The 565,583-nt window shown below is 41.9% G+C and overlaps 41 protein-coding genes and 2 long non-coding RNA genes across 95 annotated transcripts in view; 25 read left to right on the forward strand and 18 right to left on the reverse strand.

Moving 5' to 3' along the window:
- The first annotated feature begins 5,192 nt into the window (after nt 1-5,192).
- zbtb7b (zinc finger and BTB domain containing 7B) lies at nt 5,193-28,757 on the forward strand. Of its 4 annotated transcripts, none has more exons than XM_030392826.1 (4): nt 5,193-5,584; nt 8,176-8,282; nt 24,400-25,475; nt 25,607-28,757. In XM_030392826.1, the coding sequence occupies exons 3-4, from the start codon at nt 24,406-24,408 to the stop codon at nt 26,229-26,231; spliced, it is 1,695 nt and encodes a 564-aa protein (XP_030248686.1). In that variant the 5' UTR covers nt 5,193-5,584; nt 8,176-8,282; nt 24,400-24,405; the 3' UTR covers nt 26,232-28,757. The 4 variants fall into 4 exon arrangements, with proteins under 4 accessions (XP_030248686.1, XP_030248687.1, XP_030248688.1 ...); XM_030392827.1 differs by having other exon boundaries at nt 5,193-5,565; XM_030392828.1 differs by lacking the exons at nt 5,193-5,584; nt 8,176-8,282 and adding an exon at nt 19,243-19,352.
- Nucleotides 28,758-30,031: 1,274 nt separating this feature from the next.
- LOC115566823 (NADH dehydrogenase [ubiquinone] flavoprotein 1, mitochondrial-like) lies at nt 30,032-34,861 on the forward strand. The gene is made up of 10 exons (XM_030392834.1): nt 30,032-30,273; nt 31,420-31,502; nt 31,603-31,773; nt 31,879-32,062; nt 32,140-32,329; nt 32,458-32,670; nt 32,767-32,933; nt 33,032-33,113; nt 34,017-34,162; nt 34,298-34,861. The coding sequence occupies exons 1-10, from the start codon at nt 30,190-30,192 to the stop codon at nt 34,391-34,393; spliced, it is 1,416 nt and encodes a 471-aa protein (XP_030248694.1). The 5' UTR covers nt 30,032-30,189; the 3' UTR covers nt 34,394-34,861.
- Nucleotides 34,862-34,997: 136 nt separating this feature from the next.
- Nucleotides 34,998-43,222, reverse strand: khdc4 (KH domain containing 4, pre-mRNA splicing factor). 3 transcript variants are annotated; one of them, XM_030392823.1, is made up of 14 exons: nt 43,090-43,222; nt 42,485-42,662; nt 41,608-41,736; nt 41,438-41,517; nt 41,288-41,340; nt 41,017-41,195; nt 40,392-40,603; nt 40,208-40,268; nt 39,395-39,455; nt 38,982-39,274; nt 38,331-38,474; nt 36,899-37,008; nt 36,707-36,792; nt 34,998-35,799 (listed from the first exon to the last, which is right to left on the reverse strand). In XM_030392823.1, exons 1-14 carry the CDS (start codon nt 43,116-43,118, stop codon nt 35,567-35,569), a joined length of 1,848 nt encoding a protein of 615 aa, XP_030248683.1. In that variant the 5' UTR covers nt 43,119-43,222; the 3' UTR covers nt 34,998-35,566. The 3 variants fall into 3 exon arrangements, 2 of the variants coding, with proteins under 2 accessions (XP_030248683.1, XP_030248684.1); XR_003981082.1 differs by having other exon boundaries at nt 35,736-35,799; nt 36,899-36,980; XM_030392824.1 differs by lacking the exon at nt 34,998-35,799 and having other exon boundaries at nt 36,649-36,792; nt 36,899-36,980.
- Nucleotides 43,223-43,225: 3 nt separating this feature from the next.
- On the forward strand, nt 43,226-81,109 carry kcnj14 (potassium inwardly rectifying channel subfamily J member 14). 4 transcript variants are annotated; one of them, XM_030392830.1, is made up of 7 exons: nt 63,038-63,213; nt 72,610-72,762; nt 72,924-73,739; nt 73,870-73,910; nt 74,231-76,043; nt 77,167-77,484; nt 78,253-78,483. In XM_030392830.1, the coding sequence occupies exons 5-7, from the start codon at nt 74,988-74,990 to the stop codon at nt 78,481-78,483; spliced, it is 1,605 nt and encodes a 534-aa protein (XP_030248690.1). In that variant the 5' UTR covers nt 63,038-63,213; nt 72,610-72,762; nt 72,924-73,739; nt 73,870-73,910; nt 74,231-74,987. The 4 variants fall into 4 exon arrangements, with proteins under 4 accessions (XP_030248689.1, XP_030248690.1, XP_030248692.1 ...); XM_030392832.1 differs by having other exon boundaries at nt 72,924-73,339; nt 73,608-76,043; XM_030392829.1 differs by lacking the exon at nt 63,038-63,213 and adding an exon at nt 43,226-43,491 and having other exon boundaries at nt 72,924-76,043.
- On the reverse strand, nt 50,517-54,225 carry uts2r3 (urotensin-2 receptor 3). 2 transcript variants are annotated; one of them, XM_030392835.1, is made up of 2 exons: nt 53,979-54,225; nt 50,517-52,564 (listed from the first exon to the last, which is right to left on the reverse strand). In XM_030392835.1, the coding sequence occupies exon 2, from the start codon at nt 52,502-52,504 to the stop codon at nt 51,365-51,367; it is 1,140 nt and encodes a 379-aa protein (XP_030248695.1). In that variant the 5' UTR covers nt 52,505-52,564; nt 53,979-54,225; the 3' UTR covers nt 50,517-51,364. The 2 variants fall into 2 exon arrangements, with proteins under 2 accessions (XP_030248695.1, XP_030248696.1); XM_030392836.1 differs by lacking the exon at nt 53,979-54,225 and adding an exon at nt 53,245-53,566.
- A 1,601-nt stretch (nt 81,110-82,710) lies between the features above and the next one.
- Nucleotides 82,711-117,042, forward strand: myh14 (myosin, heavy chain 14, non-muscle). 5 transcript variants are annotated; one of them, XM_030393070.1, is made up of 46 exons: nt 82,711-83,133; nt 86,960-87,137; nt 89,085-89,291; nt 91,286-91,442; nt 92,580-92,607; nt 94,227-94,341; nt 95,801-95,848; nt 96,166-96,177; nt 98,274-98,366; nt 98,470-98,533; nt 98,787-98,885; nt 98,987-99,130; nt 99,233-99,447; nt 99,527-99,679; nt 99,952-100,125; nt 100,419-100,592; nt 100,707-100,821; nt 101,186-101,254; nt 102,140-102,345; nt 102,472-102,593; nt 102,825-102,894; nt 102,968-103,128; nt 103,922-104,030; nt 104,395-104,526; nt 104,624-104,830; nt 104,925-105,062; nt 105,165-105,288; nt 106,100-106,271; nt 106,368-106,580; nt 106,693-106,837; nt 106,924-107,130; nt 107,310-107,414; nt 107,571-107,723; nt 107,930-108,178; nt 108,261-108,374; nt 108,468-108,566; nt 108,653-108,865; nt 108,956-109,117; nt 109,533-109,661; nt 109,748-109,836; nt 109,920-110,043; nt 110,151-110,359; nt 110,703-110,811; nt 111,335-111,507; nt 111,710-111,721; nt 112,984-117,042. In XM_030393070.1, exons 2-46 carry the CDS (start codon nt 86,973-86,975, stop codon nt 113,171-113,173), a joined length of 6,168 nt encoding a protein of 2,055 aa, XP_030248930.1. In that variant the 5' UTR covers nt 82,711-83,133; nt 86,960-86,972; the 3' UTR covers nt 113,174-117,042. The 5 variants fall into 5 exon arrangements, with proteins under 5 accessions (XP_030248930.1, XP_030248931.1, XP_030248934.1 ...); XM_030393071.1 differs by lacking the exon at nt 111,710-111,721; XM_030393074.1 differs by lacking the exon at nt 101,186-101,254.
- Nucleotides 117,043-117,301: 259 nt separating this feature from the next.
- On the reverse strand, nt 117,302-121,225 carry c16h19orf85 (chromosome 16 C19orf85 homolog). Its single transcript, XM_030393075.1, has 3 exons — nt 121,167-121,225; nt 119,546-119,735; nt 117,302-119,186 (listed from the first exon to the last, which is right to left on the reverse strand). Exons 2-3 carry the CDS (start codon nt 119,731-119,733, stop codon nt 118,034-118,036), a joined length of 1,341 nt encoding a protein of 446 aa, XP_030248935.1. The 5' UTR covers nt 119,734-119,735; nt 121,167-121,225; the 3' UTR covers nt 117,302-118,033.
- On the forward strand, nt 119,638-127,199 carry LOC115566980 (mpv17-like protein). Of its 4 annotated transcripts, none has more exons than XM_030393076.1 (8): nt 119,638-119,748; nt 121,182-121,267; nt 124,455-124,585; nt 124,717-124,921; nt 125,113-125,456; nt 126,053-126,123; nt 126,237-126,266; nt 126,356-127,199. In XM_030393076.1, the coding sequence occupies exons 5-8, from the start codon at nt 125,123-125,125 to the stop codon at nt 126,473-126,475; spliced, it is 555 nt and encodes a 184-aa protein (XP_030248936.1). In that variant the 5' UTR covers nt 119,638-119,748; nt 121,182-121,267; nt 124,455-124,585; nt 124,717-124,921; nt 125,113-125,122; the 3' UTR covers nt 126,476-127,199. The 4 variants fall into 4 exon arrangements, with proteins under 4 accessions (XP_030248936.1, XP_030248938.1, XP_030248937.1 ...); XM_030393078.1 differs by having other exon boundaries at nt 124,777-124,921; XM_030393077.1 differs by lacking the exons at nt 119,638-119,748; nt 121,182-121,267 and having other exon boundaries at nt 124,413-124,585.
- An 81-nt stretch (nt 127,200-127,280) lies between these two features.
- Nucleotides 127,281-132,302, forward strand: rpl18 (ribosomal protein L18). Its single transcript, XM_030395085.1, has 7 exons — nt 127,281-127,468; nt 128,113-128,199; nt 128,355-128,462; nt 129,493-129,591; nt 129,736-129,859; nt 130,990-131,059; nt 132,172-132,302. Exons 1-7 carry the CDS (start codon nt 127,466-127,468, stop codon nt 132,245-132,247), a joined length of 567 nt encoding a protein of 188 aa, XP_030250945.1. The 5' UTR covers nt 127,281-127,465; the 3' UTR covers nt 132,248-132,302.
- Nucleotides 132,303-132,600: 298 nt separating this feature from the next.
- On the forward strand, nt 132,601-144,802 carry sphk2 (sphingosine kinase 2). The gene is made up of 8 exons (XM_030393854.1): nt 132,601-132,735; nt 134,544-136,174; nt 138,680-138,829; nt 139,405-139,499; nt 139,628-139,743; nt 140,355-140,558; nt 140,675-142,265; nt 142,844-144,802. The coding sequence occupies exons 2-8, from the start codon at nt 135,712-135,714 to the stop codon at nt 142,904-142,906; spliced, it is 2,682 nt and encodes an 893-aa protein (XP_030249714.1). The 5' UTR covers nt 132,601-132,735; nt 134,544-135,711; the 3' UTR covers nt 142,907-144,802.
- Nucleotides 144,803-146,144: 1,342 nt separating this feature from the next.
- On the forward strand, nt 146,145-157,458 carry cyth2 (cytohesin 2). Of its 2 annotated transcripts, none has more exons than XM_030394228.1 (12): nt 146,145-146,353; nt 149,343-149,493; nt 150,192-150,267; nt 150,355-150,473; nt 150,560-150,640; nt 150,815-150,927; nt 151,814-151,962; nt 152,071-152,182; nt 152,809-152,885; nt 153,567-153,638; nt 153,759-153,913; nt 154,076-157,458. In XM_030394228.1, the coding sequence occupies exons 1-12, from the start codon at nt 146,287-146,289 to the stop codon at nt 154,161-154,163; spliced, it is 1,260 nt and encodes a 419-aa protein (XP_030250088.1). In that variant the 5' UTR covers nt 146,145-146,286; the 3' UTR covers nt 154,164-157,458. The 2 variants fall into 2 exon arrangements, with proteins under 2 accessions (XP_030250088.1, XP_030250089.1); XM_030394229.1 differs by having other exon boundaries at nt 146,146-146,353; nt 150,201-150,267.
- Nucleotides 157,459-159,472: 2,014 nt separating this feature from the next.
- Nucleotides 159,473-167,676, reverse strand: LOC115567599 (neuronal pentraxin-1). 3 transcript variants are annotated; one of them, XM_030394338.1, is made up of 6 exons: nt 167,452-167,676; nt 163,615-164,578; nt 162,015-162,513; nt 161,286-161,539; nt 160,894-161,073; nt 159,473-160,626 (listed from the first exon to the last, which is right to left on the reverse strand). In XM_030394338.1, the coding sequence occupies exons 2-6, from the start codon at nt 164,296-164,298 to the stop codon at nt 160,417-160,419; spliced, it is 1,827 nt and encodes a 608-aa protein (XP_030250198.1). In that variant the 5' UTR covers nt 164,299-164,578; nt 167,452-167,676; the 3' UTR covers nt 159,473-160,416. The 3 variants fall into 3 exon arrangements, with proteins under 3 accessions (XP_030250198.1, XP_030250199.1, XP_030250200.1); XM_030394339.1 differs by having other exon boundaries at nt 162,015-162,510; nt 167,452-167,675; XM_030394340.1 differs by having other exon boundaries at nt 161,286-161,536; nt 167,452-167,675.
- Nucleotides 160,957-185,005, forward strand: LOC115567598 (brain-specific angiogenesis inhibitor 1-associated protein 2). 2 transcript variants are annotated; one of them, XM_030394337.1, is made up of 15 exons: nt 160,957-161,091; nt 173,579-173,722; nt 173,859-173,934; nt 174,017-174,103; nt 175,379-175,440; nt 176,146-176,217; nt 176,550-176,687; nt 177,248-177,400; nt 178,103-178,279; nt 178,641-179,283; nt 180,111-180,312; nt 180,732-180,794; nt 181,268-181,436; nt 181,565-181,605; nt 182,066-185,005. In XM_030394337.1, the coding sequence occupies exons 2-15, from the start codon at nt 173,675-173,677 to the stop codon at nt 182,136-182,138; spliced, it is 2,004 nt and encodes a 667-aa protein (XP_030250197.1). In that variant the 5' UTR covers nt 160,957-161,091; nt 173,579-173,674; the 3' UTR covers nt 182,139-185,005. The 2 variants fall into 2 exon arrangements, with proteins under 2 accessions (XP_030250197.1, XP_030250196.1); XM_030394336.1 differs by lacking the exon at nt 160,957-161,091 and adding an exon at nt 171,014-171,490.
- A 732-nt stretch (nt 185,006-185,737) lies between these two features.
- ndufa3 (NADH:ubiquinone oxidoreductase subunit A3) lies at nt 185,738-187,204 on the reverse strand. The gene is made up of 4 exons (XM_030393260.1): nt 187,134-187,204; nt 186,798-186,872; nt 186,041-186,118; nt 185,738-185,932 (listed from the first exon to the last, which is right to left on the reverse strand). The coding sequence occupies exons 1-4, from the start codon at nt 187,138-187,140 to the stop codon at nt 185,841-185,843; spliced, it is 252 nt and encodes an 83-aa protein (XP_030249120.1). The 5' UTR covers nt 187,141-187,204; the 3' UTR covers nt 185,738-185,840.
- tfpt (TCF3 (E2A) fusion partner) lies at nt 187,201-190,971 on the forward strand. The gene is made up of 7 exons (XM_030393259.1): nt 187,201-187,450; nt 188,260-188,361; nt 188,921-189,043; nt 189,417-189,487; nt 189,566-189,635; nt 190,023-190,181; nt 190,354-190,971. Exons 2-7 carry the CDS (start codon nt 188,260-188,262, stop codon nt 190,426-190,428), a joined length of 600 nt encoding a protein of 199 aa, XP_030249119.1. The 5' UTR covers nt 187,201-187,450; the 3' UTR covers nt 190,429-190,971.
- A 134-nt stretch (nt 190,972-191,105) lies between these two features.
- cnot3a (CCR4-NOT transcription complex, subunit 3a) lies at nt 191,106-201,911 on the forward strand. Of its 3 annotated transcripts, none has more exons than XM_030393255.1 (18): nt 191,106-191,477; nt 192,130-192,200; nt 192,332-192,399; nt 192,492-192,566; nt 192,673-192,762; nt 192,869-192,997; nt 193,266-193,361; nt 193,453-193,672; nt 193,777-193,910; nt 194,100-194,156; nt 194,437-195,358; nt 195,468-195,573; nt 195,687-195,828; nt 196,669-196,777; nt 198,136-198,334; nt 199,632-199,764; nt 199,882-200,007; nt 200,109-201,911. In XM_030393255.1, exons 2-18 carry the CDS (start codon nt 192,176-192,178, stop codon nt 200,205-200,207), a joined length of 2,730 nt encoding a protein of 909 aa, XP_030249115.1. In that variant the 5' UTR covers nt 191,106-191,477; nt 192,130-192,175; the 3' UTR covers nt 200,208-201,911. The 3 variants fall into 3 exon arrangements, with proteins under 3 accessions (XP_030249115.1, XP_030249117.1, XP_030249116.1); XM_030393257.1 differs by having other exon boundaries at nt 196,669-196,768; XM_030393256.1 differs by having other exon boundaries at nt 193,459-193,672.
- Nucleotides 201,912-202,187: 276 nt separating this feature from the next.
- prpf31 (PRP31 pre-mRNA processing factor 31 homolog (yeast)) lies at nt 202,188-208,379 on the reverse strand. Its single transcript, XM_030393258.1, has 14 exons — nt 208,212-208,379; nt 206,373-206,588; nt 206,226-206,286; nt 205,992-206,075; nt 205,793-205,890; nt 205,325-205,431; nt 205,013-205,182; nt 204,726-204,883; nt 204,531-204,620; nt 204,123-204,250; nt 203,852-203,924; nt 203,055-203,183; nt 202,846-202,944; nt 202,188-202,465 (listed from the first exon to the last, which is right to left on the reverse strand). Exons 2-14 carry the CDS (start codon nt 206,586-206,588, stop codon nt 202,352-202,354), a joined length of 1,527 nt encoding a protein of 508 aa, XP_030249118.1. The 5' UTR covers nt 208,212-208,379; the 3' UTR covers nt 202,188-202,351.
- Nucleotides 208,380-208,521: 142 nt separating this feature from the next.
- Nucleotides 208,522-232,962, reverse strand: lmtk3 (lemur tyrosine kinase 3). Of its 3 annotated transcripts, none has more exons than XM_030393462.1 (16): nt 232,267-232,960; nt 229,130-229,263; nt 228,593-228,740; nt 227,067-227,140; nt 226,736-226,854; nt 224,685-224,772; nt 222,871-223,019; nt 222,671-222,755; nt 222,405-222,526; nt 220,920-221,069; nt 214,636-220,819; nt 214,378-214,541; nt 213,783-213,916; nt 212,195-212,529; nt 212,021-212,105; nt 208,522-209,976 (listed from the first exon to the last, which is right to left on the reverse strand). In XM_030393462.1, the coding sequence occupies exons 1-16, from the start codon at nt 232,355-232,357 to the stop codon at nt 209,849-209,851; spliced, it is 8,190 nt and encodes a 2,729-aa protein (XP_030249322.1). In that variant the 5' UTR covers nt 232,358-232,960; the 3' UTR covers nt 208,522-209,848. The 3 variants fall into 3 exon arrangements, with proteins under 3 accessions (XP_030249322.1, XP_030249321.1, XP_030249323.1); XM_030393461.1 differs by having other exon boundaries at nt 229,115-229,263; XM_030393463.1 differs by lacking the exons at nt 208,522-209,976; nt 212,021-212,105; nt 212,195-212,529 and adding an exon at nt 212,569-213,643 and having other exon boundaries at nt 229,115-229,263; nt 232,267-232,962.
- A 2,491-nt stretch (nt 232,963-235,453) lies between these two features.
- Nucleotides 235,454-239,417, reverse strand: leng1 (leukocyte receptor cluster (LRC) member 1). Its single transcript, XM_030394677.1, has 4 exons — nt 239,226-239,417; nt 237,995-238,183; nt 237,025-237,332; nt 235,454-236,293 (listed from the first exon to the last, which is right to left on the reverse strand). Exons 1-4 carry the CDS (start codon nt 239,355-239,357, stop codon nt 236,074-236,076), a joined length of 849 nt encoding a protein of 282 aa, XP_030250537.1. The 5' UTR covers nt 239,358-239,417; the 3' UTR covers nt 235,454-236,073.
- Nucleotides 239,321-245,918, forward strand: LOC115567829 (uncharacterized). 2 transcript variants are annotated; one of them, XR_003981269.1, is made up of 4 exons: nt 239,321-239,439; nt 240,829-240,958; nt 241,090-242,701; nt 243,339-243,843. It is a non-coding gene; the product is annotated as an uncharacterized LOC115567829 (long non-coding RNA). The 2 variants fall into 2 exon arrangements; XR_003981268.1 differs by lacking the exon at nt 239,321-239,439 and adding an exon at nt 245,789-245,918 and having other exon boundaries at nt 243,339-243,471.
- On the reverse strand, nt 239,844-247,969 carry tmc4 (transmembrane channel-like 4). The gene is made up of 16 exons (XM_030394669.1): nt 247,568-247,969; nt 247,192-247,378; nt 246,016-246,164; nt 245,759-245,908; nt 245,009-245,094; nt 244,159-244,304; nt 243,900-244,047; nt 243,606-243,764; nt 243,363-243,520; nt 242,530-242,656; nt 241,622-241,719; nt 241,343-241,526; nt 241,105-241,235; nt 240,762-240,917; nt 240,531-240,609; nt 239,844-240,437 (listed from the first exon to the last, which is right to left on the reverse strand). Exons 1-16 carry the CDS (start codon nt 247,614-247,616, stop codon nt 240,345-240,347), a joined length of 2,100 nt encoding a protein of 699 aa, XP_030250529.1. The 5' UTR covers nt 247,617-247,969; the 3' UTR covers nt 239,844-240,344.
- A 338-nt stretch (nt 247,970-248,307) lies between these two features.
- On the reverse strand, nt 248,308-258,048 carry mboat7 (membrane bound O-acyltransferase domain containing 7). 3 transcript variants are annotated; one of them, XM_030394671.1, is made up of 9 exons: nt 257,892-258,048; nt 256,371-256,450; nt 255,226-255,355; nt 254,536-254,662; nt 254,289-254,445; nt 253,738-253,933; nt 253,106-253,258; nt 252,802-252,978; nt 248,308-251,529 (listed from the first exon to the last, which is right to left on the reverse strand). In XM_030394671.1, the coding sequence occupies exons 2-9, from the start codon at nt 256,444-256,446 to the stop codon at nt 251,118-251,120; spliced, it is 1,428 nt and encodes a 475-aa protein (XP_030250531.1). In that variant the 5' UTR covers nt 256,447-256,450; nt 257,892-258,048; the 3' UTR covers nt 248,308-251,117. The 3 variants fall into 3 exon arrangements, with proteins under 3 accessions (XP_030250531.1, XP_030250532.1, XP_030250533.1); XM_030394672.1 differs by having other exon boundaries at nt 256,371-256,453; nt 257,892-258,047; XM_030394673.1 differs by having other exon boundaries at nt 256,371-256,478; nt 257,892-258,046.
- Nucleotides 258,049-258,248: 200 nt separating this feature from the next.
- rps9 (ribosomal protein S9) lies at nt 258,249-260,613 on the reverse strand. The gene is made up of 5 exons (XM_030394678.1): nt 260,482-260,613; nt 259,648-259,760; nt 259,411-259,533; nt 259,053-259,239; nt 258,249-258,508 (listed from the first exon to the last, which is right to left on the reverse strand). The coding sequence occupies exons 2-5, from the start codon at nt 259,742-259,744 to the stop codon at nt 258,331-258,333; spliced, it is 585 nt and encodes a 194-aa protein (XP_030250538.1). The 5' UTR covers nt 259,745-259,760; nt 260,482-260,613; the 3' UTR covers nt 258,249-258,330.
- A 411-nt stretch (nt 260,614-261,024) lies between these two features.
- rbfox1l (RNA binding fox-1 homolog 1, like) lies at nt 261,025-275,856 on the forward strand. 3 transcript variants are annotated; one of them, XM_030394674.1, is made up of 13 exons: nt 261,025-261,440; nt 267,991-268,227; nt 271,796-271,975; nt 272,100-272,153; nt 272,571-272,663; nt 272,746-272,815; nt 272,898-272,957; nt 273,054-273,189; nt 273,285-273,324; nt 273,413-273,480; nt 273,602-273,690; nt 274,459-274,540; nt 274,644-275,856. In XM_030394674.1, the coding sequence occupies exons 1-13, from the start codon at nt 261,354-261,356 to the stop codon at nt 274,747-274,749; spliced, it is 1,302 nt and encodes a 433-aa protein (XP_030250534.1). In that variant the 5' UTR covers nt 261,025-261,353; the 3' UTR covers nt 274,750-275,856. The 3 variants fall into 3 exon arrangements, with proteins under 3 accessions (XP_030250534.1, XP_030250536.1, XP_030250535.1); XM_030394675.1 differs by lacking the exon at nt 261,025-261,440 and adding an exon at nt 266,432-266,594; XM_030394676.1 differs by lacking the exon at nt 273,602-273,690.
- Nucleotides 275,857-278,404: 2,548 nt separating this feature from the next.
- leng8 (leukocyte receptor cluster (LRC) member 8) lies at nt 278,405-288,866 on the reverse strand. 2 transcript variants are annotated; one of them, XM_030392653.1, is made up of 15 exons: nt 288,476-288,866; nt 287,590-287,722; nt 287,056-287,265; nt 286,824-286,901; nt 286,193-286,622; nt 285,241-285,412; nt 284,991-285,161; nt 284,565-284,813; nt 284,314-284,478; nt 283,886-284,180; nt 283,576-283,677; nt 283,383-283,451; nt 283,164-283,293; nt 282,868-283,075; nt 278,405-282,776 (listed from the first exon to the last, which is right to left on the reverse strand). In XM_030392653.1, exons 1-15 carry the CDS (start codon nt 288,514-288,516, stop codon nt 282,614-282,616), a joined length of 2,616 nt encoding a protein of 871 aa, XP_030248513.1. In that variant the 5' UTR covers nt 288,517-288,866; the 3' UTR covers nt 278,405-282,613. The 2 variants fall into 2 exon arrangements, with proteins under 2 accessions (XP_030248513.1, XP_030248514.1); XM_030392654.1 differs by lacking the exon at nt 288,476-288,866 and adding an exon at nt 288,051-288,448.
- A 3,257-nt stretch (nt 288,867-292,123) lies between these two features.
- cdc42ep5 (CDC42 effector protein (Rho GTPase binding) 5) lies at nt 292,124-295,009 on the forward strand. Its single transcript, XM_030392656.1, has 2 exons — nt 292,124-292,309; nt 293,159-295,009. The coding sequence occupies exon 2, from the start codon at nt 293,161-293,163 to the stop codon at nt 294,061-294,063; it is 903 nt and encodes a 300-aa protein (XP_030248516.1). The 5' UTR covers nt 292,124-292,309; nt 293,159-293,160; the 3' UTR covers nt 294,064-295,009.
- A 768-nt stretch (nt 295,010-295,777) lies between these two features.
- Nucleotides 295,778-303,732, reverse strand: grwd1 (glutamate-rich WD repeat containing 1). The gene is made up of 7 exons (XM_030395252.1): nt 303,468-303,732; nt 303,254-303,371; nt 300,039-300,201; nt 299,712-299,922; nt 298,295-298,440; nt 296,807-296,998; nt 295,778-296,353 (listed from the first exon to the last, which is right to left on the reverse strand). The coding sequence occupies exons 1-7, from the start codon at nt 303,688-303,690 to the stop codon at nt 296,045-296,047; spliced, it is 1,362 nt and encodes a 453-aa protein (XP_030251112.1). The 5' UTR covers nt 303,691-303,732; the 3' UTR covers nt 295,778-296,044.
- Nucleotides 303,733-305,953: 2,221 nt separating this feature from the next.
- LOC115566682 (uncharacterized) lies at nt 305,954-308,951 on the reverse strand. The gene is made up of 5 exons (XM_030392604.1): nt 308,403-308,951; nt 307,923-308,029; nt 307,436-307,507; nt 307,007-307,153; nt 305,954-306,754 (listed from the first exon to the last, which is right to left on the reverse strand). Exons 1-5 carry the CDS (start codon nt 308,413-308,415, stop codon nt 306,413-306,415), a joined length of 681 nt encoding a protein of 226 aa, XP_030248464.1. The 5' UTR covers nt 308,416-308,951; the 3' UTR covers nt 305,954-306,412.
- Nucleotides 308,952-310,454: 1,503 nt separating this feature from the next.
- Nucleotides 310,455-317,311, reverse strand: flcn (folliculin). Of its 2 annotated transcripts, none has more exons than XM_030394449.1 (12): nt 317,058-317,311; nt 316,680-316,908; nt 316,375-316,533; nt 316,041-316,262; nt 315,741-315,907; nt 315,261-315,352; nt 313,990-314,153; nt 313,702-313,815; nt 312,728-312,851; nt 312,496-312,621; nt 311,206-311,308; nt 310,455-311,097 (listed from the first exon to the last, which is right to left on the reverse strand). In XM_030394449.1, the coding sequence occupies exons 1-12, from the start codon at nt 317,111-317,113 to the stop codon at nt 310,890-310,892; spliced, it is 1,764 nt and encodes a 587-aa protein (XP_030250309.1). In that variant the 5' UTR covers nt 317,114-317,311; the 3' UTR covers nt 310,455-310,889. The 2 variants fall into 2 exon arrangements, with proteins under 2 accessions (XP_030250309.1, XP_030250310.1); XM_030394450.1 differs by having other exon boundaries at nt 316,387-316,533; nt 317,058-317,310.
- Nucleotides 317,312-317,369: 58 nt separating this feature from the next.
- Nucleotides 317,370-323,535, forward strand: leng9 (leukocyte receptor cluster (LRC) member 9). 4 transcript variants are annotated; one of them, XM_030394451.1, is made up of 8 exons: nt 317,370-317,584; nt 317,919-318,071; nt 319,255-319,348; nt 320,392-320,516; nt 320,603-320,956; nt 321,067-321,283; nt 322,261-322,381; nt 322,482-323,535. In XM_030394451.1, exons 2-8 carry the CDS (start codon nt 317,927-317,929, stop codon nt 323,136-323,138), a joined length of 1,713 nt encoding a protein of 570 aa, XP_030250311.1. In that variant the 5' UTR covers nt 317,370-317,584; nt 317,919-317,926; the 3' UTR covers nt 323,139-323,535. The 4 variants fall into 4 exon arrangements, with proteins under 4 accessions (XP_030250311.1, XP_030250315.1, XP_030250312.1 ...); XM_030394455.1 differs by having other exon boundaries at nt 320,630-320,956; XM_030394452.1 differs by lacking the exon at nt 317,370-317,584 and adding an exon at nt 317,608-317,703.
- A 2,431-nt stretch (nt 323,536-325,966) lies between these two features.
- On the forward strand, nt 325,967-349,589 carry ttyh1 (tweety family member 1). 5 transcript variants are annotated; one of them, XM_030394445.1, is made up of 16 exons: nt 325,967-326,180; nt 326,824-326,967; nt 331,241-331,405; nt 332,802-333,031; nt 336,324-336,435; nt 338,103-338,440; nt 341,285-341,380; nt 341,490-341,562; nt 343,036-343,111; nt 343,286-343,341; nt 343,606-343,698; nt 343,787-343,879; nt 343,968-344,107; nt 345,638-345,805; nt 347,329-347,407; nt 348,496-349,589. In XM_030394445.1, exons 3-16 carry the CDS (start codon nt 331,271-331,273, stop codon nt 348,577-348,579), a joined length of 1,773 nt encoding a protein of 590 aa, XP_030250305.1. In that variant the 5' UTR covers nt 325,967-326,180; nt 326,824-326,967; nt 331,241-331,270; the 3' UTR covers nt 348,580-349,589. The 5 variants fall into 5 exon arrangements, with proteins under 5 accessions (XP_030250305.1, XP_030250304.1, XP_030250308.1 ...); XM_030394444.1 differs by lacking the exon at nt 325,967-326,180 and having other exon boundaries at nt 326,618-326,967; XM_030394448.1 differs by lacking the exon at nt 325,967-326,180 and having other exon boundaries at nt 326,618-326,967; nt 345,638-345,698.
- A 64-nt stretch (nt 349,590-349,653) lies between these two features.
- josd2 (Josephin domain containing 2) lies at nt 349,654-358,742 on the reverse strand. 4 transcript variants are annotated; one of them, XM_030394456.1, is made up of 5 exons: nt 358,470-358,742; nt 358,080-358,208; nt 352,344-352,469; nt 351,629-351,823; nt 349,654-351,394 (listed from the first exon to the last, which is right to left on the reverse strand). In XM_030394456.1, exons 2-5 carry the CDS (start codon nt 358,199-358,201, stop codon nt 351,283-351,285), a joined length of 555 nt encoding a protein of 184 aa, XP_030250316.1. In that variant the 5' UTR covers nt 358,202-358,208; nt 358,470-358,742; the 3' UTR covers nt 349,654-351,282. The 4 variants fall into 4 exon arrangements, with proteins under 4 accessions (XP_030250316.1, XP_030250318.1, XP_030250317.1 ...); XM_030394458.1 differs by having other exon boundaries at nt 358,080-358,202; nt 358,470-358,730; XM_030394457.1 differs by having other exon boundaries at nt 358,358-358,474.
- A 2,389-nt stretch (nt 358,743-361,131) lies between these two features.
- ube2s (ubiquitin-conjugating enzyme E2S) lies at nt 361,132-365,808 on the forward strand. The gene is made up of 4 exons (XM_030395094.1): nt 361,132-361,348; nt 362,276-362,423; nt 363,871-364,061; nt 364,149-365,808. The coding sequence occupies exons 1-4, from the start codon at nt 361,346-361,348 to the stop codon at nt 364,506-364,508; spliced, it is 702 nt and encodes a 233-aa protein (XP_030250954.1). The 5' UTR covers nt 361,132-361,345; the 3' UTR covers nt 364,509-365,808.
- Nucleotides 365,809-366,928: 1,120 nt separating this feature from the next.
- shisa7a (shisa family member 7a) lies at nt 366,929-378,678 on the forward strand. 2 transcript variants are annotated; one of them, XM_030394016.1, is made up of 6 exons: nt 366,929-367,752; nt 370,029-372,416; nt 373,128-373,282; nt 373,724-373,789; nt 374,073-374,258; nt 374,433-378,678. In XM_030394016.1, the coding sequence occupies exons 2-6, from the start codon at nt 371,650-371,652 to the stop codon at nt 375,359-375,361; spliced, it is 2,103 nt and encodes a 700-aa protein (XP_030249876.1). In that variant the 5' UTR covers nt 366,929-367,752; nt 370,029-371,649; the 3' UTR covers nt 375,362-378,678. The 2 variants fall into 2 exon arrangements, with proteins under 2 accessions (XP_030249876.1, XP_030249877.1); XM_030394017.1 differs by lacking the exon at nt 366,929-367,752 and adding an exon at nt 368,004-368,614.
- A 4,581-nt stretch (nt 378,679-383,259) lies between these two features.
- Nucleotides 383,260-393,292, forward strand: LOC115567949 (zinc finger protein 865). 5 transcript variants are annotated; one of them, XM_030394905.1, is made up of 4 exons: nt 383,260-383,825; nt 384,240-384,371; nt 386,874-387,545; nt 389,652-393,292. In XM_030394905.1, the coding sequence occupies exons 3-4, from the start codon at nt 387,329-387,331 to the stop codon at nt 392,021-392,023; spliced, it is 2,589 nt and encodes an 862-aa protein (XP_030250765.1). In that variant the 5' UTR covers nt 383,260-383,825; nt 384,240-384,371; nt 386,874-387,328; the 3' UTR covers nt 392,024-393,292. The 5 variants fall into 5 exon arrangements, with proteins under 5 accessions (XP_030250765.1, XP_030250764.1, XP_030250766.1 ...); XM_030394904.1 differs by having other exon boundaries at nt 384,240-384,356; XM_030394906.1 differs by having other exon boundaries at nt 383,260-383,821; nt 384,240-384,356.
- A 1,214-nt stretch (nt 393,293-394,506) lies between these two features.
- Nucleotides 394,507-404,727, forward strand: dbpb (D site albumin promoter binding protein b). Of its 2 annotated transcripts, none has more exons than XM_030394909.1 (5): nt 394,507-395,685; nt 395,886-396,168; nt 396,872-397,312; nt 401,111-401,367; nt 402,220-404,727. In XM_030394909.1, the coding sequence occupies exons 2-5, from the start codon at nt 395,979-395,981 to the stop codon at nt 402,463-402,465; spliced, it is 1,134 nt and encodes a 377-aa protein (XP_030250769.1). In that variant the 5' UTR covers nt 394,507-395,685; nt 395,886-395,978; the 3' UTR covers nt 402,466-404,727. The 2 variants fall into 2 exon arrangements, with proteins under 2 accessions (XP_030250769.1, XP_030250770.1); XM_030394910.1 differs by having other exon boundaries at nt 394,513-395,685; nt 402,250-404,727.
- Nucleotides 404,728-405,549: 822 nt separating this feature from the next.
- On the forward strand, nt 405,550-415,918 carry ntd5 (ntl-dependent gene 5). Its single transcript, XM_030394554.1, has 8 exons — nt 405,550-405,648; nt 407,470-407,604; nt 407,952-408,143; nt 412,735-412,867; nt 413,377-413,453; nt 413,923-414,105; nt 415,075-415,272; nt 415,377-415,918. The coding sequence occupies exons 1-8, from the start codon at nt 405,582-405,584 to the stop codon at nt 415,457-415,459; spliced, it is 1,068 nt and encodes a 355-aa protein (XP_030250414.1). The 5' UTR covers nt 405,550-405,581; the 3' UTR covers nt 415,460-415,918.
- Nucleotides 415,919-416,035: 117 nt separating this feature from the next.
- Nucleotides 416,036-422,368, forward strand: LOC115567714 (zinc finger protein 236). 2 transcript variants are annotated; one of them, XM_030394553.1, is made up of 3 exons: nt 416,036-416,192; nt 417,167-419,545; nt 421,284-422,368. In XM_030394553.1, the coding sequence occupies exons 2-3, from the start codon at nt 417,191-417,193 to the stop codon at nt 421,647-421,649; spliced, it is 2,721 nt and encodes a 906-aa protein (XP_030250413.1). In that variant the 5' UTR covers nt 416,036-416,192; nt 417,167-417,190; the 3' UTR covers nt 421,650-422,368. The 2 variants fall into 2 exon arrangements, with proteins under 2 accessions (XP_030250413.1, XP_030250412.1); XM_030394552.1 differs by lacking the exon at nt 416,036-416,192 and adding an exon at nt 416,200-416,851.
- Nucleotides 422,369-428,017: 5,649 nt separating this feature from the next.
- Nucleotides 428,018-443,821, forward strand: LOC115566659 (myocardin). 2 transcript variants are annotated; one of them, XM_030392556.1, is made up of 16 exons: nt 428,018-428,401; nt 429,352-429,526; nt 433,448-433,501; nt 434,746-434,801; nt 435,271-435,337; nt 436,075-436,200; nt 437,173-437,363; nt 437,481-437,621; nt 438,165-438,330; nt 438,422-438,596; nt 438,679-438,823; nt 438,934-439,539; nt 439,633-439,731; nt 439,870-440,007; nt 440,784-440,838; nt 440,932-443,821. In XM_030392556.1, exons 2-16 carry the CDS (start codon nt 429,472-429,474, stop codon nt 441,372-441,374), a joined length of 2,517 nt encoding a protein of 838 aa, XP_030248416.1. In that variant the 5' UTR covers nt 428,018-428,401; nt 429,352-429,471; the 3' UTR covers nt 441,375-443,821. The 2 variants fall into 2 exon arrangements, with proteins under 2 accessions (XP_030248416.1, XP_030248417.1); XM_030392557.1 differs by having other exon boundaries at nt 429,381-429,526; nt 440,932-441,374.
- Nucleotides 443,822-468,342: 24,521 nt separating this feature from the next.
- pitpnc1b (phosphatidylinositol transfer protein cytoplasmic 1b) lies at nt 468,343-498,846 on the reverse strand. Of its 3 annotated transcripts, none has more exons than XM_030393644.1 (12): nt 498,710-498,846; nt 489,803-489,943; nt 489,524-489,681; nt 480,957-481,105; nt 478,405-478,493; nt 477,553-477,560; nt 477,328-477,399; nt 475,415-475,507; nt 473,706-473,861; nt 472,030-472,093; nt 471,600-471,686; nt 468,343-469,955 (listed from the first exon to the last, which is right to left on the reverse strand). In XM_030393644.1, the coding sequence occupies exons 4-12, from the start codon at nt 481,082-481,084 to the stop codon at nt 469,798-469,800; spliced, it is 855 nt and encodes a 284-aa protein (XP_030249504.1). In that variant the 5' UTR covers nt 481,085-481,105; nt 489,524-489,681; nt 489,803-489,943; nt 498,710-498,846; the 3' UTR covers nt 468,343-469,797. The 3 variants fall into 3 exon arrangements, with proteins under 3 accessions (XP_030249504.1, XP_030249505.1, XP_030249503.1); XM_030393645.1 differs by having other exon boundaries at nt 498,691-498,837; XM_030393643.1 differs by lacking the exons at nt 489,524-489,681; nt 489,803-489,943; nt 498,710-498,846 and adding an exon at nt 486,302-486,949.
- Nucleotides 498,847-499,154: 308 nt separating this feature from the next.
- On the forward strand, nt 499,155-556,852 carry grin2db (glutamate receptor, ionotropic, N-methyl D-aspartate 2D, b). Its single transcript, XM_030393596.1, is given in 17 exon segments — nt 499,155-499,571; nt 516,024-516,363; nt 516,654-516,860; nt 517,842-518,108; nt 521,305-521,633; nt 522,795-522,909; nt 531,799-532,004; nt 532,598-532,766; nt 534,124-534,277; nt 535,365-535,490; nt 536,352-536,581; nt 536,938-537,098; nt 541,632-541,701; nt 541,813-541,930; nt 545,993-546,090; nt 546,092-546,229; nt 547,117-556,852. Coding segments are annotated over 16 exon segments (5,877 nt in total). The 5' UTR covers nt 499,155-499,571; nt 516,024-516,075; the 3' UTR covers nt 550,318-556,852.
- Nucleotides 516,849-529,480, reverse strand: LOC115567271 (uncharacterized). Of its 2 annotated transcripts, none has more exons than XR_003981159.1 (3): nt 529,336-529,480; nt 522,755-522,889; nt 516,849-517,257 (listed from the first exon to the last, which is right to left on the reverse strand). It is a non-coding gene; the product is annotated as an uncharacterized LOC115567271 (long non-coding RNA). The 2 variants fall into 2 exon arrangements; XR_003981158.1 differs by lacking the exon at nt 529,336-529,480 and adding an exon at nt 529,044-529,178.
- A 706-nt stretch (nt 556,853-557,558) lies between the features above and the next one.
- Nucleotides 557,559-565,583, forward strand: part of prkcg (protein kinase C, gamma) — a 28,792-nt gene continuing 20,767 nt past the window's right edge. The window contains exon 1 of the mRNA XM_030393615.1: nt 557,559-565,583. This exon is cut by the window's right edge and continues 1,916 nt beyond it. The gene's annotated coding sequence lies outside the window, so the exon portion shown is untranslated.

The following is a 565,583-nucleotide window of genomic DNA, read 5'->3' on the forward strand; positions in this document are numbered from 1 at the left end:
TTAATGATAATGGTCTTAACATTGAATAAAGTACTTCTAATTAGCTTGACCTCTACTAGCTGCACCATTAAAGTGATGCTTAAACATTAATGCACCATTAATAATGATCCAGAAATGTAAATATATATATATATATATATATATACACACACATATATATACATACATACATATATATATACATACATATATATATATATATATTCTGAAATGGGAATTTTGTATGATAAGTACCTTTGCTTCTTGTACTAATTATGTTTAGAGGTAGACCTATTATCTGTTCTGGCTGATCATCGGGGCCGATATTCTGCATTTTCCAGTTAACGGTATCAGTGATTTGTTTTTTGTCAGACTACTGATAAAATAACTTGTTCAAAAATGTGCTACTTTGGCTCTCATACAAGAACCTCTCACAATTTTCCAACAACAACTGATTGTAAGACATCACAATTATTACCCTATAAACACTGAATAACTAGAATCTACAAAGTAACCTGTAACTACATTTATTAATCAAATATAATGAAGAAGTATAAAGTAGCAGAAAGAGGAAATACTTGGTATTTGACGATAGTTTTCATCAGGATTGTTCCTTCAGGAAAAAGTACTTCTGAAAAGGTTAGAGGAGAAATATGCTGTTTTCTTAAACTTGACAAGGGACCCCAACTGATCTTCCTCCATTGTAAGGGGTCAAACGGGAAAAGGGTGGAACCACTTGCTTTATCTTTAAAAATGCATTCCGTTTCATATATAATCTTAATCTCATAAGAGAATTGTACACCTTGCAATCAAATACATGCAGTGAAGACAAAATAACAATATTTCCCCTAAATCGAACTGAAGTAGAAGTAATAAGTAGCAGGAAATTAAAATATTCAAGCTGTACAAAAATGTCTTAAAAATCTACTTTAAGGTCCAGTATGTAGAATTTAGTGGCATCTAGTGATGCAACCAACTGAACACCCCTCGTCTCACCCTCCCCTGCAGTGGTCGCTAAAAGACAAAAAACGTGAAGAGCCCTCTCTGGAGTCAGTGTTTGGTTTGTCCGTTCTGGGCTCCTGTACTCTGTGGAGGAGGACGTGTTCCCTCTGTAGATAGGAAAGGCTCTGTCGAAGGAAACGAAAACAAGATTTAAGTTATACACTCTGTACACTGTTTACTCTCCACAACAGCAAAAAACGATAAAGGATTGTTGTTCCTGTACGCTGAGTGAACTGATCCTTTCATTTGCATGTTTCATTTCACATTACTGAGCCCCACTTGAGACTCACCTCGGACATGACCCCAATGACTCAGCTTTGGACTCATTCGTTATCTCCGAGGATTTGGGACTCGAGAGGTTTGGTGACTCAGCTCCAACACTGTTGCGTGTTCAAATAACTTACTGCATGAGCGACAAGTTGAATGTTCAACAACAGTTTCTACTGCTTCTATACTAGCTCCTCTTCTGCTGCTCCTGGATCCCCAACCCTAATCCTGCACCTCTCAGCAGAGGGCAGACACTCTGACATCCAAGGTTAAGCTTGTGAATGTGGGGACACCTAAATCTCTCGCGCTCTGGAGTGGAAGAACTAAATGAATATCCGCTTTCATGCGGGCAGATTACCTTCTCGCTGATTCACCTGCCTCCCCTTCCCTTCCTTTAACTTTCTCTCGCTCACACACATTCATTTTACCTCTCCTCCCTCATTAAAATCCAAGTGGTTTTCAACAGCCCTCCAGCCCATGTAGGCGGCGACGAGAGAATATTTTCACCTCGACGAGTTAAGAGGCATTAACATATTGCTTTTACACTTGTTAATTTTTGCACACTGTTTGAAAAGCCCTCCTAGGTCTCATAACGTAGTATACATTTGTCAGTAAGAGGATAATTGCCTCTCTGTAAATATTTGAGGGTTTTTTTAGCAACGCTTTATGGGAATTATACAGACATTTATAATTGGGGAGAGAAGTGAGGTTGTAAACTAGGAGAGAGCTGCACATGTGGGGCAACATGATCATTTCTAGCCTTGGTTCAACATTTCCGAAGTGCACCAACAGCATTGAAGAGACTCAGGCCTGCTGGTTGTCAGTGACCACTAGATGGCAGTGACACTTTAATAATCACATCAACACAGCAGGAAGAAGGAGCATCTTTTCACAATAGCACCATTAATATTACTAAAGTATGCATCAGTTCAATCACATGAGAGAACAGGAGGCTGTTTAAATGATGGGGAATCTTATTATGAAAAGGAGAGGCCACTGTGGCGCAGGCAGATAGTGTGAATGAGGTTAATGATGGCAGGCCTGGATTACCTGCCATGAATAGAGGTGGGGGATAAACAGGTCTGTAAGTGCTGCCTGTCATTCCGTCTCTGAAATAGACTCAGAGGGAAGTCTTTACTGAGGCTATGCTGGAAACAACAACACTGGACAAGCGCTTCAGGGGCTAAAAGTTCCCAAATATGAGTATTTGATTCCTCTTCTTTGCAGTATAAAATAACATCATAAATCTGTGTGCATTTCCTTTTTACATAATCCTCAATTCATTCATCCAACAACGGACTGAAGGGTCCGTCCGTCTAATGCTTTGTGGCAGGTGTTGTAAAAAGCACCCAAAAGCCATTCTTGAGTAAAAGTAAAGATATTGTAATAAAATATTACTTTGGTAAAAGCAAAAATATCTGATATAAAATCTTTAAAAAGGACTTTTCTGGGAAAGAAATGTATAAGTACAAGATACATATATTTACATTAATGTTTATACTGTATAGATAACACTGTAGGTTGTCCAGTTATCACCATGGACGATTCATGCATCAAATATTTAGCATTTTTGTGATAATGGAAATATTCTTTTTTAAATCTGTTTAACAGATAAATCTGTAAAGTAACTAGTAACTAAAGTTGTCAAATACTCCAAAAGTAGTGGAGTAAAAAGTGCAATATTTGTCTCCAAAATTTCGTGGAATACGAAGTTGCAGAACATGGAAATACTCAGGTAAAGTGCAAGTTCTTAAGTACTATACCTGAGTAAATGCACTTAATAACATTCCAGCACTATTTACAGGGCGCAACCTTTGGAGCTGTGTAATGTCTGTTCATGACATCTTGCCACGGGCAGCGGTGGAAGAAAGACTCGCATTTTTTACTTAAGTGAAAGTACAAATACCAAAGTGTAGAAATACTCACAATTTCGACCTTTTCATCAATTTCTTTCTTTAACTGGCAGAACTGGGCTTCCATACAGGTTGCACATTGTACTAACATTATTGTAACATTGTTGCCTCTTCATTCAAGTTTTTGGTGCCTGGAGAGACAAAAGTATCCTGAATTTTACAATAAAAGCCAAAGAGTTAATAATAATAATAATAATAATAATAATAATAATAATAACAACAATAATCATAATTTATGTTGCAGCTGCACTTTTCTTTTCTTGTTAATCATAACGTGACCCCCTCAGATCTCTGTTGTGACATCTGAGGGTGACATTTTACCTCTTAATTTTACCTTTGACTTTGAATCTCATAGTCTCGACTTCTTATCTTATAACAGTACTTTTATCTCATAATTTCCATTAAAAGTCTCATAATTTGGACTCATCATGGGAATATTTTTTCATCCATCTTTGTTGTCAACCCATTTTTTTTTCTCTAACTGGCGGAAATGTGCTTCCGTGCAGGTTGCATATAGTAGTATCATTTCAACTAATACCTGATGTTGCCTTCTGGAAGCCCACAATAAAAACCAAAGAGTAGATACCAAACCAACAAACAACCTTGTGACTTTTTACCTCATAACTTTAACTTTTTCAAGTCAAACTTTTGATTTTAAATCTCATAATTATGACTTTCTCTAACAATTTTGACATTATATCTCATAGTTTTGATTTCTTATCTCATAATTATGACTTTATCTAACTATCTATAATTTTGACATTATATCTCATAGTTTTGATTTCTTATCTCATAGTGATGACTTTAATATCACAATTTCCACTTGTTATTTCATCATTATGACTCATCATGGGAATATTTTCTTTCATTAAACTTAGTTTCCATCTTAATTTTTTTTACATTTTGAATATCGCACCGCCATTTCAACCATTACCTGACGTTGCCTTTTCATACAAGGTTTTATTTATTTTCATAATTTGTGTCGCAGCTGCACTTTCCGTTTCTTGTTAATCATCTCGTGACGCCTCAGGTCTATCTCGTGACTCCTCTGATCGACCCCCTGGGTTGGGAACCACGTGCTTTAAAACAGAAAATCAGTGACATTTTACTTTAATGGAAAATATGGTGCACATGTAAGCTTTTTTTAATTTTTTTATTTTTTGTTACCTCTTTGAGTGGTGCCACAACCGCAGAGCGAGCACAGATTTAAGGTTAAAGGGGAGGCAGAGGGTGGGCAGACTGGGCTCACCGCAGCATTATATATATAGACTTCCTGCAGCCTCACATCTGAGCCCACCGACACACACTCCAGGAGCTGCAGCAGACGGAGGACGGGGTTCAGACTCTGAGACTCAAACCGAGGTGATTCCCATAGTCGTAACCACTTCAAACGAGAGTGTTTGCAGCGAAATGAGGCTTCTGTTCACAAAAATATAGCTCGGAAAAAAGTGTTCACAAAAGGCTTCTGTGTTCTTTCTTTCTTTCGTTCGTTCTTTTTTCTGCACTTCAGCTGACTCTCCTTTATGTTCTTTTCTCTTGACTGACTCACCGCTTCACTAAAAAGACATGTGAAAGAGAGAGAGAGAGAGAGAGAGAAAAAAAAAGAGTTTCATTTTTATCTCAATATGTTCCGTTTAATCATGTGGCACCTGTCCGGAGCTGGCGCACATCCACCTCAACATCAGTGGTCACCTCTGGCTCCACTGGGGAAAAAATACTGCTGAGTCATTACAGAAGGAGGGGAGGGAGACACTATTTGTCTCAAAATGCCTTTACATCTGACAGGTATAAGCCTCAATCCGCCTTCGCTGCCCGCTGCTGTGCTCAACCCACCTATGCTATGATGCCCAAAGGAGAGGAGGAGGAGGAGGAGCAGCGGGGTCTCCAAACCGGCCCACCTCTCTCTTCCCGCCGCGACAGACACCGCCGCTGGCCTATCGCACCAGAGCCGGACCCCCTCCCATCCCGCCCTCCCTCCCCCCCATGTGCCCTGCCCACCCCGGCGGTCTCTTCTCCAGCCCTGCCAGAGCCAATCCGCGACTGGGTGTAAGTAGGGCAAGCCGCTTCCTGGTTCTCAGAAAGAAGGAGCAGGGAGTCAGAGTGGGCCGGCGGAGGCAGCAGCGCACAGGGGGGTCAGAGCAGCGCAGAGAGCCCGCGGTCTGCACAGAGAGGACAGGACGGGAGAGGAGAGAGGACGACCCGGAGAAAAACCTCCAGGAAGGTCGAGCTTGACAGGACGGCAGCAGCGGTGGACCCCCTGGAGGAGGAGAAAAGACACGAGCAGGGAGAATAAAAAAAAAAGAACAAGAACTAGAAAGAAGTAGAAGAAGAAGTCGGCAGGGTGGGACGGAATAATCCAGGAAGTGTGGAGGCCGGTCAGGTGGGAGGCGACGAGTCTGAACAGGTGACACACCGGCACTCAGGTAACCTGCTTCACTGCACTCTCGTGCATTTCACCGAAAACTATAACACACCTGTAGGTTCAATGTGCTTTAGGCGACACGTCTGTTTGTGCCATGACAGCACCGGTTTGTCTCAACCTATAGCCTCTCTCCTCCTCCGCCCTCAGTCCCTCCTCCCTCTACGGTTCTGATCGGGGTCACAGGAGGACAATCCACGTCACGGGTATTCGGTAACTCCCGTCGACATGTAGTCCTTACTTTAACGCTTTTATCGTGCCCTTTTATTTTACTTTAATGAAATGTGCGTCTCAGGTGCTGCAGCCGCTGTTCCGATCTGTGCGTCTTTGCGCGGCCGCCAGGTGAGGCGGAGAGGCAGAGGGAGGCAGCGGGGTCGGCGGGTACATTTCTGGACACTCGGCTGCTAATTATAGCCGAGAACACCGGCTGACATCCAAAACCCAACCTGCTCTCACGCACATCACCTGCCTCTGCGCTGCTCGTGGGCACGCAGAAGAGCAGTGTCGGATCCGATCCCCCCCTTCAGTGGTCTGTTAGTCATCATTATCACCATCATCATCCTCTCCATGGCGCACCCAGTGTTTTATGTTAATCCCATCACTCCCCTGTGTTACAATAGGATGTGCTCAGGCTGTAATGTTAGGTTCAGGCTGCTGCCTACCTCATGGGTGGGGAGGGCTGTCATGCCAGTGGGCTTTTGTGTCTGTGTTTGTGTGTGTGTGTGTGTGTGTGTGTGTGTGTGTGTGTGTGTGTGCGCGTGTGTCATTAGATGTGTTGCTGACTCGCCCCTCTGACAGACCGGCCTAACTAGCTCAACTGGCTTGGGTTTGGTTTCCCTGTCTTGGGCACAGCCTGTTTGGTTAAATCTTTAGCCGTCCATGCAGGCAGTTAATGCCTTGTGCCCTCCAGGCTCAGGTGTTGTCGCAGGTTTTCTCCTTGGCTCACCTGTCTGTTCTCTCGAGGGGCCGACACACCATCTACAGGCCTCTGTCTGCGAGGGAAGGAAAGTTTGGGGAGAGCCTTTTTTTTTTCGCTTTCTTCTGTGTCGTCATGTGAGTGGACGTTTTTCTAACGACGGCTCCCCGCACACATGGAAGAGCCATCAGGGTTTTGAAATAAATTCTTAGTGCCAGCTCTGTTTTCTTTGAGTTTGTCTGCAACATAATTGGACATCTGTGCTTCATCCCTCGTTCCTGCCGTCCTGATGTGACCTGCAGCCTGCTCTGCTTTCTGCAGGGCCTCCTCTCATAGCTCGTATTTGTGTTTTTCTCCTTGACACTTTTATATATTTGAGTTTGCAGTCCAGACTAAAGTTGAATTCAACAGTAAGTTGTCAACTATTCTGATAATCGATGAATCATTTTGAGTCATTTCTATCCTCAACAAGGAGGATGTGTTTTCATTGATGTCCTTTTTGTGGTTGGTCGGTTGGTTGTCAGTTGGTTGTCAGCATGAAAACTACCTGTACGGATTTCCACGAAACTTTGGTGGAGGATGTGTATCAGCCCAGAATAGACCCTGTTAACTACTGGTGTGGATCCAGAAGTTTTTTCTCATTTTTTTTAACACTGCGAGATGGGCTGTTTGACATTTTCGTTAATTTCCCAGGGTAATATTGGATGGATCCCGATGTAAAATTCAGCCGTATTTAGGTGGCTGATATCTAGGAGTGATTACACTTTGATTCCGATCCAAATAAAAATTGCGATCTAGCAGATTTAAATATTTTTGGTTTTATATTGGATTAGGCTTGATTGAATTAAAGGGCACTTGGTGGAGATATACACCCTAGTTACAAAAACGGAAATGTTAAAATTCCCTGATTTCAGCATGTAAAACGTAAATATTTTCTTTACTCCTTTATGAGTGTAAAGTAAATTTTTTTGGGTTGTGGATAAAACAATACAATTGAGGACATCTTCTTGGCCTTCAAGAAAAGGTGAACAGCGTTTTTCACCATTTTTGGACATTTTATAGACCGAACAACTGATCGGTTGATCGAGAAAATGGTTGACAGATGAATTGCTTATTAAGATAATCGTTAGTTGCAGCCTGAGTTCAGACACACTACCCTCCCCATGACCCAATATTGCCTGCATTGAATATTTCTTAGACAGCTGTTGAAATCATCAAAATGCCATCACTTCTGCACAGTATGGTCTTAATCACATGCATCTCAGACGTGTGTGTGTGTGTGTGTGTCTGTGTGTGGGCTTTCCCAACCATCACTGACTGTTGGAGAACTTCTTTTCCGAAGAAGTCAAAGTAGGAAGCGGTCGGTTTCTGTCTTTCTTTTATAAGAACCCCCCCACTCCACCCCGAATCACATCTGCTGCATCATGTGATGGCCCGTGGGTGTGTGTGATTATCCACAAGCTCTAACCTCTTTCACACAAGAAAAGACGACGTGTGCCTCAATTAGTCAGCACTTTGTTTTTAATTTATTTGATATCCGCTCATCACGTCCCCCATCTTTGGTCCCATGCTTGGTGAATGTCTGACTCAGAGCCACCCCCCCTCCTCCCTTTGGGATGAATAATGCTCAAATTAAACCAGTTATTTTTTCACACCTCTGTTCCTTTGTTTTCCCTCAGGTGTATGACCTCTGCTGACCTCTGAGCAAGGAAACTAAAGAGGAGAGAGACGAGCAGGGGGAAGGAAGAAGCAGGCAGCCATCTTCTCCTGGGTTTATGGACTGGAGGTAAAAATCACATTGTATGTTCAACCCTAAATCCCAACATCGGTCCCTCTCTCTTTCAGTTGGACAAAGATAATCTGAAGGGTTCATTATCCTCCTAACGAGGTTACTGGCACTAAGTGATGTTGTAATACATGTCAAGGCAAAGCTGCTCAAAGGTGGAGCAAAAGGAGGACGTGATTAATTGTACAAGTAGAGACGACAGTACACACTTTCAGACACACTTTGTGACTTTCACAATCATATATGGTATTGCAGGTGGTTAAACATGAGAGTAGTCGTGTGAAGAATGCTGTAAGACTTTGTGAGAGAAAAGTTCAAACCCTGCCTACAGTACTCTGTCACCTCTGCAGCCAGCCAGTCGCTGCATGAAGATAACGTGAGCATCAGTTTGTCCGTTTGGGAAAGCTGCAGTCAATTATTGCAGTTATTGCTTACTATTTTGTCAGTTGAATAGTTTTTAAGTCATTTCGAATGCAAAAATGTCAAATATTTTCTACTACTGAAACTGCTTTTCTTGTCATTCATGATGGTAAATGAAGAGTCTTTGGCTTTTGGACTGTTGTTCAAACAAATTAAGCAGTTTGAAGACATCACTTTTTGATGACGAGCATTTTTCACAATCTTTCGACATTTTATACACCAAATGATTGATTGTTCAAGTAATTGGCAGATTTAAGGATAACTTTAAAGTGTGTTTACAAGTCTTGAGGAGTACTGCAGCATACGAGAATAAGTAGTTTAAAGCCTTTTGCTCTGTTGCATTGTGGGTAATGTAGGCACCAGATTTTGAAAACCAATCCATTGGTCTAGCACTGCTCTCCTATAACACTATTTGACTCTTAAGTGAGAGAACTGTGAGAGATATTGCCTTTTTTATTCCACACTTTCTTCTTCCTTTTGGAGACATGTTGCAGTCATTACCCACAATGCAACTCAGCCACTGAGTGACATCACTGGAGGCAGTTTATCAGATTACATGGAGCTCCCTCTGGAGCCACAAAAGACTTTATTCTACTTTTTCGCAAACGCACTAGTACCCCCCAAGACCTCTAAACAAACTTTAATGTATGTTTTTGGTGGAGTTGCCCTTTAATCAGTAATGGAAATACTTGTCAGTTGCAGCCACAGTTTAAATCATACGGATGTCTTAAAGATACCTTTGGGAAACCAAGACCAAGCTCCATTCAAACAAGCATATTCAGTGTAACGGTACTGAGATAATTGGTCACAAAATGTTTTTTTAATCTTCAAAAGTACTTGCTCGTTATTGTTAAAATTCTATGTACATTTTATTTTAATAAGCACCCTCTGCAGGCACAGAGATAAATCAGGAGTCTATGTAAAAGCTGAAACCATTAACTTGTTGCTGTTGGCGTGCAGTAAAAGTCAAAAAGAGATGATGTCATTGGTGTTTTCATCCTGAAAACCTAACAGCATTAAGCATAAAGAGCTATTTTCTAACCAGACTAAATGCACAGATGAATAAAAAAAAAAAACATGACAAATTTCAGCTTTAAAACAACCCTGCCTTCATCCCCTCAAGCTGCACACACACGCGATTACGAACGAACATATGTTGAATCAGTTCCTCAGTGATCAAGAACGGACTGAGATCACTTGAGGTTGCTGACCTTAGCCCACCCTGTGTCTGAGTAACACTGATGAGCTACTGGATTAACCTAGGAAAGAGCTTGACTAATTCCCCTGATGCGAATCATCCAGAACCACCACGTCTATCTCCTCTGTCACAGTTTACACCACAGTCAGACCCCAGTGGACTTTGTTTTTTTTTTATGGGATGGCCATAGAAAGATTATGACGTGAATAAAGTGGTCAAGCAGTTAAATATTTTATAAGCAACCTGGAAGTTAACTCCCCTGTAGTTTGTTGGCTGCCGACGGTCAATAACTGCAATCGGCTTTTAAAGATGGCTCTGGAATGAAGCCAAAAATAAACTCTTGTTTTTAAAACAGGCTCCTGATACTTATAGGTTTTTGGTAGGTGATAACGACAGAGCAGCTCTGCTTCTGAGAAGCTTTAAAACCTTGTTGATGTTCGTATAATGGCAATATACATTTTACTGTCTAGCTGAGGACTAATTTCTCCAATGCCAGCAACATCATCAGCCTGCAATGTAAATACAACTGGAAAGAAATATGTATTTATAAATCTCTGGTCGATATTATACAGCCTTTTTGGACTTACCCAAAGCTCGATTTTGATTCCTGTCATTCATAATGAACTATATTATGGAACATCACAGCCTAAAATAACAAATACCACACTTTTTGGTTGTTATTTTTAACCTCACAACTAATTACTAAACAATATTACTGTAGTATCTCTTGTGCACGTTGATATATTTGACATATTTTAATAAGAGCCCAACTGATAATGGAGCTGAGAACAATTTTTGGGAGTAAAACATATTCTGATAAGGATATATCGGCCGATATTCTCAGAATCTACGCATAGATTAAAAAAAAAAAAAGTGTTACAATGATCCCTCCAAAACTCCAGGGTGCAACTGTTTTGGTCGCACATGAGCACCTGATACTCAGCAGGTCAGATAAAAAATTTTGCCTATAAAAATATTCTAAACAAACACCACATGGGTGTGTAGCCGGTTGACTTTGAACAAATGTTTTCCTATTGACAATAATTAACATAATTTGTTGAGGAATTAAATTAAAATGTGTCCCTGTATGCACACAACACGTGTGAAAAGATATGTACATAATGGAGGCAGAATATGTTACGGCGTAATAATAAACTTTATTTTCTAAAATGGCAGAAGGGCGCTGAAACTCCACAGGGAGTAATAATAATAAGTTACCCCTAGCATTTTCCCCCCACAATATAATCATAATGGCACATACGGGACAATATGTATATAGATGACCCTTAACCCAGCCAACAATATCAGCCAACCGATATATCAGTTGGGCTCTTTCTCAACAGAGGGAACCTGTGACTCACAAAATTAAATGTGCGTCCAGGTTTAGGAGTTCAAACTAGATGACACAGCAGACGACAACAACAAATCAAACAAGGAATACATATTTTTAATACTACTTTCCTCAAATTCTCATCAACTTACTGAGAAGGCTGTTTTCTTTGAATAAAAATCTAACACAACCCGCTCTAAAGAACGTCTAGATCACTGGAGTCTTTAAATTGACTGAACAAACCCGATCAGAGTTTATGTACAGAAGTCTAAAGAGCTTCTCCAACCAAACCTGATTCCCTGTTTGTAGTGTTTTAACATACTCCAGCATACAGATAAATGTAAAAATGATATGTTAATTAAAACGTTACAATTTCAGCAGTACAACAAGTACAAACCAGCCTTTGTCCCCTTCCTGATTACTGCTGATCGTCGTTCCAGGCAAATTCCTGCTAAACTCTATTCTGAAAACACAAATTATATGAATGATAGAGTGTCATGTTCGAGCATGACAGCGGATTACACGTTACATGTAGTTATTAACACTTCATTTGAGTCGAGTGTGAGTTTTTCTGTAACTTCAGTTTGTGTGTGTGTGTGTGGTGGGCAAGTTAGTGTGACAGATCATGTGACGTTGGTTTTGACTGGGGTATGACTGGTGACAACCATGTGTCCGTGAACTGGTGGGTGAGGGGAAGTGAACTTGAGTGGTCTGTCAGGCGAGAAACACTCACACGCACACATATTGCATACATAAAGACACACAAACACACACACGTATATACAATTCATGCACACAGTTCCAGGAAATGCTTTAATTAGGACATGTAAGCCCATATAAATTCCCCCTTTTCAGCAGCGGGTCTTTCAGTTTCATGCAAACCAACCGAGTGGGAGGAAGGTGGGGAAAGAGAGACACAACGGGGGAGGGAGGATGGGAGTTGAGAGATGTGAAGGTTTCTCTCTAACCCTGGCCCTAATATTTGAAGGTGTCACAGCTTTTTTCTCAGGACTTTGACGTGCCGAAGAAACGACTTACACTTATCTAACTATCGCACAATTCCCTGCTCTCACATTGAAAGTAGAAACTACGCACCTGCAGTCAGACTGGTGTGTCATCCAATGCAAGAAAAGAGAATTAGCTTCTCGAGAAAAAGATTTTACAGTCGATATTCTCATTAGGTCATGGCAATTATTTCCTTGCTGGAACTTATTGGTTTCATGATTGGAAGTCCCCTTCATATAAAATGTAATTCATTCATTTAAAACACACATATACCATGACTGTATCCATCTGACCACTGCACAAACGCCACATTTTTTACTATGTACGGCAGATGCTTCCCCACATTGAGGCAATAATGGCACAGGGGTGACTACACGGTGTCCGTAATCCAGTCTGCTGCTACCACAGTTGAGTCTTGCCCCCACTCGATCTGTTTCAATAGAGGAAGTTGTCTATCTGCCATTTCCTCTTTTCAGTCATGAGTTTCTGTAGCATTTGACAACCCTCCCTCGCTCTCGACCACCAGCCTCACAGCCCACGCCGCCCAGCGTTAACCAATCGGCAGGTGGCCATGACTCTTCCATTCTTGTAAAGAGTCAGAAGACGGAGAAAAAAACAGCTTGAGAAAAAAGCTACAGGCTGAAGGAGTGATCATGATTCAGCTCTTCTAGTAACAGTGCAATTGTTTCTGTGCACATTGAGCGGGCGGTTATCATAAATAGGTACAGTGAAACAACACTTCAGGGAAAGTGAGAATAAACACCCAAACATGAGCAGGCGAAGGGAGTCATTGTTGAAACTGACCCCTTTCATATGAGATGTTCAGAGGGGAACTCCAGCTGCAAATGGAGGCTTTTATTCCAAAAACACTCGCATACCCATCCCTTTTGGAAAAAGTAAATTCACCTTTTGTTTTGTTAATATTTGAAAAACAAACATTGTTATTGTTTCAGAAAGGAAATACGATGCATCAGATTCTGCTCTCCCTCGAGAAATGCTCCCCAAACATCCACGCGGTGAATGAGAAAAAACACGATTCCGTCCATCACGAGAAGCTCAGTTAGTTTAACCTCGTGTCAGTCAGTCGTTGTTTTGGCGCTCGCTCGCGAAGCTGTCTGGCTCACAGCAGAGGGTGTTAAACTTGTCATCTGGACCGCAAGACTAGTTACTGCCCAGAGGTTATTCTTAAGTTGTGATATAATTCATGGATAGTTACAGTAAATCAAACAGTCTCCTCCCCTGTCTGTGTCGATACCATGCTGTTACGATGAATTGTCAGGATGGTGACACATCTTTCACTCATGTCCTCTAATTGTCCTTTTCTCTGAATATTTTCTTTCTTCTCTTTGTCTTCTTGCTAAATCTCTCTCAGAGTTTGTGCCTGATTTCACTGTCAGGATGTCTTCCATTTATCTCTGCATCTGCTCTAGTGGTCGACCATCTTGACTGAGCACAGGAAGAGGAAACTGATCAGGATCAGTTAGTTTTGCGACATTTTTCTCACTGTGTTTCTGCGTGTGTGTGTATATGTGTGTGTTTGTGTGTGTGTGTCTGTCCAGTGCTTTTGCAATATCTTCCTCTTAAATAAGAGGTCAGTTGTGTGGGAGAGCAGCAGCTGTTGAGACCCTCCCAGTGATGTGGCAACTTAACTTAATGTAAGACACAGAACCATGTGCACGATATTAAGTGTTCTTATCAACAGATGCTTCATCCCAAAACTGATTCTATTTTTTTCTACAGCGTGTAGGGCTGCACGATTAATCATAATATTATTGAAATCCCAATAAGTGCAATATCCAAATCGCTGAAGCTGCATTTTATTTTTTATTTTTTTTACGATGGAGGTCAAATGTGTGACAGTTCAGCATCGTAGTGAAGTACTGTAATGCTGCAGAGATGCCCTGGTCTACAAATCTTGTTCTCCAGGTGTCAGAGAATGTGTCAGTGGCGACTTACACGGAAAAATATCCCAAGAGGCGCTGAGTTAGTGACGCGTTCACCCAGCAGTGGTTAGTTGGCCAGAGGGAGTAGGTGGTTCGCACACGACAAAGCGGTTTTGTTTGTCCTGGTCTCTGCTAGTGTTGGGAGTAAATGGTTAACCTTACTGTTAAAGCGATATTCCGGTGTTAATTTAATCCATGGTCTAAATCACCGTGAAACTGTGTTACACTCCCTCTCGAGAGATCAAGTTAGCAGACCACTAATTTACGGAGTTTTATCAACCTCAGAAACGACCGCACGACAACAATACACTGCAGTAAATGGGTCCAAATATAAACCGCGTGCGATTAGAAATTCTCAATTCCGTTCATTTCCCTGTCCGCTATCAATAATAACTGTTATAAACTGGCAGGTAAGACACATATGAACTTTGATTGCTTTTCCATGGAGTCATAATCATACATTTTCATCCATGAGCCGCGGAACTCTACTGCACTCAGTAACCGAGTCGTCGGGAATTCCCGTCAACAGGAAGCTGCTGCAGAAGAGTGGTAAATTTTGTCAGCTTTTCAGTAGAAATCCAGCTAAGCTAGTGGAGTTTTAATGCCCCGGACTAATCGCACCCGGTAATCGTCGCGTCGGGTCTTCCTCGACCCGGAAGCTGATGGAGGAGAGTTCAACTCTGTTTTTAGCTTCCCAATAGCTTCCCTAACTAAGCTAGTGGAGGCTAGATGCCCCGGACTATGTGCTGAGACCCTATTTGTACTGTTGCTTAAGTTTGGTGCTGTTCTGAGCATTATTTGTGGCTTTTTGGTGGCGGTTTATATTTGGATCCATTTACTGCAGTGTATTGTTGTCGTGCGGTCGTTTCTGAGGTTGATAAAACTCTGTAAATTAGCGGTCTGCTAACTTGATCTCTCGAGAGGGAGTGTAACTCAGTTTCACAGTGATTTAGACCATGGATTAAATTTACACCGGAATATCCCTTTAAGGCTGATGGCCAAACAAACCGATAACAGTAGTCAATGAAATGTCTCACTTTCATGCGGTGGTGTTATGGAGGCATGGCAAAGCTGTCAACGACAACTGACCGACGTCACACAGGCGTCACTGGATCTCTGGAAAGCAGTGATGTCTAACAACACACCTGGAATTGCTGCTTATGCAAACTTCACAGTTACTACTTTCCTATTTTTTGATGCCAAACTGATCATTTCCAATAATTGTGAATCATATAGCATATCACAATATCTTTCGAAATAATCACAGTCGGATTTCTTTTTTCTTCGTCACATTTTGTCTTTGTTGATGACATTTTCACTCGGGCTGCACAATAAATAATTCCTCAGATTTAAATAGTTGTATTAAATGTAGAGTGTTTGATTCATTCTGCAGCTGCAGTTGTGGTATTCCTGTGTGAGACTGTGTGTATACAAATACATAAATAGTAACATTCCAAGTTTCATAAAGCGATTTTGAGTGATCATAAAGCTTTTGAACAAGGTTTAGTTATATTGCTTTGTTTTCCAAGATCGAAGCACAAATGTGTATATTTTGTGAAAAAAAAAAATGAGGCCATGTTTGTCACAGTTTGATGGGTGTGAGTACATTTATATCGTTTTATGAATTACCCAACACATTTTATTGATTTTTGGAAAATATTATTATATATCATTTGCAAACGTACCATTGTGTATTTCTTTAAATAAATCATAAAAAATATAAATGTGTTTACTTAGTTGTCTTTGCTTTGTAACTACTTATTTAAAATACACACGTATATAAGAATGTGGCTTTATTTATTTATTTATTTTTACAATATTTAAATACTGTTTTGAGTATTAAACTGTCAATGAAACAAAGAGACAACTGTGCCTCCAAATTTGTAAATTAAATAATAATACGTATTTTTAAAATGCACATGGTATGTCACTGTTTTGGGTTTTTTTAGCACAGATTTCGAAGGAATCTGAAATTGGCCCTGACGGAAAGTCTGACTGAAAAGTGACTTTCATGATGTAAATTAACATTTCTGCTGCACAGTGGTGTAAATATTCTCCAGTTTAATCTTTAGGAAGTGATTCACTCAGAATGGATCCATTTTGTTTGCTCTCATTATGAAAAAGAAAAAGTATGATTTCAACCCGAGTCACAGTGCTGGGTGCTCTACTTCGCGTTAAACCCCCTGTGCGGTTCGACTGCTTGTACGGATCGACTTGTTCAAACACCCCCGCTGACTTACAGTTGATAAATTACTGTATGTTTGACTGTAATGACACTTTTTCATCCTTTCATTGTTTTCGTTACGGTTTTTCACATGCAGTGTTGCACCCTGAGAGGAAACGTTCCTCAAACTTCATCAACTCAAATTGGCTCATTGGGCACAAAGACGTCATTAAAACCGCATGCACTACAATAAAGTTTCTCTCCTGCTCTTGCATATTAATTGACGCAACAAGCGGTACGTGATTCGCCCACACACCTTGACGCTCTGGCGTTCACACACACGGTTGTGGAGTGGTTTGGGGACTGAGAAACTGCTGACCAGATAAAGAGCGAACACAGAGGGTGAATAAAGTGTGAAACCACTCCGTCAGCATGCCTTCTCTCTCACATCTGTGTGTGTTCTCCATCTTCAGGCAAAACTCCCTTTTGGTGATGCTAATGATAGAGGTGGCTGCTACCACATCTCTTCCCTCAGACATCTGCACACACACCCACACAAACGCACACACACACCTGCAAAGGACTCTCTTGCTACTTCCTGTGGCTGCGTGCATGTGTTCACCTCTCACTCGAGCGCTGTTTATCTCCTAGCCGTCACTGCTCCTCTCCCTTCTCTTCTTCTGTCTCCCCCTTCCTCTCCCCTTGTAACTTAACTCTCTCGACTCTTGTTTCATGTCTCCTCGCTAACACAGATTGTTCGAGGCCGGGACTAGATTTTCCTGTCTTAACCTCCCCTCTCTCTCCTGAGCTTTATCTTTCAGAGTATCTCGACACCCACTCCCCCCTTCCCTCACACTCATGTGTTTCTCCTCCTCCGTACCCTCCTTTTCTTCTTGTGTGATTTCTAAGAACATGTGTGATTTTAGAAAACATACCTCCCTCATGTTCCTTTTGTTGTCTCTTCTCAAATCTCGTGCCGTTTTCCTCTTTCCAACCTCAGATTGATTTCTCTTCCTGCTCCTGTTGCTCCCTCCTCTCTCTTTAACCGTGGCAGAAATGTTGTACATTAAACTCATTTCAGAGAAAGTAAAGCTCTCGAAATACAGACCTTTTTCTTTTTTCATTTTTAAAGGGAAATCATTTTTGGTATGAGCTTGAATCATCGGTTTCAGAGTGGTCGGAATCAAAAAGCCGTTACAAAAGGATTACAAAAAAAAGTGTCATAGACTCACTTGAAGAAGTTAAAACATGGAGCCTAGTGAGCAACACTGACAGGAAGTTTGCATAACTTTAGTTGTAATTTTAAGATTAAAAAACAAGGTTGATGGTATGTTGGGCTGCATTTACACTAGTGAAATATTTCAATATATCATACTGCAATTAAGGAAAAAAAAAGACATCACGTAGGAATTTAGGGCATAAATTCTGTTAATTCATTTCTTTAAAGGCTAAATAACAGTTAAATAATATTGTTCTCTGCTGTTGTTTAAAGTGGCATTATGTAGTTTCTCAGGAATTCAAACTGAATTTTAATATTTATAATATTAATGAGGTAATAATAGAGACTCAGAAATATAGATTTTTTGAACTGAATGAACAAGCTATTCTCAGAGGAAAGCAAAAGGTCCCGGAACACTGTTTGAAGCTAGAAAGGTGGCAGGGTCCGCCACATATAAACAAAGTAAAACAGCATGAAACTGTGTCATCTGTGTCAAGGTCAGTTTATTTATTCAGTCTATTTAGTTTGTTTAGGCATAAAAAATCAGTCAATAAAGATTTCTCTTTTGTTAAAAATGTCTTCCCCAAAGCTACATATTGCACCTTTAGTTTGAGTAAAATGACGACCTATTCTTTCAGATTGCCTTGTGAGCAGATATCCTCGTAAAAGCCGCCCCCCAAATATTCTTAAGCACAATTTTGAAGCTGTTTATTTAAAAATGATTGGGATATTTGATGTTGAAATTGCCTGTCTCACTTGTTTACAAAAAAGGGGTACATTTCTGCAAAAAGAAAATTTTATATACATTAACTTCAGGTTAGAAGGTGGTGGATTGTGCAGGGCAGAGCATATATGTGCACCCAAATGTCTTGTCCCATGTGCTGATAAGCTGATAATCCGCAAGCAGATTCACATTGGTGTTCAGGTCTCGCATGCAAACTGGCTGCTGTTATAGCTCTCACAGTGGAGTGTTTGTGGTGTGGTAGGGCGAGGGGATAAGGGCCTCTGCTCTACCAGCCAAATGAATAATGTAATGTGTTCTAAGACCACAATGTGCGCATGCGTCCACACACACACACACACACACACACACACACACACACACACACACACACAGACACACAGACACACAAACACACACTATAATGCCCCAGTTACAGTAAGGACAGAGGAGGGCTTGGCTGCAGTGTCTTTCTTGAATAAAAGACAGAACAAACTTATGCTGAGTAACGTCAGCTCACTGGACTTCTCTTTTTTTAAGTAAATTCCTCCTTAAGTCCAGTCATGGCCGGGTGCAATCACTCTAATTATCAAGATCTCAAGTCTTGCCTTTGACAAATTCAAATGCCGATTCAAATTCTCCCTGTTTTTATATCTCCTGGTGGGATGCAAATGTTCAGTTGGGGCACAGGATGGGTGGTGTTTTTATCTCCTGGCAGAGGTGGAGCTGTATTATTAGAAGTCCTGGCTGTGTTGCCAGTATTTCTGGGTGTATTTTGTTGCTTAAATGTTTAGCACTCAGATAGTCCTGAGAGAGTGCTCTGCTGGGCTGAGTGCAGCTTTGGTTTGGCAGACATGCGTGCACTCTCATCTCTTCTCATCCCCCCCGTTTCCTCCTCCCCTACTCTTCCTCAGAGAAGGTGTCCCAGTACCACATGCTCCACTCGCTACCCCAAATAAGTGAGGTGCAAAGAGGGTGAAAACTTTTTTTGTCTTTCTTAACCCCCTTTTAAAATCTGTCACACAGAGAAGAGAAGTGGTGAGAGAAGACGAGTGTGTGGAGGAGAAACGGTATGAGCTTTGAATCTTACTTTCCGTGTGTTTGGCCGCTTTGTTTTTCAGTTTTTTCTGGCGCAGTCATAGTTCAGCATCAGGATTTGTTATATTATGGTTGCATTAACCTCTCAAGAGCAGGGTTTTATCCAAATGAAAACAGAGAGATTATAAGTGTGTGACTGTGTTGGAGTGTGTGTGCATGTAGTGTTTCACTTGCTCCTTACTTGTGAGTGTTTCAGTTTGCATTTGAGCTGCTGCAGTGTTTTAAAAACCCATACAGGCACAACGACACATTTGGACATAAAAAAAACTAAAATTGTTGCAAACTTTTGTCTTGTCTGCTTTTATAATTTCAGATTTTGCTTTAATGTATGACTTTGTTCAAGAACTATCCATATTCTTCCCCTTCACTTATTTAAGTATCGAAAGTACAGAGAACACAACACTTGCAACCGACCATACAAGCTCACATTAACCAACACACACATTTACACACACATATACGCACACGCACATGCACACACACACACACACACACACACGTACACGCACTTTGGAAAACATCTGACATCAGAATTTATAAAAGCATTTCTCCTTCTCCCTCTCAGCCACAGTTTTCTGTGAATAGTATAAAGTCATATTTTCCCCCTTAGCGCTGGAGCCTGATATAATTGAGGTGGACTGGGAAAACTTACAGCCTTTAACGGAAAATAAGACCCATAAAAATAATACCAACAGTTCTAGTTCCAGTCATCACACACTCCGAGCATGTGCAGAGGGATTTCACGATATAGACGACGGATTCTGCTTTTATACTGAAGAATAAATCTTTGTGTGCAGGTTCGGTCAATCCTGTCATTTTCCTGGCCTCCACACAGATTTTTCTTTTTTCTTTTTTTTTTTTTCTTCAGGAGTGACACAGAGTCATGGTAGTGGACAAAAATGGTGGATTTAAGTTTCCATTTCCTTTACACGCAAATGAATCCTCGGTGGGTTCCCTTCTAAACACATTTCCTTTGATTTTTTTTCTCTTTTCTCAGTTTCACGGTCGGACCATAAAAACTAAGTTGTAGCTTTAGGTTGACCACACTTGGCCCGGCAGTAAGATAAACACACGACGATCAACAATCTCCAAATGTCATTAGTATTGTTTATCGTGACAAATAAATCCTCGTTGTTAAGAGAGCGGAAGAGTGTGCACATAATGAAAGTGAGGGATGAGGAAACCGTAGAGTTGCAGAGGAGGTTGAATTCCTCCACCGTCGACAAAGGAGTGGGAGGTGAGAGCAAAAAAAACAAAGAAAGAGATAAGCGACTATTGTTGGAAGGATAACATCTGTAGCGTTAAATGCACTTTTTTTGAGAGATAAATGACTTTTTCAGTGAGTGTTTTTCTTGTGGTTACATGTTTTGGAAAGACTAACAGTGGTAATAAATGACACACCTAAAGGCAAACAGTGATATCAGTTATTTGACTATAAGCTAGTGAACGCTAATTAACAGGAATAAACCTACAATGACAGTAATCATGCTTTTACGATAATGGTTTAACACGTGCTTGTGAGCCAACATCATTATTTTGTTTGCAAGACAAAGTGTGTTTGTGGTATCTGCCTGCGGGCTGTTTTAACATTAGTTACAATGTGTTGCAAGATTCAGCAACTTATGCAGACATGTCCTTGGTTAGCAGTAGAAAACAGAAACAAGGTGAAAAGGAAGGAGAAGGGGGGATATGAACAGTGTGTGTGTGCGTGTGTGCGCGAGAGCGGTTGTGCATGTCATGATGTGTCAGTATTAAGTGACTCACAGACAGACAGAAAATTGATGGGAATCATTGCAACTTCTCTGCAATCTTGCTATTTTCCGAACACGTCTGTGTTCTAAGGAATATGCCTAAAATAACAAGCTCGAACCACCAACCACCCATGATGCTTTTTTTTCTCTCTCCCCTGCGCCGGAAATTTAACGTACGTTGTTATGTGCTCCTCCTAAAACCCCTTTGTGTCTCACTTTTGCTGCTCTGCTTTGTTCACGATTTCTGTGTTTTTGTGTTTTAGTGATTTTTCACGTCTTGACGGCTATTCACAAACTGGGCAAAACATGGTTACTGTGTATTTATGTGCACAATAATTATAAGCCAAAATCCTGTTTCCCTGTGGATGTATTTAATCAATGATTGCTTTTGATGGTGATCCTTAAATATGACATTGAGGTCTGTTATCGTGTCGACTTACAATGAGACAAATTGTGCCCAAGCAAGGTCAAGGGATGCGTTTACACTTTGTCCTACAAAGACTTAGTTGATGACCTTCCAGTGTGATTTCTTTTCCAACTATAACACTTACTATGTAGGGCTGCACCTTAAGGTGAATCTACAGATTATTTTCTAGATTAAAGACAAAAGTGAAAAATGCCCTGAAGCAGACACTGACATCTTCAGTTGACTATTTTCATCAACCCAATATCCAAAACCGAAAGATAATTACTTTACAGTCGTGTTATTATGAAAAAATGGCTTGAATGAGTGATCCATTATAAAATATAGTTGTTCTAGTGTGGTGGAAAGTTAAAGAAAATATGTTTGTGTGCATGTGTGTGCGTGTATGTATGTGCCCCTCAACTTTCTCACTCGTCTGTGTCAGCGACTACACATGCCGTCCTTGTTGCCTCAAGTTGAAGAGATAATGCCTCTGAAAATGCTTTTTGTTTTGAAAAATAGAGGTAACTATCTGTTATAGAGCCTTGGTTTTATTTTATGACAAGCAATAAGTGGCTTTAAGCTTGCATAGGTTTCAAAGGAAGAGCTTTGTGCACCAGTTTGTCTTTGTGGTGCGATATAATATGGGTAAACTCTCATACTGCACCTACCTGAATGTTTGTTTTTGGGTGTAATATGACTCATAATGCCAATATGATTTCTTACATGATTGTTCAATTTTGACATTGGGTTGAATGAAAAAAAAAAAGGTGTTTCTGAGGTGTTTTGGTTGAATGTGCCGGTTTCCTTCCTGCCAAACCAGTTCAATTAATGTGTGGTCTGAACTCTGAAGGTTGTTTGTTCTACATCATCAACAGTCCTGCCGTAACCTTTGGTACACTACACCCCGTCTACCTGCTGGCTTCTTTCTGAACGGGGAGAGGTCGACGATGAGATCGTGTTTATCGGAAAGTGTTCGGAAAATGGGCCGTTGGGTTTTGGAGCGAGGGGGGCGCGTGGGCGACCATGGTGGGGGGGAGGGGTATCTCTGAATCTGCCTTCGTCACTTGCACCCTCTTTTTGATACAACAGGAAGGAGAGTGAGCGTCAGAATGTGCGAAAGAGGTAGACATCCCCAAGGATGAACGCTTAACCCTGACTTCTGACGCCGAGATCAGACCTTTAAGTTACACATCTGACGGGTAGAAGGAAGTCGGAAGAAAGAAAGTGGTTTTCAAAGAGAGAGAGAGAGAGAAGGAGAGACAGGGAGAAGAGTTGTAAAGCGCAAAAAGATGGATGCCATGAGACACACGCTGCCTCGCCTCCAGCTGACTGTGCCCATGCCAATAAAGATGGGGAAGGTAGGTTTAACGTTTGAGGTATCTTGGTACTCAGAAAGGGAACGTTTATCTATTTGAAAAAGGCTGGCAGGTTCTTGTGAAGAATTTAGTCCATTGGTTGTACTTGTACTTTTTATTTACTGTTGAATGGGTGGAGTACATTAATACGTGTTTTAAATGGGCTGGCATCGAGATCGTCACATAACTGGTTAACTATAACAATGGTGGGCGGGGGGGGCCACAGACTGGCACGCAATGTGTGTATGTGTGTGTGCTCCTGTGTATTTAATAAGGTGTGTTTTGGAGCAGGTTAGTCAGGTGGATGCTGTGTCGTTGTGCAGAGCCCTCTGGGCACTGTGTGAACACTGTTATTGGATGGCTAGGGGGCTGCCAGTTGCTATGGGAGGGATATAAAAGGTAGGGAGGTGGGGGGGATCTGGAGGGTGAGTTGTTTGTGGAAAATCTGGTCTGCTCAGGTGTATTCGAGATATTGTTGAGCAGGTATACTGTGGACTGGGTGAGGTGCGAGCTCTGGGAGCCAAAGGAGGGAGTTGTTGGGTCCTATTACCACAGACCTCGTTATGTCTCACAAAGGGAAATAAAGAAACTTGTTGGCCTTATGTGAATTGGATTGCAACATTTTATCTTTAAACTCACTGGTAAAGATAAAAAAAAAGACAAAGAGAGGTCTTAAATAAATGAAATCTGGTAACTGTAACCTATATGTTGCACGTCAGGTTTTTGAGTGATGTACTTTTAATCTAGCCCTCATAAAGGTTGTCATTCTTCTCTTGCTGTTTTTTCCTTCCTCATTCTTTCATTGGTACTCCCCCCTTTCACCCACTCTAGTCTTGTCACTTCCTCTCCCTCCCTTGCGTTTCTTTCTTCTCTCTCTCCTTCATTAGTCCGTCTTTCTTCTCCAGGTATTTTAATCAAATGGCTAATGCTATAAAGGTTTCACACGGGAATTAACCTACTGCCTCTCGTTACAGCACCTACAGCACATTGCATAATCCTGCATCCTTTCCGCGTCACTCTTATCGAACATTTGGTTTTATCCCTTGCGCTCTCCCTCTCTCTCTCCGCTCTAATGATTATTTCTTCGTCTCCTCGCTGTTGTATTTTGCCTCTCCTGCTGGCTCTGTCATCTCATCGCATTCGTCCTCTGATGCCCCAACCCCCATCTCACTGGCCAAAATCGCTGCCTCCTGATTTAGTAATCTGGAGAGGGAGGGAGAGAGTATAGGGTGAAGGGAGGGTGAGGATAATGGGGAGAGTTGTTGCTAAGCCTGGTTTAAATTGTTCCTCACGTGAAAGAAACTCCTTGTGTCAGTCACGTTATTGAACATTTACTTTTAGGTGCAATTAAGTGTACACAAGGCTCTTTACAGAAGCAAATTGTTATTCTTTCAGTGAAGCTGTCCAAATTCATAGGAAAATAATCAGATTTTAGTCACATTAAAGAACGATTGTGTCAGGTACATATTTCAGTCCATCCTCTGACCTGATTCTCCTTTTCATGCAGGTGGCAATGTCTCCAGGAGAGGACGGTCTGATTGGGATCCCCTTCCCGGAGCACAGCAATGAGCTCTTGTCCCACCTGAATGACCAGAGGAGAGCGGGGCTCCTCTGTGACCTCACTCTGACATCCCGCGGGGCACGCTACCCGACCCACCGCTCAGTCATGGCTGCAGTCAGTCTCTATTTCCGCCAGCTGTTTGGGGCAGAGGAGGGGGGTGGCGAGGGTGGAGGAGGTTTCAGCGTGTGCCAGCTGGACTGCGTGGCACCAGATGCCCTTGATGCCCTGCTGGAGTTCGCCTACACTGCCACCCTGACCATCCCCAGCTCTGGGATGAGGGATGTACTGAGAGGGGCTCAGCTTCTGGGTATCCAGTGTGTGGCTGACGCATGCAGAGACATCCTCGGGGAGACGGCGGAGGCAGAGGGGGAGACGGCAGAGCAGCAGAGAGCCCAACACACAGCTGCTGAGAGGATTGCACAAGAAGAGAGCAGGATAATGAGAGGGTCCCGAAGAAAAACGGACAGAAAGAGGGTGAAAAAACTTGGGCCACATCACATCGACTCATCAGCTCTGAACCCCTCACCTGCTTCTCCCATTTCGCACCCATCACCTCTGTCAGACAGCTTCCGCTCCCTGCCGTCCACCCAGCCACCCAGCCCAGAACCAGACGAGTTTCGCCACAAATCTGGGCAGAATGGAGATCCAAGAGCGATCAGAGAGCCAGGGAGAGGGACCACACCAAATGGAGGGCTCTTCCACTGGCCCCCTGAGCGGCCTCGTATAGCCCTCCCACCTCCCGTTCCACCTTTGAATGACAAGCTGTCAGAGGAAGATGACATGGAAGGTTTTGGCGACGATGGTATTCTGATGGGAAGCACCTCCATACCTACCTCTGTAGCTGATCGAGGAGCGGTGGCGTCAGCAGCGGGAGGTGGGAGGAAGAGGAAGTCTCAGACGCCCCAGCAGTGCCCTGTTTGTCAGAAGATCATCCATGGAGCCGGAAAACTGCCCCGACACATGAGGACACACACTGGAGAGAAGCCCTTCCAGTGCTCCGCCTGTGGAGTCCGTTTCACTCGGTACGGGACCCTCCTACATCTATTATGCACATTAGGAAATGGTTTGATGTATTGTGAGTCTGTTATTAATGTTTTGCTCCTCTCTCTCTCTTCCCTTCCTGCTTCTTCATTCCTCATCTTTTCTTGATCAGAAATGATAAGTTGAAGATCCACATGAGGAAACACACAGGCGAGCGACCCTACCCCTGCCCGCACTGCACTGCCCGGTTTCTCCACTCATATGACCTCAAAAACCACCTGTCCCTCCACAGTGGGGCGAGGCCCTTCGAGTGCCCCCTCTGCCACAAGGCCTTCGCCCGAGAGGACCATCTCCAGCGTCACCGCAAGGGACACAGCTGCCTGGAGCTGCGCACACGCCGGCCCAGACGTGGGCCTGAGCCCGGGGAGGATGGGAGAGGGGATGGCGGCATGAGGGAGCATTCCAACCATCTGGAGGCTCTGGCTTTACAGGCCCACTCCTCAGCATTCCTCCCTCATCAGGTGCTAGATGGTGGGAGCGGGTCCGTCCCTCCACTGATGTTTTCAGGCGATGTCGAGAGGGAGCGGTCTCTTGCCCTTCAGGCTTTGGCTCAACTTGGGCCTCACAGGCTGGCCGGTTACCCTGAGCTCTTCCTGCGAGGTCTGGAGCTGCGAGGGAGCCGAGAGGCAGATGGAGAAGATCCAGGAGGAACTCACTCGCCGGCTTCACAGCAGGACCGATGGCCTGACGAAATGGAAGAGGAAGCTGGAGAAGAGGAAGCAGAGGAAGAGGAATAGTGAAGAGCCTGTGTGTGTGTGTGTGTGTGTGTGAGTGTGTGTGTGTGTGAGTGTGTGTGTGTGTGTGTGTGTGTGTGTGTGTGTGTGTGTGTGTGTGTATACATGTGTGTCTGTGTGGTAAAGCATCCACAAAAAAAAAATCTCACTCAGGTGGCTGGACTAATGACCTGCTGCTCCCATATAGAGAGCGCTTAAAAAGAAACAACTAAATGATAAAAAGAAAAAAATGGAAAACGGGTTTTCTGAGATATTTTAAATGTTTGTCTTCTTGCTCTTGGCTTTTGATTTCATTTGTCTTTTAACTTTTATTTCTTGTTTGTTGTTTATTTTTATGTGTTTCGGGTTTGAGCTGTTTGATTTGAATTTATTAGCTGGAAGTATGTGTGTTGAGTGTGTGGTTAGCGGGATGCTTTTCACTATGCAAACTAAAATCCAGAGCTGCGACATTTAGGGATATTTGAAGATGTATATTTTTTAGTTACAATATAAATGTATTGATTCAGGTGCAATTCAGAAGTCATATCACCTACATGACAAGAATGAATTTGTGTGGCCACTGTCCTCTGGTGGTTATCAGTGGAAATGCAGTCTAATGAATCCAACTTTTTCTGTACATTGTAAGCAATAATGTTCTTTGTGTCTTTTCTTGTTTGTGGTAGAATATTTTCTTTGATTTGGTGCTTAAACCAAAGATTTTAGTTGAACTGTTCTCTTAAATCCTAAGTTAACAGGTGAGGTGAGGTGAGGAGAGGTGACTTGTAGCCAATGTTGGGTTTGTCGCGAAGATTCGTCCCAACTGTTTTGATAGCCATGAGAAAGAATCTGCTTCCATATTTGAGTGTTTCAGAGCTGTAGAGCTCTGTGTTAAATGCCTGACCAAAAGAGACAAAGTCTGGGTCAATGAGTTGATTGTGTTGAAGGGCAATTCTTCTTTTTCCCAAAGGCTGTGGATTTCAGTCTTCCAACGCACTCGTTTTGAGTTCCTTGTTTGAAAAAAAAAGACATAAAAATAGAAAAGGGGCATGTTATGGGGGGAGTGAATGAAATGACTTGCCCCTTTTTTCTGTACTTATTTATTTATTGTTATTTATTAAGACTCTTCTGCTGAAACTCTTTTGTGAGACCAAATCCAGGGTAGGGCACAGATCACAGTCTTGCAAAAAGCTGCATTGCGCTAAAGATTTTGGCTCAACGTCTTCATATACCTGAACGCCTTTTTAACAGGCTGCGTGTCTTCTTTTGGTGATTCTTCCTCGAATGCATTCTTTGCACATTTAACCCTGTCAGGTACTGCAATAATTACAGGCACATTCCATCCTCTGGGGTTGAGAGAAGGGAACAGAGCAAAGAAGAAGAAGTCAGGGGGTTTAAAACCTTCGGTGTAACCGGAACACAACATGACTTTGCTGTTTGACGTTTTTCAGCATGCTTCTCTGTTGTTAATTCCACATGTATAGTACTGTATCACGTGTTATTGCATGGCAGTTCTTATAGATCAGCCACCGCTGCGTCTAAAGGGGCCATTATCTTTTGAGTTAATCTATCTTCGACCAAAAACCTTTTTAGCTTTGCCATGCTTTACCTGGACCAGCGCATTAAGGCCTTTTGCAGGGTGTAATGAAATCATTAATGGCTTTAAGTGACAGCAGTTATCTTTTTATTTCAGATTCTCTTGAAACCCATGTAGTCAGGACCTGGTGTAGCAGTCGCGCTGGTCTGGCCTTGTGTGCACTATCCGCTCCTTGATGTTTAGTAAATCATTTTTTATTCCCAGTTTATTTGCACTATGATATTTGAGAGCTTCAAGCCTTTTCATCTGACCTTTGATATCTAGTCCATTAACTCACTCAATACGATTTAAGATTGTGATTGAAATACTTCTTTAAAGCCCACATACGTTGAATACTCTTCCTCCTGCTTAATGTACAGAGTTATATAGTCATTATAATATATATATAAATATATATTGGGATGAAGTTGCCTTAGATTTTTTTTGTGCTGCAACTATTCTCAGGAAATCTTGAGCAATGCACTAAGTGATGATACAAAAAATAAAATGGGAAGAAATCGTTTGGTGCTCTGGGATGATTGAGACTCTTCATATAAGGCCAGTAGTTTCAAAATAAGAGATTTGGTAGATTTGCATAATTTGATGTTTGAAAAACCAAATGAATTAAACCTATTGTAAGAGTAAGCTACTGGCCTTACTGAACCAGTCCTACTGGAATGGCATTATGGCATGACAGTTGGTCCTGTTGATGAAGGGTGTTGGCGATCCCAGTCAGAGCTTTGTGAATGAATGAGGGTTAACTGATGCCAGCTGTGAAGTGTGTGTTTCTATGTGAGCTGTTTGTTTTCTTGGCTTTGGTGAAGGGACACGGGGTCCGGTCTGAGCAGAGACCCCGCTATCAGGGATACATTTTTGTCTTTCAGTTTTTAGTGGAACCTTCTCAGAGATATGAATTCATTTTCCCATCATTTGTTTCAGTTAATGTAAAGAAAATAAATAAAGATATCTAAGCTTGATGTTGGCTGTCTTACTGTTACTGATTTGTGTAACAAAGATAACTCTTTAAGCAAACTATCACTAGAACCTGATTGATACAGGATTTTTCAGGCTGATGTCAGTAATTGAAATTGTCAAATATCCAGTAAGAAGATGTCAGATTATATTGTTTAAAAATGTAAGCCATAACAGTTTTATTAAGAAACTCCTAGATTTGGTCAGTAAAGAGTTGTGACTGACATGCATAGTGAGAAGGACATTTTACAATCACAAAGTAACCTGTGCTCACTGGTGGTCAAACAATGCAATGGAGACACTCTTCTTAAAGTACCTCAAACATACCTGAGCCCTTTCTGTACTGACATTTCTTATTAATCATTAGCTAATACGAAGCTCATATTGTGCAATAACATCAGCCTAGTGATTTGGTCAAACTGTATCAGTTAACTACTAATAATGACATTTTGAAACGGATGTTCTTAAAATAAACTTACACTTTCATGAATTTCAGTTAGTGCCAGCCCTCCTTGAAAGTAGTAAGTCTCTTGAAGGATACTTCAAAGACATGACTGCTGAAAATATCCCTTAGTTCTTTGAACTGCCCACTTCCTGACATAGTTCAGGAAGACAGGAACTTCCCACTACTTCTTTGATAATACCAAGGAACCTGAAAACTAAGGAAGAGGCTTTTTGTTATATACACGCTATAGTGAACTCTATGTCACCAAAGTCTACCTGTAAAGATGGATGGATGAGTGAGTAGCAGTCCCCGTGTTCGGTGTGATGACATTTTATGTCCGTTACAACTTATGTTGTTTAGCCACTTGTTAGCAAACGCCATTTTTAAAACACCTAAGCACTTTATAATTAAACTGTGGGACATTTAGCGTTGTAGGACAATGTGTGGTAGCCACATAACTTATTCAGGCAGTTAACTGAAAACGCAATAAAATAAAAATAAAAACTCACTGAGACCAGCGAACCGGATTGCGAAAATGCCTACTTATTTTCAGGACTTCACTTGGTTTCAGGACTACAAACTACAGCGCCATTGTTTATGTTGTAACTAACACCCGCGCTTTTTTGCTATGACACAAAATGTCTGCTGGGATAATTCTTCTCTACATCATTGACCGGGTGGAACTTGGGTACATTAATGATTATTAATGATTAACAATTAATGATAGCTCCTCACAGTGGCCCTGATACTGACCAATTTACCGTGTGTCAAGTGCATTGATTACCTGCCGGGTGCCGCAGGGGAAGCTGGGAAGGGACGTGACGTGGTCGGTTAATCCTCTTAGTTTAATTAAACTGAACCAGCAGGCCCACACTTCAACAGCGGAGGGTTCAGAAATCGATTAGGTTGTGTAAGAAGTCAGACGACGAGCAGGTTCGAGATTTGAACCAGTCGGAGGTGAGCTGGAGGTGCTGGTCCAGCGGCTCTGCAGGATGCTGCCCCGGCGGATGCTGTGGGGCGCCTTGGTGCGTCAGGTGGCTCCGCGTCTGACCTACAGCACCGCAGCACAGCCGCAGGTAGGCCTGCCCTCACACCGCAGTCTGCACCGGCCCACAGGCCTGCTGTCACACTCAGGCAAGGAGAGGTTAGACACGGAGCAAGTCACAGCTTTTAGTTAGAGATTAGAACTATTTGCCTTTAATGAGCTGTTTATGATGAATTAGTCTTAAGGCTGACAAAGCCTGTGTTCATCGTACATATTGATCTATATGAGAATGATATAACATTGATTTAATATGATTATTTAAGAGGTATATTTAAAGAAAATGTGTGAAAAGGCATTGTCGATAGACACTTCTTAAAAGTAGAGAGGGCTATTGGAATATTTGAGTGTTTCACTTGATTTTTTATTCCGTGACATATCAGAATGTATCCCCGAAAATAACGCGATACATTTCATTTGACTTTAATGCAGCATATCCCAATATCCCCCACTAAATATGAGTAGTGTATTTACTTGCATATATTTTCATTATGTTGCAGTATATACCAATGATTACTGTATTGCAGTACTATAAAATTTCTGACATTAGTTTTATGGTTTTCAGGTCTGTTTGATCACTGCAACGTGCCCAGATGTTGTCACATAGTTTTTAAAATTAAACATGAAATGGTTAGATATTAAATATATATATACACATCCCCTCAATTCAGACAATTCACAGAAATCCGTTTAACCAACTCGCATATAAAGTGATTATTTTAATTTTAAAACTCCCAAATTTCCCATATTGGCATGTATCAATGAATGCATACGTAAGGCCTCCTGTGTGTTCAAAAGTTTTTTCATGTAATGCATTGCTTAATGCTTTGGTAATTGAACAATCCCTTTTTTTAAATCAAAAATGCTAAAAATGTGCTGTTTTCAGCTCAGATTTGAGAACTACATGCTTTTATTTGTCTAAATACTAAATTGGATATCTTTGGGGTTTTGAATGCTGATTGTACAAAAAAAGACATTTAAAGATGTCTCCTTGGGCTGAGGGAAATTATAACAGGAGTCTTTGCTTTGTCTGACATAATCAGGAGATGAAACTGATAATGAAAACAATCTTTATTATGTATAACGTTAAGTATGGCAGGTCTAGTTTTTCACGTGCCCATCTTTGCAGTAACATAGCTGCTTTGTTAGTCACACTTGTCTTTTCTCTTCCTGTCACCAGGTGAAGCCAAAAAAGACCAAATTTGGCCCTCTGAGTGACCAAGATCGGATATTCACCAACTTATATGGCCGTCATGAGTGGAGGTAGGAGCATGTGAGACAAAAACAGTTTTGCATCAGCTCTAATGGCCTGAAACTCAGCAAACACACACTCTGTCTCTCATCCTCTCCATCCTCCTGACAGACTAAAGGGAGCTCTCAAACGAGGAGACTGGTACAAGACTAAAGAGATCATACTGAAGGGATCAGACTGGATCATAAATGAAGTGAAGATCTCGGGGCTTCGAGGCCGAGGAGGTGCGGGTTTCCCCACCGGCATGAAGTGGAGCTTCATGAACAAACCCAGCGACGGCAGGTAGGAACAAGAAAGAGAAGAAACAATCGAGATCTGATTCACCTGAAGCACTGTCCACACCAGTAATGAAACTCTTGTGATGTTTCTTTCTTTACTGTGTTTCAGGCCTAAATACCTGGTGGTGAATGCCGATGAAGGGGAGCCGGGGACGTGTAAAGACCGTGAGATAATGCGTCATGACCCCCATAAGCTGATAGAAGGCTGCCTGGTCGCTGGGAGAGCAATGGGCGCTCGTGCTGCGTACATTTACATCAGAGGAGAGTTTTACAACGAGTCGTCAAATCTGCAGGTATACAAAGGCATATACAGATGGCTCGTCAGTTCATAGATGCTGCGTGTCTTATACTATGTTGTCTCTCCAAACAGGTGGCCATTAATGAGGCCTACAAATCCCAGCTGATAGGGAAGAACGCCTGTGGCTCGGGGTATGACTTTGACGTGTTTGTGATGCGAGGAGCCGGAGCGTACATCTGTGGGGAGGAGACGGCGCTCATCGAGTCTCTTGAGGGCAAGCAAGGGAAACCCCGACTCAAGCCGCCGTTCCCTGCAGACATAGGTGAGATGACAGCTCCAACACCCGGGTTCCTGCTGAGGTTAATTATGGTTTAAGAAACTGCAAAATAGGGTAATGTTGTAATTACAGTCCTTTGGTGGTTATCACTGTGTTTCTCTCTCTCCCTTAAGGGGTGTTTGGATGCCCGACGACAGTCTCCAACGTGGAGACGGTTGCTGTGGCGCCTGAGATCTGTCGTCGGGGCGGAGCTTGGTTCGCAGGTTTCGGGAGGGAGAGGAACTCTGGGACGAAGCTGTTCAACATCTCCGGTCACGTGAATACGCCGTGCACGGTGGAGGAAGAGATGTCTATTCCTCTGAGGGAGCTAATAGAGAGGCACGCAGGTGTGTGTGTTTACAGTCCATCTCTGTGTTGATGCAGGTTTCCTTTTCCGAGATGCTGACATGACTTCCTTTTCTGCTCTCGTCTGGTTGGCACAGGAGGAGTGAGGGGCGGTTGGGACAATCTATTAGGAGTGATCCCAGGTGGGTCCTCCACTCCCATCATCCCTCGACATGTGTGTGATGATGTTTTGATGGATTTCGATGACCTGGTCCGTGCAGAGACTGCACTGGGAACCGCTGCTGTCATAGTGATGGATAAATCGGTAAACACACTCCTGAATACTGCACACGACAAAACACACTGCGCCCTCAGCGACAATCTGTCTGCAAAGAGAATCTGAGAACTGTATTTTTCCTCCAGACTGACGTGATCCGAGCCATCGCACGCTTGGTTGAGTTCTACAAACATGAGAGCTGTGGACAGTGCACCCCCTGCAGAGAGGGTAAAGAACTGCAGAAGTATTTAACACTAAATGCATCACCTCATTATGACCTTTGATTCCTCTTATAACCAACTCTGTTGTAGAACTCTGTTGCCATTTCTCTCTTTAACAGGCTAGAATAGTTATTTACATACACAAACAGCTCAGTGTGATCGGTGCTGGATACCAAGAAGTCATCATGAATACAGTTGATGTTCCTGCACGCTGGAATCAGAGCTCCCTTAAGTTTGGTTGGAGAAGCACTCAGATCTTATATTTAGGCAGAAAAAAACACAAAATAACACTATGTTTTTGCATCCCAAAATTAATAAGTTTTCAGTGTAATCCAAGTCTCAGAGAGCCCCCTGAGATTGATTGATTGATTTTTGATAAGACGTTATTTACACTCTTGATGTAAAGTTGAGCTTTTGCTACCACTTCAGGACAGGGTCACGCAACGGTTTTAGCTCTACAGCCACAGTGAAGATTTCACTTTGAAATGATGTAAATAACATTTCTTCAATTTAATTTAAGACCTCAGGGCTTCCAGAGACTGGAATTACATCAGATGAGCTTTACAGAGCCATCTTATGTTTTGTTTTATTTTTGGGGGTTGTTTAACTTTAGAATTTTTTGTAAAGTCCCCAGCTACTTCAGTTGTTAAGGAGAATTCTGCAAGTGTTTTGCTATGAAGCTCCAGAAATGCTTTGTCGATTATGAAACTGACTTTCCATCAGGATGAAAATGATTAGATAATTTTCATTGTTGGGTGAATGTACAATTTAAAATCTAAACACACTTAAAAGTATCCAAGTCCCCCTCATTTTCTTAATGCTGGGATTTGCCTGAAGAAGACTTATGTTGTGATTCTACCGTTCTTCTCTGTTGTATTCAACTTTTCTCACTATGTCTCCTCTCCTTCAGGAGTTGACTGGATGGATAATATGATGTGGAGGTTTGTGCGAGGAGAAGCAGCCGTTTCAGAGATCGACATGATCTGGGAGCTGAGCAAGCAGATCGAGGGACACACCATCTGTGCCCTCGGGGATGGAGCTGCCTGGCCTGTGCAGGTGAATTTACAGATCTAAATATGTAGCTGTTAATGAAACACCGTCTGAGGTTACAAAGTTCTGAAACATGTATTTATTAACATTTTAACGAGTATTTTTCTTTCTATTCATCTTCCTTTTTATATATATATGCAGGGACTGATTCGCCACTTCCGGCAAGTCATGGAGAGCCGCATCGCTCAGTATAATAAGAAAAACCCTCCGAGGGAACCAGAGATTGAGATGATCTGAGACCACACAGCATCAAGTCCTTAACAACAGTATTAATATCTCATCATGCTTTGTGTTTATCATTTTTTAAACAGGTTTTAAATGTAATATTTGTTCTTTAAGAGAATACACATTGTAAGTTGTGCTGCTTCAGTGAAATGTTTCAGGTTTAGAGTTATCTTCATTGCAAAACCTGAACAGGCAACATGTTTTTAAAGAGATTTTACACAAGGATGATATTTGTAATCAGTTCTGCAGCAAGTTTGTCACTTAATCCACTATTTATATAACATGACCATAGATGTTTTGTTTCATCGTATCATTATGAAGTAAATGTTGATTGCACAATTTAATTGATGTAGAATAATGAAACCATTAATGTTTACATTGGTAACCTCGTTATCTCTGTACAGATTTTGGTTATCTGGGAAAAGGAAGTGTAACTGGCGATCTATTAGTATTACAGACTGAAAGACTGACTGAACTCGAGTTGTGTCCTGTGTTATTTGCAATTCTGATAAGACCACTTGGAAACTGTTGACAGCTAATTGGCATTTGTTTTGTGATGATCGGCAGAAGAGACTTTCATAAGGAATATACACATAAGACTCACTAGCTCAAACACTGCAATAAATTAAGTTTATTTATTTCATAAAAGCATGAGATAAATTCAATCGGTTTACTACATGTTAGTCCAATATGATCCGTCAAAAAAGACCATAATAGAAAAGGATGATATCACTGACAAGGACAGGGAGAAAGGAAAGAAAAGGGGGTAAGACAAAGTTGGAAAGGCTGTTTTAGGGAAAAAATTAAGAGTGATGTACAACACCTTTGCCTTGTGAGATTGTTTTTACAATGACAATATATTCAAACACTTCACCTGGCATGTGATTTTATTCCGTTCCAAATAAAACTGGAGGCAGAAAGTTGCTCATCTGACCGTCTATACATCCACAAAATAGTTTGGAATATCAGTCCTGCAAATGTTCATCTTCAAACTATAATGTGTGCACCAAAAAATCAAATATTAGTATGTCTATGAGGACCCAAGTACTAAAATGCAACCAACATGTAGCTGTTTAGAGTCATCCACGTGATGAGCAGGTGATGATTGATGGGAGAAGACAGGCTCAGTTTGGGTGAACATCCCATAAGACTTCGGCACAAAGCATTGAGGGAGATTTTCCTGTTTTAGGGTGCCATCCAGAAAGGCATAGACTGCGGCTGTGGCTGTGTTTTGGCACGCGGGGGTGGTGGAGGAGGGCAGCGATAGCCCTGCGTCCAGCCTGAGGAGGTGGAGGTAGGGGGAACTGCCCCAGGGTTACCTGGCCCTGAGGCTTTGGAGGTCGAGTGGTCTTCCTCTTCATCCGAGGAGTCGCCCGTGTATGCCACCAAACCAGTTTTTAATCTCTTCACTGTGGGCTCTGAAATTTGGAGAGGGGAGGAGCATGTGGGGGAGGACGGGAGAGAAATATGGGGAGAAAAAACATACACAAAAACAGCAGCAGCACAAGTTCATTAATCCAAACACATTTTGGGAGAGACAAATAGTTAATAGATTTAAATCATAGTTTGTCAGCAGAGTAGAGAAGGGGGGCAGCCATTCGAAAGCAGCCATTGGTTGGTGGGGAGCGACAGTGTTTGGGCCGTCCAATCGAGAGGAAGGACGGCGTCACAGGGACGAGTCGTGCCCCACCCCCAATCAGAATCCAGCATCGCCCCAGAGATACATGGAAGAGAGGAAAAACACAGAGAAAAAGAGAAAAACACAAAAACAGGAGAGATTCTCATTAGTGAGGAAAGCAAAAAAATAAACAGATACACCAGACTGATGATGTCATCAGAACGGGACGGTAAGGTGGACTTGACTTATCAGACTTCTTTATAAAAGGACTGAACAATGCACAAAAAGATGTCAGGTCATAGCTCCATCTCACTATCTGGAGATTTCTAGTCACAGCAGCAGAATCCTGTAAGAATCATAAGAAGCATAAGGGCCAGTTTGAGGCTGAGTATGAGAGGGTGTAACACTTCATTAGTCTAATCTGTCACAGAAACCAGGGGCCTTATTATTCAAATCCAGATATTAGGCCAACTACGTGTCCTAATACATCTTCGGGGGCTTCACGTAACAGATCAAGTTCTCAAGTATAACCACAGACAGTTAGACACGGTCCAGTGGCCCGGGACAGGATTTACAATTTACTCTTTGCACCTCTGTGAACAGATCCAGGCTGAGCTTATAAAGGGGCAGAGTCCACATTAAGGAAGTGTGGATTTGGATTTGGATTTGGGCAGGGATTTTGTCAATCCACGGGATAATGCCCTTACCCACGAGGCATTGCGGTACCCTCCTCTCCTCCATCTTGGGTCTCACTCCATTCACAGGCAGCGGGGGTGGAGGCATTAGCTGCCTACTGCAGAAGACAAAGAGAGATGTGTCAGCTAACAACTGACCCCTGCACACCATCAGTCTCTTTTAAATGAATTAACTCTAAACTACTACAACAAAACTATGCGTACCTGTCCCTCTCACTCGGTGGGCCAGAGGAACTTGGTGGTGGGGGTCCTGTGGCCTCCGGGCTGCCCACTGGGAAGCCTGCACCTAAATTAGTCATATGAATGGGTCCATGCTATGAGCAGAAAAACACACAGGCCTGATTAGCAGAGATCCTCAACTAAACCCTGTCCTGACACTTTAATACGACTAATAACTCGAGAAGAACTATTTAAATTTTATGATCTATAAATCTCAATTTTCCATTCACTCCCAAAGCAAAAGAAACCCATTTAAATTTTTTTTTAATGACTCTGAATTGAAAATAATAAATGTTTAATTTGTGATGATACTGAAACGACTGATCATTTATTTTTCCAGTTAGTGTATCCTGAACCTTTCTGGCTACAGGAACATAACATTTTTTATGGATAATGCACGATAGCAAAGGTGACCATCTGGTTAATTACATTCTTAAGCCCTAGTCACACGGGACTAGTATTACCAGTTGATCTCATGTAATTTAGAAATTACCAACGGACATTTGTGTTTCGTGTGGCGCCTCTGTCTTTGGTGAAATATGGCGGAATTGTTACTTTACAAACTACAGACATGGCACATTCACAGAGGATTCAGATCACAGAAGTCCTCTGCAATTATTACAATTCACTACAGGTCCCCAGGCAATATTGGGAAATGTTAAAAACACAAATCAAAGTTTATGAAAGTGAAACATACATTTAACAGTATAATGATATATATGAAAGCCCTCAAGTCAAGGAAAATGTATAATAGAAGACATCTATGAGAAACAGCCCTAGCCCTATACTTGAATTCATTTACTTACTTACTTATTTACATTATTTCAATATAAAGTCATTGTTATGTTTGTGCATCTGATCGAACTGGTCTTTTATACAGGATCGTTGAGCCATTTTGTTTGTACATTGGAAATTGTTCAATTAAAAAAAAAAAAAAAAATATATATATATATATATATATATATATATATATATATATATAACTTATTATTACACCAGCGGCAAAGTGAAATCACTGTGAATATCTTACCACAAGTCTGATTACACTGACATTTTTCCAGCCTCTATGAAAGATACCTGAGGCTGGTCAGTAAAAATACTCCATACTTTGATACTCCATATTATCAGTAGAAAGACAGGAAAACTGTAAGTGAACAACACAAGGAAACAGGCCATGCTGTCTTATCAGTGTTCATAAAACAGAAGGAAGGTGGTTGACATAGTGATAGAAAAATCACAGACGATGAATTAACAGAACAGCTATTGACAGAAATGCATATCATTAGCTGATGAAATTCAACACACACTCAGACATACTGTAATCGTTGTGGACATAACAAGGTGGAGAAAAGTAAAGAAGGGTGACAAAAATCAGTATAGAATGATGATCTGTAATGGTGGAGGAGCTGTTGATCACCTGGTATCCGAGCAGGCCGCTGTTCCTCTCGTCTGGGACCTCCTCTGTGAAGCGTCTTTTCTGCGGTGGGTTGGCTGGGGTGGCAGAAGGTGGAGCTTTGGGTGGCGCTGCAGCAGATGGAGGAAAGGGTACAGGAGGAAGATTCTGCAGAGAAGAAAAAAACAACAATAATTAACATTATTGCAGGTATTATTGCTTTGCAAGCTATTATGGTTGTCAAAACCAGTGGTACTTCATTAAATGCTTTAAACCATATGATGCATTTATTAGAATCAAAATTACTGGTGCTATAAAAAACAAAACAAAAAAAATACAGATTTGTAATGAAAATTTCAAGGGTACACAGATATTAACATTATAGCATATGTGTTGGTATCTTCAGGTTGTTAGTAAAAAATTTGATAAAAATCATCCTTATTTGTTTGGCACTGACTTTTGGTATGCTGTGGTATTGAAAAAAGCTATCAAGTTTTCTTTTTACACTACTGTATACAGTATTGTATCGAAGTTTTAAATGCTGCTTGCATTGTGACAACCTGGAAATCCACACAAGTGGTGAAGACAAAGTCCAAAACTGTTTCTTGTTTCAGAGAAGGAACTATTATGCTTTACCTCTTTCATTACATAGAATAGAGGACTTGGTGGACCTACCTGTGGCATGGTGACTGGAGCAGGAGCAGGAGCAGGTGCGAGAGCTGGAGCTGGAACGGGAGCTGGAATGGGGGTAGGAGCAGGAGCAGGGGTGTGGGCAGGGGGGAGGGTATACTGAGGAGGCACACCTGCAGGTGCTGTGGGAGGTAAAGGGGGTGGGACAGTGTAAGGTGGAGGGAGAGGTTGCGGCTGAGGTGGTGGTACGGGCATGGGGTAGCCTGGTTGATAACCAGCAGGGTGGTAGTACGGAGGCTGCAGAGGCATCCCATTCACCACTGGGGGCTGCGCGAAACCTGGAGGAGGGAGAGGAAACCGATCAAGTCAGGCTCTTTCAATCTGACTGAGTATCTTTGTGTATTGTTAAATAAAGTGATAAACATAAACCACAGAGAGGCAACCAGCTATATTTTTACCTTGTTGTGTTGGCATCATTGTGCTCATTTGATTGAGGAAGCGAGAATACTCTGCATGGACCTAGAGACAGACAAACATTGTACGTAAGGCTTTTTAGTGTTCCAAGGACTAACATATGATTTATTGGAAATCATAAGACAACAGCAAAAGAGAAAAGTGACATCACTATATTTCGGAAGAAAATAATGTGAAAACTCTGTCACACACCTACTACAAATGATTTGATAGCATTCAGCAATACCTTCCTTTAGAGCAGAAAGCTGTGTGTGAAGAAAATGCAACTCAAACTTGTAATCTACATTGGTGGTATAAAACAAACACGACTATCTACAGTCTTGTGACTGCAGATAAGTTTTATCTCATCTCAAAGCTCAAATCAATAACGCTGTTCATAGTAAAAGGAAGTGCATGTTAATTTTTTCACACCAACTTAAAGCTTTGTTCGCTAGAGTGGCAACAACAGGCTGGTAACGACAACCATTTCTGTTTGACAGAGCTACAACATTTGGAAATGTCAGCAGAGGCCAAAAGGGATATTAGTGATCAATCAATGATAGATTACACATGGCTAGGAATTTAATTAGGCAAGCTGAAGTACATCCCTGGGACATTTGCTTTAACCCAGTGCCAAATCTCCAAACAGTTACTATTAAGCTCTACACAGCCAACTATTTCTTGCTCAAACAAAAGGTAAAGAGGGTGCATTTGTAATTCTATAAACTTATAAAGGAGGGTCAGTTTTACTGACAAAGAGCTGGAGTCAAGTATCAGTATTGTGGTTTCTTATGTGACAGTAACAGGAAATCACTCACTGTCTGAAGCAAGTTCTCACACAAGGTTTTTGCAGCTGCAAGCCCTTCTGGTTTAGGATGACTGGAGAGAGAGCAGACTGCAATCAGTTCCGTTTATCCCGCAATACTACAAATCCAGTTGCTCAAGCAGGAATTTTGACATGCAAGGTTCATAATCTTTCATAATTCATTGAACAGCACCCACCTGATATAGATGTACATGGGTTCAAAGGCCTCTCGCCCAGACGCAGGCTCTAAACAGCCTGATCCTTTTCCTCTGAGGAAGACTTTGGCCCCAGTTTCAGCCTGGATGTGCTGTAGATACGAACAGCCAGGGCCCTCCACCCGCTCTTTGACAACAAATCCCGGGATTGCGTGCTCCAGGCCTACAAAGACTTTATCTTGAACATAATGCATCTAAGAAAGGAAACACAACATATGGACAAACATTAACTACATAACTCTAGGTCATTAAAAGCCATCAACCAGCTATGAGGTAAAAGATGCCATTAAATGGCCAATATTATATTTCTCTGCACATACACACTTGGAAAGGTATCTGAATATTCATCTCGAACCTCATACAAATACTGTACTCAACGAATACATCCTGCACCCCTCGTTGTTGCGTGACAACAACACCAATTGTTGTGTAATGTGACACAACTGCTGCTGATGAGGACGGGGATCATGGATTTGCCTCGAGTTTCTATTGAGTGATGTTCAATTGTACTTTTACTAGCCGGGGGTTGGACACATTCATGTTCCTAGTTGTCTGGAACGCAGTATTGGCTCATGGGATATAAAAAGACAAAAGGAAACTGTCATACCCCGGACTGAAAGTGTGGTTTGTGGTGGGTCATGGGGGGCAGTGATGGAGGGGGAGGGTTGTGCTGCTGGTAAATTGTGACAGAAGCTCCACTAGGGGGGAAGGTTGAAGAAGAAGATGAGGCAGTCGCAGCCTTCACCACACCGTTGGTGATGATCTCTTTGATTCTATTTACTGCCCCTGGAAACACGGGAAAGAAACCGTCAGTCTAATGACATGATATATGAAGACATCCATTCATGACTGACGGAGGATAAATCTGAAGTACTGACTGTCGACGAGCTCCCTAGTCTGTCCTTGGACGTGCAGGTACAGAGGTCGATCCCTGCGTGGGACGAGCAGAGGGGTTGTGTTAACATGAAATAAATAAACAGCAGGTTTTTAAGATCAGTTGTCGACATTAAAAGGGCGTGAGAATTCACCCTGGTAGCGCTTTCCCCTTCTCTTCTGCAGTCATGTATCGGCCTCTTGTTGAAACAGCCGCACCGCTCACTTTGCTGATCTGTAGACAAAGTGTTAGAGAGTGCATATCAATAAGTAGCTAGCAATAACCTGAATTCTGAGAGATATTTTTGTCCATATTGACGCTGACCTCATCCTGCGTTTGTCCGCGCGTCAGGAGGTTTCTACAGGTGATTGGGACGTCGTTGATCTCGACCTCAGCTACGACCAGGTCATCCTTGGCCTTTGCTGGCACCGGAGGCTTCCCAACACCTACAACCTGAGAGAGGAGGGTGTAGTGAAGTGTGTGTCACTCCAAATGAATTGTGATGAGATTATACTAACATTCGACAGTGTTTCAGACACACTGACTAATTTGTGGCAGTGCACCACAGAATCAACACTGACCGCCAGATACTGGGTTTTGTTTTTTTATACGCTACTTAAAAATGCATGCAAAATGCCGTCGTGGCAGGAGTCGAAACTCTGCACAAAGAGGGTGATGAGGTTCTGCCAAAAAGGGCCTGCCCTGTTTATTGGACGACAGCCACTGATACAGCAAAGGCCATTTTGGCACACCCTCATCACCCTCTCCATGCAGAGTTTCAAATCCTGCCATGAGGAAGGAGGTATACCTGTCTTTTCAGTCTGATGTGTACTGATTGTGTCAGCTACTGTTATGAAACAAACTACCCTTCAGGGACAATAAAGACTAACTCTAACTCTAACTAATATTACCCGGCCCTCCAAACATAATATAATGGCCCTGCATCATGAGTGATTACTGTCACTCCAGTTGTACAAGTTCACTCGTGTGAAAATGTTTAGAATATAGACTCCACTACAGAAATGGTTATAAGAAATTTCAGATAATCCAAAACAGTATAAAAACAGTTATACAAGTGATTGATTGATTGATTGATTGATTGATTGCGTATGATGTGTATCAATTTGTTAGATACTGCACTGACAGTTGGATTGTGTAGAGACCTAACCACCAGCAATACTAATAGTATGCTCCTATATACCTTATCTGGAGGGCCCGGAGTGCCAATCTGCGAGGGTTTGAGTTTGCCCTTGGCTACCAGCATCGCATTAATCTTGGCAGCCACAGCAGCTGCAGCATCCAGAGCCCCGGTGGGTGCAGCCTCAGCCTCCCCCATCCCACCAGAGCCGGGGCCGGGCTGGTCCCATTTGCTGCGGCGGCTAGGACAGAAAAATTAAACAATGATTGTAGTGAATAACAGAGAAGAGAAGTAACCTAGACTTTGATTGTGTTGGTATAACACAAGTCACCCTTACAACTGCTACAGTATTGTTGATGCTTTGGAAACGGACCAAGAGGCGAGACTCTTTTACTTCGCTCTTACATGTTAGCTTTACGTGATCATTACGGTACATGCACACTGAAAAACCCGCATGCTGTCTTTGGAAACACCTTACATAATCTGCTACTATATAAAGCAGAACTAGTATGAACCAGAGCGCAGAAGCAGCAGCCCGACAACACTCCGCCATGATTATATAAACTGTCTACCGTTAGCTAGCTTGGAGGCTAACTGAAAGCATCTGGACGGCGGGTCAAATACCACAGAAAAATGTTAAAAAAAACAGCCCGTTCTGACACACTCACCCGCCATTTTGGGTTCCACAATATGACATCAATATCCTCTCCAGCGGATTTTTCCCTCTCAGTGCGAAATAGCTGTGTTTTAGCTGCTGCACAGTGTAGTGTGGGCTGTGTTGGCTGCTAGCCACAGTAGCCACTGCCGCTACATACAGCTCTGTTTCCGCCTCCGGTTAACGCTGTTTGCTGGCATTGATACTCTCTCACAAACTCATTCACACACACGGGGGCGCCAGATACCAGCACACGTTTCTTCTGAGCATTAAAACAGGTTCAGGTGTGAGGCTACTACCTCACCTGTCCCGCGTGTCAACACCTCCGTGCCACCCTTGAGTGGGTTTCTCCGGAGGAGCCATCAAAGTCTCTCCAGTGGAGGAAAGCGCCTTTAGCTGCAGCACATGCTTTAAGGTAAGTGTCAACTATTACACCACCTGCTTCTTAAAATGTATGTCTAAAGCATGTGAACTACACACATGTATATCTCATTTAACTTTTACAACTTGTTTCAATTTAGGACAGAGGGTTTTGACCCTTTGTGTCATTATTTAGAAGCTAACGTTAATGCTAAACAAGCTAGTATTTAGCTAAGTTAACCCAATGATGACCAAGCATTTTTTATTTTTTACAATATTCCCTTTTACTGAAATGTAGTTACATTTTTGCTTTTTAATCTATTATAGGCAACAAAATTATGAAATTATATACCACTTTAAAAAATTCTCTTTTAAAGGGACCCTACAATGTATATCTCAAGGCAATTCATGAAGTAATCACAGGACAATAGTTGTCTTTGTGGAAGATTTAGAATATTAGCATAGTTACAATTCTTTAAAGCAAAACACGAATTATAGAAAAACTACCAAAAATAACAAATTGTCATGGAGTCAATATATTTAATGTTTCTGGAAAATCTGTCGTTGCATTTTGATTAGAGCCAGGCAGGGATATCTGGAGATAAACCTTTTCATGTATTTGTCATATATTTGAGTATAATGTAGAAAAAGATGCTTGGGGTAACTAATCATTCAATCCCCAGACAAGTTTACTGTTTCAGTTCCCTGATGTCATTTTTGAAAATAAAGTTTATCAGCCATGATATCAATATCAGAATAATATCGTTATCAGCCCTAAAAATTAAGTGTAGTTGGAAGTAATTCTTTGTTTTGCTGGCCATAGTTAAAAACTTAAACCCCCCTCAAGCTTTCAAACTGAACTTGGTTAAAGCATGTGAGATCTGTAGGCTTTCAGTATTCTTGGTGATGGGTTAAAGGACCCATTTGGTCCTCAAGGCTTTGTTGCTGGCAGAGGATGAAGTCAGCATCCTACAGAGACAGACAACAGCATCATGCCTGCCGGCTCCCAGGCTGTTCAGATGTACTGGGTTACCGAGAGTCACTCCGGCAGGTACAGGTGTTCTGTTACTGACCACCCAGGAGCTCAGAGACATGGCCGGGAGGTGCAGGTTACTGTGGAAGGCGAGAACGCTGCGTGAGGGCAACATGGATCAATAGATTGAACAACCAGCAGCCCTAGTTGAATTTCTTTTGTTCAGTGATGCAGGGTGTTGAAAACAGTATGAAAAACTCTGCTTTCTAGAGTTTGATTAGGATCGATGTCTTTCGCGTGTACGTAAGAGGAAATGACTTGTTTCCAAAGGCTTTGTGTTGGATTTCACTGGCTTTGTTTGTGCTCATCTATTAGGACTTATTTTTACTTTGCTTTCTAATTCAAGAGTGGACGTATTGGATTATATTCAGTTCTTGTACAGCAATCAAGCTGTATTTTATGCAAAAAAACATCTTACAGTTTGCAATTAGGTTTTCACTGAAACAGCTCACTTAAAAAAACTTGATTTACAACCGTGGAGCCATTTTCAGCGTACATTTAGGCAAATTTAAGGTCTTTACAAATGTACCTTTGACTTGAAAAAAGAACCAAATAGTCCCTTGAGGGATAGAGTGTTTTTTTTTTTTTATCCCACACCCCTGTTACTAAGATGTTATTGTGTGCAAGAACTTATAATGCATATTTCACCTCTAAATGATCTACTTTCAATTTTTGCTCCCTTTCATTTTAAAGACATGAAGATCAAATTCAGCCCTGGTGGGTTTTCAAAAAGCTGTTCAAACCCTTTTTCAAATTTGTAAGGGGTTTTTATGATCAATAATAGATTATTGATAAAGTTTCAGTACAGCAGTTAAGTAGGACTTTGCATTGCTAATTTGATAATTGTTCAAATAAAGTATTATGAATTCTTGATACAAGGGTTGGTGAGCTTTAATATCTCAAAACTGTTCATGTAAATAGTTACATAATCAAATGAAGTTATATTTCTCTGTGAGGCATTTGCTCAGTACTGTTTGAACAGAGATTGTTCAGCAGTGCTGAGCCCTCAGGACGGGAGGTGTCCTCCCCTCTGGGGACACTGTTACTGGGATGGGTCAGTTACTGAGCCACCCGAGCTGGAAGTTCAGTCGGTACAAAGACAGACAAGAGGAAGTACATGTTGTTTAGCAAGGAACACGTGCAGCCATTTTATAGCTGTTACAGCCACTACTGATAAATCTGAAGTACATACTCTTGTACTTAGTGACCTAGAGGACTAACTTTGTAAATGCATGATATTTTGTTTTTTGTAGAACAAAGAAGTTTACACAGATAATACTGTCAAAGAGGGGAAAGTAATGATTTGGTTTGAAGTCTCTGTTCTTACGTCTCATCTGCAGGTGGCACTCTAATTCTGTCAACTAAACACCAAACTGTTCTCTTAATTTTTTTTTTTGTCTGTTGGACCAAACCAGTTTATATGTGAGGCCATGACTTCAGTATTTCAAATGTAACCTTTTGTTTTGACATTTCTGAATAGAATCACTTTTAGCTGCCATTTCTTTATTTAAGATACACTGTTGGTATAGTAAGCAGGTAGTCATTTGGGAAGATCTTAAAAATAGTATTTGTGTATATTACTATTAGTTGGTTTCATTTAATGATTAATGAGCATTTTATGCTCATGTTGATCCGATTATTCATTTGTACAAAAAGAAAGTCCATTACCATTTCCTAATGGGTTAGGGTTAGGGTTGTTAAATTTTACGTATATGTTTCTATTTACTTTTTTGTTGCACAGCAAGTGCACTACATAAAACAGAACAGAACACAAAAGTTCATCAGTCTAAATACGTTTAATGAGTATGATAGACAATAAAGGCAAGGTAATCGTTGGTGATGACACTTTGAATGATGAAACTTGCTTTGGTTTTAAATACTGCAGAACTTCCCGAGTCTCTAATGACTGGCTTTGTTTGACCAACTGTCCAGAACCCAAAAATATTCAGTTTCAAGTCACATAAGACTAAAAGAAGATCTTAACATTTGAAGAGGTCATGCTTGTTATTTTTGCCTTAAAGATTCCTGCAACAACTAAAGGACTGTTTCACCAATAGTTACAAATAACTTCCTGTAAAATAGCTATTTGACTTATGCTTTAAGGTTGTTTCATAATAAGTTACACAGGCTTTTCAACTATGGAGCAGTGTCATGGGAATGCATCATGTCCCTTTTCAGCCATGGACAAACCATGGGGTTCAGATGAGTAAAGTGTCAAAAGGTCAGAGGTCAGGGAAGCTTTGACGCCTGAGTTGACAGCGTTCGCTGTTTACGGGCAGTGTACCATGAGGAGGAGGAGGAGAACAGAGAAGGTGAAACGAAGTGAGGGGGAGAGGGAGAGAAAGGGGCAGACGTGCCATATTTACTGTCTTTCCTAGTAAGAGCCCAAGTGCGAACCGTAATGTGTATGTCGGTTGATGTAACCTCCGGCCTTCAAGGCACGCAGGCCTGGGTCTCGCCTGATCCTGGCGGCTTACACAGAGGTGTGAAGTCAGGGGGACGTGATGGGGAGGAGGGCCCCTCATGGTGGGGTTGCCATGGGTTGAACAAAGAAACACTGTGAGCTCCCAGGTTTCAGTGTTTGCTGTCAAACCAGCATTTACACTGTTTTTTTTTAATATTGTGTTGACTACATGTGCGGGTATCATAAAACTTGAGTCAGTGTGTTTGATTTAAGCTGATGTAATGTTACAGATGTTGATTCTGGGACCTTTTGGTGTGACTTGAGAGTTTTTATTCAATTTATTTTTCATTAAACATATAAACATTAATGTCGTATAAGGTGAGACCTTGCAGAGGAATGAGAGAGTATGCAAGGCAGAGAGTGCAGAGGGGACAAAAAGTGATTGAGAGAGGGAAAACAGATGGAAGATTGAATTTTAGTGGAGGGCAGTCGAAGGGAATCTTTTTTGTGTATGTCTGGAGAGAATGGGAGCCTCTTATACACCTCACAGCGTGAATTTGGCGCGGGCTGTGGCCTCGTCTCGTCTACACAGTGGGGTGCTTTCCTGAGCGGGCTGCCCAGGGGAGGGGCACCTGCAGCAGCCTCAAACACTGGTCAAGAGGAGAGCCTGCCGAGGCGGGGCGAGGGGTGCTGCCGGGATGGAAAGATGCTTGGTGTTTCCAAGAAAACGGACATGTGCTGGATTTATGAAATCTTCAGGTAGAACCGAGTGACTCCCAAAAGAAAACATTTGTGCTTGCGTCTGTCCCCGAGGGCTGAAGAGGAGGAGGAGGATGAGGTGGAGGACACTGCCTGCAATCTCAGGATGAAATCAAAAGCTTCTGTAGCACAGGAGGTCTAAAGTTATGGTTGGAGCGAGTCGGCCGGTGCTGGCAACTACCAACACAAACAACACAAAGTTTATAGATCGGCCAGCCTGCCAACTGAGACAATATTTTCCATCCATTGGGTTGGGTTGACCAAACACCATGTATTTGAAGTTTATCAAACACTCAGTCATCCCAGCAGACCTGAGGGAGGACTTAATCATCTGATATATTGAGTTTTAGAATATGCAGACACCTAAAACCTGTCCACTCTGCAGACTCAGAATATTAAACAACAAGCTCTCTGTGCTTTAATGTCAACTCTGCTGCTAAGTGTCTTTTTTGGAAAGGTTTATCTTTACACAAGCTACATCCTCCATCTTTTGTCATTTCGGTGAACCAGGGGTCCAAAAATCTCTAAGTCTCATATGAGGGCTTATGATTTCAAATGTATATGGACCTGGCTCTTTGTCCACAAAAAATTCCATTTAAATGGACAAATGTGCTGAGAGGGCCTCACTTGTCTGTGAAAGGTGGATGGATATTGCATTAACTTCACAACAGAACGACCCCCCCGTGGTGTGACCGCACAGGGCTCCGGGTAATAACTGCAGTGGGAACGTTATGCTCAGAGGTAGCCGTGCCAGGTAAATGGAAACACATGGAAGGCAGTAGACTACAGAAGGGCCCTACAGCCTCAGAAATAATGGCATCACCGTGCAGTGAAACACACGCGCTGCCTTGACAAATGCTTTTGGTATGTGTCTCCACAACCTGTTGGTATTACCAATGCAGTAAAGCTCTGCAGTTCTTCGTGGCTTCTCCTGCAGCCCTCAGGTTTTCTTTAACTCAGCTAATGGCCTTACATGTATGCGCTTAATGTGCACATAAATAAACCCCAACTATACGTTTGCTTTCCTCATATGATTCAAGTTTCATTTTTTATTGCATTCAACATGAAATCATTCACATTACTTGGAGATTATGTTCTCTCAGAAGTTACTGAAGTCAAAACACCGTTAACCACACTTAGTAGGGTTTAATGGTCCTTCTGTGTGATTTGGACGGATAAAGAGAAACACCATTATTCAGATATGTCACTTGAGACAGGACCACTTCTTTAACTGCCCTCCCCGTGCTTTGTGTCAAAATTACACAGAGGTGTGGAATATTATTTGGAATCGCTTTCCTTAGAGGACAGTATTGCTGTTTTTAATGAGAGGATTTCATGTAATTTTGGCCTTATTTTGTTAGAAATTGTCTCAAATAGTAACTTTGCATTAAAATTAAAGAAAGGCAAGGTTCCCCTCAATTGTGTTCCCCTCAATTGTGTGTATATATATATATATACATATATATATATATATATATATATATATATATATATATATATATATATATATATATATATATATATATATGTATATATATATAAATATATATACACACACACACACACATATATTGGCTGCAAGGATAAGGTAAAAATTGGCAAAAATCTATAATTATGTCCAGGTGTTTCTTTTTATACAGAAAGGGTAAGTGTCTAGAAGATTACATTTGCATTTGACACAAAAGAAAAGAAATTGCTTTATAAAAGAATTTGGCAACTTAATTGTTTAGTGGTTTGTTTATTCATTTCTAAGGCATTGCTTCGGCTGGGTGATATGGCTTTTAAATAACACTGAGATGTCTTTACGCCATGTATATCTTGAATATTTAGAAATTTTTTCAGTAACACTAAATTAAAGAGATGACTGTTGATACTTTAACAAAATATTTTCGATAAATAATGACCAGTAATCCTAATGTAAATAGAATGACTAAGTGAGTAAAGGCAGGCACGTTCAGAAAAAAGCATCATTTTATTATAATGGAGTCTTTAAAACCAGGAAAAGGCAATATTTGTTATCACAACATAACAATATCAAAAATTTAAGATGATATGTAGTCTCATATCATAAAAAGACAAAATATCAATACATTGCCCAGGCCCAGAGGTGCATACTCTTTCAGGCAAAGTTCACATGCATCAGTATAAACGTGGACATGTTGCAAGCATGAACAGAATTATATTTAAACAGAATTCAATTATTTAACAAGCTATTACATCTACCTGAAGTTACACTTTTATTGTTTTGAATTAAATTCCTGCAAGATGTGATTGATAAGATTAAGGTCTTTTTGTCTTTATGAGATGGAAGCAGTAAAGAGCAGACAGGAAAAAGGAAATACAGGCAGAGAAAGATGTCATGCACGATTAGTCTCCTGTCAGATTTGAGCATGGTCAACCCTCATGTCTCGAGGGCACCAATCCCTCAAACTACTCCATGCTTCTGGACAAAGCACTATGTTCGTGCAATTCCAACCCACCTCTTTTGTCCCATCATCCCCATCCCCATCCCCATCCCCATCCTTACTCCTCTCTGTCAAACAACAATATTTGCTCATCTGCGTCAAAGAGCAGCAGGCTTTGCGATAGAGTACAGTGCAGCCTTTGAGTCGGACAGACAGAGACAGGCTGTTGCTACAGGGAGACACAGAAACACCAGCCAGGGAGCTTATACACAAGAACAGGGAAGACCTAAAGTCACTGACATGCTGACACAGACACACAAACAAAAGTATGACTGTGACATGAGGATTTTTTTCCCACTAAGCATGTTTCTTTCTCCTCCTGTCTCATTTCATTGTTATTTCTTTCTTGTGTTATTTTTATCTATACCAAGGTCTTATTCATCTGATTCCCCAGTTAAAGATCCAAATCACACAGTGAATTACGGACAGTACTGTCTTTATTCAAGGCTATATATTATGCATCATTAGAAACATCAGTTACAATCAACACAAGTTGAGGCCATGCAAAGCATTGCATGATTCAAAGTAATAAGTACATTTAGATATGTCAGGGTTCAGGGGAAACAAACAAAAGACTGTTGACCCGCTCAGACATCATTCATTAAGTCAACAAACAATGCCTCAGAAAAATGTCCCAACAACGTTCTGACCAGTTACAACCAGTCGTTCAAAAACAAACATTTTCTTTGATAGTTCTCTGAAAACAAGCAGAAGTGCATCGGGGTTTTACTGGAAATGCTTGTGCATGCGCAACATGCAACATAGACTCTGCTCTGCTAGTCTTTCTGTATAACAATACAGTAAAGAAGGAATAATGACCTTATAATGATCCTTATGACTAAATAAAATGTTATTTTGTGTTACTAAATCTCTGGGTAAATAGCTTTGCACAATTAATTACTGCAGTAACCAAATGTAGTCAGCCATAGCTGCATAGCCATTATCATTATGTAAACTTGGCTACTACAGCAATTAAAGACACAGTATTTGATTTGGACAAAGTGTGCAGATAAAGCATTAATTAGGTGACATGTCTTTGATTGTCTCCTAAGAGGAAATATTCTTTCACAAAGCATTAATACAAAGTGCTATCATTAGCTCAGTATTTCCTTAGTTTGCAGTCTAAGGATGAATCAATGGTCTTTGGTGTTTATGGAACTCATAAAACATTCATATTCAGTATCATTTCACACATGACATATGTGTACACCCTCACATTTTTGTCTCTACTGTTGGCGAGACACACACACACACACATACACACACACTACTGCAGTGGACTGCTCTTACGGCAGAGCTGATTTGCTGATGTCAGCGTCTGCCGGATGCGTCGTCGTTTTCCAGTCAATAACGTGTAGAAGAAAGGATTCACACAGGAGTTTCCATACGTCAGCCCTGTGAGGATACGATTCACTGTCACTTGTGTCCCAACCGGTACTGTCCGCAACATGTCGGGCTGGTAGAGGGGCAGCAGCTGCCAGATCCAGAACGGGAGGAAGCAGGCCCAGAAGGCCAGGACAATACCAAGGATGAGGAGCAGGACTTTGGGTTTTGGGGCACGGGGAGGACAAGCATTGCTGCTCCCACTGGCCCAGGCTGGCCTGGTCTGAGACACCCAGTAAAGCCTGCCTAGTGTAGCATAAAGTGCTCCAATGGCTAGGCCAGGACCAAGAATGCTGGTGCAGAAGAGCACGCTCAGATAGGCCTTGGAGCTCTGCTCATCCCACGCTGGCACACACAGCTGGCCCTCCTGGTTGTCCCCGTCCTCCAGGTGCAGCGTGATCATCATGGGCAGGCTAAGAGCCACAGCCAGCCCCCAGGCCAGGCCTACACGTAGCAGGCCAGAGGAGTTGGAGGAGGAGGTGTGCAGTGGATGGGCCACAGCCCGGTAGCGGTCCAGACTCATGGCGGTGAGGGTGAAGATGGAGGCGTGCATGGTGAGGAGGTCGAGGCTCAGGAGGAGGCGGCAGCCCAGCTCACCGAAGGCCCAACCGGACGCCAGGCTGTCATACACGATGAAGGGAGCGGTGAAAAGATAGAGCAGATCAGCCAGAGCAAGGCTCAGCACCTGGAGGTACAGAGAGGAGGAGGAGGAGGAAGAGGAGATGGGGGTGGAGGAAGGGGAGGAGTTGGCGAGGCAGGATGGTACAGGTAGTCTCATTAGGCAGCAGGTTGGTCCTGTTCCCCTTCTTCTCCTGCCTCTCCTGCGCCTCAGGAGGAGGCCCAGAGTGTAGAGGTTTCCTGTGATGCCCAGCAAGGAGAGGAGAGAGAGGAGGGAGCAGAAGAGAGCTGTGGAGGCCAGGCTGGGCGATGGAGAGATGGAGGGAGAGGAGGAGGGCACAGAGACATTGGGGATAAAAGTGAAGGTGTATGGGGAAGGTGGAGGCGAAGAGCCTGAGAGATCCATGATGTGAAATTACTAAAAGTTCTTAAAGTTAGAAGGAAAACCAAATGAATGTTAAACAGTCTGGTTCAGATAAAGCAAAAGAAGCAGAGAGAGGAGGGAGGTGCAGAGGAGGGAGGTGGAGAGGAGAGGAGAGGAGAGGAGAGGAGAGGAGAGGAGAGGAGAACAAAACAAAATTATTCTTTATTAGTTTCAATCAATACTTTCCTCCTTGTTATATTCTCTGGCTTCTTTAGGTTTTATTTGTTTGACACACTGGTTAAGGAAACAATACAAGGCTGATTTGGATCCCTGAACGTGCCGCATGGTGATTTATATCCATGTAAATCTTGACACCAGATAAAGTAAATAAAGTCATATAAACATGTAGAAATTAAAATGTCAGCAAAACCAGGCTGGTTTATGTTTTAGCAGAAACCTGCGCTGGTTGGCACAGCCGTCACAGTTTTATAGTTTCACAGGGAGCCAGCTGAGGCTGTCATGGGTTTAGTAAAAATAATTGGATTTTCAGAGGAGGAGGGCTCCAACTGTAAATCTAGGCTGAAGAGTCCAAACGCAACAATCGGGTTAAGTGGGACACGAAAGGTGTAAGAGAGATAACATGACTCAGGTGGAAAAAATAAAATAAATAAAAAATCCTGAATGGCCAGGTTTTAGATCAGATTTTGGGGATTACGTTGTGCGTTTTTGCGCATGAAAATCTGCCGAGTCAGTGGATGGCGCCATGAGGCCGACCGACTTACATCTGTGATTTGTTTTAATTTACTGAATGCATTTTAATCTTCAAGATAAACTCATAATGTGGCCAGTTTGTTCGGTCGTGACAGTTTGCTGCTTCTCCATAAAGACGAGTGTGGTGGTCCACGTATTACTGTGAGAATACTTTCCGTCCGTGACCGATGACTTTCAGGTGAAATGTAATCTGCAGCGACATCAAAGCGGACGCGGGGTTCCAGACAGAAACGGCCTGTGTGACACACGGTGACCCGGCTGCACCGGGGTTAAGAGCTCCTGTTGAACTGTGGAGCAGCAGTCGAATCCCCGTCGTGCCGTGCCGCGCCACGCCGCGCCACACATGACCGGCTCCAGACAGCTGTGATGTTTATGACTGTCATCTTTCCATTACTCATTTATTTTAAACTGCGATATGCTTGTTATATGCAGTGTAATTCCACACGATTTTAGGCCTTTGTGATCACCGCACTTTTAAAAACAATTTTACAAAAACAATTTAAGGCCACTAAAAATATTTATCCTGGACATCCACAGACTTTGAAGAGAACATTGGTTTCACCCTTAAAAAAATGCGTTTAGCCTACTTTTTAAATGTAAATCAACTGAGAGCAGTTTATCCTGCATGATGGCCTGTGTTTGGGCCATAAGTAGTGCTAAAAAAAAAGAGTAATAGGCCTAAATCCACACTATTTATACAGATGTAGTCAGACAGTAATTCTGCAAATCATTTTTTTATACTCACCTTTAAACAGTTTAATCCCAGGTGCTGTAGAAATAACACTCCATGCATTTGTTTGGTGCCCATTTTGAAATATCCTGCTGGATTCTTCAGAAGCAAAAGAAGGTTTATTTATCTTCAACAGAAGGACATGGACGTCTGAATATACATGTGGAGACAAACTTTGTGATCTGATCTCTGCTCAGTGCAGCTCTTGTCTCCTCAGCTCAGTCTTTGATGAGTCCACAGGAGAGGAGTGTGTGTGAAGGGAGAAGGGGGAGGGATGGGATGCTGAATAAGGGGGGTTGCCCTGCAGAGCACTGAATATTCATATCAAGCCTGATCTTGGGTCCAGGTACCCTACTATTTTAAATAATATATAACAGTGACCCTCCTAATTACATGTTTTACTTTCTGACAATTGATAGTGTAGGTACCAAAAACAGGAAGAAATCTGGAGAGGCTGTCAGATGGGGTTTGTGGTTGAAATCTATTTTATTTCTCACTTCAAAACACTAATTTTATGATGATTACAGTTCAGCTGCTTTATTGATGATTATGACTGAAAGTCGTCTGAGTAAACCACAGCTGTGATGAGTGGCAGTGTAAGAATGTAAAATACAAATAAAGCTGCCATTAGTGTCTGTTTTGAATTCTTATATTTTATAGCCACGACTGAGGTGATTACAGTAAGTTTGATGATGACTCTCTAATGGTTTCAATACCTTAGAGCCACACATAAATCTCACGGTGAACTCACTGCAAAGACTTTCCATGAAAGTCAAGAATCTGACCATAAATGGTATCATAACATGGATATTTTGGCAACTAATCCGGTGCTGTATAAGTCACAGATATGGCCACTACATTAAGCTTTGAAAGCTACCAATTTATTGTGATGGATTTATTCAGTAATAACACTAATACACCTTGGAGCATACTTAAAACACCCTTAAAACAAAAGAATGCAGTGAAGAAGATAAGCTTCTTTGTGGTTTTACTGTTTTTATGAACAACCTATATTTTAGTCTCCAAGAAATAAAGAAAACTTTTTTGCTGAATTGCCAACAGCACTAGAACAAAATGATGCTTTCATGGTCCACATGTTCAGATCATACTGGCAGTGAAAAATAATAATCAGACATTGAGCTATGCATTACCAGTATCAGTAGATACAGAGGCATTTCAAAGGTTAAAAGGGCACTGTGAAGTTTTAAAGACGAAATTCAAACCCAGAAATTGGATGAGGTTATAACGCTAACTTCCCATAATGGAATAGACAAGCTGATCTCAGAAGAAAATAAAGTCCCAAGAACATTGTTTGAAGCTGCAAAGGTGGCAAGGTTGGCCAGTTATAAACAAAGTAAAACAGTATGAAATTGTGTTGTCCTTTAAGGTCAGTTTGTGTATTCAGTTTATTCAGTCATAAATAAAAACTACAGAGTGCAACATTAAGCTCTGGATGGTCACAAAAGAAAGACAAGGACAGCATACCCATTTGACTATTTAATACGGCCCTATTGGTGACAGTATTAGATAGTCAAATGAGAATGCTTTCTGTGTTTTTCTTTTGTGGTTGTTCACTACGATAAGGATTCAGCACAAAGCATTTAGGTGGAAATGTGAGTTGAGAGTGTCTTGATTTTTATTTTTTAAGACCTTGATGGTCCGATCAGGAGAAGAATTATAAGTGTTTGGTGGTTCCCTGCTGGAATCGAGATTGTTTTTCTTTCATTCTTATGAACACAGAGCACATATATTGGATCAGTGGTTAAAGAAACCTGTCCTGCAACCAAAAGGTCATGTGGGTAATCCCCCTGTAAGAAATGAGTCAATCAAATCCAATCATTGACACAACGCCGTTTGGAATATCTAGATTTCTGCTTGATTTCAGAAAAATGTAAGCATTAGTATTAAACTGCACCGTTCACATTAAATTTGACTGTGTGAAGTTCAGACTGTCTGTGGGAAGGGCCGACGCAGCCAGCGTATCACTGGTATTTGCTGTCATTTCATGACGCACTGCAATAACTAATGCACTTCAACTCTGACCCAATGTCAATACCACATCAGCTCATGTTCAAACACAAGGCGCCGCACACCCCCACAAGGGATTTATGAGATGATTTGGTCTTTAAATTATAGAGGAAATTAATTATCCAGTATACTTGCCTATATCAACATTTGTCCATGTCAGAGAAAAGCTAAACTGGTAGATCTAATAAGTGTAAGCTCTGACAACATCGCAGAATAAACGGACCTTTCAGCAGTTATCAAAAGTAACTTACAGTCGCCTGTTATCCACTGAGTTGTTTTTGGCCCGGCTGTTGTATAACCCACAGCTGTGGTTTGCCAGCATCAAGAGGCTGAACAACTTGGAAATGATTTAGTTGTGACTAGGCCAGTAAAATGTGTAGGCTGAGCACCGCATGTTGGTTGTGGGGAGTCCGCGTTGGCTGCTTCATACATGTGCTGGCGTATATAAGATAGACAGAGACAGGCAGTAAAGACGAGAGAAGGACGGGTGGAAGGGGGGGACATACCTATCCCCACGGGGTGTGAGGAATTTGAACAAATACCTGGCACAGGCATGCCAAAATAGGATGGGGGGTGGGGGAACCAGGAAGGCATGAGAAGCCCAGGCTCCCTCATACGAGCAGACGGGACAGGTATTATAACTTGATAGATGGAAACATAGAAGGAGGCATGAGTGCCAAAGTGGCAAAAAAGTTTTTTAATGAAGTGATATCAGGTGCTCTCTGGGTCTCAAATGTACATTCAAGTGGAAAAAAGAAGCAGGAGGGGTTATGAACTGTGAAAGCCGACATTTAGAAATGGATATTGCTTAACTTTAACATGCAAACATGGAAAAAAGGGAGCGAGGGGAGAGGAGGGTGAAAGTGTCTGAGAACTGTGCTGTTTATTTGTCTTCGACAAGACACATCCATCTCTGTCCATGCGGACACATTATATAATTTCTAATTACATTTACCTGAGGAATGGGCTTTGTTCTAGTGCTTTGACCTGCAGTGCACGTGTTTCCACTGTTGATTAGTCTGCATCAGTCTTTAGCATGCAAAAATAGAAGGTATGACGATTTAACATAATAATAAATAATAAACTGTATTGTATATAAGATTATCACTTTTTTTAAGAAACCAAATATACATCCAGTCATGTGGGGTTTTTTTGTTTGTGTATAAGGTTGTAGGATTTTTCTTACCTAAAATGGTGTTTAGGGACACATTGCTGTTTATGTTGTCTGTCAGGTCATTTTTAAATCTGACTATGTATAATGTAATGAGTATGTATGTATAACACTATAATGAGTGTAATTTACTAGTTTACATTTCATTGATAGTAATTTGGCAACTACTAAATCAATCAATTTATATAATTTCAGAAGGAAAAAGAAAGACTGAATTCTCTGATTCTGGCTTCTTAAATGTGTATTATAATATTTTCTATTGTCTTACTCATGTAAACGGAAAACTTTGGAGTTGTGAAAAAAAAGAGGACGTCATCTCAGGATTTGGGAAGCAGTGATTGACATTTTTCAACATTTTCTGACATTTTATTGATCAAACAACCGATCAATTAACTGAGAAAAAAATCTGTGACCCTTAATATTTGTTTGTTTGCTTGCTTTTCTATCTATCAATTAATCCTATAATTGTTTTATTTAGTATTTTATCATTATTTTTAGAGTTTTCATCGAGTTCACAGTCACATCTTGAAATTGCTTGTTTTGGTCACCAGCAGTCATGAAATAGTCAAATCGAAAGTATATTGATTGATCTGAAGTTATATGAATTGTATCAGATTTTTGTTGATCAACCAATCAATTAATGCATTCAGCTCAGGTTTATATACAGCAGCATTCCCTAACATATTCCCTCATGGGAAGATTTTTATGGAGGTTTCTGTTACTCCACATGATTCAGTATCACAGTGAACTGTTACAGAACATGACTATGACCGAGTAGATTACAAGTCTATTTGGACGTATTTCAACGTACTAACTGTATACTAATGTTCTGCCACATACTAAACCCTGGGCTTTCTCAGATGTTTGGATATCATGGGGCCAAACGAGCCCTGAGGTGTCTTTGTGCTACTGGGAGTTCACAAGAGGTTGAGCGTGTAAAAACAAGATGGAGCTTGAGCTCACACTCACACTCCCTTGAAAAAACAGTCTGTATTATTCTGTATATCTCCATCTATTTATCCAGCACACCCAAGTGAAGGGGCTGTAACGTGTCCAATCAGTGGGGAGTCACAGTTTGACAAACAGCCAACACATAAACATTATCAGCTCCCTAACCTTTTCCTGGCTGTCCTTGCTCTCTTTATTCATTTCATTAATTAGCTTACCCATTTCTGAGCAAATTGACAGATTGCCTGCCGGTTGACCGTCCTCAGTCTCGTAGTCTTGATTAAATGGGCGGACGTTTTCTTGTGTGTGACAAATTGTTGGAGGCTGATTCACAACTTGTGATGAGTTATTGATTCCCCCCCCCCCCCCCGCCCGTCTGTCTTCTTTACAGTTACACATCATCTCCCGTACTTTCTACACCAAGCAAAGAGTTTGTACTGTTTTGTATGTCTCAGTTTGCATTTTGAATATGATTGAAATAAAATGTGATTGTTTAAATGGTAGAAATAGTAGAGCTGGAATAAATAACGCTATTTTGATAATCAGTCAATAATATTTTGTGATGCACAATAGATATTGGCCCAATGCCGAGAAATGTATATCATCAGTTATGCAGTTATGTTAAAATTGGAAAAGAAAAATCATCCATCTTAACTACATCTGAGCCTTTCTGACCCCCAGGTGTGCAAAAACTACAGTTAGGAATTTTTACAAAATATAAAAATATGAAATTACTGGAAATTATTAATTATCTTATCGGTATCAGTCATTTAATGCTGGCAGTTATCGGTTATCTGGCCCTTTGTTCTTGAAGTGATTCAGCCATTTTTTTTGACATGAGGGGAACTGTGAATACTTCATCCTCCTAGTCTGAAGTACAGAAGATCAATCTTCTGTGTTGGCTTTTGGAGGAAATCTGCAGAGGGCAGACACCACACATTGAACCAATATGACATCACGGAGCATTAGATTTGGACCTTGTGTGACCATGGCAAAATCTGGAAACTGTTACTGGACGCTGAGCCTGAGTTTTCTGCTCCATCTGCAGAAATCAGATCAGCCTTTCACGGGCGCATGTGAAACGTTATCGTGGCAGCAAGCGTCTAAGCAGCCAGCGGGGAAATGGACTCTATGTCACCAAGCAAGACAGTTTACTAAGGCCTTTGGAATAGACTGTAAAATGACCTAAATCACACCTGTACTTCATAGAAAACACTCATAATTTCAAATAGCTTTTTATTTTAAAGGGAATTCTATGAATCCAGATGTGTAAGCAGGTATTGTTTCTTTAGTTTTCTCTGATAGGCATCTCTCAAGTCGTAAAAACACCCTCAGGTGTGAAGTTCTCCTTCTTAAATGTTCTCACAGCTGCTGATTTTAAATCATGGCTTGTAATTAGGCCCTCTGTAACCAGGTGTGTAGCCTCTGGTCAGTCTGATTCCCTAATCACCTGTCAGGAGTAAAAACTTTCAAGTCCTAACTGAGGCACTGATCTGCTGGCTTCCTAATGGATGCCAAAAATTGTTTCAATCTGCCCACTGGTGGCTCAGAGTCAGTATTGCACCCCCACCTTCTCATCCAATAATAATAATGATGGAGTAATTATGCAGATCCCCCTCCCCCTCACACTGCCACCCTGCTGCAGATAGATCGTATCAAGTTTCCAGATCACTGTTGTACATTAAATGATTCACTGTGAACGCGCCCCACGATTGAAGCTGAAGAGTGGAAATGTTGACTCACTGTTGAGCAGTTAGAAATGAGCACTGCTGGTGCTTTTATGCTTCATTTCTAGTCACACAAGTAAAAAGGAAAGTTTCATCCAGATGTACATATTTCTCTTTGTTTATTTTAGCTTTACCGCAATCAAATCAAGTCAAGCTTTATTTACATTGCACATGAACTTCCAGGCAGAGTTTACCACATTTTAAAAGTTTTTTTCACACATTTTGTTTCAGAATTTATTGTAGAGAGATGACAGGAAATGAGCGGAGAGTTAATAACGTAAACCTAGAAAAAGCCTTGGTTAGGGTTAGAAAAATGTCATGGTTTGGCTTAAAATACCTGTTTTGGTCACCACAAAAACATCTGGAGATCGTCGAACTTCCTGTGAAAAATAGACATTTTCGGTCACCAATGAAACACCTGGAGATTGTCTGACTTTCCATGAAAAATAGCTGGTTTTGGTTGCCAATAAAATGGATTGGAAATGTCCTTAAAGTACATCCCTTCGCACTCCACCTTCTGATGTGAAAGTCAGCTAAGCATAAAATGTGCACGTGATATGCTGAATCTGGTAATGATGGACGTATCTTTGGTTTCCAGAAACAATCGGTGCTAACATTATATTCTAATGACTGGGCTAATTTCAATTTAATTGCTTCACACATCATGTAAGTGATGAACTCATAAAGGTGACGATAAATGTCAGGTTACAAAGTGCTGATGTTTAAAGTGCTTGACAAGCTCTAGTAAATACATCAACCTGAAATATTGTTGAGGTATTAGAAAGACTGTCATCTGATTAAAACATTTACAATCTAATCTACAGAAAAATATGTTTATATGTATGTTTGTTAATAGGCAACTGTCCACACACCCAATTTGTGCTTTTTAAAAATCCTTGTATACATTTTTCAGTCTGACCTGCTAATTTTCAGGTGTACTGGTGCAACTAATGTCACACTTGACAACCAACTTTAACCAAACCAGTACAGAGTGATTGATTGAGTGTAGTTTGTCCTGTTTTTACGTGTCTAGTTTTCCTAAACCTCATGTCTCTCTGATCATTCACAAAGTCTGACATCATCATTTCCTCCCCTGTCACTTTCTCTCCCCCTCTCTCAGCCTCTGTCCCCTCCTCCCACACAGTTTTCCATGGGTCGATTACAACTAGAGTTTAAACACAAAAAGTTATGCAATATAGAATAACAGAGGGTGCCCAGTTGCAAATGTAATCAATGTAGCGCTGACTACATTTGTTGCCATGTCATATGTACTGTAAACACAGATTAAGATTTGCACTACGTAGATTTATAGAGACAATTAGAATACTGTCGTTTTGATATCCAAATGTTTACATGTTTAGTTTGTGGGATGCAGCTGATTGTTGTGGCTGCTACGTAACATCTTCAATCCTTTTTTCCATAGAATGACAGAGCTCATGACATCATAGGTCACATCTTGGGCGCTTGGACGGAGATTAAATCAGATTAGGTTTTAGTAAACACACACTGTGGCACTCTCTCTCTCTCACACACTCATTCACACACGCGCACACACACACACACACACACACACACACACACACACACACACATACACACACACAGGATAGCTCAGTAATCTGGCTGTAGTCACGAGTCATTTGTCTCTGTCTCTCTATTTCTCCCTCTATCCTTCTGTCTGGCTTCAAATTAAAATTTACCAATGAGCTTTATTAGCATGACTGTAATTAAGGATATTATTACTAAACCATGTTGTATAAGTTTCACTATGTCCTTCTCTCTCAGACGGACACACACCCAAGAGACCGAAAGTCTTTCCCAAACCTATTATATGAATATAAACATCTTTAATTAAATCATGATTCTTGTTTTTTGTTAAATGAATTACACCTTTGTGAAAATTCTGTTCACACATTTTCACTCTTGTTATCATATAGCATACTATAATATCTGATTTCTTTCTTCTTTTTTTTTAATAATCAGATTTCATTTTATTTTCTAAATTTACATTTCAACAATGCATATAAGCATACATCATTAAGTAGTGGTCTGAGCTAGGGGAGAAACTGAATAAGCAAAATTCAAATAAAGTAGAAAAGAAAAGAAAAGAATATCTGATTATTTTTTGTATAACATTACTTTAAATGTTGTAGCTGGTTGGGATGGACCTAACTTTAGCTTTGATACTTGTGTATGTTGCCATTTGTCACTTCAACCATTAACAGTAGAACATTTAAGAGAACTCTATATAGATTTTCTGTGAAAAATCTACAAAGTAACCTGTGACTTAAACTGACAGATGAAAAGAGTTAAAAGTACAATATTTTCCTCTTAAATATGGGGATAAGGTGCCTTAAAATGTAAATACTCAAATTCTGTACAGAAGTATGTACAGTACTTCAGTAAATGTACATAGTTACTCTCTGGTTGGATATCACCTTAGGCTCTGAGAAGAGAAACAAAACAATTATTTGGTTAAATTGAGAAACAGATTAATCAGTAATGAACATGACTGTGACTTTTAGCCAGAGAAACAAAAAGAGAGATCTACTTTAGATGTTGCTTACTATACAAATTGTATAATCCTTACAAAACCGATTTTGGGCTATGTAAATCAAAGTTATATGATTAGATTTATTCTAAAATGGAAATACTCAAATTATTTACCATAGTATGTACAGTTGGCTGGACAACACAATACATTTTAAGATGTCACCTTGGGCTAGGGCAACTAATATGAAAATGCTGTTTGTCAGATCTTTAGCCTGACATTTTTAAGTGAACAGACACCAGGAATAGCCTATGAGGTTGATAAAGAATATAACAGATAGCCTAAAATAGAATCCAATAACGTGTTTTAAAGAGCCTAGAATTGTATAAAAAGAAAGTAACATGTGAGGTATTTAATGATCAACAATAAACAAAAGATATGAACAATTCGGACCTTTAAATAAAAGATCGTACTTGATATTTGTGTAACAATGATGTTTTTACTGATGACACGTCTTTTTATTTTTTTTTAATAATTAAAATATATATTTAATCTATAAAGGAACTAATCCGAGATCAATAATCCCTGTGTATCACACAGCTAAACTGTAATTTACCATTGATTAATCAGACAGTGTGGTGTGACAAGGTCACTCTGGCAGTCCGCAGAGGCGCGTGGTTGTCTTTGATTGGGGACGAATAGCAGCGCGACGTGAGCGCGCGCATCCACCACCTGAGGGCTCACGGACAGCTGGCAGCACCGGCAGCACGGGTCAGCTCGCGCACGGATTCGAATTCTTTTAAACGAATGAACCGTTAAATTCAGACAGAGACGGGAGTAAAATAAACCGACGTCGTCACGACGGGAGGGAAATGACAGCTGAGGGTAAGTGCTGATTGAATTTCACTTTGCGAGAAGTTGTCAAAACAATACTTTTGCCGGTAAAATTGTTATTTTATCGATTATATTTACACTTGTGTTGTCTGACAGCAGTCTGAGAACTTAATGCGGTACCCAGTGTATTAAAGACGGGCAAACTAGTGTATTTTAACTCATAATCTGAAAATCAGACAGCGTTTGTGCAGTTTCAAACGTGGTGTTTTACCCCCAACAACTGTTAGAATCCATCCTCTTACTTTTGATCTTGGTTTGTAGAGTAGCTATTAGCTCCTAATGAGACTTGAGAAAAAGATATGACTCTTTATATAAACAGAGAGCCTCTGTCAGGTGTTACTGTATATTTTAAAAATACAGCATGTACTTTGCACTGGCAAACAAATACAACTAAAAAGATGTTTCTACTTTGGAATAGTGAGCAATGAAGCCATGACAGAGTACCAAACAGATAAGGAGGCCATGGAGCTTGGTGTGCCCAGATGATTTAGACTTTAATCCTTTTTTGTTGTGGTGAGTTGTGAACTGATAGAAAACACAGCTGTATTTTGAAATAGGTTTTAAAGTGACGTGGCCCTCTGCTCCTGGACAACTAAGACAAAGTGTTTTGAAACAGTGTAGAGCACACATCTATAGTCATTTTGAAGTGACACTCTTTTCCTTGCAAAATGTACTGTAGATAGTGAACACAATAGGTTTTAAACTCTATTGCAGCAGTGTCAGCACTGGTGGATAAAACAAGCTTGAAACAAATGGCAGTATATTGCTGAGGGTTTTCATGGAGGCACAAGGGTTAAAGAGAACACGATTATAAGATGACAGCAGCTGTATCTCCTTTATAAAGTGATAATTGTTACACTTTATTTTGTTTTGTAAATTCTCAGTCAACTCAGCAGGATATTTTATTGTATTATGTTGATCATTTTAAGGGAACTGCTATTCAAAATAAGTTATTTGACCAATGCTTAGACAGTTAGCAACTAAGCATTATAGCTAATGGTGTTAAAGGGTTCTCCAGCAATTTAGTACTGAGCTTAAATCGAGTTAGAAGGTATGGGAGTTACAGTAGGGTGACCAATGTCTACTGAACTAGAATATGATGATCTCCACAGTGAAACATCACACTGGACGATGACATTGATGCTGGGGGGGTTACTAGGCCAAGTGGATCTGAACTTGGAGTCATTTGTCCCCTTGGAGTTGCCCTAAGGCAGAGAGGCACATTAGCTCACCACTGTAGTCACCACTGTTTCTCACTGTCGCTCAGATGGCCAATTGTCTCACCCAGATGAGGAAACTGTCTCCCATCACCATGACATACATCCGTGTGACACATTTAAAATATTTCTTCCATCCCACATATCCGTTACCTAACTGTGTTAGGTGGCTTGCTGTACTGAAAAGCTAAGCTAAGAAAATGCTAATAGCAATGGTACAACTTGGAGAAACACACTAACAAAGGCCCACAGAAAAGAATCACTGCTGTCAACAATGCAAGTGTCTTTGGTTTGTCAAATTGGGCAGGTTAAAAAAAAAAAAAAAAAAAAGATAAACAGGACATGGAGACGTAACGTAGCAACAAAGTTCTTTTCATCTCCACTCCCACATGTCATAAATGCCAGCAACACCTTCTAAGGGCGAATCTGATGAGACACACTAGATTTTGTGCTCTGTGATGGGGGGCCTTTTAAATCACAATGTTACGATGGTCTATCAGTCCAACAGCAATGGAAGTGACAGATAAACATACACAATCAAAATCATTGATGCAGAGGCCAAGATATCTGGGTTTTAGTCTATATAATAATACGACTCAATTTTGCAATTTTTAGAAATTGGTAGCCACGTCAGAATCGAGCATTCAGGAGCCCTGACAGGTTATTTTTTTGTCATTATGGTTATTTCTAAAAGAATAGTTTAGTTGTTCTGAGTATTTTCTTAATTAGAAAAGAGTTGTGCAGAGTTTTAACTATCACATTGCAACCTGCACCATCTTAACTCCCCAGATTAACATTTGGTTGTCGTTACACAATGACCTCGAACGCTTCACAGAGCTGAAGGAGGGATGCTGGTGGAAAAGTTTCAATTAGATGGAATAAGGCCCGCCGCCAAGATGAGTCAAAATTTGTGTGTGTGTGTGTGTGTCTGGGAGAGTGTGTGTTGTTCATCACTAAATTCCAAATGTTTGCCCAGGTCAGAGCTCACAATATTTAACTAACTAACCACACAGTTATATTTACCATGTCATGGTGTTCACAATGTTCTTTGTTTCATCAATGCTTTTATGCTACAATAAGTACTTCAAGACTACTTAGGCCTACCTCAATAATTATATTATTGTTTTTTTTTATACATATCTTATCTTATTGATATTGCCCATTGTGTAAGTTTACATAAAAATGACGCCAAAAGAATGCCAGAATAACTGGCAAGATTTTGCTTACCTTGACTTACTGTGACAAGAATTAGGTGCATTGCCCAAAGGCTTTTTCATATTTGATAAATAATTCTGGTTGTGTTATTTCTGTTCTATTCTATTCCATAGCCAATCTTTGAACATCGATATTTTTAAGTTTAGTGCTCTTAGGTGATTTCTAATATAACTAATGTAACTAACTAACCAGCAGCAGCCTTTCTATATTTTATAACGACAATATTGGCAGTTGATACATAACCCTTCATTTGGGTGCACCCAATAATAAATTTTATTTCAATTTCTCAACATATTATGTAAATGATCGTAACAGAAATAAAGGTGCTTAATGTTTTTTTTTTTCATTTAAATCACATGCTATAAAAAAAATTATAAACTGCTGAATTTCAGTCTCACTGGTGCAACAAATGAAAATGTTTGTCACACCATGGAGCTCTGGCATGGTGGATTGGTGGAGAAGTGCATTTATTGTCACTTAACAGTTGTTAAATTTAAATCATTCTTGATCAGTATATGAAACAAAGCAGACTCTAGACCTGTTTATTTGTCATTATTTTCAGCCGTAACTTTTAACATTTAAAGATATTTATTGAACACAGTGGTCCAACCTGTTTGACATGTTTGTTTGATATTTTATGTACTGTCTTACTTTGCTAACATCTTCAGTATCTAGACAACAGCAAAATCTTGGACTAACTGCCAGTTCAAACTGCTAACAGACATTCTGTCATTTTTTTTAGAGTCCATAATAAACAATTATATTGTATGTAAGTGCGTGATGCAGGGATTGTCTACCAAAAAGTTATTGTAAATATGATAATTCTTCCATTTAAGTTAACTGATGTAAATTCCTTATTTCGTATTTCTTCTTGTCACAATATATCACCGAAAAACGGAATATTGCTATGTCTGTTTATTTCCAATAACATGCAGCCCTTGCTGCAATGTGGTGAAATGTTTCAACTGTCTAAAAATCTATGCTGTTCACAGTAAATGAGCTAAAAGAAGCAGAACACCGTTAAAGTCCATTCAACTTCCAACTGTTCAAAATATAAATACCTGCATGTGTTTGAAATATTGAGCAACACCATCAGGAAAGTTCCAACATGAATGAGACCCTTGATGTTGAATAACAATTCTTTGGAGACATACCCAAGGTTTGATCTGATTCTTTATGAAACAACATCCATTACTACTCAGTAATCTGGTGCTGCAACTATCAGCTGCAACATATGAATGATGCCACCAGATCAACACGACGCTAGAACTGTATTGATCAGATAGACTAAAAGCAAAAGGTCACTGCAGCATTGTAAGGTCACTCTGCATTTGTTATATTTTTATGTATTGATGTTAAAGCTGTTGTAGTAGCCCCTTTTCGTGCATCAAACATTTTTTTGTTTAAATCTGTGTCGTAAAGTGAAGTTTAACAGAATGAGAAAGAGATGTAGAACACAGACCGAAAACAGAAGGCAATGTGACAGTATGAGAGAGAAACACGCCCTGGTTTCTAACTCCCCTGATCGATAACAAGTATTGACCTCTCTATAGTTAGACAGTCACTTTTAAGGGTTTGGTTTTGTACATTGTGTGCACACTTTTAATTAAACCATCATGAAAGTATCCAACTACATTTAATGACACAGAGAACCGCATTATCCTGTGAACATTACTTTACTTAAACTTTTGTTTTTAGAACATAAAAACAGGAAATAGGTCACAGATCACATGTGACACGGGAGGTGACGGATAAAGAAGTACATGGTTTATTCAGGGCCTTTTCCAATGACACTGAAATCATATTCTCTGCAGACCTAATCTGACCACATAACACCTTAATATGGTCAGATAATCTGGATAGAAAGAGGACAGGGGAGGTGCGATAGAGAGAATACATGGTGAGAGAGCCACAATAAAAAAAATAGAGAAATATAAATTGTCAATGTGGATTATTGTGGTACTGCTTTGAAACATAATTGCCAAGGTAATTGTATTGCTGTACATTTTTTTGGTTAACATAGTTTGAGCTCGGGGGGCAAAAGGGAAAGGGAAAAAAAATCTGATATCAATACCTTCTGATATTCTTTGTAATTAAACATATACATATTTTTGCAAAGATACTTAGATGTGGTTGTCAAACAGTTGAGACAAACATATCTAAAAGAGGCGGGATATTGCAGTTTAACAATAAACTTTGACAGTACCCCTTTTTTCTGTTATTGTAAGAGTAGTGAAACAGCTTTTTCCTTATTATGTTCTGTCAAAAAAGTCAGCATGTGTTGGACAACATATACGCCAATATTGTTGTATCTGTGATAAATCAATATCTGACGATAAAAAGGCCAACCAAAGGTCTCACTTACACTGCACTGGGGAGGAGACTATGGCTATGTCCACAACATATTTTTAGATGGCAGATTTTGTCCTCATCACTTTCAAAAAGCGCAGTTTATTTAAAATGATCCGAAAAATATCACCAAGAAATGAAAACAGTTAGACGACATGCCCTGGTGTTTTCTACAGTGATTTTGGTATTGTTCTATTGTCATGGTGTAGAATTTGTGGATGTGATCCATATGGATAATTGTTACTTACGTTTTTGTGTGTTTTATGCTTGGTATTTTCATATTGTTGACTCTGTAGTAACCTAGGCTCTGCCCTTTTTGATGCACTGTTATGACTTGAAACTTGTTTAGTGGAAAATCCAAGTAGGCTAAACTGATACACTAAATAACACAAAATAATGACCTTATTTTAATTGTGTTGCTTTGTTCTGTTGCCTTTCAACAACAGGCCCAACAAAATCCAACCTATATTGGGGCTATTAAAGATTATCAGTTTGTGAAGTATACTTGTATTTTAATTGAATACATTTAATCATACCAGTATTTTAACTTGATATATTTGATAAGCAAGTAAGTTACCTGCAAGTAGCATTTAATTTGTAAAAATGAACATTTTGATGTATTTGTACTCAACTGTGACTGTTTTTAATTGGTGAAATAATTTAATTTAATTTAATAATTAACATTCCTAGTCACTGCCTAAAAATAACTTATAATTTATTCTGTGCTTTATCACTATCACCAAATGCTTCCAGTGTTACTTTAAAGTAAAAGACTTGGGGCAACACACATCGATATTTGAATAGGTGGGAATGAGACTGGGCTGATTGAGGTTACTACAGGTCAATTGGCCTGATGTAGCGCCGTGCATGCATTGTTTTAACATACAGATTTGGAGGTCTTAGCCTGAGCCAAAATGTCATCTTTTTTTTAAGCTTGTGTTCACTAAACAGGACAACACCACAAATTTGCAGTCTCATTGCAGTGTCCATCAAATACATGTTGCCAATTAATTAATAACAATAACTTGATCATAGAAAATAGCTGGAAATGTTTTTCTGTTGATCCACTAATTAATTAATCAGCTGATCACTGCAGCCCATGAATAGTTTATTAATACAATGTATCTAGCTGGTTAAAGGTGCATTATGTAATTTTGGAGAAGAAATTAAAAAGTATTACTGACAGGGCTCCAGACTAACTTTTTTTTACTAGGAGCACAGTGGCCCCTAACTGAAAATTTTAGGAGCGCAATCACAAAATTTAGGGGCGCAGACCGTTAATATATTGACTATATATATATTTATATATAAGAAATTATCATATGTTGAGTTCAGTTTCACGCCGTTCTTTCTTTGCATGTCCAGTTGGCCTTTATATTTGGTAAAGGGTAGTTCTTCCTCGGCAATGAAAAAGACCGTGTTAAACTTAATGTTGATATATTAATTCAGCGCTTCCTCAGCGCACTGATTAACAGCCTCTTGCTTTCTAAATACAACTAACTGTGGAGTTGCGTTTTCATTGGAGTACAGGTCACAGCATATTTTATCCCTTAAACTAGCACTGTGTTTGACCAGTATGTTATGCTTTAATTGTGTAGTGCCAGCATGACCTGCAGATTTCGTGATCCCCACATGTTGCTGTAATCGATTGCAAAATCTGCGGTTCATGAAATTCGTCTCTCAGAAAAACCTTCACCAGTCAAATTTGCGCACCCATTCTTCACGAAATCAGTATTTTCTGCCCTTTTTCGCCATACTAGTGTCTTCAGACTTGGACTCATCCTCTGAGTTAGAATTTGACTCTGGCACACTTCTAGGCTTAATCGGGGAGAAAATAACCCAGAGATTCCACCAGATACGTGTCCGCTGCGTTACTGCTTCAATCCAGTTTTACAGTGCCGCAGTTATAGGTATGTGTTATGAAAACAACGACACGAAGTGTTCCCGACCAAAGGATTAGTAGAAGAGCTGGTGTTTGTCTCTTTTTTTCAGATTTGTGTGCTGGTGTCAACACGGAGTGTTTTATTTTGAAAAGTAACCAGATGTAATATTGTTGTTTCAGTGCGTGACTTCCTGTCTGCTCGGTTGTAAATTCGGCTGAATTGCTGCGTCTCACTCCAGCATCCGCCGAAATAGAAGCCCTGTGTATCTGCTCCGGACTGCTGGAGCCCTCCGAAGCAGAGACACAGCACAGCGGACCTGGTGGAAGTTAAGACATTATCTAAAGTGACAAAAACCAGCTCAGCTCCGCCACACAGCGGACACGTATCTGGTTGAATCACAGAGTTCGTTTCGCCATTGTTCGCTGAAAGTAAAACCTTTTCCTTCTTCGCTCAGAACAACTTTCGGACCCTCCCCCTCCACACATTAGCCACTTACAGTGCCATTCCCTGCCCATCTAACACACATTGGCCTGCCACCTGTCAGTCCATATTCCAGATTCTTTGATTCGCTTTGGTTCCCTTCAACTACCGGTGTTAAAAAAAAAAAAAACACCGGCAAATTCACTGGTCGTAAATGTGCAACTAAATATCAAATTTGGTCGCACTGTCTCAAATTTTGGTCGCAAAATGCGCCGATTTGCTCGCAGTCTGGAGCCCTGACTGAGGTAACAATACAAACTCCACAAATGTTCCATTACTGAATAAACAAGCTGTTCTTAGAGGAAAATAAGGTTCCCAGAACACTGTTTGAAGCTAAAAAGGTGGCAGGGTCCCCCACATATAAACGTAGTAAAACAGTATGAAATTGTCTTATCTTTATTTATTCAGTATATGTTTAAGTTTGTTTGATGAATGAAGATCTTTTTTTGTAAACATATTTCCCAAAACTACATAGTGCACCTTTAATTGTGAATATCAGTAAATATCCCAGTATAGCAAATGTATGCTAAATCACACACTGTATAAGATGAAATTGTCCATTTGCAGTAGGTGAACTGTTCACTGTTTCTCATTCAAAATTCTTGAATGACCTCTGTATAATCTACTATCAGAGGCTGATATTTGCTACAGGAAGTCAGTTTGCTTAAAGGAGTCACGAACATCAGTTGCCTCATCACTTTTCAGCCTAATCATATCGGGCAGGACTGCAGATAAGATTCTGACAGTGTGAAGCAACAACTACACATGGACAATTTTCGCAGACACCCCTACATGAATGTTCTTATAAGAAGTAATTTGAGACATTTGCCACCTCACCACGATAAGGTTAGGCAACACAAGGACATGTGCAACCTTACATTGCCTATACACATACACACACACACACATACACACACACTTCCCTCATCACCTCCTCGGGCTACTGTCATCAGTCGTCCGGCGACACTTTAACCCAATCCCAAAGATAGCAAACCTGAGAGCTTGTTCATTTGGTTGTGTTGGCAGGAGCTACAGCAGAGGCCTCAAGGTCAGGACATTCTCCTCCTCACACATTTGTTCATTAACTGAACACTGAGCAACACAAGCCTAGAACAATCTGTCTTTGTCACTTTGTGAAAATTAAGACCTCCATAATTTACTCCTCCTCACCAAGCTTCCTTGATAATGCTTTGCCGTTTGTTCTGCATTAAGCAGTGCAATAATAGTCTTAGTAGTATCATATTCATGCATTTTGGTTGAGCCTATTACATCCTGGACTGGTTTGCATCATTTTCACCTTTGTGGCATTTGCACAGTGCTGATGTAGTGATCAAAAATCTAAGGAAGATGATTTATACAAAGTTATACATCAGTTTAATATGTATAATTAGAATCATTTTCTGACAGTCTGGAGCTGACTCTATTTTAATTACATTTGCAAAAAAGATCCACCGCATTGATCACTTCCAATTGACTCAAGGTGAACATTTACATTGGACATTTGTTTCTCTCAGTGATATATTCTCCTTTATTATCCCAAAATCCTGTTTATGCCTTAAAATATCCTACCTGTGTGTTTGAAGATTTTCTTACCACTTTCTGTAACAGTGGTAACTCTTACATAACTCCTCGGGGGATTAGCAAGACCACCGGTGAGATTACTGGAGTCACGAGCGCAGCTGTAATCCACAGCATATCGCCATCTCAACAGCAAGACATACTACCTCTTTACCCAAACCAACCCAGCGTCCGGGTTTATCCCAGTTCGTCATCTGAGCTACAATCCCATTCTCAACATTTGACCAAGAAAATCCCCTGCAATTCTTCCAGTCTATTGGCTTAAATCCACTGTTGCTTATTTATCAGAGATCAACAACCGGTACCACTTGTTTTCCTGACCCAAAATGAGGGCCTTGTAGTTCAGAACTTTTGTGTGACTTATTAACAGGATAACTTACCTGTTCTCATTATAAAGATCTATATCCCTTTCTATAAATGTGTTGTAATGAACATCAGCTGCTCTTCAGAAAACCCATTGCTATGCTTACTCTGTGAGATATTTAGAATTCCAGTAGTTACATTAATTACACAAATGTTTTTCAGGGAATTAAAATTGAAATTGACCTTCTCTTGCTCTCTTTCCCTGTCTCTCCCTCTCTGTCTCTCTCTCTCTCTCTGTCTCTCCCTCTCTGTCTCTCTCTCTGTGTCTCTCTCGCTCTTTCTCTCTCTGTTTCCTTCCACAGGCTCCATCTCTCATGAAGTGAAAGTTCCATGAAGTTTTTCCATTTGTTGTGACAGAGTTTGGTTTTTCAACCTCCACCATACTTGATTGATAAAATAATTCAGTAACAATCCACGGACTGCATGAGCAAAACCATAGAGGTACACTACAAAAGGTAGGTTTCTGCTAACCAGCCAGTTAGATATTTATCATATACAGCATACTAAAGATATTAATTGAAATGAAATGTGAATATACTGATGAATCGTCTGTTTCAGCTTTGTAAATGTTTACAATGACCTTACTTTTCTTTGTTTGTTCTTATTTCTCTTCAAGACTGGCACTGGGGATGCAAAACATACCACAAACATCTCAGTAAAGAGAACCAAAAAAACAGCAGACTCTTTTGTTCTCCTCTCCTGAGATTCTTTCTCCCCTAAACTTAATGCTTTTCTGAGCATGTTTCATAAAGGGAGGTCAACACACAAGCGAAGATGAACCCTTACGTTACCTCACACTTCAGGAGGGATCTCTTTCCCCACTTCCATTTGTTGTAGACTTTTGTCTACCCTGCTGTTATTGGTTGAAGAAAATGTCCTATTCAATACTTGTACAGTTTTAGCAGTAGCCTTTTGTGTCTTGTTGTTCTCTGTCCATTGTTCCAAAGAGACTGGATGTGAATACTCTTGTATACTTGTCAGGATTTAGTTGTGGAAGAGTTGTGTAGAGTTCTGTGGAAATGGTTGGGCAAGGTAAATACGTGACAAGCATACCATTTCATTGCCTGATATAATTGTACATTTCTTTATTTTTGGTTTATTTAATCTTTTGTCAGTTTGTAATTATTATTTCTTTATACTGAGGAATTGTTCGTGCTAGTGCATGTTTTTTAGATAATATTTATGCTGCGATTCAAAGTTTCTCCTGCATGTTGTTGTTTTCATAATGCATCTACATATGATCTTCTGGTTTGTTTGCATAAACTGTTCAAGCAGCGCTTTTTTGATCTGGTTCAAGCAGATGCTGAGTTAGAGACTACAATCCACAGAGTTCTCAGTCACCTTATTTCTCAGCTCCTCTCCCTCTGTGGCATACACCTGATCTATCATCTTTGGCGCCAGACTTGTGGAAAAATATAGCAGACTTCCTAAGGTGACCTGTGTACTTACCATTTTCCTCCACATAAATCTTCCACTTAAAGTTGAAAACACAGTTGGTGTTGGAGATAGATCAAAGTAATCTCTCTCTGTTGTTTTCTCCCTTCCTTCTTATCTTTCGTCAGGCATAAGTGATTTCTCAGCCGTAATGCTGAACTGTAATGAGGTATGTCTGCTCTGAGAGACTAACTGTTGCAGGTGATTGTAAACAGCCGTGTAGTTCAGGTCAATATTATCCACGCAACAGTCATTACACAGAATCCATCTCCACCAAAATTGACAATGGCCATCCAACCGATATGCAGACCCTTTGAAAGACGCTGTGAAATTGTTAAAGCAGTGACATGATTATGCAGGAAATGGCAAACAAAACTTGGTTCTTTCAGTTGGGACCCTCTTGTTGGGCAAACATGACATTTCCTTGACTTGTAGGCATTTGATTTACTGAAATTACTGTATTCTTTGTCTCCTCATGCCCATACCAAGGGGTTGTGAAACTGGGACGAACTTTGATCGTAAGAATTGGCATGTTTTTATGCTTTTTGACTGCATGTTGGAAATTGATAATCATATCGCCTGTTTTAATTTGATCTGTCTGTCTTGTATGCATCTTGTCACAATATTATAGAGGGTACCCTGTTATGATCTCTATATCCTTGAAATATTTCCTACTCTATTGCATCATTTCATAGATTTTAACAGCAGATACCTGCTTGAGGTTTCCCTGTTATTGTTTTGAACTGAACAGAACCAATCCTGCTTGCTTTTGTGATGTCTGTCGAGATCAATCCAGCCCTCCCACTCCTTGTAAAAAGAATAGACTCCTCGGGCTACTGCTGACATCCTTCTTTTCAGCTCACCTCACTTTACTTACTTCAGTGAGTATCAAGGACATTGGTTGTTAATGAATGTGCCCGTGGACTCACTTCAGGATAGTCCTCTTTGTTGCTCAGAGATCTGTCACTGAAAGTATAGACTGTACTGGGAAACAGCATTATTAGTTTGGGAAAGTAAACAACGGATTAATCGATGACCTTAAAGGCAATTATTGTCCGGTTGGCCACCACAGACTTGCAAATATCTCCTCATTAAAAAGGATTCAAGACAGACTTTTGTTATTAACTCCACGTACGTAATTGACTGTATCAAGGTGCAACATCATCAACAATCAAACCAGGCCACACTGAGGAATATTGAATTACTGAGATCTTCTCCATAAGAGAGAAGAGCCATATAGCACACGATGGGAGCGGCACGCGTGAAACGCCGCTTCAGTGCTGTGGTGGATGGGCCAGTAGAGGAGGAGGAGGTCATGAGGCTGGCACAGAGTGCTGCAGATACAGCTAGGGCAGGGGGGAGTCCAACGGGGTCAGGGACCCCGAGCAGCCCCTCCCCGACCCATGCTCTGAACGGCAAAACTGTACCTCTCCAGAGTAACACCAACAATGCACGGAGGCAGAGCGCCATTGGAGAGTCAGTTGGAGAAGATGCAGGAGAAGGCGGAGTGAGAGCAGGAGGAATGTGCTCAGGGCTAAAGAGTGGAAAAGGCAGTAGTGGAGGAGGCAGAGGTAAAGGGCGGTCATCCTCGGACCACGATTCACTCTCTTCCCCCTCCACTACCAGCCGCCGGCGCACCAGGCGCTCTAACCGCCGGCCCCGACAACGCTTTGTGGGCAAGGACGGACGCTGCAACGTCACCTTCGTCAACATGAGCGAGAGGGGCCAGCGTTACCTCAGCGACCTGTTCACCACCTGTGTGGACATCCGCTGGCGCTGGATGCTTGTCATCTTCACCCTCTCCTTCCTTCTCTCCTGGCTGCTCTTTGGATTTGCCTTCTGGCTCATTGCCTCTGCGCATGGGGACCTCTCCATTAGGCTTACCCCTAGCTCAGGCTCCTCTCCGGGATCAGGAGAGGCCGGTTCTGGAGGAGGGCCTGATAGAGAGGCAGTAGTTGAGGAGCCGTGCTTCCTCCAAGTAAACAGCTTCATGGCAGCCTTTCTCTTCTCCTTGGAGACACAGACCTCCATCGGTTACGGATTCAGAAGTGTGACCGAAGAATGTCCCCTGGCGGTGGTGGCGGTCGTTTTGCAGTGCATTGTGGGCTGCATTATTGACGCCTTCATCATCGGGGCAGTCATGGCAAAGATTGCCAAGCCCAAGAAGCGCAATGAGACATTAGTGTTCTCTGAAACAGCTGTGGTGGCGCTGAGGGATGGGAAACTCTGCATGATGTGGAGAGTCGGAAACCTACGCAAGAGCCACCTGGTAGAGGCCCACGTTCGAGCACAACTACTGAAGGTAAGTGGAGGAAGCTGTATACCGACCATGACGAAAAAAAGAAAGGAGTCAGAAAGTATGACATTGATAAAAGAGACAGGCCTTTTCCTTTTTAAGGGTCAGAGACATACTTTAGAGATTATAAAACAGACAGGGAAAAGTAAAAGAGTACCAAAAATTGTGGCTGCTGCTATGAGAGACAGTGGGAGAGGAAAAAAGGTTGCAATAGAGAGAGTGAGAGAGCGCTGAGACCATCTGGCCTGTATTCTGTGGACTGTCGTTAATGAGAGCTTGTTTTATTTTCCCTCGGGTTAGGAAGATTTATCATGGATTAACTTGCCCACAATTCTTTAACTGAGAACCATTGTCCTTCGTCATCTCATTTTCCCTTGTGTGTACTGTATGTGTGTAAAAAGTGTTGTACCATATACATGATTATTTTTACCTTGCTGTCTGACCTTACGTGGGTAGTTTTAGACATTCTTCCATTATTTTTGGGATTCTTTTGTCATCATCAAAGCTGCACCCGCATGTGTGTGTGTACGTGTGTGTATACTGCCAGAGTTGTCCAGAGGGTCAGAATCTGTGGAACACTGAGGCTACAGCATCGACAATTTTATCTCTTTTAATAGCATGACCATATAAAATTTCAAACAGGGCAGATGGGATTATGTTTCTGAGGATCAAAGAGATACAATTCTAAATACTGCTACTGGATATTATTCCATAGTAAGGGTAGGGTGAGTGATAAGCCTATGCATGGGTGGTATGACTAAAGACATGCATAGTCTAATTCTTCTGAATATAATAACCAAATACTAAGCTTTTGGGTCAGGTTAAGAAATTTAATTTCAAATGTTTTTCTCAGATGACCTTAGGAAATGTGTGTCAGTATTTACTATGACAGATACTTTTCTTCTTTTCTATATTATAGTGTTGCATTTTTAGCCTATTGCGGTTTAATTTGATGTTACTGGATCATGTCCTATCTGCCTTTGGCTATTTTTTTATTTAATATTGGAAATCATTTCTAGTCTCCATTTGAAATTTTCCCACATGTGAAAATCAATTCGTAATGGCAACTAATGTGGAAAGTTTCACATTCCAGTTTGTGACTTTATTTTCGCTCTTTTTCTAACTTTAGTCAAGGGTGACAGAAGAGGGAGAGTTCCTCCCACTGGATAACGCCGACATCAATGTGGGTTTCGACACTGGCACCGATCGCATCTTCTTGGTCTCTCCAGTGACAATTGTCCACGAGATCAACGACGAGTCGCCTTTCTACGAGATCGACCGAAACACCCTGGAGAATGACTCCGAGTTGGAAGTGGTAGTCATCCTCGAGGGCATGGTGGAGGCCACAGCCATGACCACACAGTGCCGTAGCTCCTATCTGGCGTCAGAAATCCTCTGGGGACACCGATTCGAACCAGTGCTCTTTGAGAGGAAAGACTGCTACCAGGTAAGAAAATAGGGATAGAGAGATGTGTGTATGGATCCTTCCTTCATGTCAGAGGTGGTATGTGATCCTTCACTATAGTAAAAAGGAATGTATTATCTTTTTTTAATCACAGTAGCGGTGTGGCTCTAGGGATGGCAATGATGTCGTAACTAGGGTGATTCCCTGACTTGTCTATCAGCACCATTAATAGGATTCACTTTTAATATATCCATTTCTTTGGTTTATGACCAAACCCCTGCAAATCTAATGACATTCTCATCAGCTTTTGTAGCACTTTGTGTTTGTTGCTGATTAGCAAATGTTAGTGTGCTTATACGCTAAACTAAGACGGTGAATGCAGTGAACATTAACTGCCAAACATCAGTCAACAATCATTGTTATTAAGAGCATTCAGCATTTATCTCAAAACACAGCTGTACCCAAATATAGCCTCACAGAGCTGCTAGTATAGCGATAGACTATCGTCTTGTTAGCATACCAATTAAATGTGTTTTGGAAAATTATTGTCTTTTGTCCTTTTTCCCGGTGGACTAAATAGCTAATTTGATTATTCCAAATGTTGGCATGCTTAACACACTAAACGGAAACAGTGAACATGGTAAACAATAACTGATTGTGAGCATGTTAGCATTATTGACCTTGAGCCAAAAGCACAGCTGCACCCAAATATAGCCTTGCAGAGCTGCTAGCATGGCACTATATTTTTGTCTTGTTATCGTCCAAGTACAATATGTATTGAAAATGTCTTGTCTTCTGTCCTTTTACCAGGTGGACTACTCGTTCTTCCATCGGACATATGAAATCCCAACCACACCTTCATGCAGCGCTAAAGAGCTTGCTGAGCAGAAGTACATTCAAGGCTCTCGCTCATCATTCTGCTATGAAAACGAAGTGGCTCTGCAACTCGTATCCCCCGATGATGAGCCTGACCAAGACCCTGAGTGTCCCTCCCCTCCAACCCGAAGGCAGTCGTTGGCAGAACATCTCCACTACAACTAAAAATGTGGGATAGGAAGCCTTAAGGGAGGAAGAGAAAGGAAGTTGACCTAGGAAAAGAAACAGGAAGTTATCCTGGGGGTTTAGAAGGACAGGCAAAAGGGAGTGGGTTAGACAGGTAGGAATGGGCAGACCAAGAGAGACAGGATTAAACGTAGATAGGGCTGTGGATTTGCTAGTGGCAGGATTAAGGACAGGAAGTCCGGAGTAGGAGCAAGTCAAGAGATCTATTGGAATTTTAAAAGGTTTGCTGCACTTCTCTACAAATAAGAGTGCACAGAGAAAAAGAAGGGGGGTGGAGAGATAGAGAAACCATGGGAGATGTGGGGTCAGTCTATAGGGGACATGGGCTACTACACTGATCTAGTTGTCTGATTGGTCCTGGCAATCTTCCAAGCTTACTGAAAACTTGTCTAAGTCTCACATCTGGCCCATCACTACCACAACACAATCATCGGGTTTTACTGCCTGCCTGGCAGAAGATACAACAGCACCCCATTGTGGCTCTAACCTGCAGCTGCACCTCCGGATTGAGGACAATTAAAGCCTCTGGGAGGAGGCTCATGATTGAAAAGACTGGATGTGTACCTACTGAGGTACAACTCAGGAATGTCCTCCACTATTGTGTTGATCTATCATTCAATGCTTTATTTTCTTATGGTAAGTATGTATAGAGCACATTTTGTGATACGTTGTGCTTGGGGCAGGGGGCTGTTGAGAACTTAATTGAATATGAGGTTTGGCCACTCGAACAGTAACATGGGGAAACAGCTGAAAACAAGCAGCGGTTTTTAGCTGTTTCTTTCCCATGTTACATGCTGTTTGTTGTTTTGGGCTTTTCTTTTTTCTCTCTGTGTCATGAAGAGTTTCACTGATTGTAACATTTGCTTTGTTTCAACACAACACATTGTGTTGAGTCGAATGGTACGTGGTCAGAAGAAGCATGGTAGTATTTCATGCAATGACTGACGATGATCATGTCTGTGTCCAGATCAGAATATTACCATATATTCTTTCTTGCACTACTATCTACATGATTTTCTCATGTTCTTTGTTGCTGAAATAAATCACACTGTATTGTTTTGCACTGTTACTGTTGGAATACGCACTCAGCGACTGAGCTATGACATTTTAATCCTTTAATTGTTGGAAGACCCTTGAAGGTACGGACTCTTATAGACATTGTAAGTGCACTGGAGGCCCACAGTCACCTCCAACGTCATGAGAGCAGAACTGAGCTGAACTGTGCAGAAGCGTTCTGGCCATGATGACATGGCTTGCCCTTTCTATGTCTCTGAAAATATAACACCTGGACAAGTGCATGAGGATTGAACTGGAATCTATACCACATTCATCACAAATCATCCTGTATTTTTGTGCCCATAAGATAATGTGACAACTAAATCTAAATCAAATGTGTTACAGTTGGTTTTCTCTCACAAGTTGTGAGAACAGTGTAGTGATCGGTGCCTTCGTAAGAAACAAGAGATTTTGCAACTGGCCCTTCATCTGCGGATGTTTATTACATGTTTAAATGTCCTGTTTTCATTGTGTGTATTTGCATAACACTACTTATACAAGTGTTCTTTCAATCATTTCAACATTTGTCTAAGTTGACAAAAAGTATCTATGCAAATGAATGACTGTGAATCTCCTCAGTAACTGAGTAGTCTCAATATAAGCATGCAGGAACAACTTCAACATGCTTTTGGCGGTGTTGTATTAAAGGATATGTAATAGTTGAACATCGTAATTATATTACAAAGCACTTGGAATCTTCTTGTTTAATTTAGATCCTCTAATAATTTGCAGTATATTTTACCACCTGAATATGTAAGTGTTTGATTACAGAGGCTGTTGGTGAAGGAAATGTAACTCAGTGTCAGGAGTGCAACATGATGTTAAGTGTTGACCAATAATCAGCCTGACCAATGCACAACCTGTGAACTGTTCTTTGTACTTTGCACAAATGTCAAACATGGAGACTAATATCACTAAAGAAGCTCTACAGCCGCACACTAGTGTTGCAGGATCAGCACAGGTTGACCTCAATTCACCAGTCACAGTGTTTCACTCCAGTTACTGAAAGATTTTTTATGGTTACCTCAGGAGGGTGAAGGTATTGATAACATATTATCTGTTACAATAAGTGTTAATGCCGTTTTATTTTTGTGTCCCCCCTTATACTTCTCCTCTATGGCCACCATGTTTTATTTATAGACTGCATGGAGGGTCACATCGTTCACCCTGCCTCCACTTCCAGGAAATGTAACTTGACCTTTCAGCACCACCACTTTAACAACAATAGCACAGACAGGTGGATTATTTGTTAATTTCACTGGTTGCTTGTTCACATCACACATATTTTTTTAATCATAGGTATTTATAATATACATAGTGTAAAATACATGGTATACTGTAATACTGCATATATTTTCAATGAAGTAGTGAGGTGAAATCAATAAAAAGCTGTAGCTACCCTCCTAGGTTATTTTTCTAAAGGGAATGGGAAACCTCTCTGCTCCAACATTGAAATGTAATTTCAGAGCTGCCTCAGGCACAGAGCACTTCCAAATGAAACTGAACTGTGTTGTAGAGCAAATAAAACGCAGTAATTGAATTGCAATTATTTGTTGCTTCTTTATTTGTTTTCCTAGTGGCTCTCCTTGTCATCCAGATAAAAAGTTTAGTTCAACACTTAATAATTAATCATTAATCATTATTGCTTTTACATTTACAGTTTTATACAAAATGTTGTTTAAATGGCAACAACTCTATATTTTCACTGATAGTCCTTGTCACAGAATACAGTCTAGACTTAAACCTTGAAAATGATCGATGGATTTCTTTATACAAGAACAAGTAGAAGAGTGGTTAAACTAATGTAGATATAACTATAAATATTTTGTAATGACTGAGTAATTCAAAAAAAGAGATAAAGGAGTAAAGTGAAATACTAGTTTTGATTTCTTTTTAATTTGTTGTCAAAATGAAATGTACAGTTTTGGTTTTTTTCAAAAATTATATCACTGTTCAAAAGACTGTTCATCAAAAGAATAAAACACCTATTGTGAAAATAGTAATGACCCTATAATAAATCTGTGGTCACATCAAGCCACCCAATTTTCTTCATAAAGCCTAGCCTAAAATAAAAATCCCATGGCCTTAGGGGGCTTTGCAATCTGTACAGTGAATAATGTCCTGTCCTTTGACCTTCTATTTGAGTAAGGAAAAAAAAAACTTTAACAAAAGTAACCCTTGTAGCAGTGGAAAAAAATGGACGAAACCAAAATAATGGAGGAGATGACTATGGCCCGCAATAAGGAACATAACACATGTAACTCCCCTACAAGATATGATATTTTTTTATCTTGTTTTTTGGCTTGATTCTGCCTATTGTCACCGACAAAACTTGTGGCAAGCTAAAGATTTACAAAAAATTGTTGCAATCATGTTGTTAAATATTTGGCTTCAGATGGTGGATGGTTATGGCCATGATTACACAATTAGACATTTATTTTTTAATTTGAATATATACACTGCTTAAAATTAGTTAGGGAAATTGGGAAATTCTATTGTTTTACCTGATTGTTTATTATGTGACATACCACAACTTTTAGTTTGTATTTGGTACCCAAAAATAATGTGTCACATTACATTTGACTTTTGTTGAACATCCATTCACACACATATCCTAATATCCATAACTCACTTTGAGTAATGTAAATATAATTGTGTGGGGGCTTATGGTTCACCTATTAGCTTTTAAACAAAGCTTTCAACTGTATCTCATGGTTATTATTACATGGGGTGTTCTCCATTATAGCTGAGACACGCCATAGTTGTGTGTTTTGTTTGGTGATTATGTGCCCTCTATAGTGCATGTTAAATCGGCTACACGATTAGCTGTAAGACATTTTTTAATTGGCGTAAACAGCCCGAGAACCCCGGCTGGTACCTTTATGTACTACGGTTCACTCGGATTTGCTGTGCTGATCTGAATCACGCGCCTGGAGTCAGATCCTTTCGACTAGACCGTCTGCTGTGTTTGGATGTGACTCGGAACAGATCCGATCCCAGATCTGTGTCTGCGGACGCTCGCCGCAGCTGAGTGGTAAACAAAGGGCGCGCAAATCTCCCTAGTTTAGCGCGAGAGTGCGGCACAGGCACCTGCTGCAGCGCCCTGGTTGGCTGTTCGACACGTCAGTCACATGTAGCCCCGCTCCCTGAAGGTTATCATTGGCTGACGGCGGAGATTGTCGCGTTACCTTTAACGCCATTCGTCACCGCGCTCCTTTCATGCCAGCTTTGGGGCGGAAAGTTCTCGTCGTATTCATGAGGCGGGTTTTCTGCTCGGTTGTAGATTTTCATTGGACTTGTGTCTCTCCGAGGCTTGACTGAAAACCGTCTTCTCGCCCCTGGTTGGCCCGCTAGCAGGAAACCCTGAAGCCGCCGCCTTGCCCTCACTGCTCGCCGTCTATTTTATTCTCGCTGAGAAGTGTGAGTGCGGCTCCACGGAGGAGCGGTGCAATGATAAAAGCCGCATATGCGGTAGGCTACACACCTATCAGGCAGGAAAATACCCGAGAAACAGCCTCACCCCGGTTCTCCTAGCACCACAGCCTTACTCACGACTCAGAGCGGAACCTGAAGGTGAGAGATTTAATTGACTTTACTCTAATCCAACTCGTAAATAGCCAATGTAATATAGCGAGTGTATCATATTTCAGTGGGGCTGGCTAACCTTGCTAGGTTCGTCTAAATGCGGTGAGATAACGGCTAAAAACGAGACGTTGGTGTCGGTGGGACCGTTGATGATGGCTTGATTTTAATAAGTGACGCCTTCGAAGAGAGGCTTACATCGAGATGGCCTGACGTCTGGCAACTGTGTCTCTCTAATGGCCATATAAAAAAGATTTCGACCCATGTAATTACAACATTTAGCCGGGCCTTTTGTGATATTTGTGTTAAAAACTAACAATGACAGCAGCTAGCTCGTATTCTCAGTGGAGTGCGGCTCGGTTTTGTGGTGGCCACATGTATGCGGTTCACAGAGTCAATTAAAGGCTGGGGCCCATGTGATTGTTCATGTCTTATGTTCAAGGTGTGGTTGCCTTCGTCAGTCTGCTCTGTTCAGATCCTAAAATGCAGGTGATCTTATAGGGGTCACACCGCAGCTGCACCCTCCTCTTCTGCTCCGCAGCCGCACTGTAATTATCCACTATCATAGCCAGAGGTTTAATAATGTCACCGCTCCTCACTGTCCGATAAAGTGCGCAGATGACACAATATCATCACCGAGGCACTTAGCATGAAAGCTGAAGAAAAAAGGCGTTTCCAGCTCCCCCACCCGCACAATCACTGCACGCACCCGCACATTAGTTGTACAGCCACACACACACACACACACACACACACACACATAGACCACGAGACCCCCCGCAGTGGATGACCTCAGTTGAAACTCACAAGGTATTGTCTGTGGGGTGTTGCTATGGAGGAGAGCAGGCAGGTTTTGGCAACTCCAGCTGCTGCAGGACGAGTTTGCTGCTCAGGCTGTACTGCGACAACCTGTGTGTAAAGTCTGTGCTTCAGAGGAATCATTAGCATTGATGGGACCCACCAGCAGCCCACACTGCAGCTTTAGTGTCTGCTTGTGAAGTCTGGGATCACTGTTGGTCTCAACAATTGGTTTATGATGACTGTGATCTTTTTCACTAGCACAGATAATGTAGCCGTCCACATCTTCGGAGTGTAAGGCTCATCTCCCTGGCTTTGATTTCTCGTGGGTATTTTAAGGCTAAGGCTAGCGTTATTCTATATTTATCTTACTGAACGCAAAACCTATAAAAAGACCAAAAAACACAACAATGAATTCATGATGAGGATGATGAGGTTTTGCCTCAAAGCCTAATATGTGGTTCAGTCCTCTGTGGGCTTTCACTGCTGTTTCAAAATCTATTAAAGATGCATCAGTCAGTCGCACTGACACAATAGGTGACAAGTGTCTTCATTACCATGAACATGGTAATTGTAAATTATTCTCACAACCCACACACCCTGCACTGGTGAGGTAAATACTCTCTACTGTATGTTTTAATGGACTGGAAAATGTCCCCAACAAATGAACTGTATGGAACCAGCCTTTACGACCAGATGCTGTTAAATGCCACTGAGGAATCACATATTTCCATACTGAGTGGCTGGGTTGGGCTGGCTCTTTTGTCATCATGTCTACTCCACACCCAGAGTTATATTGGAGTAACAGGTATGGTTAATGCAGGGCTGGGGACAAGGCCCTGTCATGAGCAGACAGAGCAGAAAAAACTGAGACTGACTGAGACGCATTAGAGGAATCAGGCCAGTTGACATACCTGTTCAGGCATGGAGACGCCTAATAGTTAACGCACAAACACGCACAAACACAATACAGGCTGGCACAATAGCCTACCTGTCGGCTCAAAGTTGACGTATTGCTCCAACTTAAGCTGCACCCCATGTGGTTGCTTAAGAGGTCGATGTGTCAGCTCATTCCTCCATTAAGCCAAGTTGTGACCGCTAAACAGAAAGTTGGTCTTTTAACAATTGTTCAGCATCATTCAGAGTTTTAGTCAGACAGCTTGAAGGGTTTCGTTCCTAAATTGTACATCTATCTTGGTTGCCACATAGAATTTAGGTCATCGATTCCAGATATTGAGAAGAACCTATCTATTAAAGAACTGCCTTTCAGTCTCCAAGAAGCAGTAGCTCAGAAGTAATTTTCTTTAATATATATATGGTTGGTCTAAGGCTGGGTTCTCTCTAGTTATTGGTCTACTAATTAGAATTTGAGCTGCATAATACATGTTAATGGCCCTGTGCAGTAGGTTACTATCAATGATAACATTTAGATTATTGATTAACTACAGATTATTTCCTTGATTTATTGTTTGGTCTATTGAAAGTCAGTCAATAGCAGCACATACTAATCACAAGCCCAAAAAAAATGATAGCAACATTTTAAAATGTCTTCTTATTGTCTAACTATATGTCTAAAACCAACAAACATTCTGTTTGCTGTTATAGAAGACTAAAAAATACATTTGAGAGCCTGCTATATGCCAGTAGCCTTGTACTAACATTCACAAAGTTTATATCTGTCGGTTGCGATTGATTTCACTATGGGTTATTTTCTCAAGACCATGGCGACTTCTTATATTGTCTTCTTTTGTCTGAGTATAAGTTCAAAACCCCAAAATATTCTGTTTACTCACATGTAAGACTAAAAAACAGAATATTCACATTTGAGAAGCTGGGTCCAGTGAATTTTCCCCATTTTTGTGTGAAATATTCCTTAAATCATTAATCAGCTGTGAAAATACTTGCGGATTTATTTTCTGTCTGTTAGCAAGAGCTAATCGATTAGTCAGTCGAAAAAAGAAAACAAGCTACCAACTATTGCAACAGATCAATCATTTAATAAGTCAGTTTTCATGCAAAAATGTCAAACATTTGTTTGCCCCAGCTTCTTAAAGTAAGGATTTGCTTTTTTCTTCAATTTTCTTTTCTTATTTTCTTTTTCTTTTTTGTCATTTATAATAGGAAATGAAAGGTCTTTGAGTCAGCTGTGTGATATTATGTTGAGCATTATTCATATTTCCACCGTGTCGACATCACATCCTGGATGTAAATCTGTAACAAATGTAAGTCCTCCTAACCTCCGTGGAAAGTTTATCAGTCACAAGTTATTCCCCACCAAGAGAACTTTTCTCACGCGGTCACTGCTGCGCATTTATTCCAAGTTGTCAGAGCAAATCTAGAAACATCCTGTTGTCGCCTACTAGTCACTCTGACTGGGCATTGCCTTCATGTTTCAGGCTAGTAACCACCTCTAGCTGCTGTCACCTCCTCTTTCACAGGATACTGGGTCCTGAGGCATGTCAACATTTTGGCTCCACTAGTTTACAGTGAGGGCCTCACCAGAGTTTCATCTCTGCTGAGTCCAATGGCTTGTAGAAAAGAAGGATGCATTGCATTTTCTTTCAGTTAAAAATAGATTGAGTCCATTTCTATCCTCTCTCCTCACTGCTGTCCCACCCTCATTCCCTCTTCTTCGCTATCCCTCCCCCAGCACTGTCATGTCAGTTTACTCAGTCGATTGATGTATCTCGCTCTGCTCCATCCCTCCACCTCTCCACCCACCCATCTCTCTGTCATTCTTCCTCCCTTCTTCTCCTTGATTTGCTGTGTCTTTGCATTAGGCCATCCCTGACCCAATCTCAGCTGGCTATTGCGTGCTACTATGTGCTCTTACTTTACGTGTGGGTGGGTGCACATGGAGTATATGAGTGTGTATCTTGACACAGAAACACATCAGTGTCACTGTCCATCACCCACCGCGCTCCAGTTTCGAACCTCACACATCACACGATGCCTGTAACTAAAAAATGGCTCAAGATAGACTCACTTTTCTTGTGTCTCCCATTCTTTCCTCACTCAGTGCCAGTAGAACCATGTCCAGGCCAACAGGGGGCGGTGCCAACGATGTCACCCGCTTCCTCGCATCGGGGGCAATGCCAGGGTCTCCTACCTCCAATGCGGTGTTCACTGCTGCCAGCCAGGCCGACTGGGCAGCTAAGAGGCTGGTGTGGGTGCCGTCAGAGAAGCATGGCTTTGAGGTAAGCGGGTGTTGAAGTGGATTTAATTTTTTTGTTTCTAACAAGCACCAACATCTTAATCAAATCGCACTGGACGTAAAGAGCTGAAAGACAACATCATTTAGGAATTGGTGTTTTATGCTATTTGGTACAACACCACTGTCGTAAATACAAACCTGAGGTTTCTATAATGATATAGTCAGGTTTAATGTCAGATGAGTTAGCTAGCTGAAAGCGGCTACAGTGGTTACTTTTGCCACAAGTAAAGCTATCTGTTGAAAGAGGTGAGGCAGAGCAACTGGAGGACATCAGAGGGCAAACAAGAAAATGTTCTCTCTATAAAATATGATTCCACGTCACCAACCTAGTTTGTGGTGTGTGACTTGGACATCCTACCCTCCCAGCCAAATCACATAGCACAAATACGTGGTCAGGCCACAAAGTAGGATTGACAGAGACACCATTTACCCTATAACAAGTTAAAGTTGTTATTCAATAAATAATAAGTTACATAACGTTGCTTTAAACCAGCTGAATTTCAGGGGTGAATGGAATACAACTTGTTCCCACATTCCTGCTGCACATTATCCAAGTATTAATCCTGTGGTGAATAATTAGCCCCGAGTGTGTGCCTTTGACTGAAGGTGTGTCAAACTGGTGAGGCAGCATAAGGTGTGTGCATCTTTGTGTGTGTGTTATCATATCTTATGATTTTTTTATCCCACTTACAATGCCTTAGTTTCCATGCCTTTCTTTGTCCTGTTAGAATCTTGTCGATGCTTTCAGGCCTAATGTCTATCATCAAGCACTATATTAATTTGTTCCAGTTTTCCTTGCCTCTTGCATAATGCACTCAACATGTTTTCATTGGCGCTGACTGTAGGATGTGACATATGAATTTGATGTCCTCACTCTGAGTCTCCCTCTCTCTGCTGGACTGGTTTCATAGAGAGCTCTATGAATAGAACAATGCTCTCCTTCAGCCTCCTAACGTTAAAGAGGCCGTTGTAGAGATGCTGACTTCATTTTACAGTCATGATCTGAGGAATGGCAGTGTTAGACACACACACAAACACTCACACTGAATATACACGTGCACACTTTCATCCAGTTTCATATTCTGAGCATGGCCTTCAGTCTGTGACTAATACACACCCACACGCAGGCAAACACAGACACGCACATATTTTTGTGTGATGTGCATGTCAAGTAGCAGATAGAATAAAGCAGAGCAGAGTCCTGTGACCTGGTCAGAACCAGAGGTCACTACTTCCTGTCCTCAAAGCACAAGACCGACAGCATGACAAGAGAGCGTCTCTCTTCTTCTGTCACCGTCTATTCTTGTCTGCTGTCAAACACAAGGACCACTCATACTCTAAAGCTCACTGGAAGAGATTCTGACAAACATTTTCACAAATGTATTTTCAATCTTTGCTTCATTTCAAACACTTGTTTACAGTAGAGTGATATTTGTGTGTGTTATAGCCCAGTATGTAAAAAATCTACAGTACAGCAGTGCATTTAATTAATGTTTAACCTTTTAGGTAGCTGTTGGCTTTTACTCTTTACAGCTTTTTTAGTAACTTTAATTGGGATGACTAATGACATGGTCAGGAAGCTCTGTGTTGTTGGTGCATTATCCAAGATTTAAGGCTTCTGAGAGGAACTGATGCTGCTAAACGGCGTCATTTTAAATGCCGGAAGTTATTAAATTTACATTAACCTTTTTAAGCGATCGATTTTTCGATTTTTATTAACAGATTATTCTAAAATTGATTTTCTCGACAAAGCTTATTTGGCACCTGAATGTGAAATTTGGATGCTGACGATGTTAAAATGAAGACGTGATGTTCATTGTGGTGTTTTGTTGATCTCAACCAAGTTTAAAGTCTCAGGAAATGGAAACTCGCTCTTCCTTCGTCTCCTGTAGTGTCTTTTATTAACCTCTCTCTCTCCCTCTACCTGTAGTCGGCCAGCATTCGGGAGGAGCGCGGCGATGAGGTGGAGGTGGAGCTGACAGACAGCCAGCGGCGGATTACTCTGTCCAGGGAGGAGGTGCAGCGAATGAACCCCCCACGCTTCAGCAAAGTGGAGGACATGGCCGACCTCACCTGCCTCAACGAAGCCTCGGTGCTGCACAACCTGAGAGAGAGATACTACTCTGGCTTGATTTATGTGAGTGCGCAAAGCAACGAATAATAAAGAGTCTGTGGGACATGGTTCTCACACCAACGCACATGTTCACATTCAGGCTGCAATGTTGTGTACATGCATGTGTTAGCGGTCAGCTCCTCTGGCATCTCCTGTGTAACTGATACAGGGTGTTAAGAGAGGTGGGGAGTCAGTTTACAAAGTTGTTCATGTGTGCGTGGTGGCAATGGGAGGCATCTCCAGTTTCTCCTGCAGAACAGATATTAGCAAGATAAGATAGAAAGGAGTGGAAGTCATGGTGATGTCAGCCAACCATAAGTGACCCAGGAAGCATAATGTGTGCAATTAAAGTAGAATAATATATAGGCAATTAAATGCAGTTGAGCTGCTAGTTAATATGATGAAGGATGAAGCTGAGTGGAAAGATTAGAAGATGGACAGAGAGGAGCCGGGTAGGATAGTTGGAATAGCTTTGAGAGGCGTATTACAATATGACATACATTTGACACATTCACTACAGTTGGGGCGAATTTTAACAGCACTGATGTCTGGGTGTGCTGAAGGTGTAGTCACTGGCTGCATTACATTCAGGGATGCTTTATTTGTCACATGCACAGAGATAGATACAAGACATGCAGTTAAATGAAGGGGATGTGTAAGACTTCTGAGAAAAATGAAATAATGTACTTGTGCAAGATGAAAAATATCTATATATAAAGTTAGGTAAGAACTATATATGCACAATTACCACTTGGGCCCCACAGGGGTGTGTATTGTACTGTAATTATCTACAAGGCTTGAGTACAACATGAAGGCATTAAGGTTTTAAAGGACCCCTCCCACCCAGCTGATAGTCTTTTCATTTTTCTCCCCCCTCACAAAAGACTCAAAAGTATTAAGACATGAACAACCAGATTTCAGTAAAGCGGATTTCACAGCTATCCGCCTCCTAATGCCTTTTAACTTAGCACTGTAGGTTACTCTGTAGGTTTGAAATATTTGGGCAGCAAGGCGGATGTTTTGAATTATGCACTTGGCCATTTGAAGCAATCGATCTGGGGGCTTGTTGGTGGCGCTACCCCTACAGATGCTGGTGTCAGTGTTTTTTTATGGCTCGGATTTGACTTATCTGTTTATACAGAAAGTACCAGTATTTACAGTTAAAGTGACTTGGTGTAGGTAAAACAAACAAGTGAAGTGACAGTGGCAGAAGCAAACAGTGTGTGTAGTATTTCAAGAATGTGTGTGTGCGTGCGTGTGTGCATGCGCGTGTGTGTGTTGAGGATCTGGATGGCCTGAGGATAGAAACTCCTCTTCATGAGGGAAAATGTTCCTTTCTGAATGAACTGATACATTCATAAACCCTATAAAGATTTGCACATTAGAGATCTGGGCTCTGTGGTGCAGGAGTCTCTTTGTGCATTCTGATTACAAACCTTATTTTTTAGATTGTGATGGTGACTGTTTTTATGTAGGTGTGCATCCATTTTTCGTCGTATTCTCTTTTTAGATAGACCATCAGTCCGGAAATGGATGACTGATTGTTTACTTGACTGAAATAAGTTTAATTGACAGTTCCCTAAGTGTTCAGATAAGGTGTCATGTTTACCTGCGTCACAGTCAGTCATCAGGGAGAATGCTGCTGACCTGTATGATACAATGAATCAAATAACAGACATGAGCTCAGTGTAGCTCATGTCCTTTACTTGATTTAGTTGATTCAGCGCTTCACACCTCTTTTGGTTATCTGCTGTATTTTCTGCTGAAGCAATAGTTTAACAACATTATACTGTTCCTTCAGCTGTCAAACAGTAGAAGTCAAGGCACCCACAATTATTGACAGCCTTCTTAAATCTAGCACAAAAAACTTAACTAATGTGACTGAGCATTTGAAAGGGGGGTTGATATTAAAAAATCTACAATGGTCAAACATAACTAAAAAAAAATGATGCTGTTGATTTTTATCTTAATCTTTTGTTAAATGAAAGACTCCACTGACTGATGTTGTGTTTTTCCAGACATATTCCGGGCTGTTCTGTGTGGTGGTCAACCCTTACAAGAACCTGCCCATCTACACAGAGTCCATCGTGGAGATGTACCGAGGCAAGAAGCGCCACGAGATGCCCCCTCACATTTACGCCATATCAGAGGCCGCGTATCGCAGCATGCTACAAGGTACTCCACACACTATCTGTGACCTCCCACCCCTGACTTACCTTGACAGTATAACTAGCCCATACACCTGCTATCAGCTCAGCTGGGCTGGAACGTGGTACTGAATCCTGTCTGTGATCTTTGCTCGCTAAGTCACACTATGTGCGCTATTTAAAGGTGTGGTACATTCTTGACTGGTGGCTGTTATCAAAAGCCTAGAAAGTGAATATAAAAAGGCAAGATGGTATTTTTTTGCAACATAGATATCCAGGTGCGGCACGCCTCGTAACAAGTAGATGTGTTTGTTTTGGTGATGATAGTAACCACATTATTCTTGTGACAGCAGTGCATGACAGACAGTCCCTCCCCCCCTTCATGTTGAGCTCATGAGACAAGATGTAGAGAATTCTCAGGGACCGTTTAAAAGCAGTTAAGGGCCGATTGAGCAACGTTTCTGCCTCAGGGTGTCTCCATGAGATAACAGGATAGCTGAGACTCTGTGTCTATGTAATCGCCAACCCTTAGCTTGTAGGTGTGTTCCAACAGTGATTGAACCTGTAGGACCGGTATGAATTCTTCCAGACCTCAACTGTGGGAATTTTAAAAGCCAAATACAGGTGTTGGAAACAATGTACACCCGTTAGCTACCAGTGTCATGTGGTTTGGGAGCCTGGAGAGACCAGTTCAGCCAGTGACCCGTTACTCATTACAGTGCTAATTAGTGAAGGGGGTTATTGCCGGAGTGAGTCCATCTGATATGTATTATCATATGTATTATCAAAAGCTGAGGTGTGAGTCTCTATGGAGGCTTCCAGAGCACTGCATGTGAGTCAGGGGTGGAGGCTTGGTGTAACTTGAGCCAACAAGTTGTTCTCCCATACAGGACCTTACAGTGTGTTACTTCAAGGAATCATATGTCAACAAGTGCAGCCTTTCAAAGACATCCTGGTAGCTGTTAGATGATGACTGTGATGTATTTGTCAGCCATTAATTAAACTACATGTTTAACACTGTGGCAACAATTTAGAAACATGTTACTCTGATGTCTTTTACAGATGCTGAAATTAGAGTTTGGCAAAGTATGTCATGATTTGATGATGACAGATTGACTACGTACCTATTCTTATTTGTTCTCACTATGCATTCTGTCTTCCACAGACAGAGAAGATCAGTCAATCCTCTGCACGTGAGTAGCCTTTTGTTGGACGCCAGCTTGTCTGTTTGTGACTGCTTTGTGATTTTCTCTTTGACAGTGAAGAATGTCTGTGGCAGTGTGTTTGCCTGTACTATATCTACCTTGTGTCCTTTCATGTATCTTTGTTTGTGTGCATTGTTATATATATTTATATTATATTGTTAGCCCTAGCTAATTTGCTATGCCCGTCCCTAGACTGTCAACAAAAACACAAGAGAAAATAACAACTCAATAATCAGTAGGTACAAGAGAATACGGACAGTACAACATAAGACCCCATAGAACACGAAGCACCCTGATTTTTCATGACTACTAGTACTCCTACTGAAGCACGCTACCCAGCTCGTCGTGGGCCTGACAACCTATTTCTCCCAGTGGCCCTAAGCTCTTGTGCTAGCAGTATCAACACCAACTCTAGTCTGGCTAGTCTGGATAGCTGCATGGCTAACTGAGCTAACAAGCTAACAGTAGCAACAGTCAATGATGTATAAAGAAAATACAGTTAGCAACAGTTAGCAGTTACTCTGGTGATATGCCGCTCCTGTTTGTTCAGGGTGGCTAATTAATACATATTGCACCTTTTTAAGAACGTGGCAATGTTACAGCAAGGGTTAAAAGTAAGCACTCTCTTGTGTCGACTCAGTATGACTGCAGCTAATAAAACATCTACAATTCTGCATTATAACACTATTTGTCCTTCTTAACCATATTTAATTGATTTCCATGATTAATTGTCTTGCGTGTGTTTCATTTGTTGATAATCACAGTTCATTTAAATTATTGCACTTTATTGCACTTTTAATGCCCTGGGACAATATGGCCAAGCGCAAATCCTCATCACAGGAGCTACAATCTTATTGATAGAGTTAATAATATTTAAACTGCTGTAAGTTAAGATGTTTGTTTGGTACAGACCCAAACTAAAATATTAACTTTTTTCCCAACTTTTTTATAGTGAATGTTCAAATCTTACCATCCACGAAATAAATTGTCATTGCTCTTTTGGCTGGTAAGAGAAGCAAAACTAATCGCAGCTTTAACCAAAAATTCAAAAATGAATTAAGAGAATCAGGACAACAAAAAAAATCACATCTTAGCAAAAACTCAGCACCATAATGCGAATGCATAATTGTCTGTTTGCACCCATGGTTCGTCTACCTACCTGCTTGATTGAGTGGCTGCCATCATGCCTTCCTGCCAGATTCTTCCTGTTATGGTCAAGGATCCCACTTTGGGTTCATCTTGAAAATGTGGGACAAGAGGACGTCTGCTTCTTTTAGATCTTTTACAGCTGCTATTTTTACTCCATTCTCCTTCGTTCTTCTCCAAAAGCAACACCAGTGACACCGCCTGTATCCTCCACACCTGCTCTCTGTTTAGACCTGTGGCTTTAAATGCTCTGCATGGGCTCTATATTTACTGGTGTGATGAATGTGTGTTTTGGCCACTTGTTCTTGTGTGTTCGCTCTTTTAAAACGCGTATATATACCTTTGAAAAATGAAACCATATGTGTTTAAGATGAACAGTTCTGTAAAGAGAATGGTATTTATTGTATGTATGTGTGTTCCTTACCTGGTTTCCTATGTGTGTGTGTTTTTGTGTATTCCAGAGGCGAGTCTGGAGCTGGGAAAACAGAGAACACAAAGAAAGTCATCCAGTATTTGGCTCACGTCGCCTCTTCTCATAAAAGTGGCACTCTGGGTAGAAACAAGGAAGCTGCGCAGGTATGTCAAAGTAGAGACACCACAGAAGTAAGAATAAAAGAGCAGGCGGAAAATAAAAAAAGATGTAGCTTTCTAGGAACATTTCTTGAAAGGGAATAACAGGATAGATGAAGAAGTGATACAGATACAGATCAAATGTGACAATGCTGCAAACGTGTATCAAAGAGTTTGTGCAAAATGCTGAATAGCTGTAAGTCACCCCTCTTTGTGTAGTTTATTGTTGTCATGCAGTTCCTGTAGTTCAGTGCAGCTAATCTGTGTTTGTTATATGTAGCACTGACTTGTGTCCCTGACATTTTAAGTCACTTGCAGGTTGTTTTTCTGTACCTTTATACCAGGAATATGGGCAGAATGTTGTATATCTGGTATCTGATATTTACATCAAGTAATAGTAAGATGTTTTGAGAACTTAAACCTGAGAGTCAGGTGAGAAGACTGATGCCACTGCTCTCTTTGGAGTACAGTAAGCTCAAATCTGGAATCAGGAGGCGATTAACTGAGCTCAGCATAAAGGCTGGACGCAGGGGGAAACAACAAACCTGGCTCTTTTCAAAGTAAATGAAAAAAATTGGTTGGCAACACCTGTACTGTAAAATTCACCAATTGACACATTTTTTCATGAGTCTAAACAAACAGAAAAAAGAATGACAGTTTGGAGTTTTCTGGGGAGAGTTTTCTTTGTACTGTATGCAAAAAATAGGCAATTCATTGTTGTGTTTCCATCACTGCCGGTCACTTCTGCAGACAAAAGACAATTGTTAGTGTAGTTACTCTACCCTTTTAACAAGTATTTGTTGTGATGCTGACAGTAACCACATATTATACAACAAAGAATGACGGACATTTTTTAAACTCTCTGCATCATGTTGGGTTCAAAAGAGAATTCTCAGTGACCATTTAAAACCAGTAAAGGGCTAACAGAGCAGCATCTCTGCCTCAGGGTGTCTTCATGAGAAAACACAACTGAACAGATGAGACTCTGTGTCTGTGTGTTTGCCAATGTGCTTATGCTAAGCTAAGTTAATCGCCTGTTGTCTCCAACTCAAGACAAGAGAGTGATATCTAAATCTTGTCATCTGTCAGAAAGAAAGTGAAACAGAATATTTCCCGAAATGTTGAAACTATTGCTTTAACCATATATGACCTACTTTAGTTGCAGTGTTTTCGGTGGTGATTTAATTAGTTCCAAGCAGCTGCTTTATGCAATTGAATGTGTTTCTTCCCTAACCCAATCACAATCTACGGGACCATGATTACATCACTGTCCCCCTTACTGATTTATTATAAGATGGGTTTGTTGCAGGTGCAATAAATTTAACCTTACTTCATCTTGGAGTGGGTTTTTCTGTTACTCAGTCTTCTTTTTCTGCATCTTCTGCTTACCCTCCTTCCTTCCCGCACTTGTTTCCCCTCATTCTCTTCTCTCTGCATTGTCCCTCTCTCTTTCCTGCATGCTCAGATGGATGGCTCTCGGTCCTTAACAAGAGGCAGTTCACTGGCGAACAGGGTGAGTTTACTTTATCCTGCTGTCCTGTCCTGTGCATTTGTCCTGTCCTATTTCCTGCCTAATGAACTCCGCAATGATGCTGACTAACAAACAGACTGAGTAACTTAAACCTTTAATTGTCAGTAATGATATGGTTCCTCGTAACAGCCAAGGCTTGTACAGTATATTTAATTTTGCTTGTTTGTATTTCTTTGTTTGTTGTTGTTATTGTTGTCTTATTTGTCTTTTTTTGTTTGTTTGTTTACCCCATCCATATGTTCACCCATCCATCCACTCTTCTCCCTCCTAAAACTTCATCCCCCCCCACAATTCGTCAGAGTATGCAATATGTGAGTATGAAAGTATTCAGACAACTTTGGGTTTATTCACTGGGGGTCACGTTTTGTAGAATTGAAACTTTGCCTGTATTGACCAGAGGTGGTATGAGTCTCTTGATTCATAACGAGCTTTTCTTTTACACTTTTATCTGAATAATTCCTGGCTTTCTTTAGTTTTAATCTATTCCTCTCAGTGGGGTTTACTCGTGACAGATAAACACCACAGGTTTTCATTTACCTGTAGCGCTGAGAGGCATTTCTGCTGTAGAGATGGTTTTAATCACATGAACAGTACAATATGTGTGCTTGTGTGTGTGTGTGTGTGTGTGTGTGTGTGTGTGTGTGTGTGTGTGTGTGTGTGTGTGTGTGTGTGTGTGTGTTGAATGAGTGCGGATTCATCTGTGGGAGTGGATGTGGGTGTGTCATTGCAGCAGTCCATATGTATGTGTTTGACACGTGAACATGTGTAAACACTTAAATATGTGATTTTGTCAATGTGTATCCTATACACATTGTCTGCTGTAAAATATGTTGACCTCTGCTCTGTGTCTGTGTGTGTGTGTGTGTGTGTGTGTGTGTGTGTGTGTGTGTGTGTGTGTTTGTATATCTGCCTTTGGTGTTGGCTGGCTGGCTGGCATTCCTTGACAGTTTTTCCAGTGAAACAGGGTATCTGCAGGTCTTAAAAAGCATCAAAATGCGTTTCACAAAAAGGCCTTCGAAGATATTAAAAAAAGTCTTGTTCAAGGGTCTTGAATATTTTCTCCTGCCTACTGAAAGTAATTGTGGCTATTAGGAGATGTTATGCATCTATAAATGGGAAGTGTTAACTGTCTCTACTACTGACCATGGTCGCCCTTAATCTCATCTACTCATAATAGGCAAGTGTTTTAAACCTTGAATTAATTCATTATTTTTAGTGGGTTAATTCATCCATCGTTTTTCAGTCACTTTTCTGGGTCCAGGTCATGTGTACTTGCATTTATATAGTATATTTATAATTGATTCAAATATAAACAAAGTAAAACAGTTTGAAATTGTGTTGTCTTTTAAGGTCAGTTTGATTATTCAGTTTATTTAGTTGTGAAAACAAAGAGAGTTTGTTTATTTAGTTTTTTATAGGCATAAATCTTTCCCTTTTGATTAAAATGTCTTCCCCAAAACTGCAGAGTGCACCTTTAAATGTGTGAAAAAACAGCAATGTCACAGAGAACATGTTTAGTCAGTCACATTTTCATGATAGTTGTCAGTAGTCTTTATAACTGTGATCAACAGTGATCATTCCCTTTGATCATACTGAGATTCCTGTCAAAATAATTGCAATATATTGCATTTTCCAAATCCTGCAGCCCGACTAGGAATTATTGTTAAATGCAGCTGGAAAGTGTGGACAAAATGCGATAGAGATGTCAATAAAAACTCACGTACTTAATAAAAAATTGTCGGCCATCTTGTCCCTGCTGGTTTTTTGTCATATTTTGACTAATATAGTTTCAAATTTCATCGTAAAAAGGTCTTGTATTGGACTTGGTGAACACTGCAGAAACCCTGTGAAGGAGCCCCCCCTCCTGTAGCTACAGTAACTCCCCATCACTGGCTGCTGCTGCATCAACAGCTGCTGCTCTGGCAATGCGACAAGTGCAGTAATGCATTGCAGCTAGCTGGAATCAGCAAATATGCAGAGTGTGTATGATGTTGGCATCTGAAGCTGCAGCTTCCGTCTGCCCATGTTTTTCTACAACAGTGGTTCTCAACTGATTCTTATTTGGCTTCTAGAGATTGTCATTTAATAAAGAGACAAATTAAATATGAAAAATTATTGATGCTTTTATTATTGATAACTTAGCTAATGAAGGCCCATAACCCTTGGTGAGGTTGAGAACCATTTGTTCCTGGGAATGGTGTGTGGTGTGGATGCTATTCTGGGCCCTAAAATGCACCATTTAGTGTCACTGCTATTCAGGGATGAGTCATGCATTTTTCTTGTTTTACATAACCGATCAGTGGATTAGTGGTGCATTTTAGTAGACAGACCCTACGGAAGTCTTTTGTTGAGTCTGGCGTCTTTGTTTTCTCTGTGAAGCTGATCTGATGTCTCCTGTGTGTCTCAGGGCGAGCTGGAGAGGCAGCTGCTGCAGGCCAACCCCATATTAGAGGCCTTTGGCAACGCAAAGACTGTCAAGAACGACAACTCTTCAAGATTTGTAAGAGCAGATCATACTGTAGACGTTGACACAAACAGATAATATTTATTGCCTCGTGAAGATTACCTGAAACATTAAACTACTTTCCTTCATCTCTTTTTAGGGTAAATTCATCCGCATTAATTTCGACGTGGCGGGGTACATCGTTGGTGCCAACATTGAGACCTGTATCCTTTTATATGTCATTAGTGTTTTCAAGATTGATGCACTCTTGCTCTAAAAGTAAGATGCATCAATCACAAAATACATATTGTGACCTTTTGCTTATTTCTGATGACCTCAAGTTTCTGAAGTACTCGCTATCAATGTGATGCATCATGCTGATTTTAAAGACTAAATCACCAGAGGTAGAGCAGGACTAAAATAAAAAATTGATATAACTAGTTTCAGTTGTGTATGTCCATGACCGTATAAATCCAGACCTCCTTGAAAAGTCCCGGGCCACCCGTCAGGCCAAAGATGAGAGGACATTCCACATCTTTTACCAGCTGATGTGTGGAACTTCAGAGGAGACAAAAGGTGAGCCAAAGGTCGACCAAAGTGTGATAATGAAATACTGTCATGCTGCATAACTGCAATCAGTGTCCTGTTGTTATAATTTTTCTTTCCCCTATCCTTAGCTGACCTACTCTTAGGAACAGCTGATCAGTACCGCTTCCTCACCGGCGGCTCCATCCCCGTCCCTGGTCAGAGCGATTCAGAGAACTTCACCCAGACTATGGACTCCATGGCTATAATGGGCTTCACCCCGGAGGAGTCGCTGTGTAAGAGAGGGGATAATAGAAAAGAGGGAAAGTAGTTCTCTTTTTCCGTGTTTGATCCTGGCTATAAATCACCTTCCCTCGCCCTGTCTTCCCTCTACTCAGCCATGCTGAAGGTGATCTCTGCTGTGCTCCAGTTCGGGAATATTTCCTTCATGAAGGAGAAGAACCAGGACCAGGCCTCGATGCCTGACAACACAGCTGCTCAGAAACTGTGCCATCTGCTGGGCATCAACGTGCTGGAGTTCACTCGGGCCATCCTCACTCCCAGGATCAAAGTGGGTCGAGAGTATGTGCAGAAAGCCCAGACGAAAGAACAGGTATGATTTTAGTCACACAGATATTTAAACAGCTTTGTCCATACACAGTATATGTAAAAGTTTATATTTCTTCCCCTAGGCTGACTTTGCTGTGGAGGCCCTGGCGAAGGCCACGTATGAGCGTCTGTTCAGATGGCTGGTCCACAGGATCAACAGAGCTCTGGACCGCAGACAGAGACAGGGGGCTTCCTTCATAGGGATCCTTGATATCGCTGGATTCGAGATCTTCCAGGTAATTTATTGTGTGATGATGCTGGACATTCACCCTAACCCAGATTCCTTTCTAAAATGTTTGTGATAAAGTGATAAGAGTCATTCTTTGAGCACAGGTAACAACAATTAGTTTTAGTTCGGGCAAGCATTATGGGATGTAGTGGTGTGGGTTGCTATCAGTTAATTTCCTCACAAAGATACAAGCTTGAGCATGTTATAGTGTCCATGTTATATAGGTTACATCCCATAAATTGAATGCTTTAATGAGTCTTCGTTTGATCTCTCCTGCAGCTGAACTCCTTTGAGCAGCTGTGCATCAACTACACCAACGAGAAGCTGCAGCAGCTCTTCAACCACACCATGTTCATCTTGGAGCAGGAGGAGTACCAGCGGGAGGGCATCGAATGGAACTTCATCGACTTCGGCCTAGACTTGCAGCCCTGCATTGACCTCATCGAGAAACCGGTACACACACTTAATAACCCTGTTTTTACATAAGGGAACACACATTATTACCTCATAAGTAATGATGATATAGAAGCTGACAGTCCAGATTGTTTGGTGATAGAAAAATAGCGTGATGGCGCTGACGGGTTCCACCTGTGGCCCTCAGAACCTGTTCGCTCAACCACCACACCCGCAGAGGAAGTAATAAAAAGTGAATAAAAGAAGATGAATAGGAACACAGGCTCCGCTTTGAATCCACTTGTATTATGAAGTCCACAACAAAATGTTTCTGTGTTTTTTATCTCTATTAGACCCACCCGCCTGGTGTTCTGGCCCTGCTGGATGAAGAGTGCTGGTTCCCCCGGGCAACAGACCGCTCGTTTGTAGAGAAGCTGTCCGGCGAGCAAGGCAGCCATCCAAAATTCTTCCGTTCAAAGCAGCCACGCGGGGAAGCTGACTTCTCCATCATTCACTATGCTGGCAAGGTATCGCATTTTTTTTGTCTCCTTGTTTGTTTTATCATCCTCCACGTCTGTCATCTTTCCCACGCAAAGACAAACGAATCAGTAATGTCCCCTGCCCTCCGTCTTGTCTCTCAGGTGGACTACAAGGCAAATGATTGGCTGGTGAAGAACATGGATCCTCTGAACGACAACGTGGCCTCTCTTCTGCACCAGTCGTCTGATCATTTTGTATCAGAGCTGTGGAAGGAAGGTGAGACTGATTTACTCTCCTGTGCATTCACTACTATGTCCAGTAAACCCTTTAATTCATGCGCTTCATATATGTCCAGGATGTTGTTTGATTTCAGTTTTCATGGCCTGTATTTTTTTCAAGCTTGTCAATTTAAGAAAATTAAGCCTTCTGTTGCAAAATGAACTAACTTGGATTTCTATTTTCTTTCTCTGTCATGCAACTACTCCATCTATCTGCTTTCTTTTATTTTCCTATTCATCTTCCTTCTTGTTCGCTCCTGTGTTTGCTTGTCCCTCTTCCTTTTTCCTTCTGTTTTTTTTTTCTTCCTCTCCAATGATTTGGTACTCTCCTACCCTCTCATCTTTTCGTCTTCCTGCATCAGATATCCAAACTCTTCCTCGTGTCTACTTCTTTGACTCCTATGCCACACTGCAGGCTAATGGCTCCGACAGTAGGTTTCTCTCCTCCTCTGGGTGTCACACTCACATTCCTCACTCCCACCTACGCTGACATTGCTCCTCTGTCTTCTGTCTGCCCAGTTTTTGATTGCTGTGTGCCGTTTAGTGTTATTTAGTTGATGTTCGTGCTGTAGTGTCACAGTGCTGTTAGCTCACTCATTCTCTCTGTGCACTTACAACAATTTTCTGCTTTTAGTGTCAGTGCTGTGATTGTTTGATGTGGCTTTTTCGATTTGTGAATAAGTCATTTACTTAGAAATTTGACAGTTAGTGTCAAGGTAGCAGCATGCGCTCAACTAGTCACAAAAACACATTCAGGATCACATTAGAGTTGTGCTGCCACAAACAGCTAGAGCGGATTCATGAAATCCAACTGTGTGCAGGCAGAAATGTGATCCTGAATGAGCTCTAGAGATGCAACATATTGGCTCACAGTACTAACATTTGAATAGCAACATCAGTTATTTGTGTAATTGGCAGTATCATTACTTTTTTCTGCAAATGTATCACTCAATATACCTGTCAAATCAGGAAGGAATCACTTATCATGGTGTTATTGTTTTAACAACTGATGCACAAACGGTCGTCAGCCTGCCAGTTCTGACATATTCCAAGTTAAGCTGGAAAACCTGTTACACACCTGCACTGTGCTGAAACTGTGTAGGTGTATCTCACTGGACCGAGCAAATAGCCATAAGACTGCATCTCTAATGAGCTACAAATCCATTTTCCACGATCTGATATCATCTGTCCAGAGACTTGATAACAGATCTGAAATCATATTGCCATGACATTAATCAAGTCTGGCAAACATTCTTCACGCCCCTGAATCGATACTTGATGCTGAATCTGAAACCCCGTTCTGTTTTTCCGTTCAGTGGACAGGATTGTGGGTCTGGACCAGGTGTCGACGGGAGAGAACAGCGGCCCGGTCAACTTCGGAGCAGCTGGTCTGAAGACGAAGAAGGGAATGTTCAGGACCGTTGGTCAGCTCTATAAGGAGTCTCTCACCAAGCTGATGGCCACGCTGAGGAACACCAACCCCAACTTCCTGCGCTGCATCATACCCAACCACGAGAAGAGGGTAAGACAGAAGGAATGGATCAGGGTGGACACATTAGAACAGAAAAGAAAATGGATGGGAATAAATGTCCTAAATAATTACAAATTTCCATTATCTTTCCTTTGTCTTGCTTCCTGTCTCTATCAGGCCGGTAAGCTGTCCCCCCACCTGGTTTTGGACCAGCTGAGGTGTAATGGAGTTCTGGAGGGGATCCGTATCTGCAGACAAGGCTTCCCTAACCGCATACCATTCCAGGAGTTCAGGCAGAGGTGTGTGTCTAAACTGTCTGTCTCTTTCTGTCTGTGTCAACAGTCTCCAATGAACTACCTTTCATGACCATCTGGCTTTCTCTCTCTCACACACATACACACACACACACACCCTAAATGCTTCGTCAAGCACTTTCTCTGTCACCTGCTGATGACCCTCTGCTAACCTGCTAACACCCCCTCAGTCTTGTGTCTAACACACACACTCACGGAATCTCATTTATCTTCCAGGTATGAGATCCTGACTCCTAATGCGATCCCTCGTGCCTTCATGGATGGCAAACAGGCATCAGAACTCATGGTGAGTCATTTTTTCATTAGCTGTAACATGCACATGCATGGTGGACATCTCTAATCATTGCTTCCTCGCCCAGATCCGAGCTTTGGAACTGGACCACAACCTGTTCAGGGTGGGTCAGAGTAAAGTCTTCTTCAGAGCTGGAGTCCTGGCTCACCTGGAAGAAGAACGAGACCTGAAGATCACTGACACCATCATACGCTTCCAAAGCGTCTCCAGAGGCTACCTCGCACGCAAGTAAGAAGCGAAGAGGCAAATACATTAGAGGTTGTTTTGGTGATTTTGACTTGACTGAATTGCTGTAATCTTTAAATGTTCTTTATACATTTATTGACTTGATTAAACTCCAAAGTCAACTGCCAACCAACTATCACTCAGTCACTAAGTGAAACTAAACTGACCATAGAAGACAAACATGCAACACTGCTGAAGTTTCTCTATGAGGAGCGCTCACTTTCTGCATTTTACGAGGCAGTTTTTTATTTCACTCTTAAAGGAGCATCAATATTTAATCATGTGTCAGCCCCTATCAGTGACTCAGAAATTGCAACAGCATTGACAGGTATCTGACGCAGATTATAGAGGCCTGCAGACAACATAAATAATAAAATTATGTTTTTACAATAGAGGCTTACTAATTAGATTATTAATTTAAGAATTATGATATTAATTGATCCAGCGTTTTATTAATATGTAATAACAAGACTTTTGTTTGTATAGCACATTTCATGTACAGGCAACTTAAAGTGATTTATATAATGTATTGTAAATATTAGGCCAAAAAAAATTGCCCCTATTAATGAGTAATAAAACTGCTTTGTCATTCACTTTTGTGCTTAACAACACAATATCTTGTTATTCCAGTCACTCAGGGTTTGCAAATGTTAGTGGAGCACAGCTCAGAAGAGTTAGGCCAAGTCAAAGAAATCATTAGGAAAAAAGGAAAAACAGGACAAGAAAAAAGAGAAAAAAATGTAATTTATTGTCGGTAAAGAAGAGCTAATATTGTTTTATATTGATTCTGTCTCAGAGCCTTTATGAAGAAGCAGCAGCAGCTGAGCGCTCTGAGGGTGATGCAGAGGAACTGTGCTGCTTATCTCAAACTCAGGAACTGGCAGTGGTGGCGGCTGTTCACCAAGGTACTGTGCACACGATTACATTGCAACATAGACATGTAATATACAGATAATCCCATCTGCAAGTGATCACTTTCATGGCCCTATTTCAATTCACTTTTTTCTGCTTTGATTTTTTTGTCCTCCTAGTTGGACTTGTAAAGCAAAAAGTTGTCATAGTGAAAATTAGAAAGAGAGATGGAGGAAGAAAGACGTGTCACAAAAGTACCCAAAGCAAAGGCAACTGGATTATAACTTGGCAACAGAAACAATATGTTTGAATATCTATACAATGACTTTCAATCCTTGACAAAGGAAAGATTAATAAAATCAGCCTGATGCAGGAAATTAACTCTCTGGATGTGTCCTTTTGTTCTGTGTCAACCAGGTGAAGCCCCTGCTGCAGGTGACCCGACAGGACGAGGAGATCCAGGTGAGGGAAGCCCAGCTCCAGAAGGCTAAGGATAATCTCACCCGAGCGGAGCAGGACTACGGAGAGCTTGAAAGGAAACATGCTCAGGTAAATAAACCTCCACCTCGTTCTGCTGCCTGTCCACCCCTCTGCTATGAATCAGTGCCTCTTCATCACTCCTCCTCCTCACTTTGTCATGTTTTAGCTGGTGGAGGAGAAAGCAGTGCTGGCTGACCAGCTGCAGGCAGAGGCAGAGCTGTTTGCGGAGGCAGAGGAGATGAGGGCCAGGCTAGCCAGCCGGAAACAGGAGCTGGAGGAGGTGCTGGGCGAGCTGGAGACTCGGTTGGAGGAAGAGGAGGAGAGAGGTGCGCAGCTGACCAATGAGAAGAAGAAGATGCAGCAGAATATACAGGTAAATAAACAGAAGAAAGTTACATGAAAACTGAAGTTAAATTAAGGCCATCTTTCCCCTCCTTGCATGTTATTAAATCTTCCTCCCGTGTCAGGACCTGGAGGAGCAGTTAGAGGAGGAGGAAAGTGCCCGACAGCGCCTCCTGCTGGAGAAGGTCACCCTTGAGACCAGAGTTAAGAGTCTGGAAACCGACCTGCTGAATGCAGCAGAGCAAAGAGACCGATTCAGCAAGGTGGGCATAACTGAACATTTTGTCATCGTGTGTGAACGTTAGATACATTCTTTCATTTTAACTACCACTCACACAGGCTGTGTTTTTTTTTTTCTGGAGCAGGAAAAGAAACAGTGTGAGGAGCGTCTGAGTGAAGTCACCGATCAGCTCACTGAGGAAGAGGAGAAAACCAAAAGTCTGAACAAACTCAAGAACAAACAGGAAGCTGTCATTGCTGACCTCGAGGGTAAATATCCCTCTTCCACAGGAAACCAACAAGTGTAACAGCATTTTTTATATGCTGATCAGTCCTTTTGACTTGGATGCAGTCACATTTTATTGGTATATAGATTGCAGAAGTAAGCTTTGATTACCTGAACCATGTTTTTATATTTTAAAGACATATAAGACCCTATTCCTCTCTCTCTTCCTCGTTGCTGAAAATGAGTCCAGATTGTGAAAAATAAGATCTCAGTATTTTGCAAAATAATGATCAACATCATTTTAGCCATAGCTAATGAAATCTAACATTTTAATCCCCTGCTTATGATAACAAAACAACCTCCCAACCAATCATTAACATCACATTTCTTAATTTTTCTGTGTCAAGTAATTAACACACAAATGAGTTAATATTATTCCTACAAGGCTGTAATTATTTTTATTATCAATACATTTTCTTAAATGAATAATTGATTGGTGATTGTCTTACTATCAGAAAAAAATTAAAATGCCTGTCATCATTCCCCGAGGACCAAGGTGACATATTCAAATGCCTTGTTTGTCTGACCAGTTGTCTGGTAGTAGCAGTTTACTATTGTAGAAAACTGGGAAAAATAGCAAATTTTCACATTTGAGAAGACGGCATTTTTCCTTTGCAAAAGACTTAAATGATCAATCAATTATTAAACTTACTGTCAGTCAATATAATAATTTCAGCTCTTCTAGCTGGTTCCCAGATGTCTGTGGAAATAATAATTAATCAGTAGTTGACTGGTAGTATTCCCAACTTTGTCTCAATATTTTCACTGTTGTGATCTTTTTTTGATTTTGTGCAGAGCGCTTGAAGCGTGAGGAGCAAGGCCGCTTAGAGCAGGAGAAATGGAGGAGGAGGATGGAGAGTGAGTCGGTGGAGGCCCAGGAGCAGCTGTCAGATCTGGGCATGCTGTCAGCCGAGCTGAGGGGCAGTCTGGCTCAGAAGGAGAAGGAGATCACCACCTTGCAAGGCCGGTGAGGAACGAGACAGTGACACAAATAAAGGCTTGTCACAGATTTTTCACACTACACCTTTCCCTTTATCTATCTGTCTTTCTTTTCTTCTGTCAGGTTGGAGGAAGAGGGAGCGCGTCGTGCAGAAGCTCAAAGGGCACTGAGGGAGGCCATGTCCCAGGTGTCTGAGCTGAAGGAGGAAGTGGAGAACGAACGAGGGATGAGGGAAAGGGCGGAGAAACAGAGGAGAGACCTGGGCGAGGAGCTGGAGGCTTTGAGAACTGAGCTGGAGGACACACTAGACACCACAGCTGCTCAGCAGGAGCTAAGGTAAATGATGCAAACATATTTATCATCAAATTTAAGTATGAGACAAGCCAGAGGAATTGTGTTATCATTAAATATTTTTATTTTTGACACCATTCTCCATCGATCTACGCAGGTCTCGTCGGGAGGCAGAATTAAATGACCTCCAGCGATGTGTTGAAGAGGAGACTCGCCGCCACGAGGTCCAGCTGTCAGAGCTCAGAGTCAAACACAGCGCAGCCATAGACAACCTCCAGGAACAGCTGGACAACAGCAAAAGAGTAAGAGAAGTACACTTTCAAAAAACATCCATGTGTAAACATACAGAATGGCTTATCACACTTCATCATCGGTGTTCTTTTTTTAGGCTCGTCAGTCGCTAGAGAAAGCCAAGGCGATGCTGGAGGAAGAGAGGCAGAATTTGTCCTCTGAGCTCAAGAGCCTCCAATCTGGCCGCACAGAGAGTGAAAGAGGCCGCAAGAGGGCCGAGGGTCAGCTGCAGGAGCTCAGCGCCCGACTGGCTCAGGCTGACAGAGAGAGGGAGGAGAGGGAAGACCGAGTGCACAAGCTGCAGGTGCAAATCTGATATAAACCCTCATTTCACATGTTGTTGAATTTTTGTCCTTTCAAAGAAGTGTTGCTTTGTGTGTTTTGTACTTCAGAAAATTAGAAATTCGAGCTCTGCAGTGAAGAGATCCTCTTGTATTTGGTCTGATAGATTTACCTTGATGATCTCTTTCTTTCTTTTTCCAGAGTGAGATTGAGACTATGTCTGCCAATTTGTCCTCTGCTGACACCAAATCCCTTCGGCTATCGAAAGAGGTCAGCAGCCTGGAGAGTCAGCTGAATGATGCAAAGGTAACAAAGTGAAACACAAGCCAGGGTGGGGTCAGATTTGATGGTGGGATTTTGCTTTTGGGTTACTGCCACAGATATTTTGAGCACTGCATCCTATAGATGAGAGAATGCCAATAATTTGCAGTAGGTTGACACTCCTCTCTCTTCTTCTCTCAGGAATCGCTGCAGGATGAAACACGCCAAAAGATGGCTCTAGCCTCGAGGGTGCGAGCGCTGGAGGAGGAGAAGAACGGACTGATGGAAAGACAGGAGGAGGAGGAGGAGAGAGCCAAAGAGCTGACCCGGCAGATCCAGACTCAAACCCAGCAGGTAAATGAGAAACTCATGCAGGCTTTGTTTGACTCTGAAACTGCCACTTCATCTCTCTGACATAGATATGAATCAGTTCATTTATATTATGTTATTACAGAAAATGGTACAGAACAGTAAAAGGTGACCAAAATTACCTGTCAAATGCATTGCAAAACACACACATCAAAAACATTTATAAACCCCTCCTTGCTCCACCTGTGCAGCTGGCAGAACTCCGTAAGCAGTCGGAGGAGGTGAACACTGCGGTGGAGGCTGGAGAGGAGATACGCAGGAAACTCCAGAGAGAGCTGGACAGCACCGTCCAGAGGGAGCGACAGAAGGAGGAGGAGAAGGAGCGAGTGGAGAGGCAGCGGGAGCGACTGAGGGAGGAGATAGAGGACATGACGCTCGCCCTACAGAGAGAAAGACAGAACTGCACGGCCCTAGAAAAGAGGCAGAAGAAGTTCGACCAGGTTCGAAACTCATCAGTCTGAGTCAGAGTAAATTTCCCTAAAACATCTTTGATTCTAACTTTTGTGTCCTTCACCCCCTCAGTGTCTGGCAGAGGAGAAGGCGGTGAGCACTCGGCTGGCAGAGGAAAGGGACAAAGCAGAAGCAGACAGCAGAGAGAAGGAGACAAGATGTCTGGCACTTTCCCGAGCCCTGCAGGTGAACTTACTAACTGAGTGCAGACAATGCAAGAGCATTTGTGATGTGTCTGCCACTCTGGTGAATCATCTTCATCTGTGTTTCTGTGCGTAGGAGACCCAGGACCTGAGGGAAGAGCTGGAGAGGGCCAACAAGCAGCTCCGTCTGGAAATGGAACAGCTTGTAAACCAGCAGGATGATGTCGGCAAGAATGTAAGAATCTTGCTCTCGAGGCTCCTTTGCTATTTCTCTCTCTGGGTCGTCAGTGAATCAGCGGCTTGTATCTGCTCTTTCGTTAGGTCCACGAGCTGGAGCGGACTCGCAGGAGCTTAGAAACAGAAGCCGAGAACCTGCGGGTTCAGACCCAGGACCTGGAGGAGGAGCTGGCGGAGGCGGAGAACTCGAGGCTGAGGCTGGAGGTCACCCTGCAAGCACTCAAGGCTCAGTTTGAGAGGGAGATCAGCACGAACGAGGAGAAGGGAGAGGAGAAGAGGAGGGCACTAAGCAAACAGGTAGAGAGAGGAAACCTCAGATGGTGTTCTTTCTGATCTGTCTTTCTTCAAACCACTCACAATTGTTCCTATGTTTTCTTTCTTTGCCAGGTGAGGGAGTTGGAGATCCAGCTGGAGGAGGAGAGGAGTCAGAGGTCTCAGGCCGTGTCGTCTAAGAAGCAGCTGGAAGCAGAACTGCAGGAAGCCGAGGCCCAGGTGGAGAATTCCAGCCGTGGAAAAGAGGAGGCCGTGAAGCAGCTGAGGAGGCTGCAGGTAAAACTGAAATATTCCCTCACCTAAATAATGATTTTCTGTATTTGTCAATGGCCTCATTTAAAAAATTTGATATGAAACATTACCACACTAAATTGTCTAAATGTTGAGTTGTGTACTTACATTATTCCAGTTACTAAAACTTTCAGGGAAACAAGATATGTTAGGTCAGAGAGAGGAGAAGGAAGTCAGTGAATAAACATAGCATGAACTTTAAAAAACATTACATAAAAAAAACATTACCTCGTCTGAGTCACCTCTGATAGATTTTCACCTGCAATGGTGGCTGTTTAACCATGAAGACAGCAGCTCCTGTGATCCCACACTACTTCATAACATTTTTTGTTTTGTTTTGTATGCCCCTAGCAGCATAAATTACATCATGTGCCTTCAAAGAAATCTGTTTTCGCCGCAGGGTCAAATGAAAGAAATTCTGCGCGAGTTAGACGAGACCAAGTTGTCTCGGGAGGAGGTGATCGCACAGTCGAAAGACAGTGAAAAGAAGATCCAAACACTGGAAGCAGATGTCCTTCAGCTCACTGAGGTTCGTGTACTCTGCTATTAAAGATGTAATACTTTTGAAGGTTGGTTTTAAGTGACTTTTAACCCCCTGTACATTTATCTACGCAGGAGCTTTCTATGTCAGAGAGGCAGAGGAGACAGGCTCAGCAGGAAAGAGATGAGATGGCTGATGAGATGGTCAACAGCAGTTCTGGAAAGTTAGTATAAGTTTCCATAAGATGTACTACGTTAATCAGTGCGTTGTTATGTGGGCTGTTACTTACATTTTGTTTTTGTTCAGGAATGCACTGTATGAAGAGAAGCGAAGGTTAGAGGCACGGGTCAGTCAGCTTGAGGAGGAGTTGGAGGAGGAGCAGAGTAACTCTGAACTGGTAGCTGAGAGACAAAGGAAGATGGCTCTACAGGTATGTTAGATGTGCCTACACAAACACACACACACACACACAGGCTCTCACACATTACAGATATGCGTGAAGCTCACATCATGACTGCTGCTCTACTCGTGGTCCAGGTGGAGACTCTGACCGTGCAGCTACAGGGAGAGAGGACTCTGGCGCAGAAGGCAGAGGCAGCCAGGGAGCAGCTGGAGAGGCAGAACAAGGAGCTGAAGACCCGACTGGGAGAGATGGAGGGAGCGGTGAGGGGCAAACACAGGCTCAGCGTCGCCGCCCTGGAGGCCAAGATAGAGTCCATGGAGGAGCAGCTGGAGCAGGAGAGACAGTGAGAGGAGCACACGTGCATTAGGACAAATAATACATCTGAAAGAAATTTTACTTTTTTTTTTACTTAATATTTTACAAGAACTAAATGAGTGAGTGGCAAGGCAAATTCTATACTGAAAGGATTACTATATATGAAACGTTCTCTTTTATTTTAAGTAAATTCTATAAGTCACAAAGTACCTGTAAATCAACAAATACTTGCAGGGTACAAAATAAGTAATGCAGATTTGTATTTTGAGCAGAACACCCTTAAAACACAAACTAGAAGGTTTTTTACCTTGATCGATGTCTTGTATTCCTTGGTGCAACAGGTATCTTATGATGATCTTTTCACCTCTCAGGGAACGAGCCATTGCCAACAAGCTGGTGAGGAAGACAGAGAAGAAACTGAAGGAGGTGATGATGCAGGCAGAGGACGAGAGACGACATGCAGACCAGTACAGAGAACAGGTAAGAAAATTAGCAATTTATGAGCGAAGGTGAGCCATAAGAAGATACACAGAATAGTATGGCCAGGGACGGAGCAATGAATAATCATTTCATGGGATCGGGTCAGCTAAGCTCGCTGCTTTAATTGTGCCCCAGGGCACAAAGACAGTGTTGAAAAATCATCCTAAAATGAGTGATTTATCCGGCTCAATCCAGCCTAATCCTAATCCCACTATGGCATCTGTGTGTTCATTGAGAAGGCAGAGCCCATTCCACTCTGAAAAATAAATCCCAAAACCACAGCAGAGACACTGACTCTCCTCCCAAAACATCATCTGTGATAATCTGCCAGGTTTAATCTGACTCCTGATCCCTTCCAGTCCTCCTGCTCACAGCCTAATTTCTATTTTTATATATCCCTCCCCTTCTCTTCTCTTCTTGTTTCCCTCTTTCCTCCGACCATGTATGTCTCACCCCGACCTCTGCAATGTGCTCTGTCCTTTCCCTCCCCCTCCTCTCTCCCCATCCCTCCCTCCTCCTCTAGCTGGATAAATCGATGGTCCGCCTGAAGCAGCTGAAGAGGCAGCTGGAGGAGGTGGAGGAGGAGAACTCTCGCTCCAACGCCCAGAAGAGGAAGCTGCAGAGGGAGCTGGAGGAGCTTGCCGACAGCGGTCAGAGCATGACGAGAGAGATCACCTCTCTCCGCAGCCAGCTCAGGTAGCCACATGTGTGTATGTTGGTGTGTGTGTGCAGGTGTCCATTTTCTGTGTGTGAATGATCATCATTTATTGTTGTTTTGTTTGTTTTCAACCCCCTCATTAACTTTGTATAATTTGTTTTGCTTTGCTCTTTCGTTACATCGTTTTGTCCATCTAACACTGACAAACTGTCCATGTGTCTCCGTCATACCAACACTCAGCGTCCCTGACTGGTAGGTCACTGTGTGTGTCGTACTTTCATTATTTATGTGTTTGTGTGTTGGTGTGTGGATGGATACATGTACAGTTCATATAGAACTTGTGTTGGATAATTTTGTTGAAGATTTCTGTATTTTCTATTTTTAATAAATGGTGAAATCAGAAGCGACCTTATTTAAAGCAATTATTTGGTTGATCTACTATAGTTATATATAGCTATAGACGTGAACTGTAGTTACAGTAGTTTACCGTTTGTTTTTGTATATAGTGTTTTTAGCATTTTTGATCATTTTGAGAATCACAGAGGTGTTTTTTAACTTGTGAGGTTAGCCTGTCAGTTAGCCTAGCTGGCTGCTAAAATGACAAAAGTCCTTCCTAGACACATCAAATTACAATCCCTTACCCAGAAATGAAGTTGGAGCAAGACAGTGTCCCTCAGTCTGGTCATTTTTGGCACTTCATTCTTGCACAGATTGTAAAAATGAACCATAGCTACCTGACATTAGCGTGTGGCTAAACTGGTACACTATGAACCATATATACAAAGCAAACTGTGAAAAGTGAAGTATTGTAACTAAATTACAGGTGAGAAAGCACTCAGATAACTAAAGGCTACCTGAGCACTACATTGCACAAGTAGAGGAGTACAAGTGAAAAGCTGTGTCTTATTATATTCAAGGACCAGATAGTCACCTTTTCACAACAGCAGATATTCTTTTTAAAAGTGTACTACCATGTCCGACAAACAGTGTTGCATTATGGGTTGTACGTTGTCGGCTTAGTGAGTTTCTTCACGCCTGTTTCTAGCATGTCTTTTAGAGTAAGTCCGGCCTAAAGGTTTTAAGGAAGCCCAGTTTAACCTGCAGGTTTTGAGTCATTCCTTATGACTATAAAGTACCAGATACTAACATCTTTAGGGAGAAAAACCTTCTTAAAACGTTAAAGTATGTGACTGATTTAGAATTTCCAGTTTGCTTAAATGGAAGAGAAAAAATATGAAGGATGAGGCCTCTCCTTCCACTGATCTTGGGTATCTTGGGTACTTAATGGGACGAGTTTAAAAAGCCCTTTGACAACCAAAGAGCTTTCTCATCATTACTCCTTTTTCTATATTTTTGAAAATCATGCTTTGGATCGTCAGAAAGTGTTTTTCCAAAACCAGGTGGGAAATGGGGGGAACATTTTATGTTTAGTTTTCTACAGAAATCTTTGCCTCGGACTTCACTCAGTGATACCTGGTTGGTCACACTATAACGCTCTCTCTCTTCTTGTCCAGGCGTGCTCCGCTGCCCCTGTCGTTGCGTGGACGCAGAGCGCTGGTCGACGACCTCTCGTTGGAGAACTCTGACTCAGAGGAGCCCCCTGCCTCGCCGACACCGTCCTCCGGGCTCCCAGGGACCCCAACTCCCTCCTCTGAACACAGCCTGGACCCACCACCGCCCTACACCGTCAATAACACAGAGTGACGCACACATGGACTCACATGACATACACACCTACACACACACACCTGCCTCTCACAGCCTCGATTACTCAGGGGTGGAGGAGTGACACGCACATAGTACATAACACTGTAGTTTATAAAGGTAAACAAAGTCATTTAGGATGCAAACATCAGGCGCTATAACTATGAAACAACCTCACTGACAAGCAGATAAAGTGTACAAATCTGATTTTACAAAGATTTTGTAACAAACTGTGTCATAAAACAACAAAGACTGGAAATTTCTACATCACATCTCTGTAGTGCACTTCTGAGAAACTAAACTACATCTCCCAGAGTTCCAGTGGGGAAAGTGAAATATTATCAACTAATTTCTTGCTGCTGTACAGTGATTAGAAATTATCGAGGTGGTTATGTCTTTTACACAAGGAGGTATTTTAAAGTAAGCCATGGTTAACCCTTTGATGATCAAATACAATCTGGGCTGCTGGAGGGTAAAAATACTTCTAAAAAGACAATCTATATATGTGTTACATAAAGTAGTTAACGAGAGACGTCAGACACACACACGGAGCAGAGGATCCATCTTGTACAGGAGTGTGTGTCTGGTGCAAATTTTCATACGAGAAACTGAGAGAAATCCAGCAAACGAAAGAGAAAAGAGCGAGTAAACAAAAAAGAAATGGCAATTAGTAACCAATATCTAATTCAACTTTTATTGGAAATGGTTGATCATAGTTGTATAATATATTGATCTCATTTTCATATAATTTGTCAAAAGAAAAACAAACATCTGACGATAAAAGCAGTTGTTTTAGGTGATAAATCCTTTTTCTGTAGATTAGAAACAGTATGTTGTTAGACAAAGCAGTAGGTATTAGCTATTAGATAGTTTCTTTAACTAAAATTTTAACATATTGCTTCAGAAATTTGTATCATTTATATCCAATGTGAACTTAAGTTACTGATCGCTGGTTATTTTCTGTACGACTCCGTCCTATAGGGGGAAGCATGTCGGTCGGATTATTTCTGCTCCTGCTGGCCCGATGAGTCAGACTTTTCAGTTTCAGTTGGTGTCACAGCATCATATCTCAGAGGTGAATTTGCGTGGAAGTCCTTTCTGGTGGTTTAACTGGTTTGAGTTTAAGCGTCTATTACGGCAACATGACTAGAAACAACCTGCTGACAGCTGTATTCACTGATCTTTTTATCCAAAGCCGAACGAATGGTGACAATTTTCTTAATTTTTTTTCTTCTCGTTTTCGACTGATGAACACATCACATTTTATGTTGACAGGCATCTTGTACATTGTAATTTTGGTTTTTACTGATTAACTGTGTAAATTATTGATCAAACAAAGCTTTTTTTGTGTTTAACCAAATGGTGGGCGTATGGATGAGAAAAAGGGACTTAAAATTGTAGTAAACGTAGAGTAGCAGTAGAATAGAGTAGAAGACAGGAGTAGATGCTGGTTAGGTATTCTACTATCATCCGGTGACTCTACTGGAGTTGTTCATAGTAGAATAAACTCCCTGCTCGCAGTTCCTGTGTAGAAGATTGTAGAATAACTGAGCACGAGACTCAAAGCATTTTCAGATTCTAGTAGTATTAGTTTAAAAAATGACGATGGAGGCACTGAGGAATGAATTTTTATGATCGAAGTAGAAGAAAAAGTAGATTTTTTTTACCCTGGCTATCAACTCTAAATGACATAAAGTATGTGTGTGGTGTCAACCAGACACGAGAAGCTTGATGACCCTGCTGTGAGATGATGTTTTTGTCAAAACTGATTTTAAAGATGTTTTTCCTGAGGTGAAACATCTCCATGTTCCTCAGCACGTTTCATATTTTGTTAACTTCAGCACCTGTTTGCCTGTCTTAGCTTTAAGGCTGTCCAAGAAGTCCATGTGATATCTAGTTTTTGACATACACACAAATAGATATGTTTTAAAGGAATAGTTTTACAGTCTTGAAAGTAACTGTATTTACTTCCTTTGTCAAGAGTTAGAGGAGAACATCAATAAGACTTCAATGTCTGTACGGTAAAAATGAAGCTACAGCCAGCAGCTGGGTAGCCTAGCTTAGCATAAAGACTGGAAACAAGGGGGAAAGCTAGCCTGGCTCTGTACAATGGTAACGAAATACACCTACCAGCACCTAAAGCTCACAAACTAACATGTATATTTATGTTTAAAAACGAAGTTTGTCATGTAAAAACAAGTTGTGTTTTTAAAGGGAGAGCCTGAGTACGTCTCGTCAAGGGAGTCACTGCACCCTTCAAAAAGTAGTCCCACACAAAACTCCTGTAAAAAACCTAAACTTGTTATTTTTATACGTGTTAAACAAACAAGATCAAACATGTTAACTGGAGAGTTCAGAGGCACAGGTAGTAAACAGGCTAACAGTTTCCCCTTGTTTCCAATCTTTGTGCTAAGCTAAGCTGAAAGTCCTCTGGCTGTAGCTTGATATTTCTTGTACAGACATGGGAGTGTTTTCAATCGTCTTGTCTAACTCTTTGACAACAAAAGCAAATAAGTTAATATCCCAAAATTAGGAAGTATTCCTTTAAATGATAAAGAATGTCACTGGGCGCTTTAACTTTCAATTGGAACTAAAGAAAGATTAAGATTGTGTCGCTGAAATCACAAATATTTCTGGAATTTCTGAATGTTTTCTTTTTATCCTGGTTATATATATATATATATATATATATATATATATATATATATATATATATATATATATATATATATATGTATGGTACATGGCAAATGATCACATTATTGTTTACTGTCCAGTAGTTTTCGGTAAACAGGGTTGTCATCACTGCTCCCTCCTCTTCTTTTTATTATGAATTTATTTTAGTGAAACAATGCAAAGTTAAGACCTGCACGGACAAAACAAGAACAAGTGTGTTGATTATGACTACAGTACGTCCCATGTGTATCCATATCTTCAGACATGTTAAGGTTTCACTCCCGCCATGCCAGGTTCACCATGATTTAGGTGAAGAAAGATTGAACCAGTTGGGTCAAGAAAGAGTTTGGCTACTGACGACATATATTTAACACCCTATTAAAGGGTTTTATTTTTTATTTTATCTATGTACAATTCTTTTATCTTAGCAATATGCAAAGGATTTGTTTGACGCTTTGTTTTTTTTAAAGATGTTGTGTAAATGCTGCACTTTACTCATGACCAGTGGCGGTAAACACAGCCGGACATTGCCGGCACGTTACGTCCCTTCTGACGAGTTGTGATATATCTCAAAGAGGCCGACAGCATTAAGCCAAATGAGCTGACATCACGTGTCACCACGATACAGTCCGTCACTCTGAACTTAAATGTCGTAATCTCAGAATGTCGTATCAGCGCTTAAACGTGGCGACTTCGTTGGCGCCTTGATAGACCCAAATCTGAAGACGCGTGGATCGAACCGCTGGAACGAGAACAGATGAGGTCTGTTCGTCTGTAGCGAGAGACGAGGCTGGTGCTTCTCTGAGGTGTTATTTTTCTCTCTGTGTTCGTTTATGGCTACTGTGCAAGTTGAAACATTTTGGACAAATGTGTTTTAATGTTTTAGCCTTTTTTTTTTTTGGTAATGATGCTGTAATTATAAAACATCTGACTGGGGTTACCTTTAATATATGTCGTTGGTTTTGATCTTTGTGTTTCTGTGTGTTTCTTTGGGGTCACAAGCTGGGCATGCACACATACGTAAGTACTTACTTTCAAGTAAGTAAGTAAGTACTTTCATAAACTAGGGTTTGAGACACTTGTACTGTACTTGACTATTTCCTTTTAATAAAATATGATGCATTTTTGTAACAGTAGAAACACAAAGCTACAACTGTAAAACGGTAGTGATTATAACCCAATAATATACTGTCTCATGTGTATTGTGTTATTCTGCATTATAAGTACTTTTACTTGATACTTTAAGTATATTTTAGTAATATTTGTGTATTTGAAGCAACATTTTCAATGCATGACTTGTAATGGAATATTTTTATACTGCAGTATTGCCACTTGTAGGCTCTGAATATTTTATACTTTCTCCATCACTGATACTGACGCACACACACACACATTATAAAAAAAGAGTTATTAACATAATAACGGCATTCGTCAACACAATTTATTGGCATCATGAACATTTATCATTACTTTAAGCATTAACATATTATACTCACGCATTAATATCACTGTAATCAATACTCAGATTGAGACTCGTACATAGCTGTTAAAAACAGTCCTTGATCTTGAATTTGCGGTTAAATCTCGAGCAAAGTAAATTGACTGAATACTAAGACTTGTAGATGTAGTTCACTTTATATCCTTTTTTCACAAGTAGCAATTCTTTTTGTGGGAAGAAAACACAAGAAGACAAGTGAAGACTAATTACAGTTATATTTGCATATCTTTTCAGTGCACCTCCAATTAAATAAGAGCTGAGAGCTACTGTGGGTGTCTGAGAGCCTGATGGTTATTAGACCTGTCAGGAAAAGAAAAGGTTGGGGTGTGAAGTGAAACACAGAAAAACATGGATAAAACTCATCAAGTCACTTTGATGAATCAATGATTTTTGACATTAGAAATTCAAGAGCCTGTCAGCTTCGAGGCACACTAAAAGACACACAAATGTACGATATGTTTTTCCTGGTTGCTTGGTTCCGTCTCCATTTTCACAAATAAACTGCTTGAGATTTAACCAGATTTTTGGACTTGTAGAGCACATCCTGAAAAGCTCCTGCTGAGTTCAGACTGTCAAATCAAGACGTTCAAACATTCAAATAAGGAGCAAAAATCCAGAAGACACATCATACTTCTGTTTAACCACCTCAGTGAAGAAGAGATGCTGCACCTCTCCCCACTACTCCTTCAAAAGTCGAGTGACTTCCAGTCCTTTAAGATGTCAGTGAACAGCCAGTCGTCCTCGTGTGGCGGTGTTGGTATGGGACGAAGCTCAGGAATAAGAAGCGGGGCAGAGAATGACTGAGCGACACCCTCAAACGGTCTAAAGTTTTGGTTGTTCACCAGCATACAGGAACTCTCCTCCTGCGGGTGCTGATAGGTCTGCAGCTCGGAGGCGGTGCAGTGGAGGTTGACTGATGTTTGGAGCTGGTCGATGATGCCAGGCGGCTTAAAACTGTTAAACTGTGTCTCTGAAGCGTCTTCGTTTTGTCTCAGGAAGTGGTTAATGGTCAGACTCTGATCTGCATGGCAGCTATATCCATCATCGTACCTGCACTCTCCAGCCTCACAGTGCAGATTCTCCACCTCAGCACCGACTTCCTGCCCAGCCTCACCCTGACATGCACAGATACTTTCAAAATAGGCTTCCACGTCCACACAGCTTCCTAATTCCATGCTGCCCACACTGAAAAAGTCCAAGATATCTGTCCACTGAGCCTCTGAGATGTCAGCGATGTTCCTCTGGACCTCTGTGCAGGTTGAGGTGTCTGTGAAGTCACAAGAGTCGAGAGACAACGGCGAGAGCTGTGGAGAGAAGACAGGGGACATGTCCACATTTTGGGAGAAGCCAGACTCCTGTTGAGCCTTTTGAGAGTCGTCTGAGAGGCTGTTTGCTGACTTTAATGGAATCTGATCATCATGAGACTCGGTATGAAAGAGCTCTGCCTCATGGTGATTGATTGAAAGGGAGCTCATAGATGTGGCTTCAACCAGTTTGGGATTTCTACTCCCTTTATTCTGCCCGCCTTTGCTCTGGTTGGGGGCCTGTGATCTGGGGTGTTGTTTCGAAAGATGTCCTGAGTCCAGCTCCTCATTTTCACTAATCTCAGCCTCATGTGAGCCAATAGAGACGTCACAGTTCGACTTAGAGATGCCATCTGCAACTGTGTGACCGCTGCATTTATCAGGATCTTGTAGACAACCACCCGGAGAGGAGCTACCTGAGTGGTCAGGTGTCTCAGGCTCCTGTGACGCGGGGGAGGTCACGTTTTTTCCCTCCTCCTTAAAATAAAGCGCGGATGCCAGCCGGTGGTTTGCAGCTTCTATGTCGGCGAACTTTCTGTCGAGAGAGAGAGACGGGGAGAAAGATGAAATATAAAACAACAATAGTTTCCAACATGCTGCAAGACAGGCCCAGCTTTTTTATAAACATGTGTAGCATTAAAGGAATAGTTGCTTAGGAAATTGCTTATCCACTTTCTTACCGAGGGTTGAATTAAAAGATTTATAACACTGTCATATCTGCACATTAAAGGGGCATTATGCAGTTTTGGAGAAGAAATTCAAACTTTTGATATTTGCTACATTCATGAAGTTATAACACAAAGTAACTTTTTTTTCCATGACTGAATAATTACAGGGTTCTCAGGGGAAAATAAGGTCCCCAGAACACTGTTTGAAGACGGAAAGGTGGCTCACCTCTGAATCATGTTGTGCAGGAAGCGCCGGTGGTTGACCTGTCGTTTGGACGGTCGGTTCTTGCGAGGCTTCTGAAGTGTCCTCATCATGTGACCTGCTGCTGAAGTCACAAAGGTGTAGAGGTCACGACCCCAAGGGACGCCTCGCTCCAATCCGGGCTCAAGAGTCACAGAGATGGATGGCCGCATGGCTGAGAGAGAGAGGTTTGTTCAAAGTTACACTCAGTTGTGTAATCGTAGATTCAGGACATTTTCAGGACAGAGAAGTAGATGTGACTTTTAAGGATTTTAACGAGATGAAATAACTTTTTGGTTGGCCAAAATACAGTGTTCTATATCTTTAAACAGGGCTGGAGGCGATCTTTAACATGTGAGGAAAATACTCAAGAATTATTTACTTCCAAACCGCTGACCTCAATAACGTTTAACATGCATTTTAAACATCAGCGATACAAAAGTGCTCTGTTAAACAGTTGTTACTTCTTAATGACACGGACAAAATATATCTACTCAAGTACTTAACATTACTACAGCTTCTTCCTACTTTATACTTCACGTTTCAGAGGAAAATACTGCACTAAATCTATCGTACAATATAAACATTAACACTGGCTTCACCTCAACAAGCTGCAACATAAAATGCTACTTTAATGGCAAAACTACAGATATAATAATATGACACCAACGAGATAAGATATGGCTTCACTGATCCATCACCTGGGACATTCACACATGAAAGTAACTCAAAAGTCATCAGCAGCAGGACAGACAGTGATTCAGTGATGGATTAAAGGGGCAGTGTGTAGCTTTAGAGGAGGAATTCAAACTGAGAATTTCAATATTTACAATATTAATGGGATAATGATACAAACGAATACAAAGGTGGCAGGGTCTGCCAAATATAAACAAAGTTTAACAGTATGAAATTGTGTTGTCCTTTAAGGTTAATGTGTTTTTTCAGTCTCGAAAACAAAGAGAATTTGTTTATTTCGTTTGTTTAAGCATTAAGGGAAAAACAAATCAGAGCCTTTTCTGATGAAAATCAAAATAGATTAGAATAATAGAAAAAAGTGTGAATAATACAGATATGACAAAGAAGGACAACTGCACGTGATAAATGTGGGCATAGTAACAGTAAAACATACAAAGAGTGTAGTAATTGATTAAAGACTATGAAAAACTATAAATATAATTGCACAGAGACACTGGATAGCACCAGATTGTTGCATAGTGTTAAAATATAGTATGTTAAACAGTAAAGTGTGCGTTGTTATACATATAAATATATACAGTGTGGCAGACATTTTTTATATTTTAAGTACATTTTACTGCTCATACATGGGTATATTTGCTTAACATTTGAAATGCCGTTTTATTATATTGCAGTATTCTTACTTTTATGAAAAGGTAAAGGAAAGCTAAGGTTTTTTTTACAGGCCCGTACAAAAAGACGACGGACTAACATGAGCTTGAGATGCACTTTCATCAAGTTTGATACCATTTGCCTGTATTTTTTTATTTTTCAGATGAGGAGAGGCTAAAAAACTTACATGGTGCACCTTTAAGTAAATGATATGAGTACTGGGTTTTGTTCAGCTCAGTATAAAAAAATATATGTTTACCTTGTTCCTCCTCAGGCTGCTGTGTGTCCTCTTGAATCTTCCTGCAGACTGCAGTGAGGACTCAGTTTGACAGAGGCGGGCTGCTTCACAGGGAGAGAGAGGTGTGGTACATGAATTGTTCCTGTGTGTGTGTGTGTGTGTGTGTGTGTGTGTGTGTGCATCTGCAGCAAATTAAGTGACACAAGCGTTCAATGCAAATGCCCAAATTCCCTCTTTCCCCGGCAGTATGAATGAAACCCAACTTGACAAATTGATAGACGGTTGAGGAAGTGAGACACGATGAGAGGCTCTGAAAAGAAAGAGGCAATTAAGTGATAAGTCAACGGCTCGTGGAGGTGTGGGCACACGTCTCCATTGTTTGCGGCACTAAAGGCGGCTTGTTAAATACTGCCAGACACAAACGCACCAGTTGAGGCAGTTAACAAGCCCTTAATTGATCAGCTTAAACTCTGGCCCTCATTATCACATTCTCAGAGAGAAGAGCTAAGATGGTTGCTAGTGGCTTTAATTGACCTTTGCAATTCAATAGCTCACCTTCCAAATACAGAATTTTACATATCTATGGCAGCAGGTGGGTGAATAGAGGCGGTCCTTTTCACAAAGACAGAGAGGAAAATAAAATCAAACAAGTTTTATGTACATCTTTTTCTTTTGCTTCCACATCTTTGCTTTGATCAATTTGACAATTATTTTTCTCGAATCGCAAGAAACTGTTAAATATATTGTCAAGAAAGTGCAAAAGTCAAATCTTCAGATTGCCTCTTTTGTCCCACTAACAGTCCAAAACCCAGAGACTCTTCATTTATTGTCATAAACGACAAAGAAAAGCAGCAAATCATCACATTTAAGATGTGTGACCAGCAAATGTTTGGCATTATTATATGAAAAGTGACTGAAACGATCAGTCGCCTATCGTTGCAGCTCAAATTTGTTTTGTTTTTGTACATCCAGTATCCCGTTGAGATACAAAGTCTTTTCCAGGGCTTTGATTTTAGTTAATGTCTAGTCTAATTGTTTTTTAGTTTCAAATCTGGATACAGCAACATGTGACATAACCAACACAGAACATAATATGCCATGAGGTATTCATATACATTCTCATTTCCAGTTATTACATGTTAAACAGTTAAATTACTTGTTCAGCATTTTGTTACATTCAATTAATCAATTTTTCCAATTCTATAAATATATTTCCTTTAACCTTCACATCAGGGCCAGATTAAATGATCAGACTTGATATTTGGTCATAAGACAAAATGACTCATTATTATTATTATTATTATTATTATTATTATTATTATAATTATTATTAAGAATTTTTTTTTATTATTTTATGTTATTTATTTCGGGCATGTCAATTCATACATTTCATCATTGTTCAAATAATACAACACACATGGCCGAAAGGGAAAAGCGGGAGAAGCCAAAGCTTATCAAGTCCCGCCCCCATTACCCACAGGCAGGCCCGTCGCGAGAAGGCAAGCAAACCAAGCAATTGCTTGGGGCCCCGAGCTGGCCTGGGGCCCCAAGACAACGACTGGTTATGAATAAAATGCAACGACAAACTGTGTGAGCACCCCTTTGATAGTCAATGCAGTAAAGTGCAATGACACTGTTATCGGGATCCCCCTCAAGGGGGCCCCTCTCAGTAGTCGCTGACAGCAGCCAGCCAACCAGGTACGGGCCTCTGCTGCCGGCAAAATGCAAAACCTCTGCAGTCATCACATGAAGCGTAATTATGCATCAGGAAGCCAGAAAAGAAAAAAGAGAAAGTAAGAGGAGGATAAGAATAAACAAGATAGTGGTAAGTGATACATTATACTGGATAAAATAGCTCTACTTGTCTTGTACAATCACTGTAATTTCGCAGCAAGTAGGCTAGCAAAAAATGTTTATGTTAGCTACCTTCATGTCCATTTTGCTTGGGGCCCCCAAATTCCTTGAAACGGCCCTGCCCACAGGATAAAATCTTCATCCTGATCTTTTCTTGTCTTTTGAGCAAGTCAATATTTATATCACCACAGATTATTATTATTATTATCATTATTTTGCTCATTAACTCAATCACATGCAGTTGGTTAGTCATGTACATGTACAAGTATAGCTGATACGTGTTTACAAATGAATTAAATAAATATATATAAACATTGAAATAAAGTTTTAGACCGGAGATTCCTTTGATTTCCTTTTTTTACATTTAAAAATTTTTAATGTTTTTAAATTATTTAAGGTTGGCAGTTGTTTTCTCCTCTGTCTGGGCCCTCTAGTGGCAATAAAAAAGCCTCAGGCATGTGTCCAGAATGCCTAAGCCAAGATCCTACACAAGACAGATCAACCTTTCCATCAAACAAATAACTAAACATTATCAATGACAGAGCCAGCATCTTTTTTTTATACAAAGAACTGTTTATTTCATTTGGATGAGATGAGAAACATCCAGTGTTATTGGTGCAACTGCCTAGATTGACAGGTCTTACAGCTTCTTAGTGGCTGCAAGCAGTATTTTTGTTGGGTATGTGTCTCCTCTTTGTATATCGTCCTCAATCTGTCAGTACATCACATCTGTACAGCGCAGATGTAATGAAATACCACATAATGTCCTTCTGGTTGCATTTTACATTTCCCCAGAATAGCTTTAATTTAGTGCAACTCCAAAAAGCATGATTATAAATTATATTATGAATCCAGAGTGTTTGGAGAACTGAGTTACATTCAGCTGAACTCCGATCCCTGAGTACGCAGTACTAAGTTGTGATACACACATCTTGTAGCTCTGTTGAGGCTTGTATTCCTATAACACTCAGTAGTAACAACTTTATGGGCTAGTTTAATGATAAAATCCTATAAATTAGAGATAAAATCAACTACCACCTGAAACCCTGAACATTTGAAACAGCTCTAAAACCAGATATACATCTGGACTGCTTTTTATTCCTATCGACCTTCGCCAGCTAACTTCAGTTATTTCTTCATCTAAGCCATCAATATGTCTCTTAGAACCAATTTCAACTATCTGCTTAAAGACGTTTTACCTAGATACTAGATTGTTTCTGCCATTAATAACATACTATGTGCACAAGCCTTTTAAAGTAACTGTAATAAGCATCTTCTTAAAAGACCTACAGTAGATCCAGAGGTTTTAGTCATTTCCATTCATCCTTGAGAAAGCAGTTACACACTTCTGCCGTTCTTCGTGTAAAATGGTGACACTTTATCCCAATGCAACCAGCTGTCTTCTGTTCTTTACTCTAATAAACTGAGAAGTCGTCTTGTTTATGTTCCTCAAAGCAAGGAAGCCTTTCTGCAGGAGTGGCCTCTATTTATAGTGACACCACATGTGCTTCTGACTACAGAGCTGCATGGCTTACTTCCTTCTGTGGTCTCAACTTCAACACTTCAGCAAATGAGAAAAATCTGTGGTGAGTGACATTTTCTGTTGTCAACAACTACTCAAGTGACGAGGTACAAGAGGCTCATTTGTTTTTCATGCTTCCCTATTGTCTTCTGCAGAACTTTGCTGTATGTGTCACTTCTTTAACATTCCTCACAGGTGGTGTTTTCTCAGATTCCTCTCGAGCGGGCTGATAAAGGTCTTATCACACGTTCACAGGACTTTGACCTGCTGAGAAGAAAACCTCCCGCGCTTGTAGAGCCATCTGAGCTCCTCCTCGTCCAACAGAACCAATCAGGAAAGAGCTGGTGTCTTGTTGATTTTTGGAAATTAAAGGAGAGGGTGAGAAGAGTTTCACTAAAAGGTAGGTTTGAGTGCCTCTTGGAAAAAAGCCATATCTTACAGTAAGATGTTTCAAGATACAGCATTTTCAGTTTTGCTTATTTTCCTTTAACATCCTTTTGAAGTGTCTAAAAGCCCCACTCATAATGTTAATCAGTCATACCCAGTGTCTTTATAATAAATGAATTCAACTTTAATCCTCTCTCTGCTCAGATTTATCACCATGAACCGGGCCTGGGCTGCGTTCAAGGCTCATCCGTACATCAGTAACGTCATGGGATACACGACGCTGTTCGCCTCTGCTGACCTCATACAGCAGAGTGTGCTGGGAGGGAAAAACACTGCCGGATCCACGTCCGAGGATCCAGCTGGCATCGATTGGTGTCAGACGGCGCGAGTTGCGACTGTCGGCTTCTGTTTCCATGCCAACTTCAACTACCACTGGCTCAGGTGGCTGGAGAGGATGCTGCCGGGAGGTGGAGTAAAGGCGGTGACAGGGAAAGTTGTGGTGGATCAGCTGATTGCAGCTCCACTCACCATCAGTGCCTTTTATATTGGTGAGTGCGTTACAAAGCCTATTTGAATCATTTGTTGTGCTTGTGTGGCTCTGTGTAAGTGATAAAAGCTGGTGTCTGTTGTGGTGCTTTTATGATCTTAAACCCTATTTTTCACAAAAGGCTTTTATTTCATTTATAATCTCCTAAATTCTGCACTCATATAATTACAGAATTACATACAACACTTTGGTAGAACTTTATTTTATGTGTTTGCACGTTCCTAATGATTTTCGGGGAAATTAAATGAAAAGGTTTCACAAAGAGGGACTGAATATGGCTTAAATCAAATTTACTGTCAGCATAAGATAGAAAACAGAAAAAGATTTTGGCAAGACTACTCAAACAAGAGTATTATGTGTTTTAAATTCTAAATGTTTTACTTTATACGTGCCATTATCTTACTTGTATTTTTATTTTCAATTGTTTATTTACCCAGCTAGTAAAAGTTGTGTCTGTGTAAATGTAACATGTAAACTATTTGATTCATAAGCCCAGCTGAGTCTGAGGATATGACATTACTGTGCTGATTTAGTTGCTGATTATCGAAACGTTTTTTTATAACGATAAAACATTTCACAGCTGCCTCTACTTTTTAGGTTTAAGTTTACTAGAAAACAAAGATGACCCACTTGAAGACTGGAGACAGAAATTCTGGACATCTTACAAGGTACACAATCAGTCAAATGCTGCTGCCGTTACTCTATGATTATCAAACATCTGGTAATAAATCTTCTTGTCTGTCTATGTGTGTATAACTCTACCCTCTATTCCTCTCTTTAGACTGGAGTGGTGTATTGGTCAACAATGCAGGTGAGATATTCTTTTATTATAACTGGTCAATTTCTGTCTGCACATTGGATTCACATGATATTTTCTTTTCATCTCTTTCACCATCTCAGTCAGTGAACTTTGCCCTGGTCCCCCCTGTGGCTCGGACAGTGTTTCTGGGAGGAATCGCACTGACGTTCACAATCTACCTTTGTCACCTCAGACAGCAGCAGGGCCAGAAACTCGAATAAACTTAAGATCTTTGGCTTCATGATGCAAGTTTTTGGACTGATCAATTTCTTTCTTTCATTCTGCTTTTGTATTGATTTTTTTTTTCATTCAAATGAATTACAAGGGACCAAACACTGATGTAGTACAAATATGTTGTGACAATGACTAATGTTATTTTGTTTGCAGTTCACAATGACATCAATTGCTGATTTTTAAGGGTTGAGTTCATTTGCAGTCATTACATTTACTGAGGAAAAAAGGGAGGATCACACAAGATTAACAAATTTGAATGATACAACTCTGCATGAGTTTATTCCTGCTGATGACAGTGGTGTTATCTATGTGACCACAGAGAATGATGGTTCTGCAACACTGTGTTGTTGCATCAAATACTGGAATAACTGTTGAAGTTGTTTCTTAATTAATAAAGGTAAAAGGGCTTTTTTTGTCTTTTTTTGGTCTGTACATTTCATTCATTCATTCATTCAGATTATATCATGTAAATAACTCCTTTTACGAAATACAAATGACCGTTGTGTGAACAACAATCTATCTATTATTGATTGTTGATTCTTTGTACTATATAATGTCATTTATTGCAACAATTTATCAGGGAGTCCAGGGACAGTGTGAAAACTATTGGTGCAGGGAGGGGGGATGAATACTGAATACAACTTTTTTAAAAAGAGAATCCTCCACAGGGTTCTATTTTCTGTGGACACTAAATAAATCAATCGACAATTCAACTCTGTGCGCTATCATTTTGACACCCTTAAATAAACCGAAATTACCCTTTAAATCAGTAATAAACGGAGTAACGTGAACTAAGGATCATCCTGGCTCTCTCGCCGTCTCTACCACTAGAGGCAGCCTCGTGGACCTCCACATGTTTTGATTTTGGTCACAACAGGAAGCGCTTACCCTTCAACCAATCAGAGACCCGAGATTTCAGCGCACAGTTTATCGCGAGACCTCGGCTCTTCCTTTTCCCTTTTCGCTCTGAGTCCAAGATGGTAGGTGTCGCTAGTTGAAATTGCAAAATACGATAGCCTGACTATCCACGGTCATCCTCTCTATTAAAGCATCCCATGTTTTTAATGGCAATCATAAGTAGTTCTCGGCATCATTTACGCTGAAGTACTGTCATTATTTCGTGTTATTTGACCATAGAAATCGTATTAGCTTAACGTCTTTGATGGCGAACTGGTTCCGTACAGGCAGCCACTTCCAGCCCTCATGTGGGTTAGAAGCAAGCTTAGATAGTGGTTAGAATGCGGAATGTTATGTTAAAACTATAATGCACATTTCTTGAAAGGTATCACGTTTCTAAATGTAAAACTCAGCTATACGCTGAACTGTAAACTCGCTAGCTGTGTAGCTCGTGTTAGCTGTGGAGTGTCAACGTGTGAACCGGCCTGTCTTATAATTACAAGTAGAGCAGTTAAGTTGACGCAAGAGAGACAACCATTCGATTATTGTTTTAAATGCTGCTCATACTTGTGGTTTGGCAGTGGTAGACTCCAATATAAGCTGTTCAATGGAACCGAGATGTGATGGGAGTCATAGCTGTTATACAGGATGTTTTAATGTCAAATTTACAGGAGGTGCTTGTAACTATCAATTTGTTGTACTAATGTTCTTCTATGTACTTTTCAAGGGAGTAGACATCAGGCACAACAAGGACCGTAAGGTGCACAGGAAAGAACCAAAAAGCCAGGATATCTATCTGAGGCTCCTGGTTAAGGTAATTTAAAGACCCATTTGAAATGATAGCAGTAGTACAGTAATTCATCTAAACCTTGAACAGACAAATCCGTGATGACAGGCATGTTTTTACCATGACATAGTTGCATCGTGTATAATTTTCCTCCTTGTTCGCACCATGTCTGGTTCTTACAGTTGTACAGGTTCTTGGCCCGCCGCTCCAATGCTCCCTTCAACAAGGTCGTCCTGAGGAGGCTCTTCATGAGCAGAACCAACAGGCCCCCCATCTCCATCTCCCGTCTGGTAAGTCTCAGTTGTCTCTCATCCTGCCCAACACTGAGAATTTTTGCTCTTGAATAGGTGTACTGTCTTAGCCAGTTGGAATATAGAGCATTTGGCTTTCTTAGAGTGGAAAGCATTTTTGACAAAGTGCATTTATGTCAGTGCCTGTGTGATTTGGCAGTGTAAGATTTTGACAGGCTGTAGAGGTTGCACCAGTTCGATCCACTAGACCTAATAAGACTAGATTTAAAAACAGTGTCACTAATTACATCTTTTTCCATTCACTCAGTCACAGTGGGCACATGTTTAAGTGCCACAACATCCCTGGCCTCATGTGACCTTACCTTACATAAAAATGGATGTAATGAGTTGTGTGCACTGAGGTGTACAGAATTTAAAATCAGAGGAGGTCGGCGGAATCAAATGGTATCTCTGGTTATCCTGATTTGAGGTGTGGGTAGTGAGATCATTGGAACTGCTGCATCTCTGGTTGTTTTCATTAGGCTTTTCTGCTTTCTAGTGGCCATGAATTGTGTGTAGTGGAGGATAGGTCAACAAATGTAGAACATTAGTCAATGTTTATTCCCATTTGGCTCTGTTGAGCTTTATTGCCTTATGGAAATGTTGTAGGCATCATGCTATTCACCTGGGCGGCATAGTTGATCAAAATATTATGGAAATTGCAATATAGGCATGTGTAATATCCAAATCATAGGTGTAATTTTTTTTGTCAAAGGTAAAATATTACAAAAGCGTTTTGACGTACTGTGGAGTGCCCTAGCATACAGATCTTGTCCTCCAGATGTGGTAAATGTTTGTTTGATACAGATGATTGCGAAACAAATTACATTCTTAAAATCATTTGAATTTTGTATCATATTGTGGAACCCTATTCGTGTAATTCAGCCACTTACCTTGCATCATGTTTCCCATTTACCAACCAGATCTTGGTATAATACCAGTTTAATTTTGATTATGTATGACCTTTTTAAGTTGCTCAGACACATGATTATGTATTCTGAATTTCTCACTTTGCTTCCATTGCAACCAGATCCGTAAGATGAAGATGCCCGGCCGTGAGAACAGAACTGCTGTTGTTGTGGGAACCGTCACTGATGATGTCAGGATTCAGGATCTTCCCAAACTCAAGGTAACCTTTCTCCTTTTTAGAATGGCAGAATTTACCTGTTGGTGTTTCCCTTGAAGCTATAATTCAGTCCAGAAAGGATTCTCTTGCAACACTGCTGTTGGCATTCTCTGAGATGGTCCTCATCATCTTTTTGTTGTCTCACAGATCTGCGCTCTGAGAGTTACCGATGGTGCCCGCCACAGGATCCTGAAGGCAGGCGGTCAGGTGATGACCTTTGACCAGCTGGCTTTGGCTGCTCCTAAGGGACAGGGCACCGTGCTGCTGTCAGGTAACCAAACATGTAGATTTATATTCAAGTTGTATTGTGACATGATTAAGTAGATAGTTGTTCCATTGGTACTAATTTCGTATGTGGTCCCAGTCTGCTCAGCATTACTGTATATAATGCCATTGGGGATACCCATGTTAAATGATAGTCTGGGTACCTCAGAGTCATAAGATAGGTGTCTGCAGGGATGAGCGATGAACAGTTGTTTGAGAACTGTTCTTACTACACATGATTTTATTTAAATTATACATTGGCAGGTTTTAGTTGCTTTAACAAGGCTACCACATGGTAATGCACACCAGACTATGTTGCTCAGTGGTGTAGATTTTTGCTCTTGTAAGAGAATTTGGTGTGTTGTAAAGCCATAGATAAGAATGCTGTTTGAGTAAGAAAAAGCAGATTTGATGTGTAGTCTGGGCCTGATTGTTTATCAGTAGATATTCAAATGTTTCTGTCATCATGTGTAAGCTCTGCTAACCTCACTTGTTTCTATTTGTTGAGCGCTAATAATTTGTCAGACCCAAATGCGTCTATGGTAATGCTTTTGTGACAGGGTTCTATGTAAAGTTTAAAAATATAAAGTCTAAATACCGGCATCAAGTATTTGAGCTTGGTAGTTTATCAAAGAAATGTTTTGATGGTTTTCAGTGAATGAATCCCCCATCATTGTGAGGAATTGGTGTCCAGTGTCTGCTGTATCAGGCAGTCTTTGAGCCATTGTATTGTCAACTATCAGTACAATGGTTCAGTTATATTCTTTACAGTCTGTTGTTGGTCTCATGAAATGATATGAGCAAAGTGGTCATATTGCAATTACACATTTAAAAAAGACAGGTAAATTAAAAATCACAAAGGAAAGTGCTTGTTAAAAAATACTACTTTTCTCTTAAGTATTACTCTAAAATTACTTAATCAGAACTAGAATTAAAGGAAATATTGTCAGTCATCTAGCCACTCTTGGGTATTAAGTGTCATTTGAGCCAAAATACAACTCTTTAATCCTTGGATTTATATTTCACATTGTGAAATGTTGACATTAATATATGAATTGGGAGAAAGGGAAAAAAAAACCTAATATAGCATTTTGAAGTGCTTTTAACCTGTAACATTTTTTTCCCACCTTCATCCAGGACCCCGCAAAGGCAGACAGGTGTACAGGCACTTTGGAAAAGCCCCTGGAACTCCTCACAGCCACACCAAGTATGTAAACGGTTGATGTGTAAAACTAGCCTTTTATTAATCTTTTCACCGCAACAAGGCAAAGATGTTGTTCTGGAAATTACAGTTGAAAAGGCATGTGTTTGTCCTCACATTTGGCCCCTGTGGTTTCTGCTACATGCACTCTATCGTGCATTGTCTGCATTTCCCTTGATCTTGCACCTTCCTCCTTTTTCCCTCAATTCCTCGCCCTCTATCTCCTCTTTACCTTGTTCCCTTCGTCTCCCTTGTGAAGGAAAATAGATGTTTAGTTGCCAAGTTTGTCCGGTCAGTGTGATCATTTACAGCATTTGGTTGGCTGAATTGTCTGTTATAGGTAGTAGCCAAATGCATTGTTCAAGTGTACCAGGAACGTGGCACTGTTAGTCCTATTGTTGGGAAAGACCCTGTTAGCAGGATCTTTTTGTTAAATTCTGGCACTTCACCAAAACACATTTATCTTTAAGTGTTGATCTTAGTTTGTTGAGCTCTGTCATACATAGTTACAGTGTGGTTTGTGGATGTAGATGCAGATAACGTGTCTTCTCATAGCTGACACTTAAAATTCTCTCAGTAGGAAAAGTACAGGTGTTTAACATTAATGACTTCAAGCTGTGACAGTGACCCAGAAAGCCCAATACTAGTGCCTTGAGATTGAAGCAGCTAAATGGATGTCAGCCATTGATTTGATCATTTACAACTGTGCTTTTCCTACTGTAACATGTCATATCTTTTTTAGTGTTTTCAGCAAATGAACTCCACAATCACACTTGTTTAATATGACAGTCATGATTTCAAGAGGGTCCAAACACCTCATTGTCAACATTTTCAGTCAAAATCTTCATAGTACCATACCAGAGTTGTTGCTTGCTTTGAAAACAAAGCTCTTAAGCTGCAATTGTATGAGCAATTTACAAACAATGCGTCTTCAGAACATAAACACTTGATGAGTAATCGTCACTCAAGAGGGAGAGATGTTTTGTTTTTAACCATGACCAATTTTGGTAATGAGGGCTCAGGTAGAGAGAATGAATAAAGCTTCAAGTATTTGTCGATAGTTGTGTGAATGTTTGTGGTGCCATCATCTTTTTACTAAATGACTCTTTCTCTTCTAGGCCCTACATCCGCTCCAAGGGCAGGAAGTTCGAGAGGGCTCGTGGTCGCAGAGCCAGCCGTGGCTACAAGAACTAGTGTCTGTTTTGTTTTCCATACAATCTGATACGAATAAAAGATCGACTGTACAAAATGAGTTGTTTTTGTGTTTTATTGGACTGTTGAAAATGCCTCTGTCTGACATTCATATAACTGTATCAGCTGGTTGACGTCACAGTAGAGGAAATGGGATATAGTAAAAATAAATGTGCAAATCATTCCCTGTTTATTATCCTTTATTTCCATTGCTAGCCCTCTGGGGCCAACATTTATATCACGTCACCAATCTTTTGATCATTATTGACATGAGTTGGCCTGGAGAAAAAGTGACTTGGCCAGGAAGTGCTGCTCTGTCAATGATTGGAGAATGTCGGTGGGTGTTGCAATGTTTTCCTTATCGCCATTGGATTTCCTCTCCGCCGCTCAAAGCTGCTGCTACTGCGTCTCCAGGCACTTCCTGCACCGAGCCACAGTTTTCAAGGCAAGCAAGCGACTGTCTGTCGTCGTGAGAGGGGGGACAAGATGAGGTAAATATTTCGCTGTTTCAATGTTTTGATGAATTATATTCAAACTTGGCTCTTGCTGATGTGATGCCGGCGAAAATATCACGCTTAAAAGTTGGGAATTTTCGGGTTATCTGGCTTGATAGACCAGATCGTATCGCCTATTAGCTAACGTTGTCATCTCCCGTTTACTGCGCTAACTTGGTACCTCATCCAGCCAATCAATTCGTGAGTCAAATGGGATTTTTCAGTTTACCCAAACTGATGCCTGAATGGTTTTCAAAAGAATGAAGTTATAGTAGTGTTGAAAGTTAGCTTGAACTTGGTCTACGTTAAGTAGAAAACTGCTAGCCAATGCTAACTGACAACGCTGTGTTGCGCCTGTCTGGCAGCAGTTTACAGTAGCTACAGTATTCATAACATTAGCTTGCGTTTGCTATCCTTGTTTTACTGTTAGGTTTGGTTCCCTGTGTTAAACTATAACAGCTTCCTGCGTCTAGATAAGAATTTAAAAGACTGCAACATTTATGAAACTGTCTGTTCATCTCGTAACTTGAGCTAAAACTGGAGTTAGGTTAAGTGTCTCAGCTGGCTAACAGCCTGTCAACCTGCTAGCTAACATTAGGTGGATGACATCGGTAAAGTTTAACGGTCAAACGTAGCTTTTACTTTACATCGTCAGGGTTGTTAGAAAAGCTGTTGACGATTATGTTAAGTGTGTTAGCCGCGGCCCTGAGTAACTATGGGAATGCTTTAGAGTTCAAAGTATAAGCTAGCACCAAAATACCCTGAAATCACTCAACAGCAGCCTCATTGTGTGGGGAGACAAAATTAGCCCGCTGACATTATTTGTGGGTGTCCCCGCCCTGCATTTCAAGGACGTAAGGTGCAACAATGGGCATCAGTGTGGTCTTTTTTTGCGTGTTTTTGATCCAGGCATGACATCAGCCAAGTATTGATTTTGTCTGTACCGCAGATTATATAATGTTTCCTGCCTGTTATCACACTTGACAGAAAGATATGAGCAGTTCCACGGTGATAGTCCAATAATTGTACTTTGCCGAGCTAAAGTTTGATAAACTTGATTCTTGGCTTTAACATTACGGATTAGCTATATCCATGAAAATTAGATGATGATGATGTTGATAATAACAATAAAATAAACTTAATATGAGCCATATTAAATACAGGGAGACCTTTTTAGAAGATATTAAACTAGTCAAAATAATTTTCCATGAGACACTCTGCTTCTCCTTACACACCTATTTCTCGATTGGGAGATTTTGTACTAATCCGTATTGCAAAACCTCTATAATCTAGTACCATTCAAGTCAGCAATTAGCAAAATCTCAATCCTAGACTAATTGTGAAAGAGAGAATGTTTCCACAAATCCTGTGTAGAAAATGGGCCTGAACATTTAAGTGTGGTCAATCTCATGCAACCTTTCGTCCAAAATAATGTGACTTCTCAGCAAGGCCGTTGAGGATGTGAGACTGTGAGTCATTCTGTGCAAAGACGTACCTAAGGTCAAGGGGCTCAATGGATCTTGTATTGCTTCACCCTTTAACTGTAATCTCTTCCTCTTATCGTGACAGCTTGCCTCTGTACGCTAAATGTGATACAGAAATATTCACCTTTGCACAGTGAAACCTCAGCTGAATTTGAAGTATAATTCATTCAATTCATTTAGTTTATCACACTTTGTTCTTTATGTCAAATTGTTACCCATCTGCCCTGAAAGTGCCTTAAAGTAAATGTTAAACTTCTGCTATAGTTTTGTCCACATCTGCAATTTATTGTTTTCCTCCTCGCCTCCATTGTCCTCTTTCAGGAACGGAGATCTTCGGGAGGGAACGTGAGGTTTGACTAAAGGACATTACCATGACATAAACTTAAGGACCGTCCTGGAACTGTCTCCTTGTTTGTCTTTTGTTTTGTTCCTGTTTTCTTTTTATTTGTTTTGTTGTCTGGTCTCCACCTGTCTTACCTGGTGTTCACCTTGTTCTTGCGGAGAACAGATAATGAAGTAAATGCTTGAGTATTTCTTTGGATGAAACTCTAATGTATCACACTACTGTCTAGAGGTCTGGCCTTGTCACGCCCATCATCTGCCTCGCGTATATCGCAGAGATTGAAGATAGCAATAGAGGTATCAAAGGTCTTTTCAAAAGCCTGCACTTATCATATCTTTGTGGCATTAATTACATTTTGGCCAGCACTTCTAACAGCATACGCTACAGAGATCTTTACTTGTATATTAATTTAATTTAATTGTTGTAGCCTCCTTGTCTCTGAACAAGGTGTGTTTGTCTTATTCATTCTTAATTTTTTTCAAAGCAATGAAAATTCAGTTTTGTCATTTGTGTAATTATTTAAAGATTTATTGTTAAGGTGTAGTAGCTGCTCAGCTGCCTTATGTTTTTATCACAATAGGCGGATTTATGTTGTAATGTAAAGTTTTTTGTTTTTTTTTACTTTTGCAATCTTTGTGAAGAAAACTTTTGTCTAATCGTCTGATCTCGTAGTGGAAAATCCTGTTGTCGTTGAATATGTTGAAGTGTTGCTTTTCCACTGGCAGTTAACTGTAGAAGCTGAGGGCTCTTCAGATCAAACTGTGATGGGAGCTTTCTAACTGTGACACAAAGACTGGTAATAGTTCCAATCTTCACTGGATGAATACTCTAAACAGAAGAACCTTTAAACTGGAAGAATTTAGTTTTACTTTTCAAATGAAGACATACACCAGAAACTCAGAATTGATTTTTTTGGGTGAGTTTAATTCTGAATTGAAGCACTGAAGAGGGACCATGATTTTGAGGAGATTTCAGGGATGAAGTTCTCAGACTGACTTTAAGAAACATTTTTGAATTTCCCTGCAAATCCTGCTGTGGTGGAATTTTCTGCCAAATTTCCCTCTTCAAGCGTCCAGCAGTAAAAAAAAACAAACACTTGTTAGACAGACTTTTTCCTGACAAACTGTGTCCGCTTCAGCATTGAGGATGCGATCTCCAGAGCCTTCTTCACCTTCCACGGCAGAAGCCCTTCTTCACGGCCAGTTTGCCAGCTGGGGAACCGGCAGCAACAGCAACAATAACAGCTGCCCCAACAGCCCTGGTGGTCCAGGGGGACTCTCCCCTGCTGCCTCCCCCACTCCGGCTCCGGCCTCTAACTATGCCTTGACCCTCACCCACACTCACATACATATCCAACGTCTGTCACCACGGCCAGGGAAGGAAGCCCGTCTCCTGTTGCCTTTATCTGAGCTAGTGGGGTGCAGCTGCCCTCGTGCCCCCGCGCCCCCTCTCCTGGTGCTGTACTGGTATCCGCCAGGCAAACGACGGAAAGGGGTGTCCCGGCGCAGGCAGGTGAGGGCCTACCTGGCGGAAAGCAGGGCTGAAGCTGAGAGGTGGTCGGCTGCCGTGCAGTGTCTTCTCAGAGATGTGACCGTCACTGCTGACACGGGTGAGTGTGTCTCACTAGAGGCTGGCTTGTCCATGATGAGTGCTTGTTGTAAGATGGTTTTACATGCAAATATATGTTCTTGGCAATGATCCTCAGGTACTTGTGACTAAGATATGTATCAGATGTGGCATATCTTGTATAAAAGGATATCTGTGCATCTAAACTTACTGGGAATTTAATAATTATGAATTAGGAGTCAACATATATTTGCCATCAAGTGCCAGTATACAATATGATTAACTTCAAGAATATATTCCAAAATATAATGAATGTTGATTCTGATAGTACATTGGTCATATATAATTATTGAAATGTTAAAATTATGCCTATACTTAAAACATATTTTGCATATATTAACAGATGATATATTTCTGGTAAATATATGGTAATAGTTGTTTTTTTTTTCTTTTTTTACAATATATGAAATACAGCAATAATCTGTATATTTTTCAGTGTAGAATATATCATATGATATATTCAATAAGACATTCAGAACATTTCATTATTACCTCTTTATTTCAATGCATGTGGAAATGACAGTAATAAGTCTGTCTGCTCATAATATCAGTGTAATTATACAGCAAAGGTATTGTCAGAACTGACATCTATAATGAACAAACACCAAGATTAGAATACATTAGAACTACATATAGGGAAAATATATTTTCTGTAACATAAAGGTTATTTTCTACCTTTCTAACAGCCACCTGTTTCAGTTTCATTGGTATTAGTTATTTACTTATGATTAAAGGTCTTCTTCTATGCACTGGACCTCATGTTTGTTGGTGTTGCTTCATTTTGTTTTGTTATATAGATTATAATAACCTCTTTTTCATTTTATCCAGCTGTGGTGGTAATGTTTTGACTGTAGTAGTCCAGCACTCCTGAATGAATGTAGAGGAAACACTGCTTTTCTTAAGGAGCCCTGGGCATTGATATAGTATTGAGTTTAAGTGCATGGTTATATCAAAGAGCGCTATGGTTAGTTTAGAGCAGGTAATGGTGTTGTTTACTTTGCCTGACCTTTAAGGTTGTCCATGTGAATAAGAGCTGAATTCCTGTCCTTTACTACATGAAACTGCACAATGTTGCCTAACATTGCTTTGATTTATGCCTCCTTTGTAAATGAGGCTATACTTAGCTTCATGTCACAGTGACCACAGACCGTTGTGTATGTACAGCACACACATTTTGTCACAGACTTCACAGTTGGTACCAAGAGCGGTGTAGCACAAAATAAAGAGGGATTAGCACTAATACACCCTAAGAGACTCTGCGATTTATTATTCAGAGTATGTAGTTTGGATTTTAGTTTGTTTGTTTGTTTCACATAAGTACATCTTATTCTAGACTTATTTTATCTAATACTTCTTTGTTTTGTTTTTTTGTCCTTATCTGTCCTGCACATGCGGTCTGCATCATTCACTGTCAAATGTGGAGACAAAGAGGGTGGGGCTGCTACACCCCTTCCTATGCGCTGTATACCCCAGCTTCAATTATCAAGCAGATAGCAAGGCTCCGCTCAGTGTTTACTTTGACTACTGTGTGTGTGTTTACCTTTTTCTCACCATTACCTCATACACTTCCCCAGCGTCTCACATATCTTCCTTTTGCCTTCCTTTTCTGTCATCTTAATCCTTTACCTTCAAATGTCTTTAATCTCTCCGTCTTTTTGTTTTCCTCAGTCTTCACCTACCCTCTCACCGTCTCCTTCTCCCAACAGTGATAGAACTTTCATTCATTTTTAATTTTCCCCAGTCAGTTTGTCTAGTCTGCTGCTGCTTCATTCACGCTCTTCTGCAGTTTACCCTGTTTTTCTCGTTCATTCTCATTCTTCATTCCTGTGTCTCTGTCAGAGTTTGCTTTCCTTATCACTTCATTTTTTAATGACTTTGTTCTGTGAATGCCTGTGCTTATTGGCCTTATAGCTGTGGTCATTTGGGTTTCCTGTTGATTTGCTTTACTGCAGTTTGTTGCATAATCCAGGATTATTTGAGAGTGCAGTTGTTTCTTCTCCTTCCCTGCACCACTGACATCCATGTACATCATACTAAATCGTTTGTTTTTCAGAAACTTTTGAATTATTCAAAGCTTCACACCTGGGTTGAGGGAACGGTGAGAGAGAGGAGAGTGTCTCAGTTTTCTTGCCTCTCTAACTCAGCTGGACGGATAATACTTAATTTGCCTCTGTACACAGCTGTTTGGTTTGTTTAATTCCTATACTCTGAATGTTAAATGTGTCCTTTACCATGTAGTTGAATATAAATGATTACCAGACACACTCTCGAGTGACAACTTTGTGCAGTGTGAAGTAGATCCTGTGAGGTGAAATAAAAGAGGCTCAAATGCTTGAATGCACTCAAAGTCCGGGGTTGGGCAACACTGTGTAATGACAGCTCCCCGTTGGCGTGCTTCGAACGCAGTGAACCTCTAGTTCCTTTCTTTGTTCTGAACAAAAAACTGTCAGTATTAACTTATTTATGCTCTGCCTTCTTTTTCAAACAGAATTTTCAAGAAGTCTGCTACCTCGTCCCAGGCGACTACTGTTATTGGTCAATCCCTTCAGTGGGAGAGGCCAGGCAATGCAGTGGTGTCAGACCCACATCCTGCCAATGATCAGAGAGGCCAACATCAGCTACAACCTTATACAGACAGGTAACTCACCAAAGCAAGATTAGATAGAAAAAACACTGACAAGCCTGATTCCCAAAAAGTTGGGATGCCATTTAAAACTTAAATAAAAACATAATTCAGTCATTTGCAACAAACTGTGTTTACGGACAACAGTTTTGCGAAGCATTCTTGAGCCTGTGTACTAAAGTCCTCCTGTGTTTCACACCAACACCAAGAGAGCATTTCAAGGATGCCTTTCATACACGGTCATGATACTATCACATACCAATGAACCTGTTCCATGTTCCAAACGAGTGCTTTTTGAGCATTCCCAGTAATTTGTTGACTCTGTCTCAACTTATTTGAAACATGTTGCTTTGTCACATCAAATTCAGAATAAGGGTGTTTACAAAAATCATTGAGGTTGATGTGGTAAAAAATGTAATATATTGTGTTTGTGCTGTGGTTAATTGAGTGTAAATGCACAGTAATATTAGCTAATTATCAGATTCTGCTTTATTAAAGGGTTTACACAGTGTCCCAACTTTTTTTTAAAATTGGGGTTGTACATAAAACATACACATCTAACAAGTGCTGATTTAATTCATCTGTTTTAGAGCGTCAGAACCATGCCAGAGAGCTTATCAGAGAGCTATTACTCCCAGAGTGGGACGGCATCATCATTGTTTCTGGAGATGGCCTGCTGCATGAGGTGGGTAATGCAGGGTAATGTTAAGAGGAAAATAAATAACATTATATGAAATTTTTTTGTGTCACGTACATGTACAGCTTTACGTGTGTCCATCAATATGATTTTCTGAATTATTTTTTTCCCTGTAGGTAATTAATGGGCTGATGGAGCGCCCTGACTGGGAACAAGCAATAAAAACACCTGTCGGCATTCTGCCCTGTGGCTCTGGGAATGCACTGGCTGGCTCCATCAACCATAATGCAGGGTAAGAGTTTCTCATTCATGTCTGTGAAGGTGAGAGTTGTGTGCCCTTTGCACAAGTCTGAAGGTTAGAAACTTTGGAACAAGGAAATCACTCAGCAAAAAGTCAAATAATCAAAGTCTATAATTAGTTAATATCATACCTCTTATCTAAATTGTGTCCTTATCTTAGACTCTGTCTGCAGATAATCAGTCGGTCATAGGTTGCTGTTCACCGCTTGACATTTATAAATATATTATGAGCTCAACATGATGAGACTCTGCCCCATGTCAAACTCTCTCATATCATACATTTTACAATCCATCTTGATAAACACTTTGTTGTACTAAAACGTTGACTGCTGGCATAAATAGACATTCAATGATTATGGATGTAATGTATTTGGATGATTTATCCAGCTTTTATTACAGATTTATGTAGTTCAAAACACCTTGTTGTCTTTAAACAAAAGAACACCATGTTGCTTTTCAACACCTGGTTATCTGCATAGAGATATCTCTGCATGATGGAAGGAGTCTGTATTGACCTGTTGTCTGAACCGTTCTTATCTTTACTGACATGAGGTGTTCTTGTCCTCTTCTTCTTTTTTTTTTTTTTTTTTAAATCTTCCTTAGGTATGACATGTGCCTTCGGGAGCCCCTCCTTTTGAACTGCTGCTTTTTGCTTTGTCGAGGCGGTGTCAGACCCATGGATGTTGTCTCTGTGACGACGAGCCCTCCTCCATCCAACAACAATCGTACTGCAGCACCCAGGAGACTGTTTTCTTTCCTTTCTGTTGCCTGGGGCTTTGTGTCCGATGTGGATATAGAGAGTGAGAGGTGGGTGTGCGATTGCTTATACTGTAAGAAACATCCACTGTCTTTGTTAGACTAAGCATTTTTCTACTTCTCACACAATGTTACTGAAAGATACTTGAAATCTGTCCTTATTCCAGGTATCGTGGCCTGGGCTCTGCTCGCTTCACCCTAGGCACCCTGGTGCGGATAGCTTCTCTTCGATCCTACAAGGGTCGTCTGTCCTACCTGCCTCCCTCCATTTGCACCGCATCACCAGATGCCACACCTCCTCCACCAAGGAGACCCCTCTCCCGCAGTATCACAGAAGGCCTGGAGGGCTTCTGCCGAACGCCCATCCATCGCACCTGCTCTGACATGGGCATCAGCGAACAGAGGAGCCTGCGCAGGGGCGAGGGAGAGAGGGAAAAAGAGGAGAGGCAGAAAGAAAGGGAGAGGAGAAGGGAGAGGGCAAGGGGAGGAGGAACCGGCGTGGTGAGGGCAAGCAGCTTGGCGGAGGACAGAGAGAGGGAGGTGGAGATGGAAGCAGAAGCGGAGAGGTCGGGGACGAATTCAGAATCAAATGAAAGGGATGAATGCAGTAGGGGAAGGGTGGAAAGGTTGGAGGGTATCAAAGATGAAAGGGAAGATGAGGGAAGAGTGGAACAAGACTCCAGTGAGATGGAGGATGAGGACAGGGGGAAGGATGGGGAAGGTAGTGGTGCTTCTGTTGAGGGGGAGAGAGCATTTCATGCAGGAGAGCTGGGCAAGAAGTGTGGGGTCGACATGGGGCGAGAGGTAGATGAAGAGCCAGAGAGTGGTTTCACTTACCAAGATAGCCTTAAGGAAGCCAGACAGACACTTAGAAAGAATTCAGCCCCGTCGAGTCAGATAGCCGACGCTCTCTTCAACCAGCCACTCAGTCAGGAGGGCGACACAGACTCTAGCTCTGCATATGGAGTCGAGGACATGGATCTGAATGGAACCTTCTACCAGAAAGAACCTTACCCACTGGAAGTTGCTCGTGAACGAGCTCTCACCATCTCATCTCCGTTTCGTCACTCTCCCTTCTCGTCTTATAAGCCCAAGACCTTGGACCAAAACCAGAACGCCTCCCGCCCGAGGCCCCTCTCCCTCCTCCAGCACTCCCACTCAAACTCTCTCCCCCCTAAACTCCCCTCCCTCTCCTTATCTCTTTCTCCCACACCACCATCTTCACCTTCATGTGCCTCCCCACACTCCTCATCCTACCTCGTACCCCGTCCGAACACCCCAAATTCCACCTCGCCCTCGCCGTCTATACGCACACCGTCCTCATCTTTTAACTTTGACATTGCAGAGCCAGCAGGACCCCAAAAGAACCGTCCGTTCTCACTGCCTTTAAATGTCCCTAAGGATGACTTGTTACCCCCCCTGGACCAGCCCCTTCCCACCAGAGACTGGGTCACCATCGAAGGAGACTTTGTCCTGGTCCTGGCCCTTTATCAGACCCACCTCGGGGCTGATCTTCATGCTGCACCCCAGGCCAGGTTTGACGATGGGCTGATCCACCTGACCTTTGTGCGGGCGGGGATCTCCAGAGCCACGCTGCTGAGACTGTTCTTTGCCATGGAAAGAGGAACCCACCACTCCGTCAGCTCACCGTATGTGAGCCATGTAACCTGCAGGGCCTTTAGGCTGCAGCCTCTGTCTACACGGGGCACGCTCACTGTGGATGGAGAACTGGTGCCCTATGGGCCACTGCAAGCGCAGGTCAGAAATGGGGAAAGGGCACTTGATAGTGGCTATACTAATTATGAAGTGTTTTAATCTGAGTTCAGTGAGTGTACGTGGTTAGATAAGGTTTGACACGGAAGACAGGGCTTTGGAGTCCCTCTAGATCCACACATACACAAACCACATGCTCATGCAAGGATGATATGTTTTGCAGGGGTGTGATAGATGATAGTCAATCAAAACAAATATAAAATACAAAAGATTGTTAAATTCCCTGGACATTGTACTATTGTAATATATCGGCACATCTAATTCATGTCAGAAAAGACTTGATTGTGCAGAATTATGTGAAATGTTTTGGATTCTGTTTGGCACTATGATGACAGAGATAGCAAAAAAGCAGTTACTAAATAAACATATGATTATTGATTGATTGTTAATCATTCACATAGTTGACATAACACATGATAATTTTGTCCAGCTATCAGAGAGGTGTCTTTGACTGATGTACTGTAAACCTCTTCAGTACAAAGCATTAATGTTGTGGGATTATGTTGATGAGTTACTGTGAGATTTATCACTGTTAATATATGTTTTCTCTCTATATTACACAGGTTCATCCTTCCCTGGCTCGTCTCATCGTTGGCGACTCTGGAGTGAAGATTACCAGATTCTAATCAGGGATTGGTTGAGTTGATTGACAGATAACAGCACTCTACTGAATTATATAATCTCTGTTGTCATCTATACTCTGAGGGTGGGGGGTATCTGAAAGACTTAAAATAGCCTGGATTGCAGAAACTGCTATTCTGGGGTTTAATGAAAGGGATAACCCACCGAGCCACGCATCATTGGAGCACATCTGCAGGGATTAATAGCAAATTTGAAAATGGATGAAAAATGCGCCTCATTGCACAGCTGTTGGATTACGCTCCGCGTACCCTGAGAAGCATGAAAACTGCACAGCTTGGGATAATAAGAGGGAAGAACAATCGAATGTTTATGGGATTTTTTTGTGCAGATAGTGCATGTGTTGGATGTATACATAGTATGCATGCAGAGAAGTACTACCTGATTGTTGCCTTTTAATGAGATGGAAAGAAATCGGATACCTTCAGAGAAAGTTGCTCTTAAACATAAAATGCTATAAAAACACATTGAGATTCACTTGGGCCAACACCCCAGATTGAATTGGTCCAAACCCTTTACCCTAAACCCCTCCCCAACATCTAAATGTTTGAATATAAATACGTCCGTTCCTAAAAGGGATGCCTTATTTGACACTGGACAGTAGAGTTGTACCTTTACCCTTTTCATACTTATATAAGAAACCCAAATCCTCGTAATCTCTAGCCTCCTATCAGAGAGTCCGTCCACTACTTGAGTACAACCTACTGGTAAACCCACCAGCCTACTGTTATCTTTGAGCACGCTTCTCTCCCTTGTCTAATGACAATTTTGTTCCTGCAAGTGACTCAATGTAGAGCAGCGAGATCAAGCTTGTTAGGGTCATTACACTAGTAGGAGCTATTGAACCGTTGAACGGTGACCATAACTGACATTTTTACATAATCTGCCTGTTTTTCTTAGCCAGTGGATGCACGATGATGATGTCAATGATATCAGCCTTTGCAACATATTGGAACATAAAAAATTCTGAACAAAGCAAGCTTCTTTGTCAGTGGTTTTAGACTGTTCACTTTCAAGAAATGTACCAGAATCACACACATTAGCCCTCAGCACTATTTTATATCTATACTACATCACTGTCTCTGAGTAATCATCTTCGGAAGCGTGGAGGACATTACTTGCCTCTGTTAGGTAGTAATGAGTGCATTGATTTTGCACAATGACTCGAGTTGAAGCAGCACAGAAAATCACAACACTAGAAATCATTTTAACTTTTAGAAACATCTAACGCAGAATCAGATTCAGTGTTTTGTTCTAGAAATGGATGCACTGTATTAATAGCCTAGTCCAGATACTATAATAATGGATCACATTACATTCCTAGCTGAAATGTATTTAATGTCTTCAATAAAAGTTGAACACGCATAGCTTTATGAAGGTAGGATAAAATCATTTAGACCCTTTCAAATACTGCTGTGGAGAGATCAGGGCACAATATTAAAATCCAGCAGCTCTGTGTTGTCACATCAGACTCATTTTGATCAAGAGATAAATCAGAAGTTATGAGGAGAGAAATTATCCAGCAGCATAGCCAATCTATTGAAGTAAGTGATAAAGAATAACTTCAGAATTTAAGCCCAAATGATGATAGTAGCAGACCTTGGAGCCCTACTAAGAAATGTGTTTTATGAATTAATATTTTTGAAATGTTATAATAAAACCTGCTGATATACTCTGGACAAAACGATAAATCATTAGCATGTGCAGTGTATCAATCAGCAAGATCGTGTGCCAACTGCTTGGGTCATCATCAACATATTGTATCTCTTGGTCATGCCTGGACAAATTAATGCCTTTGTATGATAAGCCTGTAAATTCTGGCTGTTGATCATGAACTGTTCAAACCTGACTGCAGAAAATGGAGTAAAACTCTTTGCTCATGAGGCTGTTATTTTTCTTCTTTCTTCTTTTTCTTTTTTGTTTGTTTACCCTTTCAGTGCACAATGTAGCTAGTCTACCATGATTACACTGTGCTTACCCACAGCTACAGAATGTGAATACAACATGTCGAGTCTAGGCTTGCAATATCACCAAATAGAAGACTCTATACACACTCTGAGATATTTCTCTCTTTCTCTCGATGTTCAGGAGACTAGTTATAATAGTTTAGCTTCCTAAACATGGCGCCATGGTGTTATAAACCAATCTGATATGACAATGTCGGGGTGTAAACCCTCAGTTGATAATGCCATTAAGACGTCTGTTGTGGACTGCCTGTAATGAATTTGTAATTATTACTAAAATGATGAACATATACACATATACAATGCACACTTAATAGTTGTATATGGTTTTGAATAAATGTAACTTGAAAAGTTCTGTCTGGAGCAGATCTACTGTACTTTTGTCAAATCAATGTGCCATTAATATTTATGATATACAGTCAGAGGAGCTCATATGTTATCTAGAGAGGGAAGCTGTCTCTATCAGTAACATTCTTTTGATATCTTATGGCATTGTTAAAAGTACAGCCCACAAATCAAAACATAGCCTGTCTCCGCTCCTCTCAGTCACAGTATACCAACAAACAGGAGATGACCATAAAACAGTTTCATTACTCCAGTAGATTGGTCCTCCAGGCTTTTCCTTCTTCTCCAATGAAGTTCTACACTGTCAGTTTTGTAGATTATTGACTTTTCCTTGTTTATTTTGTAATACACATATGTTTTTGGGCATAGTCCCCTGAGAAGTAAATATATTGTTAGGTCCCATTGCCCCAGAGGAAATTAAAGCCCTGATCAAGGGAAGGCAGGTAACTCAGTACAACAACCAGTCACATTGTGGTGAGATTTAGGAAGTAAATAATTTTAAAGGTCTCACTGTTCTTTTGAAACTTTGTATTTCCAATCTTTGAAATATCTTACCTTTTTAAAAAAACAACAAAAAAAAAACATTTCAATTTTTATATTTAGGATACAAATTCTAATTTAATAGAAAAAAATAAATGTCTATATTTTTATTAATATATTCTCCTAGATCCCCTTGAGAAGCTCGTGTCCAGCTACCTGACAACATTGTATTGTCATTTATTTTAAATAATGTAGAAAGGTTTGTGAATAGTCAAGTTAATACGAAATGAATAAAATCCCATACAGCAACATATCAATGTTTAACAACATACTTGTAATCGAAGTTAGATCTTACAGACTTTTGTGCATTTATGTCCTATATTTGCCTTCATAAATATAATTGACTTTATTTTGAAAAACAACTGACCGGAACTTGACCACCAGAGAGGCTGACACCGCTTCCGGTGTCGCCACCTTCTTTGTCTCCGGCCCAACATTTCGACACCAGGGGTTGTCTATTTTTTCCCTTTAGTTTTGAGGATATATTTATACATATATCCCTAGTTTTCTGATATTGAATGACAGTCGACTCTGAAATATTTATGCCTAAAAGTAAAGCGCCAAAAATGGATGACCTGGACTACAGTAAGTGGGCTTACTAATTAGCTATTTGCATAGGCTATCGCTAGCTAGCTGTGGCTAGTTGTAGCTAATGGCTCAGTTTATTTGCTCAGGTGTGACACTGATCATCCCGCTGAGCTAAATGGAAGTAATTGACCATATACCTTCTTGCCTCCATTTCCAATAAGTATGCCTGTACATGTTTACTACATTTACGTTGAAACAAACCACAAAGATGCATTAGCCTGACGCTAACTAAATATTGATTATTCCACTGTGTGCTCGGAGCTAAAACGTCTCCGCTAACGTTGGTGGACGTTTAACACTCTGATCAGCGTCCAAGCTACACAAGGGCTTGTTAAAATGGGGCACTGATTATTCCGAACGGTCCCTCTCCTGTTAGCAGCACCCTGACTGCCGTAGTGTGAATCAAACAGCACAGTTAATCCAGACTGTGGGCGTGGTTGGTGGGTCTAGAGCAGCTGTTTGTTCTTGCAGAGTAAACACACTGGGCTGGGAACCTGCTGATCACAAGCTGCTGCCTGGAGCTCTAGATCTCGGTGGTTGGGAGGAAATAAATCATCACGATAATCTGTGCAAAATACATCCACTTCGAGAATGTGATTATCATGGAGCATTTAGACACCACGCTTCTTGAATTAATCCAGTCTAATGCAACAACCCTACAACACATCTTAACCTTTGAAAGTAATGCAATAATGTTTTGTTCTATATATAAGAGATGTGTTGATAAAAATGTGTGGTTATAGATTATGGTTTGGACAGTACAGTTGTTTGGAGAATTGCACCTTTTTTTGCTTGTGTCTCTTAACTTTAGTCTACAATCTGAAAAATTCACAAAATATATATGTAAATATATTAGATACTTCTAATGCCGTACTCAACACCATCAAAGATGACGCAAGAAGTTAATATTATAATATTATTTAATATCGGATTTAGTGCATGTCTGCCTTTTGTTTTAGCGAGGTATCATCTGGTAGCCTAGTGTTCAAGTCCATCAAAGTTTGTTTGTGATGTCAGTGCATATTTACATGGCAGCATTCCTCAGAAACACCATTTGACATGTTGGCCAAACAGGTCGAGTCAAGTTTTTGGAAATGGCTTGTGTAATTCAGCTCTGCCTTCAAAACCATGAAAAAACAAATATGCTTTTACTATATCTGTAAATGAAGATGCCTGGTTAGTAATAACAATAATCACCATAATTCTATTACGCTTTTTAAAAGCTGAGTTACAAGGAGCTTTACAAAATACAGAAGTTCACAATATAGATGGAAAGCTAGCGAATCTTAGAGAAACACAGTCAAAGTAACGAATTCAAGAGCACACAGGAAATAAAAAACATGAATAGATAAAACAAAATATAGGAGAGAAACATTAAAACAGATGGACATTATTCAAATGCCTGCAGGTGTGTTTTTTTAAAGCTACGCTGATATTTAGAAGAGTTTGTTCCACAACATTGAGGCTAAAACCACAAATGCATTAAATAGGGATTTAAAAGTCAACAATAAAATCTAAAAATGAATTCTGTAATGTAGCTAGTACAGTCTGGCCAGGACACTAGTGAAGTGCTGCCTACCTTGAGTGTTTGTAGGAAGTCTTATGGTTAATATGGTGTTGGCATATAGTACTAATGTTAATGATAATATGTATTTGTTTTGTGCAGAACTTTCCAAAACATTGCAGTAGAAAAATTGCCATTCAGTTTTACAGTGTTTGTACAAGTGCTGGAAATCCTTGAGATTACATGAATTTTAATGTGGTATTTTCAAGGTTTGAAATATGCTTGCATTTTAGATAAATTGCTTAAAACTGAATTAGAGTTTTATATTGTCTTAGCTATGTGATATAGCATGGCAGATTCACTCACAGACAGGTGGCACCTTTTGAAACATAAAACTCTTTCTTTTGATTAGTCGTCCAGGTGTAGACTGCTATAATGAAACATCATTTTGGTTCTTTATAGCACAATAAAATAATTTAATTTAAAGTGCTGAAGCAAAATAATAATTTTGTGTATATATGTGTGTAAATATGTAATTTACTACATATGTAGGATGCTGGAAAAACTTTAAAATGCTTTAAATAAAATGCTTAAATTTGGCTGTGGAAAAGGTTTGGGTACCCTGTATTATAGTACCTAACTTTGAATACTATAAATGTGGACTACGTCTTCAGCACAAAGTAGTTACAATGAAAATGGTTCACAGTGAGCAAATCAAACAAAAATACATTCATCTTTTATTATATTGCTGTGGTGCCTAAAGTCTCAGAGGGGATTTCTCAAGACCCAGCTCATACAAAAACTGTGTGCTCAGCTTAATACCACTAGTATTAAACAAGATTTTTTTTGTGTGTGATTTTGTTCAACCATGCTTTGAACTGATATGGTTGTTTACCGGTGGGGGTCTGGAACTGGCAATTAAAACCAAACCCCACTTGTTAATCTGTGGTGAGAACATTTAAGAGGGACTTCTAGAAATTAAAATTTGGCTGTTTGACATGAGCTTTAGAATAGTCTTCTTGTGCCTCTATCTGTGTTGGTGTCTGTGTCCAAGAAGTGTTTGTCTGCTCTATTATTGGAGCATATCACAACTCATCCAATGGGCAGTGTTAAAGCTCTCATGCATCAAATTCTACTGACAAAATATGAGCTAGCTGAGTGTAGAGTAATAGTATGAAGGACAAGAAAGAGAGAAATGGAAGGGAAAATATTTACAAGTTTGCCACTGTCTGTCCATTGTATGTTTTATATTGAGCGTCAGTTACTAGTGTTACTATCCCACTTCTGCCATGATTCTCTAGTGTAAGATATTGATAGATGGAATAAGTCCAATTTAAGTAACAATGCAGTTCTCAAAATAGCTGTATTTGATGGGGTTTTGTAGAATATTAATAAGTCTTCCTTAGGTTGTTTGGGCACAGTTACCATTTGTTATATCTGCAGCAGCAGCGATGGAGTCATTCTTCTTTTCTTCCCTTACAGTCCCAGTAGACCTGAGCCCAGAGGAGCGCTCTGAGCTGGAGGACATCCGCAGGAGGAAGGGCGTCCTGCTGCAGGAGATCCAGAGGCTCAGAGAGGAATTAAGAGAGGCAATTTTGGAGGTGGAGGGCCTGGAGACCAGCACGGAGGGCAGGTAAGAAGAAAAGGCGTAGACTTTGATCGCCACAGTGTGCACAGGTTCAATCACCATTTCCCTAAAACACCTAACCTTTAAGCTGTTTGCTGCGATTGGTTTCATTTTTTCTGTGTCATGGATCACATTTTTTTTTTGTTTATAAATTGTCATCATTCCAGTATCAAATCAACAGAGCTGTCTCTATGATGTTTGCTAACATCAGCCTATTCATCAGCTTGTTAGATTTAATTGAGTCTGTAGTTCTGTGCTGTCATGCTTCTGTATATTCATACCACCTTTTCATTAATGATCATCTTTTTAATCGCGTCATATTATAGCACATGCATATAAGTGATGTGGTTCTTCAGCTGACATTGTTGTATCATTATATTGATATTGATTCTTCGATAAATTGCCTTCTTTAGAACTTCATTCAGGTTTGTGGTCATTGCTTATAGAGTGGCTATGATTAGTCGACTCATCAGTTAGTTGACTGACAGAAATATTATCGCCCATTATCACGATAAAAGGTTCATCATTAACATATTTTTAAATTCAAAAATTGAGATATCCTGCTTTTCTTTTAAATATGCAATAAATACATCTGTGATATTATGATAAAATGGTTTAAGTATTGTAATAATATGATTTTCAAGTCGGAGCTGTTATTTAGATGTGAATGCAGCAAAATCCTTTTTTTTCTCTTACCTCTAATGATTTTGCAGCAAAACTCTACAGAAAAGCCGGCATGTGGCAATGGGAAGGAAAAAATTCAACATGGATCCAAAGAAGGTAAACATCTTTTGATATTTGTACATGGGGACTGTGTCTTCATGCTTTGTAAGCTGTCTGGTGATGAACTCTTCCCCCCTCCTGCAGGGCATTGTGTTTCTGGTGGAGAATGAGCTGCTCAGACACACTTCAGAGGACATTGCTCAGTTCCTCTACAAAGGAGAGGGCCTCAACAAGACTGCTATAGGAGATTACCTTGGAGAGAGGTGCTTGGTCTCAAAATATCTTCTGCTCTTATCTTCCTTTCATATCGGCTATTTGTAACCATGCTCGTTCTGTTGCTGCTCTGCAGGGATGACTTCAACATCAAAGTTCTTCAGGCCTTCGTCGACCTCCATGAGTTCACTGATCTCAACCTCGTCCAGGCCCTCAGGTAAACTGTGTGTGTGTGGATTGTTATTGTCTTTGAATCAAGGACAAAATCTCTTGATCTCGTCCTGGCTAACTTTGGTAAACAAACCTTCCCATCAACGGAAAGTCCCACTCTGCCTTGATTGCAGAATTTGTTCTCTCTTACTTGACTCAATCCTTGACCTTTTTTATGCAGACAGTTCCTGTGGAGTTTCCGTTTGCCTGGGGAGGCCCAGAAGATTGATAGAATGATGGAGGCCTTTGCTCAGAGATACTGCCACTGCAACCCCGGCGTCTTCCAGAGCACTGGTAAACACAAACACATTCACAAATACGCTGCATTTTATGTAGGCTAGGCCAGGTAGCCTACCTAATGTACCCACTGTAGGATGTGTAGTTTTGGGAGCTGTCCCACTAAATCAAACTTTATTTTCCTGTGATGGATCACAGGAAGGGACATTTCCTAGAAGGTGTGCTCTTACATGAACAACAAGCCCCTTACCAGAAATGGCCTGTAAGGCCACACAGTCTGCCAATTCATTCGGAACATTGGTTTTAGTACTATTTTTAGACTGTTTTCACTGATTATTTTCTTATATTGTTTGAGATGTGGTCTGTTCAATGTTCCCAGACCTTTATATATCTGTGCCATCAATATCCATGGCTGTAGGCATTTCTTCAAAGTTGCACAAATGTACAGTCAGGCTTATGTACTAACTACTGAGATTTGGTTGGTCAGACAAACATATTACATAGATGTCTAATAGGATAAAATGATGATGTATTGGCATTTTTCATCCAAAACGTTAAAACTTCACTGTGACGACATAATGTTCTGTGAACAAAGTTGTGGCCGTCATTCAGCGCCATTGCTAATGAACAGCACAAACAGGAGGATGCTGCTCTCTGTGTGTTTACGAGCACAGTACCACCCCTTTTATGGGGTTCTCTGTCCTGATTGGATAAAGTAGGCAGGGATATCAGAACATTTATTTTCTCTTGTACTACATGAGCAGGGGGAGGAGAGACATGGGTTACTGACCAAACACTATAACAGTGATTACTAGTGGAATAAAGAGCTACTTAACACTAAATCAAAATATCACCTCCTGCAGCTTGAAGGTAAAAATGTTTAATAATATATTTTAGTCTTTGTGTTGAGCAATACATGTCTGCATCTCTCTCCTGTTTGCAGACACATGTTACGTGCTGTCATTTGCCATCATTATGCTGAACACAAGCCTCCATAACCCAAATGTGAGGGACAAACCTGGAGTGGACCGTTTCATCTCGATGAATCGAGGCATCAACGAGGGGGGAGACCTGCCTGAGGACCTGCTCAGAGTATGATAAGCTCCACATTGCTCCACATCAAGGCAGCTAAGTGCCTATTTAAATTAACCTACTGAAGAGATTCTTGATAAACTCATTTTACTATCTTATTTATTCCAGAATCTCTACGAAAGTATTAAAAATGAGCCGTTCAAGATCCCCGAGGATGATGGCAATGACCTGACGCACACGTTCTTCAACCCCGACAGAGAGGGTTGGCTTCTTAAACTAGGTGAGATGATGCCACTGAGGTCTTCCTGCTTTGCTTTTCTACATGTTTAACAAAGATTTAAGAGAATATCATAAATCTAATATGTCAGTGTTACTGGTATCAGGAGTGTAAATGTCTTTTGAGTAAAGAAAGTGATCTGTTCTGTGTGCTACTGTACTCTTCAAGGCTTTGTGCTATAATGATGAACCTGCTCCTGTCTCTGAGGTTTGCTGGCTCTTTGCCTCCACTTGAATTGTCAGCTCACAGTGTCGTGGCATTTGGATAAGAGACTCACTTTCTTGCGTCACAGCAGTCTAAAAATCTGATTGTTTTCTTTTGCATGGCGGGGCCTGTGATCTTTGTGTCACTAATAAAATCTCCCTCTTTATCTCTTCTTCCACCCCATCTGTCTCTCTCTCTCCTTCTCTATTTGTCCCCTGTCCTCTAAATCCTCTGGTCCCTTTTTGTCTCTGCTTCTTCCCTGCGATTTCCACCGCTGCTTGTTTTCTCAGGAGGTATGTACTGACAGAGTTGCTGTAGTCATAAAGTTGTAGAAACTATTAGCCATGTAGTGATAGTAAAGTAGTAATCTTTCAGCTATTATTTCACCTCTCCTCTCACTCATCATCTGTCTTCTTTTGTTTCAGGGGGACGAGTGAAAACCTGGAAACGGCGATGGTTTATTCTCACAGACAACTGCCTTTATTACTTTGAATACACCACAGTAAGTGTTTGTGTCCATGAGGCATATTTTTAAGTCAATTATCACAGGATATTAATGTATTTACGTTGGCTTTTCTGTGGAAATAAAAAGAGAATTAAAGAACAAAATGTGGTAATGTTCAAGAACTAAAGGGCAGCTGCAAAACCTTAGCAATAATGTACTGTAACTCCGAGGAAGTGGAGTTACTAAACTCAAGTATTAGATGTATGACTGTAGTAATCCCACAGTGGAAAACTGGCTTTGTTGAGACACAAGACAGTCTGGTCTCAAGATAAGACATTTTAAAGACAAACTACAAATGCGGGACTAACACAAACACAACACATATTCCACAAAGACATCAGTATAGATCAGGATCACACTGAGCCAAAAAGTTAGAATGCTTCATATTAAATTGATTACTTAAAAGCTAGTCATGAGTGTTGCTGCTAAATACATGACGAGGACCATGTTGGATATGAATTGATTTCCATTTTTGTGGAAAGTAATTGCAAGTTCCCCCCAATTTGACAGTTTTTTTAGCAGCAATAATGAAGAGATTGGTGGAATTCTTGCTCATTGTTACACTTTAAAATTGCTATTGTGACTCGTTAAACAAATAAAACATAAAATAAAAGCCTTTTGAATGTTAAATCAACTTGTTTAGCCCTAATGTGCTGTGGTCGTGTTTTTCTCTCATAGGATAAGGAACCACGAGGTATCATTCCCTTGGAGAACCTTAGCATCCGTGAGGTAGAAGACCCAAGAAAACCTGTAAGTTTGCATTTTTGCTGCACAGAATTGAAGGCAACTGTTATTATTGTATTTATAATTTCCACAGTTTCATGTACATTGTGCTTGTTTATCCGACATTCTTTGCATTTCTCCCCACAGAACTGCTTCGAGCTGTACATCCCCAACAACCGTGGTCAGCTGATCAAGGCATGTAAGACGGAGGCTGATGGGCGAGTAGTGGAGGGAAACCACATGGTGTATCGTATCTCTGCCCCCACACCTGAAGAGAAGGACGAATGGATTCACAGTATCAAGTACGTAAATGAAGGCTAATGTGGTACACCAGTGAGATACTTTTGACAAACATTGGGCAGCCTTTTGTTTAAGGGCCTAATTTAATGTCCAGATGATACGTGTACATTTGTGATTGTTTATTTTCATATTCAATTCGCTCCCTCTGTTTGTCTCTTATACAGATCTGCTGTCAGTGTTGATCCCTTCTACGAAATGCTTGCTGCCAGGAAGAAACGTATATCACTGAAGAAGAAGGAGGAACAACCGTAGAGTATTCCCTCCACTCTCTCACTGTCTTCCTTTGACCTCCTCATCCCTTCCTCCAACACTGGACACATGTTTTCATCCCTGCTCCTCACTGCTCCCTGTTCATAAGTTTTGTTACAGTGCAACATCATCCAACTCCTTGCTATCCCGTCTACCAGACTCTTGAAAGCCACATTCAGAGTGAAGAGCTCACACGCCGTGGCTCCTCCTCTTCTTCTCTTGGTTCTTACACTAATGCTGTTAGACAAAACCTGACACACTACAGCCAGAGCACACCGTCTGTCCCGTCTTCTCACCACAGTCGTCTATAAAACGTGTCTTAGACCATATTCACACTAATGTACACAAGTGTAACAATTGCTATCAGAGGTATCTGTGCGTCTTCATACATTTTAAGAATCTTCTTTTTTCCTTTGTACTTTATTATTCTTCAGCTGTGAACCACAAACAAAACATCAGACAGTTGTTCAGCAGAAACGTGTGAGGGTCCTGACACACAAGGCTGTCTGTCAGCCAGTGTCAGTGCCAGCATCTGTGGGCCAAGCCGTTTCAGTGTGTCCCACATCATTTGCACTATTGGCCAAATGAGCACGTAGAAACAGCGGTGGCTGTTCAGCTAGGCGAATCACTGCACAAGAAGCAAAATGGAAAAGGAAAGGGAAAGCCCCTTGGGCCTGTCACTGTAATATCCACTATTTGACCCATTCACGCAGTTTCTCCTTTCTTTTTGCCTCCACCTCATCACCACTGCCACTTGCAGCTTTTAATCAGACAAATTCTCATTTGGAAATCCCTATATTGGCCAGAGCGGTGTCAAAAACCTGCTTGATCATAACGCTTTGTATATCCAAAGTCAGCTTGTAGTCATTGCAGTGTGTTCAGGTGCAGCTTTATGGCCGAGAGCAGATGCCACAACAGTTAGCCTTCGTCACTAGTTTATGTCTGTTTGTTATGCCTGAGCCCTAAAGCTGCTGGCTTAATATTTCTCTGCTCTCTTGGCCTTTTAGTATGCACAGCAGACTCTAGAATACCCTCTGAAACGTTCTAAACGGGCATCTTTTTTATGTCTATCTGCAGTAGTGTGAATATGGTCTTATTCAGGGTAGCAAGCAGCTTCAGTTCTTGTGTCTTTTTTCACATCTGTTGATGCTGCCTAAATGAGAAATGGCCTTTCTTGATTGTGCTTACCCACAGGCAAAATGTGAATTCACTATTCAAACACTAACAACACTTATTTTCATTTAGTATTGATGAGAGAGGATGGGTGATTCAGTTTAAGTGGCTAAGATGCAAACAAAGCAGCAAATGATTTCAGAATACTGAGATTGCTTCCTATAGTACTCTTAATGGCTTTGATACAAGTAACTCCTGTCGACACTTAGATACTGTTAGCATTATGTGGGGAAAATGTCACTGTTCATTACTGTTTATACTGACACTGACACAGGTTTATATCACCAAGTTACTTTTGATCTTCAAACATGGTCAAGTCTTACGGCAAAACGGTTTCTGACTTGAAGAATTATTGGAGACAAATCGAGCAGCTTCTCTTCCAGACAGCTGCTTCTTTCAGCTCACTGACTCAATATGTATATGTTCTTTAGCACGTTCTCAACATGTTTGAGCAATAGCAGAGAAAACCGTAGTTCCAGTCTGAAAGCTTGTTAACAAATCCTTTATCACACTATACTGAGCAACGATCATGATGTTCTTGCAATGTTCTCGCATGCCACAAATCATTTCCCTCATGCTCAACACTACAAGACAAACACAGACATCTCTCTCACAAGTAATAACTCTTGTCAGACATGTAACTGTTAGAGCCTGGTCTGTCCGCTATAGTGAGTTTTCAAGAAATCACAAAGGCAGCTCATTACAATGTATACTTTTTGTAAATAGATGTTAGCATATTTGTTTACGATACACATAGAAATGATTTAATTTATTCTTTATCTTTTGTTAAGATCTGATTTTTGTACGAGCTACTGTAGGACTGCATGTTGATAAACTGAGGCATCAGTCGTAGGGGCTGATGCATCGCTGATCATGCTAGTGCACTGATTTGAAAAGTGTTAGTGTTCCCTGTTGACCTTGAAAAATTGCATTTAATATCGAAGTTGATTTATGCTTAGAGTAAATTGTAGTTTATTTGGAAAATGAGAAGATATTTAGGCGATGTATCGTAGTCTGGTTTATCTCTCGACCACTTTGTTGGTTTTGGAGTAAAACAGACAGAGTTAAAGCACAAGCAGTAATCGGTCTCACACTCTGTTAAACTAACGTCCAGTTTTTGCTTCATTGGCTGCTCAGCGTCCACTTGAAGTGTGAGGAAGATGTTCACAAGTTGAAATTGAGAATTTCCATCCTACCACAGTGATGAAAATGAAGAAGACAACAAAACATGGAACACTAACAAAGCTTTGATTCATTATATGATAGTAAAAATATTCAGATGTAATGAATCAGTAACAAGTTTAGATTTGTGTCCAGTGATAGATTTGCTTGACATCCAGTTCATGAACTTATTTCTTGTAGTTTATTGAATTGGCATTTTTTGATGGTAGTAAAAAATAATTGTCTACTGCACTTTATCAATTTTAGCATTTTGGGGAAAATGCTGTTACTTTGACTGACAATACTCCAATACTCTGTAGCACCCTCTACTGGTGATCCATACACACTGCAATATGCTGAAGGATAAACCATGAACTGTGTAGAAATACTGCAAAACACCACCACCTGGTCAGTGCCAGCTATAGCACTAACGATTTCTGATCAGCAGGTACTGTTTTGATTCATTTGTTCACCAGGAACATGCTGTTTGGAGCTGAATGAAGTCTTTTCTCTGTGATCAGAACATTGTAGACCTTGTTATGTGATTGGTCCTTCAAATATAAATCTAGGATTGCCTTTTATTCTCCAAACCAGAAAAAAACCTTAACTTCTAATCTCCATCTTAGTGCTTCTACACATTACATGGACTGTCTGTAGGCCTTCGCCTACTGGGTATTCTTGAAGTGCAAAGTTGCCAAAAAAACAAACAGTTTGAGACAACAAATGTTTCCATTTGAACAAAAGTATGAACACTGAAATGATCAGACTGAAACTGGGCCTCTGTTTCTGATTCCTGTGACCCCAGAGCCACCTCTTTCAGAAATTGTGTTTATTTTGTATTTATTTATTTTTATTTACTGTGAGGTGAAGATGGATAGATCATCTGTAAATGTAGCAAAAGGAAAACCATGATACATTGGTGCCAGTAAACTACTGTGTAACAATAAAAGGTAAACAGATATGATTGGTTTGTTGTCTGTGTTTTAATTTCTTCTGGCTTTTTGTCTTATATTTTAACCGTCAAGTCAACTTTATTTGGATAGTCCTCTATCCCTTAATCACTGACTTGGTAATTACAAAACTCCTTTACTGGGAAAGAAATGGAAGAACCTTCAGGATGGGGCAGCAAAATAAAACACATGTATAAATAATGTGAGCCTCTGCAGCTGCAGCAGCTTTCTAAGTCTTATAAATTGTAATACATTTTAGATTAAGTCTGAAAAGATTGTTAAATTTTAAGAATGTGTTAGTTGAAGTTGACCTGATAGTCAACATTTTACATTAGCCTTATCTGCAAAACATCAGCATGTAAGCACTGTGTAAATCATACAGAAAAGCCAGTGTAATGCCATAAAGTGATCGTCCACCAGAAACTGATTTCCGTCCGCGGCAGCACGCGCAGCCTGTTAAAGCTGTATCGCCCAATTTATATACGCTCACAGCTGTTTTTATCTGGATCTAACAGTCATAACTATACATACAAATAACTTTGTGTCTGTGGTAATAGCAAAGGTATGTCAGTAACGTTTCTTGTAACTGAATAATCACAAATGTGGCCAAGTGTTTGTTTATATCGTAATCAGGGAATGACATTGACGTGATCACAGGCAATAGTATTGTTTACAGTGTTGTTATGTGTTTGTATGTCTAATATCCTTGATTAAGCCTATATTTGGAAACTAGGCTGTTATTAACATGATTTACGGATGGGTTATATATGAAATAAAGAATCAATCACTATTGCAATTATCCTTATGACTGTACATTATTATATTTTGCCCTAGATTATGACCAACCCAGTCCATTTTCTACCTGTTGAAATACCTTTAGTGGGCCAATACAACTCATATAAGGCAGTATGTCACCTGCCAAATAATGATTACAGCTCCTACCTTGTGACTGAAAGGATGTTTCTGCATCAAATTGACTTGACTTCACTCCTGGTGGTTATATTTGACAGATTATAACCAATCCAGTCCTTTTAACCTGTTGAAATACATCAGTTCCAGAGTGAAAATTTACCCAGAATTGAGCATTTAACTTAAAGCACAACTGTGCTACCATAAGTAACAAAATAACAACAATGTCTGTTTTATATCTTCTTAAATGACACAAGACTAGACATAATGATTCATCTTTTGATAATCTTAGCTAAACGTTTTATTCATAAGGCTAAATGTTTTTTTTTTTTAAACCGACTCATCTTCACTTGCTATTATAAAGAAATTCCACTTTATATTCCAAACGTGCCAAAGATCACCAATATAATGCCTTGATCCATTTTTATTTTATTTCCCATTTGTCTTTCTTTTCTGATAATTTTGTTTGACACTTTTCCGTGTTTTTTATTTTTAACATATTTTATTGTCTCGGTGTTTATAATCAGTGTCTTATTTTATGTGTTAAGAAGTGTCTGTTAACTCTTAAACACTTTAAACTAATTAATTGCTTTACAGTTTATAGATTTTAATTTTGTAAATAAAAAAAAACAACTGTGATTCTATCTTTGCGGTCGTCAAACGCCGAGAGCGAACTGTCGTCCTTCGCCCGTTATTCGGACCGTTAATTCGCTGATCCCCCAGCAGAGATATGAGACTGTTGTAACAGCAAAGTGACAGGATTAAGTACAGGTAAGAGAGTTTCTTTGTCTGAAAAATGTTTTACATTGGTAAGATAATTCGAATACTATAAGTAAGTATGATACAACTAAAATAAGAAAATACTACAAAATATGAACTACAGCAGAGGTAAAGTAACTAGCTAACGTTAGCAAATGTACAAACGTTAGCCGTAAGATAGCTAGCAACTGCGCCAGTGCTCCTATGTATTTCTGTTCAGCTGCCTCACCAGAAACTCAGAGTTGTCGTGTTATTCCCCACCAGTCTCTTTTTATCCTCTCCTCTGTGTACGCTTAGTAGTAGGTTAAGTTAAAGTGATTAATGCTGTCCATGCTAACCCGTAGAAAGTCCAACAGGAACTTTACTTTTCATTCTTTTATTTCCACTGTCATGAAACTTGAAGAAAAAAACACACAATTTACATACAAAGATACCGGCCCGAGTTCAGTGCTTTATATACAGTACAATAACAAATATACAGTCAAGGCCAGATCATTTCAGACATTAAAAAAGCCACAGTGCAATGACTTGATAACACAAAACACATCATTTCAAAAAAGATAGCTATAGTTGTTTACTGGAGACAAAAAAAATCGATTTGTTAAGTGATGAAACAGATGTAAAAAGTTGTAAAAAAAAACAAAAAAACAGGTACATGTCCATGTTAAACCAGCAAAGGCTGTAAAAACACTACATTTTGTCTGACAGGCTTTTCAGTGTTTCTTTCGAAACGAAACAACGATCTATCTATGACACATAGAAATAATACAGTATAACACAAATCAATTCTACTTTCTTTGGTAAATTAGCTGTATTTCCTGTTTAAACCTTTATAAAAAAGATCATCCAGATTACATATTTATTTCTCAGGACATTTCTTTGAACATCATTCAGACTAATAACACTTCACTACCACAGAACCCACATAAGGTCCATTCATTTTTAACAAACAGACCCTACAGAATTATTAACAATATGACAATATGTCACATACAGCACCTGTCTGTTAAAACAAAACACTACCTCATGATTAAGGTGGAGTCAAAAACCTAAGGCCCACGACCACTAAGTCCCTATACAGTATCTGTAAACACAGATTAAACGTATAATCATTTTTCTTTTTTAAGAAAAAGTCACTGATTGAATTCAGGAAGGCGTTGATGCTGAGTTCTGAGTTGGTGCCACTGAGTGATCATCCTGAAAAATGACTGAAAGTCAAAGGGACTTTTGTTTTATTCTTGCAGCTGTGAAACATTATAAATGTTCTCAGTATGTTCCAAGTTCTTCATTGGTGTCATTGCCTTTTAATGACAGGGATCAAAGGGGTATCTCGAAACACCTCCGCGAAGCTCCAGCTCAGAGTCGGACCAAGCAATGATATCACCTCTGAGGTGGCTGCCGCAGGAGGCCAAGCTGTAGATGTCACTGGCAGTCAGGACATGTGACCACATGTGCAGGTCTGACATATCACCCACAAATGATTGAGTTGCGTCAAAACGGCCTCCCAGAGTGTCCTGAAGACGAGAGGGCAAAAAAGAGTGAGTGGTGAGAGTTGTAATTGCTCTGTTTTGAAGATTTGTAAAATCTGAAATAATATATATAGTAAGCAGTCTATGGTCAGGCTAAATGTTATCTGGAATGTGGAGTTTTGATCATGTTTCTTTAAATAAACTCATTGTAGAACACTGAATCCACAATAAAAATGAAAAGAGGCTTCCTGAACAAGCCAGTATTTTTCTGCAACTGCAACGTGTATCGAGAATGAGTGTCTTTGTCATTACCTGTTCCTGTCCTAGAATGAACACCCCTCCAGGTTTGATCGGGTGCCAGGGAGCAAGATTGATCCCTGACCCCTTCTGCACTCCATCCTGGTAGGCCTCCCATTGTCCATCCCGTGTTGACCAAGTCACGCACACGTGGTGCCACTTCCCATCACCCAGAGACAGAGGGAGTGTCACAGCCTGGGGATAATGAAGATGGTGAGCCACTATTACATATACAACCTAAGATAATACAGTCAATTACAGAAGCAAGCACACAGGAAAAATATCTTTTTCTGATCTGCTTTTGAATAAAATATTTTTGAAAAGCAGTCCACTGGTCTAGCTTTGCACGGCTTTACGCTGCCTTTTTTTACCTGTAAACGTCAACGTATGAAATAGTTGCCTCTCACCTTATCATCGATCAGCAGTTCCATGGGGTTGTTCCCCCACTCGATGAGCACCAGTTCATTGGCCTGTCCGGGGGCAGAGTAGGAAAAGGGCGTCCCAAGGCCGGACCCCACGCCTGCCTTCATCCAAAGACACAAAGTCAGAGCGAAGATCTCCTGCAGCAGAGTCCTCTTTACCCGCCCGTACATGTAGTTGGTTCTCATGGGGAAGCTGATCTGGAAGGCATCAGGACTCTTGGATCTTTTCCTGGAACCTGCTTAAAAAGAAAAAGTCGTTTTTGGTAACTGTTCTGCAGCTTTCTATTGTTTCATACATGCTTCCTCAGCAGAATGAGTTTGATAATTCTTCATAAAATTGTATTGTAGAAACTCCAATTTACATTATTCTGTTCAATTTAGGTACATCACATCCATGTTGGCTTAAAGATAATTACATTTTGACGAACAGCGATTAATAAAACAATCTAAGATCTCAAATGCTCTTTTAGTAGCAGTCCTGGAGCTTTTGATCTTCAGATTGTTTTTCTAATCATCCAAATCCAAGTTGCTTATAAAAAAATGAGATCATAAAAAGCAAAAAAAATGCTAAAGTAATGTCTCACATAGTCATGATCTTTCTGCCTCTTATGCAGCTGCAGAATACACTGCTTGGATGACTTGCACTTGAACTTTATTAAAAGTAACTAATTGACTCATTGTCAGATATAAATTCATGTTTAGGTTGTTGTGTACCTGCGAGGTGCAGCTGGTCGAGCATTGTTTCCAGTTTATTGGAGTGGAAACCAACGTGTGGCCCTGGAGCTCTGTATCCTGTGTGTGGAATGTAACTGTGACTGTCTGCTTCATTACTGTGGTGGTCGACATCATCATCATCATCATTATCATCATCATCATGATCGTCATGGTGGCTGTCATCGTGGTCATCATGGTGACCATCTGCATCATGATGGTCATCATTGTGGCTGTCGTCGTCATGGTCTGTGTGGTTCTCGCTGTGACTGTGATCGCTGTCGTTGTGATCGTCCTTGTGGTCGTTTGAGTGTCCGTCATCGTGGTGATTGTCATCATCATGGTGGTCTCCGTCGTTTCTGTGGCTGACGTCATCATCATGATGGTCAGGACTGCTGAGGGCGGAGGTGCGATGGTGCAGCTGCTGCTCCAGAGCGCTGATCTTCCTCTGCAGCAGCTCCCTCAAAGAGCTGGAGTAGGTCATAGATGTGTTCCTCTTCTGCTGAGGTGAAAAACAAACAGGTGAAGTCTTGATAACAATAAATATTTCCTGTCTTTTTTTTTTTTTTAAGATTTTTTCTGGCATAGACACCTTTATTAAGCAGTAGACAGATAGGTAATACGGGAGAGAGAGGGGGATGTGACATGCAGCAAAGGACCTCCGGCTGGAATCGAACCGGGGTCAGCTGCGTTTATGGCATGCGCTCTAACCACTCGACCACCTGCGTGCCATTTCCTGTCTTTTAATGATTCTTGTTTACAACAGAGGGAACAAAGGCGTCAGTGGTGGTTTTGCAGGGACATTAATCTGCTTACATGTCACCTACAAGCCTCACAGAACACTTCCTACATTCACCAATAATTTTGCTTGGCAAATACAGTAGTCAGGTATGCTGTTGTTCTATACATCTCTTCCTGTATCTGCCTCTGCCTCTCTTCCTCTCAGGTAATCCAGGCTTTGTCCTGGTGCGTGCCCTGATTACCAGTGTGTCAGGGGAGATCACGATAATTACTGCTGATGTTAGACCCGTGCCGCCCTCAACAGCCTCGAACCCCTCCTACACACTTCACAGCTCCTGACATCTGTCTGTGATCCCGATCCAAGGAGGACAGACAGGAAGCAGCAGGAAGTCACACATAAATTTGCCAAGACAGTTAAAACTAAAGAGAAAGTAGATCCACATTTCCACCAAAACCTAAACGGTCAATCCACCATAAGCCATCTTACATCCTCTGAGCTGGCTGCTGCCCACTGAGGGACTTCAGAGTGACTCTCTTGCTAATGTAGTGAGTGGCTTTATGTGATTAAGTAAGTCATTGTTCCTTTGTCTAAAGTACTTAGCCGATACACCGCTTTGGGACTTGATTATTCGCCAAACAATCCGGTGACGACACCATTAATGTGTCCAAACAAGGAAGAACCATATATGGGCATGCTGCACATCATGATTTTCCCCCAACACCCAACTCTTTTTTTGTTTATCCTTCAGCTTTAACATATTTACTTATAACTCCCTTTCTCATTTCTATGCTCTTCCTCTATATTTTTGTTCTATAGTTATGTAAATCTCCCAATATAAAGTTGAAAAAGTTTGCTGCTCACCTGCAGGTTCTCGAGCCTCTCCTTCAGCGCCTGCAGCATCCTCTCCATCTGCTCTGGCGATGATGTAAAGTCCCCTGGTGTCACATGTTTATCCTTCCCCTGGTTGTTGCTGCTGTGGCCTCCATCAGATCGGTGCCCCCCCGTCGAGGGGTAGTGAGGTGAGTCCGGTATGAGGTTGCTGTTTCCATGGTGACCCTGCTGGTTGCTATAGTGCCCGTTGTCAGTGTACGTATGATGACCGGCCCCCCCTGCGTGATGGGATTGTGAGGCCGTGCCGTGGTGTTCGTCGTGAGGCACCGCGCCCTGTCCAAGGCCCTCACACAGGGTGAGCTTGGCTGTCAGCTCTCTGATGGTCTCCCTCTGGTCCAGGATGGTCTCTTTCTGCTGGACAAGGCTCTCCCTGAGGTGGAGGATGGTGGCTTTGGCTTCTTCGCTTGCCCCCCACCAGCCAGCAGGAGGTGCACTTTGATGGCCTGGTCCTGGTCCTACGCTTGGACCCCCTGCAGGGAAGCAGGCCGGATCTGCATCCATGGGAATAGGGGTGCAAACAAAGCGTGGGTGGGCTCCGTAGTCATAGTCAGACCCTGAACTGGCAAATGCGGGGCACAGGAGGAGTGAAAGTAAATAAAAGACAATGGGCAGAAGGAACAGGTGGAGAGACTGAGAGTTACTCATGATCTCCATCGACAGCTCAGCTGGTAAGACTAAGGAGCTTGGCTTCACTTCAAAATGTGAGATGCCAGTTGAAGTAAAGGTTACGTTGACTTTTCTGTTGTTGTAAAGCAGACATCAGGGATAACTAGGATGTGCATCCACAAAGTATCCAATCATCTGTGAGGATCCCGCTTTGTCTTCAGAATGTTGTTGTCTTTGTCACACTAGGGATTGGTTGTCACACTAGGGATTGGTTTTTACTCTGGATTTTGCCTTGTCTCTCTCTCTGTCTGTGAGGAATTGAATAAACCTGCAAAACAAAACATCAGATTTTAGATAAAGTCTTTTTAGAAGTAACCACAGAGGGTGACACAATAATATAATGACCTGTACAATGAGGATTTCAGCTTTTTGCTGCTGCTCTGTCAGAGAAGTATTGATACAGCTCTATTCCTGCTTTTAAGACTCCTGTTGAATTGGATTGCATCTTTTTTTTCTTTTTAATCTATCGAATACTTTGTCGCAGTACCCTATATTTGTATCTACAGGTGAATGGACAGAGTAAAGAATGTCTGTTTTTTCTTTTTGCTGTTCTTTAAAATGTCCATTCCCTTGAGCAAAAGTGACAGCAGGAAGATACACTTTTAGAACCAGCTGACAGACACAAAGGTCTTCTCACTTCACAGCAGGATGTGATGGTAGATGAACACCTCAGTGTGACGTCTTCGGCCCCTGTTAGCTGCAGTCCGTCTGACCAGTAACCTTACGTGGCATAGGCATGAGCCAGAGCAACCAAAGCCTGCCCAGACAAGGATTAGTCCAAATCAGAGGTGTGACATCCTGACTGGACCAGGGACTTTTGTCGGTACCTTTAGGGTAAATTAGTTTGATGGTTTCGACTTTCTGGAACGCCATAATCCAGTCAAACTTGTATTCAAGGGTATAAATTCACAAGTTAAATTTGGTGGATTGTTGATAAAAAGTAGTATAGGGGACTAAAGCACAGATGGAAATATACTCTGGATCCTAAAATGTCCCCCAAATGTTACACTGAGTCTAAGTGCTTCCATTACATCCTCTTTATCTATATCATAAAGGCTTGCTGACCTCTCGGCACTTGAACACGTCCTTCATTATACAGGGTCGGCATTTTGAAATGGCACACACGTGACATGGCAGCTAAACCTCACTGACCACCTGTTGCTCGCAGTGACCGGCCTCTACAATGTGTGTGTGTTTGTGTTGATAGTTCATAAATGATTCACTGCATTTTATCAATAATGAAACAGTGAAAAATAATAACAAATACCCATTTGCACGACAAAGATCATGTCTGCCTTCATCAGAATCCCCTCAAAAGCCAATGCCAAAAAGGATTAATTGTGCTGCATAAACCGAACAAGAATAATTCTTTGCTTTTTAATTGAGAATCACTCAGATCGCACTAACATTCTTATCATTATAAAGGAGAGGCAAGCCTTGAACAAGAACATGTTCTGTCCCTGCAGTTGTGATTTACGAGGCTTAGAGGAGAGACAGATGGTCGAGGTGCAGAACCGTGTCACACCCAATCTCCACAGTTTAGCCCTAGGTTTATTACCACCCACAGGTCACTTAATTAACCTAATTGCAAGCAGTTGTCGCGCTACCTTAGCAAGAGATAAGTGGGCTTTCTCAGCCTTACATGCTTCTGTGTTTGCGTGTGTGTGTGCGTGGTAATCCGTGTTGAACACTGGGGTCGTGCACCATCCCTGCACCATATGGTCAAGGTGGATATTTAAGTAGTGTGATTAGTCTTTAAATTAAAAACTGACGACTGCCGTTAGACCTGTGATTAAAAAACAGTTAACAAAATGAAGTCATCTGTTTGTAAACAAACAAGCTCATGTCTGGACAGAGAACAACTATAATCATCCAGCTGCATTACAAGATTAATGTCAGCATCATTTTGAGTGGCGCTTTGCTGCTTCTCCCAGAATTTGTTTGGACACAAAGTTTAAGAAAAGTCTGGCTTGTGTGTCTCCTGTTTAATGACATTAAAAATGCCTTCTTACTAAAGCCTTTGTGATGCCAAAACAAAAGACTAACAATATGTAGGGAATCAATATTTTCATCCCTGCTTTTTTATATAGTATGATCTAGTTGGATTATTTACACTATACCTCCACAATAAAAAATAATGCAAGATGGAGGACTAAAGCTGATGATGACGCTTTAAGAAACATAGTGAAACTGTTTTTACATCCAAACAGTCTAGTACATTGTCATGGCCAGCTTTACATACTGGGACTGTGAGTGAAAATATTGAAGAGTTAATTTGCAAAAACTGATAAAAGACTTTTCTCCAAATGAAAAAAAAACAACACCAATTTGATCAACATTCCCTTGAAATTTAAACCATTTATAAAACCTGATTTCGGAAATTAAAAAAAAGAGAGCTATCACCAAACCCACCTGAAAAGAACTTGATAAAGCACATAAATTACACATTTTGGATGATGTTTTTTTACAATTAAACCCTTTGTATTTTCTGATTCCTACTTTTTATTGGAATCTCTGCAGCCTATTTCTTAGACATCCATTAAACAAAATGTGTTTTATTGTAACAGTTAAATTATTTAAGATGACTTCATTTAACATAAACACCACATTTTGAGAAAAAAAAACAAACATATGAAACTTGTTCGAGCACCCGTACTGGAGTTGATAACACCCAAATCCATACTGATGCAAGCATCCATCATTCCTCCAACTATGTCTTCTAATTCAGTCAGATCTGACAGACAACCACATCACTGTGGATCCCTCAACTGGCTTCACTTACTGCAAAGTTACACGCTTATAGGAAGAATGAATAAACATGAATAAAATCCATTAGGAACTGATATCAACCATCCCCCAAAACATGTTAGCTTTTATTTTACAAACTGATGCAAAAACAAAACAAAGTTAACAAAGTTATTTCATGTCATGTCAGGATCAACTAATTATCATTTATTGTTTTTAACAATATGATCACATTTCAGGACTGTTTTGTTGTCTTTACCTCTAAAAGCTAAATACATAACCGCTCTATGACTCTTAACTGACCTCTTTGTTACTTCTCACCAAAATCGCTGAAGTAATATAAGACAACATTAAAACTCTGTTCCAGTTAATTTAACATTGAGAAAGCATCCTTACCTTGGAGTCCCTGTGGGTGCAGCTTGTGTATCCACACTACAAACTTCTTGTAGGCTAGTGAGTTAGTCCGCCTCTCACACTGATCAGATTGAAGAGATTTACAGCAGAGGGGAGCTCAGTGCTTTTCTATCCCTCCTTCATTGTCTCAGCCTCTCTTGTCTCTCCTCCACACCTCCCCTTTTTCAGCTTTGTTGTGTTTTTCTTGGAAGACCACACCTCTTTTCCTGTCAGACTCTTTAGACTTTCTGGTATCTCATCCCATCTTTTTCATTCATTCTTTAAAAAGTATAGATTTGTCGTTGATGATATGACTCTACTCTGACAACCAACATAAAGTCTTATTCTTATACACTATACAATATATTTGAATGTGACCCCTGATCTACCGTCACAATGATTGGCTCGACTCCCTCAGTACGACGTCACACTGCTCACCTAGATCTCAACATGGGAGGAATTGGCCTGATTAATTCCCCGTCTCTTCCCGTCTGACTGACAGCCACAGAAGCGGTGACGGCGGGACAGCAGATGGCTGCTTTTAGGTCAAAGAAAATCACACAACACGCAAACAATGGAGCCAGCATGTTGATTATAGGATCAGACACTTATACTTACATTAACATAGATAATAGGTTCAGACTGAATGACATGTATAGGGCACCACCACTGTACCTTTATCAGGCCTCTAGGTATCTATTTGAAATGTATATTTAATTCATTTATATATTCTTTTTTGAAAGACTAGAGCCAAGTTGAAAAAACAAGATTTCAATATTCTAGTGTGTTTTTTTTTTTTTTTTTTTTTTTACTTTTTCATTAGCTGAAAGTTGCTGTGAGTGTTTGATTAGATCCTAAATTACTGCCAGTATAAAAAAAATAGTAAGTAGGCATTGAGTGAACATATTTTCCAGACAGTCGACAGCTTGTCACAACCAGAGCAGGTAGATAAAAGTACACTCGAACTTAACTTAACCTCCTCTCAGTTCATTTGAGGCACGTTGTACATCGAGGATTAAGTTGGAGTGAGAGAGGTGAGGAGTCAAAGTTCGTACCCTGGCTTGGTGACTCATACTCCGACTGCCACGAGCTTAGTCTCAGGAAGTGTCCAAATTTATAGTGTAAATTTTGTTGACAAACTGTATTATTTGTAAATGTATTAAGTTAAACTGTCATTGTAGTGTTGTGTTTTGTAGCAACATGAAATCAGGATCATGATCTACACCATTTGAAGTCATACATCATTTAATTGTTAGCTTTAATATGAAATCTCTTTTTCTATGCCCTTTTATTCTGGTCCAGAGAACAAGGGAGTGCATGTGTGATTCAAGAATGTAAATTAAAGTGCCCTCAGAGGATTAGGCATCATCATGAGGTCTACGTAATACGACTCATTTCAGTCACACAGAGACTTAATAAAGAAGTCATAGGCTTGTCTATAATATGTTAAACACATATATAGCCTATATTGATATGGTCCTGTGTGGTGTGGATGGATTCTTACAATAACAATAAACGCTTCACTTCATTACATGACATGTAGTACGTGACATAACCCTGTTACTTTTTACAACAGGGGACTTATTTCTTTTATATGGATATACCTCAATGCACTGCAACAAGAAAATGTTTGTACTTTTAGAACCTACATATACTTTTCATCATGTACACCTGTGCTGGATGTGAACAGGACTCTGATGATGCAGTGAGATGAGGCGGGACATTCATCTGAAACACTGTTTGTACTGTTGGTGACACATTTGGACTCAGTCCGAGGCAAAACGTGAAGTAAAGATCAGCTTAGTAATCTAAATTCAGGACAAGGCAAGAACTGTCTCAGAGTGTCCGATGAGTCACCTCGTGAAAACACAAAGGCAGATCGATGCGTAGATAGAGGAGATGTGAATAAGTCCTGTTAATTGTTTAATAGGTCAGTGTGAGCAGAGTTTTGCTGTCTGTCAATCTCCTTAGTGCGTGTGAATTAGGCCCTGAGGAAGCGAGCCGACACAAACAGCTTTAGGGCTCAGGTCCAAGGACACGAGACCACAGACGCTCCAATGTTCCCCCTCAACTCGGAACCAAATGACCCAGAACCCCACAGAGCACTGATGCTGGAAACTGGAGGCCGGTCTGATGACAGACAGAGATGACGTCTTGTCTTGTTAAGGGAGAGATGATGGTCCTGGACAGTCCTGCTTCTGTGTAAAGACACTATTATCTGTTCTTTAATGTGGGTTTGATGTGCTCAGTCACACAATGTTAGTGCCTGTAGTGTTTGTGATTGTGTGGAGAGGCGATGATCTCCAGTGATGAGGTAAGCTCTGGACAGTGTAGTCTGCAAAGTAACACATGAAGAAAGGATGCTTTACATGGTAGCTGCACTAAATGTATCCTCTTTTTCCAAATTGTGTTACATTTTTGACTTGAAAAATGATATGTCTTTATAATGGTGTGTGTGATAATGAGTTTTGTACCTACCTGTATTGGTCTTAAACAGACAGTTCTACTGTTGTAGTAAAATATAACTACCGTCTGCACTTGTTGCACCACACTGACTCTTCAGTCTCATGCAAGTGAAGTGCTGCAGAGAGTCATATCACATTGGTGCCACCGCCTGGAGAAAACCTGCAACTGCAACACAGGACAGATTCAGTCAGACACATGAGGTTCCCTGCAAGTGATGTGACGTTATCTTATAAGGTTATTTTCATGTCACTGGGAATTAAGTAGGAGCTCAAGCAAGTTCAGATGTGAAAAATAAACATCAGACATATACAGGATGTACATAAAGTACAGTTGTAAAGTTATGACACATGTCCCAACAATGCAACATTGTAGCTGGAGATACTTTCTACTACTAAAATTATTTTAATAGTTAAAATCAGTAATTGTCTTCATTAACTGATTGGATCTACATGCAAACCATGCTCAGGAGTAATTTAATGTTATGTTCTTATAGTTAAGTCAAGCCAGCAGTGTATGGTGTGTGTTTCTGTGAAAACTACCCGTCACAATTAATACTTTTAGTCTGATTTATTAATTATTGTGTATTTCACAACTAATTCACATGAATTGTCAGAACAGTTTTTCCTCTTTTAACTCAGTGTTTTGATTTTCTGTATGATCGAGTCTCCACATTCATTCATTCTTTCATTTGATGTTGTAGCAGAGCAAAGTGGAGCTACCTTGAGTAATGAAACTGAATTCAGCATAAAACTACAATCAGGTCCACAGGCTGTGGCTGCGGTTGAAACCTGATGTTGTGCCATCTTTAAATTTAATTCATATTTGATAAGCTCTGTACAAACACAGAGTTGTGCCCCTTTATTTCTTACAATAACCTTTAATCTTTCCAGCAGTGTATAGCAGTAGGTGAAGAATCCATGAAGGGGCCTCCTCCTCCTTCTCCTCTGTCCCCCCTCTGAGAACGGGGGTGCAGCAGAACATGGTGATGGTCCGGGTGTATGTAGGCCAGTGATAGGCCTGCCTGTGCTGTGGCTTAAAAAGTTCAAGTCATTATTCTCCTCCTGCTCCTATTCACACGAGGTCCTGTTGGCTCATTGTTATTCTGCCCGAGTGACAGAGAGAGAGACAGAGCGAGGCAGACATAGAATGGGAGGCTGACTGTGGTTTTCCAACGGCAGGGAGCTGCTGGTTGTACTGGGCGGGGGTTTGTGTCGGTGGTGTACTGGACTTTTTTTTTTTTTGTCGGGCGTGAAGGCATGTATGTAATCGGCTCAGTAATGAGGAGAGGTACTGAACGGCACCAAATATCTGACCCCGATTCCTGGGAGTAAAGAGAGGCAGAGAGAGGGAGAAAGTGTGAGAGAGAGGGGAGGAAAAAAAAGAGAGTGAGGGCCATGTGAAAAAGGGGTGGAGGGGAGTTGAGATTTAGTGCTCTGCTGGATGAAACAACCCCCCACTAACTAACGGAGAGGGAAAGTAGCCTAATAGGAAGAAAAGAGGGGGTGTTGTACTGTTCATTTACCACTCAAAGACGCGCAGGAAGCTTTTATCGTTTCCCACAATGAGATCTGAAAAGGTAAGTAACTTTTTTTTATTAAGTAGCTGATTTATTTGTGACTGTTTTACAAATGGAAGTGGAGCTGAGAGTTTGGGGATCAACAGGTAGCTGTTATTGAGCTGCACTGTGCAGGCAAATGGCAGAATGCATTTTATACTCAGGCAAACATCCACTGTGTAGCATCTGATCTATTTATATTTCTATTTAAGGCAGGTTTGGTGTATTCAACTAGTCATTTTTTTTGATTATTTCGCATGGGCCTCAAAGATTCACTTTGATGTAGTTGTTGAAACGAGGTGAGATGGTGTGGAAGAAATGGCTCATTTAGCACTGGAGTGCTGTTTTAGCTGCAGTGTTACACCATTCATTGATCTTTTAAGAAATGCAAGAAGTCTGGCAACATTTCATCCTAAAACAGGACCCTCAAAAACTACAAGAAATGCACAGTTATTCTTGCATGAATCTTTTTATTTTTGGTGAATCTCATTCTGTATTTTCTTGGGATTTTAAAGTTTGTAGTGACGTTATGGCTGCAACTACAAAATGTCATAAAACCGTAATATTTGTTGCCTGTTTTGGGCAACTATAAGTCCAAAAAACCCAAAGACATTCAGTTTGCTATCATATAGAACAGGCGAAAAACAGCGAATCCTCACTGCTGTCAAGTTTATATTTGGCATTTCTGCTTTAAAAAAGACTCAAATGTGACAGATTAGCAGAAAATAGTTGAAATTCTTCTGACTAATTGTTGACTCAAGTAATCTTTACAGATTTGAGTGACATCTGTGCCTTTTAGATGTTTGCTTGCACACCATCTGAAGAAATTTAAAGAGGCCAAAGCACATGAATGCACCTTCTGTATCAGTGTCCCAACCACCTGCAGGACTGTTCCTGTGGCATCCTGAAACAAACAGCACTTTATTTCTTTGAATTGAAGCTGAGAATATACACACATAAACGTTTCATCTCGCATCAGTATTTCAATTCATCATTTCAAAGAATGTTATCAAGCACTTGAGGCTGAAAAAAGGACAGAATTGCAGCAGGTCAGCAGACTAGTCCAGCTCCTCTGACAAATTACAGACTGCACCCGGGTGGCCTTAATGAGCAAGAGTCTGAAAATGTTTTCTTTGTGTCATATACCATTAGTTGATCTGGGTCAACGTTTTCTCTCTAATCTTGCTGTCATAACAAAGGAGGGCTGCAGGGAAAATCGAGGGAGCATTTTGCTATTAAATCCAGACTGGAAATCCTTTGACCCCGGACCAGTCCCCCTCTTGATCGTCCTCTCTGCTGAGGAAACGTTGTTGTCGCGTGTTTATTCAGCGCTCTGACACCTGTGACTCGGACTGGAGGAGCCCATTGTTCTTATCTGAAATGGTAGAACTCGTCTGGCACCCGAATCTTGGGGAAATATTTGGGTTGCCGCAATGTTGGGAGGCGATAATGTGGAAGCTGGCAGCTGAGAGGGGATCCATGTGAAAATAACATTGCTGCTGGCCTCAGACACAAGATGATCTGACATCCTCAGCTCTTGTTGTGATGGTTCAGTGGCCTTTAGAAGTCCTCCGGCTGGTTTAAATCTCACACAGCAGAGTGACAGCAGCGAATAGCCAGGTACAGGTTGTAAATTTGGAGTTTTTAAATGATTTGTGCAGGGTAATCTTGAAATTACTCCTTAAAGGTGTGGAAGAGAGGTTCTTTGTACATATAGTAACATTTTCACATACTTATATAAATATTGGACACTCATTGCTGTGCAGTTTCACAATTAATCAATTAATTATTTGTTTTTTTTTGTTATATCCAGAAATCTGTTTTCAAATATGTTTAGTTTATTCTCATGTATGACAAAGAAAAGCAGTGACTTCTCACATACAAGAAGCTAGAAACAGTGAATGTTCGGCAACTTTGATTAATTCGATCAAATGACTAATCAAATAATCATCTTGTGTGCAGATAAGTGGTATGACATTTTTCCTCATTGGTGGCAGCCTGGATTTGTGCTTCCTCCTCAAGTTTTTGGGACAAATTTTCGTTTTGAGTCTTTTTAAAGGATCATCTCCCATGAAACTGTTCTTTTTTCCTTCGACTTCTCTCTTTTAGGAGGCTGCTGTGTACCCTGATGCTTAAAATCCTGAATAAGAGGAGGAAAAGACAATAAAAAACGTATCGTGAAAGGACATAACTGAGGAAGAAAAAATGTCTCGGACAGAAGAGGTCAACAAGATGACAGAAAATGTCTACAAGGTACCCTAAAAGTGAAATTCCTAAAGATATGATCTGGTTGTATTGACTTAACTAATGAATATTTGTTTGACAACATCATAAACAACACAGTGTGTGGTGAAATTGTTAGAAATGTCCTGTTATTTGTTGGCATCAGGGGATTTTGGACCAGTTCAACCCCAGTCTGAAGAACTTTGTGACCATGGGGAAACACTACGAGAAAGCCCTGACAGGTTAGTGAAACGCACACCTTTGATTGCGTTGTCTTATTTGGGTGAAGCAACATCACTGAATCCAAAATGTACTCTTCTTCAGGAGTAACTGTGGCTGCCAAAGGGTACTTTGACGCTCTGGTGAAACTTGGAGAGCTGGCGAGCGACAGCCAAGGCTCCAAAGAGCTGGGTGAGTGGGCGGCTGGGTGGAGACGGGCCGGGGTTTGAGGAGAAAATTAAAAAAAAAACAAATCGGCAGTGGCACATAATAAAGTGAAGAGAGTCGACGTGACAGCTGGAGAGAAGTTGCAAAATAGTCTGCTGCGTGTGTGTGTGTCGGCGAGGGGAGGAGATGAAGACAAGAGGGAATGAGGAAATGTGGAGAGAGAGGGAGAGAGAACAGAGGGAAGGGGAGAGAGTAGGGTCATTGTTGGGAGATTAACAACACCACATGATCTCATTGTAATGCTGAAAACAGCGGGGGAGGCAGGCAGGAGAGTCGGAGGGCGAGATGCCAGCCACCACATACTACAGTGCTGTGTGACCAAGGGAGAGACTCACAGCTGACCGACACTTTGTACATGAGAAACTGTGTTCAAACAGCAACATTTTTTTTGATGTGTCGTCTGCATGTAGGCTGATGTTGATACTGCTGTGAGCGGCCATTATAAAAGCACAGATTTTAGTAAGGGATGCACTGATTTATCTGCTGATATTCACCTTGTTGACAGCCACCTGCATTTTGGCAAATACAGTTCAATTCAACAACACCAGAGGCCAATTATCTGTTATGTCACATCAATTTCCACTGACACGTAATGAGCTACTGTATGGTGACATCCCTGCAAATAGTTTGTAAGTGCAAAAAAAGTCTTATCCTTGAGTACATAGTTGTATAGCAGGCTGAAAAAGCTTCCGAAGCTCTTAATTTTTCCTTTTAAAAAAATCAGTCAATCAAGCTTTATTTATACTTGAGAGATCACTGATGGGTGGTTCTCTTTTACAATGACAACGAGTTAAACAAAGCTAAGGAAAGTAAAAACAATAACAAGAAGAAATACGAAAATTATGTAAAATAGCATTCCATCACAAAAAAACCCTAACATTTTGCAGTTATTTGAGTTTGTTCATATATTTGTATTATTGAAGCTCTTTCAAGAAGGGCTAAATTACTTTAAAACAGTTTGTCTATGATTTCTTTGTTTCCTCAGCACAAAAAGCAGAATAAACGACAACAAAAACAAAATTAACAGCAACAAAAAAAAACAATGGTAACGCCGATCGGCCAGATTGTTATTTGAACCATCAGTATCGGCCTAGAGTTAAATCATGCATCCCTAATTTAAGTTAAACACAGACCTTTTTTTTAACTGTATCTAATAAAAAAAAGCTGATTATTTTGATTATCTGAAAATTGTATGTATTACTGATTGTCTTCACTGTTGTGCTTCACTGCTCCTCACAGGAGACACACTGTTTCAGATGGCTGAGGTCCACAGACAGATTCAGGTGCAGCTGGAAGATGTGGTGAGTCAAATTATTTAACAAATAGTGACATAGTGATCGTCTGGCTGGATGTTAAACTTATTATTTGAATTGCTAATTTATTATACATTATACAGATATTTTTGGAGCCAAAGTAGTGCAGGTTTAGAACAAACAATATGGGATCTGATAATCACTTGATACATAATAAATATGTCTAATTTACTTTTACATGAAAGTTACCCATACGAAAAGTGCTTGAGTAAAGTAGTTAAATTTGATATTAAATGTACTTAGGCACCAAACATAATTTTCTTTCAATAATTGGCTTAAAGGGTAACCGCAACAATTTTCATCATTAAAGTGTGTTCACAGGTCTTGGGGAATACAACTGCATACATGAAAAAAATAGTATAAAGTATTTTGTGGCTCCAGAGGAAGCTGCATGTCATCTGATAAATTGCCTCCAGTGATGCAATTGCAGTAGAATTGTGGGTAATGTAGTAATGTTGAGAAAACTACATTACCCACAATGCAACACCAAGTGCCATAATTGGAGGCAATTTTTCAGATTACTTGCAGCCCATGAATGACTTTTGGGTACTTTTTGCAGCACTGGATGTTTAAATCTGGAATTTCAGCCTGTAATAGTCAAAGTTTCTTTTTTATTTTTACGAAAGATGTGGATGTGTTGTAGTGTCAGTACACTTTGTATAAATTGCTCAACATGGATGTTTTCATCAACAGTTGAAGCTGTTTCACTCTGAGCTGCTCGCCCAGTTGGAGCAGAAGCTGGAGCTGGATATTAAATACCTCACAGTAAGTTCACATGTTGACTGAAACATCTTACTTTGTTTTTGCTTAGCCTAGAATATTAATTTTACTTATTTGCCTGGAATGTGAGGTGGTATGAGGCTCGCACTTAGCCTCATGATGGATTTAATGGGGAAATTATGGAAAAATAAATGCAAATAATTATGTAAAATTACACTGGTAATTGATTAACACACGCTCACAAGATTAATAAAACTGATTTTTATTTTTGCAACCACACTTAAATGTAACATCTTACTCTATCAAACCACATTTCATCCAGAACTTATTAAATAAATCCTCCGACTCTGACTATTTTTATCCTGCTTTCCTCTCAGGCCACCCTAAAGAAGTATCAGAGTGAGCGGCGGTCTAAATCTGAGTCTATCGAGCGCTGCCAGTCCCAGCTGAAGAAACTCCGCAGGAAGAGCCAGGGAAGTCGTCACCCGAACAAATATGGAGACCGAGAGATGCAGGTAAGTGAAGCAAAGAGCAACATGCACAAACATGTAATCTGAAGTCAGCACGACACAGTGACCTCTTTCATTTGAGAAACAGAAATCCTTCAAATGCATTCATACTAAACATCGCACTCAGCGTTACAGCAGATTAAAAAGCAGAGTTATGTGAGCGTTTGTGTAAGAAATAGGCCAGTGTGAATAAGATTAAAGAGCAGATCTGTCTCAGCTGATTTCTCCGAAAACAAGCACCTTAGTACCGGAAGAAATATGAATATAAGAGGGTGGAAGGATTTAGTCACTTGGAGGGTGAAAATAAAAAAATCAAAAGTGAGGGGGGATTGGAAGAAAGGGTCACTAGGGCAAAGGGGAGTGCGCTTTATGATTTGGTTATTGTTATCGTTGTGCAGCAGACAGGATATGATGTCACACATTCCTCCAGGTCTCTCTGTTCTTTCTCTTTCCTTACAATGTGCATTAAAGGTCACTCCGTCCATTAGCACTACATGATGCTGTGCATGCGTGTGTGAGGATGTTAAAGTTGGCACTAAAAACTCTCTCGATTTTTTTCTCATTAGTTTGTGGAGTTGATGAGTCGCCGCCAAGGCGAGCTGGACGCACTGGTTGCCACGGGTTACAAGTCCGCGCTCACTGAGGAAAGAAGACGATATTGCTTCCTGGTGGACCGACAGTGTTGTGTCACCAAGCTTCTCATCAACTACCACTCCAAGGTGATCTGTTCACATTTAATTAGGGTTCAGCTTTGTAACATTTCAGCATTTGTATGTTTAGATTTTAAAATACAGATTGTCTGAGTGGTTGGTCTTGCTGTTGAAATTAAAGGATAAGTGTGTCCTCTTACTGTCTTCAAGCCAGCCATGCAACAATTCAAACACTGATATGGCTGATCCCTCTGTGTCACAGACCTTCATGGTTGTCCAAAAACTATTAAAACACATAAATGACCCACACATGTTCCTTCATCATAGTTTATTTTGTGTTCATCCAATATGCACTGTCCTGGTGCTGTAAATACTTAGAGATCCTACAATGTGTATTCATGTGTTTCTGAAAATGGTCCCCAATCAATGCTAAAAACTGCAGTACCCAGCTGTTTTGCTGAAACAATAACATTTTTCAAGATTTACATCTTCGGTGGGATTAAATGGAACTGGGGCTTAAGACACATAGGGAAGTCGGTAAATGTTTGTTTGTTTTTTTGGTCTTTTCAGGGATTTGTTAAACAACAAAGACAACAATACATTATACCTAAAAGTTAAAATACAGGATAAATATTTTATCTGAGTAAATACCAATAGGAAAAAAATAAAAACAATGGAGTATAAAGTAGATTAAGAATTTTTAAAAAATAACTCCAATAAATGACTGCAGTGTAGTCCTATAACATTGTTGTGGTTTTCTCTGTAACTCAGGTGAGAGAGCTCCTGTCGCAGAAACTGTCATCCTGGCAGCAATCATGTTCTCAGCCAACAAAACTCCCAGAGCGAGCTCTGAATCTGCTGCGTCACACTGCGCCTCAAGGCTCAGGGGCTGCTGGGATGGCTGAGGTCCTCCGCCACACCAAGACTGGCAGTGCTCAGCCAGAACAGGTAAGTTGGATTAGTTGTTCCTTGCAAAGTTCGGACAAAGTAATTGTTTTTTTTTGCAAGTCACACGTAATTTCAAGTTTTAATTGTTAGCTCTGGGTCAAGTCCCAAGTCCTTCACCTTTTGATCTAAATCCTAAACAAGTCATTATATAATTATGAAAAGTGGTGAGTCTAAGCCAATTTTCCTGTTTGCTACCCATCAGTGACGCTAGTGAAAACTGTACTGATTGTGTACTTTTATTTTGCCAAGTCGAGTCTGAAGTCACCAGATTTGATTGATAAAGAACACTAACAATATTAGAATTTCTTCAGGGACTTTTAGTTAACAGTATCTGTCCTTGTTTTTTTTTATTTTTTTTTAGAGGATCTCTGTTCAAGAAGTTCCTCCTCTGTTAAATGGAGACTCCAGTCGTTCCCAGCAGCAACGCTCGCTCCCCTCCTCCTCCTCCTCCCAGAGTGAAACTGGTCCTCCTCAGGGATCTCCCCAGACTTTTCGCTCTTTTGCCACTGGAGGAGCCGCTGGAGCTTCATCACAAGGAGCGTCTCCTCAACACACCAGTACACCCATCAGTGCATCAGCCAGCCCCCTCCCTGACAGCAGCACCAGTGACAGCGCCAGCCCCGATGCATCCACTCCCTCCACGTCCAGCAACTCGGCCCAGCAAGGCTCTCTCCTCCTGGCCACATCCAACCTCTCCCCATGCCTCATCCCCTCCACGGTGATGTCGCTGAGCCAGATCTCCCCGACCAACAGCTCCTTGCAGGGCATGACCCTCCCCATCCCCCACAGTGCTCCTCACAGTCCTCCACTGCCCCACAGTGCTCCCCTCTCCAGGGCCATGACTCCTGTGCAGTTACTGCACCAACAGGTGGTACCAGGAGGGAGCAACGCCTCATCACCGTCACATAACCCCTGGCTGCTGAGGGCCTCTGATATGTGTGCAACAGCGACACTTCCACTGCCAAGGAGACCCGTCAGTGAAATGAGGCTGGGCGGCTTTCAGGGTAGGATGTGATGAGTCTCTATCCACCTTCTTTAAGTTGTACATCTGAAATGTACTTAAAGGAGTTTGTAACCAGTTATACAGCAGTCTCAATTTAATACAGATGTCTCTATATAGGACCTACATAAACAAACGAGATCATCAGTGAGAAGACTGATTTTTTCTGTATATAGTTATTATAGATCTTTACAACACCGATGGTGTTTATACAGCTTTTGCCCACAGGGGCCGCCAGTATCAACAATAAATGAAAGTTCCTTATTGGTGCTTTAACATTTTAGGCTTCATTGATTAGGCGACCCCCGTGATCACTCAGGAACAACCAAGTGCTTCTAAAACGCAAATTGAGCAGCTACTTTGTCAGTCATATAGAAAATAACAGAAGAGCAACCAGTGTGTCTGTTTACAGTGCAGCCAAGCAAAGTCATGTTACTTTAATAAAGAAATGTATTAAAACCACAAACTGATTTCACCACTTCATCAGTAGTTTTTTACCACAGTAGCAGAGCTCAGTAAGGAGTCAGCTACCTTGGTGAGTAGTTGAAGATATACACAGCTGATGTGCTCACAAAAATTGCTGTTTTACGGAGATAGGAGAGTGAATACTAAACAGTAAACAGTATTGCTGGACTACATGCATGTATCATTTCACATCCCTTGTGCGTGAGTTGGCAATTTATATCCAACCTGAGACTGTCGGACCCAGCCATTAACAATGAAAACCATCATGTATAGACACAATCACTGAACATAAACACATTGAACAGCCATTAATTGTATCACAGAGGGTTGGATTTCATTAAAATCTTTTCTTTACCCTTTACTTAGGCTCCAGTCTCCCCCGGATGCTGCCTTTATCTGGACCTACACGTGTGGAAGCCATGTATTCTCACTCTCCTGGAGCATCAGAAGGTGGCGGTCTAGGGGGCGGAGCTTGCTTACTGCACTTCCTTCCTGGTGACAACATCACCCTGCTCATCTCTGAGCCCAGAGACGGGTGGCACTACGGTCAAAATGAACGAACTGGACGGTAAGTTGTTGAAAATCCCGCACTAATGTAGTCAAGAGAAAACCACTGAATTATGTTCTGTATGACTTGAAAGAACCTTGCAATGTTTAGTATTAAGATCAGAAGACTCTGAAATGGCCCATTGCCATAAGACAAGGTTGAATGAAGCTGGGTTGAAATGTCAAGATTAAATTCCTGCAATAACCTTGTGCTCCTTTCTCGCTCACACTATGTTGTAGAACTGTTGTATGCTGTAGAACAGCTTTTTCTTTCTATCTTTAGAAGACTTCACATATGTCGAGTTGTGTGCAAGCTTAACTTGAAATATATATTCATTTAAGGAGATAGAGAGAGTTTTCTTCAAGACAAACTCTGCTGTCTTACTGCTTGAAGCTCTCATTTTAGTAAACAGTTACATTAAGTAAAATTTTCCTTCACAGGAAAGGCTGGTTCCCTTTCTCCTACACTCAGCCACACCACAGTAAGATGGATCACCTTGAGAAGTAAGTCAAAGAAGAACAAACACTGAATTCTTTGAGTTGTTGATGAACTTAGACACTGTACATGACAGAAATACTTCCTTCACTTCCCTTTAGCTGTTTTACAACTCTGTATCTCAGCAATACCTTTAAGTGTAGGAAGTTATGATGGTGTATTGAAAGAAGTTCTTCAACATTTTCATGTTGAAACTAATATGACACCCTTCCGTTTCCATCTTAGTTCTCAATAAATCAAAACATTTTTTTTCATGTCAGATACACAGAAAGTGCACAGGAGCTCATAAACTGCAGAATAATACTCACTGTTGCCCTCTCAGTCTTTCCATCGCCCCATCCCAACACATTCACCTCACTCTCCAACACCAACAGCGTTGTTGTTGTATTAACACAAAACCAACATCTCTCGACTCTCATAATGTTTCCTCTGTCTTTTTTCTTGTATATTCTTTCCTCTCGGTCTGTGACCTTTCCTGTAGCTCTCTCTTCTTATCTAAGGCAAACAGCACCAGTACAGGCCAGCTTGACAAACTGGGGTCCGCAGGTCTCCCAGCCCTCACCCCCGAGTCCGAGGAGGAGCGCTCCCTTCCTCCCCAGAGGGTCAGCACCTTCCGCCCACGCCCATACAGTATGGCCGACAGCAACAAGGTCAGAAACATGAAGTCTTTGGGAGGCTAAGATTACGATTGCTCTTAATGGAAGAGATGCATATGCTTCATAATCATGAAAATGTAGTCAAAACATCTCAGTGATATTATCTCCTCTTCACATTACAGATCACCTCAGACTTGGCCTCTCCACCACACTCCCCAAACAGGTAACTTATTGCTATTGCTAAAGCTATTAGCGAGCTTGTCGCACAAGAATGACAGAGAAAGTGCAGCAGAACTTTTTCATCTGACATAGTAGCTTGACAGGTGTGACCACTAACAATAGTAATGTTCATTGTTTGCGTTTGTATGATAATGTTAGCTGTTTTCTTACACAAGAAAGAGACATGAGGTTAGCGATGACATCTATGTGCTGCAATCTTCTTGGGAGAGTGGCTCTAGAGGGAGGTCTGATGCAAGGGGTTGGGATTTTTTTCTGTTAAATACTTTCAACTTAAATCAACCTTAAATGATTGACCCCCAGCTTGAACTAGAGGTGTAGACTGCTTGTCTTGTTTTATAAAAAACTATTTCTTGCTGTTCTTACCACAAAAGTTGCCAAATCACCCCTTTTATCACCAGTTTATGTAATGTGCTACCTTAAATGTTTTGTTTCCTCCTTTTCAGGAGCAATCCATTTGCCCACATCCGACTCAGAAAAACTGTCACCAATGATCGCTCAGCTCCCATCATTGAGTAAGAGTTTTATTCCCATAGCAGCAGCTGCGATCCTGCTCTCTGTGGTTTGTCAGTCCATCAAACCTCAGGATGAATCCTGAAAACAGCCCATTGGTTCATGTTGATTCTTTTAAATAGTACTTTACTTTGTATGTTCTTTTTTTGCAAGTAAATCAAATACAGATTGTGTTTCATGTGCAGGAATAGAACATTTTTCAAATCAAAGTATAAAAAGTTAATGTGTAAAGGCTGATCTGTTATAAATATTATTACAGGTCATTCAATTTTAAACTACTTAATTAAAAAAAATGGAAACTGTCCACTATAATATCTGAAAATTCAGTTTGTGTGAAACGTGGGCATTGAAATAAAATGTAGTTTTTATGAAAGAGGAAAGGCCATAGGCTTAGCTTAGCTTAGTGTTTGAGATTGATATATTAAGTCTTGCTTGTCCAGAATAACTAACATTTTTAGGCATATGTAAGATGCCTCTTATTTCTCTTTTTGTTTTACAGTGCAATTTTTTCTCTGCATTACCCAGTATCTAGGTTTGTGTTGTTTTTTGTGCCATATTCAGAAAGGTTTTCTGTGTTCGGCTGATCTAGGGACTGGCTCCTAATTGCAGGTTGTGAACTTTCACTTTAACAAAGTGTTATGGAAAGAGGACAGGCTCCTACTCTTAAAGTGCTATTACAATATTATATTTTTAGGAGAGCTGCAAGGTTGTTCTCGGTTTCAGTGAAGTTGAAATTTTAAATTTATTCAAAGTGTCTTTTCTATTTTAAATCAGGTTGTGTGGTTGAGAGAGACTTGGATTATTTTAATGAAATTGGAGCAGTGACATGCTTTTGTGTCAATTTTAGGTTAAAGTGACTGAACATGGGCAGTGCTGTGTGAGTGATCAAGTCCCTGTCAGTTTTATCTTGTGTTTATTCCAGTTAACATGACACTACTCTGCTGCTATAAAGCTACATATTAGTATTTTATGAATGTAGATTTTTTTTAACTCGTTACCTGGACTTAAAATACATATAAGAAAAACAAATTCTACCTTAAATCTGATTATTCAAATGATTGATCAGTCGGACTTGTTCATTTTTCAGTGGAATACTTATTTGATGTAGAGCAAGACAAGCTCATGAGCTTCACAGACACAAACTGTGACAGTCAATAGTTGAACGGTTGGACGTTATCATTGAAAGAAGTGTTTTCTTTTTTATAGAAAGTAGCAAGTCGTGGAGGGTTCCAAGTGTTAAGAAGGAGAGATTTGTGTGCTTAGTCTTTGGATTTGACGTCTTCTTGATTCCTTTTCAGTCCCAAATCAAAAGCTAGACAACATCTAGGCTAGTTGATTGTAGCTGCATGTTTACCAACCAAACTGAGCAGAATCTTTAAAAGAGATGTGAAAGCAAAGACAGATGATAGGATTGAGTTTTATTGGGGAAATGAATCTATGAAAGTGATGAAGATAGCATATGGGAAGTTGGCCAACGTCTGAGCAAGTGTTTATGGTAAACTAGAGACATCCAAAGTAATATTCTGTAGCTCTGTAGTCACCTGTAGAAAAACTGTGGTTTGAAGGTAAAAATGTGTATCTGGTTTATGTTCCTGTTGAGTTTCTGTGACCTTTTAGCACCTTGAAGACTCAACATATTACCCACAAGGGTTCTAGTAAATCATTTCTAACAGCATATGTTATTACTTTGAGCAGTATGGCTTAGTTTATAAAGGTGACAGCAAAATTGTAGAGCTAATGCTTATTCATGCTTGTAAATAGTGCTTAAAACATGTGTGATTGTATGACTTTTATTTGACTTCGATATTTCACTTTGGTTGAACATTTTGACTTTGTAGGAGGAAAACTGCCAATACTGGAAACCCTGCACATCTGTCAGTAATGGTATTCAAACTGAACAGAAAACAAACCTCTTACAAATACAGAATGACATATTATTCACTTGCATATGTCTGAATGTGTTTTAAACTGAGAATATTGATTCAACCAGACCATACTTTGAGCATCTGGTGGCTGCTGTAGTGGCCAGTAGTAGTGAGAGTGAAAAGTGTCAGTATATAAGTAAATATTTAAAAATAATAATTTAGCCCTGAAAATGCAATACACAACTTTTTTAACAGGCCTATAAACAAACAGTTTAAGGTCTTTTGATACAAGGTATAGCAGTTTACAAGAGCTAACCTGAGTTTTAGATGTACCTCAAAGTCATATGTTTACATTTGTGTATGTAAACATGAGAGCAAATCAGGCTGTTATTTTTGTTTAGGTGCGGTGGAATCAAAAGAACCCATTGCTTGCTAGACATTTTTTCAGTTAATTAGGTAAAAAAAAAAAAGGAATTGCATGTTTAATGAAAAGTGTGTGAAATTGAGTTCAGAAATTATTGATACAGAGGAAGATTTTTTGTATATGTGCAACATAGAAATAAATCCGAATTGTGAAATATATTGTAAGAAATACTTGGAAACTTTATCAAAAATATAAGAATTATAGATCTGAAACAACAAGAAACATAAGGCAAAATTAACAGACAAATTAACAACTAAAGGATGTTTGTGTGTAAGTTAAGTATATGTGTAGTTTTCTAAGGGATATTTGTTAACTAATTAATTCGATGAATGCTGCCAAAACTGTTCTTCCAAAGTGAAATATTGTTTTAACATTGCACACTCAGTTTGCGCAATTTGTTGGTTCTATACAAAATATGAAGCAACTTGAACAGACCGTCAGTCTGTTCTCTGAATTGCAACTACATGAAATCCTGGTGACTGCAGAAGATATTATATATGATGATGAATACCGCTGAAGGAGACATTCTTTACCTGAAACACTGAATATTGATGTGTTGTGAAATAAAAGTTCTATGAAGGAAATTATTGTCCACTGTTTCTCTTGATGTTTATCTTTTAAAAACAAACTGCATTTTTAAATGTGCCTTTACAGTATTATTGCATAATATCAAATATATCCAAAGCCTGTCCGTGGAGATACATATGAGCTCAGAAAAAAGGTGTTAAAATGGCACAACTCCACATATTGTTCTGCTACCTTTCTTATTCACTCAAGTAGAAAAATGCTGGTATGAAACAAGGAATTCATTTTTAAACACTGTTAATCTGATTTCAGCTTTGTTAAATTAAGCCTCTTCTCAAGGATCAGGGTTGTGCGGAGGCTTAGTTTCAAAACTCTCATGATCTGCTCGGGTAAATCAAACAGAGATCTTAACAGTGTTTTCTGACAGAAAAATTGGATTTCATTAGTTGAAGATTTCTGGGTGTTTGAGAAGGTGGTGTAAGAACCGCACTTTTTGTCTCAGGTCAAGTTCGGGTCATTTAATCAGCATATGAAAAGAATTAAGAAAAGATTAAAGAAGTTTTTAGCTTTGAGTTCAAATTTCAGCGATCTAAGGGAAGAAAATCATAGAGACATTACAATTCTTTAGTCTGAATTGAAGTCTGAATCACAAAACACTGTTAAACAAGTGGTTCTAGTTTTAAGTCTTGGTCAATTCAGACAATTAGACTTATGAAATGGTATAATGTAATAAATGTGCATTCGATCGCAATGTACTGAAGGTATACATACAAAACAATGTGACACAAACGTAGAATTAAATAGACAATCTTTATTTTGGGACAAGTCGAGCCGATACGTGGACACATTTGATATAGAGGAACAGCACATGGGTTGATTTTTGAGAATGTGAAGTTATAGATTTTTAAGCCATTCCAAGTTGTTTCCTTGCGGCTCACGTGGATGGGCGGGGACATCAGGCATGTTTCCGTCATCTCGCACAGGGACTGCATTAGGAGAGTAATGAAAAGACGCATTAATATTTGATTGAACGGATTGAAGTAATGAGCTTTCAATGACACAGAAACTGTGAAAATAAAAACAACAGCGTTTACCCGGGTAGGTGAATGGCGTTGCTGCATTGATCTGTCCTGTGTACTTTGTGAGGGGGCTGATGAGTGGAAGAGCCATACCTGAGAAGGCAAATGTTTAGTTAACTTTACATATAATAATTAGTATTCTGTCTGCATATTCATGGTCAGAGGGAAATAAAGAGAGACGCCTTACTCATATCCTAAAGCACACTTCTTTCAGTTTTAGAAATCAATTTATTGGCTCATACAATTGCAGAAGTTCCCTGCAGAGCCTAGACATAGTCTGGTGCTGAGAAATAAAAAGTTACTGAAAGACAGAATCTGGTCGCGATGGGCCCTCACCTCACCACCACAGTAGTCTGAAGATGAATGGACACCCAAAGACATTTGAAACTGGAGCTGCTTTTGGTCTCCTTCTTTTATCTAACCTTTATCATATTCACCTTCACATGAAGTATTGTGTTGCATAACAGCAGTAAACATAATATACTGTATATTCTCAGGTGGATTTGACCTCATGCTGAGGCTTTGGATTCAATTTTACTTAAATTCATTTATTAAAAAGGGTAGCTGGTAAATCCTTTATCCTGAAATGTGTATTCTTTCAAATGGACAAACGTTAAATAGTGTTTAAAGGCCTTTAGGTCGTTTCATTTACTCAGACTAAAGTTAGTGAACACAGCTGAGGTTTGCCAGTGTTATGTGTACGTAATGTATATGTTGTGCTCTCCTGCTATCACTGACATGAGCTTAATGTATATGTTGGCTGGTTACTGACCTATCAGTCCAATACCACAGGACACCAGGATAACAGGCTCCTTGTTCCACGCATTCTTCAGGAACGCTCCGATTCCTGCAGACAAAACACAGGGTAGGTTAAAATCCTCCACATCAGACAGCCAGCCTACGACTAGCTGACGTTAGCCTCCGTTAGCAACACAGCCAAGGTCATGTTTTTCGCTTTATCTCGGATGGATATCACTGACTTGAAACAACTCTGAGGTTTAGATAGCGCAATGCTAAACGCTTTAATCATTTATTTATGCTATCTGGAGGTCTTGGTAAAGCTAATTTCACCCGGCAGATGTACAAATAAAGAGAAACGTTCACATACCCGCCATGTTGTCTTCTGTAGCTACCGCGCGGGGGACACTGGGAAATGTAGTAACTGCAAACTGACGTGTAATTTCTGCGTCCGTCGCATAAAAACAGTAGTTGGGCGACTGAAGTGAGTGAGGAGTTGTCCTGGCGTCGCTTTGTACGCGATTTCAGCATAGGCAGGTCGTGTACAGGTTGGTTTTAGTGATTGTATGATGTTCGCTGACGCTCGTAGCTAACCTGACTGTGTAAACCGTAAACTGGACAGTTTGTAGTGGAGCTGCAAACCGGCGGGAGCAGACACGGGTGTAACTGGACTTATCATTTATAAATGTAAGTACTGGGTACATCTATAATACGTCGTTGATGCTAGCAGAGCTTTATCTGACCATTATTATCTGTATTACTATCATTTACTTGATAAAACGTCGATATGTATGTACATATCGTCACCGTCATTGTCAAATATGAATCTACGTACGCTGTAAATACAGTTTATAAACATGTATACGTTTCTAAACTACACATAACCACCTGTATTATGCATATAAAGTAATCTGTTACACTAACCATCCAATAATAATTCCGACAGTCTCACTTTCCCTACGCTTTGCCCTATTGTGTTATTGTTTACAATTTACACAAACATGTTGTCTTGTAAATACGCCTACCTGTTCGTACATAATAGTTATGTGTTACTGTTGATGTTGTTGTTTTTGTTACACATCTTTTTTCAGATGTGTAGCTGTATGTTTCTTTCCTGTTGTGAATTGTTCCTGAAACTGTGTCAACGAACCAGTCAAACTCCTTGTATGTGATTCTGATTCTGATGTCTAAAAGCTGGCATTATAATTTACCACAGTGAAATCAGCCTCTTCTATCTATCTATCTATCTATCTATCTATCTATCTATCTATCCTCAACACAAAACAACATGAAAGACACAGAAACAACAAAAAACTAAACAAGACAGTGTAAACAGTCGAGACTGCAAAACAGGACAAGATAAATGAACAAACAAAGCAGATACAAATCGCACATAGCGTTGTGAATTTCTACCTGTACATTCCATATGTGCATGAATTATTCTGTTTCAAAGTCTATTTGTATATATGTATAAAACAGAATCTTCTTTCTTCCAGATGATGGAGGATTTCTCTGGTTTGGCTCTGCCTCCTCTGTTTGGAGGACACATCCTTGAGGCTGAGCTGGAGCCTGGTGGTGTGGAGCTGGGGCCAGGAGAGGTAATGTTTATGATCACAGTTATGAGGATAGGAATGGTGATTCCAGTAAAAGTGGGAACACGTCGTAAGTCCTCTCTTTGCCACAAAGTCATGAGAGGAATTGTGTACAGCTGCCTTTGTGCTAATGGTACCAGTACACCAGTTTTAACACCAACTCTTAGCCCTGTTTTTTTAGAAAGAGGTGACAGTCCCACCACTGATCCAGCAATTCACTTAAATACGCCATCAATGTGATCTCTCTGCCAAAATTGGGTCACGATCTGTATTCATAGATAATGACAAACTCTTTGATGTACTTTAATGGTTGGAGAAAGGATCTGCTAGAGTTGACCGGTATTGTATGCATTGATAATCTGGAGAGGTATCTCAGATCAAAGTAGGTACATAACGACACCATTAACACACAGCAAAGATATCTGTACAAAGTTTTTTTTGAGTTCCAGTAATATTGCCACGAAATTGAATTAAGCAAATAGTTTCCACTGTTCCATTTGAAACACACCACCAAAAACACACAGACAGCCAAACACAAGACAGAAACGGTGGTTGTTTTCTCCAGGTGGAGCTCGGCCCGGGAGGAAATGAGCTGCTGGAGAGCACAGCACAAGAGGATGAAGAGAGAAGAGCGCTCGATAAGAGGAAATATCTGGCTCTGAGCAGGAGATGTAAAGAAATTGAACAGGTGTGTGCAAGCTTGCACGTGCATGCATATATGTGTGTTATCTTGCACATACTTCCTGTCTGTGTGTCTTGTGAAATAAGAATATGGGTTATATTTGAATTTAGTTTTTTGGTGCAGTACTTGTGTTTTCATTTATAAGCTATTTTCTTCCAGATCAGCTGATAATATTGTTGTACTGCCAAGGCAGGTACAGAACAGACAGGGATACATATATGATGGGTTTTTTTAATAAAGACTATGAATTTTCGCTGATTTTTCTATTTCTGTGTTGTTTTATTAGGTTACATGTATAAAAAACTTTTTCCTAACATGTCAATTCAGCAATCAAATATTAGACTAATACTACCAACTACCTGTAATGTGTCTTTTTCAGGTGAATCAGAAGATTCTTGGTCGCCTTCACCAAGTACAAAGAATAACAAGGCGCCTGAAGAAAGAGAGGCGGTACAGTATCTCTATTTTTTTTCTTTTTGTCACATTTCCCATTTGATAGCCCATCTGAAGAATATGTTTATTTTGCAGATTTCTCATGAAGACTTTAGATGCTCATGGAGATGACTACAGAAATGCCCAGCTCACTATACTTCTAGAGGTGAGAATTAGATAGACGGGTTAGGATAGAAAGGATGGTGTCCGGTTTTTTTTTGTTTTTGTTTTTTCTTTCTGAAATAGCCAGAAAACCAGCAAGTATTTTTTTTTTCATGCCACAATATTAGTAGAAGAATGGTGGAAAATATTCTGGCCCCTGTTGACTGAATTGACTGGTTGATCAAGAATATGAGCACAATATGAGCTAAAATAATTAATGTTTTAATCTAGATATTGACACAGGACCCGTTCAACAAAATTGATGATCACTTTAGTTTTTATTGTATTCAAGTATAGCCTTGTCTGCTTATTTTTGTGATGTATCATAATAAATACATGTACTAATAAGGCTTCTTTAATGCCTTTTACATGTAACATTGTCTTCTTTCAGGAGGAGTCTGGAGCCCATTTAGATCCTGCTGCAGGGGTGGAGGATGAGCAGCTCAATGGTGTGTCTGGTTCCACTTCGTCTGCAGCTTTGCATCACACTGCTGGACCGAAGAAGAGGAGACACCGAATTCCTCGACAAGAAAAGGATAAAGACCAACAGGTAGGTGAAGAACTCTGCTGGAGTGCTGCTTTCCTTTCAAAAATATAAATGTTTTACCCTCCATCTCGTGGGTGAAGTTGAAAATGCAGATGGTGTCCCCTTAATGTCAGCAGTCAGAGTTGTGACAGTGTGGAGGAACTGATTTCCTGTTCACTTGTGGGTTTTTTTGCAGACTGAACCAGACATTTCAGTGCTGACAGAGACACATTTTGGAGAAATGCCCAGCCCAACCTCACTGTCTCACTGATCTTTGCACTACCCTGGAGATGATAATGACGATGATGATGATGATGATGATGATGATGTAGCACACAGCGTCTTTTACCGTTCAGTAGATCTCTTAGCCAGGTTTTGCACTGTCTGTAATTTTACTTGAACATTGAGAACAGATTGAATTAATGTAAGGTGTAATGTAATGTAATCTTAATTACCTGGTACATATATACATTTGTTTGTATAGATTCATATTTTGCACTCAGAGTTTATGACAATGCAATATTGTGGCAAACTGTACACGCTGTGTAACACATTCCCGGATTCTATCAATGATTTCATGATTTTATATCAGCAAGCAGACTTATGATTAGTATTGAGGAATTGCAGACTGCTATTTATGATGTTTTTTTAATTCTAAATTTAAAAACGTGTGTTTTCACTCATGTTTTCTCATCTGCCTCAACAATTTAAACTGAACGAACTGATGCAAACTCAGTTGGATATGTGTTTTCTTTTGTTTTTAAACTATAATTGAAATTGTGACAGGCAGAAATAAAAAAGAAGTGTGACGTCATCTAGTTCCTTTTATTTGACGACAACAACAATAACAACAACAAACATCCCACTTCAAAGTCATTAATCATGTCAGTCTTCCACAGAGGATGGAGTTTCCTCAGTTGTGGTGGAGATCAATTTGAAGCTTCTTGTAACCATGGGTAATTGTGGAAATCTATATTTATCTAAATTAAAAATCTGTAAAATTACCGACCTCAAGGGACAATAAAGATGAAATGAGAAGAAATGTTCCAGTAGAGAAATAATGAGGATGCACTTGTGGTTTTGTGTCTGTCCAGCGGATGTATCCCAGTGACAGGCGTGACTTCTGCCCAATCAAATGTCGTGGATTCGATTTAGGGCGGGGCCCAAACGCGGAGGTGGGATTTTAGCTACCGTCCATCTTCAGCTACATTACAGTGAGCGAGCTTGTCGAAAAGAAAACACAATTTGGAAGTAAAGAAGACTTTCTGGAATTAGTATTGGCTGTATTTGAAAAAAGACAAACGAAAGCCCATACCCTAGGTAAATGTCGTAAACAAGTATAAATCTAGATGCTCGGGTTGACCCAGTTTCCCTTTTTCCTAAATTTGGCTAGCAAGCTAGCTAAGCTGCTAGCTAGCATTTTATACATTAGCTAGCCAGAATGTTAGCTATATTAGCTTGCAGGTTAACGATAAGAACGGATTCTGATATATTGTGCCTTTCACAACGCTAAACCACCACACGAAAGCTAAACTGGACCCCAAAATAATAATGCATGAATATGACATATAACCATCTATATGCTCCGTGGTACTTGTTGTGAAGCGGGCCAGTTAGTAACCGAGCGAGGTGGACGAGCTAAGAGACTGGCTAGTATCAACGTTAGCTCAGTAACGTTAGCAGGCTAGGTGGCTAATTTTAGCTGACAACCATGTCAGTCATATTGGTGATAGCATGATAGGCTACGTTCACGAAAACATAACGATAGACACACGGGTGCATAAAAGTTAATGTTGGAAGCGCCTTTAAATTTTGAGTAGATAACGTTATTTGTGCAGCTAACGTTTACTGGCCAGCTAGTTGGAGTAACGTCAGTTCCACTCTCAGGAAACCGATGTGCAGATGGCTCTGTTGGACGAATTTGTGTATTGTCTGACCGATGTATTGATACACGTTTGGTTTCTGTGCATAGCTGACTTTGTGGCAGACGGAATGTGGACATTGTCGTAGTCAGAGCCATGGCTGACAAGAGAAAACTTCAAGGTAAGGCTGTTGATGAAACTCATGTGGTACAGGATCCATCACACTGACTGCTTGGCATCTTGCACATAGATCCAGAACTTTAGTGGATATTTATATGCAGTGATTTTGGATTACATATTTCATCTCCACAGGGGAAATCGATAGATGTTTGAAAAAAGTAGCAGAAGGTGTAGAACAGTTTGAAGACATTTGGCAAAAGGTGAGAGATTTTTGCAATCCTGCATTTGTCCTGATAGTTCATCACAAAATGAATGCATCAAAAAGTGTCTAATTTATTTGTCTATATTGTAGCTCCACAATGCAGCCAATGCAAACCAGAAGGAAAAATACGAGGCTGACCTCAAGAAAGAGATTAAAAAACTACAGGTAAGACAAGTCAAGGAACGCATTGTCTTTTGTCTTCACTCTTAATTAACAGTGTCTTTTTGAAAATGATAATGTGATTTATAATTAACGCCATCTGTCTTCCCAGCGATTGAGAGATCAGATAAAAACATGGGTGGCCTCGAACGAGATCAAAGACAAAAGGCAGCTAGTCGAGAACCGCAAACTTATAGAGACGGTATGTTTCTCCCTCACTTGCTATTTTAGTTTTTAATGTTGCCTCTGTAATGTATCCTGAGCTCATCAAAACAGTAAAAAATCACTCCTAATCTTTCTTTCCTCAGCAAATGGAGCGGTTCAAGGTTGTAGAACGGGAAACAAAAACAAAAGCCTACTCCAAAGAAGGCTTGGGGCTTGCTCAGAAAGTGGATCCAGCTCAGAGGGAAAAGGAGGAAACGGGACAGTGGCTAACAGTAATACATCCTCTATTATTGATACCTGTAGTACATCTTGGTTGCCTAAATGTTTCTTGATGAGCTTGTCCACCTTGTGCTGTAGAGGGAAGAAAAGGTGTAAACAACCAAGAAGAGGCAATTCCTAAACTCTATTTATCAAGAACTTTATTATGATTTTAATTAACAATGTATTAATGAACAAAACTGTCTGATAAAAAAAATACCAGTTTTAGGAAGAATTTTTAATAAAATCCATTCACACCCTTTTCCCCCTCTTTACTTGCAGAACACGATAGACACTCTAAATATGCAGGTGGATCAGTTTGAAAGTGAGGTGGAATCCCTTTCAGTTCAGACGAGAAAAAAGAAAGGCGACAAAGAGGCAAGTCCCTTCTCATTTTTGTGAGGATGTTTATTTTTCACACAGCCAAGTTTTGCCGTAATACTCATGCCTGTCTCTCCCTTTCATGTAGAAACAGGATCGTATTGAAGAGCTCAAGCGGTTGATTGAAAGGCATAGATTCCACATTCGCATGTTGGAGACCATTTTACGAATGCTGGACAACGACTCGATAGCAGTTGATTCGATACAGAAGATCAAAGATGATGTTGAATACTACATCGACTCCTCCCAAGACCCAGACTTTGAGGAGAACGAGTTCCTGTATGATGACTTAGACCTGGAAGACATCCGTGAGTTGTGCAGTGTTATGATGATGTTTTGATTCATTTAGGTGGTAGCCATCCTGGGCTTCAATAACAAAATCACTTGTTTCTGTACTTTCTTGCTCTTGCAGCTGCAGCATTAGTTGCAACTTCCCCATCAGGTCAAGGCAACGTGGAAGATGAGATGTATCTCCACTCCAGCAGCACTCCCACTTCCACCACCTCCTCTTCACCCATCCCTCCATCCCCGGCCACTTGCACTGCTGTAAGTTCTTGTCCCAGTTTAGTAAAATCTTGGGTCAGGGTGTTAGGTTAATGTTTCCGACATAATTTTGCACATTCTCCTCTCATAATTTTGCATTGAGTTTACCCTTCTACAAGACCCTTTGTGTTATAATCCGCTGAATCAACATTTCAAAAGTGGATTGTCATATCAAGGTATCTCCTCCCATAGGAGAACTCAGAGGACGATAAGAAAAGAGGACGATCGACAGACAGTGAAGTTAGTCAGGTGAGAGGCTCTCATCTGTGCTGTGCCAGTAGCTGAACAGTTCAGTACAGCACTCTTCATCCGTGGTCCTGGAGAATCACGGTGACTGGGTTTAAGGAACTCTGTGATTCTCTGTGGGACCATGGTTGGAGATTTCTGATTTAGTTTGTACACTCTCCTGCATATTTGGGCCTAAATAGCTCACAGTTTACTTTGCTCCTCATAGACTTTGTACAGCTGTGGCTGCCCTCAGGACAGTTTTGTCTGAAATATTTTTTTTCTGGTGCTTTTTGATTTTCAGTCACCTGTGAAGAACGGCACGCCATCCTTGCTATCTTCCTTCTCTTCCTCCACCACCTCTGGGTCCTCCTCGTCCTCCTCACTTGTTTCCATGGCGAGTGTAGTAGGAGGTATTTCTGCGGTCCCCACAAGCAGCAGTCTTATAGGGAGCTTCAGCAGCGCTGTGCAGCAACATCAGCATCAACCTGTGCAACAACAACAACCACCAAACCAACCGCAGCAGCAACAGCAGCAGCCACCTCAGACAAAACCTTCGGTCCCCTCAAACAACACGCCAAGCCCGCCCAGCAACCCTCTTCTCCCAGCATCAACTGCTCCCTCTCTACCCACGCCCACCACACCTATTTCATCTGCTCCCATCTCTCAGTCTCAGCCCACATCTGGGCCCACCCCGACATCCAGTTTGGGACTCAGCCTGGGGCTGGGATTAAGCAAAGTTGGCATGACGGGGACCAGCAGCACCAACCAAATGGCTGGTTTAGGCCTGGGCGGCCACCCCACTCCTTTAAACACAATGGCAGGGCTCATTTCGGGCTCCACACCTGCCCCCTACGCTCAGGCAGCAGCATCTGGAGGCTTAGGTCTGAGCAGCACCACCCAGTCCAGCATTTCCGTGGAGAGCAGCACTTCCATCCCCACCTCTGGCTCCAGTGGAGTCACTACCAACGGGGCGGGGACAGGGCTCGGTCTGCTAGGTTCCAGCCCGGCCCACAGCTCCTTGAGTGGGAGTATTCTTGGTCTGGTCCCTGGGCAAAACGTAGCCACCGGTGCCTCTCAGGTGCCCCCGAGTTCTGTCAGCACTACCCCCGGAGTAGTTGGCATGATGGGAGGCAATGGAGGGAATGTTGGCGTGGTTGGAGGAGTAGGGGTGAATGCTGCTCCTGCTAGACCACCCAGTGGACTCAAGCAAAATGGAAGCACAAGTACGTTAACTTGTCATGCTTGGCCTTGTGTGACTCTTTATTCGTTTAAGTCAACATTGTGTTCTCTTTCTAGTGTTTGTTTCTTAACTTTTACCTCATTTGCCCACAGGTTACAGTGCTGTAGTGGCAGAGAGCTCCACAGAATCAGCTCTAAGCACACCGAGCCAGTCACAAAGCAGCCAACCCTCATCCCTCAGTTCTTCAACCAGTCAGCCGTGAGTTATCTGTTGTTGATTACTTGATCTGCAAACTCTGCACACTTGTGCTCATTCTTTATGTGGTATTCTTTCATTCTTCTCTCTCTCTCTCTCTCTTTCTCTCTGGGCAGGATGGACAATGGTCCCAGTCTAATCAGCTCCATCACGCTGCCTCCCAGCTCTCCGTCCCCCTCGTTCTCAGACAGCACACCTGGAGGAGGGAGTCTCCTCAACGGGCCTCACTCCTACACACAGGCCTCCGAGAGCCTCAAGGTGAGGCTCCAAGCAGAGTTTTGTAAGAGGGGAACGTTGACTGTAGTAGAGGGTCTAATTGAGTAGTCAGAATTTGCTACTTTGGGAATACTTAAAAGTGATTCTATTGACTGGAAATCTGGGAAAATAACAGAAAAAATGGAAATATAGGGATTATTTGCTCAGACTGTATTTAACGTGTCATGTGGAGATAGAAACAAACCTTTGACCTAATTAAAAACCCTTCAAATAGATAGAAAAAAACAGTGTAGTTCAGCTGAACTTAAAATATGTGAGCTGATTCATCTTTGGAAATATTCTGGATATTTACCAACCCTTTGCAACCCTAGTGTGCATTATTTTCAAAAGACCAAATGACCGTGCTGACATTGGTAGTTTCTTTAAGTATCCTTGTTTGGTACATGATTGAAGAACGTCGATGCGCTCTGCTGAAAAATAGCACCATTAAAAATATCCCAGGCTGCCCATGAGGCTCTGCTCTGGGCCACATGTATACCAAAACCGGAAGCCCAATGTTTTAAAATATGTAAGCTGTGCCAGAAAACTGAATTCTGTCTCGTTTAAATACAGTGCTCAGTACATACAGGTTGTGTTGACTAAATGTTGCTGGCTGCTTGTATTTAATTTTAGGCAGGAGGAAGAGGGTTGTTGTTTTCTCAGTGTAGCATCTGTGATAGTAGTCGTTTTCATAATTCATTTTCTGCACTGCTATTTTCTTCCTAATGCGCCTCTCTTTAATGACCATAACATGATAATGAGGTTCTCCTCACTACCTCAACTTAATACTACTGAGTCAGCCACCCTGTTCTCATGTTGTCTCCCGTCTTCTTTCCACCTCAGGCTCCTGAGCCTCTCAGTTCTCTCAAGGCGATGGCTGAGAGAGCAGCGCTGGGATCAGGCCTGGACGGAGAGATTCCCAACCTGCACCTGACAGACCGAGGTCGGAACGGTCAGACATTTTTTCTACACTAATTTACTGAAGAATAAGCAGCTTGTAATTTTACACAGTCACCTGCTGTCATCAGCGAAAGGCATGTCTGATAACAATGGTCATAAGTGATGTTTGTTTTTTGTAAGAGCTTCTTTAGTAGATGATGCTGACTAGGGGTCGACCAATATGTTTTTTTCAGGGCCGGTACAGATTATTAATAATCCAGGAGATTGATCATTGCAACCAGTATACATTTACAGGAAAAATAAAAATCTTTCGAATTTGAGAATAACCAGTGATGGAATGTAACCAACTGCTACTAAGTACTGTGCAATTGTGCGTTACTTTGTCTCAGTATTTCCATTTTCTGCTACTTTCTCCTCACTCCTTTTATTTAACTGTATTCTAGTTACTTTGCAAATTCAGATTATTCAGTGCTGATTGGCTATTACTTGTGACCACCAACAGTAATATGCTGCATCAAAGCCAAAGTACTGTATTTTTACATTTATTGTAAATATTGGCTTCCAGAAATCCGATAATTGACCTACCCCTAATGCTGGTAATGTAACAAGCTGCTCATAGAAAGTGAATAAGGTAAAGGTAGAAAATGAAGTTGATTATCCAACTGACAGAAAACTGATTTTAAACTAAACATCAGATAATAACTGCCTTACAAATACAGCTGCTGCTCTTCTTAATTTCATATCATTGTTTGTGTTTAATTAGTCAAACTAAATATTACTATTACTAACTTTAACTATTTAATCCCCTATCCTTTTGCTAATTTGTAATCACTGTTTTTCTTTTACTTTTTATGCAGTGATTGATTAACCAATCAATCGAAATATCAAATATGGAGTCTATAATTCAAATACTTGTTAGTTGCAGCTATACACTGAGACAAAGCATGTAACAAATAGTGCTCATAAACAGGAAAGTGTTCTCTTAAGAAGTCAAAGTTTCATAAAAGATAGAGGAGGAGAAGAGAGATTACGGAGAGAACGGGTTGTACAACTTTTGATGGGTAAATTTCAAGCACTTTTAAGGTACCTACAACAAGGATATCCAGACTCTGGAAGCCTTTATCAACACATCTGATATTGTTCCTATTAACTTTGATTGGATGTTTTGATTGTGACTATTTAATCCTTGCTAATTACGACACAAGAAGACAACAAATACGATGACAGGATTTTTCAGTGAGGGTCGGTATTCGTTCGTGTGTTCACAACCTGGTAAAATATATCGGTTAAAATAAGCATTTGACAAACACTAGTTGTACAAGCACTGTAGAGAGTCTGTTCACTATTCTTGTTACCACCTCACCTTTTTGTGACCTTTTTTAATTTTTTTGTGGTTTTGTTTCTCTGTAGATATCTTCTCGGGTTCATCTGCAGCGCCTGGCACACCCGCCGCCCCTCAGCCGTCCGTGTCAGAGGTCAGCATCCCGCCCTCGCTCGGGGTCTGTCCACTTGGCCCCACCCCTCTCCCCAAAGACCAGCTCTACCAGCAGGCCATGCAGGAGTCTGCGTGGACACACATGCCACACCCCTCCGACTCTGAGAGGATCAGGTGAGGGCACCACGTCTTTTCATAACCCAGTGATGATGCATCCTCCATGTTTTATTAATGAACTGAGAAATGGAAAAAAAGATTGCCGGGCTTTAAATCTGCTTTAGAGTAATACAAAAAAAATTACATTCATAATTTGAATTAAAAATGCTAAATATTTTTCTTCACTTGATTTTTACTATGTATCTTCATGTCTCCTGGACAAAAGAAAGCCTATTACATAATCTGCTCATCTGTTATAACCTAATTCAAGGACAAGTCTGGTAATATATGTTATATTATTCCCCCCCAAAAATCACATAAAACGACCACCAATTAATTGATCCTACTAAAAAGTGACACATTTCTAACGCAAGTTTAATACTTCTGATAATCTCTGCTACAGAGCTCCATTGTTGTCCTCTTTGAGTAATATTTCCTAAAAACCATCATTCATCTGATTTAGGAGATTATTTATCTTTTTATGTTTATAAAAGCTACTTAGACGACTAATTTGTAAAGTCTTCTGTTAGATATAATAAGTTTGGGCTGAGAGCCAAAGACTTAAAGTTTTGACGGACAAACTGTCCTGGGATTTGTAGACAATAACAAAAATTTTGAATATTGCCAACCTACCGTTCTGGTATTTTTAAACCTGGACTAACATCAGTTCCAGGTGTTTTGGTGGTTTTGGTGTGACTTTGGAATCAGTCCTGCAGATTACCTCAGCAGCCGCACCACGGGTGGGGAAACTCAAATCATCAAAGTTGTGTCCAAAAAAAGTGTTTATTTTTACCACTGACACTGAGTTTGTTTTCTATCTAATAATAACATTTTGGAAATGATTTCTACCATTTTGTTTTATTTTATTATTAATAATTTCCTTTTTGTGACCAGCAAGTCCTGCTCTTAAATCTCACAAGGTGCGTTGTTGCAGATGTTGCCTCAACTAGATTTCAAAGAACAAATTCTTGTAGGCAGTGCCTCGAGGTAAGCTCCTCTCTCCAACTCTGGCTAAAGGTTTCCGCTGTCGTCTTGCTGCAGCAGTTCTCTTCTTCGTAAGTTTCCAGAGCGAGACTCCTCCTTAGGAATCATTTAATTATGTTGTCAGAGATTTAGATTTACAACCTCAGCCTGTCAGTGGAAAAAACATGCACTCTAAGTGGATGTAACTTTGACCGTAAACACTCAAACAATAACTTGGTCATAATTTTAACCATGATATGGGTGGTGGGTAGCTGGTTTTCTTCGTGATTGACCCCTTGGCTCCCTGAGCTTTTGCTATGGATTTCTAATTGTTTGTGCTCCTGTCCCAAAGGCAATACCTGATGAGGAATCCGTGTCCCACCTTGCCCTTCCATCATCAGATACCGCCGCACCACTCTGACTCCATAGAGTTCTACCAGAGACTGTCCACAGAAACACTCTTTTTCATCTTCTACTACCTGGAGGTAAAACCATGCACACACACCCACCCACTCCATGTTTAAACCTCATTGTCCATCTCCCAGGGATGTTTGAGAGTCTTTCTTGTAAGCTTAATGGTGTATCTGTCCTGCTTCTCTTAGGGCACCAAGGCTCAGTATCTGTCTGCCAAGGCTCTGAAGAAGCAGTCATGGAGGTTTCACACCAAGTACATGATGTGGTTCCAGAGGCACGAGGAGCCCAAGACTATCACTGACGAGTTTGAACAGGTGCAGACTCACAGTTCACATTTCCTCTGTAGAGGCTACTGTGGGGTTAGTGTGTGTTTGAGCTTTTGAATGATTGTTCTTTCTCTCTGCCGTTCCTCCAGGGCACTTACATTTACTTTGACTATGAGAAATGGGGCCAGAGGAAGAAGGAGGGGTTCACCTTCGAGTACAGGTACCTTGAAGACAGAGACCTGCAGTGACGGACAGAGGGACGCGCAAGGACAGAGAGAGAGACAAAACGTGCTGCTGTTGACATTCCGAGACTGAACTTCAAAACTGTGGATAGAGATTGTGATGTGTAGTAGAAACCCTCTCCTAAAATGGAGACTGGTGTCTGTATAGGCTGCATCTCGGCGTGAAGCCCTTGCTCCTCATGCAGCACTCTGCTTTTGACAAAAACACCCCATGGGCCCGATCAAATGTGCCGCGCTGCACGAGCTGGGAGGGCTCTCATTAGAGATCTGCGTTTGTGCCTGTCTGTGTGCACACTCAGTATGTGGCATTAGGAAAGCCTACCCCATGCATGTTTCTCATGTTTTGTTTTCTTTTTCCGTTTCAACAAGATTCTCTGTACCACCTACCCAACATGAGCCTGGAACGCCTTTGACTTGACACAAAACAAACCTTGGATTTGATTGTTGAGTAAACTGCCCTTCTTGTATTTACTGTAATTTTGGTGGTTTAGACTGGGGAGGTACAGTGGACATTTAGTCATGGTGTGTAGGACTGGCTTCTTTTAAGACCCTACGATGCCTGTTGAATATGGTCACTTTTAGAGATAGTGAGCGTTTATCAATAGTTTTATTGATATTGTCTTGGTCGATTTAAAACGCTGATTGAGAGTGACCGCAGGGCCTCTCCCTGTGACAGGGAAAGAGTCCTTATTGGACATGGATTAAATTGCTATGCAATTGAACTTGTCTCTGACTCCCTCTCTTTACAAATAAAATGTTTTTAAGTTAACCTGTCAAAGAAAATGCATTATTATGGCGCATTCATGTTTGTGACAAATTAATAAACTTGTAAAATAAATCTTAAAAATAGGGTTTGAGACATTAATCTATTAGATATTTTGATTCTTACTCCGTTGAGGAATTCTCATCATCCTTGATGCAAAAGGCCACGCTAAGCGTAGTGAATGTACCTGTACCCAAATCACCTCTTAATTACTCTCAAAATACACAGATCATATTAGATAATGAATCTGAGTTTGGTTTGAGTCAACTTCCCACCCATAGTTTCAAGTTTTATTCTCTTCTGTTGATGTTACTTCATCCTAAAATCCACTGTGTTCAATTTACCACCTGATATTTGGAGTGAAGACCCTATACAGTGAATGTGCACTGATAAACTGTTTACATGTAGAGCGAAAACACAAATCCTAAAGGTCTGGTGGTAGATTTAATGTGTGGATCCAGTAAGAAATGTCTCATCTGCCGTGGTTGTTCATGTGCTATCCTGAAGAACAATAAGATCTAATCTGGTTCTGAATCCGGAGTGGGACAGATCCCACCTTTTCTTGGCCGTTTGAATGGGGAGAGTATTAAACTGAATCAGATTTTTCCATTTAAGCAACCATGAAAACTCACGATCTGTACTGCAATTACAATTTTCTGTTGTGTGTGATTAGTTTTCAGGCTTTATTTGGGAGGGAGGGAGGGAGGGGGGAAGAAGTGAAAATAAAAGGAAAATACAGCAAAGTTGTGAGATTTGCCTTTTATAGATTCTATTTTTTGGGCTTTTGAGGTTTTCAGAAAGGGAAGGTCAGCTAAGAAATTGATAAAATGTGAATTTCCAGACGTATTTACAATTTTTTTCTCATCACAGTTCTGCATGGGAGATGTCATAAAAACGGGGTTATAACAGGATTGTAAAATTTCAATAAATACTTTTAAGAAATTAAAGTCAGTGTGTCGTGTAAAGTCCTGTCATTCCTACTCGATGATTGGTTTCAATTATTTTCCACAAATCTTATGTGAGCATGGTTTTGACTGACCAGTTTATTTTATAAAATAAAAGTGTCTGCCAAGCACAGTTGCAGAGAATCAAGTCCGACTTCAAGCCAATGTTTTAAGACTTGGTGCCTGCATTTACTTTGGACATCTGGTAAATGGCTAAAACAAACTCATTTCACAGCAACTCAACATTTGTTCCTTCTTGATGGAAGACAGGATGCGTCATGAAATCTTCACATATTTTATTCAAATGGGAAAATCAAAATCAAAGTGAAAACAAAAAACACGACAGCACGATGTCGGACGAATTTAAAAAATATACTATTGGTGCAGTGTTGAGTGCAGAGCTGTCCCTGAGCGGGTTCGTTGGTGTGTGTGTGTGTGTGTGTTCACATCTTGGATTCCTTCTTGACTTTGAGGAACTCCGCCATGTTAGAGAAGTATTTCTGGTTGGCCTCAGCCACCTTTTTCTCTGCTGCCTGTGGGTTCACAATCTCCAACCCCTGCAGACAAGAGAACAGGCATTAATTAAAAATCAATATTTATTTATATAGCACCTTTCAAACCAAATCAGAATGCTTTAAACATTACTGAATTAAAAGTGGAATATTAAGTAAACAAAAAAGGATTCAGAGAATAATGAACCTCACTTGCAATTAAATTAGTAAAATCATAAGATAATGGAAAGATAAATACAAGCAAAAGAAACAAGTAAAATATTTACAAAATATAATGCATATGATTTAAAAAAACACCACATCAATGTTAGTATAAACATTAACACCATAAAGTTATAAGACACAACATAAAGCCAGAATGAATATATAGATTTTTAAGTTTATGTTTAAAAGTATCAATATAAAAAAAGAGGACTTCTATTTACCTGTAGAGGAGTGAAGGCTACACTGGAGCTGGTTCCTGAGGAGCGGTCTCTGACTGTGGACTTTCCTCCGTATGTCATGCTCTGCTTCTGCAATGTCCTCTGTTGTGGATGACAAGACATTACCGACTTAAGCTCAAGAATTTGAAAAAAAAAAATAAATAAATCTGTTTCTGAATGCTGAAGTGAAAATGAGTGATGAATAAATTTACCTGGAGGGATTTGGAGATTCTGGCCTTGGTGGCCTCGTTGACCTGAGCCTGCCTGACTCGCCCGCTGCCGCTCTTCCCCAGCTGACCCAGACTGAAGCCCAGATCCTCCTGGTAGGCATCGTCTTCAATCTGCAACAACACATTAGAAATTCAGCTTCAAGTGTCACTGCTTACGCCTCTCTAAGCAGAAATGCACTAATGGCATACAATATAGAATCGTGTGCCAACTAAGATCTAATCTAACTTGATTGTTACACTGAGCTCTAACACTGCAGTGTTTGAGAACTTCTCTTCTGGTGAAGATGAAAACATTACGCCTCATCTTGCTGCAGTGGCTTTGCCGTAAAAAACCTCTGAGGTTAAATTACGATTCTGCCTCGAGGCTGGAATATTAGAGCAGACTTTTGTCTCTCAGGTCTTGGTGCAGTATCTGTTTTGTTGTTGTTAATGGATGAAATCAGATGATGCTTTCAGCCATCATCCTCTCAGGAGTTGGAAAAGCCAAGCAGAGGAACTGAGGTGAACAACACAAGGCTCATGCAAAGAGTTTGAATCTGTGTGCGTTTATATTTAGATGCTCTGGAAGGGAAGAGCATCCAGTGTGATGTTCGTGTATACTGTGTCTTTATGTAAAGCACAGCTCTTGCATATGAGATGTGACAGATCCAAACAAATTATGTAGGTCACTGGTAACCATGTTTCATGCTGATCATATTATTGCCTGGGTTAAACAGCAGCAAACACGGTTAAACAAGAGATGACAGCGATAAGAGACAAAACAGAAAATATCTCCTGACCTCTGCGAAGGTCATCCTGTTGGCATGTTTCCTGATCTCAGTCAGCCCAAGACGCTCCTTCATCTTTCGATATCTTCAGATAAAAAGAAGAAAAGCAGCATTGGTTATACTGTATATATTTAGAGTTGATGGTAGTATTCTAAACTTGGCTATGCACATTATGTAAGCTTCTTGTTATGCGCCAACGTGCATCGCTCTCTCTCCACATTACTCTAAATCTGTGGCCTGTTCAGCAGGACCAATGCATGTGCTGAACTAACAGATTCCCAACCTTCTTCCTCCTCTCTTCTTCCTCTGTCCATCCAGCGGGGCTGGCAGCGGTTTGACCTGCTTCACCGGTGGAGGCTCCTGCCATTTATCAAACTTCCGCTCGATTTCTTCTTTTAGATCGTAACCAACCTGCAAAAAGTTCATGCAAGGAGTCAAATTAATTATTTAAGTGTTTTTTTTTGCATGAAGCAATGTTAATGTTAAAGTGCTTTCAAGACTTAATCTAATGCTGGTAGTGTTAGAGAGGTGTAATTTCAACTATACGGAAATGGTTGAGGCTTTAGTGTTTTACTTTAAGACATTTGCTCGATGTTGTTCCTCTGCATACAAGGTCCAGTAAACATTATAGAATTGAATCCTTTTTACAACTCATAATAAACTGAGCATTAATGTGTATTTGGATGGTCACCTTGCCGTCTGAACTCTCATGGAAACTGTCCACTCGGCTGGCCAGAGTGCACTTTGCAGCGACCAGACGAGCCGCCTTTCTCCTGAGGTCCTGAAGACAAGAGTGAAAAACAGGTATTAGCTACAGGGCCCCTGTGTTGGGTTTCAATGCACAAAAACACTACAATGTGTGTTTATTGTTAATATATCTACTGACAGGTGGTAGCGACTGCACAACATCACAGTGATAGATGTAGCCAGTGTGGGGTAGCAGGGACGTCATGCTGAAGCCGGACAGGGTTCTTCTCTGAGCTCCCAGCAGCATCAGGTTACAGGCGGGCATCTTTGAGAGGTTTGTGAGGCCACCAGCAATACCTGCAAACCATAAAGAGAAGATTGAAAATATATATATTAGGGTTAGACATGAAGGACAATCTACATTTGTTATCGTACTGTACTAAGAAGAAAACTAATTTTACAATTGGGTGTATTTGCATCTCTAACCCATGATCTTGGCTGCTGTTGACGCTCCAACGATGATGGACAGGTTTGGGGCGATGAAGGACATTCTGGACTCAACATATTCATATATCCTGTGTTTAGACTGGTTCAGCTCCAGAGCCATGTCACAAGCCTCCTCCAGCTGCTTCAGTTCATCATCACTTAGCTGTGACCTAAAACCACAAAAATACACCAAGTCAATGTGTTTAAGTATATAAATGGCAATCATCTCTAGTGGATGGGAGCGAGAGAAAGTAAATAAATGGTACAAAAAAATTAATAAAAAATCGACTCGACAGAAGTCGGTCGACTCACCCTTGTGTGGTCGAGGCTGTGACGCTGACAACCATAATTGTGGCGTTGGTGAGGATTTGCTGCAAGGTTTCATTGTTCTTGCACTTCTCCAGATTGTTTCCCAATTCCTATGGAGGAAAGACAAATCGAGAATTTGATGCTCAAACCACAAGCCAGAACATACCAATAAAACAAGACAGGATAATTTTGCACTGATGTGTTCATTTCTGATGGTGTGGAAATTGAAAGCTTTTTATATTTTGGTTTTAAATCATACCATTTATCCTTTACGGCATCGTTGATAACAAAAACTCAACCTGCTTTCTTATGACAGTCTGTGGTTATAATCTGGAGCCACAGATATTTTAACTTTTGTGTATATAACTCAAAGTTTGTGATTCATTATTGGCCTACTATGGTGTCTCATTTCATAACCCGTTTTTTTTTGTTTTGTTTAAAAAGGCAGATAAACATTTCAATTCATCTCACCTTGACTGTGCGAATGTAATCAAGAGAATCTGGCACCAGAGACTCGAGCTCTGGGAACCTCTTGGAGTACTTGTCCCGCGTAAACTTGTGAATGATATCTGAAATCCAGGCAGAAAATCACAACAAAAGTCTGTTAGAGAGAGCAGAAACCCTTAACACTGAGCTTTTTTATAAACAAAACCATGAACAGCCAACTCACTGAGTTCATTGTCGATCTCTACTGTCAGGTTATTGGCTGCTACGATCAGTCTGTATTCTGGGTCCGCTTCAACAGGACCTGAGACTAAAAGTAAAACAAACAAGATAATCAGAGCAAGTTTACTTAGATCATTGGTTGAATTCCAATTGAAATAAGATGCTATGAGTATCTTAAATCCTACAGCACGTTGTCACACATACTTTAACGGAAAACATGCACATGGGTCACACTTACCCTCAGAGTTCTTGCGCTGCTTTCCGGAATATGCGGAAATTTTGTCCATAATCTCTGAAAACTGAAGATGAGCTACGGTTATAACCGGAACAGACACATTACTATAATAAACATCCACATGTGTGACACACTCATATTATAACTCACCTGTTTGCTATTGCGGAGCTTGGCAATGGATGCAACACTCTCAGCTTTACTGTAGTCCACCTCCATCTCCTCTGGGATGTCTTCCAGCCCTCCCTCTGCCCTTCCATGTGTCGCCTCTCCATCACTCTCCCCCTCCTCTCCCTCTGGATACAGCCCATCCTCCCCTTCATCTCCAGCCTCCTCCAGGTCAGCCAGGAGCTCGTCCGCCAGGGACATCTAAAAGCAGCAGCACATAGTTTTTGGATGTTAGAGGCAACTAGCCTGATAAGTTTATACAAGGAGTGGTTTCCATTAGGGGTCCTATCTGTTATTGAGTGTACGGCAGCATGTGCTCTGTAGATCAGTCTTAGTAATATGGTATTTACAAGACTGCGTTTTGTCTGAACAAATGCTGTCTTTTTGGTCTTACAAGAATAATAAATTTCTTACCATCAGCTGAGTGAAATAAAGAGCGATTGTCCCATTTACATTACTGTACTGCTGTAAGAAACCATGAGCAGCCACCAGAGCTTAAATAACATCAGGGGTGGCAATTTGTGTTAAAAAGTGGTCGGGACATAAGTGCTCCAATAAAAAAACTATTTTAAAAGGATCTTTGACGTATTTGGTTTCATGCAATGTGGAGGGAGGGAGGTTGTAAGAGGTAGATAAAAAGTAAAAGTAGATAATTATAGCGGGGGGATCATTTCATAATGGCAAATCATATCGGTTATATGGTTCAATAATATTTCTGGATGCAAGATTTTACTTTTTTGGCAAATTTTTCATGTCCCCAGTGTAAACTTATGTACCATTTTTGTTGAAAACATAAAAACACTAAAAAACTATCGCTTGCAACTTAATGTGAAGAAGAAACAGTTTTGATGACATGCATGTCCTGTGTTGCAGAGATATCTACTGAAGTTAGCATGCTAACCAGCTCAACCATGCTGGTTCTGGCCCAAAGCTTCTGCACTCCAAGTCTGGACAACTGGCTACGCGACTAACTGAGCTAAATAGCCAACAGCAGCTACAGTTATCGGTTACTCTACTGATACTCTACTAAATGTTTTGAGGAAGACAGTTTCTTGACAGTTGACAATTCCTTGTATAGTGCACCTTTGGGGACTCTGGACATAGCAGAGAGCAAAAATACATTTCTGTCAGACAGAATAATATTTGTTTCTACCCTCTCTGATTTCTGCCTTTTTCTTGTGAAATACTAGCTACTTGTACTACTTCGGCTTCCCCAATCCCTTCAATGAATGAATCTGGCAAATAGATAACCTGTGACAGTACAAATTTCTTTACTTTAGGGGGATTACAAGTCAAATATACATAAAGTCACTGTTTCACTGGGAGCTGCAAAGAATTGATTGTCTGATTTAGGTGTAATATGTGATTTGTGTTATTTGTGAAAACTGTTGATGAGACATTTTAGGACACAAACATCACTCAGGTAACAGGCAAACCCCAAGAAATAAAGTGAATAACTAATTTCGGCCTCAGACTCTTAAAAAAAAAGAAAGAAAAATACATAAAGTAGGATTTCGTGTAAGTAAAAACCTGTGTAGTCACACAAATGGGGTTTGTTAGAAAAACTAGCTGGAGTTCACATGATTTCAAGGTATGGCGGTCCTGTTCAGACCCAGAAAGAACATCAAATTTAACACAGCATAAAGTATGGGGCAGACGACGTGTAGCTATAAGAGAAATATGTTTGAAAACGAGTCACAAACAGTGTTTGTGTCGTTAATGTGGCGTATGGTCTAGCCTAGCTAACGTTAGCTAGCATTAGCAAACGTTGTTCTGACGCAGCCGGTCAGGTTACTTAACGCTTTTTAAGTAAAACAAACTTACCTTTGAGTCTAAACTCCGGTCGACTACAGAAACAAAAACAAACGCTTCTTATGGAGGCTCTAACTCCTGCTGCGTTGAGTTAAAACGAGTCGATAGACGCTGTAGTCCTCGTCAATCTGCAGTCCACTGTTGTATCGTTCGTCGCAGATTAAATACGTCACAATCTCCGCAAGGCTTTCTGGGAAATGGTGTAAACCCACTGTACAATCATACAGGTATGTTTGAAAGCGAGCACATGGGTGTTGTTGGTTATAAATACAGCGCTTTACGATTACAAAACCATACGATTTATTGTCATGAAACAGTTCAGTAAGAGGTTCACATTTTTAAGTTTTTATTTCCCCTTGTTTATACATTATCCCTTGAAAACCATTCTTTAAACAATACAGGTTTTAAACCAACATTTAAACAGACTAAACAAATGGACTAGTTGGATCTCGACTGCATGATGGACTGTCATTAGTAGAAAATGGGGTAAATTAACAGATACACAAACAAATGGAGTTATTTACTGAAGAGAGGCCTTGATTTTTCATGCTAAGCTACATTAACTGTCATTAAACAAGGTAAAAGAATGACAAGACAGCTAAAAATTCATAGACAGTGGAAAATAATGACACATTACAGGACATTGTTCCATACAGATTGGCATATATTAACAAGTAAAATTATACAAAATACTTTTTTAGCAATTAAGACGTTTGGGAAAATATTTTTGATTTATTTGTTATGAAGATCTTAGAGAAGGTATAACCTAGATGCATTCTGTCCCAAACAAATTATAGCTAAGTTAATATATATTAATCGCAGAAAAGCAAATAAATAAATTGATCAATAAATAAGTAAATAAATAACCAAATAAATAGAATATTGCATGGAAACTGGCTTTACATAAATAAAACGATGTAATAAATATATAAATTAATTGTAACAAAAGAAACCCTTTTAGAACTGAAAGTATAAAGAAGCATAGCTTGTTTCATTTTTCGTGCAGTCTAAGAATACATCTAAAAGTAAACAGCTCTAAAATGATATTGTATACACTTGTATTATGATATTTGTACAAATGCAAATGGTTATTCTCAAATACAGGTCGAGCGATTTCTGTCCCAAACTGCTGTCTACAAGAACAACTGACTGACTGCAATGAAAATCATCTTTAATAAAGAGAGGGCTGGAATCCAAGCGTTTACATAGACGGATGAATGACTAAAGAAAGTGCATTTCCCTGCACATCTGGGGAATAGTAATACAACAAAATGAAGCAGAAAAAGAGAAGGTAAGCTGGTACACAGCAAGACTCCCACTGCATAGCTGTCAAATCTGTTTCAGATTTTACAAAGCTCCAGGCTCCTCTTCTCCTAACATACGCTGCCTTTTCCAAAGACTTTTGTAGCCGAGGGGCTATGAATAAACTCTGTAAATAGTGGCAGGCAGGAGCACAACAACCCCGTCATACAAAATCCTGTCGCTGGTAAAACCTGGAATGTGTCCAGCTTTTTGAACGGGAGTCTCATTCTTTCAGTTGCCTATTCAATAAAAAAATAGCCTCTGGGTGAATGGCTGGTTGTTGGGTTTTATTCACTGGCCAGTCCAAGAGGGTTCAGCTCTAAAGGTTCCCACAACCACGTGTAACATCACACCAAGTGGGGGTCGTTGGCAGGGCTGACAGTGAAGCGTGATGATGTCACTGGATTGGCCCCCACAGGTGACCTGGGTTTGATTGAGAAATCCTCTTTTCTTTTTGATTCCTTGCTCTTTGGCCCTGATTGGAAGAAAAAACACAATCAAGCACTGTGTGAAGACCCAGTCACACGAGATGTGCTCCCCTAAACTATAATTTTACCTCCATTTTTATCATTAGCTGATGTTTATAGCAGGTCAGAACAAACTCACCTGGATTCACTGGGGAGACCAAAACTTAAGCTATAACTTCAAATAAACTATCCAATATAAAATCCATTCTTAAATCTTATAACTCCAAGTAATACTGTGGATTCAAGGGTTTTGTTGTCTCATCTCTTTGTCAGTCATCTCAGTGTGTTTGGCTCATGTCAATTAATGATTTGGTACTCAGTTCATAGGAAGCTAAAAAGCATTAATGCATTATTTTTCTCCATGTAACGTTGGTTATTTGTTGCGTTACCTATGAATGCCTAATGAGTTGGATTCCTTTCAGGCTGTGGGTAAAAAAAGCACAGGGACAACCTCTCTTCTATAACTTCACCACCTTAATGTCTGCTACTTGTGTAGGACAACTGTGTTCCCCACACACAGTCACAAATATCCAGATGTTAGAAGCATCAAAAATGGGATCACAGATGGATGACTGAACAGGCCTACTGGGTACAGGCTCAGCAACCCGAGGACTCAGGGGGCCCCTACAGGCTATAGCCCAAGTGACTTTTCACATTTCTTGTTTAAAAGTCACAGAGTTCAGATAAAAGTATGTTTATTACCTCCAGGTCCTCATCAGACCCCATTTTAAGAGGATCTGCCAAATCATCCAATAAAACAAAATGTTTCTGTTTATTTTTTACTTCATATTACAGCTGCACAACATCTGCAGGCTACAGTATCATTTTATTCAATAAAATTGGTCAGGCAGTTTATATCATTATCAAATATACATCGTAAACTAAACACTGAAATGCAGGTGCAGTTTTTAAACAAACAGCAGCACCTGAGAGGTCGTATTCACCTGCAGAGAGAGTCTGGGTGCTCCTTGTAGAAGGAGAGTGGTGTTTCACTTGTCTGTGCACCAGGGCCAGTTGTCTCACAATCTGTCTAGACTGTTACACATGTGTCTTCAATAGCACTGACACGTGCAGTGAGATATCTTCACCAAACCAAATACAAGTCAGAAAATAAACTAATAATCTATATCTATTAATACAGTCACACTGAAGCAATATGAGACAGATTTTAGTTATAAATAACTCAAAGAGAGACACAGTCTGTTCTGTCAATGCTTTGAAGTTTCAACTCTAAAGGCTGCGAGAGATCATGAAAGCATCTAATTTTGGAGTTTCTTCATTTCTGTATGTGTTCACAGCCCGAAGGAAATTCTGAGCCCGAACTTTCATTATTCAGTGAAATGAGGTGATCAGTGTGCGAGATGGAGAGAGGAAGTCAAGAGAGCATGTGAAAATGTGTTGGGAAACACAGCTTAGGCTCGCATTGTTGAGCACTGGATTTATGTCCCCGCTCAGTTCCACATGTCACAATGTCAAGGGGGATAATTATAGAAGATTAATTCTGGCTGCATATTTGCAGACAAGATGGCTGAACTGAGGGTTTTCCATTTCGGCGGTCGGGGATGAGCTAGAGGCTGTCAGATTTTATTACGTCATTCTCCGACTCAAGGTGGGGACGGACTGATAATGCGTGTTTGGAAGGAAACATATTTTAGGCTTGTCACATCATCTTTATAGTCTGATAAGAGTTGGCTGCAGCAGACTAGCAGCTCTGTGATGCTACTCTGGACATGCTAACATGCTGAGGTTAGTTAAAGGTGCAATATGTAAACATCTTAGTTGAAAATATTTTTTTAAAAAATGTAACTGAAATTATCAACAGGAACTGAAGAATATGCAGTTATGACATGACGCCGTCTTTTTATTGTAGAGATAGCTACTGAAGATAGCATGCTAATCAGCTAGCCCCAGTCCATGCTCGTACAATGCTCCTGTGCAAGTGATGTAAACACCGACAGGCTGCTAGTTGCACTTCAATGGAAAATAGCATGTGAGCATGGCTAAAAATGTCCCCTCCTCATCATCATGAGTGAAAGGTGTTCCTGATCTTACCACGTAAATCCAGCTTGGTGCTCTTGACAGACACTGGGGCTGGACTGGTGGGCGCTGAACTGCCCAACTCATTTGTTGGAGTTTCCTGTTGAGATTGAACAAAAGAATGAGGCTTCCTGTTGTAACATCTAACATGACCTCTTATAAATCAGTTATTGGGAGTATGGGAAATACCTGATCAAAAAGATAGATTGTGACATCATCAAAAAAGGACACATTTCTTCCTCTATCCCTCTCCCTGTCCATCGGCTCTTTGGGTGATTTCAGCAGACTCCTCAGCCCGACACGTTTGTCCACATCTGTTTCCGTGACAACGATCACCCTCCGGGAGCTTTCGTCCTCCTGCTCATCGTCCTCCTCCTCGTCAGGGTCGCTTCCCGAGGACAGACCTCTCCGTCTGCCGATACGGTTTCCAATCGCACCGTCCCCAAATCCTCCTTTACCGGTGGGGGTGAGGGGAAGCGTCAGAGCGAGAGGAGGGAGGGCGAGGGACAGGCGAGCTAGCTTTGCTATAAAATGAGAGAAGGGAAGAGATGTTAGATAAGAGTTAAGCTCTCATCTGACTTGAAGTGGGCAACCGTCCCTACTTGTACAAACTGGGTTTGAGAAATTAGTATAAGATTTAGTGGTGTCTTGTAGTGAGGCAGCAGGTTGCAACCAACAGAACACCCCTCATCACTTCTATGGTTATTAAGGTTCCTCTCACAATTCTCAATTACAGGTGATTATAGACTAATGAAAACATAATTATGAATAATATATTATGTTTCTGAAAATAGATCCCCCTCAATACAACACACTAGACTTTAAGTTAAATTTTGACTAGAATTAGAACAAATATGTTTTTCATTACAAGGACAGCAGGTTAAATTCAATAAATTACAGTCACCTTTCATAGATTACTTGCGTCAAACCAGTATTACCACTGACACTTTACTTATTTATTAACCTCTGCAGTCAGAAAATGTGTTGAAATTTAGATGAAAGACTGACAAAATACAGGCGGACTGGTTTGTTCAGTGGTTATTGACATCCACAGTTTCCTTCTTCCTTCTAGATTGACGATATTTACTTAATTATCCACTTGTTTGTTAAGTATTTTTCTTTATTTTAATTGTTTAGTCTACAATATTAATAGTGTAAAAATGGTCTTGAGCTATTTCAACTTCTTCTATGTTCACTGTATATTATTAACACTTCTTTGCAGAGGTCTGTTTCCCCTTTGAATAGGGGATTAATTTAGTTTAAAGCTAATGTAAGCATTATTTTCTTATTAAATAACTATTAAATAGATATATATTCCAACGGTAATCACTATTAAGGAAAAGAGAAAAGACATTTTCTGGTATCCCTGTCCACTTTATCCAATCGCGACAGAAAACTCCATTAAGAGGTGGCTCTGTTGGCTCTAGAACACGCAGCGAGCTGGATGCTCCTGCTCTGGTGCCTACCAGACGCAAAGAGAGCTGCCTTGAAAAAAAAATTTGAAAGGAGTTGTGCAAGTGTGGTTATGCAGAGAGGAGGGAGGGGATGGCTAACTGCAATACGGGCAGGACGTTTAAACATTGGGTTGTGGTTAGACACTGCAGAGGGTTAGAGCTAAGGTTAGGCTCCGGTGAAGGGCTGAGGAAACACAAATCAATATGGAAACAAAAGTTGACAGAAGAATAACAGATAAAAATGCTTGAGGAGGAGTAACTGATTTGTACCCTTAAAAGACTTAGATGCGGACTTCGATGTTGTTCATGCAACATGAAGGTACCTTTCATTGCCTGGTTTGCGGTCAGCTGAGGGGTTGTGACCTCAGGTTGTTCAATCACAGTGAGCGGCTCAGATTTAGTTTCATCAGACTCGTTGTGCGGCTCAATGCTGGAGGAACTTTCATACTCCTCGTGGCTACGACAAAAAGCAAAACAATTCATTAAAACATGAATATTAAAGATTGGGGTCACAAAAATCACAAAATGGTGCTATTTGTCCACGTTTTTTAATATTCATCTGTGCAATTTCTGGTGAAACCCCCAATATAATGGAGTGTAATGTAATTTTTCTGGTGCTCACAACTTTTAGAATACCAAAATCTCCTCTTGAGATGTTGCTCTCAACGGTTTTCATTGGAATTACTTTCTACAAAAAGATAGTCTTTCTGAAAATGTGCGTTTGTGAAAAGAGGTTCTAATTTTGATTTGATGTAAATATCAAATTGTGTTGTTTTGTTCAGAGCCCTTAAAAATGAAAATCCATACAACTAGGATATTTTATGTGAATAAAAGAACAAATACATCTTTCAGGACTTTGAGGGTTCCAGAAGAAACCACTACATGTGCTCAGAGTTTCAAGTTCAGCCTTCTTTGTACCTTTCTTCCTCTTGTTGTTCTTTCACAGGGACCAGCTCAGTGCTGTTCTCTGTGATTTGTTCCCCCCATGGCCGCAGTGTCACGGTGTCTTTAACCGTCGACCCCCAAAGTACATTCGTTTTCACATTTTCACTGAGGGAGAACTGCAGCCTCTCCTCGCACACCTGAAGCAACAAAACACAAAAATAAACGAAGGTGAATGAACTCAGAAAGGCGGAATACGGAGCACATTTATTTCACAAAAGAAGACGCGCTCACCTGCATCATGAGGCCATTCTTTGTTGTCATCTTCGAGAGAGATCCCTGATCTTTGCTCTCAGATGTTTGGCCCTGGGATCTCTGCCTGTCATCCCTCTCCTCTTCAGGTGACAGTTTGTCCTGTGGGTCCAGGATCACATGTGGTGCAGACTCTACCAGCTTATCAGAGTCATCAGAGATCCCGTCCTCCTTCAAATCAATCATGCTCCCCTCAGGAGTGGAGAAGCCATATGTCTCCTCGCCTGTATTACTATCGCTGTCGCCTTTCTGATCAGGTGTTTTCTTCAAAGACTCCAGGAGTTCTAAATTTCCCAAGAAAAGGTCCTCCTCATCTCCTGATATGCAGCACAGTTGTTCAAGTTTCTCAAAATCTTCCAGGGGCTCCTCGTCCAAATCTTTCCACTCAGAAATCAATAATTCAGGGAGATTGTTGAGGGGGACTTGAGGAGAAGATGTGGTGGCAGATGATGTTTTCTGGAACAGATTATTGTCTTCATCCTGCTCCTCTGTATCCGATGTAAAGTTGCTCTCATCGGCGAGTGTTATGTGCACAGAGGGGAGGTTCAGATTGGCGGAGATTCCTATATTCTGAGTTGTAGCAGGTGGCTCTGAGACATCTGTGTTGTGAGTTGGGGAAATATACGTCTCTGTCTCGGTGCTCGCTATAAAATCCTCCAGATTAATGTGACTAATAAACTCCTCTGCCTCGATAACAGATGGCGGTGGACTAGGAAAAGAGTCGTCTAAACTCTCCAATTTATCATCTTGCACATCAAGGTCTATGCTCGGTGGGGGACTGGGAAAATCCACGGAGCTGAAATTGTCGACCTGATCTATCTCCTCCTGCTCGTCAAGGTCACTGGGATTGGACGGAAGGGACATGTCTCTGAAACCCTCCTCTACGTTTACAATGCTCACTCCCTCCTCTGTGCACTGTCTGGGATTCCATGGTCTCGTCTCGGCCTCCGAATCTACGGCTGATTCAACATTTTCCAGGTCTGAAAAGTTCACATGAGGAGCTTCGGTGATGCAAATAGTAACACTGGAGCTTTTACTCTCTGAAGTGCCGCTGAAGTCGCTGTCTAAATTAGAGTCTGTTTCTGTGTCAAAATGCTCAGCTGCTGTCTGCTCCTCTTTTTCGATCTTGCAGAGGTGATTCTGAGGCCATCTGTTAAAATTTTGATTCTCCTCCGTCTCTCTGGAGTCTAGCAGACCCGCCCTGTCCCTGACTGTCTCTGTGCATGACGAAATCTCTCCTTTCTCCAATGTCTCCTGCGCTGGGGTTTCTAAATTCTCTACTTCAATATCTGAGACATCTCTTTTCAGCTCTTTTCTAAAGGCGCAAAATTCTCTGAGGTTTTCAATATTTTCCTCTTGTTGTACATCCACCACTTGGACTGTCTGCTGCTCTTCAGAGTCCCACTTTTCCTTCACGGTAACTCCTTCTGTTTCATCGTTCCAGATTTCCTCGCAGCCCTCCAGGATGGCAGGGTGAGGCTCACTTCCTGCAAGTTCATCGTTTTCCTCAGTCTCCCAAAACTCCTGACCCACGACGAGCCTCTCGCCGACCTCCCAGGCTTTATTACTGAACCCAGAGAAAAATTCAGATCTCAGGTCTGAGTCCTGGCATCTTCTCTCTGGCGAGGCCCACTGGTCATTTTCATCAGGCCACAAGCGTAAATCCCCCGACTGAGAAAAACGGTTGCAGTCAAACTCTCCTCTAACAGATTCTGTACTTTCTTCATCCTCCTCCAGGGCAATCCATAACTCTTTAGTCTTCACGTCCAGGCCCTCGCAGGAGTCCTTATCCACATTATTCGAGTTCATTTGGTTTGCTCCTCCTCTTAGAGGCGACTTTTCCTTCATGGCGTTACTCAGCTCTGAGGCAGCCAGCTGTTTCTCCGTCTCTGTTGGGACCTTCTTGTCCTCGCAGTGCAGGTTTCTCAAACCCAGCTCATTGTGGTCCAGTCCAGGGCTCTCTTCAGGCTCTGCAGCCCAAGAGGGGCTCACTTTATCAAAGACAGGCTTCCCATCATCACTTGGCTCGACTACTGACAGGGTTTCATCACTTAGTGTGGCATCAGCGGTTAGAACGCCATAAAGTTTAGATAATCTTGACTCTCTGTTGTCAACTTGTGTCAGTGTTACAGATTCCACAGTATCATTTCCACATTTGAGGGAGTTCAGTGCCGAGAGATCAATATCCATCTCTGTAGCCCTTGTGTATTCATTGTTGCTGGGCTTTAACACGCAGTCCTTTGACTGGCTGCCAGATACAGACTCGATCAAAATATTTGTCTCAGCGATACCCTTGGAATGTAGATTTAAATCATTCTCTGCAGAATCCTGGTATATGCAATCTGTTATCTGAGAGACGATGCCATCTGTGAAGTGGTTGTCTATCGGATACCCAGTGTTGTGTGGGAGCCCTTTCAGTGGCTCGTCATCTAAGTCTGAAAACAATTTATCAATTAAGTCGACGCAGTCCTTGGCCTGGGGATCGTCACACAGCAGTGTTGACTTTTTGCTCTCGTTTGAGAAAATGCCAGAATCGTCTCTCTGTGTTAACTCCAGCCCTTTGTTTAGAATATCTTTGTCATCACCTAAATAAGAGTTTTCTGGAGCAATTTGATATAAAGTTTCCTCAGTCCTTTGTCCACCTTCACCTTTGTTGTCTAAAATATGTGTGCTCTTTCTAAAGGGGCTCATCTCTCCCTCCTCCTCAGTTTTTTCCTCTATCCCTGTCAGCGTTCCCCGATCCCCTCCGCCTCCTCGACCGCTGCTTGGCCTGGAGGCGATGAGTCCATCACTGCTCCTCCTGTTCATCCCGTCCCCCTCCCAGTCACTGTCTGAGAAATAGGCAGAGTCTCGATGCGGTGTTTCATTACCCAAAGCTCTCCATCCGCCGTTTCCCACTCCTCCCCCTCCTCCTCCACTGCTCGTCCATGAGTCACTAGGCGTGAGGCAGTCGGCTGAGTTGGATGTCATGGGTGACAAGACCGAGTCGGTGGGGGTGACGAGGGAGACATCAGAGGATGGGTCCCAGTCTGGAGTGGTTGGTGTGCAGGCAGGACTTGGCACCTTTTGGCTAATGTGACACTGCTTTTCTTGAACTAAACTTTCTCTCGTCGTCTTTGCAACTCTTTCATTGTGATTTGGAGAACCTACATTTTTCTCCAAATCATCATCTGCTGTGATGCATTCAGAGTCAAATGCAGAAACACGCTCATATGACGTAGTATCAGACTCGCCACACATTTGATCTCCTCTCTCGGGGCTGCTGGCCTGCACATCTTCTTTCATCACCTCACCATTACCTATAACAGCAGCTTTCTGCGTATCTGTTTCATTTGTAGCTTGTGATTTGTTCTCACACGGTAGCACAGTGTTGGTTTCTTTAATGACCTCAGTGGACTCAGGAGGAGGCTGCTCTAAGAGATCTGTGTGCTCTCCTCTGGCAGGTAAGGCCGGACCATCTGAACACTCCTCCGCTTCTTTCTCACATGCAAGTGTTTGGTTGTGCAGAAGACCGTTTTTGGGCATGATTTCTGAAAACACAAACTCATCAGATTGGCAGTGGTCACTGTCGCTTCCTTGGCTGTCCTGTTTAATAGGTTGTCTATTCGATCCTATATGAAGGATCGGGATCTCAGGTCTTATAGAAATCTTTATCTCGCTCTTTTTCGCACGCTTGGTCACTTGGGCGTAGATGGCCTCGGTTTGTGTATCATCTTTGCACTTTGCTCGCATGGAGCTTTCTGACTGAAACCTGATGGTCTGAGCGGAGTTTGGGTCAATGCATATGGACTCATATTCAGGAGACAGCGGTGTAGGCGAGCAAGATGAGTCTACTTCCTTTTTGTTGTTGGCAGCGTTTTGTCTTGATATGATTTCAGTCAGGAAGGTCTCCGCTGATTGGATCTCCTTCAGGAACTCTTCTCTGGTCATTTCCGTTCTCCGAGGCTCCTTCTCAGTCTGCTGCAGGTCAGACTCTTGCTTTCCGAGGGTGATCTCGGAGAGGAGAGAGCGTGATCTCCGTATGCCCTTTGAATATGCCTCCTCAGCCTCGGTGTATGAGGGAAGGCCTGGAGCGCAGACGTAGGGTCGCAATCTGGATCCTGCAGGGTAGAGGTATTTCACTGGATCACTTTCTGATCCTCCCTCCAGATCTGTGTCCATCCTTCCTGTGTCGATTTCTGTGAGGAAAAGGTCCCTCTGGAATGATTCTTTAGTGACTGTACTGTCCTCCTCAGCTCCTGTCCTGTTGCTACGTTTCTCAGGCACCCATGACTGTCCCGCTGACCCCAGCTCTGTGATCAGTGACCGGGAGCGACGCATCCCTCTGTTGGGCAGCACAAAGTTCCCCCATCTCTCTCCATCTCGTTTCTCCTCCTTCTCCTCCTCCCATGCCGCCTCTGACTTCGACTCATTAGACTCTGCCACACTAGATATCTCTGTCAGAAACAGATGCATGGGGGATTTCTTGGCAGCTGCCACACGTTCTGCCTGAAGTTCAGCGTCTTCCTTCCAAATAGTAGGAAGGATGGTGTCAAGACGTGACTGAGTCCTTTTCATCCCCCTAGAGAAAAGCTCTGCACAGGCCGGGTCGGCATCCTCAGATAGGCTGGAATGAGTGACAGTAGTCCCACCGCTGGGTCTCTCAGGGGACATGAAGGGAGAGTCATCCTCATCTGAGTAGGTGGGACTGGATGAAGACTGTCGATCAATTTGGTGGTTTGTGGGCTGAGGTCGGGGTAAGTTGCGATAAATAGGACGCAATGGGTTTTCCCGGCGAACAGGGGAGTCAAAGTCTTTTGCACGAGAATGAGAAGTCTCCTTGGAGTTGTGCAACGATGAGTGCCTGGTTCCACCGTCTCTGTCGGAGTCACAGGTTAGTGGGTCTCTGTTGGATCTCTGCATCTGTGGCTTACTGTATCGTGAGTAAGTGTCAATTGTGTTGTAGCTTCTTAGTGGTTTGGAGTGAGGAGGGAGAGGTGGAGGGCACATTTGAGGAGGCTGGGGGTAAATTGGATGGCTTGATGGGGGGAGGGAGGGGGACAGAGATGGAGAAGGGGGTAGAGTCTGTCGGGCCCGATGCAGCCCCAGGTGATCAAAGGTAGAAGGCGGGCAGCTGCTCATGTGATGGGGGTCTGTTTCGATTTTTCCAGCGATGGTGTAGTGAGGCAGTCCTCTATACCCAAGCGGAGGGGCTGGGAGGGGACGCGAGTGAAGGTGGTTGGCGGATGACATGGACATGGAGCGAGGCTTGGGAGGAAGGACCGGGGCTTGAGAACTTGATTTTTTATCCACCTCACTGCTCTTTTTCCTCTCGTCTTCATCGTCATCCCCTAAATCAATGACCGAGAAGTCAGTAACTCTGCTCGAAGTGTCTTTGAACTCAGCAACACCCATGTTGGGCACCTGGATTTGAACCTCGCTTGATCTGATGGTCTGCAGGCCCTTCCCACACTTTTCAGAAGAGCAATAAGGGACTCGCTCTTTTCCGAGCATGCCGCTGCGAATTTCCACCAGTTCCATGTCACCAGGGCAAACCGAGTCAGAACGGAAAGAGGCGTGGGTCTTTCCTTTAAGAGTTGGCGACTTGTCCTGGGGAGTGTGCTCCTCCAATCTGATGTAGTACTCGCTGGCGAGGGACGGACTCCGTGCGCTTATCACTGGCACCACTGTGGGAGTGTCCAACGACTGTCTGTGGTTATTGTTCACAGTCGGGATTGGCTGAGGAGGGGGAAGAGGTTTGTAGCCTCGTCTGGCGTGAGCCTTCTCCCAGAAATACTCAAAGTTCAACCCTTTGCTAGTCTCAGTGACAGTCAGGATGTCATCCAGTTCAGACGAGGATGGGGTGATACAGTTCCCAACAGGGTCCAGCAGGGGGTAGGAGTTGTCTCTGTCCTCCCTGCCATAGTCTCTCTCCCTTTGCCGCTCGTTTGCTGCAACCTGGAAGGCAGGTGGACGCAGTAAGTCCCAGCGTCTTTCAAACGACTCCTCGCTCTCCCCTCTCCTTCCTCTGCCATCCTCATATTCTTCATCCTCTTCATCTTCTTCCCCGACACTTCCTCTCGCTATCCCTCGTTCAGCGGCCAGGAGGGAGGAGAGGAGGAGGAATATCTCCGCTACAGAAGGGCGTTGAGATGGAGGTAGCCAGCAGGACTGCATGATCTCATACCTGTAGGCAGGAGAGACGAAGAGAGGCGGTAAGTTTGGAGAGACACAATTAGGACATTATTACTTCTCATCAGCATAATCAGTCATGGATGGGTACTGACCAGTAGTCAGCATGGGAGAGTTTGAGTCTGGGCTGGGCCAGGGTGATCTGTCTCTCCCTAATCACGAAGGTCAGCACCTCTTCGTCGCTCAGGTGTCTGTGGGGCTGAGAGCCAAACTCAAACAGCTCCCATATAACTACCCCCAAGGACCTGGGGGAAAGGAAAGAAGCAGACATGGTGAGAGACAAATCTTCACAGCGCTCTTAGTTTGTGTTATGTAATGCTTTTACAGCAACATCTTGTTTCATACAGAGCTCTTCCAAGCACATGACTAAGAGGCATAATAAGAAAAACCGGTGAAAAGAAAATGTCTGGTGGTTGTTTTTATATTTGTCATAGAAAAACATTGTCTGGAAAAGGAATGTCATGATAAATATCTTTCTTAAATCTTAAGACATCATGTCATCTGTGTTGTATGTGTAGTTGTTTGTGTTTAGTTCCTAGAATGTTTTCTTGTTGGTTCATGCAACATCAGGTTGTAGCTTGTACTACTATCAGAGCCTGAGGGTTCAGTCCAGCTTGTTCTATTACCACCTCTAATATTACTGCTGACAATCTGATGGAGGTCACGCTGACAGCGTTTACTATTTGTGGCACAGCTGCCTTTGTGTCTTTTGGTCCACTCCAATTCTATTTAAGATTCAAAAGAGTTAAAGACTTTAAACTGAGACTAAAAAGAAGACAGGTTTAGTAATGTATTTAGACCAAAGATTACTGAATAGAGTCCTTGACAACTTTATAAGGTACATCTATACAAACTAATGCAATCCAGAACAAGCAGTTTCTGTTAATTTCATTTGATACCTTCACATTTGTAGAATTTTGGGGGGCAAAACATAAGAAACAGAGTTGATATAATGTAATCCAGTTCAAAATCACCTCAAACTACAACCTCAGTAATTAACATATAGTTAACGTTCTATTACATGCTTATTTTCAAGTTCATGTGGATATGTGGATTTTGTGTGTACTAGAAAAATAAGTTTTTTCAGGTGAACTGTCCCTTTAAAGCAACATCATGTAGAAATGATCGTTCTGTGTGATCTGTTCTGTTCTTCAGCATCTCCATTATCAATATAGTTTAGAGTTGATATGCCTACTTTCTTACTTTACTGCTGTTAAACATATTGTGTGCCGCAATCAAATTTCTTACTTTTGACAACAGAAAACAGATGTTTGAAAAGGAAATACAACCCCAGATCAAAGAAATGCCGATTTGCACGGAACACTGCGTTTGGCAAAATGTAATAAGTAATATATGAAGGAATCTTTACTTCATAAACAACAGACATGATTGATTCACATGAGATTAAGAACATAGAGGACCTCCGTAATTATTACAAATTCCTGGGCAAGTAGGGCTTTAGACATACATCAGAAAAACAAGCATGACCCACATGAACTGGCCATAAACCAGCCAGACTTGTTGATGTTAACTTTTCAGCAGCCCTGTATATAAACATCTGTGGAGGCTTTAAAACATACCACACATTGCTGGTCTTAGTTTGGTCAGTAACGATGAGAGATCCTCTGTACTCCTCCAGCAGTTCAGGAGCAATCCAGCGTAGTGGGATCCACAGCTTGTCTGGAGTTAGGTAATAGTCCTCCTTCACAAAGGAAGAAACTTATGTCATTATTTATATATTTTTCATCTAAATACAGTGAAAACAAAGGCTTTATGGTTCCTGAAGTTAAAAATAAATGATACAAAAATTCAGGTAAATAATGCACTCACTCATGTACCCACGTACCTTATAATGGTTGTGTGAAAGGCCATAGTCGCCTATCCTGACAGTGAGGTCTGAGGTCAGCAGGCAGTTTCTCAAAGCCAGATCACTGCAGAGAGCAGAACACATCCTCGGAAAATCAGTCAGATTGAACAGAGAGACACACTCGTTCTTCCTGAGAGATACAATCTTGTTTACAGACTCGGGACCTCTTTATGACCGACCTGTGGATGTAGTTATTTTCGTGGAGATGCAACAGACCGGAGGTGATCTCAAAAGCCATTCTCTGAAGAGTCAAGAGGTCCCGGGTCGGCAGGTCAGGGGTCATCCCGTCTGCCTTGCGCTGGGCTCTCAGATACCTCTTCAGATCACCCTGTTCATACATCGCAACAATAATACAAGCAGTGAATTGCATGCAGACTTTAAGTCAAAGATTGGTTAATGCCAGTTCAGCTGTCAGTACACGAGCCAAGCGTTTGTACAATTCTCCCAAAACAGAGATAAAGCTTGCAAGCAGCAGCGTAGAAACGGAGAGATATTTGTGACTGCTGCAGTAAATATGTCCCTTTTTAGGTGTTTTCCATCACAGAGTCTCAAAAGCAGCAGGGGGAATTGCTAATGAGCTGCCAGCCTTTGTATTAGTCATTTGTGCTTCGGGAAGGGCAAGGAAATAAAATGAGGAGCATATAAAAGGATGAAAAATATCCGCAAGGAAAGGACAATGGGAGACTTTATCAAACCGTCTATAAGGACTGCAATGTTGTTTGGCTTCTCTCGCTGCGCTGCTGTAATTGATCTGCTTATGTCTTTGTTTGGCCTGAGAGTCCACTCATATGATTTTCTTAATCAGTCAGTGATTAAACCAGCTAAGGGAAGGAAAACAAACAGATTGTAGCGATGCAAAACAGATTTTGGTGACCCCGGAGTTCGAATAATTTATCATTTCTGCAGCAAATAATCTGCAAGAGATGACATTAAATCAAAGAGGAAATTAAGTAAAAAGCCTTGTGAAAATAAAATATCATCTGACACCTGACAAGTGAAAAAGTGTTGCAGAGGTGAAACATAATAGCTTTCATGCTTATTAACAGTGTTTGTCAGTAAACTAGCACTTTGAGTTTTTAGAGCAAAGTGAGACAACCAGCACGGCTCCAAAGATGCTGAATCATTTGTGCACAAATTGTAGATGTCAGAATAGTAAACAACAAAAATTTTAATTATGTTCATTTAAAATTACACAATACAGTGTCTAATAACGATGTGGAGTCTTTCTAAGAATGTTTTTTTGTCTCTCAGCCTATATGTTCGACTTCATTTTTGTCCCATTTTCAAATACAGGGGTGTGATGTAATGAAGTGTGAATGCTTTAAGGCATCTGTACTATACTTGAGTATTCATTTTTCTGACAGCAGTTCACTTTTACTCCCTACATTTTGACACAAATATCTATACTTTCTACTCCTTAGATTTTCAAAACAGGCTTGTTACTTTAGTTTTAATGCATTTGACAGGAATCATCGATTATTATCATCTTGTGTCATTGCATGTTGCCTTCCCAACGTCAGTGCATATCACACACGCTGGATGTTACAAGATGGAAAGAGACATAAAGGGAGACATGAACAGCGTGTTAGTGTCTCGTATCTGCAGAGACCCTGCCGCCCTCTGCCTCTGTCTGATTTTCTTTTTTTCCTCAGTTTGTTACTGCTCTGGACGCTTTACCAACCTAAAATGACGGTATTTGACATCCTGAGCATGAGATTCACAATCAAATACCGTTCTACCTTTTTTTCTACCCTTTAGTCTTTGTATTATATGACATGAGGTTCATTAAGCTTTTGGACAGAAATGACCAGTAGAGAATTCCTCCGGAGGGGTACTTTTTACCTTTATACTTTGAGAACATTTCAGAACCTGTTCTAACTTACTTTTACTTGAGTATAGACGTTGAATCAGTACTGAATTAGTATCTGTACTTCTACTAGAGAAATACAGTGTGTACTTTGCCACCTCTGCTCAAATGGCAGTATGTACTCACCAGCTGACAGAACTCCATAACCAGGAGGAAGGGGATGCTCTCACTGCACTGCCCCAAACACTGAAGGACGTTGGGATGTTTAAGACTCCTGAGGGGAGAGAGAGAAACCAAAGATCCACACTCAGACGGATATCTAGATAGATATATAGTAATGAGCCATCTTTGCACCACACACACAAAGGTAGAGTGGGAAAAACAGAGTAGGCACTTGTGTGAGGCACGGCAGCAAAGCCAAATTAAGTGTGAATGAAAGTCGAAAAATGGTAATAAAAAGAGTATGGGTGTTTTGTGTGTTCTGCTTGTTGTTGGGGAGATGTGTTTGCATCAGACACAAACTGGGACACGAGCGAGGAGAAGAGGAGTGGACAAGGGGAGAGTGTGTGTCTCAGCAACAGCTGAAGAAACAGGAGATGTGTGTATATGAACAGCATATGAATGTGTGTGAAAATGACCCCTTGTGGCTGTATATTAATCTGTGTGTGTGTGTGTGAAGGGAGTGTGCTGGTGGTTGTGTGTTTTGCCCAGAGATAGGAATAGAGGGAAAGAACAGACAGCCCTGTCCTTGGATGCTTCCTCTGTGAGTGTGTGCGTATAAGTGTGTGTGTGTGTGTGTGTGTGTGTATGTGTGTTAGAGAGGACAGCCAAAATGCTCCTCAGATTCTGAGTCAAACGCACTAAATAGGTCGGCTCAGTTCTCATCATGAAGAACAAGTTTCATTAGCATCTATCTGCAGTAACATTATACATCTAAACACACAACAAACATTTTGTAGTTTGTGTCGTTTGTTGTCGAGTCTGTCCTGACAGCAAACAGGTTCGATTCAAGCTATTGTTCCTCCTTTTATCACCGAATAAAAAATATATTATGTCGTTTTTTTTAAAGAAGACCTTACAGACTTAATCTTGCAAACAAATGCTAATACAGCCTTACTGGGTCTGTTATGTAAAGTAGCATATAATGGCTAATGTTAGCTAATGTAAGCAAACACAGAATGATTTGAATACCCTTTCTCTATCTGTGTTACTATTGTGCAAAAATTACTATTATCGCATAACTGTAACCTGTAGCTACTGTTAAGCAAAGTCACACAGTCTTGCGTTGAAGTAACAGTTCACCCCAAAATAAAAAACACACATTTGTACTTTTACCTGTGGTGCTATTTGTCCTAGGGTTTTGGAAATATAATGGAACTAGATGGCACATTGCTTGTGTTGCTCAAAAGTGCTAAACAAATCAATTTGAAAGACTTAACAGCGATGTGTCTCTCTCCAGAAATTGTGAACCAGTTACTCAAGACCTTGTTATGAGCAGTTCCACGTAGAAACAAATTTCTTTCTACCAAACTACAACCGCAAAACGTATCCCCGCACAGAAGGAAAATTGACACCACAGGATGTAAGCGTTAGTTCCTGCAATTAACTGCGCAGAGCAGGGTCTGTGGATTATTTTGAGTAACCACTTTATGATTTCTAGGAAGAGACATCACTGCTGAGTTTATCAAATACTTTTCTTTGGTGCTTTGAGCACCACAAGCTGAGTGTCATCTAGTTCCATTGTATTCAAGAGAAGGTAGACATCTCAGCAGCCTATATCTCGAACTTGGCGACTCACACCAAAACAGTTATGATGTACACAGAGCACTGCAGGTAAGACAAAACAATACTGTATTTTGGAGTTTCAGGTGAACTGCTCCTTTAAAGCAACGTTATGTAGAATTTGGCATTCTGTGTGATTTGGCATCTACTGCAGTGCAACACCACTGATGTAAATACAAATCCCAGGTATGTGACAGTTTGTCAGGCATATTGTTACGTAAAAACGTGTAAAAAAAAAAAGTAAACATGTATGAAACGCTGTAATGCTACCCTCACTGGAGTTACATAGAGCAGAAACAAGTGATATGGAGGCAGAGTGGCTGAGACAGATGGACACCATTTACCCTATAACAAGACACTGTACCATCACAATTATTTGTAGCTGTTATTCTAAGGTAACATAATGTTGCTTCAGGTCCCTAATAGGATAACCCAGTTCCAGCAGTTTCTCCTACCTGTACGGCTCAGACTCGGCCAAGAACTTCCTCTGCTCCAGAGGGCTGGCACTGACGCGCAGCTCCTTCACGACAGCCTGAGAGGAGCTGCAGTCACACAGCACTTCAGCCAGGATCACCTAGGAGAGATCGATAGTTGATAATATGGATGAGTGCCCGGGAGAAGGAGTCCGGCAGTAAAGCAGCTATTTTGAGTTAAGACTCCTAATCTGGTTGGTAGCCAGTATTAAATATAACAGAACATCATGCTGTTAGAGAGAAAATCTCTGCTGTGAGTCATGTTTTTACATGAAAACACAATAATGTCTGAATTATAGGGGCAAATGTTTACCTTTCCGAACCAGCCATTTCCTATCTCCTGAAGGTAGTTTAAAGTGTGCCTTTTGAAGCACTGAGACTTGGAATCTATGAAAAAGACGAGAAATAAAAAAAGATCAGGGTCACACAGACATCCACACTTGATGTTCTTTTATAACATTATATTTCACAACAAAAGACAGAAATCACTTTTAGAACACTCAGGAGAATTACAGTGCTGCTCACAGGCACAGTTAAGTACAAACTACTGCCACTAAGATACCCTCCAGAAGTGTCTCAAGACATAAACAGATATTGTGCTTTGAATAATATTATCTATCTGTCTTTTTTGTTTTGTTTTGTTTTTTTTACAATCTATGTGTCTGCAGATCTTGTTCATTTCAAATGAGACACAAAATATCTCCCACTCTGTTTAAAAGTACATTAAGGTGTGAAAGGTTCCCTGATCCATATCACACTAAGTTGTATTTTGTGCCACAACTGGCTTTCAAAGTAGTTGTGATGTCACAAAATCATGCTCTGAATAGAGCGCCACAGGAATGAGTCCTAAAAAGTAGTTATATGCATTGTATCATCACTTCCTCACCGCTTAGATACAGCAAACAGCTGTCAACTTACTGTTTAAACTCTGAGTGATAAAATGCAAAACTACTTCTTTTTGGCAGCCATGTTGCTCCCATGTTCCGCCATGATGCATATGAACACACCAAAGTTCCCAACTCAGGAAATGGGAGCATCCGAGGAGCAAGTGAATGCAGCATTAGATGCTTAGTGATGGTGACGGTGAAGCCTATTGCATTAGCTTTTTACCTCAGGCAAATTAATTTACGCTTCAACAATCACAAAAGTGGTGTTCATCTTTAAAGATTATCTTCCTGAACAAAACATGTAAGTATCATAAACGTGTGTTCTTCTGCAATAATCCTTAATCCAGTTAAAAAATCCCATAGGCTTTTTGCAGAGGGAACCAGGGCGATGCCATCTTCTGTGTTTGCCTACAGAAATACATCATCCCTGCAGTACTCTATCACAGAGAAATGTTCGGCAGATGAATCTGAAAACAGACTTATAGTGTCAAACTGCATGCAAACATCATTCTACACAGTGAGGCTCAAACATCCGAACAAAGGAGGCAACACAGTAACTCAGTCGGTAGAGCATGTGACCTCTCATCTACCTCTCGTCAACCCTGGTTCCTTTCACAAAAATTAAATGCATTACACTATCCCCTTCCTGAGACAGAAATTCATACACTCCACCCTAACGTGTGCAGATACCATCCCTGTCTCTGGTCATAAGTCCAACTTGTCCGGCTCATGCCGAGCACTGATGCAGAATTTTCTCAGATCATAGTTTCCACTTCACTGAAGTTCAGCAGCCGGTCATACACTCAGTTTGAGACCTTTAATGGATCCACATCAGTGACTCAGGCAACAGGCCCTGAGGGAGTTGAGTGCAGGACAGCACTTCAGCTCCGTTGTGAGCGGATTTGAACCTTGAGGTAGAGTCAGGGAAAAAGGAGAGTAGTTAGTTAGTTACCTGCTCCATCCTGCAGGGCGGGGCAGTTGGGCCTGTCTCTGACTGGCAAGGTGTAGACCTCAGGGAGGGAGGGACATGATGACAGGCTGTCCTCCTGGATAGGACTGGAGCCTCCAGAGCACTCCTCCCCGTCTGCATTGTCGAACTCCTGGATGAGCCACAGCAGCACAGAAAAACACTGGTGTAATTAAAAATATAAAATAGTCCCTCGCTTAATGATACGGTTGGATTTAACAGTGACTATCAAGGGCAGACAATGAAAAAGCAGCCGTTCTGAACTAATGACTCTCTGTCTGCCAGCTCTACAACAACACTATCAGGTCAAACGACGGAGGCTTAGTCAAAATAAGACTGAGAGATGATTATTGACGATTTCTACTTCATTAAATTGGAGTTATTGACCCCTGTTTCCATTTCCATACAGTTCGTCAAGTCAAACTTAAATACAAAAAACATGCTTGCATGCAAAAATAGGTGTGAAAAAACAAAGAAAAAGCAGAGGGAGGTGAATAATTCTCTTACATGTTTAAGACTTACATTGAACCCCACTCCTCCTCTCTTACAGCACAGGCAGGTCAGGAGCAGCAGAACAAAAGAGACGAGCCCCGAGCAAGAGATGAGGATGACGACGTAGGGTGGAGGAGAGAGGGAAGCAGCCCTGGACTGAGAAACTGAGAGGGAGAGAATACAAGGAAATTATTTAATACAAGAATTCAGGGGTATTTTGTGTTTCTATAAGGGGAGGAGGGGGCACACTGTTAGGTTTGAGTCAGTGAGAAGGAAAAGAGACTTCACTGAATCAGAGAAGTGTAAAATGTTGTTACAGGTGTTTTGCTTAGAGGGAAACCATTGGAGCGTTTTTTCTTTAGCGGCAGGTTTGGGACACAGTGGAGAACCCCAATGGACAGCTTGCATCAGGGATTTGAGAAGGGGGGAAAAAAGCAGGTAAAGAAAAGTTGAAGATAAAAAAAACGATTGTCTGAACCAGTAAAAGAAAAAAGAGACTGGAATTAAAGTTTGAAAGTGGGATAATATACCATTCCAGTAAGGACAAAAGCATGGGAGAAAAGGGGAAATATCAGAAATGGCATTCCACTCAGGAAACACAGTTAAGAAGCAGGGGAGGGGTGGCTGGTTGTCATTTAGGTCAAAAAGGAGCGCTAACTGGGAAGGGTTGGAGACTGGAAAAGAATTACTCAAATCAGGAAGGTTTACTACTCAGGTGAGAGAGAGGGGAGGGATTGGGACATTTTGATATTTGTACCTCAACGTAGTCGATTGTGGGAAGTGAACCATCTGTAGAAAAGAAAAGGGGCAGGGCAGGGTGGTTAAATACCCTTCAGGTATTATCTATAGGTTTCATAACCAAAATACGTCAAACATTACATGATGAGATATGAGATGACAAGAGAGAGGAACAATGACACCTTGAGACTGTCAGACGGTGTCCGACTCACACTGAACACATAGTTAAGGACTTGTGTATTAAATATAAACAATACCAGTAACCTTTATCTTTGCTAAGCCTGTGTAAACAAAGCAGCATTCTAGGTTGTGAAAATGACATTAATATGGTAGTTAGAAGAAATTTTGCCCCTTGTAAACCCTCTCCAGAAACACCTTTAAAGTATAGGTTCACCTAAAAATGAGAATTCAGTCATAATTGAGTCACACCCATGCGGATGGAAGGTCGGGTGAAGTTTGGTATTCCACAAAATATTTGCAGCATTCTCCTAAACAACTGAAGTAGAGGAGTATTAGTAGTTTTAAAAAGGTAAAAACAACAACAACAACAACAACAACAACAACAGAAATATAAAATGGCTGCATATGTGGACAGAGTAATGGAAGTGTCCAGAAGCCCAGAGATCCAAAACTGATTCGGAATTATGTTATTTTCACCCTTTTATAAGCCAAAATCTTCACTGTATCTCATAAAATGAAAGCATTAGCACACACTTCACCCAAAGTCGATGCATGAGCTAGACAGCTGGTCGACACCGTAAATAAGGTCTTTTCCAATCAATTTGGGCTCTCGGGGACTTAATCACAGCAGCAGAGCTGTGTGAAGTCATTTTATGTTTCTTTCGGTTGTTATTTATGTTTTAAAACAAGTCCCCATCTACTTCAGTTGTTTAGGAGAACGCTGTTTTGCTGTGAAGCTCCAGAAATGTTTTGTCGACTATGAAACTTGAGAGTACATAATGACTTAATTTTCATTTTTGGGTGAACTAATCCTTTAAAGCTGCATTTTATTGATATTCCAACACATGTGGAATAGTTGTTGACACTAAAAAAAATTATAATACAACTAAAATAACTAAAATAAGCGTAAGAAATAGACACAATTCTGTGAAAATAATGATATAAACCCAAGGGGGTTACATAAACAGTGATATTCAAACAGCATCAAAACATTTAAGATTCAAGTCTCTGCTGTCTTAAAATATCCCAATTTCAGTCTGAGTCCCTCGCACAAATCCTAAAAATACATTCATTCATAAGGTCATGATATTGTCAACACTGCATACATAAATTTCAAAGTATAATTAATAATTAACCGACTTAATAAATATTGTAAAAAGAGGAACACGATTCCAGTAAAAATCCTTAAAACATTATGTTTGTTGTATTTGAAAGATATGTAAGCCTCATTTTGATTGTGTTGTCTTTGTCTTACAAAAAGTTGCAACACAGGCAAGAACATGATTGCTTCACACATCCTGCGCAAAGGTAAATAAAGATGTGTTCAGCATACACAACCGGCTTCAGAGTGTATGGCTGGTGGGTGAGCCAATCTGTTGCTAATTAAACAAAACTGGCATCCCAATAAAATTTGATATAAGATGGGTTTTCGCCCGTGAAACACAGAAATACAACTAGCTGTCCATCGAAAACATGAAAACTAAAATGACCTTTCTGTGGCAGTGTGGTCCCATAAACCTTCATACAAACACACAAACATGGTGACTCCAGTCCTGATGCACAATTCCTGAGCAGTGCTATTCTTTTCATCCTTCCCTAGACAGATGTCCAGACAGACACTGCATATAAATAGGAACCTAACACGGGGCCTTTTCCACCAGACCCAGTGCCAGCAGCTCCTATCAAAACAATACCACCACAATACAATGACTGCACACATTACACAAACACAACACTGTGCCAGATCTTGTGAGGGGGGTTGGAGGAGGGGGGCATATTCACATTGAGAAAAATAAAGATGCCAGCACTGGTTAATAGGCGAAATCATCTCCTGTGCATAGCGGAGGCTATTTATAGACTAAATATCTCGCGCTGGTCGACGATTCTTAGCCACACAGAATATGCTGCTTTAAAATGCCATCGATGTGAGGCCCGAGATCGACCCCCCCCCCCCCCCCCCCCAATATTTTGTATGCAAATATGGTACCCTTCCCATCACCGAACCAGCCCCGCTGCTGTTTTCATTAAGTCTGCTGCCACGTACTGCAATAATAATTCGCATTATGTCTCAGACATACATGCTGATAACACAGCATCAGTGTGGAGAGGCCTTTTCATAACTGACTACATCCCCCCCCTCCTTCCTCCTCTCTCCTCTCTGCTCCTTTCTCCAGCATCACTGACAGGTTTTTTTTTTCAACCCCCCCCCCCCTTCATCCACCTCCTCCACCTCCTCCGACTCCGCTCACCTTCCCTCTGCGGGACTCCGAGGGCTCTCTCCGGGCTGAAGTACGACATGATCCCCGCCACCGCTACCATCGCCCAGCAGTGTGGCCGCATCGTCGCCGCGTCCGGAGCAACAACAACACCATCCGAGCGACGCCGCCGACTGTCGGTGTCGGTGTCCTCCTCTCTCCCGTCCCCCCGCCACGGTCTGTGCCGTCTCCGGGCTCACGCTGTCTCTCTCTGTCTCCCCCCACCTCTCCGCTTTTTTCTCCCAATAATAAAGAGCGTCTCCTCGCCTTCCTTGTTGTGCTCCCCCCCTCCACCACCTCCTCCTCCTGCTGCTGCCTCTCCTCCTCCTCCTCCCCCCGTTTGCTCTAATCCGCAATTAAACACGGTGTGTGTGATGCTCTATTGTGCATCCTCAGCCCGCCGCTCCTCTACATACATCCCCTCCGTCTGCGTGGAGCGCCGCTGAAAACAACCACCCGCTATTCCTCCCGTCAGATAAATAAATATATTCCTTTCTCCCCCCTCCATCTATCTCTCAGCGGTGGAGGGTAGTCTGTGTTTTTCTCCTCCGCCAGCCTACGTCAGACACACGGCGCGCATTGTCATGGTCAGCCTGATCCTCATCATCCAGCTCCGGAGAGAGAGGGAGAGAAAAAAAAATCTGTGGTAATATTCCCACCGGGAGCTGATGGTGTGTGTGTGTGCTGCTCAGGAGTGGGTTTATATTGATCTCATATTGGATTTTTAATCCCTTTAAATGATCACTTCAGTATTCATATCAGCGTATTACCGCGGCATCCTATTAAATCACAGGAATTACGTGTTAATTGGCCGCGCCTACAAAAGAAGAGCGGAGCGTCCTTCACCTCGGAAACAAAACAGACACGCGTTTTTCTTTGTGTAGTTTGTTTTCCTTTTTGTTAGTCTGTGAGGTACACCTAACCACCAGGGCCGTAGCCTGGAATTTTTGAAATACTGAGGTCATGCCCCCTCAACCTCCACCTCCACCCACCGTCCATCTAGAAGATTTTAAAGACAGATTTATACATTTCTCTGCAATGATTCTAAGGAAATAATATCAATGCCATAAGTAACACATATGGTAGATTTTGACTTAGATGTATTGAATTTAATACCTCCTTCCATTTCATCTATTTCTCACCTTTTTATTATTTATTATATTGGGTTTTTTTTGTATTGTTGTTTATTGTTAAATTGAACACAGAAATTTCCCAATTTGTAAGAATAATAAAGGAATTCTGACCTGATGCAGATTCTGATTAAACTTATTTATTTGCTTAAAAGAATGTACTGACATGGGTAACACTTTATAATAACTATCATCAATAAATGGCTGATGTATAGTTCATTAGATTTAGTTAAAGTGACTACTTTGGCGCCCTTTTGTCAAAAGCAGTACGATCTGTTGTGTAGATCTTTGCTAGTGCGTGCCAGCGGCGTGTGCAAGTGACAGAGAGACCGCAGGATGGATGAGGTGATGTATGTACAGGTGATTTTACATGTGATGATGTGATTGGACCCGAGCACAGGCATTTATCATAACTATATAGAAACAGCAGTATATTCACTGCAGTTACAGGTCGTTTACAATCATCAGAGAAATAACAAGACTGTTTCATAAACACCTCGTAGTCACTTAAATTAATGTCACTATTAAGAGACGACAAAACGGTTCATAAAACATTTATTAAGAAATTGTAAAGGTAAAAAACATCAGTTGCAACTGTAATGACCATCCAAATAATGTTTAGAAATTAACCACACAGTATTTATGACTTTACAAAGTCTTATGAACATCAATTCAAACTTTTCAATGAACACTTGCTAATAGTTCCAAAAACATCTCATTGTTTAACAGTGAAATAAATATTAACTAAAGTTAAATTAACTATACATTTGCCATTTCTTATTATATATAATAATTTATTTTAAGATAATAATAAATCAAAGACAGAGGACCTCAGTGTCCTCAGTGGTAGCTCTGGCCTTGCTAAGCACAACTAATGCAGTTAAATGTAACAACGCTGCAACACATGACTGTTATTATGTTGATTTATGATTATTTTACACTATACATCTACTCAGTTTTCACCAAGACCAGAGACTCATCTACTCACTAGTCCATCTTCACAGGATGACTTTGGTTACAAAGTTGAACTTTACACCTTCTAGATTAATCAATTTACTGAAAACATGTAGTCATTGTGTAGTAAGACACTTAGTGGTGGTGACGTTTTGAGTCATGCAACATGACTTGCCAAATTAATGTTAACATTAGCTTTTTACTTCTTGAGATTTAATTTATGCTTCGAAAATCACAAAAGTGGTGTTCATCTGTGAAGATTATAAACTTGTGTTTGACACAGAGCTTATTTTTGAAATCCAATGTCCAATCTAATCCTACAAATATACATCATCCCTACAACACTCTGCATGTACGTATTTCAGTAAAAACACTTTTTAAAATAACTAAAATGATCAACAGAATGTGAAAAAAATTGCAGTTTTGAAAGTATGATGTCTATGGGAACATGTGTTTCCCATGCCAATAAAGCTCTTTGATATGTAATTTACTTGACAGTATATCTGTCGATGGACAGGATGAGAGGAGGGGGTGACATGCAGAAAGGGCCACAGGTTGGATTCGACATTCTGACTCCTCACAGATAACACTGATATCATTACAAATATGTGTGATGGCTCTGTTCTTCTCAAGTGTCTCAGTGAGTCATAGGTGAACTAGCATGAACAGTCGCAGAAACTGAAGCAGCTAAATGGAATTCAGCCATCATGAATTTTTTTGAGCTTTTCCTGCTGTGACGTGTTTGAATGTCTTCTGTTAACAAGACCTTTGTGATAAAAATATATATATGTTCAAATTCACACAAAAAATTCACTTTCTGAAATTAAATAAATAAAAGTCATCCTACCATCATCTTTTACAGCAGACATGTACTATATGATCTCACCTAGGATGCAAATAGCAAGTAGTTTACTCATTAATAGATCCCAGGGAGCCCAGGGTGACATCTTCAAACTGTATATATATATATATATATATATATATATATATATATATATATATATATATATATATATATATATATATATATATATATATATATATATATATATACACATATATATATGCGACAGTCAGAAACCCAAAAGAGATTCAGCTTAAAGTAATACATGACAAAAAAGCTTTAAAGCACAAATTGGAGAAGCTTGAAACAGAGAATGGGTCGATCAGCTGATTGATTAATCACACTTGTTTAATTAATCACACTTGTTTGATTAATCAATCAGCTGATCGACTGATTTAAACTAATGTATTCCTGTCATCATTCTTCGTTTAGTAAAGAATATTTCAAAATAAAAGTTAGATTTTTGCAACAATATAAATATAACACAATAAAACAGTTTTTCACAGATCGTCTTTTTTTTTTTTTATGCAAGCCTCCCTGTGAGGCAACCATCTTTCCTGCTGATGGGATCATGAGTGAAACGCTGCAGGAGTAACTGTATTTGAACCTGACCCCTCACCTCAGTAAAATTAGGTGAGCAAAAATGGACAATAAAGTGGCTTACAAGCTGCCAATGATGACAACAACATGACCAGCTTGCAAGTATGTTCTTCATGTTTTATACCTCTACAGCTGCTTTGACACACTTTCCGTGTTACCTTCTATCCTTTTGGCTTTTTACGTTAGCTTCATTTGTAAATACCCTAGTCACAATATTTTGTCCATTAACAATCCATCACAGATCACAGCTCTCAAACAATCGATAAATACAGTTCATGATTTTAGTATTTCATCTCTCCAGCTGTCTCGATCCCGCCTTTGACGCTTTCGTGCGAGCTCTGGGAAGTATGCACTGTTGTACGGCCTCTCCCTCTCAGTTGTCTCACTCCCCGGCTCCTTCCTTTTGCCGGTCCTCAGGTCGATTAGTGCCTGGGCTCGCCTCTTTTCTTCTGCCTCCCTCTGCAAACGCTCAGCACGTAACCTTTCAATGGAGCTGGAAAAGACAGGAGAGACAGATTTTTAATGTAAGGCTATTTACAATATTATCACCTTGTATTCATATCATGACATTCAAGCCTTGAATAGCCTAATTGGAAGGAAACTGACATGAGACATCAAGAGCCTTCTAGTACAGTGGTAGATCAACACCACTCTCATGTCCGTTTGGTATATATGAAGCTACAGCTATCAGCCTGGGAACAGGGAAAACTGCTAACTGGGCTCTTTCAAAGTTAAAAACATCGGCCTACCAACACCTCCAAAAGTCACTAAATAAAGACCACATTATATGTTTTTAGTTTAATCTGTACAAAAGTATTTCTTGGCTTGGAGCAGTTACTAGGCAACCAGTTGAGACTCCAGGAAGTAATGGAAAACTGCAATTTTCACACATTGGTATTTTTAATTTAAACAAACAGTTATATCTATATAATTTGTTAGTTACATTGACATTATTACAGAGAAAGGCTAGCTGTTTCCATTTATTTCCAGTCTTTATGCTAAGCTAAGCTAACCGGCTGCTGGCTTCAGCTACATAATCTGTACAGAAATATGAGTGGTATTGATATTTTCCAAAATGTTGAATTATTCCTTTAAAACCAAAGAACTAGGCATCAAAAATAGAAACGAATCCACACTATTATTAAATATTCTGACTTTGTGGGCTGAAATTGATATACTAATAGTTATTATTCAAATATTACAAGTAGCAACAGATTTTCGTACCTCTCTCCACTGCTTCTCCGTTCCCCTTTGTCTCTTCTCTCATATTTCTTGCTCTTGTGGTGTTTTTTCTCCTTTATGTTTAGTGCTTTCTTCATATCTTTCAATGGATCTAAACTATCTTTCAATCTGCGATCTTTTTTCTCTTTCTCCTCTTCACTGATCCCCTTCCGCTTATCTTTGTCCTTCCTCTCTTCTTTTTCTTTTAACTCTTCTTTTTCTTTGCCGGTTTTCATGTACCACGGAGTGACCTCCGTTCCTGGTTGGGGTCCGAGAGACACCAGCAAGCCAATGGCTCGTTCTTGCTTCTCCTGGAATAAAAAACAGGGAAAACAAAATGTCATTTAGAGTTGCTGTGTGGTGCATAAACCTTCTGAACGTAAAGAAGGACAGAAATGGTTAAATTATTTACTTATGATCAGTCCTGTGCTCCTGCACTGAGATACATTTAGACATTTTCTGAGTCTTGATCATAAAACTGGATCACATCCTCATATTCTAACACCTTGCCCTGAAACAGTAATTTTGTGTCTTCTGCGATGGTATTTATCTGACGCTTTGACTCTCACGCACCGTCTGTTTACGTTGCTCGTATGCATAATGTTGTTGGACTGCATCCAGAATATATTGTCCTTCTTGACCACAAGAACAGTCTGGCTGCTCCAGATGATTTTAAATATCTGGTTCAATATCCCAGTATCTTGACGTTGACTGTTGCCCAACCATTCTGATGGATAAATGAGCTATGACAGGCACTACTTATTGAAAATGTCATCAATCTGAGTTTAAAGCACAACCCCACTCCCATTGGAAATATCATTTTATGGTATTGTATCATCCTATTTGAGCATCTTCATGATGAGACATGCAGAGATAATGACTGAGAGGGTTATAAGGAAGGAAACAATGCCTGTCAGGCGATCGCTGATGGCCATTTTGGATACAAACTTTTCATAAAAGGTAGCAACATTACCTTCTCATCTTTCTTTTCTTTGAGATACTCCTCGTTTCCCTTCTTCTCGGACGACTCTTCCAGGGGAAAAAGATTAAGATGCTCCAGAGCTCCACTTCCACTCCTTCGTTCTTCATCATGATCATCGCTCCTTCCTCCTTCATACGGGAGAGCAGCTCTGGCTTTCTTCCTCAGATACTCTGTACGTGCCTGTGGAATAGAATATTTGTTAGTTCAAACTCGCTATAAAATCAGAATACTGGGTTTGCATCCAGTCTGTGGTTTGGTTCAGGCAACAAACGAACTTGGGTAACATTTTCAGATCATGAAGAAGTCATGAATTCTAATATAGGATTCAATTTGTTAGAACGTTCAGGAAGGATTACCATTTCAGTTACATGTTAATAAAAACAAGTTGGTGAATGACTGATTAAACTTAATCTTTAGGTCTTCTGTGCACATGGTCTTGTGCAGACTGTCACTGAAATGGGCAATTTGTGCCCATGTAAACAAATCCTATAAATATCATCACTATTTCAGAAACTGCCATGACACTGGGTTGTATTGACACATGGCTGTTGACTGTGAATTACTGTTGAAATGGTTAAAGATGCTGTTCATAAACCATTTTACTGGGCAACTAATTGTTTCAGTGATTGAGAATGAGTAATTACATGCAGCCTTAGTGTGAGCAATCCTGGGCATTTATCTTTAATATCAGAAGTGACTGAAGTGTAAAAGTGCTTGTGTGCAGGGATCTTCTGCAAATACCAGAACATGTAAACTTTTATCCAAATAATTTGTGGAACTGAGGGGCTAAGAGTTGTTGGTGAGACTTTTGGACTGCACGGTATGAGACACTGTACATCTACTTGTTACTCTCAAATGTTACTTTTTCGACCAAGGTGGTTCAGGTGCTGGTTCAAGTGCAATTTTAGTGGGTCCTTGGTTGCGATAACCCTACACCCAGCAACCGATATAAACCGTTCTTTATTCTACACCAGCAGAGTGCTGGTGCCACTCTGGAGGATGTCTTCCAGTCTGGGAGCCAGTTCTTTGGCTGTTGAAATACAAAGAACTGGTTCCAGAGTAGGCACTGGATCCTAAACAGCACCTGAACCACCTTGGTTGAAAAGCAACTTTAAACCAGCACCAGCCCAGAACCAGCACTTTGTTCACTTTGGTCGAAAAGGGGTCAGAGAGCACTTCAACATCATCACCCCTGGAGGTAAGGTGACATCACCGGGGTTACCTCTTGCTCAGCACGCTCCACCCGACGCTGTGCCTCGCGCTCCTCCTCTGCCGCCTGGGCCTCGTCTCTCCGCACACGCTCGACGTTGTCTTTGTTGCGAACGTGCCAGCTCTTCTTCGGAAGGATATTCATTGTTGCCTTGGCGACTGTTGCTACTGTCCGTTAGCAGCCGGCTAACCGAGCAGGCTAGCGTCGACTGAAGTCAGAATGAGCGGTGAGCACGGTCGAAAACTCAGTTGTTTTATTAAACCGGAACGTCAACAGCAGCAAGAGGACGTTGGGTATAAGGTGGGATGAAGACTGGTCAAATATGAGGAAAGATACAAGATAAATTCCACCGGTATCCCCTTTAGCAATTAAGCCAACGTTAGCCAAGGTTTGCTAGTTTCCAACTTCTACACTACACTTGAACGTTAACGACACAGCTGCGACCAGAGACGCTAATAGTGTTCCCTGACGACTAACTCATACTTTAAACTATTTAAAAGAGGAAAAAGGAAAAAACAACTAACTTTGCTGTGAGAGAAATTGCTCTTGCTGGTGGCTGCTGAAGCCCACAGGAACAAGTAGATACAAACAGGAAGTAAACATAACACATTTTGATTTTAGCAACACCACGACTTTGACACCAGAGGGAGCTACAAGCCCTCTCATTTTATTAAGTTAAAGGACAACAAGATATACAACTACATTTTCATGAGCAGACAAAAGTGGTGAGAATTTGCATTTAAAACAAAGCAACACTTTGCATTGCATGTATTCATTGCTTGATATTGTTTAACCACACACCTCTACATTAAACTAATAATGAATAGGCCCCGCTGCAATTCTCAAGAAAACTTATCTGTGCCTCATCTGTCAACAACCACACATCTGTAGATAAATCATTTTGTTGCAGCTTCTCTCCAGCCAGCATTATAAGACAATGACTTTACAAATACGCAGCTCAAAATGAGTTGGGGATTTGGATATATGGGTGCACATATGCATATTTTTAATATCCCTAACTTATCTTGAGTAGTGTATATAGCGTGTACAGCCCTTTTCAGATGCCTCCTCATGTTGTTTCATGTTCAGGCTCATAAAGAAGGTCATAAAAATTCAACATGGTTCTTATGGTCAGTCCTGTGCTCCTGTACTGGGTTTTGATATATGAAGTTGTTGACCCAGCATCTCAATCTGTTTGACCAAGAACTGCTTGTCACGGCCCTCCTGTAAACCAAAGATTGAATTAGTGAAACAGAGCTCCCTGTGACTAAGTATTTGCTTTAGAATACAGCATTCAACTGAATACCAACAACTTACCAGTTTTAGCTGAGCTCTTAGCAGGGCAACACTGTTCCCATAGACAGAGGCTAAGGATGCGAAATAACACAAGACCACACTGCCAGGGAGAAAGGAGCCATTATTATACACCATAAAACAGACAGTGGAGGATCAAATTATATATAGGTAAAAATATAGCTTTTGGTTTAAGTTATTCCCTGTACATACTAGAATGAGGATCCTACAGGAAGCTTGCTCAAGCTGACTCACCCAGATAATACACACAGAGGGATGGAGAATGCCTGTGAACCAATGAAGAAGAGAAATTCCTTTGTAGTTTCAGAGAGGCTGTTGAAAGTAGTTGGAACAATCAACCACATGCTGGGGGAGAAACGGAAAGGACCACAGCCCATAGATGGATGAATCCTGTATGGAAAGAGGAAAAGACTTCAATGAAGTCTGAAAAAGTATTTTCTTTTTTTTTGTTTTAAATCAAACCTATTCCTGCTGGTCACTGCTTTACGTTATTACTTGCAGGAAGCCTCAATTTTGTCACTGTTAATGCTAAACTAAAATACTTCTATAATTATTGCTACAGAGGAGAAGCACTCACTGAGCAACACTGTAGACCAGGACTACTGTGGCCAGGCCCCAGCCAACCGCGAGGACCACCAGGAAAAAGAAGGCGGAGGTGGTGGAGCGAAACGTCCTCAGAGCTGGCCGACAGTTATGGACCAGTGTGATCTGAGGAGGGAAGGTGGCATTGAAGACATGGAACAGGGTTGGAACAAAACCAAAGCTGAGTGTTGGTGAAAACTTCCTCCATCGTGTGTATTGTGTGTCTGTGTCACCTTCTTGCAGTAGAAGAGGATGACAAACTTGACGGTGTTGATGAGAGGCAGCAGAGGGCAAAAGAGAGCTCCTGTCCAAACCACAGTCTGACCATAAACAAGCCCGAGCACGTTGGCGGGAACTACGAACTCCTGACGACCCATCCACTGAGCCAGCTTACAGGACCAGTTGTCCACCACCATCCTGAAACGCAAACACATAAAAACACAACCCATTCACATGGCTGAAAGTCTCACTCCCAACGTGATCTGACAAGCTGTTCCCGTGGTGATTTGTACCTGCGTGGAAACTCCACAAGGATGAGCACAGCGATGTTGATGAGGAGGTCAAACAGTGTCAGCTTGTACATCTCCTGTCCTATTCGTGTTTCCCAGCACTACATCATGACACAAACATGACAAGATGAACCTCTTTAACAATATTTCAGTGTTAAGGATTCTAAATTGTGTCCACTACATTCTTAAATACTGTTGCTCAATGTTGGCACATTATTTCCTGTAATTATACTCTATGTCATAATGCAGTTGACATTTTACTAAAGAGTGTCGGCAAATGAAATAATCAGCTATTTCTCTCAATACCACCATCATGGTTAAACTGAAAAACTGTCCGACTGAAGCTTCATTGCTTTCAGTCATGGCTTTGTCAGATCAACTTGAATTTCAGGGAGAATCATATCACATTCTCTCTTTATTCTGATCTGTTTGTTACTCTTTTTCATTCTTGCAGTTATCTCCTGAAGTTCTCAGTTGATCCAGCTGATTTAAAGTTTGCTTTGTCTCTGTAATGCACTGATCCAAAAACAAAGTGCGAGCAGAAATTCTTTGCTCATGTAAACAAGAGCCATAACAGGGATGTTAGATTAGAAAAAACAAATATTTTATCATCTCCTGACTGCAGATATGTATTTGTTTTCTCTGTGTTTTGTCTGAAGCTGTTGGTATAGTCCCCATTTAAAAAGAGTTGGGACGCTGAAACACATGCTTGTACAAAGGATATGGGCTACTTGGGCTCAGGAACAATTTTTAAAACTGTTCTTGATATTCTGTTGTAATTTACATTTGACAACTTTTGTTTTTTGGAATCAGGGTTGTACTTGTTTCACAACTTGGTGTCTCCTTTGACCTTTTTGTGAAGAAGTGGCATCTTTAAACATAGTTCACATGCACTCAAGAGGATTAATTACCTGGTAGTTTTTATAGTTGTAGTAGCACAGTTCACATTTTTTATCAGTTTTGTCCCCCTCACAGGTGATCTGACTCCACAGGGTGAAGAGGAGAACACCCAGACTCACCAGACGAAGGAACACTGCCCTGTACATGGAAGAGAAGTCATTATCTGAGCAGTCGTGACACTGGGTAGTTTAAATCTGTGTTATATAGTAATTAAACCCTAAGTGGTAAAGCGTTAAGTGTTTTCTTCCCTCCCTGGTAGAATATCTCAGTGCTGTTTGAATGTCACGGTGTGCTGACACACTCTGGTGTATAACTCTACATCACTGATGCCACATGGGAAGTTGCTCTTTTCAGACAATCTTAACATGTGTCAAGTTCAAAAGTACTGCGTTACAACCTACTTGAGTAAATCAGTTTTATGCTACTTTATATTCTTCTATTCCACAACATTTCAAATTACATTAATATTTTACATTCATTTATAAAATACAATTCAAACGGTGTGACTGCTTATCACAGGAGTTGTTGGAGACTTCACCTCTGAACCACTAAGATGGTTTCAGTTAAAGGAGACATGTTATGCTCATTTTCAGGTTCATCATTTTATTTTGGGTTATTACTATAATATGTTTACTGTATTGCTCCTCTTCCTGAAACGCTCAGTTTTAGCTCCAGTCTCTTTAAGACAATCCTTTATTGGTGCTTTTACTTAGGTCAAGATTTTGAGTTCTTCCAGCACTGAGCTTGGATGACATTTTTTAAAAAGCCAAAAGTTTTTAAAATCTCTAATTACTTTATATTTACAAACCCTCTCTCACAGAAACACAGAAACACTGGTGCAAACCTGAACAGTGCCACTATGACAGTAGTGCTGGGGGCATATTGCTCTACCAAGGCGATCTGGTCACACAGCAGCGGCACCACAAAGTTTCCAGCAGTGATGACGATGGAAGGTAGATACTCATAAATCAAACCCATGATACCTTGCTGCCCACTCTTCCCCTGTTTGTAAGAGAGGGGATGGAAAAAGGTCACAGAGGACTTTCAGACCGCATATGCATCATCACTCTCCTTTCACATCGTTTACCTGGCTGAATTCGGTGGCCAGGAAGATGGCGTAGAAGGCACCTATAATGAGCCCAAAGGAAACAAGACTCATAAGGACACGTAGAGAGTACAAAATAACTTTCTGCTTTGTAGTCAGAGCAGCTGCCCTTTTCTTTAAGCTCTCCTCCTCCAGATCCACCTGAGAGAGAGAGCGAAAAGAAACAAGAGGTCATCTGAGGGCATGCCACTCACAGGGAATGATTAAAAAACTGCACTCATTTCTCTTCTTCCTGACTGTTCTGCATTCTGCTAAGTAGGACAGATCTCCTCTGACCTGCAGCCGGTAGTGGATGTTTTTTTGCTTCAGTTTGGTAGCCTGGTCTCCCAGGCAGCCGTAGTCCCAGCTGGTGAACACTATCATGCTGTAGTTGCCCACAGCGCTGCCTCCCGTTGCCACAGCAACTCGAGCTGCAGTCCCCATGCTGAGAGTCAGGGAAGAGGAAACAGAAGCAAAGTCAAAGTGACTGAATTCTCAATTCAGCCTTCTTGAATGTCATTGTGTTTATTTCACACAAGTTTGTTGTCAGGCTGACCGTGCTATGATGCAAATGAAACAAAAGGCGAAGTAGAAGAACGAAGTGAAGAGGTACGCCAGAGGGATGTTGTATGAGAAGTTTCTGTCCTCCACCAGTGTGTTGTTGTAGTAGCCATAAAACATGTATGAATACTCCATGAAGCCCTGAACAAAGAGGAGAGGGTAGACACTAAGCATGTCTGATGTAGTAAAGGTTACCTGGATGTGGTTTAAATCAACAGAGGATATAGTAGGAGGATGTGGAAGCACAACTGTAGCTAGGTGAGGACACTGAGGTAATATCCGCTGTATTTTGGGGGACGTGGAGAATTTTGCCACCCATTTTCATAAGAAACTTTAAGTTTTGTTGACAATTCTGCAGCAAAATAGCTTGCTTTTATTTTGAAAAGTAGGCCTTAGCTCCAACATATCCCATTCTTTCATGTACATGGCCTTTCTCACAATTATGTCTTTATCTGATAAAATTGACTTCTTATTGAACCACCACTTTGATTTTTATTTAGTTCTTTTCTATGGATTAAACAAACAATATAAAACGTGTAAATTAATGAGTGTATACGCATTAATGGGTAGATTTTATTATCTGCAGACAGAGCCAGGCTAGCTGTTTCCCCTTTGTTGGCTGTAGCCTTATATTAAATGTGAAGGCATGTAAGTGGTGTCAATCTTCTCATCTGACTCTCGGCGGCAAGACACTGTGTAAGACCTGTGTATCAAATAAATAGACATATGTAGCTACGGTTTGGTTTTGGAGAGTTCAGACGTGTGTTAAAAGTCTAGTCCAGTAATGAACAGCACTAATTTCTATTTCACTGTATGTTCTGCGAGTCGATGCTGCACTTTCTCACCGTTCCCGAAAGTAAGTCGAGGAAGTAATTATAGAACAGCACCAAGCCTTGAGGATTGGGGTCATACTGCATGCATTCCTCTTTACCTGGAAAACAGCACAAAGTGGAAAGCGTCATGATCTCTGCACTCACTCCCAGAGATTACAGAATTCCTATAGGTTCCCCTGCAGCTTTCTGAACATACAGTCCAAGTCATGTAGGTGATTTAATGTTTTAAATGTATCTGAAAGAGTAAAAGCTGCAGTGGTGAGAAAAATTCAGGCATTCGACTCACTTGACAGCAGAAGTAGAGGGTATTAATCCTTACACTGTCATAGATAAATGTTGTTTCCTCTCACAGCTTTAAAATGGTGAGGCATTTTTTTGTAAGACACTATTTTAAGTTCCTGTTCGTGCATGATCAAATGTTCCAACATTATATAATCTACATTTAACACATCTCTCAGGTAAATGCTTATTTAGATATCCTTGTGGGAATAAATATTCTGCTCATGCACTGGTGACCATTTCTTCATTTAATTTCTGAGGGGAACACCACAGCTGGTGCTGCGGTCCCTACACTCACTCCTGTGAACAGGCTGTTGCCTGGAAACTGTTGCATCAGACTTTGAGGAGGCTTCCTGTTTAAATTCCAGAGAAATGAGGTACCATGAAAACATAATGTACCAGTGTCAGCTGTTATCTTCAAGTTAAAGCAAACTGGAACATTATGGGCTAACAAACTGTATACCCTGACCAAGTGATCATTACCAGTGCTGTTAACAAGGTGCGTCCCGACAGATCTGAAGACGATGCTGGGGATGAGGACAAATCCAGCAATCAGGAGGAAGGAAACAAAATTGAGCACCACCAAGAATCTCAGGAACAGGAAGAAGGACTGGACGCCACCTCCAAAGTTACCTGTTGGGACAACGCATGTGCATGATCTATGGGCTGGAGAAGCTGAAAAAAACAAAAAAAAAACAAAACCTTTAACGTCCACCTGAAATAAGTGATTAAAGGTTTACCTCCAATCTTTTGCAATGTTTTTCTCCACAGTGCGAAAAAGTAGAGAAATCCTCTGATGCTGTCTTTGAGTTTACGCAGAGATTTGGCCTTGTTCCGTCTCCAGGACTCCCGGCTGGAAACAACAGGAACCTGCATCTGCTGCACCTGCCTGCAATGGACAGGTTACTCATTAACAACTCCAGAGTTACTAATGTGTGGTATAAATAATGGCAACGCTTCATTTTATATGGTAATCATTTCCAAAATATTTCCTTACAATAAATGTGACATCATTGATTAATCTGCCAATTAATTTTTTACAATCAACAGTTACAAATCAAAACATTTGCCAGAGCTCAAAATTACGTCTTCAAGTTGCTTCTTTTGTCCAGCCAACAGTACAAAACCCCAAGACTCTTCATTTACTGCCATACTTGAGTAAGAACCGAAGCAGATCCATACAAGAAGCTGGAACCTGCAACTGTTTGACATTTTTGATGAAAAATATCGTTGAAAATGAATGTTCTCTGTCTACTAATCACTAATTGAATAATTGTTGCAGCTCTATTTCTAACTTTAGAGATATGGTTGGTACATTGATCTTTTTTTTGTGGAAGAACAATCCCATTTTCTCAATAATTTGTTACGAATTAGGTTGTCATGGGAATTTTCACAAAATTACAAACTTATAAAATGAAGCTTTTTAATCAAAACATTATCATAACGGTAATTTATTGATACGTCCTAGGCTTCGTAAGTTTGCTATTTTGCCATAATACCAAAACAATGAGCTAAAACTTGCTACAAAGATTAATAAATCTGTTTTAATTTGATATTATTGTTTCTATAAAATATGGATTAGAGCCTGCTAGATATATGGGTTGGCTGACATTATGGGCTGATATTGGCCTATTACAGATATATTGGTATCAGTGTATGTGTTGTCCAATATAGTTCAGTTAATTGTTTCCGTGCACTGATGTAATTTTAGATGGTAAAGTGTTTGATGAGAGATCACTGCAAAAAATGTCAGCCAAAATATCCATATTTGAATTTCTTGCTCCCTAATATTTGTATCAAGTTTGGGTCAGGCTCTAATACAGATTAAAGTTGATATCAAATTACATTTCAAAGCATATTTTATGTAGTGAAACATGTCCAGAGAGGATCCGGGTCAGAACAAGCAGGTTTCATACCGCACAGCTCTTTTCAGCGCCATGGGCAGAGGACTGCTCCTGAGGTCCCGGGGCGGCCCACCGCCATCCTCTTCATCCTTCTCAGCGGGTGTCGAGCTCCAGTTGAACTGAGGGTGATTCTGATTGGACGCTCGAGATGAAGCCTGTTGTGACCTCAGTGAAGGCTGGTCACCAAGGTAACCATTACCTGTGAGTGAGTGGTCAGGGAAAAGACAGAAAAACAGCAAAGAATTGATGAAGCTATGTGTGTCACGATAGTTCAGTCACATTAAAAGATGTCATAACAACATACTCAGACATTCAGTCGGTCTACATATTTTGAGTGTGTGTACAAATCTGTGTAAGTAAATGTGAGCAGCGGCAAGAACAGACACACCTTCAGGATCGTCATACACCATACTTAATCCTTGTGGATCACTGTCCATTCCTCTAAAGCAGTTTGACACGACCAACTTTAAAGACTTCTAATACTTCACCGACAAGTCCAGAATAAAACAAACGTGAACCAGCTTGTCATGAGGAAACAGTGCCTACCCAGGACAACCCTTCCTTGTTGTCTTCCCTCACGGACTTTACTCCCTTTGTCAATGACCACACAGGTACTTCCTTGTACGATTTAACCCATTATTTTCCAAATGGACTGTAACCAGTCATTTACAAATTGCATGGTCTAATAAGCAGCGGAAAGTAAAGAAGTGTACAGCAAGCAAACCGATTTAACTGACTTCTGTTATTGTTTTTGACTTCACTGGAAACTTCAGGAGTTATTTTACTTAACTTTAATCGCAGGCAGCGTTGAGAACAAAATGAAATGTACTATATAAACGTCTACAAGTTCATATTATGAATTCAACAATCACATAATATTCACAAAGCAAAGTTAAGTACACATACTGGCTTTTAGCTCATCTGAAACCCAATGCTGTGGGTGTTTGCATTGACTAATGACAGAGAGTTAATGATTTCCCACTCAGACAACTGAAAAGACGAGATGTATAAAAGCCTTTTTCGACAAGCTTCATCTTAACGACTTACACAAGCCTCATAATGAGCAAATAATTCACAGTTCATCACCTCAAGAAGAGTCTTAAAGAAAGAAGAAGACAGGGCAAGTGGTGAGGAAAGGCTGATATGTATTCCACAAGTAACACTTTTACAAAGCAGGGAGTGTTACAGCAGCATGTGAAGCCAAACACAGGAGAACAGACAAAAGGCTGAAAAATAAATAGTCAGGAGGCGAGCAGTCAACAGAAGGACTAGAACTATAGCAATCATCACTGTGCAATCATAAAAACAAGAAAGAGAACCAAAGGATTCAGTTTCGGCACAGAGAGGATAAAGGTAAAGGAAAATCACAAAACCAATCTGTAATTCAAATCATCTCATTTCAAAGTAAAATCTGGAGCAAAGAACACAGTTGGACAAGTAATTTTCTGCTGTCAGTCATGCTCGTACAAAAGAGAGACGCAGTAGAGTTATCACAGAGTTTATCACAGACAGGAGTGAGTGAAAGAACTCTCCGCATGTTTTCCAACTAAAACACAGTTCACTGTGGCCAGGGCTGGGCGATCATTTCAGCAGCACTCAGCAGGAGCATATCGCAAAGATTTGAACATCATGTGATCAGTCTGGACATTTCTGCTGTCCGAATAAATGTACATTTGTTATTGAGGTTTTTGTTTTACACATATTACACGTTTGGTCACAGATTAACACATAAAGGTGTGGCAGTATATTGTTTTTTAAAGGGGTAACGCCACCAATTTTGCACATTAAAGTGTGTTTACAGGTCTTGGGGAGAACTACTGCATATGTGAACTGGTAGTAAAAAGCCTTTTGCGGCTCCAGAGGAAGCTGTATGAAATCTGATAAATTACATACAGCTTCCTCTCGAGCCACAGAAGTCTTTTTACTACGTGTTTCACATATGCAGTAGTTCTCCCCAAGACCTGTAAATACATTTAATGTGCAAAATAAGTGGCCTTAACTTTTAAATAAGGATGAGTGAGTGTACCTTTAAATCACTTGTATCTTTTAAACCAGAAGTGAAAGAAGCCTGAAATTGATAACAGTTGATCAGTAGTTGCTAGATCTATCATTAAGACTATTGACAGAACAGCCTCTGAATTGAGCTTCAGATGAATGTTTCTAATCACAAGAGTGACAGAACGTTTTCTTTGAATGATACTCGCACTCCCTCAACCCTATTTGTAACATCCGTCAGATTATTTCACATATGATGTTGTACTCATTTTCCATATAGTAATAAACATATTGGAAAATAACCAAATGATTATTGTAATAATGATGTGAACCATATCGCCCAGCCCCAGCTGTGCTGTTATTCATGACTTAACATTGGCAGCTTGTAGTTGATGATGTGAAACTTGCAACTTTTTCGTATCAAATGTTTGGTCCAAACCCTGAATGGTCCACGATGGCAGTACAGACATGTTGGCAGTGAAATCTTTGACATGGCACACTCTTCACAGGACACTGCTATTGAGATGTCGGTGCATGATGTTCCTGATGTGATCTGAATCACTTACAGTTACAGGCATAAAAGCAGTAAGGAGAAAAAAAACATTTTGAATTCACTGGATTCAAGGGAGTAAACGCAGACATGTTGAGCAAATAAAATGAGGAATGTTATAATGCTGAAAAGCTTGTGGTTGCTTAAGACTAGTTCTAAAACAAGTGAAGAATATATTTAGGAAGCACAACAAATGTAATCTGGACCTTGTGCAGCTGCTTTAAAACTAAACCAGTGGTATCTCACAGTGCATCAACATGCTTGTAATTCTGCTTCTGAAGGAAATAATGTCTGCAGATAATAACGGCTGCAGTCTGTTTTACTATGGATGAGGAGAGCCACTACAGGTAAAAAGAATTAACTAGCAGATTTCTCCACAAAACCTTCTGAGTTGATTATTTACATTAAGACAATTACGTTTTGTGTTATAAGTTAATTGATCAAATATGCAAACTATTCACTGTCTAATGAAATATGTGCTAAGTTTCTTACATTTCTAGATCAGACTGGCTGAACTCAAAATACCTCTTCAAAGTTTCTTTCTTTTTATCACTTCATAAATCAGAAAATGCTGTCAACAGCCATAAAAAATACATTTTTGCCCAAATAGCCCAAATCTAAAAAAAGGTTTGTGGACGTTTTGACCTGAAGTGTCTCCCCTGTCACAAAAACATAATTCTATTTACACTGTCTAATGTGATCCAATTAATGAATAGAAAACTTGGATAGAGCCCACACACAAATATGGGATCATCACACAGGAAATGACAGCCGAGCCCTAATGTCAATACCCTCATAATATATTAATTCTGTACGCCAGTATAGTGCTATCGTAACATAATACTGAGGACTGTTGTTTTTACCTATGAAAACTCATCTGGCATCAATTTAATCACATTTACTGAGCTTCTCTTTTAATTATTCATACTCATTATGAGGGCTATTGTTTGAATCGCCATGTTTTTAAAGCAGCATCTTGACCTTTCAACAACCTCATATTGACCAGTAATGCAGTTCACTTGGACACTTAAAACCGGGTGCAGTTGAAAAGCACACATACTGTACAGGCAGATGCACAGGCGAGGGGAGTGAACGATATATTTACACCCCGGTTGCCAATCACACTATAAAAGTAACATTCATAGAGCTCAAACATTCCTTTTCCAATGTTCACAGTACTTTTTTAACCTTTGTCGCCATATTTTTCATGTCACATTTTGATGATTTACTGTATTTTTAGTAAGATTGAGTTGAACTTTAACATTTTCCCAGAAGAAATCCTATTCGACCTGTTTGTTGCTAGAAAAATGAGTGTTGGTGCGATCAATGTTAAAGTAACTCCACGTCACGTCCCCCAAGGAAGTATCCGACCAGTTCTTTTCTGTGCCTCCATTCAGTCGTTTTTTTCTCCAGTTTTCTCTCTCACGTTCTCGGTCTTCTCTCCCTCTCTTTTCTCCTCCTTGTCCCCTCTTCTCCCTTCCCTTTTTCCTCCCTTCAGGACCCTGCCGACTATTATGCAGCACACGGCGATAATGTGCATGATGAAGTAGATGGACATCCAGTAGTTGATGGTGTCAGAGGCCTTCAGCAGCACGAAGCCCATGCACATGTAGTCGTAAGCCCTCATCTTCAAGAACCATTGAACCCAGTCAAAGATGTTCTGTCCACGAGGACCCAGTTTGGCTCGGACTGACGCCTCCATGGCGGACTCGGCTGCGATGCACAGGGGAATGGTGAGGAAGGAGAGGTAGTACCCAGCGTGTAGTCCGTGCCAGTAGGCGCTGATGAACATGGTCCAGCCAGCTCTGTGAGTTACAGACAAACAGAAGAGATGTTGAACTCGAACAGACACACCACTGTGAGGGATTCTGTTTTTGTCATTTGATTGAATTAAGGGAAAGATGAAGATGCTACAGCAGGATAATGGACGTTCAATGTAAAAATGGGCCAATTTTACAGCAAATTTTACATGAATTACTTAAAATGATAATTATAATAAATAATTACTTCATGTATGCTGTCTTTCAGGAAATTATAAAACGAGATTTAAAGGATTTGTAAGTTTTGCCCAACAATTCATAGAAAAACCACAAACCAACAATTGACTGATACTGCTATCTATTGTCGTACTCTGTGTGTAGCCAAAGTCTGACTAAACTTATTGCTCTGTGCCATTAACATCCAATGTTGTTCAGAAAATTATGAAAAACACAAATGAGGCACACTGTTACACTGCTATCAATCCTTCTGCCATTAATACTCACTAATGAAACAAACTCATGGCTTGATAAAGTCTAAAATGCACTATTCACTCTTTTTCAGGTGCTGTTCGCTTAAAACTACGTGTCCAGCTGTGATAAGCCTTTTTAAAAGAAAGCATATGTTACTGATGTTTTTTTTTTACTGATTTGTTTATTCGGTCAGCTTGTTATAGTTTCGTAGGTGCAGAGCTTCTGTGAGCGGTTTTGGTGGAAAAAGACAACAACAGAACTGCTGTTTGGAAATACTTTTTAGGCAAATGAACCAGGAAAGGCAGAGGATACAAGCATGGCCATACAGACCAGGGCTAAATTTAGCAAAGCACCTGAGGGACCGACACGCAGACTGAGCTTGATGACAGCTCACACTGAAACACGACTGAAGTATTAAAGAGGGCTCAGTAAACGGTTGGTGATAAGTCTGTTGTCCTGTTGTTGGCCCGACAACCATTTGTAAATCTCAAAGCTCAGCTCACCGCCCTCAGAGGAATCAGGTCTGAGGAATGGCACTGTGCAGAGTTTCATTTGATAGGAAAATGATTTTGGTCAGAAGTAAAATACCTTAGATGCTGTTGTTCTAAACACAAAGAACACAACAAATGGCATATCTATCTTTTACTGCCAATTAAAAATATTATGCCATCAGTGTGTCAACTTTTATCAGTGCTATTGAGTGTTGATATCTGTTTCTGCTGTCACCGGTTTTATCACACTGCAATGGCCAAAGGCTAATGCCTGAACACACCACACAGGGAGTATTGGATGAGCACAGGGATTCGTCCATACAAGGCAGAGACTGCTGCACACATAAACCCTTACCTGAGCGTGTAGGCTTTGAAGGGGGAATTGGGGTAGATGTAGTGGTGCAGCCACCACTGCACTGTCATGTTCCAGTAACGCATGCCATGTCGGACCTTCACGCAGAAGTCAGTGTTGTAGCAGTCGATGTTCTGGATGGTTCTGAAGTCGTACTTCTCTTCAGCGGAGGGATCGGGGCTGATCACGAGGGAGAAAATGTAGAAAAAGAAAAAAAACTAAGTTTCAACAACAAAATGAGAACTCCAACAAAGATAGTAAGTAAGCAATCACTGATGCATTAGGTGTTAATCCTGTGCTCATGTACCTGTAGTTGACAGTGGGTCCTCCTCCAGGTTTGGACAGCGCCTTTTCTGGATAACAGCCCAGACCTGCACTGATGCAACCAGCCTCAGCTCCACACCAAGCTGCGTAGAAACGCATCCGAAACACGAAGAATACTGCTGTCATGTAGAACAACCTGGTGACAGAGAGGGAGAACGGTGCATTATTCATTTTAATATTACCAAACAACTGCAGGGGTATTAGACATTTAAATAAAAAAAAAACTACTAGACCCTCCAAAGTTTCTAATCTTCTGGGATTTGATAGGAATCAGACTTTTGTAAATGGCAGCACTTTTGTATTTATTTTAATCTCAGCTCTGTTTGCTTTTATAAGTCTCATTTCATTATCATTATTATGTCTCATTATGTCTCATTTGTTGTACAGAGTAGAGACATTTTGACAATCAGTACACTGCAGTTTCATTTTATTTGCTCCTGATACAATTAAGAAAAAATCTGAACTATTCACCACATTTGAGAAACAGCTTTGACAAGAGCCTGTACTATGATATGATATGACCATTATATTAACTTTATTATCTTATATAAACCTAGACATTGTTTCTGTGCTATTAAAAGACATTATCAGGGCAATAATTCATTCTCACAATACCTAAAGAAATAGTTTTGATCCAGGAACTCTTCAGTGCGAACGTAGGCCAGTGGAAAAACGGAGTTGACAGCCAGGAACAGAGCACCGTAGACGGGAACCAGCTTCAATCGCTGCAGGCAAGGCACCCAGCTGGGCAGGTCCTGTGGGCTTGGCTGCTTCAGCCAGTCGGCATACGTTTGAAAGCGAAAGAATGGACCTTTGAGGAGATGGAGGAATGAGATAAAGGAGCGTTGAGATGACAAAAATGGAAAATTGGGATAATGCAAGACACAAAAGGGACCAGCGAAGGACAGTGTGGTTTGAAAAGGAGAAGGTGTTGTTGGAAAGGAGGGGGCGGGGGTAAGAAAACAAGTCAGCAGTAATTTTCAATAATACTAAAAATGATGTGGACTCACACAATATTGGACAAGTAGCAGAGAGTGAGACAAAGAGAGACAACAGTTAAAATTCATGCAAAAGCAAATGAACATCAATGACAGCACACATGAATTTAACAGCTGGCACACAAACATAATTCTGAGAAGTGCAGAAGTACATTCCCACGGACTTACCTGTCATGACTCCGATGTAACAGTAGCTATAGGACAGGATATCGTAGAGAGAGGGCTCCTGGGACAGACCTCCGATGACAGGAGACTTGCTGAAAGAGCTCACTTCCTTTTTCTTCTCTATGTGGAAGCTTTGCACCTCATTGGCCAGACTCACCATCTGAGTTCAAAACAGAAAGGTGCATCAAATGTCAACAAAGACGCTGCTGTGTCACTGCAGTATATTCATCCACTGATGAGGTCTCTCTACCTTGAGAGTGAGGAGCAGCTGGACGGCATTGGCAAAAGGTGTTGGCGCTGGCAGACCGAACCAAGTGACGAGCCGGAAGAAGAGGAGGTAGATAAAGGTCCAGCTGAGACTCACAGCCGGGGCGTGCCTGGTAGACAGAGACACATGTTGTGAGTTTACAAGAGTTACACTTAACTAGACTGTGTTGTTCCAGTGCACTTATGGAATTCTGTTGTGTACACCAGCTTTTTACAGCACACTACAGCTAAAACGATTAGTTGATTAACTGATAATGGTATTAATTTAAAGATATTCACGTGTATACAAACACGCTTACCTACTGTACTCTTGAATTTAAAGTAGATTAAAGTTTGTGGTTGTAAGACCCTAAAGGCTTATACAAAGATGTCTACTGAAAAACTCAAGGCCAGATTTAAAGAATGACATTAAATAAAAATAAGAGATGGGAGGACTACTACAAAATAAGAACAAAAGAAAAATGTTACTATATAACAATTATTACAAATTATTGTCCAAAAATCAACAGTTTAATTGGAAATCTACTCTTTTTTACTTTTGTTTTTTTCTAACAGGCAGATGGATTAATGCAAAATAGCTTTAAGTTGCAGACCAAATATCATGACTTTGGTACTGTGTGTTTGTGTCATGCAGTTAATGGAGTTTGTCAAGGCATAAATATTAATCTCTCACCGCCAGCTGCTCTTTATAATGATCCATGTTCCAATCACCGTCACCAGAGAGTGGAGTGTGTGGATGTGGCATGTGGCAATGGTGATGGAGAGGCCCAGAAGAAGAGCTGCCCCCTGCTTCACTGGAGGACCTGAAGTAAAAGTAAAATCATAAAATTAAGCCACCATGGGAACAGCACCCCAGACCCACCACATGACTGGGTTGATGTTATAAACAGGATGTGCTATCAACCGCAGTGAATAAAAATACAAACATGGTGTGAAAACGCATCACTTCCCACCTACTGCTTTTGAATTTGTTGACACTGTCAATCAGGAGAGGTGCAACCGAAAATACAACAGGTATATCAACATTGCTCATAAGTGCAAGTATACAGAATGGACATCAATTCTGGTGATTCATACAACACATGTTTAGACTCCATGTATGGGTCTGCCAACAATCCCCTTCATATATAATTATGTTTTCAGAGCACTAATGGGGCTAATGTAAGCCCAAAAAAGTACAGTCTGAGCCAATGTTGTGGGTACAGGACAAACATATAACCTGCAGTAGCACAACAGAGGACTAAGGATGTGAAGCATACTGAAAGGCTTGACACTAGGTTGAAGAGCAATACCCTGAACAAAAGAAAAGATTAATTAAAGTCCTCTTTCACTGTCATCCATGGTCACCAGATTAACCATCACTAATCCTTAATACTATGGAGCAGAGACTGCTAAGAAGATTTCAACTTCCTTCATCCCCTCATACAACAGGAGGATTTCCTATAAAGACATATTCCAGTATCCCATTAGACACATTTCAGGATATGTATAGTCATGAGGTAGTAGGTAAAGGGTAGCCCATCTCCTTCCAAGTGTTAAAATATACAATAATATAATAAACACAAAACAATACAATATTGTTAAGTATTTTGTCCATCCTCTACTGTGTCAAGAACGGACAAACAATGGTTTTTGATCATCTCCCAAAAATGTTTAGCTTTGAAGGCGACACCAAGAGAAGTCAGTTACTGAAAAACATTGGGTATAAGCAACACTGTTAGCCACTCAGAAAACTAGATGTATATGTGTCTGATTATGTTTGAAATCTATACATGTCTGTAACTAGTGTTCAAAGTCTGTGTGGACCAAATGACTCACTGAGGTAACGGAAGAGGAATCCAACAGGGATGGAGGCAGCGAGAATTCCCAAGTACACCAGCTCATCAGGAGACATCGCTCTGCTGGCACATAACACCAAACAAATTCCTATAGATAATGTTCACATGCACATGAAACATCATTAACTGACAATCAAAAATTATGTGTGAACAACATGATGGACATAAAAAAAGTAACCCATCTGGCAATACAACACGATCTACCCCAACACCCTGCAACAAACCCAAACAAACACCCCCTGACAGGGAGTCTGCATTAATAATACAATGACAGATTTCTTGCAATGATTTTGTTCTGAATGGAAAGGCAGAAATAAAGTGTCTCAGCAGTTGACTACCCAATCAAAATTGCTGAAATTGTAAACAGTGCTTTTGTCTGAATGAGGGATTTATCCTTTTTTCCGGGTTGTATGTGCCCCCTAACAAAAAAGCCGGCCCAAACCTGGCCCCCCTATTAAAACTGGTCTAGAACCGCCGCTGAAAGTAGAGTTAATTATTTTACATTTACAAATAATGAAAGATGGGTGAAGGTGCACATCTAAAGTGACTACACACACCACCAAGTTTATATATTAGATTATATATTGTTATCAATATGACCAATGATTTATCTCCATTCTTACATTTGTGGGCATGTTTTTGCAAGCACATCTTAATCATATCATTGTGGTTTGTCAGACATTCCTTTATTTGTTTCTATTTCACTCAGTTTTTTTTATTTTTTAACTGCAAGAAGTGATTGTGCAATTTCAAGCAATTGTGCTGGTTCAAATAATCTTAAACAATCATCAGGGTGTGTTTCACAGTAAGTCCTCCGTGTTAGAAGCAATTTCCGGCGAGTTGTGTGCAACCGCCCATTTTAACGTACTACAGCTGCAACACAAAGCAAGATTATTCTTGAACGGTGATCGTGAAACCTTAGAGTTCCTAAAGAGATGAAATACAAGGCACAACACGCATCCTGATATTGCATACCATGGAATAACATGTGGAAACTTGCTGCTGTGAACTATAATGCCGTAGGAGATCTAGGCTGTTTAACTCAGGAGAGAGCTGAGGATAACAGCTACGCTATGGTCACTTTCATTAGTGTTGAGATTAACGGTTTACATTACGGTTGTTACTCATAACTCGGAAAAAAGGGCAACAATCATCAGTTCATCAATAAGCGTCCGCCATCACATCCTCGCTCGAAAGAGCTGAGTTGACGTTAACCGTCAACACGACTGACTTTACGCGATTACATTGATTTAAGCTAACAACAGCACAGCCTGACGATAAGATTGTGGCCAAATATTTTTTTAAAACACAACAGCACAACAGGTTTAACCACTATAGTCATGGCTGTATACAAGTTACTTGTGTGAGTATGTAGGCAGTTACAAGAGCTGTAACGTTACAAACGTTAGCACTGGGAGTACAAGCTAATAGCTCATTAGCTTAGTAGCTATCAGTGACCAACCGTTACATAAAGAGCAGGTTGTAATCTTACAGTACTTACATTCTAATGTGTTAAATCGCCAGTTTAATCACTCCGGTCTCAGGTAGAGCCTGTACATTTGACTACCCAGTCACACAACTAGCAAAGCACAGGAAGAATGTACTTCCTTGTTGCGAAACTACGTCATCTAGTGGGCGTATATGGTACGTCCCAACTGAAACGGTGTGGACTGTACCATTACCAAAAAATTCTGGTGAGGTTAGTACAGACACACGACTACAACGTGTATCTTTCATGACACAACGCTACTACTACCTGACTTAAAGTTCGTTGTTATCTTATATTTTAAAAAAGTACTAAACAGTATACAATTTTAAAAAATAGTCTAGGGATATCAACAACAAAAAAACAACTCAGTTTTCTGGTCAGACCAAACATTTTTATTCAAAGATTGACAGAACAGGAAGTATCAGAACACACTCCCTGGACAACATCCTTCTTAATCCTCCTCCTCATCGTCAGCTCCTCCAGCTCCACTCTGGCCCTTCTTGGCATTCTTTCTCTTGACACGGCCTGGGCGTCCACCACCATATGGAGACCTCAGGGAGAAGTCAATGTGCTTCTGGCTGTCCAGGCGAACCACAAAGGAGGGGATGTTCACCACCTGCTTGCGCACACTGCCGAGACAGATAATGAGGACGACTTTAGAAAACATTTTAAAAGCCCATTTCACATATTGCATCTTTTTTTTCCCTTTTATGGATCTTACTTTTATTTTTTCTGTAGTGGACAGTATGAATAACATCCTAGACATCTTAAACATAGATTGCAGGCTTCATTGACGAGGAATTCTTGACACCACAGAAAATCTGATTCCATGATCTTTTAATCATCAGCCTGAGTACTTTGCACATCACATCAAGGTGTAGTAAATAATACCAATTGCCCGAGGTGCAATCCCCCACTTCTTACCTGACAGCCACAACACCTCAGTCCAAGCCCTTGACGGCAGGATTGGCTCTGGGCAATGTCTACTGACAAGGTATACGGTTTTGATACCGAATTGACCTTGCTGAAATGTTTAACTGATCTCATCAGACAGCATTATAACTTCATGGTCCTCTGATGGAAGAGGAAGCATTGAGAGAATCTCATGAGTCCCTCAGAAGACTTGTAACCCATCATTTATGATGTTTGATGCCCAACGGCCTTGAAGCTTACCGAATGTGCCTCTGGCGGATAAGGACACGGGCATGGTGGATGCTTTTGGCAAGTCCGAGCTTGAACACCTGTGTCTGCAGTCTCCTCTCCAAGAAATCTTCAACCTTCAGGCCCAGGATGTAATCGAGCTTCATCTTACCCTCATCCAGCACACCGATCCTCACCAGACGCCTGAGCAAAGCATTACCTGTAAAAATACAGGAGACCTTTACAATCCAAGACATACGGAGTGCATATGACATTTACACTATTTTGGCCTCATTGACGAGGAATTCTTGACACCACAGAGAATCTGACAGTTGATAGTTAAATCATTGGCCACATACTGATCAAATGTGTAGTTGAATATTTTATGTACCTTCAAACAGACGCTTGGGATCCTTCTCGTCAAGAGTGAGCAGCTCTCTGGCAGCTTTGCGGATCTTGGCCAGGGTGAATTTGACCCTCCACACCTCACGCTTGTTCCTCAGTCCATACTCGCCTTGAGAGAAGAGTTAACAGTCAAACCTCAAGTTCAGTGCCGTCGACAGCAAACAAGGGGAAGCCTACGATAAAAAATATATTGACACTGATGAACATGAAGTCACAAGCTTACCAATGAGTTTCAACTCCTGGTCGAGACGGGACTTCTCGAAGGGACGACGGGGGGTGACATATGTCTTGCGACAAACCCAACTCCTGGCAACGGGCATGGCGGTTTAGGAGTGCCTGCAATATCAAAACAATACCTTTAATTCAAAAAGCCAATTGTACATCAGAGATAAACAAAAACAGATGAGAAGCAACTATGTCCCCAAGCCCTCATCTTACACTGACATCAATACTGGACAAGAATTGCTGAGGATGCATTTGCCATTCTGAAATGACATGTTTGTGAATGACGGTTGAGACAGCCTTGCTTAAAATCTTGTAATTTCAGTAGCTGTTACATCTCCCAACCTTTAACAAATTCTCATTCCATAGTAGTGTATATTCTAAATCATTGAGGAAGCTGATAAACCTCCAACATAAATAATTGCGGTAAAAAAAAGTTAGCATTTAGCTGTGTGATAAGTCAGCTTCATGAAGACGCATGTAGTGTGTAAATCCACGCATTCACGACACTGTTACGCCAGATAATATGCATTAAATGCGTCTGTAATTACACAAATCATGTAAATATGCTTAAGAAACCGGCAATCTGTCAACCATACGACTAGGCCGCAGCTACGCCGCAGCTACGCCGCACCACGTTGTTCAACGTGAAAACGTTAGCTTAGCCGAATTAGCTTCTAACCTAAATCTATTATAAACGATGCGCTGTTTACTTAAAATACATCTTGGCTCGTCCTTCTACGTTTCCTTACACCGTCTATGACGTTTAGTACATTTTCAAGTTAAAAATGCTGTGAGTCGGTGTTGTAATGTAGCACGAGGCTGCTGTCCGTACCTGTCTCGCTCAGGCTCGCGCAGTAAAGAGGACGTTCAAGGAAGTTCCCATTAACTTATAGGGCTGACGCACGCACTACATATCCCGTCATGCTCCTCTCCACTCGAACGGAAGTAGCAATGTTAGTCCTGTCGCACTCTGTTGGTCAAACAGAAAAACAACAGCTGAAAACAGAAGGTACCAGCTTCAAATGTGTGTTCCTAGTTGCTTGCAGATTTGTAATCATCATAAATATGATTTATTTCGTCCTATACTCGAAAAACAATAACAGACTTTCAGCTGTTACACTAAATTGTTGAGCATACAGGGGTACACAAGGTGCAAATGACCTGCTGTGAATTCAGTGTTTTCCTTTAAACTGTCCCCCTGTTAAATAAGCTGTTATTGTACAAGTGTGTCACATGTAGGGAGACATCTTGCATTACAAAGTGTGTAAGAGCGAGGGTGGTAAGGTGGTAAACTCAGAGAGAAGGACATGGGCGACTATTTATATAACTCTGAAATGGGACCCTGACCATGTGTTTCTGTCTGTCAGGCTACATGATCGACTGATGGACACACAGATGCTCACTTGCTTTCTCTTTCATTGCACTATATCCTGTCTTCCCCGGACAGGACACTGCTTGTTTTGTGGACTTTCTTTGAGTTTTCTTCTCAGATATATCTGAGAGGTTAAGCAGCGCCTTAACCTTTTCTCCACTCACCCTCTTGGATCTCCTGGGTTCTCCTTTTGGGGATTTTTTCTTCTTTTTTCCAAGCCTGATTGCCTGCTCTCCTGTGTGCATATCAACCCTTCCTTTCCCCCTGCTCTCCTTTTCCTTTTCCTCCCCTCTTTTGCTGTTCCCTGTCTCCTTGTGAGTGTTTTTTGGGCTATGCTCTCCTCACCCACAGTGATTCTCCAGCCTTATGGACTCCCTGTCTACCCACAGACAACCACATGCTACCCCAGCATAGTTCAGGTAAACATCTCCTTGATTTAATCTCCAAAGTGTCTTCATCTTCTCAGTTATTCTGCATAAATATTTGTCTCCACAAGCTTGCATCATCAGATGTTACGTCTTTCATGCTGCTGGTAGTCTAGTTATTTAAGGTGACACAGGATTCAAATTTTGGAAATAAGACTAAACGGGTCATTATATGAATAAGAATTTTAATAACATGCTTTATTTAATGAGTGTAGGCCTACAAAATCACATTCCCTACAAATTAATCTGCTGAATATGATCATTTTAACATGTTAAAATGTCAAAACTTATTTACAAAATGTCCAGAACCCAAAGATAGAAATTTCACTGGAGGGCTAAGGAATTTAAGAATTTAGCAAATATTCACGTTTAAGAAGTTGAAAAACAGTTGATTGTTTTTTGTATTTTTGCTTTAAAAGAAACAATTATATTGATTATCAAAATAGATAATCTCTCTTACTGTAAAGCAATGTCAGTGCTGCCAGCAGAACAGGAGATAACACATTACCTGTGAGGTGGAAAACTTTTAATTCACCAGATGAAACCAAAGAGCTTTTATTTCCTGGAGTTAATGAGTCACATCTTGCATGTAATATAGTTTAGTGATGTATTGCTTATTACAGCAGTGACTAAGTATCTCATGCACAGAAGCGATCAAAAAGGTCTGATTGTATCCAGGCGAAGTACACTGATGTGAAAGATCTTATTTATTTAATAGTAAGGATTAGTATGACATTTGGGGTTATCTTTAGTCCAGTGGTCTGCAGTCTGTACAAGTGTGTGTGTGTGTGTGTGTGTGTGTGTGTGTGTGTGTGTGTGTGTGTGTGTGTGTCTAAGTGTCCCTGACATACCACTAATGCCACCATGCATCTGGTATGTCTCTACCTTGCCTCTGTGCTTCACACCAGCTGTATTTTTAGCCCTCCTTTCCTGAGCAGATAATCACAGCAGGAGATTCTGTCACCTATCGTGTTGTCTGCAGTCAACTGTACTGGAAATAGGTGTGAAACCTGCCTGTTGCGCACTTAAATAGTGAGTATATTAGCTGATCAACCGGTGTAGGGAGAGGTATTGTTTGGAACCCAAAAAGAAGATTTTCAAGCCAGAGTTTTAAGAAGCATGTTGGCACGTGCTGAACTTTTCACTACTTTAAAATGTTATAAGTCTAACTACTGAGCCCTCATTCAGCAGTTATCCACAGACATTTCTGCATGATTGACGAGCAACATGTGTTTAAAGAGTGACTTTAACACGTGTCCGTCTTTGCCTTCTGTCTCCCCTCTGTCTTTACTGTTTCTCTTCAATACTAACTACCTTATAAAAGCCAAAAATATATTTTAAAATGTTATTCCAGCAACCAGAACAGGAGAAAACAGGATGTAGAAAATAAATGGACGATTGAGTGAAAAAAGTAATATTTACTTTCATTTAACGAGCTACGTGTTCGTCAACAGTTGTAACTTGGCAAGCACTAAAAGGCCACATCTGCAGTTAGTGTCGTCTGCGTGTAAATCCTGTAGCAGCTGTCCCAGCAGGCACCTGGCTCAGAGCCGTTGACCTCTGACCACAAACCGACAGCTGAGGAGTGAGACGAGAAAAAGAGGGAACAAATGGAAATCAAAAAAAGCCTGCAAGGAGGAGGGGAGGGGGGCACGGAGTCTGTGCGCCTGCTGACACTGCAATACTGAATCAGAGGTGGTGTTTGGTTAGTTAGTCTGTGGGAAATACAAAGCAAGAGAAGAGGACCGGTCATGATATCTCACAGATAGAGTTATCTTTAGTCATCTGTCAGTCACACATCGGTTGTTTCGTGAGATAAATGAGACACAATGCAGACACGAGTTAGTGTTTGGAAACATGTTCCAGCATGTTACTGGAGCTAACACTGCCATGAATGACTGGACTGAGTCATGACGGAGAATCACAACTTTAGAGAATCCTTGTACTTCCCAGAATTAGACAGGGTGACAGCAACAAACATGAGAGCAGGGTAGAAATGAATGAAGTTAATCACCATTTACGTATTTCCAATTTTTTTTTTTTTTTATGCTGTGATCCCTCAAATGTGGTTATCAAACACCACCAGAGGCAGGCATGTGTTACAGTTTAACGATAAACCTTATTGTCCAAAATGACTTCAGAGCATTTCATTGAGAATTTTATGATTATAATTCATCTCAAGCATCTTTTTCTGAATTTCATCTTGGCTCATATCATAAAGCTTATACACTGATACCAATAAATCTGTGATAAGCCAATATCGGCCGATCTCTGCCAGATAGTCGGTTTCTAATTTCCAGTATGTCTTGCATCATGTGGCAAACAATCTTTAGCCCTCAAGCCTCTCTCATCAGGTTGGCTTAGTTTTTGTAGAGTTAAGGGTTCTGAATCCTGAATCGTGAGTCACGTCAATAGGTCAACATTTTTTCAGCATTTTTGGTGCTGCTGGATAGATCACCCTAAATTCATTTACTGCCTACCTTGCAAGTCAGAAGGATTCGCAAGATCACACGATCATGTGATCTCGAGGAACTAATCTTGCCAGGATTCAAGCTTATGGCCAAAACACAGTGTCTCAGACCAATCAGCGCCCCATAAGGAACTCCTGGCAGCTACGGCATGATTTAGGTGTGACTGCCAGCGAGAGAAGCAACTCTTCATTTGGAAACTACAATGGCATCCCTCAAGAGGTTAGCATAGATGTTGTGATAGCATCAGTTCTGTTTGAACCAGGGAATATTTCTCTATTCAAGGATGAGCAAACAACAGCACCAAAGGCTTTTCATAGTGGAAAAGATGTTTTCGCTCTTATCTTAACTGGCTTCAGCAAGAGTTTGAATTACCAACATGCTCCTCGTAGCTCTTTCTTACTGTTGGCCCATGATCGACGGTGACAGACAGATGGTTCTTCCAAGTACTCTTTGAAAGTCCCTGCTCTTTTCCAAACAGTTTCCAAGGTCAACTTCCCAGATGGTTCTGTCTGACAAACCATCTGGCGTGTCAGTTACCATTAAAAGGTCCCAATTTGAATATCATTACTTTATTTTGATTTGTGACCAAATGTTAGCTTGTGAACATGCTAAACTGAAATGATTCACATGGCAAAACACGATACCTGCGTGACATCAGCAGTTTGACGTTGTCCTATGAATATTAGCATATTGACGTTAGCATTTAGCTCAAAGCATAGCTGTTCCTTACACAGGTCGGAGGACACATTGCGTACATTTCATCCCCTGTGTATTTCTTCTCCTATACTAAGGTGCAATACTCTGATTTAACAAATTGACAGACAGAGATTCAAAGGTTCATTGGTCTGTTCAGTCTAACCTGCTGATATTCACAAAAGAAACACAAGATGAGTGTGATGTACCTAAATGCTGCCAGCCAGAGCCTTTACTGCATGCAATATAAGAACCTGACCCACAATCAGTGCTCCTTCAAACATGCATCCTCCAGTTCCTTCTTTATTGTCCTCTCTGCGTCGACATATTTCTAATTATTCACACCTCTAAGTGCGACAGCTGATCCAGAGGTATGTGAGAGGTTATGAAATGATAGTGGAGATAGTTTTTAATTACAAGAGATCCTTTTAAATCCTAAAGCTGGCTGACAAACATGTGGCATTTTGCATGGAAGGCAGCACATAGATAGAAGTTTAACAGGACTCAGAGGCAGAATAACTTCTATAATGTTTCAATGAAACGGAACTAATACTGCAATGGAGAAATTCAAGAAACACTTTTATCTTTTAGGAAATAAATCAAGGAGGTGAGAAGATCAGTACCACTTTTATGCCTGTCCATTGCTATAAAACAGCAGCCAGTTAGCTTAGCATTAATACTAAAAAGGGGGAAATCCACCAGCACTTTTAAAGCTAACTAATTATAACTATAAGTTTTATCGACCTATATCTGTAACTAAAGTGTAAAAACTGTGAACTAATCTTGCTGTTTCCTCCTTACCAAGCTTCTCGTCTAACTGCTGGCAAAACAGGTTATTTCACAACACGTTAAACTATTTTTTTTGGAGTAAAGTTCTGCATCCAAAATATACTTATAGGAGTCAAAAAAAGAATTAAAATGTCTGTTTTTTTTTGGAATGGCTCCATTTTGAGCATGAATACAATGTTATGAATGTTCCAGATGAATCTACCTCTGACCAGTTTGGTGTAGGGGAATTCAGACTCAGTGTGTCATATCGTAGATGTTTGTATGTAAAAATTTAGGGATTTTCCAGGATTGGATTTTCAAGGATTGTTTAGACAACTTCTCCACAAGCTTTTCTCACTGACACAAAGCAAACAACAGCTGTATTTTAAGAGGTTATTTCCTCTTGTGTTAAAAATCTTAACTTGCAAAGTGTGTTGGTAGTCTTAAGATGCACATATTAATAAAGTAGCCTACTCGTAATATGAAATTGTGCTTGAGTGCACCTCTTAAGAAAACATAGTTACTGTACTTACCATATCTTTTAGTATGATGTGATTATATGTGTTGTTCTCCCAAATAAGTGTTTATAATCCTTAAATATTTGAGCAAGAAGTCAGAAATATTACTGGAAAAAGACTGGAAAGGTTATCTTCAGACAGACATTAGATGTTTTACATCGCTGGTTATCCAATAGATGTCACTTAGGACAGAACAGAAAACTGAAAACGGAAATTATTTCAGGTGTAGCTGAGTTATTTGAAAGGTGGCCAAGCATGTTCAAAGTGAGAGAAAGTCCGGAGGATTAGGTCGAGAATGTTTAGAAAATGTTTCTGTAAAAGCAGTAAAACTATGCGGGCCGCTTATACGTGGTATTCTTAGAGTCGACCTTTGGCGTGATTTACTGTCTTGCAACTGAAGGAGCATCTACATTCATAAATACCTCAAGCTCCATACAGTCTGAAGAGTGTGTGGGTGTGCGTACGTGTGTTCATGGGTGTGTGAAGTGTAGTTGGTGTGGGTGTGGGGGGATGAGGTGATTGACAGTTACAGATGACCACAGCTGGTGTGGCCTCCTGGTCCCTTTTGCTCGGGCAATCACCTGATGTGATTGGTGGATGAGTAGAACTTATGGTGCAGTAGGCGGGTGGTCAGCAGGCATTAAAACATGCTGCAGTTGTTGAACAATGCATCAGAGATCGAGGAATGCAGTAAAGAGGTAAGGCAATGCTTTTAGCTCCAAACTGGATAATTTTCTTGTAGGAAGTCTTTGAAGGACGGTTGTTCATCTCTGTGTGGGATCTGTTTTCATGCCAGCTCACATGTATGTTTCTTATCTTCGTCGTCTGTTTCTTACTTGAAGGAGTTCAAATTTGTTTTTTTCTGTGTGATTTGGCTGAAATGAGGCTGTACTTATCACATTTTCATGTTTCTCAAAACTAAAACCCTCTAGTAGATGTTAGTAGCGCTGCAGCTAACACTTGTTTTGATAATTGATGAATCTATAAGTTTTTTCTAATGACAAATTGTGAATTATATTATAAAATCTCAGAAGATTACAAGATCCCTGTTTTTTTATCAGACTGTATAGAACTAAACAAATGTTACAACACAGCATTAATTGGCAAATTGATGATAAATGAGAGAATTTTTCATCAAAATTGTTGCCACTGCATTTTTTGTTAACTGAATAATTGATTAATACTTACCTCATCAATTTTCAGATTCATCTCTAGCTTTCACTTAAAAAAAAAAAATCAATACAACAGCGCAGAAATACTCTTACTATACTCTAAAAGTCCTCCGTTCAGAATTCAGCTTTGAAACAATACAAATGCATTTTAAGCTAAATAAACGTATAACTATTAATTAATCTGTTCATCACTTTAATGTTGAAGTTGGTTAGGTGGAGAACATTTTAATTACTGCTTATTACTGCAGTGATTCAAGTTATTAAATATAGGTAGTGGAGTAAAACGTACTGAATGTCCTTTTGAATTGTAGAGAAGTAGAAGTGTAAAGTATAACTAAATGATTTAAGGAAAAGTACTCAGTTACTTTCCACCTCTGGCAGTTAGAGCTCCTTTTGATTTTGGAGTTTGTGCTAGAAGTTAAAAATGTTTGGCTAACACGAGCATGTGGACATTTAGAAAGGATGAGCGAGTACCAGACTATCTGTATCCATACTCAGAATGAGTGTGGGCCCTGGGCTTTAACTGGAAGTGTGTGGGACTGACTGAAAGTTGTTCATTTAGGCTTGAAGTTGATATTTGTGTTGATTTATTTGAAAACTATTAAAAGAATGTTTTTAATCACATGAGTAAGACGATTATTTACAGCAGAAGTTGAATGAAGTGTGAATATTGACACAATGTACTCAGATACTATGTGTAAAAAGAACATTATCTGTAGCTGAGCAGATCTGCGTTCTGTCATTCTCAAAATTTAGAAAGATTATGTTTATCTGATGTTTGTTTATGCATCATCAACTATTCAGACTCAACAGCAATTGGTTGTGGAAGCAGAATAGCTCTGACAGTACCAACATGGTGATCAGTTTGTTTACACCTCTGACATCTGAAACCTTGCCCTCCATCCTGCTCTCTCCTCCACAGGGGGGCCCCACTCAGGAGGCCGGCCCCGGCAGTGGCGACCCTGCCCTGTCTCAGGTCTACGCCCCACCTCCCTCCTACCCACCGCCAGGTCAAGGTCCACCAACATCTGCAGGCAGACTGCCACCTCTGGATTTCAGCTCTGCACATGCCAGTTCAGAGTACGCTGAACATCCCCAGCTGAGAGTGTACCAGGGCCCTCAGCTGGACGGGGCGGAGGTTCTGACATCCAGTAACACGGTAAGAAAGGAATTCAGACCATCACAAGAAAGTCATGCCCCAATAAAATCTGATCCTCGGTGAGTTAATGTGAGAAGAAGCCCCCTGCTGCTACAGGTAGTCCATCCATAGGTCCTATCAGAGAAACATGGCCAGATAGAGTTTCCTTCTATATTTAGAGACCCACTTCCACTGTTGTGTCCATGTACGGGAATGCTGCTCACATTCAGTACAGCGAAGTGTGGGAGGGGGGGCGGGGGGGCAGCTGAGTGAGGATTTGTTGTTGAAAATAAATCCCCACATTTCCTTCTTCCCTATGTCTTATTCAGCAGGCAGTAACACAAATCAAATGTCACAGTACAGCTGGTAGATTTGTGTTCAGGTGACATTTATGTGGCAATGTTAGTTACTTGCTGCTTTGATGATTACTGTATCAGAGCCAAAGTATAACACATTAATCAGTCGACCCATAGTATACATTATATGCTGCATTTAAGTGTACATATATGTCAAATGTACTTTTACACGTTCTTTTGATACTAAAGTAGATTTAATTTCAGATATTTTAAGATTATTCATATCGGTGACTTTTCTTTGACCAAAGGTATATTTTAACACAATATCTTTACTTTTACTGAAGTTAAATTTTGGGTTCTTTTTTACAACACTATGTTTTTGTGGTTAATCCAGCTCAGTATTATCAATTTAATACTGAGTTGGATTAACCACAAAAACATAGTTTGTCTGATCTGATTGAGGGTAAGAAAGGATTTACTGTTACTCAACGGTGGAGTGACATTTTGCCAAAGTGGAAAATTGAATGGAAATTATGTCTTATTATGTAAATTACACGGTTTGTCGAACTGCAAAAAGTCTTCTTCTGTAATTGTGTCCATAATGTCCTATTTCCTTAAATAAGTGAAAACAATCTGCAAGTGCAGTAAGATATTTTCAACCTGGTTCCAATAAAAATCAACTCGTTCCAAATTTTCTCTTAAGTAAAATGTTCTTTCTCTCGATGAATGTTTTTCTTTCTGTGTTTATAACTGTGGTTTGGTTTTCAGTCTTATATTTACAACTATTGGGAAGGATTGCCATTAAAATTCGCTACAGATATTCGATGTCCATTGAGGAAACAAATCATAATAACTCTGGTGATTGTCCGGCTTTTCTTGTTGCACCGCCATCAGGTCAGAAATTAAGTTCATTTAACACACTTCAATGACCAAACACCTGCAAACCTAATGACATTCTCACCACTGTACTTTGTGTTTAGAGCTGATCGGCAAAGGTTAGCGTGCTAACAGTAAACTTAAAGGTGCTATGTTTAAGAATTTGCAAGATGGGAAATAATATTCCGAACAGACAGAGGGCAGCAAATCATTAGAGTAACTGCTGATGGTAGCTGCCATTAGCTAGTTAGCCTTGTTAGCCATGCATGTAGTGGTCCAGACTTGGAGCTCAGATGACCAAGACGAGTGTTGATGTGTTCACTGCTAGCACAGATACATTGGGTGAGCTGGTTAGCATGCTAATTTCAGTAGATATCTTTTCAGAGATATCTACTGAAATTAGCATTATACATACATGTTACACTGTGTAACCTGTTATTTCTTCAAATTCAGTTGATAATTTTAGAAAATGTTTGAATGTTTTCAACTAAAGTTCTTACATATTGCATCTTTAAGATTTAGTGTGTTAGCATGCTAACAGGGTAAACGTTTTACTTGTTAATCATCAGCATTAAAGATCTGCTGGAGTAGCATGTTTCAAGATACAGACCCACATTTCTGGGGAAGTATTCAGTCATTTAATGTAATTTGGAAACAGGTTGAACAATAAGATGATCAGGTTCTTGAGGCTCCCGTGTTAAACAGTGTTATTTTTTCAATGATCAAACCTCCTCCAGGCATGAGAACCTCACTTTGGTGAGGACAGAGGTGTTTAGTCTGATCTGTGTGGCAGCTCCTGCAGCACATCTCTTTGCCTCCTCTCATAAATGGTGTTTTGTGGCCCCATCTATATATTTTATTACTAGAGCCCCTGACATACTTGGGTCCGCGCTGATTTTCGGAGAAACTTGAGACGTCGCCACGGAGGGAGGGGGTCAAAGGGGGAGGCTGACCAGATGACCCCCTTTTCCCCCTCTGAAATATCGCTCAGGTCCAGAAACACATTTCTGCATCGTGACATGACACCACCTCCCAGCTCAACCCTCTCTCTCTCTGTCTCCCCTCCACTGTGGCTCGTCTGTGATGTGCGGGTGGTTGTATGTGTGGATGTGATGTTGTCTAGTTAGCAATGGTGAACCAGTGAAGTGTAATCCAGTGGCGTGCGTGCGTTTGTAAAACGTTCCCCTGTGTGAATGTGTACCTTTTTCTGTCTGTCTCCAACTTATTAATGATGCCCCCTTTTCAAGTGACCTTTAACCCTTGGCAGAAAAGCAGCACCGTGACCCCAGACTGACCCTTGTGGACTGTTCAGTATTGATTTCTGCCCCCATCACCCTCTTCCTTCTCAAGCTTTTTGCGCACTGTCTTTGCCTTGTTTCCTTTGGTTTAATTTTACTCTTCACTGCTGCACTGAGGCCTTTTCCACTCTCTGCCTCTTGGTACTAGACTGCTAATACTCGAGTCTACACTTCTGCATTAAAGACCGCAATTTGTTTCACATATCAGTACTTTTTCCAGTAATTCAATCTTTGCTTTTTCCTTTTTTTCGCTCTCACTGCTGAAGCTCTCTGTAAATTTTTACTTTTACAGATCTTTCACTCTCATTTTCTTGTTTGGTCTCATTCATTTGTCTTAAAAACAATCTTTTAACATTTATCTTTTTGCGCTCCAACACACACGTGCACACACACATGCACACACTAGCATCGTGGTGCATTGTGGGATAGTGAATGTTTTGGTTGTGGCACATTAGGCCTTGAATTTTCCTGCATGGGGCAGTTTTAATTAAATGAATTAAATATTACCACAGTTTCGTGTCTATTTTAAATATTATTAGAACTGCTGAGATAATGTGATAATACCCTTGTTTATTTCTAGGAGCTAAAACTTTATTTAACTCTTTGCCACAGCTTGAGTGAGCAGATGTAGATTTGGTATCAGATATATAATCTTTGTTGTTATCGTAGAGTCCGACAGGCATGTATTCAGAGACGCCTCACTAAAATGGAGCCCTTTTTATGCCTCCTCACATTTGCCTGAGAGGGATCACTGGTTGCTGAATGCTCTTTGACCTTTGGTTTGAATCACTTGACGTCATGAAAATGATCTGTGCCTAATGCCATGTGATGCTTACGCAACTGAACTTTTATACAAATAGAATTCTCTGAAAGACGTTGTTGAATTATGATTTTTCTTCCCCCCCTTCCTTTCTTTGCTTTTCCACTGATGCCCTCTCCCCATTTTTTCCTCACACCTATTCTCATCTCATCCATGCTCTTTCTTTCTCCATCTCTTGTTTTCCATCTTTGCTCCTTCACGTCCTCCTCCTTCTCATCCATTCTTCTTCTGTCCATGTGCTCGCTTCCTCTCCTCCTCCTCCTCCTCCTGCTGCTGTTTTCACACTTTCTCACTGTCAGGAGGACGCCTTGGCCCCTGTGACCTCTGACCCCCAGTCTCTGAGCGTGTCTGTGTCATCAGCGGGCGGAGCAGGAAGTGGAAGTGATGAAGAGGGGTCAGGTAAGGCCCAGCCAAAACGCCTCCATGTCTCCAACATCCCGTTCCGCTTCAGAGACCCAGACCTCCGCCAGATGTTTGGGGTACGAATTTCTCAAAATTACACAGATCCGCAACGTATTTATGCGACTGTTATCCAAACAAATCTGAATAAATCATCTCCTCCATGTATAAGTTCACATAAAATACCTATTCTGACATTTTCAGCAATTCGGCAAGATCCTTGATGTAGAAATTATCTTCAACGAGAGGGGATCAAAGGTGAGCATCACATAAACATTAAGGTTTAAAGGTCCAGTGTGCAGGATTTAAGAGGATCTATTGACAGAAATGGAATATTAAATATATATAATATGTGTTTCAGTTGTGTACAGTCACTACTAAGAACTGCTGTGTCTTAATTATCTGAGTATGAGCTTTTTATATCTGTAGAGGGAGCAGTTCCTCTTCCACAGATTCCACCATGTTTCTACAGGAGCCCAGAGCGGACAAAACAAACATGGCTCTCTCATGGTTTTTGATATTTTAGTGGTGACCGTAGAGGATGGTGTAGTCTGCAACCTCACTGTTAGATGCCACTAATTCCTACACACTGGTGCTTTAAGAATAAAAATAGATAAAAATGTGTAAGGAATGAAAACAGAATTTAAACAAACAGTGTGACCCTGTGATCTGCAGGGCTTCGGCTTTGTCACCTTTGAGAGTGCAACTGAGGCTGACCGGGCGAGAGAAAAGCTGAATGGAACGATCGTGGAAGGCCGAAAGATTGAGGTGAGGGAGATTTTTTTGATTTTTGTAGGTTTTAATGTTCTTCATAATTATCCTTTTAACTTTTGTGTCCGGTGTCTTCCAGGTTAACAACGCCACTGCCAGGGTGGTGACGAAGAAGCCTCAGACTCCTCTTGTGAATGGTGATATCTCAAGTAAGACATATCACTGGTTTCTTGAAGGCTTCTGTTTCTATCTGCTGTGGGAGAAACTCACTCTTGTTTGTTTTCCGTGCAGCTTCTGGATGGAAGATCAACCCTGTCATGGGAGCGATGTACGCACCTGAACTCTACACAGGTAAGTTCTTCCCTCCAGCACCAATCTGTTATTGTTATGAGATCACCAGAGTTGTACTCCTCCTTTTTTCTAACGTTTGTTTTTCTGTTTCTTTAGTTGCCAGTTTCCCGTATCCCGTAGCAACCCCCACCTTGGCCTACAGAGGCTCTGCGCTGCGTGGTCGAGGACGAGCCGTCTACAACACCATTCGCTCTGCTGCAACCACACCTGCTGCTGTACCCGCCTACCCCGGGTAAGACTCTGAGCTCCAGGTACAACAAGTACCTGCACCACCATCACTTTATCATTGTTCAACCTTTTAATATTGTTTGTACTCATTTTTATCAGGGTGGTATATCAGGACGGTCTGTACGGAGCAGAAGTCTATGTAAGTCACTGCACACTTCTCACACACTGCCTCCTTCAGTCATTTTAAAGTGCTGTGGTTTTATTTGTGTGGTTTTGTTTCTGTGCAGGGAGGCTATCCTGCAGCTTACAGAGTGGCTCAATCAGCGTCTGCTGCCACAGCGACCTACAGCGATGGGTGGGCAGATAAACACCACACACAGTCCTCAAATGTGTTTCTTACATCAACATCACAAATCATTTTTTCACTTCTGGTGTGACAATGGCAAAAGGATTGAAAATGGTTTCCTATTTATTAGGATTTATTCTCAAGAGCTAGAGCAGGGCCAGATGATCTACCCAAAACATGCAAGTTATCATTTGCAGCATCCGCATAAACATTTTCACTGTGAGTGTGTGCAATATCCTTGCATTGGTCCCTGACACTATCAAATAGCAGTGTTTTAGCAGACAGGTTTTTTTGTCCTGTGCTGTTGTTATTTGCGACTCTGAGGAAAACTGAAATGATCCTGTCGTCTTTGCAACAGCGGCGCCAACAATAACACCACTTGGAAACACTAGGAAAAGCTGTCTGTTACCAATTTGAATGTGATTATTTTCTAGTTTCTTTCCTCCTCTATGGCAGTAAACTAAATACATTTTGGTTCTGGACAAAGCAAAACCTTTAAGGAGGACATCTCGCTTTGGGAAACACTGATCAACACCATTCACCATTTTCTTTCAATTAATTGAGTTGAAAGATTTTTCAGCAATATAAGTTAATTAGTAGCGGCTGTCCCAGAGTTTAAAAAACACATACGTTTCATTCTTTAACCTCCAATCAGTTGGTAAAAACTCCTTTCTTCGGTTCCTCCTTTAAAGCTTGAGGTTTTAATGACTTGCTAAGTAGCCTTCACTCTCCAGTTAAACACAATCAGGTTTTGATTATGGCCCATTTATAGTTTTTGCAGACTTGATGTCTCTCTCTTTGACCATTTTTGAAACAAAATTTAAAGAAATGTAACCAAAGAGTGTGGAGGAGTCACATTTCAACATTTCAGGCCGTCATCGGGGGAGTTGAGCAGCTGAACTGATAAACAAACGGGGTTCATTTTGAAATAGTGGTCGCACAGAACGTCAGATGACATTCACATCTGTTTCTGATGTTTCTGAACAGATACGGACGGGTTTACGCCACAGCTGCAGATCCATACCACCACTCGGTTGGGCCAACAACAACATATGGTGTTGGTACAATGGTGAGTCCCGACACACATGGCCTCTGTTGAAAGCTATCTTGTTACATGTGCCGTTGGCGACAGTCCCCCCTGGTCACACCTGGCATACTGCTTCTGTCAACAGGCCAGTTTGTACAGAGGAGGATATAACCGCTTCACCCCATACTGAGACGCCAGCCCGCCCGCCTGCCTGGCTGGAGGGCGGCGAGGGTAAAAGACATCTCTCTTGAACCGGGGGACTGGCCGATCCATGGACGCTGCAGGACAGATAATGAGATCCTCAAAGTTTGGAAATGTGGTTTCACCTCCTGTCTCCATCACAAACTCTCCCCGAGAGACTAAACAGACTGAAGTTGTAAATACTGTAGGACCCATTCACTGCCCGTTCTACTGACAAACAAGATGTTATCTAATTTATACAGAGTTGCTTAATTTCTGGATTTGAAGAGTGCTGATGTAGCTCAAGAGGGTGAAAAACACTGTGAGGATGAACTCTGTGAGATGTATCACGGGTCAAACTGTACAAAAACAAAGAACATTTTGTACAATGTGAAACGACTTATTTTTTGATGATTATTATTTCACGAAATCTCTGTTGGTGTGTGTGTGTGTGTGTGTGTGTGTGTGTGTGTGTGCGTGTGTGTGTGCGTGTGTGTGTGTGTGAGCGTGTGTGAGCATATGAGTGAGGTTATTGTTCAGTTACCCTCCAGTCGACTGGGAGACAGCTGCGAACACTGGTATCAAACACAGAACTAATGTTTGTCTGGACGTAGTTGGACTTTCACTTGATTTTTGTTCTATTTTGCTTTCTAACAATCTACCTCTCATACATTTTTAGCTTTTCACTGCAGCTGTCTATATTAATCTTTTCCGCCTCTGTGAGCTTTTCTTTTTCTGTCCATAAATCCTGACTAACATCTGTGTCTGCGGCTCTGCGCCTCACCGCCTGATGGGCCTGATGATGATGATGATGATGATGATGATTCTCCGGGGAAGTTTCCTTCCTTTTCCTTTTTCTGAGCTGTTTTACATTCGCAGCAGTCTCTTGCTGTTGGCTTTATCCACACACACTGAGGATTAAATGCGTTGCTCAGAGGCTCTCTCCTCTCATCTTATGTCATAGAACCGCCCACCGTGTTCAGGTCTGATCTGTTCCAGTCAAACCGTCGTCTGTTGTTGCCTTATTTCTCTCTTTGCCCTCATCTCTGCCTCACTCCTCACTGTTGAATGCCTTTCTCGACTTGTATTGATTATTTCTTCTGAGTCCTTGTTTCCGTTGCACTCTTTTCTGCTGTGTTTGTTGTTTACCTCTAAATAAAACTTGTTTTCTCTCTCTTCTCCTCTTCTGTCCTTTATTGATTCATAACATTTTCCTGTCTCTTTTTCCAAATCTCCTTGCTCACGGTGTGTCTCTGGGTTTTTCCTCTTTTTTTCCTTCTTCTGTGTCATCCCTGTTGCCTCGGAGGCCTCGACCTGTACGGGTTTAATTTCCGTCAGGCCTCGTAGATAAACTGAAGCAGCCTCTTTCCTTCTATTTCTTGCACATATTTATCCTGTTTCCTACTTGTATTTCTATTTAACTCTCTCCATTTAGCTTTTTTCTGCTTCTTTCTGTCCTTCCCTGCACCACTATAGAACACACATATATACACGTACATGAAATCTGGCCCCAGTCTGTTCTATTTTCTATTTTCCGCTACGTTCACTGGCTTAATTCTTTCTTTAGTAGTCGTAGGTGTAGTTGTACTAGTATAAGATGCTTTCTAACTTTCATCTTGTTCCCGCTTCCTCTTACCTTTGCTTATGACTTTCTCCTTTTTGCATAATTCTTCTCCTCTGCTCCTGTATATTATCTAGAACTAGCTTTATTTCCCTGTCATTCATTTAGCTTTTGCTCTTTTGCTTGTTAGTGCTTAGTTCTTGCTGTCTTCTGGGTTTATTTATATACATCTTTGCTGCAGCTTTGCTCTTTTCTCTTTCACCACTAGTTGTTCTTTTGCTCTTCATAGTTCTTTTTTTCTCTAACTGGACATCCAGGCTTTGCTTCATGAGAAAGTGTATCGTATTTTGGCCACTCGAGATGAATTACACAGCTGCAGACTTGAGATATATGTGGGATTTTATTCACAACAAAAACTGTTGACAAACACAAGAGCTGCTGATCTTCTGAGCATAATCTTGGAATTAGATTTTGAATTAGATAAATATGTACCTAACTATAAGTACATCAAGTAACATAAAAAAAACCTTATTGTATTTCAGTGCACTTTCCATTGAGCTTTTCAACCTTTAAACTATTTTTCCTGCTGCTTCCTTTTTCCTTTACTCACCTGTTATCTTTATTTTAATCTTTTAAACTTGAGCTCGACCGTTTACTATTCTTTCCTGTAGTGTACAGAGTTTATTTATTTAATTCTTTGCTTCGGTTTTGCTCCTTTCTCTTTCACCAGGCGTTGCTCTTTTGCTCTGCATAGTTTCTTTTTCTATAACTGAACAGTCCGGCTATGTTTCATATATTTCAACAAATTTTCAAATTGTGAACTCCGGATGGATTACACAAAGATCTGCTGATGTTTTGCAGAACATTTTACAATAATCTCGTAATTTAGATTTTAAAATGAAAGAATGTGTACCTTTTATAACTATGGCGACTAAGTAATTGTGTAAATAACACTTTATTGTATTTATTGAGGCTTTCATTAGTGGTTTCTTTCCGTGTTCATCTTGAATGCACTTTCTCTATGAAGCTTTTCAACCTTTCAACTATTTTTCCTGCTGCTTCCTATTTCTTTTAGTCAACTATTTGCTTTATTTTACACTTTTTAAACGTCACTGCATGAGCTCAACTCTTTGCTATGCTGTCCTGTACTATACTGAGTTTATTTATTTAATTATTTCTGCTCCTTTCTCTTTCACCAGTAGTTGCTCTTTTGCTCTTTATACTTTCTTTTTCTCTAACCAGACTGTCAGGCTGTGATTTATATATTTCAACACACTTTCACCTCTTCAAACTATTTTTCCTGCTGCTCCTCTCTCCTTTATGTGCTTTATTTTTACACTTTTAAACTCCACTGCAAGAGCTCAATCCTTTGCTATTCTTTCCTTCTTTTAACTGTACTGTTTTTAGTGGTTTTATTGAACTCTTTCACCAGTAGTTTCTCTTTTGGTCTTTATACGTTCTTTTTTTTAACTGGACAGTCAGGCTAATTTAATTTAAAAAGTGTCCTTACAAATTCTCAAACTGTGACTCATGAGATGAATTACCATAGCTGAAGGTTTGAGATTATTGTGGATTTCATTAGTAAAAACTGTCAACGAACATAAGATCGTCTGATCTTTTTCAGAACTTTTTACCGTAATCTTTTCATTAGCTTTCATTTTTGGTTTCTAGAAATAGACAGAATGAGTTTTTCATTTCCAAAACTCTCTTTTTAAAGCTTTTCAGCCTATTTGCCCTGTTGCTTCCCATCTCCTTTAATGCCCATTTGCTTAATTTACTCTTTAACGCATGCGCTCAATCCTTTGCTATTTATAACAGGTAGTTTTATACATTCTTGTACATTAGTCTTTGCTGCTGAATTTTCTATCTTTTTCTCTCTTAACTTTTCAAATCATCTGTCCACCTTTTATGAAGCTCCAACTACTCCATTCAATTCACCTCAATAATGTTTTATACCTCAAATGTTTTGATCTGTGCTGTAAAAGAAATCTAAATAAAATGTCTTCATTGTGTCAAGTAGCCAGACACAGGTGTCTTTCTCAGTATCTGAATAAACCATCATTGCAAAATTTGCCTCTTCATTTCTGAGACCAACTTCTATTTTATCCATTTATCACCACAATCTGCAAATATGTAATCCATGTTTGAGAAACAACAGCACTAGATGCTCTTTATACTTGAATTTTATTAGATTTTTTCAAAATATATACACAATAATTTACAAAATGGCAGTTTATCATGTCAGATCTGTAGAGGTATGGGGGGGTGCGGAGGAGGCATTGCAGATAAACCTTCAGTTTCAGTTGTTAGTGAGCTGCAACACAAACTATGAAAGCATTGCTGACGCAATACAATACTTACTAGTGAGAGTGACTAGTTGCACGTGGCAAACGGTCACAAACATACTCAACATAAAAGGAAAATGAGAAGAATGAGAAGAGAAAAAATACTTGTTAGAGATTTGCAGGAGAAGACAGGAGAGGGAGGAGGGGGAGGAGGAGAGCATGCAGGGGGAGGAAATCAGAGAAAGTGAGAACAGACAAATTCAAATGAAGTTAAAAAAGAACGGGCAGGAAATGAACACAGCTGAAGTGAGGGGAGGTGGGAGTTGTTCCAGTGTCAGATATAAAGGTAGGAGTTACAAGGACTGATGGAGGTTTCACAGTAACATGGGAGCAAAAAATACTGAAAACATGACATCAGGCATCGGAGAGGGAGGAAAAAAACAAAGCATCGCAATGAAAACGTGTATTGTTAGTTGTCTGGGGTGAATTTCCTACTAAAAATAAAAATAGAAAAATAGAAAAATAAAACAACAAAGCAAACATCCTGGGCTGTTTCAATGCAGAAAAACCTGAGATGTACAAACTTTAACCATGTTGAGAAATCTTCCTTTTTACACAAACAACCATCAGTCAAGATCGTCACATGTGAGGAAACCAAAAAGTAATTTTTTTAGCACGGGAGCACAAACCAGCGTTATCAAATAAGGAAAAATTGCCTAAAGAAGACTGTATACCAAGAAAAACTGTTACTAAATGTAGGATAAGAGCAGGTTCTGTATGTCCAGACACATTCTTTTTTTCTTTTTTTTTTTTAGACAGTGAGGTATTAAACTCTCTGTAACTGGTCTGTCAATCCAGGAAACACAAGCCAAATGATTCACAGCTGTAAATAAATAGATTTACAGTTGAGTGAAAGAAAGACAAATCTAAATGTCAACTGTGGGCGTTCTGTTAAAAAAAAAAAAAAATCATAAATGCATCTGGATAAACAGAAAACCACAGTAGATGGTGACACTGTCAATCATCAAACATTATCTTTAAAACAAACAGATATTCATGTTGCACAGAAAGACTAAGTATTTGGGTTAGCAGCAAATGACATTAGCAGCAGATCAACATTTTCCACATTTCATTATGTGAGGCTCCCATGTATTTTATCAGCTGTATGGCTTCAACTTCAGTGGGTCAAACCAAGAGACTTGGATTGCTCACAAATGACTGTCTCCGGCTGGCGTCAGGAGGCGGTTCGCCCACTTATCATCGCTCCGTGTGCTCCTGCAATGCAGCAGTACTAAGAGCTGAAGAATGAGAAGTCTGGTGGTGTGTAAGAGAAGAGGTTCAGGGAGTGAGGGGAGGGGAGAGCGAAGAGGACAGGGGGGGGGGTCAAGGTAGATGAAGGGGGAAGAAAGAAAACATGTTGAGATTGGTTGTCATTACAAAACATCTGCTGAAATTATGAACAACTGACAGTTTGGAAAACAAATCCAGGTTTACAGGAGCGTTTTGTCAACTTTTGAATTGTGGAAGGCGTTAACAACATGCGCGTTTGGCAGTGGAGGTCCTATTCGTCACTGAGTGTGTGCCAGTTTTGTATCTGCCAACACAAAACTGCCAGAAAACAGGCAAGTGACACAAATGTGGCAATGTGTTTTCTGCCTGAATGGCCAATTTTAGCAAACCAAATTTTTCTTATCACTTGAAATCGAGCATCACACCTCTTCAAAAATTTGGTTCAAAAGCCTGTGCATATAATGTTCTCAGGCTGTGCTGGAAACTGGCTATTATCAACTGCACCTCTACATTCACTGTGAAGGAATAACACCTAACCCGACCCAGACCCGTCTGCTTTAAGTTTACATATTCACATAAATGGTCTAAGAAGAGTTTTGCAAAACCCAGGAGAAAAAAAAAAAAAATCTCACACTTACCCATGTGTGAACAAAAAAACTACACTAGGCACTAACTGAAAAGAAATCACAGCAATATTATACAATATTTACACAAAATATACCGCAGACATGAAAACGCGTAGATTGTACACAAAGCCTGCATCCACTCTCAGAACTCATGTTCTGGTCAGCTACATCACAGTCTTCAATACCTCAGGTTCAATATTTCCACAGTGGTAATTAATACTATTCAATTTAAAAAAAAAAAAAAAAAAAAAATGTGTCAGCCTGTGTTGTTAATCTCCACTCATTGAGGATATTATAGGGTATTAAGTTTATATTGAAAAGTTCTGATGCTGAGGGGTACATTTGCCGACATTTTCATTCTGATCAGTACTTTAAGTATCAGAACACATTTTTCCCCAATTACCACCAAAGACTGTGCACCAATACCAATTTTATTCTAGGTCCTGAAAATCACAAACCTCCTGAAAATAAATGTACCAAACTCACATCAGAGGGAACTCCACTGCTACTTACAGGGCATCTTATTATATTTCATTTAGTTCTTTTTAATTTCTGTACACTAGAGTGGCGACATTTGGGGGAAAAAAAGCACCCCAACAGCTGGAAAAGTGGACATAAAATCACTTGTCTTCACTCTACTTACATCTCCCTTTTAATTCATTTACCAACAGCTTAAAAATTATATTCTGATTTGAACGACTTTATTTAGACAGCAGTAGTGTTTTGGGATCTTATCAACTCCATTTTGCATTTTAGGATGTCGTCAAATCTGCTATACTTTAATCATCTATCCTGTGAGTTTTCATAAAAATCTGCTTTGTATCCAATTATCTTTCCTGATGTCAATAAAGGCTGATGCTGCTGTCCAAAGACACAAGGCATAACATTTAATACAGAGGAAATGTGAGGCAACATCTCTGTTGAGTCGTCATCCACCTCCTTCCAGAGAAGTCCCTTTCGCTTACCCGCCTCGTAAAAACCAGAGCCAGATGTAGCATACAAACCACTCGTCGTTATTCTTTCTGGGAGAAGCATTTGGTTTCCTGCTGCTGTTCCACGACGTTGAATCACCCTCACCCACCGCTGTATTAAGATGTTTCTTTGGAATTACAGCTTGTGAGGTTATGATGTGGATGACAACTGGGCTCCACTGCTCCACTTTGCTGTGTTGATTCAGCTGTATGGGGGATTTCAGGTGCTGGCAGGACTTCTACCTGAGGATGATGGAGGCAGATTCCCTCTCTGCCTCTGGGTGCGTTGATTCTGGAGATGGTGCTCAGCTTCGAGGGTATGCCGGGGCGAGGAGATCAGCTTGATGAAGAACACTTGCCTGTATCCATGATCATACAAAGTCAATGCTCGTCAGATTGAGACTTTCTCCTCACTGCAGGCCGACCATTTCATGACTGTGACCAGCGAATGAATACTACTTAATTCAATCAGGAACAAGACTTTAAGACTTAAGTCCATTGCTTTCACGGGCATACCACTGGATACAAGGAACAGGACGAACAGCCAACTGCAGATACCTTGAGGAGAATTGGGCGCAGGGCAGGACATACAAACCACCACTTCTTCTTCTTTCAGACACATTGCTGGCATCTTTCACCTCGTTATCGCACAGTCTCTTAAAGGGAGATGTAAAGTTGATCTGATTCTGTAGTTATGTGTTGAATGACTTGAATAACAGCCGCTTGCATTTCCCTTTTCGGCTGACAAGGCTTGAATCTTCTGGTCTTGGAGCTGTTGACTTGAGGAAGGAAAAAACATGACAGAACACTGTTAGCTTTGACATCTGCTGGTGGTAAAGGAACAGGAACCATGAGGGTTAGGGGCCTCCCTGATCTGGTCCTCTTGGCCTTTAAATGCTGAGATTACACGATAATCTCAAATCTTAACTACTGACTCACTTTTCTGGCATTATGAATGTAGTAAGATACTTCGGCACAAGCCTAAACTATAGTACTTATGTGTGAGCAGACTCCTCATGTTTTAAACCAAGTATCAGAATATTACAATTTCTACCATGTATGGGTCGTCAATGGCTGTAAGTCTGCCAGCTACTCTATCTAAACTGGCTGAGGTGTCTGAAGTGCAGTAAATTGTGTATGTAAGGATCCTGGATGGTCCCATAGCATCTCCCTTCATGGTACTAACCCGCTTCCCCACCCCCTCAGGAGGCAGCCAAAGAGGCTGAGCTGGTTTTGCAGTCTATCTTTTCGGGGTCAGAGGGATAAAACGTGACACCTAGCCCAGTAAGAAAGGCCATACAGGAGTCTAAACAAGAATAGCCCAGATTGGACTGTACATACTGCACCGGCAAGTCGGGCCTGAACCTGCAGACAAGAAGAGCAGAGAAACAGAAATCAGCACAAAGGTAATATGAACTTAATATTTCCAAGACGATTTCTCTGTAAGGTGACTTACGTTTTGACCATGGCCCTGAGTGCAGCCTTTCTTTCCCTCTCTACAAACTTGTCAATGAGGTATGAGGCCATGCGCGGGGCTTCCAGGTACAGCTTAAAGAAACGGCGATAGTTTCCTAGGGCCCAAGCAGCACGGAGGGCAAGAGCATGAGACACACACACATCTGCCCGCAGCGCCGGGGTCAAGTACACCAACTCAGTGGTCAGATCTGGAGGGGAAGACAAATGGCCGAGGTCAAAAGGTGGAAGGAAATGCCAAAAGGGTGAGAACGTGCAAAGAAAATAATGTGAGCATACCTCCAGAGTTTTTAGTGAAGATGTAGTACAGCAGTCTATATGCTGTAAACTCTCCAATGTTCTCTGAAGGATTGTCCTTATACAGGGCCTTCAGCTGGGTCTGGCACTGGTTAAACTCCTCGTGGTCTCCCTGACGACAAGGAACATTCAGCATGCATTAAAACAAATGTTCTATTATCACTTAGGCAATGCAGCATTTATAACTCAAGACAGACTCACCTTTTCCAGAGCAATGCGTGCATGACACTCGTACACTTCTACTGTGAATTCAGTACGAACACCCTGGACCTGGATATTGAGGGATGAAAATAAACAGATTTTGAAAGAAAAAATAAGAACAAACCCAGACAGAACTCAACTGGGTGAAAAGACAAAGACAGAAGGACAAACAAAACATGTAAGGATAACTAACCGTGAGGTCCTGTCGTATGGATTTCATCTGTTCGCAGGCATACACGTAGTCCTGGTTGTTTTTCCAGTGGGCTTTCACAGCCTGCAAAGATTTTCTCAGGACCTGAGTAACAATAAAAAAAAGTTCAGAAATAGATTAACGCCTGGATGTTGTGTGATATAGAAGAAGACAAATATTCTCAAAAATTGCTATTACATATAACTCCTTCTCCCTTGTTTTATGCAATTTAAAAGTCTAAAAACGTTTGCTGAAAAACTGGCCCAAGAAAACTTAGTATAAACGTTGTACTTAAGTACTGAGTTAGACTTACATGTACAGGGCGCACAGTGGAGGCATCTGGGGCGCAGGTGAGCCTCAGGTATGACTTGGTTATGTCCTGGCATGTTCCCACGATGGGGCAGTCCTCCCAGCTGAGGCCCTCCTGTGTTCCATCAGGTAAGTCCAGAGCATTGATGGAAAGAACCAGTGGCTCTGTGCGCAGCTGCTTGTGAAAACGAGCCGCTCTGCTCTGCTTCTTGGCTTCTCTGTTGGGGTCGTGGAAATCCAGACCTGCATTGCCGCCTTTCCTTTTCTTTCCAACAGTTGAATTAGCATCTTCCATGTTTCTGGGAGATGAAATTAAAGGTTATTCACAAACTAGTAAAAGAAGCAAACATTTGAGGTTTGCTCAACAATAACAGTAGGGGCCTTATAATATGGTTTGATTAAATGTTTGTAGTATAATGTAGGTTTATTTACCGCCTTCCTCTGTTGGCTTTTCCTCCTCTTCCACGTCCTCTCTCTCCACCTCCACGGCCTCTATCCCTGTCATTACCACGACCACGTGCTCCTCTCTGATTCCGTCGAGAGAGCTGAGGTCGGAGGTCGCTGGAGATGCTACTGTCTGACTGTGAGCCAGAATCACTGGGAGCACACAGAACCGGACATTTGAAATCCAAAGTCACATGATGTCAACCATAACCAAAGAAAAGGAGAGGAAATTGTGTTACCTGCGCCTATGCCTTTGGTTGCTGCGGTCTCTGTGTCGGCCGTGGGAGGGGGATGGGGAGCGGGAAGAGGAACGGGAGGAACTAGAAGATGGACTCCTTTGAGAAAATATATTCCTGTAGTGCCCCAATCTGTGTCCACCACCTCTGCCTCTTGACGCTGCGGCTGCTGTGCTTCCACCACGGCTAATTGAGCCATCTGAGTTCCTCTGGGGTTGAATAGATTCCCAACGAGACTGTTTGACCTTTAGCCTAAAAAAACAATAATAGTCTTAATGGGCTTTCAACCTGCAGGCAACACTATACACAAGTCATATGAATCCAAAACTATTTAGAAAAAAGAATTGAGTTTGACATTTCAATTCACCCATCAAAATATAGTATATCAATACAAAACCTAGACAGACATGAATTCACGACTAAACTCACTCAGGCAATGGCTCATGAGTCCAATCAATGGTGTAAGCAGAGCCATCCTTTAACCGGTCCTGCAGCACTTCCTTCAGCACCTTCTCTGTACGATCTTTGTCCTCCTCTGTCTCACAGGCTGTAAAACAGCGCTGCACGTACTCCTTCATGGCTTGTGGCCAGTCCTGGGGTCTGGAGAGAAAGCATCCTTAGTAAACACGCTATTCAAAGATTTAAGAGACAGAATTAGTGCAGACAGACCAGTTCTCACCGTGTCTGAGCACCACCAGGTGCAGCACTGGCACTAGCTGGGGAGGAAGGGGTTGGATTCAATCCTGAAGGCTGCTCGCCTGGAGGGAAAGTCTGATTGGAAATGGCAGAACACTGAACCTGATAGGGCCTCTTGGGAATATTGAACTTCACGGAAGCTGCCCCAGGTGCCTCTGTAAGGGAAAAATGGAAAAAGAATAAATATAACAAAAACTCCCACAGAAATGTTTGGTCTAACTTAAATTTACATGTGTTCTAAATCAGTCTATAGCTCCTGTAGTCATGTTTAATGTTGTTTCTGTTCAGCCCTCTATAACAATATTCACTAGAATGTTCGTAGCAACCAAATATAGAGATGCAGAAGAACAAAACCTTCTTCTTTAGTAGAATATATGGATTGGTCTGGATTCAGAATGTAGAGCCACAACATATCTACTGACGACAGTTTTTAAACCGCACAGCCCTTTCCTGAAATTCCTGATTGGTGAAAAAACCAGACTGTGAGCTTTCTGATTGGTACAATTCAGAGACAGGGATTGTGCGTCAGTACAACGGTTGCTAAGTGAAACACCCGCCTGCCTGTATTTCTCCTACATTGCTGTGGCAGAGTTCTCCCAGTATGGAGAGGATTTCTGCCTCTCTTTCAACAACAATCATTTATTAATTTATTTAACACATATTTTCTGTATGTACAGGAACAAATTATTTCTATCACTCCAGGTTCCTGTGTATGAATACATTTACTTTCTGATCTGATATCGATGTCAGTTACTTGGTTGTAGCTGAAACAAACAGACAAGATTTTGAGACCTAAATTGCAAATACAGAAACAGTAATAGGAATAACATGTGTATGGGTGCATCAGAGATAGACACCTACATGAAACTGCCTGTAGTAACTTACTTGAGATAATGTTATGCACAACAGCTACCTCGCAAAAGAGTAAATCTTACGTTTCATGCGGTGCCACAGCTGCTGTCCTTGTTTTTGGTTTTTGTTCTTGTTGGCTTCTCCTCTGCCAAGCCCTGGCACATACTGGCCTTGCTGCTGTTGCTGCTGGGAGGTATTCTGGGGGGGCTGATAGGTATTCTGGGCCTGGAAGCCCTGTCCATAGTTAGGCCTTCCCTGGGAATGATTGTAAACTTGCATTTGGTTGGGGTCACCAGGTGGGTATGACATGGAGTTATTGGCACCGTAAGCATTTTGGGATGGCGGAGGGGGGTACTGAGAGTTGGGAGGGGGAGGAATAGGTGGGGGTGGGGGAGGAGGGGGTTTCTCTGATGTGGTTGGGCTCTGGGGTGGCTGGGGAGTAGCAGGGGGAGGGGGTTGTGGTTGAGAGGGATAGCTGGGGGACTGATCTTCCATTCCAGGCACCGGAGGAGGCTAAGGAAAGAGAAGAGCGGCGTTAATAATGAGTTTGCATGAGTCACAGGTCATGTAGTGACTCAGGCATTAATTTGTGAGGTGCTTATGATTTTCTAAAATCAAACGTGTCAGGAACAAAAACTATTTCAGTCAGGTCGATGAATATTCCTGTGACACAATTAAGGGGTCTGTGGATACCTAGAAATTATTGTTATGTACCTGTCCATTAGAGGTTGGAGTTCCTGGATAAGGCCCTGGGGGAACACCATACTGATTTGGTGGGTATGCAGCTCCGTACTGGAAAAGTCACAGAAACACATGTTGTCATTGCACAACCCTCTCAGCATCAGAAATTATTTTAGGAGGAAATATTGAATTGAACACCAAGGAGACATTTGTTGGTTTAACATAAGTTTTGATAGGATCTGATAAGATTATTTTCTGTACTTACTGGACCCATGGGGTAGTAGTAGTTATAGGGGTATGTGTATCCAGGATAATGCTGCTGAGTTTGCTGGTACCATGGATAGTACTGCTGCTGCTGCTGTTGTTGTTGTTGTTGTTGTTGTTGTTGTTGTTGTTGCTGCTGCTGCTGCTGCTGCTGCTGTTGCTGTTGTTGCATGGCTGCAGAGTCAGTCACCGTTGGCTGGAACTGACCAGCCTGAAATGACAAACAGCCTTGCTGTTTAAAAACTGCAGAATGTATATCATATGGCAGGAACAAATATTATGACAATGCTACAGGAAGAAATCATTGTAAATTATTTCCCCAACTTACACAATCATATGCACAGAGTTGTACTTGTCGATTATGTCAGCAGCATGTGAATTAAATTGTATTTCTTCTGACGCCACCTTTTAATGTGGTCAATTGACATTTGATGTATTTTGATGTGATTTTTCAGATAAGATTCCCCAGATGCATTTTGGTTCCAGGTCTAAAAACCAAAACCAAAACAAAACAAAACAAAGAGATAAAGCTAACCTCTGCTGTGGTCCGATTGGCTTGTGTAGTCTTAGCAGCGCTCTGACTTTTACTAATGGAAGCTAGCGCTTGTCTTGCTTTCTCCCATTCCGGGTTTTCATGAGCCTGGCTGTCTCCAGAAGCACCGTAGGACCTGCCAACACCACAAGAACACGAGTTAAGGGTGGTTTTGTACGAGTATCTTTAACCTGATAAACAGCAGACAAACATGCTCAAGAAGTGTCCATACTGAGCGACACACATTTGAAAATGAATCAATAAGGACTTCAACCTAATATAAAACAAATGTAGGTTATCTTATATTTACATTTTACTACAGAGCAGGTATGACTTTTTAGATTTGATTAGAGATTTTACTGTAGGTTCACTTCTACCTAAACATCTAGCAGTTGAGTTTTTATCTTGGGTTAACGTTACATTCAACCGCTCATCATCTTGGTTGAGGCAAATCAAGAACTTACCTTAATGTTAGCCTGCAGATGGAAATTATACAAATAACTGGCTAAATATATGTTGCATTAAGTTAAGTCTGCTAAAATTGAATTATTAACAGTACTATCACAATTGGCTGCACCAAACCCTCTAGTCGATGACAACGTATGAATAAATACCATCGAACGTTAACGATTCAGTTACCATCGTTACGTGCCTAGGTTACCTAACGTTAATAGATTAGCTTTCTGTTGATCAATGTGAAGGCCTGGATGTAGCTAGGAGTGCTAGCATTTGTCAACACTAGCGGTGCCGAGCTAGCATAATTGTCGTTATGTCAATATTAGAGCTAGCCGAACTACAATGTGTGTGCACGTTATAGTCTTAAATTATAACACATCCATGTCTTTACACCATGTGTTGTTGGTCTTCTGGTGTATAAGATGCGACCTACCAGTTAGTTGTAGCGGTTGCTTGTGTCGTGTTGGCCGCCATTTCGCCACTGACTACAGTTAGCGTTAGAAAGCTAAGGCTAGGACACTTTTTCGCTAGCTAAGCTAGCTGGCTAGCGAGAAACTCGACTAACGTCGTTAGCGTTAGCTCTCCCGCTACATCAAAAGGTAAACAAGCTGAACACTAATTCGACGGTCAACTGTCGTCTTCGCTACAAGGAGAGATGCCGATCGGGAATAAAGCTATCCTATGAAAACAAATCAATTTTAATATATTTTAAGTAAATGTGCAAATAAAAAGAATGATGTCAACATTAGCACATTGGCTTCCTTCTTCGCTGAGGACCCACTTCGTCTGGCCAAACTGTGGAGATACAAAATGGCAGCTCAAGCAAAATTGGCCAAGTCAAGTGACGTATTGCTTAGAAGTTACAGTTTTGTGCCCAGAGTTCGTCCTTGTAGGCAGAGCTATAGTCGCCCATTTTCTCCCTTCTATACCGCCCCCTACAGGCTCCACCAATCACATGCCTGGCTTTGGGTTTGAGTCGGAGCCGTACTCGCTTTCTCGCCTGTCAATCACACTGACGGGGTCGTATTGTGATGCCTGAAGGGCTAAACTGAGGGCATAAAACTTGCTTTCAATCTCATGTGGGTCTAGTTAGAAGTGAAAAGGAAAAGAAAACTTAAATGGAGTCCAATCACTAATAATATACAAACTGCACATTAATATTATTCATCTTAACATCAGATGTTGTTAGTCAGTGAGTTGTCATTGTGGGACTATTCTTAACTGTGACCATATTTTGGAGACTGGGCTGGCTTTCATTTTACCTAATCCACAGCTCAGTGCATGCTTTCACTATGTGTCTCGTCAAAATTCATAGATATTGGGCCTATTCACTCACTTAAGGCTACACATTCTTCCGCTTGTCTTCCTGTGAAGCACACACAGCTGCAGGATGTGTGTTTGTGTGACCTTGAGTGAGTGTTTGTGTATTATGGAGAGGAGAGTCATTTCCTGTCTCAGTCTCTCCCACACACGATCCCCCCCCCAATTCACAAAACAAAACACAAAACACAGAAAAGACCGGCAGAGCTCACAGTGTCTTGAGAGTGGAGTGGCCTTTTAATATGACACACTATGAAGTGAATACTATGACGCCTTCCTTTTAATGTCTTACTTTTGTCGGCTTTATCCTCTCTGATGTCAGGGTGTGCAGCTCTCAAAACAAATAAGATACAGTAATTGGTGTAATTTCCAGTCCATTTCTCACAGTGAATGACTTCATGTGCCTGCTCAATGAATAATCCCATTGTCGTCCTGCCAGCTACATCATCACGTAAATATGTGGAGCATTTGTGACAACATCTCACAAACAATGACTCACCAGCCAGCTCCATTGTGTGAGTACCTGGGCTTTGGTCCTGCTACTGTTTCTTCGACTCCTGACAGGAAGCCGGAAAATTTGGACGCCTAAAAAAAGCATCCCAACCCCACTCCTGTTGTTGATTAGAATTCAGCTTTCCCCCAGTTTGTTTTTAAGAGAGTTTCTTAGTTTTGGTTGTATAAGTGGCTGAATGTGGGGTTAACTATGTGAGTTTATTATGCCCCAGTCTGACACCCTTTAAAACTATTTCAGCTAGGTGGTGCAGCTCATGAGGGTTAACTTCACTGACTGCATTCCATCATAATTGCACCAATTTAAGCGAAACCCTTCATAATAATTTCAGGGTGAAATGAAACGCCTCTGGTATACTGGTGTAGCATTAAGCATGACCGCAGCCTGAGTGAGGTGACCACTGAGGACACTGAGGTCACAGATTAAATGGATTTTTTCTATCCATGAATTTGACGATTTTAGCAATGGTGAGAGTTTATATTGGACGGTTAAAAACGCACATATATGTTAGGCCTATGTAAGTATTTTTTAAAGTAATGAAGGACGTTTAGATACATAATTTTGAAAATCATGTTGGTAAACCAAAAAAAGCCGCACTTTATCTAACCAGTCAGTAACGCCTGAAAACAACTGTGTGATAACAGTTGATTTAGTAGAGATAATCAGAATCTGAATCAGTTTGCATGTGTACACGTCGAGGAATTTGACTCTGGTTTGCAGTGTGTGTGTGTGTGTGTGTGTGTGTGTGTGTGTGTCTGTGTGTGTGTGTCTGTGTGTGTCTGTGTGTGTCAGTGTACTACACATGAACTGACATACAGTTAGAAACAAGGACAACGAAAACCGAGCAAATGAATTAAAGTTAAAGAATAGAAGATGTTGAATGGTACAGGACAGAACTATCAATTCACTTTGAGTTGGTTATTGAGACGCCATTGTCTAAAATTAATGTAGCAGGACTTAAAAGGACTCAAACTTTATTGTCTTTTTGAACCCTTGTTTAAAAAAATGACATTAAATGTACCTTGTACCTTGTTTACTTCATGTAATTTTAAATGTAAGGCCTATACCTTTTCATATTGCTTCAAATTCCATTAAAAAAGTCCTAGAAAGATCCAACTAAGAAGAATTGTCTATCTAACAAAAGCCAAATCCCCTGACCTCTATTGTGGTCATTCATCCCTGTTGCACTGGGTGACCAGTGCCTTCACCACATGAGCATGGGGGCTTTTTACATTTGTTAAAATTATTTTTTGGATCCCCATTAGCTTCCACAAAGTGGCCGCTAGTCTTCCTGGCGTCCTAATTAACATGACAACCACAACAAGTACAGGTTATAACTTTGCAACATCATGTTTGAAACAACTACACAAAAAAAGAGCAACAAAATGATATACCTTCACACAAAATACAATAACCCTCTGTTGAAGCAAAAACACAGGCTCTAGTTTATTCTGTGTCATGACCAAATATGTTGTTCTACTGCTGTAAAAAGGTGTGTTATTCCTCAGCTGAAAATAGTCCCCTACAAATGCACTGCTTACTCTTGTGTTGCCTGACTACTACATTGCCCAGCTGTTTAAAAACAAACCTAATTTTACTGAAGACAAATCAAGTCAAGTCAAGTTTTTAATGACATTTTGAATTATAGCAGGTCAAGACCATACTGTTTTTTTTGTTTTTATTTATAGAAATCCAACTTCCTCCCTGGGGTATAATACATCTATTTTTAAAGATTTAGTCCTTAGGATGATCCTGGGGCTGAACACTGCAGACATGATTAAAATTAACACAAAATATATACAATAATGCTGGTCTTATCTTTGCAGACATTATAATTCAACAGCCTACTGAATAAATGAAACATAACCCAAATATTAAAACATTTGTTTTTTAGAAACTTACTTGTTAGTAGTGGCAGGACTTTGACTGGTGGCTTCAGTATTCCAAAATCCTGGCTGCAGCCTTATTTTTCCATTATTACATAAAAGTGAGGTTGGCATCATGACAGTGAGACTGTGATACTTTTCAATCTGGATATTTATACACACAACCCTCCAGTCACCCAGTCAGGTTGCTTAATTTAATAAACTACAGTTAAAACATAACTCTGTGTATTATAAAAAAAAAAAAAAAAACGATAATGAAAACAAACTTTCCCCTGTGTTTGTGGAGGTGACTGTTAGATCGCTCATATTCAACCGCGTCTGGTAAAGTCGACAGTCCACTTTGATCCAGCTCTGCGCTCCCCGCGTCACTTCCTCGCCCATGCCCATCCCTTTGGAAAGAAAAAGAAAATTCACACACAGACAAACGAGCGACGGCGAAAGAAAAAGAGCGAGGGAAAAGTCGAGAGGGAAGCGAAAGCAAAAAGCCAGATGAAAGAGCTGGATACTGAGGAGGGAGCCCACCGAACACCAGAACACACCCGTTAAAAAAGTAAGTTTCACGCGCTTGTTGGATGTTTTACGGTGACGCTCAGTTCACTCAAAACTGATCAACTTTTTAAATATATTGATCCTCTCACAGCTGGATCAATACGTGGAGCCCCTCACGTGCGCAACGTAGGCTCTAAGACATGAAATAGACTTTATATTTCACTGATGTGTCACATTTGACTTTAGTTGTGATTGTAAAGTCTTGAGGGTTGGGGGGGGAGGCCTGTGAGCCCCCTCCCCTCTCAGAGTCACAGTCATGAAAAAAAAAGAAAAGACAAAAAAAGAAAGATTTCTCAGATGTGAGCGCTGGTGTCTGATGTTGATAAAGACATTGTTAATCAGGTGACACTGCCAACTTTATGAGGTGATATCAACTCGCAACTGCTGTAAAGATACTCTAATAATTAACTTCAAATGTCTCAACAGGAGTAGTTTTTTTCTTTCTTTCTTTCTTTTAAAACTAAAATCTCATTTAAAGTAACAGCTCAATGGTTCTGGTGTCATATAATCAGCTTTCTTTTTTTTTTAGTAGAGATAGTTACTGTCTTGTTTTCGTCCACATGCACACACCCCTGAGGGTAGAGAAAAGTATGTGCTAGCGTTGCATGAGTGTGTTTCAAGTACAAGTCTCAGCATGGCCTTCACAGCCGCAGCAGTGCCAAAATGCTCATTGCTCTCCTGCAGTGTTGCACAACCAGATGTGTTGACGCGGCCCTGTCTTATCAGGCTCCGGTTTTTCAGCTGCTTTCTGCACAGTTGTTTTTTTTTTTGTCTTTTACACTGTTATCTCGTTTGCTCGGAGTTTCGTGAGTTTACCCTCTTCTTCACCTTTTCCTCAATCTGTCCACAGTCATGCCGCTGCACAAATCCACCCGGGCCCCTCGCCTGGATCCCACCATGATCTCGGCCCCGCTGGGTGACTTTCGCCACACCATGCACATTGGGAGAGGAGGTGACGCCTTCGGGGACACCTCCTTCCTGTCCACTCTAGGCCCGAGCAAGCCGAACCCCGACGCAGTCAACCAAGATACAGCGCCAGATTCTGACCTTCATCAGGTGACAGAAAACCACAGTGATCTTTACACAGATGCTCCAGGAAGCCCACAGAACAATGAGCTCCAGCACTCTGAGTCAGTGTCTTCATTCGACCTGGATCTGGATCTAGGCCCGTCTATGCTTGGGGATGTACTCGGGATCATGGACGGTATGGGGCTCGACTCCAATGAAGAGGATGTGTTTGGTCCCAAAAGTGGCACAGCCTCTGTCAAAGGGGCCACGGAGATGTCCGTGAACATGCAGAACGGGCAGAACTTGGTTGGCTTGGATGGAAACCAGGTGGGAGACGGCAGGATACCAGATGCCAACGGGATCAAGCCAAAGGGGCTACGACCAAAGGTGCGATTCAGCGACAAACGCGAGGAGATCATTCGCCAAGCGTCCGAAGAGGAGGAGGGTCAGGCGTTTGACTTCCAGGACGAAGATCAGCTGGCATGTCGCAGTCCAACAATGGGCGAGAGCGACAAGGAGGTGGAGGAGGTCAGCACCGAGTTCACCAATCACAAAGCAGATTTGACACCTAGCCCGGCCTCATCACATAGCTCAGAGTATGAAGGGGTCACCTCACTGGACAGGAGGAGGGTGGAAAACTGCCACTCAGACTCTGACTCAGAGGAGGAGGAGGAGGAGGAGGAGGAGGAGGAAGTAGGACGAGGCTACACATTTGAAGACGAGTTTGATGATGAAATCGGTCTATAGGGGATCAGTGCGACTTCCCCTTGAAAACACGTCTTTGCTGTCAAGTAAATCACACATACTGTATTTCCCTAAACTCACATCAGGGTCATTTGAATGAGAGGCTTTAACTGGCATGCAAACTGGATTCTTCAAGACTCAGTGCGAGATACACAGCTCGACGACGTTGCTCAACTGGAAAACACAGTTAATGTTTTATCTATGAGGGTAACAGATTCACAAAAGACTTGTTACGATAAAAAAAAGAAGACAGTGTCATTTTGGTTAATACAGTGAAAGATTTGTAGCACTTTTATTTTTCATTCACCTGGAAGCTTTGCTATGAAACTGATGCTCAGTGGAAAGTTTGATTCAGGCTAAATTTAATTTTAATTTCTACAATGTCTTACAGTATATTTGCCATGTAAAGTTTATGGAGCTGTATGTTATAGTGCCTTAAAAGGGAGCTGTGTGCTTACATTATTGTACCCTGCGCCATATCAATGTCTTAATAGTTATTTCTCATATTGCATGTTTATTACGATCTCCACGTCTTCTCTTGATGTTTAAGCCTTACAAATAGCTCCCAGGACAGAACGTTATCCTGTGTCTCATCAATTACTGTGAATTTGTCACATTCCAAATCTGAGACCAAGTCAGACCTGTGTTGCAGTTATTCAGCATGTTTTCAAGTCACCAAAGCTTTTCCTTGGGCAACTGAACGCTCAGACAATCATGGGATCCTAAGGTCAATAGTTAATCAGGACCAGCGGTGTATTTTTGTACATGTTCTTTGCTTGTATAACGCCTGTATTTGAAGAAGTGTTATATTTCATAATGCTGTAAAAGGGAGAGACCATTGAGCTCACTGAGCTGTTGAAAATGCTGGTTTAAACATGTGTCGTCCTGTGGTTTAATAAGGATTTACAGAGAAAACAATAAAACAATTATTGGGATTTTAAAATATCAACCAGCCTTGGCTATGACTTCTCTTTTTTTTGGTTTGGAATGACTGCAGGGCAAAAGTAGAGCAGAAAGGTTCTCACTTGGAACGTGAATATTCTTAAGCCTGGACTTTTATTTATAGCCGCTTCCTCAATAAAGTAATGTGCAGGGGGGCTAGAATGTAATCTGCAAGGTAATTAAAGTTATCAAATAAACGTAGCCTAAAACATGTTGTGAAGTGAGAGTATTAAGTAGCAGCAGATGGAAATAAAGTAACTCAAAATAGTACACCAAGGACAGTACTTCACTGAAGGCAACCACTGATAGTAACTATTACATTTGATAATACATTTACTTAAGTAATATTTCAAAACTAGTAGTTTTTATCAGTTAAAAGAGACATTAAAAAACAAAATTGATGCTTCATGATCAGAGAAAATACAGAAAGTCTCAATACTGCTTAGTTTTGGCTGGGAGGGCTGTTCTTAAATGGAAAGATTATGGCAGCCAGCAAGACACAAGCAATATTGTATTACATGCATCTTTTGCTGAGCGATTCAGGAGAGAAATAGACTATGAGCAGGATGATGGTTCATATTTGATCAGCACTTTTACTACAAGCGGTTTTACTTGTAATTGAGTCATAACTTCGTGATGTGACTGCATTTGCACTTGAGAGCAGATTTTTTTAGTACTGTGTCAACCAGTGGCAATTTGAGCCGTCCTCAATTATGAATAAAAAACAGACATAGAACAGACCACTCTCACTTTAAATAAAAAAGAAAACATAACCGTGGTTTTAGAAACAATTTATTTTAAGCATGCAAGAAGGAATGCCTAAAATAGTTCACACATCTGTAAAACATACAGACTGAAAGTTCAATAGGAGCGATTAAGACCATACGGCACCGACGTCCGCCAATAAATGTTGAGGAAGAAGAGTTATTGCCTACACAGCAGAGTTATGTACATTATTAAACATATTGGGGCTTATTGCTCGCTACACATTAAATGTGTAATACTCATGTGCATGCAGAAATCTCAATGTTTCTCAAACACTCTACACAGATATTGTCCTGAACACGTTGAATCCCGACAGAGCTGTGGAGATCATCACACCGGGTAACTGCGGGTGCCAGTGGATCTCCTTGATCTCCGACTGACCCTGGTGCAGGAACAGCAGTTGCGGGGGCAGGTCCTTCAGCCCCTCCACCCTGGCGCCCACATCAGACGACTCCACTGACAGATCCCACTGGCTGATGACGTCGTCTGCTCCCGAGGCGGCGAACACGCTCGAGTCCACGGGGCTCCACTCCACGGACGTGATGGGAGCGCTGTGCTGCTTGAAGTTCGCCACAGGCCGGCCGGTCTGCAGGTGGAGCAAGACAGCATCAGTTTAAGAATCAACACTGATTTATTCACCTATTTATTTTCTGCATTATTTTTCACAAGTTTCAACAAGAAAAACCCAGGGTTTGGAGTGTGTTTAATTGGTGGATAAAAAATGTATTCTTCTGTTAGGCTGACGGCGGTAATAATACACGACTGTGCAGCAGGCACAAGATGGAAAAAAAGTTGTTGGTTGGGCGTGGCTGCCAAACTGTAAAGGTCTTTTATCATCTGATGGTGTAATAATACATCTACGTAACACTGTTTGTCTTTATTGAGATGACACATACTCAAACAATAAGCTCTTCACTCCCCGTCATGCATCAACAAGTCGTAACTCATAGTTGTGTAATGGTCACCCGAGTTATCTTGCTTACTCAAAGTTGCTGATTTAAAAAAAAAAAAAAAAACTAATTAAACTATAGCTTTTTACCTTAAACTGTCGCAGGTCCCACACTTTCAGCAGCCCGTCATCCCCTCCCGACAGGATGAATGGTTCACTCCTGTTCCAGCTGATCACATTGATGTCTGATGAGTGAGCTTTATTGGCTGAGAGCATTGAATTGGGCGGGGCACGGATATCCCAGACACGAATGCTCTGATCCACCGAACAAGATGCAAAAACCTGCAGCCAACAAAAGAGAACAGAGTCTGAGGACAGAAATTAAGTGTGTCACCACTGGAGAGATGGTCCCTCCATTTAACTGAGCTGTCTGTGCAGAAGAAAGATACAAATGTTTTTGAAATTGGTGCTATGTGACCAGAGAAAACCGACAAAATGAGACTGCCTTGTCTTATTCTTGGCCATGGAGAACTTTTTTGAACAGGAAACATTATGGTGGCCAGCTAGACACAAGCAACACCTAAACAGTACTCTAAAACATGTTGTTGACAACATTTTATGACGGAAATAGACAATGAACATGATTGTGGCTCATATTGGATGAGCACTGCCTTGTTTAACAGTTTGACTGGAGTTCTTTCAGCCTCTGTTTCAATGTTTTTGATTGTTTCCTGTTCCGAAGCAGCGCCTCTCGCTCTCAAGATTTGACTTTACCTCTTTGTGTCTATGGATGCACGTTTACAAAATCTGGACCAACACTCTTCATAAGCCCCAACATCCGTCAGATGACACGTATTGGTGGGTTTTTGTTGAAAAAATAGACAGAAGTTTAACAGTGTTCATTTGTGTATGCTATCAAAATTGTAGTGATACAAAGCGGGTTAAAAATCTGTAAAGTTTCTGTTTAATTGCACCTCTCTAATGAGGAAAACTACTGTTTTTCTTGCATCTTATTTTGTTCCATCCATGTGATGGTCGATAGTAAGCTTTCTGTGTTTACAATTTGTATTCAATACTTTTTGGAGTCTTCACTGTGTTGAGACATTACTGTCAACACTAATAAGGTTACACAGAGTCTCAAGAACTTCACTCGAGGCAGACCGCTGTCAAGGCGAACCTGCGGCTGTAGGATCCACATACCGCTAACGAGTTAGGTGACTTGTTAGCTGCAGCAGTAACTGACATATTTTAGTCTGTTTCTTAATTACAACACAGTGACAGCACATAGCTACAGTGGTAACAGGTGTTATTTTAAAGTGAACATAGTTTCATTCATTCCTATCATTGATGTCTCTGAACACAACCTGTTCTTCCATCCAAACACCTGTACAGCACTGGTGAGCTCAGCTTCATGCAATTTACCCCGTGGAGAAATGTATCCTTGGTATTTGAACCATCCAGACTATTTAGGATTAGTGGGGTGACTCTGAGGTCGGGGAGCAATGACACCTAATAGGTATGTCCAATTCTTTGCACATACGTTTTGTTAGTGTAAAAGGAAATCAACACAAGCAGATAGATCTACATCTACAGTGCCTCAGTCTGACTCATTAGGTCACTATTTTCCAATTAACTCACTGTGGCTTCAGTGGGCGACCACTGCAGATCCTCCACAGACTTGGTGTGAGAGCTGAAAGGCCGTTGGTCAATCTGCCAGGAAGTCCCGCCCTCTCGTGGCTCCCACACGTGGATGTTCTTTTTGCAGTCACCACTCACAAGACGACCTGTCAACAAAGTATAACAATGCACACTTCAGCTTGTGGTTGAAAGACACACAGGCACTCCTTTTTAAAGCAGCTCCAGGGGACTTTCAATTTGTTGACTCTTGCGGCCCCTGCGGAGGAAAGAGGTATGAACACCAAAGAACTTGTTCTACCAACATGTGCATTTATTTTAAAGTGAAGAAAGAGGCAAGTATTTAAATTTTTTTTCAATTTAACAAAAAACCAGCTGTTTGCAGGATGCATGGCAATGAGGTAAACCATTTATTTGTGGCTATGTAAGATTAATAACTGTAATATGACAATGGCGGAACTGAGTAAACGTAGATTTACTGTTGTACCATCTGACTACTGAACAATTAATTTTACAAGTAATCTAACCTGGATACTTTGGAAAGGCATTAAAAATAACTACAATAACTATGTCGAAGTGGCCAGTCTTCTCACTGATGGCATCGTTTGCTTATGGAGGTCAAATAGAATCATCCATATTAAATGGAGACCATTCCAACACTTTCTACACACTCGGCCGTACTGACGTGGGCCCCACTTTGTTCCACTTTTCTTCATTGTGGTTGTGCACATTTTAGCTTCTAGAATTACAGTGCTGCTCTTCATTACATAATAGCAGAGGAAACTATTATGTCCTCTTTCTTTTTTTGCCCTCTAAGGAGATTATTGTTTGGGTCCTGTTTGTTTTTTGGGCTGTTTCACATTAAGCAGAATAACCCAGGTTTCAATTAAATTGGGTAAAAGGCCAAGCAGAGGATTTTTTTGCACGGATAAGAATCAGAAATATTCTATTGATCCCAGAGGGGGGAAATTGGGTAAATTGTATCTGGATGCCTCTGGATCAGAGTGTCGAAAGATGTTCGGACAGGTTTTCATTTAGAAGATAAAAACAACCAGCAAACGTGGAAGTTGTGACACAGACGATGAGGTTTGGTTGTCTGTGGTATTGAAAAGTTGCAGCTTGGGAATTTACGCAGAAACCTCCGATGATGGGGAGACACAGGGTGAGACAGTACGAGAGAGACTCACCGTCAAGCCGTGCCTCAAGTTTACTGTTGTATTCCATAATAACCTTGAGGGTCATATATAATGTTCATATATAATGTATGTATTTGTGTTGGACTAGTGTCTGTGAAGCAAATTGACCCATGAGGAGATTTTACCCTTCTAACAGCACACGATGCCAGAGAGGCCTGACTGCATGTGATTAGTTTGTCATTTTTCCATCTGCAAATTTCATTGGAGGTAAAGACGTCACCTACCTGGTACTGTAGGAGACCAATCAATCGCGAAGCCTTCACTCATGTGTCCTGAGAAACTGAAGAGTGCGGTGGCTTCTTTCTGTTTACTGATGAAAGCAGCCATAGCAGCAGAACTGTGGACAGCTTGCAGCTGAGGTTGGAGGTCAAAGATTTCAACCTGTCCCTTCTCCGACCACACGGCAGCCAGCGACTGCTCTCCACGTCGGGTCGCCTGCAAATAAAGAAGCAAAGTCAGAAATTTCAGATCGTTAGAACATTTTCTGATACAGGGGACTGAATGGATTAGTTCATTTAAATGTCAGAAATGGAAAATGGCACACGACATACTCTGACTCTGTTGATCGCTCCATAGTGAGCCATCATGGCCAGTTCCATCTGTGGCTTCTTATCTTCATCCTCCTCCTCCTCATCACTTTCTTCATCACTGCTTTCCTCACCCTCCTTTTCTTTTTCTGTTCCTTGAAGGTTATGCATGCGCATGACGAGCAGTCTGCAAAAGAGTAAAGCGACGCCTTTAAAGAGTGTGAGCAGACAGCCTCATCACATTGTTTCAGAGTGGTGTATAGTCTGGGACAGAAAACTACTTGAGAGATAAGAAATCTAATTTAGTCTGTTATCTGTATCCAAGTGCTGAGTTTCAGTACAAGACGAAATTACCTAAACAATCTCTGAAAATGTTTTCCATTAACCTTGAAGTGACCCATAAAAGGGAAAGTTACCAGCTTTTCAATTACATTAGCGTGGTCAAAACAAAACTGAAACTGTGCAAAAGTGCAACAGGGACAGACACCTGGTCACTGAGAGAAAATAAACAAAATTCTCTTTATTCACTACTAGTTATTAGTACTGTTACTTCCCCAAAATCATAATATTATGTGCTATACTGTCTATATGGTTGTTAAACCAAGCTTCCTTTACTGATTTTTCCTTACATCTACTTTGGCAAAACAGAAACGAAGAGCTTCATCACGATGTTTAAGACCTTTCAATTAATGTCCTCTTAAATACAAAGATATAAGACAGATGTAAGCTCATGACAGAGAAATCAGGCAGTTTACCCTGAGGAGTGAAAGAATAATTAACAACCAATTAATTCATAATTGATTAAGATAAATTAACAAGAGTAACTGAACACTGTGCCTCTAATTATGTCATCTAGAAACTTGAAGAACTGATTATAATGATCTGTTCTCAGATACAATTTTGGGGTAATTGGCCTTATTTCCATGTCCTGCTTCTTTATACATCTATTTCACTGAATTCCAGAAGCATATTTAGATTTTTTTTTTTAAATATATATAATAATGTAGGCTTGAATCTATTTGTTATGGGGTATTTTGTAATGTGGTATTGTGACTTGCTAAATTGCTTATTGACCTGCACTCAAGCACAAGTGTTTTCAGTTAATTTGGCTAAAAGATCTCATAGAGCTGTTATGCTGTGAGTTCACTAAAGTTCACAAAGCATCCAAAGTTCATACTCCTTGGTGTATGTAGTTTGTTTACACTTGAAAAGTTGCAAAAATAAAGTATGCTTTAGAAAAACAGATTTTCTTTTTTTGTTGCCTTTATGTGTCCCACATGCCATTCAATAATACGTAATGGAAAACCAAACGAATAAGACGTCTCATACCAGCTGAACACCCTCAGTGTACTGCATACAAACCAAATGTTGATGTTTATGGTCATTTCAATTCACAGTATTTTAATCGTCACGTGACAAATTCCGACATGAAACCATGATGATGACCTGATGGCTCGCTCAGCGTAAACATGGGAATCGACCACTTATTATGTGAACACAACATTAATGTAAATGTTCTGACAGAATGAAACTTTTTTTTCTGTCTGATAAAATTAAAGAAATTCACATATCAAGTTGTACAATGAATTCATATTAAAGTCGGCACACTACATACATCTGCCAAGAATACCCATTACCTCCACATGTGATGCTTTGGGCCCCAGCCCTTCATCAGATGTGTCTGGATGTACACACTGCCACTAACTTTTTAAAATTTTTGACCCAGCGTTTCTCCGTTGTGTTCCTCTTGCGTAAGCAGTTCACAGTTAGGCTCCAATTGCTTTATCAGTCTGGGAGAATTTTTAGTCCATTTTTAGTTTTCTGTCGAACTAAAGCTTTTTTATAATTGTTGATGTCGCGTCTCTCAAAACAAAAAGACTTTAAAAACACCCCTTGTATTGAGAAACACTGCGGACAGTACTGTTAAACAATTTTTAACAAGGTGTATGTTTATAATCGTGCAAAGTGTAAGCAAAGTGTAATTACTTTATATACAGTCTTATGTTAACCTATAATACATCATGATTTATTTGATAATTATACAAACTCAGAAATACGTATTTTTCCATAACTGAATAAACAACCTGTTCTCGGAGGAAAATAAGGTCTCCAGAACACTGTTCAGAAGCTAGAAAGGTGGCAGGGTCCGCCACATATAAACAAAGTAAAACAGTATGAAATTGTTTTGTCCTTTAAGGTCAGTTTGTTTGTTCAGTTATGAGAAACAAAGAGCGTTTCTTTTTTTAGTTTGTTTAGGCATTAAAACAAATGATCTTTATCTTCTGATTAAACTTTCTTCACCAAATCGACACAGTACATCTTTAGGTACTTGAGTTAATGTACTTTCCACCACTGACTTAACCTTCTGAACACCAGTGTTGGGGAAAATGCAGGTAATATATTTTTTTAAGTGGTAATGGAGCAATGTAATGCATTACTTATAATACTGCAGCAGAATATGACTAAAGTTATGTCATGTAACGCATTACACACATTACACACTCCGCATTACTGGCCGAAGTGTAGTGTGTGTTTTTGCAAGAGCCCATCTACACCAACAGGACCATATTAATATGGGCTCTGCGTGTGTTTAATATAGTCAAGTCTATAAGTTCATTAAGTCTCTGTGTGACTGAAATGAGTCGTTTAACATAGAACTAATGATGAAGCCTAATCCTCTAAGCACACTTTAATTCACATTCTTGGATCACATATGCCCTCCTTGTTCTGTGGGCTAAAATGAAAGGGCATAGAAAAGGAGATTTGTATCTTGTCATGTCATTATAGGGCTTCATTATAGAAGATATAGGTCTACTGTGTTTCACATGACTGAGCCTACAATTAAAATTATTTATTCCCATCTCATAATATATCAGACTGTGATCCTCTCTCTGCAAGCTCATCACTGTGTCTGGGGGGTGTTTGTTTATTTAAAAAGATCTCGGCTATTCAATTGTTCTATATTAAGTATTTTGTTTAAAGTAACTTAAAATTAGTGTATGAAGAAAAAAAAATACTACCCTACATAGAGAGCAGCATTGCAACGTAATATGTTATATATTGCATTTTGAAAGTAACTTGTCCAACACTGCTGAACACTTCTGTCCCTGTTGCCTGAATGTAATTATTGATACCATCTGTGATCACATCCAGAGGTTTGTTCTAAGTGAATGTGATGTGAGATGACAGCAGCAGCAGCCCTGCAGACTCAGTGTTGATGGACCTGTTATGTTGTGTACCTGTTGCTCAGAGCCGTGTCCGCCTGTGTGCCCGCACAGAGCAGCATGGACAGAGGGAACTGCTCCCTGCCGTCTCCATCTCCATCTCTCAGGACGTCGAAGCTCAGACACGGAGCACCTGAACACAAACCGACACATCAACACTGCTGGACTCAAGCTGCTACATAAAGCTACCGGCTAACTTTTCATCCACCACAGCTGTCTCTCCACTCGCCTGTTTGGCACTCGTGGTACATGCGGTACGCGGAGCGGTCCATCTCCAGCTCCTCCCCGGGCTTCAGCGGCTCAATCCCGGGGACGTACACCTTCTTCGGCCCCTCTCCGTCCGCTCCTTCCTCCTCCATCTCGACCCCTTCGTCCTCGTCGCTGCCGGCTTCGTCCATCTCCTCCATCTCGCCTCCTTCCTCGGCAAACGTGTCCTCATCGGGCGCAGACATATTGGCAGTCTGCTTACTTCCGGTATGCTGCGCGGCCACGTGGTTTAAACACCCCTGCTGTCTTCCTCCCCCTCCTCCTCCTCCTCCTCTTCCTCCCCCAGCTGCCTCCCTCTCTCTCCTCTCTCTCCCCCCGTTTACGGGAATTCAGCTGGCTTCTCTGGCGCTCGGCTTCCTGCTGCCAGGAAAAAATCAGACTTGCAAATATTTGTCTCGGAAATTGCCCAAACTTAGCTGATTAAACATGCATTTTTAATTCGGCCCGATATCACGAGACTTAAGTGGATTTTCGGGGTCGTCTGGCTCTACCAGGGGGGCAACATTCGTCCGAGTAATCAGATGAGTCAGTCCCACGTTTTGGGGTCATGTGCGGGCCCGGGACAGGATATCCCGCATGCCCCCCGGTTAGTCAGATTATTGCATTTATCTCTAGTAAACGCATGTAGCACCGCCTGGTACCAGCACGAACACACAGCATAGATATTTATCCGTCAGTGACAGCTACTTGGACAAGAGCACCGTCCACAGTCCAGAAGAACAGCACTTGAGTCTTTTATGGCATTTTTGTTTGTCCAATTTTTCCCCCTCCTCCTCCTCCTCGTCCTCCTCACACTATGATTATCTAACTCCTCTGTCATTTGTACGTTTATCCCAATCTTTCCAAATTATGACACAAATTGAGTGGAAAAAAAGGTCATTGAAGCCAAAAGTATGTTCCCATTGTGGCTCATGCGAAATACCTCCAGACTTTAAGGATTAAGACATTACAAGGAGCCTCCTGTGAGGACAATGATCATGCGTGGGTGTGTACAAGCAGGGGCAAGTGTGAGCAACCCAGTGCTGCACTTTGTGTTACTCCTCTGCCCTTGACAAAAGTCAGAACCTCTCTGGAGTCTTTTTTCTTTCTTTCTCCCCCTATTCAGTGTGCATTCCTCCCTCATCTGCAACTCGTAATCTTTCAGTTTATATATCAGCGCTGCAAAATAGTTGTAAAAAGATTTCTACACTGGGAATGAAGAAGGAACCAGGCAGTGATGGCTGAGCTCACACACGAATGTGGGCTCCGACACAAACTCTTGTGTCATGTCGCTGGATTGCAAAATCGTAAACAAATTCTAATCTCTTCTAGCAGTTTGGACAGAAATATAAGTGTGCAGGTTTTCTTAACTGACAAACAGTGGAGTGTGCAGGAAATACTCTCTTCTCTGTTTTTTTTACTGAAGCAAAAAAAAAAAAAAAAAAGTCATAACATGTAAAAAAACAAAACGCAGTTACAGGTAAAAAATACTTAAGTGAAAGTATGTGAGTATGTATTAAAAGCAGTTGCAGCATTATAATTCATCAGAACTCAGATTATAGTTCTGTTGATGTTTTAATGCCAGCGAGCTAATATTAACAACTTAATAACCTGTAAGGTAGTTTAATTTATAATAATGCAACACATTTAAAAATAACTCCAGCTCTCAGATAAATGCAGCTAAGTGGACAACATTTCCCTCTGAAATCTGGTGGAGTAGAAATATAAAGCAGAATAAAATGGAAATACTTCTAACCACATTTTAATATTTGTCTTTTTTTCTGTGTCTGAACATACATCTGTCCACTCGGGTGGATGTTCTGAACCATCACAGAAAAAATAGTAAAATAAAAATGTAATGAAAATCAGGATAAAAGTATTTTGAAAAAAATCCTATTCAGTTGAAAAATATATGTTTCCTGTGAATAGGAGGATTATTCCAGGGTTACCAGGGGCGTTGTCAAAATGACAAAGACATACAAAGACAGTCATCAAAGGGAACTGTGGACCAGGCTTTGAGGATTTGGTAATTGTGATATTGTTCTCCAACATAAAGGTGCAATATGCAAGAACCGGCATCCTGTTGAATTCCTTCTCAAAACAAATAGGGGGCAGCAGATCACCAAATAACAGCTAACTGCTGCTACCTGTCGCTTCCTTTAGCGAGTTAGCTTTGCAGCAAGCGGTCCGGGCGGATTGGTGTTTACTGACTTCAATAGATATCTCTGCAACACGATACATGAATGTCATAATTTCATAATGTGGAGGTCCTTTTGATAATTTTAGTCAATATTTCAACTAAAGCTATTGCATATTGCACCTTTTAAATGGTTCAAATCTGCTTCAAAGCATCTGCACAAAAGGGTTAAATGTACTCAGATACCGCCCATCACAGCGAAGATCACAATAAATATAGCTTACAACCTCTCAGGATATTATGTTCTGGTAAGTTAAACCAAAAAAACGGCATATATCTAAATGTCTTTAATTTACAATATGTACAAAAAAGTAAACGCCCATAGACTGTAATATCTTACATTTACACAACATTCAATGTAAACAGTGATGAATTCCACATCAGCAGACGATGGCTTATGTGCACTGGCTTGCTCAGCATTTATCTCTTGTTAGCGTACAGAGCATAGCTAGCTGGAGCTCGTGGCTTGCTCTAAAGAGGACGACGGCTATACGTTTATATGTGTGAGTTGCAGGGTCACCGTTGGACAGAGGACTTAGCTATGTGAACTAATTTTGGACATTAACTGCAACCGGTGCACGTCACTTCATATAACAAAGCTTAACTGTATTACCACAGGAAGACACAAATATAAGAAGAAACAAAAAACATTCATCTTTTTCCAGTGAAAGGAAATGTCTTGCATTTTTGTGTGCATCATCAAAAAGACCCTTTTTCAGTAACTATGGCAACTACCACAAGTAGAGTCTGAGTAGCATAGAGCTCCAGAGGGAAGCATGATACGACAGCGGAGGACCACAGTTGGACGGCGGCTGTGTGACGTCTATCATCATGACAGGTTGTACTTCCTCTTCACCGCTGATAGCGCGGGTGGTCAAGAGTCTGGCCCTCGATGGACCGTAATCCTTCCTCTCAACAGAGGGGGGCAAAGTGGGCAGGGAGCAAGTTTCAGTCGAAGGTTCGCATCCAACCTTGAGCCACTGAGCAAAAAGTTCTGACGTCAGGTTGAGGAGTTCTTCAGGAGAGGAATATAACCGGGAGAACTGGTCCAGGTCCGTCTCCTCCTGGAACCTCTGTGATAAAGAGACAAGGATTAAATTAATATTTACAATGAATGGTAAACAAAGACACAATCAGAAAATCTCCAGGAACATGACACTTATACACAAATTAATGTTTGAAGCCAAGATTTAAACAATCACATACCAAATAACCAGAGAGAGTTCTCTCCTTTTTTGTCTTTTAGACTTTCTTTAAAAGACAAAAAAGGAGACATTCAAATAATGAGGCATATTGATACAATATATTTGAAAAGAAAAGCCTACCTCTGTATATCTGTTCTTCTTTATAATTCTCTCCAGTGTCTGCTGTATATCGAGGATAAAGGAGTGATTGAGGTGCTCGTCCCAGAGGTTTCTGAGCAGCACATGCCAGGAATTCAGCATGACTACCGCAGCAGGGAACACACAACACTGCAGGGGAAGGGCAGAGCAACACAACAAGCACCAAAATTAGGTTTCAGCGTGCTAAACACATCTGACAAATCACCAGAGGAACCACATCAAATGCTCAATTACAGCAACTTAGTGCTACAACAAACACATCCTAAACCGGGCCTTTACGAGGCCTGTAACAGTAGATGAAGATGGGGCAAATGTTAATGATTATCCCCTAAAGAAAGTGTGTTTCAGGAAAGAGGCGAGTCGTCTGCACATGAGACCTCACTTCCCCTTTTTACCTGATAAGGAACTCACCGGATCAGTGTCACAGAGCATGCTTCTGGTGTAGTGGTGCTCTACATAGTAATCTTTAGGAAATACTGTCCGCTGGAAGAGAAAAGAAAAGAGAAAGATAAGAATAAACCCACAGACGATGAAACAAGTAGCATTTATACTGTAATGATTATCACACTACAGTTTACTAACTGAGTTTAACTGCAGCAATGTGTGATTGATAACTAACTACAGAAGTGAAGCTACTCCCATATGGTTTTGTAGAGCCGCGCATGCCAGTCGTAAAATCTGTTTATCATCTAATAGCTTATCAGGTGACAATAATCATCAGTTTGAGTGAGCTCTTCACCTTTGACCATCTCTCTATACAAACTAAATAAGATCAGGTAATGATTGTAATCTTTGGTAAGAAAAAATAGAAAATAACCGAGACTACAGAGAGGACATTTCTCACTTTGGAAACAACAAAAGGAAATCAAATCATGAAAATCAAATGTTTTCAACTTACAAATCCAGTCGGATTGGAGTCGATGGTTGTTTTAATGTTTTTTACTCCCTCCGTTTCAAAGCCACATCCACCACATTGGACAGTCAAGAGTGATAGCAACAGCAAAACTGTTCGAGGCATGAGTAAGAAGGAAAGAGACAGAACACATTCAGATAATTGTTGGAAACTTTCTGTGGTTTTGTTGCTTGTTCAAACTGAAAAACCTACTGAGGCACATTACATCATTTCCTGCCTCAATTAGCTTTTTTGTGTGCAGAAAACAACATGAAAACATGGTCCGTTGTTGCAACACCTCTAATTGCATTTTAGACACACCGGAAATGCGATTGTAACACCGAAATGACACAGCAAATCAGATTAGATTCACAGATTAAATTAAGACTAGGACAAAATAAAAACACATACTGATATTTTCTACAGACTTTAAAAATAAAGTTTCTTAAGAAACGCACTTCCATGATCATAATTGTTGCGTCTCACCTGGCAGTGACATCCTTTTTATCTTTCTAAGAATGGACACTTCTCCATTTCTCTTGTTGACAGCAATCACTCTGCAGACGGGTTCCTGTGTCAGTCTGTGAAAGGCAAAGTTTCCTCCTCTGGCTTCTTGAGGTCTTTGACACAGGGTGCACTGCCGTGTCTCCTTCTCCTTCACCGCCTGATGTTCAGTCCTCTTGTGGACATCCCTTATACATTCCTTTCTTTTGAGTTCCCTTGGTACTTTCCAAAAAAATGCCTCATTTATCCTCTCACGCCATCCTGTTCTCTCACTTTGGATTTTCCCACTAATGCCTGAGTGGCTGCAGCCTTTCCCTATGAAAGCTTTTGTTGTTGTTTTTACTATATCTCGTTCCCTTTCCCTTTCCCCCCTCTCACTACTGACCTAGAATCTATCCTGAACAGCCTAATTTGAATCACTCCTCTTGCTGGTTAATGGATAAAGCGGGAGAGAGACATTGGCCTGCTCTTCTGTCTCTGCCTCTGGCCACTCTGTATCCACACTCAGCTCAAAGTGAAAGTGCTATGCTGGATTGCTTGTCTCCCTTTAAGTCTCGGCCCCTCCCACCACCACACGTTTTACCTCACTATTGACTGACCCGGCTCCCTCCCCCCTGCTCCCCACATTCCCTGACACCCACCCTCTTTGCCCCTATCCTCCCCCCTCCAAACCAGGCCCAAGGAGGTTTAGTCATGCAGTTGGAGCGTATGTTTTTCATTTGGACTCTCCCCCACACCTCTGTGCCTGTGGATCCACTGGTCTTTATCCCTTCAGTCAAGGCGCAATATCATCCCGTTTAATCATCACATGATCTGCCCCCTTTTCTTTTTTCTTTTTTTAAAAAAAATAAATCACAGAATCACATTCCCTGAAAAACCGGATTGCAACACTGTATTGCCAGAACTTGCAAGTCATACCATGTGTGACAGCTCTCTGTACTCATTACTGTTAAAACGGGCTCGTCGGAGGTGGATGGTGCGATCGTGTGATGTCTAATATTGTACACAGCTGTCATCATCTGATTAGTAATGTGTTGCTCTTTCCCCTCAGGTTGTGTGAGGTGTCAGGAGAGGAGTTAATTACTAATGAAAGGCAGGAAGTTTTTTTTTCCCTGTTTCCCTGAGATGTTGTTCTTGTATTTGTCCTTTTTTTGAACACAAGCCAAAGGAAGCAAGACAGCTTTTCCAAAGTCCCTACTGCATTGAGAGGAAAAAGGAAACTAGAGAGCAGCAGCCTTACTGCAAGCACTATATTATAACACTCCCAGAGGTATCATCAACTCCAAACCTCTTCACCTACGCTATGGGCCTTAATGACAGCTACAAATATCCCATCATTGTGCCGTCTTCCTGTTCAAACGTTGCTCGCATTTTGAGGGAAGTAAATATGTAACTGATCTTTGGAGCTGCTGCAAGTGACGTGTTTTCTAGTGAAACTTGCAAAATGAAATCCAGATTTGAGTCAGAAAAGCATAACAATGAAACAAGTACAACTATTCGCAATTCAGAGCAGTGGAATGCTACAGTCAATCCTAATATTTACAAACTGACTTATCCTTGCAATTTGTACTGCAACCTGAGTTTATATGACCAACACAATAACTACACAAGTAAGAAAAAAAAAGTCCCCCGTCTGAATTTAAACAAAGCCGTATGTTGCTGAATTTTATTGACTCAAGTCTGCAAGCTTCAGCAAAGCAACAGGCTCAAATAACTCTGGTATGAAAAAAAAAAACCCTCAGCCTTTTAGTGGATCTGTGTGCGACGGGCTCATTAAGAAGCCAAAATCCTGCTGATGTGGTCGGCTGTGCTGGAGCAGGGCCGTGTTATGCAACCGTTTTGTACATTTAAGGACACCGTCAAACCTTAAAAGAGTGTTGTCTTACACCACTTGAGACTTGCTGACTGTCGACCACTCATACAAGTGAGTGGGAGCTGGCGGTCAAAAGCTTCTCGCCTGCGTTTCACTCCCTTTATGTTCTTCCCGTTCGCCACAAGATGGAGCCAATAGCGGAATTCAAAACGAAAAGGGCGTCAAGTGTGACCATGTTTATTTATTTCATTTTAAAAACATCAGAAAAAGAGTAAACAAAGTGCAAAGTCTGTAATAAGTTAAACTTTACATAATAATATGTAGAGGTACAATAATTCCCTTTTGACAAACAACAGCCTCATACATTATCCAAACTGGCTGAATGCGTTAATCTGTGCAGGATAATAATCAGGGTTAGGAACAGTAGATTTCTCATTAATTTAAAAGACAATAATGGATGAGCCAAAGCATTTCTGTCATCCATTCACATTCCTCTTTCATCCCACTAAAAGTCCCAAGCAGCTAAAAAAAACTGTTGATGAAAATTCCTTGCTTTCACTTTCCTTTCTTTAGTATTTGCCATTCTTTTCAGCCCCCTTTCTCTTCACCCCTCCTCCTCCTCCTCCTCCTCCTCCTCCTTTCTTCACCTCTCTTTGTCACTGGCTGGGGCTCCTCTCCCCTCCACGCACTGCGGTCATTAAATGACTCTTGTAGGTTTTGCTGAGTCCAGTCATCCAGAACTTCAGCAGCCTGACGTTGTCCTCCTCGCCTGGCCCCGTGGCGCCGAGGAGTGCCAGAACCTTCTGGGTGTCCTCCCTCCCTCGCCCGTCCACTTTGGAGAACTTGAACAGAACTTTGACCTTACTGGAAGAGAAAGACAATCAGCTACTAGAGGGCTTTGATAGGAACATTTGTGAAATCTTGCTAAAAAACCAGGTGGTCTTTCATATAGAATGAATCGGTTTCACTCACTTCATCCATTCCTCCTTCAGACACAACAGGCAGTGAGATACGACTTCCACAGACAAGTTCTCATTGGACAAAGCCACCTCAAGCTTGTTCAATAACGTTGGACCTGGTAAAAGAGACAAAGACTGTTATCATCATGAGCTTATCATATGATTAGTAAACCACAGATTAAGTACAAACATTTTAATACTTATTTCCAAGGAAGTTATCTTTCTGTCCCTTTTCTTCACTTAATCTTAAAAGTGTTCTGGATGAACGGTTTTGAATGAAAGGTTGTGGAAAGATGGGCGCTAGGCCAAGAAACAAAATTCTTTTAAGGATTCCTTATGATTGTGTGCAGGGACATGTCTGAACATTTTCTGATTTTCACTCTCACTTCTGTTTCTTAGTTAAAGGTTGAAAAAAATCTGGCCCGCATAACTTATAATTATGTGTTTCTTGATGCAGGTGTAGATATAACATTCAAATGTGAAAACATTTTCTGTGATTGGCAAAAATTTGGCTTAAAGTCCTCTAACCAGTCAGGCTATGTATCCATCTAGATTGTAGTAGTGTTAGTTGCAGATATTTGGAGTTATCTGCCCTCTCTCAAATATAATAGAACTACATGGCACTCTGGTGGAAGGTGGTTTATATGGTTTCTCAAGATAATCCACAGACCCTGATGTTGTGAGCAGATTCTTGTAGGAACTATTTTCTCTTTCTACTTTATCACTGCGCACAAGGAGGCATGCGACTACTCATGGACCAGAGGCAAGCTAACTAAGCTAGCAAACGTTCCATCTTAGCTATTTCCTGCGTCGTCACGAGCATGAGCCTCTTCTCCATGAGTACATGCATGCTTCATTCTGCGTAGTGGAAAGGTTGCCAGGTGTAGTTTGTTAGAAATAAAATAGTTCCTACTTGAAACTGTTAACAACAAGGTTTGTGGATTATCATGAGTAACTGGGTCATGACTCCTGGAAAAAGACATGACTGTTGAATTTTCCATATGTATATCTTTGGAGCTTTGAGCTCCACAAGCTGAGTGCCATGTAGTTCAATTATATTCAAGAGAAGACAGATATTTCTATGGCTGATATTCCAAAATATCGTAAATCACACCAAAACAATCTAGAGATAAATAGCACTACAGGTTAGAGGAAAACATTTATTTTTGGGTTGAACTTTCCCATTAAGTTAGTGCCGCATTGGCAGAGACATCTCTTTACCTTTTAAAGCTTTAACCAGGACAAAGTGAAAGTGGCAGCAAACCTACAGTGACTATTTATAAATGAAAGTACGTGCACTCACCCCTGTCTGTTGGCTGTGTGTTGGCACTGCTAATGGTGTACTGATAAAGCGAGGAGATATCGTCTTCACCCATGGCTGAGATCTGACAGCTTTTCTCTGAAGTGACATCCACCAGCACTGAAAACTCTACAGGACAAACAAAAAGGAAGGTCAAAATCAATAAATTACGAACTGCATGTACAAGCCAACGGCGCATACAGTAATCTATTACAGTTTAAAGACTCTCTTATACCCGAGGAGCTGACATGTGTTGGAATAGGTACATCGGGGCTGAGACCCAGGAAGTTGCATTTGTAGGCCTCCTCATATTGAGCACTGTACGGCACAGATCGCACACAGCCCACCGGCAGCAAAGACTGAAGAAACAGGACAGATATTCAGATTACAAACATGCCTGAAGTGAGGGTGTTAATTGCCGCTCACCCACTCACTTATTCTGAAGCATCTTTTATAGCTGAAAGTTTGACACAGAATACACAGCAGGGTTTTCCCTGCCATTATACGGCGTAGGCGCGGCGCCCAAGCATTTTTGCCTCCCGCCTAAGCAGGGTTCTCCCCAGACGGTGGAACAGCAGCGCTACGCCGCTATACTCCGCGCGTGACGGTGACGAGCGTCCGTCTGTCCGTCCCCCGGTTGACGTCTAGGAGCTCCGGGCTGACGGCAATGAGCGTCCGTCTGTCCCCCGGCTGACGGAGTTGATGACCGTCTGTCCGTCCGTCCGTGTATTCACCCCCCCCGGACTGACGTTGACGAGCGTTCGCACCCCCCCAAATATCTTTCAACAGTAAAAAGGAACATTTAATGAAAACAACTACATGCTCTGTCTCGTTTGTGCCTCTCACATAGGGAGTTCAGGGGAGCATGTACAGGCGAAGAACATTTCAGGGCGTGTAATGTTAGCATAAACAATACTATGTCTTCACGCAGCTTGGCTCTGGAGAAATAATATTTGAAAGCCAAACCAAACATTATCACATGAGACAGTATTTGTAATGAATCATATTTCATAACTACTTTTCAACCACAGTGACATGAAACAGTGTTTAATGTTTACAACTGTGTCATACCACACTGCATTTTTACAAATGACACATTATTTACACTGTGGATAACTAATCAAGACCCTCCCAGGTGTTATCACTTGTCCTAACATGATGACAATATTCCTCCTATTGAGGCAGAAAGGCAACACAGTGGTAAAGTACCTTGAGCACTGTAAAAGCTGATTGGATGAGCCCGGGGTCTGCGCCTCTCCATATGACCTGATTTCCCATGAGCACATGCCACACCAGCTGACGAAACTCAGCAGCCCCTAAGACCTGCAGTTCGATTCAGACCGTGACATACAGCATGTTACAGATACATATGAGCTAATGTAAAGATGGGAATTGACCAAAATACATGAAATTTATATAATTAGGAGAAGAATCTCGGTCTTTTTTTCAGTTTTCTGACAACTTATACAGTCAATGTAATATATTTCTGAAGTTTACCTGTCTCAAATGCCTCAGTGATCTAAATTTGGGACCAGGTAACTCGTCCAATTTTGCATCATCGTACAGGAAGTCATGGCCCAGCTCGCTCTCTGATTGGTGCCGCTGCGACTTTGCAGCGCCGCCTTCTGCTCCTTCCCAGCAGCTCATTTCCTCCTCTTGCTCTTTGGGAAACAGAGTGACATCAGAACAGAAATAGCAATGACCAAATGCTTTCATGTCTCAGTTTGCAACTTTGGGGGAATTCCAAGGGAAATTATTTTACAAAGAGCAGATTCTTGGTCATGCTCTTTATATAGTGTAATGTGTGAACGGAAATGAGTGGTTCACAATCTCATCTCTTATCAATTACTAATTTCATTTTCAGCAATACAGCACACAATGCACTTCTTCAGGTCCACATCTCTTTTATTAAAACAACTTTTATGTATCTGCCTTATTTATCTTTTCCTCTGTTGTGTGTTATTGTGAAAGGCACTTTGAGCTGCATTTAATGTATTTCTCTGCCTTTTTATTGGATTTTTAAAATCTATTCTTTGAACATATTTTTATGTTTTTTCTTTGCATTTTGTATATTATTTTAAACACCATACTGTAAAACACTTTGAGCTGCATTTTATGCATGAAAGGTGCTATACAAATAAAGTAATTGTTATGATTACAAATGAAATAGCTCAGCTTTAGTCTGCACAATATTAAAACTATATACTATGTAAAAACATGTAAGACCTTTTTGTACAAAAACAGAAGTAAAGTTTATTTAATGACATGATATAAGGGAACAGGGTATTAAAATTCCACAACTTAAGAGCCTTGCTGGCCGCTGAAATCTAAATCTTTTAATCACTTTCTAAAACACCTTCTGGAAAGGCAGTACATTTGAGTACAAGGGTTAAATGAATCACTTTGTTTTTCGTCTGCAGTTAGCCTCTGCACCGACTGACCCAGTGAATCAGACTCTGACAGGAGACTTTTCAGACCGATGATAACAACATGGCACATTGTGCAAACACATGACGTCTGCTGTCTGATATCACCATCCATCAGGAGGCCAAACCTTGCCTGGAAGGCAAGACATGTCCAAGCATCACCCAAATAAATGATTTTCCATTTTTTGACAAGTTTACTGTAACTGAAAATTATGGGCTACATTATTACAATTACATTGCTAATACAACATGCTTAAATAAGTGTGAGATGGGAAAATACACAAGTTTGCATTACATGTGAGTTTCAAAATAGTCTGGTTTGATTAAGGACAATGTGCCTACCTGTCTGTCTCTCTATTAGTACCAGCGTGTCCTCTGTGGGGGCTCCCTCCAGCAGCTTCTCTGTCAGACGACTCCCACAGGCCTTCAGCAGCCTGGAGACATCCACATGTCCAAGTGAGTGAATACAGGAAAAAAGACAACAGCTTGTGTGACATGAAGTGTTTCAACATGGGCATTAGTATTCTAGTTTTGAGTCGTATCCTATTTTTGATCACATCTGTGATATGGTTACTGTATACATAATCTTAAAAGTATCCATTTCTAATTGTCTGTCAGCAGGCATCACTTGATCTCTCACCATCTCAACCACTGTTTTTTATGTTTTAAAACCAGGATACGGTGTTTACATGCCACAGTATCCTAGTTTCCATTTGAGAAGTCAAATTAGCACATCCAGGTTTCTCAAACCAGGCTATGACTCACAGGATACTAAAGCGAATGTACACCCACTCATAATGAACTGAAAGCATATAAACGTACCAGCTAAAGGAGGAGTGCAGGCTGGCCCAGAGATTGGGATGCTGGGTAAGAGAAGTTAGTGATCGTGCTGCATTGCCACTCCTTTGGTGTGGAAACACTGCAGGTGAGAAGACACTGTTCATCCTCACTGCTCGCTGGGGACAAACTCCTTGTTCATTGTCAAAAACCTGATGGAGCATAGTACGAAGACATTAGGCAAACTAACAGATACATGCCTGTGGAATAAGTTTATGTTTCTAAATATGTTTCTATTTGTGTAAACTGAGAAAAAGCCATATAGTCAACATGTGTGCACCCTACCTTGAGGGCAGTGCTTTGCAGGCTCTGGATTGTGAGTCTGAGGTGGCGTAACAGAAAAGGCCAGGAGTTGATAAGGTAGATCCTGTCCATTGCTACCATGACGATACTGTACCAGCGCTGGAAGCCCCTGGCGAGGCTGTCTTTGATAAAGAACGTGTGCGAGAACACAAAACCGTGCTGCTCATCCCCAAAGAAAATCGGCCCTTCACGGCCGGGACACACCTGACGACACAGACAGAGAGAGAGAGTGGGTGGCAACAAGGGAATAAGAAAATGTAATAAGTTATTCAGTATATGCGATGTGTGACTCACACACACATACATGCAGACGTACGTCACTGTTTACCTCACAGCTGAGGCTGCGTACGCAGGCCTGGCGGACAACGCTGAACAGCTGCGGCTGTCTGGGATGCTGGTGGCTCAGGAAGCGAATGCCTGTCTCGTCATCAATGCTCATGAAGCCAGGGTGAGATGCAGGCAGGGATCGACAGCCCTATGAGGTGATTGGAAGAGGGAAGTTAGTACTTTAAGACAGAATACAGAACTATGAACTCACTACATAGGATAATACATAGACATATATCCATAGTTTTATGATGTAGAAGACATGTGAAGAGAGGGGTGCTTCAGCTCACTCACGTCACACATTTCCCCTCTCTGTGTGGCCGAGCTGTTGGCCCTCATGGTCAGCCCTTCTCCTTCCCGGTCACCATCACGGTCCCTGTCCCCTGGCACTGGGGCACCTGCCTGGGATGAAGGCGACGGGGATGGAGGGTGCAATGCTTCAGTGCAAAACAACGTCCGAGGGCCATGGAGCTCACAGAAGTGACAGAGAGCCACCAGAGCATTCATCTGAAGAAGGGGGAAACTGGTTTTTCGGGTTTATACTACGTTGAATATGTATGATACGTATATGTGCAGTAACAAGCAGGTCATAACATAACATCTGTTTCTGGTCAGTAACTGACATTACTAGGTTACACTGTTATTACAGCTGATGATATCAGATAGCCTTACCTTTCAGCCAAGTTCAGCAAATGACTGGTGCTCAGTGCTGCTTCACAAAGGGACATTCATTGCCCGCAACGTTCAAAAAGCAGTTTTACGCCTATCAAAATAGCCGCACAAAACCAACAAAAGTCTTCATTTAGTCCGTTTTCGTAAAATCCACGACTCTCGGCGTCTCATCTTCACGTTTTCTTTACTTTTTGTTCTGTTTTTCTCTCAGTGCAGCTGCTAACTGGCAATAACACAAAGTCACGTGACGCGCAGTCACGCGCTCGGGCTCAACTGACGCATGGTGGTTAACGGCGCTTCTTTTTCCTCAATTTTAACCTTTAAATCGGAAAATCTTGATAATTTTTTCAAGCAACAAGAAAATAATCAACTGCCAGATTTATTTTATGGTATCAGGCTTCGTTTAATGTTTCCACCAAGGCACTTTTCGACGAAAGACGTGTAAAGACTACGTTACCCATGAGCATCTGCGAGACAACAAATACGGGTCAAAGGGCGATAAGCAGTCAGAGTCGTGTGCTCCTACGGTTAGTATGTGAAAGATTGAAAAATAACATATTTTGAACGTGTTTATTAGAAATACATGTTTATGTTGAAATCGTATTCTCTACATTTTGTTTGTTAATCTTCTATGTTGAACGGAAAGGTTTGTAATATAATTAAACGCCAACTAACCACTTCCGCATAACTTCGTGTTGGGAACATTTACATTGTTAGGAACTAAATATTCCGGTTTTAGGAGTGTCCGGTCTGAGTGAGTCATTATGGTCAACAGGCCAAACAAAGCTAAAGGTGTAGCAGCAAACGCCACAGAGACACAGAGGATTGTTTTCTGAAGCAACGTTGCCTTTTAAATCACAGATTGGAGCATGGCATCAGACGGATTAGGAGAGCCCTCAATTCCACCAGAGGACCAGACAGGTGATGGGACCCTCTTGACTGATGCACCAAGCCCAGAGGCAAGGGTCCCCTCTGAGCCTAATAATGTTAAAGACACCCTAGAAACTACAACAGGTAAATCTGCTTTTTATTTTCTCAAGTAAAAAAGGTCCCAAAAGGCTACCAACCCGATAGCCATAGGTAAATCCACATAGTGTATCACATACTCAAGAGACTGTTACTAACACCATAGACCTGCTAGTAACTCATGTAATGGGAAATAGCCTGTAATCTCTTCCAAGAAATCGATTTTGTAAACATATTTGTCTGTCTACAATACACTTCTGGTAAAGTCCTGGTTTGTTATCATGTGGCAGGAGTCGGTAACCTAAAGGAAGGGGAGCTGAATGAATGAGTAGACCACAGTGTTGGCTACCAACATTTTTACTTCATGCCGCCCTGCTCTGCTGGAAATGTGTCAGGAGTCAGGAAGTGAGTCAGGAGCTGTTAGTACTGGCTCTGACTTCTGAGGGAAGATTTGCTGTCTGAGTGTACTCTTGGCTCAATTCTGACTTTCCAAGGAATACATTTCTTCATTGTCATTATTTTACCCAGTTACCTTTAGTTTCTTTTACTGAAAGCTTATGTCGGGAAGACTAAAACCATGACGTGATCAATTTGTGACAGCCAGAGCTTTCTCAGGGGGATGGAAGACAGCTAATAATTGAAAGATTTGGAACATGAGTCACATCCAGTCCTCCTATCTGGAAATAGCATTACAGGCTGTGTGGTATGTGTTCTGAGTTTACAGACAACCACATCCCATCTACTTGGCTGACATTTTAGTCCTCTGGGTCGAGTCATTGCCACCTGTTACATTATTTACACTCTATGAAACTGTATTGGAGAGGAAATACGGTGTTATACACATTTTTTCCACTGCAAGGTTTTTCATGGAGATTAATCACTTATTTATTCCAGACTTAAACTGTTGAATGCAATATCAGACCTGCTTAAGATCAGAATCAGATGAACATAATTACACTTTGAGGGCAGGCGATTAGGGATCATATTTCTTGACGTTGGTGCATTTGTCATCTATCTGTAATCTGCCACACATAACTTCTGTACCGGTTAGAGATCATCAACACATCAGGGAATTACGGGACAGGCATCCCAAACTGTTTAATCACCTGTTGAGTGACCACGACCAACAGTCATTGCTATGATTCTTTATTTTCATTGAAATGCAGATATTGAGAGTCTGTACTGAGTCTGTTCTGCTCACCTTTCCTCGGTCTCTCTCTATCATTCACAGAGTCAGCAGAACGGGATGAGGATGGAGTCAACGTGTGCCAGTTTTTCCTGATGGGAAAGTGTCATTTTGGAAACAGATGTCGTTTGTCTCACAGGTCTGCATGTCTTATTTTGTTTAGTAAACAAACCAGCAGAATAAAGGACAGCTTTTAATTCCCTTGTTAGACTTTTGATAAGTACATCTTTATTTTGATTATATATGTATAATATATAATATATAACCCAACATATATTGACACAGAAGATTAATACACACACACACACACACACATATATACATTTATTTATATATGTATATGTATATATGTATATATACATATATGTGTGTATATTTATCTTCTGTGTCAATAAATGTTGGGTGGCAAGTTATCATAGAACGTTAAGGCTAGCATTAAGTAGATGGCTGCCTTAATGCTAAAAGCATTTATTCTCACATGTCCCTATGAACTCTAAATGTATGATAGGTCGCTGTAAATGTCTTTCTTGTCCATAAGAGTGGCCAAGAGATGCCGTCTTAAAGCAATTTCAATACTAGAATGGCACTCAGTAGAGCGCATACCTCCGCCAAGGCCCAATAGTCCCATTTAATTAAATTAAGCCTAATCCAATTGCCCTGTATCAATCTAAATCACTTTAAATGATTATTATAGGATTATTCTGGTCTTTATATAGATAAAATACAAGTTATAAGTACCTGTCTAATAATAATGAAAGTATTTGCCAAGCTATCTAACCTGTTAAAAATGTATAACGATTACCTGAATCACTTTTAAACAGTGAAACACTGACATCAGAATGAAATTAAAAAACTAAACTGAAAACATTTAAAGAACACATACAATTCATTTCAGTCATCATATCACAAGTCAAATCCGAAGTCTTTACTTTCCAAGTGTTGAGTCTAATTTTCTGTTAAGTCAAATTGCACTTATCAAATCAGTGATTTGCGTCCAAGTCCCTATGACTTGATTCCACATCTCTGTACTCAACCATGACTCAATGTGGGTGTTAACCCAACGTTCAGACATGCTTCATGAATCTGTGTCAAATGTAATTAAGGGTTTCATTATTTTTTTGTTTGCCATGATTCACATGCATATCTAGAGTTCTTTCCACTCGTGTGGCTCTACTTTCATAGTGACCCATTCGTGGATGACTCAGGGGCTGCGTCTCCTGACCAGGATGACAAACAGGATGGAGAAAAGATGGAAAAACACAAGAAGAAAGGGAACAAAGCAACAAAGCCGAAATTTGAGCCAAAAGGTAACTACATATTTAGTGTCCTATGTCATCTGAGAATGACAACATATTCTAAGGAAAACCGCGGTCCTACATTAATCTGTTTTAAGACATTTTTCTATCTCCCTCTCCTGCAGAAGTGAACAAGAAGCCTCGCATGCGCACAGCGGATGATGTTATCTCTCGGATCCTGTGGGACGCCTCAGCAGATTCTTCAGAATTTGTGGTGGGGTATGTAGATCGCTTCCTCGGTGTGCTGGAGCGTCCCTTCAATGACTTCAATTGGGACACCAACCCCTGCGACTGTGATTACTCCACGGAGCTGGCCCTGCCCAGACACAGGATCCAGTACTTCACCTACAGAGGGCACCGCGTCTGGGACCGCCACAGCAGGACTGACAGGGTGTTTGGCTCCACTGGTCAATCTCTGGCTCCCCCCTTTGGAGGGGAGGAGGAAGTAAAGGGTAATAGAAGACCCTTTATTGCTACCTCACCTTGACTATACACATTTTTACACTCTACAGGATTTACACTTACCAAATATAATAATTTCTTTCACACCGAATAAACACAGGGGACCAAGCGAAACAACAAGGCCTTGAAACAACAGAAGAGCAGCCACCTGTAGTCTGTGGGCAGAGTGAAACAGAGGAGTGTACTTGTGCGAAGAACACACATCTGGAGGAGGAGAGGCTGAGTAATATGAATGATTACAACCCAGAGTCAACACAACCAGATCCAAAGAGTCCAGCACACACTTCTCAGGAACAACAGGAATCGAGAAGGGCAAGGTCTGCTGTTCATGTTCACCCATCAGATTTTTTATTTTTTAAGTATTTTTTGGGCTTTCATGGCTTTATTGACAGTACAGCTAAAGAGGGTGACAGGAAAAAGGGAGAGAGAGAGAGGGGGAGTGACACGCAGCAAAGGGACCCAGGCCGGGAGTCGAACCCAGGTCCGCTGCAGAGCCTCAGCACATGAGACACCCGCTCTACCAGCCGAGCTAAACGGCACCCCACCCATCAGATTTAACTTTAAAACAGATAACAACTGCTGTACCAAACAAAATGGTGTCCTGCAGTCAGTGTGTGACACAGTCACAGCGAAAACAGAAGTTAAAATTTAAGAGTGACACAGAAGAGAGCTGCAAGTTGTTGGTTTATTGAGAGAAAATGTATCAACAACTATTTAAAACAAACAATTCAAGACTCTTTTTCTAACATCATACAAAACAAACCTGATATGATTATATCGATATGATTGAGAGAATGATTTAAATCAGATCCTTCACATTGTGCGTAGCTTAGCGAATATAGCTATGGAGCTAGATGAGGGAAAAATGAATTAATTAATCCTCCACGACAATCTTGAAGATGTCTGAACAAAGTTTCTGCCAACAAACATTCAAACACACACCTCGACCCCATGATATTACTCTGTTAGCTACTATAACACACAACGTACTTATAAAGTGTGGTTTTATATCATTCTCATCCCAATTTAACTGGAGAAACGTGAGTTCAAGATTAGTCATCCAAAATATTATAGTATTTTACAGAAAAAGAGAGGTGTTTGGATATAGAAATACTCTTGAACAATCTTTTATAACCGGATAACAGAACAATCAACATGAGGACACAAGATAATAACCTGGAAATGTTTATTTACATTTTTGTATTTCACTGTGTCACATTTTACATTTATGAAAAAATCTTGCAAGATAATCTCCAGTCATTTGAGCCATTTTACTCATCTGTTTTGATTTTAGATCTCAGGATTCAACAGACCAAACGTCCCCATCCCAAAAAGAGGGAGCAGTTGTTAAACAGGACCCTGAGGAGGAGCCCACAGAAGAATGGCAAGAAACCTGGGAAGGCAATGACGCTTCAGTGAGTACAGTTCTACTCGCTGCAATACTTTCTTGTTATGCGATTACAGTTTCTGTTTGATACAGCGGTGCTCTTAATGTCCCTTCTATGGTATACACAGAGTCATCCTGGAGCCCTGAACATCAGCCAGACTGGTTCACCTCTGGAGCAGAGAGAGGAGAAGCGTGGTGGCCGCCCCCCAAAGAAACGACCGACGCACTTCATCACATTCAGGGCCAACACTCCTGCCATCCTCTCCTGTTTCCAGCAGCTGCAGAAGGAGATCACCTCCCTTTTGCCGTCCTCTGCCCCTCACTGGCAGACATCCTCCGGCCTTCATGTCACAATGTGCCTCCTGGTGCTGCGCAGCCCAGCTGAGGTGGACGCTGCTGCGGAGATCCTCCGACAGTTCGCCCATTTGGATCGTAACTGCCCGGTGTCTCTGAACTTTCCTGTGAAGCTGAAACATTTCAATGGGAGGGTGCTGTACTTGAGCCCCCAGCCTCAGCTCCGGCTCCAGCAGCTCAACAGCGGCCTGCAGGAGGCCTATAGGGAGAAGGGCTTGCTCCACAGGGACTCCTACAACCCGCGCTACCACCTCACACTGGCCAAGGTAGTGGACGGGGAGGTTGATAGGATTTTTGACGGGGTGGGAGACCTGAAGGTGGGGAAAGGTTTAAATTTTGGCCGTCTGCCAGTTAACACGTTACACCTTTGTGTTATAGGAGGTTTCACAGATGGTTTCTATGAGACCGTTTGCACAGTAACTCTTCGATGATAGCAGACTGTGCCTCTTCACATGCACACACAACACACGTATTTGCACTTTGACATTTGCACTAGCCATGTGGCCTTTCACACAAATCTGATGTCTGTGTTTTACACGATGAAGTTTATTCAGCACTTTTTAAAGATATGGTGTAAAGGTCATTTTCATAAGGGAGGCCTAAAAGAGAGTAAAATTTGTCTTGATGCTGGTCTGCAGCACAATCACAAACACAAACTACACTACACAAAACCAAACTACACTTTAACACTTATACAGGGAATTCATAATGCAAGCTGATGCACTATAGCCAGAAATAAAAGCACAGATGTTTACTTTGCCTCGCTGAACAGGAGAATATAAAAACTAAAAACAGATTCAGGCAAAGTCGATAAATGATACTTTTGAAGTCCGTTTTTCTTGTTAGAATGTAACATAAGGATTCATAAGTCAGTCTTCTTATGTAATGGTTTTAAAGCCACTTTATGTAGAAATTGTAAGATTGTGGCGCCCCCCACAGTTTCTCAGTGCAACACCACTGTCGTAAATACAAATCCCAGGTCTGTAACAATTCAGATGTAATGTAGGTGCTAGCTGCAAACAAAACTCATTACATCATAACAATGTTGTGTGTTGAAAACTTGCATGCTGAAGTAAACATGTATGTAACGCTGTGATCCGACCCTCTCACTGAAGTTACTTAGTGCAGAAACAAGTGACAGAGACAACAGGCACCCTATTACAAGACACTGTACCATCAACATGATTTTGAAAGGTAAACTAGATCTATAATAGATATAAAGCTCATAATTGCTATTGCAAACATCTTTCATAACTATTACTAAAATGATGTGTCCCAAACAAAATCAAAAACAAAAACAAAAGGTGGTAAGTAAGAAATTTGCCTTGGTGTTTTAGTGCATAAAAAATAATAAAGTAATAAAAAAAAAATTTGAAAAGACAAAGAAAAATAAAAGGCAATAATTGCAAGTCAAGTAGCATAAATGGAAAATAGAAAATTGATTTTAAAAAAAGTCAAGGAAAGAGCTGTGCATTTTTGTGCCGGGAGAGTTAAAGTAATCATCAGGGGATATCCAAAAGCTCACTGTGTGCTGTGTGAGAACATTTTAGTGTCCAGGGTGCTTTCCTAACTAACTGAAAATTAAGCGGCATCTGCTTTTGTAAATGATTAAGTCAACTCTAGCTTGTCCATCGTAAGGACAGACTGATGCTGCGGGACTTTGTATTTCTTTTCTATCTTCTAAAATTCTTTTGATCAAAATTGATAATTTGATTGAGAAAATGATCAACAGATAAGATGCTAACCACAATAAACTTTATTTGAACAAATCAAAAATGGAGACCAGCAGTATGAATCATGAAGATGCTGCATTTACATGGAGCCTAATTTTCTGATTATAATTGGTTTAAAAGTCCAAACAGATTCAACAGCCCCAAACTGAACAAAATTCGGTTACAGAGCGATAGTAGTATATCTTAAACTTTTTCATTAACCGATCAAAACATAAATTGTTCAATGTAAATGATGACACCTGATTAGTTTACGGGCGAGTTTTATCTGTGCATGCCCACCAATCTCGCTTGTATTCGCGTTTTGAAAGATGTTTTTCCAATTACCAAGAGTTTGTTCGTAATACAAACTCTTGGTAATTGTAACATCACTTGCACATGTCACACAGCTGTTCTGGTTAAATTATTTTTTTGCGTTTAAAGTCCAAAACCTATTAATCCAATCGCCTGCTGGAGACGCATCCTGTGTCAAACTTGCCTTTACGCACATTTGAGTAGTTGAGAGATGGCCAACAACTTTCTTGTAATATGAAATAATATTAAGTCGTTTTATTTCCTCATTATCTTCGTGGACCAAACAAGGTGATCAGGGCTAATTTTTCCACACAGGTCCGACTGTACTTTGCGTATGCTCTACTTTGATATCTCCTGTTTCATCTAAACAGACGGGACACAATGCCGTTGCCATAAAAGCATATGTATGAGACATAAATTGTCTATGAGGGGAAAAGATTATGTTTTCTTCACAGCCACAAATTATCCAAAGTGGTTGTATTCTGCAGCTCATAATTCTGCGATTTATACCATCTGTTTAATAATGTATGGACTGTGTTCCGCAAGAACGATGACTTTGTATGCTTTTACAATGAATTATAAGCACGAGATTATCAAGGACATTAAATATTGAATTGGTTATTTTAAACAATGTGAGTGGTGATATTTTATCAGCGCAGTGATGGATGGACTGGATGGATTGCTGTGGTTTAACATGCAGACACTTGCAGGCTGCGTAAACGCTCCCTGAACAACTCTTGCATACATAATATAATTTTCTGTCTCCCGCCCAGATACACGCACACATACACACTATACATAGGCTATATGAGTCAGTGGGTATGCTCTGTGGCTCTCTACTGTTTGCTCCCTTGCTCGCATTATCTCCCTGCCTCCCTTCCCCCACTCTCTTTTCAGTGACACAGAAAAACTAACGCCGCCCCCTCCCTCTTTGCTGGCTCGCTTCTGCCCCCCTTTCACCAATGGCAGACAAACACCACACTCTTTCTACTCTTTTCTTGCCATTATATCTTCCAATTTGCATTATCCCTCAGCCAAATCACCCTCTGAGCATCGTCTCCATCAGCACCCTCTCATCACGTCCACGTTCTCCTCCAGCCTCCGTGTTACTGAATCAATGTTAATGCTGCTCTGCAGCCTCCACTGAAAACTGGTTTTGCCTAAAAAATCCATTGCAAGCCGCTTTACCCCCTTCTCTCTCTGTTCATTGTTCCCTCCATCTCTCTCCCTCCCTTCTCTTTCTCTCAGCATCACTCCCTGGGAACCCACTTCTTTTCTCCCTCCTCACTATTTCATGTTGCCTTTCCCTGCATCTCCCCCTCCCCTTATTCATCTATGCGTGCTTATATGCTTCTCTTACTCCAATTTTTTGTACCTCACATTAGCCCTTGATACGTCGCTGCCTAACTGAGCTGTCAGGCAGGAGTTCACCATTTTTGCATCCAACATGTGAGTGGATTTAAAATAACAGCAACTTCTTTTCACTATCTTTTAGTGGCTGGAAGCTATTCTCTTTCTCTCAGTAATCTGGTCAGGGTTCAGTGTGGTAGTCTGGGCAGAGATTGGTCAGGTTGATGGGAGTGAGCGTGGATGTTGGTGGGGGTCGACAGTAGAAGTGTGCCTCTGGTATCTCAGGATGAAGTGACTGAGGGGTTAGACCCCCGCTAATCCCCGTTAACAGATTAATTATCTTTGGGCAATATCGTGTTGCTGGCTTGTTGTGCAGTCGCTTGGGCGTTAAGCTACGACGGGCTACATTGCAACGATAAAGGGTCCCTTAGGGGTGTCTCCTCAATCTTAATCCCTCTCTCTCTCTCTCTCTCTCTCTCTCTCTCTCTCTCTCTCTCTCTCTCTCTCTCTCTCTCTCTCTCTCTCTCTCTCTCTCTCTCTCTCTCTCTCTCTCTCTCGCACGCTCGCTCACACTGAGAGCTTCTCTCCCATCCATCAACACAAGCACCTCTCCACTGTCACTAGACAACCATACAATTATTGGCTATTTAATATTTCAGTAACTGCAAGAGTTATTGTCTTATTTTTCCCCCCCTCCCTTTCCCTTCCCTTATTTTTGACATATTTTTGGTATGTCTCTAAGCCATTTTTTCAGGATGGTGTTTTTTCAAGAGCATCAAGCGTTGATGGCTGGCAGTATACCTCTTTGAGTGGGTAAATATTTCACGGACACCGGCGGAGAGAAGATACAGAAGGAGAGGGAAACCTCCCAGCGCGACCGACAGAGGTAAGATACTGATCTTCTCTCTCTCCTCTCGATGATGCTTTCATTATTGATGTGCTTGCAGAGATTAATCACCAATCAAGTGAAATATAATATGCTTACGCTCATTTGGAGCCTCGCTTATCTTTTTCAAAAAATGCTTAATGGATGCCCATGAAAGCATTACAGCCCAAAAAATGGATTCATGCTTATCAGATATTAAACCTAATGGAGGAATCCTCTCCCATTTGTAGAAGAAGTGAATGATCTGATGATGCTGTGATGGTTTGATTTCATCCAATTATTTCCCCACATTATCCCTAAATGCTTTTGCACAGTTTTTTTAACCTGCATGAAGATGATATTTTTCTGCTCTGTGGGGATTTGTCGATTTGGTCAGCAGTGTGGAAGCATTTTGTCACCATCAACTTGTCATGCTGGACTCTGTGCACACATCAGGGCACTGATTCGCTGTGACTTACTGACTATGAGCTGCACTCACTTACCTTCGGTCAGCTGCACACACTTTGAAGGCTCATTGTTGGAGCTGGGCATTAATTTTGCAGTTGAACGTGAAGTGAAAACTGAATTTTTAATTGAGGATATCCTAGACTGAAGATAACTAAACAGAGCTGTTAATTAATTTGTCCTGGCTGATGTAGTGTGTCACGAGGCTGTAACGCTTCCTCATAAATTACAGTCATTAAGGTTGTTGTTAGGAGGCTTTTTGGACGACTGCTCGGGCTGTAATGTGAATCATAACGGATTTTATGTGGCAATTTGGGAATGTGGATCATTTGAGCTGCAAAAAGGGCCAAGACTAATTACATCCGCTGATCAAGATAGAAGCTGTACTATCGTAAGAAAAAAAAAAAGATGAAGGTGGAGATGAGTCTCCTGTGCTAAAGATGATCCTAAACCCAGCTGACAGAGATGCCTCAGCCTTGCTCTCATTAGCCGCCTCACAAAATGGCCCTTTTCTTTACATTCAGACATCATGGAGTCTCATATCATGCAACTGATTTTATTCTCTGTGTCGTCTGAGCTCCGTGCAGACTGAGCTGGGCAGAATTATCCCCCCGTCTTGTTTTTTTTTCTTTTTTTTTTTTCTTGTCCTTAAGAGCTCACGGTTGGGTGAGAGTCGGTGCCATCTCTCTCCTTGTCTCTCCCGTTTTTTCTTCATTCCCCATCTTCCTCTCTCCGCCGACTGAGCTCAAAAATCCAACTTATTTGGCTTCAGTTATGCAACGGTAAGAGGCATGACAACAAGCTGGCAGGGGACATCACGTCAACTTGAGACTTCCTTTCCGTGACACTTGCTGAGTAACTGCTGCTCCTGGACTGTGAACCCCATCCCCCCTTCACGTCCATCAGCACCTCATTAGGTTGTCTCAATAACTTTCTGGGTTGTGGGAGGATCCTGTCTGAACTTTGTCCTGATGTCTGCCATCATTGTCAGATACTACAGTAAGACACATGACCTGCTGTCATATTCCATATCTTTAACTGTTTGATATTGGATTTCATGAGGTGTGTTCTGCCTGTGCTGTATTGTCGTGTATCAAACGGCGTTCCCTCTCTATGTTGACCCACTTTATTGGCGGTGATGGCACAACAAGTCGACTTGATTCTCCTTTGATTGTGGAGCTATTCCCTCTACATGATTATTGCGCTTTTATCCTCGCCAGAGTCTGATAAATGTCCTCATATACCTCATCTAATCTAATGATTTCACTGGAGACAGATGATCATGAATATAAGCGCACACACAGTCTGTTTACGGTGCTGATGTGGTGGATGGATGTGGCTCTCCCAGCGTGTGAACCATCAAGTTCAGTGCAGTTTTAATAAGGGAAATGGAGTGTTGGCAATGATTCGATTTGTGACAGTTGGGCTGCTGGGACCATTAAGGTGAACAGGCTTACTGTAATGGGCTTAGAGCAGACCCTGTCTAGCCTCTGGGCGAGCTGTTAACTTGTTCTGGACCATAACCGCCCCAAATCTGAATTGGGGGGGGGGGGGGGGGGGGAATTGTCTGGGCATGTGGCTAAATCTAACCTTTTATCATTAGCACAGTATTTAACACAATTCTGTGCAGTGCATTGTAAGCGTGAATCAATGGGGATAGTGGAATCCCTCAGCAGTGTGGAATACTGTGCTGATTGAAAGTTGTATTGAGTAAATAACAGCTGCAGTAACAGATAATACAATCCAGCACAAACCTTTAATTCAGAGACATTACTGGATCCTGTTTGACTCAAAAGAGGAACTGTATCTGTGTGTGATATCAGCATTGAGCTCGGCTGTATAACTCTGTGTTTAAGCATCAGGGCTGTTGTTTTGAATACGTCTGAGCTGTCTTAAAAACCACCTTTCTTAAACAGTAAAGCTCTCATGGTCTCTTAATCTGGGCAGCCGGTATCAGAGGCCTACCAGGCTCTTGTCTCGCCCCTCTGTTCCCCCTCTGCTCCGTCATTGTAATGAGGATTGCACTGTATGTTTTGGCTAACCGGATTTGCCCCTTTGTATTTACCCTACTTTCTCCCCCTTGGCCGGCTTTAGTAAGATATGCTGAACACCAAACAGTGGCTGATGATGGACTCGCATACATCGCTCTTTGTTCAGTGGTCTTCCTGATGCCTTTAACGTGTGTGTTCTCCTGCAGCAAGACTTCTTCAAAGACCTCATATATACCCTATATAATCCACGCTGCTCCTATAGCACATCCTCTTTTATAAGGTGAAGAGAGAGGTCTGTGAATAACAATCATTTGTTAGATACAGTCATGTAATCTGCCTCCATTGAGCGCAAAACCCCCCTGGGTGCAACTAATGATTGTTCTTTATTATTATTCAATCTGTTGATTATTTCTTTGATCACTGAATAGTTGTTTATGCAATGAAATGTAAAAAAAAATGGTGAATAGAGCACGAAGTTACATCTTGAAATTCAAGCCGCTTGTTCAAAATCAAATATATTCAGTTTTAGATCATTAAAAAAATCGACACTAGAACAACTAGTAGTAATGATTTTACATTTTATTTATTTAGCAGTTTTCATAATACTCAGAGACATCATTTAAAAGGAAGTCAACACAACAAACATGCATTTTTGTCAGCCTAAAATACTGAAAGCTCTAGTGTGTAGGATTTAGGGTGACCTATTTGTATAAATGTAATATAATATTCATAATTAGTGTATAAATGTGGAATTATTGTGTTTTCGAGACCCTTATATGAGCCTATTGTATCTACAGAGGGAGCTGGTCCTCTGCGGTGTAGTCCACCATGTTGCACTGTGTCTACAGGAGTGACTATAGCTATATATTTTTAGTGGCCACTGTAGGACAGAGTGGAATTAGAGATATTTGGTCAGAGCCCGACCGGTATTTGATTTTTGAAGATTACTTTAAATCTGATATTGGGGCATAAAAGCTTCCAATATCAATATATCGTTCCAATATACTAATTTTTTGTAATGATCCCTCAAAGGTGGTCATCAAACACTATGCAGGCATTATATTTTACAGTTCAACAATAAACTTTATTGTCCAAAATGACATCCGTGTACTGAAACAGTAAGCTTCACTGGGAGTTCAATTATCAAAAATTATCCCCAGTGTCTTTTTTCTGCACTATAATCTCTAAAACAATTGTTTCCATATCAGGTCATATCAGACAACACTTGCACTAGGTTCGTAGGGCTCTAATTTTGTTTCTTACAATCCACATTAAATCCCCACACACTGGTTAATCAAATAACTGACAAACTGTTTGAGCTCTTAACACATCACAAGCTCATTGTGTTTCTGAATTATGTCTAAAGAAATAATAACACATAAAGCTGATAGTAATATGAATGTAGGCAACAAATTACAGTTATTTGATTTATTGGTACTTGTATGTTAAATCTTTCACTTAATGTTGCCATCAGGAACAGATCTGAAATCAGTGAAACAAAAGCTAGAACAACACACTTCGACCTCCTCTCCGACTGATGTGTGTGCACTGATTTACGCTCTTGAGACCTCATTTCAAGTAACTACGGCTGACATGGTGGCCCTGACTTCTCTCAGGTGATCGCCGCTCATAAATTGTCTACCTCGTCCCCAGATGGAGCGGGAACGAGGTGGCTGAAGCACTCTCCATGACCTCTCTGTCCTCTCAGCTCAGCCATTGGGCTTGGGAAGTCCTTCACCCCTCCTTACCCTCTTCCCTCCCCTACTGCTGCTCTTACTTCACATCCTGGTTTCCTCTGACCCCTCTCTCCTCCCTCCCTCCCTGCCTCCCTCCCGCAGGGTGGAGGAAGGGACCAGTGGCAGTGGAAAATGGCTGCCATGACAACGGTGCCCAGCTATACCCCTTCGCTGTGGGTGAGAATGTGTCACGCCCTCCCCCGGCTGGACCTCACCATGCAGATGAAGGACAACATCTTTGTCCCCGACAGCTGGGAGTACCAGCAGGTAACAGACACCTGCCGCACACTGTAACCACATGCTCGACTGTAACTGTCCACGCTGAGGGGCCACGTTGCATAACGACTGCAGCTCTGTTGCTCTACAAATGTACAGATGTGTTAAGTGACTGTATAACTGCCCATTGAATCCATTAATGTAACAGCAATCTGCAGAGCTATTATGACAGTCCTTTAAAACTCATTTTCATGCCAATTTATCGACCTGATTATTGGAGGTGCGACCCCTTCAGGGGCCCCTGAGTTCATATCTAATCTTTTCCCACCTTGCTTCAGATGCGCCGATGTTTTTTTTTTTAACTGCCACTTACACCTCTGCCTCTGTGCATGCAAAGTAGAGATATTTTTACGCCATTTGGTTCCAGGATAGTGAGAGCGATTCAACACGGTGCGACTCCTCCAGCAGGTTTCCACGGCTGCTATTATCTGCACGCTGCCTGACTGAGCTGTGCAGTTTCTGCTGCAACATTGCAAAAAAGGTTTCATCCTTCTCCTCCTACAGGCTCATAGAAAACGCTCCAGCTAGCAGTGTCTCAGTGCGTGTTTGTGACTTCTCTGCGGTACAGAAAGAGGAGGGGGGGGGACGGGGACGAGGACGCAAATTATCCTGCAGAACAGAAAGACAAAAGAGACTGAAAGTGCTCCAAGTGAGAGAGAGAGAATGAGAGAGGGAATGAGTAATGCGAGGAGGTTGCTGAACAGAAGACCGGGCATGGAGGGAGAGGGAGAGATGAGAGTGGGAGTGAGAGAGTGGCAGTGAATGTATTTAAGTAGGTCACAGATTATTAATAGAGATTCAGTGGTGTGGATAGAAAGAAAGCGAGGGGAGAGTGGGGGAGAGAAAAAAGAGAGAGCGTGGGGAAAGAGGGATGGGTGGAGTGGGGCGATGGGGTAGAGGAGGGGCTTCGGAGAACAGGAGGTGAGATGGAGAGAAGGTGGAGGAACGGGGAATGACAGACGGGCAGATGGGTGAAGGATAATACTGTAGATATGTGTCAGGAGCGAAAATGCATTTCAGTAATGCTGACTTTGTGACATGGAGCCTGATCAAAGTCCGATATGGCTTAGTGACATTAATATACAGATCGGGGATTGATGATGTAAAGCCTTTTAAAATGAGTATGAGTGGTCAAGATGCACCTCAAATTAATTGCGTTAAATTCGTCTTTTTGTCGATGTATTTTTGCATGTAGTCTCGATCTGTATCCTTGACTTTTTCCAAGTTATGTTCTTACCATCTCCTGCTGCTAATGGGGGCAGAACTATATGACAAGCTATGGCGTTTAACAGGATTAGTTGGTATTTTAACCTTCCTGCAAAAATGGAATTAAAGTGCTATTTCTCACATCCACTGACTCATCCTCCCCTCCTCTTCCTCCTTTCAGACTCTGCTGGTTCTGTCCAGTTTATCGGCCATCGCTCTCGTTATCTCCCTTTTGGTGGTCCTCTCCTTCCTCATACACTACTGCTGCTGTCACCGTGGTGACCGGAGCGAGGGATCAGAGGAGGAGGAGGAGGACGAAGATGGCAGCACAGGTCACGGTTACAGCGGGAAGAAGGGGCGGGGCATCTGCTGTGTCACGTGGGTGGCGGTGGCAGCTGTCACGCTGTGCTGGTGAGGAGTAGGACGTAGTCGTCATTATCACCTACAGAACTCCTACATGTAGATATATAGAAATATAAACTTCTTCCTCCACTGATAAAGGGCGCCCTTTATCAATGGAGGAAGAAGTTTATATTTCTTTACTTGAATAAAAGGAGCCACTGAAACACTTTATAAATATACCAGTTCAGTTAAAAGTCCTGCATTTATGTAATTAAGAGTACAAAAGTATAATCAGCCAAATGAAACTGATCTCTTCTTATAATGAGCCCTTTTACTTTTGACACGCAAAGTACACTATAATGATACTTTAACTTGTAGTATAGTATTTTCTTATCATCGTATTTAAAAGAAAAACATCTGAATACTTCTTCAACCATTCATTTTTAGACAGTTTATACTGATGCTGTCACATGAACTACAGTCCAGTGGTTCCCAACCGAAGGTCAGTCCCCACCTGTGGGTCACAAAATAAATCTGAGGGGTCAAAATAAACCTCAGATTCACAAAATGTGCTTTTTTCGAGAATCATTGGATTATTTTAACTTGAGCCTGAAGCTGTTATTCAAGGAACATTTCTGGAAATGTGCTTATACGCTTTCATGCAGATGATACAGCTCATTTTTTTGTATTATCAGTAATTTTTGGGGCCTTTTTCATTGCTTTATTGGATAGAATAGTGTACAGTGAAGAGACAGCAGACAGGAAATGTGTTGAGCGATGTCACAGGTCAACTTCTAAACCCTGGGCCACTGAGGTGTGGAAGACACAGCCCCTGTCTGTGGGGTGGTCGCTCTACCAAGTGAGCTACTGGAGCGCCCCGTTGCCACTCATGTCTTTAGGGTAGCTGTAGTCATTAGCAGGTGGGCTTAGCTTAGCATAATGACTGGAAACGGGGGGGGGACAGCTAGCCTGGCTCTGCCAGAAGTAACAAAATCAACCAAATCACAAATTAACACATGATTTCTACTTTTGAATAGAGCCGGAGTAGGTGTACTTTACTGTACAGACACGCAAGAATGTCGATAAGCTTGGTATCTAAAGTTTTGTTCTGTTCCTTTAAATGAATCTAGTTTGAAGTTTAAAGTAAATGCTTTAAAACTTTAAAACTGCTAACAACTCATTGATCTTAAATGTGACAAGGCAATCTTTTAATGGTCCATGTTCAGAACTATGTGTACTCAGTAGTCATTCATAATGTAAAGTCGTACAATGTAGTGAAACTCCATCTCTGTATCTAACGCATCCCTGACCAGCAGTGGGCAGCCAACGCACGGCGCTCGGGGACCAACTTTAAGCATCTCAAGGAACTGGAGATTTGACCTGATTTACATGTTTTTGATGGCGTAAACTATCACAAGTATGGATGATCCCACGCAGGTTCGGCCGGGATTCAAATCCAGGACGATCTTGCTGTGAGGCACCAGTGCTAACCTCTGCACTGCTATGCTGCTACTTACTACATCAATAGTCAGGTCAAAGCATTTAATATCGTAGTTAAAGAAACAATGGAATTTGTCCTTTGCTTTCCAGTCTGAATGTTATTTTATAGTGAAACATTAAGTGAAACAAATAATGATATAAAGTGATAAAAAGTACTAGAATAGAAGAAATGTTAATAATAATGATAATAAAATCACTGCTACAATAGGTGTCTCCAGGAACATACAGTGTTTACATCATGATGGCACACGCAGACCCACAGGGTGAAAATATTACTGATCATGATGCTGTCGGCTGGTGAATACTGGGAACCACTGGTTTAATCCTGATGCAACACTTTGTATTTCATGTGCTTAGCTTGTGTTTCCTCGGCGAAACCTTACACTGAAAAGTAACTACAGTAGTAACTATAGCTGTCAGATAAATGCAGTAAAAAGTACAATATAACTCTAAAGTGTCGTGCTGTATAGTACTGAAACAAATGCACTAAATTACTTCACACCACAGCCTTTTAGGCGGAACATCAACAAGGCTGTGAGTCACAAGCTGTCACCCTCTCCATCGTCATGTGCTTTTTAGTCTCTCACACAGTCACCACAGTCACTGCAGAGGAAAACAGTCCCGTATGACAGCTGATGGTCATGTTGCATTGCTGTTTCTGGACCACGGGCCTGTGACAGCACTGTGTTCTTTTTTAGTTTTGTGTGTGTGTGGATTTCCTCGTCTTTATGTGTGTGTAGATTATCTCAGCTCGCCCACCTACAGCACAGTCATTTACCCAACGGTGTTCCCTTCAGATCTGGTGACCACGCAGTCCTCCAGTCAGGACATTGTGCTGTAGGGTAACAGAAATGCTGCTTCTGTCAAGCACACCCTTGTTCAGCACGAGTCAGTGACAGGAAGCTCAGCTGCCTTTTTTAATGTGAAGCTACAGGCCCAGCTGTGTGCTGTAATACAATTATAATACAATTTAATGCTTCAGCTGTGCTTGTTGTTATACTCCAGTCCTCTCCCAGCATGTTCATATGCACTGCTGCTGCATCACAGAACATAATGTACTGGAGATCTGATTCTGGATATCACAGTGATGTCATCATATAGAGGCTGTAGGTTGACGTGGTTCATGTCTCCCCCTTATGGAGTGTAATGTAATGTGATTCACTCGTCTCCTTCGCTGACACTCGACATAAGAGCTTCTCTGCGCCAGACTGGGTGGAGGAAAAAAAGGCAGTTTACCTCTTGAAAATATTTCGTGTGACACCCTTTCCTCCAGATGGTGGCCTTTGGTCACAGAAACAGTCATTTGAAATGCAGCTGCATTAGACGGCCGTTCACATTTGGCAGCTTGAAATGCAAAGCACACACAAACGCAGACACACATTCCTCCTTTTCCCCCCTGCTTTCTAATCTGGGTCACATACTTTGTGGGAGATTGGATCATACCATTCCTCTCGGGTTTGAGGGGATTTGACGAACATCTGGCCTGAGCCTTAATCTGAATATTTGAATAACAGAAAGATGTGTAAACACGTCGCTATGTTTAACATTTCGAATATTTTCCTCGCAGAAGCTTAACCGTTGAGTGCTAAGAGTCAGCTTTTCCCCCCCATCATCTGTTTATTCCTTTCCCCTGCGCTCCACTGATGGTATGCTCATACAGAGCACACACATCCCATCCTCTTCAGCTCTATCTCCTTGTGTCACATTCATTTAAAATGTACATACACACTGAATTAAACATTACAGTTATGCCTCTGCTATCTGTTCTGCTATCCCCCCCCCTTCTCTCTCACACACAGCATACACCGCACACCCACCCACAATGTTTTCATGTCTTCTTTTTTCCCCCCCTCTTTTGCAGTGTTGCCATAGGCGTCGGTTTCTATGGCAACAGTGAGGCTAATGATGGGATGTATCAGTTGACCTCGTCTCTTCTCACAGCCAATTATACGCTAGCTTCCATCGATCTGCTGGTAAGTGCTGCTCTCCGCAAGTAAACTGTCATGCAGAATATCTGGCCCGCTGTATGTGTGTGTGTTTGTGAGAGAGAGAGGAGATGTGGTGTGCAGAGAGAGAGAAAGAAAATCAGATACAAACTTCTGTGTCATCGACTTCCCTGTGGTCAGACAGTGGTTTATGTGTCAGACTGCCAAATGTCCTCCATCTACTGTAGACAATACAGGTCAGGATAAGTACATTAATCTAGGTGATGAGATACATCTGGATCAATGACCTGTGAATGAGTGGGTAAATCACAGCCCGACTAATTCCTATCAAAGAAACTAACTTACCAGGTCATTAAATTAGACCGTGATATCTAATCTGACCCTCACGAAGCAGCAGCATTAGACACAGAGACAGTGGACAGTCACTGGAAAGAATAAAAGAATAAGAAGCATTAAAAAGAAACGTAGTCCTGCTGACAGAAAAGTGAAAAGAGCATTTTTTTTTTAAGTGATCACATGAATTATCACATGTATGGTCAGCGAAATGCAGATGAAATCTTTTTAAAGATTAAAAATGGCAGATTAAATGGATTTATATGAACTCAGTATGAAAACTGCCGTATATAAGGTAGAGGAGTCTCATTCCCAGGGCATCAAACACTGATGCTTTGGGTTGGTGGTCAGCCAGAAGAGGTGAGAGTCAAACAATCAACTATCTTTTCTTTAAAGGATAAATCCCCTGAAAAACGATATGATTATTATCTGCTCATCCGATAAGAGGTGAAGACTCGGAGTCCACGCAGCATTCTCCTGAACAGCTGAAGTAGATGTGGACTTAACATAAAAGGACTCCATGCAGTTTGTCCGGCGTAACCCAAGTCTTCAGAAGACCTGAGATCCCACATTGATTTGAAAAGATGTTATTTACACCGTCAGTGCTCATTGAGCTCATGCACCCACCTCACACAGGGTGTCAGCTGATGCTTTTAGCTCAGCAGCTACAGGGAAGATTTCGGCTTTTAAAACGGTGTATAAAATCATCTTTTAGAATCAATTTGAGATCTTGGATCTTCCGAAGATCTGGATTACGCTGGACAAGTATGTGGATGACACATTTTATCCTTTTTAATGATAACTTTCTTCCATTTGAAAACAAGGCCCCTTGTTCTACAGGACAATGATGCAACAGTGTTTTGCTGTGAAACTCCAGAAATATTTTTTGGACTCCGAAACTTCACCTGACTTTTCATCAGCATAGGGGAGAGTCGATAATTTAAACCTTTGGCTGAATTTATTCTTTAAGTGAAGCGATATCTTCAATAGCTCTGTCACTCAGTAAAGAAGTCAGTTTGGTGCAGTGCATTTTGTGTTCTCTGTTCTGTTCTCTTAGCCAACTTAAGAGTATTTCCATGTCGGAGGAAGTTTGGATCAACAACTTTTGTTCTTCTTAAAGTGAAGACCCCAGTTTCACTTCTAGCAGTCATGATGGATGCAAGACCTGAACTTTCACTTGTGTTATAGATTATGAGGGACAAGCATTAGCAAACTGAGGCACCAAGAGCCCCATCTTCACATCTCGCCGTCCATTACTCAGACAATCAAAGCCCACCACAATTTTATGAGCATTATCATCTCTACTTTGTGGTTTCCGTCCCACTTAACTCCCCTCAAATTCTTCCGTCCTCCCTCTTCAGATTTCAGACACAATCGCCGGGCTGCAGCTGTCTGTCTCTGGCCCTCTGACCTCCATGGAGGAGCTATTTACCGGCAGTAAACCCTTCCTGGTGTCGACGCGGAACTGCCGGCGGTTATCTGACAACGTGGTCAACCTCCTCTCCTCCATCTCCCTGGCTCGGTCCAGTGCGGACTTCAGCCTGGGGAATGACAGCAGTATCAGCGGTGCATCCATCATACCTCTGACCCCGGTCCCTCCCTCCGTGGCTCCTACAGTCGTGCCGACCAGCGGCTTGATGCCCAACCCCTTCTCACCTGGCTGGGCAGCCAACACACTGATGGTCAATGAGGACTACAGGTGAGGCTGCAGTCTAGATTGATGACATGTTGAATATACGGCTCAAACACACAGTGGAAACTGATTTTTGTTTTGGATGATTTTTAGTACACCACAGTAAGTGTTGCCTGGATCTGTCCCTTAATTCAGATCCTCACCAAAATATAATTGGGTCTATTCTCAGCCGTGACTCATCCTCCATCCAAGTTTCGTGGAAATCCGTTGAGTGGTTTTTGTGTAATCCTGCTGACAAACAGACCGGGTTGAAAACATACCCTCCTTGGCAGAAGTAGTAAGCATTAAAGAGGTATGATGGACGCACCGCTGATTAAAGTCTTCTGAACGTGCAGAAATGTTAAACTTTCAGCATCCCTTTTATTAAAAATAAAAGTCATCGAGTCACTGATTAATAATGCATTATTGATGCAATATTTTTGGGGGTTTAAGTGGAGCGGTGCTTTCAAACAAGTCCAAAATCACGATCACATCGCCTCAGTGGGCTTCATAATCTGTACAGTGAACAACACCCTCTGCCCTTAGACCCTCGATTTGAGTGAGGAAAACTTCCAGATATTAAAAAAACCACAACCTTTTAGCAGGGAAAGCATGGAAGAAACCTCAGCACGAGACACAGAAGAGGGATCACCTCTTCCAGGACGGACAGACATGCAGATACAGAGCAACAAAATCACAGAGTATACAAATTTCAACAGTAGATTGTATGAAATATATGTGAAGAATGTGGATCCAGTAGGACAACAGAGCAGTCCGAAGCTTCGCCACACGACCTCCACTCCACCATGATGACCTTGAAGAGGACATGCCGCACTAGATGATTCGAAAAAAAATAAAACATTTAAAAAGCACACATGTCAGAAGGTTTTAAAACAAAAGTGAGCAATGATGTGTGGGGGTCCGAAGGGTATGACGATCCAGATCTGGCTTATATGTGAGGTACTGTACCTTTGATTAGTCCCAACCTACAGATCTATGGACCTGTCAAATAAAGTTTACTGTGATATTATATGAATTCAAACATTTCTGCATTTCCCCTCAGAATCACAGATAAAGTTATATATCTATTGCCTCACCACCTGCAGTAAACATTGGCAGTGAAAGTCAGTGTTCTGGGAAGGAACACTGAAGCTGTTTATGATTCTTCTCAATCATGCGTTTGTGATTTCCAATAAAATAGATGGCGCAACTACATTCTTATCTTTTCTGCCCGTAAAACAACCTGAATTCTTGTTCCTCCTGCCTCCGATACTCATTGTTGCTCATACCGATCGGTCAGTTCTCTAATGAGTTCAACATTGTGGCCAGAAACATATTCACAAGAGAACTTTTTACATCCTGTTCAGCGGAAGCATCAGGTGTTAAAATACAATCTGTCCTGGAGTAGTTTTCATTACAGTGAGAAGTAAAGCAGCATAAGGACGAGAGTAGCAGAGTGTGAACAACTTATTAATTTATACAATGAGCGAGCTGTTTACAAGTACAGCTTGACGTTGCAGTAAAGAAAGGCAAAAATAACAAACAAAATCTCCCCAGTTTGAAAAAAAAAACACCTCAGCCCTAAACAGAAAAAGAAAGAAACAAAAAGGCCGAACGACTAAACCAAACTCCCTTAGCCAAACAAAAACAGAAGGAAGCGGCTCTGACGCAGTTCACATCGACGCTTCTCCGAGGACAACAGAGTCATGGACAAAACACACAATATACAAATATACAATCCAAACACAGCCAGGTGACCACTTCACAGCGACCGTTTTGTGTTGCTCGGAGCCCGGATCCAGTAGGATTTATCTGTTTATGTCCTCTTGTGTTACAAGAGGCGGAAGAAACTCTCCTCACCAGCACTTCATAAATGTTGAATGTTTATTAAGATGGCTGCGTTTGTTGAGGTAATACGACGGACAAATGTTACAAAGCATAATGGGGTCGATATGATGCTCTTATATCTAGTATCCCACAATGAACACAATTTAACTGATTAATAAAAGTCCGTAACTATATCAAAGTGCTGATAAATAATTCCCATCGTTAAAACAATAGGCAAGTGCTTTTTCCCATTAACAGACCACACACAGCAAACACAACAGACGTGATTTATCTCCGGACTTAAACAGAAGGAGGTTGAGTAAAGTTCATCTTAACTTCACCACTGTGGAGTCTCGTCTCTGCCTTGTCTTGTACAGACGCATGTCTCATCTTTCCTTGGGGAAATCCCAGATCAGCCGTGTTACCAGAATCTTATCACTCTCCTCAGCAGTTTTAATTCTGGTGTTGTACCCATTTTTATCATTATATGACAAAAATGAATGTTAATCTGTGGAGTGCAGATGAATGTTGAGGAAAAGGCTGGGGAACACTTTACATCACAGCTCAGTAATACAGTGATTTTAGTGGTATTTTATTTTTGATAATAAAGTTAAAAATGAGGTAATACTTAACAATTACCAAAGGACCTACTCAATATTAGTCAGAGATGTTTTAGTGTTTGATTTGATTATTTCTTCTGTGACAAATCTGAGGTTTTATTTGGTGTTTTGTGAATATTTTTGCTCGCAAAAAACAATGCGACACATTTCATTTTACTTTTATTGCATTTCCACACACCCATATCCCCATATCCCTCACTAATAGTGTAATTACCACCTAATAGCTTGGTAATGACAGCTGGTGTATCTGGGTAATATTGGACTCATTGCTATCTTTAAATGTCTTCTGGCCGTTTATTACTACTGAGGCACAATGTATATTGAGCTGTAATGTAAAATGTTATCAAAACGTCTAAGCGGACATTGAGTAACGTTTTTGGGGGTTCTAACTGTTTATCTCTGTGTGTGTTTCTCTCTTTTACAGGTGGTTATCATACGTGTTGTTGCTGCTGCTCGACCTCATAGTGTGTCTGTTCATCCTGCTGGGACTGGCCAAGCAAGCCCGCTGGCTGCTCATCCTGTGAGTGCACACACACACACACACACACACACATTTGTATCCACAAACCATACAGCGCTGATGGTCAGGGTGTCCTCTCAGCTGAAGAATTTGTGCTGTTTCCCCACAGGATGACCGTGCTGGCCTGGCTAGCTCTCTTCCTAAGCTGGGGCTCCCTGGGCTTGGAGACAGCCACTGTAGTGGTGAGTAGACCCAGAAAAAACTGCTCTGGAGGGAGGGAGGGAGGAATAGGAAGAGAATGGGACTGTCATGGAGGGATTGGCTCGCTACAGCTGAGGAAAGAGAGCTATAGGAGGCCGAGCCCCGATGGCAGGCTAAAGCTGTGCATGTGTGTGTGTGTGTGTGTGCGTGTGATTTCTGTGCCCATTGTGCTAAACCGTGAAAAGACCTGCCTCCTAGGGAACGCTGCAGTCGTGGCAGAGGACCAAAAAGGCAGAAAAATGGGGCAGAGATTAAAGATTCAATGCGTGTGCACAAGCACATTTGTGAACAAAGTGTGTTTGTGCATCAAAGTGCGCGTACTTCATGTAAGTGTGTTTGCGCTGGTGTGGGCGTTTGGCTCGGAGAAGTAAAGATAGGAGATGAAGAGAAGTGCTTTCAGCGAGAGTGAGGAGGGGAGAGGAAGAGTGGGGGGAGAGTGCATCTCCAGATCAGTTTGAGAGAGCGAGCGAGCCAGAGTGAGTGTTGGAGAGAGAGACAGAGAGAGAGAGTGGTAAGCAGCGCGAGGCTCAGAGCTGTTACTGTACCTCGGCCCCCTTCAGGCTTTAGTCTGAGCAAGGAAGGAGGTGGAAGTGTGAGTGTAATCCTGTGAAAGTGAAATTCACTAACATGCTGCTGGACAACGCTCGGCCGTGCTTTTCAGCGCCTAAGCATGACAACAACACCAGTGTGCTGCGTCTGTCAGAGGCAGTGACGTTTATGAAGAACAGATCAAAGAGAAAGTTTGAATGTCTCAAACAGAGGACTGCCTCGTTCTCAGTGTGCTCTCTGAAGGGGGAGACTGTTTTTTTGTCTGGCCCGGGGGTGTGTGAAGAGGGTAAATGGTAGCTGTTTTTCTGCATTGCTGCCTACTTTAAGAGCTCCAGTGTCATGTGGAGCTGGCGGGAGATGTCCCAAAGCCTGTGGGTCCACACAGAGCTGCTCTGTCCCTGGTCACTGACAGGGAAACAAAGGGCCAGCTGTGGACATGCCCACTTTATTCTGTCCCCGGGTCGCCGCTTTTTCCCGTCAGGCACTGGGGCTCTCTCTCTCTGTGTGTGGCTCTCACTCCCTCTTCTGGTGGGGAGATCTCATGCTGAGTGTGTTTGTGGGGGCACTGACTCAGAAATAGGCCAGGATGCAGAAAATAATGTATAGAGGTGATATGGAGAGAGAGGCTAACACAGGGGAGGGTGTGAGTGATGAGCTCATGGAAAGAGATCTAGATGTCAGGGGGGGTATCCAGGCCAGCGTGTGATGCAGGCAGATCGATATTTGCGGCCGTTCTGTAAGCAGCTGTCAGATATCTGAGGAGGTAAGTATGTCAGTCGGTCAGTGTGTCTACTAACTTTTCCCTTGTGATTGTTTTTTTCTCTCGCCCTCCCCCTTTTTCGCCTCGTCTCCTCTCCTGCTGTCATCCTTTCTCGCTCTCCCTGTCACTCTCGCTGCGTTGCCAGGCCCTCAGTGACTTCTGCTCAGATCCAAACACGTTTGTCCTCAACTCCACCCACTTCAACACGGGCACCAGCTCAGGTACAGTACCAACCTGTCCACCTCCCCCCTACTCTGTGCAAGCTACGCTTCTGAAAGTACTGGTTGTTTTCCCATTTCTGCGTTGCACTTGATTTGACCTCCCAGCTGTGTCAGCACAATCTCATATGATGACTGTTAAATGTTCCCACATCTTTTCCATTGTCGGCCATTCAGATGTGTTGGATTATTACCTGACCTGCAGCAGGCGCATGAACAGTCCGTTCCAGCAGGTAATGTGACCCTCTTTCAGTCACATGTCTTATGTATATATCATTGCAGGCGTTTAGGTATGTGAGCAGATTGTACGCCTGACTTGTTCCAGGCTGGTTAAGGACAAATATTTAGAGGACGGGGTGCACAGCTGTTGCTGCACGTCCTGTCCTGAAATGACATGCTCTGCGGATAAAAAAGCTACCCTCTCAGCATATTAATGGTATAGTTGAGCGTATAAATGCACGTGAAAGCTCTTAACACTCCTGATATGTTGGCTTCAGCTGCTGACCCAGTCACAGAGGGCACTTTCCAACATTCACACACACCTCTCCAGTCTGGAAAGAAACGCTCTCACACAGTTCCCCAAAGCTGAGGTATGTTCTCGCATCTTAAGAGAAGAAAAAACTAATTTCCCGTCACCTTCACGGCAACTCCTCTAAGTCCAACTTTTCTTCTCGGCAGAAATCACTCAGGGAGGTTCAGCAGATACTCAACTCCACAGAGGGCAACTTTCATCAGCTGGTGGCGCTACTGAACTGCCGAGGCCTGAATAAGGTAACTGAAGGTGCAAGCGCGTGAAGACAGGAGCTGTACTCAAGAGCTCCTTCATTTTCATTGATGTGTTTATCAATTTTCCTTTCAGGACTACATTGACTCTTTGAAAGGCCTTTGCTATGACGGGATGGAGGGACTGCTCTACCTCTCCCTCTACTCTTTCCTCTCTGCTCTGGCCTTCACTGCCATCCTCTGCTCTCTGCCCGGTGCCTGGAGGAGCTTCCCCAGGTGAGAGAGGGGTAATATATGTGTGTTGCACGGACAGAGGAAGTACAAATACTGTTAGTGTACTTGAGTAGATTTGTCAGGTACCTGTATTTTAGTTGAGTACTTATTTTTCTGACAATGTTTGACTTATACTCCCTATGTTTTATTACAAATATCTGTACTTTCTACTCTTTACATTTTCAAAACATGTTCGTTACTTTAGGTTGAATGCATTTGTGTTGAATTAGCAATTACTTTAACATCACGAGACTGACTTCAGCCTGTCATTTACTGCAGGCGCAACAAAACGAAATGACGTAAAGGACGTGACAAAACAGGAACAGACAGAGAGGGAGACCCTGCAGCCCTCTGTTCCTGTTTAGTCATGTCTTTTACTTCATTTCGTTTTGCTACGTATTTTCTTATTCTCCCGATATGTCGGTATTTGAAGTCCTGGGAATGAGGAACAGCTCGGACGAATCCCACTGATTCTACCTTTGAGTTTAACTGTCTTTGAATTATATTAATAGGACTTGAAGTTCAGTTAGTTTTGCACAGAAATAGCTGTTAGAAATGTCCCTCAGAGGGAAACTGTTTACTTTTATACTTTGAGTTCATTTCATTACTTTTACTTCTGTAAGGAAGTTGAATCAGTACTTTGACATTCTTTTTCCAGAAGTATCTGTACCCTTGCCACCTTTATGCAAAGGAATAGTGTGCACGCTGCAGTTGTTTCTGTCAATTTCTAATAGAAATAAGCACATGCAGGACTTTGTTGTTTTCATGAACTTGCACCGCTTTATACTCTGTGAATTTCTTTGCATAACCGCTGCCAAAAGCAGCAAAAGAGCGTGATGGTGGGAGCCAGCCTAGATTGAAAGAGAAGAACTAAATCCATCTTGTTCCACAGCGACTGGGAGGAGATGTACTCCTCTGCTCCTTCAGTCATGAAAGAATATGTGCAAACTGTCCTCAATCACATAATGATTGCAAAATGTTGGAGGTTCTGCATGCCATATGATGCCGCCTGGCATGCAACGTGGAAAAACATTGGAGTGCAATTTAGAGAGTTGGTTAAAAATTTGCCAAACAGCATCACATTGAAAAATGACCAATAACAGCCGGAGGTTTGGCTCTCAGTCCACTTCAAAGTGAATTAGATTTGTTTTTTTGTGAATTGGTTTTAACTGAGTTTGGCCTTCAGGAGTTTGTCGAATCTGCTGAGAGAAATTTGGAGCAGGTAGTTTGTTCAAGGTTTTCTGCAATCCATGAGAAAGAACTCCGAGTGTAACGACAGCAGGATTATGTAACGTGATTGGTGCTGTTGTGTGAATGATTAAGTCAAATACATTTCTTTCCTTAAATATTACTCTTTAATTAATCATAAGGAAGAGATCAACTGGATCTGTCTCGGAAGAAGTCTTTTAATGAAAACAAATATTGATGTAAACTGATGATGGAACTTTAACAAACGGTTTAATAAGGACACAGTGGTGGTCATCGTCTCTGCTCACACATGTCCCCCTCTCTCTCTTTCATGGACGACAACAGTGAATCAGAGGAGTACGAAGACTCGGACAGCGAGAGTGAGGACCCCTTCACCTCCCATCAGGCACGTAGACAGACGGCCTCGGGGTCTCAGCGAGGGGCCATGGCCCCCTTCTATAATTACCCGGGGGCCGGGTGGACACCCCCCTTTTCTAGCGCGCCGCCCCTCCCGTGAGTAACACCGACACACAGACACAAAGACAGACAGACAGACAGAACGCCCCAGATGTTACATGAGGAGGAGGTGGAGGTTGCTCTTAGATACAGTTCTGGCACCCAGCTTGTGTTTCTGTGTCGAGGTCTGTACCTCTGGGCAACTTTTATACAGGTCAGGGATTATAAAAGATTCAGGATGCACACAGCATTACAACAGACTGAGACTGACTGAGACATAGTTTGCAGACACATAGTCTTTCTGGTGAAGACACGAAGATGCAGTCTCACACACACAAACACACACGCAGATGTCACTAGAGAGTAGTGGAAGTGCAGTGTAGTCAGCTAGGTTCACACACTTCTCCTCTAGGATTAGTCCAGGTCCACAGAGCTGTCAGGTTCAGCACATGCATTGCAGACAGACACACAGACAGGTCAATATGGACTACAGTGTAGGCAGAGAAACAGACACAACGCCAGAGGTCTGTCTGTCTGTCTGTGTGTCTGTCTATCCGTCTGTCGAGTGTTACCGGACAGACGACGTAGGCCGCTCGCTCATTTCACAGATCTTGTCTCAAATGGCGTCCTGTCTCCTAAACAGCAGTAAGACTACTGCTGTGTTGGGGGGAGGATGTCATTGATGAGGCAGCGCTCGTAAAAACTCCGGTCCGATGTGAGGCTCAGGTTCACTATAGGTAACCCCCAGCCCCAGCCCCAGCCCCTACCCAAACACCCCTCCAAGCATCACTCTCATCTGTCTCCTCACTGTGGTGTCCAAATCTCTGGATCCGTCTCCCACTGCTTCTGTCTTCATCACACCTCCTGCTTCCTCTCTGGCTCTGGCTTTCTCATCTTTTTTATGTTTCTTCCCTGTCTCCCTCACTGGTGTTTCTAAGCTGTAGTTAGCGCTCTTAGAAGCCTAATCGTGGACTATTTGACTTCCTATTCTAACGCCAGCTGGTCATCTTGACTGCTCCCACATCTAATATTAACAGAAAAAATAAGGATGAGGATGCTGTCTAAAAAACTAAACTGAACTGTCAAGGCTCAGGAACTCAGCTAGCGCTAAAAATACAGTCCACTCCTCTTAAATGGAATCTGCTCGGGAGTGCTTTAAAAGCTTTCTGGGGTTTATCGTGCAGATAAACAGATTCATTAGGAAAACAACATTACAGCTGAAATGGGACTGGTGAGTCACACCCCAGCTCTAAATGCATGTAATTGCAGATTATTGTATAAATCCTGCAGTGCATCATCAGTCAGGAGTGGTCTGTATGCCTGACGCTGGGTGCCAGCAGTACTAATACCTCATAGTTTCATAGTTATACTGAGTGCTGTGTTTTTCCGCACTATATTTCTAACCGCTCTTTCTCCTTCTTTCCTGTTACCTTGTCCTTGGGTCCCGTCACCCCGCGGCCCCCCCGTCCCCTCTGTCTTTCTCAACGTGTCTCACCCCTGTTTCCCTCTCTTCTTCATCCTTCCATTCCTCCTCTTCCCTCTCTCTTCTGTCCTTGTTGTCTCTTTCTATCTCTATACAGGACTCCAAACGTTTCCTCCAATGGCAACCCTGGCTATGAGAGCCTCCCCTTGACTGACAGGCAGTCCCCACCCCCCTCTGTGAGTTCCTCTGTACTTGTGACGCCATCGCAATCTGTGCCATTTTATCGCTGCTCCTAGTGCACACGCTCGCTTTAATAATCAGTATCAAACGGACTGACATGGTGGCGAGGCTTCGACCTCGCAGGACCCCTGTAGGCTGGCCTTTTGTTCTCTTTGCTCCAAACTCGTGCAACAATATGAAAGATCACTTTCATTGTTACTAATGAACTTGTTCATAACTCTGTTACTAACTTCAGTCTGAGAGCTCTTCCTGTTTTATCCTCACTATCTGACCATTTGCATTCGTTCTTGGCCTCAGAGACACTAGTTTGATAAAAGAAGGAAAAAATAATCACAGCTCAAGGTCCCCTTACAAGCTTTTTTCCAAGGTTTTCACCCATGTGATGTACAAAGATCTGATATGACCTAACTTTTCAAACTCCATCAACTGAGCAAGACCATAAGATGTCAATAGAAACAGCATTTTGACAAAAGTAAACACACAAACACAAACAAACAAACAAACAAAACTTAAGACCTCCTTGCCACCTTTTCCAGAGTTTTCGGTCAAATCTCATAGTTTCCATCAGTGCATATATACATTAACATGTTATGACTTGACTAAACTTTCAGTCTCATATCTCATGTCTTGTTTCTGACATGATTTCTTTTTTATCAGAATAATCTTCTGATTTAGTTTTTTAGAAGGAGATTAAGAAGGAAATGGGTGATATAAAATGAAAAGCCTCTTAAAATTCAAGAACTTTTCTCAAGTTCCTTCCTGACTATAAAAACAGTTTAACAAAAGTTTGCATTACAGTCTTCTTAACTGGCTCTAACCAATTTCAAGTTCAGAGGAAGGAATACACCGTGCAGTACCTTTACCTCTCCTTTTGAGTTTTATTCGAAAAAACTCAAATTCTGGAGGAATGTACTGAAGCCCATCGGTCAGATGGTGAGAAAACGAGCTCTCAGCTGTTCCTGATCAGTCAAACTCAACATGCGTGAATAACGAATGTTCTTCTCTTCTCTTTTTATTCTCTCTCAAACACCTTTTGGACCATCTCAACCTCTCCTCTGTTGAACCGTCTGTTCTGGACGTGCAGTACTCTCCCAGCATGCTGACTGGTTACGGGGGAAGTCAATCACACCCCAATCCTGCCCATTCGCGGAACCTGTATTCACGTTGATTATTATTTTTTTGTTAGGAAATGTATAGAAAAAAAATGTTTAGTTTTCATATGAATGGACACTTTACTGAACAGAACAAGAAAAACTAATCTAAGTACAATGAATGCTAGGTGTGAATTCAAAGTGCGTAACGTCAGTACCACTGATATTATTATTAGAAGCACTTAAAAAGATACAGGTCTACATGGACTGTTGATATACGCGACAGTGATGATGCTGGTAAGATGGTTGTGCAATGCTATGAACCAAGTTCCACTTGGTCTAAATTCTTTCCCCTTGTCTGTCCAAACTCTGTGTAAACTGTGAACAGTGGTGAGGCAAGTCAGAATGGTATTGACGTTACTACGTTGTAGTTTTATATTCTTAAATGTATCAGTACCACCAATTTATTTTTAAGTTTTTATATAAATATTGTTGTAGAAAAGTACTGGCACGTAGCAACACGACACATTTTTTTCTGTGAATGGTTATGCAGTTCCTTCACTTGGTATCTTTTTTTTTTATTATTATTATTTCTTTTTATAGGTGGCAATTCTGTATTTTCCTTGTATTACCTTATGGTATTCTGTATATCTCACTGTCTATAATATCTGAATAATCATCAACCTTTGCTCTTAAAGAAAAGAAAAAAAACTCAAGGGCTACGAAGACCCTGTTTTAATGATTGAATGGAGAACTACAACTGCCACTCAAGTCTTGAGAGTGGAGAACTACAAATCCCATGCAAATGACAGCAGGTACATAGCAATATGATTCTTGCTACTGGTGCTGCAGTAGCCCTACCGTAACTAGCAATAATAACTATGTATAGCATCGGGTTTCTGAGATCTCTCCAAGATGTTTTGTGTATATATGGTATGGTATGTTGGAGATTTCATTGAATCCCCCGTCCTTGCTGACTGACCTTGTTAACCCCTTGAATTGAGTTTGTATGGTTATCAATGCTCCTTTTGAATGGCATCCTTTTACACTCAAGAGTCTAATATAAATAAAAATAACTTCAATAACCTTCACCTCGTCTTCATCGTGTCTGCAAGTCAGTAAGAGACACACACAGCATGCTTTACAGCAGATTCATACTTAAAACAGGAGGTCAAACTTTAATATAAATAAGCTTCAATATTATGAACCTCTGAGCTCAGCTTTAAGTGTAACTTAGTCACTAGTGTGTACCAGAGACAGTCTTCCTATTCGTTTGGATAATGCATAGATGAATAGGAGAGACAAAATACAAACATGAGCGGTTACATACAGTCACTGCACCAGTGTCTTTGCACGTTTGACTCATTTACAACTAATCAAAAGTAGTGTTTATATTCCTGCAAACTTTCCTTTTGGAATTTAAAAATAAAACGATCTTCCAATATTCCATCAAGGAAGGGTCGGTTCCAAAGCAGGAAGAGTTTGTTTTGGAACCGACTGTGCGGTCAGCTGTACTGAAGTCTACGGGATATGCGTGGAGAAACACACTAAAACCCAACATATCCACGTTGTGTAACTTCTGATGAAGAAACGCCTCTGGAAAAGTAAAGAACACACTTCAGAGAGCAGGTTAACGATGGATTTCCTCTCTTGACATGTTGTTCCTCCCTTGATTTCATTTGGGAAAGGCTCCTGTTCGCAGTGTAATGGCAGTCTCATCAGCGATATTAGATCAGACCAACCCCGTCTGGTCAAGTATTTATCAGCCCCTTCAATTACTGGTCGTTAACCTACTCTGTGAAGTGTGTTATAGACTTCATTACAGCTGGTTCCTTGACTTCGATAAAAACCTCTGGACTTCTTTGTCTTGTCAAGGCATCGTTACCGTGTGGATTCAGCTGCATTATCACACGTCAATAACTTCACTGGCAAAAACAAACCGGAGGTTCACAACGTTCACTCTGCAAGTTTTAAACTGGCTGCATGGAGGAGAACAAAAACACACACAACATGTGGCACACTTCGTAGTAAATAGACGCAAATGTGAAAAGACACTGGCGGTCCTTCAATGCCTCACCGGGTGATGACTTCACAGTACCTGTGCCTGTATGAACACACACAAAGACAAACAGTGCTAACACGTCTAACTCCGCAGTGCATAGAAGGTTTACAACAAAAGGTCTTGGGAGGAGATGGTGCGCTCAGCTGCTGCTCGATAACTGATGGATTTTTTGACACGACCATATTCTACTTACAGTATACACTGCTCTAATGATGGCAACTTGATGGATGATATCTCACATGGCAAATTCAGCTAAACCGTTTTCGTATTGTTTTAGTAAACAAAGTAGTCCAGTTATCCTTATTACTGTGGATGTTTTTTTTCATGCACAAACACTGCAATTTTCCTACCACAAAACAGTGAAAGTTCAGTCATATGTCACAACTCCAGTATCATCCCATTTGCCCTCAACTTTGTTAGCATGGATGCACCTTCCCAGTGTTACAACAAAGGTACCAGAGCAGGACAACGCAGATACATGGGTCATATCGGAGCAACAGCTTTTACAATCAAAACAGTTTGTCTCAGGTGTACAACGCCCGTCTCTGCTTCTCTTTGGAATTTCCTCTGTGTGTAGATATTAAACGTATTTTAGTGCATTCCCTGAAGAGTTTTCTGTAATGAGGTGTTTGTTTATCAAAAAGAATGTCTGTCATTTTCCAAGAGAAGTTTTTTTTTTTTTTCCATGCTATGTGAAGGTACGTCCTGTCCCAAGGCATCACTTCTTGGGGTTCTCAGGGTTCAACCATGAGCCGTCCTCTTCCACCTCCCGCCGCACGACCAGGAGCATCTCTGCCACGTCCTGAGAAAGCTGTTCGCTGAGAAATGTGCTGAAAGAGACACAGGGGCGACAGAAGAGAAAGGGTTGGATAAACTCTGGACTCAGATTAGTAGAGTGCCGCGTTCTAACACAAACAAACAGTGAGGTAAGCCCCATGTGATCGCTCATATGGGATGACTCACACAGTTCAAGCAGCAGACAATGGCCAAGTTTTGATGTAATTCAGAGCGGATCCACACACGCAGACTGCATGTCTGGCTGGATGTTAAATGCCAATTCTTACCGTAGTTCTGCTTCTCCCCCGATACAGACAGGACTCTTCAGTTTGGAGTCGAGGTTGTAGTACTGTCCATTGACTTGCCGAACCGCGAGCCAGTGCCGCCGTCGGAGGGGGAGGGAAACGATCCCCAGAGACACTCGCGATGGGACATTGAGAATAAAACCCTGGACCTTTGACATGCAGAGGCTCTGAACCGTCCTGCACGAGAGATAGCCAGATATGGATATTAGTTAGTCGAGCAGAGAGAGGCACTGAGACGAAACTAAATCCACAGTCCAGCAGCATTAAACAAAATTACTTAAACAAATCGCCCACAGGCTTGCAAAGACAAACGAGAGATGGGAAACATCATGTCAAGCTACAATCCACAATCCACATAAGGCCAATACAGAAGTGATTAATACATGTAAATTAATACAAATTGTTACATAGGGCCCCTTTTATTATTTTGCAACATGCCTTGAGTTTGCACTACATGATGGCCGAGTATTTAGACATCAGATATAATATCATATATGGACATCAAACTACAAACAAACTTCTTTATCTTTTGCCAAAAGATAAAATATGAGAAATGCACCTCCAACTGAGAGGACATGCCCAGAAATGCTAAGTTATTTGCATTGTTGGATGGATTTGACCACAAAATGACACACTCCATATTTCAGCTAAACATGTAAGTGCAGTAAGGCTTGAAGATGCAGAGCGTCTCTCTCACCTGCGCTTGTCCCACCACACCGCAGCCAGCTCCCTGCTCTGTAGTGCCGCCATGATGACGTTGACATCATAATTTCCTGTGCCTAACACTGAGCGATGAGGATTCACCACACACTGTGGAGCCAGTCTGCAGAGAAGAAGCCGTAGAGCATGTTTTAAAAAGGGAAAGTCCACCTCATATTTATCAATACTATTTAGAAAGAAAGTGTGACGGGCGCCGTTTAGCTCATTTTGGCGCGTCCCAAGTGCCGAGGCTCTGCAGCGGACCTGGGTGTGTGATATTTAGTGTTCACTACAGTCTCTCTGCTATGGAAGCAAATTTGTACCATAATTCAAATTAAAATGCATTTACAGAAATGCTTTTTCATTTTAAGAATGTAGCTGCATTTTTTGACTCATAAATAAAATTAGTAATAAATCATCCAAATTGCATTTTCATTTTCTTCTTCAAGACTGCTCATTTTGTAACTTAATTCAAATGATACAGAAAAGGACATTTAAGATTTAATATTCAAAAGATGGCCAAGCAAATAGGTACCAAAATTCAATTTGAAATGTCAAATTTGAAAATTAAAATGCATTAGCATAAATGCTTTTTCATTTCAAAGTCAGAGCTGCATTTTTTTGACTCATAAATAATATAAGTAATAAATCATCAAAATTGCATTTTCATTTTCTTCTTCAAGACTGCTTATTATGTAACTTAATTCAAATGATAAGGAAAAGGACATTTAAGATATAATTTTCAAAAGATGACCCAGCAAATAGGTACCAAAATTCAATTTGAAATGTCAAATTTGAAAATTAAAATGCATTAGCCGAAATGCTTTCTCATTTCAAAGTCAGAACTGCATTTTTGACTCATAAATAAAATTAGTAATAAATCATCCAAATTGCATTTTCATTTTCTTCTTCAAAACTGCTCATTTTGTTACACAAAGACAAAGAAAACTGCTTTTTCGTTTTGAAGCCCTCCCCCCGCAAAAAAAGGTCCAAAATTCAATTTGAATTCGCAATCCCAAGCGGCGCAGGAGAGTGACGTCAGCGGCCTCTCTTCTTCTTCTGACCGACCGTGCTACGCATCTACGTTAGGGGGCGGCGGTGTGCTTGTGCTGCCCCTGAATTTGGACACAGCCATTGAGCGCTAGACCTTTTGTCGACATCGCCGCCATAATGGATGTGGCAGCTCAGCCCCGTGAACTAATACAAGTCAATGGAGTGAACTTCATAAAGCTTCTTCTACAAAGTGCTATAAGCTAATGTCTCTCTCTCCCCCACACCCACGCACCTGCAGCGGGTCACAAAATCACCGGCCGCTTTATAGTCTGGAGCCCCGCCTTTCCGAAACCCCGCTGTTCCGAACATAGACTTCAATTCATCGTAATGGCGGGGTTTCCCTTTTTTTTCGAAGACCCCGCTATTCCGAAAAGTCTATTGGGGAAACCCTCCATTCCGACCCCACCCCCACTCCGAACGGACACAATCAGAAAGGAAACGGAGGCTGCGCATTTATCCCTTTTTGCTTTGTGGGTTCAAACGGATCATGTGGCTGATTAACCGCAAAACAAGCCTACTTCATATTAATGACATAACGCTCATTATGCTTCAGCTGGACAAATGGCTATGTTGAACTGAAATTATTTTATCATGCTAAATATCCGAAATTGTATGAAAATTGCTCCAATGCGTTATACCGATCTTCGGACATATTCAGACACAGCCTGATATGGGTTCTGAGCAAAGAAATGTCTGTTTTCTTCCCCGGTCTGTTGTCAGCAGGAGCGGGGGCTGCAGGCTCGCGCCTGGGTGAAGTAGGCTCAAGCCAGAGTTCAGCCGAGAGAGAAAAATTGTGTATTTCTTTTGCTCTGTGGGAGATCTCCCACAACAGAGTGGATGAGAAACCAAGGGGGACAGATCTGCCCAGCAAACATCAGAACGCAGAGTGGAGCCTTTGTCTGTCACCTGGTTCAGCACCCTGGACAGCTGCCTGCGTAACTGGATGTGGGAATTTGATGCATTTGAAGCCGCGACATTTGGTTTAGAAACGTCATATATAATAACATTGTTTCGAGTCGTAAACACTTCTGTAAGTGGAAGAAATAAGAATCAATTAGGCTATTAGTGTTAGTCCTTCTTCATATGAAGTTTTGTTACAGTCGCACAGCTGGAGACCGCTAACAAAGTTAGAGACAAGAGAGACAATGAATGAAATCCCGCGAAATGATGTGCGGTCAATATGACCGCTTATGGCTGAAATAGGTAAAACAAATCACATTTTTTTTTCCTTTTCTGTAATTTATATAAAAAACTATTCTCAATTAAAATACAGACACTTTTAGAAAATGGTTAGAAGTCTGTAATGTTTGCATTTTCTTTACATCGCAGATTGATAACTTAATTGTGATAATGTTCAAAGTTATTATTATTATTATTATTATTATTATTATTATTTCACATAAACACACACACAGCAAGTATAATGGTACTGTGCTAGGTATTCTTTTCGTGGTTCTTGGTGCTTGGAGCAATATTGTTGTTGTGGCATTCATGCCAATAAAGCGAATTTGAAATGAATTGAATTAATAAACCTTTAGATTCTTGCCTATAGACTGATAAGTGTTGTGTTTACAAATGAGCAATACATCCAGATTTTTTGAGATTTGTATTGTCAATGGGAATTTAAATTTAAATGTCAGGCGATGTTTTCTTCATGGAAATTATTATTCGGGCAAACAATTATAAGAGAGAGAGGGAGCGCGGACGGGGAATCCGTTGTGTGACAGCGGAGCGGAGGGTCAGCAGCTGGATTTTGCACGCACGGTCAGTATTAGTAGGTGTTTGAGGTTTATTACGTTTGCGGACATTATTACATTCAATGTAATAATGTAACAGCATTTGCGTGCGCACAGTTTGCGTGTGTAGGCCCGTGGTCATGATAATCCGTCTATGGCTATAAGAGATGGATACACAATCAACTTCATGTAGTTTATATTGAATCAAAAATACATAGGTAGCCTATTGTCTTCTCCTCTGCTTTTTTTTTTCTTTTTCAAAGACAAACTGAGCAGCACTGCTCAATCCACTCAATCCGCTCCAGCTCCACCCGCCCGGCGCTCCTCGTGCCGACAGGACTGCCAGCTTTCCGGCGCCCCGGAGAGTGGCTTCCCCGTGCACACCTCCTCCTACTCTGACTTTGTCCGTGTTACAATAAACACTCCATGCATCCAGCTACAGCCTCCTGTCCGCTTCTGGGTCTCACCTTTGCTAAAGACACCTAACATTAACAGATCAAAACAGAGTAAACGGCAGCTATCCGACATCAGATCCACGCTCCTGCCTGCCCCAGCCAGCCCCCACACACCGGCCTGTCGCCTGCGCAGCCGCGTGGGAGGGGACAGGAGAGACCCCGGCGCTGCTGCAGAGGAGCCGTGGACTGCGATGACTCTAAGCAGCATGTGAATTACAATATAATCTATTTCTCGCCTTTCCCCCGATGATCTGAATAAGTCGCTAAATTTGTCGCTGGTCGCTTTTTCGAAATAACGTCGCTTAGAGGGACTGAAAAGTCGCTAAGTCTAGCGAGACAGTCGCCATGTTGGCAACACTGAAGAAGAGCGGCCGCTGACGTCACTCTCCTGCGCCGCTTGGGATTGCGAATTCAAATTGAATTTTGGACCTTTTTTTGCGGGGGGAGGGCTTCAAAACGAAAAGGCAGTTTTCTTTGTCTTTGTGTAACAAAATGAGCAGTTTTGAAGAAGAAAATGAAAATGCAATCTGGATGATTTATTACTAATTTTATTTATTTAAAAATGCAGCTCTGACTTTGAAATGAGAAAGCATTTCGGCTAATGCATTTTAATTTTCAAATTTGACATTTCAAATTGAATTTTGGAACCTATTTGCTGGGTCATCTTTTGAAAATGATATCTTAAATGTCCTTTTCCTTATCATTTGAATTAAGTTACATAATAAGCAGTCTTGAAGAAGAAAATGAAAATGCAATTTGGATGATTTATTACTTATTTTATTTATGAGTCAAAAAATGCAGCTCTGACTTTGAAATGAAAAAGCATTTCTGCTAATGCATTTTAATTTTCAAATTTGACATTTCAAATTGAATTTTGGTACCTATTTGCTTGGCCATCTTTTGAATATTAAATCTTAAATGTCCTTTTCTGTATCATTTGAATTAAGTTACAAAATGAGCAGTCTTGAAGAAGAAAATGAAAATGCAATTTGGATGATTTATTACTAATTTTATTTATGAGTCAAAAAATGCAGCTACATTCTTAAAATGAAAAAGCATTTCTGTAAATGCATTTTAATTTGAATTATGGTACAAATTTGCTTCCATACTCTGCTGTTCTTTGCTACTAGCCAAGAAAAGTTGTATCTTGTATTTATCTTTTAGCAAAAATAAAAAAACCTCAAGAATCAGTGTTTCATGTCCAGTCTTGTGACAACACTAACCAGGATCGCTCAGAGGTTTTGTTTATCCCTTTTTCTGTATGAGTGTCTCCACATTCTGGACTGTCCATGGTGGTTTAAAGGGTAACTCCACCAAATGTACACATTCAGGTGTTAGAGTAGCTAAGTTGCATCATGGGTAATGTAGGTGCGAGAAGGAAGAAGAATGGTGCTTATATTACCCCCAATGCAACTGGGCCACTGAGTGATTAAATGCATCTCCCTTTGGAGCCACTAAAGACTTTATACCACTTTATATCACATATGTAGTTAGTCCTTCCCAAGACCTGTAAACACACTTTAATGTGTAACATTGGACGAGTTACTCTTTAACTGAGATACAACTGCGGATATTGCTCTCCATTTGAATAAAGCATATTTATTTCTAACAACCAGGACATAGTTTCCGTGAGGCAGTGAAGTTACAGGGTCTCCAGCATGCAATTCTTTAGCCAAGGTCATGAGCCACCCAGATCATGACTTACCTCATCTCATGGTCTATTCGGTTAGTAAATGGCGCCTTGAACAATAGCCACGCTAAATCAAATGACTTTTGCTATGTGAAAATGACTTTACTGGCAGAGGCAATAACATTCCTGGTTTCAACACTAGTCTCTGGAAGAGTTTTTCATCCCACACACTGTTTAACAGCATGTGAAACTAGGTCAGGGTGTGGAAAACAACCTGAACATCCATACGCTGCTTTATAATTCAGTTACAACGTGTTCCCTAGGCAAACCTTTCTTGAAAATCACACTGTATTTCTTTTTCACCTGTTATCAAGCAGCAGGGTAGATGTTCAAAGGTATTTTCCATGAACCCACAGATGTCTAGCAGTCTGCCTGGCATCGTAAAGTGTTACACCGGGGGCCAATCCAAGACTGTACCACTCCTCTCTGCTGCCTTAACTATGGCCGGCTGTGACAGTGTCCAGCACAGTGGGTGCAGATATTGGATTTTAATGTTGGCTTCACCTCTGGGAAACGTTATATCAGCCTGAGCTGACATCTGTGGGGTTATAAAAAAATAACTGAAGATACAACCAGCTGCTGCCTGACAGGTAACAAATAACATATTGATGGGGAACATTGTGTAACTATATTATGGATTAATGCACGCAATGCTGAGGTCATGAATAGGGCTAGGGGCCAATATCATGTTTTTGAGCCCTGCTGTTGACTCATGCTCCTCGTTAATTAACCCATCTGTCAATTCAAGGCAGTTAAACGTGTTTTTTTCTCACCGACACATGACCAAAATGTTACCCTACCGTTTGCAGATGTCATCGGCTGTCTCCTTGGTGAACACCCGCTCCTGGAGCACGTTGTTGAGTGCATGAATCGCGCACAGCTCCAATCGTTGCTTCTCATGAAACACGTCTCCTTCGCTCATACTAATGCTTACCACACATAGAGACAAGGAAGAAGCACCGTTAACAAAGTAAACATTAGCTAGCCTAGCATTTAGCACATGAGTTTGTGTGTGTGTTAGCTAGCACAGTTTGCAGTCCATTCAGGGCTAACCATAACTTAAAAGTCGTTAGCTTACCGTAACGGATGCTAAAGTGTGGCAGCTTTGGTGATTGCGCTCTAGTTTGGTAGCAAAACAAAGCAAAGTGCACTACTACTAAAAAAAACAATAGCTAAATGAAGCTACTGACCTGCTGATGAAGCGATTCCCAGTTAAACAGATGCTGGAGTATGACAGCTACATCCAGAAACCGGAAGCAGATCCGTTGTTTTTGTTGTGTGGATGACACGCCCATTTACGGTATTGGCAGCAGCACAATAAAAATCGGCTGTGAATCTTTCTGATGTGTCCAAATTAAAATGCAATAAATGAACGTATCTCCCCTCGATACACACACAAACGTCCTTATTTCACCAGGCTGTCGGGTCTCACGTCCACTGTGGACGTTATGTTGCAGCGCCCTCTAGTGTTCAGCCTGCTTATTGGCGCTTATAATGGTGGAGGTGGTGATTTCTAGGTTTTTCTATTAGACAATATGGATGATAAGATTTGCTGCAACAATCATCAGTGCTGGAATGCAACTAAGTACATTTTGCACATTTTGTATAATGCTTTGCTGGTTTATACTTCTACACCTCTACATTTCAGAGGGACATTTACCTTACATTTCACATTTTTGATACAAACAACACTTATAGGCCTACAATACTTAATGGTATAGTACAAACGATTGGTCGACCGATACGGCTTTTTCAGGGCCAGTACTGATTATTTGAAATCGAAGAGACAAATAACTGATATTTGGACCCAATACTCATTGATCTTATACTGTTTATCATAAATATGCTGAATATCGGCCCCGATAATTGTCCAGGGCCAATCATCAGTCTACCCCTAGTACAAACATATTATAATACTCTGGCTCCACCTGCTTACCTGGATACATAGACTTATGTTTACAACCTGTTTACATTTCAGTATATATATTTTATTACTTCCTGTACCGACTCATATCACAGGAACTATATTTATTTCATTAACTGGTTATTAGATGTTTATCCATCACAATATGTATATTTTTTATTCATACCTGTGTACAATTTATCATGTATAATTTATATGTTTACACAAAGGTTCATTTAATTGTCATTTAACAACACAGGGTTGTTCAACAAAATGTAAGATAAGACAAGGTAAGGATGAAGAGAATGATGTAAAGATAAAGTGAAAAATTAACAATAATCATGATTATTAAAAAAAATAAGACTATACACTATACACTATTTACCTTTTGCTCACAGATATGACCAAGGAGGAGAATTGCATAATGGCACCTATAGCTGTGATACAAGACTAAATGTGACTCAAATGGGTAAGCTGTAGTGTCTTTGTCATACACAAGAAAAACATATTTTTGAAGGTGATGTGTTGAGGAAGAGTTCAAGAGTCTCACTGCCTGAGGAAAGAACCTGCCCTGTATTCTGGTGGTATGGCAGCAGATACTTCTGTATCTTTTGGCGGGGTGAGCAGACTGTGGTTGGGGGAGTGTTGTTTTTAGCCGCTTCACAATTTCGGGGTCATGGACATATTAGTACACTGCAGTATTATATTCTTTAAAAATTAAGTACTTTTTTCCACCTGACTATCATGGAAACCTCACTCATCTTATAAAGTTTCTGAGTTTCAGAATCAGAATCAGAATCAGTATTCCTTTATTGTCCCACGAACGGGGAAATTTGTTTGCGACAGCAGCCAAGGGACAGAATATTACAAAAAAGACAATAACAATAGTAAAAAATAAATAATATAGTTAAAAAGGTAAGAAATAGAATAGACTGGTAGATTGTTTTTTTTTTTTTACTTATTTGTATAGAAGTACTCTTTACTGTGAGTATTGTTTAGCTCACTTTGGTTAATTACCTTCCTTGTGTGTTGTATAAGTTAGTATCTAAAGTCATGTTTAATCAAATCTGGAAATTCTTTAAAAATCTAGTGTATTCCTGCTGCTGTGAGAACAAAGCAGAGAATTAAAGGAGCACTTTGTAGTTTTGGAGAAGAAACACAGAATTTATTATTTTAGATATCAATGAGCTAGTAATATAAACTCAGATATATTTTTTCCATAACTGAATAAACAAGCTGTTCTCAGAGAGAAATAAGGTCCCCAGAGCACTGTTTGAAGCTAGAAAGTTGTGTTTGTAATGAAGCAAGTTTGTTCATCTAGTTAAAGTTTAAGAAAGTCAATGAATATCGATGATGATTTAAAATGTATTCCCCAAAACTACATAGCGCACCTTTAAACAGAGATGTGTTGTTTTTAACTGGGCTATATACACAGTCTACAATTGAAATAAGTCTCAAGACATGTATACTTTTTTGTTGTGTTTGATGATTATATGAACTCATTCTTGTAATGCCATCTAAACTAAAATGTAATAAACTGAAGTAAACTAAGCAAAACTAAACTTGATTTGAGAATAGGTTGTGAAAGAGGCCAGTTCTTACTAAATGTATATAAACATTTTTTAAAACAAATATATGGTACTGCTTTAAGAAGCCTGTGTTTTTATGGTATATGACGTTCAACAAGAGTCTGTGGAGTTTAAGACATTTTGGCATTTTAAAACAAGAACACCATCGTGATATATGCTGAAAGTTTCTAGTTACCAATAGTTTTATTGCCTATAACAGCTGTGTCTTCACAGTATTGTTCAGAGGGGGATGTGAGTTTTTTAAACGGACCAATGGCTGACTCGCATCAGTCATATTTTCGATTCTGTGTGGCTGATTGGGCTGCCTACTGTGACGAACCGATAACACCGTACCATAATTGGCTCACGGTTTCTGACGTATCATGTCACTAAGATGCCCATTGGTCTGTGGTAATAGGTTAAACTGAGGATCGTATTTTTGTTCCTGTGTCAACGAAAAGAAGAAAAGAAGAGTAACCAGTGAGACCCGACTAAGTTTTGATCAAAGATAGTTTTTTTCAAATCATAACCAAACAGTCTCTTTATATCTGACTCCAGCCGGACACACACCGCCTCAGCAGAACTCTTTTTGAAGATGGTAAGTCGGATGACCGAGCTTATTGCTAACGGCTAACGGCGGTAGCTGCTAGCTTGATTCGATGTTTAGCCGTAGCCAGCGGTCGAGCTTTTAATCCGTTTTGTGTGTCTTATTGTCTCTGAGATCAATTAAAATCTCTTATTTACATTAGTCTTATTTAATCAATTGACTGGTCATAAGTAGGAACTGTATCACACATTATGAAACCACCGAACAGCTTTTACATAAACGATATCAAATTGAGGCTAGGCTAGTTAACGTCACTGCTAACCTTAATAGTAATGAGTGCTAACGTAACGCTGAAGTTACCCATCCATTGATCGATCACCGATCACAACAGCAATACCATTATGATCATGTGATGTTGCCTGGCTTTCATGATTGTGCCGATGCTAGATAAACTTAGCAGTTACCTAAGCAATTAAGTTGAAACTTGTTTGAGAAAAGAAAAGATAAAGAGGCTAATTAATGTTGTTGGTTTACCATGCCTGTATTTATATAAGTAATTGAGCAATGTGTTTGCCCGCATTGTATTTTATTTTTAATAAATTAAGCTTTTAAGACATTAAAATAAGATGTGCCGTGGCTAACTGCCCCAATGTTGCTTATAGTAGCTGATTCTAGTACATTTCAAAACTTAATTGGCATTTTTGTGTAGACAAATTTCAAAATGAAGTTGCAAACGTATTGCAAGAAAACAAGACCACAACACTTGCCAGTATGGTACATATTATGCTTTATGAAAATCACAACCAAACGTTTTTTATTTAGCCTTTTTAAAGTAGTTATCAATGTTTACTAGATACAGTCTGCAATGAGACCATTTCTCAACATGGTCAAAATACCCCTAACTTTGAGATCTTCCCTTGTTTGTAGGATCATGTTTGCACTCATGCTGGCTTAACCATCTTTCTGCCACTCTTACAGAACTCCAATGTGGAGAATTTACCTCCTCATGTTCTTCGCTTGGTCTACAAAGAGGTTTCAGCTTTAGCAGCGGACCCTCCTGAGGGTATCAAGATTTATCCCAGTGAGGAAGACATAACAGAACTGCACACAGCCATCGAAGGACCTGGTAAGAATAGCAATATGGCGTTATCCAATGATAAGACATTTTAAATTGAAAACTCATGCTACTAATGTTTGTATTTCATATTGAAGCTCACACTGATCTGCACATCACTGTGTGTGAAGTAAGAAGTGGCTGCATGATAAGACACTTAACAATCTGTACTGTCTTTAATTAATTTAAGCTTTCTAGAATCCTACACAGCAGTGTCTTTCACGCCTCAGGGTCTGTTTCTGTCTGTCCACGAGACAGTTTGCTTGTTATATCATCTCACTTGTACATTAATCAACTGAAATCCAGGTTAAGTCGAATCGCTTAAAGGTCAGTACAGATCATGTATTTGGACATTTTATTGATTGGGCATGCAAACCATTCGGGGGGAAAAAAAATCCCATGATCCTTGAGTAGACCATACACTTCAAAGGTCAACTTTAAAAGAAAATAGATAAATGAAGATAAGTTGGCATGCTCTTTAATTATATCACATCTACTCTTGAGAAAACAGTATCCTATGCACTTATGCCTTTTTATAATGCCAGCTGTGGATTAATTGCTGTTTCTTCTGTACTCCTACTTACGACTGATTTAATGTTGTGCCTGTGTCATACCGCCACTACACATTCATAATAGACATAATAACATAATTGATAATTATTCAGCAGCCAACAGAGATTTCACTCAATGACAAACCTTTTAACATTATCCTTAGGTAATAACAGCTCTTGCCTGTTTACCTCTCTTGCCTATGATATCTGTCTGTTCCACTGTGTTTAGGTGGCTGGTGGTTAAATGTTATGTTCTGCCACCAGCTTCATGGAACTACCATCATTACATCATTTACTCATTATAAACTCCTTAAGACGTCCAACAATGCGTAGAAACAATTCTTTCCATGGCTCCTTGAAAATTAACATATTAATACATAGAAGCTCTATTCCTGGGTTTTGTACATGTTGCTGATTGCATGCAAGACACATAACCCACTTAAAACACACAGCCAACAATGTCCATTCTATCCTGTCACAATGAGCTCATTGCTTCAGGCCTTGTTATGGTTAAGTAGGCCTTGAAGAGCCAGACACTTCTCCACATTTCATTCACTCCTCCACAGACCAACTTCTGTGCATCACTTTGATTTATTATGTCAGACACTAGTATTGGTATCATACTTTATTATCAAACTCTAACAAACTGCATCTAAAATTAACATATTTCATATTGCAATACAGTAAATTAAAGTTAATATATACATTAGACTGTATATGACAGTTTTCTTCATAAACCTATATGGATTCTGATAAAGGCACAAGTTTGAACGCACTGAGCCATGGCTGACGTGGGTGTAACATTTTCTGTTTTTGTTAGTTGACTCAGTTGCCGCTCTATGACCCTCTTTCTTTTCATGGAGCAAGTTTGGCAGAGTTGCTGAAATGAATTCTTTATGCTTTGACAGAGGGAACTCCGTTTGCTGGTGGCGTTTTCCGAATGCGTCTGGTCCTCGGGAAGGACTTCCCTGCGGTTCCACCCAAGGGGTATTTCCTGACCAAGATTTTTCACCCCAATGTGGGCCACAAGGGAGAGATCTGTGTCAACGTGTTGAAGAGGGACTGGAAGGCAGAACTCGGCCTCCGACACGTCTTACTTGTAAGAGGGACTGTCAGTCTTTGATGAGTGTCAGCCAGTGTTGCCTCCGCTGTTTTTACATTTCTGTCTCTTTTCATTTACCCACAGACAATCAAGTGTCTTCTCATCCATCCGAATCCAGAGTCGGCACTGAACGAAGAAGCCGGCCGTTTGCTGTTAGAGGACTATGCAGAATATGAGTCCCGAGCTCGTCTGCTCACAGAGATCCACGCCATGGGCGGGACCTCTGGGGCACCTCAGGACCCTAATGACGGCCCACAGCCGAAGAAGCACGCAGGTGATCCCACGAAGAGAGCGGGACCCAGTGCAGCTGCTGTGCCAGCAGCTCTGGGTAATGGAGCTAATGGAGCCAGTACCACCAGCAGCAATAGCAACAGCAGTAGTAGCTCTAATAATGTAGCAGGGAAAAAGAAAGCAGATAAAAAGCGTGCATTGAGGCGACTTTAATACCTCAGCAAAATTCTCAGTGTGTGTGCATACGTGTGTGAGCGCGAGAGTGTGTGTGTGTATATATAAATATTGAAGTGTGCTGACGATGTTTTTTCCCCTTTTTTTTCTGACTCTTTCTACCACCTATCGAGACTGTCCACTTGATATTCATACTTTCCCTTCTGTCTTGCCACCACTTTGTCCTGTTGGCATTACAGGTTTTGTTAATTATTTCCATACCTAAAGCCACAATGAGAAATATCTGTTCCGATTTTAAAGGAAAGACGATACCGTCACTGCGGAAATCATGCCATCTGTTGTATTTTGCCCTCAGCCTAGCGTGAATGAATGATACAGGGAATGGATTTCACTGTGCAAAACATGGCCTCTAATGTCTGTCCATCACTGAGACTCCACCGCTACAGTCTCAGCTCTTTTTAAAGTGTTTCTTGGTAAATGCTGCTGTGATGGTACCGTGTACTGCTCAGCCAGGCTCACCCGCAAGTCTAATCCAGGATGCTTATTTAATTAAAATAAATTTTTCAAATTGAGCTCGAACTAAATAAAGGTAAAGTTTCTAAAAAGATTATGCAAGATGTTGGTGAGTTCGCTATTGGGAGAGAACTGTTGTCAGTGTCGAGCAAAATGGTAACATCTTTTAAAATTGTATTTTTCATATTGTGACCTGAATGAAGTAAAGGTATGGAAAGAGTTAGCAGTGGAGTATAAGAGGTAGGTCTGTTATGTTCTTCATGGAATCTCAACTCGTTTTTAAGTTTTTCTAAAATAGTTTCACTGTCCAGTATTTTCAAAAGTTGTTTATAATCGACATGTTCATATTCAGCTGTCTTGTGGTTGTGTGTGAAGACCTAGATCAGTGGCTTTAAGGGAACAGGGTAGGCTGCCAGACTATAAAAAATGAATAATTTATTCTCTGTATTGAGCATACAGTGGGGTGACTCGTTGAAACTACCCGTGCTCCCCTACCAAGCAGCATGTGCTCTCACATACCCAGCTGTCCGACCAGCCATGTGGGTACCTGAGAAGACATCTGCAGGAAGAAACCTTCCACGTTTGATATAACTCGTCTCCCGACCCGTTGCACTGGGGGAGGTTTCCTGGGCAGGTTTTCTCTCTGTTCTAAATGCATGCGGGGCCTACATTTCCCAAGGAAACACATCTGATGCACTGTGTCAAATTGGATGGAAAAGGTGCCTCTGAAACTCCTGTCATTGTGCAGACTGTTGGCTGGACATTTTGTGTCCATTTTAAATTATTTAAATTAATAAAACATTGAAATACGAGAAGTGAAATAAAATGAGTCATGGCTGGGTTTTTTTGCATGCATAATTGTTTATTGAGGTATAAATGTAGGTGTGTATCAGTATAGCTGCTGAGGATGGATACTGAGGTGAGCCTTTTACTGTTCAGCGGCATATAATAGCACTTCATTTTGTTTATAGTGGTCTCCTGTTCTGCAGTGATGGAATAACCATTATGAGGAAATCGGTAATTGCATCCACCCCAGCAAACCAGTGAGTGAGAGTGCACCCGGTAGAGCGTCATTGGACCATCTAATGAAGGGCTCCACCAGCCTCTGCTGCAGACATGCAGCAGCCCACCCACCTGTATAGAAATAGCAGCCTGCCATGCAGGTAATTATCAGGCCCGTCTCAGACACCTGGGGCTCCGCATAACCCTTCACACCTTTGCCCAAGCCGCGCTTTGGAGGCGCTTAGCTCCTTCCCCACCTGCATTTCACCTCCACGCATCCTCAGTTTGTTTCAGTTCTCGGGTTGATTCATGTGGATCTGGTCTGATGTGGGTCAGGTGTAAGAGGGAGAGCCCGCTTGTTTCCCTGTGCCACATACAGCGCACTGGTGTTCACTCATGATTCATCCCCGAGCTCCAACGTGTGATCACTCACTCCGATTCATGCAGCACAGTCCTCTGTTCAAACCGGCTGAGGAAAAAAAAAAGAAAAAAACCTAAATCCGGTTTCATTCATGTGCTGTTGATGCGAGCATCGTGAGGAAGCATTTAACTGTGTGTGACTTCGTCTCACTTTTACGTTTCCTGCACGTCTGACTGGCCCTGCTCGTCCTCAACTTAAAGAAAAACGTCTTGAATTTGCCAATGCAGATCTGGGTCTAATTGACAGTTTCGTTCACGCTCCAGTGTTAAAGCTTTTGCGCCAGCCCTCTCCCCTTCCCCGTTTTCATCGCTTTCATAATTGCCACCAACATAATGACACAGTTGCTGTGGCAACCGTGTCTCTCTTTTCTCTCTCTCTCGCACGCACACACAAAGAAAGAAAGAAAAACACGCACGCACGCACACACACGCGCACACACTTTGGCTCTCGGAGGTCTTCCGCTGAATTTAAATCAGCTTAAATTTGTATTTTCTCTACGTTTAGATGTCCCCCTCTCTCTGCGTTTTTTTTTTTATTTTTTTTTTTTATTTTGACTTTCTTAAGGAGAGAACCCCTGAATTAGGTCATTGTTTCTGTCAAATGTGGGCCAGCGGGGTCACTGAATTAGAGAGGGGGATGAAATGGAGGGGAATAAAGATGAACGCCACCAGTTGAATCGGCCTAATGACCGTCAGCGCGGAGTTGAGAGTCTCATCAGCACCAGTCTGAGCGACCAATCACAGCGCTCCCCCACCGGCGGACCTCCGTGAGGCCAGTCGCAACCAGGCGGTGTAACCTATCTCTCTTGGAAAATTATGAAGGGAGCCAGCCTCTGTCAGCTCTAGATGGAGAAAAGTTAGATTGGAGGGGGGGGGTTGATTTTTTTTTCCTTTCTCGCATCTCCGGGATAGTTGCGCTTGGAACTTGCGCCGCACAACAAACGGAATTTTCCAGTGTAGTGTACTATAGGTGAATCGCCTTGTCACATGTTATCAGGAAGAAAAAAAAAAAAAAATCTCAGAACATCTCGTCTGGCACTGACTCTCTCCTCTCTCACACTTTCCCGCTCGCGTTTTTTTTTCTTTTTTGTGTTCCCTCTCTGCCCGCCGTGAGAAATGGATTAACAGCAGCCCGATGGAGACGCACGAAGACCGAGCGAGATCTGCTGTGCTCGTAGGAAACAACATTTAGAAAACAACAAAAAAAAAAAAGTGCGGCAACAGTTCACCGTGTTCCTGATCGTCCTCTCGCTACAATAACAGGCTGCCATCTGAGAGACGCGGAGATAACAGTGCGCAGGCTCTCCCAGCGCCGCTCTCCAGCATCAAACCCCAGAGCAACGCACAGGTAAGACACGACATTATGCACCTTTCACCGCCGCCACACCGTTCACTCAATTACAGGTTTCATACCGTCATTGTGTTTGTGTTTGTGTTCGTCTATATGTGTGTGTGTGTGTGTGTGTGTGTGTGTGTGTGTGTGTGTGTGCGGGGAAAAAAATGAGTTTAGAGGCATCAGCTGTGCGGGAGGCTGTCAAACAAAACATTTGGATGAAGGCTGCGCAACAGAAAACGCACACACACGCACACACAGACACAGACACAGAGGCTTCACGCTGGGCAGACATGTTGTTTTTTAATGACTTAAACACTTTATGGATAACTGGCAGCACACTGCGACATTAAGAACATGTTGGAATTGAGACACACATCCAGCCGGACTACACGCGCACACGCACCGGCACGGATACACCCACGCACTTTTTTAGCCTATTGATACATGCAAGTCATGTCCATAACCCGCATGCCTTGTTCATTGCAAGTTGCAACTTATTAACCCTAATGAAGGATGGATGTGTGCGTGTGGAGAGTCGGTGTCCACATCAGTCGGCTGATGCGGAGTCATTGCGCAGCAACTATTTGACAGATGAGACTGAAAAGCTGCTCCGCTGCTTTAATTAAGCGTCTTTTGCATCAAACATGACTTCTGTCAAGGATTTCTCTTCCCTCTCTCATTGATTCACATCGCAGCGCGCTTTTTTTCTGCACCAGCTTTTTTTTCTCCAGAACAAAAAAAAAAAAAGAAAAAAAAGAAAGAAGCCATTTTGTTTCATTTCCAACAAACACCTGTTGAAATTGTTCAACCTTCAACCAGTTGTTCAGCATGCCCAGCCTTCTGCACAGCTGGTCAGCGGCATCCTGCGATCAAAGTAAGGGCGCCGTTTGGTTCAGTTTTTGCTTTGGCACAATTGCTTGCGACAAGCGAGGGATGCGTGCAAACGGTTTGTTCTCCCTCCAGTGGCCGTGGACCTCAGGGATCCAGCTCCACAGCTCTGAATGTGTGCCCTTCACCCTTTGGTTCCCATCCTCCTCCCCCTCTTTCTCTCTCTCTCTATCTCTCTCTCCCTCTCTCTCTTCTCTACTGCATTGCTTCAGCAGCACCATGTAGAGATGCCTTCAGGAAAACAGCTGCCTCTGGAAAGATGTCATATGAGACTTCATGCTTTCAGGAGACTCATTTGAAATGTTCAAGCCACATTTTGCAGCTTTATCTGGGAGTGGTTTGGGATATTTTGGCCAGGGAGAGCCCCCCTGAGTCATGAAGTGAATTGGAGAAAATATGGTAATGTAGAAGGCTTTGGTGTCATGTTGTCAAGCAAGGGATGGGGCAGATGTGACTTTGAAATCTGGTCTGGTTTAATGGGTGTAGATTGGATTCTGCCTCCCTTCTCTTTCACTGCCTCTTTTCACTCACACACAGACAGAGCTGCAGTGCTATTCTGAGAGAGTTAGCTGCCTCAACCCACGCACAGAATCTGAGAAAGAGAGAAAGGCAGAACGAGGGAGAAAGAGGAGAAGGAGGGGAGCAAAAAGGGAATAAAAGGAGAGGAGGACTATGAAGAGGTTTACAGAATTTTGCCCCTCACATGCACAAAAAAAGCCTCCTTCACAGTTCCAAACAAAAACCCCCTTCCACCTTTTAAACTCCTCTAACAGCAGCTGATCTCCAAGTCTCGATCAGCACTCCTCTTGTGTGTGTGGCATTGACTGTATTTGCAGATCTGTTTGTGTGATGCGCTGTGTTGTATTGGTAAGTGCTGGGAGAAATGTACTTGATTCTGTGCCACCCACACACACCGCCCTCCCACTCACGGTCGTCTCTGCATCTATACCTCTGGCTCTTCCCGCTCGCCACAATCTCTTTGCTCATTTAAATCCCTACCCTGCATTTATCCCTTTCTCTCTCTCTTCTCCGTCTTTTCAGGAGCGTGTTCCTCCTGCAACCAAGCGGGCACACCAACACACACACACACACACACACACACACACACACACACACACACACACACACACACACGTCAATATTTCCAACAGGGCACTACATTTCTCCACTATCGAAGAGGGGGCCTCTGTTTCTGGTCATTTTGAAAAAACAAAAGTAGAATAGAAAAGCTACTTTTTCTTCACGTGTACTTTTGGGGGTCTTACACACACACAGACACACACACTTGCAGTGCAAATTAATGACAGCGACTGTGTGTTTTTTTGCGTGCAGGCGAGAATGTGTGTCAAAAAGTGAGGAGGAGAGCTTTCTCTTAACCATGCCTCTCGTTTGTGTTGCAGCGGACGCTCGGCTGACCTGTCCCGAGGTTTGCCGGCACGCGAACCTGAAGAGAATTCTGAAAAAATCAAGCAGAGGTCAGGAGGTCAGAGGAGCATGTAACCGAAACAAGCGGAGCCCCTCGTTGATTTCAGTGCTCCATCCCCCCCCCCCCCCCATCTTTGCCTACATGCTCTGCCACAGATAGGGACGTTTTTGATAATTACATATAATTATAATTTCTGTGGGAGACAGATCTGCTTCTGTCTATTATTGCCAACACCTCCAACACAATAACTTCACACATTTACATATTTCTCCACAAAAGTGATATTCTTTGAACCTCGGAGACAGATCAGGAATAATTTCACTTCGACAGAGAGAGAGAGAGGGAGAGAGAGAGACAGAGAGAGAAAGAGAGAGAGAGAGAGAGAGAGAGAGAGAGAGAGACATGTCACATGGAGAAGCAGTGCGCCATTCAGTTCATGTCTCATTAGTGGTACAGTTGAATGACACGGCCTGAATGCAAAAAGCTTTTAAAAAATCTGTGACGTTTGCTTCGTTTTTTTGAGATGTGTTTTTACAGGCTGGGAGCCGCTTCCTCGCTTTATGCTTACTCCTAATATTCAGCTGTTACAGTCTTCTAGCACCTAAGCTGAGCCTCCCTCATTATCACCCCCCCGGCCCAATCACAGTAACAGTCCGTGCCAGGCAAGTACTGATGCACATTAATCCAACCATAGCGGAGATTGAGACAAAGTGCGTGGTGCATCTATAGATTAACTTAGAACACGTTAACGTGCAGAGATGCTCCATAGAGACTAGGCATCATTAACGGACAGCAGTCAACCGTGATTGTTTACAATGCCAGAAAACACCAAATACAAGAAATGAATTATAAATTTCATACGTTTTTTTCAGAAAAGAATCGCTTGCAGCTTAAATAAGTGCCAATCCTGAATGTATGTCGTGCCAGGAATGAACAAAACGGATACAAGTGTTTACATTTGACAACACACCAGGCCATACGCCACTGTTCAAGTGCCATGATCAGCACAGGAATGTACAGGACTGCCATATTTTATTAAAACTAACTTGTTACTCATTTTTACAAGTGGTTACAAGAAAACTATTCCCCCCAGCAGCATGTCAGATTTGTCCTTTTATTCCGTGGGACAAGTTAGAACAAGGCACTGAGGACTAAAAAAATGAAGGTTGTCCTTCTCAGTTTTTTCTTTTTACAAAGATGCAACCATTTTAGTGTTCTAGACTGGAGAGGTGTTTTCGGAGGGCAAAAGATGAAGTCATTACAAATGCAGAACTCCTTTCTAGCAGCAAATTAAAACCATTTGAACAACATTATCGACAATTATTGAAACCTACCAAGTCATCTTGATAGTGTTAGTCCTTTTCATATTTATTGTTCCTGACCTTTTCTATTATTACAAGACACAAAAACAGGCTTCAGATTTCATCATCCTGCATTACTGAATGAAACTACTGATACATCATCAATATCCAGTAGGTTGTACATGCTACTTGAATATTTCACATGCCGTTTTAGTGGGTTAAACTGCAAAAGCGGATACATAGTGCAACTGCATTGACTCAACAACAGAAAATAGATCTCTTAGTCATGTAAAAATGACGCCCACCACCAATCTCAGAGTCCTCGCTGTCTCCCTGCTCTCCCTCCTTACTGCCCCACTTACCACTGTCGTGGAGACCTCTCCTTCGCCCCCTCCTCAGCACTTAGACCGCTCAGGGAGACCGATCACCGAGGAGCCCAAGACTGCCCCCGGCACATCTCTCCTGCTCCTCACCATGCAGGCCAATGTCAGGCCAGCTGCTCTCCAAAGCAGGACCAAACCCCCCCCAAAACTTCCAGAAACCTCAGAGGGAGTTCTAGAGATGCCTCCGAGAGCCCTTCCCCAGGTCATGTTCCCCAAGAATGTGACCTCATCTGAGGCCCTTGCACCTCCCCTAGGTGCTGCCCAGGTGGCGCCCATTCGACCCCGCATGATGGATATATGGATGGATGTATGTCGGGGTTATTATGACGTAATGGGACACTTTGACAGCGCTTTCAACTGCTCCAAGGACACCTTCGTCTTTTGCTGTGGAACGTGCCACTACCGCTTCTGCTGCCCTGAGCGAAGCCGGCAACTGGATCAAGACAGCTGTAAAAACTATGACTCTCCAGACTGGGCCAAGCCACAGACAGACTCTATATTGTTACCAGAGGATTTAAGTCCTGACACAGAGTTCGATCCGCTGAAGCAGCAGAGCCACAACACAGGCTTTGTCATCGGAGGTGTGATTGTGTTCATGGTGGCTGTCGCTGTGGGCATCAAGGTGGTCTTCAACAAGGTGCAACAGGAAGCCAACCAAAGGGACCTCAACATGCCCAGGTGAGACTTTGACTTTACTTTTCTTTTTTTTCTCACAGCTGGATTTTACTCCATTACTGTATGTATGAAATCAGGTTTTCAGGACTCTATAAATGGCCCAGATTTATCATTCTGGGCTCAGAATACTGTTGTTAGTCATCAGCTGAAACATATTTGATCTTCATCAAGTGGCTGCTGCAGAATTCATGGTTGTTTGGATTCCCCCGGGCTCTTTAGCTCATATATGGCCCGTAATCCTGGCAGTAAAGATTTACATTTCAATTTTTGTACAAGTCACATTCTACTATCTTGCGCTCCAGTCGTGGAGGATGACGTTTATAGACACTGAGCGATGGTTGATCCTTTAAAGGATGCACATGGTTGATAATGTATTGTCTTTTTAATTTTCATTCACAAATGTGTATGCAAACAATTGGCAAGTGGTTGAAAAGAAGGCTTTGGCAGATTCCTAAACAGTTTGAATATAGTATATTTCTGTCAAAATATAAGATGGATGCTTGATAAATTGCATCACATCAATCCTTCTTCCTCACTGAATATGGTTGATCTGTTACGAATCAAATACAGCGATGTAACAAAATCACATTATTTATGCCAAATATAAACAATCAAGTGCCAGACCTTAAAACATAGACTAATAAGCATTACTTCATGTTTTATTCATGTAATTTTAAAGTTTATTCGGTATTTTTTCCTTCATAATATCATTAGAGCCCTGGTTGACATGTTGCGGCACCAGTCGAGCCCAGTCCAGCAGGACGAGAGGAACAACAGCGTGGCTCTGACTGTAGGGGACGGAACGGGGACACTGGGGAGACCTCCAAAAAATCTTTATGCCCCAGGACTGCCCAGCAAGGACAACAGATGTGAGGGTGTAGGGCTTTTTACTGCACTGATGAATAGCACAATCAGAGGCACAATCAGAGCTTTTGTAATTGCGCCCTCTGTAAGCTGAGGCGCGTTGTATTAGTCACGTCTTGATGTGAATGCAGGTTTTTATTTCTTCGCCTCACCAACGAGATATCTTTGTAGTCATTATGGAAACAAGAACCCACAGTGGTGGTGTGAGAAATCTTAAATCTTTAATTTTGTGTGATAATACACAGTCAGACATAAATGTACAGGAATCTGGAGTTTAGTGCTTTTAAAATATGTGTGTTTTACATGATGATGCTGAGAAGCTCGGTGCCTGTGAACTGATGTGATGCAGATACATAAATGTCTATTGCTACCACAGTCTTTTTATGCTGGCATCCATGTCTGACATCCATTTTGAGCTGATTACCTTGTCTTCTTTTGTCTTGCAGTGGGCAATCTGCAGCACAATTTCATCCACTCGTCGGGCACCAGCCCCAAACACACTGCAACTATTGGTAAGGCAGCTGGTGAGAGCCGGCCTCCTATGTAAATTACATGTAATCACTACAATGCTTCATTTACTTCGTTCAGTTTTAAGCTCAAAAGTAGCCTCATTCATTGCAACAATAATGATGATTATCAGAGCTGCGGTTGCTTGTGTTGGTGTTGAAAGGAAGTTAAAGTCTGTGTGTTCCAGTGAATGCTGGCAGATTCACACACCGCTGCATGCAGCGCGCAATATCCAGAGGAGCAAATCTCATTTAACACACAGTCGTTTTCTCCCTGTGGTCTCTGTAGAGCGCACCCCTCGGATGAACAATGCTCAGCTGGCAGCTGGAGGAACCCTGCTTTCCAGTAAACACAACAACACCAAATCCCAGCCTTCCTTCCACCACTCCCTGCACAACCTGGCTCAGCTGCCGCCCTCCTATGAGAGTGCCACCAAGCCGGAGCTCAACAGATACTCCTCGCTCAAACGCCTCGGTGAGTACCTTCATTTTGAAATGAGGACAGTCTGTCTGCCCCTCGCTCCTCTGACTGTGCTGATGCATGGTGACACTCTTGACACTATGGCATAACGTGCAGGATGCGTCATAATGTACTGAGGCTATTTACTGTTGTGATAAACAATTCAGAGAAATTCTGTTTGGCTTCCAGAAAAAGGTCTTGATGAGTACTCGTCTGGTTACTGCACCACCAAGCGCCGGCCTCACACAGCCCAGCCGGCCCTCCAGTCCTCCCAGCATCACCTCCACTGGGGTGGAGACTACACCCTCAGTGGAAGAGGAACCCTCCCGAGGCATGCAGCCCGTCCCTGGATCCCACCGCCACCCTCTGGCATGCCTGCTTCACCTACACCCAATCCTTACCCTCTGGATCCCCCTGAGCCACAGTACAATCCCAATTACGACACTCTCTCCAAGCCTGCGAGGAAAGTCAAGTCAACTGACCAGCTGCTCAATATGGGTGATGTCCCTGGCAATACAGGGACCTTGTCCAGGCTGTCCAAGAACCAGCAACACCAGTACTACAAAGCCATGGCTGCCTCCAATAAGAACTCCAACACGCAGACCCTCACCAGGAAGACCCAAGACAGGCGTGAGGAGAGGCAACAGGAACGACTTCTCATGTCCCCGGACCATCTGGAGGAGAGGATGGGGGCCGGCGGGATGGGGGTCGTGGATCCATACGCCCACACACCAGGAGGGATCGTCCCCACGCTGCCCCGCCAGCAGAAAGCTCAGTCCCAGCAGAACGTCTGCGCCACGCCCTCCCTCGACCGACACCACATGATCAAGATGAACTCTCACCCCACGTCCGGACGAGAGCAGGAGAGGAACACACCCATGACGGGGCACATGAGCGGGGGCATGGGCTGGGCAGGGGAGATGCCTGGACAGGGAGTTGTCATGGGAACGGGAACACTAGGGGGCCACAGCGCCAGGAGGATGGCTTTTGCGCAGAAAAGGCAGAACACCATTGAGCAGCTACATTTCATACCAGGAGGGGGAGGCGGGGGGTCATCAGGAAGTGGAGGAGGGAGTCAGGGGATCAGGACAGGGAGTAAAAATGAGGTGACGGTGTGAGGTGAGGTCTGTGCCTAATGTAGAGTTTACCCCTCATCTAAGGTTTGGGAATAGATCACCCTTCTGCATTTAACTATTAGATAAACTAAGACATAAAACTAGAAGTATTCAGTATAGTAACAGTATAACTTGTTTAGGCTATTCAAATTAGTGTTATCTTGTAATTAAATAGCTTAAATATGATTACTTAATTAAAAATCTAAGTGGGGAGTATCTGTTCCAATTATGTGATAGCCTACATCAGCCATATTTTGTAAGAAAAGTTGCCATATTGCCATATACAGCGGTGCCATTACTTGTAGAAAGACTGACTGGGAGGGTGAAACAAAACCAACAGAAGTGTTGTTCATAATTTTGTTTTTATATATGTTTTTCAAAAAGTACTCAGGAGCCATATTAGATAGGGAACGAGAGAACACTAAATGAGAGAAAAAAAAGAAAATCAAACGGGGGACCATGTGGAATATTGTATCACAGAATTTAATAGAGAACTGAGCCAACCACCTGCTGGACCGTCAGCCCTCACCGACAATGATTTATTAAACAGGATCTCATGGGTGAAAGGACCAGATGAGTCTGTGAGCCTGCTGAGGGTTTTCTTTGGAGATGTGATGCTCAGCTGAACACAACCTCATCCTCACACAGGGAGACAGAACTGATTTCATTCGCTTCCTACAGTATGTAAATGAGTGGACGCCGCGGTGGGGGCTGCTTCTGACTGGGACAACAGCAGCCTGACACTGTTGGCAGGACTTCGCGCCCGATTTAAACAACGGACGTACCCACATTACCAATCAGACGCCTGGGTTGCCTAGATTTCCATGTGACCTTAGATCAAATCCCCAGAGGAACTCAGACTCTGATCACTGTTACACCGCACGAGTGTACACCGATGTTAGATTATGGGTTAGTTTTCTCTAATGTTTCCATTCATAGATCAGGACCTAACTGTAAAAACAACGGGCTACCAAATAATCTAGAGCCATCTGTCACGTTATTACAAAAACATCTTAACATAAATGAGTCAGGAGGTAACAGAACAGACGTATGTGTTCAGTTTACCAATAGGAAGGCAACCTGCTTTAATGTAGGTTGTGCACGAAAGAGCAAAGGTTTTTCTACAGAGCACAAATGAATAGAGCGTGACGCAGAGGTTGCACTTACACAACTGTCCTTCAAAAGCCATTTATGGAGATACAAAGAAAATACCACAGAGGAAGCTGGTCTGACAATCACCGTTTTCTTATTCTCACCAGGTGACAAATTATACAAGTCAGTGATATTTTGTTCTGTCAAAGGATTCGCTTCGGAGAAAGCCGAAAAAACCTCTGAGTCAGGAGAAGAGGGCCACTTGAGGCCCCCTCCTGCATGGCTCCGAATGCCGTAAGAGACTCCGAGGGTTAGGAAGCCCTGCCCATCCTCAAGACGAAGACCTTGCTGTATCATATCGCACTTCAGCCAGTATGAGTTACAAAAAACAACAACAAAAAAACAGAAAAGAGAAAAAAAATCTTCATCAATAACAACGCTTATCAATACTAAGGGCTATCCTATCCTATATACTGTAGTATGTGATATCTGTGGTCCATATAAAATGCTATCTCTTTCTCTTGATTTTGTGTTGATATTGTCATGATGTATTAAGTATTAATGTGTATAAAAAACAAGAGCAATTTAAGCACAGTTCAAAGAGAAACACAGAGACAAAAAACTTTGCACAAATCTACCCCCCCGATATTTGCACCAGATACAAACTTACTTTGTATCACGTCCTCGAGGTTTACATTCTGTACGAGCACAGCTGAAAGTGTGACTGATCAACGGAAGGTATTGTAACGAGCGAGGGTTGTTTCACTTAGTTATTTTTTTGAATCGGGAGAAATCGGAGATGATTGTGAAGATCACAGAGGGAGCTTGTTCCTTTTGTTCAGTTGTGACAGGACACAGAGATGAAACGGTGATCAACAGAAACACAGATTTCATTCGGACAATCTTCCTATACACAGTGCTACATGTAGTTGTTATGAATATGATGGAGTGTTATTATTAATAATTATTATAACTGTTATGGTTATTATTAACAATTATCTTATGATGTGATGTTCTTTTACTTGGTGGGATTTAAGTGTTTATTGTTTTTAGATAACTAGCATTCTCATGACTAGTTGGTTTTTCATACATCTGGTCATAAATTCAAGTTTTTAAAAACATTCTGACTCTTGATGCATGCCGGCTCCATTTCATTGAGAGGCATTTACAGTATGCCTGGATTTACAGGGTCATCGACGCTTATATGGCCAACTTTCCAGCTGTATGTACTGTGCCTAGACATCGGCCTTATTCTTGATCTCAAGTGATGACTTAGGTTTCCACTCGGGTACAAAAAAAACATCTATTGAAAAAATCTGCAGCCTTCTAAACGTATGTGTAGACGACAGTGGTGAGGGACAGACGTGTTTTGGGACGGGCCGGAAGTTATTAAGACCGGAGACGGTCTCCACTGCAGCAGCCTGACCCAATACCTTATACTGGGTTGTACACTCTAAACCCACGATGCCATAATGTATGTGTGTTCGGATGAATGTTTATTACACAGGTTGGAGAGAAGATGGAGGTCTAATGGAAAACCTGAATGCTTCGAGTGCAGTGTCTTTTTCAGGGAACTAGGACAGACGACATACAGTAGTATTAGATTTTTTTAATAGAGCCACAAAAGGTCTGTAGCAAAGTCTGTAATATCTCACAAGCCATATCCATCGAAACTCATCATCACCCTTTTATAAATGGTTAATCTAATTTGTGCAAGTATTGTATTTTGTATAGCTAGTACAATCAGAATATTTTGAGTGATCTCTTCGGCATTAATTTGAGGATTCAACAAATTATGTGTTAGTATTTAATGAATTGTACAGTGCCAAACTCATAACATTTTGTTGTCTTTCTATTGTCATAGCCTCCTACAAAACTACCGGGGTTATTTCTTTTTCACAACTGAGATCTAATACATAGACAAGTAAGCTAAAAAAAAAAAAAAAACAGGCTTGTGATCAGAAAGAAATGAATGAATATGGTGTGTGTTTTTACCATTATGAATTCATTTAGAGAGAGGATGATTAATGGCCACCTGAAATGTGAAGCATCACTAACAGTAAATTGTAAGGACAAGGAACCTTGTCCGATAATCAAATTCATGGATTATTTTCATGCCTATAAATTTCAAAATACAACCCTTTTGTTATTATTCAATGCATTAATCCCCTTGGATACGACAGTGACTTACCAAGAATTTGTATAATAAAGTTGGTGGAAAAAACAAAGTTTTGTGTTTCATTATAGAGTGTGAGGTTTCTTTAATCATTATGTTTTACTTGAGTTCTAATCTATGTAATCTGTAGTTCTTCTACCTGGGACCAATGAATTCTATGGAAGCCCATTTCCGCCAGTAAAAGAGAAAAAATGATGAAAATGTAGCCTTAATAAGAAATGTATCTATATATATTTCCATTATCCAAATTGGGAGACAAAAAGTCAAAGCAAGTTGAGATAAAAAGTCACCTTCAGCTCTAAATGTTGACCTTTTTGTGTCATAATTATGACTTACAATGAAAACGTTTCTTTTATCAAGCTTAGTTTTCATTGTATTTCTTTTTTTAATGGACTTCGAATGAATCCTGTATGACAACATCTGCACTCACATCTTCTCTGGCACATTATTTTTGCACGTTTTTAGTCATTCAATGATATTTATATATGCTTTTAACACGTTTATAACATATTCTTAACATAATGTTTTCCCTCTTGTCTTAAAGAGGAAAATCATTAAAGCACCATACATCTTACAATGATAGGATAGGATAGGATACAACTTTATTGTCATATACACTGAAATTCATTTTGCAGGCAACAAGAAGTGAAACACAAATTAGACACACGACACACACATGGCACATATTCATAAAAGCACATTGAGCAGTCATACGCATGGAACATATCCTCAAATCCAGATCTACTTTTGGTTTAGCAACCCGACAGGCTGATGTATAAAATAATAAAATTAAATGATCAGACAATGTAAAGTGCGTATGCCCTACAACTGTGTTTTGATTACACTTCTAACTTCCTGAGGGAAAATTGTTCCTCTGCATTTTGCAGGGTGCAATACCCACAAACACTGAAATAACTAGTACATTATTGGTCTAGTAAATGTAAATGTGCAATATTCTGCTTTGAACTGTAGAAGAGTGATTGTAGTAGAAGTATGAAGTAGTTTTATAGTGACTCAAAATTGCACTTACAGCCTGGTTACACAAACGTCTTATGGCAGAAATTAGCTCATACACAGGCTGAGGTGTGGGGAATATTTTTGCAAAATCTCTAAGTGACTTCAGACATATGCTTGACATATGGTTTTGCAACCAGCCACACACAGTTTTAAGACCACTGGCTTGGTCAGAAGCAATATGTTATGAAATTGAGATTCTAAAAATAACCACAAGACAAAATTAATTGTGGGGGGTCAAACCGGAACAGCTCTATAATAACAAAAAGCCTTTTAGTCTTCAGTAGGTTAGTGAGCACACAGAGCAGGTCTGCGATAAAATCCCACCACCGCGGGATGTGAGATATTGTATAAGCCACAGTAAGGCTTTACGGTGCCGGTGGGAGTGGACGACACTGCTTTTAAATGAAATGAAAAGGTGAAATTGTCTTCATATAATTCACAGCTCTAGCGCAGAGTTATTTCATACTGTACCTGCTGGATCCTTAGAGGGGGGTGAGGGCTATGGAGCTCATATTTAAAACCTCCTGTGAATACATTTATTGCATTGAGACGTATGAGGGCTTAAATGAAAGAGCTGACTGTGGCATTGTACTGATACAGATATAATTTTTACAGGAGGAACACAAAGGGAACAAAGAAATGATTATGTTTGAATCAGGCAGCGGCCGCCGCTGATGCACTACAATCATTGTAATTTGCACATTTCACCACCAGGAGGTTCAGTGGCTGCTCAGCTCTCAGGCAAAACCTGCATTAGGCCTTCACTCAATATTTCATAATTCAGCCCTCATGAAAAACAGCAGAGCAATAATATCTGGTTATTCTTTGATATTACCATGGATGAATAAGCTGCCTAAACTGCTCAAAACCTGTCACCATTCATAGTAATGCATCATATATCAGATAAGTCAATCAAAACCCAATTTTTCACATATCATGCTCAGGTCATGACGTTGCCTACAGCTGAGAAAGACTGTAAAAATTACCAGAAAAGACAAATTAATATTTAAATTGCAAATGAGAGTGTGTGCTTCAAGGCATTCTGGTAAAAGACTCTGTGTCCCGCAAGCTTTGCGCACATGATTAGCATCCTAACCCAGGTATGATTACCATCCTTAAAAAAATCAGAGCTGATATTATTCACATCTGTGATTAAAGTGACTGAATGAAAGGAGTATTTGATGATAAAATGATGATGTAGCCGGAGGGTAAGTTCTCGAGTCACCCATGACGTTTATCAAAGCTTTGGAAAAACACAAATCATGTCTCACATCTATATTTCTTAATCATCTTATTGATCTGGAAATGGAGTATCTTGATTCAGGGCTGATCACTTTAAGACTGGCTCAGTTGTATAGATCTGTTGTTGGGATAGACGAGAGAAAATGTTGGCCTTGAGAAATGAGTGTGTCTTGTGTTCTTAAATGCATTTCACACACCATTTACAAGCTTTACTGTAATATTTTTTTTCAGCCAAGATTTATGGGTGTTTTTGTGACTAGAAGACCAGAGATAAATGAAATTACAAGATCTCGGTTTCATGAAACAGTCCTTGCAAATACCAGTTTATGAGACAGATTAAAAGATAAACAGACAAACTAGAATAGTAGTTCTCAACCTTTTTGCGAAAAAATACGAAATAAAAATGGTTTGTGAACCCAGCACAGGGACTACTTATACGCACCCATTGAACCTCAGGTTTTGTACTCTGTGAATTCACAGGATCCTGAAAGGGCCAAAAGGAAAAAAAGAAGTTTCTTCCTCTGATCAGAACTCATGTGGATGCATACTTTGCCTTCCACAGATTCAAGGCAAATCATATCACTGATACAGGAAATGTAATGTAAAAGAATATTCCCCTGTTAAAATATTACTTTGATCTCCACAACCATCTGCTGACCCAATAAATGAGAACCAATGAACTAGACAGTTTAACTAGATAAACAGGACTGAGATGAGAGATCCCTGGAAGTAAACATGATGTGATGTAGACTGTCCAAGGAGATACATGTGCTTTTAAATATGATCTACTTTATTCATTATAATTAGCCTAATGAAGTTCTACCGTCTATCTTATTCATTCCTACATCGTGCACATCTTTTAACACATACATACGTATGCGAAACATTTAATCATTCTGATCTGACTTTCACTACACGGTTATCGTGGTAGAATTAATTCATGTTTACAGTATTATTGTGATATTTCTGAAAAATCTGAAAAGAAGAATGCTACGATGTTTAATTTTGTTCACTGTGTAGGAAGGAATATGAGTGTAAGGAGGTGGATCTGGAGTCTCTACAACTGTACAGAGGTGCACAAAAATAACAATAACACCTAAAAGTGCACTATTTAGTTTTAAGACAGACATTTTAATTAGAAGTAAAAGATCTTCACTGGCTGATTTTTATGCCTAACCAACGAAATAAACAAAATGCCTTTGTTTTCATGATGAATAAACAAACTGACCTTATTGGAAAACAGAATTTCATTCTGCTTTACTATATCATGTTCCCTTAAAAGTGAAAAGGGAACCAGGTGACCTGAAAGACAAAAGTCAAACAGTCAAACATCCGCATCGGGTTATTTACAGGATATTATCATATGTGTATTATTAACATGTTATCAATATGTCTATACATATATACTGACTGTATGCAAACCATCTTGGGTTTATAACCCTAAAAAACCTGTTATCTAAACCTCTAAACAGACAAATTAGAGATTATAGCTGATGTAGAGGTATTATAATGACTGTATATTCAAATGAGTACTCATATAATTCATAACTCAACTTAATGTAGCTTTCAAAACATTGCTACAAACAAAAAATACAATTGAAACATTGAAAAGAGGACAAAGTAACACAGTTTCTTTATAAATATGTATAAAACAAGCTAGTAGGCCTAATGATGATAGCAAAATTGGTTAAAAGTACATTAGTGATAGAAACAAATACATTTTGGCATAATTCAAAGTAAGATGTACTCTGTGATTAACCCTTTCTAATAACATATGGAATAATTAGTAAGCATTTCATCTCTAAACTAAAATATAAGAGGCTCAATGTACTTAATTGTCAGTGGACAAAACAACAAGACAAAAAAAATCCTCCATAATAGGCTTTATAATGCACTTTTTCACTTTATAATATGTATTTTATAGACTATAGCCTGAATACATAATACTCATAAGAGGCTATACTCTGTGATTAACTCTTTTTAATATGATATTGAATAATTAGTAAACATTTAGTATTTAATCTAAAATATAATACAATTAATTATTGTTGGATGAAACAACATAATGAAAGTTCGCAATAATGCACATTTTCACTTGATGGTTTGTATTGTGAAGACTATCGCCTGAAAATATAATATCAATAGCAGGATATTGTTAAAAACCCTTTTTAATAAGATATTTAATAATTAGTAAGCATTTTGTCTCTAAAGTAAAACATATCAAGGTACTTAATTGTTAACAAAACAACAACACGATAAAAATCCTCTAAAATACACTTTACAATGCATTTTTCACGTAATGGTAAGTATATACAGCCCGAAGATATCATATTCATAAGGTACAATAGGCCTGTAGGCATCAGCCATTATGTGTAGCCTGGGGAAAAGTGATCAACCTCCCGCTAAGCCTGGGTATCTTTAGATATAATCGGACGACGGGTTGAGGAAGTGACATGGGCACTTATTGTCTAGATGTGTGACCTTTGTGGAGGAGGATTAGAGGATCCCCCTTCAACCAAACTGAATCCGCTGTGAGCCCGACACAACCGCCCGTGAGCCCCGCTAGTGCTACCCGGAAATATTACAAGGGCCGGAAAGGACCAATGTTAAGAGAGCACACGTCACTCACTTTTACCCAAAAATATTATCACCGACCACCCAAAATTTTCTCGGCCGTCGAAACCTCTTAGCAAAAGCTCTCTGTCCGCACAAGTTTGTCGTAATCAAATGGGAAGGAGGCGGCTGCGCTATCCGTCGGCGTTGGTTTCTGCGGGGAACGGTGTAAGCTTTCACCCAGCTCAGCATCAGTGAAAATGGCTCTGGCTAACGACTGGAAAACAGCACGCAGAAATGGAAGCGGACGATAGCTAGCTAGGCGGTTAGAAGAAGGCGTGACAGGCCTCATCCATCTGCAACTGTGCTCTGCAACTGGATGCGTAGGTAAACATTTGCCGAATATAGGTTACGCAGATGTATATGCTAACGCTAGCATCGTAATGTTAACTGTAGTCGGCGTGCTTTTAATATTGTGGCTTGGACGGATGGCTAACGTTAGCAACGGCGGTTATGTGGTTTTTCTAGACTGCGTGAGGCACCGAGTAGCCGAACACGCCGAGCCAGTGTAAAAAAATATGATGCTAAGGAGAACCGTGAAGTTTTTCATGCAAGCGCGTCCAATGTTTTCCTTTTTTTTTCCTCTTCAAAATGCTAGCCAATACTATTTCAGGATGCTACCTCGAGTGCATCCGTTATTACTTGCGCCTGTAAGGATTTCAGCTAATGTTTACATTGTGCAGCGGGTGTGTTACTGATGTTAATGTGAGCATTTTTATTTTTTCTTGCTCTTCTTCGCAGGGTTGGTGATTTACATTAAAATGAGACGCGGCCAAAAATGCGATAGATTATCTCCCTCATCTGCCAGGGGAACTCACTTACTCCCCGCTACGTTCATCGCATCGATTAGAGGAAAAGGTAAGATTTGAAGAGGTGAGCAAAATGAGATTCACAGTGAGCGATCCTGCCCTAGTCAATCCACTTTCAGCCTTTTCACAAGAAGAATAACAATGGGTAATTTCAACTTTAACAAATTGCCTGTAGTCATGCAGTTAAAGAATCATGCATAAGGCGAAAGTTAAAATTTCTAGTCTGCCTTCTTTAGCTATGAGAAGTGTATTTATGTACTTAAATAGCAGATTTAGCTTATTGTTAATGTTAGTTGGGAGTAAGATTGGATATGATTCAACTTCATTGTTGCTGCACATGGTGGGTGAAAGTACAAAAACAGCTTTGTATCTGACCAGATGGTGCAAACAGTAACAAAGTGCTATACATATAAATAAACATGATTTAATGCACAGAGTGAATCACAAACAAAATGCAATATGTGCCGTATGAATGGATGTAACTTGTTATCTACAGGTCGGTCATCTGTTGAAACACAACTGAAAATGTGTAATTACGCCTAGGTGATTGCCTACTACTAGCATTCCTCTGAGAACATTTATGAAAGAAAAGACAAATCCCATAATATTCTGTAGTTTTTACATTATGCCGACTGATTTTGGGCCAATAATTTAACTTAGAGTTGTTTAATGACCTGATTAGTTCTATACCTTTGTAACTATCTGATAACAAACAACCTCATTTCAAAAAATGAAATGAGAAAAGTCAACAGTGCAAGTATGGTGAACGTTAGGGCAGGAAAATGTGCTCACCTCAGTTCTAAACAAGGACGGAATGTAAGTAATTAACTTTTTTTTGCAGGACAGGTTGACCTGCATTTTAAAACATTTAGTAATGCCCTTTGATTTGCAGTCCCACAGTACTGACCAATGAATAGTCTCATATTCGAAAGGAAACAGGTTTCCCCCAATTTAAGGTATGCAGAAATGTGACAGAAAGATTCTTAGGGCCGAGTAACATCTTAAACTGAATGGAAATTAAACTATATTTGATACATTTTTATAATCAACCCATTTTAATGACTGCAGGTAAGTTGTGACATGCATTGTGTAGTTTTTTTTGGATGTGATAGTGGATCTTCTGTTAACACAAAATGCAGACTAGAAAAACTCTTCAGGCACCTTGTGGTATTAATTACTATTTAATAATTCCAGATGGGGTAGACCGATTATCAGCATTTTTCCAATTATCAGTATTCGTGATTTTTCTAGCATATTGTCAATTGAATGAACTGATTTAAAATGTCCTGCCCATAACACTATGTGATTGGTAAAACATCCCAATTAATAGCCTAAAAACACTGAATAATCTGAATCTGCAAAGTAGTATCTAAATTTATGAAATTAATTAAAATGGAGAGGAAGTCCAAAGTTGCAGAAAATGGAAATAGTCACAGTACCTGAAAACTGTACTGAAGATCAGTTCTTGAGAAAATTGTACTTAGGTTTATTTGATCCCTGATTGTATGAAATTTTCATTTTTACAGCAAATGTAAATCGGTCTCATATATGCATATCGGTCAACCCCTAATTCCTAACAGCCTGTGAAATGTGCACGTGAAGTGGTGAAATTAAGCATTGATGCCACCTGTGTAAGTATTACGGGATAGCACCCAAATCAGTTATATACCCAGACTTACATTTAACCAAAAGCGAGGCATCTGCTGTCTATTGTGGTTTTTCATGCAATGCTGCCGCACCCTTCTATGTTCTGTCTTTACCTCTTCCTTAATAAACATTTTGGACTTGCAGAAATAGCTACATATACACTCTAGTGTATATGTCATCTGAGGGGACACAAATACAGTGTGAGATGTTGTATATTAAAGAACTTCCGCACGTTCTAAGGGTTAAAGGGTTAGGTAAGCCAGTATGTAACATTGGTGGAAATTAGGTCAATGCATCATTTCACCACGAACTCAACTTTTTGACTGAGGCCTTTTATGAACAGCATTCTCACTGTGTAGACAGTAAGAATGTTGAAATTGTGCCTCCTTCCAGCAGAACCACATCATGGTAAGTTATTACAAAATATAAGAGATTGCATATGTTTATTAGCCGCTAGTGGCTGTAAAAGTAAAATGATCTGGCAAGAGATTTCTTCAGCTTAGATAAATGGAAAATGTTAAAGAAGAAAAACAAAATTCAGTGTGACTAGTAATTGAATTGTACATTGGTCACATTTCTCACTTAAATTTAGGGGCTAATTGGCGCACAATAAAAAAAAAACATTTGGTAGGAATATTACAACATGAATAAGAAACAAGTGATAACTCTCACTTAATATATCAAGTGGCATAAATATTGTGACGTCATATCCCCTAATGTGGGCCATTGACAAAAATCTCTATGTTTTGTAATGTTACAACACAGACTTTGGTTTCTGTCCATATAGATTCACTTTAATAGATGGGACACATTGTTATAAGTTAAATTATTAATGGACAGTAGGTTAAAATTGTATTCAGAATTATGTTCCTGTTCCCCTCTATGACTATCATCCCTTTTTGAATTTTGTTTTTTCCAGCTGTAGGAACTTCTTGGCTGAACACGGATGAGGAATCTTGCTTAGATGAATGAAAATGTCAACGCAATAACTCGCAAAGGAAACAAGAAGAAGTCATTTGAACTGCTTCTCACTTTAAACTATTCTAAGCAATTTTGAAAAAAGGTGGAACTCATCTACCTGTTAAAAAGACACTTTTACCCTTTGATCATAAACTCATCTTCCTGGCTACCCCACTCATTTTGGAAGTAGAGTGTGGGCAGTGGATGATCAACAGGGAGTAGCAGCACCAGAAGTAAACTATCTGGAGAGACGAACTTTATATTTAAGACGTCCAAGTAGTTTTGGAATATATAGTATCATAGCCTCACCCTTTGGGTAAAGTTTGACTGTCACCAGTCAGCGGTCGGATCATTGTTTCTGCTCCTAGCGCTGGAGGTTTGGCCCCCGCACCCCCATGTGCCAGTGAGTGGGAAATGTTCCAATTTGGAAAATACAATCTGGACATTATAGAGATGTTAAGTGGGCACCAGGCCCACCAATTCAAAGGCCTTGGTTTAGATCGACAACTACAGCATCAACAGCAAGTGCAACTTCACCAGCATCAACTCCAGCAGCAGCAGCAGCAGCAGGCTGAGTCTTCTGGAGCTCTTCTGTCTGGACTTGGCTTGGGCCCCCTGCAGGGGTCTAGAGGTAACGCCTTTTCTGATTCTGCCTCCATTTTTGCCAAGATGAGTGCCCCTCCTCCCCCACCTTTACAACAACAGCCTTCCTCATCTCAGAGCTCTCGTTCAAAGTCAAGCAAGATGAGCAGCAGCAGCTCAAGCCATTCTTCAGGCTACCCACAGTTCCTGCGCTCTTTCCACCCGTCTGAGGCAGCACTAGCACAGGAGCAGTTACATCCAGGTGTAGGCCGTTTTGAGCACTTTGCTGGGGGAAGTAGCAGTAGTGGGAGCGCTGGGGGATTAGGAGGATTAGTAACATCAGCACCTCCACCCCCTCCTCCTCTGCATCCCGGCCTCTCTGTCCCCCAAGCATCATCTGGTCCCTCCTCTTCCTCACCTTCCCCTTCAACCTCTGTGGCCACCTCTAATAATCCTCCTAGCAGCAGTGCAGTTAGTTCATTGGGACACCAGTTGGTTGGGGCCCAGTCTGATGCACGGAGTCTTCACCAACAATTTAGTTGCATGTTAGCTGCAAATCAGTATTTCCTTTCTGGGGTACCTGCTAATGCTAGTTTAGAGCAGTTTCTTGTTCAACAGGGAACACATAACCACTTAGGGATTGGGTTAAGTCAGACAGGTGGGGAACCTAGTACTAGTCTTGCTTCACCGCCTGCTTTGCATTCTTCTCACTCACATGGCCACTCCACTCCCCAGCCACAGCAGGGCCCACAGCAGCCTCCCCAGCAGCAACAGCTTCCACCTCACACCCTTTCTCATCCTCACACTCATTCTCATCCTCACCACCCGCTCCATCCAGGCTCCCAGCCCTCATCACTGAGTGGCTTTGACTTCCAGGGCATCCCTGTACTCTCATCAAATCAAATAGCTTCTCTGATGCAACAGGAAGCAGGTTTGCCCCTACCTTTGCCACTCCATTTATCTTTATCTAAGGAAGATGGCAAAGGGGAAAGCAGTGGAGGCGGAAGTAGTAGTAGCGGTAGCAGTAGCAGTAGAAGGAAGAAAGCTATGGCTGGCTATTTGCCACAGAGAAAATCTGATAATGCTAGCAATAGCGCCAGCAACCATGGCCACAGCAGCCATAGTGGTAATCCCAGCACTACTAGTAATGGTGGAGGGCTTAGTCATGGTCAGCCCCCAGCTTTAATTGGGAGTGGGGTTGGTATGTCAAATATGGGTGGTGACCCATCATCCCTTCTTGCCTCATCATCTTCATCATCATCTGTAGTTTCTTCCTCCTCCTCCTCTGCTCCCTCTTCCACTGCTGCCTCAGTACTAGTTACTAATGATTCTCACCTTTCTAAATCTGATAACCAGAGCTCAATGCAGCCCAACCCCACAGACTCTGATTCAGAGCCCATTTATAGCTGTGGAGATTGTGGAAAAAGCTTCCCTCACCTTTCAAGCCTTCGTAGGCATATGCGCATGCATGAGCCAACTGCAGCAGGTACTAGCAATACTAGCACTACTGGCCCAAACCCTGTTCATATTAAAACACAGCCTGACCCAAGCCTTCCCCATTCGACCCAAGAAACACAGCCCCCACCCAATTCATGTCCTAGCCCAGACAAAATATTTCATTGCCCTGATTGTGGCAAAGGCTTTAAGAAAAAAGGGCATCTCCTGCAACATGGTGTTATACACTCTTCAGCCCGCCCATATGGCTGCTCCACCTGCTCTCGGGCTTTTAATCGTAGAGAGTCACTGACACGCCATGAGAAGATACATGAGGAAAAGCCATTCCGATGTCCTGCCTGTGGTCGTGCCTTCCGTGAGAGCACCTCTCTACTCAACCATGCTGCCTCAGGCACCTGCGGCAAGCCAGGTAGGGGACCCAAACAAAGGGGCAGCAAGACAGGAACTGATGGTGAGGACAGGGTTGGGGGAGGGGGTGGAGGAGGAGGTAACGGAGGAGGGGGAACTTATCAGAGCAATAGAGGGGTTATATATGGGAAAACTGAGGAAGAAGATGGTGTAATCATTGTGGGGGAAGGAGAACCAAAATCAGGTTTAGGATGTGATGGTCTGTTTCAGTCTGGAAGGGGAGGGAATTCAAATGACAGGGACAGAACAGATGGTAAATACCCCACTGACTACTCTCGGAATCGTTACACAGGCTACCATGACGACCACCGTTCTCAAGGTAATCCATCTCCATGCTACTCTGGTGCCTCCCCCTGTGGAAGTGGGATGGCGGGCCCAGCTCTGAGAAAGGCACCCTTGGCCCCAACACTGCATCCACACTCACAGAGCCACAGCCAGCACCACCATCCGCAGCAACAGCCACATCTGCCCCTTTCTTCTCTACTGGATGACTCAGAGGATGATGTCACTAGCTCTGTCAATAATGCAATCTCTGCTATAACAGCGGCTAGTAACAGTGGAAATAGAGGGGATGATAGGGGAGACATCATAGGAGGTCTTCTAGGTGGTCTTGGTTTAGGTCCTCTGGGCTCACCATCATCAACATCTGGTATGGATAAGAATTTCAGAGGTGTGGGGAGCCAGGAGGCTATGAGCAGCAACCCACAGAATCCTGCTGCCAAACCAAAACGTCCCCGCAAACCAAGAGCTAAGAAAGATCCTGCACCTGGTGGACCCCAGGCCCCCAAACGTAGGCAATACACCCCCAGAATGGGTCCCAGTGGGCTACCACGCACTCACCTCTGCAGTGTCTGTGGTAAGGGATTTGCACGTCGCGAAACCCTACGCAGGCATGACCGCATCCATACTGGAGAAAAGCCCCATCACTGCACTGTTTGTGGAAAGTATTTTAGAGAAGCTTTCCACCTCAGCAAGCATCAAACAGTCCACTCTGGGGCAAAGAATTACAAATGCAGCATCTGTGGGAAAGAGTTTGGTTACTCCCAGAGCCTCAGGAGGCATAGCAAACTCCACCAGAAAGGGGAGATGGAAGAGGTGCCCACAACACCAGCTGCGGAGAACCTTAACAGCTTTAACCCAAACCCTCAATGTAGCGTGGCCCAAGACAGGAGCCAAAACCAAGCACCAAGCACCTCCTCCTATTACTACTCTCAAGACGTCAAGCCTCAAGACACCAACCCCCAGCCACAACCGCCTCCACCCCCGACCCAACCACAGCCCCCAACTCCTCCTCGACTCTACACTTGTGCTATATGTTGGAAGTCGTTCCGCCATCACTTCCATCTGACTGCCCATCACCAGACGGTTCATGAAAATGGAGGTGAAAAGCTCTTCTGCTGTGAGGTGTGTGGGAAAGCATTTGCTTACTCTAATAGCCTCACTCGACATAGGCAGTCGCAGCACGGAATGACCCGCACTGAACCGTCTAACCCACAAGAAGGTAGCAGTGGGTCTGGAGACAACAGAGGTGGGAGTGATGTTAATCAGTCAGCATCAGAGAGTGAGGCTGCCACCAATGCCCTGCTACAGATGGCTCCTTCTGCAGAAGCCCATGGAGGGCAGGGTCTTAGTGTTGTTACTCATGGCCACCAACAGCCACCCCCACAACCACCAGCTGGTTACTCTCCTCTCTTTTATGATGCAGCCCATTCTTCAGCCTCTAGTGCTCCATCTTATTCGCAGCCTCTGCCTCCAAACTCAACGATCATGGCCCCCCAGCACCCTCATTCCCCAGCCGGGGTGAAAGGAGAGCACATATATCCAGCTGGATCCCGTAGCCGTACGCTTCACACCACCGCCCCATTCCAGCCCCTCACGGAACTGCCCTCCACTGAACATCATCATCTGCATCATCATCTTCATCACTCCCACCATCATTCTCATCATCAGTCAGGTACCCAGCCCCACCAACACCTTGACTGCAGCATCCAGTTATCACAGGATGACATGAGGCGACACAAGAAGAAAAAAAAAAAGTCCAACAGGAAAGATTGGAGGGAAAATAGATGGCAATCCCAAGATTTAGTCAGATTCGATGGAAGCAGAAAGAAGAGAAAGATAAGTTGTACAATAAGAGGGCAGTCGAATAAAAAACAAGGCTCTCTTCGTTTGACAATTAGGCGAGGAGGAGGATCAGGTGGTGGTGGGTATAAGCTTGTCAACACTGGGGGGATGAAGGTGCAGATCCTGTCGTCTCTCAAAGTCCCTGTGAAACGCTTTGGCTGTCCTATGTGCCCCAATTCTGTGTTTTCCCGTAAAGCGGGACTGCTAGTCCACATGGCAGTAAAACACCCACAAAAAGCCTCGACCACTCAGGAGCGACTAAGGTGCAGCGTATGTGGGAAGCAGTCCCACAGGCCTTTGGCAGCCTTCATCCATCGGGCTTCCCATCGTGCCAAGGGGACTTTCTCCTGCCGACGCTGCTCCACTCGCTTCTGGAATGCAACACTTCTCCACAGGCACAAGGTATCCTGCCGCCGCAAGGCTAAAGGACTGCAGCGAGGAGATGCTAAGAGGCTGAAGCTTTCAAAGAGGCCAGGAGAGAGACAGACCCAGGAGGGTGAGGGGGAGATACCATACCTACAGGGACCATACAGATATTGAACATCCTGGTATCGAAAACAGAGTGGTTTACAAGAGGGATATTTCATTTCTAAAATGGGAAGGTGTGAAAAAAAGGGACTTGAAAAGGCACATGCTGCCTTTAGGAGAATTTGCCTCATGTCTCCGTTGACATCTACTCTGCTGACTATTAGAATGAGTGTGTTAACAACTACTGTAGAGCATCCTATAAGATATCACCAGAAATTCTTCCAGATTATATTGGAAGGTGTTTTCAAAGACGTGACTGTTTCCATAGGTTCATTAACCCCTTAAGTGCATTGACACTATGCTTGGCTGACACTGTGCAGTTAATAGACAAGTTTAGGTGAAATGACCTGCTAATGTATCTCTCTTCCCCATAACTAGAATCCCTGCTACACCTCTTGCTGTATGATAAACGTCTCTGCCGTGTACTTTGTCTTGTTGTTGTTCACTTAAAGGCTCTGAGGATTTTTTAAAAATGTAAAGTGCATTTATTAGGAGTAGGGACAGGGGGACAAAGACCTTTGTTGATAGTTTGTCAGTGCATGTTTGTTCTCTGGTCAAGTTTTTTGCTGAGGTTGTGAAATCACTCCTACAGTATGTGATGGTTTATTCAGTATATCCCCAAAAGTTTGTAGTGTTAAACTTGATTTGAAAGTTGCTCTATATTCCCTAGTGGTTGAATCAAATATAGATAAAATGTCAAAGTTGCTGGTAATTAGCATTACAAGGATCCCTCTCCTGCCAAAATGAAGAAACTTACAAAAAGCCTTGCTTAGTATGTTCACTTTACTTCATTTATTTGAGATATTACTAGCTTTTATACCAAGAGATTGAAAACAGGTTAAACAAGTGGACTGTAACACATGTTTATCTCATGTTATTTGTATGCTCTTTTTAGCAGTGATTATTTCTACAGTACTTCACGGTGTGTTAAAGACAAGGACCTATCATAATAGAAACAAATGTAATATTCCATGTATTTATGTGTGTAACCCAATCAGTCTTCATGCCAATCTTATACTTAACCCCTTCTACCTTTTAATTTTTGCTGAGTTGCAATCATATTCTTACTGTCAAGCCTTGTTTTTTTTTCTTCTAAAGAAAAATAAGTTTTTAGTACATCATGTCACTTTATTCACATCTGAAATGTTCATACCCCTGTCAAGCCTTGTTTTTTTTTCTTCTAAAGAAATGATAGTTTTAGTAGATTTCTATCACTTTATTTACTGAGAAGTCAGTAGTTGATTATATTTCAGCAATGAATAAAACTTAAGTGTAACCATTTGTTTTCCTTTCATTTCTCATTCAAAAATTCACTTACTGCAATATCCAGAAGAAAGTATAAATTGCTAGTGATTGAATATGAGTAAGTTGTAACTGTAACCAAAGTCAGTATTGAAGTTTTACGATTAGATTCAGCTTTATGTCCTGTGTGAATTACATGGATTTCAGGATGTAGTTGATATACCAATACATTTCAATAAAGTATTTAGGATTTCCAATGTTATTGGCCAGATTACTCAACGGTAGTAATTGTTTTCGATAGTTAAAAATTGCAGCATATTATCACCATGCTTGAAATAAATGGCTGGGTAGAACCTCTAACTCCTAGCTCCACAAGATGGCAGTAGGCAACTCATTTATTTATACTGTACTCTTGGCCTGGTGTGGATGAGTGTGGCAGTCACATGGATTTTGCACTGATAGGGGGGTGGACTGGAGAGGCTGTGTGTTGTGTGACTGAATTATGCGTCTGTCTTCTGTTTACTACAAGATTAATGCCTCAAGTAAACAAAATGTACCACTCAGTAATCCCACCAAATGTTTAGAAATGTGGTTCAATTCAGAATTTGACATTTTACTGCATATCATTTTGCATCTTTGTTAACTGTAAATTCAGGACACCAAATTGTTAACGACAACCCCAATTCTGTGATTACAAATGAATGATATGCTGGAAAGAGTTGCTCCGCTAAATAATTTGATATCTATGTGACTGTCACCAACCACAATATCCTGTGAGGGATGTTGTTGGTATCACATGTTAAAGTAATTTTAAAGTCACAAGGTTGTGCATTTGCATTCAGACTGGTGTTAAAAACCATCTGTTATGCCTGATTATTCACACTGACTGCTGTTTTGAGGTGGGGAGACAGGTGGACTTCCACATGGGTAGATTCATTTGAAAGAAAAACAAAGGTTCTCAGGACAGTTAACTGAATTTGACAGCACTGTTACATTATTTATTAGTCATTCTCGCTCCATTATTCACTAGAGCTTTGAGTTGCAGTCTGTCAGCCACTCAAACATCAACTTTGCAAAGTCCCTCTCTGAAAAAAAACAAACGGGGTGGATTCCTGCGCTATGTTTTTCATGTGTACAGTAGACGAGACAGCCCTCGCGCTCTTTGTGTTTCGAACTGGTCTCACGCGGCAGTGGCATGCACGGGGGGGGAATCCGAGCGGGCGGGGTTTTTTTCGACCTAATTCTGTCCAATAGACACTCGTCGTGGGCGGAGCCACGAGCTCCCGGAGCCAATCGGAGGCGGTGCCGCGAGCGAACAGGCCTGGTCTCCGCGTGCTGGTTACACGTGAGCTGGAACAGCTATTGTACGCCGGGAGGCAACGTGCTGAAGCGTTCCTCTCGCCTGAAAAAACGGCACACTCACGTTTTCTGTGGATTACAAGGAAACTGGAAAAGCCATGCTGCACTACCTGATTATTACAGAGAGGCAAGACTCTGCTCTAATCGAGATGGGCAAAGTTCTGAAATGGTGATCTTGAGCAGAATCACAAGAGTTATTTTTAATGGCCTCCTGGTGTAAAGATTGTCTTAGGTCACATCAGAGCGGACATGTGTTTTTCTGTCTTTATCACTGCAGCATACACACACTATGATCAGCCACTGTTGGTACCTGTCAGACAAAACAAACACGCTGTTCTCCTCGAAGTGTGGCACGAGGGTAGGTGTGTCTCATAAATAATAAGCGGGGTCTGTTAAAGCCCGGCACCGCCCCCTTCGCGCCTCGCTAGTTTGTTCCGCGAGGCGTGACGTCACGTGAACTGCCCGTGTCCGTTCCAGCTGAGAGAGAGAGAGAGAGGACGGTCGGACGGACCAAACACAGACCGAGGCTCGTGCGCCCGTGACTGGATCCACCGGATACAAAAAAAAGTACAGACAGAGAAAGAGGAAACGACCCCTCCTCCCCCTGCGACGGACAGCAGAGCGCGACAGCAGAGGAGAGAAACACCAATACAACTTGTCATCTGACCAACACAGCCACTGCCCTCGTCGCTCTGTGTGTGTGTGTTTTTTTTCTATACACACTGTTTCGACTCGGTTGTTTTGTTTTATCGGAGACTTGATTTGCAACTATTTGGGGGGCTCTTCCTCTCATTGATCACCGGACGATATTGCGGGATATTTACTCCTTAAGTTGTAATATTTTCTCGTCCGTGCAAGTGTCCGGATTTTACTGTCATTTTTTTGTTGCCTTTTTTTATTATTATGGACAGTATTCTTACTCAGATGGTCTGAGTGTCCCTCCCACACTGGTCCACAGAGAATAACAGCCTGATCCACTTGTGCAGCTTCAGCAGCGTCCAACTGCAATGGAATATTTCGATGAGAATATTTCTACGAGGAAATAAGGAAGTCTCCACAACTGCGAGTCAAAGGTAAAAGTTGCATGCGATTCTTTTTCGACTCGAGTTGTCAGAGTGTAATCAAAACTGCGTCATTAATTCAATGCTTAATGCGTTACAATGGTTGCTTTATTCTGCACGGGCACTTCTCAAAACTATCTCTCTCTCTTTCTTTCTCTCTCTTTCTCTCTCTCTCTCGCCGCCCTCCACCCCTCCTGCACACTCACGCACAGTCACCCAGCACACTATTGGTAGGTACTCCGGTCAGTTCGCCACACCCCTTCAAAGTGCCCCAGGTGTCTCTCCGCGACCCCGACCGGTCCAGGATGTCCAGGCAGCTCACCCAGCTTCCGACCCCCGACCTCCCAGCTGGTGCAAGCCCCCAGTTTGGAACTTGCACTCAGCCTGCAGGCTCCCTCACAGGAGGGCATCTCAACTCCATGACAGGACTCAAGTCCCTCCTGCAGCACCCCATGAAGGGAGACCAACGCTTAAAAACCCTGTGCGATGTGAAAGGTGAGGACATTTTCTTATTTGATGACTTAGTGCCATGTCACAATGTTGTTTATGTGCAGCAGCAGCAGCAGCAGCACCTTGCTTTAATATGTGCAATGACAGAGCATGAAGAAATCATTCTGGGTCTGTTCCACCCACTGCTGCTCTTATTGCAATACAAATATGTAACATAATTATATAACAAACACTAAATTTGGTCATATTTTACTGAACAGAACTCCACAGAAAAGTCTGACGCACATTCACACACTCATGCTGCCTCCTCCCTGACCCTGATGAGTAGTCACCTGGATTATAATCCCTTTGCTGCGACTTCAAATTGGGATCCAGACTACACTGAGCGATAACGTGTTTTGGTTTAGCCGTAATGCTGTGCAGGCATGCGTCGTGGTTGCTGGTCCGTGCCAAAAACGTACCTTCATCTACTGCGAGATTTGCTCAGGAGCTTATGTATATGTTATGACAACAAATTGGTTTCAGCTCTCGCTTAATGCCGCAATTCAGCTACCATCTGGTCCATCTGTGAGTGTGTTTTTGTGTGTGATTGTGTGAGTGTGAGACTTAGTATGGCAGGGAGATTTTGCCACAAGCGCCTCTTATGGATACACCTGCCACCAATATGGAGAGTTGATGTCACACCAAAGTTATTCTTCGTCATCCTCACTTTGTACTAATACTAATCCTTCTCTTCTATCTCTGGCAGACAAAGAGAGGCTGGACCTTGATGAGGACTCATTGGGCGTGTGCCCCATGAGGAATGGCAGTGGAATAGGCACCAATGGCAGTAATGGCTGTGGAAATGGTGGAAATGGCACAGGTAGTTTCAACCAGTTCTTGGGGCCCCTCTTGTGGGATCGCACCCTGCCCGCCGATGGGGGCCTCTTCCAGCTTCAGTACATGGACTTGGAGGAGTTTCTGACAGAAAATGGAATGGGCAGCATGCACAACAACAACAGCTCCAGCTCAGCCCAAATCCCCTCACAGAGCTCCCAGTCAGCTGTCCCCAACCAGAGCTCCCAGTGCCTACCGCCCTCATCCCCAGGCTCCACATCCTCATCACCTTCCTCCTCCACCTCCCCATCGCTCATTGGCTTGGAGGTGGCCCAGCAGCAGAGCCTCTCGGGAGGGAACGACTGTCTGCATGGTGAGTTCACTTGCATGGAACCATTTTCAGTGAAATATGTACAAGGACGGTTTTCTCTTCAAGGTTTTTTGTCCATATCAGCTCAGAGCAGCAACATCACTGAAGAGGCTTGTGCAAATGTTGCAGAGTTGACAAGCTGAAAGAGACAAATTGTCCCCTGATATGAGACTAGTAGACCCTACAATTCAATAATGGGTGACATGTAATCAAGGTTACAGGGTGGTGTGCTTACAATGTTCCCAGGGGTTTGTGAGTCAGCATTTTAACTCACACAAACACCATGGTGACCAAGCATTTCTCTGTCCTGTGGGGACAAACCGAAGGCAGGAGGTACAATCACATGGCGCGCAAACGCAAAGTCAACTTGACAGAGAAAACACACAGAGTTTTGAAATGGAAGCTGAGCAAACGGCCAAGACGTAGTTTTCATTTTGTAGTTGAAAAGTTGGACGAGGGAGAGGGATTTGACAGCAACATGTGCAGTGAAGAAATAAGTCTGGAGCTATCTGATGAGTCAACGTCATAGTAATGACAAAGTGGTTTGGTTCGGTTTTGGCATGTGATCTGTGTGCCGGGGTGTACAACAGAATCAGCATTCAGCCCCGGCCAATTATATGTATGGCAGGGTCAAAACAGTACTAAGAGAGAGGGGGAGAGAGAGAGAGTGTGTGTGGAGTGTTTGCGGTTGCGTGTCTTTAAATCTCTCCCCACTTCACACGCCACAGCCATGTGTACGCGTCAGTACACGTGCCGAGGCTGATGAGAGTACTGGAGTGAGAGAACTAGAGGCAGGGCCAGTGGACAGGGAGGAGGAGCCCACAGGGGGAGGGCCAGGCGGAGCAACAGGAAGAGTTTCCCTGTGCTGCTGCTGCTCCTCCTGCTGCTCCTCCTCCTGCTGCTGCTGGACTTCAAACAGAACATTTGATCAACAATGAATGACATTAAGTACACTGATAGACGATAATTTTATTCCGTGTGGGATGTTTGAACAGGGCCTTTACTTCAGTCTATCGATGTCAAAGTGCATGTTTATTAACTCTGACATTGCATTTATATTGTTGGGTACATTTGAATTACAACCTCTCTATATAAATTATAATAACAAATAAATCCTCATTGATAGGGCTTTAGAATAGTATTGTGATATTTTTAGCGATAAGCAATACATATCTCAATGTTTTGAAATATCTTCAAAAGCAGAGTGCACAACAACATTAAATATCACAATTAATTTCATATGTGGCAACTTTCCCACGCTGGTGCATCGGTAGCAACCATTTTGACGTCAGCCAGCAATGATTGGTTTGACAGAGCTGAATGGGGAAGCAACTTTAGAACAGGCTTACAGTCAAAAATAGAAAGTGATTATCTGGAGGCAAATCCCCCAACTTATATGTAAGCTTATGAAAAAATGGCCCTGCTTTCACTTGAGTTAGTACCTCAGTAAACAGGTTCCAAATGAGTATTTGGTCTCAAGCGTGAGTTTCAAGTCTTTTTCAGTAAAGTATGTCGACAGTTGACAGTGATTGTGAAAATACTCTCACTGCCAGAGGGGCATTTTTTGAAGCCTCAAGTTTGGCACTACAGCCATTTGTTGGAGCCAGACCATATTCGGATGAGAGGCTAGAGGTGGGGACGATAGTAATTAGCTGACTCAGAACCTTTCCTTATCATCTATTTAACTCTAAATGGGACATGAAATTAACCATGTTGGGTTGAGGTAGAACTGAAACTAGTGATTCAGACCAAAAACTCATTGAGAAGATGTGTACTGAGGTAACAGATTAAGAGAGAAGTTGGGTCATTTTTACATATGCTTACATACACCCATACTTCTTTTTGAAACCAGTGATGTGTCCCCCTGTTGACCATTAAAAAGAATGCAGGTTGTATTTTGGACAGTCAATGGTCTGAGATGACTTTGCTGAAGAGTGAATAACTCTAATCAAACTTGTACTCTAATCTGTAGTGTCATTAAAGTGCCCAACCCACAGCTGCTTCATCAGTAATGAATGAGGCAACACCTAACAACATATGGTCAAATTAGGTGTCGAAGAAGGAGCAGGGCTACTGTTGGCCATCACAACATCGTTGGAATGTTGTTGTACGAGTCCTGAAATGCGTGCAGTCACATATTGGACATTTCTCCAAAAGTGAAAGGCTCCTGTTCTCTGAGGGCTGAAACACGTGGACAGAAATGAGCCAGATCAACTCAATACGTCTGCGCTTTCAAAAAGCAGGTAGAGGCAACCTCCTACCACAGGTGGGCTGAAGGCTTCAGGATTTCATTTCAACAAAACACTTCACTGTGCTCCTGCTGTGGGATTTAGGCGGCAGAAATCTTCTGGTTTTGTCATACATACAAAGGAATATATGCATATTTTTTTTATTGTTGGTGGTACCTGGTCACCCACAGTATCCCACCAAGAATCATTCATATTTAGACCCTCTGATTATTTATTATGGGACGTGCTTGACTTTTTCTTGGTGTCTGAAAGCACTCATAGTGGAACATGTTAATGTCACGATGAAACTCTTGGTTGTTGGGATTCCCTCGATAACCTGGCCGTTACACAATCACCACTCATGTGACAGCTGCACATATATATTACACATCCAGCAACACCCATATCACATAGGACATGCTGGTGCTTTTCTCCAACCAACAGTGCTTAGCATTGTGTTTTTGTGCACATTACATTGTGTCCCTTTATATTGTTTCCTAATTAGTGTTTCCACATAGTCCACATTAATCACCAGCCTTGTGGATCTTACAGTACAGGTTTAGTTTAGACAGTGCTGATGCAATCCTGTGGTCACTTCTAAGGCTGAAGTGTTGTGTTAAATGTGCATTTTATCAGATGCACCACGCCTGACAAGCATTAGTCTGTAATTTCATAATTTTTTCTGACAAGAGTGCTGATTGAGCTGTGATAGGAACAGTGAGGGGTGGAGATTTGTGCTCTTACAGGGAAGGAAAGTCGGTTCAGTGAGGTGCATTGGGCCTTAAAGGGGGTGGGGTGAGGTATAGCCCTATAGTGGCCCCACTTAAAGAAACTGGTTTGGAAGGGGAGGGGTAGAAAGTTACATAACATTTCCACTTTTAGACTTCTCTGTCCTGTTAAGCTCAGGATGTTGGCTGTGGTCTGCCAGAATTTGTGGCTTTGATTATTGATAATAGCCAATATCATGCACCGATTGAACTCATGTGGTTGTGATTTGTTGAAGCACACAGGAAATTGTACAACTTCAGGACTGTAGTCATGTTTCTTTTAACTGCAGTGCACACAATGAAAGATCTATATTAACCATTCTGATTATAGTTTTCGTTACTGCTTGTAGGTGTGTAATAGATTATGTAAATTAATTCTCGATATAAAGAGTTTAGATAGAGGGGACATGTTAAAAAAGTATATTAAAAGCTGCTTACTACAGCGACTCTATATCTAATGTAGATGTAATGTAGTATATGTATTTGCAGGGTATACTGACAAAATGTTCTTTAGAAGTTATGTTTTCCCTGAAGACCTTCCTGTCTTTGAAGGCAGAGATAAACTCATCCTCAGGTCTTTGGAGGCAGTGAAGGGCAAAGGAATGTTGTTGGTTGTTTATAACACTAAGAAAGTAGCTCTCTGCTTCCACCTGGTGGCCATCATCGTGTAATAATGTGCGTGGTAATATTGCTGTCTCATTGAGCAGCTGCCCCATCCAAGTCTGACAGTGTTATGAATTTCAGGATAAACACAGTTGAGTGAAAAGCATGTAACACGCGCTGTTCTTCTTTCGTTTAATTTTCAGGGAGTCAGACGAGTATGAACGATTCCTGTGAGTCACCCTGCTCCTCCTCCGGGTCCTCCTGTCCACCTCTGCTGACGCCCACCGGTAGCGGGCCCGATGCGGTCGGCCTGTTTGACATGGATACTTCGGACACCATGTCCAACTCTTCTGGCCAGCAGAACTTTGACAACATGAGGCACTCCTTCAGTGAAGAGGAGCTCAAGCCACAGCCGATGATCAAGAAGGCCCGCAAGATCCTGGTGCCTGACAGCTTGAAGGTGAGTCTTCAATGCAAAATGATTGAGGGCATCATAGATTAATGCATTCTGTCTTATAGTGCTTATTTTGATTAATTTTGAATGACGTCACAAAGAATAAAGCAGAAAGTCATCGCATTTGAGAAACTAAAACCAGAGAATGATTATTATTTTTCTGGATAATTGATTTAAACAGATTATGAAAAGGGATGCACATCAAGTTTTTTTTTTATTGATTATTTGTTTCAGCTCTAATTTTAAGGTACACATGACCGGATTAAAGGAAGATACACATCTAAGAGAAAATTAGCAATAGGAGAGTAGAAATAACCAACTTGAGGAAGCTTTTTTATCAAAATAGGCACTGACAAAAAGCAGCGACTAACTTATAATATAACACATTTTTACACTATTATAACACTTTTCAAAATAAATATTACAAACTGATTCAGAATAAGAGCATTAAAGCATTAAATATCTACCAAGCAGGATAGCAAACAGAAAACACAAGACAAAAGACAACTTGTGTCTGAATGATCTAATAAGATGTAAGAGGTGAAGTGGACAAATGGTGTAAAAACACAAAATACACTTTTTAAAGTCATTTCTCCAGTCGTCGGATGTAGTTTGTTTGCATACTTTATCTGCTCTCAGACACTCAAACTCCGTACAGACCACACTGAAGAATCTGAAAGGAACATGTCCCACGCTCATTCACAGCCAAAACACCCACAATACCAAGAACAGGATAAAAGTTAGGCTGTGCAGGAGTATTACACACTTCTTCAGAAACAAGCCTGACCATTCATTGATTGTTTGATTGTGTACTTTGTTGTAAAACTACTTAATTTCCTGATTAACTGAGGTAATCAGTGTGTGGTGTCTCCGTCTGTCCCCTCAAAGGATGAGAAGTACTGGACCAGGAGATATAAGAACAACGAGGCAGCAAAGCGCTCCCGAGACGCTCGCCGACTCAAGGAAAACCAGATATCTGTGCGCGCTGCCTACCTGGAGCGAGAGAACGCCGCCCTCCGACAGGAAGTGGCCGAGATACGGAAGGAACTTGGCCGCTGTCGCAACATCCTTAGTAAATACGAGAACCGTCTCGCCGACCAGTGATGATGGCGAGGAGCGAAATCAGGAGGAGGAGCAAAAAAGCTGGATTAAATTTATGACTCTGAATATTTCGCAGGGTGGCACGATGGACAGAATGGGGGTGAAGAAAAATGGTGATGATGATGATGACGAAGCTGATGATTATGATGATGAATGTATAAGACAAGGAGGAAAGTTTGTGTAATGAAGCTCAGGTGTCTTGTTTTCGTTGAGGTGTCGGCTCTTAAAAGTGAAAGACAGAGAGAAATAATTTAACAGATGAACAGATGTGACTTTTAAGAGTTTTGTTATTGGAGAATTGTATATTTTTATAATACTTAAAGAAAAAATTAGAGGGAGAGCAAATTTGGAGAATAATTTTGTATATTTTCTACATGACATAGAGATGGGGGGGGCAAAGCTATGGTGAATATCTTTTTATTATAGATGAGTCCGGAGATGTTTTAACAGGTGGTCAGCCATCGATGGGTATTTTTCAACTTGATTATCGCAGTCAGGATGCAGCAGCAGGGGCGAGGACGCATGTAACAATTGTAATATAGAGAGCAAAAATGATCTTATAATCGTATAGTTCAACATTTTTGTGGATTTTACTCAAGCACTTAATTTTCCTTTTTCCTGTTTATGTTTCTGTCACCGGGAACTGGGCATGCTAGAGAGAGACCAGGGGAGACACCATGTAAACAGTCCAGCACTATCTTCAGCACTCGTCTCGTGCATTCTTCTTTTTTAAAAATGTTTTTATAGAACAACTTCATCCTTTCTAACTAAATTCCCAGACCGTTTTTTTTTATTTGTACTTTGAGCTTAACTTGCGATTGGTACATCTTCCTCTAGTCCGTACTTGTATCTTTGACTCTCTATCTCTCTTTCTGTATCCCAGCTGAGTGCTTTTAATCTGCTCTGGTGTTTTTCGTATCTTACCTAAGCTGGTGAAAGCCTGCTGTTGTGATGCCCCGGGTGACTCTGCTCTGCTCTCGATCCCTCTCTTTGAATTGTCGGGACATTTCTCTCTCTCTCTCTCCCTCTCTCTCTCTCTTTCTCCTCTGTTTCTATAATCCAACCGCTCTATTTCTGTCCGCTCTCACTTGCAGCCAATCCCCTCGCAGCTACGTGCAAAAACTCTCCCCGCGACATTTTTGTCCCTGTGTCTCTCTCGCGCCTCGACCGGTGCAGAGCACTTCAAATCTCAGTGTTGTAGACGTATTCTGAAAAAAAGTAACCAATCTTCCCGGTAAAACGCACATTGTTACTTTACTGTACTTTTCATGAACACACTTTAATTAGCATTATTATGGGTTGGGGGAGGAATGTTGTGTATATTGGATAGGCCTATACTATTTTGTGTATTTGATGTATTCCAGGAAATGGGTTTTAATACCCCCGTTGAGTGGAATGGTGTTAATTTCTCAGATTTCTGGGAGAAATAAAAGCCAAAATTTTCCTATGTTGATCCACAAAGCTTGTTGCTATTTAGTGCTTTTTTCCTTACTGTTTACTCCTGTTATTACTTTTTACTGTATCTATAAATTTCTCTGTGTACCCACAACACCTACACAGAGGCATGGTACACTATGTTATGTTTCTGGGGGAAGGGATGACTAGTAATAGAGTGTGATTTTAATCCCCTTTAACGACCATGATGAATAGTTACCATTTCTGCTATTATTATTGTTATGGTTATGATGATTATCCCTCTTGTTGTTGCTGTTCTATATTATCGAATGATTTTCTTTCTTTGGATGAACATTATCTGTTGCACCTTGAAACATCGTTGATCTCCAGTATTCATCAGAAAGACTATTCAAATAGAAAAACAAACCCCTCACTGTCCGCCATTTGCATCCCGTCTCAGACCTCCAGACATCACTCGGACACTACTTCCAACCTTCTCTGAACATGGACCTCATGAGCGTGGCTCTTTAACTTGAACATGATGTTCACGCAGACTTTACCTTTACCTTTCACAATGACCTCCTCTGTTCCTCCAGCGGTGTACGGACTATGCACACCATCAATATGCTCTTTGTTGGTTTATTTCCGCCTTTATCACCTCAATCAGTGATTGTTTGCTCTCCCAACAGGATTTTAGTCTCTAATATCCTCACAGATGTGGTTGATAAATCTTTTAGTGACTCTAATTGAACTACAACTGCCCTGCTGCATCAGTGGTGTCCGTGGTGCCCAGCCCCACACGGTGCTGGTTATTTGGATGTAGTCGAGATTTTTCCAAATACACCAATAAAAGATTGTTCTCATTCACTACTGCTTCGCCTTTTCTCAGGTGTTTTCATCGCATGTTTGTTGTTTTTTTTAGCGGTTTTGCATGCTTCTCTTCAGATTTGTGTGCCAGTGTTTTGACAGAGAGAATGGGCAACAGAGGCCACATTTCCAGGGGAACACTTCTTTATTTATTTACTTAAGCCTGATAACAAGACTAGAATATGCAGTGAAATGTCATGAGACCAGTTGTTTTGATAATCCTCCTTGTTTTGTTCACATTGTGTACATTCCTTTAATGGACAAAGCGGTCCAAATATGCAGTCTTGCCCAACAAAAGGCAATGCTGCTGCCCTTGGATATTTAAGGAGTATTTTATGTGTTTCTAAATTAAATGCACCCTGAATATAGTCCTCATGCTTAGGATGAACTCTCCAAGAGAGGCAGGTTTGATTACATAATAAAAGCATGTACTGGCCTGTAAATCAGTAATAGAGTGAAAGATATACAGGAAGTCAGAGGTCAGGGCATGACTGGATGTAAAGGAGGAGCACTCATGACTTCAGGTAAAGTCCATCAATTTCTTCTGGGTGTGAGCGTTTCCTGTTTGTTTGGTGTGCGTGTGCACATGTCATCCCCTTTATCTGCTGTCTCAACAGAAATGGGTGAAAGGTCCTTCAGAGTGGAATTTTCCCCAAATCTCTCCTCCCCAACGCGAACCAGATGTGTGCTCCTGGGCTCTGCCCCCATCCACTTCTTTCCCCTAAGCCCCCCCACCACCGACACCCCCCCCCCCCCCACCCTCTGCCTCTCACCCCCTCCCAACCGTTGTTCCCCCTTCCTTAAATTGCTGTGTCTGTGGGTCCCTCCCTCATATCGTCTGAGGCCTGGCTTCAAGGATGGACTGTGCACTGCTGCTGCTGTCCCTGTGGGCTCTGATTGGAACCGTGTCCCTGCAGGCTCCAGGTAAGCCCTCTGACTGCGTTCATCCCTCACACCTGACAGATGTCACTGAACGCTGCATATACAATAAACACAGCTCTAAATGAGCCTCGGGCGGCTCAATTATTGAACACTTTCCCCTGCATGCGTAGCTGCTTTGTAGATTGTATTCTAATATAAAGACGATCATGCAACCATGGCTGAGGACTGTGCAATTAATCTGTTATACGGCTGCACTCACTACCATCAGGACTTTAAAATGCAAGTGCATGACTTCTGCAAGGACTGTGCAATATATGTGTGCATTTTGAAAAATAACTTAACCAATGTCCCTAGTCTCAATTGCCAAAAATCCAGATTGCTAAATTGCTTTAAAAAAAAAAGGTGTTTCTTGCTTGTGATAAAAAGAACTGCCAATTTAAAACATGCAGAGGTGGCAAAGTACAAATAGTAGTACAGAATTTCTGCTCAAGTAAAAGTAATAAAGTATGAGTGTGAAATGCACTCAAAGTAAAAAGGATCCCTCTGATGGACATTTCTACTGGTCACTTCTGCAAAGCTAGCCGAACCTCACATCACATTAATGTCATGTCATATTAATCTTAAAGGTGGAATCAGTAGGATTTGTCTGAGCTGTTCGTGAACGCACCAGAAAGATAGTTGATTGTTGAGTCTTCTCCCATGGAGGTCAAATACAGACATTCTGGGTCGGTAAAGCGCCGTAAATAACTCCCCTCAAATGCTTTAAAGCTCACATAAAGAGCTTGTTTTCAAGAAATAAGAAGTAGAATGTACAGATATTTGTTCAAATGTAGGGAGTAACAGTAGAGAGTTGTCACAAAAATAAATACTAAAATAAATACTTTAAATAAGTAAAGTACAGATACCTGAAAAATCTACTTAAGAACAGTGGAGAATTGTCACTTAGTTTCTTGCCACCTCTGAAAACATGTCCCATCTTTATCTCCATGAAATTCTTCTTTTGAGGTGATCGTGTCTTATATAAGGTGTAATGGGATAATTTAACTTGAAATCAGACAAAAGTCCTCTTGAGTCTTTGCAGAGTTTTAATGCAGATATCTCTGCAAATCATCTCTGAACCTTTTCACACACCTTCATTCTGATTCTCCGTCCTCCATACTTAAGACATGCAGCCGTTATTTATATTCCATGTATGTACTGTACACCGTGTCTCCAGGAGTGCTGCACATGTGTGTTGACATGTGCTGTGGGCAGAGTGAATACAGTGGCACACATGTTTTCATTCTGAGAGATGAAAACTGGGGGAACCCTGTCGAACGCACCCCCTCCCTGTCCCCCTCAGATGTTCTGGACGTTGAGGGTGTGTTGATGTTGGCGTCAAGTGTAATATACGTTAATGATGTGTGATGGGATACACATGGAGAAGTGAGGGAAATGGGGAGGTGTTGTTACAATACACTATATAACGCCTATAGAAAAATACTGCTCAGATTGCATTTCAAGACAAAGTTACTCCGGTGGGAAAACCCCTCTCAAAAAAACTACTCACAGCATAGTCACTTTTCTAGAAAAACAAGATTGATAGCTGAATAGCAAAGAGTGATAAAGCCTGCCATCTAAATACTTACTTATCTGGCAACCTAGGTGGCAAATGTTTGCCCGGCCACCCACGTTAATGGAATCTCCTCCCAACACAAAAACAAAGCAGAACTGGCAAACAAAATCTTAATTACGGCCCTCAGCATTTACGTGTCGTTTTTTAAATTTTAATTATTTCTCTTTTTACGAGGGGGCCGTGAATGGAGTAGAAGCAAACAAAGGGACAATTACTTTGAAGGTGTTATGTGTGTGGTGTCACAACAGGGTCGTGTCCGGAGAGACTCCTGGGAGAGGAGAGGAGGAGGACGTGCCCTCGGCCCTGCAAAGCTGACAAAGACTGTGGCAACAAACGGCAGTGTCTGTGTGACGGCCAGTGTGGTCTCAGCTGTGTGGCTCCAGGTAACCATTTGTGTGTGTGTGTGCGCGCGCCCTCTATAGTCACTGTGAGCACCACTGTGGGGTCAGCCATAAAATGTGTTTGTGTGTGTGTGTTTATTCACAGCTGTGCCAACATACATCTGTGTGTGTTTTTCCTGGAGGGTGAAATAAAAGCTCATGCACAAAATGTGAGGGCTGAACACAAGCTTGTCATTATGCTTGTGCACTGTAAAAAATAAGGGGGGGCAGTGTGCATGGATCCAGTAGGTTATACAACCTCATTAGTGTTTTTTAGTGCAAAGTGTTTAATTTGCATCATACAAGGAACAATCCAGCACAATCTGAGGATTGTTCGCTTCTCTCCTCAGGTCGAACTTGTCCCTGGCCTCTACCCCCCAGTGAAAACTCAGTGGTTCGCCTCCTGTCTCCCACTCAGTCCTTTTCTGCACTGCTTGAAGTGCGCTGCAAGCCTGGATTCACGTTGCCCAACGGCTTGGATGTCACTATTCGCCGTTGTCAAGGTGACCGACAGTGGAGTGGGGATGAGCCCATCTGCACAGGTGGGTTTGAGTTCAGCAGAGAAATGTTCTTTCTCGCATTCATGCTCTTGTTGTTTTATAACGGGGACCTCACACCACAGGTAATGCACATCTGGAGGAATGCTGCTGTGTTAAACATTCTCTCTCTTATTTAACAGAAGCATCAGCAGGTCACGGCATGTGAGTGTGCATAGTTTGTGTGTTCACGTCAATGAAGTCAATTATTTTTGGGGTTTATTTATTGGGTTTATGCAAGTCACTCAGTCAGACAGACAGATACAGATAGAGATAGAGAGAAATTGTGATTGTGCCGACTGAGACATTGCACAACTGGGGCCTATTCTCATTGCCATAGCAACCAGAGCTTCAGTTGTTCATATTGGCTGTCTGCAGATCTCACTGCTGAACTGTTGATACATTTAAATAGAGGGACACTAAACAAACACATATATGTGTGTTCGTGAAAATCACATGGATGAACATGCATTTATGTGTGTTATCTGTATGTGCGCAACGGCACAGACATTTTTCATAGTTTGTTTTGCTATTATAATAAATTGCATTATGTAGTATACTGTAACAACATTAAATTGCAATGTGTTTATAAGAAAAGAAAAGAAAAGAAAGAAAAGAAAAAAGAAGGAAGCTCTTGTGCCAGAGAATGCAAAAAAATACAGTGACTTTAGAATAAAAGGATAAAATACAACAAGAAACATCAGAATAAAACAGGACATGCTGACATCAATGCCTACCAGAATAACAATAAAAATACAAGCACAAAAAAATAAGTACTCTATAAAAACTAAAGAGAGATGGTGGTATATACAATGTTACTGAAGAGTAATAAAAAGTAATATCATATCTGATATTGAAAGCAGTATCGTTTTGTTGTTTAATGGTGCAATATGTAAGAATAAGCCACCTCAAATTCATACTTAAAACAAATAGCGGTCAATAATCATAGTAACCACTAACTGTAATTGTGGATGCCGTTAGCTAGTTAGCTCAGTTAGCTGTGCAGCTAGAAGTTCATGTTAGGAACTCGGGGACCAGAGGGGCCAGGGCAAGCTAGCTAGCATGCTAACTTTAGTTGATATCACCGCAACACGATATGTAGATATCATAACATCTAAACTGCTATTTCTTCTCTTTCTCCTTCTAGGGATCATTTTAATTGAAGGTACTTTTAAAGTTGCCCCCATAAGGAAATCATCCTAAATATACCATACAGGACTGTATAAAGCCATACAACAAAAGACCAAATTACAGCCTCTTGAACACAGTTTATACGATCACTATGAGCTTCACTCATGTTGTGTCTGATCTTGTGTTGTATTAGAGCTCCCCTGCAATCTCTTTATTGACCTTAAACTGACATGTGACCACCAGGGCTGCTTTAAAAATGCGCCTACTTTACACAGGCTGCACACGGAGCAAATCTGTAATCACATTTAAACAAATGCACAAGCAGCTGAAGTCAATTCTTCAAGAAACAACAGAGGGCTTTCCAGTGATTACAAGTTACAAAGTACCACTGTGCCCCGACAGTCTTAAACATTTGTTCTCTCGGTCGCTCTAAATATAGAACAAAAATGATAAATCTGAATATGTAGCTCTCAAAAGACAAAATGTTCTTGACTGCTGTGCAGCCTTATTACTTCTACCGCTGTGCTGTAAGGCTGCACAGCGGTACATGAAGTAATGCCATCAATTCCTCCTTGTATCTCGACACATCTCATCATCATACAGCACCTGGAAATGTGTTTTTTACTTATCGCTTGACAGCTGGGGTAAAAAAACAACAACAAAAAAACAATGCAATTTCAACTTTAGAAGAAACCTGGAGCTACAGTAAACACGCTTTCTGAGGAATCCTCCGCCCAGCTGGGTCCCTGTGTCACCCTTGAGATTTTTTTGTATCTTTACAAAAGATGTGAAATAAGGATACGATTATCAGCTCTCTCTCGTAGTGTATCCTCCTGCTGAGAGACGGGCAGAAGGTAGGTGGGCTTTGAACGTGTGAGAGCGTTTGTATTGTGTGTCCTTTGCATGTGTGAGTCGAGCTCCTTCATGCCTGTTGAGAGGCAGTGGGCGGCAGATCACTGTCAAAGTGGCACCGAGCTGCGTGCACATGGTGTGAGTGTGAGCGAGCGCCAGAGAGCGTGTGTGTTTATGGTAGAGAGATAGAGAGGTAGATTTTTTTTCCCGTATACATTAGATTTGTGTGTGTGTGGGGGGGGCGGATTGCACATGTGTTACAGAGTTTGTGTGTGTTTGTGTGTGTGTGTGTGTGTGTGTGTGTGTGTGTGTGTGGGCGACTTCACAGTCAGGAGAGTCAGAGAGCTCTCTTGCTCACGCTGCTCCAGGCCTTTCTGTTCCCTGTTCTCCTCTCCTCTGCTCTCTTCTCTCATCCTCTTTTCCTCTCATCTCCTTCTCCTCTCATCCTCTTCCATCTGAGGCCTCTGATAAGGTCTCTCTCTACAATGGGAGCCAAGGACATGCATGCAGCTCCAGGCTATTTAGTTTTGTGCCGTGTGCATGCATCATGTGTGCATGTTTTTAATTTTTTTTGGGGGGGGGTAAAACAGTAAAATCCCAACCTTTACATCTTCATCTCGATCAGATCGCTGCATATCTAACACGGTAGCTCATTCAAAATGACTGTGTGATCATTTAGAAAAATAAATAAAAGATGAATTTGATGTACCTGCTTCGTAGCAGTTTGGTGCTGCAGCCTGTGTGGGTGGCAGCAGTACGAGGCGGAAGAAGGGGCGATATATGAAAACAGAACTCGGCTTCGGGCTCTCATCCACAGCCAAATAGACTCGTAACTCTCCCTCTCCCTCAGGTCCCTTTGCATTCTTATATTAACGTTTCTCGGGTTTCAGATACCTAAGACAGCCCTCAGGCAAGAGCTGTCTCTGCCTTTTTCAAAGCCGCGCTCAGCTCCGAAAACCCCGCGCTTGATGGAGCCCGGGTCACTCCAACATCTCTCCAAGCACCACTCTTGATATTTATATTTCCACGAGCGTGAGGTACTCAAACATCCAGGAGAGAACAGTGCCAGGTGTTATACAATCACAGATATAGCTGTGAGATCGGAGAGAGGTGTGGGGCGGCGATTTACCTGCTCATCGAACTTTGATTTATTACCTAAGATGGGTTGTTGTAACTTAAATAGAACAAGACATTGGGTGAAACGCCTCTTTGGGTCACAAACTAAATACAAACCTCGGTTAATACAAGTCAAACGAGGTAGCAGGACGGACATTTTACCTCAGTCCATCCGTTCTTCTTCCCTTCTTTCACATTTCGTCACGTTTCCCTTCATCCTTCTTTCCTTCTCTTCTTGCTAATGGATGTTGCCTGTAAAATCACGTCATCATGCATCAGTTACACTGATTCCAATGTGTTTTCAGTGTTTGTGTGTCTAATTGTGCGAATATATTGGGACCCGTTTACTTTCTTCTGCACACAGATTGTTGCTGCCTTTCAGTCTTTACACACATTACTGTCATGAGAGGGAAGTGATGGGAGAAGTATTCAGACCCTTTACTTACTATAAAAAATATTTTCAGAAGTACAGATGTATTAACCACAGAATGAGTCAGTGTTATAGTTTTATATACTTTTGGGAACACTTAGAAAACATGATTGAAATATGCATCAGTGTGATTTTAATCACTTTATACTGTACTGTTGGATATTAATCTATAAGTATTTCATAAATTTGTAGGTTTCCTGTGTACTCTCTTAAAGGAGACTTTTTTTTGCTTTTTTGCTTTTTTGTTTTCCCCCCAGTGTGTTATTTATGCTCTTTTGCATGTAAAAGATCTTGAGAGTTAAAAAGGTCAGTGTTCGCATCAACAGAAGCTCCTCTCTCCCACACAAAACACTGTTCCCGAAACGCCTCGTCAGTAGTTCTTCCTTTAATTCCGCAACTTTGTCACTGTGTCACACATTTGCATAATTAACTGCTCTGTTCTTGTTAGCAAGGCACGGTCAGGCATGTGTGAGCTGAGCAATCAGAGCAGGAGGGGGGCCTTAAAGAGACAGGAGCCAGACAGAGGGCGATTACAGTGCTGCAACTGGCTGGACGGTCTGAGAAAACTGATGTGATTTAGCATTAAAGCATGTTAACATATCTAATATTTTTCAATTTTACAGAGGGTCATGGCGAAATTGTTTTTAGTTCTACTTTTGCCTGCCCTCGCAATATGTTTTTCCTTCTGTACCTTCTGAGCCGTGTTATTATGGATAAAACACAGTGTACCTTGAGTGCAGTGTATTGCTGCAACCCTACTAGTATTACAATATTTGCATTTGAGGTTTAGGAGAAGTGAGGAAAATGAAGCAGTATCAAGTGCAAACACTTCAAAACTGTACTTGAGTACAGCACTTGAGTAAATGTACCATTGCTATGTGGGGATGCATTTTTTTTTTGGTTGAAGAATTGGCATGAAAGCAACAAACAAAAGGTTGGTCTGAATGTTTTTCAGTTGGCTTGGGTATTTTTTCTTCAATGCAGGACTTGCGTTGGAGTATTTCTGCGGTGTGGTGTTGCTACTTCTTACTTAAATAAAAAAAATCTTTGAACCCTCTGTTCTGCTAGGACCTTCAGAGGATGAGTCACCAGAACCTGCCACTGCCCGAACCTGCCCTCTGCCCGAGGAAGTCACCGACACCTTCAGCATCCAGGGCGACGCCACAGTCGGAACATCCATCCGCTACAGCTGCCTGTCTGGGTGAGAGAAGGAGGGGGGGAGATGGGAGGTTGGGGTTGTGGAGTGTGTAGGCAGAGGCTATGAAAATCTGAAATGATGCGAAGGTAGAAATGGAGGAAGTGAGAAGACGGGGATGGAGTGTGAAGAAGAAGGGGGGGGGGGGGGGGGGGGGCTTGGTTACAGGAGAGGTGTTGGGGAACGACGGATGATGGGCGATGAATGGCAGGGAATTCATTTTGATCTCCCAGCTGACGATCCCTCCATTGAGCTAACTGGGTCATTACAGTCTAATCTTGTATTGACTCCCCTTTACACACTGACTCATCCGCAGGATAAGATGAGCCTGAGAGTATGTGTCAGCCAGAACTGTGCATGCAACATTTAGACACTGTGAAAGAGAGGCAGAGTGGAAAAAGGGAATCATTTACACCTTTTTCATCACTTTTATTTAGACGGCGCTCCTCAGCTGTCAATACTGTACATGTCACACGGCCATCTGTCACCATCACTCTCTCCCTTCTCTCCTGCAGGGCGGATATCGTGGGGAGCAGTGAAAATTTCTGCCAGGATAATCAGACCTGGCAGTATCCTCACCCCATCTGTAAAAGTAAGTGTGCAGCTGTGTGTTTTAGCCCTGGCCGTGTGTGTGATGCTTCGACCTCATGCATCTTTCAAGGTTAGCTGGAGAAGAAGTTGGAGCGGTTGTTGGTCGGAATGAGATACCTGCACGTGTTTACTGTGAAGGGGATGACATGTATTCAGTGTGTTCATGTGCTTGTGTGTGTGTGTTAAAAAAGAGTGAATCAAAGAAGGAGACAGACAGAAACACACAAACCTCTGCAAGAATACTGTGGTCTTTTTCGAGATCTACTGCTCTGTTTCGTGGTGCTTTTCTGCCATCTTGTGGCCACATGTGGGATGACACATGTGGCCAGGAGTCACTCCAACGAGTGACCCTGGCTTCTGTTTAAACAAAATAGAGATAAGATTACAGAAGAAGGACGGGACATGGTTGCAGTTTCAAGCTTTTTGTCTCCACTCGTCTCCTGAATACTCTGCTCCTCTCACTCTTTCAGAGGTATACTGCCAGCCTCCTCCAGACGTGGAGCAGGGCTACGTGGTGGCCGTCCAGAAGACAGAATATGAAGTCGGCTTTGACATCCACTACCTCTGTAAAAAGAACTTCCTGCTGGACGGACCACAGAAGGTCACCTGCCTGTCGAATGGCAGCTGGAGTGCGTCGCCTCCATACTGCAGAGGTGAGGGATGTTTCAAAAGGACACTCAAGAAATAAGGGCCCGGTGGACCGATATTATCAGGCGATACTGGCTCATCACAGATTAGTTTGGGTGTAAATGTTGTCCAGTATGTGCCAATAATAGTAATTATTTTAAGGTTTCGTTTTGCAAATCGTATAAATGTAGTATAACTGAGAAATGTTTATGATTTCACTGCTTCCTACTCGATCTGCAAATGGAAAAAAAAAAAAAAAAAAATGGATAGTGAAAACATATAGGTGAAGCAACATTTTCAACAGCCCATTAGCTTCTGTTAGCATTCAACCTCTTCCTTGCTAACTTTATTGTTTGATAGCATGACATGATAAGATAGACAGGCAAAAAATACATCTTAAACTATCAGCAAACACCTTGGACACATTTAATTCAGCCTGGAACCAAACGCACTGGATGTAATTAAACAGTCATTTCAGCTAGGAAGGGGTTGAACGCTAACATTAGCCACCGGGTTATCAAATGTGTCGTTTTACTTTGAAATATGGCCTGATGTCCTGCAGATTTTGGCTGTTAGTTGATGATCAATCGGGAAGTGCTGAAATGATATATTTTTGCCAGAATCCCTACACTTTTCACAACTTGCAACCTGGAACACAGCAGCATCACATGTTCTCAGTCTGAATATGACATCAGAGCAAAATGGCCGCCGTGTAAATAGAGTCTTATGTGTCTCTATCACAAGTGTTTGTTCACCACATTTGAGGGATCATTGCAAAAAAAAGTTTTTGTATATATTACAGGTGTTTAAGAATATATCTGATACATATCGTAATATCACAATATTGTTATTGACTTCTGCCACCAAATATCCAGTATCATAATATGTATGGGTTTGATGTGTTTCATCACGGATGTTTGTAGATACTTTCACACAAATCATTTTGCGTGTGACGCTAACTTTCTACTTTCACACCCTGTTGATCATTTGCACAGCTCGCTGTCTCATCCCCGCTGCGCGAAGCCGCGTGGTGATTGGTGGAGTGAAGCGCTGGCCGTTCGACGTGACAGACGGCGTGGTTCCTCACGGGGAAGATGTGATGTTCTTTTGCAAACACCCTCGCAAGCAGTGCAGCCTCACCGCAAACCAGACCTGCTTTGACGGAGAGCTGCAGCCACCAGCCTGCTACCTCGGTAAAACCCGGACCACAGAGACACACAGGCCGTCCGTCTCAGAACACGACTGACGGGGCGAGACTTTTTGCAATATTGATGCACCTGTTTTCTTTGTTTTTCAGAGCCCACGTGGTTGCAGTATAAACTCTTCCCTCACCGGCTGGTCTCAGAGATTGAAGCGTGTGAGCCTGGCGATGTGGAGTGATGACCTGGACGCGTGACCTCAACCCGTCCGACACTCATTAAACCATTCCTGACTCACACCAGCAGCATCTATCGCCCGCAGCGGTCGTCCTTTCTCCACTCTGCAGCTTTCTGCTTCCACTATCTATGCAACGATTACGACGCTGACACATTCTTGTGGATCAGCGGGCTAAGCTGTCTATCCTGTGCTCGTGGCCCCCACTGTCACCCTCTCCGAACTGCGGGGCGTAATTATAATCTGCAAAAACCTCTCAAGTATTACTCCGACGCTCCTCCTGCTCGAGCGCACTGTAGATGTATATTTGATGCATAAACACATGTTACGTGATGATACCTCCCTGTAAATGACTCTGTGATGTCTCACTGTGTGATCTCTGTTTGAGCGTGACGCACCAAGTTCTCGAGGCTTGTAAGTGTTCATTTGGAATAAAGTAAAGTACAAAAAAACCAAAAAAACCCATGCAGTTGTGTGAGTTCAAGTTCACTGCTCTCCATCCTCTTTGTGCCCGGGGTGTTTTTGCCTCCCGTCTCTCTGACTCTCAGGCGCACACAGCGCCTTTCATTGCAGGCTGCAGGTTCAACCGTACTCATAGGCTGAACATGGCTGCTGGTCGGACCCGGTAGGCTGCGACACCATAGCAACTCCCCTTGACCCCTCCCTCCCTCGGCATTCGCAGCATCACCCTTTACACTGCACAGTCATATTTGGTCCTCCGGAAATATCCTCAGCACGGGTAAGCCAGTCCCTATGCAGCGAGTGTATGGGTGGAGTATAGTTTAAAATACAGTTTTTAAATGTATCGACGGGGCGTCCGGCGCGTCCTCCGCCGGCTCTGACAGCAGGGCTGCGGGGAGAAAAAATGACAGCGCGCCGGGAAAGTTTGTCCTGAAGCCGGCGGGCTGCGCTCGCGCTGCCTCGGACCCTCGGCTCTAAAATGGCTGGCTGTAGGTCCGAGGAAGCTCCGGAGCAAAGGGAAGGATCCGCTCCGCGCCGCGACCGGCCGTAGGTACACACGGTTCTCTGCTCCGTGCGCGTTCAGCGGCAGCGTTGTCCCAGGTCCGAGGCTGTCACGGCGCACACGCATCGTAATAATATTGGCGTTTTCGGACCGGGGACTGTGCGTAATGGCGTCCTCCGCGGACAGAGCTGCTCGTCCCTTCTCTCAAACATTATCCACAGCAGGCATGTGTGTGTGTTCTTATTATTTATGTTTGCAAATCGGACTAGTGTTGATGTTTCAATTTGAAATATGACGCCGTGATAATATCTGAAGCTGCGCGTGAGACAGGAAATGTTTTTTTCGGACCCTGTTTCTCTCAGTGATCGACGGCTCCGCTCGAAAAAGAAGAAGAAGAAGAAAATCCGCTGAGCTAGAATTTAAGATCATGCAAGGTAACAATTAACAGGACGGTGTGTAGAGGAGGAAGAGGAGGAGGAGGAGGAGGAGGGTCAAATGAGTCGATCATCATGTCGGAGTGAGGAGTTAAGGGGGCACATTGTGCCTCATCTACAGGCTGTTAATAATGTGAATCCGTAAATAAAAAAAAGGCTTTTGCACTAAACTTGACCCCATAATCACAACTCAAACTGAGCTGTTCCTCCCATCCCAGAGTATTTATTTAAATCCCCCTTTTGCTACCATTAAATGTGTTTATTTGAATGTTGGTTTTTCTAATTGATCATGTTATTCTTTTTTTATTTTTATAGAAATATAAATGGGTATGCCCCAAAATGGATTCTCAGTTGGCTTCAGTCCTGACCAGTGGCAGCCTGGATGTCCAAAATGGCAGCCAGTGCACAGAGGGATCAGGGCCAGTGACAGAGGGCTTTTTGGAGGCAAAGGAAAAAGCCTCACCCAGTACTGTGCCAGGTAACCTCCAGCCCTGCCCTGTCAAAGCAGCAGTGACCATCAGGCAAGATGCTCTATCAATCAATGGGAAAAAGCCAGAGGTGGGTGGGACTTCTAAGCCAGCCTCTCAGGAAACAAGCAAGATTGGTGGGTTGAGACAGCCAATTACAGTTAAGACTGGAGTGCCTGTGTCGCGCAGCCGACCAATCAGACTCAAAATTGTCGTCCCCTCACGGTGCAAGAGGCCAATCACAAACTCTGCCATCAGCCTGACCAAAGACTTTGCTCGCTCACATGTCAGAAGACCTGTTTCGGTCTTGTCTGGAGCAGTGAGCACGGACAAAAACAGAAGTAAAACCCAAATATCTGCCGTGAAAAGTGAAGGAAATATCAAAGAGGTGCCTCATGAGAAGACTGAGGACAGTAAACAAGAATCATTCCAAGGGGCAGAGGAAAAAATGTGCAGAAAGAGAGATGATTCGGTTGCTAAAATCCACACTGATCCCTCGGAAACACATACAATTAAGATCCTGAGCAAGCGAGCTATTAAAGAGGAACCAACAGAGAGAGACATTGAGGACAGCGTCCCCCTGATTTTGAAAGAAACGGATTTGAAGTTTTGTAAAAGGTTTGATGAAGAACAGACAGAACCACTGGACCTGAGTTTGCCCAAGAAAAGAGACAGTCGAGAGAGGAGGTGTGGACGCTTTCTGGACGATTCTGGCTGCGAGAGCTCGCTGATCATGGAGGTAGATGAATATGAGGGCGAAGGGGACAGAGACATAGTTGAAGAGGACGACGAGGGTGGTGGCACAGATACTCTCGAAGACTCTCTCCTGTCTCCCTCTTTCTTTTCTTCCTCTGTCTTCAACTCCCTCTCCTCGCTAGACGGCGACACTGAAAACCTTCTTCTCATAGACGACCAGGGGATCCCGTATACCCTCAGTCCAGACGGACTCAAAGTGCCGCAAGTCGACGCTGCCACGTCGGAGGATCCTCACTCGGATCAGGCTAATTCAGCAGCGGAGGTAGAGGGGAGGGGGTCACCACAAGACCCTAGCCTCAGCCAAAGTTTAGATAATGCACTAAAAGCACCTTCCGATGACGTTTCCCCCTCACCTGCCCCTGCGACCGACTCTCCATCACTAGTCGTTGATCAGACAAAGACTCCAGAAGTCAACTCGAGTTTGACTCCAAACTCAGATCCTTCTAAGGCCACAGAGCCGAACGTTAAATCTGTTCAGGCTAATGCCGTTCTGTCCCCTTCCTCCGGGATATCAGTCCCCACGCAGCCCATTCAGATCCTCACTAACCCCTCGACCAACGCTCCCATTCTCCTTCTGTCATCCTCCGTTTCCTCCCCCCAGCTCTCCTCAGCTCCGATGGGTCTCACACTTCCCCTTTCTGTTGCCTCACCTGGTGCTTCCACCCCCATGTTCCTCCTGCTCTCATCTGTACCCTCCTCGTCGGGCGACGCTGCCTCCACCTCCACCCCTATCGCTGTCCTCGACCCCTCCACCGGTCAGTTGTCCCAGATCACAGCAGCCTCGGCCCCGGTCTCCCTCCCTTTGCCCTCCGGTCAGGTCGGCACGCTAGGATCGCCTCTCTCCCATCCAGTCATCAGACTGAGCCCCAACAACCCCCCTGTCATCCTGTCAGGGGTGAACAATGTAAACTCAGTTCTTGCCGTGTCCCAGAATGACAACAGCAGCACGACTCCCCTCCTCCATCCCCAAATCAGCTCTTCCGATTCAAACTCTGGAAGCGAAGCCATATCTGCTGAAGAAGTCTCACACGAAAACAACAAGCCATCAACTTTTACAGCGTCCTCTCCGCACCCACACTCTGCGAGCTCGACATACGACCCCTCGGCTCAGCCCAGCTCAGAGGCACAATCACCAGCCTCCGAGCCCCAGTACGACCCGTCTGACCTGCACTCACAACATTTACCTCTGGACGACCACCTTTACTTCTCCAACGCCGCTGCTCCTCCCTCTCCTCCCATCGGACCCGCCCTCTCCTCCAGTAAACTGGACCCCCTCGACCCGCTTGATCCCCTTTCTCCGGAAGAGTCGGCCAATAACATGGGCCCCCGCAGGGTGCTGTACTGCCAGCTGTGCCCGCGGGTCTTCTTTTACCTCTCCGACCTGGAGCGGCATGCCATCACCCACTCGCAGAAGAAGCCTCACGTTTGCCAGCAGTGCGGCAAAGCCTTCAAGCGCTCCAGCCATCTGCAGGTCGGTGCGAGCTAATTACAGCCATCATTTCATCAGCAGTATTAAGTAATAACACAAATCACCTGAGCAGATGTTACAAAAGATGAGCGCAGTGACTGTTCATGCTGCGAACACAATTCTGACATTTCATCACCTTTCGAGCTGATATGTCGGCAAACAGCTGCTTATTTTACGCACCGAGCAGGCACGGAGCGACACGAGCAGTTATTTAGAGACGGGATGTACATAATTGGATTTTTGCCAATAATTTCCAACTAATTTTGGCCAACTGCTGATGCCGATACTGATACATGCACCTATTTCTTTCACCTAATCATAGAGAACATCAAGTCTTTCCTGTAGTGGAAAGAAGATGTTATTATGCCCGCCCCGCTCTTCTGCATTACAAATGTGCACATTTACTGGGCAAAATAACAGAACTACTTTGTCAGCGAAAGCACTAGAGCTGCAAAAAAAAAATACTCCACTATTAAATTAGATGGCAACTATTTTGAAAATAGGTTTTAGTGAAAATTCAGTTTTCTTTACTCCTCTGACAGTGAACTGAATGTCTTTTGGTTACGGACATTCGGGAACGTCATCGTGACACTTGGCAAATTTTTTTACATTTTTAAACTGCTCGATTAATCAAGAAAATTATCGACAAATGAATCAACAATTTAAAAAAAAATCGTTAGTTGCAGGCCTATAGAGCACCATCTTATTGATCTGTCATATCAGCCGAAATGATCGCTTTAGGCTGATGTCGACATTTCAGATGATACAGATCATATGAATCCCTAAATGAGGATCATGTTTGTTTTATATTGTTTTTGTTAATGTCTTCAGCTTCTGTAGATGCACTGGGATGTACCCATTTGTACTTATGCGTTAGAAAAACAAAAACAAGTTTGTGGCCATGTGAGAAATAAGTTTGCTCTCCTTTTAGCTCTGGATTTGTTTTTCATAAACTCTTGGGGGAAATATGTGGCTCTCCAGCTGCGAAATACTCCACAATGTTCACCAGCTAATTGCTAACTGTGTCTGCCTGCCGCTAAATGCTCACCAGGAGGGGTGCAGATGGGTTTTTAGAGCTTTTTAGCTGAAAATAGCTGCCTGCTGTGTGCATGCTCGGTGGTGTAAGAGCGCCAAGAGGGAACCACAACAGCATGGCTGCTGATAAACATAACAGTTAGCTGAAAGATGCTACAAAGCTCTGCGGACTTAAGATGAACCGCATAAGTTATGTCTCTTTCATCACTATGAGTGAACGCTTGAGTTGATTAATCGATTAGTTGATCAAAAGAAAATGAATCCCTAGCTCTCTGGATGAGTTTCACTTACTTCTCAAACGAAAATCTCAAACATTTGATTCAAGTTTTGCTAATCGTCCATGCAATTTATTAGATTTAATGAAGAGTCTGTGGACTGCAAGGAGCAAGTTGGAGACGTCGCTTTGGGCTCTATTAAACTGTGATGAGCAATTCTCACGACTTCTTGACATTTTGTAGACTCAACGAGTAATTGAAAGTAACTGGTAGGCGCAGCTAGGGAAGAATGTCTGACAGATGAGCGTTAAAATGAAGAAGGGAATACTGCAGAGATGTTGTCGCCTTAGAATCCTGTCCGTCAGTCGAACAAGGAATTATGTTTGTTTGGTAATTGGTGATTTTAACAGTTTTTGTGGTCACCATGGTCAAATGTTGAGTGATGTTCTCACAGACAGTGAAATGTTTTACTCTTTTTTTCCCCTCCACAGAGACACAAGCACATCCACACAGGCCAGAGGAACTTCGTGTGCCCCATCTGCGCCAAACGCTTCAGGGAGGCCGGTGAGCTCCAACGCCACCAAAGGGTCCACACCGGAGAGAAACCCTACCAGTGCCAGCTTTGCCACACGCGCTTCGCCGAGCGCAACACGCTACGCCGACACACCAAACGCAAACACCCTTACCACCAAGTAGCCATGGAAATGCTCAACGAGAGAAGAGGAGGAGGTGCTCGAGGAGATGGAGGGGGCAGCGGGGGTGGCGGGTCGGGGGTGCAGGAGGAAGAGGAGAGCGCTGAGTGGTACAGCTCTACTGTGTCTAATCTGGATAACTCGGACTCTGAGGTGGAAACTTAAAGAGTCGTCTGCACATTGTGACGGGAAGGAGGAGATGAGCGGGGCGACCATATGAAACTCTGGTTGGACCCGAAACTGCCTGCGTCAATTAACATTCAAAGAAGGGAGCACTTGCAATATTTATTACGATTTTAATTTATTTATAAGAATGTATATTATTCCCATTCCATTTTAGTGGTCCAAAAATTACAGCCTTCGAATAAGTCATACATGATCTTGAGCTTTCCTGTGAGAGAAAATCTGAAGGGGGGAAAGCTCATGTTTGAAATCATGAGTTCAAAATGAGAATTAAACGCGCCGACACGAAGTTGCATTCCCATCAAATTCACGATAAAAACCCTCAAGTGCTCAGAAAAAGAAGGATAAATTATTAACTCTAAAACATTCTATGCTCTGGCTGTGTAAATATGAAGAGAACTTATTTGTAAGAGCTGCACTTCTGCACTATATTACGTGAAAGATGTGATCTATCTTTCGTACCGTGAGAGACACTGTGAGTCATTTGCACTTGTTATATTTGAACTCGATGTTCACTTTTTTAAATTGTGAAGGAAACTGCTTACTTCTTCTTCCGTTGCCGCTGTTGATTTTATGTATTTGATTCATATCATGTAAGAGATTGATTTATTCTAACATAAACACTATATTCAGAGTTTTTTTTTTTTTTGGTCTAATGTGAATTATGTTAACTTATTTGGATTAAATTCTGTCAACTATAACTGAGTCTTTGTCCCATCTTCTTTCTCTTTGGTGTCTTTTTCTATACCGATGTTTTAAAAAGAAAATAATTATATTTAAATTGGCTTTTGATGAAAAGGTTTTAATCTCTTATAACTCTTTGGTAATGAATGCGAGGGCCAGGGTCCATATCTGTCCTCTAATTTAAGCTGATCCTCACGGTCGATTCTCTTTTCTACATTAATCACCAAAGATGAGACCAGCCTTTACACGGATATTTGTGAAAGAAGAAAAAAGAAAGGAGGATATACTTGATATATATCTGCTGGACTGCCTCCAGGGAGTAATTGAGTTTGTAAGACAGTCCTCTGTTTTTTTGCACTCTCTCAATTTTCTGCTCCATTTAAGCCACGGAGCCTAACAGAGCTAAGCTCCAGATAAGTTATTAAATACTGTATCGCTCAAATGAACTGACTGGGTCCTCATGGCCGTCCAATTCCTTATTTCTGCGCTGGCCTTTGTGTGTGTGTAGAGATGCTTTAGCATGCTGAAAGGGCCTGCACCGAGCTCCATTGTAGCCGAGTTTGGGTCGGTGGAAGGAAAGAGGTGCAGATCAAAGATTAACTGAGCAAGTCTGTGTGAGAACAGAGAACGTGGTGCTGAGAGACATCCTGCGCCGGGACATAGTGGACTATTTTGTCTGGTTGAACAGTAAGAGCAGATGTTTAAAGGTCAACAATGTCGTTTTTGGGAAGATATTTCAATTGGAAGAGAGTTTTTCATTGACTAAATAAACCAACTGTCTTCGTTTTCACGACGGAATAAAAAAAAAAATGACCCTAAAAGACAAACACAGTTTGGCGGACCCTGCCACCTTAGTATTTCAACCTCATTAACATTACAAATATTACAATTTTAAGTTTGAATTTCTTCCACAAAACTACATAGTTACCCTTTAATGCATATTTTACCTTTACTATTTCACCTTTAACTGAAATTCAGCTCAAAGAGGAAACCATGCTTGTTGCAAAAATATTCAGAGATTTTGCCATTTAAAGCATAGTAGCTCGACATGTAATGGATCGGATGGATTTTTTCTTTACATTATTATGAAAACAATATTCACATGCCCATCTGCACATTTTATCTGTTCTAACTGTTCTTTAGTCCATACTTGCTGTACCAGGATTCTTTACTGATGTGATTTCAAGTACGAAATGGGAGAAAAAAAAACAAATCACAATCATGATCTAGTGCAAAAATGCGTTTCCAACTTCAGCAGAAAGTATGATAAATCTTCAGCAGTGTGTGTGATAAAACAAGTGGGTATCTATCACAGTTACAGTCGTTTTTGGCGCACAATTTCCTCTTTGTTTTACTGCCATAACTCAACAAGGAGACACTTTCTACTAAGAAGACCATAACTTTTGATTGGACAGTCTGTCTAAGCCTTATATCAGCCCTGGCTGAAGTTTAGAAGTACTTTTTGTACAAAAAGCACTATTTTATCCCCAAACTCTTCCAATGGAGGCAACAATCACATTTCTCTACATATGGGCTTTGGAAAGACTTACAGGAGTGTGAACCTTCCTTTATTGTTGTAGGTAAAGTTGCCAATAACAGCAGATCTGCGTTATGGCGAGATTTAACTTACAGGGTTGTTGCATCAGTGTGTTGAAATACCCCGATTTTGAGGCGTAGAGGTTCATTTTTGCAAACTTTATGCTTATTCATTTTTGTCTTTGTTCAGCTCCTTTCAAACAAGAGGTACCCAAACTTTCTCCCTTGGAGGACAAAAACTGAAAATATCCTTAAAAAAAAAGTTACACAGTGTTGCTTTAATTGACCAACATCATGTGCCGTGCATTTTAAGATAAATATTAATTCAAAATCCTACACATTTACATTCCCTACCTGTTTTTACCTCACAGGAAATACACACAAAAGAGCAAATACTACAATATTTTTTTACGCTACAAACATCTAGTGGGCCAGATTGAACCTTATAACCTCCCTTAAGATTTGGGCGGCCCTGTTTTAAACGATCCTAACACACACTGGTATTATTGTTGTCAGTACAAACTCAGTTTTAAGTCTGAGTTATCATAGTGATAATCACCTTTAAAAATATTACTATCAATCAGTTCAAGGTCTTAAAAAAACAACAACACATATCTTCACTACTTACTGTCATGATGTTGGGATCCTGTTTCACTGTTTCCTGTTTTATTTTGTAAGGTTGATCCTCATGTGTCATGTTGTTCCTGTCTTGTCTTGGTGTCCCTCCCTCGAGCTTGTCCTTGATCGGCCTCCTGTGTATTCTGCCTATGTGTTTTCTCTCTTGCTGTTGTCTGCTCATCTGTATTGACTTGGAGTTTGTGCCTGATGTCCCCCCCCCCCCCCACACACGCTTTATTTGGCACTGCATAGTTCATGCAAATGACAGATACAAAAACTGAGCCTGGCTTAGTTTTGTATTTATTCCTCGGTTCATGTTTTCTCCTTCTACCTGTTCTCTTAGTTTCTGCTGCCTTTCGGTTTTTGATATACCAGCTTATCATTAAAGCCACATTTGGGTCCTTTTCGCCATTAACTTCTACACAAACAGCAGGGACTGTTTAAATAAAGCTGTATACAAACACACAGCTATTTATATGAAAAAATATTTTAACCCAACTTGTTTTTATCCCTTTTCATTAAAAGTACGCCTGTAAGTCACTGAACCAGAGTATTAAAAAAATGTCTTTTAATAAGCTTTTTATGATCTGCAGACACAAACACTTCAATATTTTCTGTAGGTCTCCTCAGTGTGTCTCTACATGAATAAATATAGAAGTATGAAGAAAAAAAAAAAATTCCCATCTGGTTGTTTTGACTATATGTTGATCTCACGTTATAATGTGACAGATTGTATTATTTATGTTGCCCAGGAACATTTCACACTCATCACTCCCCCTTCAAGGTGACGTCTCCCCTCATCCACCCCATGAAAGATGGAGCGTGAACTAACAAATGCTCCTCACCTTCCTGTTGTTGAGGCTCATTGAGATGTTTCATACATATTGTTGAGGTCACTCTGAAGGTTCGGTCATTAAATAAATGCTCTTCTGTCAGTAAAAAAAAAAAGGAGAATAAATTGACACAAAACAGATTCTGATCCCTTAATTGACACCACTGGGCTGGTGCATCGCTGAGCCTACAAGGTCCTCAGTGCACGTTGATGATGATTGATATTCAACGGGCGTGTGTGTGTGTGTGCGTGTGTATATGTGTATATGTGTGTGTGAGATCAGAAGTCCAGCTGGAGATGTGTGTGTACCATACTGTATATATATATAAATGTGTGAGTGCAGAGTTGGTAGCTGTCCAGATTGCACTGAGCTTCAAAGTGCAGTGACAGACAGACAGGTGGATGACGGACAGAGAGGACAGAAATCTGTGGAGTCTGTGTGTGTGTTTGAAATCTAGCCTTGTCTCTCTGCGTGTGTGTGTGTGTATGTGTGTGCCTGTGTTTGTGTTGCGTGAAGTGGAACGGGCAGCAGGGCTTCTGAGTGGCACAAGGCACACGGCCAAGTGATTGAAGTGATAAAGGTGGAGGAGGAGGAGGTGGAGGAGGAGGAGGACTGGAGCAATGGGGACGGGAATAGATGCAGTGATGAACGAGCTGCAGGGAGAGGCAGCAGATGTAATGAAGTGTGTTAGACTGCTATGTTTCAGCTTTTTATTCTCTTTGATACATTCGCCACTTTGATATGTTTGTTGTATATCCGCTCTGTTGCATCACAGACGTCCCATTATTGTCACTGAGAGGCAAAATGATGGAAACTAACCATGGATGGATTTTGTATTTTTTTTTGGCGTTGTCATTGCGCGGCTTAGCCATGTGAGGGCACACTCACACTTGCGATGTGCTCGCCTTATCCCCTGTGCTGTCTCTCAGCTCCCTCAAATGGTGGAGGTGGAAGGGATACCTCCACCAGGGTGAAAGGCAGAAGATCTACACTCCAACTCTGCAGCTTCAGCAGGAAAGGAGGGACGATTTGACACAAATATACAAATTGGCCATTTAGCACACTTGAATTCAAAGCTGTGTGATGCCTCTCAAGCTTGTGTGCTGCATGTGTGTCCAGAATTACACGGGGAAATATGATATTTCACAAGGGAGAGGTTAACAGCGGGCGAGCCTCGCTCACCAGACACAGCGCAGGATTAAGAGTGTGAGTGTGTGCGTGTGTGTGTGCGTGTGTGTGTGTGTGTGTGTGTGTGTGAGTGTGTGTGTGTGTGTGTGTGAAGGAGGCAATGAGAGAAGGAGGGTAACAGGTGTTAATCAGAAAGGGAGTCCAGGCTGTAGAGGATCTGTGGAGGGGGAACCAATTACATCACCTTTCCCTCAATAATGTGCCACGGTCTAGTGTTTATACAGTACGTGTGTGTGTGTGTGTGTGTGTGTGTATGTGTGTGTACAAGTGTATGTGAAATGTATTTACAGTGCATGAGAGGAGAGGCTGTCAAAGGTGACACTTTATAATGATGACAAAAAACAAAAAAACGGCACATGGCACCTGAGCGAGCCGTCCGTCTGCAACCACGTATTAAATTAAGGTTCCCATACACTCTGCGTTCCATTAGTTGTTCCATCTCGCTCCATGGCAACCGTAATTGGGCCCCCACGTTGCTACCTCGGCTCCGTGCTGTCCTGATTAGTGGACCTCGACGTCGGGCTCTTTCTTTTTCCAGCATCAGATAAAATGGCAGCAACGGTCCTCCGGCCGCAGCTCTCTTCCTGTCCTCCTCGTAAAGACTTCCCCCCCTCTTGTGTCGAGTCCAACTTTTTTGCAGTCTCCTCTGCCTCACCCGCTCTCCCTCCCCTCCCCTCTCTGTCTCCCCCCTCTCCATGACCTGCTGAACCAGCACACACCGGCCTGTCTGTCAAATCGACAGAACAGGTGCTCCAGCAAAGTCCTCACTTCCCCATCTCTCTCTTCCCCCCCCCCCCCCCCCCCCCCCCCCCCCCTGCAGCCCGAAGGCACACATACACACACACGCAAGCACACACATACATGTAGAGAGCATGCGCACATATCCAAACACTCCTGCATGTTCACCCAAGTTGCGTTGCAGGCCTCAGGGTGCTGATACCTACTGTAAGCTATATGCTGACGGACGCTGACTTACTGACCTGTGACTCCTCTCCACGGTGTCATGCGCTCACACACACACACACGCACGCACACACACGTAGACTTGCACGCAAACAGATCTAAATCACATTAAGAGGGTGACCCAAAGGTGTCTTGACAGGTGCATATGAGCCTGCGGTCCTGCTGCAGTACATGATTTGGTGTGAGTCCAAAACACTCCCCGGGCTTCGTCTCTCGCCGCCTGGTAATAAAGCGTCTCTTTATGCTGCCTTCACTTTTCTATCCATCACATTATGTGGCAAACACGGCTCCTCCAACATCAAGGAGCCGCGCTAACTTCATCTGCTCTTGTCTGAGACGTGCACAAACAAATGGAAAAGAAAAGTGCTTATTGTCTTTGAATGCGCTCCTCAGTCAATCAGTCGGCACATATCAGGGAGGGGAAGTTAAAGCTAAGGGAGGGGGGAGGGAGAGGGGGATGCCTTGGGGGGAGGGGGAGGAGGGGGGAGGGTGCAAAGTTTGACAGTCGCTCACAGTTGGCACCAAGGATCCAGGATGCTTTGGGGCGGATGGGGGAGAGAGGGGCAGAGAGAGCAAGGCAGAGGTAGAGAAGGGTGAGTGTCTATCGTAAGGGTGGACGAAGGAACCACAGATCCTTTTTACTCCTCTCTGCACTTCACCTTTGGGAAGACAAGACAAAAAAAGAGAAAGTGAGAAGTGTGGAAAAAAGGAGGCGAAAGAAGAAGAAGAAGAAGAAGAAGAAGAAGAAAAAAAACACAGGATAAGAAAAGAACATGAAAGAAAGAAATCGTCATTAAACGCACTACGAACTTCTCTGTTTTCCCCCCCTCTCTTCCTCGGTCTCGCACCTCTCTCAATTTAATCTTAAATCCACTCCAATTTCCCCCGAGGGACTCAATTCTCTCTCTTCCTGTAAGTATTCTCTTTCATTCTCTTGCTGCTGTTTCTCTCGGTGTTGTCAGTGTGCCTCGGTGTGAAATAATGCCTGCTCCAGACAAAGTCATCTCAATCAGCTGCTTGTTATTTGATTGCATTCATGAGTCGAGTGGCCTTCTTTTGGGCTCCTCCTGTTGTAAATAAGCGAGGTGTGAGTGTGTGTGTGTGTGTGTGTGTGTGTGTGTGTGTGTTTTATGGGTTTTGGGAATCGGACGAGCGCTGTGGTGATTTAGTATGCATAACCTCAACTATTCCAGAGAGTGTGTGTGTGTGTGTGTGTGTGTGTGTGTGTGTTTGTCCATTCCCTTCAAACAGGCTTCCTCTGGGTGTTCTGTGGCTGGCCAGTTCAAATCAATATTGTTAATAGGCTGTGTGTGTGTGCACTAATGCAGCTTATGTAGATCTCCCAGCTTTCTCTCTCTCTCTCTATTTCAGAGGCAAGCCTCTCTTCTTTTAGTGCATGACGCATCGCTGCTCCTGCTGCCACGGTGCAAATGTGCCGGAGCCCGTGCTCGAGGTGTTGCCAGTTCATGTTTGTCCGCCACAATCAGTGTCCTCCAGTCGTGATGTCTTGAGTATCTGCAGGGCCTCCCTTCTTCTTCCCCCTCTTCCTCCTCGATCTGTCTCTCTGAAAGCGTCCGTGTCTGTCTAATTCTCTGTGTCGTTGGTTCTGTCTCCGTGGGTGGGCCCCTGTGACTCTCTGTGTGATTATGACAGGCCGTCTATGGGGAGGCCTGCTGTTGCCAGAGCAGCTCGCCACAGCGCTCAGTCTGCCTGTAGGTCTGCGAGGCTTCGTGTCTCTATTTCCCCCTCAATCCATCTCCGCTGCGCTTTGTGTGCCTCTATCAATATCGGTTTGTGTCTATCAGTGGATTAACAAGCATCTGTCTCTCTCTCCCTCCTCGGCTTCCTCTTGCCCGAGACAGAAGGAGAGGGGGGCCATTCCTCCTGGTAGAGCGACTCCAGGAACTTCCTCTCTCTCTTTGCCCCACTCCCCGGCTCCTACACCATCCACCCTCCCTCCATCATCTCAGCCCTCCACCACCATGACACTGCTGGCCTCCGAGAGGTCGCTTCTCATCCGGAACAAGTTCCGCTCAGGTGAGGATCCACGGAGTCTCGGCTCACGCCAATTAAAGGAGGGGAGGATTTATTTTTCCCACAACAATGGCTTTACATCTCAGGCATAATTGGCAACATTAGTATTGATACGCCGAGGTGAAGTGTCTCTGGAGGTTACTGGCCGGTCAGTCACGCTTTCAGTCATGGATCGAGTGAGGGTATCGATCATGGTGAATGGATTTAGTGATCGCTGCCCGCAGTAGATGTGTGTTGAATGGACACTAGGACAGCTGGGAGATCTCTGCACGTGACAGTGTGACACCGTGACCGAAACATGCTGATATGCCTGTTAAAGTAGACAGGGGGCCTTTAACAGGAGACTCCTTTTTATTTGGAGATTCAATATGTAACCTCTATGTCTGATATGTGTCGGCTGAGAAGGTCGGCTAACGTAAACACAACATCAAACTTTAACGCATTACCACGTCTGTGAACATTTCAGCCTGACTCACATCAGATAGAGTTTCACCAGCTCCCATGACCCTACGCTGCTTCATGACATCACCAAACCCCGTCTTATGTCTTCATTATCTCAGAGCTCAAATCTTTTACGACCACAGTGTAAAAATAATCAATTCCTGCATTAAAACTTTTAATCAGTTGGGTTAGTTTAATACTGGTGCATCTATTTGACCTATATAAGCAAACAAGACCACCAGCGAGAAGACCGGCTATTCATAGGTGTTAACGTTATTCTTAATCCTTAATGTCATCGGGTCGCATTCCTCTGGTCTGGCTCGAATAAGTCATTAAATCAAATTTAATATATGGTGTACCGAGGATGATTTGAGGAGTCTCGCAGCCTGAGGCAAGAAGCTGCTCTGTAGTCTGGAGGCACGGTCATCGCTATCCATCCTGTAAATGTGTTTAAAATAAGAAAATTAGTAGGGCACTAAAAAATACCTGCGTCTTTCTTTCACCTGCATTTAAAACAGATACAAGCGCTAACCAGATCGAGGTGTCTTGAGGCAAGGCAGAGGTACTCAAACTGCGTCTGTCCACAGGGTCGCCAGAATCCACCTGAAAGCTCCTTGTAGCAGCTTTCGATAAAAGTACAAAAGTATTAATGACAATATGAACTTAAAGGAGCTCTGTGTTAGTTCTTTATTTTTCTGGAAGCCGGTTATCACTTTATGTTAGCGGACTCCATTTCTAAACTGACGTTAGCTACTGTTGCTCTCTCTCAGAGATAAAGTCACATTATTGGACAGTCATGTAAAATCTGATCTGAGTCATTTACAGATAAATCCACAGTCCAGCAACATCAAACAACTTCAACAAATCCTCTGCAGGCTTAGATAGACAACCGACAGAGACGGGGAAGTTCTACGTTTTTCACATCTCGTCACAATCCACTCAAGTACGGCCAATAAAAATGTGATTAATACATGTCAATTGCAACACAGTAACTATTCATTATGCAGAATGGCCCAATTCAGAGTAATACATATTATATTACTGAATTGTAATTCCATATCAGTATTATAAATTATGGGAAACACTTATACACTATAATAAGCACCAATACTAAATGGTAAATTCATTGTAAAATAAACTCCAGTTCATACAGTTGACAAACCATGAAACACTTTATAAACCATTTTATTAAACAATTGTAAAGGTTTGTAAACTTTATAATAGATGTCCAAACAATGCTTATAGATGAACTACACAGTATAAACATTTACAAAGTATAATAAAGATCAGTTGCAACTTTAAAACAAACTGTTGCCTAATATATGGTTTGTTTAGCATTTCATTGTCAAATGACTATCAACAAAAGTTTAACAAACCATAAATGTACAATTTATCAATGATGGTTATCATTAACTGTTACCAATCAATAATGCAACACTGTGTACATCACTTTAATACTGCAGCTGATAAAGGTACTGGAATAAAAAACTAAAGGATTTGCCTCCAAAATTTAGATGAAGTATAAAGTAGCATAAAATGAATATATACAAGTAAAGTATGTCATAGTGTCTATAACAATAAATATTTCTATGTAAATAAGCAACTGTCAGAGATAGTTTGGAAAAAGGATCCTGAGTTATTGTATATAAAAATGTTAATACTGTAGTAGAATAGACTGATGACATCACACCACAGTCTGTAAATAATAGTCCAAGAAAGCTGAAATGAATGCTAAATAATGTTGCTGACTTTTACTAATCCGATGTATTACAACCTCCAGGAGACACCCGGCATTCTGTGACAAACAGCGCTTTAACAGCACCCTATAAATGCATAATGCAAGTTTCCCTACAAGTTGTAGCGGCTGCTGTTGTGTTCTCGGGCAGCTGTCGTTAACGGCTGGTAAAATAGAAAGGCGAGGAAACGACATGGAGACAGTCCCCTAGGTGTGCAAACACCTGCTGGAAAACGTGATTCTTTGGGGCAGCTGCTCTGCTTGAAGTCATCTATGTACATAGCAGAGCTGGAGGAACATAAAAGTCTGACAGTACACCGCACTGACGTGAAATAAACATGAGCTTCTGTCAGCTGAGGTTTATGATCATGTTTTTGTTCGTTTGAGCTGTTATTCTTTGTTTTATCGAGAACAAGCTGATTTAATCTGTATTTGTTGACCTTTGACATGAATTGAAGTTAAGGTCAGTGTTCAGAGAAAAGTGTGAATCCTTAAATAATGTATTCCAACACCCCTCAAAAACATTGTGTTCGTCTGAGCTTTGATTTTAACCAAAAAAATCCTTCCAACATTATTTAATTTGGCTAATTTTACGAGGCTAGAAGAGGTGAAAATATTCAGTATTCGGTTGTAAACCACTATGTCATGTGCTTAAGGTGATTTAAGGAGCACTAGGTAATTTTGGAGAAGAAATTCAAGCTCTGAATTTTTATAATTACAATATAAATGAGTTGAAAATACAGACTCAGACATAAAAACAAGCTGTTCTCAGAGGAAAATAAGGTCCAGAACACTGTTTGAAGCTGGATAGGTGGCAGGGTCGGCCACATATAAACAGTAAACGTAAAACAATATGAAATTGTGTCGTCCTTTAAGGTCAGTTTGTTTATTTAGTTTGTTTAATCTGTCATCAGATCAAGGGCTGTTTGTTTATTTAGCTTGTTTAGGCATAAAAACAATCAGTCAATAAAAATCTTTCTCTTCTGAATAGAATTTCTTCCTGAAACTACATAGTGCAGCTTTAAAGTGGACTTTAAGACTTGTGATCGGTGTCCACTTAAAGACAAAACAATCCAATGGTACACACATGGACTGAAATCAAACATGGTCTCTTGTGTGATTAGCGCTGCTTCCGTGCACTGTCATGTTGACCGCGCTCAGCGCGTTGATCTGCTTTAAATCCACAATTTTCACAACCTTAAACTTTTGTTTTGAGTTGTCAGAGAGACAGGGGAGCAGGAAGAGTATAGTTAGCGGTGCGAATGAGGATGACGTGAGGAGGAGGGGATGCATGAGAGGTTTTTGTGGAGAGAGTGGGACAGCTGAAGGGGGGAAGGGACCAACAGAAATAGACTCACTGAGAGATAAATAGCCATCAGCCCCCCTCCCTGCACAGTTTCCCCCTCCCCTCGCCAGGTCTCAAAACTCATGGGGAGAGGGGGGGTACACGGTGTAACGGGCCCAGCCCTGCCCTGTGTCACCTGTTTGTGTGTGTGTGTGTGTGTGTGTGCTGAATCCTAATGTGCATGCATGTGGTGTGTAGGAGATTTATAATGTACAAGCACTGCAAAGTCATGGGGTAATATAAGTGAGGAGACTGTATCGTTTACCGGTGATCGCCCTGTGTTGTGTTGCTCAACTCTTCCTGTATGTCTCTGCGAAGGCTTTAGATCATTTTGTCCTTCAGTGAGAAATCAAACTAACTCACTGTTCCATCTGTGTGACCTCTTTTTTTTTTTGCCTTTCAGTCCTGCAGTTGAGGATTCAGAACCGAAGGCAGAGTGAAATCAATGCAGACTCTGGTTAGTCTACGTGTATCATTAACATTGTGATTGATTTGTCTACACTATGACTGCAGGTTGGGTTTCATATTAATGATCTTCAGGTCACTTCTATCCACTGACGGATGATTGCTTATTGATTTCACTTTGTAGCTTTTGCTGTATTGACCAGCTTTTACTTTTCCTTTGATTTTAGTTTCAGGGTCTAAAGTTTATATTTTCATTTTGTGCGTTAAACCCCTGATTATTTGATTGAAATTAAGATTAAGATTACTATTAAAAGAGCCAATTTAAGTTAAATAGGTTGTTATAATAAACTGTATATCTGAATAATTCCAGCATTAGCTAGGCAATATTAATGGGAACTTTTCATCATGAATTAGTGGGAACAATAAGTATGATATGCTAAATGAACTTTCTCTTCACATCAATCAGTCTGCACGAGGCAACACACACAATCAGGTATTGGGCATACTTTTGGAAAGCTTTTGGAAATAAAAGGATTTTGCCAATATGGATACAAGCGTGAATACAAAGAGGTAACAACATACGAGTGTGTATCTGCAAAAACAGCAGTATTTAATCAAGAAAAAGTTCACCCAAAAATGAAAATGCAGTCATTAGAAAGTTGGTTGAAGTTTCATAGTCCATGAAACATTTCTGTAGCTTAACAGCAGAACAGTGTTGCAGCATTCTTCTAAACAACTAAAGTAGATGGAGACTGAAACAAACAAACAAACAAACAAACAACAAAATAAAATACATAAAAAGGCTCCAAGCAGCTCGTCTGATGTAATACTAGTCTCTGGAAGCCCTGAGATCACAAACTTTATGTCTTTTTCAGTTGTTCCCAATCTACTTCGGTTGTTTATTTTTGGGTGAACTTATCCTTTAAATCTAGGCATCATCCTAAGGTAAAGGTGTTAATAAATTGTTAAAAAAACAGATCATTTATCCAGATCTTTGCAGCAAACAAACAAAGAATCTGAGGTAGTTCGACAGGCAGAGCTTCTTGCTTCAGTTCCCTCCTCTTTGTCTGAGGCTGAAGCAGGTTGCACAAGTTGCATTCTGATGCCTGCCGACACAAAAGAGCGCCTGAGATCCTTGGTGCTGTAACTCTGAGGGATGAGTTGAAGTCGCGAGTGCTTTGTTGATGCACAAGTTCACCTGAGTTGCCCCTCTGCAGGGCTAGCCTTATTTAAAAGAAAAAAATGTTACTGCAATGTAATTTAATCCTTAAACCACTACTTGTTTTGTCTCTGCAGGGTTGAAATCTACTTGTCCCACTCCAAAAGCAGAAAAAGACCAGAGTGAAGCTCTGGTGAGTAGCATCCAGTTTTTCGACAATATCCAGCAGCACAACAATCCCACACTATAGATCAAATACTGACATTTATTTGACATTTCCCCTCCACAAGTCACGTCATTCTCATTCATATACATTATACGTGATAGAACAGAATGAGACTGCCGTTTACTTGACCTCTTTTGCCTCTAATTATAATGAATTGTGAGGATCTATAATTGTAGGTCACTGTTTCCTCCACCATTGACAGGGTTATGTGGTCTCCTGTGTGTGGAGTCACTTCACCTTAAAAAGAAAGGATCCATATGGTTCCTTCAAAGACCCTGCAAATGTTCTGGGGGGAAACTGTGGTGTAAATGAGTTATTTCTTCGGGCTACACTGACATTGAAGTACACTTTTTTAATTAACTTCCCCCTGAATGAACTTCACTGTAATCTCTGGGCCCTGGCTGTTGGATTGACCTGCTGTTTTTTCCTGATGCAGCGTCTAACTGACGACGGTGCCGCTCAGAAGCTGCCCCCAAGTGGTCTGAACACTGAAACTGCACAAGGTGATGCCCTGCCTACAGTCATGTTGCTGTCCTCTTCCTGTTTCACCCCGTATGCTCCCTGCATAGTGCGCAGTACTTTCCTCTCTCTCTCTCTCTCTCTCTCTTTCTGTGTGTGCTGTATCGTATCTGTGCTGCTCTCCGCTCCCTGTTGTACTGTAGTTGTGCGAGGAAATGAAGCGTGTAACTCTGGCGCCGGGCTCGGTGTTTTCATCAGCTGTCAGTTAAACAGAAATGTGACCTTGTTGCACCGCTGTAACTCGGCATTTTGAGCAGCCCGCAAACATATCAGTGATTGACAGCGCTTGATGAACCCGCCCATCCAGGGATCATCATTTTCTGCCGTTACTGATCTTATCTCTCACTCATCTCCCTCTATCTCCCCTACTGCTCTCCTCACCCTCTGACCTTCCTTTTAATTTCAAAAGACTTTTATTATAATATCTGGCTATTCCAACAGTCTGATTTCCCAAACTGCCCTTTTGAAAATGTTGTGTGTGAGTGTTTGTGTGTTAAATCTCAAGGGTAATCATAAATCTCCCTTGGGCAGGAGTGTTTACTATTTTTTGATGCCTCTGCCGGTTTAAATTGGGACTGTTAGCCTGTGGCAACACTGTTGTGCACACTCGCATCACATATGTTCTGAAATCCTGTTGCTTCTCTCTCTCCCATCTCCTCGCCTCCCTCCCATCTGTCCCCTTCTCTCCACTTATCTGCACCGCTCCTCCCTCCCCCCGCAGAGAGGACTGTATGTGGGGCCCACCGGCAGAAGAAGGCTCGTCAGGCGCAGGACCTCACCGAGAGGATCCAGCGACCGCCTGGACCAGTGGAGCAACAGCACGAACACACACTGCCCCTGGAGAGCCGTGAGTCAACACGCATCGGCACGCACTGGAACACACACAGACAGACATTTCAAAAAAAGATATATTCCCACACAATCTCCTCTTCTCTGATGTGGTTAAACAAAAAGGGAGTGGAACACAAAAGAGGTTAAACAAAAGACGGGCTTTAAAGGTGCCGTATGACTGACTGCCATAGCTATAAAACCCGATACACAAATGTCAAAAGCGTCAAAACTGTGATTCCTTCACATTCTGTTGTTCATTTTTGAATGAATTCAAATAAATTTTTTGCATATTGCACCTTTAATTGCATAAGTTGAAACCCACAAAGGCAGGTGACAAAATCCGATAAAATCAGGCTTGGGCAAATCCAAAAAACTGAGGAGGAATGAGTAAAATAGGCTGAAGCTCAGGGAACACGGGCAGGATTGCAAAAAACACAAGGAACAAAATTTGTTAAACCAGGAACAAATAACGATAATTGACGGAAAAACGTGAATACATCTAAACTCATTTATTGTCATATGGTGCTGGAACATGGCAGACAAAGGTAAAGATTGGGATGTAGGTATGAGACATTTACCAAAATCATGTATTGTAAAGTTATTGTATCGTTTCCTTTGTACTTCCTTGTCACTCAAATCCTGGAAACAGCTGTCAACGTGTTGTTTAAATGCTCTGAGCGATGAAACGCGCAACAACGTCTTTTTGGCGTCCATGTTGCGCCCACATCCTAACACGAAGCACATGAACGCACCAAAGTTGGAAAAAGCGACTTCCCAACTTGAGAAATGGGACCATTGAGGTGCACGTGAATACAGCATAAATACAAAAATACTAATTAACAAATGAAACACTGGTGAACAGAAAAAAAGAGGGGAAAAAGACAGGAAGTGCAAAGTTGGAAGTGACGTAACATACAAAATAAAACTGGAAACAATTGAAACCAAAACCATGACATTTTTTCCTCTTTCTCACTTCCCATGTCCTCAGGTCCTGCTGCTTTCCCTCTGTCGGCTGATGTCTTCGAAGATGACATCTCCTCCTGCTCCTCCTCCTCGCCCACTGAGCTGGTTCACCAATCACCAGTCTTTTCTTCGCTGCCTGGGCTCTCAGGTGACCAATTACTGAGTGACTTCTCAGCTGTGGGCCCGCCTCTTAAACACAGTCCCAGTCACGCTCAGGTGAGGAAACAACACCGATAACCTCTAATAAACGCATTAAAGTGGTTATTAATAGACAGATGTGTTTTTTAAATAGCTTCCTATGTCAACTCCTATCATCTGATATTCTGCCTTTAGTCTGGTTTGGCGTTGCTCCCGGTAACCGAGGGCATCAGACAACCAATGAGTGTAACACTGGGTGAGTCATGCTCCATGGCAACAACTGGGAGACCAAATGGGATGTTTCTGACCTCTCAGACCACACCCCTGCTGCCAAAGGTAATGTGGGGTTACTGCATGCTAAAACACTGCATTTTTTTTTTATCTCATTCAGATTTTATGAAGGTATTTTTTTTAAATCTTTTATATAAAAATGTGACACGAAAGAATGCAAGCAGATAATTGTGGTAGTAGGATGAGCGTGTGTGCGCTCGCTATAGTGACAGGTATACAGCAAAAGTGATAAAAGAGCATTGTAGAGGTCTTCAACCTAACAGGATGGTCACTCCTCTGTTTCGTCAAACACAATGCTCAGCTCTAAGCTGCTCTGCATTCATTACTGTCAATTTGCACTTCTGGGGGAGCTCAGTATTTGCCCTGTAGGTTAACACATTCACACACACAAGCAGCGCGGCTCTATGACAGAACCAGTACATGCAGTCATTTGGAGATTTGCGAGGCATTTGTACATTTCATGTAAGAACTTAACCCTGACATGGGGCGAATACTGTCAAACGACGTGAAACGACTTGACGGTTTCTCTGTGATTTTACGCAATGTTGTTGAAATTATTCACAATGTGGGCATTATGTGTCTTTACAGACAGCTCGGCCTCCCAGTCCCACCTGCTCCTCCTCCCTACCCACCTCCCTCACCTTCAGTCATCTCTCCCGCCCACGGAAACCGCGGGACACCAAACCCAAAATGAAGAAACTCAAGTATCACCAGTACATTCCTCCAGACCAGAGAGGAGGGTCTGGGACTGGAGGTACTAATGAAATGCTTTATTTCTTTTTGCATTGATCAAAAATTCCTTGTTTTGAGATGCTCCTATGAACCTACAATATTTTTATTTTTAGGTGGGGGAGCCAAACAGAAGAGCCCTGCCCCTGCCCAGCCTTTAGACCCAGCCTATTCCCAAATCCTGAAGCAACAACAGGTTTTCCTTCAGCTGCAAATCCTCCAGAACCAACAACAACAACAACAGCAACAGCAACAGCTACAACCACAACATCAGCTCGCGGTTGTGCCCAGGTATGTTGATATTGTGTCAACATTTTGTAAGTAAGAGTCCTCAGGTAGTTTAGGTGAATGAATCCTTCTGTCGTTCCTCCAGTGGAGATCACAACGATCTTGTGAAGTCCTCTGGAGCCATGCCCCTGAATCCCCACCCTGTTCCCGCCACAACAAGCCACACCCCTCTGGACATAAACCCTGCGTCCAGACCGGAACCCCTCCCTGCAAATCTTGTTGATCTTACAGTAAGAAAAGCATGAAAACACTGAAAGGCAGAAAATGCAGACAAATGATAACTGTCATTAACAATTCATGGTGAAGACAAACTCTTAGGTGCCCTCCTCCCTTCCCTCAGGTGTCAGAGTTGCGGCAAGAGCTGCGCAAGCGTGGCCTTCCTGTCTCCGGCACCAAGCCCGCTCTGTTGCTGCGTCTCCGACCCTTTCAGCTTCCCCAATCTCAACTCATCCCTGCTCCCCTCTGCCAGCTGGGTACCAGCCTGGAGCCAATCACCCCCTGCCCCCCGCTCCCACCCAGCCAGAGCCCGGGCTCAAGCTCCAGCTCTGGACTAGACTCACCCAGCAGCAGCCCGAACCAACAGATGTATATCCCGGACAGAGGAATTCCTAATGGGATTTTCAGTGACGCTCCAAATGGAGTTCCGAATGTGATTCTCAACGCTGTGCCGAGTGGTCTCTCGAATGCTGCGTCAGTCAGTTTGGCAGGTGAACAGTGCGGTCTTACCAGCGCTGTCTTCCTGACTTCCGCCAGCACCGCCTCAGGAACTCCGAGTCCCAGTCTACCCATGTCGTCCTCCTCGCCCCTGCAGTGTGGGACTCCCTGGAGAACCGAGAGCGAACAGCAGCAGCAGCAGCAGCAACAGCAGGAGCTGAGTGTGGAGCTTGAGATGAGGGAGAGGTTGAGGAGCAGGCCAAGGGACCACTCCACCAACACCGGCAATGAGGTGACCAAACACAGCCTCTGATCTGAGATGTGTTGGAGAATAGTTCATTTAACAGACGCCATTAATACTTTTGTTGTTTCTTTCATCCTCTAGTCTTGTGGAGGATCCCTTCATCCATTCCTGCAACAGGATCCTGGATGCTCTAGAGGCAAACCAGAGATAGACGCACAGACAGAGGTGTTGTTTACACAGGTAAACACACTAATCAATGCACACATATTTTGGATTATCACTTTTTAAGGGTACACTACAGAACCTTCAATCTGGTCGGACATGTGAGCATACTGTCATCACCATCTGTCAACTCGTTTACCCCTGCTTTCTAATCAGGTGTTTTGCTGCCAACCGTGTGATGTGATTGGCCAGGATTTTGAGCTGCCAGTGCAGATTACAGCAAGTCCCGTTCAGACCTTGCCCGGTGTTCGCAGCTTGGAGGAAGAACTGCAGGAGGCGATCCAGAAAGCACAGGTTAGAGTCTGTGGATGAACAGAAAGAGATGACAGAGTTATTTTTCTACAGAGGGATTTAGAGATATAATATGTAACACTTCTGCATTAAAATGTCTAAAAACAAAAAGACTTTTACTTGCATGATGCCAAATGTTTACAATAATGTTCAAACCAAGGGGAATCCGTAATTTAATTCAAGGTAATGGTGCGTCGTTGATATGACATCCAGGAGAACATCAGGTGACAGGTCAGAGAGTGAGGAAAGAAGTCGACAAACGCCTCTCAACACAGCATAAAACTGAAATACATTACCTCCATCAGGAACATTTCTGCCTGAGTTGTCAAAGTCTGGGTTCAGTTGATTTCCTGTTTTATGTTGAAAGGATACCCTTATGTGTCATGTTTTCCTTCGACTTCCTGTCTTTATCTGTTTCCTGGCCTCTTTCTCTGCACCTGTGTATCTATTTTTCATTAGTTCATCTTTAGTTTAGTTTTTTTTTCTTAACATTTTGGACTTTCCTCTGCCTTCCTTTAGTTGTTTGCATTTTGGATTTCAGACTTCCAAATATATCAGCTCATCGTTAAAGCTCACTTTTTGTTGTTCAACCTGCCTTCTTTCGTATCTGGTATGGGTCGCAATTCATTGAAAGAAGACCAAAAGAAAGAAACGTAGACTTAAATACACAAGAGCTAATGAACAAATGAAAGTCTTATGTTTTCATTGTCTTGACTGAGAGACATCTCGCAGAAGAACATACAGTTCATTTAAGTGTTTTTTTGTTTTTTTGGCCATAGATGGACCCTCGGCAGTCCATAGACGACATTCTGGATGAGCCCATGACTTGTGTCGGTGAGTATCTCATGATTAATAAACAATAAAACTTGCAGTAAATGGAGCTCATATTTCTTCCGTGTCTAATCCTTTTAAATACCTCTCTTCCAGACTCTGTCAATGTCTCTGATCATAAATCCCTTGAGCACTCAGTCCTCGGCCCGTCGCCTCCCCCTCCTCCTCCTCCTCCTCCTCCTCCTCATGCTGATCAGTCCCAGGCTTCCCAGCTGCACAAGGATGACAACTTCCTGCCCTCACCTCTTTGCTCCTCTCTCCTGCTGGAGCTCCCTCCATCTCCTGCTGTAATAAACCCCAGCCAGGTGATCCCAGCTCCTCCCCCACCCCCCATCTGCACCTCCCCTCTGTCGTCCAGTGGGAAATCAAGGAAACGACGGGCTCCGACACTGTTTGATGCTGCCGACTGGCTAGAAACTCTTACGTCTGGCCTCCGCCCTCTCACTCCACCGTCAGCTCCTTTTGTTGAGTCAGACTTCAGTCTGGATTCAGATCTGAATGTCAGTCGGGTGTTGGATCTAATGATAGAGCAGTGGTGAGGTCTAGCGTGCATATGTCTGTCTATAACTGTATGTACAGTGGATGAGTGTTGTATTTTTTGATGGTCATGAATGGGGAAAACTGTATCCATCCTACTGAGGGCACAAGATTGTGAAATGTGGCCTCCATCATTAAAAGGCTGTCAGAGACTCTGGCTCCACGCAATGTCGAGAGCTGGATTCATGGCAACAATAGCACAAACACATGCACACACAGACACTGCAGAGCGCTGTTTAAAAGCACTTGGGCTCAGCCAGGAACAGCAAACAAGCAACACATCTGTGGACTGACACACTCCACAGCACAATGTTTGCAGTGCAAAACAAAAGGAAACCTGGTGGCATATTAATTTAAACATGCTTCCTGGCTGCGCTGGGAGAATGTTGTTTCTGACTTATCTCCAAAACCCGTTGTCGGATTGGGTTGAGTGTGGCCCCTGGTGTTGACTCAGTCATTGAGTCCTAGCCATTCATAAAACCCATTTAGAGTGTGTAAAAAGCCAGACAGAGCACACAGCTTGTGTGTGGCTCCAGACCTTCACCCCGGTGCCAGACACACAGTCGGCATGTGGAGGGAGAGAGCTGGCAGAAGCTACAAACAAGCGGTGTGAGGGCGTGCTTGTGTGTATGTTCGTGCGTTAAGTATGTGTGTGTTCAGTATGTAACTGTGTGTGACTGTGCAAACAAGGCTGCTTTTGTTTGTATTTGTCAGCACCCAAATGCTTCCATGTATATTTATAAGCGGTAATGCCAAATGCACTTGCGGTTATTTGCTTACAATTAAGTGTGTGTGTGTGTGTGTGTATGTGTGTGTGTGTGTGCGCCGGGGTGCGATTGATCCATGAGAGGATATGCGTGAATGACACGGACAAGACGCTGTGAATTTCTGTGTCCACATTTCAGACCAGATATTTCATTGTAGTCTCACTGCCAGCAGGCAGTAACTCCAGTGTAGTTATCCAGTGTAATCATCAGAACAGCCATATTACCTTGTTCAAGTCACCGTTCTCCAGCAAGAGCAATCAGGCAACCACCCCAAAAATAGCCCCCCATACAAATGCACCAATCAGACAAGTGAGAGTTTCCTCATCGCTTTGCAAAAACAGGTGGTCATTTTGTTCCCTGATTAACCCCCAACAGCGTCTGGCCCGCAGCACGGTGCTTACTCTGCTACCAGGAAAAACTAGATTTAGCACAATTTATTGCCGCAACCTGACGGCCACACCTGTTCGCTTAGTGTAAATTAATTCCACAAATGTTTTATTTGACATTGTTAAATCATTGCTGTACACTACAATTTTATTAATTTAATGATGAGAAAAATGCACTATAGAATTAATACAACATAATGTATATGTGTGGAAAATATGTAACATGTCACATGACCAGAGGTGAGCTCGTCAGCTGAGGCTGATCCAGTAAATGCTGCACATTTTCTTAATGGTGACAGTGATCTTGCTTTTATATTCTACATGATCTAGTGTTCATGCAGAAATGGGTACATTGTTTGTTTGCTTAATAGACTTTCAGTGAGTTATGTCCATTCTCAACCCCACTTAACATAATGACATTAATGAGAAAGATCTGACAGGGGTGAGCTGCCATTAACCTCTGCCGTGACAGATAAATGTAATTTAGATAGAAGGTCACATCTACGTGAACGTATATTCTGCCCTTAATTGGCTGCATCTTCCATCAGTCACGTCGGAGAGCTCTGATTGGCTCATTTCATAATTTGATAATTAACTGGAAATCCTTCAAAACAAAAGGTTTATCCTCAGTCTGCAAAGTATTGTGTTAATAAAGGTGCTGAGTGCAATATGATTTGTGTAAAGGGCACAACAACTGGCAGATCTGAGGTCACAGTCCTGATTATGTTCATGTCATGTTTTTTGTATGCAAACTAGTGTTGCTCTGGCCAGGTCCTGTTCTGACGATTAGCCGGAGACAGACCCGGTTAATCTTTGGAAGAAGGTATCTGTCTATAGGCAACCTTCAACCCAGCTTTATGCTGAAGCAATTCTTGTACAGACTACAAAAAGTGCAGTTAAATGTGATGGATGGCTTTGATAATCAGAGCGATCAATAAACGTTGCCTGCTGCACAAATAAAAAAAGGAAAAAAATTAAAATTGATAGGCAGGAGAGTAAGATGCTACCTCCTGTGACTTCCAGTGCTTTAGGGCCAACACCAGTGTTTTCCTCTTTTTTAAGTTAATTTCCGAACACTGGTGCAGAGTTTCTGTTGTGAACTGGGTTTAAAACCGACCTGATGTAGATGGTTGGTGCACTCGAGTGTTTGAGGTAACGGAGACTCTGTTGGCCACTTCTGCTGCTATACATGTGTTTGCTCTTATTTATTATGTGACTTATTACTGCAAAAAAGATATCAACCTGTCCAAAATGTATTTAAAAAGTTTGAGAAAATTAAAGTCTTAATAGATTTTCTATGTGTTTTCTTTTTTTTTAACTCTAGATTAAGTTCACATTACTGTGATATGGCACGGTGAAACGATTACCAAGTCGATAACATGTATTTCACAAGAAACTGTCCAGAATTATGTCTTCCCAAATATTGATGATCACAATGTAAATTAAATACTCATTTGTACCAATATGCTGCCTAAATATCCATTAAACAGCACTGACATCCACATGGATTCATGGTTAATCTTCACAATGACACAGTGAGGTAATTTGTGGAACAGTCATGTAGCTGTAGATGAAAAGCTGGATAAACTACGACCTCCAGCCAGTGATCATCTTCAGGCAGAGGACCACCAGACGAAACAAAAGCTTAAATATATATATCATTACTATGTAAGCATGATTATATACTGTATCTGTTCAAATCAGAAGTATCAGAAGAAACAACTTGAGATGTACCATCAGAGGGACTCTCATCTGACCACAGAGAATTTGAGAGGTTGAGTTTGGGTCATGAAGGCTACATATCATGAGATTATGTGTGCTCATCATCTTCTAAATTAAAACAGCCACGGCAAGTCAGACACTCGTCTTTAGCCCTATTCGCACGGGACTAGTATTACCTGGGGACCTCCAGTAATTTGTAATAATTGCGGAGGTCGTCTGTGATCTTAATCGCGTGCGAATCTGCCATGTCCGTAATTTGTAAAGTAAAAATTCCACCGCAAATGACCTACCATATGTCGCCAAACACAGAGGTCATGTGATAATATTAGTCCCATGCGAATCAGCATCTCTGTAATTTGAGGTCGTTTTAATTTTTTCCTTAAGGTTTTTTGTGTTTTCCATGCCAGGCTCATCAGAAGAGCGAAATCTCAAAAGATTATTACATGGATTACATGCATGGCAGCATGTGGTAAGGAACATTTTTCTATCTTTCAACAGGCTCACCAGTTATTATTATATTAAAAATATCCATACCTAACAGTTGTGCTGCTCCAGGGACGGCTCCGGTGCGATCGATCCAGGGGATAATGTCAGTAAATTCGAGTTAAAACACAGACTTTGCTTATCCTGTGCGAATGCGCCGCATGAAACACAAACGTGGTGGGGTAATTTCTAAATCACTTGAGGTCCCCAGGTAATACTAGTCCCCGTGCAAATAGGGCTTTTGACAGACTTGTTGTAAGGCCTCAATGGAGGGTGATGCAATGCCGGATGCCCCCTTATGACCATGCCCTCCCCACTAGAAGAGGAATTACAAAGACCTAAGAAGAAGACAGTAGCTTTGTGATCTATATTTTTAAAATGAGTAGCAGAGAGCAAGTGGTTGTTTCAGTGTCATATCCATTGGTTCGTCATGTTAGCTTGGTCGACTTTAGCGACAACATGAGTGTACAGCCATGCCAGCAGCTACCTTAGACTTTACTGAAGCACAGCAGTCCTTTGAGCTTGAACGTCCTTATAATCAATGTCTACCAAAAATGTATTTAAGTTCATCCAACATTTGGAGAGACAGTTTACTGTAACTGTGAAAGTCAACCTTAAGGAGGGCGAACGAAAAGTATGGGGATCACCAAATCAGAAGGATTTAACCTCTGGGCCAAAATACATGGAAATTCATCCAACAGCTGTTTAGATCTTTCCGTCTGGACTGAAGTGGATCAGATCGACCTACACTGCCATCCACAGAGCCTGCTGGGACTGCTGAAGATTAACATCAACATGACTAAAAATTTGAATAGAATAAATAAATGTGTTTTTTTCGTGATGGCGATATATTCTGTATTTTATAATTCATTATATTTTTTTTGCAGCTGTCAGTTTTCCTGCTAACTGCCTGAACTGTGAGCTGCATCTCCTAATGAACGGAGAAACTCGGCTTAATGGATCCGCACGTATCTGATGGATGAGTCAGGATGTTTTTCCTCTCTGATGTCTTAACAAACAACTCATGTTGCTCTGCAATGCAAGAAGACAACTGAAGACAGTTTCCTTTTTTCTCATCAGGCTTGACGCCTTCATAGAGTCCTCTTCAGTTGTTAAAGACACAGTTGGTGCAAATTAGCTACCTCTACAAAAGCAGGTCGGTTGATTAACTGATTGATTGATCACAGAGACCCAGATGTGTTGAGAGGATCCATCTCCATTCCTATCAAAGACAGGAATATTCAGATACAGCAGACATTTCCTCAGACTCACTTACAGCTCGGGGAGATTTAGACCAGCCTCTCTGCCGTTTTCTACAGCGAGCTAAAGCTGCATATGCTGATAAGTTTAACCCTACAGTACCTGTCTGGAGACCAGGCACAAAGGGAAGAAATAAGATGAGACAATCTACTCTCTTTGACTTATCCACCCAGGGGCAAGAGTGTGTTTTCACAGGGGTAATACTCCAAAGCTGTGACCAGGGTGTAATGAGGGATTCTCTGTAATGGCCCCTCTAGCCGTTCCACATCACTTCCTCCTCGTCCCCCCTTTGCAATAACCGCTTCCTGCGTGATTTCATGGGAATTAAAGGGAGAAAGGTGTGTTTCATATGTAAAGCAGGTAGCTCTCGCTGAGACGTGAGATGGTTTGTGTGCTTTCCCTTCCTCCCCACATCTCTGCCCGCTCTCTTGCTCGCTCTCCCGTTTCTGTCTCTTGGGTCGGGGTTGGGGTGGGGAGGGTGGGGTGTTGGGGTGGCTGGTTGAGGTAGGCTTTGATCACTGGCAGAAGGTCGCTATGGTTCGATTTCTGTGGCGTTCCTCTGAGAGGTTTGCTCTGCAATTATAAACCATGTTAGAGAAGGCAGAGGGATGTTAATTTCGCAGCAGCTACAGTAGCCTGTGTGTCAGTTAGCCAACAGCGAACATAAATCACATTTACAGTATGAGGCAGAAAAAAGGCATTTGGCACCACAGCAACCAATACATGGGATGTAAGATCCATTAAATAATCTCTTTACTGTGTGAGCTGTATGGTTATAAGAGACTCACTGAAGGACTTAAGAGCACGAGGCGCCGAACTTCTGCTGGCTCTCCATCCTCAGCTCCATACTGTACACACTGTAGATAACATGAAGTCCTTACTTTAACCTGCAGTAACTGGTTTTATGGACTCTTAGAGGCAGCAAGAAGAAGCTCCCAACACAACATTTACACTGGAGTGTCATCCGAGTAAAATGTGCTGTACCTGTTATTGAGGACAATCCTCATTCTGTAGCCGACTGAAGTTTATTTGTTCAAGTTCATTAAAAAGTTGTCTTGTCAACAGTTCTCTTGTTGTGAAAAGCATTTATCTCAGGCTCAATTCCGGGGCTGGTCCATCAATACATTTCTAATAAATTACAGCCAACCAACTTCTGATTTTGACCCATTTAAATTTAATTTGATGTCAGGTTAGTGGCACTCACGTCTGTTTAAGCCCCAACAATGTCAGTCCGATTACGGTGACCTGTAGACAGTCACATCGACATCACACCAGCGTTTCACTACAGCTTTAACGTCTCTATCTGTAAAATATATCACAGACATGAGGAGAAGACACAATACAGGTGAAGGGTGTTTTTATCTTTACCTCTGTCTCTTCCCGCTTTCTCGCTCCATCATCATATTTATTGATAATTATCGAAGGCAAACTCCGTGTAAACAGATGCAGGAGCCGCGCTGCTGCAGCAATGCAGCCGTCACGCACCACACAAGTAAAATACACATAAACCCAATGTATAAGTGATAACATACATACACCATGAACTATTTATTAATATTATTATCATTTATTAACGGTGCACTGTGGAATGTTTGTGCTGTGCCGGAAGCCAGTTGTTAGTTTTTCTAAGCTGACGTTGGTGACTGTTGCTCTCCGATAGCGGAGCGGAGAGAGGCACTGAGACGAGACACTCCAGAACGAGCATAAAGTCCCACCTTTCGGACTCCAGCAGGGATTTCTCAAGATCCAGGTCACAGGTCATCAGAAGCTATTGGGTACACCTGTGATGTTCCCCCTCAGCTGGCTGCAATCAATGGACGATATAAGGGGTCACAGTTCCCCTGCTCAGTTGGTTTTGTGTTTTCAGGGAGTTGATGCCATCAGTTGTCACTCTGCGCTTTCTGTTTTGGGCTGAAAATCTAGGTAGAGTGCGTTTGAGATTTCTTTCTTTTGGCCAGTTTCTATACATTTTGTTTCCCCCCCCAAATCAGTGACTCCCTCTTCACCTTTGGTTTTTGGGTCCAGTGTTTTATTATGTTCGTCTATCATTTTGAAAGAATCAGTGAGCGGCTGGGGGTTTTACTCCCACCGCCACCTTTTAGACACCAAGGGACCATTTTGGTTTGACCCTTTTGTGATTTATGCTGTACTTTGTTAGTTTCCCAGCCTTCGACCGCTGTCCTTCAGGATCTGTTTTCTGGTGAAACGTAACACAACTGAGAGAGACCTATCATAGATCTTTTTCGCATAACATTACAATCTGCTCACACATGGCGAACAAAAGGTTAAAAAAAAGCCCCTTAATTTATTTAAAACCACTATTTGTGTTTTGAAGTTGAAAATATCCCAGTTGTAGCATCAAAAAAGATGCAACAAAAACTAAATAACATGCTATATTTACATTAAATGTTTACATGTAGTGGCTTTAAAACGGTAACATTTTCAATAACAAAAGAAAGAAACTGAAACAGAGCTGGATAGTTTCTTGGTCTTAGATTTTGATCTCTTTGCAGATACGGCATTGTACTTTTTATGTGGAGCCTCAAACTGCTTCTACAAGTCCACAGAAATCATTTGAATGTTTTTAATTTCCTAAAAACTTGGGAATCCAATGAAGCCACCGCAGAAATCTGCTGCTGCAAAAACTTGTGAATTATTACTGCCGCTCCGCCTGAAGGAGGAAAATATTTGAAAAATTCAAATGTTGTTCTCGCTTGATGTTCTCTGTGCCTTTTTTTTTTTTTTTTTTTTTTTTTTTTTTTTAGAAGATAGAAATAACGTCGTGACAGCAGTCCCATATCAGCAGCGTCTGTTACTGTACGTAATTATTATAATTTTAAACAGTAATTTGTGTGATTTGTATTTAAAAACAGAAATAATTGAGAGAAAATGTCGGTTGATTCCTGATGATAAACTGCTTCAGTGAAGAGGCTGTTGTTGATGAATGATTAATTATTCCTCTTATGTTCAGAATGACTAATTTCCTTGTAGTTCTCTGTTCAACTGTATCCAACTGGTTCATTTATACCTCCTCATGAAAGCTGTTATCACACAGCACACGTGACTAATACGGAACTTGCCCTTCAGCATCGCTAATCATGAAGTTACGGCTGTGGGAATTTTACCTCCACACTGTAGCCTGATTCCTTCTGCACACACACACACACACACACACACACACACACACACACACACACACACACACACACACACACACACACACACACACACACACACTTTCTGTGCTAAAATCTTGCTAATGGGACACACACAGAATATTTCAAAAGACATGGGATGGTGCAGTTTTATCCTGTGAAGCAAGGATGCCCTCAAACTGTTTAAAGTAGCCTGCGTCTGTGTCTGTAACTCGAGGCTTCTGCAGCTCTCCAGCGCTGTAGCACACATCAAACTGCAGGGCTGGTTAAGCTGAGCAGAGCTGCTGCTCGTCTTTGTTTAAAACTATGTACGATGGGGTAGGCTAATTGGACTAATTAGCACCAAAACAAGGCTTGACTGAACAGTCTTTCTGTAACACAGATGTTTTGCCTCGTTTTTTTGTTTGGGGGGGAAAAAAAGACGCAGGAAGAAAAGAGCCTCATTTTCAAGGCTCAACCAGTGTGGCAATCCTCGGCTCTGTGCAGGCACAAAGCGGGCGGGTAGACGTGTTTCTGATGTACTGGTGCTTTTAACTGACCTTTGACACAATAGCGGGAGCCTCAACAACTCCAGCCGAGCTTCTTGACAGTCAGTGGTTGAGGCGCAGTACCCTGTGGGATAAAAAGCTTACACAACTTTACACTCTCCTCGTCTGAACTGTGGGTTTTTTCTGGGCTTTGTGTTACCTTAAAAAGAAAATGTTTGAAGCTCCCAGCTGTAATGCAAGACTTCATGAAGACTACACAGCTCTACACGTAGAGCCACAAAGTGGAGTTTGGACGAGAACACCATGTAATGCTCATGTTATTTGTTTGTGCAGTGTGTATGCGAGGGCTACTCCCTAACGTAAAATACATAAAATCAGTAAGAGGACCATCCGGAGATTTTGTGCCTCAATTTCGCTGTTTTCTGCTCGAGAGCTTCGTGTTATCAGCCCAAAATGACTCCACTGTGCAGCACATTGTCTCGCACCAACAAAAAAAGTAGACCCAGAGGGTTTTTGGTAAGTACCTCTATCTTGAAAATCTGACAAGTACGCTGTAGGCTTAGCGCGGGACAAATATAGACAGTACTTTCCATTATAGTGGTTCATTACAATATAAAAGACTGAGATGCTTTTGTGGATCCTGTGAATATTTAAATATAACATTGACATTGTAACAAAAAAATAATTTCTTCAGGACATTGCTCCGGTGACAGGACCTGTATTATGTAAAATAAGGTAATTAAAAACCAATAGTACAGCGTGGTTGTGGTGTTACACAAAGCTACTGTCTGGATCTGAATCTGCTTATGTAATAAAAATACGTGTCTTCAGAGGAATTCAGCCGTTTTCTACTGTTTGGCATATAAACACTTTTCATATGTAGCTACATGTGTAAATCCAGTCTTCCCCACAGAACAGAACAAGGACAGAGGTGGCATTGGGTTTGTTCGTTAGTAGTCATTGCGAGCACCAGAGGGCACGCCGAGAGCTGTTGGAATAAAGCAATCTCTGCTACTTATTATCCAACCTCGAGGACGTGTTTTTCTAACCTGTAACCTTAGTAATAATATAGTTAACTCATGACATTGCCCTCTTTCTTTTGGGAATAATACTAAGTTACCACCATAGCTAGTTAGCCAGGCATGATAATGATTGCAGCATAAACAAAGTTTAAAGGTAGAAGTCATTGATCTTTGGGGAAGACTTAAAGGGGTAGTTCGTGTTTTTTGAAGTGGGGTCATATAAAGTACATATCTATAGTCTGTCTGTTCTCTACCGTAATTGCCGATCAGTTTCCCTAGCATTAGCGCAACTGGGCCTCGCACTGTATCCCGCCGCTCGCAGATCACCTGTTGATGCGTTACGCTAATGTGTAGGGAGGTTAGAGGTTCTACAGTTGAGAAAATGTAGTGCCAAAAGAAAGGGCGGTCTGACGGCGATGTAAAGCGGTGTGAATTTTCTCTATACAACGTACACTTGAACTGTTATAGATTTGTTTAGGTGGGCCTTTTTTTAGGTGGTTAAAATTTGCTTTGCATCTGGACTCCGTTCACTGCAGTACAAAGCTGAGCGTCTGGGCTGTAGCGGCTCTCTGCTTCGCCAAACTGAGGCTGCGCTGATCGGTGATTGCAGTAGAGAACAGACCGACTATAGATATGTACTTTATATGACCCCACTTCAAAAACCACGAACTATCCCTTTCAATATTTGAATTTGTGACCAAACAGACACATCGATCCCATCAGTGCTAGTTTAGAAACCCAAATTCATGGACGGATTTGTGAAACATTGCAACATTAACATTGCCCACCGGTCAAGCGGAAAAACAGCGACCTCTGACAACTATCCGTCTTCGGCCCTTTCGGACTCTCCGAGGTCTCTCCACCTTTGAAAAGCCACGCCAATGTTGACACAGGTCTTCGCTCTTGTCTTATTATAGTCCGTCTTTTTCAATTTTTGTTCTTCTGACCTTGTCCTCTTTGGTGGTTTTGCGGCCATCTCTCTGTCTTCACCAATTCACTAAGACAAATTCCTCTTGGTGTAAAATCCTTATTGGTAATAAATCTGATTCTGATTTATGCGCGCAGTACCTCACGGCTAGTCCAATTACTCACTTTATGGCGTCCCCACAGCTCCCCCTACCCCGTGTCTTAAGCACGAGTACAAAACTCCCCTTCCATTGATTTGGCTGTTGCCACCGGCGTGGCCCACTCCGAGCCATTTTGTTTTGTCTCCCATTTACAGAACCAGGGTTGAGTATGAAGACTAAGAAGGACCATAAAGAGATATACATAGGATTTGGTTTTAGAAAGGTGCCACATATGACATCACCCTCCAAATTCTTTTGTAGTGTCAATTCTGGCTGCTGTACCTTCCCACCGCTGGTCAGCTGCTGTTACATCTGGACACGTTGGATTCTTTCAATCTGAACATCGCTGTTAATATCTGGATGCTGCTCACATCTGTTCAGACCGCATTATCTCTTCGTAAATGAATGATGTATTCATGTTCATTTGCGTCCCCAGCCTCTGTGATGTCAGACCCCATACTCCGACATAAGCATTACATAATCTCGTCAAATGACTAGCCATCCAAAAAGGTGAACCTGTTGTTGCTCTCTTTTGTGATAAGAATTTAAATGCCTTTCAAATCATGTGAAAAGGCCCAAATCTCTTTAAACCCACGAGGAAAAAAGGTCAACGAGCAGAAGGACAGGAGAATGAGTAATTTGATTTTTTGAATTGAACAATTTATGTAAGCCTTGGGAGGAAAGAAAGCTCCACAGATGCCGAGCTGCACCGTGTTGGAGTCAATGACCTCCGTCTTCAGTAGCCAGATAAAAAGCACGTTTTAGAAACAGGAGCAGACAGCAGGTGAATTCTGCTTCCAAAGAAACAAACAAACAGGTTGGGACATTTTTATTTTAGCGCTGACAAGAAGAGAGATGACATTAAATTATCACCGCAGCGCTGTGTATCCTCAAAGGTGATTCTACCTTTTTTTCAGTGTTGAAGTTCTTCTTGTCATCTAACGCTGCATAACAATGATGTTAATTTTAGAAACCCTGACCATGAGAGTCAATTTAGTCCAAATTGAAATCCAAATTTAATAATGCAGTTATTTTATCTTTATAACAAAAGGGCGGAGATCCAACAAAAACCATCAGAAGTCTCTGTAAAGTCACTTCAAAAATAACATGAGGGAGTGTTCAGAACCAATTTTCTCTTGGACGTGTGTGTGTGTGTGTGTGTGTGTGTGTGTGTGTGCGCGCAGATGTAAGTGACCAGCATTAGTTCTAAAAAAGATAACTTTACAAATAAAACTATACAGATAAAGTACTGTACTTTTCATCAGCATTTGCTCCCATTTTTCATGAAAATTTCGGTAACAAATGATGCAGGATGGTAATTGCGCCAGATGTTTTTTTTTTTTTGTGTTTTAGGTTTTCAGACAATGTGTCTTCCTGCATTTTCTGTTTTGCTCGATAATTTTGAGTTCTGTCCTCTCTACTCTGTCACCTGTTTAGAAACAGATGCAGGTTATTACTACTCATGTCACAGCAGTTAATTAAACACAGACCGGTCTGATTCCAACTGTGCTCTGTGTCAAACTGCCTGCACCTGAAGTGTAGATTTGTATTCTTGAGGATTATTGGCCCAATCCCAATTTAGCCCTTGCCCCCTACCACTTAGCCTGACCCCGCCTTTACACCTAGGGTACCCAGTCTCGTTAGAATTGGGGGGTAGGGTGAAGTGTTCAGACTACATGGTCCTCAAAATGGAGGCTTTTCTCTGTGGTTTAAATTTGTTATGGTTCTTTTCGTTACAACACAACACTTTAAATGGTCTTTTTACTTGCTGCTTGTTAATGTGTTCGCTAAAAAAGACTGAAACACAAGACGAATAGGCAGGTGACCAAAATACAAAGACCAAACACAAGAGCTAATAACAAAAGTACAACCCAAAAAGCAAAATAAAAAGTATAAACCATGAATAACACGAGGAATCAAGAAAGAAAGGCCAGAAACACGACAGGAAGATGGAACAGGGAGACTCTGGAACCCGAGGGCACAACAGAACAGAACTGATCCACTGACAGAGGGGAAGACATGGACCTAAATAGACAGGGGAGGATTATGAACAGAACACAGGTGAGCAGCAAAAAAGGGAGGAAGTAGAAAGTGAGAGATGACCAGTGTTGGGAGTAACGGCGTTTAAGTATAACAGCGTTACTTTTTCAGTAACGAGTAATCTAATGAATTACTTTTCCCATCGTTACAACGCCGTTACCATTACCGACTATAAAATGTGGCGCGTTACAAATTGAAGTTTCTCATTGAAGCCGTTGTCATCCCACTCGGCTCTCAGCCACCGGAGCAGCAGGGCTGCTTTATTTTTCTCCGGTGAGGCAGGAGGGAGGGGCGGGACAACCGCAGAGGTGACGATTGGCTCTCTAAGTTAGAGTGAGAGTTCGTAAGCCAATCAGAGGCTGTGTTCGGTTTACACACAAACCACACAGCCTCGCACACACAAACTAGCAGAGGTGAGCTGCAGAAATGGCGAGCCCAGAGGGTAAGTTTACGTTTTCAAAGTGGAAGTACAGACACTACTTTAACCTCCTTTGTCCACGTCCGTTTTAAGCAACTCTAATCTAATAAAGCATCTCTAAACTGCACGCGCTTCTACAACTCTAGTGGCCAAAAACTCCGTTCTTGACACTGTTGATGATTATAGCAGGTGTGGCTAACGTGAGCTCCGCTAACACAGAAGGACACGGAGCCGTCCGAGCAGCTAAAGCTGGATGTTTCTGCTCCAGCTTCACTAAAACTTGTGACACAGACTGAAATGAATGCAATGATAGACAGGTATGTTGTTGAGAACATGCTCCCGCTGACCCAGACTCCTTCATTAGCTAAATACCAGGGAGAGCAGGAGCCAGTCCGCTATGCAGAAAGACATTTTCTAAATACATAGATGCAGAGTACATTAAAACCAATGCCGATCTCAAAAGGGGAAGAAAAGAAAGTAACGCAAGAATTACTTTTCCTGGTAACTAATTACTTTTATATTGGAGTAATTCCGTTACTAACTCAGTTACTTTTTGGGAGAAGTAACTAGGAACTATAACTAATTACTCTTTAAAAGTAACGTGACCAACACTGGAGATGACACAGGAGGATATGTAACTTCAAAATAAAAGAGGAAAAAACAGAACCACAAACTTAAACCATGACACTTCTGGAAAGGGGCCTTCTGAAGTCCAGGGTGCCGAATAACGTGCCATCAGCAAACAGCCTGATCTTTAGCCGCATCCACACGGCCTTTCCAAGGTGGGAGTCTTGCAGCGATATTCCATCTCGCCATCTGTATGTATAAAAGTTGCAGAGACAGAATAGGGGGACAGTTTCATTCCGCCTCTGATTGGCCAGTGGAGGTAGTATCTGCTGCAATACAGGCGAGACAATGTTCGCCTGAAAGTGTGAGCCGGCAGCGCGGGAGGAGGCTGTGCTGGTCAGATGGCGTTCACAGCTAGACAGCTTAACAGATCCTTTCAATCATCAAACACGTGGAAAAGTGGTTGTCGTCCTGTCTGTCCAACCGACTCTTCGTCACATTTCCGCCCGAAAAACGGCGTCTGTCCCCGGCAGCGAGAGCCAGGCGGCTCCAGCAGTTGAGTGGCAGTGATTACGTAACGCAATTTAGAGCAAAAAAGTTGAACTCACCATGTCTTTGTCTTGTCGCCCCCCACTATCGTGTTGTTGAAGTTATTGTCGATAGCAACTTTAATAGACAAAAATCCTCATATTTAATGAGGATAAGTCACCGCGATGGTCCGCCACATCCCGACTGAGTCTTCAGTGAACCTCCAGCATCCCTCCGATTGACCGATGGGGATAATGTGATGTAATTTAAAGCAAAATCTCATCATTGTTACTTTTCCGCAATGCATTGTGGGTGAGGATCTCAATCACAACACATTATAGCAGCATCCATATGATTATAAACAGTTTGCTGAGACAGTTTTAGATTTACAGGTGGAAAACAAGATTTCAGCAACCAGTCTGCACTGACAGGCTTGAAAATGAGTGGTAGGGGTAGAAATTGGAAACTTGGACTGATTGGGCCATTGTCTTGTAGAAGCAAGATTACAGCCAAACCGGATAAAACGAAGCCACAAGCAGCCTTGTGGGTGTTTGAGTGTACTTGTTTCCACAAGGACACAGTTGAGGCCTAGCATAGGATGTGAACTAGACTACATTTGCTCTCTTTCTGCTCCCCGCTGGGTCTTTCCTGTACTTCTTCGTTACGACTCATGTTTGAGGCTGAGTGTCAGTGACAGCCCACCTTGCACACTCAGCCTGTGTACAGCTGCAGTGTAACACAGCCCAACCTTGCCTCCAGCCGACTGTATTGTAATAATGAAAAATAGATGCTGGGGGTTTGTGCATGCCTGGCTGCTCCTTTACAGCATGTGTGCATGTATACATGTGCGTTCATGTACAAGCGTTAACCTCCCCTGCTGGTTGCGGGAATCAGGGTGAGCTGGTAGACGTGTTCACCCTGTGGCCATGCTTCATCCATGTTAATGAGGATAAGGGTTCCCATCCCTCCAAGGTCAGGCTAACTGTAGAGGTACTGTAGGGATTAACTACCACCTGCATCCTTATTGCGTTTGCTCCGAATTTGACTGCGGGCGCTCACTGATTAGATTGACGTTGTCGCATTTGTGTTTCTGCCTGTGCAAACGTGTATATATCGCACTCTTCCTCGTAAATGTGAATGTGTAAACATATAAAATGAGGAACAAACTCAGACTTTACAAACTGAACATCACTCCTTTCAAACAGCATTGCCATGAACGAATAGATTGATACCAGTCCCACGTCTGCTTGTAAAGTACAAGGCCAGACCAAGAGAAATCCATAGTTTTATTCAAGGTAATGGTGCGTTTCATTTGCATTTGGAGCATGTTTCAAGCATTTATCAGGTATGTAGTTTATATATTATCAGTATAGACTCCCTTCTTCGAGGATAACCTGATGAAGGTCTAAGAACCGAAACGGTGTTGTCAATAAACCTAGATGCAAGTGAAGTGGACACTGTGCGGGAGTCTTTTTCCCGCTTTTGGTCTTCTCCTACGCACCTGTCAGGATGGACAACATAAAGAGTTTGTCCATGATCCCATCATCATTTGTATTATTCTGTATGAGAGGAACTCGCGCACAACCTTGTCTCAGTTTCTTTGCAAATAAACTCATTTGAACTACATATTCTCCAGGACAGTCGCCTCTTGTGTAACATCCAGAAGGGAATCAGAAAGCGCGGAAGGAAGTAGGCGAACATGACCAAACAAGACTTGATTATAACTTTAAAAACATTACCTCATCCTTGAACACATCCGAGATAGAAAAATAGACTTTAACCAGTGATGGTGGGTGCTTAACAATGAAGACGACAGCTCCCATGAGCCCACACATCTTTCATTTTGTTTTGATTGAAAGATCATTAGTGGCAAAAATGACATACTGTCGTTTAGACAATAAGACATTCATTAGAGCTTTAGCTGGTAGGTGGATTCTTTTTTTTTAAACTATGGACAGATCCAGACATGCTGCCTCCCTCTGTTTCCAGTTTTTTAAATACTAAGCTAAACTACGAGCTCGTAAACTCATATTAACTGTACAGACATAAGTGTGGTACTGATCCTGTTATCTCACTCTAAAATAAAATCCTATTCCCCAAAACATTGAGCTATTCGTTTAAGCACCAGGCTACATGCCGTGCGGCCGCGTTATGCCGCGTTCGTTCGCCAATTCTGAGTTTGTGCAACAAAAATCCTGGCATAGCTCTGTCTGTTCCACAGTCGTGCTGCTGCTCCATGGCTGCCTCTTTAAGCCCTCCAGAATGCTTCCAAGGAGAGATTGCCATGCTTGAGCTAATCTCAGGACCCAGAACCAAATCTCGCTCTGTGGCAAGCTACTGGTTGTCTGTCAGGAGAGACTCTGCTCCGTCTACCTTAACAACCAAGCCAACCAAGCATGACCCCCTCCCCTTCAATGGAAGGCCCGTATATGCCAACGCGCTCTCCTCGTGTCTGTCTTTGTCATTCAGTCTCGAAACTCAGTAATCCAAATTGATAGGAGGGATGAGGAATGCAACATGAGTCGTAAATGGGGGCTCAAAACCTATTCCAGCTTTCGAATTGTTTTTCCAGTAAGCGCTCTCAGTTTCTTGTGGGTGTATCAGGAGCTCAGGCTGCTCAACGAGGCAAAGTGTCCAGTGGTGCTGCTGTCAGAGCTGAATGATGTGCAGACCAGCTGCGAGGGAGTTCGTTACATGTAGATTCTCTGCACGATTGCCATCTCTCTGCAGGGTCAGCTTGGAGAACACTCTCTGGATTGCTCAAGGACACTTCGGCAGAACGAGCTCCACTGGGTAGCTACTATCCCGGCGCTTTAGAGTTGAAGGGTGTTTTCCCTCGTCAGTGTGACATCCTGATTAGGAAGTGCTGGATACATTTGTTCAGGAGCTGTTCTGCTTCGTTTTATCCTGTTAAGAGGAGGTGAGCAGGATTGATGGAGGGGAGGAATCCAGTGGACAGCCGGTTGCTCTCCCGCAGATGGAGCCAGTTCCAAGGCTTAAGAATCATGTTGCATGTAGATGGAACAAGAACTGTAGCTCAGAAATGGCCCCATAATGTGCTCGTATCACTGACTCGAAATAACCAAGCAGATATCGAGTTCCCATCTTGCAGGTGCATTCATTCATATGTATCCAGGAGGCAGCGCGCAGGAGAGAGAGGACTGCTGGCAGAGACATTATATGGGCAGCATTATTTCTCAGCTCTGGATAACAGAGTCTATTTCACAGAGGCAGATCTTAGGTGGTGAGTAACAGGCCCTGCAGAGATGCAGATTATTTGAACTAAAAGGTTTCGACGCGCACCCCCACCCCCCAGGCCTCTTCACATACTCTCATATGATGCACATGCTGCCCGCTGCCCTTCGATACCGCGGCATTTTTTATTTTTCTGTCCATCCCACACGACTCGAGCTTGGCTCACTTTTTCTCGCCGCCCTCCGTTCGCCCCTATCATCAGTGTAAAATACCTCACCCCTGCAGACAGAGACAGATGGAGGGAGCAGCACCAGCCCCCTGCTCAGCTCCAGTGATTTATGCCACGGCAGCACAGACCCACACACACTCACTCTCTCTCTCTCACACACACACACACCTACACACACACACACACACACACACACACACACACACACACACACACACACACACACACACACACACATAACTATGCATTCACGCATACAGTATGCACGTGATCCTACATCAGCGGATGAGATTGCATGCATAAATACACAAGGACTCGCTGGTGACACAGAGCTGAATGCATGACGGCACCTGTCTTGTGTTAATGTTAAATGCCAGAGCTCCAGGGCTTTTTAAAAGGACATGTGCATCTTTGAGGCAGTGGCAACAGAGTCTGACATCGTTTGTCCCTTTCTATGACAGTTAAAGAGGAACAGGCTGCGGGCACATTCTTCCTCCTTATTCCACCTGACTGAGGTGTCAGAACCCCAGAAAAAGCTGCGTTGTACTCGGCTGCGACGCCAACGCTACAAGAGTGGAATACCAGTTGTACTTTTCTGTTGGGTGTCAACCAAGCGAAGTGAGCGAATATTTAAGTGTAGATAATGAGCGTACAGCGCTGCCGCAGAAATGAGAGGCTGAGAGGAAAACAGTCGGTGGACATGTTTGTGTGAGTGCGAGGGTATATGTTTGTTTATGCCGCGCTGTGGTCTGGGGCTGGGAGCTGTTATGGTGTTGCAACAAGGACATGCTTGCAGTACACGAGGCAACGATTTGTGAGTAAGGTCATTGTACACGCTGTCCTACTCTCATCACCCCCCTCCCTCCCTCCAATGAGACACACACACACACACACACACACACACACACACACACACACACACACACACACACACACCTTTTTAATATTAATTCTGCTGTGTAGGGAGGGGAGGAGGCAGAAATGGGGTTGGGATGGGGAGAAAGGGGGGACAGAGGATGGAAGCAGTCAGATGGTGGACAGGTAGAAAAGAGGGGTGGAGGGCTGACGAAGGAGTAAATGGAGGGATGAAGCATAGAAAGAAAGAAAATAAGGGAGGTAGGGAGCAGTGGTGGAGGGGAAATCGTTTATCCTGCAGCCCAGGTAAGGGTGACCTGTTTGTCTCTGTCGGCCTCTGTTACTCCCCTGATGTCTCTATAATAGGGCTGTGAAGCAGGTAGACACGACAGCACAAAGCGGCGGCCCGCAGTAACAGAGGCTCACAGGCGCGCTTAAGCTCCATTCCACCCCGATAACTTCAGGGAATTCACAGAAATTTCCCTTAATGAATTAAATAGCACCATTTGTTATTCCCAATGACTTGTTTCTAACAAAATACGGCTTAAGGACGAAAAAAATCCACAGTAAGACACAAAGTCTTCAGGGCAGCTTTTGCAGCTGCAACCCGCATTTTTAAATCAGTTTTGTTGTTTAGTGGAGGATTTTTCTTTTTTGTTGTGCCAGCATCACAGCTCTATGGCAGTGTCGACCCCTCAGGTTGATTGACTGAAATATTAACTGAATGGATTGATAAGAAAGCGTTGTACATTCATGGTCTCCAGAGGATGAATCCTCCTGACTTATAACAGTTGGATGGATTGCTGTTAATCCTGTACAGACATTTATTTGCCCCTCAGGATGAATTCAATATCTATTGATCCCTGGATTTTCTGCATTTCTTTCAGTTGTTTGCAGGATGCATAATGATACGGTAATGTATCTGTGGATATGTAAGATTAATAACTGTAATATCACAATGGTGAACTGGCTGCTTTGGTGCCGTGCCACTAGACTACAGAGCAGCTTCTTCCCTCAGGCTGTGAGACTCCTCAGTTCATCCTCCGCCATGAAAAATATAAATATAATTTAATGACTCATCCGACCCTTGACAGGCATTAAGTATAACTACATTAACCAAATTGAAATAGCCAATCTTCTCACCGATGGTCTTGTTTGCATATGTAGGTCATAAAGAAGCATCAATATAAAACTGAGACTGATTCAGAACCAGTTAAAAACTCCTTGTAGTACTTTTACGTAGCCTCACAGGGCTGCTAGCATGACTGTAGAGTCTTGTTTCTTGTTAGTGTCCCTATCAAGAATGACTGTCCAAATACGCATGATGTGACATCATGTCAAAATATTTCAGTGGCAGAGAAAAATGTTTTTTTCTCAGCACCACTGTTAGGTTTTGGAAACAGCACCTCAGAATCAAAGACCAGCGGCTCCTTTTTAGATGTACGATTTTGCACCACTGTTCAACAATCACACGGGGAGAAATCCATTGTAGAGTAAAAATGTCAACACTCCATGACAAACGAACTCCTGCAATGCACTGAACACCACAGATTGATGACTGATAACAGTGTAAGAGTATTCAAGGGTGGATTTTTCCTTAAGGCAGTAGCTATAGATCTAGCTGGAACTTGAAATAAAGGTAAGCCAGGCAGCCAGCTGTCTTTGATTTGTGTCTCTGCTCACTTCCTACTCCAGTTTTTTCATTTTACTCATCGTCCCCTCCGCATGATGCGGTAATAATGGCCCCCTCTCAGCCTGCTATGAAATCACCTCAGTGAAGATCCAATTCATTACTTTGATTTGGAAATAAAACCGAGCGCAGTGGCAAAGTTGGAAATGAGTGCAGAAGAGAGGAAGGGAAAGACAGAGGGTGAGAAGAAAAAGAGACGAGAGGAAAGCTTGGCCTAGAGCTATGGAAAGTTGTAATAGATGTTATGTGAGCAGCTGGAGAATAAAAAGCATGTGGGCGTTTATATGGAATTAAGACTTGGGCAGTCATTACCATATTGTCTAAGACTTTCCAGTTTTTCAGAGGACTGCATTAGTTTTTCTTGAAATGACATCTGCAAATAATACACATAGATTACAGTTACAGACATTTGAATAAACATTGTTGACCCGTTATCGAGCAGGCTTAGAGAAATTCTTACCTTCCCTGACAGGTAAAGAACAGAAAGGATTATGTGAAAAGCGCAGGATTTGTATTCTTAATTTAAATTCAAATTTATAAAAAAAACTACTGACGCCCAACTCTTGATTGGACCTCACCTTATCAGACTTTCATGTAGAAAACAATAAGGGTAAGGGTAATAAAATTATTTTGGAGAAGAATAAACAAAGCATTCTCGCTAAACTGCAAACAGGCTCAGAGTGAAGAATTTAGCTAGACTTGAGGAAACGGAAACACTTTACAATAAGGTCCCCAAAAATGTGAGAAAGAATTGAATTGACTTGATCGTTATTGAATGACTGATTCGAGAGCTCTGTCACAGATAATGATGAGCGCCAGGAAATCAGACCGTGAGACATTAATTAATCTTTAAGGAAAGATTTGATCAACATATTGTGAATCGACATACTAACCACTTTCTTCATGGGTTGTTCCCAAACCAGCCAGCACGAACTAGTGACGACTCATTTATTACTAATTACTAATTTATTCCTTAATCTTTACATTTGCCTCCAAATACAGTGAAACATAATACTGAGTAGTTACCAAGTAGACCAATAGTAACTAATATTCATAGTCATTACAAGTTTGTGCCACTCGGTGGTTGGTTAATAGTTAACCAGGAATAACTAATGCTGTAAGTACTTAGGATGTGGATTCAAAGATTTATGTATGAACTAATAATTACCAGATGATTAATTAATATGCTTTACCCCAGTCTGTTGCTTAGTAACTAAATGATATACTATATAGTGCTTGAATTACAGTTAATCAGTAAATACTCATTAATGATTCATTAACTACCAAGTTTTTCCTGTTTAATTCCTTAATAGTGCCTTAGAACCTTATTGTAAAGTGTTACCAAGGAAAACAGAACATCCGTCAACACTTTAACAGTAGGCCAACAGGCCAAAGTCAAACCTCTTGTACCTGGCAACAAAGGCACCATAAAAATCTTTAAAACAATAAATGCAAACAATACAAACAAACAAACAGTACAACTGTCACACATTTTCTAATCCTTCTGGACATTATTCCAGGAAGAATGGGCAGAAGGTAAAAGTTTTTGGCCTTGCCATGTTTTTTTGTGTTGTTTTTCTGGGATGTAGCACAAAGGGACTCAATCTTCAGTTTTGATTTGCAGCCCTGGTGTTGAATGATAAATAGATCTACCTTGTACCTCACAAACTTGAACACCAACATAATGGCTCAAAGCAGCCCCAGCGACTACAGCCAACAACAGCAAGGAGATGAAGAGGACGAAAAATTCCACAGACTCCCTCATAAAATCGCTCAATTTGGTGAGATGTTGAGTTCAGAGAAGCTTAAATAAGCTTTGTGAAAGGCTGTCTGTGAATAATTAACTACTTAACTATTAAGGCCTTCTTTTAAATTTGGTATATGTCATGCATTAAGTTTCTCTTCATCACACTTCATTATCACTGGATACCTTTTTTTTATAATGCCTTGTTTTAGGGTGTGCTGCAGCCCCATCAGCACTTCTTCTTTCTGCATCCATAACAGCAAACTAGAGTGTCTGTTTAAAAGCAAGAAGTGAAGACAGGGAGCCGACGACAGTGCAAACTGCAGCAGGGACAAAAGTGACAGGTGAGCTGGGAGAAATGATGAGAGGATACCTCTTCTACAATGTGCAAGTCTACTGACACCTCACTGTCTTCCCGAACTGTCAGCGAAGAGCCAATCACCTGTTGACATGTATCTGCACGTATCCCACTTTACAGTCGGTCAGAAGCGGCCTGTCAGCCTGTAAGTCAGACACACAGCTGTACACAGACACGCTGCAATCAATCACAGTTTTTATGAATATTTTGTTTTGAACGGCGGTGTATGGGAGAGTGCATACAATCATTACTATCTCAAATACTGTACATGGCATGCTAAAGAAAGCTCCACAGTTGTTCCATGGGGCAGTGTTCAACATATTGAAACATAGCTGCACATTTTTGACATTCATCTGCTCAATGAAATGCTTCCTCTTTCATGTTCAGGTTATAATGACTGAAATATTGTTTATATTTTGATTGGTAGTCTAAGGGAGAGTGCATGAAATAATCAATAATGAAAACACAGTACATACTAATTATCGGGACAAAGTTTGTTCCTGTTTGTGCTTGATCTATTAAAGCCTTTTCAGATTCACTACTAGCAGCACAATAGTTTGTATTGATTAAATTTAACAGGTAATTGAGAAGTCTTGAGTCATTGAGAGTGAATAACCTGATTGTATGTGGTAGAACTTAATATTTAGTGTCTATTACTGTTTAAAAGAACTCCTTTCCTGTCCCAGTGGTCCACTGAGCCAAACACTTTCTGATAGCAAAGTCACCAGTATGAATCCAGCTCAGGAACATTTGTGTTTGCATCTTATTTTTAGCCACGAGTTTGGCATCATGGCCATCTTTGTAGTTTTGGAGCTGATAGGGACTATATTTGGATGAGAGAGTGACGCTCGGGCTATTACTATGGATTCTAATGCTTTTCATGCAAAAATCCCCCTTATCTGTCTCTAGTTGGTTGCCTTTTTTGATTGAGCATGATTATGAATTAAGTTTGAGCAATAGAATTACCTTGTGTTTGTTTATCTTGCAGTTGGTTTGTACAACAAACAGCCAGCAGTGTTGCTGTCATACAGCGAACTGTAACACACTGACCTCTTGGACTGTCGCATCGCAACCACAAGCGTGCTGCTGCTCCTCTTGGGGTATCTCCTCCTCCAAAGACGTTCTCTGCTGCAGGAGTATCTTTGGGCTAAAGAGAGCAGACAGCCTGGGTGTCCACTGAGCAGGCTTGGATCACCCCCCTTGATAAAACCAAGTAACATGAGTTGTTGCATCTATTGTTTATCCATGACTGGTGTTTGGGGAGGAGCTGCTTGACCCGCAGATGCCCTGTCTGCTTTCCCTAGCCCAGCGAAACAGCTGCAACAGCCAGATAGGTTGGTATGTTTACCAAGAAAACTAGGGTTCACAATCCAATGTATCAGCACCGCTGCTGGCAGCTTGTCTTAAAAGCCAGCCCAAAGGAAACTGTAGACCCAACCAGAGAATACAGACTCTTTGCTTGACTCAAACTGTGAACTCATAGTCCTTCAGAATTGCTGTTAAACAGTAACTTTAAATTCATTGTGGCTTCATCTAAACTTGTTCGGTGTTAGAATATCACAGAAGGCTGATCAGGGGCAGAGTTGGGCAGATATATATAAAAAGAGCACTGGGATCCATAATTACAATCTGTGGAACATACGCATTGCTATGCCTCTATCCTTAAACCACTCTATCTATATTTTATACAGTCAATGATCAGAGAGGCTCTTGGTGAACCTAAAAAAATCCTCTTAAATAAATGTAGCACACCTCATGTTATGTTGGAACAAACATTATCATGTTACAGTTTCTGAAATGAAAACACCCAATCCATATCTGGAGAGAGTTTGACAAGTTAAAGTGGTGAGAATCTAGCTGAGCTAATTTACCTAAGCTGATAAACTCAGTTAGTTGACATAATGTGAGACCTACAAGTATTTCACAGAGGTTTTCTCAGCCAGTGTGTGATTTAAGACTAGCTGCCAATCACTGTTGTGTTATCCCCACTGTGTACGTTGTCCCTTCAGAATCACTGCTTCAGTTTTAGAACAATATGCTGCATTGTTCCTCCGGCCTATGAAACATCCTTTGTTCCCAGTGATGTGGTACTTTTTCCTTGCAGCTATTTCAGAGTAATCTTGCCCTGTGAAGCTTCTTCACAATAATGCAGGACGTCCTCCTTTCTGCTGTTGAAGCGCCTCCTGCCATTTGTTTTATGTTATTCTTTGGAGCTCACAGGAAAGTGCTGTTGTTTGTATGTACATCCTGGAGGGGGAATGTAATTCTACCTTTGTAGATCAATAAACGCCATTGTATTCTAATGTATTCCACTCACTATTCTAATCCATCCTCTCCTATTAGCAAACATATGGGCATGCTGGCTGCAATGGCTGTTATGTAATTAATAGTCATGGTGGAGCAATTAAAATTGGGAAGCTTTATGGGCTTGCTGATTAAGATATTTAAGGCATGAAGTACCCAAGGCTCTTATTTTTGTGCAAGTTTCCGCGCGTCGTCTTGTTTATACTCAATTGCTTTTTGTTTCCTCTAGCAAATGTGTGTTAGTGTGAAAAATGAGCGCCGCCTCTGTGTTGCCGTGGGATGTGAGGAACAGTTTTCACACTTATCCTTGACTTTTCCTTTACCCGCATGCAATTAATTACAGCCCCAGAATAGCAGCCCTGGGATCAGCTGCTCAGGAAATGAAAACACATCAGTGTAAATGCACAACCGGTCGACTCCGGGAGAGTTGTTGCCGGGGCAGCACATTGAGACGCTGCACCACCCATTCATTTGCAATGACAATCATTATCGCGTGAAAGCAGTGGTCTCCGACTCTATTCCGGAGGGGACGTGCGTGTTCACAGTCCCACAGTAATCCATATTCACTTTCTTAATTGGTTCAATTAGTTCTCTCAGATACTGTATGAATTTTACACTCTGCCTGTCCCCAGATAAAGTCCAGTTAACGTATTACTGGGCAGAGGTTACAAATTGGGTTCCCAGTGGTGAGGCTTAATACACAGCGGATTTGAAGTCATTTATGTGGTTGAGTGGGCTAAAAACTGTATTGCTGACACCGTAATGAGGGAACACAAGCATCTTGGCCTCACCGTTTAGTCTTATGCAAGACTTACACTCGTGGGAATTCACACACATAGGCACACGCTGATACACACACTAATGCCATATCAGACACAGATAACTACACAATGGAAGGTAAATATTCTCACAATATTATCGCAGTTTTAACAATTAAGTTGCCCTTTAATATGCTTAACACTCGTTCTGTAAGGGTTGTGTATTGCTCTCTCACTCACACACACACACACACACACACACACACACACACACACTCTGAACCATTATCCAATCAATGTTGGCATGCGGACTAAGCGATTAAATTAGTGACATGCTAAACTATGTGGCTTAATGGTCACTCTCCTTTAACGGCGGAGTTAAAGATGCCGCACAGCAAGGAAATGGGCACCAGTTTGAAAGACATGCGTACACACACACACACACATACACAATGAAGAACACACACGTGCACTCATCGTCAAACAAATGAGGCGGTTGCATTACTGTCTGGTTGGTGAATGGAGAGCGTGTATTGATCTGGGGGAGAGGCTCGTACATCAGTGTGGTTAGGCAAAATGCCATTAAGGTGGAGGAGGAATTACACACGCACGCTTTTTGTTCTTCTCCTTCCCACAATCAACTGACTCTGGCTCAACTTCCTGCTCGCTATCTTAAACTTTTAGCGTTTATTGCTCATTTTGCTGTCCTTCCTCTTACATTCCTTTTCCCCGAATGTCATTCCAGCCTCCTCTCCTTCTCTTGTGTGTCCGGCTTAAGGTTTTTTTTACACGAATGTGACTGAACACAGAGCACAGCGGAGGCGACGGCGGTGCAGCTGGCTGGTCGCGGCTCTGGAGAGCGCCCCGTCTCCCTTCCACCATGCTATTTGTGGGGTCTGACGGGCGCACTGGGAATAGCAGGGATGATTCAGCGCTACAGGGTCAGGATCTATGATAATGTACCATGGGGAACATTTCCATATAATGAACACAGTACATCTTCTTTAGAGGCCCTCTTGAGGAACGAAGATGAGGACACAGAGATAAAGAGGAGTGAAAGAAAAGGGAGATCAAGGGAGATTTCAAGAATGAGAGAGGGAGAATAAAGGAGGAGGACGGAGAGAGAAGAGAGGAGGAGCGGAGGAGAATGGTGGATACGGCGTATAATGAGAGAAAGAAATGTAATGGAGAGACAAAGAAGTATAGAGAAAGAGGTAACGCAGTGCAGCCGGCAGTTTGTGCTCCCTCTGCAGCACTTGTGAACACTCCTGGCTGCGTTGAGCGCTTGTTCTTTTACATCAGCCTCCTGCTGCTACTGTAAAAAGAGACATTGAGAGAAAGAGCTTTGCGTGCATGTGTTTATGTGTTGCCACGTGTTTGTGAATGCACGTCTCCTTTTGTCGGGAGGCTAATAACAAATTGTCATGCTGGCTCTTGATTTGTATGGATAAAAGACGCCTTAATGAGCACCATAATGCGAGCTATTTAGTGCATCATTTGAAGGGAGCTGCCATGTCTGTCAGTCACAGGAACTTCCACGTCCCTCCATGACAAGCCCGGCTTTTGTCCTGAAGTCTGGAACAATGAAGTGATACAGCGATGACAGACATGCAAACACGCCCAACTTACAACCCCGCATCTGTTAAACATTCATTATTCTCCTCCTCACTCTTCCAGAGAGGGAGGAAACAGCCATGAGCTAGACAGAGCCAAACCAGGCTGGACCGAGTGGACTGCCTCTTTTCATGTCCTCTGCTGCTGCTGGTTCCACATGGCACATAAGTGTGAAACTGGTGAGTAGATTACATGTGAGCATTGTGATGTGCCAGCAGCTGGTCCGTCTTTACAGGTCAATACTGATCAAACATGGCCAATAATGTGTGCAGTGACTCAATTTTTATGCTCATCTAGGCACATATCACGAGTGAATCATCTCACTGGAAAGATATTGCATTTATTGATACAAATCCATTACCAAAGACTATGCAGTGTAATTTCCACAAACAATCTCTACTTGATTTTTTCAAATGTATTTCAAAGTGAATAGTTTTTTATTTTATTTTACAAATAAAGCTACAGCAAACTGTATTTTTTCAAAATTGATCCCTGAAGATGAGAACCCATTCTCCTGTAAATATTCATAAAAAAACAGTCTTATACATGCTAACATTATTGACTCATAATTGACGTTTAGCCCTGGCTTGACCCATTTGCAGCTCTCAGCTAAGCGATCAAGGATCCAATGCGACGCCTCACTGCCCTCTGTCAATACACCTGATCTGACCTATTGGCTGAGGTGGAGAGGAGAGCAGATCCATTGCATTGACACCCTCCCCAGTTCTCCTCTGCTCTCTCATTAGATCCACTCTATTAAACTCCTTATGCATCTGTCTGTAGGCCACGGCCGGGGGGTGGGAAACAATCAAGAGAGCTCGGCTGGTGGTCAGTGAGCTCCAGTATGGCCGAGGACCTGAGAGAAGGCTCTGAAATGCACCGTGTTTACAGGCTGCTCAATACACTGGAAGGATTCTCATAGAACGTGTCCTTGAATAGGAGCAGAGTGGTTGTGTGTTCTTTTGTGTGTGTTTGTGCAGCATCTGTCTGTGAAGAGAACAACTACATGTGCATAAGATCAAATAGATGTTATTCTTTGCTCTTTGCTGGATAGCTAAATTAGAAGATCAATACCGATCTCATATCTGTCATTACTGAGCCAGCGGCCAGTTAGCTTAGCTTAACACAAGGACTGGAATCTAGGAGACTAGTTAGCCCGATATTAGCCTTACTTTGTGTTTTCTATGGATTTATCAAGCAAGATATAAGAAGCATCCTTTAGAAGTGCTCATATTGACAAAACCAATGTTCCCAGTCCCTAAGCTAAGCTAGCTAATCAGCTGCTAGCTGTAGATTTATATTTAAAAGGGCAGTATGTAAGAATTGACCACCTGATGAAGGTCATTCCAAACAAATAGTGGGAAGTGTATCAGTATAGGAACCGCTAATTGCTGCTCACTGTAACTGCTGTTATCTAGAGACTGGGAGCTAGGAGTGGTATTATGAGAAACAACAGGCTGGGGCTAGCTGGTTAGCATGCTAACATCAGTAGATATGCCTGCAACACAATACATAGACATTGTTTATGTAATACAAAGTCTGTTGTTTCATCATGTCCTGTCGATGATTTCAGGTCATTTTGGTTGTTTCAAAATCTAAATTCTTACACATTACACTTACATAACCTAACGTACAGATATGAAAGTATTGATCTTCTCCTCTGACTTTTTGCCATTAAGTGAAGAGACTGTGTCGGACTCTTCCATTTAGGATGATGTTGATGTCACTGTTTGACATTGGTGTGTGTGTGTGTGTGTGTGTTTGTGCTTGAGGCATCATTCAGGGGTGGAGTTGAGGCGAAGGGGACTTTGTGGCACAGAGGAGGCAGAGGGGTCAGACATGGCTGCAGTCGTCAATCCCATCTTCTTCAGGGAACGCTCATCCGTCACCGAGATGGAGCGAGAGAACACGGGACGAGAGGCAGCCGGTGGGCCTGAGAGAGAGAGAGAGAGAGAGAGAGATGGATGGATGAATGGATGGATGGATGGATGGATGGAGACAGGGAGATTTCTTTGATTGTTCCATTTTCCTTTATCCACGATTCTCCTCTATTCGCTTTCACAACACATATGCATTTCTTTCACATGTCACACCAATAAAGCAAATTGAAGCTGAAGTTGCGAGACTGAGAGACGGAGGAACAATGAGATACATATGACATGAAAGAAGCAACAAGACAGAGATAAAAGACGGAGGAAAGCAAAAGAGGCAAGGGGAACACGAGAAACAGAGCTGTGTTTGAGTTTTCAATTTATTTAAGTATACTTAAGATCTGCGTGGCGCGCTTAAGATTCACATCAGTTAAATCTCTTATTGGTATTCAACTCACACACCCGATGTTTTATTAGACCCTCTAGAGCAAATGACACCCATTTACTTTTATTACAGCAGATGAATGAAATGAAAACTGTTACTCGGTGCGTGCAGAGATGAGCGCAGTAGCGGCATTGATCCTGTAGGGGGTCATGGCAGTGCAGTGGGCTGCAGCAGGTTGAGCAATGACTGCAGATTTGTTGCAGCTTGATGTCTCTCATGATCACACACAGAGGGAGAGCGAGCGGGCGAGAGGGAAAGAGAGAGAGAGCACAGGCAGCAAGAAGCTACAGGCCATATTGGGAATTCTACCTTTGATATCTCTCACATCCAGCTGAGGTTCACCAGACTAACCAGCAGGGGGCAGGGTGACCACACACGCGCGCACACCCACACACACACACACACACACACACACACACACACACACACACACACACACACATAAACAAAAAACACACATGCACACACACACACACACACACACACACACACAACACATATGCCCAGACACAGGCCCCCACCAGGGTTGACATTTGCGGCTAAGTGCTGCAATGGCTGGTTATTTATGTTGAGAAGGTTGGTGATGGGGAGAGTTCAGCAGGTGGCCGCGTTATACTGTTTATCAGACCGAAGCAGTGGCATTATCACTTCATGAGCCCATCCTACTCTCCTCTCCACCGCCCCCCTTACATCTGTCTTTCTGTCGTCCTTTTTCTGGGCACACACCCTCTGTCTCTCCCTCCTCGCTGCTCCTTGTGTTGTGAAATGCCTCCTGACTGCTCTTCCCTCTCCCATTTTCCCCCCACAGATGTACACCAGCCATCTGGGTACTTGTAGGGCACAGCTAAGGCACTAGTGGTGCAGGCAGCCTCTGCTCGAGCCTGTTAGTGTTACAGAGCTGTTCATTCATACTATTTTGCGGTGTGCTGACAGCAACGGATAACGTGGCAGGCTAAATAAATACAAAGTACCTGCTCAGATTCACAGAAAATTCCTAATGATCTAAAAATGTGGAATCAGTGTGTTTTTCCCTACTTTCCGTCTGCTGCTTATTAGGCTGAAATTACATGCAAGAATAATTACCGCCGTGCACAAATATACATTTCAAACTTGCTGCTCTTTTCATCTGCTCTCCCTGTTTTCACCTCCGTCTCAGCGCTCTCACATCCAGCTGTATTCCCTCATTCCCCCCCTCCGCCCGTCTCCCCACCCGTCCTCTGTGGTATTTCAGTACAGTGCAGGTCAGGAGTTGCAACCTCACCTGTGCTGTTCTGGCTGGATTTGACTTTGCTGTTGGTCTTCTCTTGCATCGCCTGCTCGTACTCTCTCACCTCCTCCAAGCTCAGTCCTGTGGGGAGAGAAAAACACACACACACACACACACACGCATCAGAATAGAGTATGAGGTGTGCATTCCATTTCAAGGGTGCATACTGAAGGTACAGTCATAATAAATGCATTGTTCTAAATGTTTTTATCTCATATTGGTTACATAGATAACATGATGTAATAAACAAGACTGCAGGTAACATTGAGGAAAACCAAGTATAAAAAAAATCTGTATCCATCATATAAGTAACACACACATGCAAAGAGGGAAAACACTCATAAGACAATCTCCCTCCATCCCTCCTTTCTCTTCAGTGCATAGAATGAAAATATAAAGGTTGCGATAGAATATAATGACCCACCGTGCCATTCATCTATCCACGCTACTGCTTGCCTGTGACCCACCAGAAGAATGTCCCGGATATTCTGAAATAATGAAAGTGAAAGTGAAAACAAGGCAGAGAGGAAGAAAATGTGATTAAAAACGCTACCGGGTGCTTTGAATTTAGAAGTGTGCACGTGTGTCATTATTTCAGTTTTTGGTCAGTTGACTCCTGTTTTATTTTGTGGATTTTATCCTTGTGTGTCATATTTTACCTTATTTTCCTTTTTCTGTGTTTGCCTGTGTTCCATTAGTTAATCATAGTGTGTATTTAAGCCTCTGTTTTACCCTCACTTTTGTCCATGTCTCCTGTGTCACCTGTGTCCATATCTTAGACTTTCTTTGTTCCTTTCTTTGTTTGCAATTTGGATTTTGGACTTTGTCTATCAGCCTCCTTAAAGGTATTTAAGAATTTTAGTTAAAAATATTCGAAAGAATATTCAAACAATCAACAGGGTGCGAAGAAACAACAATTTGGCGTTATTTTACAGATGTCTATGTACTCTGTTACAGTGATATCTACGGCAGCTAGCCTGTTGTCACATTCTACCTCAATAGGAGACGATCCGATAGTAAACAACACCTTTTCCTCCGAGGTGCCAGTCTTGGCAGAGTCAGCTATTGCGACTGCCAGCTGCACAATTAACTGAACCTACCAGCTACAGTTAGAAGCAGTTAGTGGTTACTCTGGTGCTACGCTGCCTATTTGTTTTGAATTCAACAGGTGGCCCATTCTTACGAACCACACCTTTTAAATCTTCTGTTACATCCTCCTGCCTACCTCCGTGTTTGCATTTAGGCACTCAGCATTTTGGAAATGGTAATGAGCTGTGCGAACAATTAGCATCGGGTCACAGCTCGTCATTGTCAAAATAATGTTGGTACCTTTGTGTAATTATATTAAACAAACCGGATCATGATTGAGATAAGTCGAAAGCTTATCTCAGCGGTATTATTTGCACTTGCCTTTTGTCATAACTAAAGCCACATTCCCGTAAACGCTCTTTCTTTACGGTAACAGTGTCAGAAATAAAAGGGTGTCGCTAGTTTTGCTTTCACTGCCTTTTGGTTTCCCTTCAAGCGTAATTGCTTTGCTTAAGTGTGAAGGAAAAGTGAAAGTGATCTTTTCATCAGCTCTTTAATTTGTTTCATCAACCTCCATTGTAAGAAACTCTGAAACCTCTCTTTGTTTGCTCCAGGGAAAAAAGAGGCTCGCTTACTGTTTTGTGGTGTAAAACAATGCAGCATATTCCTTCATAAATCTGACCTGATGATGGATCGCACAGAACTCAGTGCAGAGGTCATTCGAGGATAACAGCCTTCTTGGCAATGGTTTCAGTAATTATACTAATGTCTGGAAATTAATGTGGTAATGATTTATCATGTGTCAAAATTCAACAAGACAGATTGACATAACAAACAACTAGTCAGGATTATTTTTTACTGTAGATGTAAAGTTTAAGTCTCCAAACAGAAATCAATGCTCGACTCAGGCAGAGCACTTTATTAGATCCAATTAGCTATATATTTATATTTTTCCCACCTTGTATTCCATCTGTAATTGCTCGCAACATTAACTGCAGATCACATCTTGATTAAACTTTCCTTTAAATCAGCAAAGGCAAAGAGGCACGATGGGAAATCAAGCTGTCTCACCCTGTGTATGAACTCCTCGGTCCTGGTCTGGAAGCCGTATACCTCGAAGCTGCACTGCACCCTCTTGTAGGAGCACATAATGGGCTTGTGGTCATCTTTCCAGCCTTCCTCCAGAGGCCCCCGACCAGTTTTACTCGACTGCCAGTGACTCAGGTCCTGCACAGAGCAAACACAGGGTCTGTACCTTACTGTACTTGCTGAGTCTGCAGTAAATTTGGCCCTTTGAAGCGTCTTCAGAGGGAAACTTTGGATGTGTGTGTGTGTGGGGACGGCGAGTATGTGTGTGACGGTATGTGTCGAGGTGCAAGCAGATTGTTGCCCAACACAGCCCATAAGAGGAAAGTGTGATAACACACATTATGCATCTGCGAGCCACGGATGATCACAAAGTGTTTGTGATTTTACGTTCTCACTGTGTCACTTCATCTGTGAGATCGGCGCGTTTGTGGCTTTTTGTTTATGTATTCCAAACATCTGTGTTTATTCGTAATTGTCTACATGTTGCTGTGTGCCCAGACCTGTGAATTGACCTTGTTCTCCACGGACTTGAAGGCAGAACAGAAGTGTTAAACCTTTGTGGGAGTTGTGTGGGTGTATTACTGATTTATGCTCTTTTCAGAGGCAAAACACAAGCCAGCAAAGCAAAGTAAACAAGGACGAAGGTGTGGGCGTTATAGCGTTTGTGTGTGTGTGTCATCCAAATATGTGCATTATAAACCATTTATTTTCTTACAGAAGGTCTGCATACAAATGAGAAGATTCATACCACTCATATCTGTGCATTCAGTATGGAGTAAGGGCCATAAGGAGATTAGCTTCACTTAGCATACAGACTTGAAACAAGGTTAGAACAGCTTTCCTGGCTCACTCAAAATAAAATAAAAAATGGGCAAACACCAGCTCAGTAACTCAATTCGTATCTTGACTGATTAAGAACGTACAGCATGAAACTCCCTGTAACAACAACTTGTCGTTTGTTTGTGAATTAAACTCACAGGATACAGTGTGCTAACTGGAGAGCCTTGAAAGCACTAGTTGTAGGGTTGAAACGAAACTTTCCCGCCAACTAATGAGCTCAAGAAGACACCAGTGTTGCCATTACGCTGGGCTTTTTACAAGAGAAAACAGTCAAAGGGCAGCCCAAACTACGGTCATCCTCTGTATTTGTTGACAGCGGATTGGTTTGAGAAATGTCAGGGAGTAGTTTTATTCAGTCTGAGGGAGTAATGGACCAAGAAGGAGCTGTTAGATGAAGAGCTGCAGGAGACAGGCTGCACACCTCCCACTTCTCAGCGAGGTAACCAACTCCTTTGCCCTCATTGACATTATCAGGTTCTATATTAGCATTGGGTTTAAATCCCAAACATTGCCATATGATTTGTTGGCCCACTGAATATGCACAGTAGTGTTTATCCTGTTTTCCCCACTCGGTCCATAGGTTTTATATTTAACCCCCATGGATGAAAAATTCCTAATGGATTCCTAATTCTAGCTCAATACTTAAAAACGACATGAGAGTGGAATCGATCTTATCCCTTAATTCAGAGCTCTTGCTCAAAATGCCAGGCTATTCCTTTAATCTCACAGCTGTTGACTTTGCATATCATCAATAAGCTCAATAAGTGTTTCCACACTTAATCGTTTGTTTTTTGGCCGTTATGTGGCTGCACGTGCAGCTGTTTGTGTGCTTGTCACAGCGCAGTGGGTACCTCCGTCTCCTTGTAGCACTTTTCGGGGATGGGGTCACTCAGGATATCCAGGATACTGACATTCTCTGCTGGGGTCGGCGTGTCCCCGAACACCTACAGCCAAACAGATGGGGGAGGTCATTATGAGAGCGGACACACATTCTCTCATACGCATACAGTCACTCACTCAGTGGAGAGCGGGATGAGAGTAGATGAGTAACTGTGTAGAAAACTGAGGTCACACACCATAACACCCCTCACTATATCCCACCCGGAGGCCTTTGGAGCAAATCACACAGGAGCAAAGAGAGAGGAGAGAACAGACAGAGGGAGCAGAGGAGGGGGAGATGGAAAAAAAACAAGGACGTATGGGGATATTAAAAGAGAGGGGGAAAAAGAAGAGTTATGAGTGTGGAATACACTTTTCCTTGAGAGAGAACGGAGGGAAGCTTGAGAGAGTGCACTTTTATCTGACCTTGTTTAAAATTTGTTCTAATGCCCCGCTGAAGTTGTTCATTTCACAGCTGAAAACTAACAAATAAGAAAAAACTGGTGTTAGATAAGAGCCCGCCACGCTCCTGTGGTGCTGTTTCTGGTCTGTGTCTACTCAAGGTCTTGCTCCCTCTTATGGAATGTGTTGCATTAGCTAGAGGTATTGTGTTGCTGTTTGCAAAATGCTCAGGAAACGGGGCGCTCATGCTTTCATGGTTATAGTCTCTCTGCGTTTTGTGTGTTGTGTAAATATTCATACAGGGACACAGAGAGCCTTGACAATGTTGATACTCAAAGCCATTACCTAAGTACTTATATCACACTGTCAGAGTATGTACGTGCAATGTTGCTTCTGACTGTCCTGCATTGGAAATGTGAAGGTTAACTTAGTGAAAATATAAGTAGAAATACAAAATATGCAGAAAAAGTCAAAACATTGAACTTTGGACTGTTTTGCTATTTTATATTATGTCATATAGTTAATAATCGTGCTTTGACGTGTACGCAGCATGTTACTGTTTTACTTGACTGTGGTGTAGCTGCTTTTTTCAGACTGTTTCTAATAGGGCAGCAACACATGATTAGTTTCCTTAACTATTATTGTTTTCTACTACTACTTTGTGAAACAACTGATTGTTTTGTAAGACTTCTGGAAGTGAACGTGACCAACATAACTTGAATAACAACTATAAAACATTTACCTCCTTTGTGAACATTTCTAGTTTGATTTTCATCAGCAACTACTTTTGGGTAGTTTGGGAAGTTTTTTTTGTGAACTTAATTGAAACTCTCTAAAACCACAAAAGATTCTGTATTTATCTAAATTGCATTTCATCTTTACTTCTGTAGTTCAAAGGTGCTTCCTTGCACTTACCCATGAATACAGGGGTATGTTGAATCTTTGGCAGTAGTAGTTTTAAACTTTGAAGTCTTCAACTTCTTACAGTGTGAAGTAAAACATTTGCATACACATTGTGCAGCTCTCTGTGAATGTGTGTTTGTTTTGCAGAAACATATGTTACCGGTAACTGCACGACATGGAACAAGACTCGCCACATTTCTCCCTCTATTGTGACGTGCTGCATCTTGTTACTTGACCTGACCGCTTGATAATAAACACAGACACAATGGCCCGACATTGTTGCAATCGTTTGTGAATAACTGTGTGTGTGTGTGTGTGTGTGTTTATACATGTTCGCCTCAGACAAAATGCAGCATGGCAGCCGTGCTCACATCCGTTGCATGTCAGGTTAATAGATCTGCCAGTACTGCAGTTTGTGATTTGCTTGTTTCCCTTGTAATGGGCACATCAATTTGATGAACATTTTCTTCGTGCTGCAGAGGAAAATTGCAATTTCTCTCTTTCCCCATGTCCTTCTCCTCCCCCTCTCCCCTAATCAGTCCATCTCCCTCACCCCTCGCTCCCTCTCCGTCATACTCACATTGTCGTTATCGCCCTTGTTGTTCTCAAATCTCGTCTCAATACGGATGCTGAACTTGGGGAGGAATGATACCTACGGGGTGACAAGAGGTAGAAATGAAGGAAAAAAGGGTTGAGGGCAGAGATAGGGAGAGTGGAAGCAGGCTGCAGATTAGATCCACTGATACTGGAAAGAGATGAGCTCTGTTGCATTCATGTACAGTAAATGATGTGTGAGAATACTTACTGAGTACTCTGCAGCACCAGGGACGTTCAGTAAAGATAGGGGAGAAACAGAATTGGTTACTCATACATGCATGAGCACGCAATTGCTCTCACACATACACACGTTACCACATGGTAATACATGCATACATAGCGATAAATATTTTATGGTACTTGGGAAACCAGCTGTTAAAAGTAAATATGTTTTCTATAATGCATTGAGGTGAAAGGAGCCTGGTGTTTAACACAAATAAAGGCGCTCCAAGACACAGAGGGGGCCAAAGAACACAATTTTTTACTCGAGTATAAGCACAGATACTCGTGTTTGGTAAAAAGTAGTGATTTAACTTCCCGACTTAAGTTAAATTAAGAACGTGCAGGCTCTGAGGTGTACTCAAGTCTGTCTCAAAGCATAAAAGTAAAAAGTAGCCCTCTGAAGGAGGATTTGTCTGAGCTGTTTGTAAACGCACCATAAAGATTGTTTATCCTTGAGTCTCATAACCAGAACATCAAATACTGACATTTTGGGTTGGCAAATTCTCCCAAGCACAGCAAAAAATTGAGAAGATAAGAAAACACAGACAGAGGCTGCAGGGTCTCTGCAGATTCAAGATACTAACACACCTTTTCTGCCCATTGGCTCTTTGACGTTGTTTCGTTTTGCCACATCTGTCGTGCTTGATTTACATTAAAGTAATTGAAACTTCCCCTCAAATGCATTACAACAAAAGTAACGAGCCTGTCCTGAAAGTGTAAGGAGCATAAAGTACAGATCGGGGGAGTAAAAGTAAAAACATGGTCAGAAAAATAATTCTAAAGTAAAGTAAAGACACCTGACAAAGTAGTTGTACTTCCAACCTCTGCAAACACCCACCTGTGATGGTGTACGGGTAGAAGTTCCAGGCCTTTTCTGTCACATAAAAGAATCTTGGGACAAACGCTTTCGCCCAGGACGGCAGTTTACTGCAAAGCGGGAAAAAAAAAGGCCGGAAGAGAGAAGAATCAGTGAGAGTGAGAGAGTAGGAGAGGGAGATTATAGAGGAAGACAGAGAGATCCTAAGTGGTTTTTGTGCCATATATAGCCAGATTACCTGTAGGCTACTCTCGCCACAGCGTTCATTTGTATGACTCATTCCCAATTACACCTGTGGTGATGAATTGTTTCTGTAGCTTCTAGGTCACATGTCAGAACATGATTGAGGTGGAATTCATTTTTGCACTCACTGCTCTTATGTGTGTGTGTGTGTGTGGTATGGCTATGTGTAAGTGTGTGTTCCGCCTATCCGTACTAATGAGGACCAAATTTCCCACAAGCACAGAAAGATTAGGAAAATCCTCCACAGTGAGAACATTTCTTTACTTCTTTAAGAGTTTATTTTAGGATTAGGCCTTGGGTTTATAGTGGTGCTTAGAATTAGAGTCGAGGTTACATCGGGGTAATGAGTGAGGTTAGCTTAGGGTTAGGAAATGAATTAAAAGCGAGTTGTCTTCCGGAATGGACCTTCACGAAGATTCACATTCCATTGATTAATGGGCTGTCACCCTGCGCACAAAGCAAATAAACATCCTTTCAGCACTATGACATGTCGTTGCAGTTGCGCATATCTTCAAATTCCTGTGGTTCAACCGTTGGTACAGAATCACAGTCCATTTCTCCCACACTTGCTGGTTTACTTTGAGGACTGTACATCTAGCCGTGTTATAATCATTATGGAAAAACATAATCTCTCTGGCTTTAACTTGAAACAAATTCTTAAATAATTTGAATAAACTTTATTTTAACATTTTTTAACTATTGAGGGGTTGAAAGCAGAATATAAAAATTTACAAAATGTTTAATTTGAAACACAATAAAATGTTGTTGAAATTAGATATAAGGACATTCTTAGGTGTTGATGTATTCACAGGCAGGCATTCACTCTGGACCTTTGGAGATGTAAACACAAAAAACTTTACTCAAGGCCTACTGGATTTCTTTTTTGACTTTCAGTCACATATCATGACCTTTATGACAGTAGTTTCAGTTATCATGGAGGATGAATACGCACTAGTCATAGCCTAGTTAACACATCAGAAGAGGGAGTCAGAGTTTGACGGTAAAGAAGAGACACTTTCACTCTTTTTCTGGCGGGGAGTTACATGAGTCATCCAATCTCTCATGTCTGTAGACTAAAAATGAAGCTAAAGACAACTGTTTACTTTAGCTTAGCATACAGACTGGAAACAGGGGGAAACAGCTAGCCTGACTCCGGCCAAAGGTGAACGACATCCACCTACACTTAGGTGTCAAGGGTTGAAGCACTATCTTCCTTTAGTCTTTGCTGATTGCCTGGCAACGGCAAATAGCAAATAGCAAATCACCCCAGATGAATCGATGATTCTATGGATTACACAAGCAAGAGGGCTACTGTGGCTCAAGGGTAGAGCTAGCGTCTTGTTATCGGAAGGTTGCTGGCTTGATTTTCCTGGTCTGCATGTCGAAGTGTCCTTGGGCAAGATACTGCTGAACTCCAAACTGCTCCTGATGTGCTTGTGGGCAACTTGCATGGCAGCCACCGCCCTCAGTGTATAAATGTATGAGTTACTGTAACATCAAATACCAGAGAGGGACATTCCGAGCATGAGGGTAATGTACGTTCACCATTGTTGTTGGTGTTTCACATGCATTTAAAAAAAAGGACGAGAGGACGAGAGGTCTAGGTGTCCAGGAAGTTGTCTGTTTTGCAATATATGCATGTTAGTGTGGACAAAACCTGAGATTATTCTGTTTTATTTGCTGGATCGTATGCTTCATAGTTTGCAGTTTAGCTTGCTCATGTCTTAATCACTTTTTTCTTAATCACTAAAATGTTGAAGACAATTAAAGAAAAAAAAAGAAATGTTTAACTATTCCTTAATAAACATTCTAACACTTGGAAGCACATATGGTTATAGTGTGACTACTCTCTGATGCCTTACACTGCCAACAGAGATATGTTGAATATCAGTATAAAACTGACCACATATCCTTTAATGACGGCCATCATGATGACGTAGATGTGTTTTTTCTCAGCTAGTTACACAATCAGATTCACCGAAAGCATTTATTTGATGATGAGTTCAAGGCACACCTAACACGTCACAATAACACTGCAGTACAGGCCTCGGCTTGTTTCAAGCAGTGCCTACTTGGACTTTGGATGCAGGCGGGTTGCACTACAGCGAGTGTGTTGAAATTATGTTTTACTGCTTGTCAGAAGTGATACCTGCAACGTGGATCTACAGGACATAAAGCTTTTTAGTGGAGTAAGAGATCAAAGATCGAACTCCATCTGTTATGGTAACGACAGAGCTGTCAACTGGAGGATAAGGCTCAGGTTGCAAATAGCCAGAATTATTAGTATAAGTACATCATTAGTACAGCATTACAATCGAGATGCACTCTACCTGCTGAGGTAGATTCGTTTCTCAGTCAGCTGTCCTGGCCCGTGCTGGGGGTGAATGTCTGACTCATTCCGCACCACCTCCACCCCTTCTCCCCCACCACTCTGCTCACAGCTGTGCTTGCTGATCATGTACAGCTGCCCAATCCTGTACTGCAGACCGAGGAGAAGGTGTAGGATGAGGTTTTATGGTAGTGAGGATGGGGAGAAGAAAGAAGAGAAAAAAAAAATGGTGAGAAAAGGTGAGGCAAAATCATCTTCCTAATACAAAATGACAAATCATGAGTGCAGTTTAAATTTCATTCATAAATTGCAATGTTAGTTATGCGCCGGGGGAAATTTTAAACTAAGCTGGTAGGCCCACATGTTGATCTCCGATTTCTTTAAAGGGAAAAATGCTGGATTTGTTGTTTGCTGTTTTGTCAACACACCAGGTTTAGTAAGTGATTCTGGAGAAAGATAATTGATTGTGAGCCTCATTTGACGACGTGGGAATGAAACCTGACTATCTTTCTCTAGAATTGCTGATGACCAGACACTCCCAAACGTGGCAGAGTTCTAGGTAAATACCTGATGCAGAGATACTATTTTTGTATGACTCATTGTTTCTTAGCAAAATCCTGCATAAAAAACCTTTAAAACACTGCCACTGTATGTAACATTTGAAATAACTCACACATTTCCTCCTTCAAATAGACAAATTCAATAACAATAAAAGGCTCCGGTGCTAGATTCATTTCTCAAAGACATTCTGCAGCTTCAGCCTTTCTTGGTCAGGAATGAGCAGTGGCTAATGGAGGCTAATGGTAGCTAATGTCAGCAAATGTTATGGAGCCATTGTGGTCCAGTGACGTTATAGCATGACTCTTTTTTTACTTGTTCTATTGCTACACAATTTTTCTTTAGCATTCAGCATTATCCCACAGGCTATTTGTCATTGGGGCTGCTGAACAATTTATACAGTCTCAGTTTAAAGGACGGGTTCATGAAAAAATGAAGTCATATTTATACTCCCCCTTTCTAAGCCAAGAGATGAGCTCATCTCAGGGCATTCGGAGACTTTATGGAACCATTTTATTTGATTATTTTTTTAAACAAGTCCACATCTACGTCAGTTGTTTAGGAAAATGTTGCGAGGCTGTTTCGCTGTGACGCTCCAGAAATAATTTGTGGACTACGAAACTTGATTCACCATCGACATGAGGCTGAAAAGATAAGGTTTAAAAGGTTTGACTTTATTTTTCCTCTTTCTCACTGTACTATACATACAACATATTTTGCCCGTCTGTCTATCCCGCTCCTCTTCCTACAGTTTTCTTCCCTTTTCACAGTCCAGGGACGTAAGGTTATGCTGAAACAAATTGTAACATCTGTTTGTGATGCTAGTCATGTGGTTTCAACATTAAATAGTTGACATATCTCAATTTCACCAGTTTACTCTGGCCATGTCAATAAACAGGTTAACACAAATGGCTCTGCTCTGATAAAACATTATATAATTTAGGTCGAAATGTTTGTTAAAATTATGATTAGACAACTATGGCCTGAAGATATGTTTGTGTGTGTGTGTGTGTGTGTGTGTGTGTGTGTGTGTGTGAGAGCGCGCTACCTTTTAAGGCAACACTATGTAGAAATTGGCTATGGCAGTGGCACGTATATACATTTACTAGACTTTGAAACTCAAGAAATCTCAAGAAATTGTAACTCAGAATTGTAATATTAACAGAAAAAAGTGTCAGGGTCCACCAAATATGAAATTGCGTTGTCCTTTATGGGCAGTTAGTTAATTAGTTTGTTCAGGTGTAACTAAAAGATCAGTCAATGAAGATCTTTCTCTTCTGGTCAAAATGTCTCCCCCAAACTGACCTTAAAGTGCACCTTTAAGAATGGGTTCAAACTGAAAGTTATCAACATTTATCACATCAAGGGGCAAAAAGACAATTAGGATTTTTGAGGATGTCAGTAACAAATAATGAAACTGCACTGAGGAAATCATAATCATAACCATCAGCCACTAAGAGGAATTAGCTGGTGAGAGGACAGAAAAAATCTTTTGGCAGCAGGTTCAACCATAGTTGCTGAGTCTGATTTTGTCTCGACAGCAGGCACTTACTCAGTGCTGCTTAGTGCTAGCTTTGTGTATGCTCTTTATTTTGGAAAATAGTCACTTGCTGTGTATAAAGATTTCCCTCAAGTGACCATATCAACAGTTAGTGTGGCCATTGAAGGGAACTCATGGTGTCTAACTCAGGGGGAGGACGGGACTCTGTTCTCGGCTGCAGCTCCAGTTTGTGCTTAATGCTGATGAGGCGGGAATACATATTCTGAAAAGGACTTTGAGCATCATTGGGCCTCCTCCATTAGCTGAGACTTACAGAATCACACAGTAACACTTGGATATTTGCACTCTCTATCTTGTCCTCCTCAACACTGTCTCTACGTACAGTATGGTGTTTAAATGCAAATCACTCTGCAAGCTTTTTTAAAGTTACGAAAAGGAAATCAAATTGTACTGTAAACAAATAAACGGTGCTGCTGTGGCCACATACTGTAATTCATTTTGTTGCCCTACATCTGTGTGCCACTAAAGCATTGTTTTAATTAAAAGTAGGAACAGCGAAAGATGAGCAGGACCGGAGAAAGAGCAGGGCGGATTTCAGTTTGTCATCCTTCACTGTACCCTACAGACATCAATGTGACACTCCTCCTTCTTGTTCCAATTACTGTAGAAAGTCAACATTCAATATTTACTTATTGGGTATTCATGAGACTTAATTAATCAAAGCGATGGGTGTTTAACAGACTGCAGAGCAGCGAGCTCCTCCCACACCCAGGTTGTGAATCTTTTCCACTTTCTAGAAATGTAATCTGAGCAGGAAGTTAAAAAGACTTATCCGTCTCTAAATCACTTTTACGCACCCTCAATGGCTGTGATGAGCGATGTTTTGAGAAACTCATTCAATGGCAGATTTCGGCATGTATTTTTCTCCAAGTGTCATTTCAAAAGAAAAACAAACAAACTGATGATAGGTTTACAAGCAGTCAGTTTGTCATAAATTCCTGAGCAGTGTAAATATAGCTCATCACGTTGGGGTGGAGACTCTGCAGATAGTGTCACTCTGACAGCAACAGAAAAGAGAGAATTCACAATTCAAAGAATGTGCAGCTCAAAGCCACTTTTTTAAAGAAGTGATAAAACGCTCAGAGCAAAGACTTGGATTTGTTATGCGGCCCCCGATCTGTCCACTGACAATGAAAATGAGACTGTTTTTGTGAAACGCATACAAAAAAACCTGAACAAAATATTTGCAGTTGCTCTGAAGCGTATCGTTTACTCTCATCCCTAAACAATAATTATCATGGATGAAGCATTTCTGTCTAGTGGGGATGTGCAACAGCTATAAAAAAAAAAAAAAAGTGTTCACTCACCTTGGAAGTTTGTTTTTTGTGTGTTTTATGTTATTACAACATTAAATTAAAGTGGACTTAATGTTAACAAAAGAAGACAGCTCAGTTTTTCAGACCGGCCTCGATCTGGGCTTATTTACAGCTGAGCCACACTCTTTCTATTTCCTAATAAGTGATTTATCTGTGGAACTGGAAGTTTCCATTTATCCATCCCATGACTTGTGCCTCTTAGTCATCATGGTTCATTTTTTTATTTTTTGCCACAACAGCAGCAAAAGTTGGAGTTTTTGTTGGGTTAAGTCGGGTCAAGTTCAGTTAAGTTAGTCCACAAAACAATTCTTTGTTTCATAAAAGCAAACAGAAAATGTTAAAAACCAGTGATGCAGCATTCTCCTACAACGCTGAAGAAGATGGGAGGCTTGTTTCCAAACGTATAAGAACAGCTGAGGAATGTGGAATTAAGAGGAAACACATAAATTCATACACTTCATACACCTCGTCTGGCGTATTCCCTCGCCCAAGATCCCAAACTGATTGGAAAAGACATTATTTACACACTTTTTAAAGCCAAAATCTTCACTTTATCCACTAAGCTAAAAGTGTTAGCATGCACACCATCTTAAGTGGGTGAACAAGCTTGGCATTTGAGTTTTTGTTTTGTTGTTTTTATGTTTTAAAACAACTCTTAATCTACTTCAGTTGTTCAGGGGAATTCTGCAACACTGTTTTGCTGTGACGCTCCAGAAATGTTTCAATAAAAACATCACCTGACTTCTCATCGGCATGAGAGCGAGTAGATAACGACTGATGTTGAATGTTGAATGTATTTGTCCTTTGAATCTCCTCTGGTGAACTTTAATAAAGCATTAAAACATCAAAACTTCCATGATACAGGTTGGATGCACACTACACACACACACGGAGGAGTTTGTGGTCCTTTGTTTTGCTCAAGGACACACTCAGCATGTGCATTCGAGGAGCTGGCGATCAAACGCCACCGATCATTCCCACAGTAGAACACAATAGTGGACATTCCTTAACACGGCCGAGCTGTATTGTGTTGCAGAAGTACAGCTGAATACTTCACACCTGAAATTCAACACTTTCCCCCTCAAAAAAAATTTAGGAACGTTTTGGGATGTTGTAAATGACTCGGACCGAGGTACTTGTCACAATTTGATTCTGTTCCAAATAAGCAGCACTTAAACTTATATTACATTCAAGCGAAAGAGGATTTGCTGCAAGCTCAAGTTTCTGTGTGCCCTGTACTGATACTGTAAATCCTATTTTGGACCGCTATTTGTCACTGTCATTGTTGTAGTAACAGGTAGAATTGAAGGGGGGAGGGAGGGTTGGTAGAGGTGGTGATGAGGACGTTCCTTTTGAAGGGCACTTTGGCGCATAACTCCCCCGTCCCCTCCATGCCACCTCTTTCTCTCTCCGGCGGGATCTCATTTGTTTACAAGCCTGCGGGCCTTTGTTTAGCTCAAGCAAGGCCATAACCAGTCCGACTAGTTTTGAGGAGTGCTAGAGCAAGCGAGCTAAACTGACAGGCGGACAGAAGGGGAGTAAATTTAGACACAACAGCACTGCCATGATGCTGCCGGCCAGGTGTTTGTGCGTCGGCTCCATCAAACTGGTCGGGCTCGTCGGTGCTGAACATACCTCGCTTCCCCCCCGAAAGTGCCAAAGCTCCCATAGAGCGGCCGCCGCGGGAGGTCTGTGTGCTCTTTTGGCGCTCTTCTTATCAGCGCATTAACGCTTTCAAGATTACAAGTGGGAACAACACCTTCACAATTTGAAATAAAGCCCCTTCTCTTCTGTCTGTGCATTTAGAAATGTGTAGAGAGGGTAGTGTGTGTGTGTGTGTGTGTGTGTGTGTGTGTGTGTGTGTGTGTGTGTGTGTGTGTGCGCAAGCGTGGGAAAGACAAACACACTTACCTCATCCACAGTCAGTGGCATACATATGCGGTACTCTTTCATCAACATGGTGCTGTTACAGAGAGGATTGTCTTTAAGAACTGTGTGTGTCTATCTCAGCTGTCTCAGTTGCATAGTAGACAGGCTCAGGCAAGTCACACTGCTGCTGGACTGCAGTGACCTCTTTTCTGACGCTCTTCTTCCTTTGTTTTGCTGATGTCAGTAATCCATGGAGTTAAGTCCAGACCTCTCTGTCAATGAATATCTGCGTGTTTTTCTCACTTCCCTCTGCTCACTCCTCGCAGTCTTGTCTCTGTCTTGCTTTGTTTTCCTTGCTCAACTAATCTACTGGACCAGACTTTTTTTTAAACTGCTCCGCTTTTCTTCTTACTTCTGCTTTCTGCTCTCCAGCCTTCAGCTGCCCCCTTTTCTGTTTGCTGTTTCTCTTAGTTTCTGTTTGCTTTTCTTTCACCCCTGTGAGAAAGTAGTAATTAGCTGCGAGGTGAGACTGAAGCCGGACCCGACTCTACCTGTTCCTGTCCTCCTCTCTGCCTCTCTGTGCTTTGTTTGATTCTTCCTCAGACCTCTCATGTGTAACCTTGCTGTCTGCTCGGCGCTCCTCCCTTTTCCCCTCAACTGCCTTTCTGCTGCTTTCAGTTCCTCACAAATTCCTTCAGCTTGCTCCCTCCTTATCTCCCTTCTTTCTCTCCCTCCTCCTCCTCCTCCTCTCCCTCCCATAGTATCCACTCCACGCCCACTGTACTTTACTACCTCCTCACCTGTGTCACCCCCCCACGCGCTTTGATCTTTATCTGTTCTTTTCTCTCTCTGTCTCTGTCACCGGCACTGTTTTCAGCACAGCACTCTATCATCTTTCTATATCTGGAAATGTTAGGTAACGCAGTCTGTTGACATCAGCCTGTGAATTTGAAGCACGTTTGCCTCCTTCCTGACACTCAGGTAATGACAGCACTCTGGGATAGTCAGGGTGGGCTGTCGGATTAAATATTACCGGAGTCATGAGGACTTCCATTAAGCAACGCGCCAGACCTCCCTTACATTGTATTACCTCATGACCTTCAGCTGGCTTTAATTGAATCCATGTTTTCGTCAATGAGTGGTGGGATCGGAGCATTCATAATTTCTTGCCCGTGTCCGTCCTTGAGTCATGGGACTACTCTCCCTTTGTGTAAGCGAGGAAGCTGGTGGTTACTGCCAAGCGTATATTGTTACTGTCCCCATCACATAAGAGAAGCAGATGTTTGGTTTCTCCGGGTCAGTCTGATGGGGGGCCAAAGCCAATAACCAGCCCTGGATTCCTCCTCTCTGGTGGAATCCACTTCCAGAGGAGCTCTCTTCTCCGCAGTGAAAGAGCGGTGAAAACAAATATGTGGTGGGGTTTGCTCCTATCTTATCAGATCAGTGTTCAGAGAAGGGAAAGCCACTTCAGAGAGCTGAGGTGTGCCTCACTTGTCTCGCCCCCCCCCCAGACTTAACACTCAAAGAGAGTTCTGACAGCACATGGTTTAAACTGGGTTAATAGTAACCATGGCACTCTTGGATGACTGATCCCGCAAAACTATTGAGCTGATCAACAGATTAGTTTCTTGACTGACTGATCGATTGATTGATCGATTGATTGATGAAACTGATGACTACTGAAGCCCAAGGTTGATACTGTGCCTTCTTTAAAAGAAACACTGTTTTCATTTAAAAATAGATTTGAAAGTAAAGAGATGACAAGAAATTAAGGGAGATAAATGGGGAAAGACATGTCTAGGATTTGTGTCTGGATATACAGTATCATCTGGATCATAATGTCTGATCAATGGGACCTGGAACTAGTAAGTGTTCTCATTCTCCTGATAATGCCAGCACTGTGATGTAGCGTGTAACTGTAGATCATGCAAATTAGTACGGTGGCGCAGGTGGACTTGTCAAAAAGCACACGGTGCATCCCAGGTCAGGAAGAGGCACAGTTTGGAAAATGCTAAACTTGGTGATTGATTTTTTTTTTAAAAAGGTCCAGTGTGTAGGATTTGATAATACTACGGAAAATGTATCACTGACCCTCTTTTCATCCATTCTGGGTAGATTCCACTGTAGAAACACACTGTGCAACATGTCAGACTCAATGGAAGAGGACCTGCTCCCTCTGTAGACATAAAAGTCTCATTCTAAATTAACAAATCACGTCAATTCTTAGTTTCAAGTGATTACACACTGATAAAAACATAATTATAAATGTTATATTCGATTTCTGTCCACTAATCCCCAGAAATCATAAAAACCGAACCTATAAGAATGTGGACACATTGTATAGATTTACATTTACACCCAGCCCAGATCCCATCATCACCTCCACCTTCAAATTTGATAACAATCAGATCAAAATGCGCTCATCATGAATTGACATCATACATTAACACAGGCTTGCCATAGGTGTGAATGTGGTAAACCGTTTCCAGCTGGACTCAATTTGGGCAGTTCATGTTTAGCACCGACTTGTGGGGGCCCGACCTGCCAACGCCAAGCATCAGTATTTTCGGACCTGGGAATGAGACTCATCAATCAACTATCATTCTGCAGAATCGCTTTTTGCACTTTTAATCCCCAGGCACTGAAAAATGTCTCTCAGGATTTTCAATGTTTTGGTCCTATGCTTAGGATTGAGTCTGTGCGATTTCAATGTTCTTATGCACTACACTTCTTTGCCGATTTCATCTTTGGAATTCAACATAAAAAATGTTATTGAAAAGCTTCGAGAAAAGTTAAGTCTGAATACTATGATTGATGCATACAATATAATCTCAGCTAAATGTATCACTCTAATGATGAACCACAAAATGAATCTTTTCACACTCAGGACTAATATTCAGCTGAGTAAGCAGTTTAGGACTGGAACGTTTTTAAAAACTCCTGGTCGGAGCTGCCCTTCCTTATTCTGTGTCCTGCAGGACGGAGGAGCAGCCGGTGATGGAATCAGAGGGGACTTCATCACGGTGCTTACACCTATCACATCCTCTCACATCATTAAATGAAAAATGAATGGGTGCACTTAGGAAACCGGTGAGGCGTTCTTTGACCTCTATGTTTCCTGCCTGGACTGTGTTTGGTAGGAAGACAATATGTGTGTGTGTGTGTGTGAGTTGCAATGGTGGCGAGCAGTATGGATCTGTATTAAGCTGGAAAAAGGAAGCAGCAGATCATTAACTGGTGGGCCGACTGCCATGGCTGCATTACCGGCTCTTCAATCTCAAGGTGTGGTCACAAGCCAAGGTCAAAGGTTGTCCGGCGTCCCCTCCAAGCGTGTGAATGATGGACCCCTCCCGCCCAGGCATGGATTAGCGGTGGCTTGGTTGGGGGGCAGGGAGCTGATACGCTGCAGCTTTTTCATCTCACTGCAGGGTGAAAGGTAAGGCTTTGAGTAAGATTTAAGATGATGAATTCAGCAGTCTGCGAGGATAAGGTCTGACTGGTTTATGAGCCCCGTGTTGTACAGTTATGAAGTGTGGTAAGTACCAGCATCTCTGTGCGAGTGTGTCCAGATCCTCAGCCTTCCTCCCCTTTCCCTCCACTATCACGACAAGCCCGCCGGACGCCTCTGATCTCTGTTTTGGTCCAATCATCAAAAACCTGAAGTATTTAGGTCAGACTTTTAGCCTAGCAAAGGGAGAGACAAGGGGAGAGAAAAATAACAGTGAGAGAAAGAGAAAGTACACATTCCATTATTGTCCTCTTTTCATAGAGAGTCTCAAAGCACAAACGCCGCCAGATGCAACTGACACAGCAGACGGAAAAAGAAGGCTGGTTGTTGTGCTAACATCTCTGTGGTTTGTGATGTGCAATGTGTGTTTTAAGTGAGTAGGGGGTCTTTGTATGTTCGTGCGGCTAGCTCCTCTGTGTTAAGATATAAGCTTAGTCTTAATCTCCTTGTAGTTGAGTATCAGGCTGGTACTAAGACATTGATTGGACCGGCTCCTTAATTGATACCACTGGAGGCTCGGCCGCCAGGGGGTAATGTGGTTTTCAAGCTTGTATGTGTGCTTTTTGGCGTGTTAGAAGTTAGAAGTGAATCCCCCGGGGACCTGGATGAAACAGAGCGCTCACTTATCCTTATCGAATCCCGATCTCGTGTTGTCAAGCTTTGTCCCGCTGGGAAAATGCACGCACACGCCAGTGAGGAAGATGAGGCTTTATCTGACATCGTTAGGGGCTCCAGACAGCGGTCCAGGCCACGCCAATCAGTGCAGCACCCCAACATGGCAACTTGGCACAAGAGAAAGTGCGACTGCCTTCATTAATTCCTGCTAACACACACATGCGCACGCACACACGCTGTGTGCCCCCCCACATGTGCACACATTAACACATGCCATTACATACAGGCTCCTTGCTCTGGTAATCAAGTCCTGAGACGCCAATTATAAAAAAGAATAATTCATTCGCAGTTTTTTCTCCATATTCATGAGCTCAGCAATATGGACTGCATTCCATACATTGTTGAACGTATGTTCCCGGATGAATTATAGATGTTGTTTGAAATTGTTCAGTGTTCTTAAATGTCATCATTAATCTGAACAAGGAACAACAGCGCCGGCTCAGATCCTTAGAGGAGAGCGAAAATGTGTTTTTTGTCTCTGCAGAGTTTGTGTGTGCGAAGAGAGAGATGAAGGATCCAGATCTATTCTATAGCTTGCATTATTCCTTTGTGTATTTGTGGGTCTGAGAGACAGAGAGAGAAGCAAAGAAAGAGAGAGAGAGGGAGAGGGAGACTGAGGAGGGTGAGGGAAGGAGAGAGAGTCCTTATGTGCATTGGAGGCAGCCAGAAGCCAGTGTGTATCTAAAGGCGTTCAGAGCAGGGATGATCAGAGGGTGTGAGCCCAACACATTCATCAGGGCTCTCCACAGGGACAGAGGTTGAGGCGCACCACAGAGACGAATAAAAATGCTGCGGACCGAAAAGAAATGAAATAATTTATTCCAGGAATGGAGTGGAGGGGATTTGGAGACGGGTATGTGTGGAAGGGGAAGGGCAGGGGGAATGGATTAAGGCTGCGTTCAGTGTCTGCGTGAGATAGAGGCCTGCACTGTGGCCCTGAACTTTTTCCTATTCCACACACCACCAGTGAAAGGAAATTCAATTGCCTCTTTCCCTCACTTTCTGCAGCAGCGGGAGGAAAAGGAAAAAGCGAGATAGACTTGGTGACTGAATGCAAAGTAAAAGCACACATTGTTGCATGCATGGTGGGGGAATTAAGTTTAAAAAAAAGCCATCGAGCTATTTCAAAAACATGGCAGCGCTCTGTGGCCCCTTCACTCTTCTTGACTGAACCCCTTCCCCAAGTATCTGTCTCCATCTCATCTAACCAGCTCCCCACCACACCGTCTTGCTCTATGTCAAAGCTCCACGTCTTCAATGTTAATACCACACAGTCCATTCGGGCTGAGAACATCATCTCAGTAGCTTTAAGCCCGGTACGATTCTCCAAAAAGAAAACACCACTCTGTTTAATGCAGCACCGTGCAGAAATCTCGGTATACTCCCTGCGGCTTGAGGTCTGTTTGTTTAAAGGCGTCCACGCCAGATGGAGGAACTTGCCAGTCACAGTGAGAGGAAACAACAGAACCGGAAATTTAAAATAAAAACATCACCTGATGTGTATCAACGGACGAGGCCATGGGATATATTTCAACAAGTTCAGCGGAGCAAGCCTCACACGCTGCAGCGATTAAAGTCAAATGTGGCACTCGAAACCACCGTTTGGCCTGTGGGAACATGCCAAATTCAATATCCTGCCAGTCTGACACGCGCTCCTCAGAGACACTAGAGGACTTTTCACAACCCCGCAATCTCTCACTCCTTTCGGTCAACTTATTTCAACCTGACTCTTTGTGTTCTAGCGGGACCTGACAAAAGTCTTGCAGAGACGGCAGGAATCTGAAATCATACAGGATCTTTTCTGTCTTAATCAACCTCATTAACTGCACTTTGAATCGTAGTCAAATCAATTTTAATTGCGAGTGTTTAGCATCTGGCTGGTGTGTGTGTATGGGGAAATTAGGGGTGTTATTAAGATTTAATGATGGTATTGGTTGATGAATGTTGTTATATAATTTAAATAATCCTCAATACTGCTTTCAGATGTTTTAATTCATGAATTCATTTCAATGTGTAACCATTTATTTTACTCTTGTTTTTATTGCCTTTTTATGGTATCTTTCTATGTAATCTTGCAATTAAAAAAAAAAAAAAGTGCAATATCTTATTTCCAAATCAACTGTATTCCCTTGTAAAGCACTTTTAAATCGCCCTGTTTCTGAATGGTGCTTTATTAACAAACATGCCCTCTACACTATAAATATCAATTTATACAGTAAAATAGGCACCTGGGACACCAAGTGCATTGTAATGTTAGCTTGTTTCTCTGGCTTCCACTTGTTGTTGTTTCTTTAGAAAATGTAATTCAAAGCACAAAAGTCACATTTCATGTCACTGCAAAGTAAAACACAGCTCCTGTATGAACATTCCACATTTTCCCTGATGTTCTTTGGTAGTTAGAGTCTTTTGTAGGATTTGTTTGGTCTATTGTGTCAGCTGTTTGAGCTGCAGGGCCAATCATTTGTATACTATTTGTCTTTTGGCTCGGATTTTTCAATAAAACAAAAAGTGAAAACAAAGCTATTAAGCAGCTAACTTGCAAGGTCCAGATGGTGGATTGTCTACATAGCACATGAGTGGCAGGGGTGGAAGCATTCAGATCTTTTTAAATGGAAATAACAATAACACAGAACAGAACAGGAGTTTATTCAGGTGAAATGTATAGCGTAAGCAAGGTTTATGGGGAATCAATGTAATAGCAGACGGTTTTGTTATTTTATATCCATTACATTGTGCAACCTACATGCATTTCATGACACGCTGAAGCACAAAACCTTTCTACTGCCAGCTACAATTTATGAATGTATTTTTCGCAAAATGTACCCAAAGTGTCAAAAGTAAAACGCAATGAAGGAAATATGGCCTCAGTGTGGCATGCAAACTACAAAGTAACTACTAACTACAGTTATCGTATAAATGTAGCGGAGTAAAAAGTACAATATTTGCTCCAAAGGCAGTTGAGATGAAGTGTCATGTAGCAGAAAATGGAAACACTCAGGTGAAGTACAATCGCCTCAAAATTACACTCAAGTTAATGTACTTGCCACCACTGATGCAGAGGACTGTTTCATAGCATCAGTAAGAAAGATGGTAAGAAAGACTAAAGACTAACTGAGACCATAAATGAGAGATTAATCACTAAGGAAAAGAATCGTTAGGTGCAACACCAGGATAATTTGTTCTAAACACTATAAGCGAAGCCTTTCCACAGAAATACAGTTACAACATTTATCACCCATTCATCTGGCACATAGTTGTAGTCAGAGGTGGAATGTACTATCAAAGTAAAATACATTCACTCAAATGCTGTATTTGAGTGCACACTTGAGGTACCAGCACTTTACTTGAGTATTTGAGAGCTGTAGTTACTTAACATACACAACATGAGGAGCTGACAGAATAGTGAACATTTTGTACTTTGTTTATTAAACAGTTAATACAATTACAACTGAATCGATGAACTGATTGACAGAAAATTCAATGGCAGCTATTTTAAAAATGTTTCTATATTTGTGGAAGAAAATGACACACGTCTAATTGAATGTTGAGGAACTAACATGACTTGCGGACTTGCGTATGCAGGTGTGTTTGCAGGGCAACCACCTGCCCTTGAGACTCGCAGGCTTCCCACGAACACACCCACAAAGTCTGCGAGTCTCGAGGGCTGTCCAAACTCTCATTTCATCCAGTCCACATGGGCCCTCAAGCGGACTTTCTGCAAACTTCCAGGGAGTTCAATTGGGCTGCAGACGTCGCCAGACTTCACTGATTTAATTATTCACAATTCTTTGCAATACAGATGTGGCATTGTAGAGGTTATAATGAATGTGTAAAACAATTATTCATGGTATGTTTGACTGAAACCTGCAGGGGCTCAGTCCAGAAGTCCAGAGGGTGGAACTTTGGATTCAGCCTATGCAAACCTGGGGAGTCTCCATGTCTTTAGATATTCTTGTTTTGGTTAATTGGTTAATTCACTGACGGGATTTTAGTGTTGATAACGGAGGACAGAACAGTGTAGAGTAAACATGCACGCTCTCCGTGACTTTGTTTTCTTCGGTATAAAACTGACGGAAGGATTTTTTATTAAGTGAACTCCACGGGCTCTGTTATCAGATACATTTTTAATAAAATACAAAAAGAGAGCAGAGTGTCCAGAGGGTGTTTATTAATTCATCAAAACAGAGATCTGAAAGGACAATTTTTATTCATCAATGAGCTTCTCAAATGTGGGGATTTGGTGCTTTTCCTTGTGATTAATTTATTTTAAACTTATTGAGACTCAATTTGAAATATTGCTCTGCATCAAGTAGTTGATACTTACATTTACAACGCAGGACTTTTATTTACGACGGAGTAGGCTGTGTGGCACTGGCACATGAATAAACTTGCCACCACATCACCACCATGATTTTACATTTCTATTCTCACAGATTTACGTTTCGTATTCGTAAAAAAAAAAAAGAAAATCAACAAAACATAAAAAAGACAATCATTTCTGAGTATAAATGTTGTCATGGGATCCAGAATTCCAGCAGAAGCGTACTCCTGTTTTTCTGTGCATCTGTGTACACAGTATACGTATGTGTATTTGTGACAGAGAGAGAGAGAGAAGACAGACAGACAGACAGAGAGAGAGAGAGTGCCTTATTGTTTGATTGTTAGCTCAGAGCTAAACAGATGCGTAAATAGAGATAGGGGAGCCCAGTCACATCAGATTAGACCAAACAACAAAATTCAAACTGTCTCTCTCACTCTCCCACACACAAACACACACACATGCTCTCGCAGACAGTAAGTGGAACTGGGAAAACAAACAGACACCAGCGGAGCAATGCGCCTCCATCGTACGGCCAACCTTTATTAACAACAACAGGAAAACACACTCCTGCGCTGTAACTATCATGTAAATGTTACGCCGACGCTGTGGGCCTTTGTGCGCTGCAGAAGCATACCGACACACACTGTGGAGTAAATACAGTGATGACGCATACCATCACATGCCTCATAAACCCTAATGTTACCTCTCCAATATCTCCACAGGCCTCAGGCGAAACAGAGAGACTGCCATTGAGACAGGAAGGAAGTGAGAGAGAGAGAGAGAGAGAGAGAGAGAGAGAGAGAGAGAGAGAGAGAGAGAGAGAGAGAGAGAGGCGCACACGGACGAACTGTGATGATGAATTGATTGATGAATGCAAATGAAGATGAATGCACGTGGCAAATACAGATAACAAGAGGAATATGAAGAGTACAGAGGCTGGTTCACCTTTTCCGCTTAGCAGAAAATATGAATAGCTGATGTGTATCTGGCCTATTAATACCACAGCGGTGACAGTGAACGCACCACTGAACCAGATATGGATCCCTTATCACAAATCGTACGGCTCGGAATCAGCCGCCGCTGCTCTTTCTATACCATCTGGAGTCTAATCGCCGGGCCGGGACGCACAGATCAGCTTAATCATCCTACATCCTAACCTTTATTGCCATATGGGCCGAATCCTAAAACTGACCATAGATCAGTGTAAATGTAGAGAAACTAGCAGCCGTTTGTGTTCTTAATTGTTTGTTAATGCAGCCTTATTCCATCATAAATCACGCCAGGCGGAGAGAACCAGGTGGAAACTGGCATGTGTGGTGAACAGTGGTGTGGCAGTCTAGCTTTTCAAATTCAAAGGTTATTTGCTTTTTTTCATCATCAGTGGGAAGTAAACGAAGTACGGATATTTGGTCAGTGTACTTTTTTTCAGATTTTTCGGGTTGTTATAATTCCCCTGAGTATTTTATTGTTCTGCCTACTTCTTACTTTCCACCTCCATTTTGACACAAACATCTGTACTTTCTACTCCTTACATTTTCAAACAAGGGCCGTTAGTTTAGCTTTGAATTATCAATTATTTCTATTCTTTTTTCCTTCCCGACATCCCGAGACTGATTTTTGACCAGTGCAAATCAGTGCATCCTCAGTGCATCAGTGCAAATCATGCACGGCAGACGCAGTGAGATGGAAACAGACAGAGAGGGAGGCTCGAACAGGGAGAAGAGGCGTGTTAGTGTCTCGTATCTGCAGAGACCCTGCAGCCTCTGCCTGGATTTTCTCATTTTCTCAGTATTGTTGCTGTGCTTGGGACACTTTACCAGCCTAAAACTTTGATATTTGATGTCAAATATCTTTTACTAACAGCTCGGACAAATCTTACTAATTGTACCTTTAAGTTTAATAGCCTTTGAATGATAATAATATGACATGAGGTTCAGCTAGCTTTGCACAGAAATGACCAGTAAAAATGTCCTTCAGAGGGATAAAGTAGGCTGTACTTTTTTACTTTTACTTGAGAAAAAGAAAAGAGGTTGTTTCCATACCTTTACTCTTTTTTTTTTTTATCCGCATCTGCACTTCTTCTAGAGTAAAGCATGTGTGGGCTTTTGCAACTTTTAATCATCCCACATTAGAATGGTTATCTCTGAGTTTTGAACCTCTGCCAGACAAAACTAGTAAAAGTCCTTCTTGGGATTTAGGAAACTGTGATAAACAGAATTCACTATGCAAAAAAAATAAAAAAATAAAAAAATAACTGGTTAGGTTTAGGCACAAAAAGAGTTGTTTAGGTTTTGTTTAAGATTATGTTTCACCCCGTTCTGTCACCACAAACAGGGCCCCTACACAACTGGAAAATGCCCCAGCACCTCATTAAATGTAAACGGTGGTTTGGTGCTTACAAATGCTGAGACAAAATTTCAGACAGGGATCTTGCCTCGCGGCAAACTCGCCTAGCTGTCATGACTGAGACTGACATCACACCTATTGTAGAAATGTCATCATGATACGTATGAAATATACAAATTTAACTCATTCATGGTTTGCAGGCAGTAACGTGTTGACTGGGTTGTCGCTGGCCTAGTCTCTACTCCTGTGAGGCCCACATGTTTGCATTTGCTGGTGTAGAATCCGACTGTATGGTAGATTAAAGGGTCAGTTCACCACTAAAAACGTTTTCAATTTTCTACTTTTCTGCGCTGATATTAGTTGTGCAGGTAATTTTAGTTTCATTTGCCCAGGTTTCAAGAAATCCATCCCTTATATTCTGCCACTACTTTTTTTTTTACCAGAACGACTTTCTAACGAGGAAATGTGAAAACTGTGACAACTGTTGAAAGCCTGTTCTGTGGATTATTCAAAGCAATGAGGACACTAATTTTGGAAATGGATGTTGCTGTTGAATTTTTTTAAGTCTAATTTTTCAGTGTTCTAAGCACCAGAAACGTCACTGCCTTCAGCTCTATTGTAAGACGGAGGTAGACGTCTGAAAGAGGTTGATGACACTGTCTCAGAACCAGGGCAGACAAAACCAAAACGATCTATATGACTGGAAAAAGTATTTCTTTACACACACACACTAATTGTGTGGTGATCTGAAGGGATATAGAGGCACACATACACACACACACACTACTTGTGTGTGGCCTCTTTCGCATTTGTGGGGTCAGCCTCATATTGACGATTGTACAATTAGATGGAACTGAGGTGTGCGTCCATCATTTACCAGACCTCAGGGGGTTAGGCACATTTCTATCAATACGCTGAGACCTTTGGCCTGCTTGTCGTTACATTTAAGCACTCGGTCTTTCTCCTGTGTGAGCTCACACTGTGCATGTATGTGTGCATCTGTGCATGTGATCCTGGAAGACATCCGAAGGTCTGGCGAAAAGGTTAAACCCCAATCATAAGATCATCGACTGAGCAGCCAGGCGCACGCTCTGCTGATGATCTGCGGCTAACTATTGCTTCATTGATTAGTTCCGATCCCGCAGTGGAAGAGACTGAGGGGAAGATAACAACAACACATCTCAAATTTAGTGCACTTCACACCTCCAGCGTCCCCCCCCCCCCCCCCCAGAGATAGCTGTAAACAAAATATAATCTAGCACACGCAACTGTAGCATCTCTCTTCAACAAACTTCAGCATAAATATTTCATCTCGAGTCGAAAAAACACGAGGAGCTGCAGTGTTGTGATGTTGCATGTTCCTGCGCTCTCTGCAAGCTGCTCACACATGGTCACTGACATGCTACTGTAGTATGGATTTCTCATTAACATGCACTGACAGACACACACACACACACGCACACACACACACACACACACACACACACACACACACACACACACACACACACAGAGGAATGCTCTCTCCGCAGCTCTCCATGCCAAAAAAAAAAAAAAGAAAAGAAAAGAAAAAAGACGCACCGGGCAGTGTGACACTCACATGTGGATCCACAGACGCTGGTGTGGCGCCTCCGTTTTGCTTGGAGAAGCAGAAAGAGGCGATAGGAGGCAGGAGAAAAAAAGGCAGGACGGCGAGGGAGGGATGCAGGGAGGGAGCCAGGGATGGATGGATGGATGGATGGAGGGGAGAAAGAAGGGGGGAGGGAGGAGGAAATGCAGAGGGATGCAAGGGAGGAGGAAGAGGGGGGGGGGCAATGAGAGGGCTGAGTGGTTCTAGTAAATATTTATATTGCAGTATGATACCGCGAGAGTGAAAGAGAGAGAGGGAGAAAGGGGGGAAAGTCTGAGAAAAAGGGGGGAGATACAGAGCGTCCATCCCTTTATTAATTTTATTCCGGACCGCTAAGTTTAGCATTCAACACGTGTCGCCAGTCATGGAGAGAGAGGAGGGAGGGGGGGGGGGGGGGGGGGGGGGAGGAAACGAGAGAGAGGAAGAGAGAGAGAGAAGGAGGGAGAGAGAGAGGTTGACGGTTGCTAGGTGACGGGGCGCATATACTGAATTTTAACAAAAGAACAGGGAAAGAGGGAGAGGGAGAGAGAGAGAGAGAGAGAGAGAGAGAGGAGAGAGGAGAGGAGAGAGGGAGGGAGAGAGGTAAAGAGAGAGATCGGAGAAATTGAATACATGTAGAATATATATATATATATATATTTAGATATATATTTTTTCCCCGGCGTGTGTGTGCGGGTCTGCGTGTGTGCGTGTGTGTGTGCGGTGGTGGCGGCGGCGGCGGCAGAAGCGGTGGCGGGGGGGGACACCCGCAAAACGGATACCTCAAAAAGGAAGGATGTGAAAAAGGATGGAGGGACGCAGGAAAAGAGGGGGGAAAGGCTGGTGAAAAACAGTAAGTACATTTATTTGAATGATATTTTTTGCGCTGCGGAGGCATCTTCTTCTTCTTCTTCCTTTTTTTACCTTCTTCTTCTTCTTCTTCTTCTCTTCGCGCACAAACACGCACACACGCACGCAGACACACACGGACAGACTCTTGTGCCGCTTAGATTAATTGCGGCTCGGGCAGTGTGAGGGTGCTACGCGTCATTGAGACAGGCGTGAGAGGGTGCTCGGGTGTCGGCATCTGGACGAGCCGCTTGTGATGGAGAGACGGATGGCCGGGGATGGAGAGGTGGAGGCGGCCAGCGCACCGGGGCTTTGACCCCTCTGTCATTGCTGCGTCTGGAAACTCACAAGCGTCTTAACGCATAGGTTTCCTCACAGCAGCCGGCACGGATAGTCCAATGATACACACACACACACACACACACACACACACACACACACACACACAAAGACAGACACAGCACCGGCAGTTCAATTAATCATATAGACTAAACCTTTAGGCTATGATTTTGTCTGCCAGGAATTTTCCATGCATTATTAATAAAGACAGAGTTTTGGTTCCGTTTAAGTCTTTAAACACCGGCGCTGGCTGCAGTTTCCCCCCTCACTCTGCTGCGGATGTATTAATTGAGGTGATCATATCTGTTGATGCTCATTTTCTCAGGCTGCGTGGTCAATGTTAGTGCGTGCGTGTGTGTGTGTGTGTGTGTGTGTGCGTCCGCTTTCCTCGTCTTCCACAGCTAAAGCTAAGCCCGCAAGATTTGCCGATCAGTTTTTTCCCTCTTGATCTATTTATATCCCGATACGCTGAATATTTGGGCGTATGGCAGCACACAGTTATCCCTCTGTTGCCACCGAGGAATCTTCCCCCCCCCCAACGGGCTGACTTTGCCTCAAACACTCTCAGACAGCTGGAACAGGAGGGTTTCTCCTCTTACTCTTCTTTCCTCCAGCTGGGTGAAGGAGTGTGTGAGAGATTTCACTTTGTAGGTAGATTTGCTAAAAAAAAATAAATAAATAATAAAATAATTTGCAACCTCCATTCCCTTCGGATGCCCAAATAAGTTTTGTTGTTGCCTTGCAGTGCTTGATATAGAGGGGGAGAAGTGAATAAAACACAGCATCGCCACCACCGCTGAATAATAATCAGAGGGAAAACAACAGAGAAGGCCTCGGACCACAGAGAGCATCACAGGAGGAGCTGGTGCTGCTGACCTGTAAAACAGAGAGCCACAGTTGTTGCTTCTCCCACAGATTTGCTGCAGTGATTGGGAGTGCGAGATCAAATTCATTGGGGCCTGCGTTGTGGAGCCACTGAATGCATTTATCCAGATGGAAATTGGAATTAATGTGTTGTTTGTTTTGCCATTTTCTGTGGGGTGTTTGGTCCCCCCCTCTCCTCCCCTCGGCTGAGCTGATATCCATTTCAATCAGCTCTTTTCACCCACAGGTGATGTGCTCTGTTCAGCTGATCGTCCCCCCCTCCTCCTCCTTCTCTCGCAAGCCCGCTGAAATTTACACACAGGCGTACTGCAGCAGCGTACTGCATTCACCGCCGCCGCCGCTGCTGCTGCCCGTAAAGTGTTGCCTTCAGTGTCAGCGACAGAGCCCCCCTTTTTCCTCTGCCGATCTGTCGTACAGTTGCCCTGAGAGATCTGTACTGTACCAGCTGTGAGTAGGGGCAGACAGGAGGGGGAGGGTGAGGAGCACTGATGAGAGAGACAGAAGGTGTGGAGGGAGTGAAGAGATGAGGGAAGGTGCGAGGATGATAGAGGAGGAGGTGGAGAGAGAAGGCACGAGGGGAGAGCCGGGGTTAGACTGGAAAGAAGGGAAGAGCAGAGGAGAGAGGGGGAGGCTTGAATTGAATATCAGAGGGGGGACATGGGGGTGGAAGGCGAGGGAGAAGAGATGAGAGGAATAGAGTCAACATTTGTGCGCTTGTTTTCTCCAGCCCCCCTGCTCTTCATCAATTTCACCCTATTGATTCATCGACTTCTGCACAGAAAAACCTTCAAGCTTAGCCCAATCCCCCCCCCCCCCCCCACACACACACACACATCCCCCCTCGCCCGTCTCCTCTTTTCTTCTGCCAATCCCCCTGTTCCTTCTCGCCTCAATCCTTTCCGTCTCTTCTCTCACCCCTGCAACCTGTGACTTCCTCTGCACAGTTCCCTTTTCCCTCTCTTTTTCTCCCGCCTTCCCCTTTCATCAGTGGTTTGATGCAACATTAGTGGATAGTTTCCTCAACCCCGCCGCCCACCCCGAACCCCTCTCCCACCCTTGTCTCCACGCGTTGCACCCAGTGTTCTTTTTAATACCACTAATTAAGGTAAAGCTCGTTAACATAGAACATCAATTAGTCTTTAACGAGATCAGAGGCTGGTGTTTTGGAGCGATTACAGTACTCCCCTCTCCCACTGTTCTTCTCTGGACTCTACTCAGGGCTGTATTGATGTATGTGTTGCATATTCACGTTGGCCTGGAGCAGTGGTGAGCCGAGGACTGCATACTCGTGTTGGCAGGGGGCTGTCATGTGATGCGGACTGTTCTGATCGATTATCTGAATCTTTAAGGTTACATGAGGAATATACATGAACTACAAATCTGTATTTTCTCCAGTAACAGCTCCGAAAAACTATGCCTTCATTGACAGCAGCAGGGGTGGGAATTTATCAGACTGACTCTTCTCCCAAATTGAGTCTAAATTGCGCGCAATAGTCTTATTTAATGTATGAGCTGACTTTGTGTGGGAGTGAAGCACTTCAAACCATCACTAAAAGCAAAACCTGCAGCTCAGTGGTGCCCTCAAAACTAAACTTTTATGAGTATATTCAAGGTGGTATACCACATAACAACTGAAGAGATTGTTTAAAATGAAAAGTTAACAGTTGAAAGTAAATTTGGCCTGTTTTAAAGACTATTACTGTAAACTAGAGACCATCTTTGTGCTGGGATCACACCCGCTGTGACGCCTGTCATCATGTTCATGTTCAGATGCTATCAACAGTTAGGCAGACTACCAACCATGGAAAAATACTACAAACTACTTCTGCGGTAGTTCACACTGCGATAGATATCTCCAGGAACACATTTGGTCATGATAGCGCACACACACACACAAACACACACACGCTCACACACACACACACACACACACCCACACACACACACACACACACACACACACACACAAGATGACATCATTACCAGTTGACACGGCTGGTATTAACCATTCAGTCCTCTAAAAGTGTAAATATTCAGAAGGGTAAAGGTTGTGTGAGTGACAAGTCCAGTATCATTTGTTTACTGATGTGTGTCAAATTAATTTGACCTATCGGACTCATCAGAGGTCTATTTGTTGTCGATTTTATCGATCTTTGATGTTCGATTAATCTTTTCAGTCATAGTTCAAACAAAAACACCAAAGTGAAGAAGTGCCAAGTATTTTTTGGTGCAGGGTTCGCCGATGTGTCCTGCCTTTCTCTGTTTGATGTAATAGTAAACTAAATCTCTCTGGCCTTTGGACTGTTGGTCGGACAAAACATGACATTTGAAGACACCACCTTGGACTCCGTGGAGCTGTGATGGCATGTTTTGACTATTTTTTGACATTTCTTGCAGATTCAAAAAAAATGTCAGTTGCAGCCCTATTTACAGCAGTCGACACATAACACAATATAGATGACTTGTGAACTCCTTTATTTACTGCATGTTTATACATTTACAAGTTTAAATCATAATAAAATTAAAAAAAAAATGCTGAACTTATTCATATTTAATAGTTTCCTGCATTGAACTGTATCCTCTAAACACAAAAAATAGCAATAAAACTGGAAAAATTACTGAAAGTGCAGCAAATCTCGGTCACAGCTGCCCAGCTGTCAGTGGCAACTCTAAGAACCTACTAGACTACACTAGTTAGATGTAATAGGGACATTATAATGTATTTCATTATGACAGGTTGCAGTGACAGAAGAAAATTGTCTGCTTTCATAATGAAAACTGGGCATCATTTGTGTAGCTGGGTTTAGTGCAAATTGTGTCACGTGTCTCTCAGAGAGACAGAGGCGCTGCTTCACATACTGCACTAGAATGGCACATACACACTCATCGACATCAGCCACCTAAATATGCCTGCTTTTTTTCATCAAGATCCATGACTTATTCCCTGAAAAAACTAGAGAAAATATAGAAAAACGGCCATTCTTGCAATGTCAACGAATGTGAGAAAAAAATCCTGGATCCATCCCTTTATCCAGATGCGCACTAAAAGTAAACAGGGTTTATTCTGGGCCGAGACCCATCCACAATCAAAGTTTCATGGAAATCAGCTCAGTAGTTTTTGTGTAATCCTGCTTATAAACCACCCAACATACAAACATACGGGGACGGGTGAAAACATAACCTCATTGGCAGAGTTAATTACAGAAGTAAACAGTTTCTGGGGAGGTATAAGTGCTGCTTTGGGTATGATGCACTTATTCAGAATGAAGTTGGGTACAGTATGACAATAATCAATATCAAAACAAAATCATTACGCTGTAGAAACTTAGAAATGAATGAACTACCATCTGAACTCCCTGACTGAGAGTTTCTTTTCAGCAAGGTGGCAGCTGCTATAGTTTGACACCCTTGAGGTGCAGCCCCCGGCCCAGTAACAGCCCAACTCTGGACCGGGACTGGCAAAGACAGTCAAACACGCTGTAGATGGAATGACAGGATGTCCTATAACAAACAGGTGGAGATGGAACAGACAGACAGATGGACAGGCTGGCAGACAGACACATTCATAAACAAAATCCCACAGACAGGTCTGAACGCACACAACAGTGACGGAGAATTTATTGTGCACTCCTTGCGCACAGTCACTATCAAACAGGTGCGCACATGCACGCACACACCAACAAACCTGAGCCAAAGCCCTGCGGCTTGTTTTGGGAATACAAGTCTGAAGGCAGCTAGCAGGCACGCAGCTTCACATGGCTGCATGCAATACACAGTCACACACACGCTCAGAAAGTACATTCAGGCAGATACCCATGGGTATGCAGTCAGACACACACACGCACCGAGAGCATACCCAAAAATACACAGACAATGAGTAGTATATTGCACACACACACACACACACACACACACACACACACACACACACACACACACACACACACCAGCCTCAGTTTTGGATGAGAGCGGACCTTGGGACCTTGCCCATGGGATCCACACACTTACAGACAGCATACTGTATATATACATTTGAGAGCGCACACACAACAGAGGGAAGGAGGATGAAGGGAAGCAATGAAAGACGATGGAGAGAGATGTGCAGGAGTGTTTTGCGGTGCGCAGCGTTTTGCAGCAGTGCGGTGCGGTCCTTCATCGTGATGGATGGGGCAGGAAATGACAGCATTAAGTGGTTATTAAAAAGAGGAAATGGGGGCATTTATAAAAACTATGTTAGCCTGTGTCTGCGGCCCATGTCGCATGTCACCCTGGGCTGCTGTGTCATGCCTCCTGATCTGTGAGACTTTCCAGCGCTGCACGTAGGGCCAGCTTTGTTAAAACCCTTTGTCATTCTCCTCTCAAAGAACCCAGCAGCTGGCATTTATAGCAGGCTTTGTACTGGAGTGACTGTGCTGGATTTACTAGGTGCGAGTACCAAGTGCAAAGTTGAACCTGTTTTATTGCCTTATCACTTCGTATAAAAATAGCTTTGCTCTATATTCTTTCAAGTTTGAATGTGGAATTCCTTCATAAACAGGTGCCAGCTATACAGCTGTTACAAATGCAAATATGCGCATTTTGCACCTGAATGGAATCTGCACAGCATGTTATCTACAGTACAACAAGGTGGGGAAGATGAGGATGGAAGAGGGGAGCGTCAGCGCAGAGATGGAAGAAAGCCTCTGATGAAGATAGTTTGATGTTCCTGGGCTTGTTTTAATGTGCTTCATCTCTGCATGTCAGTAGCTCCAGCTTCTAAAAAAACTGGCCCTGTGATTTGACACCACTCCTGGTTTCTGATGCTGAAAAGACTGAAATGTACACAACGCTTGGAATGCAGGTATTGGGACTCAGGGTGCGGATTAATTTGTTCTCAATTCAGGTTGTGCGGTTTCATTATTAAAATTTGCACCTTTTTTTCACATCGAAGCCTTCTTTAGTCTATCTCCTGAAAGGTGATTAGCAGTGAATGCTTTCTTTTCAATTATATAATAGCAATTTCAATCTAATTTTTTCCAATGAGCCAATAAATGACCCTGGCCTTGGTCTGGTGCTGATCGGCCTCATCGAGTTGATTGTTATGTGATCTGCTCTGCGATAACTGTGGCATATTCTCTATCAAAGGCTTCAGCTTTTGGGAAATAGAGGCTCTCATTCACACATTTTAGACTAAGCAGCGAGGGGAAATAGCGCGAAGATCAATTGTTGGCACCGGATGCTCTGTGAGATCTATACCCAAATAATAAGACTGCTGATTACCGCTCCTGTCATACAATTGTCCATATGTCATGTCACTTTGTGTAGATGCACTGTTTTTTGAGGTCACACTGCATGTGTATTCATGTATTATGCTCATGTGTTGTTTTCCCTTTTGTCTGAATACTACTGACTCAATCTTGATGTCTTAGTGCACTTCTAATGCTGTTTTCCTACCGTATCTGCAGAGTGGAAAGAACGGGAAAACCTAGTGGCATTCAACGTTTGAAGTGTTAATTCCGAGATGGCTAGCCACACTAGATAAATTAAATAAAGCCTAAATTAGTTGTTTTTTGTTGTGCTACATATATCTAGTAGTTCAATGACAAGTAAACCAGAGGCAGCCCAATCTGATACTGTTGTGTTGGTGTTGTTTCTGGAAAATTGTAATTAATGTTGCTCCAGGATCGGCATTACAACTGACCAATTAAGTTTTTGTGACTGAAAAGACTGAAAAACACACACATAGGAGAAGTTATCCTTCCAAAAATGCCTGTTTGTGTCGAGAAGCAGTGTGATAGATGTACAGGGCTCGGATGAAAACTTCTAAACAGCCTTCTGCATATGCAGTTTTAGGAAATGTAATAAGGAGATCGTATGAGGTCAGAGTAGATAGTTACGGCGGGAATGGCACATCAAAATGTATCAGATCTCATTTGCTAGTCAACATCTCTTGGTGCAAGTTATTTATAAGCAGGATTTGAACTAATTAAGCTTTTAAAAGTGGTGAGGACAAAACTAGTCACTACAAAAGGTAAAGGGGGCATGTCCTTCTGGTTCATATTGTGAAAGATTGTACGGTAACACAAATATCTTTATTACCTTAACATTAAGTATTTCAGTTCCCTAAACCTGGCCAAAGAGTGAGACAAAGATGGAACTAAATGGAAAATAACAGGTGAACTGAGTGTAAAAACAATACGTTTACAGTATAAAGATATGCTTTAGGCAGGATGTGACCCTGACTTCTCTGAGTGAGGCCTATGCTGAACCCACTCAACCACAACAGCCCGCTCCAGATGTGGTTTTCCTCACTGTTTTGTTAGTTGAAATGAAGGTCCTGGGGCAACATTAACACCACCACCGTAGCTCTTTGGCAGATTCTGGCCTTTCACAGATTTCTCAGTGAGCTGTCTGTATATATAGTGTCCAATATATGCAATATAAAAACGTTTACAGAACATGATGCAGAAAAGGATGCATGGGGTAATTTATAATTATCAATTCCCAGTGAAGTTTAATGTTTGAGTAGAATGATGTCTTTTTGACGATAAAATATGCTGCCTCCATTACATACGTATGTACACCTTTGTCACAAGGGTTTAATGACCACATTTGAGGGATCGGCGCAAAAAATGTGCATTTATGTATATCTTCTGTGTGTGTGAAAATACTAGTGGATATATTAATATTGAGAATATTTTACTCCATAACATTGGTGTATGAATCGGCCCCAAAAATCCAGTATCGGTGGGGCTCTAGATCAGCTTATTTCTACCCGGCAGAATCAACAGTTTTTTATTAAGATGTAACTGCCAGTGGTTTTGGCTGTGCAGCCATTGTTTTTTTGTTTGTTTTTTTACACTTGTGTAGTCTTTTCTTCAAGTATAAAATCATAACTGTCAAAAATGTTCTGATATCTCGTGACATGAGCAGCTTTTCCCTCCCGGCTACTCATAATTTCATTCCATACAATATGATGCGAAACTGCCATAAAAGAGCTGGGGCGATCTCAGACTAGTGAACACCTCTTTGATGAGATACTGGGGCTTCATGTGTCGAGACTTTGAGAAACTAAAATAAAAATAAAAAAACAGGAGCAGACAGATATTTTATATTTGCTGCTGTGAAACAAACATCACAGCATTACTGGGCAGCTGGATGTGTCTGTGTGAAGACAACACTGTGGGGTTCTGACATTTCCTTCACTAACCTCTCACCACCTTTTACTCCTGAGAATCATCTGAGGCTTCATGAAAAAAGTCTCAATCCCCCAATTCCTCTCCCCTGTTGGGCTTCTGTCTGCATGGGAGTGCATTTCCTGAGCTGAACTGATCCACCAACGTTTATAAGATAGGCTGACAGAAGTGTTTCTAACACCTTTGCTTATGAGCGGGGGCAGAGCCAGATGTGCTGTGAACGCAGCTCAAACCTGTGCACAACATTTTGACATTGTAGCATTGGATTTTGAGCAGACCAAATCCGGCTTGACTTTGGTAACGTGTAGCACCTAAGAGACTAGCTAACTGTTTTATCTTATTCAGAATGCTGTCAAAGGTTTGTGTGTATCTGTAGATGCGACATGCGTGTGAGCGTCTGCACACATTCATCCATACGTGTAAAGTCTGTACCTACACACATATGCTTGTGTGTGACCTTGTAGGAAGACATTATCAGTGAAGGTTTCCCACACCAGTTTAATCGGTTTATCTTCAGTGGGGATTGTGTGTCATTACTATGCAGAGCTAGGTGCTTGTTTCTGCTGAGAGTCTTGAGCAGCTTCCTAGTTTATAGTTGTTACTGAATGTTTCACCTTACAGGTCCTGAAGGGCTGCAGTGTCGGCTGCTTTTCATCTTGCTCTTTTAATTAGTGACTGATTTAGATCTGGCTAGGTGATCCCAGTGTCTGGCCAATCAATGAGGGAATTAATGGAAGCGCTGGTGCAAGCAGAGTGGAGCAATGCTGTATCGTTTTGCAACAACTGGCTGGAGATTGGAATGAGAAAAATAATGAATTTATGTTATTGTTAAAAAAACGCAGTATTTTTCCCATACGGTGACATGATCCCCCTAAATTCTGAATACTCTCAGACTTATTTTGACTCGTCTCATCACACCTGCTGAAAATCTGTCATCCAATTTGTTCCTGATTTCAATCTCAATGCTCCTTTAAAGAAAAAAAAAAAAACCCACCAATCAGCAAGTATTTCATTCATGAATGTACAGTGCATTATGTAAATGCACAGCATGAATGCATGTTTATTCTTGGATGATTGGATTGCATTGATAGCGCCATGATATTGAAGCTATTTTCTCCAGACACAAAGCCCTCGGAGTGTCTGGATTCCCGCAAAAAAGGTTGAGTGGAGAGAAATGATTCCCTTTAAAACAAACATAATAAGATAATCCCCCCAGGTCGTGCGTCGTAAGGACATCTTGACAGAGGATTTGGGAAGAAAAGCAACTACAGAAAACAATTTATATGTACATTAAACCCAGTAAATTATGTGGCATAATAGTCAACCTGGGAGAAGAGGGGGGTGGCCAGGGAGTAGTGCCGCAGACCTCTGCTCCTCACTCTATTAGATGTCAGGTGTAGAGGTGGGAAAATGAAATATTCTTGCTCCTTGGCCAGCCGTAAAGTAAGCACTTATGTTATACAAGCATTGGCAGTGGGCATACAAACTATGAAGTCTCCTTACAAAACCATTTTCATTCATTCAAGCTGACTGAGGTTATGCCAGTTAGGCTTATTGAAATAATATCTGACACTCTGTCATGTGAATTCCTGTTGCAAGATCCCCAGACACTGGTCTTTCCACGTGAAAGCATCTGACCTCCCTGATATTTATTTCTGAACACTCATGAGGGTAGTAAACCATTTGTAGCTGATGTTCTCTGAATGGATGTGTGTGTGTGTGTGTGTAGGTGTGTGTACAGGAGCGAGAGGATAAAATAGAGACACCATTGAAATATTTCCGTGCATCGTTCATTCACAAATTGATGTTGTTTATGCAGACTGTATAACTCTATAAAAAAAAAATGTGTGAGTGCGTGAGCTCGCAATGTCCTGAAGATTAAATGAATGACAGGGGCTTGAAAGATAACACACGCACACACACAAAGTGAATAATTTAAGATGCCCAGACTGCGTTACAAAACAAAATGAAACAACTGACAGGCCTTTATTTCTATCAGCTGATTTTTCTCTCAGGTTTCTGGAGTTTATATTTTCGTGCAATTACTACTTACTACTACAATGTGTGAGGTTTTATTAAAGCATAGTTAAACACATTCTCTACTAGGTAATTCTAGGTAATTATATACCCTGAGCTGAATATTGTGAGTTAGACAGATGGGATGTGGTAATGTCAAATATTTCATCATAATCATGTGTAATGGATGTGATTTCCAGTCACTGCTTTTCATGTCTGTTGTGCCAGAAACCACAGCGGGAAGTGGCAATAAGAAATTTTTTTTTTGTTAAAAAATGAGGTCACAGAATTTTTCAGTGCTGCACTGTGGCAGGGTCCGGGGTCAGCTTCATCTCATTTCCATCAATCCATAGAGGGAAGAGAAACAAGGAGTGTCCTCCCATTCAAGTAATGAAATTTATCTCCTGAATGTACGGAAGTGAAGTCCAATTAATTGACACTGTCTCTTGGCAGAAGCGTTTAATCCGAGCCCGTGAAGAAATATTTGAATTAAAGGCAGGACACTCTGAACCCCAGTCGGGCGTGTTTTGTACCACCACGTGGAAATTATGGGGACTTGAAATGTCAGAAATGAAATGCCTTCCTGCTGTGGAGAAACATCAAAGTGAGATGTCAAGGTGACTGTTTCATTTAGCTCTTGTAAAAGGTTACAAAATACAGAAAGGACAAATGGAGACCATCAGCTATAAGCGAGTTTCATGCAGAGCCGGTGCAGATTTCACTTCCTCTCTCCTGTGACAGTACAGTTCATATATGGATTTTCTTTTTTTTTTGCATTTGCAGGTTATTTATTTGTTAAAAGATAGAAGAGCCTTTAGACGGTTGTGTGCTCTGCATGCATTCTGTCTGCCACAATTCATATTCCATATCAGCTAGCCCCTCGACTTTAACTGTTCCACATTAAAAAATGCTTGAAAGCGACCAGCTCTGATCTGGTTATCGGCCTGTGGCATGTGTAATTTACAAATACTGTGTGTCGCGTTTTCCCCTCTGAGGCTCTGGTGTCATGATGCTTTGATAGATGGCTCCGACTCTGTCACCAGAATGGCTTATGATAGCCACGGCTATCGAGTCCAAGGGAGGCAGTGGCAGCAGCAGCAGGCTTTACTACTGCTGTTTACGGTCATGCAGTAAAAACACACAGTACTATACGCCCTGCTGCTGCACACTGCGCTGCTCGCAGATCACTCTGCACACTATGCACAATGGGAACAAGAGCCGCCCGCCTGCCTGGTGGCTCTTCTGCTCGACAGGGATCAAAGAGAGAGAAAAAGAGATGAGAGGAGAGAGGAAGTGAGGGAGGGAAGGAAGTAGAAAGTGAAAGAAGTACAGGACAAAGGCGTGTGTGGAAGGAAAGAATAGGGAGGGGGGCTGAGGAGGGAGGAACGGGCGAGGAGTTGACGAGGAGTTAGTGAAAGTGAGACGGTGCAGAGTGAGGCAGCGGAGTGACTCAGTGAATGAAAGCGTGAATGAATGAGTGACCAACTCGAGTGACTGAGTGAGGGAGACAGACTGAGTGAGGGAGTGTGTCAAGTGAGAGTGTGTGTGAGCGAGTGGATGAGAGAAAGAGAGAGAGAGAGAGAGAGAGAGAGAGAGAGAGAAATTGGGGGAGGAAAAAGAGAGGGAGAGAGGATATGTTCCGTCAGAGAGGACACACTCCAGTGGCTGTGATTGAAGTATGGGCCAATTAACACGAGGAGCATTGAGCTCCAGCTGCACTCTTCTCTTCATTCCTCCGCTCCCCCACACGACACACTCACACACACACACACACACACACAGAGACATTGATACACTCACATATATGCACACTGTGGGCATCACACTGTGTTGGCACTTTATCTTATCTTTTACTATAGTACAGCCATGGACCCGAGGAAATTATAGAGACTACATGCAGCAGTGTTCTCCAGCCCACTGCAGTCTTAAATGTGGACAAGTGGGAAAAAAAAGAAGGAAAAATGGAGTCTTCATCTTAAGGGGAAGGGTTTTTTTTTATTCCGGGCACTTACAGTGACTCACAGAGATGCTGCAATTTCTTCTAATGGTGTACAGTAGATTATATATTAGCCTGCATATTTCAGATGTTTTGTTATTGGCTGTGGAGAGCTGCCTGAGCTGATTCAGTGCAGCCTGTGCCATAGGCAGCAGGGAGCAGGTCCATTACTCTGCATGACAGACTGGAATGAAGCAGCAGAGCCCCGATGTGGGCAAAACACAACGCTGAACACTGCACTTCCACAACTCCACACACCCCAGACTCCAAAGACTCCTTCCCCATTCACATTTCCCCAGCAGATCGGATGCAGCACCAGGCCTGGCACACTGCCTCCACTGAAGTTCAGTGGGAGAAGGGGCTCAGGAGAGGTATGCACGCCAGAAGCCGACTTCCACCCCGAGCGGCTCCCTCCCCTCCTCTCTCGCGACTCGCTCTTCCAGACTCACCGCAGGCGCTCGCTGCAGCTGTACAATGCACAGCTAAGGTGAAGGAGGGGATCTGATACTTGAAAACAGTGTGATTGTTTTCCTACCATCACACTGACACCTAGAATCAATTTTTCATTTTGTGTTTAGAGGCTATACAAGTTTTTTGTCTCTTTGGTGTTTGCGGGGAATAACACAGGCTTCACTTTAATCCTCTATAGAAGGATATACCGTCAAAGTAGTTGATTTGCCTTCAGCGACACAAAACTGCAAACCTGTTTTGATATTCTGGGAAGAAGTTGTTGCAAAATACAAAAAAAAGCTGCACATACAGTCACCATTAATTCCTACAGGAAATCACTTGACATCACAGTGAGCGCACGATGCTGTGTAGAGGAAATGTTTAAGCAGAGATATGATGAGATGTATGTCGATTGCAGACTACTGGCAATTTTTGAAGAGAAAGAGGAGACTGGCTTGGCCGTGTGAATGTTTTCTCTCTCATCATGTTGATTAGCTGTCTGTGTCAGCCTGAGAATATTCCTGCTCTTAAGTACCCTGTAAATATTCCTGAAGGTGTTTTTAGTTTGCCTCTTACAGTCGCAGGCATGTACAGCAGCTTCTGCGGTGCTGTAAATGTCACTTTCTTTGTTTAGAAAAGACAAACCAAACTTGCTCAGCGGGAAAGAGTAATTATACCGTAGATACAGTAAAGCTGCCTATTACAGTGATTGACAAATTGAGAGATCAACAATATACAATACAAATACTTCAGTGCAAATGCTGATATAATATAATCATTTAGCCGTCAAATGATGATTGAAGGTGCGTGCACTGTGGCAAATTCAAAGTTTTAAATTCTAAAAGAATAATCAAAGAAAGTAGTCTTATGAAATTTGAAAGGTTTTCAATTCCATCTTTCTTTCTTTTGTAGTCAGCGCAGTCACATTCTATAAAAAGGAATATATTACAATATTTATCATCCTGGTGAGGAACACAATCCAGATACGTCCCAAATAACAAAAAAATTTACATATTATCTTTCAAATGATACAGTATCATGTAATGGTCAGATACTGGCAAGGCTCATATCCTTTAAGTTAAACATTATTTCACACTCACAAGGGGGTCCATAGCAATGAAAAGAGAAAGAAATAAAACATAAGAAACTGTTCTGGGTAGGCTGGCTCGCCAGTGTTTTCTAATAAAGCACAAGTTTAATAAAATAATTGATCATGTCTAAAGAAGGTGATTAAATGATCCCAACTGAAACATTTCCTGTGTTTCCAGTGCCTTTCCAAATATACATGCATTACACTTTACTAAATTAGAAGCAGCTCCGAAGACCGGAAGGGGGTCATTTTTATAAAGGTAGAAGAGGAGGGAAATATACTAAAATGCAAACATTTGAATTCAACAAAAGATTAATTTATGGTAGCAAATCAAATGAAACATTAAATCTTCATCTCGTTCTCGCTCTCCTCTCTCGTCTCTGTGCATGTGTGTGTGTTTCAGTGTGTGTTTGCTGGCTGTGAGCCCCCTTACTGCTCGCTTTTCATGATTCAGTTTGCAGAACTGGAGCACATAATGAACTATATAGTAAGATATATTTAGAGGAGGAATTTGATTATAATTTGCCTTATTGTCGCGCGCCTCAGCGAGATGTTGCGGACGTGCGTTCGATCCACTCTGCAGGGAAAGAGCCTACTGTATGTAGTAATACACCGTGTTCGCACACCCAACGAGGCTCACTGTGATGGAATGGCATACGCTGGTTGAGCAGTGCAGTACAGTGACAGGCCTAACAGTTAATGGCTCAGCACCGTAGAATACAGCTCCACCAAATGATATGATGTACCGTATTCCTGCGGCTTCGTCTCAGACTCTCTCATTTTCTCCCTGTCTCCGTGTCCTTCCCATTCTTTCCTGCCACATCTTCCTCGCCTTGAAGAAAACACAAAAACAACAACAAAGCCTGGTTTTTCTCCCTCTCCCCATTCATTATTACATTCTCCTTTTCCCTCTTTCCTACTAACAGGTCTGTCTCTCCCCATCTCTCCACACCCCCATCTCTTTTTCTAACCCGTATCTATCTACCTCCTTCATTCGCCCTCTCATTCCACCGTCTTTCTCTGCCTTTCTCTTTTTCTGTAGCCCCACACCACACATACACCTACATGTCCACAGCCCTGTCACTCAAAACAGCAGCTTTGGCAGTGTATTTGTTTAGGCCAAACACGTATACACATCCCAGTAATCAATATTTCCTTTCCTGCTACTCTCGTCACATATTTTACGCCACCTCCCAGCATCCCACCCTGCTTCGTCCTCTCCCTTTCTCATCATCTCCCTACTTTTCCACCCGGCCTCCATCCTTCAATCCACTGGTCGACCATAAGTCTTATGCCCTGTATTTACAGTACCTTTCTTTTCTATTCATCTCACACAGCTTTCTTTCTTCACCCTCTCTCTTCTTTTCTCTGCCGCTTTTTTTTTTCCATCAAAAAGACTGATCAGGGTCAAGGAATCGGCAGACTGTGACAAAGAGAGGAGAGTCGGATGAAGACTGAGCGAGAAACATGGAGAGGAGGAAAGGGGGAAATAGAGGCGCAGAGAGGGAGAGTGACTTTAGAGGGAATATTATGTCAGCGGGTCTCTGTTAATCAATGCAATTGTGTTTGGTTCCTCAAGCCATGAAATTTGGGAGAAGAGATGGGGAATATGAAAAGACAGAGCACGAGACGAGGCGGGGTGAGAAAGTGAGACGGAAATGGAGAAAGAGAGGGAGGGCAGTTGGCACCAGAAGTAAATTGAAAATGATGTGCTGTGTTTTTGTGTGTCTGCGCGGCTCACATATTAACCCTGCTATCTCCCAGGTAGTCATTATCTTTCCGTATGGCTGTTTGTGCGAGTGTGTGCGTATGTTTGTACGTGCTGCATTAACCCTCTTATCTCTCTATCATTAAGCTGCTCCACGGGCATAGTGTAGCAATGCATTTATCTTGCGAATGTGTGTGTGCGCATTCAAACATTGGATGCATGTGTCTGCGCTTGGATGCAGCTGTGTGAGGCCGAGTGTGTTTACAGTGATCTTAATTGTTGTTATCATTCATGCAGCACAATAACCACCTCCGCCCCCATCTTTGTCTCAGTCTGCTATTAACTCTCTCTCCTTCTCAACCTGCTTCCCTCCAACGGCCAGTCTCTATTTTTCCTCATATTGTTCCTTCTCAGCCTGCAGCCTAAATAGCACCCATTTCATCTTCTCTCTGTCTTGCTTTTCTTCCCTCTATTGTTTTTCCCCCTGCATTCCGTACTCCGTGTCCAGTCTTTTTCTCCAGCCAAAGCTAACTTTTATTACCCAATGATTGGATTCAGAATTCATTACCCCGTCTAGCCTGTATGCAATCTCTGATCAGTTTCAGTCTTTCTCTCTTTCTCCTTCACACTCTCTCCGTCTACACCTCCGTCCTCCCTTTTCTCTCTTGAATTGATGTCCTCTGTACTGGACATTACTGAAAAAATAAAACACCTGAGTCTAACTTAATCACTTCTTCTCTTGCTTCTTCTTCTTCTTCACCTTCTTCTTCTTCTACTCCTCTCTCTCTTTCTTTCAGGCACCCTCTCTTAGTGCGATATATATCTGCCTCCCCCCCTCGGCAGGTTGCCATGGTCGCCATACCTACTCTCTCTCTCCTATTGGTCCTGGCAGAGTGGGCAGGTCTGGTGGACGCCTCCCCCCACCTCCTGCTCCGGCCCAGCCCGCGGGAGCGTGATGCAGGGGCCATGATGAACTTCAACATCGCCGTGATCCATGCCGGTGCTACGGTGCAGGCGGAGGCGGCGGTGGCAGGGCCTGGAGGAAGGGTGCTCTACCCCGGCTTCGGCCGGGTATACGGCTCCCTGGGGGAGAGCGTAGTCACCCAGTGGGGCTCTGCTAACGTCATCTGGCTACAGGTTGGACACTGTCTCCTCTACTAACTGCTCATTCAGCCTTACTTGAAGGAAGGGAATAACAATGACCATCCATTATTCATACTCGCTTCCAATATTTGAGCTGAATGGGCAGCAACTGCTGCCGTTGTGTGGGCCCCACTGAATGAGCACGCGCCTGGCAGCTTGTAGTGTTAGCCAGACATGTCATGCATACTACAGACACTTTCCATATCAATAACACCAAGCCAAGACACACTCCACTAGTTGGTCAATTCCCTCTGTATTTATCCCTGTCTATCTTTATTTCCCAGGTGAATGACAGTAGTCCTAAGACGGTGCTGTCCCAGCTGTGTGAGCTGCTGGCAGCGCGGCCCCTGCAGGGTCTGGTTTATGAAGAGGAGAGGCCACCTCGCACGGCCTGGGGTCCTTTGGCCCCCATGCTGGAGTTTGTCTCTGCGCAAACAGGACTGCCCATAGTGGCTGTAGGAGGGGGAGCGGGGCTGGGGAGGATGCCACAGGTAGGAGGAGGGGGGTTGGGGTTGGGGTGGGAGAGTGAGGGGGAAGTGATTGCAGCTTGAGTGTGAATGTGTGTAAGACAGAGAGAGGAGAGAATCAGAGAAATACAAGAGGGCAGTTGTCCCAGATGTAAGACACATATAATTAGGTGTGTGCTGTATACTGAAGCAGTATGGATTGACAGCACTATGAATGAAGTATAAAGGGAGAGCTGCTTAGATTGCCATAACAACTTACAATGTCACAATGTCGCGCATCCTCTCTGTGAAGAAAAGGTTTGGGGAAGTGCCGGTGGGACAGAGGGGAAGCTGAAGGTCAGGGTCGCTGATCTGCTGAAACTCTGCAGTGTTTGATCTGTAAATGGCACCAACTGGGGCTGTTGCTCTGCCTCTGATGTTCCTGGAAGGGAGGCAATGAGCAGACGTGTGTGTGTGCATGAATGAATAAGAGAGTGTTTGCGTACTGTACATTTGTGTGCGAGTGTGCATGCACCAGAGAAACTAGAGTCACGTGCTTTTCACCACCAAAGAGGGGGAGGAAAGAATCAAAAAACATTGCGTTTGAGCTTACAAATAACTTGTTTTAACCATTTACACTTGAGGAATTAAATTGTAGCACTTTGATGAACTTCCTTTGAAGATGTACCCTTGCCTAGTCCTCACCCCCTCCCATCCCCTGAACAGACTTTTTAGAAACACTCCCTTCTGGACGTCATAAGAGAATTCATGCAACAGTCCTAGCTGTTTCAGCCCTGCGGCTGCACAAGTGGTGCTGCTCCATAAAAACTTCAAGCCCCATGATGCCATGATGTTGTTGTGCATAAAGATGGAGCAGTCTGGAGAGTTGTAGTTCTTTGTAGTCAAAATGATGTCTGTTACTTTCTCATTGTATTGTTGCTGCATTTTAGACACAGTACAACTACAGAGAATGTATTTCTACAGTGAGATTTTAAACCAAATCTGCTGCTCTTTTCCCCAAATCAGGAATCAGGTTCCATCTTTCTCCAGTTCAGCTCCTCTACTGCCCTCCAATTAGAGGTCATCTTTGAGGTGCTTGAGGAGTATGACTGGACAGCCTTTTCTGTGGTGTCCACACGTCACCATGGCTACCAGGACTTCCTGTCCGTGGTGGAGGGCCTGACGGACGGTTCGTTCATCGGCTGGGAGAAGAAGAGTGTGGTGATCCTGAACGTGACCGACGACCCTGGGGGGGCACGCACGCGCAGGCTGCTGAAGGAGAACGAGGCGCAGGTGAGACAGGGGGGAGGGAGGGGGGAAAGGGGGGAGGAAAGGGGAGGAAGTGCTGCGAGTATCATTGGGGGGCCTCCTTTCTGACAGGTGGCTTCCCAGCTTTTTCCTTCCTTCTTCGTCTCTCCCTCTGTCCCTCCACATCTCTCTCTCCCCTCTCTCCTCTATCCCTCTGTTCTTCTCTTCCCCCTCCCATCTGCAAAGGCATTAAGAGTTCAACGGTACAACAAAAAACCACGAGTCAATCTCATTTGCCAGCGGGTTGTCATCGAAGATAACGTGCAAAATGCAAAAGAAGTTAACAACCTTACAGTTTTCCCCTTGTTGGAAAAGATGTCCACACTGTCCGCCAGAATCACAAATATCAGCTTATTGTAGTTCTTCATGGAAGATAATGTAAATCATCACTGAGTGAAATATTCATGGCTTATACACACATTTCCCCCAAATTTAACTCAATCTAGTATCTTTGGAAGGTGAGGTATCTCTGAAGTGTCCACTAGACTTAAAGTAAAAGGACTGTGAGTTTGAACTATGTTTGGCTGCACAATGTGAGTTATCAGTGAGAGACTGTCAACCTGAATATCACCTTCTCTAATTCATGATTCCATTCTGATCCAGATGTAACCTAATGTCATTAGTTTTTCTTCACCCTCTACCTTTTTTTAATTTCATTCTAGTCACCTTCTCTGTATAAATCTATACAGAGTTGTTACTTGATATCTTGACAGAAACTTGCCTTACATTTCAAATTCACATTGATTCATTATTGAGCAGAATGACTTGTGGTTTTGGCTTGTACCTCTGGTGTGTTTTATCCCTTCATATTGTATGCCTGCTCCCTCTCCTATCACATTGCCTTGCTCGATCTTCCCTTCCTTTCCTTACTTCCTTCAAACTTCCAGTCTCACTTCCCCTTGCTCCTCTTAACTTGTTTTCTTTCCCTCAACACTTCCTTTATCATTTTGTATCTCCTTAAACCTCCTCTTTGACCCCATGATCCACCTGTTCAATTTTTCATCTCCGTGTTCTCATGCTTCCTCCGCTCCCTCCTTTCCCCTCTGCCTCCCCTCCTGCGTTTTCTTTGCCTGGAGACAAGCTCACTCTCCTCTGCTGCCTTCCTGCTCACCTCCATCTCTGTATGGCTATCTTTGACTCCTTCAGTCCACCCGTCCATCCCTCTATGCCGCATGTCTTCCTGGCCACGGGCTCTGATCTCAGTTGGCTCTGTTTAGTCTGGGTCTCAATGTCATCGCTAATGTCCCAGCATGGTCACTGCAGCTCTGCGTGTGTGTGTGTGTTTGGGTCTGAGTGTGTGTGCTTGTGTAGTGGATTCCTTAGACTCCACTCTGCTACTGTCATTGTTAATATAACATACTGCCAGCAACGGGTTGCCTATACGCAGTGCTTGCTTTTTAACCCTCTTGCTTTTCACAACCACCCCCCCATCCCCCTCCCTTTTTAGCTTTTCTCTACTGCAGGGCTAATAAATGCTTGTGATCGCTTAGTGATGCTGTGTATCTTTGCATTACATGCTCTCTCTCTCTTTTCTCCCTCTCTGCCACATTTCTAGTTATGTCCTCTACATTATAGATGGCCTGACACAGGTCTCTGGGTCAATTTCTACTCAAATCTCTCACTGTCGATTTTGTTCCATTCCTCTTCCAGCTTCTGCCTTGTCAGTATTTCTTCTGCTCTCTCTCTCTCTGTTGTATGTTCCTCTCTTTCTCCATTTCCCGTCTTTAGATATTGTGTGTGTCTGTTTATAACTCTGATTCTCTCCTTCCCTCCTTAATTCAGTCTCCCTCTCTGTCCGTCGCCCTCTTTCTCTCTCTGCCCTCCTCCCCCTCTGTCACTCTCATTCCCTGCCTAATTCACTGGAGCTTTATTGGCATACAGGCAGGATTGTTTTGCCAAGCCATTACAGTTCAAAATTCAATGAAGGCGCAATTCTCAAAATGTGCTTTCAGTCTGTTTCCCTGACTCCCCCCCCCCCCCCCCCCCCCACAAAAGCGTTGTCTTCTTTTTTTTTGTCCTTCAATTCCCCTTTGTCTATTTTCTTCACTGTGTGGTTTATTATGTACTTCTTTAATTTGCTCTTACTCTCTCTTTCTTTATATGTATTTGTCAGCATTTAACCCCCACCCACCCCTTTCCACTCAGCTCAGCTCAGCTGTATCTTCCTCTTGTCGATCCACTCCTTCTCTCTCCATTTCCCCTCTAACCCCATGAAACCCTCTTTGGACAATTTCTACCCCACATCGCCCTCCTCCACTGCCCTTACCTGAGCACTTGCAGCAAAGAGCTCATCCAGTGTCACTGCTCTGTCTTTCTATGTTGAATTTCTCTCTCTTTAATGTTTTCTTCTCTCCTTCTCCCAAGCCACGCTCCATCATCCCAGCCCTTCTTTTTCACAAATATCTCTCATCTCTCCAGGCCCTGATTTCACCAAAATATGTCATCCTTTGCTTTTCTGCATCATCCCCGCTCCTCGTTTTCCATTCTCCAAGGAGTGACTTTTCTGTTTTCAAACCTCTGATTACTTCCCTCCATCCGCTCGTTTTGCCAACCTCCATCTCCTTGTCTCCGGGTCTTCTCTTCGCCCTGCTTTTAATAACATATGTCAGAGTTTAACCTCTTCCCTCTCGTTTTCCCTCAGGTGTGTTTGGTTTAACTGCCCTCCTCTTCCTGCTTCCCCACCTCCACCTCTCTATTTCTCGGCTCAGCCACTTACAGTTGTTTCATGTTCTCCTTCTTGTTTTACTCCTGTTTTCATTATTCATAACTGTAACTTGGTTCATCAGGCCCCAGCTCATTAAGCACTGACCCCCATTGCCTCCTGCACCTCCTGGTTAGCACACATCACATTCAGCCATGCTGTCTTCCCTGTTTTTTTCTCTGTTTCTTCTTCTGCATCATATGTCGACTCCCATGGACTTTACCACATCAGCTTGCAGCTATCTTTCCTCTTAACTCCCCCAGCATCCTTGTCTTTTCTTAATATGGCCTTTTCTTTCCAACCTCCTCCCCTGCCGTTCAGGTGCACCTCTGCTCCAGCTCTATCTTTCTTCCCTTACTTCTCCCACCCTCTGTCTCTCTCCACGTCTGCCCCTGTCCCCTCCTTATCTCACTAGCGTGTATGTGTGTGTGTGTCTCCCCTCGTCCCTGTTCCCTCCCTGCACTTCCTGCTGTCCTCCAGGTACGTTTGCTGTACTGCTCCCAGGAGGAGGCTGAGCTGGTTTTCCGAGCTGCCTGGGCCGCCGGTCAGGCCGGAGCCTCGCACATGTGGTTCGCTGTGGGCCCAGCTCTCTCAGGTTTGGGCATGGAGAACCTGCCGCGGGCTCTGTTTGCCGTGCGGCCCCAGGGCTGGAGGGACGAGCCTCGCCGGAGGATTGCTCGGGGTGTGTCAGTGCTGACTCACGGGGCAGTGGCGACACGCAAGGATTACGGGACCACAGGCGGGCCGAACTTTGTCACCAACTGCATGACGGATGCCAATCAGACCCAGAGACTGCGCGGCAGGATGAGGTTAGTGAGAATGTGAAGTGGGAAGGAGAGTGTATAGAGGTTTTTGGGGGCAATTGTAAGGCAGTTCTCCCCCACCCCCAAAAAAATTTGAAAAATGGAGAAATCGAATTGGAGACACAATAAGGTGTATTCTAAGAAATGAGTTGATTCAGTGCCAGAATAGGCTGGAAGGTATATGGGTGGAGTTGGCAGATACAGTGTCAGAGAGCAGGCTCAGAGTGGATATCTGAATTTGGAGCTGGCTATCATCCATGCAAAATAGATGTTGTTGGTGCGTGTAGTTGTGAGTTGGCAAAATTACCCCAGCATCTGTAGCAAGCGGACCATGTCTCATGTATATTAATGAGCCGGCTTTAATATATTCCTCGTAGGCTGTGCAAACAGGCAGCAGTACACTCTAACAGGTAGCCCGACTGGTTCTGGTTATCATCTTGTTTCATTTTTAATGCCCGTCATTCTTGATCCACATATAAGACCATACACGCGATACTGAATAGAGAAGTTTGTTCAGTCTGAAGATGAGCCAAACATGTAATGAATTAGTTTATTTGCAGTCAATTTCGTAAATGAGTCACAGCACAAACAGTTTGGCAATTAAACCGGGGATGATTAATAGATTCCTCCTTCTTGGTTTATAAGCTATGTCCAAGAAACAGAGTAGGAAGATGTTTTCATTTTCATATTTTTGCAGTGCTACCTGCTGTTCACTGTCTGTAACTGCAAGCTGTTGTTCCATGAGGGTTTCTGTCATGGGGAAAAAAAAAAAGCTTTCAGGTTTTCTGTTTTGAAGCCCGCAAGATGACATGAGGAGACAATTAGGGCACCGTCCTGTGTGATTATCAGACAAATATAGAGCTTGCAGCCGATACAGAGAGCAGCAGTTGTTTGACTTCAAAGGTCCTGACAATTCTGTGCCTCTGATCATTTGTCTGTAGATTTGATTAACAGACAAGCCCTCTGTGTCACCACAGAGGTGCTTTGACTTAGTTTCAAACAGGAGAGAATAGAGCAGGCTCATGGTTGTATCAAAAGCAATCTTGTGATTTCTATTTTTTCCTCCTATCCTCAAGAAAGCAATTAGTTAATTACTAATAATAGGCTTTTTTCTGTCATTTACTAACCGTCTGCCTTCTCCTTGTGTATATATCCATCACCATGCAGGTATTTCAGCAACATCACGCTTGGTGGTCGAGACTACTCCTTCAACAGTGATGGCTACCTGTCCAACCCCTTCCTGGATGTAATTTCCTGGACACCTGGACGTGGATGGGAAGATGTAAGGACATGACATCAGTTCTTTTATTTCCAATCATTTGCTCTGAGTGGCACTCTAAAAGAGAAAAGGGCGTGCTTTCTGTTGAATCACAGGATACACTTGATTGTATATTATTTTGTTGTCTCCAAAAACTGCTTGAATCCTGGGATTGTTGAGAAACTGTGATTTTGGCCTCTCTAAAGAACCACAAGGACAGAAGTGTCAAGAAATGGAACCCAGAGCAGGTGTTTGGTCTGATTGGAGCAATGTTCTTGAGTCTTAATCTCTCAGTGTGAGTTAGAGGAGCAGGTCTGTGCTGCGTTGGCATCTGAAATAAGAATATAAACCTGACAGTGAGTAGTGTTGCACGGTTAACCGATACTAGAAAGGTACCGCGGTACCCAGCCGTTAAAAACAATAATTTTTCGCATTTTATTAGTATCGTTACTTTATGAACTTTGTGCGACAGCGGGGCAGCGTGTCTGTGTGCAGCTTCTCTCTGCTTCCTCACTGCCTGCAGCCAGAGTGGGCGTGGTTTCACAGTGACGGACAGTCACGGAGCAGAGCGAGACAGGCATGGCTGAAAGTGGCATGAGTGCTCCTGCCGACCGTCCTAGGCTTGTTGAAGAAGCAGACACACGGAGAGAAATATTGAAATATTTCGCTTACATTGCCGACAGTAAGGGCAAGCCCACGGACACCACAAAGCCCGTCTGTAAACAATGCTTTAAATCCATAATGACCTAAGGAGCCAACACGTCCAACTCGGCAAAACATGTAGCTGACAGACATGCGGACTTGTTCAAAGAGTTCAAAGAGCTGCAGGTTAGTGATAGATAGCATTAATATCCCTCGGATGGAAGTCAAGCGAGTTTTTTTTTTGTGACAAGCGAACTTCTTTTACCATCAGAGTTGCACGAGGCAGTCAGGGGTAAAGCTAACTGTTTAACAGTCCGATGTGGTTCCACACATCTCTGTAAGCAAACGCAACGTTCACACTGGTAACATCAACTTTACCATTACCTGTGCTGGTGTTCTCAAGTATGCTGATCAACACCACTAAGTCAATCAGTACTAGTAATTTAATCATAGCATGTACATTTGTGTCAATAATTTATAATGTATATTGTAATTTATATTATTAGAATATGGTCTGATTAGCACAGACCTCCACCTGGGTCAATTGTGTTGCACTTTAGTGCACTTTAGTTGCAGGCTAATAATCCAGGGTTTGAACTTTATCATCATGAAATGCAAATTGCAAAATTCCCCTTTGTGGGATGAATAAAGTATTATCTTATTTTATGAATTGCCAGATTTACAGTTAATGTCATTTATGTTCATTATTTTTATGCTGAATAAAATTGTAGTTAACGTGCTGTTAATTTTTTTCTACTACGGAAAATCAGGTTATTTAATAATGAATAATGAACAAAACAAGAAGACACTTGTCTTCTTGGATACAGAGATGCTTGTAACCAGATTGGCAGCTAAGTTAAACAGTTGCATAATCATTTCATTGTTGTTATAACAGGTTAAGTAGCTATAAAGCTCAGCAGCTTTTACAAAAAAAAGTTGTTTTTTTACTGTGTTTTAATAAAAAGAAATAAGTCATTTTAAGTTTCACATTCTGTCATCTAATATTTTATTCCATTACTTTTGATGTTTTAGTTTTCCGCCGTGGTATCGTTTCAGTATCGGTATCGAGATATTTTAGGCAGGTATCGTACCGAAGTCATATTTTTGGTATCATGACAACACTAACAGTGAGAATAGTCACAAAGGTCACAGGGGTGAATTTTCATGTTACGTTCACAACGACTACAAGTGCCTGAGGCAGAGGACAGAAGCCGGCTGCTGAACATTTGACCGTTCTTTATGTCGTCCTACTGATCAGTTTCTGCTGTCTCTGTATTTTCTGGTTAAAGAGCGCATGCACAGACACACGCACGCACGCACACACGAACTTCAAAATTGTGAAAATTTAGCTTTTTTGATTTTACATCAGCCTAAATTCAATATTTTGGGGTTTTGGACTATTGGTCAAGCAATATGAGGACAATGACATGGATCGATCATTTGTGATGGATCAATGAATCATCAAAGAAAATCAAAGGATATAGTCACATGTTTTCAAGTCTGTCTTAAAGTATATGTGCATGCCCATATGTATTTTTAAGACATATTGGATTATGTCATTGTCCCTCTTTTTCATACTGGTTGTGAAGCAATAGCCTTGAGCTGCATTAGTTGATCAAAAGAAAATTAATTGTGAACTGTTCTGATAATCATTACAGGTTCCTGGTTTTACGCAAAATGCATTTAAAGGTGAGGACAATCTGAAGCTTCAGCCGTCCGAGTTATCCAAATGAAAAGGTTTTCCTTTACAGTTACAATCTCTTTACTACCAAATTCCCTCTCTGTGACCCTGAGCAGTGTTTAGTTGTTCAGATGCAGCAGAGGGATGGTAACAAAAACAAAGGGAACTTTGAACAATGAGACTGTAACTCTGGAAGACACCCAACTGGTTAAACTAAATGAGGCTGTTGGAGCTTCACATACTGTAGATTTGGCTGAATTTTGGAATGCATTTTATACACAATGAGGACTGTGGATATTGTCTTCCATGTCTTACATCACTGGATTTCTTGGCACTTGGGAGAGATAAATCACAGTCAGTATAGAAAGGAAGTATTATTTTGTTTCTAAATGTACAAATGGGTCAGACAGAATTGCATTTAGACGGACTTAAAAATGTGAGGGTATTCCTGAGTCGATAATGAAAATAATCAATAGCTGCAGCAGCCCTGCAGTCAAACACATTTACTCATATATTTCAGTCTTTGTCATTTTGCTGAAAGCAGTGTTCTGATGTGGCTCTGATCAATAGCTGCTGATTTGTTCTTACTTGCTGAATGTGTTTTCATTATTTTACTGTGAAATGAAATGCAGATTTAAATAGTGCTGAAGATTTCTGTGTGTCTTTACCATCTGGTTGTAGACTCCCCATTGTTTTCTGTGTTTGAGTGTCTTGTCTACATAACTGCATGCACGTCTCCCAAGCACCAGTACCCCTGGCATGTCATGCATATTCTATAAAGCTGTGGTTTGTTCAGAAATCCTTAATGCGAAGCCTTGTCAACTGTTGGAGATGTTTTCCCTTTAATGCGCCGGGATTTTACCCTTGTCAGCGTCAGAAGAGAGAGAGCGGTGCTCATTTTCACAACCGCACACCAGCACCTCAACACCACACTACACATACATAAAGGCACCCAGCACTCTCAGAACGTACTCTGTGACCGAACATAATCACAAACACCGCACAAATACAAATACTGATGTACCCACACAAGTTACGCACACACACATGCACAAATACACACATTTGTGGTTCTCAGCCTCCTGCTGGTTTCAACAGCCCACCAGAGTCCAGTCTCAGCGTGTCGTAACATGCTGACTCCAGCCATATCCCTCAAATCCCTTTCAATTAGAAGCTCCTGCGCTGGTCCTTCGACTCTGTGCAAACCCGGGGTATGAAACCAGCCCCCCCCCCCCCCACACACACACACACACACACACACACATACGTGCTTAGAACTTAAACACAGACATCCACATGTGTGTGCACACAAATGAGAGCACATACTGTATGCTTACACTCTTCTTGCATAAACCCTCTTGCATACACACACCCACAATGAGGATAAGACGCCTGTATCTGCCTATTATGCACATCCACGCTGTTGGCTCTCCCTGAATATTTAATGTTCTCTTTACAATGACTGCACCATTACCTAGAGCCCGGAAGCACCCAGCTTAGCTTACTGAAACACTGCAGACTAGTACTGAAGGTTGTCCAGTATTAGCATGCCTTGTTTCAGATACGAATACAGCACACAGAGCTAGGGGTTCCAGGATATTACCAGAATTTAATGAACATTTATTAACTCAGACGCTAAAGGATGTTTTAGATTAAAGTGGCTCCCGGTCTTCAAACTTTTGCTCCAAAAAAGAATAGTTTCTCTGCTTGAAATATCTGTCATTGCAGTTCCTTTTTCTGAAGTTTTTGAGTGGGTTTATCTGGGTATTTGTTTGATAGAGAGTAGTGTGTTCACCTATAAGCTCTATCTGTTTCCAGTCTGTGTTCCCTGAGTGTGTTTTGATTGAATGTCTTTTGCGGAGCTGCGGTCGAAGTGCAGTCAAAATACTGTCATCGTTGCCACCTCCTCCTCTCCTCTGCCAGAGCTTGCATTACACAGACAGGCAGGCTGCACAAAGCTGCAAAACTTTACTTCACTCTACTGGCCTGCTTAAGCACCCACATTCTTGTGTGTGTGTGTGTGTGTGTGTGTGTGTGTTGACTGTAAGTCTTCATGTATTTCTCTGTGAGTGTGCATGAGTGTACAGTATGTATGCACACTTTCTGGGTATGTTGCCTCAGTTACTTGTCATGGCACTGAGATGAGACTTTTATAAGGTGATCATGCCAAGATGTGTCAAGTGATGCTGCAATATGCAGGTTCATGCACAAAAAAAGGCTCTGCACTGATCTTCTAGGGTGTGGTTCTGTCTTGTGCTGCTTTTAAGAGTCTGAATGTGCCAGGCACCAGCATCCCAAACATCCAGAGTGCATAAAAACAAATGCAAAGAGAAGGAGGAAACAATGATAGAGCCAAATACTGGGATGCTTGACAGACATTTTCAGGTCAGCAGTGGACACAAGACAATGTGGTCTCGCAGCATCATTCACAAACAGATTTTAAAAATCATACTGAAATGCATCTGCAACCATGGGTCTGCCTGCAGCACATGTGATTTTTCACTGTAAACACCTCTAAACACGCGTTTCCAGCTGAGCTTGTCACATAAAAACTCTTCACACCAAGTCAAATCAAGCTAATAAATTAAAACTATTCAATCGCCTAAAGTTTAGAATTGAGGATTTCTGCTTGCCAAAGAAAAACTTCTGTCACCACAGTTCCTTTAGAAAAGCCCATTGTGTGAGCATTAATCTGTCTGTCACTCAGTGTTATCCTACTCAAAGCCATTATATCCAAATTATTAGTATTTTGTGTAATAACTGACTTGACACTAGAGCAAATGACTAGCACAAATACATCTAAATAACCGCTGTAACCCCCGTCAATCAGTGTGGCCTTTGTATACACACACAAGTGTGTCAGGTAATTGCTCCCAACCCACATAACGATGAATATTCAAGGCCCGGTGTTCTAAAAAGAGAGAGTGGGCACGATAACCTTTATAATACCTGGACACTAAAATGAAAAATGGCACCAAAGCCCTGCAGTAAATACAACCTTTATGCTGCTTATTATACTTAGTCTTTATTGAAACTATAAGGGCGAACTTAATTCATCTTTATAGTCATTCTGTGGCCCTAGTTTGTGATACAGTATTGTAAAATTTACAGGGTATTTTTATGGGATTGTACTACCTTGTATAGGTCTTAGTGTTGGTGTGTTACCCTCTGCATATGTGGCAAACTAAATGTTTGAAGTTCTGGTATTGTTATAATCCTAACACTAAGTAGTTTTTTTGTTTGTTTAATTGATGGCTGACATCATAGCTTAGTCTGCATCTTTTTCCATTCTAAAATATGTGATTGATACAGTGTTTGAGCACGCAAAATTATAGTGGTTGGGGGGAATTATAGTAATTATCAAAAATAAATCAATTTGCCATAATATGGAACAAATGACAATTAAAGCCCGTTTGTAAAACATACAATTGTTCTGTTTTTCAGTTACTGCTCTTTTTATAAACACCATCTGTATCTGTGCCTTATGGATGGAAAACACATTTAAGTAAGGACATCACTTTCTCCACACTGCAATAGCTCACAAACATACACAATACTGACTGTGGTGGTGATACATTTAAGACACATGTATTATTTGTTCACTAGCTAACAATAAAACTTGTATTGGGCAAGTTATTTTACATTTAAAAAAATAATAATAATTTAGAAAATACTTTACTTACTTATTTTCTTAACAGCTAAAGTGATGTATTACTTACATTGAAAGGGTTATTTAGTTCAGCTTTTTCAGAAATGCTATCCAACGTGAGCGCAGACAGAAAATGACTGTTTATCAAACAGAAGCCAGCCTACTGTTAGCTAGGTGTTAACGTACCATCTGCAGCTAGCTTAACTTTAGCCCCGCTGTCACTAGGCACAGCACTCACGGGAATCCCGTCCTCGGCTCGAGTAAAGCTTCTGAATTCACCGCACAAAACAAGGTAACAGAAGTAAATTAAATACATTTGAATGATCGACAGTCAAAGTTTCTCCTCTTCTTGTAGGGGCTAACGTTAGCCGTGTCCTATCTCGTTGCTAGCACTTCGTACGTACGTTGGTCAGTGATTCGGTCACACAACGGTCCGTACTTAGACCGTGGAGGGGCAGTCAAAGCGTAACGTCCTTACCTGTTATCCAGCCCCTTTAAATGAATCCTAGTAATATATATAACTGGCAATTTCTCTCAGGTGGATTATTTTGCTTGGGCTATACTCAGCGTCAAATATGTCCAGGGACCGTGCCCCCTCGGATCCGCTCTGTTTGTTCGCTGAAACGTACGGTAGTCGAAGTTCGTTGCGCAGATTGAAACAGTTAGTCAGCCAGTTTAGCTAGCATTAAGTTAGTCCCTAGCAGTCAGGCAAAAATTTTAGCTCATTTTCTGGGCCAGCAGGAGACATATGTAGGATCTCAAAAATATATTGAAAGACGCATCCTAGTGCTGGAATACAGGTATGACATAACTCTTTCTTTCGAGTCGAGTTTTCAACCTTATATTTCTATGGGGGATGCTGTGCGCCTCCTCGCGCCTCCTCGCGCCTCCTCACGCCTCCTTCTGCTATAACGTTATCAAGCTATCATACAATGTAGTCACCAGACGCAGTTATTTTACACACTGCACCCTGCTGGAAAAACCAGCATAAACCATCATAGCTGGTGACCAGCAAGTCCAACATTGTGTTTTGGTGCTGGTATGCTGGATGTTGGTCACCAGCATGGGATGTGTCTACAACTTATTTCATACAGAGTATGAGGAGGAGTGAAGTTGTCTGTGAAAGCCAAATACAGGACACAGAGTCAGTGAGGTTGTCTACACCAAGTTTATTGAATACAAGCTTCAAACCTGCAAGATTTTGGGGTCATTGGAGAGCACCCGAAACAAACTGAAAATACTGCACTAAATATACAAAAATATAAATGCAACCCTTTTTGCTCCCATTTCTCTCTTTTCTTTTTTATGTACACAACATAATTACTTCTTTCAGATTTTGAGCACACATTTGTTCAAATCCAATAAGATAAGTCATCCACCTGACAGCTGTGGCAAATCAAGATGCTGACTGAACATGATTCAGGCACAGGTGCTGGGCAGGGAACTTCCCATGCTCGTGCTGGGATGCTGGTGACCAGCTTCATCAGCAACTTCACCAGCAAGATTATGCTGGTAGGCCAGTATAATTAATGGGACCTTGCTGGTGGACCAGCTTTATCATGCTGGTCCACCAGCTAAACCAGCACCAAACGCAGCACTATACAGCATAGACCAGCATGGAAATCTTGGGGGGGCACTTGTACGATAGCATCAAAATCGCTATTTTTAAAACACTTAGAAGGCTCGACACAACATGAAACTTTGCTCATAGTATCACCAGGGTCTCTAGACATGAACACGAGCATTGAGAACATTGTTAGTCTACACAGAGTTTGCTATATTTGGGAGAAATATTCAATAACACTAATATTCAGTGTGGTGTCACAAAACTCACCTCACTCTAACCCTACTTAACAAAAACTGTTTTGTAATGTAACATTAACTTGATATTGGTATTTTAAAAATGTTTTAATACATAATCCATGTCTTATTATAAATTATGATGTTATGGTATCAGTCTGAAAGGTAAATCAAAAAATTTTACTCAGTGGCCTTTGTGCCCCTGACAAAATAAAAAAGTGAAGGCCAAATGGACTTGCCCCTAAAATGACGAAATTCCCACCCACATGTCATATTTGGCTTTGATTTTGACTGAACATTTGCTCTCACTTTGCATAAAAATATTGGGATATATATCGTATATCGATATTCAGCCTAAATATATCGGGATATGACTATTAGTCCATATCGCCCAGCCCTAGTCACAGGACCAAACAACAGTTATGTGGTAACTGCTTGTGTCTTTGACTACTTACATCAGGAAAAAAATACCACAGTTATACATGGAAAAACCTCGGTTATCCTGTCTGTCCTGCTGACTCTGTCACATTTCTGCCCGAAAGAAAACAGCATCTGTCCCCCACGGAAAAACAGCTTTGATGATGGTACATGTACCCCATTTCTAAAAATGTGACGTGATTAGTTTTGGTTGATATCTGTTAGAGGCTACATTTGAAAAAAAAAAACTTTACTAACATGTTGAGATGTCTGTGCTTATGAGATAATCCTGAACACCTCAATTTAATCTGACAAAAACTAGGCTATCAAAAGAAAAAAGGAAAAGTATAGCATGACAGGATAAAAACACTAGAAGATCATTGACAGTAACTTATTTTCATAGTGATCGTGACTGTCAAATCACGATGGCAAAATGGCTTTCGTACCTCTGCTACATTACAGACATTGGGGGGAAGTTGGGACATGCAGATATAATTATTTCAAATATTACTCATCATAAAATAATACATTTTCACTGAAATATCTTGAGACAAGGCCAACGTTTGTTGTCAAGTGTCTTCTTCTGCTTTGAGCAGTAGGGTTGTTGTCATCATCAGTTTTTGTTCTTTTTGTACATTATTTAAAACACTGGTAAAAAAAAAAAAAAAGGTGTGTGTTTGCGTACTGCCCCTCTCTCTTATCTTTCTCTTGTCTGTTTCCCCAGGTAGGCTGGTGGGAGAATGGCGTACTAAGGCTTCGATACCCAGCTTGGTCCCGCTATGGGCCATTCCTTAAACCACCTGATGATGCCCAGCACCTGCGCGTTGTTACACTGGAGGAAAGGCCATTTGTCATTGTGGAGCTGGCCGATCCCGCATCCGGGACCTGCATCCGTGACTCAGTGCCCTGCAGACGACCCCTCAATGCCAGGTTGGAATCCTTTGGATTTAAGACAACACATTGTTGTGTGTGGGATTCGATGTTATCGACTCATTCCATATGATAATGTTTTGCCCAAATCACAAGTGGCAATGAAAGGAAATGATAATCAGAAAAATCGATTGGAAAAAAAAATCGCAGCTCTCTCTCTGCTGTGAATGGAATTTCTAAGCTCTCATGAGGCCATCCAATAGAGGAGACATCAATCACCTATCAAAACTGTGGTCTCCTCACTGCCTGACCATAATCAATAACAGACTGCTCTCCAGAGGATCAGTGGAATGACTCAGGAGTCTGGAATCAGATATGACCACAGTGGGGCTTTATGGTTCATCAGCTTCTGAAGGGATGACAGCACCTATCCTACACTGGTCGATCAAACCTGTCACCAAAGACTTGGCCACAGTATTCCTTCTATGTGATCATTTTCCTTTCTTTTCCTTTCCTTTCTAACTTTCCTCTCGTTAATCATCTAATCAAACACACCGTTACACACCAACCACAATGCATTTACAGAGGCTTTTTATTTGACACTTTTACTGTGATTTCTTACTGATTTTATCTTCTCTGTAACGCTTTCACAGTGCCATCCATGAGGGTGTGGCCCCCATGAAACAGTGCTGCAAGGGCTTCTGCATTGACATCCTCAAGAGACTGGCCAAGATTGTCGGCTTCACCTATGACCTTTACTTAGTGACCAATGGGAAACATGGAAAGAAAATTGATGGGGTTTGGAATGGCATGATTGGAGAGGCAAGTCTTTGTTTATTGGTGTGTGTGTGGTGGGGGTGCCTGTGGTTCTGATTGTCTGCCTTTGTGAGCAATGTGTTCTCATTGTCGGTGCCGTGTCACTTGCGCATGTGTGAAAGGTGGTTCTGTGTGTGTGTGTGTGTGACTTTATATTTATGGCTCTGCATATTTTCTGTTGCATTTTCAGACGACAAGCCGCATAGTAGCATGCCTCCGCCTGTGCTCCTATTTCCTGGGTGACCAGTTAAACGCTATGTGGCACATCAATCGCTGTGAGAGTTAGGGCCACTTAACCACCACGAACAATCAGACAGCTGGCATTTATTATACACACAAACACACACACACAAGTGTGCAGAGAATTGCACTGCAATAGAGGGCAAAAAATGTACACTTACACAAATGAGCTGGACAAAATATGCGGTGATCGCACTTTCCAGCAAATACTTTCCTATGGCATGTTTATCTGCAGACATACATATCACACATAGAAGCACTAACACACACACATTGTCAGACACCCCCTGGCTAGTTGCGATTAGTCCTTGATGTTTTCTAGGCACTTCTCTCTAAGGTTCATGATCCCCCATCAAGAAGGACACAAAGATGCTGGCAAAAAAAAAAGGCACACACAAACAGACAAGCATGCCCACACGCTCTCATACTCATACTGAGATCGATACGGATGCTGCTGTTTCATTGAAGCGTCCCGCTGTTTCTATCTTTGTCCCAGAGGGAACTTGCCAAACGCCAGTTGTCACACGCTCCGAAACTGTTCCACCTCGCTCCCCTGCTCTATCATTTATAACTTGAGCTCAGGCCAGGGCTGTCTGGCGAATCTATTTTCACATGCAAAAGGCCAAGCAAATTTTGTTTTCTCAAACTAATGTCTGTCTTTTGATCAGATGTTCCAAAGCCTGCCATTCTTTGATCAGGTAATCCAGAGACTTGGCAGAGTTGAGGGGAGGGTGCTTTGCTTTCCGCTTCGCTTCATTTTTCTGCTGATTTGTTCTAAAGAGCGGATGTGCCATGTCTAATGTAGATTAACATTTCACTTGTACAATCAGCAGACACAGCGGTTTTTCAGGTCTTTCTAGATGGTGGCAAGGAGGAGACGGGCCTCAGCTCATTTTATATGCTAAATAGATGCACCAGAGACACGTGTTCAGTATTTGTAGCAAATTGAATTCTTGGCCTTTCCCATGCAGGCACATTTGAGAGGGTCAGGGTGAAGAAATGTCACTATCTCACCTGGAAAAGAACCTTTGTGGACTGTTAAAGATTGGCTTTGTCTAACTACATCTGCTACAGTAATTATTAATTAGATTTCTCTCTTACCACGGATTCTTGTCCCCTTCAGGTGGTGTACAAGCGAGCAGATATGGCCATTGGCTCGCTGACTATCAATGAGGAGAGGTCAGAGGTTGTGGATTTCTCTGTCCCTTTTGTGGAGACGGGAATCAGTGTAATGGTCTCCCGTAGCAACGGAACTGTCTCACCATCCGCTTTCTTAGGTAAGAGGCTGTGTTTATGTGCGGTGGGGAGCTGATGTACAGAATCTAATCTAATTGTAAAGTGTTGAGTTTGCATAAAAAGCCTCAGTCTTTGGCTGCTGGTCCTTAACATCTAGATTAGCCGTTGCTGCTCTTGTCTTCCAAACATGTAGTTTCACTCTGTCAGCAGTGTTGGGGCACCAGCGGGAAAACATTGTTATTGGCCTTTAGACTGCATTGAGATGATTGTAAAAAAAAAAATAAATAAATAACAGGGAAACAGTGTTTATGGACTTGGAGAGAAAATGCTCCAGTGGTTTCTATTTTTACTGCATACAAGGCTCATCTCTGGATATGTAGAACACAATGTGCCAGTTTTATTAAACTCTCTTGTTCTATTGATGATAATGATATTACAACCAAAAATAATGATTTGACAATGCAGTACAAAATCGTTTTATTGTTTATTCAGAGTTTTATTCTTCTTGTCCCTACAGTTGATTATTAGAGTTTGACACTAGAAGGCTGTTTTCACATTCTTTGCTGAAAGTGGACATTTTCTCTGGTCTCAACGAAAATCTGATTTTCAGAGGCAGGCCTTAGAGCATGTGTTGCGACATCAGAAATAGTTTGGTGTGGTGTTTAGTGTGATGTGAAAAGACAAGAAGGAGACATCTTTTGTCCAGCATTCAAAAGTTTCAAATGTTTGTGTAATCATTTATTGTGGAATAAATGGAATGCAACTTATGTAGAAATTGGCATTTTGTGCGATTTGGCAACCCCCACAGTTTCCGAGTGCAACACCACTGCTCTACATACAAATCATAGGTCTGTAACAAACAAACAAAGCTCATTACACCGTCACAATGTGATGTGTTAAAAGCTTGTATCTTGAAGTAAACATGTATGTAACATTGTGATCCTACCCTCTATCCACTGATGTTACATAGTGCAGAAACAAGTGATGATAGGGTGGAGTGGCTGAGACAAAGAAACAGTTCACTCTATTACAGGACACTGAACCATCAAAATGATTTTAATTCGTGCAGTTATTTTAAGATTAAAAGGTTACATACTGTTTTAAATCTTCTTCTGTTTTCCTGCGTAGAGCCCTACAGTCCAGCGGTGTGGGTGATGATGTTTGTCATGTGCCTGACCGTGGTAGCTGTGACCGTCTTCATTTTTGAGTTCTTCAGCCCTGTGGGCTACAACCGAAGTCTCCAGACTGGCAAGAGTAAGTGGTTGGTCCAAGGTGTCTGTCTTTCCCGGTCTAATAGATAGATCTGTTGCAGCGCGGGTCAAATGGACAAACGTTGAACAGACTCCTGGAATGTAATTTGAAAAATTCCAAGTCAAAAGGATTGATTTTTTTAGAATGATAATGAACTTTTTTTTATTTCTATTCTCTCACATTAAAGATGTACTGTTGGATATTTTAAATGTGCTGCCCTGAATCCCTAACTGTGAGTGTGGTGAAGTGGAAATTATACCTACAGTAGGTTGAACTGCATCCAAGTATTCTCGATATTGAAGCAGCCATTTATTATTCAACAGCATAGTTTGTACCCCTGTGATATTCAGTATGCCTGATGCCTCGGTCCAATACCCAACCCGACTCGCCTCTTTTACTGCATGATTGCTGTGCTCTACATAATTTTACCTTTCTGTCATCCTCCCATATATCCCTCTCTTTCACTCCCATCTCTCTTCATCCTTCCACCTTTATTCCTATCGTATAAAGGCAGGAGTGTTTGAGCCCTTTTAAATGGTGATTTGCACATTGCGGTTTAATTATTTGTAAGATCACGTAGCAGCCGAATTGAAAGCTGCCATCCTAGAAAATGTATAGGCGCTGCCTTGTGAGCTTCGGTGTCAAAAAGCCTGCAAGGTATTTTCATATATAGCAAACTCCTTTTACAGATCATTTAGGGATCTGTAGTTTGAATCGGCTGCTTCATTCGCAGTGAGACGCTGCTGAATTCACCATTGTGTCTGTCGTGTACTGGCTGGATTAATGTCTAGAAAAGTTACAACCACTCTCATAAATCCTTCTCTTTTTCTCTTCCTATTTTTCCCTCCTCATCATTTTGGCCAGAGGCTGGAGGTTCCACTTTCACTATAGGGAAGTCTGTATGGCTTTTGTGGGCCATTGTCTTCAACAACTCTGTGCCAGTAGAGAACCCCAGAGGAACCACCAGCAAGATCATGGTGCTGATCTGGGCCTTCTTTGCTGTCATCTTTCTTGCCTCCTACACTGCTAACCTGGCTGCCTTCATGATCCAGGAGGAGTACATTGACACAGTGTCAGGCCTCTCGGACAAGAAGGTACCCCACTGCTTGAATACTGATTAAGTAGGGAAAGCAGAGGGAGAATTAAAGTCTTAGAGTGAGCCAAATTCCATGCATTTGAATGTTAAATTGATTAAAGCACAGGAATTTAGAAATGAATAAAATCTAATTTAACCTAACTCAATTACCACAGTTCTCGGATACTTAAAAAGACACTTCTAAATACTTCTTTAAGTCCACTCCCTGCTCTCTTTTCAAACATTTGATTTGTGCACGGAGTGTTGTAAGTCAGTCTGGGAAGTGGACAGAAATAGGTCAGACAGATTGGTGCACAGCCTGGTGTGTCTCATGCCCCCTCCGTCTCCCTCCCTTGCCTCCCTTTGCTCCGCTAGTTTCAGCATCCCGAGGAGCAGTACCCACCTCTGAAGTTTGGCACAGTGCCCAACGGGAGCACAGAAAAGAACATCCGCTCCAACTACCCAGACATGCACCAGTACATGGGCAAATACAACCAGAGAGGAGTGGAGGACGCCATTCTGAACCTCAAGACCGGGTATGTCTACTATTCCATGAGTCTGTCACATTTACATGTAACCCGCTACGTCTCTGTCTTTCTACACATCTTGCATGTTATTTTCCCACTTTATGTTTAGTATAGCTGAAGAGACAAGGAAATTGGGTGAGAGAGAGAGAGCGGATGACATGCAACAAATGGTCACATGTCTGATTCCAACCCAGGGCCACTGCAGCGAGGACACAACCTCTGTCCATGGAGCACATGCTGTGGGGCTGCCCAGAAGTTGTTAAAGTTGTTCAGACTTCTCTGTCAAGGCAAATTTAAAACTACTCGTTATTTGCTCGAGACATTAAGTATTTTTGCCTATGTAGGCTTACAAGAACAACCTAGATGCTTATGTGGCAAATGATTAATTACAGAAGTGTGAGCAGAAAACGTTTCAAAATAACTAATTTACATGACAGAGTTGCTCTACTGTGAAAGACACAGACGTGCACAGGTACAGGCTATTGTTGCTCGGGCAACAGCCCGTTTGCCCTTAGTAGCTGAGCTACCCCCCTGGAGAGAGTGCCTTTTTTTTTTGCTGTTGTGTCTACATCAATACAAAAAGCCCATGGAAGTGTTAAAACAAATTAAATCGCCATATAATTAAAACTTTTTTTCTGTAATCAAAAGATTATTTTATTTTGACAACGTCAGCGATGCCCTCTGCCCCTCGTCACGTGACTTTAATCTGACACACTGAACACTGCGGGTGCGCAGTACAGTTTGTAGGTGTACGAGAGGGAAAGTTTGTCGGTCAGGTGAGTTTTAGAAGTTATGGAGATCACAAATGCTCTGTGAATAATACAAAAAAGTATCCACCTGGCCTCGAATAATGTGCAGTTCTTAACGTTTGCCTCATGTCATGCAACATTGCCTTTTATTAACGTTAACCTATATGCTAGTAACATGAACCAAAGGAAGCTAATAACAACTCATGAGCAGGAGCCTGAATGATGTTTTGTGTCCCCAACGGAGCCTTCAAGGCAGCGCAGGGTTGGGGTTAGGCATTCAGTTGTGATGGTAAAGGTTAGGGTAAGGGGCTAGGGAATGCATTCATTTAATGAGTCTCTTCACTAAGGTAGAAACGTGTGTGTATGTGTGTGTGTGTTAGTGTGTGGGGGCGGGGAGTGCCTTCCATGCAGCGCTGCCTTGAAGTCTGCGTTTGGGGCACAAAACACCATTGAGCTACCAGAAAACATGGTAGTGGATTTTCACTTCGTCCCGTCCCAGTCCCATGACAGAATAAAACAATGAATATGCTCCATTGGATGTGATGTGACCAGTGTTGGGGAGTCGTGAACTACATGTAGGCTAGTTAAACTACGAGCTTAAATACATTTTGCAGTTGTTTCAAAACCGACAAGACAACAGGCCCCTTTTTTTATTTCCTTATTTAGACTTTCATTGTTTTAATTTGTTATTTATTAACAAATGTTATTTAATTTTTAGATATTTTTTATTTCATTTATGTATGAACTGTGAGGAAAGAAATTGTACTTATAGTTTAATTGCAATGAACTGGCAAGTTTTTTGCTATGATTTTATATCATATGTTCATTGTCAACATTTTTTTCTAAGTGGCTTTGGTTAACCAAACTAGATTTATCCCTGGAGTGGTTTTGCTGTAGTTTAGGGCTGGGACGATGCATCAACATAGTCGATGACATAAAATCGTCGACATGAATAATTTGCGTTGACGCATCGTCCCAAATAGGAAGTGGTAGTACCTGCGGAGGCTGAGAATAGCCCCTCTCACACAGAGACGCTGCATTAACGCCACAGCGGCGGTTCGTCAATTCTCCGCCATTGGTCATTTACACAGTGCGAAGTGCCGCTGGAATAAAGACGAACCGCCATGTAATTCACACAGAAAGCTGCGTTGCCGCTCCTAAAGAGACGTGACAGTACACGTCATGATGATGACGTTGGGGTGTTTCCCAGGTGTCCCCTCTGTCAATCTAAACCCGTGGACCGTTTATAATGTGCAGTGATTGAGAACCCGGCCCCCTAAACATCCTGGAAGATGAAAGAGTTACGTTTTTCGCGCTAAATTACATTATTACATAATCGCCATCAGTAAACAGGTCGTTGGTGACTCTGTCACTTGTGGGGACGGAGGCTGTTTTCTGGGGGAAAGTTCACTGAAGTCTCGGTCGTGAGGCCTGACCATCGCGGTGATTTCTATCAAAACAACCACTTGAGGGAGTTAAAGGTTTTTGCCGGTGACAGACGCTGTTTTTCGAGCAGAAATGTGACGAAGAGTTGGTAGGACAGGCGGGAGGACAGACGCTGCTCTGCCTACAACTGCGGTATTTTTTTCCTCATATAAGTTACCAATGATAGTTACAGTTACTACGTTACTTTTGTTTGGTCATGTAACGTTAAATTAATCATTAGATTAGTCAACTAATTGAAAAAATAATCGCTAGATTAATCATTTGAAAAATAATCATTTGGGACAGCTCTACTGTAGTTTAACTTCTTCCAGCAATAAAGAAATGGTAGTTTGGAAAGCTATTTTCAAAGTAGCTTCACCAACACTGTTTTTTTTTTTTTACTTTTTAATCATGCATTATGTATTCATATATTGTCAATATGCTACATGAATGGGTTAATGTGGCATACATATATATATATATATATATATACCTTTTGAACCTTTTTCCAGGTTAGAGCAATAGCCCCTCCAAATGTCTGTGCACATCCCTGCTGAAAGATGTAAGAGTCTTAATGACCATGCAAACAAAATCTGCTTTAAATTAAGTCAACTCAATGTATTGCCTTTCAACAACTAATCAGGGTTCTCTAAATTATTATTTTTTTTAAATAGTGGACAGCTCAGGTCATTGAACATGGTGATTAAAAGTGGTCATGAAATTATATTTGTTAAATAAATAATCATGTAAGCTAGTCATGATTAGCCTTTATGATTTAGTTTATAAAATGTCAGAAACATTGTGAAAAATGCTCCTCACTATTTCCCAGAGCCTTATGGTGCTGCCTTCAAATTGCTGCTCTTGTCCACCCGATAGTACAAAACCCCAGAGACTCTTCATTTACTATCATAAATCATAAGAAAATCAGCAAAAACTTACATTTAAGAAGCTCGAACCAGCAAATGTTTGACATTTTTGTTTGAAGAATGATTTAAATCATGGATAGATCATCAAAATAGTTGACAACTAATTCTTTCAATCAACTTTGATTAATTGATGAATTTTGATTGGTTTTGATTGAGGTGCCACTAAAGAGTCAACAGCAGAATTTTTGCTGTTGTCCTCTAATGACACTGAAAACTCGACTATTGGCCAATTGGTTGGCAATAGTCTCACCAAAGGCCCATCAGGCAGCTGTTTTGGAGTGACTGTATCAGACACTCTCCCTCAGAAAGATACTGCTGCCAGGTTGTCATTGAGTTTGAGATGTTCAGATTGCCTCTTAACAATCCAAGGATTTCTTGTATACAAAAGTCGAGATTGACAGCTCTTTCTTAAACTTTGAAAACAGCAATACAATCTCATCAGTAGGTCTGCTATACAATCTACTGTATTTCCATCAACCCATCTAATGATAGTTTGCACCCACAGTCCATCATGCATGGTGACACTCCTTTCAACTAACATTTCACATCTTTTATCACACTTCCAGCTTTCCTGCACAGATTCTCTCACCTTTACTCTGTCTCCACCTTCGCTGCTATGGCCACCCTCCCACGCAGTGCAAGCAGCATTTCCCTCTTCACTCTCTTGTAGAATCTCTATCACCCGTCATGTGTTGGATAATCCCAGTTTACTTTATCCTAAGCCTCTGTCATCGCTTCTCCCTCCCCATTTCCTTGACACCACAATTATAATTTAACACGCGCAAAAATGAGAAACTTCTGCTTTTCTCCTGCTGTCTTTTTTTTTTTTTTCACTCAGTGCTGCTTATCTTTCCCTTCCTGTTCCTCCTCATCTGCCCTCTTATCTGAACCATTTCTCTTATTTTCTCCTTCTCTTTTTTGGTCCATTTTTTCGCCCCTTCCCAGTGTGCCTTCTCAGTGTGTCTGTATTTAAACTTTATAATCCTCATCACTCTCTGGCTCTATCCCATGTCTTTTTCCCCTGAAGTGTGTAAATCTTTCCCCCCTCTCTCTCACTCCCTGTCACTGCGCACTTCGCACCGTATAAATCCCCATCCCCCTCCTCCCCTCCTCCTCCACCACCTTCCCGCTTCCTCTTACTCACACATCTCTCCCTGATCTCGGCCTTATTTTATTCTCCTTGTGTTTTCACTCTTTCCGCCAAGCCTGCTTTACTATTCCACCCTTCCTCCCTTTTCTTGTTATGATTTAACTTTTCATGCCCTCTCCATCATTCTGCGCCTGTCTGCCGCATATTTTTGCACCACAACTCTCTTCCCAGGTACATCGCAGAGATCCACCTTCATGCCTTCACCCCTCCCCTTCCTCAGCCTGTCTCTCCATCACTCTGTTCCCTCTTTCTCAGTCAATGATGAATGAATTCTCCCTTGATCCCTTTACAGGAAACTGGATGCTTTTATTTATGATGCTGCAGTATTGAACTATATGGCCAGGAAGGACGAAGGTTGTAAGGTGAGGACGAACTCACACGGGCACATTTGCTCACACGATTCAATATGAGTTTGGCTCTTGGTTAGTTTTTTTTTTTTTTTTCTAAAATCTGGACATTGTCCTCTTTCCAAGGTGATGACCATAGGCTCGGGGAAGGTTTTTGCCACCACAGGCTACGGTATCGCCCTGCACAAAAACTCACGCTGGAAACGTCCTCTTGACCTGGCCCTGTTGCAGCTGGTGGGAGATGGTAAGAACCGTGGGGAGGGGAGGGTGAAGAGGAAAATAATTAGGACAATGGAGGGGCAAAGAGAAGGTTAGGGGTAAAATGACAGGATGGAGGAATGAGCGACAGAGTAGCACGAGGGTGGGGGGTGGATGGAGGACACAGGGGGTAGATGAATGAGAGGATGTTGAGTAGTGGATGGGGAGGGATATAAAGTGAGAGAGAGCAATAGCTGTGAGGTGTTTTGATTGTGACAGAGGGAATAACGATGTGTAGGAGAGGGGTGATGGCGATGGTAAAGAGGTTTGTAGGTCTCTTTATTGGGTACAAGGGAGGAGGTGGGAGCAAGAGGAGCATGATTTGTTCGTTTCAAGAATCGCAGACTTGATTCTGTTGGTGAAAGTGCTCATGCCCCTCCCCCCCATCTTCACTCCTCTCAGTCTTCCCTCTCCTTCCCTTTTTCCTGCTTGGGTGGGTAAAAAAGAAAAAAGGGATTTACTTGTGTGAGTCAGTGTTGTAAAAAAGGATCATCACAACTTGTGCGGTGACAGATTTACACTCATTACAGATTAGCTGAGACTGACACAGAGAGTGAGGAAGTGTGAGGAAAAGAAACCCAAAGAGAAACACCTGAAAATACCCTTAGCAGGAGATGTGGAGAGGGTGAAGCAAAAAAGAGAAAAAGAAAACGGATCAGATAATTGAATAATTGATAGCTATGGGAGCATTATTAGTATGCTGTCTGTCTGCTGAACACTTGTCTAGGCTTAATCCATGGGAGGATGTTTCTTGTTTGTCCAAGAGAATCTGTTTTTAGCAGTAGTTGTCAGTACACTAATGCTTGATTGTCATTTTACACAGTCCGCCACACGCATTTATTGTCTCAATCGGATGCTGCTTGTTTGGCTTTTCCTCATGTTTTAAATCAGCTTTGCTTATGGCGTGGCGGACAAAGCCCTTTAGCTGTTTCTGGCACGCAGACAGTTTAGCTGCTTACACACTGATAATGCCAATTTGGTGCCAAGATCTATTAAATAAGACTGGCGTCTGGAGCTGAATAGTTGGACCTGGGTAAGAATGTGTGTGTGTGTGTGTGTGTGTGTGTGTGTGTGTGTGTGTGTGTGTGTGTGTGTGTGTTTGTACACGTGCGCGCGTGTGCCTGCCTGCGTGCATGAAAAACAGAGAGCCCAGACAGCCTTGTCTGTTGTTTCGTTTAATTCTTGGTATATGACCTTGTCCTTGCTTGTGTAGCAGAAGCCCTTAACATCAGCTGTGTATGCGGGATGGATGTAGTTACAGGGTGGTGTTGAATGCTGAGGGTTCTAGGCATTATTGGAGTGGATTACTAAGGAAGAGGATTAGTTTGTTTGGATGTGGTGGGAGGAGGAGGTGGGGGGGCTCACATTCAGCGTGGCCTCAAAGGCGACATCTCAACAATCGCCCTGCGGCTCAAGGACTCAGCAACACACCTTCAGCTGGGCTAAATCATGTCACAGTGTTACATCATTATTGTACCCTGCCGTGTTGAGTCATATCATTTTACAACTGCATTAGAGGATAGAAGGGTACTAGAGAAGTCCGCCATGGCTTTGTCAACCCTGTGAGTGTGTTTTTTTTCTTGTTGTTGCTGCCTCTGGTGATTCATACCACAGCTCAAAGAGATGCTCCATTGATCTCACTACAACTTGTTTTCTGATAAAGGCAAAAGTGCTGAGTAGCAAGATTTCCTTTTCCCCTCTTATCAGATCCACTTCCATTTTTTGCATAGTATCAGGATTTTGATTTCAAGAATATATTATTCAGTGAGTAGATATTAAAAAAATGTGAGGAGCTGGCTTTGCAGCTCTTGGCTGGTCGGGTGTTTTTTTCCTCAGAAATCTTGCAATGAATGCTGAGAGGTTTGTCATGTTGTGATAAAAGCACAGGATGGTAGGGGTCACGGTTTACTGCTCAACAACTGTGGAGCTCAGCGTCTCTGGACATGTCTGGCATCATGCCACATCTGGCATACTGCAGAATCCAAAACATGCACACAGACACATTTACATATACACGCACACATGAAGACACACAGTTTCCTTTATTAAATAATGTCTTTGTGGTGCTTGCCAGCTTTGTGTTTGCACTGTGCCAGCTCTACCTGACCTGACCTGCCAGCAACGACAGAGGTGGAGTGTGGATTTGACACACCTGTCAGATTTGGCAGGCCTGAGCTGGCTGCGACTGAGAGGTAGAGACAACTGCCATCACAAAGGTCTGAGGGAGGGAAGAAGCAGGCGCTGTGAGAAAGAGTCGGATTGTGAAAGAGGGAGACGGCAAAGCACAAGATGAATCACTGGAAGTCAAATGGCAGGAAAGCCAGGAGATGAGACTTAGAGCTTAGAAAAAGGATTCAAGTGGGGCTTGTGAAGTGGAGGACAGACATGAGACTACCTGTTTATCGGTAACTCTCACTTAGACCCTTGCTGTTTTCACATCAGGCGCCTGTTTGGACACACAGCTGCTACTGAGGGTCAATGACACCGATAAATGCTCTTGAATGGGGTTAAAAAACAGACCTTTGTGTCTTTATATGTACAGTATGTGTGTATGAGTGAATCTGAGACATGGTAGTTGTTACCTGAGTCTGCCAGTGGGCTGCAGCACCGCTTAGTCCATCTGTTGCTGTAGCTGGAGGCCACGGCTGATTGGCTAATGATGTTCTACAGGAGACACATTAGCCAGATCACACAGATGACTGAGTCGGCTTCATCCAAGCTATGCAAGCACAGCTAATGAAGGCACAAATGAAAAGCTTGAGGTTTTGGAGAGCAGTGTGTAGTTATGCGGGTGGATGTGTGACTTGTGAGCTGTTTAAACCCTGCTTTTGAGCCTTTTGACTTGAAATAGTTCAGAGACTGTAACATGCAGAAAAATGCAACCTTCAGACCTGATCATTGCAGTGCTGCCCACCCTGCCATTGCTATTAGTGTAACAGAAAGCTCTCTGTACAAGTCAGTCCTGTTGAAGAATACACCACTTTAATTCCATGATGAATCATACCCTGCATCTTCTGGTTGTCCATCACTATGGTTACACCAGCAGCCTCTGCAGCCAATCAGAGGTTTAGCAGGGCAGCCCAGATTCATTAGGGCCAGTGAGATCATCAATGAACAGGCAGAGTAGTTAGTGGGTGAACTGGCCTTGCCTGGTTTCTAGCATTCCTAACAGATGGGAATCATGAATCCCCCAGAGCTTCCCACCTTGATGGAGATTTTGACCATCCTTCCAGCACAATTAAATGATTATGATCTTCTCCTTCTGCCTCTGTCTCTGTCCCTTCCTATCGGTTCTCTCTCTCATCACATTTTTTCCTTCTTTTTTCACTCCTCTCATCCTCTTCAAGCTGAGGAGTGTTCCCGCTGTTTGTCATAATGACACAATCTCAGCCTCTCGTCCTCCATCTCAGCTCCCCTTGTTCCAGCTCCCTCTAACTCTCTCTGTCTCTGTGTCTGTCTCATTTCCCCTGACGCGCTCGTGGACAGAGAAAGAATGCCGCTCACTCTCTCTCTTTGCAAAAATATTCTTCCCAACTCTCTCATTACCTCTCTCCGTCTCTCTCCCATGCTTGTTCAACCTATCCAACTATCTCACCGTGGCTCCTGGTTTCCCTTTCTTCTCTACTCCTCATTTACTCTGGGTTACAATGTTGAGATTAGGTTGTCGGTGCCATTTTACTTCTCCAGGCTACTTCATTGTTTTGGACTCTCTCTCTCTGTCTCGGTCTCCTTCTTCTTTGTTACTTCAGACACTGTGCTGCTTTTTGTATTACTGACCTTTAACCTTGACAAGTCACCTTGGATAATGGGCAAACAGCAAGCAATACTGTAGACCTATACTTTAGTGCTTATTAGCCTGTCTGTCTCCCTATGTGTCCCTTGTCACTATCTATCTATCTATCTATCTATCTATCTATCTATCTATCTATCTATCTATCTATCTATCTATCTATCTATCTATCTATCTATCACTCCCTTTTAACCCTTATCCGTTTTCTTTCTCCTGCTTCTCTTACTCATCCTTGCCCCCCCCTCATCCCCTTTCCAGATGAAATTGAGATGCTGGAGCGCCTCTGGCTGTCCGGTATCTGTCATAATGACAAAATTGAGGTGATGAGCAGTAAACTGGATATTGACAACATGGCTGGGAGTCTTCTACATGCTGCTGGTGGCCATGGGCCTGAGTCTGCTGGTGTTTGCCTGGGAGCACTTGGTCTACTGGAAACTGCGCCACTGCATGGCCACCAGCTCGGGAAAATTGGACTTTCTCCTTGCAATCAGCAGGGTAAGTGTTTTGTCTGTGGGTTAGGGTTAGGGTTTTTTTTTTTTTTTTTCTTGCACTAGCAAACGGAAATTCCGGAATGTATTTTGGTGCATTAGGTTTTTCCATCCACATTTCTTTTACCTTCAATTTAGTGCACTAAAACCATGCTACGCTATAACAGGACAACATAATTGGAACCAAAATGCTGTGCATGTAGCCATATCTTCATACATGTGTAAACATGTGTGCTCCTGTCTTTGTGCGCCCGTATCTGTTCCTGAGGGTGATCCTTAGAAAGTGTGAGGTCCGGGGTCAGTTCAATTCCACTCGGTCAATTCGGGAGATTAATTGAAATTCAATTCTGCTCACACCCTGGATATCCTGCTCCTTTGACAGTGACCTTGACAGAGCGGGCCCACACCATATGCATGTGATCATTGTAGCCTCACTGATAATAATTTATCCTTCTTGCCAGCGCAGTTGTAATTTATGCATTTATGTATGCGATTTCATTAACCAAACAAAACACAACTGTACTATAAATAGAAATAGATGTTTATCCGAAAAAATAGCAATATTGCATTTTTTTGGAAACTGGAACTTATTTAGATTGCCATTTCATGATTTTCATTTTCGTCCACTCCTCTCTCTGCGCCTCTTTCAGTCTTTTATGAACATACAGTAATACAATGTGTTTTGTGCATGTCTCTGCATGATATCTGCAGTCTGCTGCATCTGTGCACATCTATGTTGTTACATTATTTGCCAATATATTTCTGCACCTTTATCTCTAAAGCAACATCTATTGATTTCATTTTTCATTCCAGGAAATACTGTTTATTCAATTTCATTTCATGGGACGCTGTGAATAAACTCTGTGTTTCTGATTTATGCTCTCTTTCCCTCAGGGCATGTATAGCTGCTGTAGCTTTGAGGATGAAACAGCACCAGGTGGAGCTAAATCTCTGCCTACTCATCATCATACTGCAATGGTTACAGTCCCATCCCAGCCACATGTTGTCTCAACCTCTATGACGAATCCAGCTATTGCTTTGGCGCAACAGCAGCAGCCACCGCAACAGCAGCAACCGCAGCCCGTCTACAAAACACCTCTACCGGGCTCTCCTCCCACCGTGGTGCATTCTGGGTCAGCACTGGGTCCCTCCACCACCCCCATTGCTGGTGCACCCCTCCCTTGCTCCACCTTCCTGCCCCGGCCAGACCGAAGACTGGCTGTGGTGGATCGCTGGAGGCTGCCCAAAACTGCTACAGCCACCAACCCAATGGCTGTTAGGGGGGCCATCACTGACATGGGACCCTTTGCTCAGAAAGTCCCACCAAACTGGGTTTCTACTGCTGGAGGGGGTGGGGGTCTTGATGGTTATAAGAGATACTATGGTCCCATTGACCCTGAGGGACTGGGGCCCTGCATGGAGCAGCAGGCAGGGTCCCAGACCCCCAAGACTATGCCCAGGGGCCACCCCCAGCCCCCTCCAGCCAGTGTGGCCTTCTACTCAGAGAAGGGCATGGACCACGGGGTGGGGAAGAGGGTGGTGGGAAGTGGCAGCGGAGGTCAGGGGAAAGGGGCCGTTAAACCTCTGGGAACTCCCAGACTGCCTCTTAAGAGTCAGGCCCCTCTGCCTCCTACACCCCCGCTGCCACACCCCTCTCCCCCTCTCCCCTCATCCTTCTGGAGGAAGCGCAGGCCCAAGAAGCCCAAAGAGCCTGGAGGGCCACTATATGAGAACATTTTACCCCTGGGGCGGAGGGGAGGAGCACGAGATGGAGTGAGGGAGGGCGGAGGGAGGAGGGCACGCCCCCTCTCTCCCCCGCTCTCACTTCCTGTGCCAGTACCCCTCAGCCCCTCTTACACCCCTCCTTCGCCCTCTGCATCCTTGCACTATACTTCCTCTTCCTCGTCGTCGACAACCTCATCCACATCCACGTCCTCATCTGCCTCATCGTCTCGCTCCACCTCTCCTACCTACTCTTACAGCTCCTCCAGGAGCACACGAGACAGAACTGGAGGAATAGATGGAGAGGATGATGATGACGATGAGGAGCTGACAGAAGAGTCTAGCCTCCTCCTTGGCAGGGGGAGGGAAAGGGAACGCTCAATCATCCGGCCTCGTTCCCTCAGCCACGGGCGCCTGCCACCACCCATACCCCCCAGGAAACCACGCACATCCTGGGGTGACAGAGAAAGGGAACGAGAGAGGGAGAGAGGAGGAAGCCAATTGTCTCAGCTCCAAGAGTGGTGGGCAAGCTGGAGTGAGAGAGAGAGGAGCGGAGGAGATGCTGAGAGGCAAAAAAGGGAAAAGAAGAGGCGAAAAGAGAAGGAGAAAGAGAAGAAGAAAAAGAAAAAGAACAAAAAGAGGAAAAAGAGGGAAGAAAGAGAAAGAGAGCGAGAGAGAGAGAGGAAGCGGAGAAAGGTGAAAAAAAAGAAGAAGAAGGCACTTAAGACAAAGAAAAGAAAGAAATCAATTGGGGGGCGACGCTCTGAGCCAGAGGAGGGAGATGTAGAGCCAGAGAGAGAAGGGGAGGCAGAAGGAGAGAGGGAAGGAGGAATACAAGACTACTCATCCTTCTCTGCCCAGTACCGGCAGGGCACATTTGGGGACAAGGGGCGGGATTCATGGGACGGAGAGCGGGAGAGGGGTAGGAGAGAAGTGGGAGATGAGGGAAATGATAGGGAACAGGAAGACAGCAGCAGGAGCAGGGAGAGGCGTCCCAAATCCTCACGCCCTCATTCCAGACATCATACTCCCAGTAAGCGCTACCCTAACCTCAACAAACTCCCTGCATCAGTCAAATTTTGGGTGAATGGAAGAGGAGATGATTCTAATACTCCTCCAACATCCCTGCACCCACTCCTTCCATCCTCCAAGCGGAGAAGAAGTGGAGGAATGGACAGGGATGACAGTGGTAGACTCGGAGAGCGGCGTCCTTTGTTAATGCATTATGAAAAAGAGAAAGCACAGACAAGAGAAGGGCTGTCCTTCCATGAGTGGGACTCTGAGGATGACGAGGATGATGATGAGGACGAAGAGGAAGAGAGAGATAGAATGAGGGAACGGGTTGAGGAGAGGGGTAGGAGGGCAGGTAGAGGGGCAGTGTCTGAGTCAGAGAGGGACAGGGCCAGGGCAGAGGACAGTTATTCAGATGAGGGCTCGTCAGGGGAGTTTGGCCGTTTTGAAAGATACTGGGAGGGAGGTGCAGGGGGAAGCAGCGCTGGAATAGGGGGCATAGGTGGAGGAGGGTGGTTCTTTGGCACCTACCCCTCCAGAGAGAAAGGGGGAAGTATCAACAGTCGGGATGACTCCTTACTAGGAACTCGGGCAGAGGGTTGGATTGGTGCTGATTTCTGGGGTTCAGGGCCAGGAGTAGGTTGGGGTTCAGGTGGAGGGAGCGGAGGGCTCGGCTCACAGTGGCCACCACCCCCTGCAGCCTTCCCTCCACCTAGAAGATACTGGTCTATGGACAAGATTCCTGTGAAGGGAGAGAAAAAATGGAAGAGTGGAGGAGGAAAGAGCAAGGGGCGAGCTAGGGACAGAGGGGAAGAAGCAGGACGTGCCACCATGTGCTCCTGTAGCCTTTATCCCCAACCCCATCCTTACCCGCATCCCCACAGCCGCTCACACACCTCCCACTCTAAGAGAGGAGCCACGGCGCTTTCTCATAGCCAGGAAGAGCTTCTCCCCCACTGCCACAGCTTCAGCGGGGGTTCTCGCCCCAAGCCTCTGCCCCCCAAACCAGACAGTCAGGCCAAATCAGGCAGCCAATCTAACCTCAGCCTCAGCACACAGCCCACAGACCATCCACCACAGCCCTCACCGTCGCCACCCCAGCAGCCGTCCATGTCTCCCAGCTCTCTCCCGATGCCCATCCCGCCTCCGCCCTCTTCATCCTCCGTCTCACCACCAGCAGGGGTAGGGATGGCAGGCCAGGGCCAGGCACAGGCTTCGGCCAGCGCCAAACTCCAGTATCAGAGACTGCGCTCGGTGCCACAGCCACGGAGGTTCTACTCCCCCCACCTGCCACTCAAAGCCAAGAGCCTGTGCTCACGCCGAGGGTCAGCCCACTTCTCCAGCCTGGAGAGCGAGGTATGACAGGGGGAGAGGAGAGAGGGAGACGTGGGAGCGAGCACCACTGCTATTGAGAACCATGGTGCCACAGCAGCTGCAGCCAGGGATGACACCAGAGATATGGCTGCCTCAGTGGCCATAGGTAATCAATTAGCAAACATCACTGCGGGAACTAATATGGACAGTAGTTCTACTGCCAACACTACTCTGTGTGAGAGCAACACCAACGCCACCCGCTCCATTGTACGCGTTCTAGTGAAGGCGACAGTGAGACGCCACACCAGGGTGAGCTACATCCGTTTGGATGGCTCTTATGACAACGTGAGTGAAGGCGAGACTGCATCACCGGGGACTGCAGCTCCTGAACTTCTTCTCCGCTCAGAATTGAGCTTTGTGATGTCATCTTCGGTTCTCCTCCCCTCCCCGAGTCACAACTATGGATAAGAGTAGTCTCCAACCTGTGAGTAATGATGTCATATTTGTACACACAAACACACACATGCACGGGCACACACACGCACAGATATATGCTCAAAACGTCTCCCTCCCTCTGGCTTTGAGAACACACCTTGGTGGGATGTGGAGAGACCCACCCTCTCCCAAAAGAGACCAGTGTTGGTCAATAGACTCTGGCTCCCAGTCCTCATTGGCTGTTGGCTTTTGAACTGGATTGGTGGACTGCCTCTTGGTGTTGGAGAGACTGCCCCCTCCTCCCTTTTGTAAATCAGTTGATATGAAAAGCAATGCAGTCAGCTCTCTCATGCACTCTGTCTGCCTGATCACCTTTCACTGGACAGTGAGGACAGTGCTGTTTATTTGCCCACAGTGACCTCATGACACCATCAGACCCATCTAGCTCTACCCCAGGACCATCTACGTGATGTCATGTTTTACTAGAAACCCTTTTAACCAATCAGAACAGGAACCACTTCTCCTCCCTGTTGGAGCTTGTAATGTCACCTCTGGTCCAACCAGAGCTCGACCACAGTTGAGTATCAAAGTATTTGAACAACGAACTGAACTTTAAAAGAGAAATAACAATAAGAACAAAAAAGACATGTAGCAGATTTTCTTTTACGTCTGTCTTTTCTTTTCTTTCTTACTCAGACTTTTTCTCCCCATGCCCTCTTTTTTATTCTATCAATATATTTCTCTCACTGTGTTAGTGTTTTAATAAAGAGGAGGCTGGATGTGGCTAGTATTGGAAGTGGGAATGATTCAATAGCAGTGCCAAATTTCCACTTAAGAGCTTTTAAGCAAGATTGGTTTTCAAGTAATTTGTTTTCATAGATAAAGTCCCGTCTTTTCTTTCCACATGTGAACAACACATAATTCACCATCATGTAAGTGGATCAAGGGGATGATTGGTGCAATATCTGTAATTGGCACTAGATGGCTGCATAATATTCAAATAAGCTTTGGAGACGATTGAGCAAAAGCGCCTGGTGAGTTTAATAATTGTAGCTACGTGATGCAGAGCAATGAGCATGCTGCTATGAACTTTATTATTTTTATGAAAGTGGACAGTCAGGATTTATTCAGAGGAAGTTAGGGGGATTAAAACCAAGTGCAATGTATTGTAAAAGTTATCTTAGGATATTATTGTATTTCACCACCACACTGTACCTTGGTAGAGTTTGTAGATGATGGATTATATGAAGCACAATTCTTCATTGTATTTTTTCGGACATGTGTGCCATAGCTGCAACTGCACAATCTACAGGTTAACATATTTTGCTGGTATGTGGTAAGCTAATCACTTGACGTCGACTCATGTTGCTATTATGGACTATAAAACTCACTGCAACCAAGGTTCAAATAACAAAGTATCACAGATACTTGTGCTGAGGAAATGATCCTTTACTACTGACTATTTCCTTTCCGCGAATAAGACTGAACAATATACTGTGAATGCTTTGAGTTCCAAATTTAAGGTGCATATATGATAGCTGAGACTTCACTTAATGCAGTCAGTAATAACTCCTGTTATCAAGATCATCAGATGACTGTTTGACTTTAAGCAATATTCTCACCTTCAATGTGACAGGGATGCAAAGGTACATCTGTTTGCATCTGAGACATTGTAATTGTTTTTTCTCTAGTTTCAAATGAGATCATTTGTTTCAGCCAGAGTCAGGTGTTCAACATCTTCAATGATTTTCCCTTCGGTGGGATAGGTTTCATCTCATTTGGTCAGATTGCGAATGTAATAAATTAGTCCACAGCACCTGGCTCTGGCTGACCAATATGAATATGAAATGCTATGTGTTCAAGAGCGAGTAGTGAACTCTAGCATTGTACCCTCTGTAAGCTGTGCCAAAAGCCATCTACTGTGTAAACTGTGCCAATGTTGCCAACATTGCAATGCATACACTCCATTTTCATAAGGTCAACACATCCACTTCATCTCTCACACTAAGACCAGCCACAGTCCAGCTCTTCTTCTATTGTAGTTGAATGTAGCTTTGACATGATGTAGCAAAAGAACACCTACTTTTAGACTTTGTAGCTTTTTGGATGCTGTTGATAATGGATAGAAGGAGGGGGAGGGGGTTGACTTGCTATGTAAGGGACTGTGCGTTGTGTTTGTGCATGTCGTCACAGATCGAAGGGTTAGTCGACCTTCTCAATTCCCCTTTTAACTTCTTTGCCTTTCAATGAGGGCAGACTGTACCTTTTATCTGCACATGGATTGCTTTTTTTCTAGGTCTGCGTGGGGCAATTTTTAAAACAATCTGTTTTTAGAGAAATGCTTTTGCCTTTTCCCATCCTTTGGAAAGCCCCAGAATCATTGCATGTTTAGCTGAATGAAATCTCAAAGATTTGTGGTGGGAGTGGTTGTGTAGTTCAATTTAGCAAATGCTTAGGACCCAGGGCAGCCACCTTTCAGTGAGGTAGTAAAGCTCGTTGACTCTGCACCCCAACAGTGGAAACCACGGCTTCCTGTGTAGTTGAACACAGTCATTTTCAACCAATCAACAGGGCTTAAACCTGGTATGTCATTGAGCATTATTGATTTCTTGAGGCGCTAATACTTAAGTCTGTGACTGCATGAACAGAAGTGACTCTTAAAAACCCTCTGGCTTATTTTGTTTTATTTATTTTATTTTATGCTGAGAAAAAAGAATATATTAAAATATACTATGTTTTTGAGAATGTACCATGTTATACTGTGATTTAACTGAGATATTTTATTGTATTCAATTATCATTTGAATTCTATCATTTATCTATAAAGAAATATATATGTACAAATAAATATATACATATATATACATACAGGTATATATATATATTAGTTAAGTTTGGTATATTTGGAGGAAGTGTTAGATGAAATAGTTTTAAATGTTTTAGCTTTGTAGCGATTCTAGACACTGAAATCATTTTTGAATTTCGATTCCTCCTATATGACTGTGAAGACATTAGTGCCTGTGACAAAAAAGACAAGTAAAAGTCTAAACTCTCTATTCATCTGTATCTACAATAGCTATCAGTCTGTCACTCCTCTCGTACTACCTAACATTACTTTTTGAAACTCGCTGCTTTCACACATTAGTATGTTTCTCTCACACAGTCTGCTGTCTCTTTTGCTTTCTCCTGCTCAGCTCTGCAGTTCCTTCTCTTGGTTTTCATTAACGAGCTACAAACATTCTCCGCCTCTCCTCTTTTTAAAATTTGATCATATGGAGATCACATCTCTTTGTTAATTAACCCATCCATTGACCTTTGCTTTGTTCCTTTGATCACCTCCTCTTTAAATCAGCTCATTCCTCTGTCTGTCTCTCACTTAGCAAAAAACAGAGACCAGTAGATACTGTGTTCTTGCTCCTTTTGACTGATTGTTGATGATGATGATGATCAATTAATTGATTGATGAAATAATTAATGAACAATGTTACTATTACTGATGTGACTGAAGTGTGTATCTGACGACCATGCCACTGTAGCAAGTCTGGGCTGTACCACACCACCAGCGAGCAAATGAGGCCACAGTTGCTATGGTGTTGCCATGGCATTTTCATGGCGTTGCCATGGTGTCCTCTGCACCGCCACCACCTGGTGCCTGCTGGGTAATGTAGTTTAATGTCCTTCACTTTCCCCCCTAAAAATGGTCCAAGATCTGCTGTGCTCCCCTCTGCTCAGTCCTGAACTTGATCAGTGGGAGGTGAAATATTTAAAGCAACATTAAGTGAGACTTTGATTTGGCACCCCGACAGTTTCAGTCTCTGATTCACTTGTACATCACTGTTCTAAATATGCAACATTTTATGATTGCACATTATGAGAGTTTTGCTAACAAAACCAAACGTCAGGCAAATTTACCGACACTTGACAGAGTAATCCAGCTAATATCACTCACTTAACTCAGTAAGAAGGCCATCTTGGCATCTGTCTGTGCAGCCTTTTATTTTGTGAAGCTCTTGCCAATTACTAAAAGCCAGTTTGAGATTTTCTCCCTCTCTGGCCTCTTGCTCGGTCACTCTTTTCTAAGCTTCGTCTGTAGATGTCTTTTGCAGTTTTGATGTCCACAGAGCCAGTGGAGCCTGTTTCCATCACCTGCTTGCCTGGCTCCACTTCTGTTGCCCATTCTGGTGCTGCATCTAGCATTCCCTGCTCTGGGCCTGAAACCTCCTCCTCCCAGCAGTCCAAAGCTCACGTGTTAGTGGTGTAAACACCAACACTTGCCAGGAGGTGCTGCGAACTCCCAGTCTGGTCGGAGAACAGTCAGTCAGCTGCAGAGCTAATTGACCTAACTAGCTAACAGCAGCCACAGCGAGCAACAGTTAGCAGCTAGGTAAAGTCTTTTGTCCATCATGAATCTTTGTGAATCAGAGTTGAAGCAGAGCAGCTGAAGGACATCAGAGGGAAACCAAAAAAACATTTATTAACAATTCCAGGTACACTGACGTTGTTGGTGGTGTGTGAAGTAGCTGTAAAGCGTTACACACTTCTCATGGGAGATCAAAGCCGCTCGCCCAGAATAAGCATTTAGGGTGCAGAATGGGAATGAGCGAGGCTCCATTCCCCAAGTCTGTATATCAACAAAAAGATTTTGAAGGTTTAAAGATAAAATATTAACATAATGTTGCTTTAAAAGCTCACTTTGGGAGATTGCTTAGGGGAACATGGTGGTGACGTGTCTGCTGTCTATGCTGATCTAGACTGGACTGGTTTGGCGTGAAGTGGCTATGGTAATGTGTTGATATCCGGTCGATCACCTAATCTTTAAATCATCGTTTTTTGCTGCATGTTTTCCCAAAAGCTTCATATCACAGATAGCCTCAAACCAGTCAGGAGATAAGTGTGTTTCTGTGTCTCTGCTTGTATTCTGTGTATTTCTTGTATCGAATGTGTGTGTTTTATGTTGAGAGGGTACATGCCATGCCTGAGTGTTGCATGTGCACTAATCATATGTAAAGGCCCGCTGCAGCATAACTCTGTGGTGCTCGCCTTTGCTCTCTCTCTGTTTTAACTCTCGCTATTTCTTGAAAAACACATACACACACACACACTTTGCTGTGCATGCATATTTAACATACAATGCGTACATCACTCAGCCAATGATCCTCATCTTCCTCTAGCCCTCACTAAGCTGCAATCTTAAGCATCGCCTCAAGTCTTATCATCCCACACAGGCACATGCGTGGCTTCACAAACACTCACACAGTGCACGCCAAACACACACTTCGGCTACTCTAATTTTGGGAAATGCAGAATCTTTTGTGTAAAATTTAGTTTAGCAGAGGAAGTTAAGTACATTCATAATGACGGCTCTGATTGTTTTGAGCTATCTGTCCCTTGAGTTTGCTGTATAGTCCTGCACTCCTCTCGCATTGCCCTGCCTGTTCTGATCCATCAATTCTTGTTCAGAGTCGTCGGGTTCAATTTGTGTTACTTTGCTGACTTGCTCGTCTTTTGATTTACCTTGTTGTTCTAATCCACTTTGATTTATCCGTTTTACTGTCTGGTCAAATTGTATGCATTGAACGCTCCGGTCCAGCCTAGTGCAGCGTGTTCCAGGCTAGTCTAGTGCCTGAGTTTTGTAAGAGATCCTGACGCACCCTCTCCTCTCTCTCTCTCTAACCGCCCGTTACCTGGGAAGCAATACGTGTGGTGCTCCAGAACACAAACAGGGTCTTCATTGGCTGAATCGGCCGTGAATTATATCAAGGAAAAACAGGCGTGCCACACGTTGTACTAACCAGGTCTCAGGTCTGCATGTTGCACCACGAAAAAGCTTATCCAACCACAGTGACATTGCGCATATACCCACAGAAACCAGAGTGTGTGTGTGTGTGTGTGTGTATGTGTGTGTTTTCAGCATTGTACAAGGCCCAGCTCTGCTCTAGTAACCTCGCCAACACTATAGGCCTACTTACGGGTTGCTAAAGCGGGTTGCTAGTAGGGTGATGTTGCTCCTAGCCCAGACTGGTCTGGTCTATGCCCTAATTTAAATGTGTTAGTTTATTTGACATTGTCTGTCTGGGGTGGGGCTGGAGGGTCAGTGCTGCACTTACTTCCTGAGAATTGCTTCATAAAATATGATTCTCTTTAATTAATGCCAGTGTTGCTGTGTTTCCTTCCATTTCTTTTGTCACGAATGCCATTATAAATAAGGGGCTTTGAGAATGTGTTTGTGCAGTGTGTGTGCATGTGTGTGTGTGTGTGTGTATCTTATCTTGTGACAGTGTTTTTCATACAAGCCATTACCCAGTCAGAACTCCTTCAAAGTAAATTTATGGAGAGCTCAAAGAGTAGTTTCTTTGGCATTCTGACAGGCAGTCCTCTGCCAAAGTGTGTGTGTGCTTATTTTTTTGTGCGTTTCCCTGTGTGTGTGTGTGTGTGTGTGTGTGTGTGTGTGTGTGTGTGTGTGTGTGTGTGTGTGTGCGCGCGTGTGTGCGCGCAAATGCTTGCTTGCTTGCATACATTTCTCAGAGGTTTCTCGCTTCTTGTCAGACTTTTTGCTTTGATCTGGCCAGAGCTGACCTAACATAATCCACTTCTTTCGCCCTCAAAGAGAGTAACACACCTAACACTCCACCTCAACTCTCAACCTCGGCCAACGGCAGCCAAGTCGGAGCCACCTGACCGGCTCCGCTTCCACTACAACAAACAGATGTGTTCTGCTGATCAGATCAGAATTTTAAACAGACCTGACCCTCATGCAGCTCTCTGGGAAGTTATCCGTGAACTGATATTTGCACTAATAGCCTTTGCTTTTTTTGTTTTGTTGTGCTTGGTTTGTGGGTCTCCCCCCCCCCCCCCCCCCCCCCAACCTCTTCGAACAGAATTCATTATAACAGTAATACATAATGCGGTTGCAAACACAGAGAAGTGTATAAAAAGTGAGTTTGAGATACTTTTAACTTTCATCCTCCTTTGTGGAATCTCTCTTATCTGTCCTCAAGGTGAGATTTATTCCCAAACTTGTTTCTTTCAAATGCTGCTCAACCAAGCATGACAAAACATCTAAACAGTACCTGACACATGATATTCTGCAGTGTTGATGGGGATATTAAATATGTTTTGTTCTGCTCCCTGTGCGCCTGCGATCTGCTAATTAGCCATGCTTTGTCAGTGTGATGGGCTAATGGCTAATTGCATTGTGAGGCCTCGGTGTGTACATGCAGTAATGACTTAACGCTCTAATAAGATTGAGTTACAGGCAGTTGGATCATGGTGTCCCCAAACACTGATCTGAGGTCAGTGTTATGCTTTTCTCTCTAATGGCTATGATGGGAGAGTGGAGGCTATAAACCGATCCTTGATCTCCCACGTGGGATTTCGATCACTCACTTTGTGTTCGGTCGTTTATCTCAGAGCCGATGCTGGCAGTGATGTAGTTCATCTTTACGGATGGCATACAGTTTTTATTTGATTAACAATACATTATATTGAATGAATGTTGATCAACGATGCTTTTATCCTGAAGTTGTAAAATATGCATGGCCCGCATCGGTCACTTGATGAATGTCTGCCCTCAACACAGCTATTTATCTCTGTGTAACTCGTCTCCCACCTGCTTCATTCTTTCCCCCTCCGTCTCCCCTCTCCTCCCCTGCTGCAGCACCTTACCAGCCCTCACTCACTTCTCTTCCAACTCCATGGTCACACACACACACACACACACACACACACACACACACACACACACAGTACAGTGACATACGCATGCACTCATGAGCGGTGTGTGGGAATGGAAGGAGTGTGCCTGCTGCTGAGGTGCAGCAGATTGATCCTGTACTGATCTGCCACCGGGTCCCTGGGGATTTGTAACGCATATCTGCGGTGCAGGGCTTAACACTTTCTCTCTCTTGCTCTCTCCCTCTGTCTTTGTCTCTCTCTCATCTGTCTCTGTCCAGTGACATGAGCGTCGTCTCTTGCTATGCAGTGCAGTGGCCCTCACGCTCCTGCACCGCTCGCCCTCCATCTCTCTCAGTGTTCTGCCAATAACAGGTTCCCTTTCGCCTTTTCTGTTTTGATTTTCTTTCAATTCTGTTTCCTCTGACTGATTCTGTCATTTCATTTGCTCGGCTCTGCTCTGTCTCTGGTTATCCCGTCCTTAAAATCACTCAGCTCTCCCTTTGGATTTCCCTTTCTGCTGCATTTTTATTGATAATTTCTCTATTGTTTCTGTCACTACTCTTTTGCAGATGCTGTTGTCTTTCCAACGTGTACATAGAAATATATCTATACATCGATAAGTACTGAGCAGCTAATTTTTCTTTTGATTCATGTGCATCTACACACACTGTTCTCACACGCACAATACATGTGGAAGGAGAGCGCTGTTTCTCTTTCATCATGTGTGCAGCGCCGCAGGGTTCTACAACTCATCGTCTTGATCTCTGAAGTTGAAAAAAAAAAAAACAGCCAAGTACCCTTTCATCTCCTGCTCTTTTTTTTCCCAGATACACAGCCAATCTCTCCCATCCTCCATTTTTCACATGAGCATCAATGGGCCACGGCCAGGGACAAATGAGCTAACTGACCCACAGTTTATCCCAATCTGTCGGTTTCTGTGTGTACAGAATGTGTGTGAGCGACAAATGTGTGTCTTTTCTCTCTGTATGAGCACGACTGCATGTCTTTTTGTTTTTTTTAATCATTCCAAGCAGTACAAGTGTTAATCTGTGGCTGTTTGATTAATTGCAATGGTAATGAACACAGAGTATATTTACACATTAATGCAGATACCATTTTAAATCCAGATTCTGTCCCTTGATTTAGTTCATCAGGATCTCTGTGGATGTTAAACACACTGTAGCAGCAGCTTCTTTCTTCTGGTCCATTACACACCAGCCACCAAAGGAGTATATGTCATCTGATACTTTGTAGTTTATCTTAAAAAAGATGTTGAGATACAATTATGGACATTATCAATTAATTTCACTCACTTCTTTCATGTACACTGTAAAAACAAATGTAATTTTATGTTTTTTTTTCCTATTTATATTTACAGATTTTTTCCATGTATTTTTGAGATACACAAAATATTCCTAAGATTACAAATATAAACTGTAAATGTACATGTCTAATGTAAAATAACATAAAAGATCTATAAATGTGAAGAACCATAGAATTTCCATTTTCTGTCAGAAAATGTATTTTTTTCCATAAAAATAGTTTTGCAAAGATTTTTTAAATTGAATATGTTATGTTATGTTATTAATGTAATTACATTTATACAATTAGATATAATTAGTGACAATTATCTGCAAAAGGAGTATTGGTTCTGTAGTTACATTTACATTTATTTTGTAGTTACGTTGATTTGTTTATTAATTGACAGATATCTTGTATAATTCTGGAAGTTTTCACAACGAAACTTTTAAATAAATGTGTTTCTTAACAACTTCCTTGCAATGTTTTTCACAAACTAGTTCGCCCACTTTCCCCATCATGCACTGTGCTGAACAGTTTGTTAAGTTTGCTGTTTTGTGTTCCAAAATGCACACACAAGTTTTTGTTGGTGTTTTTTTACTTTGTGTAATCAGGACATCGTGGCCTACATTGATAATTGCCCTTTCTGAGCAGGTTTTAGTTTACTACTCTCTACTGTAAGTAGAGTGTGTGGTGACACCAGTATGTACTCTAGATGCAATCGACGCTACATACAACAGTTGTGTGTTCTGCCGGGCAACACAGATGAAGATAATGACAATTGATGGTAAACTAATAGAAGTTGAGTTGGTTAAGATGACCAGATTATGACATGTTAATTCGCTTTTTCACATGACATTATATGATAAAATCCATCCATGCAGCACTTTTCTGCAATTTTAAGCCTGGTAATTTGTATGATAACAGTGTTCGACCACATTTAAAGGTAATTTCATTGTTGTTGTATGTGTAAATATCCTTTAAGCATTAAAAGGCCAAAAAATTAACAAGATCTCATGAAAATTAAAGCTGCAGATCTGTGTCATGACAGAAAATGGCTGTGTTTTTGCAACATGGTTAGTTTATGTTATCTTAGTTTTTTTGGCACCCCTGATTATGATTTTGTTTTTTACAGTGTAAAAATAGAAAATGTTGGAGGAAAAAAAATGAGCTGCCTCAGGTTACGCCTTAAAAAGTCCTTTGATAGTCCGACTGGCAGTCCAATTCTCCCAGATACAAAACAGAGGAGAGCAGCAAACATATATAAGTAGCTGGAGCCAAAAAATAACTGTTGTTTCGCTTGAAAAATTAATTAAATGATCTTTTATCACATGTTGCTGATTATTTTTTCTGCAAATTAACCGAACAACTAATGGACTAATCAGCTCTTGTGTTGGTATCTGGTGTGTTCTTTATTTGTTTGTAGTTGCGATTCTTAAGGACTTGTTTGTCTCTATTGTCCTATTGTCCTGATTGAAAGTGAGAAGAGCGAGAAGCTTTGTGTGCAAACAGTCCTGAAGACAGAGCGTTAACATCAGCAGGAACGGGGGCTTGTTGTGTGCTGTGGCCAATTTGTCTGTAGCAACAGTAGCACCACATCTAGGACACAATAATTATTCATAATGCTTCCTTGTTTGCCTCGGTGTGTGTGTGCATGTGAGCGCATGTGTGTGTGTCTAATGCCACCTGCCCAAAGGGAATTCATCCTAGAAAACTGGGATGAGATTAAGATATCCTCAGACTTTACCTTGCTCTCCCCTCACCTCATTATCCAATAGCCCCTCTTACCCTGAATCCCCTGCCCCCCTGCTTTCATCCTTCCCCTTGAGCACATTTTGTTCACAACCATCTTCTCCCTCCCTGCAGCAGTGAGAAAGCTTTTTGCAGCCTACAGTTTAGGTTTTGCGTTCTTGTTAGTTTTACTGCGCATACTGTGAATAGTAACATGTTTCAGCGGATATGCCTGTTTTCCTCCATGTTGGTAAATGATCTATCAGCTCGGTCTCAAACTCATTATATTCCTCCATAAGACTCAACCTCAGTGGAAAATGGAAACACTCTAAACGATGAATAAATAAATAAATGGACAGACACCAAATGCTGCTCTAATTTGAATAGATTGTAAGATATACTAAAAACATAATCGAATATTAATCAAGTAGCCTACTTGTGTTGCTTAAAGTAGCAACAATCAGTATTTTAATATGACTAATGGATCACATGGCTGCTTGGATGTGAACAGGTCACCTGTTGAGATGACCCACACAGAATAATTGAGTCTGCAGTTTCCCTTCAGCTCAACAGAGCAATTTCTTTAGGTTGTTTTTCATTTATTTTTTTATTTATTTTACCAGTCAGCACTCTAAAGTCTAGTTTTTGTTTCAGTTGAAAAGAGTCTAACCTACACCCTGTAGGCTACCTGCTCAGGCAGACACAGTTAGCAACTAGCTGGTGAACACTGTCGAGCGTTTAGCAGCTAGAGAGCCACATGTTCTGCCAGAGGTTGTTGGGAGCAAAGTGAATATCACACTAACATTCATCAGATGGACAGGAACACGACTCTGCGTGAAGATAAGATCATCCATTGTTACTCTCACAGCAGGGAAATTTACATTATTTACAGCAGCAAAGGGGATAGCAAACATGGAGATCGTCATCATCATCATCATCATCATCATCATCATCAATTTAAACATTAATAATAGGTTGAAAATTAAGAATTTCCCCTTGAAGCTGACCAAAAACATTTAAAAACTATAGTGAGGGGCAGGCAGTTTTCCAGAGCAACAGAGCAGAAGATGATAATTTTATTCATACCAATGCCATTTTCGATCCTGCTCATCAGTCTGATTCTTCCAGATCAATTTTCTGTATAAATAGAAGTAGGTCTGCGCAGGTTTTATTATCTCCGACCATGAACACAGTGTAGAAACAGAGTGGACTAGAATGGCACTCAGTAGATTGCATACCCCCACGTTTACCCTTAATTCAATCAAGCCTAATCCGATATAATATAAGACATATTGAAATTGTCTAGATCTGGACTTTTATTTGACTCTGCATCAAATAGTACTAACTCAATGATACCAGCCACCTAAATACAACATATGTTCCTCGCCATCCATTATTCCCTGAAAGATCTGGTCCTTCCCCTTTATCCGGATCTGAACCAAAAGTTAATGGGGTCTGTTCTGAGCTGAGAGCTCCATCCGAGTTTAATGGAAATCCATTCAGCAGTTTTTCTCTGTAATCCTGCTGACAAAGCAACCGACCAATGAACAAAGTTGAGGAGGCATCTAAAAGGCATGCATGTGACTCAGGTGGACTATCGAACTGCTGTTTAACTTGGAACTGGTTATCTTTTCCCATCCCTGCTCACAACATACAATATTTACTCTTGGTAATTGTTGTCTTGCTCGGTTTGGAAGTGGTGGCACTCAAACATCACATTTACTGAATTGAAGCCCATGATTATGAATTCACATTGTCATCCTGTGAAATGAAGCTTTAGACCATGTTCTTCCTCTCAGCCATGACTCCTCCTTGTCGCCAGCTTTTCAAGTAGCATGAGTTTGACATCATTGTTTTGCAATGCACAACATGCTGACAGTAAAAGGAATTGATAAGCTCAATTAGATCTCAATCTCAACTAGAACCAGTTCTAAATTCCCATACCTACTACAAAAGAAGGATTAGATGAATATCCGACACATCTTCCTCAGATCACTCCCTTAGATGTTTTATAGTCCCCCCAGAGCAATCCACAAATCAACATCCATCGTCATGATAGATAAGATTTGAGAGACAGTCTCTCATTTGTCCGTATGCTTTTTCAGTTTCGCAGTATTTGTTGTTGCAATGAGAAGGCAGGTCAGCAGTAAAATAAATATGGAGAGCAGGCTTATTTGCTCCAGCACTGAGAGTTTGTAGGCCATGTTGATGAGCCCTAGTCGCCTGCCAAATGTCTCATCTGACTGGCGTGGAGGTTTCGCTGCTCTCTTCCAAAAACACAGCGGACCACTCTTCATTAAAAAAAAAAAAGCAAATAGAAGCGCATCCCAACAGAAAACCAATACGAGCAAACAGAGCCAATTGGTTCTGAAGAGACAGATTTAACAGGCAGATATGATTACCTCCGACACCACTTCTCCCCCGATTCCACAAACAACAGTTAGGCAAGTCAATTTACCTTAATTTCATTGGAGGAGAAAGCCAGCCAGCCAGCCAGCCTGGTTGAAGCCGGTGCTTGATGCGAGTGAGCGCTCGTTAGATGATAATGGATGCATGTAATTGGTGAAGTGCTGATTGCTCCCCCCCAAAAAAGATTCCATCGGAGGAGAATTTTCTGTTTCATTAAGCCATGGTCAGAAATAATAAGATAGCCATCTGTAGACTGAGGGAGGAGAGGGTGGGGGTTGGGGGGGTTTCGAAAGGTGCTCATGATCAGAAATGGTAGCAGTGACTTCCAGTACTGTGGCATAATAGTGATCATTGCAATTATGGTAATAACTAAGAGGCAGATTGTGGTTTCTGAGGGTTGTCTTCTTCATTATTCATCCATCCTTGTTTTTCTTTCCTTTTTTTAAATCAAATGTCATCCATATATTTCCTTTCATCCTCACTTTCAGCTGTGTTCATATCGTTTTCCCTCTGCTCTTAATCACGCAGGCTGAATCTATGTGTTTTCTATCCTGCCGTGTGTGTGTGTGTGTGTGTGTGTGTACGTCTTCTTGGTTTACAGCCTTAATGTATCACTGGCCGCTTTTATGGCCCAGGATCAAGCGCTGTAAAGCATGCTCAGATAGGCATGCAAACGCACACTGATACAGACACTTTAGAGCCACAAGTGCTTACTCATCACGCCGCATTGAGGGCAAGCATTGTGAGGCGTTTATGTGCTTTGTTTTTCAATGTCCCGATTACCGAGGAGCACATGGTCCTCAGCTCATATTTTTGTGGACATCTCCCTCATTTATTTGTGACAATAGGACAAGAACATGACTCATCCGAGATAAGACTGATGAAGAGTGTGCCTCTTATGGGCTACAAAATGAAGACAGTAATTGCAGTTCTATAGAGCGAGGTCTGGTGGCGGTCTGCGTGAAGGAGAGGCCCACTATCATTTCCAATCAGCTGCTGGTTCTGCATGACTAATGCTGAAACAACATATATCATTGTCAGATAGGGCATGTTCACACAGATGTTTTTTTTTTAAAGCACACCCGCATAATCATGACAGCCGCCAACACACACACACAATTGTGCACGCTAGCTCACTCTTATCTTGCTGGCTGACACCATTTTGCTCTCTAACAATCTTGCTAATTATAATTGTTAATTAATTCTCTGCCAGTGTCCTCATCAGGAGACTAATAACCTACATTTCCATTAATTAGACCTTCAACCCTTCGCTCCCTCTCTCAGTCTCTCTGTCCCACTCCAATCCACCCCTTCGTCCCCTGCCTGCCCGCATTCCTGCTCCCGCCTGCTGCTCTCCTCTCCCATGATTGTCCACAGACCATGTGCACACATGGAGTGTGATTAATTGTGTGTGTGTGTGTGTCCTTGTAATACATACCTTGCAGGGACTGCATTTGTTCATACTGTCATTTTATGCCAACTCAACTCCCATTTGGGGACAATATGCTGGTTCCCCCGAGGGACACCAGTGAGTTTTGGGTTAAAAGGATGGTTTGACAATTTGTGAAATATGCTTGCTTGCTGTTTTGCAGAGAGATACATTGGAGGACTGATTCATCCTCTGATCTCTACAGTATGAAGCTGGAGCAGCAGGTTAGCTTAGCGTAGCATAAAGACTGCTGCTGTTTGTCTCCTTCTTTCTGCATGTAAAGTAAGAAATTCTGCCTACTGGCAGCCCCAAAAGTCCACTAATTAACACTTCATAAA

Source organism: Sparus aurata, chromosome 17 (genome assembly GCF_900880675.1).
Source record: "Sparus aurata chromosome 17, fSpaAur1.1, whole genome shotgun sequence".
In the NCBI taxonomy this organism is placed as follows: domain Eukaryota; kingdom Metazoa; phylum Chordata; class Actinopteri; order Spariformes; family Sparidae; genus Sparus; species Sparus aurata.

Coding starts and splice junctions, on each gene's coding strand:
- zbtb7b (XM_030392825.1), top strand. CDS start 22,827: ATGGATGCCATGAGACACACGCTGCCTCGCCTCCAGCTGACTGTGCCC. Junction 22,896..24,399: donor TGCCAATAAAGATGGGGAAG/GTAGGTTTAACG, acceptor CTTTTCATGCAG/GTGGCAATGTCTCCAGGAGA. Junction 25,476..25,606: donor TGTGGAGTCCGTTTCACTCG/GTACGGGACCCT, acceptor TTTCTTGATCAG/AAATGATAAGTTGAAGATCC.
- LOC115566823 (XM_030392834.1), top strand. CDS start 30,190: ATGCTGCCCCGGCGGATGCTGTGGGGCGCCTTGGTGCGTCAGGTGGCT. Junction 31,503..31,602: donor TATGGCCGTCATGAGTGGAG/GTAGGAGCATGT, acceptor TCCTCCTGACAG/ACTAAAGGGAGCTCTCAAAC. Junction 33,114..34,016: donor GTGCACCCCCTGCAGAGAGG/GTAAAGAACTGC, acceptor CCTCTCCTTCAG/GAGTTGACTGGATGGATAAT.
- khdc4 (XM_030392823.1), bottom strand. CDS start 43,118: ATGTCATATTGTGGAACCCAAAATGGCGG. Junction 41,341..41,437: donor AAGGGGAAAGCGCTACCAGG/GTGAATTCTCAC, acceptor CGTCCCACGCAG/GGATCGACCTCTGTACCTGC. Junction 40,269..40,391: donor CCCATGTACATCTATATCAG/GTGGGTGCTGTT, acceptor CTCTCTCTCCAG/TCATCCTAAACCAGAAGGGC.
- uts2r3 (XM_030392835.1), bottom strand. CDS start 52,504: ATGGATCTCTCAGGCTCTTCGCCTCCACCTTCCCCATACACCTTCACT.
- kcnj14 (XM_030392829.1), top strand. CDS start 74,988: ATGGGAGCGGCACGCGTGAAACGCCGCTTCAGTGCTGTGGTGGATGGG. Junction 76,044..77,166: donor TTCGAGCACAACTACTGAAG/GTAAGTGGAGGA, acceptor TTCTAACTTTAG/TCAAGGGTGACAGAAGAGGG. Junction 77,485..78,252: donor AGAGGAAAGACTGCTACCAG/GTAAGAAAATAG, acceptor TCCTTTTACCAG/GTGGACTACTCGTTCTTCCA.
- myh14 (XM_030393070.1), top strand. CDS start 86,973: ATGTCCAGGCCAACAGGGGGCGGTGCCAACGATGTCACCCGCTTCCTC. Junction 91,443..92,579: donor GTATCGCAGCATGCTACAAG/GTACTCCACACA, acceptor TGTCTTCCACAG/ACAGAGAAGATCAGTCAATC. Junction 108,375..108,467: donor CACTTTCCCGAGCCCTGCAG/GTGAACTTACTA, acceptor TTCTGTGCGTAG/GAGACCCAGGACCTGAGGGA.
- c16h19orf85 (XM_030393075.1), bottom strand. CDS start 119,733: ATGCGGCCATCCATCTCTGTGACTCTTGAGCCCGGATTGGAGCGAGGC. Junction 119,187..119,545: donor CTGCACAACATGATTCAGAG/GTGAGCCACCTT, acceptor CTCTCTCGACAG/AAAGTTCGCCGACATAGAAG.
- LOC115566980 (XM_030393076.1), top strand. CDS start 125,123: ATGAACCGGGCCTGGGCTGCGTTCAAGGCTCATCCGTACATCAGTAAC. Junction 125,457..126,052: donor CATCAGTGCCTTTTATATTG/GTGAGTGCGTTA, acceptor TCTACTTTTTAG/GTTTAAGTTTACTAGAAAAC. Junction 126,267..126,355: donor TGTATTGGTCAACAATGCAG/GTGAGATATTCT, acceptor TCACCATCTCAG/TCAGTGAACTTTGCCCTGGT.
- rpl18 (XM_030395085.1), top strand. Junction 128,463..129,492: donor CCATCTCCATCTCCCGTCTG/GTAAGTCTCAGT, acceptor CATTGCAACCAG/ATCCGTAAGATGAAGATGCC. Junction 129,860..130,989: donor GGGCACCGTGCTGCTGTCAG/GTAACCAAACAT, acceptor ACCTTCATCCAG/GACCCCGCAAAGGCAGACAG.
- sphk2 (XM_030393854.1), top strand. CDS start 135,712: ATGCGATCTCCAGAGCCTTCTTCACCTTCCACGGCAGAAGCCCTTCTT. Junction 139,744..140,354: donor TCCATCAACCATAATGCAGG/GTAAGAGTTTCT, acceptor AATCTTCCTTAG/GTATGACATGTGCCTTCGGG. Junction 140,559..140,674: donor GTGGATATAGAGAGTGAGAG/GTGGGTGTGCGA, acceptor TCCTTATTCCAG/GTATCGTGGCCTGGGCTCTG.
- cyth2 (XM_030394228.1), top strand. CDS start 146,287: ATGACAGTCGACTCTGAAATATTTATGCCTAAAAGTAAAGCGCCAAAA. Junction 150,641..150,814: donor AACCTCGTCCAGGCCCTCAG/GTAAACTGTGTG, acceptor TTTTTTATGCAG/ACAGTTCCTGTGGAGTTTCC. Junction 152,183..152,808: donor GGGTTGGCTTCTTAAACTAG/GTGAGATGATGC, acceptor CTTTTGTTTCAG/GGGGACGAGTGAAAACCTGG.
- LOC115567599 (XM_030394338.1), bottom strand. CDS start 164,298: ATGGAGATCATGAGTAACTCTCAGTCTCTCCACCTGTTCCTTCTGCCC. Junction 161,540..162,014: donor CGACCAGCTGCACCTCGCAG/GTACACAACAAC, acceptor TTTCTTTTTAAG/CAGGTTCCAGGAAAAGATCC. Junction 160,627..160,893: donor TCATTCTAGGACAGGAACAG/GTAATGACAAAG, acceptor TCTCGTCTTCAG/GACACTCTGGGAGGCCGTTT.
- LOC115567598 (XM_030394337.1), top strand. CDS start 173,675: ATGTCTCGGACAGAAGAGGTCAACAAGATGACAGAAAATGTCTACAAG. Junction 173,935..174,016: donor CTACGAGAAAGCCCTGACAG/GTTAGTGAAACG, acceptor ACTCTTCTTCAG/GAGTAACTGTGGCTGCCAAA. Junction 174,104..175,378: donor CCAAGGCTCCAAAGAGCTGG/GTGAGTGGGCGG, acceptor TGCTCCTCACAG/GAGACACACTGTTTCAGATG.
- ndufa3 (XM_030393260.1), bottom strand. Junction 186,119..186,797: donor CTGTGGTATTGGACTGATAG/GTCAGTAACCAG, acceptor TTGCCTTCTCAG/GTATGGCTCTTCCACTCATC. Junction 185,933..186,040: donor AACGCCATTCACCTACCCGG/GTAAACGCTGTT, acceptor CTCCTAATGCAG/TCCCTGTGCGAGATGACGGA.
- tfpt (XM_030393259.1), top strand. CDS start 188,260: ATGATGGAGGATTTCTCTGGTTTGGCTCTGCCTCCTCTGTTTGGAGGA. Junction 189,488..189,565: donor CGCCTGAAGAAAGAGAGGCG/GTACAGTATCTC, acceptor TTTATTTTGCAG/ATTTCTCATGAAGACTTTAG. Junction 189,636..190,022: donor AGCTCACTATACTTCTAGAG/GTGAGAATTAGA, acceptor GTCTTCTTTCAG/GAGGAGTCTGGAGCCCATTT.
- cnot3a (XM_030393255.1), top strand. CDS start 192,176: ATGGCTGACAAGAGAAAACTTCAAG. Junction 193,673..193,776: donor CTTAGACCTGGAAGACATCC/GTGAGTTGTGCA, acceptor TTGCTCTTGCAG/CTGCAGCATTAGTTGCAACT. Junction 193,911..194,099: donor CCCCGGCCACTTGCACTGCT/GTAAGTTCTTGT, acceptor CTCCTCCCATAG/GAGAACTCAGAGGACGATAA.
- prpf31 (XM_030393258.1), bottom strand. CDS start 206,588: ATGTCCCTGGCGGACGAGCTCCTGGCTGACCTGGAGGAGGCTGGAGAT. Junction 204,251..204,530: donor ATGAGAGTTCAGACGGCAAG/GTGACCATCCAA, acceptor AACTTTTTGCAG/GTTGGTTACGATCTAAAAGA. Junction 203,925..204,122: donor AAGAAGAGAGGAGGAAGAAG/GTTGGGAATCTG, acceptor TTTTATCTGAAG/ATATCGAAAGATGAAGGAGC.
- lmtk3 (XM_030393461.1), bottom strand. CDS start 232,357: ATGCGGCCACACTGCTGGGCGATGGTAGCGGTGGCGGGGATCATGTCG. Junction 223,020..224,684: donor TTATGGAGTTCTGTCAGCTG/GTGAGTACATAC, acceptor ATGTATGAACAG/GGTGATCTGAAGAGGTATCT. Junction 222,527..222,670: donor TTTCACACAACCATTATAAG/GTACGTGGGTAC, acceptor TCCTTTGTGAAG/GAGGACTATTACCTAACTCC.
- leng1 (XM_030394677.1), bottom strand. CDS start 239,357: ATGAATATCCTTCCGAAGAAGAGCTGGCACGTTCGCAACAAAGACAAC. Junction 237,333..237,994: donor AAGAAAAGAAAGATGAGAAG/GTAATGTTGCTA, acceptor TTTTTATTCCAG/GAGAAGCAAGAACGAGCCAT. Junction 236,294..237,024: donor CGGAGAAGCAGTGGAGAGAG/GTACGAAAATCT, acceptor TGTCTTTTCCAG/CTCCATTGAAAGGTTACGTG.
- tmc4 (XM_030394669.1), bottom strand. CDS start 247,616: ATGGACAGTGATCCACAAGGATTAAGTATGGTGTATGACGATCCTGAA. Junction 245,909..246,015: donor AACATTGCAAAAGATTGGAG/GTAAACCTTTAA, acceptor TTGTCCCAACAG/GTAACTTTGGAGGTGGCGTC. Junction 244,305..245,008: donor TCGACTTACTTTCGGGAACG/GTGAGAAAGTGC, acceptor CTCTTTGTTCAG/GGCTTCATGGAGTATTCATA.
- mboat7 (XM_030394671.1), bottom strand. CDS start 256,446: ATGTCTCCTGATGAGCTGGTGTACTTGGGAATTCTCGCTGCCTCCATC. Junction 253,259..253,737: donor GATCAAAACTATTTCTTTAG/GTATTGTGAGAA, acceptor CTCTGTCACCAG/GTTGTTCTACATGACAGCAG. Junction 252,979..253,105: donor GGACCCACTGTCAACTACAG/GTACATGAGCAC, acceptor CCTCGTGATCAG/CCCCGATCCCTCCGCTGAAG.
- rps9 (XM_030394678.1), bottom strand. CDS start 259,744: ATGCCCGTTGCCAGGAGTTGGGTTTGTCGCAAGACATATGTCACCCCC. Junction 259,534..259,647: donor CCAGGAGTTGAAACTCATTG/GTAAGCTTGTGA, acceptor TCTTCTCTCAAG/GCGAGTATGGACTGAGGAAC. Junction 259,240..259,410: donor TCCCAAGCGTCTGTTTGAAG/GTACATAAAATA, acceptor GTATTTTTACAG/GTAATGCTTTGCTCAGGCGT.
- rbfox1l (XM_030394674.1), top strand. CDS start 261,354: ATGCTCTCCTCACCCACAGTGATTCTCCAGCCTTATGGACTCCCTGTC. Junction 273,190..273,284: donor GCTGTACCCGCCTACCCCGG/GTAAGACTCTGA, acceptor CATTTTTATCAG/GGTGGTATATCAGGACGGTC. Junction 273,325..273,412: donor TGTACGGAGCAGAAGTCTAT/GTAAGTCACTGC, acceptor GTTTCTGTGCAG/GGAGGCTATCCTGCAGCTTA.
- leng8 (XM_030392653.1), bottom strand. CDS start 288,516: ATGGCGGCCAACACGACACAAGCAACCGCTACAACTAACTG. Junction 287,266..287,589: donor CCAATCGGACCACAGCAGAG/GTTAGCTTTATC, acceptor TTGTCATTTCAG/GCTGGTCAGTTCCAGCCAAC. Junction 284,181..284,313: donor AAAGCCAACAGAGGAAGGCG/GTAAATAAACCT, acceptor TTCATCTCCCAG/AAACATGGAAGATGCTAATT.
- cdc42ep5 (XM_030392656.1), top strand. CDS start 293,161: ATGCCGCTGCACAAATCCACCCGGGCCCCTCGCCTGGATCCCACCATG.
- grwd1 (XM_030395252.1), bottom strand. CDS start 303,690: ATGTCTGCGCCCGATGAGGACACGTTTGCCGAGGAAGGAGGCGAGATG. Junction 296,999..298,294: donor GGTCGCCCACTGAAGCCACA/GTGAGTTAATTG, acceptor TGTTGGCTGCAG/GTTTTTGCATCTTGTTCGGT. Junction 296,354..296,806: donor GGGACCTGCGACAGTTTAAG/GTAAAAAGCTAT, acceptor CTCCACCTGCAG/ACCGGCCGGCCTGTGGCGAA.
- LOC115566682 (XM_030392604.1), bottom strand. Junction 307,154..307,435: donor TGCTCTGTGACACTGATCCG/GTGAGTTCCTTA, acceptor CTTCCCCTGCAG/TGTTGTGTGTTCCCTGCTGC. Junction 306,755..307,006: donor AGAAGAACAGATATACAGAG/GTAGGCTTTTCT, acceptor TCTTTATCACAG/AGGTTCCAGGAGGAGACGGA.
- flcn (XM_030394449.1), bottom strand. CDS start 317,113: ATGTCCCTTTGTGAAGCAGCACTGAGCACCAGTCATTTGCTGAACTTG. Junction 315,353..315,740: donor CTGCACTCCTCCTTTAGCTG/GTACGTTTATAT, acceptor GGATGTCTCCAG/GCTGCTGAAGGCCTGTGGGA. Junction 312,622..312,727: donor AACACATGTCAGCTCCTCGG/GTATAAGAGAGT, acceptor TTTGTCCTGTAG/AGTTTTCAGTGCTGGTGGAT.
- leng9 (XM_030394451.1), top strand. CDS start 317,927: ATGGCATCAGACGGATTAGGAGAGCCCTCAATTCCACCAGAGGACCAG. Junction 320,517..320,602: donor GCCGAAATTTGAGCCAAAAG/GTAACTACATAT, acceptor ATCTGTTTTAAG/ACATTTTTCTATCTCCCTCT. Junction 320,957..321,066: donor AGGGGAGGAGGAAGTAAAGG/GTAATAGAAGAC, acceptor GAATAAACACAG/GGGACCAAGCGAAACAACAA.
- ttyh1 (XM_030394445.1), top strand. CDS start 331,271: ATGGCTGCCATGACAACGGTGCCCAGCTATACCCCTTCGCTGTGGGTG. Junction 341,563..343,035: donor TGGAGACAGCCACTGTAGTG/GTGAGTAGACCC, acceptor CTGCGTTGCCAG/GCCCTCAGTGACTTCTGCTC. Junction 343,699..343,786: donor CACAGTTCCCCAAAGCTGAG/GTATGTTCTCGC, acceptor TCTTCTCGGCAG/AAATCACTCAGGGAGGTTCA.
- josd2 (XM_030394456.1), bottom strand. CDS start 358,201: ATGAGCGAAGGAGACGTGTTTCATGAGAAGCAACGATTGGAGCTGTGC. Junction 351,824..352,343: donor GTGTGGTGGGACAAGCGCAG/GTGAGAGAGACG, acceptor TCTCTCGTGCAG/GACGGTTCAGAGCCTCTGCA. Junction 351,395..351,628: donor GGGGGAGAAGCAGAACTACG/GTAAGAATTGGC, acceptor TGTCTCTTTCAG/CACATTTCTCAGCGAACAGC.
- ube2s (XM_030395094.1), top strand. Junction 362,424..363,870: donor CACAGCCATCGAAGGACCTG/GTAAGAATAGCA, acceptor ATGCTTTGACAG/AGGGAACTCCGTTTGCTGGT. Junction 364,062..364,148: donor GCCTCCGACACGTCTTACTT/GTAAGAGGGACT, acceptor ATTTACCCACAG/ACAATCAAGTGTCTTCTCAT.
- shisa7a (XM_030394016.1), top strand. CDS start 371,650: ATGACGCCCACCACCAATCTCAGAGTCCTCGCTGTCTCCCTGCTCTCC. Junction 372,417..373,127: donor AGGGACCTCAACATGCCCAG/GTGAGACTTTGA, acceptor TAATATCATTAG/AGCCCTGGTTGACATGTTGC. Junction 373,283..373,723: donor GCCCAGCAAGGACAACAGAT/GTGAGGGTGTAG, acceptor TTTGTCTTGCAG/TGGGCAATCTGCAGCACAAT.
- LOC115567949 (XM_030394905.1), top strand. CDS start 387,329: ATGTTCCAATTTGGAAAATACAATCTGGACATTATAGAGATGTTAAGT. Junction 387,546..389,651: donor CCCCCTGCAGGGGTCTAGAG/GTAACGCCTTTT, acceptor ATCGTTACACAG/GCTACCATGACGACCACCGT.
- dbpb (XM_030394909.1), top strand. CDS start 395,979: ATGTCCAGGCAGCTCACCCAGCTTCCGACCCCCGACCTCCCAGCTGGT. Junction 397,313..401,110: donor AGGGAACGACTGTCTGCATG/GTGAGTTCACTT, acceptor TTTAATTTTCAG/GGAGTCAGACGAGTATGAAC. Junction 401,368..402,219: donor TGGTGCCTGACAGCTTGAAG/GTGAGTCTTCAA, acceptor TGAGGTAATCAG/TGTGTGGTGTCTCCGTCTGT.
- ntd5 (XM_030394554.1), top strand. CDS start 405,582: ATGGACTGTGCACTGCTGCTGCTGTCCCTGTGGGCTCTGATTGGAACC. Junction 413,454..413,922: donor TCCTCACCCCATCTGTAAAA/GTAAGTGTGCAG, acceptor TCACTCTTTCAG/AGGTATACTGCCAGCCTCCT. Junction 414,106..415,074: donor GTCGCCTCCATACTGCAGAG/GTGAGGGATGTT, acceptor TCATTTGCACAG/CTCGCTGTCTCATCCCCGCT.
- LOC115567714 (XM_030394553.1), top strand. CDS start 417,191: ATGGATTCTCAGTTGGCTTCAGTCCTGACCAGTGGCAGCCTGGATGTC. Junction 419,546..421,283: donor AGCGCTCCAGCCATCTGCAG/GTCGGTGCGAGC, acceptor TCCCCTCCACAG/AGACACAAGCACATCCACAC.
- LOC115566659 (XM_030392556.1), top strand. CDS start 429,472: ATGACACTGCTGGCCTCCGAGAGGTCGCTTCTCATCCGGAACAAGTTC. Junction 435,338..436,074: donor GAACACTGAAACTGCACAAG/GTGATGCCCTGC, acceptor CTCCCCCCGCAG/AGAGGACTGTATGTGGGGCC. Junction 440,008..440,783: donor AGGCGATCCAGAAAGCACAG/GTTAGAGTCTGT, acceptor TTTTGGCCATAG/ATGGACCCTCGGCAGTCCAT.
- pitpnc1b (XM_030393643.1), bottom strand. CDS start 486,349: ATGTTGATGAAAGAGTACCGCATATGTATGCCACTGACTGTGGATGAG. Junction 478,494..480,956: donor AAACGAATCTACCTCAGCAG/GTAGAGTGCATC, acceptor CCCGCTTTGCAG/TAAACTGCCGTCCTGGGCGA. Junction 471,687..472,029: donor GTGGATAGATGAATGGCACG/GTGGGTCATTAT, acceptor CTCTCCCCACAG/GACTGAGCTTGGAGGAGGTG.